Genomic DNA, 576,716 nt, shown 5'->3' with positions numbered 1-576,716 from the left:
ATTTCCCCAGTGGGCTGCTGGTCATGAGACTGATTTTAGATCAGGTTGTGTAGACTCTACCTAACCATTATTTTGTGGCCTCATGCTGGTCATGACGTCTAACAGTGTGGGCTGGTTTGAAGATTTTTATGTGGGTTGATTTTGGTTTCCAAGCTGTGGCCCTGCCTCTACTTATTGAATGTAGGTGCAAGGGAGGGGCTGAAGAAGGGCAGGTCTTAAAAGGGGTGAGCTTGAGCATTCTAAAGGGGTACGCATCATGCTTTATTTTGACCAGGAATTGTTTTTCAGGTTGAAAACACAGTACAAAAACAGGTTACAGTGATTTTTTATAAAGGTGTGGCCTGACATGAAATTTTCTGTTCAGCCTCATATGCCTAGAAAAGACGATGACCTCCAAACACGTCTCATTCTGAGGCAAACCAAATCTAGAATCTGTGCTGAAGGATTTGACACTATTACCGTGCTGCTAATTGCACTGGTTTCTGTCAACTTGCTCCCCTACTCGCTTAAAAAAACATAGCCCCTACTTCGCACCCAATTGATTTGTGTGTAAATAGTCATGGTACACAGATGTGGAATTAAGTGTAGTGAAACTCTGTTTATCTATATATACTTGCATTCACTGCATTTTGGTAATCAATATTTAGGTCACAATACTGTTGTAGGATGATATTTTGTTCACCATAATATCGTTCGGAACCCGCCTTAAATTTACAAACTTGTTGGCTCTTAGAAGACCTTGTTTGCAAATTCCAACAAGCCTTTGGAACAGGTTACGGTCCTAAAATGACTACGCTGACTATCTGGAACTATTGGAGCCAGGTCCAGCTCCGGGGGAACCATCCACCGCAATCACCTCTAGAAAGAGGTTGAGCGAAAGGGGGGGAAACATATCTCAGAATTTGCTGACGTTTTTATACCAGAAAGCCATTCGGACACGGTACATAGGTCATCCTCCACCTCCTTTACGGTCAGGAGTGTCTCCAGTGCCTCCCTCTCGGCCTTCAAGAATACAGATAGAGGGATATACAGGAGGAAGGGATTGTTTGCTCTGTTAGGGCCCAGGGAAATTGAGTATATAGAGTCCTGTAATATTCAGCCACGGTCTGTGTGGTTTAGATTGCGGTGGTTTCGTGGCAACCCTTCTGATCGATTATTTTTGGTATAATTCTAGTTGCATGGTCTACAGTGACCTGTCAGTATGGGAGCTTGCCAGACTTATTATCATGTTCATAGACACACTGGGGGTCACCGTCCAGACTTGGCAAACGTCATCAAGAGCCAGCTGATGAAGAGTACTCTTGTCTATCTAGCTGGTGGCACATGGTGGGGCTCAGTTCGAGGGCATATTGCCTCTACAACACCAGGATCTTAGTTTCAAGCTCTGATATGTGGTGCTGCTTTGCCTTCTCTTTAATGCCTCTGATTGTGACATTACCTTCCTCCCACGGCGTGGAGGCAGAAGTCACCGTACCTTGGTTCTCCTGGAAATAAGCCGTAATTGCAGAAGTCAGCAAGTCGATGCAATCAGGGTTTTTCAGGTTCCATACACTGAGCTGCCACATTGGCTGTCTAATAGACTCTGGGGAGCCCAGATGGAGGTGGACCAGGTAGTGTTTAGAGATGTCATGGGGAAGGATGTTTACCGTGACAATCTGTGGCGCCTCTGGAGCAAGCAGGAGGAAAAGGTCATTACATGATAGGGTCCTGTGGGCTGCCAAAGTGTGAGTGTATTCCCGGGTTTCGGGGTGCCACATCCTGCAGATGTCACAGGGATCAAAGCATGGATCCAGTTCTGTAGCATGTTGGTGGTAGTGCGCTTGTGGGAAGATGGCCCTGCCATTGTGTCTATGTTAGCATCAGATATGACGTTAAAGTCACCTACCATGATTGTGCGGCCCTGGGGGAACCCTCCCAATACCTGTCGACACACCTCAAATGTGCCACTGGGGGCCTGTTGGGGGATGTAGACACTGTAGAAGATTAAACTGTCTCCTTTCAAGAGGTCCTCCAGTCCAACATATCTACCAAGACCGTCCAGATGAATCTTTGTGAATGTCAGGGGGACGATTTTACATAGGAGGATGGCCACAACCCTGGACTATCGGTGAAGCCTGTGTGGCACACTCTGTTATATCCATATTGCCCAAGAATGAACATTAGGTGCCTAGTAAGTAGGTTTCTTGAAGCAAGAGTACCTTCGGGCCATATGTTTCACATAATGAAGGACTACTGTTTGCTTAATATGGTCTAGGAGCTCGTTTCCTTTCCACAAAAGAAACGTAATGTCATCCTTATCAGTCTGTCAGGGAGCCAGCGTGAGTATGCCGGCCCACAGCCTGGATCGTCCCTAGGTACGTGAATTGGTGGGGTGCACTTGTGAGATGTAAAAAGGACATGACTGTTTTCAGTGGATGTGTGTAGACATGCCGAAATAAGAACACAATAGCAGCTAAGTAAACTTGAATGTTTGTTCTGTTTACCCACCAGCTTCTGCCACCCTATACTTTTCTCTCAGAAGCGTCTGCCACCCTCAAAAACCCTCAAAGTAAATGTAGAAACTGTCTCTGGGGGTTTCCTCAGACCTGTAGTGAAGCAGGACTAGTTAGTGTGAGCCACTACGGAGGGACCCCCAGACAGCTGATGCACAGCCCCTCCATGCATACCTCCCTTTGATTGTCGGAACCAACATTGAGGTCAGTGGCCCACAGGAGGCGGGGAATAGTCCACACAGGCTTCAGTGTCCGAAGTGTCAGTGGATCGAGCCGGCGCCCCCTTCCTCTCCAAGAGTGGGTGCGCCTACACGGTCAGGCAACAGCCAGGGGGTCAGGGGGTAACCAGGTGAGACCTCTCGGTGACGCAGAGGCAAGAGCACATGGGGCCCACAGGAAAGGGCCCACTTCTATGCTGCCCATTCTCAGACATCCTCCGGAGATTCAAAGAAGTGGACTCAGGACTCATGTATCACTTTTAGTGTGGCAGGGAAAATCAACATAAGACGGAGGTTCATCGCCTGGAGCTTTTGTTTGACATCAGCAAAGTATTTACGTATTTCCTGCATGATCTTCATATAATTCGGAAAGATTGGGACCCTGTATGATTCATATGGCAGGTTACCGAGCTTTCGGGCTTCCTGAAGTGTTGTGTCCTGTCTCTGTAGTTCATGACTCAGGCTAGAAGTGATCTAGGCGGAGTCCCCGTGGGCGGATATTAGGCGACAGAGATCTGTGGGCCTGCTCCAGCACAAACCACTTGGAAAGGGATTCTGCTGGCATGCAGATCTACAGCCAGGACTCCAGAAGTTGCTTGGTGCTGTCCTCTTTGGCTCTCCTCTGGAAACCCCACAAACCATAGGTTATTGTGCCTCGATTTGTTTTCGCCTTCCTCTGCCCGTCTCTCATATTGTTTGGTGGCTGATAGGAGCTTAATGACTTTGGATTTTAGAGTTGTGACATTGTCCTCCAGTGACCAGATTGACATGTTCCGGAGATCCTTGTGGAGCAGTGCGACATCCATGCGCATCTCTCCTATGCGGTTCTCAACCGCCTCTGTGAGGCCTAAATAGCCTCTAGGATAGCATAGGAATCTGAGTGTTCGACCAGCTTTTCTGCTATTGATGCCCCAGTGATGTCAGAGCTGTGCCCCCTACGTGTCTGTACACGTGTGTAGTGTACTTTGCCATCATGGCCTGGGTCGGGCCCTTTTGTCCTTGCCCATGGTTGCCCTGCTGAACCACCTGGTTGGTGTGGAGTCAGGAGGGTGAGCTACAGTCACCATGCCCGGCCTGTCTGTCCTCATCACCACATTTCAGGGACGGGACAACTCCATGAGCCACCCAAGCTATCAGCGTGGCAGAGGCCCCCCAAGCAGTGTGTCTAGGATACCAGCCCGCTTGCCCCCGTGATCCCTTGGCTCAATGGGACCCAAACCAGTCATGGGGTAGGGTAATACAAGAAGCTGGGCGACGCAAAGACAGTTACCCTGGTCAGCTCTCATGGAGCCCACAAGGAAGAGGTGCTCCACAAATGTCCATGGAGGGGTGCCACTACCCTCCATGATCCATCTCGGTAGGATGTGCTCCGGTCAGTCCACCGGGGGAACTTTGCACAGCTCAGCTAGTACACTCCCGGTTGGAGCCAGGCCAGCCAAGTGACAACCACCACGTCACTGCACCCAGGATCCACCCTAGACAGCCTGAGATGCATATTCCCCAGCACTCGGGGGTGAGCCACATGCTGCTGAGTCGCACCCCATCCACCCATCAGTGGCCTGGAGAGTCCTATCCGACACGTCTCCTACACTCAAGAGCAAGCGGCAAACCCCACAGAGTCCAGGGCGCCTCTCCTAGTGTCCGTCGCACCAGGCAAGGTCCGAACATATGTACTTCTTCACTGGTGAGCCTGTTCACTAGGGCCACCAGCTACCCTAGGAAGCACAAGAGTCTCCACGGGGCCTCCGATGGCCTGCAACAAGAGAAAGGTCTCAGGGCCCGGACACCACACAGGGTAGGCTCCGTCCGGCCACTACCGATGCCAGACAGACATGGCCACCCCCAGGTCACCGGGATTCCAGTAGGTCAAGGCGTTGTCCGGGGCCCTACAATTGCCACTCTGTAGAATAAATGATCTGGCGCTCTAGGATGGTGCAGGATATGTCAAATGGACGGGAGCTCAACTACAGAGCGACTGCCATATTAGCAGTCTCGGCATGCCAGAGAGACCTATTCTTAAGTAGAAAATTGCACAATCATGTCTAAAAATGAGATATATCGTTTTTAATTTTTGTTTAATAGAGAGGAAAGAAGAGAAGGTTAAGATAGAGAAAAAAAGAAAGAAAAAGAAAAAGAAAAGAAATAATTAAGACAGTGAAGAAAGGTGCCTATGTTAGTGCATACAGTAATAGATGGTAGTACCTTCGAAAAGATATACCTAGAAGACATTTGAGAAATTCAAGCAAGCACTGCAAACAATATTTATAAACTGTATACGTAAAATGAATACGTTTTCTTAGACAATTAGTTAGGGCCTGATTCATAAAGGTAAATTTAGACCAAAAGTCTAAATTTACACTGGAAGTCTAAGTTTAGACCAAAAGTCTAATTTAGCCCAAAAGTCTAACTTTACTACTTTTCAGTATCCATAAAGATGTTACTACTATTAACTTTACTACCAGTAATTTTATTAGTAGTAACTTTACTACTGGTAACTTTAATAGTACTAAACTTACTAGTAGTAACTTACCTTTATGAATACTGAAACGTGGTAATGTTATACTTTTGGTCTAAGTTAGACTTTAGGTCTAAACTTAGGGCATTATTAAGAGTACGGCAGTCCCAGGACCGCCGTACTCGTGGTGGCGGTCCAACCACCACTGCGGGTCTGCCTGCCGTATTATGATGGGACCGCATCCTCTGCCGGGATCCAGACTCCCATAGCAGTGGTTGTGTATAAAGGGGTCTGAATTAGGGGTGGGCGTAGTTTGCGAAGTAGCGCTACACGTAGTTACGCAAAGTGCACTTCGCGAGCTACACGTAGCACTACCCGAACTGCGTAGTAGCATGTTCGCACTGTGCAAGATGTCATTTTCAATGATTGCACAGTGCGGACAAGCATCCGGCACTGTACAATCATTAAAAACGGCATCTTGCACAGTGCAAGCTGTACTTTTCTGCCGCTCGAGTGGATTTTTACTTGAGCTGCAGCTTTCTCAACACGGACTGGTAGTTTCTCATCGTGAGTGGTCGCGAGCATGTGCGATCACTCGCAATGAGAAACCTGACCTCCCCGCATTGAGAATATCGCCGGGAGGTTTATTTTCCATGTTTGCGATCGGCAACTTGATGTTGCTGATCGCGAACAAGAAAAAAGTCTCGCGAGGATGTCATTTTGCTTGCTCGCGGTCGCCAACTTGATGTTGAGGACCGCGAGCCAGCAAAAAATGACCGCTGCACTATGCTACGCATGTTTGCACTGGGCTACGTGCAGTTCGCGTAGTGCGAAGTTGAGCAAACTTCGCAAACTACGCGAGCGTAGCGTAGTGCTTTGTCCAAGGTTAGTCTGAATATGCTGGAGGTGCCGATGCCAGTACTGCAGAGCATATTATGACCTGCATATCCACTGCCTTTTTCGTGGCAGGGACCTCACCATGAAAAGGGTGGCAGACATGCAGCCTACCGAATCTGGGCCTGGGGTTGCTTGTGGGGTGCACAAGTTGGTCCACCCTAGAATAACACCCTAGTTCCTGCACGGTGTGGCATGCATGACATGGTGTATGCCACACTGCACAGGATCGTGCTGCATGCACTCTCACGGCAGGGGTATGCTGTTAAGGCTCTCCTATGAGCCTCAAACAACTGTCGCCGTGAGACTTCTGCCGTACCGCCCGCCCGCCCTAGATTAAACTCATAATCCGGCAGGTGGGCTCAACACGGCATTGGCGGCCTTCCTGCGACCGCCACAATGGCAGTCCCATTAGAAGACCACCAAAGTCTTAATAAGGCCATTAGACTTCAGGTGTAAAGTTAAACTTAAGGTGTATATTAGACATTTGTTTTAAGTTTACCTTTGTGAATTGGGCCTTTAGAATCTTGTGACCGTAATTGATCACACTTTATAGCTAATGAAAATGAATTCAAATTATATGTATCTAATCCACGATTATGATACATTAAATTCAACAAAAGTTAAACAGAAATATGTTCCTTTGTTCTAAAATCGGAAGTAACAACTTGTAACTCAATAGCTATTAATAGACCAATCATTTTTTCAAGCAATGCATTATGAGACCAAATAACCTGTACACCACCTAAAGGTATCTCCTGCAAGGAAAAGGGTGAGAAAATCCCAGTGATAACCATACTATCTTCCGGAAATCAACAATATTGGCACAAGAAAAAAACATATGCTCATGTTAACCAGAACTATCACATCTCCAGCAATCTGCTGTCCAGCTAAGACAAATTTGGATAATTTATCTGAGCTAAAGTACATCTTATTTTTAAAGAAAACAAGAGTCTGTATCAAACTGGCAGAATGAGCATCAGAATGTGATATCCACTACTTTTCCCCCCAGATATCTACAGACCAAGTACCACCTAATTCTTATTCTGAAAAATATTGTATAGTGAATTTAGATCTAGTAGATCCCAAAGAACCTAACAACTTATATAAATTGGAAGTGTTGGCATACACTGTACTATCCATATTTATACCACAATCCACATTAGAAGGTAATATAACATGGGAAGCAGAATGAAGAAGGTACTGAAGTAAGTACATTTGGTAATATCATGATCAGGTATATCTAACATTTGTGAAAGTTTAGAGGAGGGAACCAAAATGCCATAATGAACTATTAGTGAAACCATTAATAATCCCCTATTTGCCCAGTCCTTCCAGAATAAGGTTAGAGGAAAGTGACTAATGACAAAAGAATGCATTCCAATCCATCTAGAGGGCAGGAGAATCATACAATGCCATTTAGAAACTAGCTGGAAGGTGTCCAATCAACAGAAGGTAGAGGTGGTGACAAGTGGCAATGACTCAAAAAATAGTGGTAAGGAAAGGAGGGATAAACATGCACTGTGCAAAGGGGGAAGGAATATAGGTGCGAGGGGGCAAGTAGTGAAGAGGCTAAGGGCATTTTTCCTATTGTAAAGTGTAAGGAAGTCTGTGATGTAGGAGTAGTAGAGAGTGTGTGGGGTGGTGTGTGAAGAGGAACGTGTATGGTAACTTTACGATGATGCTTGAGAGCATAACAATGGTGGTGGGATGCAAGTGGATTTCCTTTGGAGTGCTGTGCGTGCTCTGCAAGACAGCAGTTAGAGCTGTAGCCAGTGTTTAATTTTTTTAAAACATAATTGCCAGGGCCTTTGTCAGGAGACCACTGCAGCTTGCATTACCCATTGCCCCTGTCAGCACTGCCAATGACAGTACTAACACAACTAACTACTAACACAACTAACTACCACGCTCTGACAATTCAGACTATTCCATACCCAAAACTATTGGAAGGACTTCATCAAATGTCTGGATTACAATTACAAAGGAATTAATTTACAGTTATCATCATCTAAGATTGCTCTAGGTAAATCTTGTGTTCTTCCTTGCCTACTCCTTCCTAAAAATGGCAAAATATTTGATTTCCTCTTATCCACAGCTATTAAATCCATTACATCAAACCGGAAAAATGCTAGTTCCTTATCTATTCATGCATGGTGTGAATGTTTATTTTTACTTAAAGTGGACATTTTTCTGTATTATCTCCTAATACTGATTCTGAACCAATTGTTTCTTCTATTTGGTTTATTTTTAATTCATGTATGGTAGACTCAAATATAGCTTGATTTGAATGTTTATTTTACGATGCAATTTTCAATATTGTAGCCCTTTTAGGTTTCATTAGGTGATAATCTGTTTATACATGACAGTATTATAATAACCTTATGTAAGGTTCTCTTTGTTTTTACCTCTTTGCTATTTGCTCACATATATTGCCTCACAGATAAGGTATTATTTTCTGTATTGTTTGTATGTTAGAATAATTAATAATAAAATATTTTGAACATAAACAAAAATGGCATTGACTGCAGGGAGTAGTCCTTTTTAATGTGTATTAAATTAATAAATGACTGTTGCTATGCTGAGTTCTAAAATAGACAGACAGCACAGACTGTCACAAGTGTCGATGTTGAGAATTAAGCACCGGCGTTGAGCACCGAAAACCACTGGCTCAAATCAAGCACTGTGGCTATCAGCTGTCCTAAAGTGTTTCTGTTGTGCGGCTACCTATAATAGATGAACTCAATGAGTTAGCCCCAACACAACCCATGGTGTATTTTTTTACTACTTAACAGTAGGCTTTGCAATGAAAAGTAATTGCATTAATACAGCGTTTACTACCCCTGATGAGTGGCTAACGCTTATACAGGGCCAGCTCTCGGATGCGACCGCACCGGGCGATGACTTTGGGTGGGTGGCGTCATGTTTGCAAGTATATTATGGTTTTAAAGCACCTACCACTGTGTTTCTGGCCTCCAGCAATTTTCAGGCAACCATAAAAATGTCAAGATAACTCCAGTGATTAGTGTTCTTCCTGGAGAGAGGCCGTAGGTTTGTCTAATAGAAGTTTTGATTCATGGTAAGGTAGCACAGAAAATTAATATGCCTGCTGCAAAGAACGTGTACCATACAGATCACAAAGAGCATATAATGTAAATAGGTCAGTGCGTTACTGTTTTTAGTTGAGAGATCCTTTTGTTACTTGTAGTTTATAAGTTAAAATCCTAACATAGAACAGTGAGCTATTAAACTATATTGTCTACCAGTGAGCTATTAAACTATATTGTCTACCAGTATGATGTGACTCCTACACTTTGCAGTTCTCCGTCTTATGTAACATTTCCCATAAACTGATTTACACACCTATGATTGATCGTCTCTGTGCATTGTGTGTGATGTAAAGTGTTCTGACACCCTGCACTGGTATGAGTGGCGCTATAAAACTAATTACATTTTTCTGTGAGAGAGTGGTTATGGAGACTTGAGGAGCATTGTTAACGGGTTGTAGTGAGGGAGTCCGTGGCGGGGGTGGTCATTTGGGGTGGGGGGGGCTAACAAGCATTGTCGCACTGGGCGCCACCAGAACTAAAGCCGGCGTTTAGGTTACACAAGATTAGTGGTTACTTTAGAGGGTTTTGGTTAGAGAGGTTAGTCTTGTGTTCTCAGAAGAAACCCTTACCTGTTTTGGCGCATGTGTTTATCGTGGAATTTGGGTAGGGGATATATTAGCTCCTGTAAATGACTGGTGGGGAGTGCATACATAGTGTACCGGAAGCTGTCACAAGGGAGGGAGATGTCAATGGCTGTAAGAATGTAATAAAATAGGCTGGTTGTGGGTTTCTTTATTATTATTATTACTTTTTACCAGAAATTGTGTTTCTTGTAGTCCACACTATCTGATAGATACGTAAGTTTATTTTATTGTATTTTGCCCCACGTGAGGGTGAAGAAAATCTTTGCCGGATTGTCATTGTGCTAGGTCTTTGCATGGGCTGGAATTGTCCACACTTTTAAAATGAGATGATTTGGTTTTCATATCAAGATATTTGTCTGAGCAAGTGGTTTTTGAACGGTACAGGGAATCGTACATATTGATAACTTTGAAAACAACCTCCCGGGCTTTAAAAATAAACTAGACGCCGCCCTGCTTCATTTTAGCCTTTCTCTACCTTCGGGCGCTGTCAGACAAACGCTCCTGTCTCGTATGGTGCTCTTCTCGTTCACTGGAAACGCTTGGGCACCCAAAAATGTTCCCGCGCTACATAAATATTCATAACATGGCATGAAAGTAAAGAATGCGAGCGCCCCTGGGCATCGGTGAACTGTTTTCGCTTCTCAGGAGACATCTGTTTCTGGCATGGGTGGGTGGTGAGAGCATTCCTGGCCGGCCGCACGAGTGCCCACGCTCTTATTGAATTTCTGTGTCTCTCTGAACTCCATCTGAATGTTAGTATCTTCAAAGGGGCAGCAGAATCTCTCCACCCGCTCTCCATCTCTGGAGCAGGGTCTGTGGGTAATGCAGTAACCCCTGCACCTCGGCACACGAAAGAGTCATGGGCCGTAAATGCATCCGTAAGGCTCTACTTATTGTGCAAAAATATGCTGTTTATTTTTAACAACATGGTGCAGGTATTGTAATCTGTGGTTCTCCTTCATAAATGAAACCCAGAAAAGTGGTAGTGATCCGCTACAGTATTTTCTGGGGCAGATTTATGATGGGAATGCGCCACGTTTGCGTCACGCAACTGCGATGTAAACGTGGCGCATCCCTATGACCCATTTACAACGTGATGCATCTAGGCAGATGCGTCACGTTGTAAAGCCCTGCGCCACTTGTGGGCGTTCGGGCGCAGGGTGGTCGTTCGGGGGCAGGTGCGCCTCGCAAAAGTGGCTGAGTGAAATCTCTAAGATTTCACTCAGTCACTTTCAGGCCAATGCTGCGTCAAAACCCTGTACCTGTTTGAAGCAGGCGTAGGTCTTGACGCAGCATTGTACAGATGGGGCACCCCTGAGTCTTGCTGGAGCTGCGTCGCGCTTGCAACGCAACTCCAGCAATGCGCCACCTTTACGGCACAGATGCGTCACGCATCTGTGCCGTTTTTGCCCCATGGTGCGCTGCATTGTAAATACGGCGCACCATGGGTGGCGGAGCAGCGGCGCAAAATAACTGGCGCATCCCTGGGGATGCGCCAGCTATCATAAATTTGCCCCTCAGTGTTTAACTTGCGAAGAATGATAGTTTGTGCATATCGATCATTAATTGTCTGCAAACTGTTGCACTCATTAATTAATTATGCAGCCAAGTTGACTAAGGCCCGAGGGCCTCATTTTTAATGCCTTGCGTCAGTTTTGCGCTCCCGATACGTCACTTTTTGTGACGCATCAGCGGAGTAAAACATGCCTCCTGTTGCACACTATTGACAAAGTGACGCATCTAAGCAGATGCGTCACTTTGTAAACCCCTGCGCTACATTATACCTGCCTCAGGTAAAATGTATGCAGGGGGGGCATTCCCTCGCAAAAAGCCTCATAGAAGTGACGCAGTGAAATCTATGAGATTTCACTGCGTCACTTCTAGGAAGCTGTTGCTTCAAAATCTTACACATGCCTCACAGCAGGCATAAGACTGATGCAGGCCCTTTCAAATGGGGCTTGTACCATGTGAAAGGACGCATTGCTGGAGTTGCGTCACGTTTGTGACAAACTCCAGCAATGCGTCACTTTTGCGCTTACAGATACGTCAGAAATACTGACGTATCTGTAACTCCTTGCGACACGATGCATCATACATTAAATATGACGCATCAGGTATGTCGCAAGGAGTGCGCGCTGAGAAGTGACGCATGGTTGCTGTCACGCAGCAATGTGTAATTTCTCATAAATGGGGCCCGAGTGTTTTAAGAATTCACACAACGCAGTGCAGCATGCATAGTTGCCGCGCTGCCTGAAAGGGAGAGATATTTACAAAGATATAGCGCTCTTCAGCTCTCTTCTTGCACTGGGGCACTTTGGAGTGCCTAGAACCAAACCAGGCACCTTTGCGACTCTGTGAAAGGGTGCCTGCTCAAGATCAGGATAGTTTTTGTGCAGGAAGGTGTACACCGGTGAGACTGCCGGTTTAATTCAATTCACTTTCCATTGTAGGTAATCGACAGGCAGTGTAATAACTCCCCACTTCCCTGTAGCTGAGGATCTAGAATCATTCTCACTTGGCATTGTCCAAGATAGAGATATCTCTGTAAGTTGACAGGCTCTTTAAATTTGAAATGTAACTGTCGTTTAGGTTCACTCGAAATTAGATGCATGATTCCAGCACTACTTTCCGGTCGGTGTAGGTATCCTTTGATGTCTGCTTTTCCTTCTCTCTGACTGGCCTTCTCACCAGAATGTTTGACTCCCGCAGTGGTGGCTGGTGACATTTGAAAGTGGTGAGGTCTAAACCAATAGTCGTACTTCACGAGCTTAGAGAAAATTTTGAAAAAAGAGTCGGCAAATGGTGCATTTTCAAGTAAATTTGAGAGTGCAATGCCACTATTTGGACTCCTGCCTCATATTCGTCATTACTACTGACGCCCTGCACCAAAACACAGACAGACCACACCCACCCTACATTAAGATAAGGCCTTCGCTCCTACCACACACTACACACAAACCGATCCCACGCACTACATCACAACAATGGCGGACACTACTACTACCCTAGAACTCTGCACTTCAAACTTCTCCCTCGATCTCACCCTGTTTCTCTCCTGTATTCTTCCTTGCTTGCTCATTTTCTATCGTTCCCCTCTGTCTCGCCTTCTTCCTTCCATTTTCTCACACCCGCCCCTCATTTTCTGCACCCCACTCTCTATCTTTATCGTTTTCGTACTCTGTCAGCCTCTTCTCTCTCCCTCTCTTGCAATCCCTTCTGCCTCTAGCTCGAACATCTTTCTCTCAGCCTCACCTCGCAGTCTTGCTCACACGTCTCCTTCTCTCTCTCCTTCTTCTCCCCCATTTCATCTCCCTCTCTCTTAGCAACACTCTATCTATCTCCTTCCTCTATTTTCCATCTATCTCTCTTTAAACCCCTCCCACCCTCTATCTCTCGTTGCTGCAGTTGGAGACACGTCTACATACTTAAAGATGTCAGATAGGACTGTGTGTTCCTAATTTAAGTTTTGAAAATGAAGGGTAAACAATAATCTTTCTGTTGAGACCTGTCTGTGCACAGTCAAGGTAGTGAGAGGTGCCCTACCAGTTCTTTCATCAAAGTTGCTCTAATTATCAACACCTTCGTGACACACATGTGGGGACTTTTTTCCTTTGAAATACTTGCGGTCTGACAAGAAAGTTATCTGCTATCACATGCAGATGGATGCATTTGAGGAGGAGGCATTCACAGTCATTTAAGACGTATTTAGCTGTAAGTAGGAGGTTCTCTGCAACGCTGTGCAAAGAGAATTTTAAGTCTCCATGAGGCAGATTAACAGTGCATTGCAGTAGTATCACAGAATTACAAAATTCCTCGAATTTCGCTGACAGAATGAAAAATTCTACCGAGGCCTATTCATTTCTTCCTCAGAGGGGTTAAATGCCCCGTAGACAGAACTAGTGATGCACCCAACCATCTTTATGACATCAATTTGTCCAATAACTTGATGGTCTAGTCTTGCCTCGCTATGCTAAGATGCCCGCATGTGTGTGGTTTGTTACTCTGTAAGGGGGAGGGGGAGGACGTGCATGCGTGTGTTTGTGTTTTTGCTTGCTCTATGCGCACGTGTGGCATTTTTTTATCTCTGTGCACGTGGGTCACCAAGTGGTTCTATGTTATGTGTGATTTCCCCAGTGTGATCTCTCTAGGATGTTATATCTGCTTCTTTCCCACAGCACAGGACAACTCCAGACTCAGCAAAAATACAACAAATCATACAGGGACATCAGTGACCCTTGACCCTGATCATTAAGCAGTCCCAGAACGTACATAGGATACAAACCTACCTCTGCAGTAAACATTAGGAACAAGCCCAGCATCAGCAAGTGCACAATAACGGCTACAACCAAATAGGTGTCTGTCTGATCAGCAACGCAGGCCTTGGAGGCCCATGTACTCAGTAGTCCATATATCGAGCGCCCAGAGGAAGGGAACTGAAATATACCGAATACGATCCACATATCGTCACCCCTTATCGTAACCTTGCTCTAAAGTCCTTACAACTGCTTGCTGCTTAAGTCATTCACTCGGTGTAATTTGGATTTACATGTTCTTTTCAGAGGGGAATGCTAGTTTAGCAAGTTATTGTTGGAGTGAAACCATACAGCGATTTTGTCGACATTATACAGAAAATGCTATGCTTCAATTGTACAAAGTCAGGAGGTTAGGATGCGCACAGGATGCACTCGTCTCTCTGGCTTGTCACTGTTTTCTTCTCGATTTACATAAGCGAGGGAAAATATATGCAGCACTTGAGCCAAAATATACCAATAACTGTCCAATCCTTACCTGCTTCAGTCACAGACGGCATGATGGGTGGAAATGGGGTCGTCGGGGTGGGGGGGGGGGGATTGGGGAGGCGTTAATAAAAAAAATACATGACATAAAACTTAACTTACTGTCCTGCGCCGCTCCCACCTCAGCTTCTACCTTCTGGATGGGTCTGACTTCCGACTCCCGCCGACCTGCCTTTTTGCAATTCCTGCATCATCATGGCAGCCTCCCTACCTCTCTACCGCCAATCACAACGCTGCAATGGCAGCGTTGTGATTGGTGAGGTGCATCAGAGCACGCCCCACCCGGGCCATTTTCTCTATGTAGGCTGATGCAGCAGCCTACATAGAGAATAAAAGGAAGAATGGGCTGTCCTGCTCGAGAGCAGGGGGGGAGTGGCTTGCCCACTGTTGTGCATACTGACTGTTTGGTCGGCCCCAGGGCTGACCAAACAGTCAGTATGCTCAACAGTGGGCAAGCCACTCCCCCCTGACCTCGAGCAGGACCGCCCACCCCCAACCAGGCACTTCTGCTTTCTCATATGCGAGAAGGCAGAAACATAAAATGGTAGTTATTACCATTTATTTTTCTGCCTTCTCGCACTGCGGGAAAGCAGTGGGGCAACGCCCCCACGCCCCAATGCGGGAGCCACTACTAGACTCCCCGTTCCTGCGGTCTAACTATCAACTGACATCATTCATCATTTTTTGAGCACTGGTTGGATGTGTTTCAGTAACCATGGCATCTATGACAATTTTAATATAGGCACCTGGCATTTGATTTCTGACAGGAGGGACATTTCAATCTGTCTGTACCCTACTTTGGCTTAATTTGTAAACTGTGTAAATTGTGTATCTATCTTTGTATATATTTCCTGAATAGGTACTCCGTCTTTCATTACGTCCTGAAGAGGCTGATGGAGCGAGATGCGGAGTAAAATTATATTTTGACTCGCAAAGTTAAACTTCCATAATTAAATACCCGTATTAATGAGTTTGTAATGAAATGTATTAATCAACCTAGTTTAAAAATTCATATACACGACATAAGGGACTAATCTATGTGCTCTTTGTTGCAAACTGCAAGTACGTGAAAAACATTAAACTAACCTTGTCTATTGTCTTTGTCAGTATTAAATGCAGCCATTTAATTAATGGCATGTGCTTATATGTGTGCTTATGTTATGTCTTTTCGTGATTAAAATGCATAGGAGTGTTCCAGCAGTTCGGAAAGAAGAAGGTAGATATGTAACGCAGCTTTGTGTGCACAGCTAGGTAACATAAATTAATGGGTTAATATTTAGCAAAGGGGGAGGGTAACAGAATGAATCTCAATTCTCTAATTAATTGATGTCTTGTGTTTGTTTAAATAATAGTTTTCGAGTGAGGCCTAAAAGGGTACATTGAAAAGATGGCGTTGTCAAGTCCTGTCCAGAGAGAGCAAGAGTCTTGCATGGAAACTTTTATCACGTTGAAAAATATTTGCAAACTCAAATGAAAACTATATTATACGTGCTCTTGGAAGGACTGATTCAAGGACAGGAAACGGCAAAGTTAGCCAAGCTAAGGAAGTCACGGCCTGTGACTTATAAAATGTTTCATTTGAAGGAAGCTGCGTGACTTGTTAATAAGAGACAATGGACTCTAAGAAAAGCCTGATCTAGGCTTGGAGAAAGGTGATGACACCATATGAGCTGACATCAGTCAGCCAATGAGGACACTGGATGGCAGAGAAAAATATACTTTTTAGTGAGATTAGCTAGGCAGAAGGGTATAAAAATTGCCCCCATGGGCAGGAGGGCGCTTCTCGCTTTCCGATTCCAGAAGGGCGTGACGTGCTGAAGGACTTGTTGGCGCACGTAAGGATAATAGACTTTAATGACTTTTCCTTTTAGGTGGAGCGAGTTTTAGACAGGGAAATAGAACTTAGGGGATGGAAACTGTTTATTTTACTAAAATCATGCTGACTGATTTGCTTTAATTTGCCAGTCTAATATGCCTTTTCCTCAATAAAAATGCAGCTTGATATTTGCTAATAAAATAAAGATTTAATCGAAAATGCTCTTTCTTTGAATAATAAAGTTAATAAATAAGATTTTGAAAGCGACAAGCTGGTCTTGTTTATTCATGGTCTAGTTACCATCAGTTGATCCATTGCCTTGGTGACTTAATTAAAATAAATGTTTAAAACCATGGTAAGAAATGTTATACTGCAGTTGTATATAAATGTATAAATAGTGTCGAGATTAATTAGGTCACATGATTCAGACGCTCAAAAATTGTCTCGTTAGTTTATGGGCCTTGGTTAGTGATTCATTATTAATGGTGAGTATATTGATGTTGGGTAGCGTTTGTGAGACAGTTTTTCTATAGGAGCGCTGGATCAAATTACTTGGTAGCAGAGGATGGTTACTATGGTAACTGACATGTTACATGGTAGTTACATAGGAGTGATGATTAAAACATGTAAAGTTTGTCCAGTTGTTATATGTTGTTCAAAGGTTTTTTCCAGCAGTGTGAAAATTCCTGGTTTTGCCGGGAAATAAAAGTGTAGTGTAACAGGTGAAGTTGCACAGTGCATTTGTTCTGTTTCAAAATAGTGGTATTGTCATATATCACTAGTGTTGTGGTCGTGCAACACAAGTTTAGGGATTTTAGGTGTGCAAGGTAGAATGTATAGTGAGGATTGTCTATGAAATCGTAGCTTTTGAGTATAGGGAGAACTGTTCTGTTTTAAAACTCATTGTGAAAAGAGTAGTAGAATTTATCCAAGCTTGAGTGAAGGGTAAGGAAGCGTCGTCTATTCTTACTGGCGAATGTGGATTTCTATCGGTTGGTTAAAGTCCTACCAAGATTCATGTATGCTTGTTTAGGGTTTTCTTTGATTGAATCTGCGTAAATAATTTTGTAATTACGATCGAGAGAAAACTTTGATTTGTCACTTTAAGTGCATTCAGAGGGAAATGAATTTGTTATCACCAGCTAGAAGGGTAGAGTAGAGTAAGGGTACTTACTTTATCAACGACTGAATATTCTGTGAGAATAGCGTTGTCTATTCCACGCAAAAAGAATACTTGTATGACTGAAAAAGCTATCACTCTATTTTAGCGAAACAGGCAAATGGTTTGTTTTTCTGTAGTTACTAACTGAATTTCATTGAAAAAGTTTTCTTAAAATGGCGCTGTGAAAATATTTTGTGAAGGAGGGGTGAGTTTACGGAGTGGAGTCTCTCTGTCCGAAGCTGCAGCGGCAGTGTACGTCACTAGTGTCGCGCTGTGATTGGCTAGCATACATCACAGAATCTGTGCACTGATTGGCTCATGTGACTTGATAAGCTTGCAGCTGATTGGCTCTTGCAGAAAAACAGTAATTCTATTGGTTGAGCAGAATTCTGACGTAGCTTTACCTGATTGGCTTGTTGGTGAGTTTCGCGCACAGATTGGTTGGTTTAGCGGAACAAACAGGAAATACTTACAATCTGTTCCGAAGCAAGCGGAATTGTTTCAAATCATGAATTATTATTACGAGCTTTCATGGTTACAGAAATTGAAAAATGTATTTAAACCTGACAAGAAAATTGAAACGCGTGGTGGAAGATTAATTCATAAGTACAAAACACCCGCAGCTTATATGTTAGGTAAATATGGTTATCATACTTGCCTGTGGATCCAGAATTGGATGGAATATACCAAAGATGATGGTGTATTAGCATGGCCGGAAGATGGGTCATTTAATATTAAGGTTTTGAAAAACTTAAGAGAAAAAATGATGACACTTGTACCAAAGCATAGACCTACACAATTTGAGGCTTTAGCGGAATGGGAGGATGAGATGTTTGAACTAGAACGAGAAAACAGAGGTGTTACAAAAGGCACTAGATTGGACATAAATAGGGAAACTCATGAGGATAGAATGCGTCGATGGAGACGTGCAGATATGTGTGATGGTCTGTATCCAGCAAGATTTGGTGAGCCTACTGGTGAAAAGAGTTCCCAAAAGGAAAATAATAATGCTGAGGATAATGATTTATAAGATGCGGTTTTAGAAGAAATTTATATGACAAAACAGAAACCGCCACCTTATCAACCAGTTTGTTCATTTTCTTCTCCGAGAATTCCTCCAGGAACTTCTTCAAGTGCTCCTCCTAGAGAAATAATTGATGAGACACCACCCAGATTAAATCAGAATAATGCAAAAACTCCCGAAAGAGTAGAAACCAGAACTAATTCCAGTATATCAGGGGAAAATAGAAATTATCCTGAAACTCCAGTGCAGAGAAATGCATTCCCAAGAAATGTAACAAGAACAGATAGATGTGAGGAAACACCAAGTACTTCAGAATATTTTCGATCAAAAGATGAATTAATACAGCAGTTAACTAAAAGTATGGAAGCTGTAACAGTACCAGTAACGATTGGACCTGTTCTTCCAGTATTTGATCAAAGGGAAGTTAGACATTCAGCTTTAACTGTTCCATTTAATGCGGAAATTCAGAAAGTGGCTGAAAAATGTTACTCAGATTTATCAGAAATTCACAGAGAGAAAACAATGATGCCCAATTTAACTTTTAATCAATGTCTGACTTGTGGAACTCCAGCAGGTGCAGAATCTGATGCTGGTCCTCCAGAAAAGAGCATTAATGAAATAGATTCAACGCACACCCCGAAAACTTCAGAATTTAAATTACTTGATGTTGCAAAATTGAAAGTAGATTTAGAGGAATTAATTATTGGCACAATTGGACCTGGCAATTTAAAGGTATATTAGGATGATGAATTATTGTTTATTTGTAAAAGCATACAATGGAAAACGAAAACCAAGTATGATCAATTAGAAGAAATAGCTGTTGAATTGGAAGTTGATTTGAGTAGACAGAAAAATTTGGGAAAAAGTTACAGAGTGGATTTCACTGAAAGAGACATTGAGAACCTGAATACCACGGGAAGAATAAATCATATAAAAGAATTGATTGTGTATTTAAAAAGATTAGGTGATTTAAGTAAATGGAGAATAAAATTGACAAAGAAGAGAGAGGAAGAAAGAAGAGAAAGAGGGGAAGTAGCAAACCAGTTCCCAATGAGAGAAATAGCTGGTGGTGGATGTGTGCATGTTCAATGGACAAGACAGGACATTTTACTGTTCACAAATGATTTTCCTCGGTTGAGAGAAAAGCCTGTGGAATGGTATTGACAGGTAGACAGATTTGTTAAGGTCTCAAAAGTTCTGTGGATTGATCTTGATGGATTCTTTAACATTGTTGTCCCATCGGATCTTTGGACAGAATATAAAATCTCTACAAGTTGGCCCAAAGATGAACCTACTCGAGATCGAGTAACAGGTGCTCCTTCACCAGATGTTATGGATCTGTATGAAAAAGTAATTGTGTGGTTGAAAAACAAGATTCCCCCAAAAGAAGTTGATTGGGTTAAAATAGATAGAACAAATCAAGAGCCAAAAGAATCAGTACATTAATTCTATGAAAGATTACTGCTGGTATTTAAACAATACAGTGGTTATGTAAAATTGAGTGAGAAAGAAATGAGCCATTTTATTTACAGATTTGTTTATGGCTTAAAACCTGAAATTGGTGAAATGATTAGGTCCGGAATAGTTGGCTGGCAATCACTTTCGGTTGATGACATTTTGAGAAAAGCATAATATTGCAGTGACGAAGTAGACGCAAAGCAAAAGAAGCTAAAAGAAAAAGCCATGTGGGCACAGGTTAAGGTAGAAGAGCAGCAGATAGCAACATTAGAAAATAAAAATGTTCAACAGAATCAAGGCAAATTTAAAGGTAACTTTAATCAGCAAAAATTGATAGGGAATATTGAAGAGTTAAAACAGAAACTCCCATGTTTTAATTGCGGCGAAATTGGACACTGGAAGAGTGAATGTAAAAATCCGCCCAGAAATTTTAAAAATGCATCATTAAATCCACAGATGCAGAATGAGATAAATCAGCAGCAACAGCTACAGCGACAGGTAGTGAATCAGCAAAGCCAAATTCCACAACCACCACTTCCAAACTGTGTGAATGTGCAGAGATACAGTACAGAAACAGGATTCTGCGGAGGTGAACAGGTAAACAGACCGCAAAGAGTGAATGTGCCAAATGTTTCTCAACAATATTTGATGAAAGAAAATGGAGGGAGTGATTCTGATGATTACTTATGACGGTGCCTGAGAGAGGGGGAAGAGTGTGTACTTGGAGCTACTCTTGCGGTAGATCAAGCTGGTCCATTTGTAAATGGGAAGGTGAATGATGTAGAAATCATTTTTCTTGTGGACACTGGTGCTACCCGTTCTACTGTTAGATCAGTGGAAATAGAAAACCGGCCTCTCTCGGGTGAGACAATTCAAGTAGTTGGAGTAGCTAATCAACAAATTAAAACAGATTTAACGGAACCAGTTAAAGTTGAAATTGGCAAATTTAAAGACAAACATAGATTTGTAGTTTGTAACAGCAGCCCTGTAAACCTATTAGGAAGGGACATCCTTTGTAAAATGAACTGTAAAATATATTGCTCACCGGATGGTATAGAGCTCCAAACTCAAGAAGAAGATGGGCTTTACAGGTTAACAATGTTAATGGTTGAAGCAGAGGAAAGTAAATTATTTCCTGCATTTGATAAAAACAATCTTCCTGAAGAATTAAAAGAGACAGTTAATGCTAAAATTTGGGACTTGACAGGAGATGAAATGGGCTTGATGAAAAATGTAGACCCAGTAAAAATAACAGTGAACCAAGGAGTAGATTTTCCAAATATTCCTCAGTATAAAATGAAAGCAGAAACCATTGAAGGTGTTATACCTGTAATTGACAAATTTATAAAACAAGGTGTTCTTAAAGAAATTGAAAGCAGTCCATGTAATTCACCGATTATGGGAATCAAAAAGCCAAACGGAACGTTCAGAATAGTTCAAGACCTGAGAAAAGTTAATCAAATAGTTGTTCCATGTTGCCCAGTTGTACCAAACCCAGCGGTAATTCTTTATCAGATTCCGCATGATGCAGAATGGTATACGGTTATAGATCTCTGCAATGCATTCTTTACTGTTCCATTGCATCCAGAAAGCCAACAAATTTTTGCGTTCAGGTTCCAAGACCGTATCCTAGCATGGTGTTGTATCCCTCAAGGGTATACAGAGTCTCCATGTATTTTTAATCAGTTGCTAAAGAAATCCTTGGAAAATCTAGATTTACCTGGAAAATCAACATTAGTGCAGTATATAGATGATCTCCTTGTGGCTGCAAAAACACGAGGTAACAGTGTTACAGATACCATTACTCTTTTGAATCATCTGGCAGATGAGGGACATAAAGTGTCTCCTGCAAATTTACAGTTTTGCAAACAGGAGGTAAAATATCTTGGTCACAGAATTGCGAAAGGAATAAGGCAAGTAACAATTGAGAGAATAAAAATTATTCAAGGAATGCAACCTCCAAAAACACAGAGACAAGTCAGAATGTTTCTAGGAATGGTTGGTTATTGTCGTCAATGGATTAGTGGATTTTCAGTTATTGGAAAACCTTTGCAGAGACTGACAAAAGCAGATATACAAGATCCAATTACTCTAACAGAAACTGAGTTAAAAGCTTTTGAACAGTTAAAAAGAAGTTTCTGTGAAGCCCCAGCTTTAGGCATGCCAGATTATGAGAAAGAGTTTGAGCTGTACTGCAGTGAAAGGGAAGGATGTGCATTATCAGTTCTAATTCAAAGACATGGAAAACTGAGAAAGCCAATAGCTTATTTCTCAGCAGTTCTTGATCCTGTTGCAAAAGCATTACCAGGTTGCTTAAAAGCAGTAGCGGCAACAAGTGTAAGCCTGGAACAAAGTGAAGGGATAATAATGGGATTCCCTGTAAAAGTATATGTACCCCATTCAGTTGAAATTCTTCTTACAAGAAGCAAAACACAGCATTTGACAAGTAACAGGAAAACAAAGTATGAAAAAGTTATTCTGGGATCAGATAATGTCTCGATTGCAAGGTGTATGAATTTAAATCCTTCCACATTGTTGCCTGAGGGTACTGCAAAAGAAATCAAAAGTGAGAATGACATTGATCATGAATGCTTGGATGTTTTAGAATACTGTACCAAACTGAGGCAAGATATTAAGGACATCCCTTTACCTGAATCAGATTTGTTTATTTTGTTGATGCTTCATGTTTGAGAACAGATGAAGGTGTTCTGAGAGCAGCATATTCTGTCTGCACAGTTGCAGATGTAGTTGAAGCTTCCTGTCTCGAAGGAATTCGTGCAGCTCAAGTAGCAGAATTGATTGCTTTGATTCGAGCATGTGAAAGAGAAAAAGAATAAAAAATTACCGCAGTGACAGATAGTCAGTATGGATATAGCGTAGTCCATGACTATGGGCAGCTCTGGTCTCAAAGAGGTTATTTAACTTCTGCTGGTACTTCAATAAGGAATGCTAAATTGATCAAAAGATTGATCGATGGTATTCAGCTACCAAAGAAAATTGCTGTCGTGAAATGTACAGCGCATACAAAAGGAGAGGATTATATAACCAAAGGTAATGCCTATGCTGACGAAGTTGCAAAGTTCTGTGCGAAAAATAATTTGCCAATCAATCGGGAAAAAGACAATGAACATGTTTTGACCTCACTTATGCTAACATCTGTAGTTGAGACATGGCAAGGAGTAAAAGATTTAAGAAATGAGGCAAATGATGAGGAGAAAGACTTATGGTTAAGAGCACGCTGCAGACAATGAGAAGAGGATGAAATTTGGGTTTACAAAGATGATAGACCAGTTATGCCAGACTGCATGATTGCTGACATGGCAAGAATGTTTCATGGTCCAGGACATTTAGGAAGAGATTCAATGATTAGATTATTTAGGCAGACATGGTACAATCCAAAATTCAGAATAATCGCAGAATCTTTTTGTCAGAGATGCTTGATCTGTCAACAGATCAATCCAAACAGAAAAACAGTTTTGAGCATGGCAACCATAGGACGGGAGGGTGGTCCTTTTACAAGACTACAAATGGATTTCATTGGCATGCCACCCCATAACAAATTGAGATATGTACTAGTGATAATCTGTCTGTTTTCGAGATGGGTGGAAACGTTCCCAACACGTCACAATGATTCAGTTACTGTTGCAAAATTACTTTTAAGGGAGATCATACTAAGGTATGGATTTCCGGTGACTGTTGAAACTGATTGTGGAACACATTTTGAAAACAGATTATTACAAATGATTTGTGAAGCATTGGGTATTAAGCAAAAGCTGCATTGTGCCTACATACCAGAAGCATCAGGTGTTGTTGAACAAGTGAATGGCACAATCATGAATAGAATAGCAAAAATGTGTTTAGCTACAGGAATGAAGTGGACAGATGCACTTCCACTTGTCTTGATATCTTTGAGAAGTACTCCGAGTAGAAAAACAGGTTTAAGCCCTCATGAGATACTCATGGGCAGAGTCATGAGACAAGCATTTGTTCCAGTTGACAAACTACTGAGTATTAATGATAGCGTCATATTGGAATATTGCAAGAACCTATCTGACGTGGTGACTTCTGTGTTCCATCAGGTGGGAACTGAAGTGATTACTAAAGAAAAGGAGCAAGCTCATGATCTGTTAACCGGAGACTGGGTGGGGACAAAAGTTCACCGAAGAAGAAACTGTCTAGTACCCAGGTGGCAAAAGGCAAGACAGGTGATTCTAGTCACAACTAATGCAGTGAAGTGTAAAGGTCTGAAAAGGTGGATTCATGCAAGTCACACCATTCGTGTACCACCACCTGAAAATCCTGACGAAGGTGATAATACAGATGATTCAGATTCTGACGAAGAACCTGAAAGCGATCCAGATTCTGAAGATCGACAAGAAAGTCGACATCTGGAAAATTCAAATGCGAGTGAAGCATTGAATGATGAAATTGAAGAAATTGTGATTCAAGACTCTGAAAATGATGAAGATCTGCTAGAAAAAGAAGCAGAAAAGGAGCCTGAAAAATAAATTATTCAAGATCAGGAGAGTATTGAAAAGCAGATTGGAAGCTCTGGAAGAAGGAACAAAAATTCTGAAACTGGGAAGTTGGAAGTAATTGAAGAAGAAGGAGAAGACGAGTTACCAAGTACCAGCAATGATATTCCTAACAGAGTGAAAGAAGTACCTGAATCTAGAATTCAAATTTCAGAAAGCGATACAGATGAAAGTGATGAAGAATCCGAAATAAGAAATTTTAGAAAAAGAGCTTGGAGAGCAGAGTGTAATCTGTCTGAACCAAAAAAGAAATTATTTAGAAAAGGAGATAATTGGCCTAGTGAAAACGGAAGTCTAAAATTCAAATTGGTGAACAGATCAAAAGAACAAGTTAACGAAGTCTCAAGTCAGAAAAGTGACTCTGAAAAGATAAATAAAGCAGGGAAGAAAATTGAAGTAATTAGCAGCAGAGCAAAAAGAGTAGTGAAGCCTAACCAGAAGTACAAGTCCCCTGAGTGGACTTACATCATTATCCCACCAGTAGTGGAAGTAAATAGTAGTAGTCAGGAAGATATAGATGACACAAGTGACAATGATTGATTTGGTTATCATATTAGGTTGAAATTTATTTTTGGCATAAGGCTGAAGAAATTGTGTTAGGTGACACAAGGTCGAAGAAATTGTGTTAGCTGAAAAAACACATTGATGTAAGACACAAGGTCGAAGAAAAGCTGTTAGAAAGTAGGGTTTTCTTTAAAAAAAAAAAAGTGAAATGGCGGGGTATAATTATTAGTAATTTTTTAATTTTGGTTTTTTTTGTAAGGCTCTTGTTCTGAGTAAAAGATGCCTTCTATTAATAACAATTCTATATGCTCTTTTCTAAGAAAATGTTGCAAAATGTCTTCTATTTGTGTGATTTTATTAATCTTAGTTTGGTTAATTTTAGCTGTCATTTTTCCTTTTGGAATTGACAAGGAGCTGTACAAAGCTAACACGACAAGTAAAGCTATGGCTAAGCAAGATAACAATAATGTAGTTGGCAAGTTTTACAGAGTTATTGATCATAAACCAGAGATCCACCAAGATAGATCTGTTGGTGATTTTTCTAGTAATACTTTTTCAAGACTTTTATCTGAATATGTTAAGGTTATGGATGTCAAGGATTGCTACATTTGTGTGAAACTACCTGCTTCTGTTTCGGAGGGGGTGACCTATAATATGCTTCCTCTTACTTATGGCATCACATGTAGTGTGATAACTAGTTTGTTTTACCAGACAGGTCGTTTAGAGTATTATTATTCAAATTATGATGAGATTTTTGCTAACCTAAAAGTTGATAACAGCCTGAATAAGCTGAAACACGCTAAACAGATGAGGGAATTTTTCACTGTAACTAATGAACTTACTTATGAGTATGCTTTTAGAAATATTTTAACTTGCAAATTAAGAAGTGAAGAGAAATCTTTTCTAGACTTGGTTGAAGAGAGAAGGGTGATTTATAAAAGAAATGAAATGCTGAAACAAACCAAATCTGAGTTTTGGCAGATTTAGGATGAAAAGCTCAATGGTAGAACAGGGAATGTTGCAATTCATATAGATAAACCTGTTAGTGGGAAGCTTTGTATTAGAAGTGATAACACGCTTTTTGACAATTACTTTGTGGGTGCAAGCCAATGTGAAGATACTTATCAAATCCTAGGTGGTTGGGGATTCAAAGGTGGCAAAGATCCAATTTTTCCTGGAATTTATTTTGTGTGTGGGGACAAAGCCTACTATAATCTCCCAGACCACTGGTATGGGACGTGTTTTGTTGGCTTAGTTTTTCCCAAAATTTTTCATGTTGATAGAAATACAAAAGATTCGTTTGAAATTAACAATCATCTGAGCAGATTTAAAAGGGGAAGTTTTTCAGAAATTTTGGGTGACTTATTTGGTGCAGTAATACCTATGGTGGGTATAACCCTGAATGCAGTTAAAATTAGAAAATTGTCTACAATTGTTGATAGACTATCAACAGATACAGCTAGTGGTTTTCAATTAGTGGATACTGAACTTATTGCCATGAGATCGATGGTTATGCAGAACCGTCTTGCACTTGATATTCTGCTAGCTAAAGAGGGAGGAGTCTGTGGAATTTTGCATGTTCAGCATTGCTGTACATATATCCCAGACAAGAACCAGAACATTGAAATGTACATTAAAAATATTACTGACTTACACACTGAAATAGAACCTTTAGAAGATGAATACTTTTCAGAACGTTTGAGCAAAAGGTTTGCAGCAATCAAAAAATGGTTTCAAGAGATTGGTAGTTCAATTTTAGGCAAAATACTGACTCCTTTATTAGTCATAGTTTTTGTGATACTTCTGTTAAAAATTAGTTGCATGTTACACAAGAGAAAGAAATATCTAAGGGAGAAGAAAAGAATATATAAACTTAGAAAAGAACAGGAAAAACAAATAGAATTAGAAGAGGTTCGTAGAACCCAATATGAGAGTTTCAAGCAAACAGCAGAATCAAAGGTCTAGAAATACTAATACTGTGACTGTTCAAAACATGATTCAAGGGTTTAAAAAATGTGCTAAATTTTTGGGTGTAGTTTGGTGATTTTGAAAACACCAGATGAGGGAGTTGATGGAGCAAGATGAGGAGTAAAATTATATTCTGACTCGCAAACTTAAACTTCCATAATTAAATAACCGTATTAATGAGTTAGTAATGAAATGTATTGATCAACCTAGTTTAAAAATGCATATACACGACATAAGGGACTAATCTATGTGCTCTTTGTTGCAAACTGCAAGTACGTGAAAAATAATAAACTAACCTTGTCTATTATTCTTTGTCAGTATTAAATGCGGCCGTTTAATTAATAGCATGTGCTTATATGTGTGCTTATGTTATATCTTTTCGTGATTAAAAAGCATAAGGGTGTTCCAGCAGTTCGTGAAGAAGAAGGTAGATATGTAACGCAGCTTTGTGTGCACAGCTAGGTAACATAAATTAATGGGTTAATAATTAGCAAAGGGGGAGGGTAACAGAATGAATCTCAATTCTCTAATTAATTGATGTCTTGTGTCTGTTTAAATAATAGTTTTTGAGTGAGGCCTAAAAGGGTACATTGAAAAGATGGCGTTTTCAAGTCCTGTCCAGAGAGAGCAAGAGTCCTGCATGGAAACTTTTATCACGTTGAAAAATATGTGCAAACTCAAATGAAAACTATATTATACGTGCTCTTGGAAGGACTGATTCAAGGACAGGAAATGGCAAAGTTAGCCAAGCTAAGGAAGTCACGGCCTGTGACTTATAAAATGTTTCATTTGAAGGAAGCTGCGTGACTTGTAAATAAGAGACAATGGACTCTAAGAAAAGCCTGATCTAGGCTTGGAGAAAGGTGATGACACCATATGAGCTGACATCAGTCAGCCAATGAGGACACTGGATGGTAGAGAAAAATATACTTTTTAGTGAGATTAGCTAGGCAGAAGGGTATAAAAATTGCCCCCATGGGCAGGAGGGCGCTTATCGCTTTCCGATTCCAGAAGGGCGTGACGTGCTGAAGGACTTGGGCTGGTCTTGTTTATTCATGGTCTAGTTACCATCAGTTGATCCATTGCCTTAGTGAATTAATTAAAATAAATGTTTAAAACCATGGTAAGAAATGTTATACTGCAGTTGTAAATAAATGTATAAATAGTGTAGAGATTAATTAGGTCACATGATTCAGACGCTCAAAAATTGTCTCGTTGGTTTATGGGCCTTGGTTAGTGATTCATTATTAATGGTGAGTATATTGATGTTGGGTAGCGTTTGTGAGACAGTTTTTCTATAGGAGCGCTGGATCAAATTACTTGGTAGCAGAGGATGGTTACTATGGTAACTGACATGTTAAATGGTAGTTACATAGGAGTGATGACTAAAACATGTTAAATTTGTCCAGTTGTTATATGTTGTTGAAAGTTTTTTTCCAGCAGTGTGAAAATTCCTGGTTTTGCCGACAAATAAAAGTGTAGAGTAACAGGTGAAGTTGCACAGTTCATTTGTTCTGTTTCAAAATAGTGGTATTGTCATATATCACTAGTGTTGTGGTCGTGCAACACAAGTTTAAGGATTTTAGGTGTGCAAGGTAGAATGTATAGTGAGGATTGTCTATGAAATTGTAGCTTTTGAGTATAGGGACAACTGTTCTGTTTTAAAACTCATTGTGAAAAGAGTAGTAGAATTTATCCAAGCTTGAGTGAAAGCTAAGGAAGCGTCGTCTATTCTTACTGACGAATGTGGATTTCTATCGGCTGGTTAAAGTCCTACCAAGATTCATGTATGCTTGTTTAGGGTTTTCTTTGATTGAATCTGCGTAAATAATTTTGTAATTACGATCGAGAGAAAACTTTGATTTGTCACTTTAAGTGCATTCAGAGGGAAATGAATTCATTATCACCAGCTAGAAGGGTAGAGTAGAATAAGGGTACTTACTTTATCAACGACTGAATATTCTGTGAGAATAGCGTCATCTATTCCACGCAAAAAGAATACTTGTATGACTGAAAAAGCTATCACTCTATTTTAGCGAAACAGGCAGATGGTTTGTTTTTCTGTAGTTACTAACTGAATTTCATTGAAAAAGTTTTCTTAAAATGGCGCTGTGAAAATATTTTGTGAAGGAGGGGTGAGTTTACGGAGTGGAGTCTCTCTGTCCGAAGCTGCAGCGGCAGTGTACGTCACTAGTGTTGCACTGTGATTGACTAGCATACATCACAGAATCTGTGCACTGATTGGCTCATGTGACTTGATAAGCTTGCAGCTGATTGGCTCTTGCAGAAAAACAGTAATTCTATTGGTTGAGCAGAATACTGACGTAGCTTAACCTGATTGGCTTGTTGGTGAGTTTCGCGCACAGATTGGTTGGTTTAGCAGAACAAACAGGAAATACTTAAAATCTGTTCCGAAGCAAGCGGAATTGTTTAAAATCATGAATTATTATTACAAGCTTTCATGGTTACAGAAATTGAAAAATGTATTTAAACCTGACAAGAAAATTGAAACGCGTGGTGGAAGATTAATTCATAAGTACAAAACACCCGCAGCTTATATGTTAGGTGAATATGGTTATCATACTTGCCTGTGGATCGAGAATTGGATGGAATATACCAAAGACGATGGTGTATTAGCATGGCCGGAAGATGGGTCATTTAATATTAAGGCTTTGAAAAACTTAAGAGAAAAAATGATGACACTTGTACCAAAGCCTAGACCTACACAATTTGAGGCTTTAGCGGAATGGGAGGATGAGATGTTTGAACTAGAACGAGAAAACAGAGGTGTTACAAAAGGCACTAGATTGGACATAAATAGGGAAACTCATGAGGATAGAATGCGTCGATGGAGACGTGCAGATATGTGTGATGGTCTTATCCAGCAAGATATTTTGAGCCTACTGGTCAAAAGAGTTCCCAAAAGAAAAATAATAATGCTGAGGATAATGATTTAGAAGATGCGGTTTTAGAAGAAATTTATATGACAAAACAGAAACCGCCACCTTATCAACCAGTTTGTTCATTTTCTTCTCCGAGAATTCCTCCAGGAACTTCTCCAAGTGCTCCTCCTAGAGAAATAATTGATGAGACACCACCCAGATTAAATCAGAATAATGCAAAAACTCCAGAAAGAGTAGAAACCAGAACTAATTCCAGTATATCAGGGGAAAATAGAAATTATCCTGAAACTCCAGTGCAGAGAAATGCATTCCCAAGAAATGTAACAAGAACAGATAGATGTGAGGAAACACCAAGTACTTCAGAATATTTTCGATCAAAAGATGAATTAATACAGCAGTTAACTAAAAGTATGGAAGCTGTAACAGTATCAGTAACGATTGGACCTGTTCTTCCAGTATTTGATCAAAGGGAAGTTAGACATTCAGCTTTAACTGTTCCATTAAATGCAGAAATTCAGAAAGTGGCTGAAAAATGTTACTCAGATTTATCAGAAATTCACCGAGAGAAAACAATGATGCCCAATTTAACTTTTAATCAAAGTCTGACTTGTGGAACTCCAGCAGGTGCAGAATCTGATGCTGGTACTCCAGAAAAGAGCATTAATAAAATAGATTCAACGCACACCCCGAAAACTTCAGAATTTAAATTACTTGATGTTGCAAAATTGAAAGCAGATTTAGAGGAATTAATTATTGGCACAATTGGACCTGACAATTTAAAGCTATATCAGGATGATGAATTATTGTTTATTTGTAAAAGCATACAATGGAAAACGAAAACCATGTACGATCAATTAGAAGAAATAGCTGTTGAATTGGAAGTTGATTTGAGTAGACAGAATAAATTGGGAAAAAGTTACTAAGTGGATTTCACTGAAAGAGACATTGAGAACCTGAATACCACGGGAAGAATAAATCATATAAAAGAATTGATTGTGTATTTAAAAAGATTAGGTGATTTAGGTAAATGGAGAATAAAATGGACAAAGAAGAGAGAGGAAGAAAGAAGAGAAAGAGGGGAAGTAGCAAACCAGTTCCCAATTAGAGAAATAGCTGGTGGTGGATGTGTGCATGTTCCATGGACAAGACAGGACATTTTACTGTTCACAAATGATTTTCCTCGGTTGAGAGAAAAGCCTGTGGAATGGTATCGACAGGTAGACAGATTTGCTAAGGTCTCAAAAGTTCTGTGGATTGATCTTGATGGATTATTTGACATTGTTGTCCCATCGGATCTTTGGACAGAATGTAAAATCTCTACAAGTTGGCCCAAAGATGAACCTACTCGAGATAGAGTAACATGTGCTCCTTCACCAGATGTTATGGATCTGTATGAAAAAGTAATTGTGAGGTTGAAAAATAAGATTCCCCCAAAAGAAGTTGATTGGGTTAAAATTGATAGAACAAATCAAGAGCCAAAAGAATCAGTTCATTCATTCTATGAAAGATTACTGCTGGTATTTAAACAATACAGAACTTAAACCTGCACTTAGATTCCCTTAAGGAACCAGGAGTTGGTTGCTTTATGGATATTATTGACGTGCTTGGACTTACTCTCCTGAATCGCGGACCCACTCATTTAGCGGGACATCTACTGGACTGTATTTGCTCTAACTCCACTAGCCTGAGAGTTAAGCCTCCTAGCCCCCAGACTTGGACCGATCATTTCTTTGTCCCTTTTCATATTGTACTAAATCCTACACCTACAGTCACCTCTATACAAAGTATCAAAAGTCCCGAAGGAAAATACACTCCTAACTGGAAAGAACTACCCAGCAGACCGGATGTTGTAGAAAAGCTAAAAGCCAGTATACCGGTTCCTTCAGGCCATACCTCTGCTGACAATCAGAACTTTTGCGACTGGATTGCCAGAGCGGGTGCCTCGCTGAGATCAACCAGCGATAATAATTCAAGGACCATTAAGACCAAAAAGAGTGCCCCATGGTTCTCATTGGCCTTGAAATTGGAACTGGGAGAAGTAAGAGCCTTGGAACGGAGGTGGCGTAGGAATTACGATGCCACCACCCGTAACGTCTATAGGTCAGCAAGACGGAAATATCATGCTGGAATAAAGTCAGCCAAGAAAGCCCATTACCTACAGGCCCTCTCCACGGCGGGCCAGGGACAAAAAGAAATCTTCAAGATAGTAAAGGATTTTATGAATCCATCTGCCCTCTCGCAGGAGATTCCTCCGTCCCAAAATCTCTGCAATGCGATATCTGACTATTTTGATAATAAGATCCTTGCCATCGTGAAGACTTTTCCTTTAGCACCCGCTATGTCGGTAGTTCCTGAACAGACAGAGGAGGTGAGGACTCTTGCCCGCTTGGAGAAATTTGCCCCGATCTCCCTTGAAGAGACCTCCAAGGCTATTCTGGCCAGCAAATCTGGATCTCCTTTTGACCCTTGTCCCCCTGTAGTCCTACAGACCTTAGTAGAGGTGGTTAATCCTTTTATCAATAGGATTATTAACTCATCATTAGCCACGGCAGACATTCCTAATGACTGGAAGCTTGCAGCTGTCAAGCCTCTCCAGAAAAAGGCACTAGCTGACCCTACCATTCTATCCAACCTGCGCCCTATTTCCCTGCTTCCTGTGCTGTTCAAACTGGTGGAAAAGTTCGTCAATAGTCAACTGACGAGTTTTTTGGAGGAAAACAACATTCTACACCCCAACCAGTCAGGGTTTCGGTCAAAGCACTCCACCGAGACGGCCCTGCTATTTACAGCAGAGACCCTCCGAACGGCCATGGACCAGGGAAACAAGGCTGTCTTAATCCTACTCGACCTGTCGGCAGCCTTTGATACGGTCTCACATAACATCCTAGTGAACCGGTTGGCTGCCGCAGGAGTAGGAGGGCAGGTCTTGGCATGGCTCAGGAACTTCCTCAGCAATAGATGCCAAGTCACAGTGTTGGGTCAATACCAGTCTGAAGCTAAGGTCGTCAGTTCCGGTGTCCCTCAGGGCTCGAGTCTAAGTCCTGTACTGTTTAATCTGTACATGGTACCCCTAGTGAAACTGATCGCGTCATTTCAGATCAGCACAATATCATATGCTGACGACACCCAGCTCATTCTGGTGTTGGACAGGGAACGGTCTGGTGCCGAGGATGACCTTAAGGAGTGTCTAGCAGCAACATTTAAATGGATGACTGACAATCATTTAAAATGTAATGCTGGAAAGACAGAAATCTTGCCATTCGGGAATCATAATCTGTTTTCCCCAAAAATGTGTTGGCCTGCTGATGCAGAAGCTCCCCAACACTATAACATCTGCTCGTAACTTGGGTATCAAGTTCGACGATCAACTGTCTTTCAAACATCAAGCGGTGGCCGTAGCCGGGACGTGCTTCCAGATTATAAAGGCTTTGAGGAAGTTTTTTGATCTTCTCCCGCTGTCGGCCAGAAAAACAGTCGCAGTGGCCCTGATAAATTCCAGGTTGGATTATTGTAATGTTTATATGCTGGAGCTAACAAAGCCGTTCTCCATAGGTTACAAATGGTCCAACATGCAGCGGCCCGCCTTGTATTACGTTGGCCCCGTAGGTCTTCAGCTTCAGCAGCACTTAATGCACTCCACTGGCTACCAATAGGTAAAAGGATTCTTTTTAAGATTCTTATAATTACCTTCAGGGCATTTCAACAGCAAGGGCCTAAATACCTGTGTAATGGGTTCAAAAGATATCACCCGACACGCTGTTTGAGGTCCGCCAGTCTGAATCTGCTCACAATCCCTCGATTCAAGCTGGTAACAAAAGGTGGCAAATCCCTTTTTGTACTGGGCGCTAAGGCCTGGATTAAGCTCCCGCCCTCCTTACGATCATTGTCCCAACAAACACATTTCAGGAAAGCATTAAAAACCTGGGTCTTCTCTTTATCTGATGTTGCCTGTAGGGCGCTGGTGTAGTGTGTAGTGCATAGTGCAAGTTATCTCTTTTCCCTCCAACCCCTTCATCTGGGCTGGGTGAGCACCAAGATACTCCTTGGAGTGATAGGAGCGCTATAAAAGTGTCCTTTACATTACATTACACGAAAAATTGAGTGAGAAAGATATGAGCCATTTTATTTACAGATTTGTTTATGGCTTAAAACCTGAAATTGGTGAAATGATTAGGTCCGGAATAGTTGGCTGGCAATCACTTTCGGTTGATGACATTTTGAGAAAAGCATAATATTGCAGTGACGAAGTAGACGCAAAGCAAAAGAAGCTAAAAGAAAAAGCCATGTGGGCACAGGTTAAGGTAGCTGAGCAGCAGATAGCAACATTAGAAAATAAAAATGTTCAACAGAATCAAGGCAAATTTAAAGGTAACTTTAATAAGCAAAAATTGATAGGGAATATTGAAGAGTAAAAACAGAAACTCCCATGTTTTAATTGCGGCGAAATTCGACACTGGAAGCGTGAATGTAAAAATCCGCCCAGAAATTTAAAAAATGCATCATTAAATCCACAGATGCAGATTGAGATAAATCAGCAGCAACAGCTACAGCGACAGGTAGTGAATCAGCAAAGTCAAATTCCACAACCGCCACTTCCAAACTGTGTGAATGTGCAGAGATACAGTACAGAAACAGGATTCTGCGGAGGTGAACAGGTAAACAGACCGCAAAGAGTGAATGTGCCAAATGTTTCTCAACAGTATTTGATGAAAGAAAATGGAGGGAGAGATTCTGATGATTACTTATGACGGTGCCTGAGAGAGGGGGAAGAGTGTGTACTTGGAGCCACTCTTGAGGTAGATCAAGCTGGTCCATTTGTAAATGGGAAGGTGAATGATGTAGAAATCACTTTTCTTGTGGACACTGGTGCTACCCGTTCTACTGTTAGATCAGTGGAAATAGAAAACCTGCCTCTCTCGGGTGAAACGATTCAAGTAGTTGGAGTAGCTAATCAACAAATTAAAACAGATTTAACAGAACCAGTTAAAGTTGAAATTGGCAAATGTAAAGACAAACATAGATTTGTAGTTTGTAACAGCAGTCCTATAAACCTATTAGGAAGGGACATCCTTTGTAAAATGAACTGTAAAATATATTGCTCACCGGATGGTATAAAGCTCCAAATTCAAGAAGAAGATGGGCTTTACAGGTTAACAATGTTAATGGTTGAAGCAGAGGAAAGTAAAAGATTTCCTGCATTTGATAAAAACAATCTTCCTGAAGAATTAAAAGAGACAGTTAATGCTAAAATTTGGGACTTGACAGGAGATGAAATGGGCTTGATGAAAAATGTAGATCCAGTAAAAATAACAGTGAAGCAAGGAGTAGATTTTCCAAATATTCCTCAGTATAAAATGAAATCAGAAACCATTGAAGGTGTTATACCTGTAATTGACAAATTTATAAAACAAGGTGTTCTAAAAGAAATCGAAAGCAGTCCATGTAATTCACCGATTATGGGAATCAAAAAGCCAAACGGAACTTTCAGAATAGTTCAAGACCTGAGAAAAGTTAATCAAATAGTTGTTCCATTTTGCCCAGTTGTACCAAACCCAGCGGTAATTCTTTATCAGATTCCGCATGATGCAGAATGGTATACGGTTATAGATCTCTGCAATGCATTCTTTACTGTTCCATTGCATCCAGAAAGCCAACAAATATTTGCGTTCAGGTTCCAAGAACGTATCCCAGCATGGTGTCGTATCCCTCAAGGGTATACAGAGAGTCCATGTATTTTTAATCAGTTGCTAAAGAAATCCTTGGAAAATCTAGATTTACCTGGAAAATCAACATTAGTGCAGTATATAGATGATCTCCTTGCGGCTGCAAAAACACGAGATAACTGTGTTACAGATACCATTACTCTTTTGAATCCTCTGGCAGATGAGGGACATAAAGTGTCTCCTGCAAATTTACAGTTTTGCAAACAGGAGGTAAAATATCTTGGTCACAGAATTGCGAAAGGAATAAGGCAAGTAACAATTGAGAGAATAAAAATAATTCAAGGAATGCAACTTCCAAAAACACAGAGACAAGTCAGAATGTTTCTAGGAATGGTTGGTTATTGTCGTCAATGGATTAGTGGATTTTCAGTTATTGCAAAACCTTTGCTGAGACTGACAAAAGCAGATATAAAAGATCCAATTACTCTAACAGAAACTGAGTTAAAAGCTTTTGAACAGTTAAAAAGAAGTTTGTGTGAAGCCCCAGCTTTAGGCATGCCAGATTACGAGAAAGAGTTTGAGCTGTACTGCAGTGAAAGGGAAGGATGTGCATTATCAGTTCTAATTCAAAGACATGGAAAACTGAGAAAGCCAACAGCTTATTTCTCAGCAGTTATTGATCCTGTTACAAAAGCATTACCAGGTTGCTTAAAAGCAGTAGATGCAACAAGTGTAAGCCTGGAACAAAGTGAAGGGATAATAATGGGATTCCCTGTAAAAGTATATGTACCCCATTCAGTTAAAATTCTTCTTACAAGAAGCAAAACACAGCATTTGACAAGTAACAGGTTAACATAGTATGAAAAAGTTATTCTGGGATCAGGTAATGTCGCGATTGCAAGGTGTGTGAATTTAAATCCTTCCACATTGTTGCCTGAGGGTACTGCAACAGAAATAAAAAGTGAGAATGACATTGATCATGAATGCTTGGATGTTTTAGAATACTGTACCAAACCGAGGCAAGATATGGTGCACAGACATAATATCGACTCCAAAATATTGTTTGGACAGAATATCGAGTTTTAAATATCGTTTGGAGAAAATATCGACAGGACAGAATATCGACAGCCAAAATATCGTTTTTAAGGTAAGTGAAGTAATATCGACTGTAAATAATATCGAAAGTGAAAATATCCAAGTATATAATCTAGATAGTAAAAAATATCGTTTTTTAAATAATATGTAATTATTTATAGTGTTTTTATGTTATAATATGTGTGAAAAGTGTCATTTTATGTTATAATTATTTTTAATTAATGATTTTTTTTTAATTATTGTGTAATTTTATTCTGTAGCGGGTTGTGGGTTTATAGGGGAATAGGGTGGGAAGTAATTTAATTATAATTAATTAAATATGTAAATGTATTAATTGGTAGTAATAATTAATTAATTGGTAATTTAATAATATATGTTAATTATTTCAAATTTAATTGGTAATTAATTTAATTTATTAATTGCTAATTATGTAAATTAAAATAATGTATTTCCTGTAGCGGGTTGTGGGTTTATAGGGGAATAGGGTGGGAAGTAATTTAATTATAATTAATTAAATATGTAAATTTATTAATTGGTAGTAATAATTAATTAATTGGTAATTTAATAATATATGTTAATTATTTCAAATTTAATTGGTAATTAATTTAATTAAATTTATTAATTGCTAATTATGTAAATTAAAATAATGTATTTCCTGTAGTGGGTTGTGGGTTTATAGGGGAATAGGGTGGGAATTAATTTAATTATTATTCATTAAATATGTAAATGTATTAATTGGTAGTAATATTTAATTAATTGGTAATTAAATAATATTTGTTAATTATTTAAAATGTAATTGGTAATTAATTTAATTTAATTGATTCATTGCTAATTATGTTAAATTAAAGGGGTATTTTTAGGGTTCAGGGTCAGTTTTTAGTTTTTGGGTAAAGGGGTATTTTTAGGGTTCAGGGTCAGTTTTTAGTTTTTGGGTAAAGGAGTATTTTTAGGGTTCAGGGTCAGTTTTTAGTTTTTGGGTAAAGGGGTATTTTTAGGGTTCAGGGTCAGTTTTTAGTTTTTGGGTAAAGGGGTATTTTTAGGGTTCAGGGTCAGTTTTTAGTTTTTGGGTAAAGGGGTATTTTTAGGGTTCAGGGTCAGTTTTTAGTTTTTGGGTAAAGGGGTATTTTTAGGGTTCAGGGTCAGTTTTTAGTTTTTGGGTAAAGGGGTATTTTTAGGGTTCAGGGTCAGTTTGGGGTTTTTGGGTAAAGGGGTATTTTTAGGGTTCAGGGTCAGCTTTTGGTTTTTGGGTAAAGGGGTATTTTTAGGGTTCAGGGTCAGTTTTTAGTTTTTGGGTAAAGGGGTATTTTTAGGGTTCAGGGTCAGTTTTTAGTTTTTGGGTAAAGGGGTATTTTTAGGGTTCAGGGTCAGTTTTGGGTTTTTGGGTAAAGGGTTTTTTTAGGGTTCAGGGTCAGTTTTGGGTTTTTGGGGTACAGGGGTACAGTGTAAAAATAAAGTAAAATTAAATTTACATTAATTTATTTAATGAAATGAAATGAAATTAAATTATATTTAAATAATTTTAAATAATTTAAATTAAAAAAATTATTATATACTTACCAATACTTACGTTGTAATGGTAGTGCGTTGTAAAAGTTGCGTTGTAACGTCATATATCCACTGTTGCACTCTTTGCAGTGGGAATAGTAATTTTTACTCTTTTGTATTTGTACGTTAATAATATTGGCTATTATTTAATTAAATTTTGTTACTATATATATATATATGTTTTAAGAAATATGATTAAAAAAAATTATTTTTTTACTTTCATTAATTATTTAATTATTAAAAGTTATTTTAAGCATTGTTAATTATATTTTAGTAATTAATTTTTTATATTAATGTAATTAAACATTGTTTTTATTAAAGTAGATATTTTTTACAACTATATTTTTGTAAACGATATTTTGTACTCGATATTTTTGTACTTACCTGTTTGTACATACAAACTCGATATTTTGGTTGTAGATATTTTTTCCTCGATATTTTGGGTAGTCGATATTTTGGCAGTCGATATTATTTCAGTGATCCGCAAGATATTAAGGACATCCCTTTACCTGAATCAGATTTGTTTATTTTGTTGATGGTTCATGTTTGAGAACAGATGAAGGTGTTCTGAAAGCAGCATATTCTGTCTGCACAGTTGCAGATGTAGTTGAAGCTTCCTGTCTCAAAGGAATTCGTTCAGCTCAAGTAGCAGAATTGATTGCTTTGATTCGAGCATGTGAAAGAGCAAAAGAATAACAAATTACCATAGTGACAGATAGTCAGTATGGATATGGCGTAGTCCATGACTATGGCCAGCTCTGGTCTCAAAGAGGTTATTTAACTTCTGCGGGTACTCCAATAAGGAATGCTAAATTGATCAAAAGATTGATCGATGGTATTCAGCTACCAAAGAAAATTGCTGTCGTGAAATATACAGCGCATAAAAAAGGAGAGGATTATATGACCAAAGGTAATGCCTATGCTGACGAAGTTGCAAAGTTCTGTGCGAAAAATAATTTGTCAATCAATCGGGAAAAAGACAATGAACATGTTTTGAACTCACTTATGCTAACATCTGTAGTTGAGACATGGCAAGGAGTAAAATATTTACAAAATGAGGCAAATGATGAGGAGAAAGACTTATGGTTAAGAGCAGGCTGCAGACAACGAGAAGAGGATGAAATTTGGGTTTACAAAGATGATAGACCAGTTATGCCAGACTACATGATTGCTGACATGGCAAGAATGTATCATGGTCCAGGACATTTAGGAAGAGATTCAATGATTAGATTATTTAGGCAGACATGGTACAATACAAAATTCAGAATAATCGCAGAATCTTTTTGTCAGAGATGCTTGATCTGTCAACAGATCAATCCAAACCGAAAAACAGTTGTGAGCATGGGAACCATAACGCGGGAGGGTGGTCCTTTTACTAGACTACAAATGGATTTCATTGACATGCCACCCCATAACAAATTGAGATATGTACTAGTGATAATCTGTCTGTTTTCGAGCTGGGTGGAAGCGTTCCCAACACGTCACAATGATTCAGTTACTGTTGCAAAATTACTTTTAAGGGAGATCATACCAAGGTATGGATTTCCGGTGACTGTTGAAACTGATTGTGGAACACATTTTGAAAACAGATTATTACAAATGATTTGTGAAGCATTGGGTATTAAGTAAAAGCTGCATTGTGCCTACAGACCAGAAGCATCAGGTGTTGTTGAACAAGTGAATGACACAATCAAGAATAGAATAGCAAAAATGTTTTCAGCTACAGGAATGAAGTGGACAGATGCACTTCCACTTGTCTTGATGTCTTTGAGAAGTACTCCAGATAGAAAAACAGGTTTAAGCCCTCATGAGATACTCATGGGCAGAGTCATGAGACAAGCATTTGTTCCAGTTGACAAACTACTGAGTATTAATGATAGCGTCATATTGGAATATTGCAAGAACCTATCTGACGTGGTGACTTCTGTGTTCCATCAGGTGGGAACTGAAGTGATTACCAAAGAAAAGGAGCAAGCTCATGATCTGTTACCCGGAGACTGGGTGAGGACAAAAGTTCACCGAAGAAGAAACTGTCTAGTACCCAGGTGGCAAAAGGCAAGACAGGTGATTCTAGTCACAACTAATGCAGTGAAGTGTAAAGGTCTGAAAAGGTGGATTAATGCTAGTCACACCATTCGTGTACCACCACCTGAAAATCCCGATGAAGGTGATACTACAGCTGATTCAGATTCTGAAGAAGAACCTGAAAGCGATCCAGATTCTGAAGATCGACAAGAAAGTCGACATCTGGAGAATTCAAATGCGAGTGAAGCATTTAATGATGAAATTGAAGAAATTGTGATTCAAGACTCTGAAAATCATGAAGATCTGCTAGAAAAAGAAGCAGAAAAGGAGTCTGAAAAAGAAATTATTCAAGGTCAGGAGAGTATTGAAAAGCAGATTGGAAGCTCTGGAAGAAGGAACGAAAATTCTGAAACTGGGAAGTTGGAAGTAATTGAAGAAGAAGAAGAAGACGAGTTACCAAGTACCAGCTATAAGGATGATATTCCTAACAGAGTGAAACTGCTGAGTAAAGAAGTACCTGAATCTAGAATTCAAATTTCAGAAAGCGATACAGATGAAAGTGATGAAAAATCCGAAATAAGAAATTTTAGAAAAAGAGCTTGGAGAGCAGAGTGTAATCTGTCTGAACCAAAAAAAGAAATTATTTAGAAAAGGAGATAATTGGCCTAGTGAAAACGGAAGTCTAAAATTCAAATTGGTGAACAGATCAAAAGAACAAGTTAACGAAGTCTCAAGTCAGAAAAGTGACTCTGAAAAGATAAATCAAGCATGGAAGAAAATTGAAGTGATTAGCAGTAGAGCAAAAAGAGTAGTGAAGCCTAACCAGAAGTACAAGTCCCCTGAGTGGACTTACATCATTATCCCACCAGTAGTGGAAGTAAATAGTAGTAGTCAGGAAGATATAGATGACACAAGTGACAATCATTGATTTGGTTATCATATTAGGTTGAAATTTATTTTTGGCATAAGGCTGAAGTTAGGTGACACAAGGTCGAAGAAATTGTGTTAGCTGAAAAAACACATTGATGTAAGACACAAGGTCGAAGAAAAGCTGTTAGAAAGTAGGGTTTTCTTTTTAAAAAAAAGTGAAATAGGGGGGTATAATTATTAGTAATTTTAATTTTTTTTTTTTTTTTGTAAGGCTCTTGTTCTGAGTATAAGATGCCTTCTACTAATAACAATTCTAGATGCTCTATTCTAAGAAAATGTTGCAAAATGTCTTCTATTTGTGTGATTCTATTAATCTTAGTTTGGTTATTTTTAGCTGTCATTTTTCCTTTTGGAATTGACAAGGAGCTGTACAAAGCTAACATGACAAGTAAAGCTATGGCTAAGCAAGATAACAATAATGTAGTTGGCAAGTTTCACAGAGTTATTGATCATAAACCAGAGATCCACCAAGATAGATCTGTTGGTGATTTTTCTAGTAATAGTTTTTCAAGACTTTTATCTGAATATGTTAAGGTTATGGATGTCAAGGATTGCTACATTTGTGTGAAACTACCTGCTTCTGTTTCGGAGGGGGTGACCTATATTATGCTTCCTATTACTTATGGCATCACATGTAGTGTGATAACTAGTTTGTTTTACCGGACAGGTCGTTTAGAGTATTATTATTCGAATTATGATGAGATTTGTGCTAACCTAAAAGTTGATAACAGCCTGAATAAGCTGAAACACGCTAAACAGATGAGGGAATTTTTCACTGTAACTAATGAACTTACTTATGAGTATGCTTTTAGAAATAATTTAACTTGCAAATTAAGAACTGAAGAGAAATCTTTTCTAGGCTTGGTTGAAGAGAGAAGGGTGATTTATAAAAGAGATGAAATGCTGAAACAAACTAAATCTAAGTTTTGGCAGATTTAGGATGAAAAGCTCAATGGTAGAACAGGGAATGTTGCAATTCATATAGATAAACCTGTGAGTGGGAAGCTTTGTATTTGAAGAGATAACACGCTTTTTGACAATTACTTTGTGGGTGCAAGCCAATGTGAAGATACTTATCAAATCCTAGGTGGTTGGGGATTCAAAGGTGGCAAAGATCCAATTTTTCCTGGAATTTATTTTGTGTGTGGGGACAAAGCCTGCTATAATCTCCCAGACCACTGGTATGGGACGTGTTTTGTTGGCTTAGTTTTTCCCAAATTTTTCATGTTGATAGAAATACAAAAGGTTCGTTTGAAATCAACAGTCATCTGAGCAGATTTAAAAGAGAAAGTTTTTCAGAAATTTTGGGTGACATATTTGGTGCAGTAATACCTATGGTGGGTATAACCCTGAATGCAGTTAAAATTAGAAAATTGTCTACAATTGTTGATAGATTATCAACAGATACAGCTAGTGGTTTTCAATTAGTGGATACTGAACTTATTGCCATGAGATCGATGGTTATGCAGAACCGTCTTGCACTTGATATTCTGCTAGCTAAAGAGGGAGGAGTCTGTGGAATTTTGCATGTTCAGCATTGCTGTACATATATCCCAGACAAGAACCAGAACATTGAAATGTACATTAAAAATATTACTGAGTTACACACTGAAATAGAACCTTTAGAAGATGAAGACTTCAGAACGTTTGAGCAAAAGGTTTGCAGCAATCAAACAATGGTTTCAAGAGATTGGTAGTTCAATTTTAGGCAAAATACTGACTCCTTTATTAGTCATAGTTTTTGTGATACTTCTGTTAAAAATTAGTTGCATGTTACACAAGAGAAAGAAATATCTAAGGGAGAAGAAAAGAATATATAAACTTAGAAAAGAACAGGAATAAGAAATAGAATTAGAAAAGTTTCGTAGATCCCAATATGAGAGTTTCAAGCAAACAGCAGAATCAAAGGTCTAGAAATACTAATACTGTGAATGTTCAAAACATGATTCAAGGGTTTAAAAAATTTGCTAAATTTTTGGGTGTAGTTTGGTGATTTTGAAATCACCAGATGAGGGAGTTGATGGAGCGAGATGAGGAGTAAAATTATATTCTGACTCGCAAAGTTAAACTTCCATAATTAAATAACCGTATTAATGAGTTTGAAATTAAATGTATTAATCAACCTAGTTTAAAAATGCATATACACGACATAAGGGACTAATCTATGTGCTCTTTGTTGCAAACTGCAAGTACGTGAAAAATAATAAACTAACCTTGTCTATTGTCTTTGTCAGTATTAAATGCGGCCGTTTAATTAATGGCATGTGCTTATATGTGTGCTTATGTTATGTCTTTTCGTGATTAAAACGCATAAGAGTGTTCCAGCAGTTCGTGAAGAAGATATGTAACGCAGCTTTGTGTGCACAGCTAGGTAACATAAATTAATGGGTTAATAATTAGCAAAGGGGGAGGGTAACAGAATGAATCTCAATTCTCTAATTAATTGATGTCTTGTGTTTGTTTAAATAATAGTTTTCGAGTGAGGCCTAAAAGGGTACATTGAAAAGATGGCGTTGTGAAGTCCTGTCCAGAGAGAGCAAGAGTCCTGCATGGAAACTTTTATCACGTTGAAAAATATTTGCAAACTCAAATGAAAACTATATTATACGTGCTCTTGGAAGGACTGATTCAAGGACAGGAAACGGCAAAGTTAGCTAAGCTAAGGAAGTCACGGCCTGTGACTTATAAAATGTTTCATTTGAAGGAAGCTGCGTGACTTGTGAATAAGAGACAATGGACTCTAAGAAAAGCCTGATCTAGGCTTGAAGAAAGGTGATGACCCATATGAGCTGACATCAGTCAGCCAATGAGGACACTGGATGGCAGAGAAAAATATACTTTTTAGTGAGATTAGCTAGGCAGAAGGGTATAAAAATTGCCCCCATGGGCAGGAGGGCGCTTATCGCTTTCCAATTCCAGAAGGGCGTGACGTGCTGAAGGACTTGTTGGCGCACGTAAGGATAATAGACTTTAATGACTTTTCCTTTTAGGTGGAGCGAGTTTTAGACAGGGAAATAGAACTTAGGGGATGGAAACTGTTTATTTTACTAAAATCATGCTGACTGATTTGCTTTAATTTGCCAGTCTAATATGCCTTTTCCTCAATAAAAATGCAGCTTGATATTTGCTAATAAAATAAAGATTTAATCGAAAATGCTCTTTCTTTGAATAATAAAGTTAATAAATAAGATTTTGAAAACGACAAGCTGGTCTTGTTTATTCATGGTCTTGTTACCCTCAGTTGATCCATTGCCTTAGTGACTTAATTAGAATAAATGTTTAAAACCATGGTAAGAAATGTTATACTGCAGTTGTATATAAATGTATAAATAGTGTAGAGATTAATTAGGTCACATGATTCAGACGCTCAAAAATTGTCTCGTTGGTTTATGGGCCTTGGTTAGTGATTCATGATTAATGGTGAGTATATTGATGTTGGGTAGCGTTTGTGAGACAGTTTTTCTATAGGAGCGCTGGATCAAGGCCTATAACCTAAAGGTCGAAACACGTCGACACCTGTATCTGAAGTCTCTGGAAGGCCTGGACTGTTGAATGTATTAAAACACTTTGTGTCTGTCTCATTAAGATCTAAGATTTTTTCTCCGCTAATACACACGGACCCCAGAGACTATTGCTTAGAGTGAATGTACAGGAATTGAATGCACAGCCTCCCACAGGCAGATGTGTGGAAAATAGAAGTCTTCTTTACAGGGACCCGATTTGGCGTTGTATTGAGTTTTGTAGTGTCTTGTCGTAATTTTTGTATAAAGTAACACTGTATGTTTTAAGTACCGCTACTTACAGCTACTCTATTTCAGTCTGGATAAAATGAGAATACTGGAGAGATCCAAGAAAAGAAAGATCTCGAAATGTTCGAGCTGTGTCTATGAATAATTAATGTAAGCATTAGATATATTAATAACTGTATTTTTCCCAGCTTCTCAGTTGTTTCCTGTTTTTCAGTATATAACTAGCCCTTGAGAAGCGAGGTCACTAGGGCTACCCCCGTTTTTTTGCTCCCAAAGGTATACCTTCCTGTATTAACAAGGATAAATTGAGGCTTATTCCTCTTGCTATGTGTGCACCAGAATGCAGCACAGATGCAGAGAGGAAACCACGAGAACAAAATTAAGGTATTTCTCATCATTAGGCCCGGCCAAGTGTATGTGCACCATTTTGGTGCAAACTCATGTTTGCAAGTCTTTATACATATGGGTTTGCATTGAAATGCATAGGTAGATATATATAGAAACAGACACCCTACCTACCCCTACCTGGTGCAAGGTAAAGGAACGCAGCGCTATGTGCTGCCTTGTATTACTTTTTTTTACAAAGCCACCAAAGTGGGCTTTATAAATCCCAAAACAAATTTTGCTTCGGGCTGTACCAAAAAGTGACACAACCCAGGGGCAAAATCTTAATATACCTGGTACTACATTTTGTGGCAAGATAAATTATGTGGCAATATGAATTACTACTGCGACAGTTTTACACCACTATTTTGTAATTTTAATGCACAATGCTACAAAAGGGATCTCAACACGATGTGATACTCATAGGTGTCATAGGAAACCCACACATTCACCAGATCTCACAGGAAATTCAAATCGCCAGCAAACATATTATTGCTTTTTTTGCATAGATCCCCAATACACCACCATTGTCCCACAACACTCACAGTAAAATAGTTTGTGCAAAATATGTAATGTTGCACTAAGAAGTAAACTAGGCTACAAGTGCCCACTTCTTGTAATAAAAAGTGTGCCTCTTCTATTCTGCATATCCGAGTTACGTTATAGAACTTATCTTCAATTTTGTTTTTTCTTTCCGGTGCGTCCTTAGTATAGCCCTGAAACAACTCTCTCCATTAAGAAATAGCACTACAAAAAATGATTACACATGTAAGACGTACGTTTCTCACTATTAGGCATGTAAGAGTCCAGGTATCAGACTTCAACAAGAGAAGCAAAATATTTGGAATTTGCCTGTAGTGTGAGTGTCCTCGTACAATAAATGCAGTTTCGAGAATACTGTGAATATTGTAGAAGAATATTTTCACGACAAGGAAGGAATCATTAATTCCACGTTAAATTACCTTCAGATATGTCAGGATATTTTCACGCTGTAGATAAAAGCCCTTCCACTGTCTATTAATTCCAGACAATGCTAATTTTTGGTAAATGTTTTACCTCATTAGTACCAGTTTAACACCTGAATGCTGATTGAGATAGAAACAATGGTTCTTATTCACAAAGGTAAATTTGCATCTGTAGATTCAGTGTAACTTTTACCCTTGCTAGTAGGTGTAAATCTGCACTACTTTTTTTGCTATTTACCATTTCCAAGTGTAGATTCACACCTCAGTGTAGACGTGCATGTCTGCACCCCCTTAAATCAGGGGCTGGAGAATGAGACTGAATTTACAAGTGTAAAGTTACTACTACTAATTATTCACTCAAGGGCAAGGCTCTCCACCTCTGGGGCTGTGATATCCCTAGGCGAACGTCTATGGAAAAATAATAGACTCTATTAATTCATAATACACATGTTTTATTGTAAAATAAATGTGTAAATTAAATTAAATTCGTCATAGGCAATACACTTTATTCGATCTAAATGAATAACATAGACCATAAAAGTGTACATTAAAACAATAAATCTGCTTTCTTAATACAATAAAGTTAACTTAAAACCAATAAATAAAACGGGTGTTACATAGTAAGGCTCTGTACTGTTTCATGTTAACAATATTCTACAATGCATTGATTCACAGGTTAAACTCAGATACTTCGTACAAAATATGCAATAGGGACATCAGGTGAGATACAGCGCACTCCCATTTAGTAAATTCATAATTTAATAATTAGTTAAAAATAAAAAGCCAACCTTTGGTTCAAATACATTTAAAAATATGTGTGTGTATTAGTGCAACTCCATATCCAATATCATGCTTAGTTCAGAAGTGTAATTTCTTAAGATATTGGGCACTTGTTTGCAGAGTTACTTTAAAAGTTAAACAATTGACTATTATAAAAAAAATGCCTTCTTCGCTACACAAAAGCAAACATGGGGATCGTGAAGCTTTATAAGAAAAAAATAAGGCAATACGACATTGGCTAAAATTGTGCCTCCTTAAAAGAAGTCAAATGTATTTAGTTTTCTGCTCTTTGTAAAAGTGACAAAAAGAAAAAGAGGTGAAGGTCAGAATGTACAGATAGATTATCACATGGGCAATGGTACAGATGAATAAATGAATACCTTTTAGCAGGAAAACCCAGCATCAGGGATATGAACTTGGCGCGAAACCTTAAGAGGATAAACCTATGGTGTAAGTTTGTGACACAGTCCAAATACGAATATTCACCCTTCGTCAAAGTTGGAGTTAGATTGTAAAGTTTTACTGTTGTACTTGTGCGATGAGCTTCCTTTCTCTCATAGGCTGCCTTTGTTAAAAAGAGTTCTTTTAGCCTCTTTTTTGGAAAGGTAGAACAGTACCTCAGGTTCAAGTATAGTTCATGTACACCTAGGGAGTGCAAAGTAGATTTTACATACTCTAACCAATACATTTCATGTGCTTTGTCCAATGAAAGGCAATTCTGAATGATGGACTGGTTAAGGTCCAGTGTGTCTCTCTTCCTAATTGATAGCCACAACATAATCGGGCTAGTCTCACCAAGTCAGAGAGATAAGGCATATCCAGATCTAAATGGGTAACATAATTGGAGAATGAGGGAGGGAGTGATGCAACCCTCTTAAGAAAAGAATTCTCTATCTTCTGGAGGGAAGCTATTGCCGCTATACCCCACACCCCTGTCCCGTATGTTGTGACCGAGATTTTTTGGCGCTATAGATCTTTTTTTACAGTCGCTAAGGGTTTTGAGCCCAGTTTCTTGGTGAAGTTATAGGCTGCACCCAAAGTGTGCTCCATTGATAAAGCTCTGCTACCCAACATATGCTAACAGTATTGTTTGCTGTCAAACACGACTCCTAGAGAAGAAAAGGTTTGCACAAGTGCTAATTTGAAAGTCCCAATGTGGTAACTTTTTGTAGGAGAGTGATCCTGACACTAAAATGAAGGTTGTTGATTAATTTACGTTTAGGCCCAGAGATGACATGAAATTCACATAGGTGTCTATTAGATGCTGAAGTGCTACGCCTGTTCTGGCTATAAGGACGGCATCGTCAGCATAGGCCAGGATAAGGAGTACAGCTGGGGGAAAGGAAGGGGTGTCTACTGTAGGTCTTTTTAAGGCGGCTTCCACCCCCTTTGTATACAATGAGAATAAAAATGGGAAAGGACGCAGCCTTGTCTAACTCCCCTCATAATCTGAAAGAGTCTAGTGCATTCCCCATCCCTTCCATAACTGGCACACGCTGTTGCTTGTGAATACATTTGGCGAATAAGGGTGATTAACCTGGGGTCAATGCCCATTTCTGTAATGATTGCCCTTAGGTCCATGAATGCCATTTAGGTTTGCCCTCCTTTTGCCGTAGAATACTTGGCGATAGTCAGACTGAGATTCAAACATTGGTCAATCGTGCCTCGGCTCTTCTAAATGCTGTACTAAGTTGGCATTAAGATATTATTTCCCCTTGCCCACTCTTCTAATCTGTTCAATAATACACGCCCCAACTGTTTAGTTGTAGAGTCTAAATGGGAAATGGGGCAGTAGGACTGGGGTTTGGATTTATCCCCCTTTTTGAAAATTGGGACAATGATGCTTGATCTCCATGAAGCAGGGGGGCCCTTTAAGATATTTAATTAAATATGATGGTTAGCAATGGGGCCCAAAGATCTTGATGTTCAAGAAAAAAAAACAATAGGGACTCCATCTTGGCCAGGAGCTTCAGCACGGCCACACTTAGCCAAGGCAGAACTTATTTCATCCAGTGTAAATGTCATCGAGGAACCTGGAAGATCTTGCGCAACAGGTGCATCAGCCCTCAATGCAATTCCAGCCCTAAAAATCCCTTCAAAATGTGCGACCTATGCGTCCACATGATTGTCCAATGTTTGTTCTGAGTCCAACTTAAAGAAAGGTGCATTTATTACCCTCCAAAATTACCAGCATCTGTTTGGGGTTGTGGCCTTTGCCAGATTATCCCAAGTTTATTGTTTGCAAGTTAGCCTGAGCTTTGTGAATGAGCACTCCTCTCCCCCCTAGGATTGCTGTATGTACCTGCCAATGACGAAATCAAGGGAATGGGGGGGCATGGGCTGGGCAGCATTGGATGATATCGAGGGGGCTGAGCATAACACTGGGAATGCACACGTCACAAGCTCACATACTACATGCCAAACAAAATGCACATCCACCAGACACGACAGCACACCTTACTGTGGGAACCTGGGCCTGCCATGTATATTAGCTATCACGGCATGGCACCTCAGCCACACAATAGCAGAATGTGGGAAGAGGTGGGGACCAGACATAGTGAAGAAGTCAAGTGACCTATGAATGAGAATGTACACAATGCCAAGTGTGGCGTGGATGTGCTGGACAGACTGCAGTATGCAGACCACACCCATATCCATGTCGACACACACGGAGTGTAGTATACAGTGGATGCAACCATGGCACCCAAGCCAGTGGGGAAGATCACGGAAATGTAGCTTGTTATGTCCCCCCGTAAGCATGAGTGGAGTGGGCTGGCCCGGCATACACCAAGCCAGCGTGGAGGTGTGAATAAAAGGCACCTAACTCTGGGCGTGGTCCTCTTCCGGAATGCCCAAAGTCTCTGCCAGGGTGGCGCCCCCTCACCCCACTACGAGGCTGACACCGTCGCCATGAGCAGGGTTACCTGCGATCCTGTGCACCTGCTGCACCCCGGGTCGCTGGTCCCCGAACCAGTCTTGCCCGCCCATGCGCACCCAGACCTCAATGCTCACCTGCCGACACCGGTGTGTGTCGGAGAGGGCCCGCCACGTGCCGGTGCAAACTCCAAGCCTAAGGCCCGGGACCTTGACAGCCTTCTCAGACCATCATGGCCTCCGCAACACAGGCCCACATAACTCCTTTCTCGTTGACATACTCCACCGGCAGACACAGCGGACAAGTAGTTCACACATTTGGAACTGAGTCTTGATTACACAATGGCAGAGCACATTCACTATGGCTGAGTTTATGTCACTATACTCCCTTCGATGTGGTGACACCAAGTCTGTGCATAGCAAAACAACCACACATGTCTGTGGACCCACACGGACTACTACCCTCGGCCTACCCTGAACTCGAGCAGATTTTTCAAAGGCAGAGTACATATCATTGCACGCAAGGAGAGGTGTAAGAGAATGACGCGTTGCAGTCTGTAGGAATAAAGGATCATCATTACGGAGGTGATCAAACTCTGCCGACAACTGGTGTCACTAACTCTGGGCATCGTGATCCAATGACACATGGCTGTGGGATACTGCTGACCGCTACCTCCGGCCTACACTGCGGTCGAGTAGGTCACACAGTTGGGACTGAGTCTTCATTTAGCAATGGCAGAGTTCTTATCATTGTACGGGCATCATCGCAGACTGCATCCCCTCTCAGCCCCGATGCCACTAAGTCTGTTCCCCGACATTCATGGACACTCTTTGGTCATACTTTGGTGGCGTCTGAGTCTGTGGACTGGGGAGAGTTTTCATCCACATGTAGCTGATACTGAAAGGGGGGTAGAAATGAGGCTGTAGCATTCCACTCCTCCATTTGCTGCATTTGGACGGCTACTTCCCTCTGCATCATGCCCTGGAGGACACCTTCCACTGTCCCCCATGACCCTCCACCACAGTCCCCTTGGACATCGTCAAGAACCGGCTCAGTATGAGTGGACCTACCTCAGTGGAATGCAAGTCACCGTCCTGTGGGGGTTTGCCTGTGCCCCGAGCCCACTAACTCTGTGCAGCTCAAGTCAGGGACCCTGTTTGATTGAATATTTTATGGCCTAACGGAGTTGCTCACACCTGTTGTAGATGCCATCATCTGCCTAATACCCTGCTCAGCACTTCAGGTGCCCCTGACTCAGTGCACTGCAACCTATGGACTGTTGCTGACTGAGTTTTGTGCTGTGGAGAGGTTCTGCAGCAATGTAACCTCAGGCAGTGTGGGGGACCTGGGACTTTGATAAGGAAGATGATTCAGGTGTAACACACCACACTGCATCTGCATCAGGAATATCCCAAAGGGACACAATCCTACACATTTTCTTCACATGAGCATGCTCAGCTCTAGTGCCCCAACCTCAGTGCACTGCAACTCACGGACACTTCTGTTTGCATGTTGGGTGACCTCTGTACTTGCTCCGGCTCCCTCCATGTTGCTCAGCAGTTGACTCTGTTATGCTGGTGTTTTCAGTTTCGGTTTCAATGGTGTTCACTGTTCAAGTTGTTGCCAGCACCAACCACTCTGTGCGGGCTGGCTTACACTCACCCCACACACATCCAGCACAGGGTCACCGTACATGTGGCCCTGCCAATAAAGGGGCCGGGTGCAAATGACCGTAGCCAGTTCCACATACTACCTGCGTGTGTCCCAGTGGTTATGTTGTATGCATGAGGGCCCTGGGCCCTACGACATTGCATTGTGCTGTGTACAGAGGATGCAGACATGTCATGGCAGGCAGCGGGTTAGAGCTTGGACATGTAGCTTTGTCGTCACCCACTCAATACGTAAGAGGAGTGGACTGGACCATTGTACACAGGGTCAACGTGGGTGTGTGACTGATAATTGCGTGCCTCTGGGAGTGGTTCTGTACTGGAAATGTGCATCTGCATGTTTCTCTGTGGCAGTGTGGGTCTCCTTTGTGGGGTGTAGGTGGTCCATGAAGGGAATAAGACACCTATATATGTGATCTAGTTCGTCTTCCATGGGTTAGCACCCCACCCCCACCTGTTCGGCCACCTCCTTTTGGCATTCTGACACCTGGCATTGGGATGCCATGTTGGGCAGGACTGGCTACTGGGCAGCTGTGTGTGCTGCCGTGCTGGGGGCTAATTTCGTTGATGGGGACCTGTGTGTGCAAAACGAAATTCGTTTTGCTTTTTTTATTTCAAATCGCACGCTGGTCCCCATCAACGAAATAAGCCCCCACTACAGAGAAATTAGCCCCTAGCCCGGCAGCACACACAACTGCCCGGTAGCCAGTCCGGCCCTGATGCCATGTGTGGGTCGGTGAAGTGTTGGGAGCCAGCTGTGCTTGCGGGTGCTTCCTGCTGTGTGGTCTGTTGCGGGGCTGTGTTCTCCTCTATGTAGCTTGGTTGACCTGGTCCTGGTGGTGGGTTGCATGAGATGTCCATGGTCAGTTGTAGGGCGTCGGTGAGGTAGGTGTGGTGGTCGTCTCCGGCATCACTGATGAGTGGTCTGCTCTGCTCTGCTGGAGGTGTTGTGTGACCCTTTCTGGGCATTTGCGAAGCCAGTTGTGTCCTCTGTTCTGCAGTGTCGGGGTTGCACATTGTACCACATTGTCGTCAATGTGGATGTGCTGTTATTGCTATGTGTGTGTGCTGCAGTGTGCCACGGGGGTCAGGGACATGACACACTGATGAATGTGCCCCCCGTTTCCTCCAGCTCCTCCTGTGGCGCAGGAATCCCACCTCCTGTCGCCGTTGCTACTTTCCTGTTGGCAGCAGCTTTGTGCCTGGTTTAGATTTTCACATCATGCCAGCGCCTCTTGGCCTGCTCCATTTGCCACCGCAACACTCCGACTGCATTCAGGGTAGTCTAATTGTGGGTCAGTTGATGGTAGTATTGTCACCTCCATGACGCTGATCTGGTTTTGCTGCCGACTGCAACCCGTCTTCCTCGCCCTCTTCTCCTTGGCCTTCCCTGACTCCGTTGTTCCTTGCTGGTGGTCTGTGGGACTTGTGGGGTTCGCGTTGGCCTCTGCACTCGGTCAGGGTGCATCCATGCTGCTACGCACTTTGGATTGTTTTTGGTGTGTTGTTTTTGTTTCTTTTATAGTGCATTTTCCCGCCAGAATCGTGGGATTTGCAGGTCTGCCGCTGGTTTTCGCTGCTTTTTGTATCACGATTGGCCTCATCGCAAGTTTTCTTGCGTTCGTGTTTCGCATTTTTAAGGGAATTGCGTTGACTTTATCGCAGACATTTGACGCATTGTAAGGGGCCTAACGCATGGTGCGTCTGTGTTGTGAATACTTAGTTAACATGGCGTACTTTTCCTGCGATGTTGAATGTTGTGTTAGGTTACTTTTGCCATGGTTATCACATGTTCTTGAGAATATGCCCCATTACAAGTCAATTTTTTTCCCGGACACAGTAAACCTGCACTAGGTAATAAAATGACAGTGTCTTAAATCTGGGCTAGGAAGACACAAATATGTATTATTCCTGTGTCCCACAGTATCAGATTTACTGGGAATACACCTGGTAAAACTGCATGTAGACTGTTTCGCACCCAGAATTATGGACCTGTTGTTTTACCGTCTTGCATAAAGTATGCTGAGCCTGAAAAATCACACCATTCATAGTAGAATACATTATTTTTGTGAGACTAACATGGAAAGTTGTGTTATAGGAGATCAGAGACTGATCAATTGGCAGTTTACCACCCACTACCAGCATCACATGGTACAGTAAACAACTGTCAGCCATTTTCTCTTTACTTTTCAGAGCGAAAGTTTGCTTTTGAGTCCACAGCCACCATCTTATCCGAAGAACTTTTAGATCCAAATGCCTTTGGGATTCTCACACTATTGCTTCAGAAAGATTAAGTAAGCACACATTTTCAAGGAGGGAGCTTCTGGTTATGGACTAAGAAACTGTAAAAGAGGAGTCACGCCTCATGGGAACCCTCATGATAAAAGCTGCACCACAAGTGATGACTTGACTGTGGCAGAATGATACTAACAAAGTTAATTCAGTTTCCACCCAACCATATCCAGTGAATGATTGTAAGAAGAGGTTTAAAGACCTCAAAAGAAGAACCTAATACGACCTTTCAAAACACAGAAAAGACTGCCTTGCCATAGGATGAGGATGACCACCAGTCCTGAAATGTGAGCCCCAGGAAGAGGCAGTACAATCCATTAAAACCCTAGCAGCATTGAGGGCAGCACTGGAGCCTCTGAAATTGGAGAAACTGAGAAGCCAAGTAAGTCACAATAACTGGTATTTTATATTAAATATGTCACATTAATATATAGCCTAAAATGCCACCTTTTCATCATATCATACTATGGGTATCATGACATGTGGCTTTACATTATAGGGGGTTCTCCTAACATTTTCCCCCAGAATGTAAATGCATATGTTTTTAAATGTTTTATGACAAGTGCAAGGAATTAAAAGGAATAATATACGTGTCTAAAAGTGCTTATTAAACAATTTAGATATACATACGTGTATGGGAGATGATTGATGAAATAATGTGGAGATGGGTATAATCACAATCTAGCTAAACATATTTGTCTGTACTAATTAGATTTGATTATCTTTATAATACTTATTTTTAACCTAATGCTTTAAAATATTCACAATAATGCCATATAGTAATGTGCGTTTATTTTTAAATAGTAAAAATGAATACATTATTTCAATGGAAATGGTAGAGGAGGAGGAGGGGGCCAGGATGAAACTTCAATAATCCGTGATACACTTGCAAATCATTAAAAAAGAATAATGTTGATTTAGATATAGAACAGGAATCTCATCTTGAAATGTGCCTCTACTGAGCCTAGTCAACTGTCATCAGGTGCAAGAAGTTATTTTTTTAAGTTTTTCAGAGCATGAGGAACAGTGGTGGCTGGCAACTATGGAGAGTTGTGGACGGGCATAAGGGTGCTGGGTGTGTAGATGCATGCGCGCTACATGTAAGGCACCTATATTATAAAATAGTCACTTACCTTGCTTGATGCACAACACGTCCTCCTCTCTCCGGTCCTGGTGTTCTTCTCTCTTTCAGGCTCCAGTGCGGGTCCCAGCCAAATCCCCTAACCAATCCTGCTGCTGCTTATATACTATTAACTAGCATGAGAGAAGCGCCAGAATTGGTTGGAGCGGCCTCTCTCAGATATCCCAAGAGCACTGGAGCCCTAAGCTTACTCTCACCCCAGCTGCTGGGTCAGACAGGTTTAAAGTGTGTATGTCTGGGTGGCCGTCAAAAGTCAGCCAGCCAAAGTGGCATGCGCATGAGAGAGCGCAAACTGAGATAAATGTATGAGTACATCACACTTACCTATAGTAAGCACAAGTCATGATGAGAAATGCCATGAGTGCTAATAGTATATGAAATTATATTCTAAATGTATAGCTAATATAGAGATTTAAGTAGAAGTGGAATTAATACAGAAATGTGTGACATTATATGATTTATTAGACGTGATTATTTTGAATCTATGTCGTGTAGCTGTTAACATATAAGATGGTCTGTGGTAAAACGCAGAACGTGGTAGGCCTCAGGGCCAGAGCTGGAGCTAAAAGGGAAGGTGTTTCTTTTCACGACACAGATTGTTTAACGTTTTTGGTCATTGCATTAATGGGCCATGATTTAGAGTAATGTTTTCTAAATAATAGAATAAGAGTTTTAACATGCTTTAATTAAATGAAGAAATTGAATGCTATAATCATAATGTGAAATATTGTAGGCCTGAAATGTTTTAGCATTGATTTACACGTACATGTCTGGGCTGAGAAATGTTGCAAGCCTTTTTGGAAATCTATGAGAGTTGGGTTCTTGGCGGCAGATATCTGTCTGCAACAGGAAAGGGGGGATCCAATTATAAGTGAATGAATAGAGGTCTGTTCAGTAGACGGCCCAGACATGGAGGAGGGTTCTGGAATGTTTAAGGGGTATCAGCGGGCCGGAGAAGAGACTGAGAAGCAAGGTCAACTCTAACGTCTGAGGCCCAATACAAAGCATCATGGAAAAAGCCTGAAGTTGCACCACGTGAGAGGCGTTTCGCAAGGGGCGTCTCAAATGTTGTTGACTGTTTTGTATTAGGGACAGCACCCCTGGGTGGAGTTAGAGCAGAGACCTGAGGACCCTTTAGAGAGAGGATGGGTAGGCAGTGAGGGGTCATGACTGGAGAACTTTAGGTTTTCACCAAGAGACTTAGAGTGGGTGACTTCCCTTGGGGGTCATTCATTGCTGACACCTTTGTTAGGTTGGGATTTGGTTAAGTAGGGATACCATCTAGAACAGGGTAGGGACGCCTAACCTGTGTTTGTTTTCCTCCAACCTAAATGAAGGAGAGATATGCGTCTATGCTGATAGCTTTGCTATTTTTAGAACTTGTGTTAGTGATTTCTGTTGCTCGTCTGAGGGCTTTTCGAGAGCACATGTATGTAATTGGACCTGTGTATCTCGTGAATCTCATTCTGAGATGCTTGTATTTGCAGCTCATTATATCTTTACAATAAACTTTTGAAACCTAGAAGTTGTCCGTGATCTTTGAGAGTAGAGTCCTTTCTTGGGTGAACTAATTTGCAGATAGGTGTACTGTTTCCTTCCAAGACAGGCAATAAAGGTTCAGTCGACCAGATCGAGGTTTGGATCAATAGATATAAGGTATCGATCAAAATCTCGCCCTTTCAGTTGGTAGCTATAGAGGATGGTTGCCTTCTTGAGGACGGTGACCTAGGCCAGGTTAGCTTACCCCAAGGCCCCTAGAAATCGATGATCGGAAGAACAGCCCGCAGATGAAGATCCGGATGACGTGAGACAGAAAAAGCAGCAGTATCAGAGAGAGTGAGTATAAAGGGTTATGCGTGTTAGATTGCGGTGTTTTTGTATTGTATCTATGTTGTAATGTTTGGCGGAGTTGAATGTCTGTAGAGTGACTGTGGAACAGGTTGTGAGCGCGCGCAACCGGTGGAAATCTTAAGTTCAAGGAGAGCTTAAGTGGTTCGGGTGTATCGGACACCCAGAGTAATTGTCAACTAGTGTGAAGGGGGTCATGAGGTACCATTGATCACCCGAGAGACCGAGATAGGGGGAACGTAAGAGTGAGTGCGTGAGTAACGGACGCTGGTCGGAAGTTACTGTGTGTGTAAGTAACCTATCAGAAAGACGATAGACATCTCGTCAGTTGTGTTGACAATTACAGATAGACTGTGGACGTACAGTCGAGAGAAGTGACCGCTTGGTCGGAAGTAGTCATTTTTCAGTGTATGAATGGGACGCATGCATAACCGGGAGACGAGTTGAGAAAGGAGGGGTGCTGCTGCGAAGCGGAGAAAAGAGACGTCAGGTGGTGTCGCGCAGTGATTGGCTGACCGGAGAAAGACCGCGCTGTGATAGGCCAGCTAGCGAACACGTCATACAGGGTCGCGACGTGATTGGCCAACAGGAGAAAGACCGCGCTGTGATAGGCCAAGCTAGCAAAGCCGCGACAGGATTGGTGGATTGTCATCAGGAAGTAAACAGAGTAGCGAGGCTGGATTTTGTGCGCATAATTATGAAGTGTTTTAAATGGTTGAAAGCGCTGTTTAAGAAAGAGAGGCGAGGATTGTATGAAGGGGAAGAAGCCCCGCCGGAGGGTACGCCAGCTCGTTATATGGCAGTAAATGTTGGGTTGCATACGATCCTTTGGATATCAGAGTGGAGTAAGATTACTGAAGGAAACGAGGAACTGACGTTCCCGAAGTACGGGACGTTCAGATTAGAGGTGTTACATCGATTGAAATCAATCATGACCTCAAAGAGACCCTTGCCTAGACCAACCCAGTTTGAAGCCCTTGAGGCATGGCTTAGGGCAGCGCATGAAAGGAATATGAACAGACGACAAGAAAGGGTGAAACGCTCGGTAAGGGCAGTACAGGATGCCAGGTGGGATGCGGATGCTAAAAGATGGAGAGTGCATAATTTGGAAATAAATAAACTGTACCCAGTGTTAGAGGCGCCAGTAAATAAAAGCCCCATAGAAGAAGATGACGAGAGCGAAACAGAGGACAGCCTGATAAACAGATTACTGACAGACAGGCCACCCCCGTATAATAGAGCAGGGGGAGAGGTCGAGAATACAGAAGGAGAAAAGGGGGGCAATGCAGGAGAGCATAGACCGCTTCCCAGTTCAGAGTGGGATCCTGAGCCAAAGAAAGAGTTGCTCCAGCCTAGTCAGGTGCAACAGGTGGTCGGTAGGTTTGTGGTACAAAGAGCGCCGGAAACGGAAAGCGCCACATCCTACCCATTACCAGATGCACTACAGGTACCTGTTACCATAGGTCCTATAATATCGATATATGACCAAGAGAGAGCAAGAGGGGAAGAACGGAAACGGAAAGACAGAGAAAGAGCAGAGCAGGCAAGGAGGAACGATACCACTAATTCCCCAAGTCAGATGCCAATACCCAGAGAGTGGAGTACCCCGATGCACACAGCAGGGGACCCAGGAGGAGATCCTGGGGGCCCTAGATGGCCAATGGATCTGAGGGGATCTGGACGAAAATCCTTTCAAGAGCTAAATGAGTACATGAAGCAGTGGGATGAGGCAGTGAAGGCTCAAAAGTGCATCAATGCTGCAGAAGCAGAAAGGGAAAGTCAGGACAGCAGAGCACGAACTCACTGCGGGGCTGGGGAGAGTAGCCCGGAGTGGGACTGTAGAGGGAGTAGGGGAGTCACCCATTGGGCCCGGAATGGAGGTAGAACAGACCTGGAAAACGGGGGCCCCGGGAGTGAAGGGGTGGCGTGCCCAATACTCAGTGAAGGGGAGAGGAGAGCGCAAGAGTACAGGAACAGCTTTAAGTGTCCACACTGTGTGCCTGGCACCAGAGAACAGAATGGGAGTTGTGAGAGGTCGCACCATAGTCCCTGTGATGACAGAAATGAGCGCAGCCCAGGGAATATGGGGAACCAGGAAGGATCGTATCGGATACTGAGCGATACGAGGCAAAGGGAGTGTAGCGACCAGAGGGAAAATAACAGAGAGATGTGCGGTGAGAGGAGAGAAGAAGACGAGAGTAGGCAGAGAGAGAGTAGGGATAAAAGGCCCGTGTTCCATCACCTTCCAAGATTGGATGGCCGAGCATGGGACCTGGAGAGATGGGAGCAAGGGAGGCCACCCATTAATTCTCCTGAGCCCAAACGCAGAGCTCGAAGTTGGGATGGTAGGGAGACCAGTGAGCCCCCTTCAAAAGACATATTGCGAGCTGAGATAAAAGCCAAGAGACTTGATGTCTCCAGCTTAAGGTCAGATCTGGATGACATGGTAGATGGTACCCTGCCTTTGGAAAGAATGGAAATGTATGAACAGGATGAAATACTGTATATGGCCAAGGACATTACTCGAAAAGCGAGAGCAGTCCATGAGAAGTTAGTCGAACTAGCAGGCAAATATATGGTGGACTTGTCAAGAACCAAAGCATTACAGGGTAACCACAGGCTACATTACTCAGATCGAGATCTAGATGAGAGGAGAACGATTGGGCTGAAAACACACATAAGGGAACTGATTACTGGAATAAGGACATGGAGGGCACTAGATAAATGGGAAGAGAGGTGGTCCAAGAAAGGGACCGGCAGAAGAAGCATGATTGGTATAACACCAGGACAGCAGGGAATAGAAGCTTACCCTTTGCGTGAAGTTGCCAATGGGAGCTATGTACATGTCCCTTGGAGTAGGGGAGATTTAGCTGCTTTTACCACATCTTTCCCCAAGTTACGAGAGAGCCCTGTGGAGTGGTACAAGCAAGTCGAGAGGTTTGTAAAGATCTCAAAAGTCCTATGGATAGATCTGAACACGCTGTTTGACATTGTAGTACCAGGAGATCTGTGGACAGCATGCAAGGTTAGCGCTGAGTGGCCCACAACGGAGCCAGAGAGAGATGCTAGGACTAATGGGCCGTCCGAGATCGTGATGGCAAAATTCGAGAGAGTGATGACTTGGCTGAAAGAGAAGGTGCCAATGCAAGATATAGATTGGGTCAGAATAGACAGAACGAGACAGGAACCCAAAGAGACAGTCCATGAATATTACGAGAGATTGCTGAAGGCGTTTAAACAGTATAGCGGCTTGGATGTAATGGATCCAAAGGACATAGGGCAATTCGTGTCCAAGTTCGTCCTGGGACTGAGACCGGATATTAGTTTAATGATTCAGCAACACTCGATTTGTTGGCAAAGTAGACCCCTAGATGAAATACTGAGATATGCTAGGTACTGCTGTGATGAGGTAGACTCCAAGGCTAAGAAACTAAAAGAGAAGCTGATGGTGGTACAATTGCAGGCAGCAGGAAAGGGGGGACCGCAACAACAGCAGCAAGGGACAGGTACAGGAGGTAAGAAGCAGTACAGTCAGAACAAGGGTAATGAGGAGAGTACTACCTTCAGACCCAGAGTAGACATAGCTACCTTGAAGAAAACGACTAGGTGCCACCAGTGCAACGAGTTGGGGCATTGGAAACGCGAGTGCCCTTACAATGTAGAGATCGGAGAGCAAGAGATAGAGGAGGAAGAGGTCCAGAGCGCACCTATGAGAGGGGCGACGCCATACCAAGGAAAGGTGCTCAAAGGGGGGGGGGCTCCTCCCCGAGCCCAGTTCCCGCAACCTCCTCGAGTAGGGAGTATGGGTAAGACCTATAGACAAATGCCCCTGTTTGTGGAAGGAGAAGAGTGCTATTATGTGGACCCATTAACCGGACAGAGAGTGGAAAGAGAAGACTGCACCCTTGGGGCAGCCTTAGAGGTAGATCAGAGGGGACCCTATGTTGAAGCAGAAGTAGCAGGGTGCCCTACGACATTTCTGGTGGACACAGGAGCCACTAGATCCACGATCAGATCAGCTGCAGTTCCAGACCTGCCCATGTCTGGAGAGACCATACAGGTGGTAGGGGTCGCAAACAGGAGAATAACCAGCCAATTGACAGAACCGGTACAGGTGAAAATAGGGAAGTACAGCGATGAGCACCAATTTGTAGTTTGCGATTCAAGCCCTGTGTGTCTGCTAGGAAGAGACCTGTTGTGCAAATTGAATTGTACTATATATTGTACACCCCAGGGAGTGGAGGTATTGACTAATGATGATGATGCAGATTTCAAAGTTGCAAACTCAAGAATATGTGTGGAGCTGTACCCTACTTTGACAGTAGACGAGCTTCCCTGGGATTTGAGAGAGACAGTGGCATCAGAGGTATGGGATTTCACTGGGGAAGAGATTGGATTAGTCAAAGGGGTGGACCCAGTGAAAATTGTAGTGAAACCGCATGCTGAGTTCCCAAGAACACCCCAGTATAAATTGACTCCAGAAACGATTGCAGGCATAAAACCCGTGATCGAGTCCATGATTAAACAGGGAATACTGAAAGAAATCGTGGGTAGTCCATGTAACTCCCCGATTATGGGTCTGCAGAAACCAAATGGGAAATTTCGGATAGTGCAGGACCTTCGAAAGATTAATAACATAGTCGTTTCATGTTGTCCAGTGGTACCGAATCCATCAGTGATACTGTTTCAGATTCCATTCCAAGCTGAGTGGTTCACTGTGATAGATCTTTGTCAGGCTTTCTTTTCGATCCCTTTGGACGAAGATAGCCATTTTCTTTTCGCATTTAAGCTGGAAAATCGCGTCCTAACATGGTGTCGTATCCCTCAGGGGTATACAGAGAGTCCATCGATCTTTAACCAGCTTCTGAAGAAAAATCTTGAAAGTCTAGTGCTGCCCCAGAAGTCAGTTCTGGTCCAGTACATAGACGACCTCCTTGTGGCGTCAGAAACAGAAGAAGCTTGCAGGGAAGATTCCATTGCTTTGTTAAATCACCTAGCTGCCAATGGGCACAAGGTATCCCCGGGAAAATTGCAGTACTGCCTGACAGAAGTACAGTACTTGGGACACAGAATTGAGAAAGGCAAACGAAAGGTGTCACCAGACAGGATAGAGGCGATCATGAAAATGAATGCGCCTCAGACACAGAGAGAGGTCAGGATGTTCCTAGGGATGGTGGGTTATTGCCGACAGTGGATCGTGAACTTTTCACTGAAAGCAAAGCCCTTGCAAAAACTGACGCACAAAGAGGTGAGTGATCCGGTACCATGGGACAAAGACTGTTTGATGGCGTTCCTACAGTTGCGAGAGGACCTGTGTCGTGCTCCGGCATTGGGAATGCCTGATTACAATAAACAATTCTTTCTTTACTGTTGTGAGAGAGAAGGTTGTGCGTTGTCTGTGTTGGTCCAAATCCATGGGAATGCCCGTAGACCAGTTGCTTATTTCTCGGCTACTTTAGACCCAGTAGCCGCAGCGTTGCCCGGATGTCTCAAATCCGTTGCTGCAACGGGTGTCAGCATTGAGAGATGTGAAAATATCGTTATGGGGCACCCGTTAGAGGTGTGCGTGCCACATTCTGTTGAACTGTTGATGACCAGGACCAAAACACAGCATCTGACCAATAGCAGGCTCACGCGCTATGAGCAAGTTATTCTTGCTGCAGAGAACGTGACCCTCAAGAGATGCTCTGTTTTGAACCCTGCTACCTTAATGCCACTTCCAAATGATATTGATGATGATGATGAATATACAGACCATGACTGTCTCGATGTGACTGAACTATGCACCAAACCCAGACCCGACATCGTGGATGAGCCACTGACCGACCCAGACGAAGTTTTCTTTGTCGATGGCTCATGTGTAAGAGACGAAGTTGGGCAGTTGAGAGCAGCTTATGCTGTTTGTACAATTGAAGGAGTTGTGGAAGCTGGGTGCCTGGAAGGAGTACACTCCGCTCAGGTAGCCGAGATTATTGCCCTAACACGTGCTTGCTTAGCAGGCAATCAAATTCGAGTCACCATCTACACCGACAGCCAATACGGGTTTGGGGTAGTTCATGATTACGGGCAGTTATGGTCTCAAAGAGGGTTCATGACTTCTTCAGGCTCTCCCATTCGCAATGGAGAGTTTGTGCGCTTGTTGTTAGAAGCATTGCAATGTCCAGCAAGTATCGCAGTTGTAAAGTGCATCGCACATACCAAAAATGAGGACTTTGTTTCGAAAGGGAATAGATATGCTGATGAAGTTGCGCGGTATTGCGCAGAACAAGGTTACTCTTTCACAGAGGTGGATGTGGGTGGAATAAATGTGAGAACTGAATTAGCCATGATACTGGAAACTGTTGATACTTGGGATGAATTGTCAACCATGCAAGAAAATGCTCCTGATTCAGAAAAGGAAACATGGGTAAAGGCAGGATGTGTAATGGGTGAGACTCATTTTTGGGTCTCAGCAGACGGCAGAGCAGTGTTGCCCAATGAGATGGTGAGTCCAATGGCTAGACTCATACATGGTCCCGTACACTTAGGGAGAGATGCTATGCTGAGAGTGTTTAGACAGACTTGGTACAATCCTAAGTTTAGAATAGCAGCAGAAGCAGTGTGCCAGCGTTGTGTGACCTGCCAGCAGCTGAATGTAGGGAAAAGAACACCAGTTGCGCTAAGTCACATAGGAAGGTCTGGAGGTCCATTCAACAGAATGCAGATAGATTTCATTGAAATGCCAAGATGCAACCGCCTCCGCTATGTCTTGGTGGTTGTTTGTGTGTTCTCCAGATGGGTTGAGGCATACCCTACACGTAGGTGCGACACCCTCACAGTGGCTAAGTTACTGCTTAGAGAACTTATCCCTCGGTTCGGGGTGCCGGCCTTTTTGGAATCAGATAGGGGAACACATTTTAACAGCGAGCTTGTGAAGATGATTTGTGTTGCACTGAATATCGACCAAAAGCTCCATTGCAGTTACCGACCAGAAGCCTCAGGAATTGTGGAACAAATTAATGGCACGATCAAGTCCAGAATAGCGAAAGTTTGCTCCTCAACGACCCTGAGTTGGCCTGACGCCCTGCCATTGGTACTCATGAGCCTTCGTAGTACCCCAGACAGAAGAACAGGGTTGTCACCACATGAGGTGTTAATGGGGAGAGCAATGAGACTGCCATCTATTCCAGCTACTGCACTGTTAAATATCACAGATGATATGATCCTGGACTATTGTAAGGGGCTGTCTGACGCCATGCGTTCTGTGTCCCTTCAGGTGCAGGCTGCAGAGGTTCCAGCGTGCCAGGGCCCTTGCCATGACCTGTATCCTGGGGACTGGGTCCTGGTGAAGAAACATGTGAGAAGAAGCTGCTTGGATATTCGTTGGCGTGGGCCCTACCAGGTCATCCTGATCACAAGTACAGCTGTAAAGGTGGGAGGCCTGCCCAACTGGATACACGCGTCGCATACGAAAAGGGTTCCAGCACCTCTGGAAACAGCTCCTCTCTCGAATGGACGTCCAGCAGAGGACCAAGAAGCCATAGAGGGGGCTAGCCAAGCTGTAGAGGTGCCAGTGGAAGCAGGGAACGAGTCTGACCAAGCTGAGGACGGTCAGTACAACAGCGAAACAGAAGACGCTACAGAAGGAGAAGACAGCTGGGAGTACGAGTCTGACCCTGACAGGTCTGAAAGAGAGCGAGAACAGACCAGAAGGAGAAGGAGTAGAAGGGCACGTGGAGAAGCAAATTGGCCGCAAAGAAGAAGTTCTAGCCTGAGGTCAACTCCAGAAGCAACCCTTCCTCCGATATCAGAAGACTCAGACCCAGAAGAAGGTGCTCAGGGCGCTGAAGCACCAGACCGAAGAAGGTCAAGAAGAGTGCGTGTGCCTAACAGAAGATACTCCACACCTGAGTGGACATATCTGGCGACAAATGTCTGTGAAACCGGAGACAGGGAGGATCCGAGCGGTGGTGGTGTCCAGTTCTGAGCCCATTATCACCGTGGAAATACAACTGTTGGTACCCGGTGTCGAACAAGAAGGGTCGCTAACATTTGTGCTCCCCAGACCTCCCCGCCTCAGCAAGTTAAAACACATGTTTCTTACAGAATTGAAATTCCCCGACTTTGGTACCACGATAACAGCACATGAAGAGCATACTCTTCGCATGGAAATATTGAACTATGCTATTGAAGCTGCAACCACAAATCTAATAGTCGATTGTTAAAGGACTTTGTAAATAAAGCAAGCAGAAGAAAAGAAGATTACCTAGCGCCCAGGAAGCAGAGAATTTTAGGGAACCCCTTGAGTGGATGGAGAAGGGCTAGGGTTGTCTTTTTGAACTGTGAAAGGACTTTTTTGCGAAAAAGGCTGTCAGCCTCCAGCTGTGTGGATTCTAAAGACAAAAAAGGATTGAAAGAGACTGTAAAGGAACGAGAGGAAAAGAACTTTTTGCAAAGAGAAAGGGAAAGCTAGATTGTCTGACGAAATGGAGGCCGGCACCCCGAACCGCAGAGCTAAATGTATAATAGGTACACTAATAGTAGGAGTGATAATATTAATAGCTTTAGTGGTAACAATTTCTTATGTAAAGGGACATGAGGAAGAGGTAAAGGTAACTGATGCGAATTCTGTAGTAACACTTACACCCACTGTTGCAGGTGAGAAAAGGGAAAACACTCAAGAGAAAGCGTTATTGGCTGCAGAAGCCCGCAGGTTACATGTAGACGAGTCCCAAGGAGACTTTAGGTCCAATGCTTATGCTAAACTTTTGTATGAATACGTGGATGCCATGGAGGTTAAGGATTGCTACGTCTGCATGCAGTTGCCTGCGTCTGTAGATGAAGGAATTCGATATCATCACCTCCCTCTGACATATGGCATTACATGTAGCTTATTGCTTAGTATATTTTATGAGAGAGATAGTTTTGAATACTATTTCTCCAATTATGATTCTGTGTTGCCAGAAGTCCCGAATTATAAGCAGATGAATAAATGGGATTACTGGAAGAGTGAAGACAGATTGGCCAAGTTCTTCATTCCTTGGATTACCTTAGATACTTCACATGCCCGTAGAAATAATCTGACATGCAAGGTGTCAGAAGTCGAGAAAAAGTTCATAGGGCAGGTGGATGATCGTTACAGGAGACAAAAGATTTTGAAAAAATCAGGACAAGGGAAAATAGATTGGACCGAGGAAGAGAAGTCACACAAGAGAAAGGGTAGTAGTGGTCCAATAGCTTTAGATAAAGCGCAGAAAGGAAAGTTATGTCTTCACCGAGCCAAAACGTATTATGAAAATGTATACGTGGGTGAAGTTGACTGTGAACATGCTTTTAATTTAGAGTACTACACTAAGGATTTCCTGAAGGGAATGCAAGTGATTCCAAATGTGTATTTTGTATGTGGAAGAAATGCTTACGTGAGACTACCTGACAACTGGTATGGATCATGTTACTTGGCAATTGTCTTCCCCAAAATATATCATGCACAAGACTTATTGATCATTGAGGGCCAGACATCATCGAGGGGAAGGAGAGATTTAGGCGATGCAGAAATGGTTGGAGATGTCTTTGGAGCTATGTTCCCTCTTTTGGGAATAATCCTTAATGATGTTAAAATTAGACGACTGGCAACAGTTGTCGACAGGTTGTCTGCCAGCACTGCTCAGTCCTTAATGCTGGTAGAAGGAGAGATGCAATCGATAAGGGCTATGGTTCTTCAAAATCGGCTTGCATTAGATGTCTTATTAGCAAAAGAGGGCGGAGTCTGTAAGGCTTTGAAGGTTCAGGAATGTTGCACTTACATTCCAGACCTTTCAAAACCCCTTGAGAAAGTTATTAAGAACATAACTAATATACACAAAGAGATCGAAGACTTGAGTAGAGAAAATGTCTGGGAAAAGGTGGGCCACGGAATGAGTGCAGTTGGAGGGTGGTTTTCCACCTTAGGCAAAAGCTTTATTTGGTATATCCTAAAGCCTATCATCATAATATTGATCTGTGGGATAATATTGTGGGGATTGGTGAGGGTATTCAAATGGTACAGAGCAAGAAGGTCAGAAAGGGCCCAAAGAGAACAGTTGCAGAGATTGGCTGCCATACAAGATAATCAGTACAGAAGCCTGAGAGCTCTGGAAGCGCAGAGAATGCCAGCAATAACTGCAGTTTAAATGTTAGTGATGACCCCGAGAGGTCATCAAAGGGGGGAACTGAGAGAGCGCAAACTGAGATAAATGTATGAGTACATCACACTTACCTATAGTAAGCACAAGTCATGATGAGAAATGCCATGAGTGCTAATAGTATATGAAATTATATTCTAAATGTATAGCTAATATAGAGATTTAAGTAGAAGTGGAATTAATACAGAAATGTGTGACATTATATGATTTATTAGACGTGATTATTTTGAATCTATGTCGTGTAGCTGTTAACATATAAGATGGTCTGTGGTAAAACGCAGAACGTGGTAGGCCTCAGGGCCAGAGCTGGAGCTAAAAGGGAAGGTGTTTCTTTTCACGACACAGATTGTTTAACGTTTTTGGTCATTGCATTAATGGGCCATGATTTAGAGTAATGTTTTCTAAATAATAGAATAAGAGTTTTAACATGCTTTAATTAAATGAAGAAATTGAATGCTATAATCATAATGTGAAATATTGTAGGCCTGAAATGTTTTAGCATTGATTTACACGTACATGTCTGGGCTGAGAAATGTTGCAAGCCTTTTTGGAAATCTATGAGAGTTGGGTTCTTGGCGGCAGATATCTGTCTGCAACAGGAAAGGGGGGATCCAATTATAAGTGAATGAATAGAGGTCTGTTCAGTAGACGGCCCAGACATGGAGGAGGGTTCTGGAATGTTTAAGGGGTATCAGCGGGCCGGAGAAGAGACTGAGAAGCAAGGTCAACTCTAACGTCTGAGGCCCAATACAAAGCATCATGGAAAAAGCCTGAAGTTGCACCACGTGAGAGGCGTTTCGCAAGGGGCGTCTCAAATGTTGTTGACTGTTTTGTATTAGGGACAGCACCCCTGGGTGGAGTTAGAGCAGAGACCTGAGGACCCTTTAGAGAGAGGATGGGTAGGCAGTGAGGGGTCATGACTGGAGAACTTTAGGTTTTCACCAAGAGACTTAGAGTGGGTGACTTCCCTTGGGGGTCATTCATTGCTGACACCTTTGTTAGGTTGGGATTTGGTTAAGTAGGGATACCATCTAGAACAGGGTAGGGACGCCTAACCTGTGTTTGTTTTCCTCCAACCTAAATGAAGGAGAGATATGCGTCTATGCTGATAGCTTTGCTATTTTTAGAACTTGTGTTAGTGATTTCTGTTGCTCGTCTGAGGGCTTTTCGAGAGCACATGTATGTAATTGGACCTGTGTATCTCGTGAATCTCATTCTGAGATGCTTGTATTTGCAGCTCATTATATCTTTACAATAAACTTTTGAAACCTAGAAGTTGTCCGTGATCTTTGAGAGTAGAGTCCTTTCTTGGGTGAACTAATTTGCAGATAGGTGTACTGTTTCCTTCCAAGACAGGCAATAAAGGTTCAGTCGACCAGATCGAGGTTTGGATCAATAGATATAAGGTATCGATCAAAATCTCGCCCTTTCACGCACTTTAAACTTTAGTGCCCAGCCCACCACTCCTCCCTGCTGCTGCCACTCAGTAGCAATGGACCCGCCCTGACACTCAGATTGGGACGCGTTCAGTGCAAAATTAAATGGTAATAAATTATCTTTATTACCATTTTATTTTTCATCTCTGGGGCTTTTCTGGGGGCATTTAAGTTAGTGGGGCAACCCTCCTTCTCCCTAATGGAGGAGCCTCTCGGAATGGGGCACAGAAAGGGCGAACATTGAGAAAAAACAAACACCATTGGCACTTCTCAGACCTGATCAGTAGTGCAGCATCATCTTCTGAGCAATACGTTGCTGCCACTCAAACTTGGGCTAACATTAGCTAGCGGCTGGAGCAACTGACGCTTCCGATAATGTCCTTCTCGATCAAGCCAGGGAAGTGTGCGACTGCTTACGTGAGATTAGAGGCACATTGAGGTAGAGGTCGCATTATAACAGCAGGCAGGACCTTCTGCAAAGTTCTATCGCATTCACCAGAGAAGGAAATGACGTCTGCTAAGCGTGCCACAACCCCGGAATCTGAGAGGGCTCTCAGAAGCATGTATTGCAGGTTTGTAAACACAAAGCAAATCAGCTTCGTGAGGGACAACTGAGCCAAATCAGTGGAATGAATCAGAATTTAGATCATCTAAATAGCAGAGGGTCCCTAGTTTACCAACCCATGTCACTTGGAGGGACAGCAGTTCTACCCATTCCCTATCGCCATTGAACTTTTTCCTTTCACAAACCTTTCAGCAGATTTCACCAGTTAGACCAGGAAGAAGAGGTGCACGTGAGCACAATTTCTGGGCCCTCTGATAAATTTTCCCAAAAAAGAGTACGTAAGACCTTATTACGAACATTTACAAAACGCATTTTAGTTGAAAGAGAAAATTTGTTTTTTAGTTGATCAGTAGTAAGGTTTCTAACACAAAAAGAATATATTTTGTTTCGATGTACAAAAATAAAACCATTTTTTTTTTACTTTCTGTGCAGTGTACTGTTTAGAAACATGAAGCCATACAAGCTTAAAAAATATATATATAACACATAAACATTGTAAGTGAACTAATATCTTATGGCAGAAGCATTTCAGTCCTGCTGTTGTTGGGCATGAACACCATTTGTGACGTCGTCTTCGTCACTTGAGCCATCATCTGGCTGGTTTGTGTCTTCTGGCATTACCACACATTGACATATTGCCACGTTGTGCAGCATGCAGCACATGATTGTTTGTTACTCACTTTCTCTAGCTAGTACAAAAATGCTGCACCACTATGATCAGGGCAGGACTGGGAACCCAAAGTAGCCCTGGCAATTTTCTCAGACCAGCCCCTGGAGAAGCACTGCCTGGCCCCTGGGGGGATGAATAAGCTTGTTTGCTGTTTTTGTTACTGGGGGTCGATATTGCAGCACTGCTGCAAAACTGACCCCCAGTAACTAAACTAGTCTCCACTGCTGCCAAACAAGCCACCACCTTTCCAGCCTTCTGGGGAAATGTCCTTTCCCTGGTACAGCCAGTGGGGGCCTGCATGGAGAGCCCCCGTTTTCTGGACCTAGTCAGGAGCTCTCAGTACACGGGCCCAGCGCCCGTGCACAATGCTGGAGACGCCCCCCCAGAGGATGAAGGCTTACGCACCACGGGGGGCTAATGTTATGTCACTGAGTTGTAGCTGTAAAATCATTAAATTAAGCTCCTGGGGATGGAAGTGATGCAGAGCTGGTCCTTCCTAAGGCAAGCCCGTCTGTGCCCGACCGCACCTGGACCACGCCCAGCGCCAGAACCCCTGGCCCCCGTGAACACCACACCGCCTGACTCCGCTACGGTGACGGGCATAAGGGTGCTGGGTGTGTAGATGCATGCGCGCTACATGTAAGGCACCTATATTATAAAATAGTCACTTACCTTGCTTGATGCACAACACGTCCTCCTCTCTCCAGTCCTGGTGTTCTTCTCTCTTTCAGGCTCCAGTGCGGGTCCCAGCCAAATCCCCTAACCAATCCTGCTGCTGCTTATATACTGTTAACTAGCATGAGAGAACCGCCAGAATTGGTTGGAGTGGCCTCTCTCAGATATCCCAAGAGCACTGGAGCCCTAAGCTTATTCTCTGTTTTTGTTACTGGGGGTCGATATTGCAGCACTGCTGCAAAACTGACCCCCAGTAACTAAACTAGTCTCCACTGCTGCCAAACAAGCCACCACGTTTCCAGCCTTCTGGGGAAATGCCCTTTCCCTGGTACAGCCAGTGGGGGCCTGCATGGAGAACCCCCGTGTTCTGGACCTAGTCAGGAGCTCTCAGTACACGGGCCCAGCGCCCGTGCACAATGCTGGAGACGCCCCCCCCAGAGGATGAAGGCTTACGCACCACGGGGGGCTAATGTTATGTCACTGAGTTGTAGGTGTAAAATCATTAAATTAAGCTCCTGGGGATGGAAGTGATGCAGAGCTGGTCCTTCCTAAGGCAAGCCCGTCTGTGCCCGACCGCACCTGGACCGCGCCCAGCGCCAGAACCCCTGGCCCCCGTGAACACCACACCGCCTGACTCCGCTACGGTGCCAGCACCCTCCACGGACTCAACCCCGGACGAGAAAACACCTGCTACCGGGCCACCCCGAAGCGCACCCAAGGACCCTTCACCTGCCAGAACTGCAGCTTCACCAGCATCCGGCCCTCCAAATGCCAACCAAAGAACCCAACGACCTCAGATGCATCCTCCTCAACACCTGCTCCACCTGCAAACATGCCATCGAACTATGGGACCTTCTCGACGCTACCTCCCCAGACGTCGCCTTCCTGACAGAAACCTGGCTGAACCCCGCCTCAGCACTCGACATTGCCATAGCCAGTCAGTCAATATTTTATTCGGCTGATATAGCCATAAAAGGTGCCACAATACAACAAACAATTAAAAATACAAATATTATAAAGATGCAGCCTTAAAAATAATACAGAACACAATAGAAACCTACTAAACATATGGTGACAGCAGTACTTCTCTGTAATAAATTGCCCTTAATTCATGACCAAATAAGCAAGGAATTGCATGTACATAGGATATATTTTGGTTAAAAAAAAAAAGATTTAACCATAAAAGACGTCACAGAATAAAACACAATCAAACATTAAAACCAACATTATACATGAATTACATAATACATGACGCTTCGCAGGGTGTTCAATAGTAATAATAGTAGTAGAGTATCTAATTAACTAGTACTGTTCATTTTGGCGATGCTGCAGAGCATAAGATGTTCTGGGGTAGAAATCAGTTAGATTCCAAACGGATATGGGCCCATCTCCTAGCTGTGGCTGTTGAGATTGAAGGTATGAGACGACATGCTTGTTCCTAAATTTAACAAGTACCAGATCGCCCGCGATGTGTTTTGGGAGAGATCCTAACCAGCCCACCCTTCTGACGCTAAGTATGGTACCATCAATGTTGGATGGGAGAGGTCTATTTTTAGATAACCAAAACACTACCTTGTTTCTTAAATCCTGGTTGTGTTCGTATTTCCCCCTTGGGACTTCTGGTACACCCGAGAGGACGCACACAATGGGCGCAGCCTCTGGTGGCAGATGAAGATGATTGGATTTTGGTGGCAAATTTTCACAATTGACCGCTATTCCTGTTTGAGGTGTCATTTCTTTGTTTAACTCTTTTCTAGGCTGAGAACTCCGTAAAGTTGTGGCTGCCTTCGGGTGGTTTATGTTTTTGCTATGCGGGGCTACTGTGTGATTGTGGGTTGTTTTACTTTGTGTGGTGGTATTAGGAGATACTGTGGGGGCTGGACACGGTGGATGAGCGGGCCCTGCCTTGGTTCTTAAAAGGAGAGAATTAACCTTAATTGCTTCCTCGACCCTCGAAAGCCTATCCCCTAGACTGGTCATTTTGTCAATTAACTGAGAGATTATTGACTTTATCATATTTTCAAGTGAGGTCAGTAAGGAGGCATTGGTAGATACTTTAGATGTTACAATGCTAGGAGTGTTAGGGAGTGGGGAATTTATAGTTAGCATATGTTGCTTGGCCTGCCTCCCTGTTTGTCTAACCCCATCTCTCTTCCTTTTAGTAGAGGAAACCTGGGTAGCAACAGCGAGATGTGAGTTTACTAATGGGCCTGTTGCATGTGGTGTACCCTGTTGGATTTGGGTAACTTGAAGTGAGCAGTTGGTCCTAGGGCTAGGGTTTGCTATAGGGGAAATGGGAGCTCTAGATTGAAGATCTCCTGATTCCACAGGAGCATATGTGGTTCCACACATATTATTTAGTTCCTCCAGTAATGAAATGGCTTGAGTTGGATCAGTAGTCTGTGGGGACAAACACACGCTCGGGGGACTATCCATAACTGGTGACTGCTCTATTCTCTCTAATTCGCGGGCAATAGGGAGGACAGAGCTTTTAATGTAATAGTCCATTGTTCCCCTAAGCGATTTACTCTGGTTGAAGGATTCTCTAATGCTTCCCTTGCAATTCATAACAAGCTGGCTTTTGATGGTGGACACTGGAGCAATATCCTCTCCCCAATGAGAAGCTCACCAGTCCCGCTACTATGACACTTGGGAGAAACCTATATGACAGTAGAAATAGTCAGGAGGATGTCTGTACCTTCGGTCCTTTTCCCCTCTTTTCTTAAATCAGTTACAAGGGGGATGCTCCGGCCCGGCCTCCACTGGCCTACGATGGCCTTAGATGGTCCCGCTCTTGTCCCGGGCTTCTCCTGGCGCCGACCCGCGTGCGATCCCGCGACGCGGGGAGGTAGCCGTGGATTAATGCGCCTCCTGGCGCGGGTCAGAGCGGCTTCCTGCCGCAAGGGATGCTGGGGATTGTGGTTCCCTCAGGCCGATCTCGGCCGCAGTGTTCACAGGGTTCAAGGTCCAGCCCCAACTTTCCCCACCAACAAGCAGGGCTCCCGACTGCTGTGACTGTGTCCCCCGCTCCACCGGGGGTAGCCGTGGATTAATGCGCCTCCTGGCGCGGGTCAGAGCGGCTTCCTGCCGCAAGGGATGCTGGGGATTGTGGTTCCCTCAGGCCGATCTCGGCCGCAGTGTTCGCAGGGATCAAGGTCCAGCCCCAACTTCCCCCACCAACAAGCAGGGCTCCCGACTGCTCTGACTGTGTCCCCCATTGCCATAGCCATCCCGGAAGGCTACAAGATCACCCGCAGGGACCGTACCAACAGGAGGAGGAGGAATCGCCATCATCCACAGGAAAACCCTCAGAGTCTCAACCAACACCGATGACACCCAGAGCACCGCTGAACACTTCCACTTCCAGATCCACACGATCCCAACACCACCCTCAGAGGAACCCTCGTCTACAGGCGCCCCCGGACCCTGGCCACAGTTCAGCGACTCCATTGCCTACGTCGTCGGCACACACGCCCTCGCCTCCACGGACTACATCCTCCTCGGAGACCTGAACTTCCACCTCGAGAACAACAACAACACCAACTCCACCATCCTGATTGCCAACCTCGGACTCAGACGGCTTGTGACAACACCCACCCGACCACACGCTCGACCCCATCTTCACCGCAAACCCCTATGTCTCCTTCAACCACACCACCGAACCCCACTGGACCGACCACCACTGCATCCTCTTCACCTTCAGGAAACCCACCACGCACCACCGCACCCAACAGATGCCTCGACGCTGCTGGAGCAAAGTCACCGAAGACTAGCTAACCACCACCCTCGCCCAGAGCCCATCCGCCAACTCCACCGACCCCGACACCACCGCCCGCAACCTCAGACAGTGGATGGATGACTGCGCCAACACCCTCGCTCCACTCAAGACACCCTCCAACAGCCACACCAGTAAGAAAACCACCTGGTTCACTGAAGACCTCTAGGCCTCTAAACGAACATGCTGAAGACTGGAGAAGAACTGGCTCCGCGAACGAACACCAGACAGCTACGCAGCCCACATGAACGCCACCCGCAAACACCATCACCTCATCAGATCCTCCAAAAGGGCCTCATTCAAAGACTGCCTAGATAACAATGCACACAATAGCAAAGAGCTCTTCAGCATTGTGAAGGAACTCTCCAACCCCAGCTCCAACACCAACGACATTCCGCCTTCACAAGACCTGTGCGACTCGCTGGCCACCTTCTTCCACAGCAAGATCGACGACATCCACAACAGCCTCAATGCCACAACCGCCCGACAACCACCACCCCCATGACCACCACCTTCACCAACTGCCTGCTCTCCTGGATCAGCATCAACGACGGGTACACCAGCGAGATCATAAACACCATCCACTCCGGATCACCGTTAGTCCCATGCCCTCACCACATCTTCAACAAAGCCAGCACAGCCATTGCACCCCATCTCCAGAAAATAATCAACATCTCCTTCGAGACAGCAACCTTCCCGGAAAGCAGGAAGCACGCCGAGATCAACGCCTTACTCAAGAAACCCAAGGCGGACCCCAAGGACCTTAATAACTTCCGACCCATCTCCCTGCTCCCGTTCCCGGCGAAGGTCACCTAGAAAATCATCGACAGACAACTGACCCAATACTTCAAGAAGAACAGCATCCTGGACCCGTCCCAGTCCGGCCACTGCAGCAACCACAGCACCAAAACGGCCCTCATTGCTGCCACCTATGACATCAGGACCCTACTAGACAATGGAGAAACAACGGCCGTCATCCTCCTGGACCTGTCAGCCGCCTTCGACACGGTCTGCCACCGCACACTACAAACACGCCTACACGACGCAGGGATCCAAAAGAAGGCCCTGGACTGGCAGAACTCAGAGCATCCGCCTCCCCCCTTCCCGCTCCAATGGCACAGAGATCATCTGCGGTGTACCCCAGGGCTCATCCCTCAGCCAAACGCTTTCCAACATCTACATGGCACCCCTCGCCCACGTCGCCCGACAGCACGACCTCAACATCATCTCCTATGACACCCAGCTGATCCTCTCCCTCACCAAAGACCCTCACACCGCCAAAACCAACCTCCATAAAGGAATGAAGGCTGTCGCCGAATGGATGAGGAACAGCCGACTGAAGCTCGACATCCCCCACCGCAGCCACATCACACCCCACCTGAAAGACCTGCACTGGCTCCCCGTCAACAAGAGGATACCCTTCAAGCTCCTCATCCACCCACACAAAGCACTCCACAACAACGGACCAGCATACCTCAACAGACGACTCAGCTTCTACACCCCCACCCGCCAGCTCCACTCCGCCGGCCTCGCCTCGTCCCCTGCATCCGAAGAATGACCACCGGCGGGATATCTTTTTTCCACCTCACTGCCAAGACCTGGATAACACTCCCCACCAACCTACGGCAGACCCAAGACCTACTGGCCTTCAGACGACTCCTCAAGACCTGGCTCTTCGATCAGTAGCAGCTCCCCCCACCTCCCCCAGCGCCTTGAGACCCTCATGGGTATGTAGTGTGCTTTACAAGTGACTTGATTGATTGATTGATTGATTGAAATAAAATGAATTACATTGCGAGCGCTGCACCGCCAATTGGGTTGCAGTGCGTGCAATGTAATTCATTTTATTTATTTATTTATGTACTTAACTCGGTTCGGCCGTATGCCGGAGTTTACTACTCCCCACACTGCCCCTCCCCCGCTCCACCCCACCGCTCCGCAGCACTCCCTCGAGGAGCCACGACTGTGTAATGGTTTAATTGAGGCTGGTGTGTTTGAGTTACTCGATGAATGATAACTGAAAAAGATTTATTTTTAAACTAAATAATTATTTAAAAATAATGTGTGGTGTCCTCAAACATATTAAACACTGTGATTGTATATTTTAATTATTTTCCTATCTTCATTTTCAAAATTTCAATTAAAGCTGTCCAACACAACAGTCACTCCAAATATCAACAATAAGAATACAAATAATAGTAATAATGTTAGCAGTTCATGCATATATCGATTTCATCTTGCAAAATATATAAACATCGGTACATTTCCATCTTGGGTCCTCACCAGTCCCCAGCCCTTGTGGTCATGTTCAGGATTACAGTCTTTTTTATTGTGGACTGATCTGGGTCCCCGCGGTAGGGCCCCATCTTTTTCGGCTCTATTGAAGTTCAATAGTCAGCTCAGAAGGGCATCCCAAAGAGCTGTCCCTACCCTCCCAAGTTCAAGCAGGTCATACGACACAGGCCATATTCACTCATCATCAATTACAGGATTATCTATTAGTTGGTTCAACATCTCTGTCCAGTCCCTTCCAGTGCTTAATTTGTAAAATAAATAAGTGCCAGGGCCCTCGTCCGAAGGCCATCGCAGCTTGCACCAACAATTGTCACTGTCAGCACTGCCAATGACAATACCTACATAACTATCACACTGTTACAAGCGTGACAGTTCACACGGTTCGAGGTCCCCGAAGCTATAAGAGTGACTTGGGTGCTAGGTATTAGTTGTTTTTAATGTATTTTGAATTAATAAACAACCGTTGTTCTGCTCATCTTTAGATTACACTAACAGCGTCACCATGTGGCAGCTGTCATAAGTGTCAATGTTGACTGGTGCCGATCCCCGGTAAACATCGGCTCAAATTAAGCACTGCTTACGCTCACCTCATCCCTATCATCCATACAGATCATCTTTTAACTGAACTCATCAGCCAAGGCCCACTCTGACATATCCTCACAACACTTCAATATACTGGAACTCTTGTGTGATACCCAGTGTATTCCTTTGCAGAGTTTTGCCTGAAGGAGGTCCAATGCTGTGAATTTTTGTGGCTTTTCTCCCTGTTTGGATGTGGGACAATACTCAGTAGGCTGGAAGAGTACATTGCCTGTTTAAGCCGTCACCACTTCTTCTCAGTATTCCACCAGTATGTTTCATGTTCAAGTCATATGCCGGATGGTGTCCTCTTGCTCAGCACATTTTGGACAGGACAGTGGTCTGCATGGTTGTATCCTATATATTCTGGTGGCAGCCAGATCAATCAATTAATAAGTATTTGTAAAACGCTGATTATCTCCTTTGAGGGTATCCCAGTACTGGGTTTGCTATGCTCAATTGAAACGCCAGGTCTTGAGTCTCTTCCTGAATACCTTCAGCAAGGCTGATGTCAGGAGGTGGAGGGAAAGGCCGTTCCAGGACTTGACGGGGAGGTAAGAGAAGGAACGGCCTCTGCTGTGACTTCAGTGGATGTGCAGTGTCTGTGTGAGGGAGAGCAAAGGTCTCTGGATGGTTAATGGAAGTTCATGCGGTGGACCAAGTTCATTGAGGGCTTTAAAGGCCTGTGTCAAAATCTTGAATTGCCATCTTTTCTGAATGGGGAGCCAATGGAGTTTCCTAAGGTGTGGGTGAGGTGGGTCCATTTGGGCACTGATATCTGTATCGTCTGGAGTGTCCTTGTGAGTTTGGTGGTGGTTTCTCCATACAGTGCATTGCCGTAGCCCAGCCGGCTGGTGATTAGTGCTTGAGTGACTGTTTATCTCGTGCCGATGGGTAGTCATTTGAAGATTCTTCAGAGCATGCAGCGTGTGTGGAAGCAGGTGGTGGAGGCTGCATTGATCTGTCATTTCATGATGAGTTTGCTGTCCAGGATGATGCTGAGATTGTGGCATAGTCTGTCGGTGAGGGAGTGGGCCCGAGATCGGCAGGCCCCCAGGTGTTGTTCCTAGGGGAGATACGTATTGTGTAGACAGTGGAAGTGTATCATCTTGAACCTAGCATTACTGCCTAACTGTTGAACTTGTGCACAGGCTCTAGCCCACTCTGTGTCTATAAGGGGGGGAGGGTCTATAACTCTATGTCCCAGGGCGACTAATCCCTCAGTTTTACTGAATGTCTATCATCCATTAGTGCTTTGTAAATATGTGAACTAAGCCCCTCCCACACTCCAGGAGCAGCTCCATTGTAGAGGAGGTTTGTGGTGTGCTGGGAAAGCCAGTCCAAGTTTCCCTAGAAGTTTGTGGCAGCTTGGGGAATTGTAAGAATTATCCATCAGGAACACCAAATGTCTCCCTACCCTCATTGAATATGAAAACCGATCTCCCAGTCAAAGATCACCAAGTGTTAAACAATCTTCTTCTCTCCAAGCAGTCAGTGACATCACCTCTCTGATCCGATGGAATGGCTGTAGTAATTCAATATTTATTTATTTAAAGTTTTGTATAGCACAAACATGAAACAGGCGGGTATCAGAGTGCTTTACATACGAGTTGTGGAAGACATAGGTAGATGGCTGTGGGAGAAAAGTAGAGAAATATACATCAGGAACACAATGACATTAACAGGCCACACTGAGTCCGTAACAAATGCCAGGTAGCAGATTAATCGGCTAAACAAGATAGGAGACAGAAGGAGAAACATTTCTACTTCAGCGCAGTGTTCATCAGTAGAGCTTTCACTTCCCTTTTGAAGGCAAATGTTGAAGGAATCAGTCTTGTTTCCACAGGTAGGGAGTTCCAGATTCTCTGGGCAGTACCAGAGAATGAGTGAAGGTTTTCATTTTTTTAAATTTGTTCAGCTTGAGCAGCAATGTGCTGGTGCTCCTTGAGGGCCGGGAGCCACCCGATAGCTTATTTGCCAGGTAAAGAGGAGTGTTGAAGTGTAGTGCTCTATGGGTCATACATGCAATTTTTAACTGGATCCTTGATTCAAATGGAAGCCAGTTGAGTGATTTCAGGTCTGGAGAGATGTGGTTGGTTTTTCTTGGACCAATGATGAGTCTAGGCGCAGCAATCAGAGATGCTCTGAGGGGGCTAAACTGAGTTTTGGTAGCCCACATAGAGTAGCACTGTCGTATTCTAGTCTAGAGATGACTAGTGCTTGCACCGCAGATTTGAAGTCATCTTGGGGAAGGTAGGGTTTGAGTTTTCTTAGGATGCTCAGTTGGGAGTTCACACCTTTGGTAGATGCTCTGATGTGATTTTGCATGTTTAGGTTCTAATCTAGCGCAACTCCCAGTGATTTCTTGGATGTGTGGGGTGCGGTTGAGGGTGGAGAGGTTTTTTAGATATTTCTCAACCATGGGGGTTTGCCTAGTGGGTGAAATGAGGAGGAATTAAGTTTTAAGGGCATTTAGTTTGAGGTGGTTGGAGGTTAGCCACTTTAGGGTTTTGTGTAGTGTTCCGTTGAGTGACTTGATATCTTCAGGGGAAGAGATTTTCATGTACAGTTGGGTGTCATCCACATACATGTGATATTGGATGTTAGATACTTTGAGGATTACAGTAAGTAGATCAATGAAAAGGTTGAAGAGCGTGGGAGACAGCGAGGACTCTTGGGGGACACCCAGTGTGCAGGGACTGGAGTTGGATAGAGTTTGATTGGAATTTACTCTCCGCATTATGTTGCTGACAAAAGAGGCAAACCATTTTAGTACAGTGCCCGAGAGCCCCATCCTACATTCCAAAAGGTTAAGTAGATTGTTATGTTTGACAGTGTCAAATGCAGATGAGAGATTGAGTAGTATTAGTAGGCAAGATTCATTCTGGTCAAGCAAAGTGAGAGCGTCATCCACTATATGAGTGATGGCCGTTTCAGTGCTGTGGCCAGGACGGAAGCACGATTGGAATTGGTTAAGAAGTTGGAATTGCTCAATGTGTTTGTGCAGCTGATCATGTACACATTTCTCAAGGAGTTTTGCCAGGTTAGGGATGTTTGTGATTGGTCGATAGTTATTCAGGTCTTCAGGGTCCGCTGTGGGTTTTTGGGTAATAAGGAGAACTAGGCCTGCCTTCAGGCAGTCAGGGATCTCACCTTGAAGAAAAGAAGCATTGATGATCTTGGACCAGAGCGGGACTAGTGATCCTATCATTTCTTTAAAGAAGTTGGGGGGAAGGGGATCATTGAAGTGATTTGAAGGTTTTAGGGTCGAGAGAATGCTGAAGATGTCAGTGTTGTTGAGGGGTGTGAATTGACTCCAAGAGGCATTGTTTTTAGGGAAGAGACAGGGCGGCGTAAGAGGAGGTGAGGGTAAGGAGGAGTCAGGAGATAGGCAAGGATCTGCTGAAATATGGACACTTTAGAACCCTCTTGACTGCTCACTACCATGCCATAGCTACCTGTCGAACCAGCCAAGAAGTGCACCTCTCAAATCTCAGCAGGTATACTGGAAGATTGCCCTCCTCTATGGTACCCCTAAGTAGTCTTTGCTCTCAGTTCATTGTCTCATCACACCACTTAGCTGTGTGCTTCAACTGTGAGGCGATGCAGTGAAGCTCACTTTTCCCTGTCCGTCTTCAACACTTCCCGTTGGACTCTGCTCCATTTTCCTGCCCAGACTAGTGAAATAAAGAGCAGTCTATTTCCTGAGAGACGGAGTTTGGTATTGGGTACATGGAATTTTGTAATACATATATAGAGTAGGGCACGTGCACCATTTTTGCCAGTGCCACCCTTCCTATTATAGACTGCAGGACAATATTTCAGAAAGTTATTGAGGCCCTGAACTTTGCAAGACCCTGTCAACATTATGTTAGTGGTACATCATGGCGGTATGAGTCACCCAGATTCTAAGTTACCTGAACTCATTTCGTTCAGATTGCATCCCAACATCTTTTAAATCAGTTTGGTAAGTTTTTCCCAGGCCCACCAATGGATATAGCATGGTCTTCTGGTTAATAATACAGAGAGATGATGATCGCTGCACAGAGATCTAACTTCTGAAGTAGAATAGAGATGGAGACATGGGACAGGGTCAGAGACGCCTGGGATGGTCTGCCCATATGGAGACTACATGCAAGGTATCTCCCACCCTTATCCCCCAAGGCTGCATCATCTGTTGCAGCATCATAACCTGAAGTTCCAGTGCTTACACAAATAGCAGCTGCAACAGGGGATATCCCTGCCTCGTTCCCCTCGCAATGGTCCATTTCTGTGAGAGTATTACGAGAGTATATAACCCAATCCAACTTGTGCTGTCAGACTCCTATATAGGAGGTTAAGCAGTTTTGGATCATAACCCATCTTAGTGAGCACCTCAAACATATACTCCCAACTGAGGGAGTCAAAGGCCCTTTAAATATCAAGTGCCACCAGGGCAACTCCACCAGGGAGTCCTTCATACAGGCCATAACGCAATGCAAGCAACTGATTTTCATCATGGTATTGCAACTCGGAATAAAGCAGCATTTGTCCTCATGTTTAAGGGTCTCCATTTTGGGTATGAGTCTAGTCTAGTATTTTAGAAAGCACTTTTGTACTCACGTTTAGCATGGACAAGGGTCTATATGAGACAAGTTATATTGAATCCTTGTCCAGTTTTGGTACCATAACTATTACAGCCTCCCGCATGCAGTACTTCATGGTTGTCTTTTGATGGGCCTCTTGTTAAACCTCTAAGTCTGTCCACTAGCAGGTCAGCATACATTTGGTATAATTATGATGGGAATCTATTTCACCTGCACCCTCCTGTGCTGCAGCTTGATTGTGGCGACCAGTATTTCGGTCCTGGTGCTCTCCAATTCCAAGTCTGCCCTGGCTCCCTGGGATATCCTCGATATCTCCAGGTAGTACAGAAAGTTCTCATTCCAAATTACTGCCCTCACCCCATGTCTTTTATATGAGTGTGTCAAATACTTTGCTAGCATCTTGTTTATAATTAAGGCTCCCAGTTTTCCGTTTTACTGATTTTTACCGATAAATACAGACAGAAAACATTTATTTTATTTTCTGTTTCTATTTTTAAATATGGATAAAAACGGAAATTGGGTTCTTTTTAAGTAATTCTAAATACTGTCTGCAGTGACTGCCAGGCCAATAGCTGTGTGGATTGATAGGTGAAGGGGCTAAAAAATAAAGGACTTTTAGTAAAGAGGCTTTAACAGCAGAAGAAGTGCACACTGATGACACTGAAATTTGCATATTTTCTTTTAAGTTCATTGAATTATCTTCTGCGGGTGTTTACAGCATTGAAACATAGTAGGCATGCAAGCACGAGTGCATATTTACCAGTTACACAAACCCCCCAAAAATATGGATAAGTACAGATAAAATTAGTAAAAAATAAATATGGATAAATACAGACGGAAATGTCAAAAAAATAAATACCATACAACTGGGAGCCCTATTTATAATTGTCTGGGTCACAGCCAACTGTCCCATTGGCTTTCTTCTGGAATAGTGTCAGGGGAAGGGGCCTTCCATTTTAAAAGTGAGGCAAGCAATCTTTCCGACATAACCCCCTCCCTGTGAAGTTGCTGCTGGTATTCTTTCAGCATGTGCTTATCGAGGGTATCCCATGTCACCGCTATATTGTGGCTGATTTCTAGGAGGGTTCTCGTCTGTGCAGAGCCCTTGCCTTCGTGTGCTAGCAAGTGTGCCTGCCGCATCTCCTGTAGGGTCAAGGGTCGTTGTAAGTTGCATCTGATGCCATATGTCTTAAACATACACTGCCCCATCAGCACTGCGTTTAGCGTCACCCTCCCAGTCATGTGACTGTAAATTCCCAATTGTGTTTCAAGTATGTTTCTAGGTCTTCCCTAATATCTGCGCAGAACACTATGTCGCTTAGGGACTCTTGATTCTGTCTCTAAGACAGAGGTTTTCAAGCTTTTTTGCTCCAAGCCCTCTAAACAAAATGTTTTGAAGTCAGCCTCCTTCCAAAACTTTATGGCAAGGATTGAGTGAATGAATGAATAATTTGATTTGATGACGCACACAAATAACACGGTATACAACCTTTACAACGAAACTTTTACAACGAACTACCATTACAACGCAACTTTTACAACGCAAACTATTACAACGCATTGCTCTGGGGGGCGCTCTAGGATAGGGAATAGGTTAATTTACTATCCAATAACCTTCCCTACTATCCACGGGGACTGGAGTTGGAATAGTAAATTAAACTATTCACTTTCCAGCACCCAAAAGCATTATGCGTTGTAATGGTATGCGTTGTAAAACTTACGATGTAAAGGTAGGCGTTGTAAAGGTAGGCGTTGTAACGTCATACATCCAAATAACACCAACTGGGGTATCTCAGTGCACTGTCAAGACCAAAGTCTGGACACAATATCTATCACCTAAAACAGTGCAGCTTTTTTTTTTTTTCAGAACAAAATTTTATTTTTTCAAGTACTGACATTGCACAGAGTATAAGGACATCGTCCCGCATCACAACGCAGGACCAATGAGCATAAGCATATAGAAAAAAGGATATGCATTCAGTACAAGCATTATTGCATTAAACACCCAACCCCCCAACTCCCTAACTCCCCTGACCCAACCCCGCCCTCCACCCAGTGTCTGCTAATCTCAAGGCATAGAAAATAATAATAGCCAGTGTGCGTACTCCCTGTCGCCCCGGGTACAGTAGTTAAAGGTCTTCCCCAGTGTCCTGGGCCATCGGTGGTTCCAGCCACAGTCCCCTGTATTCCGCCCATCTTTTCCATATCTTAAAATGTTTCCGGGGGCATCCCCTGGCCTCAAAGATCGGGCGCTCAAGTCCCATGCAAAAGTCCAATCCTCGTCTCCAAACCTCCAACAAAGGGGCCCTGGGGTCCTTCCAGGCCCTGGCTATGTCCCGCTTGGCTACAGTAAGGCCCAGGACCAGTAAGTGACGCTTGTAAATGTTGCCCCCCACCTGTTCCATAACATGAAGCAAGCCAAGCTGCGGTGTTCGGGGAAGGTCCCAGCCCAGAACCTCAGTCAAACAGTCCCAGACCCCCACCCAGTACCTGGCCAGGTTCGCACATGACCACACAGTATGGACAAACGTTCCAACCGCCCGGCCACATCTCAAGCATTCGGGGGAGGCAATCAAACCTGCTTTCCACAACCGCTCTCTGGTAAAGTAGGCCCTATGTAAGTATTTAAACTGAATAAAGCGGAGGCGCATCGCAATGGCTGCCCCCTTAGGGGCCTCCAGGGCCTCTCTCCAGTCCTCTTCCTCGAACGCCCCAAGATCTCTCTCCCATGCAGTACGTAACCCATCAAGAGAGGAGGAACAGTGCGTGACCAGAGTTCGGTATATATTGGAAATCTTTTTCTCCTCTAGTTCCCCCATGAACACCTTGGCCTCCAGGGGGCTGAACTCGGGCAGAGATTCCAAGCCCACCAGGGAGGGAGATAGTGCATGGCGTAGTTGCAAATATTTAAAGAATTGAGTTTTGGGCATGTCGTATTCCTCCATCTGGAAAGACTTAAGGGTGGTGCCCCTCAGGACGCTGCCGAGCGTGGAGATACCGATATCATCCCAGCCCCTGAATCCCCGTAGGGACGCCGTAGGGACGCCAGTTCCGGGAGACGGCCGTTCTGCCACAGCGGGGTCTCCCCCGTCAATCTATTCCACCATCCCATGCGGCGCAAGGCAGCGCGCCACACCCGGAAGACCACCTGAGTGACCATGGGGAGTCGTTTCCTGATAGCTGCCGAATAAAGAATGGTGTGGACCGTATCTGGATCCATCAGGTACCGCTCCAGGGCATAAGTCGGGTCGCCCCGATCCCCATACCACCAGTCGTTGAGCACCAGCAGGTGCGCCGCCTGATAGTATGATAAAATGTCTGAGGTGGCCAGGCCCCCGCAGTACGTAGAAAGAAAGCAGGTGCGGAGAGCCACTCTCGCCACTCCCCCAGCCCAAAGGAACTGACTTAGGGCGGCGTTCACTTGGCGAAACCACTGCGGGGCAATGGGGTATGGGTGGTTCTGCAAGTGGTATAGAAGGCGCGGCAGGGCCACCATTTTAAAGATCGCCGACCGGCCATATATGTTCAGCGGCATTCTGGACCAGGTTTTTATGTCCGAACGCACCCTGTCCCACACAGGCACCACATTGCGCTCCCATGCCAAGTCTGGAACATCTGTAAGAAAGATACCCAGGTACTTGAGGCCCCCCACCGCGCTCTGCAGTGTCAAGGCCCAATCACCCGGCCCGTCCCCGCCGCCCAGAGCCCACAGCTTGGACCTAAAACAGTGCAGTTTTTAATGCTTTCCTAAATTTGTTGTAGTCAGGACAAATTGGAACTGAGAATGAGCACGAGAGAAAGGGCAGAGTGCAGTGGACATTGCTTATGATATTATTTCAGGAGTAGTTTTCCTATAGGTCATGAACCACACTCAATATAAGATTTAGAGAAAAGGCAAATGAATCAAACAAAATCACTGCTCTCCATAATTAAGGTTTTGTGAGCACCTCACACTCCAGGGCCCCAGTGCAACTGTACTAGCTGCACTAATGATAACTGCAGTCCTGAGTGGCAGGATATCTCCTCTGCCTCTTTCATCTCTTCCCTACCATGCCTGACCATCACTCCACTTTTAAAACATGCCCTCTGTCCCTTTTAGAAAAAAAGAGCTCCCACATATTGTATCCCTTTTTCTGCAAAGGTGCTCTTGGTCCTAATGCTAGAAAAGAAAATAGGTTCCCATGTCCCTTTTTTAAAGTGAGGCAGTCATAATTGGGATGCAGTGGGCCCCTCGTACCCCTGGGCCTCAATGCTGCAGAACCTGATTCACTAATGTTAGCTCCTGCCTTGCAAAGAGGACAGGCTCCTGTGCTCTTTGTTTCAAACATGGACTCCCATCTAGCCACACCCCCTTCTCTGTCATCTCTCAGAGGCCAAAAAAAGGTGTCTCCACTGCTTTCATTTTTAAATCCCATGGACAATTGCTCTGAGGCCCAAATCAACCCTTCCTTGCTTGCATCAGGGCAGTGTGACCTAATGTAAGCAAGGAAGGGTAGTAAAGAGCCATAATTAAAGTTTAGTTGGCTCCTCATACCCCTGGGCCCTGGTGCCATGGGGCCCGATTCACAGAACTAACTTAAGACAAAATCCTAAACTTACTACCATTTTCGTATTCACAAAAGACACTTACTCATTTTGGTATTCCCTAGAAGATACTTACTCCTTTCGGTATTCACAGAAGTTAGGAGTCCTAACTTTAGGATTCCTAAATGCCTTCTGTGAATACCGAAAGTCTTAAAATTAGGATTTTTATCAATTTAGTAGCAGTAAAGTTAGGACTCCTAAATTTAGGACTTCTAAATGCCTTCTGTGAATACCAAAAGTCTCAAAATTAGGACTTTTCTCAGTTTAGTAGTAGCAAAGTTGAGAAAAATCCTAATTTTAAGACTTTCGGTATTCACAGAAGGCATTTAGGAGTCCTAAATACATGTTCGGCATCAATAAATATTTTTAACATGAAAAATATTGATTGCAATTTATTCAAAGCCGATGTTGATGTTCATGTTATAGTTTGTTCTCACTGAGACCACTCTCTTTTTGTACTGTACTTTACAAAGGGTGTGGCAGGAAGAAGAAATAAGGAAGCATAGTGATCTTAACACATGAAAGGGTGGCAAAACTTTCAGGAGAAAGAATGTTCGAGTCCAAAGTATCAACTTGTACAGAAAGAAGGTGCTGTTGCACAGACAATGCCTGCACTTAACTGCTGCAACATGCAGCAGTGACTGCTATGAGAAAGATGTCCTCAAAGTGACAGCAACCTCTCAGTTGTGCATGCTAAAACAGCATGCACATCAAGAACATAAGGACCAAGTTAAGTCTGTAGCACTGTAGCATAATAAAGGGAAACAAAGGAAACGGCGCAAACCCCTTTAAAAAAAGAAATCACAACCGGTGATTTGAACTGAGAGAACTGATCAGACACATGCAGAAATTCCAAAATGGCTGATAAATAACCTTTAACAGTGTACACAACAAAGTCTTGCAAACCAAAGACAGGTCAAGAAGAGTATCAGAAAGCTTCGCCAGAAGTGGCTCGACCCAATGGTCCTTGCTCCAGGCCACATTGTCCAGATTATGCCAGATTATGCTGGCTGGGGGTAGGCAGTGAGTGACCAAAATCATGTCCACCACGCCAGCACACATATCAGATCCACTGAGATGATTCCACTCAATTTCCACATGTGATGGTGTAAGTTGTGGAACTTCCGCGTAGAAGCCTGCCCTGTTGTTGGGAAAACAAGTCGGCCCTAACAGGTAGACCAGGGAGCAGACACTCAGACTCAGCAGGCCAGAGTACCAGACCCTCCGACCCCAGTCTGGGGCTATCAGGATGAGCTAAGGATGAGCTGAACCCAGGGAACAGGAGGCAGAAACATGTAATGAAGATCAGAGTCTGATGGGAGACAGGCAACTCCCAGGTGTAAGCTCTAGAGCGCAATAGGCTTGTAAATGAGTGCTCTGGGCAGTAGCAAAGAGATATACCCACTCCTCACTGGGCAAATATGAGTTGAATTACCTACTGGTGCAGATGCCACTTGTGGTTGATTAGATGGACGAGATGGCATCTACTGAAGTCATCTGCCTTGCTGTTTAGAGATCCTGCCAGATGGGTGAAAGTCAGAAAAATTTCCTGAAGGTCCACCCTGTGCCATAACCTCAGCGGCTCCTGACAGCAAAGATGACTGCACAATGCCCTGTATGTTGCTGTACTGCATGGCGGGTGAGTTGTCCCTCAAAAATTGCATAGTGCTGCCCTTGGTAAGAAGGTCTTTAGAGCCAGATAGCTGGCACTCAACTCCAGCAGATTGGTGTGGTGCATCTACTTCAGTGGAGACCAGAGGCCTCTGATCCCCACCTCATGTAGGTGACCTCCCAAGCTGATGCATCCATCACCACCGAAAGCTTTGCATGGAGTAAGGAAAATGGCCTCATTTGAAAAGGAGAGACTATAGCAAACACTTTATATATCATATGCCATTTCCTATAGGGTGAGCCTCTATACTAATGCAGTAGACATGACATCATGATAAAGCAAAATTGGATAGCTGAATTTTATAATAAAATTTTATTTATATTTTCTCATTTTATCTTTTTCATATATATTTTAGTTTACAATTAATTCATAAAGTTCATATCATTATAGATGGATATCATCAACAACATACAAAAAAGGAAACACATATGCAAAAAAACACCAAATGACTAGTTGGTTAGAGGACTATTGAGGTTGGCAATGCGGTGGGTTGGACAGGATGGCCTGTCATAAGCATCAGCATCATTGAGGGCCCGCAGCAACTTTGTCCTACACATGGATGTTGTCCAACAGGCACCTCAAGTTCTGAGTCTAGCATGGGCATGATACCCCAGCAGGATACAAGAGGCCAAATGATCAAGAAGCCTCAGAATCATCCAGGCCAGAATATAGGATTCAGCCTAAAACATCATGGTCATATCCTAAATGTTACAGATTCGCTGGAGGGATGAAAATCGTTTGAGCACCAATATGTCCACAACGTCCCCATTAAAGGATCCTACCCACTGGCTGATGGTAGGATTTTGGCACATTGATAGAAAAGCCCAAGAAAGAACAAGACAGTAGCGAAATTGCCATCCCCATGTGGTCAACGACTGACTATGATGAGCCAGCCTTCAACTGTTAGTCATTGAGGTATTGGAATACATGCATTCCTGACCTTTGTAAATGCCCGGGGGCTGAAGTGAGACCAAAGAGCAGGATTGTGAAGTGTAAGTGCTCCTTCCCATTGACAAAGCAGAGGTAATGCATGTCTTGGGGCTGCAGGATGATACATTAATCTGGAGGGAAGTTGACAGAGAGGGAAGGGCTTAACAATGGTGAACAACCTGCAGCAAACACTGGTAATTGCATGCCAGCTGGGCTGGCAAATAAAACTTATTCTTCCCTCTGCTGACTACAAGTGACTCCAGAAGAAGGAATCAGTGTGCACTGATATGTCCTCCTACCCATTATTCTCTTGTTCTTTGTGGATTTAACTCACTGCTGTGTTTGGCTGCTGTCCTAATAGGGCAGCCATCTTCGACTAGTGACTTTGGCTGCTGTTGCCATTGGTCTGGCTTGTGGTTTTTATGGACCAGAGCAGTGAAATATTGTAGCAGTCTTCGATTCACTAACTTTAAATCAACTTGATTTATGTATTAAATATCTGTACAGTGTGATATTGTTCCTTAGCTTTAAATGGCGTCCCTACGCCATTCGTGTTGAAAATATATTAGAAGTTGTGTATTTTCTTAATTTAAAATCAATTAATGTTAACAGTACTTTATGTTGCGAATCAATGCTTATGCTTCACTTTTATAGAACTGAAAGTTGTGGCTCTTACCCTGTCACCGTCCCCGATGCTCAACATGTATGTGGGTCATCTGTGCGAGGGGAGGGAAGCATGTCTTCTTTTCTGTGTCTGACCTTGAGCACCATCATTCTTAATAGGGATGCCCTTTGTTTCTTTTCTTGCCTGATTGAACACTGCATGTATGCTGCAGCATTGTTCAACCATGGTATTAAAGTAAATATCAATTTAAAAGATGTAGGAATCTGTGTTAGATATACCTTGTTATTTTCACGTTCAATCAGCATGAAATCGACATATTTAACTTATTAAATTGCTTTTATTCCAGTAGCAGGATTTATGATTTCTGATGAACTTAGTAGTGCAAAGGGAATTTTTAAGCCACTGCATTCATTATTTCAGGACAGTCGTAGCCATCTTCTCTTCAAATTCAAAGGCAGGGGAATACTAGCTGAGTTCTTAAAAAATTCAGATCTCATTTGCATATTACAGTTACCAGGAAATCATTAGATTTATATTTTAAGTGCCCCTTATTCCTGCCCTTCTGCTTTCCTTTACACGTTTTCCATTTTGATAGCTTTTGCCCTTGTTTCGCTGCTATCATATTTCATCATTTTTTTCCAAAGGCCTGGTTATCAATGCCACGTCTGCTCTGGCCTTTTTCAGAAGGTGAAATACAATTAGCAGATGTCAGTTTCATGGTCCCCCAGCCACGCATCAAACTGCCCAATGAAATTCCACCTTACAACCGGCCGTTTGAAATCCACCTGGGGTGTGTGGGTGCAGGCAGCCTGCTTTATTCCAGGCTTTATGGATGAGGACTGCCTGCCAAGGATGCGGTTCTTCACTGATGCTTCACTTGCCCGGGCACTGCCAGTCCTGAAATCAAGAAATGCAAAAAGAAACAGAAAAGAAGAAAAGCCTTCTCAAGCTGTTCACTCATGATCAGAAATAAAAACCCTCCACTGCAGACACAATCTGAAAATCCATTTCCATGTGCATCCATTCACCAAAATGCCAGGAGTAGTAGAAGTGACGTCATCTCAAGTCTTGAGATGCAGGTTATAATGGAGAAAGTGGCATGGCATGACCTTTTGAAACTGATGTTAGAGAAAGTGCTGTCACAAGACCTTTAAATTAATGGCAGTAAAGTAGCAACACCGCTGAACGAAATAAACAACAATAAATGAAAGATTAAACATTATATGCAGGATCAATAAAATAACGTTGCAGGCTTCTGAAACACATATAAATCTATTTTTACACCACACATATACATTGAGGTAGTTCCATGATATACCATGAGTGCTCCCATTAAGCCAGGAGTGCTGCCTCAAGACGTCAGGAATTCAGCAGTCTCCTAACCAGACACAGCCAGCTTAGACACATCCCACAGGCTCACATGCCAAGGCAGCTCAAAATGCCTAGGCTCATCCAAAGGTCAAACACATCACCCAGTGCAAGGGACAGTAAACAGGGCTTCTGTTCCAGGCACTATCTTTGGGATCTCTGAGGCCGGGGGTCACAAAAGCAGTGCCAGGGGTCACAGATAGGGGTGGGCCAAGAATTCAGATCCACTGGCGGAGTTTGTGTAGCTTTGCCCACTCCTCACCTGAGTTCCCAAAGACTCCACGAAGTGAAACGGAGCAGAGTTCCTTCTCTTGAGTGGCTTGGCTGCGTTAAGTTGCCGAACGTTCGCAAGAAAAAGTTGCAAGCTAGACTTCCTCCTTGCAAGAATTCTCAATGAGGGTGGTTGCGGCAGGTTGTGAAGCTTGCGCTGTGGAAACTGCCGCTCGAGTATAATTTCTACTCCAGCAGGAGAAAGCAGCAGCACCCTCTGGCGCGATGTTTAGTGCTGTGCGCGCTGATTTTACAGCACAATACAAACTCCCAGCAATAAAAAACAGTGCGAGCAGCATGACTTAACAGACTCCACCGTTGGCGGAACTCCGCGGAGCGCAGTAGAGTTTTTCCACCACTTTGCAGAGTAGAACTAAGCAAGATTTGCCCAGGCCTAGTCACAAGAAGAAAGTCATGGGTCGCAGCTCTGACCCTTGGCAACCCCTAAATGATGGCTTGGCACATTTGTCCAAGGAATACCTTATCTGAACCAATTATGAACATCCCAGCTCCTAAGCCCCCAGGGTCAGACTGAGCCAAAAAACAGATCTGGACACCAAAAAGTAAAGTAGTCAAATTGTACTAATGGTGATTCAAAACTATTCACAAAAAACGAAGATGAGATTACCGGGGACATACTTTCATGACAATTTTTGACAAATGTTCTATTTAAAAGCATATTTGATCAGAAATAATGTGCTAAACTGTACAGGGGTTTGAAGCATCTTTACAGGCTTATTCAGATTATTCACTAATGGTTAGAAGGGGATAATTACCAGGGCCATTGGAATTATGTGATACTATTGTGTTTTCTGCATAATTAATGATTCATCACACTTGCCACATAATCCACCACTTTCTCAAACTATTTGCAGATTTCAACAACAAATGTAACTCCTAACTGCAAGGGATCAAAAGTTTCCAAAAAAGCACCATATCTAGGGCTGCACAACAGCAGACATTTGCAAATGTTAACTGCCAGTCGGGGGGGGGGGGAGCGACCTTTGACCATGCTCGCAGGCACGTCGCCCCCGAAGCTGCTGAATTGCTTTTGGTTGTAATTGGTCTTTCTGCATTACTGCTGTAATACTTTGGTTGTACTTGTCTTGTTATTGCTTTGCCTAATTTCCTTTCTTCTCCCTCCTGCTAGTTTTCTGTGCCCCGTTTTGCCTTCTGTTCCCCCCACGGTCCTTCACCTGTTTTTTCTCGCTTTTCCTGCCGCTGTGTCCCTGTGGCCACACGGCCCTGCTTGCCCATTTGCAGCCCCGCTCCCGCCTCCCAGCTGCTCCACCCTCCCAACTCCCCTTATATGGATGCCGCGCAGCGGGCGCGCCGCTGGCACGCCGAAGGCGCCCCTAAGGCAAGCCGTCTGCGCCCGTCCGCGCCTGGACCACACCAAGCGCCAGACCCCCTGGCCCCCACACGAACGCCACGACGCCCGCCTCCGCTATGATGCCAGCACCCTCCACGGACTCAATGCCAGAAGATCACACACATGCTTCCTGGCCACCCTGAAACGCACACAAGGATCCTTCTCCTGCCAGAACTGCAGCTTCACCAGCATACGACCCGCCAATCCAACCGCCAAGAAAGGACGCAACCACCTCAGATGCATACTCCTGAACACCGGCTCCGCACGCAAACACGCCATCGAACTCTGGGACCTGCTCGACACATCCTCCTCGGACGTCGCCTTCCTTCCAGAGACCTGGATGAACTACTCCTCGGCACCGGAAATCGCCATAGCCATCCCGGACGGCAACAAGATCACCGGCAGAGACCGCTCCAACGGAATAGGAGGGGGAATCGCCCTCATCCACAAGTCCACCCTCAAGGTCTCAACCAGCAACAACGACCCCCTCAGCACTGCCAGACACCTGCACTTCAAGATCCACACCTATCCCAACACCACCCTCAGAGGAACCCTGATCCTTAGACCCCCGGACCCCGAGCTCAGTTCAGCGACCCCATCACCGACCTAGTCAGCATGCACGCCCTCACCTCCATGGACTACGTCCTCCTCGGAGACCTGAACCTCCACCTCGAGACATCAACTCCACCACCCTGATCGACAACCTCACCAACCTCGGACTATGACAGCTCGTCTCAAAGCCCACCCACTTCGCTGGCCACACGCTTGACCCCATCTTCTGCGCAAGCTCCCACGTCTCCTTCAGCCACACCACTGAACTCCACTTGACCGACCATCACTGCAACCACTTCACCTTCCAGAAACCCACCACGCACCACACACCCAACAGATCCCTCGGCGCTGCTGGAGCAAAGTCACTGAAGATCAGCTTAACACCGCCCTCGCCCGAAGCCCACCCGCCGAACCAACTGACCCAGACGCTGCCGCCAGCAACCTCAAGCACTGGATCAACGACTGCGCCAACACCCTCACCCTGCTCAAGAAACCCTCCAACAGACACACGAACAAGAACGCCAGCTGGTTCTCCGCAGACCTCCAGACCTCCAAACAAACCTGCCGGAGACTAGAGAAGAAATGGCACTGCAAACAGACACCAGAGAACCACGTAGCCCAGGACCTCCTTCAGGGACCACCTCGACAACAACGCACACAACAGCAAAGAGCTCTTCAACGTGAAGGAACTCTCCAACCCCAGCTTCAACACCAACGACATCCCACCATCGCAAGAACTGTGCAACTACCTGGCAACCTTCTTCCATCGCAAGATTGCAGACATCCACGACAGCTTCAATGACCAGACCACCAGGACAGCCAACGACATCTCAGATCCCACGAACACCACCTACAACGACCACCTGCTCACCTGGACAAACATCAACAACGTTGACACTATCAAAATCATGAATACCATCAACTGCGGCTCCCTGTCAGACCCGTGCCCACACCACATCTTCAACAAAGCCAGCACCACCAGGGCACCCCATCTCTGCAAGGCCATCAACATCTCCTTCGAGACCGCGACCTTCCCAGAGAGCTGGAAACATGCCAAGATCAACACACTGCTCACAAAGCCCAATGCAAATCCAAGGGACCTCAAGAACTTCCAGCCCATCTCCCTGCTCCTGTTCCCGGCAAAGGTCATCGAGAAAACCATCAACAAACAGTTGACCGGCTACCTCAAGGAAAACATCCTGGACCCATCCCAGTCCGGGTTCCGCAGCAACCACAGCACCGAAACTGCCCTCATCCCCACCACCGATGACGTCAGGGCCCTGCTAGACAATGACGAAACCGCGGCCCTCATCCTCCTGGACCTCTCAGCTGCCTTCGACACGGTCTGCCACCGCACCCTACGCACACGCCTCCACAAAGCAGGAATCCGAGACAAGGCCCTGGAATGGACCACCTCCTTCCTCGCCGGCAGAACCCAGAGCGTCCGCCTCCCCCTTTCCATTCCGAAGCCTCCAAGATAATCTGCGGTGTACCCCAAGGATCTTCTCTCAGCCCGACGTTGTTCAACATCTACATGGCCCCGGTCACCCACATCGCCAGACTGCACAACCTCAACTACATCTACTACGCCGACGAAACACAGCTGATCCTCTCCCTCACCAAGGACTTTACTCCACTCTACTCTATGACACACTACTCAACTGTACCCCACTCCACTTTATACTAGGGGTGAGCAGCACTCGCAGAGTTTCACTCTGCTGAAATCCATGGAGTTACATGAAAACTCCGCAAGACTCTGTGGAGTTCCACGAACAGGTGGAAACCGGCATGTAGTGCTATTCATGCTGATTTGTTTTTTGCCGGGAGCTTATTCTGCGCTGTAAAATCTGCACAAATGGCACCACGCAGTGTGCCAGAGGGCACTGCTTCTTTGCTGCAGCTCGGGTAGATTTTCTACTCGAGTGGCAGCTTTCTCACTGCAAACAGTTATGACCGCCCTTGTTGATAAAATCTTCCTAAGTGCCCTCCTAGCACCGGAAAGTCGTGCTAGAGGATGTCCGTTCTTGCTCACGCCTACCAGCTTTCCATTGACGAGCTGCAAACGAAAAAACTCTGCCATGCTATTCTAACTCCACCTGGCGTTGTAATGGGGAATGCGTTGTAATGGATTGTGGTGTAAAGACCTGCGTTGTAAAGGTTTTTGTGGAGTAAAACATGTAGGTTAATGACATGCGTTGTAACGCATGTGGAGTAAAGGACGTTTCTTGCATCACCCTACTCTGCATTATCCACGCTATGCCACTGAGAACTATGCCACGCCACTCAATGTCACTCCACTCTACACCACTTCACTCTACATTTCTCCACTCTGCCCAACTCCATCACATGCCATTCCACTCTACGACACTGTACTCTATGACACAAGACTGCATGACGCTGTACTCCACTATAGTCTATGACACTCTACTTAGCAACACTCAACTGAATGACATGCACCACTATGATTTGAAACACATGTTTATTAAAAAACATTTAAATTCAATGAAAAAAACCAGTGGTTAAGTATAAGTTATAGGTAGGATGACTGTATTTATTTTTTCTGTACAGACCCAACTTAAGGTATACAAACATTAGCAATTCTAAAGTTATAGTTATAACTTCAATTTATAACTTACACACCACCAGTTATAACTTAAATTTCTAATTTAAGCACCACCTTCAATTTACTATAAATTGCGCACCTTTGTACACAATCTTGTCACCTCACTCGCCACACTACATTAACTATAACTTGTACCATCTCCATGCAGTGGTTTTACCCATGCATGTTACATGACTAACAGCATGTGAAATCATAGTATTCATAACAACACATATGAATGTTTCTAAACACTGCCGGGTCTGACACCTGGCAGGACCTGGTACACTTAAAGCCCTGCCACCTCTATTGTTGGAGTAGCCCTCTTTCCTTCTACCAGAGCACTCTCTCGCTCCCTTACTTGCCAGAGCCTCTCACAGCACGTGGCCACATAGGAGTGCGCAAGGTCAGTCCATCAATTACAACTAATTGCAAAGAATGCATATTCTTACTGAGGGCTATGAAATAAATTAACTATAAACGGAGTCAAATGTGCAGAAGAAAATCAGATAGTGGAGGGGAAATTGAGAGAGGGACTTTCATCCATAAAGGAGTGAAGGGTCTGGAGAAGAGGGAGATATGCCACAAGACGACAGAATGCAAAATTTAGTGGAATTTGTTTTGTTGATTATACTTAGGTCAAAGTTCCAAAAGGCAGAGGTTTAGCAATCACATTAGCCAAAACAATGATGTAATTGGTGTCCAAGTTCTAAATTTTTAACACCTGCAACAAAATGCTGCAACCCAGAGTTCTTGCTCAGCAGGTCAATGCACCTACCACATAGGTCCTGATCATCTTGCAGAGGGCATCTGTCAATGAAAAGGGCAAAGGGGGTTCGTTAGGGGCCTGGCAGGTAAGAATCAGTGAGTGGAGGAAGGCATTGTGTGAGGTGTACCAATATGGGGGGCAGTAGTTTGCTAAAGTAAGGAATGCAGTATCAACAAATCACTTGCCAAGTAATTTAGAAAGACAGACCTGGTAGTTGGTGTCACCGGGGCCAGCAGTGGTGTTGAGCAGGGTCATATAAAATCCTTTTGGTGCCCCAGCACTTATTTTTAATATGTATGGCTCTCATAGAGAGCTGTTTGCATGAATGATTGTTGCATATTATAAAGAAAGTCCATGTTTACTGGGCTGGGCTCTCCGAGAGCCATTAGGAGCAGAGCTGGAAAGCAGAGACCCTTCCCTCCAAAGCAAGGAGCTCCTGGAGGGAAAGCAGAGAGAGTGGTAGGGGAGGACAGCAGGAGGCCCGTTTTTTTTTAATTTGGGACAGGGAGTTGGGCCTATGTTATGTATGGCATCCCTATGACTCCTTTGCCTCTGCATAGCGGTTGGAAGCCATGACAGATGATTTTGAGTTGACGGTCATTCATAACATAACATTTTAGATAGGCAAAAAGTGATTACCTAGGGGCTCTGGGTGGCATCTTAGACAAGTCGAGCTTTACTGTTGTGTCTATTTGATGTCACCCAGAACCCCTCAATGAAAAACATTTTTACCAATCAAACACTGCTGCCCCTGAGCAGTCTAGTGTGCAACCCTGCTTAATATCTCCTTTGTCCAAGCTAGGCACTTTGCCACTGATGGCGGATCCTTGCCTTTGCCACCCAGCAGCCGCGCTGAAGAGGACTGCCACCCCACACACCTCCCTTGCTAAGCCACTGAATTCATCGCAGTTCCAGTGCCCTAGTCCCCACACAGCTTGACCCCAAATGGAGCCGTTAATGGCCTCTTGAAGTTCCATGGAGCCTACAGCCTGCCTCTTCAGCCTCAGAGCACGTGACTGTGAGGTAAGTGGCTGCAAACAGTGAAAAGTGGGAGCAGCAAAAGTAACAATGACTTTAAGGATTCAAATGCAATGTGAAATTTTTGCACATCCAACATGATTTCAGACTGAAGATTCCTGTTTTTTAAGAAAACAAGTATATGTTGTAGCTTTCCCCGGCTTAACACTTTCTTCACTTTTACTTAATTGAGAAATTAAATCCCCCTGGTATTTTTATTTTTCATAATATCTCTCTAATCTGTACCCAAACTTTGGCATGTATATACATTGCATTTTAAAACGTTACAGGGCATATTTACTAACATTTCACACAGTGACGTAACCAAACTTGAGGGAGCCTCCTTGCAAAGTGCATGGACTTAGTCAGAAACTCTCAGGCCCCCCACACTCCAATCATAGTCAGAAGCTCTCAGGCCCGCCAACCCTCTGGACTTAGTCGCTCTCAGGCCCGCCCGTGCACAGTGCCGGAGGGGTCCCTTGGAGGTTGGGGCCCCCATGCACCACAGGGGATGTTGTTACGCCACTGATTTCACTAAACAGATTGCAGAAAGTGAAGTTGCTGCAGTAATTGAAAGGAAGAGAGCAGAGCTGAGCCATATTTTCAAAGATATTGCAGAATTCTTCTCTCCTCTTGCGCTGGTGCACTTGTAGCTGCCTAGTGCTAAAGCAGGTACCCTTCCGTCTTGTAGCAAGGGTGCCTGCGTTGTGGTGTGGGTAGTTTTTGCGCAGGAAGGAATACATCCGGCAGAGTAATTATCCTTTGAGGCTATTTCCTCTATGTATGTGTGCTGCAGAATGCAGCAACATGCAAAGAGGAAAAAAAGAGAAGAAATAACAATACTTCTCCTCGCTACCCCACCCCCAGTTAGGTGCACCATTTTGGCATAAACCCTTGTTTACAAGTTTAGTACATACAGGATTGCATCAAAATACATGGGCGCACTGTCGGGAGCTCATTACATACATTATGCACTGAGGCACTGAAACGTCCATGCAAAACATATGAAATGCGCACCTGATGCAAGGTAACACAAGGCAACGTTATGCGCTGAATTGCGTCAGGTTTTTTCACAATGCCCCATAGAGCGATGCAAATTAAAATATGCGTGGCTTTGTAAATCACAACATACATTTTGCGTCAGGGCTGCGCCAAAAAAGCAAAGCAACCCCAATGTAAAATCCTTGTGAATCTGGGGCTAGATATCACTGAATGTTCAACGCAAAACACTAAGCAACTATTGGAGTACCTTTCCAAATAGCAGGGCATTGTTTACAAAGTACAAGTAGGGTCACCACCTGGCCCATTTTTAAGAGACAATGTGAGTATTTGTCTGTCAAGTCCAATAAAAAATGTAATCATCTTCTACAGGCTTGTTTGTTTTCCCTATTTAAAATAGAAAAGAGCACTTCAAATAAAACCATCAGTGTTCCTTTAAAATCATTAAAGACAATAGAAACAGAATTGTAGTATTAAAAAAAACAGAGCATTTTACAAACAATCTTATTCAGGTACCAGCGCCTGTGCTTCAACAATCTCTAAATATGATGGGTGATATTTTTCTTTTGAAAAGGTGGCAACCGTAGGTACAAACCAAATAAAATCTTCAAACCAAAAATAATATTTCTATTCTCCAGTTTAATAAAAAAAAAAGGCCAGGAGTAGAGTGTGAGAAATTAGGTCTTTCAAATAAACCTTCACGAAAATCTGAAATGGTTTACGAGTATTGCAGTTTCATATATTATTAAGCCATTAAAAACTGTGCGCTTTTATTAGTAGTCCGGGCCATTAACTTTCCCTGGTTCGTGCATGAGTGGCTAATCTGAAAGAGCCTTATTCTTTGCACTGCACATGCTTTTTTTAATTGAAAAACAGAACAATAAGTCCAAGAATACCAAGAAAAAAAACACTGGCCTTGGTGGGCTCCTCGGGCAGGCCTTTCAGCTGCTGTGGGGTGAATGTAATTGTATGAAATGGAAATTGCGACATAGCTCGCTGATCTGTGCCTCGCCACGTTTGCCCGTCTCGTTTTGTTTAGAGTCTTTGTGGGCATGCAAGAACGACTGTAACCTGTGGATGTGCCGGCCTGTAACCAGTGCCTGCCTGCAGTTTGCTCACTTTATCACTCCTCATTAAAGGGCAGTCACTATGCCGCCATTTCCCTCGTGCTTGCTGGCAGGCTACTGTTTATCGTCCTGAACTGAAATGTATGATGGCGTCCTGGGTCCAGTGCAAGCCCTGGGCTGCTCCTCTGTCTCTCCTGAGTAGTGGACTATAATGCATTTGTGTTGGCTGCCTGTAACCTGTGCATGCTCTGAGCTACTATTCTGCCGTATAGGCCATCTATCCTGCCTGTCTGTCTTGAGTCCATATAAATAAAATAAATAAATAATAAGGAGTTTATAAAGCGCATGGTTAAGCCACATCGGTGTGTCCCCGCGCTGCAGTGAGAGAGAGAGGCAATGCCTCAACCATGTCCAGAGCAGCCCACCTAAGCAAAATGAGAATAGATGGTTTTTAAGAGCCTTCCTAAACTTTAATTCAGAAGTTTACACCCGGAGGCTCAGAGGGAGCTTGTTCCAGCTCTGAGCGGCCAGGAGCCTAAAAGACCTGCCTCTCATTCTGGCCTTCTTCACCTTCGGCACTAGCAGCAGACCGGTCCCACTCGATCTGTAGGGAACTCTCCTCTTGCTACTAGGTAGGCATTCTACATGTTTACAGCCACGGCTGGCAGTGGGAGTACCTGCAGGGCGGTGACGTGGGGAGGGGTGTAGTAATGTATGGATTACGGAGTTTTACAGGTAAGTAAATATTTAAATAAATACAACAAATTTCGTTGCGCGCACTGCATCGCATTTGGGGATGCAGTGCACTCAATGAAATTCGTTTTATTTATTTAAATGTTTACTTACCTGGGAAGCTCCGTAATCCATACATTACTACCCCCCACCCTGCCCCTCCCCACGTCACCTCCCTGCAGGTACTCCCACTGCCGGCCGCGGCTGCATGTTTACCTTGACAACTCTAGCACAGTCCTGCTTGTTGGACTCTAGATCAACTACAGTGGCTGGCTGTATGCAATACATCCCTGTGGTTCACTCACCTGTCACTCTAGGGGATTGTGCAGAGCAGTGTCTAATTTGTAAAGTAAGTGTCAGGTCCCTGAGCAGGAGGCCACTGCAGCTTGCACCACCCATCGCCCCTGCCATTGCTGCCTAAACAACTGCTAACCATCTCTAATTTCTGCAAGTGCAAGAGTTTATTTTATTCCAGGTCCTCAAAGCTGAAGGAATGGCTGGGGAGGCAGGTATCAGTCATTTGTAATACATATTGTATTCATAAACAACCGTTGTTCTGCTCTTCTCTAAATTAAAGGACCAGCACTGCCATGTAGCAAACTATCATAAGTGCGTTGTTGACAATTAAGTGCCAGTGCCGAGCACCGGCAACCAAATAATTGCCTGCTGAGCCCCGAAAGCCACTTGCTCAAATTAAGCATGGATACGGAGCATTGCTATGACTGACGCTATTCATTCCAGCTACAGCATGCTGTGGGGCGCTTATCTCTCGCTTCAGGGTGGAATCTGTAGCGACCTTGTCAATCATTCTAGGCAATCAATTAATGCAATGTGCCTGTTTTCTGTCTCTCACTCCCTTTCCTACTATCAATAATTGAGGCATGCCGACCTAAGGAAAGTTAGGAGTACCAACTCTCGTCACTTATGCATACTACCAAAACACTTCCCACATAGGTGACACTGTAATTCAACACTCTTCCAACAAAGCACTCGCCACAAACAGGAGACACTTGGAAACCATAGGCAGATAAAAAGTACAGTATTTTTTAACCCCTTTGTCGCGGGGGTAATTCCCCCATGGCGCGGGGGGTGCGGCACGCCGCAGTGCTCGTGACGAGCCCAGCTCGTCATGAGGCACAGTGGAGCTGTGCTCATGATGAGCTGGGCTTGTCACGACTCTGCCCACTGATTGATTCTCCCGCACAGGAGGGGAATCAATTGCGCGTGGGCAGACCGCGACCATTATGACGAGCCCAGCTCATCATGAGCACAGCTCCACATGTACCCAACCACTCCTAGTGTAAAGATGTCAAAACTAGGGTTCTTTAGTAGTAGAAGGGGGAAACCAATCAAGGATCAAACTTGGCTCAAGTCAATTGTCTCGCATGGACTTTGCCTTTGTGTCATGTGAGATGTTTTCAAAATAGAACCAGGACATTCCCCCCAGGACCTGTCCCATTGTTGTGATGGGTGAATTTGATGCCAATGAATGTGATGATATGGGCAGGCCTGACAACTGCAATATTAGTAAATGCAATGTGAACATATCCCACAGCCTGTGCCCACATACGCTGGTCAATGCCTGTCAATGCAATGTCAATGTATACCATAACTTGTGCCTGCACATCAGCGTTGACATCAGCAATAATGATACCAATTTATCCCATAATCCATTCTTTTACGATAATGTTATTGCTTTCAATAAGAACAATGTCAATGCATGTTCAGACCAAAGCAAACATACCTTTGACAACACCAGTAAGAACAATGTAATTGTGCAAGATGACAACTATATGCACAATGTTAGTAATGTTGATAAAGATGATACCATTGGCTGCCATATTATTCTTAAGAGTTCAAAGGAACTCACCTCATTGCTGTTGGATTCACCCAAGGTGACCTCCCCTTCAATCCCGAGGCAGATATATGTGATCAGGCAGGTTCTGCGACCCATTCCCACCCTTATCAAGTAACAGGTCACAGGTGCGGTCCCCCATAAATTATAGGCAAACATGCACCCAGGGGAAACCCTGATTGATTCCACAGAGAGATAGTTGCACCACAAACAAGTCAGAGGAAACTGACCCCAATAAAGCCAGTATGGCCAAAGGCTTGCATTTCCCAGACATACCACAAAGCTAGATACTACATGTAGATAGGTACACTCAACCAATCAGGACACAACATGCATACTACACAAAGCGATTACACACTCCCCTCAAACCGGGAATCTGGACAGATACACACTGGCCCACAGGCCCACATTAGCTCTGCCCGAAGTCGAGAGCCATCTATGTCCTTGTGCACATGTGATTGATATATGACTAAGATGCTCTTTTTGGAATGTAGAGAACATTTTAATTTAAATCATGAACTGTATGAATTGACAGCCAAAACTTTGTGCATTGAGAGATTTCAAGAAGACGCATTCTGTCCAGGTTTTCCTGGCCACAGCGTTTAATTAAACCAACTTGCTCCTGTTTTGCCAAATCCCTTTTGTTTTTTCATATATTTAAGGTAAATTCATATCCGAGCAACACCATTGTCTCCCAAATGCAGTATTAGAAACTTAAAGTGTTGGGCAGATGACCTCTTGAAAAATATGCAGAACATATAAATGAATCTCTCTTCGTAAGCAACTGCATTTCATGTGTTTCATGAAAACCTATACTCCAGAGAACCTTCTGTGGGATCTCTGTGGCCACTTTGCTTGTTGATGTAACCTTGGTTGCAATGCTGCATTGCGTAACTTCTTTGAAATGTGCCCCTTAGTCTGTATTAGTGGTTCATCTTTTGACTTCTGTGAATCCTCACTTACCCATCACTGGAATTTAGAGACTCAATAATTATCTGAATCTGGGAACCTCCACTTAGTCATTATTGGAATTCCGGAACCCCAGCCTAAACAGTTTTGAAGATTTGACCCTCAAAACAATACACAAATATATGGAACCAAGTATTCATCAAATAAACATACAAATGTTACAATATTATATTTAATTCTGAAACAAATATAGAAAAATAAAAATCTTCATTTTAATTGGGAGATTGGAGTTATTCTAAATTCAATTGCAGCTACCCACCCTCTATACTATATTGCAAATTGAAAATTTCTATTTTATTTCATGTAGCACTTACTACCAGTTTGATACACGTGCAAAGCTCCCACAAATGAATCTGAGGATGCCAACTTAATTTGTATCCTTCTTACATTCATTTTAAAATGTTCAGTTGTACATTTTTCTTTATATACACCAGATTAATGTTAATATTATTTATTTTTCTAAGCAGTTGTGGCTCCCTATAGTAGGTGTAGTGGTACCCTAGGAGTCACTGGACCACAGGTAAGAACCATAGATCTTTATGCTCTGAATACAGACAGAATCTATTATTATATCTATATAACGTAGTACCCATTTGGAAGCTTAAAAAGTAAAATCTCTGGCATATAGGACAGCCCTAGAATCAATGTAATGTGAGCCCACATTGGGCCCATCCAAATGCGCCAATTTCCAATACACATTCCCATATTTCTGGACCTGGGCTGGCATTGTTTACTCACTACGTTTGAGCTATATAAATTCTAAAACTAAGCTGTGTCTGTAGGGCCGGGACCATAACCTGTGTCTGATTAGGTGTGGATGCTTTAGCTAGTGCCCTGAAGACTATCTTGGGGGCATATTATCAAGAAACGGAGTTAGAAATATCGCCGCTTTAGCGGCAGGAAACTGCCGCTAAAGCGGCGATAATGGGCTTGATAATATGCCCTTGTGAATTCCCATAGAAGCCCATGTTCTGGTGTGAACCTGAGCTTCTATGGGAATTCACAAGGGCATATTATCAAGCCCATTATCGCTGCTTCAGCGGCAGTTTCCTGCCGCTAAAGCAGCGATAATGGGCTTGATAATATGCCGTAGAGAATTCCCATAGAAGCCCATGTTCACACCAGAATTTCCTGCCGCTAAAGTGGCGATAATCTTAACTCCGTTCTTGATAATATGCCCCTTGGAGAGTTGTTTCCAGAATGCATTGTGGTGGAAGTGGGGAGGGCAGAACAAGGTGCAGGGTCATGGTGGCATATTTGTAGGCAGTGATTGAAATGGAAAAATAGAAGTGCAGGTACTCTGGACCAGAGTACCTGCCTGTTTCTGAAAAGTGCTTGTACTCTCCAATTAAAAGTATTATATTTCTCATAAGAAGTGCCGGTACTCTCCCTCTCAAAATAACAAAAGTGACAGTACTCCGTACAGGACAGTACCAGGCCATTTAAAGCACTGGTTGTAGGTGAGACTAGCTCTGCATGGGGAGCTGCGGCCACTAGCCAAGCATCCAAGCAATTCTGTACAGTAGCAGGCTCTGAGATGAAAGGCAAAGAGGTATACATACCAAACATGCATGCTTCAATATATCTGAGATAAACAGGTGCTATCAAAGAGCCGCAAGAGGCCAAGCACAGTAACCCCGTGCACTATGAATTTCAACTGCAAAAAGAAAGCTTATATCACAGTCAGTGAGCCGGGGCTTGGCAGTCAGTTACAACCACGGTCCAAATGTGGGCGGAGAGGCCCTGGACGTCATTTAAGGGTTGGGGTTGCTATTGCGACACCTGGCAAGCACTTTGTGACCCCCGGCACTGCCTTTGCGACCTCTAGCTCACCAGTGGCAAAATCAGAGGCAACTCGTCCTTATGGACGTTGGTGGGAGTTTCACTCATCCCGTCAACTTTTTATTACACTAATCAGTCACGGCCGGTGCAGGACGTTATACCGGGGAGGTGACGTCAGGCGGGGGAGGGTCAGGGTGGGGCGTTGTAAAATGTGGGATATGGACCATTACAGGTAAGTACCAAAAAATAAACAAAACGAATTTCATTACCTGCTCTGCATCGCCAAATGTGATGCAGCGCGGGCAACAAAATTTGTTTTATTTATTTTTTGGTACTTACCTGTAATGGTCTATATCCCACATTTTACAACCCACCACCCTGACCATCCCCCGCCTGACGTCACCGCCCGGTATAACGCCCTGCACGGGCCGTGCCTGATACTAATAGTGAATAATATTACATTAGTTGCTATTAGTTTAATAAAATACGGAGTACAAATAACTGGTATATGACTTTCCCTTGTAGCTGCGGTAGGTTAAAAAAATTGCTTTTAAATGTATGTATGTTGCTTGTGTGCTTGCAGTTTTCAGTGTGTTTATGTACGAGATAGTGTGTGTGTGTGAATGTTTGTGCATGTGTAGGCAGAGTGTGTGTGAATGCATGTGTATGCATAGGCATATATATATGTGAGTGCAAGTGAAGGTCAAGGGGCATGGGAAGTCACTTCCGCTACCCCTAGCATTTCGGTGAATTGACGTCCACGAGGGAGGTGGTCTACTGGGGTTCGTCCTGCTATGGCTCTCGAAACTGGGCGCAAACTCTTTCTATACCTTGACTCTCAGGTTAGCAAGGATGGGCTGTCAGAGGTTTCTCAGGGAGGTATTGTGTGGGCACAAGATCTTTGAACTCAACAAACAACCAACAGACACAATAACAAACTGTCCAGCTTTGTGCTTTTCTTGTAGTAACATGACAACATGTATTACTATACACACAAATGGGTCTCAATTACAGGGTTCTTCAAATCGAAATGGGCTGTAACTAATGCATATGGTATCCACAACTTTCCAGGAGCTAGAATTAGGGGTGGTGATCCCTGCCATACATATTGCAATCCCACTAAGGCTGCAGCCACCACCCATCAATGCAGGGCATTGACGTATGGGGAATCTCAGACAAGAATTGGCTCGGGTGCAAGTACACTGTTGTGTCTGTTTGATAAATGACTCAAATACAGGGAACCTGTGGACTGACTCAGTCGTATAAACTGCTAATAGTTTGGCTGGGACACTGGCCCAGTTTAGCTACACAGGTCTAGGGCAAGATACAATTTTTCAGTCTTTTAGACACAGCCTCGTGTTACCTGCCTGGGGAAGCGCTGCTCAGCATTATGGCAGTCATCCCCGCTTTGTGGTTATACGGCAGAGTCTTCTGACAATGGAATAGGGTTGTGATGGCGGCCCTGCCTCAGAGGTCAGGTTGGGAATGCGCTTGGCAGTCTGGGATCAGGCGTGATCCCTCCTTGGCAGTTGTGACCTATGAGCCAACATAGGAGACCTCGGCTGTGAGAGTGATGATGTCTGGACATACGGATTGTCAATGGCGGCAGGCTGGCAACTCATGTCATGGCAGAGATGCTGGTCAGCTGGCCAAGATAAGACGCCACCTCCCTTGCGGACTGAATCAAAAATGTATCAGTGTTCCGAAAAAAAAATTGGGGGAAGAAAGAATGATAATCAAGCCAGTATGTAACACGGTTCAGCCGAACCGAGGGGCCTATTAGCAAGAAATAGCGATATGTATCGCTAAATGCGCTTAGCGACTTTTTTTATCGCTGCCTATTGCTGGATATTTTAGCGGAGAAAACATGCTATTAGCAACGTTTTTCTCCATTGTGCTAAAATATCCAGCGATAGTGGCGAAATGCGAGAATATCGCTGGAAATCCAGCGATATTCTCGTATTCGCGCCAATGGGGGCTTAATCTGATAATCCACCCCCCATTGACTATACAGGTGAATCAACTTTTTAGCAGGCGTTGGATTATAGTGATAATCGCGTTTAGCGAGATTTTTTTATCGCTTCGCCTGCCTTGCTTATAGGCAATAGCTGTGTTAGCGACTGTTTTCAGTCGCTAACAGTTTGGGTACGCCCACTTTGCATGTCATTAGCGATAAATATCACTGACCTGCAAAACAGACCCCAAACCTTTAGCTATCGCCTAAAAGCTGTCGCTAACTGCTGTTAGCGACAGCTTGTTAATAGGGTGATAAAAATATCGCCGCTTTTGCAGAAAAAAGTCCCGCTAAAGCGGCGATATTGCTCTTGCTAGTATGCCCCGAGTTTTATTCACAATAATCACAAGATCCACACACTTATATTTTAAAGTGTATAGGTAGAGAATGTAGTAGCAGAAGACCCCAGGTGTGAAAAGAAACCAGAACCAAAGAAATAATAAAACAAAGTTGAATTAAGTGTCAGCACGAGGAGGTAGTTGGTTGGTACAAATACGAGGCAGCAGTTTCAGTGATAAACCCTCATGGATGCTAAACCACCTTCACAACAAAACTTTCATTCGGCATACCTGCACTCCGCATACCATCATCACGCTAGTACCATTACTCCGCAATATTATAAAAACACATGCCATTACATCTTATATGCTTTTACCACGCCTGCTTTTACAACGAAATTCGTTGTAAAAGCATGAATGGTAAAAGCATATGTTTTTAATATTTAAGTTTAGGGTAAGTATATGGTTTTACTTTGGGGGTGTAGGGGTATAGGTTTTGGGGTTCAGGGGTATTCTAAGGGTTGAGGGTGGGTTTGTGTTATGGAGTGCACATGGTATTTTTAGAGTATGGCATTTTTAGAGTATACGGTTGGTTTTAGGGTGCTTGGTTATTTTTAGGGTTTAGGGGGTATTTAGGTTTTGGGATGCAGGAGGTATTTTTAGGGTTCAGGGTGTGTGGAAGGTTTTGGGGTGCAGGGGGCATTATTAGGGTTCAGTGTGGGTTTTGGGTTTTGGGGTGACAGGGTAATTTAATGGTAAAGGTTTTTTGGGGGTTTTTGGGGTACAGGGGCGTTTTTTAGGGTTTAGGGTGGGTTTGGGTTTTGGGGTATAGGAGATATGTTTAGGGTTCAGGGATAGTATAGGTTTTGGGGTACAGGTGTTTTTTACAGAGTTCAGGGTGGGTTTGGGTTTTGGGATATTGGGGTATTTTTAGGCTTTAAGGGGAATTTAGTTTTTGGGGTACCGGGGTATTTTTAGGGTTTACGGTGGCTTTGGGTTTGGGGTGCAAGAAGTATTTTTAGGGTTAAGTGTGTGTGGAAGGTTTTGGGGTGCAGGGGGTATTAGGGTTCAGTATGGGTTTTGGGGTGATGGGGTATTTTAAGGGTTAAGGCGGTTTTTAGGTTTTGGGTTACAGGGGCATTTTTAGGGTTTAGGGTAGGTTTGGGGTTTGGAGTGCAGGAGATATTTTTAGGCTTCAGGGTGAGTTTAGGTTTTGAGGTGCAGGGTGAATTTTTAGGGTTCAGGATGGGTTTGGGTTTTGGGGTGCAGGGTGTATTTTTAGGGTTCAGGATGGATTTGGGGTTTGGGGTGCAGGGGTATTTTTAGGGGTTAGGGTGGGTTTGGGTTTCGGGGTAAATTAGGTGTATTAAAGGTTGTGGGTATATTTAGGGTTTGAGGTACAGGGGCATTTTTAGGCTTTAGGATGGGTTTGGGTTTTGGGGTGCAGGGTGTATTTTTAGTGTTCAGGATGGGTTTGTGTTTTGGGGTGCAGGGTGTATTTGTAGGGTTCAGAATGGGTTTGGATTTTGGGGTGCTGATGTTTATTAAGGGGTTAGAGGGTATTAAGGTTTTGGGGTACAGAGGCATTTTTAGGGTTTAGGGTGGGATTTGGGGTACAAGGGCATTTTTAGGGTGGATTTGGGTTTAAGGGTGCTAGGGTATTTTAAGGAGTAAGGGTGCGTTAGGTTTTTGGGTGCAGGGGTATTTTAAGGGACCAGGGTGGGATTAGTTTTTAGGGTGTAAAGGGTAATTTAAAAAATGTATTAAAAAAAAAATATATATATATATAAAATATATTTATATATATATATATATATATATATATATATATATATATATATATATATATATATATATATATAAATATAAATAAATATGTGGGAAAAATTGTTTTATTTAAAAAAACATATATATATATATGTGTATATATATATATATGAACCCAATCCTGTGTTCACAATCCTTTCGAAAAACAGGCACTGACTCCGTGGGATTCAAATCAAGGGTCTTTATTTGCAAGAATAAATGATCAGACGCATTTCGGTGGACAGGTCCACCTTGCTCACTACATCTATATATATATATATATTACTTTTACAAGTACCACACATGCATTTGCATTGAAATGGCATGCGTGATAAAGTCATTTGCGGGGTAAAAGTTTGCGCAATGATGGGTTTGCGGAGTAATTGCACCCGCTTTGGAAAAAATGCAGAGTGATGGTATGCGGGATTTTAGTTTGCGGGATCTCATCATATATTCCTCATGGATACATATATTCAATTGTTGTATCTACACAAGGCAGAAACATTGTCTGTCACAGTAATCATGTTGACGGTGTTTCGACCCTTTAAGGATAATAGGGTCTCATCAGGACTATGGATGCCTGGGGTTGGCTGAACTGGAAAACAAAGATGAATTCAGTGGGATCTCTGTAAAATTCCTTGATAGGAGGGAAATCCTTTGAGGGGGCAGTCCCTTTAGTCCACTCTAAGGAAACACTGGTGGACTAACGAGTAAATCAGACAAGGAGAAGGGCTTAAATCAATGCAGAGTCCCTGCGGCAGCCAGGATCGCTTCTCTACGTGGTCATGCTCCAGCTGAATGATGTCTCGTCCACAGCAGCAGCTGCAGGTCCCTCAAGTCACAGTGTAGATGCTAGATGGTACACTGATGGTGAAAGTTAATGTGCCTTCATTTAGATTGTCAAACCAACCATGTAGGGAGGCCTGGGGGCCCTCTCCCAGCATGGATTTGCACTGGATGCATGCCCACATACACGTCGACTTCTTTTGAGAGTTCCTCACACCAGGAACGCAGCTGGGCTTTTCTTCCAGGACAGCCTCTCCATCTGCAGGGCCAAGCACTAGCCTTCCCTCTCTGAGTAGGCAGACAGGCATGTTTGTAGGTGCTCGGCAGATCCACATCTTCTCCAGCACGTTGAATAGGCCTCGGGCAATTTACCGTTACACCAGACAACAGTCAGACTTGCTGTCAGGCAGACAGCCGCTGTCACCACACTGCAGCTCCTCCAGTACTCTGCGAAGCACTGCCTTTTGTGGTCAAGAAGAAATTGGGAATTAAATAAATTAGGTGATTTGGATCTCACTGTAATTCTTATTTTCCAGACCAGGGAAGTGGATCCACTCCCTTAGGTCCTGGAGAAGGTTTGAGGTGGTTCTCCTTCATATGCTATTTTCTGGCTGCAGAGCAGGCACCTGCTTTGTGCAAGTTGCTGCCTCTCAAAGCAGGTATTGATGATATTACCTCCAAGCACGAGTATCCAAAACAAGCCCACATTGAAGTGTGAGATCTCTGCACCTGGCTGTTATCAGTCTTACTGAAGTGATAATCAGGGACAGACAAATGCCAGGTTCTGCCAAGAAACTTTCTCACCTTTAACAACAGAATCTGCTGACTTAGCCCCCACCCGGCCTACCACCCACTAGGTGGCAGTTCTCTGAAAATCAAATCAGCAATCCCTTGCTAAAAGGCCTTCAGAGAATTACTAAGGGTGGTGCTGTCTCCATCCTACCTCACATTAAAATCTAAGTCTGCGTCTTCTAGTCTGAGGAATGCTGGACTGTACTCCACTATCTGGGGAAGCTGCATCCATCTTGTGCCAAGTTTAGCCAAGTGATCTCACAGGTCACAGCAACAATAGCCATACTACACACTGAGCCCTCTTATAACACATGTGCCATACACCCACTTCGCACACATGCACTCAACACACACATGACGTGTCAGAGCGAGGGTAATGTTGTCAAATCCCAGCAGAACTTTTCACTAATGAGCTGCTAGGCTGTCCAACTCTGAATCAGACAAACAGCTCTGCCTAGAACTGTTGATAATCAAAAAATAGCAATCTGCCAATATCACTGTATGGCAGCAACCCACTTCATAGACAGACTATGTTTGGTGTGCCCTCCAACATCACAGAACAAGCTCTGAAACTTGGCCACATCATGGACTGGTCTAGGCCAGCTGGTTCCAAATAAAAATCAGGATACCAGTTTCACATGCAGTTGTTACACCGAACAGAGGTACTCACCTGTATACCATTTAGGGGACATTGGCATCCCAACATTTACCCTGAGCATCAACTTCCAAAATCTAACGTTGAGCCCATATTTTTCCATATTACCGTGTGCAAATCACTTGGAATATACTTCCATGTGAAACTATACCAACAGCCCACCCAAAGACCTCCAGAGACACATTAGAAAACATTGCAAGACATTAGCAACACGCCCACACATATGCAGTCCCTGGAAAACACATGCAATTGGGTGAATTTGAATTAGAGAATATGTCTAGCTCTCACCCAAAATTGCCCAAAGGGCAAGAAAGCAGCAGTGCTCAATGTGAGCTAGTAGTTGAAGGTGGGGCCCACCTGCACTAACCTTTGGGGACCGGCACTTCTTTTTCCTAATCTGATTTTCACACAGAGCAAGAGAGAGAAAAACACACAAGGGGAGAGAGGCAAAAAGAGAAAGTCAGAAAAAACGTGAAAAAAGAGAGACAGTAGGAACCTGCAAGAGTGAGATAAAGGGCCAGAGAGTGTCTGGTGGTTGATTAAAGAGGCATGAAGTGGAATCAAGACTGCACACCCAAGTTATTCGACATTCTGACATAAATAGTGCAAGTTGCTTGCTTTTGAGCAAAGCTTGGGGCCTCTGCACTCATCTTTCTACAAATGAAGTACTGGTCAGGGGAGGCAGTTGTTTGTTATGGCGACCCATAACCAATTCAATGCCAGGAGTGGCGCTTTACTTCATTTGTAGGTACTTGTAATTGGCCTAGAAGTCAACACCTGGAGAATGTTGAGGAATCAATTGCTACTTTTAGGAAATGTTGGTGTCATTTGTGGTCTGGTGTCACTGTGCCGGCTGCCCTAGTGATACAGATTTGGAGAGGATATATGGTTGCTTCCAAGGGAGTGGGCCCAGTATTGTGGATGGTTTGGCCTACTGTGCATCACTTTTCCAGGGCAGGGCTAAGGCGTGTGAGTATGCCAGTGCTAGTGGGCCTTCCCTATATCCCCTCTGTGCAAGCATTCTTTGAATGTAAGTAAAATCATTATTTTATGGGGCATTAGACATTATGCATTATAGAATCACTTGGTTCGGACACCCGCTCCACAGGGGTTCATTTTGCATGGTTCTATCATAATAATACTTCTACTTCCTTCATACAATAATTTGTTTTTATTTAGTGCTTCATATCGCACTTCTGCTTGCTCTCAAGAGCTGTAAATCATAAGTTCTGGTATTGCTCCGTTAAATGGATCTCAATTTAACGACCATGAAAGGATAGGAGGCAGAATTAGCTTAGCTTGGATTTCGATTTGCAGACTGCATGTAACAGATGTAAACAGGAAAAGCTAACTTACTGAGTCATATTGTCAGCTTTAGCACAGTCTGCCACAGGAATGGCGGTATCCCTAGGCCAGTCTTCTGGCCCCATGGGAATCTCAGAGTACCCAAAACGGAGAAATTGTGTGGGACTGTTGGTGGGTTAGGGAAAGGGCACGCCATCAACCATAATGACCACTCTCCTAGTGGGGTCACTGCCCTCCTTCGGGTGGCAACAGGCCAATATGAAACTCTGAAGCCCTTTGTTAAGGTTTATGGGGTAATTATTGCCCAATGTCATTATTTGCCCAATGATGCAGCCACTCACTTTAACTTTTTATGTAATGAAAGTGCCCTTTGGTGCCTCTTTCTTAGCTTTTGTTTCTTTGGAGTCAACAGCCTCGAAAAGGGAACTCATGGTGCTTAGGTGAGCTGGTGACAGAACCATCCCCTTTCACTTCTCCCACATTGGCATGGGCACGTATGATACCTTGGCGCTCTCCTCGCTCCTTTCGGAGAGTTGGGGGTATACATTGCAACGGTTCAGGGGCTCTGCTCCACCCGGAATCCCAGAAGACAAGGTGTGCTGCACTCTGTGTTAGCCCTCACCAGGAGGAGAAGCTCAAAAGAGTGTGAAGATGCTCATGTGATCATAAACCATGTAGAGTACCGGTCCTCCCTGGGAAGCAGAGTGGGTGCAAGGGGGAGCAGTGCTAGGCACCCCCTCCCCCCCCTTGCCAGACCATCCAGAGGGCTCTGATGCACTTAGGAGAGAGAATTGAATAAACCCCCAAGCATGGTGGGTATTTGCTGAGCTGGAAGCCTACATTTAACAGGCAAGATCAAAGATCATTTCTCAGGCCCGCTGAACAATGGGGAAATTGTGTGTTGCTCCTGGTGGCATACTCCAGCCATCGGGAGTCTTATTCCAGGCCTCCAAGCCTCGAACATGTTCAGATTTCCAGGTAGTTGGATTGTTATCCTGCTCTCCCTCCATTGAGGGAGAGCACAGGAAGCTTCGCTCCTATCGCCCATTCCTCAGTATTCTCCTAGTGCAGGGTCCGCAGAAGCAGCACAATGAGGCTCTCAAGGCAGACCACCCCCTGCCTGCACTCCCAGAATTCCAGACTCCTCTGCTGGCACCTGTATATCTTTATCATTCTGGACACTCCTACTAGGGAACATCTAGTAAGAACTGGTCCACAGAAGTTCACGGGGAGCCATCTCCTCTAGAGTCCCCAGCAAGTCCAGCATCTACCGTCCCACAGAGGGAGCGGGAAAGCCAGGAGATACATTCCAGTCCTTGTGTGCCAGCTGGATTCATAAGTGCTTGTTTCTTCTTTCCCATCAAGATCAGAAATCCTTGAGTCCCTCTCTTCATCAGGAGTCCTAGAGTCATTATCTTACATCTGGGTCCTCTTCTTCAGGTGCATTTTCCCCAGCTCCCAAAATATTCTAAGAGCTCTCCACTTGAACTGGAAACAAAATGTGGAGGTAAAAAGCTCCAGAAAGAGGGCTTCTATGCTCAAAGAGGCCACATTATCATTCAACACGAACCATCCTCTGTGCATTGCCTGATGGGATTTTTCAACATGGCAGAATCAATTCTTTGTCAGCCAAGGCTCCTGTAGAGCTTTTAGCTCCACCCCTAACTGGCACAGCAAGACAACCCCTTCCCACCAAAACTTCAAAGGAGAGCCTGTCCTGTGAGTGGTGGCAAATATATGAAAAAAACTCCTAGGCAGACTTAATGTTTAGACACAGGCATAAAGAACTCAATGTGGGTAGGCAGTTGTGAAAAAATTATCAGCAAATTTTTAATCTGTTCTTTTAAAATAACAAACTTATATACATCCGTTTATAAAACATTACATAATAAAACCATTAGGTGCAAAGAAATACATATAATGACACCACAAATTAAAAACAACATGAATAAAAAAGACACAGAAAGTGTCTACTATTAGATGAAGAGGAGATTACTTGACGCGCGTTTCGGCGGAAAACGCCTTCTTCAGGAGTCACAATACAAATTCTGTAATTACATAAAGGGAAAAGAACAACCTTATTAAATCGTTATTTCTTTAGTAAAATATATCTAATAAAAACAATTCTAACGAAATTTATTTATTCTTAATGCAAACAGTATTTCTCACATTGACATACCTAACCTACAAGAGTCCAGTATTGCTACTCAAATGTCTAACTCGTGTGATGATACAACGTTTATTAAAAAGAGCGATTGTGTTGTACTTCAAGAATGGCTATTTGAGGCTAAAGATGAAGCGCTAACAGATCAATATATGCGGACCGTTCATTACATATTCTTTAAATAGACACAGACTGGCATGATATAAGTAACAGCAGATATACACATGATGAGATACATGAACAAATAAAAACATGATTAAATACATGAATAGGTACACGTTGACTTCCTGAGGAGGTGATCATATCATACAATAAGCACACTGTATACAGATAAGCATAATCTGTCATATGAGCAACATGGTCTCAAGTTGATGCAAATCAATGGCAACTCCATGTCTCTATGATTCATATAAAGATGTACTATTAAACCAGGAAGAGATGTGTATATATTTTAAAGTGGACAATGTTCCAACCATCATTTCATGCAGGGGTTCATTTTTATATTTAAAGCCCAAATGGCAACTATTTTTAGTATTGCCGACCGATGAAATTCCAGTACCCCAATGTAGTCTAAAATTCAGATTTGGTCAAAAAACGGCAAAATAGTAAACACTGTTACTACAAAAAGGTTCTCTAAATATCCAATTCATTTTACACATACATTACGGTACCTGCTTTCGCAATGTCTGGCGTATCTAGGCGTATCTGGTGTCGAAGATGGTCCAAGTTCACCAAATAAACCAAGATGGCGCTTTCTCGTTTAGACGATTAAAATTGGCTGGAAGATACAAACATTGGTTGGAATGAATTAAAGTGATCTAAAGATTATCTCAAAATTGGCGCTTGGAAGGGAGGGAAGGGAAAGGGGCGGGGGGGGGGGTGGGGGGGGGGGGGAAGGGAAACCGGGAGTGATGGAACAAAGAAAGGAGGAGGGACCGCCGGGACGATAGAGAAGTGATGTACCTTATTCGATCGATGTTTAGATGTAACATATGTTCCAGGTCCTTATAATCGCACGATAGAAAATTAATAGTATTGTCGTAAAATCTAAAGAGGAATACATGAAGGAACTGAGTCACCGATTGAAACAGGGAGAAAAGGGGACTTACTATGATTAATAAAACTATCATGTACCTGAATAGAGAGAGACAAATGCGTCTGTGGTATATTCCTTAAATTAAAAAATGTTAATTCGTCAATGGGCAGCTCCAGTCGTATGCTTTCCCAGTTTTGTAGAATATAACTGTAAATAAAAAAGTTTTTTTAAGTCTTTTATGAGAAAAAAGATAATGGTATTCGCAATAAGATGACATACAACCTTATTCCCATCACAATAGCCCAGTATATGGCCGATTCCTCACAATTCTATGAGGGCAGATTGGTGTGAAAGACACCTTAATAGACCCGATAATTTACCTTTTCTTCGTTTGAGCGTAATTATTAAATCAGATAAAAGACCACGAAAAGATAATGACCAGCTAATACTAGAACAATCTAACTTCACACGATGGTTCTGATTATTTGTATGGCGCGTTTTAAGAAACAAGGATAACAAGCCAACAATATCTGTGCGTTTCCGTGAAGATTTTAAGAACACACGCACCATTAGTTTGTTTATCGTGTCAACTAGGAAACGCGGAAAGAATGATACAAATGTATCACATTCAATGGTTACGTATAAGTCTTGCGTGAATCAGTGCCGACATCTCTGCTACAGATAAAGATAGGTAGCTCAAGCTATCCATATATACCGAATTGGCAAGAAAATAAGTTGGGGTCATATACCATGCTAAAAAAATAACCATTTCTACTAAGTTACCTGATGCAGGGCAAGCATGCCGCCGGATAAAGCAAACGTGCAACGGTACCAGGATACGGCGTCCCGTCGTCGAGATAGCAGACGATCAAACTGACGGGGCTAGCCAATCACTTTAAATATCTTTAGGAAGTGGGGCGGAGTTGGACTAATGGTTCAGTGTCGTTCATAAAAATCAAAAACGGACTACAATTTTAATGTGACTGAGAAAAAGGACTCAGCAATGTTAAGAGTGTCTCCAAGGCACCACACCCGGCGGGCCTAATGATAACAAGATAGTGATTCTAATTCTAATGAGACTTTAGCAAATAACACACTCGCTGGTCACCAAAGCTACATAAGACCCGGAAGTCGCAAAATCCGTCGTTTTTTTTGGGAAGTGGTTATAAAAATAAATACAAAACTAAGATAATAATTACACAAAGGAGAATTACCGAGGCGTGCTAAGTATTTCAGAACTAACCTCAAGAATGTAGACCTAGAGAATAGTTCTCATTTAATTTTTGAGATATATATTCAGAATACATAATTACACAGTGTCCCGGACAATAGATGTCAAATTTAAAGAGGACAGATGGAAAACTGGTTATGTCACTTAAAATTGCACGAATCTCTGAAAGCAATATACTACAGAAGCAAATATAACACGTCAGTTCTGACATTAAATAATCGCGTGTTCCCACGGAATTTCTGAATTAAGGCCTTTCTTAAAAGTTCCAAGGGAAAAAATCCAGAATACTTCGCGTTTTTTTCTTATTTTACTGCCACCTTTACTTTCAGGCAGTCTGACTTTTTCAAGGATTCGCCACTTGAAATCGTCTGGGCCATGCTGCTTGTCCAGAAAATGTTTTACAAGCGGGGCTGTCAATTTCTGGGTACGAATAGCTGAACGATGTTCAGTAAGTCTCACCTGTATGGATCTGGAAGTTTCTCCCACATAGCCAAGTTGACATGGGCATATAATAAAATATATGCAATTCGCAGTTTTACAGTTCCACATGTCTTTCGCATCAACTTGACAACCATTATGCTCAAATGACTCACCTGTTAGAATGTGAGGGCATGATTTACAGGAAGAACACTTGACTGTTCCTTTCACAGGAAAATTATTGTCAATAGTTCTTTGAACAAATTCAGATGTAGGATTGTTTACAGTAAATCTTGAGTGTACAATTAAATCTTTTAAATTTCTGTTACGCTTATGAGCAAATAATGGTTTATCTAGCTTGGCATTTGATGTGGGATTAGAATTCAGTATATGCCAGTTTCTATTTATAATGTGTTTCACTGTGTTGTCTAACGTTGAGTGTTTGGTAACACAGACAAGTTGCGTATTCTGTTTAGCATCTTTCTTTCTCAGGAGTGAGTCTCGGTCATAAAATCTTGCTCGTTTGTACGAGTCCCTCACTAATCTATGAGGATAGCCTCTAGATAAAAATTTCTGACGTAAGATGTTGGACTGTGTGTCATAGTCGGCTAAGTTCGTGCAATTTCTCCTAATTCGGAGAAATTGGGAGAAAGGAATACTCTCCCGTTGACAGCGGGGGTGAAAGCTTTTAAAATGCAAGAGAGTGTTCCTCGCAGTTGGTTTAACAAAAAGATCCACTATTAGCTTTTTATTTTCATGTTTGATTAATATGTCCAGAAATTCTACTTGTTGTTTATCATAATTAGCTGTAAATTTCAAATTGCTGTCTGCAAGGTTGATCCATTGAATAAATTCGCGAAGTGTGTCTTCCCCACTGGTCCAGATAAAAAAGATATCATCAATATATCTGGACCAGTGGGAAATGGATTCGTAAAAAGGTGCCACCTCATTATAAATAAATTTAGTTTCAAATGCCGCCATATAAATATTGGCAATAGAAGGAGCTACCGAAGCTCCCATGCTGACACCTCGTATCTGTCGATATAGATCATTGCCGAACTCAAAAATATTTTCAGTGAGTACAATGTGTAGAAGGTCTAAAATTATTTCTTTAGGACATAATATATTGAACTGATCAATAAACCAACTGGTGGCTTGAAGCGCTTCTTTCTGAGGTATGTTGCTATACAGCGCTTCAACGTCCATTGTTACTAAAATGTCTGTTCTGGGGTTAAATACTAAATTTTCTATTTTTGTAATCATATCTCCGGTGTCCCTAACGTAGGATGTTATTCTTGGGATATATGGGCGTAAAAAGAAGTCTATGAACTTCGACAGTGGTTCTGTATTTGTTCCAATAGTTGACACTATAGGTCTATAGGGGGGATCTGTGAGGTTCTTATGAATTTTTGGCATGCCGTAAATGCATGCCGTTTTCCCCTGGTTGTAATTGAGGAATTCATAATCTTTTTGGTCAATTGCTCCAGATGTGAGTGCCCTATTAGTGAGTGTTAAAATTCTATTGGATATCTTACCCAGAGGGTTGATCTTAATCTTAGAATATGTGGTAGCATCTGCCAACATCAATTTCATTTTTTGTTCATACTGTTGGGAATCTAATAAGACAATGCCACCACCTTTATCACAGCTCTTAATCACTAGACTATTGTCGTTCTTAAGGAAGTTTAATGATTCTGATTTGTCTCTGTTTAAATTGTAGATGGGTTTCGGTATGTACCGAAGGGCTCTTTCTAGTTGTTGGAGGACAACAAGCTCAAATGTTGCAACTTCAGGACCTAGCTGGTCTAAATTGGGATAGAAAGTAGATGGAAGAGATAAACGTCTAGGCTCAGTTGGAGTGTTATCTGACTCTGGCATAGGATCAAAGAATTTTTTAAGTCTGATCCGTCTAAAAAATGAAATGATATCTGTTTGTAACTCAAAAATATTTGCATGGGCATGTGGTACATATGAAAGCCCTTTGGAGAGTAACGTTTCTGTCTGAGAGTCTATGGTTTTAGATGATAAATTAAAAATAGGGATCACATCCCTTGGCCCCAGTACTGCCGATTGCGCGTTTCGCGTATAAATTGGGGTTCCTGCTGCTGATGTTGTTGCTGCTGTGGTTGGTATTGGTGATGTGACTGATGGAAATTTCCCCTGTTGTTGGTCTGGAAATGTACTCTTGGGCGACCTCGACGGAGGCCCCTGTTGGATAAAAAAGGCCTAGAGCGGGGCCTTTGATATTGATTATAGTTGCCCTCTGCATCATGGTATGAGTTAGTACTTTCATTTTCAGAGTCCGATGTATCAGTAAAATTATTAACTCGCTGAGGTGTGGGTCTGGTTTCGTCTACAAAATGATTTTGTTTATAAAAATCTTGTTTTAAGTACGGATAAGTACCTTCCAGTGTATAATAGCGTTTATCTTTAGACAGTTTGTCCTGTTTACGTTTGTCCAAATAGCTACTAAAAGATTCCAGTTCTTTGTTAGCTTCTTCAATTTTCTTTAGGGCTTCTTCTACGTTGCCCATTGCTTTAAGTTTAGATTCTAATTCGTCGATCTCAGTCTTAATTGCCACTGCCAACTCTTTAGCAGTTTCGACGATTAAAATCATGAGGTCTCTGGAGCACCTATTGGCAATGAGGCTCCATCTTTCTAGGAATGGTCTATGATGGACAAAAAGTCCAGGTATATTGCGGACTTTAAGCCCCATGGGGATTATGCCATTCCTCAAGTAGGCCAGCATAAACTCTCCATGGGCTTCCATTCGTTTGAGTTTCTTTTTAAGTTCTAATAGTTTATGGTTATCTTCATTCCTATGGTTACTTGCATTGGTATTGTTAACCGAAGTAGGATTAATACCTACAAGAAGTTCGAAATCTGCGTCTGAGAAACCGAACGTCTTAAGCTGGGCCATCTGATCTAAGAAATTCTCGGTGAAGAGATCAATATATTGCAATGTATGTGTGCCAATCAGGAAGAAGTACTAAACAATCTTGGATATCAGATGTAAGATACAACAAAGAGAACAGCCCTACACAGACAGGCTGTGGGTAATAGGTATGTGAAAAACAAGGACCCCCTGGGTAGTATTAAAGAAGTACTCCTAGGGCAGGGTAAACCAAATATATGAAAAAAACTCCTAGGCAGACTTAATGTTTAGACACAGTCATAAAGAACTCAATGTGGGTAGGCAGTTGTGAAAAAATTATCAGCAAATTTTTAATCTGTTCTTTTAAAATAACAAACTTATATACATCCGTTTATAAAACATTACATAATAAAACCATTAGGTGCAAAGAAATACATATAATGACACCACAAATTAAAAACAACATGAATAAAAAAGACACAGAAAGTGTCTACTATTAGATGAAGAGGAGATTACTCGACGCGCGTTTCGGCGGAAAACGCCTTCTTCAGGAGTCACAATACAAATTCTGTAATTACATAAAGGGAAAAGAACAACCTTATTAAATCGTTATTTCTTTAGTAAAATATATCTAATAAAAACAATTCTAACGAAATTTATTTATTCTTAATGCAAACAGTATTTCTCACATTGACATACCTAACCTACAAGAGTCCAGTATTGCTACTCAAATGTCTAACTCGTGTGATGATACAACGTTTATTAAAAAGAGCGATTGTGTTGTACTTCAAGAATGGCTATTTGAGGCTAAAGATGAAGCGCTAACAGATCAATATATGCGGACCGTTCATTACATATTCTTTAAATAGACACAGACTGGCATGATATAAGTAACAGCAGATATACACATGATGAGATACATGAACAAATAAAAACATGATTAAATACATGAATAGGTACACGTTGACTTCCTGAGGAGGTGATCATATCATACAATAAGCACACTGTATACAGATAAGCATAATCTGTCATATGAGCAACATGGTCTCAAGTTGATGCAAATCAATGGCAACTCCATGTCTCTATGATTCATATAAAGATGTACTATTAAACCAGGAAGAGATGTGTATATATTTTAAAGTGGACAATGTTCCAACCATCATTTCATGCAGGGGTTCATTTTTATATTTAAAGCCCAAATGGCAACTATTTTTAGTATTGCCGACCGATGAAATTCCAGTACCCCAATGTAGTCTAAAATTCAGATTTGGTCAAAAAACGGCAAAATAGTAAACACTGTTACTACAAAAAGGTTCTCTAAATATCCAATTCATTTTACACATACATTACGGTACCTGCTTTCGCAATGTCTGGCGTATCTAGGCGTATCTGGTGTCGAAGATGGTCCAAGTTCACCAAATAAACCAAGATGGCGCTTTCTCGTTTAGACGATTAAAATTGGCTGGAAGATACAAACATTGGTTGGAATGAATTAAAGTGATCTAAAGATTATCTCAAAATTGGCGCTTGGAAGGGAGGGAAGGGAAAGGGGCGGGGGGGGGGGTCCGGGGGGGGGGGGGAAGGGAAACCGGGAGTGATGGAACAAAGAAAGGAGGAGGGACCGCCGGGACGATAGAGAAGTGATGTACCTTATTCGATCGATGTTTAGATGTAACATATGTTCCAGGTCCTTATAATCGCACGATAGAAAATTAATAGTATCGTCGTAAAATCTAAAGAGAAATACATGAAGGAACTGAGTCACCGATTGTAACAGGGAGAAAAGGGGACTTACTATGATTAATAAAACTATCATGTACCTGAATAGAGAGAGACAAATGCGTCTGTGGTATATTCCTTAAATTAAAAAATGTTAATTCGTCAATGGGCAGCTCCAGTCGTATGCTTTCCCAGTTTTGTAGAATATAACTGTAAATAAAAAAGTTTTTTTAAGTCTTTTATGAGAAAAAAGATAATGGTATTCGCAATAAGATGACATACAACCTTATTCCCATCACAATAGCCCAGTATATGGCCGATTCCTCACAATTCTATGAGGGCAGATTGGTGTGAAAGACACCTTAATAGACCCGATAATTTACCTTTTCTTCGTTTGAGCGTAATTATTAAATCAGATAAAAGACCACGAAAAGATAATGACCAGCTAATACTAGAACAATCTAACTTCACACGATGGTTCTGATTATTTGTATGGCGCGTTTTAAGAAACAAGGATAACAAGCCAACAATATCTGCGCGTTTCCGTCAAGATTTTAAGAACACACGCACCATTAGTTTGTTTATCGTGTCAACTAGGAAACGCGGAAAGAATGATACAAATGTATCACATTCAATGGTTACGTATAAGTCTTGCGTGAATCAGTGCCGACATCTCTGCTACAGATAAAGATAGGTAGCTCAAGCTATCCATATATACCGAATTGGCAAGAAAATAAGTTGGGGTCATATACCATGCTAAAAAAATAACCATTTCTACTAAGTTACCTGATGCAGGGCAAGCATGCCGCCGGATAAAGCAAACGTGCAACGGTACCAGGATACGGCGTCCCGTCGTCGAGATAGCAGACGATCAAACTGACGGGGCTAGCCAATCACTTTAAATATCTTTAGGAAGTGGGGCGGAGTTGGACTAATGGTTCAGTGTCGTTCATAAAAATCAAAAACGGACTACAATTTTAATGTGACTGAGAAAAAGGACTCAGCAATGTTAAGAGTGTCTCCAAGGCACCACACCCGGCGGGCCTAATGATAACAAGATAGTGATTCTAATTCTAATGAGACTTTAGCAAATAACACACTCGCTGGTCACCAAAGCTACATAAGACCCGGAAGTCGCAAAATCCGTCGTTTTTTTTGGGAAGTGGTTATAAAAATAAATACAAAACTAAGATAATAATTACACAAAGGAGAATTACCGAGGCGTGCTAAGTATTTCAGAACTAACCTCAAGAATGTAGACCTAGAGAATAGTTCTCATTTAATTTTTGAGATATATATTCAGAATACATAATTACACAGTGTCCCGGACAATAGATGTCAAATTTAAAGAGGACAGATGGAAAACTGGTTATGTCACTTAAAATTGCACGAATCTCTGAAAGCAATATACTACAGAAGCAAATATAACACGTCAGTTCTGACATTAAATAATCGCGTGTTCCCACGGAATTTCTGAATTAAGGCCTTTCTTAAAAGTTCCAAGGGAAAAAATCCAGAATACTTCGCGTTTTTTTCTTATTTTACTGCCACCTTTACTTTCAGGCAGTCTGACTTTTTCAAGGATTCGCCACTTAAAATCGTCTGGGCCATGCTGCTTGTCCAGAAAATGTTTTACAAGCGGGGCTGTCAATTTCTGGGTACGAATAGCTGAACGATGTTCAGTAAGTCTCACCTGTATGGATCTGGAAGTTTCTCCCACATAGCCAAGTTGACATGGGCATATAATAAAATATATGCAATTCGCAGTTTTACAGTTCCACATGTCTTTCGCATCAACTTGACAACCATTATGCTCAAATGACTCACCTGTTAGAATGTGAGGGCATGATTTACAGGAAGAACACTTGACTGTTCCTTTCACAGGAAAATTATTGTCAATAGTTCTTTGAACAAATTCAGATGTAGGATTGTTTACAGTAAATCTTGAGTGTACAATTAAATCTTTTAAATTTCTGTTACGCTTATGAGCAAATAATGGTTTATCTAGCTTGGCATTTGATGTGGGATTAGAATTCAGTATATGCCAGTTTCTATTTATAATGTGTTTCACTGTGTTGTCTAACGTTGAGTGTTTGGTAACACAGACAAGTTGCGTATTCTGTTTAGCATCTTTCTTTCTCAGGAGTGAGTCTCGGTCATAAAATCTTGCTCGTTTGTACGAGTCCCTCACTAATCTATGAGGATAGCCTCTAGATAAAAATTTCTGACGTAAGATGTTGGACTGTGTGTCATAGTCGGCTAAGTTCGTGCAATTTCTCCTAATTCGGAGAAATTGGGAGAAAGGAATACTCTCCCGTTGACAGCGGGGGTGAAAGCTTTTAAAATGCAAGAGAGTGTTCCTCGCAGTTGGTTTAACAAAAAGATCCACTATTAGCCTTTTATTTTCATGTTTGATTAATATGTCCAGAAATTCTACTTGTTGTTTATCATAATTAGCTGTAAATTTCAAATTGCTGTCTGCAAGGTTGATCCATTGAATAAATTCGCGAAGTGTGTCTTCCCCACTGGTCCAGATAAAAAAGATATCATCAATATATCTGGACCAGTGGGAAATGGATTCGTAAAAAGGTGCCACCTCATTATAAATAAATTTAGTTTCAAATGCCGCCATATAAATATTGGCAATAGAAGGAGCTACCGAAGCTCCCATGCTGACACCTCGTATCTGTCGATATAGATCATTGCCGAACTCAAAAATATTTTCAGTGAGTACAATGTGTAGAAGGTCTAAAATTATTTCTTTAGGACATAATATATTGAACTGATCAATAAACCAACTGGTGGCTTGAAGCGCTTCTTTCTGAGGTATGTTGCTATACAGCGCTTCAACGTCCATTGTTACTAAAATGTCTGTTCTGGGGTTAAATACTAAATTTTCTATTTTTGTAATCATATCTCCGGTGTCCCTAACGTAGGATGTTATTCTTGGGATATATGGGCGTAAAAAGAAGTCTATGAACTTCGACAGTGGTTCTGTATTTGTTCCAATAGTTGACACTATAGGTCTATAGGGGGGATCTGTGAGGTTCTTATGAATTTTTGGCATGCCGTAAATGCATGCCGTTTTCCCCTGGTTGTAATTGAGGAATTCATAATCTTTTTGGTCAATTGCTCCAGATGTGAGTGCCCTATTAGTGAGTGTTAAAATTCTATTGGATATCTTACCCAGAGGGTTGATCTTAATCTTAGAATATGTGGTAGCATCTGCCAACATCAATTTCATTTTTTGTTCATACTGTTGGGAATCTAATAAGACAATGCCACCACCTTTATCACAGCTCTTAATCACTAGACTATTGTCACCTGTGAGTGGTGGCAGCCTTGCTGCCTTCCTTTGTATATCTGAGTCAGGGCATGCAAAGGTTTACCACTCCATGTGTGCTCGTTGGCTCATGCAGGTGTCCCTTCCACCCTCTCCCTCTCAGGAACAGCTTAATCCAATCCAAATGAGCCTATTGTGAGGGGGAGGCTTTGGTCCATCTATTGGCCAGGGGAGTACTAAACTTGGTCCACTTCAAAGCCTGAATTCATAATGCTGAAACCAGAAAATACTGCAACACACAAACTACATGAAGGATTGTATATACGGCCCCTCCATGCAATTTTCATGGGGGGTGGGGAGGGGGGGGCATAAGTCTTGTTACGCCACTGGTTCAGCCAATGCGAAGTTGGTAGTTTGGTGCAGGTGTCATCTAAAGTGTCAGTACTGTCAAGCACTACCGACTTACAGTGATGCAATACAGACTCACGCCATAGTCAAAAAAAGAAATTGAGATATTACTTTTTCAATGTTTAGTTAAATTAAAAGACCTACACAGGCCATTGTCAATTTATTAAAAGTACCACCCGTGACATGCTATTTGTGTGCAGATACTGGGATGCTAGATTGTAGTCCCACTTGAGCGGTCTGCACATGGGTACACGTGTGTGCACATGTAACAATGTGTAAGCCAGCACAGACTCTCTTATCCCAGCTGAGAGGCAGCCGACCCTATTTTAAAGGCAGACCCTGGATATTAGCACTCAGGTCAGTATTACAGTTTACAGTCAGTGAGACTCAGCGGGAGTCACTGACAGAAAAGATCCAAAAAACGGGTGATCCAAAAGCCAAAAAATCTAGAGAGATTAAGTCGGGAATTAACTCCATTGTCCACACCAACCCATAAAATGTTTCCATGTTTATGTTTCAGTTGTTTTATCAACATTTTAGAACACGCAAAACATTCCCACCTAAACTAGAACACTGGAAGCTGCCCTATTATTGCACCTCACTGTCCCCCCTAACCGCTTCATGGCACTGTGAGTTAAGAACACAGAGGGGCAGATTTACAATAACGGACACAGTTCAATTGCATCACGCAAAAAAACCTTGCGCCATCATAGATGCATAGCATTGACAGACGCATCACGCGTCTGTTGGCTTAAAGGTGAAGCATTGCTGGAGTCATGTCGCAAACACGACGCAACTCCAGAAATGCTCAGTAATAACTATATCTATTGTGCTGCGTCACTGCTTATGCCTGCTTCAAGCAGGCGTAAGGTTTTGACGCAGTGGCATCATAGAAGTGATGCAGTGAAATCTTGTAGATTTCCCTGCCTCACTTTTACGAGGCTTTCTTGCATCAGAACCTCCACCCTGCTTACATTATACCTGACGCAGATATAATGTGACGCAGGGCTTTACAACGTGACGCATATCCCTCGATCAGTCACGTTGTAAATGTGTCGCAACGTGGCGCATTGTTTACAACATCGCTGCATCACAAACGTGACGCAATGGTGGCGTAAAAGTGTCACAAGGGGCTTGTAAATCTGCCCCAGAAAGTGTTTTCAATTGCAATCTGTTCCAAGTATCGTGCATTACTCTAGTCATCAATTGATCAGTAGCAAGACCGGTTTCACACTGATTGAGGGCTCTTCACTCGGTTGTAGTTTTGTTCCTGTGGCACAGTGAGCAAGGGACCAACATCTGGGCATATCCTTGGACACTTAGGGCAGTCCATCAAAAACACAAAAGCTGATGGGAGGATTCTTTCAATAAGTCTAACCACTGACAATTGCTCGGGTAGCATAACAAACCATCCTTCTTTTGCCCACCATACCACCTCAGATAAGACCCAGCCATTTGCCAATCACTCTTGAGCCTGCTCCAATAAGAGCAGTCCAGCCCTAACTGCCAAGCGAGGTCCTCTCTGAACCAGAATACAGGCAACCCAAGACTGGTTTCGCCCTGATTGGGGTTCTTCAAGCAGGTGTAGCTTGGTGAAGCTTGGTTCCAGTGGCACAGTGAGCACGGACCCCATATCTTGGCATATCCTTTGCCACTTAGAGCGGTACATCAAACACACAAAAGGTGATTGAAGGATGCATGCGATAAGTCTAACCACTGGCAATCACTCAGTGTAGCATTCCAACTTGTGTTCTGGCTCAGAGAGGAACTTTCTTGGCAGTTCTGACTGGACTATTCATATTGGGGCAGGGTCAAGACTGATTTCCATATGGCCGGGTCTAATTGGAGGTGGTATGGTGAGCTAAAGAATGATGAGTTTGAATGCTACCCGAGGGATTGCCAATGGTTAGACTTATCACAAGCATCCTCCCATCACCTTGTGTGTGTTTGATCTATTTTGGAAGTATCTGATCTCTTTGTGTGCACAAGATGGTGACTTTCCCAGATAGTAGAAGTGCACAACTGAAATGTCTGAGACTGATAGAGGGGACCTAGACACTAAAGTGGGGAAAGAAGAGGCAGGATTCCCCTTAAATTTTGGATTACACACAAGAAGTGAAAGCTACTACTTTGAGGCACTTGCAAGTGTGCCAAAATGACTAGGTAGCTGCCTGTGGCACTATCCCCAACTGCATCTGATCAGATCCAGCTGCTGCTACCCAGAAGGGCTTTAAAGCAATCCAGTTGCCAACCTCAGACCTTTGCCTGAAAGAGGACAGCATTCACGCCTTGCTCCAGGGAGGCCTAAGTGACTGACCCCAAGACTGACCAGTCTGGAAGGAGGAGGCCCAGCTATGACTGTGCCCCCCCCCCCAGCTAGAGACACTGTCTTCCCGGAGTAGGACCACCATCTGAAGACAGCTGTCCACCAATGGTTCCAAACCTCTGCTGTAGGAGTGGAAGTGTTGCCCATTCAAACCGTTAGGAACAGCAGCAGCCCTGGAGTGAAGAGGGGAGGGTGGAAGGGGCAAAGGGAAAAATGGGAACATCCATAACAGGAAGTATTAGTCTCATGCCCATAACCCGGGTATTTGATACTCTTTGCGTTAGCATATAGCATTTAATGATGAGCCCTGGGCTGGTCAATCACATTATTGTGCTGTCGGCTTTGTCTGTTATGTATTTTGAGCCCGCTGTGAAGGCTCGCCATAGCTACCACTGAGAGTCAAGTGCTGAAGGAGTTGTACTTTGCACAATTCGCAGAATCAAAGTAGAATGGACTCAGGGACATCAAAGACAAACAACCCCACCCGCTACGGCTGTGGCCCAGTCACCCCTACTTTCCCACTGTACAAAATCAAAGTGAAGAAATAAAAAAAATATAACTCACATGTCTCTGCAACAAGCACCAAAACCCCCTGAGCTGAATTTTATATATTTGCATAATAGAAACTAATGAGGCTTGGCAGGCACTTCTCTCTCCTGCCCTGCCTATTTTGAGATGATGTGGGAGGCGGGATGGGATGGTCATATCCGATAAGCCCTGAAGGTACCTCACTCAGGCATCCACTAACTACATTTTTAGTTGTCATGGAGACGGCCTTCATTTTACCCCACGGAGGGGATTTTTAGGACACCATCCTCCTCTCAGTACAACCCCCAAAGTGCCTATCTGCTGGAGTTTGCGAAAAACAAAAAAAAAAGCGTGGTTTGTTGTGTTCAGGCAGAGGCGGCAGTACAAAGTAGAGGAGAGAAGGGAGCACTTATAATTTAGGAAGGAAGGATGAGAAACTGAGGACTTGAGGAAATTGGGGAACTGAGAAGAATGAGAAACGAAGAAGGAAGAAATGTGGATACAGATGAAGGAAAGGCAGAACATCAAAGTTCCGCCTGGGGAGGAGGTAGAACTCGGATTTATTCTTCTGGTGTCATCATGTGTTGTGCGATTTGCTACACCGCAATGATCAGTGATTTCTAGGCACTTTAGGTTTTCGTGGCACATTTGTGCCAACGTTTGTGAATGGATGTGGCAAATGAATAGTCTCCAGAGAATGCGTCAGGCTAACTTCCATAGCATGAATAAGTGCAGGTGCTATGGTCTGTAAGATGAGGGTTTTCCATAGGGAGTGTTCTGTCGTGGAAGAGGGTGGGAGGATCCTTCCACGAAGGCGTGGATACACCAAGGGCTAAAACAACACAATGTAGACCGCTTCTCGACGCCGCCTTTTAGGCTGCATTCATGGCCACGCACCTCTCCTTTGATTGGGACTTTCAAATTCAAATATTTTGGAGGCACTTCCTGCCCCTTGTTTTTCGAGCACTTTCTTTGCACCGTTTGCTGACGTGCCTCTTGTGTGGTGCCACTATCCATAGGTTGGCTGCGCCTCCCTGTCCGGCGGTACTAAGGGCCTCTTTGACGCAGGGCAGGGCAGCGCGCCTTCTTGCTGGCGTGCCGTGCGTCAAAAGAAAAGGGCAGGAATGCGCCATATCTGCAAAATATGGCTTATTCCTGTCCTTCTCCCCTGCGCAGGCGCACAAACAGCAGCTTTGCGCCAACAGAGACACTCTTGCATTATGTTGCAAGGGTGTATGCGTTGTGGGGATGGTTGTTTGTTTTTGTGCAGGAAGTGACAACTTCCGGCACAAAAACTATCATTAATGGCATTTTCCTCTTTCTATGTGTGCTGCAGTGCAGCACGCCTGCAGCACGCAAAGAAAGAGGAAAAAACAAGGAGAAATAAAAAGTATTTCTCCTCGTTGCGCCACTTGTAGGCTTCTGGAGGCAAAGGATTCTGATGCATTCCCAGCTTTACAAAACGTGTCATGTTCCATAGATGCTACATGGGAACACCCACAGCAACACCCATGGAACGCCCCTTTCACACAGAGTAATGCATAAAAGGGGCCCATATTTACAGGGCCTTGAAAAGTCACGCAGGGTGACTTTTACGTGGCCTTGTAAATATGGCAAGCCCATTACGCTGCCGGTGCGTAAAAACAAGTGACACACCGGCGGCGCAATGGCCTTGTAAACGAGGCTCTAAGTGCGGCCAGGAGGATCCTGCCACAAAGGCGTGAATACAGGAGTGTGCCCCAAAAGCAACCAGCATGAGTATTGCATAAAAGGACCTTTAAGCGTGCCCAGGTGACTGTCACTATCACATGGGAAAATAAACTGAAAATCGTAGACTGCAAAAATGTGGACTCAAAACACCTTCCTCCACATGTATGCCATATCTGAAGATTTCACTGCAAACATTACTATCTGTATTAAATCCATAAATCTAGCCAAAATGTCTGCTACCCTCCTTCATGGCTGGTTTAATTTACCATTCTAATTCCAGTCCTAGCATATTAGAGGGCAAGTGTTCGATAGTTTGTTTAGGTGCTGTGCATACACTATGAAGGCAGTTATTTTTGCTTCGTAGACTTTTTGGCAGTACATGTTGGCTGTACATGTTTATTTTTATTGTTTTGCAGTCTGCCTTTAGTATGCATATTGACATGTAATTCAAAATGACACAATCCACCATATTGGTGTTGAATATCATCGGTAGTATATTTACGGTCCGTGGAATTACAAGGGGGCATATTATCAAGCAGGGCGGCGATAATTCTATCGCCCTATTAGCAAGCTGTCGCTAACTGATGTTAGTGACAGCTTTTAGGCAATATCGAGTAGTTTGGGGCCCGCTTTGCATGTCAGCGATGTTTATCGCTAAAGACATGCAAAGTGGGCGTACCCAACCAGTTAGCGACTGAAAGCAGTCGCCAACGTCGTTTTCGGCTATTAGCAAGGCAGGCGTAGTGATGGAAATATTGGCGCTAAGCGCGAATATCTCCAAATACTAACACTTGCCCAGACCAGTTCCTAGCCATGTTATCCAATGGGAGGTGGATAACATGGCTAAGAGCGTTTTGTCGCTAATGAGTGAATATCGCTGTATTCTCAGCGATATTCACGCATTTCGACGCTATCGCTGGATATTTTAGCACAATGGAGAAAAACGTTGCTAATAGCATGTTTTCTCCACTAACATATCCAGTGATAGGCAGCGATAAAAAAAATGCGCTAAGCGCATTTTGCGATAAATATCGCTATTCCTTGGTATTATGCCCCAAGATTCGGTGGTGTTTTGCCCAAAATTATGCATTTTCTACACCTGGCAGATAACCTACCATCTGCTCCTTAAACTACATATTGCAACAAAAATGTTTCTATCCCCCAAAAATACAGATTATCCGAGACAAAAAGAGCACGAAAGATTCACTACAGTGCTAGACACCTTACAAGAGTTAATTGGACCAATTAAATTGTTGATAACTGTATTCAGGAGCTGCAAATGCTGAGAATGTTGCCCTCCTGGTGTTAATATACCCTATTAGTAGGGCTGCTGAAGGGTTTACATATTTGAATGCAATTCAAACAGATTAAATAAAATGATTCCTCCTTTGTCTTGAAAGTACTGTGCCTCATTACTCGTTCACATTTTTATTTACCTCGTAGACACTGTTCTCAAAGCAATATTTAAATTAAGACGGTCTTACAGACTCTGTTCTCAAAGCAGCAGTTAATTACAGAGATCCAAGGACTTAGAAGAACCTCATAGATTTTGCAACTCTTTTCGAGATCTGATGTGTCGCACCTGAAAGTTTCTTCAAGTGAGACACAGATCTAATAAATCTGTAAAGGGCAATACTTCTGTATCTGACAGTTACTTATTGAAAAATGGTGCTTCCAGGGCCCAAGTGAACTCGGAAAAACCCAACACTCAAAACAAATAACATATGTCAGTATCCAAAAAATAAATATGGGTAAATAGCAATAAAATGGAAAAACAGAACAAAAAAACAATCGGGTCAATACAGATAGCATATGAGAAAAGAGACCTAATGGAAAGTTCAAGTTGGACCAGGACATGTCAGACCATGAGAGAGATCTCTCATTGCAACTAGGCAGGTTTACATCTGAGATGGATTGATCCATACAGTAGATCAAACGTGCTTTAAGGTTAACTATGCTACAACCCTCCCCCTAACTCCAAACCACCTTACTTAGCCAGGGCCAGACAGGCCTTTCATTCCACTGGACATTTCCCTGGTGGGAAGTAGCACCTTGGAGGTCGGTTTTGAAAGCCCAGAGCCGCTCCTAGGGCCTCTGTCACTTTCCCCAGCTCCTTTAATTGCAGCAGGCACAGGAAGCTTCAAGAGAGACAAAGGCTATTGGAACAGTAAATTAATTGAGTTTCTTTTTGGTTATACACTTAAAACTAAATCATGACGAATTGTTCCAAATTATTATGTGATAGGAGAACTAAGGCACAAGGAGCTACTTTTTTGCCCAGGACCACATGGTTTGACAGGGGCGGCGCTAGGCATAGGCAGTGGGGGCAGCTGCCCAGGGCTTCGCACTCAGCCCACCAGCATGGGTCCCTACACTGGTGTTATGTCCTCTTGTTTCCCTGATAAAGAAAGGCGTCACCTTGAAATTAGGGTCCATGGGAGGGGTGTCTGAAGGCCTAGGGGAAGGAGACGCTTCCTATTGTACCAATTGCAAGGAGACCCATTCACAGACACTGCGGGACGCCCATTGTCCAGCAATTTAGCGCCCCCATAGTTTTAACTTTTAGCCCACAAGCAATTCTCACACCTATCGGACTGAAGGTGTGAGAATTTCTTGTGGGCTAAAAGTTAAAACTCTGAGGGCGCTAAAATGCTGGACAATGAGCGTCCCGCAGTGTCTCTGAATGGTCTCCTTGCAAAGGGATCACTTATCTAAATTAGAGGGGCCTCGCACATTCCCTTTTAGCCGAGGGCCCCGCAAATCCTAGAACCGGCCCTGTGGTTTGATCACCCGAGGTAGCAAGAACTCAAAAGCTGACATCTTGGTTCTGAAAGCGACACTTAGCAAAAAAGATGACACTCAGTCCCTATAGGAGTTCAATTCTAAAAGGGGATGGTATATGCTGTACAAGGGTGCCATAATAGTGGAAAATGCTACTCTAGGATTTAAAAAAATCCTGTCTGCTTTTCGACCCCTTTTTCTAGGTTTCTGGCCTTATGCCCGCATCGGACTGGCAGGGATGCTGCAGGTGAGCAATGAGGTGTACTGGTGTAGAGGTGTTTGGGCCCCAGTGTGGTAAGAAAGGAAGGGCTAAAAGTCAGGTTTCCTTAAAACATTATATGAGTGGCTTATACCCAATTTGCATGTTTAATTTACTTAGAAGCCCCAAGCAAAGTGCACTACAAGTGCCCAAGACATGTAAATTAAAGACTACTGATGGGCCTGCAGCACTGATTATGCCACCCACTTAAGTAGCCCTTTAAACGGTGTTTGGACAAAATATCGCAAACACAAATATTGTGGGAAAGAATATCATGTCAAAAATATTGAGGACAATATTATGGTGTTGTTCATTTTCTATGGGTAAGACCGTTTTACTATATAACTCCACATATATGTATCATTAATTATTGATAACTTTATTCAGCAAATACATAAGCAATGAAAGTACACAATAAAACATTCATATATAAAAAGATACAAAGAAGATAAAAATATAAAATTAAGATAAAGAATATTGTATTAAGCTAAATAAATTAATACCAGACACATTAAGTAATTATCTTATACCTCTGGGCAAATACACTGACACGTTCTAGTTTTAACATTTTTAGAACTAGAACCTATTCACTATGGACTAATAATTTCCTATCTTGCAGGCACCGCTGCCTAAATCTCCATATTGCCAATACAAAACGAGTTACTGCAGCTACAGTTAAAACAGGATGTATGACGTTACAACGCATAGTTTTACAACGCATACCTTTACAACGCATTTTTTACAACGCAACATCCATTACAACGCATTCCATTACAACGCATGCCATTACAACGAATTTTTTAAAACTACCTTTACAACGCATTCTATTACAACGCATACTACCTTTACAACACATACCATTACAACGCATACCATTACATTGCATGTATGGTAAGTATTGGATAGTGTAGGGGTAAAAATGACTATTCTAACTCCAGGGGGGTGCAACAGTAGGGTAAGTGCTGGATAGTGTAGGGGTAAAAATTACTATTCTAACTCCAGGGGGTGCAACAGTAGGGTAAGTGTTGGATAGTGTAAGGGTACTATGCGTTGTGATGATATGCGTTGTAATGGTATGCGTTGTAATGACTGCGTTGTAATGACATGCGTTGTAGTGTCATGCGTTGTAATGGTTGCATTGTAATGGCATGCGATGTAATGGATGTTGCGTTGTAAAAGTTTTGTTGCATTGGTAGCACGTTGTAAAAGTTGCGTTGTAAAGGTTGTTTCCCGTTAAAAAACGTACATAGTTTTTCAGATATTTGTGTTTCCCGTATTCTGTCACTGATCCCTTTAAACATATCTCAGGTTAGCCATTGCAGAAACTGTGTGTGCAGTTTACACTGCTATTTTGATCTGGCTTTGCCAGGCCCAAGCCTTCCTTTTTAATACATTTCAGACACCTTCAAGGTAGGTTCTGGACAGCCCAGAGGGCAGAGTGCAATGTATTCAAAAGGTAGGACATGTACTTTTAAGTTTTACATATCCTGGTAGTGAAAAACTCTTAAATTAGTTTCTAGCTACTATTTGCCCTTTATTTCCCATAAGATAACATTTTTTAGTTGCCTTATTACATTTTATAAGTGTCATTTCCAAATGGGAAGATATAACTGGTTTGAGCTTGGTGTCTCTGGAATGCTAATTTAAAGTCCTAACCTATGGGGAAATCTGATTTTAAAATACAATTCTGATGTTATGGGACACATTGCTCTGTATAAGATGATCCTCCTGAGGTTCTTATGCATCTTTCAGATTTCACCGCTTCTCTTGTCGCGAACATGGTTCCGTGAGCTGAATAGAACCGCCACAACATTTCTGTTGAAAGAGTCCTGAATATGTCTTTCTCTCAAACACTATCAACAAGGCTCATACGATGGAGGAATGGGAATGATTCATCTTTACCTTTACTACCCAGCTTCCCACCTTCTCGTCATCCACAACTGGCTCAATGAGGGGTGGTTAGACCCCACCTACCAACGAGGCTTCCCTCGCCTGCAGGCCACGGTCTACGACTCCTCAGTTCTCATCAACATTGCCCTAGGCAACAAGAGTGGTTTTCCTCAACTGGAGAGTGATGCTCCAGCACGTGCATTGGGAGGCCAAACTCACACAGCGAGCCCCCTTTCTGGCATGGTTCCTGGCTGAAGGAGGTGGCAAATCTTCAAGGTTTTAGGGCTTGGGACATTTAGTGCCTGCAGCATGTCTCTGGTCACATGACAGGGCGTAGTTAGTGGTTGGGCTTTGCCTATTCCTCCTAGACAGCCATGCACAATGGGAGTTTAGGTGTGACTTGGTGAGCCATACTCACATGATAGGGAGGAGGAGCTGGGCACAGCCTCACTTACACCTGGAAAGGTTGTGTGCTGTCCACACACACAGGGCTGTATACCCCTCTGTAGTGAGTCTGGAGACTGGGCTGGCAGGACACCTGTGCACTTCAAAGGCACAACTGTGTAGAAAAGAAGGACATCAGATACCAGCACCACTTCTGTGCACTTCAGGACTTGTGTTATTGAAAAGACTGCTACTTTGCTGCACTACTACTCCACTGGACTCCTGCTTTGCTGTACTGACTTGTTGCCCTCTTGCCTGGGTTAAAAAGACTGGTCCTCCATTTCTTGAACCCAGAACCAAGAGTGACTGCAAGGGCTAGTTGGTTGGTCTGCTGATCTGAAGGCTCAGGGACATAAGCTTCCAACAACCTTGCATCTGCACCCAGACACTGCCATCTGTGAGTCCACACAGCCAAGTTGTGCCAATCCAGTCCTGGATGCTTGGAGTGGCCCTAAGGTGCTTACCAGCAGAACCAATGCATCTTCTCTGCTGAACAGCGCATCCCCGAGCCAAACTGATGTATCTCCTCTGCTGAGTGGCGCATCCTCGAGTACAAACGACATATCACTTCTGCTGCATGGATTGGACCTGGAACAGAGGGCCCGAATCCCCCTCACAGCCCTTGGAAATGACACATCACTGAAGGCATAGCGCATCTCTGGCCCAAGTCCTCGCATCCCAAATCGACGTAAGCCTAGACGACGAGGCCGGACTCCACTTCACGGCAATGCAGCTCTTTGAAACCTACGAGTCACCAGCTGCATGCTGCATCCCCTATGTAAAGTCTTCGCATCGCAATCCCTATCAACGGGATCCTTGACAAAGACACAACAGGACCTTGCATCGCATCCTCACCAAATCTCAGAACCAATTAGGTGTGCAGTGCTTCTTCGACCTAGACCCATGCAATGCTCCGCAACCATGATTTATGGTATTTTGTCCAGTGGGAATAACTGGGTCCCTGTAGCTGGCCACGCTCCATTGCTGTTGGCCTGAACTTGTGACTTTGTTCTGGTTCGGCGCGACGAGATATAGCTTGTTGGCACTTTGTGCTTTTTGGTGCTATATCAACCTAAATCTTTGAAATTCAATATCCTGGGTTTTACAGTTTGTATTTTTGTTGTTTTGGTCTTTTTTATTTATTAAAAACTACACTATTTATCTAAACCTGGTGCGGGGTCTTCTTGGGTGGTATTTTCACTTTTTTACTGTCTGAGGTGCTACGCATATAATTTACAGATTGCCTTTAAATTAAGCCTGACTGCTCTGTGCCAAGCTACCAGAGGGTTAGCCCAGGTTAATTTGGGGGCTGTTTCTGCCATACCCTGAATAGGATTGTGGTTGCTGCTAGACCGGGGCTCACACCCCAGTCAACCAGTAACCTAAGTTCTAATATTAGGAATTAATGCCTTTGAGGGAACCATGAACAGTTCACAGTGCAGAAACTATGGGGTGTATTGGGAGAGCCATGCCAGTCACAGTACAGATTGTGTAGAGCAAGAACGAGTTGCGGTTGCAAAGATATGTGTCGGATCCAGGTGTAGGAGTACTCAGTGTTGGCCGCCATTAACAAAGGGTGGTGAGTCAGGTGGGGGAAGCACACGCGGGACGGGTACTTGTTAATTAAAATAATAAAAATAACTTACTTGACATCGCCTCCTGAGTCGCTCCTGCTGGCCTCTTCCTGGTCTCTGCAGCCCCTGGGACAGACTCCCATCCAATTCCCATGCTGCAGAGCAGTGCCAGGATTGGCCTGACTGGGCAGGGACGATGCTCCGCTCAGGTCATGGAGTCTGTGGGGTTTCTCCAGACCGGCTGCTGAATGCAGCCGGGCCCGAGAAAACTAAGTGCACGTACGCGTACTTGAGGAGCGCACAATAACTCTTCTTCCTGGCTCCCATGCTCCGCCCCTCCATGCACAAGCTGGCTCAGAGACGGTAAACGGAAAATAGAACGATGCAAAAGCATCATTTTATTTTTCGTTTGCCGGCTTTGCGCCAGCCAGTAGGGCAATGCTCCTCCACCATTACTGAGGAACCGCCACTGAGGGTACTGCCTGCCAGCACAGAGGTGCATTAGTAGGGTTCTGTCTAGCCCTCAGTCTTGGCATAACGGGGTGCTGAAAGGCAGGATAGAAGGGCGCTAGAACACAGCCCTCAATCTTGGATAATATTGGGCGCTTCAGGGCTGAGGTGCTTTGACAGCCTTGGAATTGTAAAGGGCATTCGAAGAGCTGTTTTTGGTCCCCACCTTTGGATAAGTACTACTTCAGCTGCGCAGGACTGAGGTGCGCTCACTGACAGGTCAGGGTGCTAAGTTGCAAAATGCATATTTCTCCACGGGAATACAGCTCATTTCTGGAATAACACTGCATAGTTTCATGGTGGTTTGGAGAACCAGTAAGAAAGCACGGGAGATGTAACCCCCCTCCCCCACCTAAACCTTAGACTCTTCATGGGCATACTTTGACCTCAAGAATGCCTCAGTGAGCAATGCTCCACAGCCTCTCGCGCATAACTCCCGCCTGTTCTGCGGTCTGCCTAAGTGGAAATATCATTGCCTAGCAGACGGTGGAAACGGAATAAATGAGTCTGAAGAGCCGAACTCAATTAATTAAAAAATGGATACTGCGCCGGAGGCCTGGCGCGGGTTACTGGAGCCGTTTAGAGCCTCGCTGGTCAGACACTGGGGCGAGGAGCGTATTTCGGCACTCTGCTCGGGTACCCGAACCTTCTGGAACCGGGAGGGAGGGGCACGAGGTAAGTAAGGCTGGTTAAAGAGGGCAGAGAATGGTATATTACACACTTCCGCCCCACAGAGGGCACAATGCTTGGCACCAGCTTCCAGCACGTGTATGGAGGAAAGAACAAACACTCACAATATTTGCCTTTCATTTAGTGCATGCGCTCAGATACACGCGCGCAACTGACGCACCCAACGCCCGCCCCCAGCTCTACGGACATGCAGGCACCATGTAGGCAGACCAACAAAAATATAGGGATCAACCTGCCACATGCATCAGCATAAGGAATCGCAATTCCTAAATAGCGATTCCTTATGCATGTAGTAATCGCAAAATTGATTGCGATTCCTAAACATTACCTAATAGCGATTTGCAGATTGCGAATTGCTATTAGGTAATGTCTCTCCATTCATTCCTATGGGCCTATAGGAATGAATGCGAATACATTCGGAAATTGCGATTACCAAATTGGTTGTCACAAATTGCAAATGCAATTCCAAGGGTGCCAGGAGGCCTAAGGCTCCCCTGATGCACCCCCAAAACGATAAGTGTGCACATGTGGCGCACACAAATGCAGTAAGGGCATGTGTGTGCACCACATGTCACTTTGAAAAATGCACTTTTGTTCATTTTTCGAAGAATATGCAAATTACCATGAACGTGAAGTTGATGGTAATTATCGTGTCCTAAAGGCACAGTTTGCATTTAGTAAAGGCTTGAGGCATTGCATTTAGGACATCCCAGATTGCGATTCCCTCAATGCATTCGCAATTTAGGTAATCGAAAAAAATGCGATTACCTAAGTTGCGAATGGAAAGCCTTTGATGCATCAGAAAGGGCCTTTTTGCCCTCGCAAATGGGCGGATTCTGCGAATCGGCCCATTTGCGAGGGCAAAAATGCTTTATACATGTGGCCCAATGTGTCCACAGTCCCATAACCGTTCAGTGTGTGTTAGGTTCAACCTAACCATACACGCTCACACAAAAACTTAACTTGGAATTTAGGAAGATAAGGGCATATGTATCAAATAATGAATTTGCGATTCTCAAATAGAGATTCTTTGAGAATCGCTATTTGAGAATCGCAAAACGAGATGTAATAAAAAATTCGCAAATATTTTGCGATTCCTTGATATTTCTTAATTGCGACTTGCAAATTGCGAGTCGCAATTAAGGAATGGCTTCCCATTCATTCCTGAGTGAATGGGAAGACATTCGCAATTTGTGAGTACCCATTAGGAACTCGCAAATTGCGAATGCAATTTCAAGGGTGCAAGGGTGTCATAAGGACACCCTGATGCACCCCTGAAATGAGCATGTGTGCACATGTGGCGCACATACATGCCCCAAGGGTAGGTATCTGTGCCACATGGCACTTTGAAAAAAGCAAAAAACTGCTTTTTTCAAAGAATTGCGCCAAATTCGCACAACTTAGGTGCTTTCTACATCACATTTAAGGAATCACAATTTGCGATTTATTAAATTCAATCGCAAAACAGAGAATCGCAAATTTTGCGAATCTCTAATTTGCAATGCCCTTTTGGGATGATACATCACAAAAGGCACTTTCCTGTTCGCGAACGGGCCGATTCTGAGAATCGGCCCGTTTGTGAACGGGAGAAGGGCTTGATACATATGCACCTGAGTCTTTGTATCAAGATGCTGCTCACACGAACACTCTCATCAGGACCTATAAGTGGAACACAAAACATTTCAGTAAAGTCCTTCAGCACACATCTGTGGTGCAAACTATACAGCAAAGTCCTTCAGTACACCACTTTAGTAAAATATCCACTTAAAGTACCAGCCACATTTTATTCATTACCCAGTACGCACCACCTCGAAACAATACACCAGCAAGAATGATCTTCAGTAAGCAAAGACAATCTCAACAAACTACCCTCATTAAGTTGTGTAAGGGTTACACAGAGCCCAAAAGAGTGATTTGGTGTGAGGGGGCATTAAATGTTGTACCTCAGAGAAGAACTGGGTGAGGTGCCTAATCGAGCAGAGAGGGATACGCCTTATTGGAGCTCTAGGTGCTGCGCCTCATGGAAGTGCTGAGTGATGTGGCACACAGGGTGATGTGTCACACATGGTGATGTGCCTCACAGGAGCATAGGGTAATGTAACTTCCAGGAGCGCTGAGTAAAGTGCCTCACAGGAATACTGGGTGATGTGCCTGACAGAAGCACTGAGTGATGTGCCTCACAGGATGATGTGCCTCACAGGAGTAGTGGGCAGGTGGCAACGCCCATAAGGACATCAAAATAATGAGCTGGTAACCCTAATCATAAGACTGGAAGTTTGTTGCAGGATCAGCACATTATTTATTTCCTCCACCTTCAATCTCTGATTAACGCCATAATAGCAATAGTTTAACTTATATCTTAAACCCTACACCGCCGTTGATAACATGCTGAGTTACTTCAAGTGTCAGGGAATGCCCCCTGCATTCAGACAAACACTCCTCATTCTCGCTCTTCACTTTCACGCTCACCCTGCACTTAAGCTATCACAATGCACTCACACTGTTCACCATGCACTCACACCATTCACCCCCCACCCTGCACTCAGTGATCACTCTGCACTCACAATGCACTTGTGGTATTCACCCTGTACCTCATCCTGCAGTCACATGAGCACACCACTCACCCTGCACTCATTTGACACTTCACTCGCCTGTCCCCCTCACTGCTCAATCTGCAATCTCACTCTAACAAGGCGATTACTAACCATGCGCTCATTTGTCCCACTCTGCACTTAAATCCACACCCAAATTCATATGGTTACCTCACTCACCCTGCAGTCACTCCTTTTACCCTATTCTCAAACTGTCGCATCATTCACCGTGCGCTCACATGGGCACTATTGCCACCCACACAGCACAGTGCCTGCTGCAAAGAATGAGTACCATGCATAACACAGAACTGAATGTGAGTAAACTATTTACTAGTTGCACCCCTGGTACTGGGTGATGTTCCACACAGGGTTATGTGCCTCACAGGAGCATGGGTGATGTGCCTCATAGGAGCGCTGAGTAAAGGGCCTCACAGGAATACTGGGCGAAGTGCCTCAAAGGAATACTGGGTGCATTGCCTCACAGGAGCACAGGGTGATGTGCTTTATAGGAGCACAAGGTGAAGTGCCTCACAGGAATACTGGGTGCATTGCCTCACAGGAGCACAGGATGTCATGCCTCACAGGAGCACTGGGTGATGTGCTCACAGGAGCACATGGTGATGTGCCTTACAGGAGCACAGGGTGATGTGCCTCACAGGAGCACAGAGTGAAGTACCTCACAGGAATACTGGGTGCATTGCCTCACAGGAGCACAGGATCTCATGCCTCACATGAGCACTGGGTGATGTGCTCACAGGAGCACAGGGTGATGTGCCTTACAGGAGTACAGGGTGATGTGCCTCACAGGAGCACAGAGTGAAGTGCCTCACAGGAACACTGAGTGCATTGCCTCACAGGAGCACAGAGTGATGTACTTTACAGGAGCACAAGGTGAAGTGCCTCACAGGAATACTGGGTGCATTGCCTCACAGGAGCACAGGATGTCATGCCTCACAGGAGCACTGGGTGATGTGCTCACAGGAGCACATGGTGATGTGCCTTACAGGAGCACAGGGTGATGTGCCTCACAGGAGCACAGAGTGAAGTGCCTCACAGGAATACTGGGTGCATTGCCTCACAGGAGCACAGGATATCATGCCTCACAGGAGCACTGGGTGATGTGCCTTACAGGAGTACAGGGTGATGTGCCTCACAGGGTCATGTGCATCATAGGAGCACAGCGTGAAGGGGCTCACAGGAATACTGGGTGAATTGCCTCACAGGAGCACAGGGTGAAGTGGCTCACAGGAATACTGGGTGAATTGTCTCACAGGAGCACAGGGTGAAGTGGCTCACAGGAATACTGGGTGAATTGCTTCACAGGAGCACTGGGCGATGTGTCACAGGAGAGCACTGCATGAGCAGGGCCGGACTGGCTACCGGGCAGTTTAGAAAGCTGCCGAGCTGGGGGTCGATTTCACTGTGGTGGGGGCTGATTTCGTTCATGGAGACCTGCGTGTGCTTCGAAATAATTAATGCAAAACGAATTTTGTTTAGCACGTTTTTGAACGAAATCACCCCCCAGCTCAGCAGCATTCCAAACTGCCCGGTAGCCAGTCCGGCCCGGTGCATGAGGTACTCATAGCTGCCCAAATTCTTTAAAAGAAAAGCCCACCACCTTGGTCTACGAAAAGACCAACCCGCCTGCAAGTCCCCTGTGGTAATCAAGCAAACACAGGTTCCCTTACAGAGTAATTAGTTTCCTACATCCTTTGTTGCTGCGTTACTAACTGCAGGGGTTGCTTGTATGAAGGAGCTTGTGTGGTGTTCCCTTCAATAAACGATCTTTAATTATTTAGTGTTGTCTCAGTTCCACTCCCTTGGAATGAGGATAAAACTGTGGGTGTATGAAAGGCTGAAGGCTCCTGCCTGAACATCACATTGTGGCAGTGTGTGCTTCTGGGGCCGCCTTATGCATTGACATTGCTTGGCCCCGGCAGACCTTTTAAAAGGTGCGCCCGGCGCAAACAATAACAATACGCCCTATTACTATGTATGCACTGCCCCCAGGGCAACCGTGAACTCGGCAGGAATTGCCCCGCCCCAGCCTGGTGCTCATTTCAGGATGGGTTGCTGAAAAATAAAATGTTAATAAATAAGGTTTATTACTATTTTGTCAGCTTTACGGGCATTTTACGCTCCTTCACTCTTGTGGAGGATCCGCTTTGGTACCCTGGGCGTGTTCAGTGCCAGGCTTTAATAGAAATCGATAGTGGCACCCTACAGGGCAACGCTCTAGTCCTCCAGCCCGGGCTCGTTACTTAAGGAGCCTTGGGAAGCGGATGCTCCACTGTTGAGATACCGGTGGACACCGTACACTCTCATGGCGGCCCGGTTATACTCATATACGAATAACCTACTGGATTTATCCACTCTCACTAGTAAACTAAGCCAGGAACTCAAATCTGATTCCTTCCAGCAGTGGTTCGGGGCTCTGACTCTGCACATGAGACAGGATTCTTTCCGACCAACAACGGTTCACACACCCGTGTGCCGCCACTGATAACAGATGGTCAATTAATGCTGCCGCCTCTCCCAATGACCCATTCTACTACTGAATCCTGATCACCTTCACTACAGCACCCACAACGTTGCCTTGCCGATCCTAATGATGATCCTAACTTTCTAAGGATCGAAACGCTCTCGACCATTTCTTCCCAGTGCAATATATGGCGCACATCCTTCTTTGGTTCGTGAAATTGTTCTGAATTGTGTCTAATTTATTTTCAAGAAATTTATTGTTTAGAACCAATCATCCTGTACATATTTTACGTCACTTTTTCATTTCGCGCCTAGCGCTGTGTTTTTCACTTGTCACTTGCGCTGTCACCTCCTGTCACGAGAACAAAGTGCACTGAGTCCTTAAGGGTTCCCTCTGCATTTTTCAATACAGTGTTGATATAACTGTCTTTTTTTTACTTTTTCCAAATATATGATGCCTTGAGCACATTTAACAAATAATTCAGAGTCTCTCCCTTTTTGTTCTTTCATTGTAATGTCTTGTACATACATATATACCTACTTCTACTGAATCCAGTTGAGATATTGTTAATACTTGCACTGGTGCGCCAAAGGCATATCAATGTTAAGCCTGTCTGCGCCCGTCCACGTCCGGACGGGGCCAGGAGCTCGAACCCCTGCCCATTTTTCCTCTTGTTCCTGAGCATATTCCAGCAAAGAACTCTACCACTCAGAGCAGCCAATAAGTAAGAACTGCGGTCATAGCCTCAATCCTTTAGGCTCTTCTTTTCTTTGTAAATCATACAATAATTACTTTGGCAACCCAGAGGCAACAACATACAAGATCAGGTCACCTCAGGTTAAGGAAGTTAACCAAATATGGATCCTCTATTTGGTCAACAACATGTCCCTCCCTAGATACCAATAAGAGATCTTCACCTTTGTAGAAGAGACCAAACCAGAAGTACTCTTTCTTACAGAAACCTGGATAAAAGAGGAATCCACACCTGATATTAAGGGAATACTTCCAGAAGAATGTTCAGTTGTGCACGCTGACCGCCCTAATAAAGTAGGAGCTGGGGCCACCGTTGTTTATAAGAAAGATCTAAAAGGAAAATTCACTCCCACTTCCATTCCAGAATGTGAAAATGTTGTGTTCTCATTAGAACTTTCCCAAACATTTACGCTCTCAGGGATATTAGTATATCGCCCACCTGGGCCGCCTCTGCAAGTTCAAAACAAGCACTGCCCGCTATGGTAGCAGAATAAAGCTTACAAAAGGCAAACTACATATTCCTTGGTGATCGTAATCTACACTTTGAAGACACTAGTTGCACAAATGCACAAACACATGACTTAGAGGCTATTCAGTTAACCCAGAGAGTGAGGCCGTCCATTCACAAAAAGGGTCATCTTCTTGATCCTATATTTTCAAACATCTCTAATCTAATAGTATCTACTCCTCTCCCACTTTGCAGGTCAGACCAATATATGATTCTCTTCCATCTTGAGAGGGAAGGAAATAAACGTATCCAGATCCAGCAAAGCAGTTTAGACCGAAGGTGGTCCAAATGAGAAGGGGATAACTGGGAAATCCCTCTTCTCGCCTCTAACCCCAAGTTGAATGGAGATATAACTGAAATGTACTCCACATTTGTAGAGTGGATAGAAAACTCGTTAGATCTACAAATCCCAAAGAGATTACAGAAAAGTAGTCACCCACAGTGGTATGGTCTTTGGTTCACAAATGACCACAAAATCCTTAAAAAAAATGTAGACGAAATGAAAGAAAGTGGAGAAAACAATATGATGCAGTCACTAAACAAAAGTAAAGGTATATCATAAAGACTATGCTATAAGAAAGGCTAGAGCCTCCTTCCTTAGTACTAAGATTGATAATGCTGGCAACTCCACAAATGAGCTTTTTTTAAATTGTTAATTCATTCTTGATGCCATCCACAATGCAAGGTTTCCTGACTGCTTTTTAGGCCAGATGTAACATGCTAGCAAGGTACTTTGTGGATAAGGTTAATAAAATCTGTGCCACCTTGCCAAGGGGCCTGGATTTCAATATTGGTGACAAAATAATGCATCAGCTAGGGAAGGTTAAGCTGAGTCTTTCAACATTCCCAAATTAGAGCAGCAGACATCGGAAGCCTACTTATCTCTATGAAATCAGGATCCCTTCTCGACCTGGCTCTACACAATATCCTCTTGAAAGGTTGAAAAGTAATTTGTTCAGTCCTACCTATTCTGCTTACCCACTCTCTTCAGAATGGAATAGTGCCCCCGGTATGGAAACATGCCATGCTGAAACCTTTTTGAAAGAAATCCTCACTGGACACTACCGGGCCAGAAAATTACAGACCTATGTCCCTGCCGCCAAGTGTTAGCAAAACTGTAGAGCAATTTGTCAATAAAAATCTCTCCTTATACCTGGAGGAACAGGGTATGCTTCACCCTACTCAAACTGTTTTCAGACAGAAAACAGCACGGAATCCACCCTGTTGGCCTTGACTGACGAATGTAAAAAAAATCTTAGATTCAGGCAGCCAGCTGCGTTTATATTTCTAGATTTGAGTGCCGCATTCGACATGGTTTCCCACCCAGTACTTATTAAAGATTAGAAGAAGCAGGGATTAAGGGTACCGCGCTCAAGTAGCTGACCTCATTCTTAAGCAACAGAAGTTTCCAAGTGAGTGAGGAAACATTCCGTTCAGACCCCCTGACCTTGGAATATGGTGGGCCACAGGGCTCGTCACTGAACCCCACATTATTCAATGTTTATGCCTGACCTTTGGCGGACATCATAACAGGACATGAATTTTAATCAGCATTATTTGCGGATAGTACCCAAATATTTATCACTCTTACCTCAGACACTGCAGTATTCTCCAGTTAACGTAACGCCTGCTTAAGAGACGTTACTGACAGGATGTGAAACAGTAGTCTAAAATTAAATGGGGGCAAAACCAAGTGGTGCCCTGGTGGTTGACAACAACCCATCCCTCCGGTCAGAGCTATGTTGGCCGGACTACCTGGGAGACCATCTGCCACCCCCCACCCCCCCGTAAAAATGAAATAAAAAGTCTAGGCTTCTGGATTGACAGCCCTCTGACAATGGAGCCTCAAGTTAGAAAGCTGGTCCAGTTACTTAGGTGTACTCAGTCTACTGAGAAAAGCCCTGGCCTGGCTCCCCTCTACCTTCTGCAGAACTGTGGTCCAGGGCCTTATACTCTCCCGGCTTGATTACAGGAGCTAGGTTTATTTGAGTTGCCCAGCATATGTAACTAAGCAATTGAAAGTCGGTCAGAACGCCTCAGCACACATCTACAAAAAATATCCATGTATCATTCTACCACCCCACCCCTGTAACCCTTCACTGGCTACCAATATCTAAAAGAATTACATTTAAATCTCGATGCCTGGCCCACCGGGCAATGCATGGCAAGAGCCTTCCACTGCTACAGTGGGTCCTGACCCCCTACATGCCCAAAACACTTTTAGGATCCATTGAGCAGAAGCTTTTTACACTACCCAGGATTAAGAAGGCTAGAAGTGGGGGATGCTCCTTTTCGTACCTGGCATCAAAACTTTGAAGTACTCTTCCTCTTTCACTGAGAATGATCAATGATGAACCAAACTTCAGAAAACAACTTAAAGACCCACCTACTTGACTCCACCCACCGACTCCACGGATACTATGAAACAGACATGACATTCAGCACTGGGAGGCCCGATGGGTACAGAGGTAGCAATTTCAGCACAATGTGGGTATTCATGGTAAGATATGTTGGTGCCCACATTTTACACTATTTCAGTCCCGGAATAATGGTGATACTTCATTACAGATTTTAGGCATCAAGGCATGATGGTGCTCCTATGGTGTAATGCTGGTCTTCACATAATTATGCCAATTCATGACAGTATGGAGGGTGTTAGAAATGGATTTTCTGGCTGGCTAGGGTTAGCACCTAAGCCAGGTAGATCCCACCACTCTAGTCAGGGCAAGGGAGTTAAACACCGACGATAACTCCTGCTCACCCCCGTTGGTAGCTTTGCAGAGGAGTAAGGCTAATCCCAGAGGTAATATGTAAATCATTTTCACAGCACACTCACACAGCAGTGACACCCTAGGCACACCACAAAAGAGACTCCACACAAGGTTATATAAAAATATCCTTTGTATTATGCATAAAAACACATTAGACCACACCTACATATACTACTATGCCACTAGGCACTTGCCATGTTTTCACAGGGATCACATAAACCGCTATGCCAATTGGGCAATTGTCATAAACATTCCAGTTAGGGCAATCAGTAACTACTGGTAGGTTCGGGACTTAGCACAACACATTATGCATACCCCTAATAAGCAGTGCACCATAGTAAACATTTTCAGCAGGGCCCACATCCTAAACACTTTATGCCCACTTTAGGCATATGCAGACCACCATTACAGTACATAGGATGCCAACCTGGGCAATGTAATACCACATACATGTAAGCAACAGGCATTAGACATAAACATCATCACTGTACCTGTGGAGCCAGCCCTGGCAATGTAACCTAATGTACCTATTCAGATCAGGGCATTAAATACAGTGCATGAGGTACAAACACAACCCTCAACAACACTAAGAGTTGCGCTTGCGATCTTATTACAGGTTATGCGGGGGTTCTATTCTTTTACTGGTAGGCTTCGGGCCTCCAGCCCACCTACACCAGGAAATGGGGTAACCCTGGAGGGCTCCTTCCCCCTTGAGGACCTCCAATGCTACTCCTCCATATGCGCTGTGAAATAGTTGGGTGAAAATCCAGCGCTCACCGTGCGCTGCTTTAAATTACCTAGGGCAGAGCTGGGCCCCGCAGGCCAGACCACAGGGTCACTCAGCAGAGTCGAAATCCTTTCAGTCATCCAGCATGCAGCAGGTCAGTCCCAAATGGGGGTGTTGGACTTGACCCTTTTTGCAGGATCATCCCAGAACTTGTTTTTCTGACCTGTCATTGGTGGTTTTAGGACTCTGGCCAATTTATCACTGCAGTTCTGTGTTAAAGTGAATGTGCTCTCTATGGTAAACTTGGTATGATTGGCCTACACCTATTTGGTGTATTTAATTTACCTACCAGTCCCTTGTAAAGTGGTATCCCATATACCCAGGGCTAGTACATTAAATGCTACTGGTGGGCTTGTAACGCTGATTGCGCCACCCACCAAAGTAGCCTTTCACACCTGTCTAAGGCCTCTGCCATTGCAGGGCCTGCGTGCGCAGTTTACTGTCACTGTGACATGACACATAAAGTGGTTGCCATGTCTGTGTCTCCCCTTTTACTATATATCAGTCACCCCTAAGGTAGGCCCTAGTTAGCCCTATGGGCAGGGTGTGGTGTAGGTAAAAGTTAGGACATGCGCCTTAACTGTGTGGCATGTCCTGGCAGTGACAAACAACCCATTTGGTTTCTTACTGCTGTGAGGCTGCCCTCATAGGAATGCATTAGGGATTCTCCGATATATGTTTCAGTGGTAGTTCCTGATATGATCTCCTTGTGTTTGCTTTGTTCGCCCTAAGTTGGCAGAGTATGCCTAGACGTGGGTCCCTTCCTCACTTTACCACTGGATTCAAGCTAGCCTTGCTGAAGAGCGGTGTTACCCTGAAACCGGTCCCAGGATGCTTTTTTCCGGTTCAGGAAAGACATGGCTTGGCAGTTTGGTCTGGACTGCTCCCATGAGGCACAGGTTCATGATTGATTTACATATAGCTATGTCTGAACTCGGGGTGGCGAAGTGAGCTAAAGAATGACGATGGATTCAACCCAGATCTGTGACTGGGGATGACTGTCTGAAAAGTTTCAGCGCTCTGTCCATCATCTCTTTGTGTTTGCTTTGTGCACCCTAAGTTGGCAGGGTATGCCTAGAAGTGGATCCCATGCTCATTTTGCCATTGGCTTCAAGCTAGCCTGGCTGATGAGGGGTGTTATGCCGAGACCGGCCCCAGGATTCTTGTTTCCGATTCAGGGAAGACCTGGCTTGGCAGTTCGGGCTGGACTGTTCCCATGAGGCACAGAGTCAATACTGATTTGCATATAGCTGCGCCTGAACTGAGATGGCGATGTATTCAACCCAAATCTGTTACTGGGAGTGAGAGTCTGAAAAGTTTCAGCATTCCATCCATCATCTCCTTGTGTTTGCTTTGTTCACCCTAAGTTGGCAGGGCATGCCTAGACGTGAGTCCCTTTCTCACTTTCCCACTGGATTCAATCTAGTCTGGCTGAAGAGGGGGGTTACCTGAAACTGGTCTCAGGATGCTTTTTTCCAGTCCAGGGAAGACATGGCTTGGCAGTTCGGACTGGACTGTTCCAATGAGGCAGAGGGTCAAGACTGATTTGCATATAGCTGTGTCTGTACGGGGGTGGTGAAGTGAGCTAATGAATGACAATGGATTCAACCCAGATCTGTGACTGGGGGTGAGTGTCTGAAAAGTTTAAGCGAATTGCATAATTCCAGTGGCCCTGGTTATAACAATGCCTCACTTAGCAGAACTGGTAAGCTGGAAACGCTCTCGACTGTATGAGAGCAGAGCTTTGTGTTGATTATAGCCTGAGGTACTTCATCTGTCACCCCCCCCAAAAGCAAAAAACAAACAAATAGAGCGTTTGAGACTGCCGCACAATGCTCCAAGGAGCTTTAAATCCCTTTACCAGATATCAGCTTTGCACAGCCCAATAACAATAATGAATATTTGTAAAGCACAAACACATCACACCTTAGCGTTTCAAGGCACTGAGGCCGTCAGGGAGATTAAGTGAGCTATTGCCCAGAATTAGATGATGCTGAGCAGCCACCAGGGATGGAAGCGAGAGCCCCGCGCTGGTAGTCAGCATCTCTGGCCGCTGCGCCACACCTCTCCACAGCCTTGAAACAGATGCTAGAAACACACTCTGTGCAGAGTTTTCCAGCTCACTTGTGTTCCACTTGTGTTCTCATGTATCATATCAATGGAATAATGCAAAATTGTAGGCCCCCCTGCAAAATGTGATCAGTGTTCCCTTAGTCTCCCATCTCAAAGATATTCATTGGCCATGGGCTGAATGGGGGCCCCCGGAGGGATTGGGCCCCACCAGCACCGCAGGTTCTGCAGGGTCAGGCCTGCGGTACGCCCCTGTTTCTAGGAGACCCTGTGAAGTGAGCCAGTTCGAGGTGGCACCGTGTGAACTGGAAAGTTTGACTTAGGGTGATAACTGCTTTGGGCATACCTACCCAGAGATTACATACAGGCCAGCCTGTTTCTATATTTAAAGGTCATAACCTTGCTTGGGTGGTGAATACTATGATTATTTACACATCTTCCATGAGAAAGTGCTGTCTGCTGCCTGGCATTATAGATGTTAAAGGCTTGCCGTTTACACGGTGCCGAATTCTTTAGTTTTGTACTTACCCACGCGCATCTTGGGGGTAACACGTAAAAAGGCAACATTTTATTTAATTTAGAGGCAGAAGAGGCCCATCAGCGATGTACAGTTGTCTGTTCAGCTTCGTGGATGGTTTGGCTGCATGTTGTGCCTCCTATTCTCTGTTTCAGCGGGTGCTCTGCCTTGTACATTACCATTATTTATGCGTTTTTGCGCGCACAATAAAAAGCCAAGAATCCCCTGGAGCGCGTCTGAGGCACACATGCGGGGCGCATTTATGGAGACTCTGTGCATCTTCTGCGAACAAATTGGAACACTTTAGATTCCAGGCCTATCAAAGAAGCCAAAAATACACAGAGGGGGAAAGAAAAATAATTTACCTGTTTTCCGAAGCGCGCAGCATTATTCGCCCTCATTAATCTGCAGTGTGACAGACTTTGGGGGCACCCCACCTTCCCCTTCCACAACAGCTCTCTTTTCCCCCACATCTAACCTCATTTGCTTTTCGCACTGGTTCACAGTGCCCCCGATTTGTGACAGAATGACAACTGTAATACAAGAAGATAAAGGTATTTTACCGAGGATCACACGTATTCGGGCGGGGAGGCCAGGATTACATCCCAGGTCGTCGGCTTCTGCAATTGACCAAATATTACCAGAATACCTTGTTCCTAATTTGATCATTGGAGCGAATCTACCGAACCCATTAGACCCTGCCTCAAATTATTTGCTAGAGAAGATCAAAATTTAACTCCTTCACTGCCAGGTTGTTTGTGCACACGTGCCGGAACTTTCTTTAAAAATGTGGTGTTGGGACGTTCAAAAACTTGTTGTACCTCTTGTGTCTTGTTGTGCACTCATTCACAGTATACATACTTAGGTCTGGTGTTAGCCAAGAACTTTTGATTTTACTAAAATGATATACAATATACTTACATACAGTAGCTTTCAGCCAGCCCTCTTCATCCATTGGTCTTTAGTTTTATCCAGTGGCATGGCTAGAGCGTTTGCTGCCTGGGGCGGTCCCTTGAGTTTGACGCGGCCAGTGACGGGCAGTGCAGGTAATAGGGAGGATGGGGGGAGTCGACAGATGACAACAAGGGGAAAAAAACATTTAAAAAAAAATAAAAACATGTACTTGTCGAAATTGCGCACCTCACGTGAAGTGCCGCCACTGGTTGCGTCATTCACATTTTTCTTCTGCCCACTGCAGCATGGACCATGGTCAACGACGGCTACCGTCCCCCTCCCTGTGGACCCACATCAACCCAGGACACACTGACTCAAAACATGAGTGTCTTTGGAAGGCGGGGGATCGCAAGACCCCCCGGCCGTATTTATTAAGATACAAAATAATAAAATTATTAAACAAAAGATACAGTTTTATGCAAAATTATTCAGGGACATTAGATACAACAATATCAACAAGTATGATATGCTAACCTTAACAAGATTCTAATACAGCTTGTTTCCTAACCGAATCTAACATCCTCCTCTGAAATTTTTTGCATACTAACATTATTGGCCATATGGCGAGGTCCTAACCGGTGTCAGGTCCTACTAGCTGCGCCCTAACCGCAGGTGCGCATGCGCAGCCGAGCCCTTTAATTACTCGGTCCACGCCGTGAACTCCATTTACCCACTGAAGGAGGGCCCTTACTCGCGCCATTCGCTGACGTCATGGGTACGCCCGGGGTGGCTACCAGCCATAAGGACAGCGTGACTCCCCTACCCGCGCCCCTTTGCAGCACCAGTTATACCTGCCCCTGAAGTTCTGGGAGGGGCCAGTGACCCCTCCCCCTGGGCGGACACCTCCAAAGGATGATGCCGCCCCCTCAGACCTTAAAATAGCTGCTCACCGGTCAGAATTGTTGACCGACGATCTGGCCTCCCCCTTCCTACTCCTAAAAAGGTCATGATCGCCTCGCAAATCCCTCTAGCCATGGCACTATGTTATTAGATCACAGGACGTTCCCTGCCTCAGTTAAGTATACCGGGGGGCTCGAAGTAAATTGCGTGTTGATCCTCTTCACCGAATGATTCCACGCCCTGACCGAGTCCCCCCCCTCGCCACTGCCACCGAGGTATAAGTTGCGACCAAACTACCGTGCCACCCGGCATGGCCACCCACCCTGCCATGGAGATGATGTCCTCTATAAGGATGCGCCTACCTAGTTGGCTAAATCATTCTCCCCCAGGTGAAGTATCACCACTGACGGGGGGGGGGAGGGGTTGCTGAGATAAGGTTCCTGAAACTAATTACTGAACTGGCTGGGGCATAAACCCCCCCCTTCCAAAAGAAGGAAACAGAAAAAACACCTTTTTGCTCCGCCCTTTTCCTACATTCACCTGCAAGAAAAATATGTTTAGCGCGCTTCACATAAGAGCGGCCCACAATCCCAGTCACCAATGTCTGCTGATCCTCTTTCCGCTTGTGTTGAGCTGTTGTAGTTCCTTGGCGAATTCCTCCCTTGCGTGACAGGTTTGAGAAGCTGACGTCTGCGTCCCTTTGGCTGTCCACCTGTTGCGATTGTTGCGTCATGGACACTCCCAATCCCCGCCAAGGACTCGGCCATACATAAATGGAAAAAAAAAAGACACACCAACCATTAGTGTTATCTGGCTTCCTGCGATAACTACAGTACACATGCCTGTATTACATTGCCCTCACATGCTAAGTCCTAGCTAAGACTAGTGCCAGATGCATTCCCATTAACACTTCCAACTGCCAGCGTTTAGCCTAGCATCAGTCTGTGTCCCATGTGGAATGTGAATTAGTGTTAGGGAGAGGGTGCCCAGCAATATGACCATCATAAAAAATGGGTACACAGTGTGGAGTGCAGTGACACAGCGCATTCATGGTTACAAATAATTACGCCGCAGCCACGTACAGGAATCTACTGGTGAACCGAAGTCCCTATTCCTCTTCCCAACATCGTCCCAGAGATTAAAAGCAGGCACCCTAGTAAGGAAACTAATCCTATCATTGCACCTGCAAAGTGCGTGGGATATAGACAAGGGTTTCTTAATGGCATAGCCTCGCTTGCCTACCCCTGCCCTCACTTACCATGTCCGTTTTACTATCAAAATCTTTAGGCGTAGGATATATAATTGAAAGGGGGGGACCGCCTTTGCCAGTTCAGCAGGAAAGTCGTTCAGGATGGGACTAGCACCCTGCCATCCGTGCCGAGCTGTAAAATGGCCCAACAAGCCCTTCGCCAGTCCCGGTACAACATTACAGCGTCGGCTTTTGGTAAATTACCATACAAACCAACCTAACATGATCAAAGGCAACCCCTGACCTGTGTCACAACCATTAGAGCCCTCTGAAGGTATGGCTCTGCCCAAACCCAAGGGAGGGGGGGGGCACCCAATTTAATTCCTTCAGAACGACAGTGCCGCCTAATTATCAATCAAGAAGCAGGGAACCCTCATCCCATTTTTGGTGGAGACAGCCCCCTTATAGAGCACCCACAACCCGCTCCTCCCATTAGAGCCCTCCGAGAGGTATAGTTCTGCCCCTCCCCACGGGATCCTTTAACACGCTACTGTTTTCCAAGCCCATGATAAAACTAACAAACCTTTACTGTTGTGAGCGTTATTCCCATCGGTTGAATACCCAAGTGAAGACAATTTAGGTACAGGGAAACTGGTTGGAACTGCAAATTCCACTTCATACCATCGCCCCACCCTAATCTTAGGTACATGTTACTCGCATGGAGGACCCCCAAAGAGTATTTAACAGAGAATTTCAGAGATTGCTCTAACCATAAAATTGAATGGCTCTACTTAAACTTATACTTGTGTCATAACACATTCCGCCCAGGGACCAATGTATTAGAGATTTTTGGGACCAAATACGATTCACAGATTAAAGAGGCAATAGGAAGGATGCCCAATGGTCGTGACACCTTGACTCAAGTGGTGAAATGAAGCAGCCAGAAACCCAAGCCACCCCCAGACAATGCCTTTTCAATTAATAATGATGTCGGCATTAATTACTATTCATGTACGGTTACTTTCTTTGTTACCGAATGTTGGTGCGTGCGTGACAGTCATTGTGGGCCACACGACCCATGCGCGGCACTCCTGTAAATACTCCCAGATATAAGTTACCAGTATCATACCTAGAACCCAGGACTATTGGCTTTGTCGGTATTTGTCCCCTGCCTAAGATAAATAAGCAGTGGCCATGGCTTGTATATAACAGTAAACGATGCCACTTGATGCCCACAAACCTTACGATGAAGTGGCTGTTACAAGTATCATATCTATGATTCAGGACTATTGGCTCTGTCAGTGGCTGTCTGTTGCCTTAAGAGCACTAGGCAGCAACTATGGCTTAGAGATCTTATTGAAAGAAGCTAACATTTATAAGCCCTGGGGACACCACAATAAGTGAGCGGTGTGTGATCACCCGCCCCTGATGTGCCTGCCGTCCGGGGGCCTCACAGAGTACCGTTTGAGGCCCCCCTTTAACAACCAAACGAGAAAAAAGCCACGAGAGGCATCTGCACCACCGCCAAGATCCACGGCGTTCATTGGTTACGTGCATATGGGCAACTGTTTTAGAGACTGTGAGAAACTTCTTTGTCACGAAACACAGGCTGTGCAAGTTTAAACTCTTCATTAAATATAAAAACAAAAGATGTCGACTAAACCGGCAAAATGTAGGAGATCTGAAACCTAGTTGTCAGTGTGGGCCATATTTACATTAATCCTTCAGGGACAGGGAAAATACGTGATTTGCCCCGCATCCCACAAATTACACCAGGCAGTTTGAACCCCCCCATGCAACCCTGTCCTATTCCTTCTCGAATAACAGCTTAAAAACGAAGTGCATGTTAAGCATCACTTCTTGTCCCCTCACCTGGGCGAGGCTTGGCCCCCCTAGAAACTCTCAGCCGACCCCGACCCAAGGCAATCGCAAAATATTGTCAGAAATGTTTTGGCGCGAAGCATCTTAGCAAAGTACGAGTTTTAACTAGCGGCCAGTTTTGTTCGAAATACAACACATCTAAATTTGATGTAAACAGAAGCCTCCTGTACTCATTAATATCCCTGACTACGGCACGGGGCGATTAAGTGATTTGCCCAGCATCACAGGAGGTTTAGCAGCCTTGCCGGGACCCGAACCGCTTTCCCCCCTGTCCGAGATCGAGCGCCCTAGCCATTAGGCCAGCTCCTCTCCTTTTATAGAAAACAAAATTGCAGCTCAAGTAACTTTCATTCTCCTACTAAGACACCTTCGCAAACTAGATCATAAGTGTCTGCAAACCTAGCGGTGATTAATTTAATTGTTTAGAAATGGTTTTGATCCTGAAGCCGCATGCTGCCAAGCAACAGTCTATTACGATCCTGCCCCGCAAGTGGCGACGGTCTCCTCTCTAGATTGTTACACTTGGTATTACAACATGAGTATCTCTCGAATATAACTACAACTTCGGAGAGAAAATGCAGGCTAAACCATCCAACCGTGCACTGCTCTCAACTTCCATTTTTCGTGTTGCCATGTAAGGAAGAGGACACGAGTAATTGTCTATGAAGTGATATTTTTAACACCACACCATATTGCATTCGATTACTCTACTGCCAAGTAAACCGAAAAGTAATACTTCCTGATACCACATGCTGCAAAAGGTTGTTCCTTAAAAATTAGACTCGCGCGCAAATTATATATAACGAGCTAGGACAGTTCCCTTCTCGAAAAGTCAACAAATCAATTAAGGCTTTTCCTGCGAGCAAGAAATCACAACTGTGAGCAAGAAATCACGAATCTGGAAGTCATCCAAAAGAACAGATCATCTCATTCAGAATACACGAAACTTGATAAACACAAAATTAACTTACACTGACCATCACTTATTTAAGGAAATATTACAAATTAGATTTCCTTTCACAGGCTCCAATATTTATCATTCAAAAGGAATACAAAGAGCATCTATAAGCAATACATGCGCAAAGTTCTCGATTTTTGCCTCATGGGAATGCCTAAAACTCCGGTCTCGTTATCCATTTTTAGTGTAATCACACTTAAATGTATTCAATGTACTTTGAGGAAAGTACTGAACACCACTTTCTTACCCTCCCACAGGGGAAGCGAAGCCGGGCGTCAAAAACTTGCAGATTTGTCCCAAATGGTAGGCCAAATTTATAGGGAGTAACTGGGATGTCCGCGCTGGGAAAGGAGAGAGGAATTGTAGCCTTCTCTCAAGGTCTGCAGTAACAGCTTCACCTGCGTAACATTATCCCTGTAAACGTGCGTGCTTCGCTGATGACTACAAAGACGCCCCAGCCCCTCCTTCCTTTTCAAAAGTATCCGAGAACACACGGCGCAAAGCAGTCTGGAAATCGTGGTAGCCATAACCTGAGAACACTCGACCGAGTGTCGTACGCCCCCAGACTGCACCCGAAGTTGGAGGAACAGCTGATTTGCAAGCAAGCGTGTGCCGAGAACTATTCACGGAAAACCATGCATGCCCTATGTGCCCCAAGGATGGCATAACCTTCAGCCATGACCCCGTGTAAATGCATTGCGATTCTAACCATTCCGACCCCAGGCTGCCCGGGTGAAAGTGTCGGGCCTCTCAACACACCATGCTCCGCATCATTTTCATTCACCATTTCATTTGCATCCAACCAAATCCTGCGTGTGATCAGCTCCCATGTGCTTACTTTCCGACCCCAGGCTGCCCGGGTGAAAGTGACGGGCCTCTCAACACACCATGCTCCGCATTTTCATTAAGCATTTCATTTGCATCCAACCAAATCCCGCGGGTGATCAGCTCCCATGTGCTTACTTTCCCCGCTGGTCTCATAGCGCCCAAACGCCACTGGATGCCGCCTTTATGGCCTTCGCTGCCGAGCACCACACGTCCCTGCTCCACCTCTGCTGCCTGGCTCTTCCCGCGCTGTACGTCCTGCTGCCGGCAACCCCCTATAAGATGCTCCTCATGCCCCCCTGATCCTGCGTTGCCAGCTACGAAGACCTGCATGGGAGTAGAAAATGAGAAAATTAGGACACCCCGAGCGCGGGGCACGACCAGTGTGGGGGAGCGTCCAGGCGACAAGGAGCCACCTGAGCACTCCCCCCTCCTTTATCCTAGGATCGCGGGGAGGGGGCGGCATGCCCCCTCCCCCCAGCCACCCGCCCCCGACCCGGAAGTCTGCACAACGCCTTCCAGGTCAGGGGTCGGGCGCCAGCCAGCCGGTGGTGCGGCACGCACCCCCGCGTCATCACTGGACGCCGGGAGGTCACGCCCCCACCACCGGGAGTCAAGGGGAGAGGGGGGGGCCGCCACGCCCAAATGGGTAAGCCCCATCTGCCATTCATTAACTTCACCCTGAGTCATGGTATTCTGCCATTTCACTAGTAGCATATCTGCATACATAGGTGCACAGATATTTTTATCTTTTTTTAATTTTTTAGTGTAGTGTTAGCCAAGACATTTTGATTTTCTTGAATCTATACTATACTATTATAAAGAGAGAGCCCAAACCTTTGAGGCGGGTAATCTCCAGAAGTACAGCACCAAACACAACACCCAATACAGCATTGGAAAGGACAGTTGCAGCAGATGGACATAGGCTATGCAGACGGCCACCATCTACATTACAAAGGTAAAAGAACATTAGGGGTAAAGTAGTCCCTTCTGGGTGTGGGCGTTGTGCTGTCAGCAATGGGCGCGGCAAACAAACCTTCACAGGACTCCCTTGTGGGCGTGGGCGTTGTGAGAGGGGCATGGACAAACAGCAAACAGCAATATGCGCGGCATTCACGGGGCGCGAGGCGTGCAATTCCCCATCAGTAGTGGTAAGCAATATGCGCGCCATTCACGGGGCGCGAGGCTTGCCATTCACCGTAATTAGTGCTACAAGTGAAAACGGCATTGTAAAGTAAAACATTCACGTAAAACCGTTGTGGGCTGGCCGTTGTCAGAGAGGCGTGGCAAAACTTGAATGGGCACGGCATTCCCAGGGTGCGCAAACACCAATGGGTAAAGGCTTAGAGGAGCGTGGCCAAACACCAATGGCCAAGGCTTCACGGGCCGCGGCATTGCTACGGTGCTCAGGCGGGGGCTCAACACACTCACACTAATAGCGGGGAGCACAAGATTCGCTTATTGCTCCGGTGCTCAGGCGGGTGATAAAGCCACTCAGCCTACCAGCGGGGATCACACCCTTCGCTTTTACCACTGCACAATTTGCTCAGGGCCTCAAGCGGGGATTAAGGCGAATGAACGGACGAGCGGACATTACAAACGTTTGACAAAAGAATATTTCACACACGCCAATGGGCAAGGCTTCACAGGCTGCGGCATTGCTACGGTGCTCAGGCGGGGGCTCAACACACTCACACTAACAGCGGGGAGCACAAGATTCGCTTATTGCTCCGGTGCTCAGTCGGGGGATAAAGCTACTCAGCCTACCAGCGGGGATCACACCCTTCGCATTTACCTCTGCACAAATTGCTCAGGGCCTCAAGCGGGGATTAAGGCAAATGAACGGACCAGAACTTTGCAAATAACGTTACCGTCTATCACCAAGTGCAATAAACGGGTACATAACAACGTGTAAGGTCAATGGTAAATAACGCTCCTAAATTATTTTACGTTTTGTGATACTTTGTGGTATACCGTCAGATCTTACAATAAATTTTGCTTGCCTATTACAACCCTTTGCGCACATTCTATTTCAGCCCCGGACAACGTCGGGACGGGCTGCTAGTTATGTATTATATATGTACTTAGTTATAGGGGCTATCAGACAGCCCTCTTTATTGCTTGGTCTGTTGTTGTCTCACTCACATTTTTCTTCTTTCCACTACAGCATATAACATGAAGCAATGTGTCAGCCATTGTCTAATTTTGTCCTGACTGACAGCATTCTGCCCTTTCAGAAGGAGCACAGCTGCACACAAAGTAGTTGCCGTCAGGGCCAGGGACTACTATGGCAATGTGAGCTTTTTGAGACCCAAAATATATTTTCGCCTTTTTGCCAATTATGTCTAACATTAGCCAAGACCTTTTGAGTTTACTAATATGATATGTGTAAAATACTTACTTATAGGAAACTACTGCCAGCCCTCTTCATTCATTGGTCTGTTTTCACATTTCCTCCACCCATTACAGCAAACAGCACAGGGCAATGGGACAGTCCACTTCAACCATTGGCTAACTTCAATGTGTATGATGGCATTCTGTCCTTTTTACAAACAACACATTCACAAATTAAGTATTTCCTATGCCAGGCTATATATATATATATATATATATATATATATATATATATATATATATATATATATATATATATATATATATATATCCAACCCTATACAGATCCCATTGAGAATGCAGCCTCACAAAGGTAAGTGTTCGCCCGCTTTTATTGGTAAAACAGCCTGCCAGCAGGAGTACAACACAGGAAACAAAGTGTTCGTCCCGGCCGCGAGAATGCGCCTGTCGCTCCGGCGGATCCTCGACGGCATCCAGGTGGTACCATCGGTATGGAGCAAAGGCGGAGCTGGAATCTAGCAGAGGAGGAAAGCACCGAGCCCCGGTTGACAGTCCACAAAGCGGGGCAGGAGCTTTCACAGAGACACGCATTTATTTGGCTTACAGTCTGAGGATGTGCAGGCGCGCCCACCTGGGTTTCACTGTGAAAACACTACATCACCCAGAGGACCCCGCAAGAGGCCACGCCTATTTGAGCAGGTGATTTGACACGGAGTGCTTTTCAGTTTAGCGCTTGCACCAATCAGTTTGCCGTTCACGCCACTGAAGAAAGGAAGATATCCTGAAACGCGTCTGGCGTTTTTTAAGCGAACACTTTGTTTCCTGTGTTGTACTCCTGCTGGCAGGCTGTTTTACCAATAAAAGCGGGCGAACACTTACCTTTGTGAGGCTGCATTCTCAATGGGATCTGTATAGGGTTGGATTTATAGCGGTCGTCCCGGCCGCGAGAATGCGCCTGTCGCTCCGGCGGATCCTCGACGGCATCCAGGTGGTACCATCGGTATGGAGCAAAGGTGGAGCTGGAATCTAGCAGAGGAGGAAAGCACCGAGCCCCGGTTGACAGTCCACAAAGCGGGGCAGGAGCTTTCACAGAGACACGCATTTATTTGGCTTACAGTCTGAGGATGTGCAGGCGCGCCCACCTGGGTTTCACTGTGAAAACACTACATCACCCAGAGGACCCCGCAAGAGGCCACGCCTATTTGAGCAGGTGATTTGACACGGAGTGCTTTTCAGTTTAGCGCTTGCACCAATCAGTTTGCCGTTCACGCCACTGAAGAAAGAAAGATATCCTGAAACGCGTCTGGCGTTTTTTAAGCGAACACTTTGTTTCCTGTGTTGTACTCCTGCTGGCAGGCTGTTTTGCCAATAAAAGCGGGCGAACACTTACCTTTGTGAGGCTGCATTCTCAATGGGATCTGTATAGGGTTGGATTTATAGCGGTCGTCCCGGCCGCGAGAATGCGCCTGTCGCTCCGGCGGATCCTCGACGGCATCCAGGTGGTACCATCGGTATGGAGCAAAGGCGGAGCTGGAATCTAGCAGAGGAGGAAAGCACCGAGCCCCGGTTGACAGTCCACAAAGCGGGGCAGGAGCTTTCACAGAGACACGCATTTATTTGGCTTACAGTCTGAGGATGTGCAGGCGCGCCCACCTGGGTTTCACTGTGAAAACACTACATCACCCAGAGGACCCCGCAAGAGGCCACGCCTATTTGAGCAGGTGATTTGACACGGAGTGCTTTTCAGTTTAGCGCTTGCACCAATCAGTTTGCCGTTCACGCCACTGAAGAAAGGAAGATATCCTGAAACGCGTCTGGCGTTTTTTAAGCGAACACTTTGTTTCCTGTGTTGTACTCCTGCTGGCAGGCTGTTTTACCAATAAAAGCGGGCGAACACTTACCTTTGTGAGGCTGCATTCTCAATGGGATCTGTATAGGGTTGGATTTATAGCGGTCGTCCCGGCCGCGAGAATGCGCCTGTAGCTCCGGCGGATCCTCGACGGCATCCAGGTGGTACCATCGGTATGGAGCAAAGGCGGAGCTGGAATCTAGCAGAGGAGGAAAGCACCGAGCCCCGGTTGACAGTCCACAAAGCGGGGCAGGAGCTTTCACAGAGACACGCATTTATTTGGCTTACAGTCTGAGGATATGCAGGCGCGCCCACCTGGGTTTCACTGTGAAAACACTACATCACCCAGAGGACCCCGTAAGAGGCCACGCCTATTTGAGCAGGTGATTTGACACGGAGTGCTTTTCAGTTTAGCGCTTGCACCAATCAGTTTGCCGTTCACGCCACTGAAGAAAGGAAGATATCCTGAAACGCGTCTGGCGTTTTTTAAGCGAACACTTTGTTTCCTGTGTTGTACTCCTGCTGGCAGGCTGTTTTACCAATAAAAGCGGGCGAACACTTACCTTTGTGAGGCTGCATTCTCAATGGGATCTGTATAGGGTTGGATTTATAGCGGTCGTCCCGGCCGCGAGAATGCGCCTGTCGCTCCGGCGGATCCTCGACGGCATCCAGGTGGTACCATCGGTATGGAGCAAAGGCGGAGCTGGAATCTAGCAGAGGAGGAAAGCACCGAGCCCCGGTTGACAGTCCACAAAGCGGGGCAGGAGCTTTCACAGAGACACGCATTTATTTGGCTTACAGTCTGAGGATGTGCAGGCGCGCCCACCTGGGTTTCACTGTGAAAACACTACATCACCCAGAGGACCCCGCAAGAGGCCACGCCTATTTGAGCAGGTGATTTGACACGGAGTGCTTTTCAGTTTAGCGCTTGCACCAATCAGTTTGCCGTTCACGCCACTGAAGAAAGGAAGATATCCTGAAACGCGTCTGGCGTTTTTTAAGCGAACACTTTGTTTCCTGTGTTGTACTCCTGCTGGCAGGCTGTTTTACCAATAAAAGCGGGCGAACACTTACCTTTGTGAGGCTGCATTCTCAATGGGATCTGTATAGGGTTGGATATATATATATATATATATATATATATATATTTTTTTGGGTTGAGTTTTATATAGTGCGAACTAGACCCGAAGGTATCAGAGCGCTTTATATGAGCACCAATTACGTTACAAATGGACACATTCATTTTTGTTGGACACAGGGAGATTAATTGATTTGCCCAGGAACACAGAATGTTGAGCGTCCCTGCCGAGACTCTGACCCGGTTCCCCAGGTCCGAGGTCAACCACCTTAGCCCTTAGGCCACATTCTCTCTGAGGAAATGTGTGCTTTTTGAGACCACAAAAAATATTTTGCATAATGCCGAATTTCTTTGAGATTAATAAGAGCCCAGCAGCTTCCCTAACAAGATTTACAAAAACCATGAAAAGCAAAACAATAGTTGCCAAAGCAAAAATGCTGGCGCCCAACACCAGATCTACTGGCTTTGCAAATGTTTGTATCCTTGTGCATTCAGTACTGCTTAACCTTGCTACACTCATAGTGCTGCTAAGAAATAATGACCAATCTTGAGATGATTCTTTTTAACAAATTCTGCTCAATATTTTGTTGCATTTCCCCAACTAACAGACATAAATCAAAGAAAGCTAACCAAGGAAATGTGCTGAATACTCTGACTGTGTGGGTACGAAATATATGTGGATTTTCTTAAGGGCATCATTCAGAGTTGGTGGTATCAGATAATCCCCCACAGAATTAGTGAATTCCCAGTTCACTCACTTGGTTTCTCTGACTCATTTGGAGGTGGAGAAACCATTGATTTCCAGTCGCAGACCATTAGCTTGCACTGGCATCGGAACTGCTCGCTGTGTCTATCCACCACACGACCGCGGCTCAACAGCTTCGCAATGCCCATCCTCTTTAGGGCAGGCCTTCTGGCCCAGGTTTTCCCCACAGGTAATTGCCATGCAAGCCGTGGCATTCCTGGATAGGAAAAGGACACATTGGTTTTTGTTTTAGAACCAGTTTTTTATGCTGGCATGACGTGGTGGGCAGGCGACAGGGCAGGACTGGGAACCAACCATGGCCAATAGCTGCTCGACCAGTTCTAGGCGGGGGTGCTAGTAAAAAGCACCTCTCCCACTGCTGCAAAACTGGCCCCACTGAGAAAACCGACCCACAAGACCAGAAAACCGGCCCCACTACTCCGGCCCACCGGGGAAATGCCCAGTGCCCGCTACGGCCAGTCCGGCGCTGACAAGCAATAAACACATTTTCGCAGACAGTGCTCCTACCACGTCATGGGGCCACTCCTCACAAAAATTCCTACCAGCCCGAAAGTGAACCCTAACTGTGAAAGAACCTGAGCTGTCTTACTCGTTTGGGTGGCTGTCCACCAAATGCTAAATAAGGCCCTACATATGTTCCAAAATTGCATTATGTACAGAATGGACATTTGCATTAAACAATAAGAAAAGTAAAAAGAAAATGTACAGAATGGACCAAGTCAAATTTTCCTTACTCTGACTGGCAGGCCAGAATATCTTGAGCAACAATGGCACTTTGTTTAATTTTTCTTTTTTTTCATAACAATAAAAATGGTGGCAATTCCTTCTCGGAGAAATTCGTCAGTAGGGTAATTGGCTTTTCGTGACTCTAGTAAGTTTAGGGTCACCACCCACAAGGCCAACTTTAGCTCTGGTGGCACCTGGTACAACACTCTATTTTGGTGTCCCCCATTACCTCCTCCTTGGATTCACTCACAACCACCCTGCAAAAGTGCCCCTCATCTCTCCACGGCCCCTTTCTCACATACATTTCATTTGTTTTAAATCGCTTGTAAAGGCTGGATTTACTAGCCTACTAAGCTATCCACATGAAATACAGATATGTTATTTGCAGCGGGCATATTAACCCTCCGTGCTACTTTATGGTGAGTCAATACTGCCACTAGGCATGACTCTTATCTCTCTCTCTGTGATGTATTCCTATAGGTTCTGTATCGATCCCCCTATTCCTGACCCTATTCTGGTTAACAAGTTAACTAGCAGCCATCCCATGAGGCAGAAAACCCCCATGATGCAGGAACCGTTATCTGATAAAGCCACACTACGGCACAGGAAGGTGTTATCTGATTAGGTCATAACGCTTGCCATCTAATTAGACAAGCGATATTCCTCCAGCCCCTGATAAGGCATACGGAGTTCTCAAAACAAATCAAACCTATGACAGACCTGGGAAAAACCCTGCGGCCATTGTTTTGATTTCACCGAGAACTTCAGCAAAAGAATGTGCTAACGACCAGGTCGTATGACATCCTTATTGACGTATCTATGTCCATCCTTACGTCAATCTCGGTACCTTAAAGGTATAAATATTACCGATATTGCCCTATGCAAACACACGCGGTGGTGACGAGATCGGAGCAGCCAGACTTGCCGAAGCCCAGAGCAGAGCAGACCCCGCTGGCGCAGCCCCGCCTTCCTGACGCGCTGAGAACGAGACGCTGCTTTCTCCTGCCGAGAAATCCAGCTCCGGCGCTTCCGGGTAGCCCTCGCAGGCAGCCTGGGATATCGAGACCGGAGACGAGAGATACCATCCCTCATTCATCCTAGAGTCCAGGTACAGAACTGAATAACCCCTTGCAGAGAATTCTTTAGTCAGTCACTTGGCAAAACAAACTTAACTTAAACTGTAACTTTCTATTCCCGCCCACGTATTAGGCTTAGGTCAGGTACACGGGGTAGGCATAGTTAGAAACACCAGTTGAGTACGATTAGTCAAATGTAAATGTGTATGTATTCATTTTATTCATTTTAAACCTTCATATGGCTTAGAAACCATATCAATGTTTTTACAGTATTATTTTATACTTCTGCTTTTATTGTATGCACTTTACTTAACCATAAGTATTGCAATAATATCGATCCATTTCTCTTGTATGAGAAAAGAGACTGATCAATAAATAACATCTTTTATTGAACACGCCCGTCTCTTCCTTTTCTCTACAATCTGGTGAGACTAAGAATGCACGTACTGACTGAGTAAAATAAGTCGTCTTTTGTTTTCACACGACTCTAGAGATACACTCTTGATTAGGGGAGAGCAAAGTTGTCATGTTCTATGGTTGTCAGAAACTAAATCCCTTCTTGTCTATCCAGGGAGGTTCAACTCCTCCTTGCCTATTCGAGAAAGTTTCTAGTGAACTCTGAGCTAGCTGGCAAACCCAAAACTTTAAGTCTAATATCGACAGTAGTAGACCTAGTTAACGTCTGGTCTAGGCCTATACTATTGAAGGTATTATTCCAATGCGCAGAGCCTATTGGGATAATAGGAACTACACTACATGGCGCCCAACGCGTTTGGAAGGGCGATAAAAACTAACGTAAGACATTTAAAGTAACTCAGTCGTGCTTTTTCACTCAGACCCCTTTTTTCCCATAATACTCCAAAGACGTCTGGAGTGGGTGAAAGGTAATATCCGCCAGACCTCGCAGGAGGAAACTCCTAAATATGGTTCTTGGTTTAGTCAACGTTGAAGGATACACTGTTCCAAAATATTGTGCATCTAATCTTGGTTTCCATAAGAAACCTGATCTGCAAACAAACTAAATAACCTTCCTGTCGGTAAAATGGTAGACAGTGATGAAGAAAGAGAGACAGTTAGGATAGCAACTGAACTCGCAGCAGCTGATAATGCACTGCAAGACACAGACCCGGATATAATACTCATCCCGGTCATCAAGAGGAAATCTATAACTTTAAAACTTATAGAAAATGGACTGACACCTAGAGGTGGCACAGTCATATTCGTGATTGAGGCACACTAATATCGGCAGACAGAGGTATATTATTCATGGATACATTTTCCAGCAGCAAATGCTGTAACAAAGTACTTCCACTATTACAAAACAGAGGACCCTCCTAATGAGTACACTCCTTTCGAGGAGGTGGAAGTACCACTTAAATTTCAAGAGCATCTGCTCTTATTTAATGGCGCCCTAAAACATAATAATCACATCACCAGGCTCGGTCCCTTAGGGAGACCAGGAGCAACGTGGCTGGTCCTAGCCGGATACACACCACATCCAGACATCGAAAGAATGCCTGCACCAGAGCTTTTAACACAGCTAAAACAATTAATAAAATTACATAGACAATTAGTCCAATATGTGATGCGGACTTCAACAATTCAACCAGCAATTAAAATTCCACAGCTGACCCCTCACCAGGGGAACACAAATAAAATTACACCACAGAACATACAATCCTGCCTAGGTAAAGTGCCAGCTAAACGGGAACAAATACCATTCTGGTTAGCACAAAAAATCACCCAAATAGAGGCGGTGTTTCCAGACACCACCCTGTTAGAAAAACACAGGATTCTGACTATCTGTCTTCCAATGGGAATCGCACCACACGTGGAGGACTGTGACACTTGGGGTACAGTCTTTGCTTCCATCTACACAAAAACGCACGGTGTTCCATCCATTTCGGTAATACCAGATGTGCTAAAACAAATTCAAGACGAATACGGTCCAGAACCCGCTTTAACTCTTGGTATGAAATTACTAAAAGACTTCAAGCAGGTCTCGGCTATATTATTAGCCAACATAAAGGGAGAAGCAGCAAACGTGGCGATCCGCCAGAGGTTAAAGGAGACAGATATAGCAGACCAACCAGCTGAAATTGCCAGAATTATAGAAAATCCTATGAGGAACTAGGTAGAGATAGTTTAGGTGGAATACCAGTAAAACCACAACTGATTGAAAGTCCTGAAAAAATATTTTTTAATAATAATTCAACATCACAAAAAAAGAGCTGGGATGGAAACAAACAATCCAATCCTAAAGAAAAGAAATTCCAGTCCAGAGGAAGGTCTCCTCGACGGAGAGAAAAATCTCCGAACCAGAGACACAGGTCACCCCAAAGTGACCCCTCTGGGAAAAGATATAACCTTAGAAATAGGGATAATATAAAGAAGCCTGATAGATATCAAGACATTGATACACGTCCCTCTCAATCTTTTCAGACTTCCTCGCAGAAATCGGAAAGAAGAGGACGATCAGAACAAAGAGAAGAGCACGCCAAGTCCAAAGACAAGGAATCTGCTCATCTAAAAAAGAAACTACAATTTCCAAAAAAGAAGGTAGCCAGTATCAAGGTAGTTAACAATGCCGAGAATACTGAGGACACAACTGAAAAACGGAGAATGGGCTCAGACAATGCTAGACAGCGCAGCAGAAGTGAGCATAGCTCGCAAAGTCCTTATGAATCTTCTGGAGACAGTGGACACGAATGAATATCTTCAAGTGGAAACTGCAGACACCAGAGTTAGCAAACCTCACAAAATATATGAAATAACTTTACGTATAGAAGGGGATAAGACTAGAAAAATAAGGGGACTATTTTGGGATAATCTCTCCAAGGGCTATGACATCCTTCTAGCTGAAAAAGACTGGCCACCAGAGTTTGTCAGGGAGTGCCCTCATGGCGAAGAAATAATTATGCCTGCCTTCTCAAATCATATCCCAATTCATAAAAAATACACACTTGCCAGAAAGTGGGCAGTAGCTCAAGCTCCTGCTTTATATAAAAATCATGTAGGATGGGATGAGGACTCCCCTCCTCACAAAATCCAGTTAAAATCACAACCTACTGCACAAAGACAGTACCCAATTAAGCAAGAAGCTAAAAAACAGGTAAAAGAAATCCTAGATCAATTAGAATACCAAGGGGTGATTGAAACTTGCACCTCACAAATGAACAACCCTTTGTTTCCGGTCTCCAAACCAGACAATTCATATCGTCTAGTTTTGGATTACCGACACCTTAACTCATGTTGCAAAACTTTTGCCGTTCAAAACTCGCATAGTGCTGCACTAATGAATAACATAGTGCGCAAAAAATACAAAACAACATTAGACATCTCTAATGGATTCTTTAGTCAAAACATAGCACCAGAGAGCAGATATTTGTCTGCATTCTCAATAAATGGCACTCAAAAACAATTCTGTCGGTTAGCCCAGGGGTACAAGAATAGCCCAGGGGTATTCTCAGCGAGAGTAACAGAATTACTACAAACATATGATGACGAAGCATTATCTTATGTCGATGACATATACCTAACAGATGATGACTTGGATACTCACTTGAAGAGAGTGAACACCATAATACTTGGGTTCGCAGCAGAGGGTTACAAATTCAACTTTAAAAAATCCAGAATTGCCCATCTAACAGTCCTGTTCTTAGGATACGAATTATCAAGTGAAGGCAAAAGCCTGGCTGACAATTTCCTAGAGAAATGTGCCGTACTCCAAGCACCTAGAACACTAAAAAACTTACAGTCAATTCCAGGCTTCCTAAATTTCGGAAGAACATACATTGCAAATTACGCAGAAAGGGTCAAACCCCTTTATGATCTAATAAAACCAGATTTTAAAAGAACCAATTGGACTCAAATACACACAGAAATTTTGAGATCCTTACAAACAGACATGTTAATTAAAACAAAATTAGAAACACGTGATAACACACGCAATCTTGTGATTCGAGTCATCCCAGGAAGATGCGGATTCACATACCTGACCTCTAATGAGGGAGAAAAGGTACCGATTGCATTTAAATCACACTTGTACACTAAGGCTGAAATGAAATTTAGCCCAACGGAAAAAATTCTTACTGCAACACAGACAGCTATAGCAAAAGAACGAGCCCTGGCACAAGGTAAACGAATAATAATCGTGACACCAATACCAGCCCTAGAGGCTGTAACAAAAGCAAGCATTCCAAATGCTAAAGCGCTCCATCCGAGATGGATACAATGGGCTAATTCTCTTGCTGCAACAGACGTGGCATACAAATTTGATCCTAACTTAAAAACACAAGAATTTCTCCAATATGAATTTGAATGTCCTTCGCCGACCGAAATTCTGCCTCTAGAACATTACGGCTGTATAATATATACAGACGGATCAGCACAACCCGCAGTAGGGGGTAAACAAGCTTACAGTGCTGCGTGCGCGATTGTTAAAGGTCGCTGGCACGAAGGAAAATTCAAACCAGCTATCACTAAGACACAATCTCTAGGAGATTGTACAGCTCAGCGAGCTGAACTACTGGCGTTTAAGATGGCGCTTGAAAATACCGATCGAGAATTCCCCACACTCATAGTGTGCGATTCGTATTACTGCGTTCAGTCTTACAATGAATACTTGCAGATCTGGCTTCAGAATGGCTTTAAGGATGCAAAAGGAGGCACAATCAAGCATAAGATGCTCTGGGAACAAGTAGTTCTATTACAAAAAGAACTACCAAAGACTCACGTGATACATACACTGAGTCATCAACGTGATGGCGTTCACGTTGCAGGGAATTCATTGGCTGATGAGGCCGCGAAGGCAGCTGTGCAAACGGCTTCCGTAGCTGCCATCACACGGTCAAAAACAAAAATAGACAGCGAAATATTACAGGCTGTCAGCGCTACAGAAAAGGATTCGATAGAAACACTCCCGAAAGGCTTTCCAGTAAAATACTCATACATAACTGATACAAACAATGTTCCTTTTGCTCGAATCCCTGGAGTGGGGGATAGGGCAATTCCAAACATGGAACATAGGTTAGGACTGATAATAGCGGCACACGAAGGGCTTGCTTCTATACATGCTGGCGTCTCAGCCACAGTATCATTATTAAAACAGAGATACTGGTGGCCACAAATGAGAAGACAAACAAGGAACTATGTTTTAGAATGTGAAATATGTCAAAGAATGAAAGTATCAATGGTGAGACGTCCAGCGCAGACGCCCCTTCTAATCTCGGATAAACCATTAGCCTGTGTTTACCTAGACCACTGTGGTCCCTTACAAAGGGATGGTAACTATAAATACATCTTGGTTGCAGTGGACTCATGCACGAGATTCATATGGATGTGGCCCCAGCGAACGGCTGACGCCAGAACTGTTATAAAAGATTTGCGAGTCTTTATCGGCACATACGCAATTGGCATGCTGCATTCGGACCATGGTCCTGCTTTTACCTCTAGAGCTTATAAGGAGGCCATGGTCAGCATGGGCGTTACATTGCGGTACTCTTGTCCATTTCACCCTGAGGGGAACGGAATTGTTGAAAGAAAAAACCGTGACATAAAGCAATCTATAACGGCAAAGGTATTAGGTTCGGGAGCTGGGTGGGTCAAACATCTAATAAGTGTCCAACGTAGTCTAAATAACTTGCCAAGAAATTCTCTGAAGGGATTCAGTCCGTACGAATTATTATTTGGAACTAGGATGTTAGTCTTAGATCTCGACAGTCAGACTTCAGTGGTGAAGGAAAAAAGCTTTGATATCAAAGATCATTTGGCTGTTTTGCAGGACTTAAACGAAACAAGAAAAGACCTGAGCAACATAAAGTTGAAACAGCAGCCAACAACCACTGAAGAACCACCACCTGTCCCAGCAAGACCTGTCTGGATTCCAAAAGTCGGGGATCTAGTCAGAGAAAAGATCGTGGTAAAGAAGGAATTTGGGCCTTCTTACAGAAAAGCAGTTCCTGTCTTGTCTGTCAACGGGACAAGATCAGTTGTACTACCGCCGCTTGCTGGTAAAAAGGAGAACCGAGTTGTATCCATCGACCTGGTAAAACCACAACATGTGGCCGATAACAAATAGTAGGCCAAGTGGACTCCCGAGAAGTAGTAGAACACCAAGACTTGCTACTAACACAGAGGTTCAATCTAAGAGGCTAATCACATTCGAAACGCCTACAGAACTACAACAAGGACTATGCAACAATGCAATGGAACTTAGACCTCTGAAAACCCAAATAAAAACATTTAGCAGAGACACACCAATCTATAATGAAGTAACAAACGACTATGCAAGAAACAGTAATCCTGAAGCAATTGGAACAATTGACAGAACTTCATCCGGCTACTTCATAAACTTCGATGATTCCTCTGAAGGCTTCACTGAATCAAAAACACAGCCATCAACAAAAACCTTTAAAGAAAAAGTTAAAGTACTTTTGAAACAACTGAAAGAAACATATCTAATTTCTCCATGGATTGAATTTTGGGTGGGTTTTGGTGCATTTATCCTCATACTTTGGCTCATCATGGTACTAACTTTCGGACGTTTCATTGAGGGAAAATATGCTAAAATGGACAGAGCAAGTCAGAAAATCAACTTGATCCTCAAACCACACACATCTTCACACGTCGAGAAAAGAGAACTTTCTTCAGTCAACTTCACAGCCAATCCTATACCGGGTGGGGTAGCATGGGACAAAACTGACTACGAAATTTATGGTCCGGTTGAAATCCTGAAATATCCACACCAAATTAAGATCTCGTTGAGTGACTTTGTAAAACCAAGCTCATTTGCTGATGATTGGGACAGTATAAATAATATGATGTCTGACTTAGTAATGTCTGCTAAATTTACCAAACATGATTATTTGCAGGGTTCGACAAATTATGATAGTATGTACTGTTATAACCACTATGGTAACCATTTTCTACATAGATCTGCACAACCTAGAAATGTTTTAAATTATAATCAATGGGAACATTGTGCAACCCCTCCAAAAGGAAGCTCAAGAACCGTTTATGACAAATATTCATACTTTTCAGGTTTTAACACAAGTAACGCCGAAACATTTTATTTCAAATTGTCAAATAAGACAGGGACAAAGACCATGATAACAAACACGAAATTGATATATTCAGACTCATTCTTTGAACAAATGAATACTTTTGGTTTTGATTATTGGGACAAAAACGTTGAAGTAAAGAGTGTTTGGGGTACAAAAGAATGGCAAGTGCAGGGTATAGAATCATTGTTTAGAGCCTGCATGATCCCAGAACAAATTATATTTTTAAATGACACTATTCAACAAACTACCTGTCTTGGCTTAGCCAAAATCAAAGACTGAAATAAATGGTCTATTCCAAAACCAACAATGAACAGCAATAGCTCTACAGATGAAGAGATAGACGTAAATTATGTATTAAACCAAAACAGAACACATCCTGATTGGAAACAGTGGTTGATCTGGCCCACAGATACTAATAACTGTCAAAACAGATTCCTGAACAAAACACAGGGGTTCAAAATGACCAGGCCAGACCCTAGATATTCCCTAAGACAACACCCAGGAATAATAACCACCTACAGTGTGGGCAAATTATGCCTTCAGTGGCTACAGACTTCCACACTGGCAGAAATTAAGCAACACCTAACTTTACTTACTGATGGTGCTGACTTGCGTGATTTCATTATGGGACCGCGCAAACAGCGTCAGAAACGTTTCATAGCAGCCTCTGTATATGCAGCATACAACGAGGCCTGGAAGGTGACTCAAATTGAGACAGCAGAAAGAATACGGGAAATTGACCGTATTAATTTGGAAAAATCACTTTCTGTAGTGGACAATGGGTTAATGACTCTGTCCTCCAGAATTTTTTCTCTGGACAGCATTGTGTCTTCAGCAATCGACATATTATCGCAAGACTTACTGTTGTTACAACACGGTCAGTCTCAATTGCGTTCTATTGTACAGCTTGGCTGGACGTTACAAAATCTGCGTTCAGGCTATGTGCCTTGGCGTTTAATCAACACAACGTCACTATTCAATATCTTTAACCTTACTGATAAACAAATCAGTATGGCACAAAAGGGTGCTGATTATACAATCCTGAGCATTGAGAAACTCGAGAGATTACCAGTGACAATGTCAGAACGACCTGTCAGTGAATGGATAATACATGGGATAATTAATATTCCAATATCAACCTTCAGGTTTCAATACTGCCAAAAATATATACAGGCTGGCATGTACGAAAAATTGGGAAAGGGGTACATTAAAACAACATGGAACTTGCCCTATTCACATGCATGTGTCAGTAATAAAGGACAGAAAGTGTTTCTTAGTGGCAATAATTGTGCAATGTCACTGAGCGGTACACTTCTGTGTAATGGAATTAGTTTGCATGGAGCCTGTGAAGGGAACTCAAATAACCTTTCATGTCACCAGCTAGGCGCACCTGCAACAGAGATAGAACCATTCTTTCAAAGACTCTATAATGGGAGTTACATTCTAATTGTAGATCGCAGATGCTGTAGTCTTATGCCCGGGACTCCTTATCTCGTAACTACGACTGCGAAGGTCAAGTGCTGTGGACGCTTATTGTTCCCCAGCTCCCTTCCAGACAGGGAGGCAAGGGCATGGCCCAACTTGAAAATTACTTCTATTCAAATAGATACTTTAAGCAGAATGAAAACAGTGCTTCTTCAGACGCCGACCAGACTCACGTCATGAAAAGAAACGTATGATCTCCTAGTCGCAAGGACGACTGCAGAGATTCACTCCTTATTATCAACTAATTCCCCCATACATTTCTCAGAAATCCTGAATGAAATCTTAAATATTTCTGATACCAGTGGAGTCTCAAAAGTATTTAAGACAGTATTTTCGATGGCATTAACACCATTCAAAGCCATACTGGGTATTTTTCCAGATTTCGTCCATTCGATTTTTGGCGGACTTCCCCTCATTTTAGGACTAATTGCAGGAATCCTATTCTTAGTCCTTATATTTCGTTATGGCAAACCATGTCACAGACAAAACACCTGCGACAAGGGAAGAAACAATCCTAGCCATTGGATACCGGGACCGGATATCAAAAATCCTGGGACTATCCCGGCTTAGAGACCTGAACATGACTTGGTTTCTTTCATTTCGACCAATGTGGCATCGATGTGTTTTACCTGTATTAAGGTGCTTGCTATGCGGAGAAGAATGCGTGTTAGACACCTGTCTGACTCTACAATCAGATGCGCCAATGGATGCAGAAACATTGTTGAGTCCAATAAAGGCTCATGCTTTGTGCTGCCCTCAACGGCTACCAATCCTGATGACGGCATTCGTGGAAGCTTCACCACTACGATTAAGGGGTAGTGAAGTTCAATATGAAAGCAGCATTGATCAGGTACGACCTTCTGTCAACAATTCTAATGAAAACGTCAATGGAGACAATCATGCGCACGAATGCATGGTTACACCTTTTTCCGAGTTAGTGGAACTCTCCCAGGAAGCTGTTGACAACTTTTTCGAGAGTCTAAATGATATGATGTTCTCAACAGAGCAGAAATAGAAACTTTTGAGAAAGCTCGTACACGGCGTTCCCTGAATTTGGCCTTCAACTAGAATAGCAAACTACCATGAACAATTTTCCCTCCAGTTCACGGACAGCAATTTTTTTCAGCAGCCCCAAAATATTTTTACGAATTTTTCGGGACACTTATTTTCTGCTTAAAGTAAGAACTATTCTTAGAGAACTAAAATTTCTATTTTTAGATACTTTATAGACATTAGCTGCCCGCTGGTATGTTCATAATTATTTTATTCTGTGATGGAATGGTCTCGAAACTTTTTTCTGTATTAAGAGCCATTTCATGTGTAAATTCTCATATACAAATTAGTGATAATGTATAGATATGCGTGATTACTTTAGCATTATTCTACAGCTTCAGTGCATATATTACATGTGACTGTTTTTTCCGTATATTTGATAATTTCAAAATGCATTTATGTATTTTGGGGTGGTGAGGTATACACGATACTCTACAGTATGTTTTACTATGCATAGATTCGTAAATATGTCCATAGTTAGCGTGGAGTGGGTGTGATGTATTCCTATAGGTTCTGTATCGATCCCCCTATTCCTGACCCTATTCTGGTTAACAAGTTAACTAGCAGCCATCCCATGAGGCAGAAAACCCCCATGATGCAGGAACCGTTATCTGATAAAGCCACACTACGGCACAGGAACGTGTTATCTGATTAGGTCATAACGCTTGCCATCTAATTAGACAAGCGATATTCCTCCAGCCCCTAATAAAGCATACGGAGTTCTCAAAACAAATCAAACCTATGACAGACCTGGGAAAAACCCTGCGGCCATTGTTTTGATTTCACCGAGAACTTCAGCAAAAGAATGTGCTAACGACCAGGTCGTATGACATCCTTATTGACGTATCTATGTCCATCCTTACGTCAATCTCGGCACCTTAAAGGTATAAATATTACCGATATTGCCCTATGCAAACACACGCGGTGGTGACGAGATCGGAGCAGCCAGACTTGCCGAAGCCCAGAGCAGAGCAGACCCCGCTGGCGCAGCCCCGCCTTCCTGACGCGCTGAGAACGAGACGCTGCTTTCTCCTGCCGAGAAATCCAGCTCCGCCGCTTCCGGGTAGCCCTCGCAGGCAGCCTGGGATATCGAGACCGGAGACGAGAGATACCATCCCTCATTCATCCTAGAGTCCAGGTACAGAACTGAATAACCCCTTGCAGAGAATTCTTTAGTCAGTCACTTGGCAAAACAAACTTAACTTAAACTGTAACTTTCTATTCCCGCCCACGTATTAGGCTTAGGTCAGGTACACGGGGTAGGCGTAGTTAGTACGATTAGTCAAATGTAAATGTGTATGTATTCATTTTATTCATTTTAAACCTTCATATGGCTTAGAAACCATATCAATGTTTTTACAGTATTATTTTATACTTCTGCTTTTATTGTATGCACTTTACTTAACCATAAGTATTGCAATAATATCGATCCATTTCTCTTGTATGAGCAAAGAGACTGATCAATAAATAACATCTTTTATTGAACACGCCCGTCTCTTCCTTTTCTCTACAATCTGGTGAGACTAAGAATGCACGTACTGACTGAGTAAAATAAGTCGTCTTTTGTTTTCACACGACTCTAGAGATACACTCTTGATTAGGGGAGAGCAAAGTTGTCATGTTCTATGGTTGTCAGAAACTAAATCCCTTCTTGTCTATCCAGGGAGGTTCAACTCCTCCTTGCCTATTCGAGAAAGTTTCTAGTGAACTCTGAGCTAGCTGGCAAACCCAAAACTTTAAGTCTAATATCGACAGTAGTAGACCTAGTTAACGTCTGGTCTAGGCCTATACTATTGAAGGTATTATTCCAATGCGCAGAGCCTATTGGGATAATAGGAACTACACTACATCTCTCTAGCAGGAATATTGATCGCAAGAGTTATCTTGACATTTTTATTGCTCCCTGAAAGATGGGCGCACAAGGAACTCTGCAGCAGGTCCCTTTAAACCGTAAGTTATTGCTGAACACAGTGTGGGCCTTGAGGTCAGTGCCCCCTCTCCAGGTCAGTGGCCAGTGCGGCTGCACCGGTCGCACCACCCTGAAGCCAGCTCTGCCACCCACATAGAGGGTTTAATATAAGGCAATATTTAGACAAGTTCAAAACGGTTGCTGAATAAGTCAAGAGAAAATGCTGGTTTGGAGCACCTGCCTTTCATCATACACATTAAACCCTGGCCTATAGCGAAACATACCAGAACCATATATTTCAAACATATTCTCTTCCTAAGGAATGATTGTATGGCTGGATGTCACATCACCCTGCCCCTGATTGGCTGGCATGGAGACCATACTGAATATTTCAGTTTTTCAGCAATTGTTTCCAAAACATTGTACTTACTGTTCAGTTTCTGTCATATTGGAACATATCTCTGACAAAGCTTGAGCCAAAACTGGAATTTATAGGTCACCAGAGTATTGGAATGCCAAGCACAAGTGTTTTTTTGTTTTTTTTGTGTGTTTGGAATGCCCAGAGGCAGTGCTTAACACCATCAACGCGGTCAGATTTACCGCGGTGCGCTGAAGATTGCGAAAACCCGCGGGTCATGACGAGCTCAGCTCGTCATGAGTGTACGAGAGGTGTACCTCATGACGAGGAGCGTCGAAGGGGTTAATTTGTAAATAAATAAGTGACAGGCCCCTTGGCAAAAAGCCACCAACACTTTCACTGCCCATTGCCTCCGTCGGAGCTTCCAATTATAGTAACAACACACTACCAACCATCACACTCCTAGAAGTGTGACAGTTCTGACTATTCCAGGCTCCCAAAGCTCGGACCGACCTCCTCAGCATGGGACAACTCCTGGTGGCCGATCACGCCGGGAACAGCACCAACACCCACTGATCACGCATGCAACCTAGGAATCATACTAGACTCCTCTCTCTCCGTGTCGAAACAGGTCAACACCGTCACCTCCTCCTGCTACAACACCCTCCGCATACTCCGCAGGATCTACAAGTGGATCCCCACCGAAACAAGAAGAACAGTGACACAGGCCCTCATCAGCAGCAGGCTGGACTACGACAACACACTCTACGCAGGAATCCAGGCCAAACACCTGCGACAACTGCAACGCATCCAAAACGCCTCTGCCCGACTGATCCTCAACATCCCTCGAGACAGCCACATCACCCACCACCTGAGAGACCTACACTGGCTCCCTGTCGACAAGAGGATCACCTTCAAGCTCCTCACCCAAGCACAAAAAGTACTCCACAACACCGGACCAGCCTACCTTAACAGCAGACTCAGCTTTTACCACCCCACCTGCCAGCACCGCTCCACCAGCCTCGCCCTTGCCGCTGTCCCCCGCATCCAACGAACGACCTCCGGCGGCAGATCCTTCTCCTTCCTCGCCGCCAAGACCTGGAACACCCTACCTACCCAACTACGACAGACCCAAGACCTTCTCACCTTTAGAAAACTCCTCAAGACCTGGCCGTTCGAGCAGTAGCGGCACACCCCGCCCAGCGCCTTGAGACCCTCGCGAGTAAGTAGTGCGCTTTACAAGTACTGATTGATTGATTGATTGATAAGAATGGCTTTGGCAATAGATATTGGTAGTTTTAAATGCATATTGGCTTGATAAACAACTATTGTGCTGGGCTGTAAATTAATCAAACAACGCCACCATGTGGCAGACTGTCGAAAGTGCTGGTGTTGACAATTAAGTGCTGGTGCCAAGCAGTGGAAACCACCGGCTCAAATTAAGTACTGCCGCAATAAAGTGGCCACAATTCAGGCATGCAGATTTGGAAGCAATTGAATGCCGATTTGAGGTACATGCCCCTTGGTCGCAGGAATAAACCACAGAAGTGTAAATAAACATTTTATTGCTGGGTTGCAATTCTCCCTTGACCCAATTGCCAGAAATGCAGAAAATATTAGTCACATTTGCTGCGTTTTCGAAAATATTGCATTCCCGTCTGCCACCCTAATGCAAGAAAATATCCTCGCCAAAGTTTGACCTTCATCTGGTTCCCCTCAATTTGCTGAATGTGGGTATGCTAGGCATATAAGGATTATAATGGGTTTACAAGTCTCAGAGTCAATGAAGTGGGAGCAATACAATCAGGCAAGCTGAGAAGCAACTGAAGCCGAAATGCATTAAAAGAGACAGAAATGTATTTTAACTTGAGAAATATTCAAATGTATAGTACTGATTGCAAGCCGCGACTTGTATCCTAGCTATGGGTGTCTTGGTGGCTGGCCCTAGAAACTGGAGACATGGCTTGTAATCTTGCCATCAGCACTTGATCAAAAATATTTGTGGCCCTGAAGAAATCATGGCTTCTGTCAATGTGTAATGCACATATTTAAAAACTTACAGTGAGGTCTATCTCGTATTCCTACATTAACATCTTCCAACTCTCCTCTGCAGCATCGCCTGCTTTCTGGTCGTTTGTGGATTCCACGAAGAAAATGTGCATTATACAGCCTGATTTCGAGATGCGCTCCCATTCTAGAAATAGTTCTTTTTAAAGGACTTTGTTGGTCCCGGGACCACCGTTTGCATTGCATGAGATACGAAAAATCGCTATAAATGAAAAATAAAATGAACATAATTATATTTTTCTTGAATCTGAACGCCTGAGCAAATGGAAAGTGGATCTGAGCTGGGCAGGACAAAATGGTACTATTCCACAGCCTATATGTCTGTTTGTTTTATTTACTAACACTGTACGCAAATTTTAAAATAGGTTTCTTAAATGCATATATTATCAGCCTTTTCCATAGCCTTATGCGGTTCCGAAATGTGACCTGGATTATCTTTGCAATGAGAAGGAAGTAATGGAAAAAAGTAGAAAACCATGCCTTTCCAGGGAAGATAGAAAAATAACAATAAAATGAAAAAAAGAATGCCTACCAATATTTTTCAGAATGTCATGAAAAATAATACTACAAAATATTGACAATTGTTTACACTATCAGGGAATATCTAAAAATTACTTCTGGTGGAAAATGCATTGTTCCACAAGTGCTCCATGTTGCTATATGTTTTAAATACATATATTAACTCCTATCTCCCTTCTTCACGTATGAAAGCGTTTTTTGTGTTGTGTTTTCATCTTCCTAGAAGGTAGAGAACACCCAATTGGCACAATGCCTCTCAGAGAGGCGTATGACAATTTACACCTACTCACCTCCCACACAACATGCTGGTCGTAAAAAGGGAGACCAGAGATGCTTTCTTTGTGGAACTTAAAAAATGTTGGGGCATATTTACAAGTAAATGGCGAATGGTGGCATTAAGCAGAAATGGCTAGCGCACGCAATTCCCCATTCTGAAAATGCATGGATGCGCCCTATTTAAATTGGTATGGCACATCCCTGTGTTTCCCTTGCGCTGGGGTTAAACTCAGCTGCCTAGCACCAATGCAGGAACCCTTGCACCATAGTGCAAGGGTGCCTGCGTTGAGGGAATGATTGTTTATGTGCAGGAAGGTGTCCCTTCCGGACCGTAAAGAATCACTAATGGTGATTTGTAACTCCTATGTGTGTTGCATTGTGCAGCACACATAGAAGTTACAAATTGTCATTTTTTTATGGTTGTTTATCAGCAGGAAGGGACACCTTCTTGCACGGCGTGGGGGCGCAGCGGTGGCAGATCCAGACACCACCGCACCGGCAGCCCGACCGGCGGCCTGACCAATGGTACCAGGTAACCGCCGTAGGAGTGGCGCTCAGAGGCCGTAATATGCTTGGCGGGACCGCCACGGTTCCTCCAAGCATATTACAAGTTTCTTCTCAGGCAGGCTTTTCAAGGCGGTTCCACCGCCATGAAAATCCCTGGCGGAGAGGAAACAAAGGGGGTCCTACAGGGTTCCCCTGTGCCTCAAACATAAGTGAATACACACAGAGGGCATAACATGAGTCCTTCTGTCTGCAAACACATAGGTTCCTGCACAGCATGGACTTTTGAGTCCTTGCCGTGCAAGAACCTTGTAGTGCGGTCTCATTACTGTGCCTTTTTTAATGGTACCTCCGCCTTTGAAAGAGACACCACTATGGGACTGCCACACCAGCCACCTGCCAGACAAGGAAAATCTGGCAAAAGCTTTGGAGGAGCGGTGCAAACCGCTGCGCCTCCGCTCCACTAAAATCTCATAATCAGGGCCTAAGTGTAGTGTGAAAGGGTGCCTTATTTACAAGGCAGCGTTAAACCACAATAAGTGCCTTAACGCCTCCTTGTAAATAAGGCAATGGGATTATCGCTGCAGGAACGTCACAAAAAGTGACTTTCCTGTGGCAAAAAGCCCTTGTAAATATGCCCCGTTGTCCTTTCATTATGTGATACAAATGAATTGCACAGATTCTTTTATGTAAGACATACAGTTAGGTTTTATTTCATGCTATGGACCTTTGTATGGCTTCTTATAAATGAATAATTTGTTCTCTTTATGAAAGCTTTATTTTCTTGATTGTTGCCACATAGATGTTCTCACAGGTGTCTATACACTGAATGTAGACACAGAAACGTTTTCGGACAGGTGTTTCCTGACCACACATATAACTTCCATTGTTGGCTTAGCATTGGCAGTGATCAAGAGATGCACGTGCTTTTTGTCTGTGCACTTTGAATCTAGAAATTCACATAGCATTTTTGATTTTTACCCTATTTTTGTTTTCATGTTATGAACTGAACGGGATTGCCCTTTCTGTTGTACGTATCAATCAATCAGGGAAATTGTAAGCGCACTACTCACCCGTGAGGGTCTCAAGGCGCTTAGGGGAGTGGGGGGGAGCAGCTCTGGTCAGTCGAAGAGCCAAGTCTTAAGGGTCTTCCTGAAGATGTGCTGGGTGGTGCGTGCCTGATGTTGATCGTCAGCTCATTCCAAGTCTTGGTTGCGATGTAGGAGAAGGATCTACCACCAGTTCTTGCTCTGCGGATGCGGGCGGTGACGGTGAGGTTGGCGGATCGGAGGTTTATCTTGGGTACGTGGAAGGAGATTCTGTTTTTGAGATATTTGGGTCCGGTGTTGAGGAGGCATTTGTAGGCGTTGGTGAGTATCTTGAAAATGACAGGGAGCCGGTGGAGGTTACGCAGGGGCTGGGTGATGTGTTAGTGTCTAGGGATACCGAGGACGAGTCTGGCTGCGCTGTTCTGTATGGTCTTTAGTTGGCAGATCAGCAACTTGTTGATCCCTGCGTAGAGGACGTTTCAGTTGTCCAGTCTGCTGGTTATGAGTGCATGGGTGATAGTCTGCCTTGATTCGGTGGGGATCCATTTGAAGGTCTTTCGGAGGATACGGAGGGTGTTGAAGCAGGTGGAGGTGACGGCATTGACCTGTTGGGTCATGGTGAGGGAGGAGTAGAGTACGATGCTGAGGTTTCGGGCGTGGTTTGTGGCAGTGGGGGGGTTACCGAGTGTGGTGAGCCACCAGGAGTTGTCCTAAGCAGATGGGGATGGTCCGAGAACGAGGACCTGTCTTCTCCGAGTTGAGCTTCAGGCAGCTGCTGCTCATCTAGTATGCAATGTTTTTCATTTCTTCCTGGAAGTTGAGTCTGGTGGTGATTGGGTCTTTGGTGAAGGAGAGAATGAGCTGGGTGTCGTTGGCATAGGATACTATGTTGAGTCCGTGCTGTCTTACGATGGTGGCCATGTAGATGTTGAAGAGCGTGTGACTGAGTGACGATCCTTGGGTCATCACTCAGTCACACACAGTTGATGTCCGTGGGTTCGGAGAGGAAGGGTGAGAGTCTGACTCTTTGGGTTCTGCCGGCGAGGAAGGAGCAGAGCCAGTTGAGGGCGATTCCCTGAATGCCAGCTTTGTGGAGTCTGGCAGTGAGTGTGCAGTGGGAGATGGTGTCGCAGGCTGCAGAGGTCGAGAAGGATCAGGGCTGCGGTGTGTCCTTGGTCAAGGAGGGTGCGGATGTTGTCCTTGGCGGCGAGTAGAGAGGTCTCCTGCTGTGGTTGCTGCAGAATCCGGATTGGGAGGGGTCCAGGATGGAGTTTTCTTTGATGAATTTAGTTATCTAGACTTTGATGGTCTTCTTGGTGACTTTGGCCACGAAGGGGAGGAGGGAGATGGGTCGGTAGTTCTTGAGGTCCGTGGGACCTGCTGATGGCTTCTTGAGAAGGGGGTCTGACTTCTACGTGTTTCCAGTCGTTGGGGAGAATGCATGTATTGTGCCATATGCCAACATACTATTGTCCAATAGGCCTTGGGTAATGATAGGAAAGTAAGAAAATCATCCTCATACAAACGGTAGCCATGATGTAACCTGGGGTGCAGCAAAGTCCAGAGTATGTTTTGTGGGAAAATGTAATATTGGAGAACAATTTGGAGGGGTTTAGAACCAGATTATACTCTGATAAATTGCATGGAACAAGTGTTGCTTTCACAGCGATTGTATATTTTTGCACTATACCAAGAGCAAAACAACAGTGAAAAGGATCACATCCTCACACTTCTTCAATCCTGTCAGATGCCATTTGGGGGAATGGGGCACATGGCAAGGCAGTGACTACTGGGCCTCGTCAATGGGGCCTGGGGTAATTTGCCTCTGATGTCCGAGGACCCTCTTTTACTGTGGTTCTTCAAACTGGGCCAAGTAACAGCACTTCAGCAATTGTCCATCATCTCTAGACAGGTCCCCTGTTAGGGCAGAAAGTCATTGCATGGCATGAATCAAGGCCTAGGTGCAGATACCCCAGTTCAATGCAGTCAACATTTAAACAATCTCACCAGTTCTCCGTGTCCATTTCAACCCCCCTGGCAGGAAACCAGCAACATGCCTCCCTGGTCTCTTGTGCTTCTGGCAGGAGACACGCTGGCAGCAGAGGCATCCCTCAGTTCAGGCAGGCTTCAGCAGGATGGGGCAGCGGGTGCTGCCGCTGGGAGCCCTTCAGCATCAGTGAGTACTGAATGCAAGCGGGAACCTTCAGCAGGCATCAGACATACTTTTGTATCACTCAGCAATGGACATCAGGTGTATCATGCATGTGGGTGTAACAGCAGCATGATGGCAGCCATGGGGTGTATTTCTCAGATGCAGCAGTAGCGACTGTCACACGAACAGCTCTTGATTTCAGTGGTGATGTCCATAATGGGTATATTTCTTGGTGTCAGCGACGTGAACAGCACAACGGTCTTCTTTGAATGACGAAGAGGTCCGCCTGCTCAAAACTGAACTGATGAAGAGACCACCCACTGTTCTGGGGCCTGCAAATTATTCTGCACAGCCTTTCTTGGCAGTACCTGGGTGCTACTGATGGTGTTTAGACAAAATATAGCCTTTTTAATTTTGTGATAGCTAAATATCGTGTCAAGAATTTTGTTAGTACAAAATATCGTGTTACAGAATATCGTTATTTTAGGTAAGTAATATTGATTGAAACAATGTTGTTTCATTTATTATTGTTTCCTTAAATTTCGTTTTTTTAAAAATATTTTATATAATTTTATTATAGCCATGAATAGGACATGAATTGCTGGTGTTAGTTTAATTAGTACTGATTTTATAAAGTATAATTTGTAATTTAAAAAATAAATTAGTAAAGTATAACGCTGTATTGAGTTGATGGGTTGGTAATGGAATAGGGTGGGAAGTAGACCAAAGTTATAATTAATTTGATATTATTCTTAATTAATTTTGTATTGCAAACTAAATAATTAATTGATTCATAATTATGTAAATTGTGTGCGTTTAATTTTGTTATTTTTCATGTAGATTTAAATTAATTTAGTTTTTACTAATGATGTTATTTTTAGTAGAGGTTTGTTAAGTTTGTAGGGGAATAGGCTGGGAAGTAAAATATACTATACATATTTTAATTTTTTTATTCATAATTTTTGTAGTTCATAATTATTTACGTAAATAGTTTTTTTATAATTGTTTATTTTGAGTTAATTTTTTCAATTGTATAGTATATTTAGGTGATAACATGTTTGCAAGTAATTTATATTTTAGTAGTGGGATGTTGGTTTTGTGGGGGATTAGGATGGGAAGTTATTAAAGTTCTAACTTTTTTTCAATTAGTTTTTAATAATATTTAATTAATTGATTATTTAAAATGTATGCATTTTTTAATGGTGGACATATTAAATTCAGTCAGTCAAAGACTTTTATTCAGCAATTGCCATAAAAAGATCATCACATTAATAATAGAACAAAAGGATATAAGAAATACATGATTCAAACTACAATAAATTACAAGTTAACACATTTCTGGGATTTTTAGAATTCATCCTAAAATATTCCAACTTTTGACAGATTATTAGACAACACAGTAATTTGATGCCAATACAAAGATCACAAGCAAGCCCTAGATGTCATATTGTTTCCTAATTCTAAGTGCCGTACAAATGTAGCTAATTACAGCAAAACAAGTATGCTGTAACTAGCAAGGAGGAAAGCCATGGAATAGAATCCATATGATCTTGTTTTATGGAATCCTCAAGCCCTAAAAGAGAGAATTTGATTAAAGGAGAGTGCCATGTCTTTATCAAGATGAGCAAAGGTACAATTTTCATCAAGTCCTCCAGGTAAGAGAGGCCTACTTCTGAATGGGTAAAAAAGCTTGTGGTGCTCCTGGGAATTGCTAAAAGCCTACATAAGAAATTATTCTGTAAGGTTTGCAAATTCCCTTGGGTGATATAGCCCACACGCCTTCTCTGTGTATAGCTATAGACTGAAAGACATTTCCTTTAACACAGTGTGATTGATTCTTTAATGGGTTTATGACCATGTTTCTCCACAAACTTAAAAATTGTATCGATTGCCCCTGAGTTAAGAGCTTGTCTCATCTTAGACTAGCATCCAGCATGATTCCAAGAAGATTAAAATTCTGTACCTTTGCAATAACAGCCTCACCTAGCGTGTACTTTCGTGTGTGTTTTGCTTGCTCAGGCCACCGATCATGATAAAAGATTTTTGATGATTAACCCTTAAATTAATTATCGCCCATAAATTTATTAAAAAGATCAACTAAAACCTGCAGACCGTTGAGTGTGCAGGCGATAAAGCCTGCATCATCTGCAAAACAGGAACTCAGTGATTTCTGACATTGGGTGGATCCTTCTCTTTTGACGCGAACACTGAGTCAAGAGAATTAATATAAAAAAGAAGTAAAAAAGCATCTAAAATATAGGCGTCTCACTCCACAGTTAGATCTAAAAAAAAGGAGTGCATTCTCCATTCTGACCATATCTAACTCGGGCGGTCCTACCTCAGTGCAGACGCTTCAGGAGGTCTATCAAGGAATTTTCAATGCCCACCTCTTCCATCAAAATCCAAAGCCTCCCTCTGTCCACCAAGTCAAAAGCACTGGAGAGGTCTATAAATGCCTCTCCTAGCTTTAACATATTTCTCCATTAATAGGATTAGGTTCAATGATTGTTCTACATTGCCCACTCCAGGGCAGAAGCCATATTGCACATCTGAAAGGACATTTTTTTGCCTCCACCCAGTCTTTCAATTTTTGGAGGATTATCCTCCCTAATATGTTTACAGAGGAATCTAAGAGGAAGATAGGTCGATAGGACAGTTGATTTCTATCTCCCATTTTGAATATTGGCACTATAATGGACTTCCTGCATGCATTTGGGGGGCTATCTCTTATTGCTGCTCGAAACACATTTGTTAATAATGGTGCCCAAAACGTGGGATTCTGTGTATAGACTTCTATGTGTACCTCATGGGAGCGGGGAGCCTTACCAGCTGGGCACCTGAGAATAGCTTTAGACCCTTCATTAACAGCAATAGAATTACTTAAAGGGGATGCTTGGCCCAGTCGTATATCAGGTGCATCCAAGGGTGGTGTCTGAAGTGATGAAATAGCCTCTTGGTCAAACATCTTAGAAACATGGGATGCCCTCTCTTCAGCGGTAATATGGCATTCAATTCTAGGACTATTGTGCTCAGAAAACTAGGGTAAATTTATAACTTACCAAAATGCCCTATTATCCCCTCACCCTGCAGCAGCTCCCTGCTTTTCCCAAGCCACCCTAGACTGCAGTACAAGTGGGGTTGAGCCATTTATAAATTGGGCTGTTCTTATTAAGGGCCTGATTTAGTTCTTGGCAGAGGGTACTACTCTGTCACAAATGCTGTATTACAATCCCATTATATCCTACGGAGATTGTAATTTGGCGGATGGCATATATGTCACATTTATGACATAGTATACCATCTCCAAGATCTAAATAAGGCCCTAAGTCTCTTTACGGTCAGCATACTCTACACCTTATTACAGAGTTCTTCATAACTAAATAACGGATGTACGTTGTTACAACACATGCCTTTACCACACATGCTGTTACAACGCAAGTTTTACAACGCAAGCCATTACAACGCATTGCTTTGGGGGGTGCTAGATAGTGAATAGTTTAATTTACTATTCCAACTCCAGTCCTTGTGGATAGTAGGGAAGGTGTTGGATAGTAAATTAAAACTATTCCCTATCCTAGAGCACCCCCCAGTGCAATGCGTTGTAATGATTTTCATTGTAAAACCTGCGTTGTAAAGGCACTGCGTGGTAAAAGTTGCGTGGTAAAGGATGTTTCCCCTAAATAACACGTCCTGGGGCTTCGCTACTTCTGATAAACAGCACATTACCTCTCCTTGATTTCCCATTAGTAAGTCCTTAAAAAAATGGATATTGTCTATTTTTTCCAATTTCATAAGGACTCCCTTATTGGGACAGTACTGAAAATTAGAAGAGCTTCCAGGCTTTTTAGCATTTGGGCAAGGGCAGTTTAAAGCACTGAAACTGGGTTATGGTCACTGATATGAGGGTACAGACTATCAGAGTCCAATAGTAGTGGCGCAAGATTTGGTGATAGTAATATAAAATCAAGTGCACCTCCTCTGTCTACTAAGGCGGGCAGCTGAAAAGTGCCCTTTTTAAAGAAGTCAAATGAAAGAAATAGATTTTGTTTAACAATAATCGGATGTAGTGCGTTCCCATATGGAGTGTGAATGAAATGTGTAATGTTATCCCCTTTGCAATCTGTGAGACTGCAAATTCGATCCCTACTGAGCTGGCAGATCGGGATATTGCAATCTTCCATCCATAGAATAGCCACCTGACCATTCCTTCTGTGGATTTGATCTGTAATAAAGGAGTCCAAGTCCTCAAATAAAATGTTAGGTTGTTTGCTGAAAAAATGTGAAATAAAAAATTATTTGCAATAATTTTGAAAAACCTCAAAAAGACAACAATAGGATTTGGCACCAGGGAGTAGACATTAGTTCTTCCACTTTAGTATACTTCAACTAAGGGAAATCAAAACCTCTAAACCCACTTCAGTCGGCCAGACAGAGAAGGTGTCATATAAAAAACTTTTATATAAACGCTATAAAAAATATTAATTTTTTTATTGAGACTACAACAAGCAATCAGTGAAAAAACAAATACACCACCAGTAGTCATGTGCATGTTTACAAGGTAATAAATGGTAGCCATGGTATTGATGATCACACTTCCCGCATCACAGATCACCCACTGCATCCCAGTTGTCGGGTGGGCCCCCTCTGGAAATGGTTGCTTCGGCAGAAATTGCGATGGTTACCACACAGCGGCTGAATCTGTTGACATTCCGTTTGCCCAACACCCTCTCCCATTTTCTAGGGCAGCCACAGCTTTCATAAACTACTTTCTAGGCCACCATGCACCAATCCATGTCCCTTTTCCAGTCTTCCAGCAGAGGTGTGGACGCAGCCCCCCACACACGTGCTATGTTACGTTTGGCAATTGTAAAGCCCAGGTTCATCCAGACCTGCTTCATTCAGCTCAAATCTGTAGCACCCCACACATTGGGAAGACATGATATGGTGGAGCTTGGCATGGCACTACCACATACATCATTCATACATGTCACCACTGCAGTCCAGACATTCTGAACCTCTGGATAACCCCACAGTATGTGATAAAAGGTCCCTTCCTGGCCACATTTCATATGGCAGCTAGGGTTGTGTATTCTGCTTAACTTGACCATCGTATTGCATGAGATGTAAGATCTATGGAGTATTTTAAGATGCACTAGCCAAAAAAAAAAACACTCTGAGGGCCGCCTTTCTGGGGGGGGCCAAGACCTGGGAACACTCATTGTCTGCTATACCTCCCAGGTCGGAATTTGAGTGCTCTTGTAAGCGGAGGAGGGTGTCTGGTGAATTGTCGATCAGTTGGAGATTGTTTTACGGCTCATGGGTTCATTGAGTAATCTATCCTCAAGGGGTGATGATTCAGGGAGGTCAGTCCCTCGGGAGATCACTGTCTGGAGAGCTTGGTGTATCTGGAGATAGTGGAAGGTTTCCGAGGTTGCCAGTATGTAGTTTCTTTGCAAGTCAGAGATAGGAACCACTCCACTTTGTGCCCAAAGGTCTTCCACTTTAGAGAGAGATCTATTAGATTCCATTTGTCGAAACCAGTTGGAGTTCCCAGAGTGCTCAACTTTCGGTTACCCACAGTGGTGTGGCATGGGTGATTTTGTCTCCCCAGCCCAACTTCCAGAGTGCTATGTGCCAGATCTGGACAGTGATGGCTTGAGACCAGTGCTTTCAGACACTTACGGGTGAGTAGTTGTGCTTTACAAGCCATTGATCGATCAATTGAGGGCTGTGGACCCCTGGAGGGGCATGTGTCTAGCAGCAGTGTAGAGGGCTCAGAGATATCTCCCGGGAGCAAATCAAGGCGGTCTATAAAGAACTCAGGTTTTCTTTGGGTTGATGCAACCATCGGTTAATGTCCGCTAATTGTGCCGCCCAGTAGTATTTCTGAATGCCTGGATGGGTGATCCCCCATCATACCAGCCTCATGTTAATTTGGTTAGAGCTATTCACGCTAGCCTTCAGTCCGAAAGCAGCGTTCTGACCTCACCTTCTATGGCCTTCAAATAGGCCACAGGGACTGAGTATGTTCTGTAGCATGTACAGGAAACTTTGCAGGGCAATCATTTTGAACAATGCGCTCTCCAGAGCAAAGAGAGTGGCAGGGACAGCCAGTGCTGTAAGACGCTTTTCAGTCTCATCAAGGGAGCTTGAAGGTTTTAGGCGCAGAACAGGTCAGGGTTAGTTGTGGTGTAGATGTCAAGATATCTGAACCAATCTGTTGCCTTACACTCTGCTGGGAGATCAGGTTTGTGAACATGCAGGACATATATGATGGATTTGGACCCATTGACCGTGTAAACTGAATGTCTGCCAAAGTTTGTGAAGTTGTTTAGTAAGGGAAAATTTCACATCTGAGATGTACAACAGAGCATCATTGACGTAAAAAATATCCTATCTTCCCACTGTGCCATCCAGCACAGTTCACGGACCGGGGGTCCATCCAAACCCAGGCCGCCAGAGGTTCAAATATCAAGGTGAAAAGAGGCGGCGAGAGTGGACAGCCCTGTCTGAGGCGAACATGCGGGATGTTCTCCCATTGGCCACCACTTAGGATAGACGCTCAGTGTAGAGAAGCCACTACCAGGAGAGCACTTTGGGCCGAAGCGCATGCGCTCCAATACTGCAAAGAGATATGGCCATTCGACCATGTCGGGTGTCTAGGAAAGTATCACAGTGTCATCCTGGACTCTGCCAACTCTACCCAGCACTCCATGAACTCCCCTCAAGTTGAGGGCCATGTTGTGGCCTGGCAAAAAACCCAGATTGATGAGGATGTACAAATTTAGAGATAATTTGAATACGTCAGGAAACTAAAAGCTCAGCTAGGACCTTGGCCTCGGCGTTCAGGGACTATATTGGCCTATATGAGAAATAATTGTCTGGCGGCTTACCCTCCTTATGAAAGACCACTATCGAGGCCAGACGTTGGTAACTGGGAAATTTGCCTCTTTGCCTAGTCTCCCTGTACATTTGCAGCAGACACAGCGCTATTGTGGCTGCTGTGAGCTTGTAGAGCTCTATCAGAAGGTGGTTAGTGCCCATTGCTTTGTCTAAGTGCAGGCTCCGTATCGCTCAGGCCACCTCATCCTCGGTCAGGTCGCTCTCCTTAAGAGTCATGTCCTCATATGAGAGGTTTGGGAGACGTATGACGAACAGCAACTCACGAGAGTCTTCTACAGTAGCCTTGCTGTTGGGGGAATAGAGACAGGAGCAATAGGTAACAAAAGCACCAGCTATATCTTGTGTGTCTCTTGAGTGCCCACCTAACCCTGAACATATAGTAGATACCTAGTGGTTAGCTCCCTCATGTCTGTCGAGCCATGCAATGAATTTACCCCGCTATGTCTCTGACTTCATAAAAGCGATGTTGCATCGCTCGATGTCTGCCCCTAAGTCCCTATACTCTTGTTGTTTAATGCCAGGTAAGTGTTTGGTCTCTCCAGACTCGTCATCTCTCAATTTAACCTTCAGGCCTAGGATTTCACTCTTGAGTGCTTCTAATGCTGCCCTCTTGTGCCCTACTGTATGTGAGAGAGCCTGTCCCTTAATAACATTCTTTTACTCCTCCCACAGAGTATGTGAAGAGTCCAAAAGGCCTCATTTTCGGTAAATTAGCATTCAATAGCCTTCACCAGTCCCTCTCTCACCTCTGCATCTCGAATCTCATATCTTGCTCAGACTGTAGATTGACCATGTCGGGGAACGATTGGAAATATCCCTCATCAGAAGGCAAACACCTCAGAAATTAGGAATACGGTAAGCCACTGCGAAGATGTAGTCTATACGAAAGAGACTACTGTGTTCCCCAGAGTGGTATGTAAATGCTGCCCCAATTGATTAGTGACTCGCCACACATCAAACAACCCCAAAGCTAGGAGAAAGTTTGCCAGCAGGGTTTTGGCAGGTGTTGAGTGTCTCTGGGGGCAGATGATCCCTGTTATTGCAGAGTGCCATGTTAAAGGCAACCACATAACAGGCTCCCCATCAGACACCCCAACAGGAGAGCACCCAAATCTGGAAAGGTGGTACCACGCATAGCTGGAGGGACATAGACCAACAGAATGTTAATCTTCTCCCCCTCCCACTTCCCGGAAACGTCTACAAGTCTGTCGAGTGCAGCAGCCCAAGTTTGATTGACTATGAGTGGCAGGTTTTTTCTAAGAAGTACCCCCATCCCTCTGGAGCCAGAGATGAACCCGGCAAGGGCTGCCATTTTGAGCCATCTAGGGCTTTGCAGGTCTTTTTCCAATAGGTGTGTATCCTGAAGGAGGATCACAGCCGGTGAATGTTGTCCTAAATATTGAAGCACAACCCCGCGCTGAATCTTGTCCAACATGCCATTCACATTCCAGGACAATAGTCAAATGTCAGAAGTATTTATATTGGTTGCCATTGTCTCCCAGGAAACAAGGAAGTGTCCCCTCTCTCCCCAACAGCAGTGACACCAGGCAGCTGGGCCAGGAGCAGACCATACGCACAGAGCAACCAAGTGGCGGTTAATGTGGTCTAACATACCTGCTGTCTGTCATTCAACTGAACAAAGCAAATGGAATAAACAAACATGACTCCCCTAACACCCTACCCCCTTTGCCCACTATGTTCCCAGTTAAAACTATTGAAATTATAAAAAAACCTCGCTGCCTTCCTGCATTGCAAACCTGAAACTGCCCAACCCCTCCGCAGAGCTCTTGTCGCCCCAACCCAACATAATGAACTAAGCAGACTGTTGCCCTACAGGCGTATCCCCCACCCCCTTGGAAAGAAACATAGTGTTACAGATGGTCCATAGGATCTTGAAGTGTCTCAGGGCCACCAATCCCAAAAGGCCCCCAGTCCCTGTGTGATTTATTGTGGCAGGGCCCACCCAGGAGGGCATGTGGTCCATGTCTAGTTCTCTACGGTCGCTATGTAATTGCAGCCCCATTGCCCTTGTCTGCAGACACAGTAGTCAGAATTAAGTTGTGGCACCCAGTTGACAATCACAGGTGATCAGAACTGCAGTCGTAGTGGCGATTCCTCCTCATCTTGATCGTTCTCCACCCAGGTGACATTTCAGGCCGCGGTCCCTGCTGCCCTCGTTTCACTTTGGTGCCAGTACCTCCTACTGTCTGCCAGCCTTCTAGCCACTCCCAGGCTTCTTCAGGGGTCTAGAAGAACGTTGTCTTCCCTTCAGCTTCTACTTGTAGCTCCGCAGGAAAAAATATTGAGTATTTTACTTCTTGACTTCCAGGAAGCTGTGGCTCTGCTTCTGCACTTTGGGTGTGAAGTTGGGAAAGAAAGTTATATTGGTGTTTTCACATGTCACTGGAGCGGCACTACGGGCTGCCTGGAACACCACATCCCGATCTCAAAAATCGAAAATGCAGGCTGTGATTGTGCGTGGGGGCTCCCAGTTTAGGGCGTCTACCAGGTACCCGGTGAGCTAGTTCCACTGGGAAGTATTTAGAGAGGCCGTGAGGTTATAGGTTCTTGAATATAAGGTCCCCCATGAATAGATCCATCACAGGCCCCTCTGCTAGCTCTGGGACTCCATTTATGTGCATGTTGTGACGCCTTGATCTGCCTTTATAATGATGTTTTTTAAGGCCCAAGTTTCTTGGCATATTACTACAACGGAGGTTTTAATCATTCATAACCAATCCCCATCTGTCAATTTCTGGCGGATGCCTGCAATGTTCCAATATATGAGGCTCAGACCTTTCGAGTCATCATAGCCCATTTCGGTTGCATCTATATTAGTCATCACTCTGCTACTATTAGAATAAGAAACAAGAAGGAGAACTGATGAAGTTGAGAAGGAAGCCAGGGAAACAATCCCAGACAGAGGAGCAAAATGATTTTCAGTAATAAGCTGGGTAAGTGGTGGATTAGCCAAATTGGCTACTAGCCTGGGCCTATTAAGTTCAGAAGGAAGTCAGAATTGGCCGATAAAAATAACCCAGGGGAAAGGCTAGGATCTTAGCTTGTTGGGTAGCTAAATGGTCAAGACAATGTAACAAAGTTTACTACACTAAACTACAGTCACCCTTGAACATTTTATTATGAATTTTCCAGCTATCTAAATCTCTGGACCATGAGGATCTCATCTACTAGGTCAATCGGCCAATCCGTATTTTTCTGGCACCAATAGACTAATTTGTTTTTTTAGACCCCAATTCTTCGTGAGCATCTTTGCTTATGGTAGGAACCCTTTTCCAACACTAAAACATATGGGGCACAATCTGGAGGATAAATGTCCCACAGAGCCAATATTCGTAGAAGCATTAGACTTGGTGCTAGAAAGATTAGTGGTTTGGTGGTGCCATGTACTACAGCTAGCTTGGATTTATTGTGGCCGAACTTCAGGGTAGAGATCGATGGAGGCACACTGTGATGTAAAAGGGTGGGCCCAGAGCACTCAGGCTGATAGGAGGTTCTAGTTGCATGTTCGATATGCTGGCATGTTATAACTGGAAACGTTTTTTTCTGTGACTGTGTTACGGCTTGGAATTTATCTTCTAAAGCCTTAATTTGCTCAGAGATCCCATGACAAAAGTATTTCATTATTTCATCCATATTATTTAAAAAGGGCTTATAAATATCAAATAATTCTACCCTAAGACAAATCCATCTTGAGTCAGACAGCTTTCACAAGGAAAAGCAGATTTGGGCCATCTTTCTGCAACTTCCTCCCGCTGGGATTTCCGTTCCCCCGCTCCTTTTAGTAGGCAGGGGTTTAGAGATACTTAACTGAGGGCTGTTGGATCTTGCTGTAGCAACATTGGCAAGAGTGTCATGTACAATACAGGGATAATTTGGTTTTGCCCTGCCTTTTGGATGATCATTGTGTTTATTTATGGAAGGATCCCTTAAGTCAGTAATATGTACTCTAGCAGGCATATTAGTCTGATTTAATTTAATTAAAACATGCTTAGTTTTGTAAACACATAAATAATTGATTAACATTATATCAACATATTATATTACAGTAATGATTAAATGCAATATTTGTACCTTGTTTTGGATGATATGCCCTTCCAGTATACTCTTGACATAATATTTTTGTGACTCCGATTATACGTATAGGAAAACAGTATTAAGGTTAATGGTTATGTAACACAATATTTACGTGCCTCTATATTTTTGTGCACAATCTTTTGTCATAACCCTTTCTAGCACTCGCTGGACATACACATTTCCTCCATTAGTTGGCAGGCTCCTTCTCACTCTCAGTTGTTAGGCTGGCTTCCATGCGCTTCAGAGCAGGAGCACAGTTCCTAGACAATGGAAAACCCCAGGTGATGTCCCATCACCTCTGGGAAGCTGGCTGACAGGAAGACATCAAACCTGGTTGCACAGCAGTCCTCATAATACTCTGTGAAGCACTCCCTTCCTTTGTTAAAGAGAACATGGAACTAGAGTAACAAGCGGGTCAAAGTCTCCCACTTTTATACAGTTAAAACAGTCAAAAGATGTGGATTCTCTGTTTGCACTTTCAGAACCGGGTTGGGATGGTTCTTTTTTCAAGTGTTTTCTCCAGGCTGCTCCCAAGACACACAATTTGTGTAGAGTGGTGTTTTCCTTACAGCAAGGTAGTCTCCAGCCTGGAGCACCCACAACAGAAGCCAAAGAGATGTGAGCTTTCTGCACAAGGCTGATCACCACCACCCTGAATAGTAATCAAAGAACAGACAAAAGGGTGGCCTCACCTAAAGGAATGTAATACCACCCTTCCCCCAGCCATCTACCAAATAGTAGTGTTACAGGGAGACTGTAAGAAGCAGGATCTCTATATAGTGCACTAAAATCAGGCACACTGTGCAGAGTCCAGGTGACTCTTACTGGTTTACAGGGGTTATAATAATAAACCCAAATACTGTCTTTTGTGGTAGTGTGGGCGAGCCGTTTAAGCTTATCAGAGAATAGTGCAAGCATTTATTGCACAGTCAGAGTCAGTAAGTGAGACACACACTCAATAATGAAATCTAACATCAATTCATAAAAATAACACAGATTTGTATATGACTTAAGACACCAAGATCATCGTAATCAAGTAAGATTTTTTCAAGATAGTGATTTTTCAAGACTGTATTTTATCTTTTAAAGTGATAATGTTATCCTATGGGGAAAAACATATAATGCATTCAGTCACTTGACAACAACTTACAGCACTGTGCTTCTGGACTTAAGGTAAGTATGGGACAAGGTCCAAGCTAGCACCAAGAGGTCACCTCAGTCAGCTATGCGGTGTCCGGGTGCAGAGATGCTGTTCTGGCACAAGTGCTTCTTTTAAGTCAATGGGTAATGGTACCTGTGAAAAGATGCTGCAAGCAGGGACTGGGGGACAGTCCAGTAGAACCCAGAGGCGGACTCAAGCCTTGAGGGAATGCAGGAACACTGTTGGTTTACTCGAACTTGGGCTGGGGGGTTCCTGTGCAGTGAGGCTTTGTCCATCGGGGGCACGCTGCTGTAGACTCTTGCGGCTCTTGGTTCCTGCAGAAAGAGGCTGCAGGTGGTGACTGCAGGACTAGTGTGGGCAAACTCTGATTGGGCTCAGCTCTTGAGGGTCTCAGGACCACGTTGACACCATCACCTCCCTTGGACTCAAGTTTCAAGTTTCTAAGGAGGCTGTTATGTGTTCCCCCCTCTGCCTCTGTTCAACTGATTCATGAAGAAGTCGGGGTCGAGCTCATCTCCGACTTAGCAGCAGTCCGGCCACTTTTATTGTGGCGTTCTATTTGGGCTAAGCCGGAGACTCGATTCACTCAGGATATTATTCTTGACTGTATAGGTTTGCACCATTCTTCACGTATACAGTGGTTGAGATACATCCATCATTGGTATCTCCTTCTTTTTAATATTGATGTGTATCTTGAGCCAGAAGAGGTTGTTTCTATTTCAAAAAAAGAAATTAAGACAACGTTTCTAAATTTTCAAAAGGCAGAACGAAATAGAATTTCTGATGATCTTACTACTGTGAAATTATATAAAAATCTGAATCTAATTCCAGGGTTCCAACCCTATCTGGGGTTTGTGACTCGTCCCACTCATCAGTATGTTTTGACACGCGTTAGATTGGGTATTGTCCACCACTTGGTTGCATTCCCTAATGCAAGAGCCAGATCAGAGACACCCTGTCCGTGTGATAGTACTTCTCGCCAAAGTAGCTGTCACTTTTTACTTTTTTGTAAATTTTTTCATTCTTTTAGGTTAAAATACCTCAAACCAATTTTTAAAAAATATAATATTCGTACTACTGAAACAGCACTGCTACTTTTATCCTCTTTAGAGAATGAGGAGATTTGCTTTTTTTTGGCCACTTTTATTTTGAAGTGTACAGCTGCCAGGAAAAGTATAGTACTGTAATATTCTTTGTGCTTACCTGTCTGTACCTATGTTATTTATACAGCTGCCAGGAATTGTATTATGTTGCTATTTTTCTTCTTACATTCCTGTCTGTATATATGAGCTTCTAAATTTTATAACAATTCTTTTTAACTAAGGTTATCCTTATTTGTTGATGTCCACAGTGTGTTATGATTATTTAAATGATATGTACAGCTGCCAGGAAATGTCTATTGAGTAATCTTTATCGATTTCCTGTCTGTCCATTTTCTGAGTGTCTTGTATATGGTAACAGTATGTTGATTTAAATTTGCAAGATTACTTTTTTAATAGTTGCCCACTAGCCTTTGTATAGCTTCCTACCTCCTTTTCTATATATGTTTATACGTCGATTTTCAAAGTTTTAACTGTGTATTTTATTATGCTTGTATGATTTGTATGTACAAATCGAATAAAAGCTTTATGAATTGAATTGAATTGACACCATCACCTCCCTTGGACTCAGGCTGTGGGGCGTGGGCGCAGGGGTGTTGCGGTCAGTCAGAGACTTACTCTAAGTCTGGGTGACCTGGTGAAGAGGGGAAACAGGGCAGCAGGGCCACTTTCTGTGCTTACCTGGTGGATCCTGATGTACCTCAGTGGTAGGTTTTGCTTTGTGCTGTTGGAGTCTGGGCTGGACCACCAATACACCCTGGCTGCTGCAACTGCTCCAGTATCCAAGATATTGTGCTGGGTGGCTCCTGGAGGTCCTGGCGTCTCCAAACCTGGCAAGGAGATTGATCTGACTTCCTAGAGCATAAAGACCTTTCTCCTGTCAATGAGGTTCCTTCGATGAGCATGATGGCGGGCAACACAGTGGACCGGCAGATGCTTTACACTGCCTGCAGATGTAGGGGAGCAGCTCCTCTACTCCAATGGGGATCTTTCCCAGTTTCTGAGTGGCTGGGCAGTCCTCCAAGGGTTTGGGGAGAATGTCGGGAGTTTGATGAAGTCAGTTCAGCAATAGTCGAAGTGCAATCAGCCAGGCAGGGTTTTGTACCCATCTTTGGTGCAGGTCTTCAGTTCACACTCTCCTCTGTCCTTCTTCCTCGGTTTCCAGTAGTTGAATTGTATTTACTTGTGTCAGGGGGCCACATAAATACTCAATTTAGGGGCTTTAAGGGAATAGAAGGGTAGTAGCCAATGGGCTACTTATCCATGGGGTCACTACACCCCCTAGATGACCACTTCCTTTGGGGAGTGGTCATCACCCTTTCCTAGAGTCCCTAATTCCACCAAAAACAAGATGGTGGAATTCCTATTTTTGTGTTCACTTTATGCTGCCCACCCAAGAGGAGTGTCCTGCCTGGCAGTAAAACACTCCTTCTGCATAGCTAATTTCCTGCCTGTCCTGGTGCAAATGGGCATCAAGGCAGGGTGGGGCATCCTCCAGGTATGGGGCAGCCAGGCTTGCATATCAAAGACAGTGAGCTCTTTGAAGCTCCCTGCCTTGACATGCTAATTTACTACCCATCCTGTTTGGAGAAGCTGTAAACACCTCCTGCCAGAGCAGGCATTATTTATGAGCTTGGAGAGCAGGGCTCTCACCTCCTAGGGTGTCAGAAGTGCGTCTATGGTGGCAGGCTCAACAGGACCAATCAGTCAGCACACTAGAGGACTAGTAGGGCTCAGGGTGTACCTCAAAGATACCCTCTGGGTGCCTGTATTAATAACTCTATCTCTGGAATCAATAATGGTTTATTAATGTGAGGTGTTTCATAACAAACAGCATAGGTTTCAGTGAAGTCATTATGTAGCAGGGAAACTTGTTTTGACCAGTGCACAGTTCATACATTAAGATGGCTTCCCTGCTCACTTATAAAATCCAGTAATGGAATTGGACATTACAAGGGCATATGTGCTCATGCAGATATCTCCTCACATGTCTTATATATATATATGTAAGGCACCCTACCGTAGGGCTCCAGGCTTCTGTAGAGGTGACTTAAATATAGCCCATGTAGTGTCTTTGGCATGGCATACAGGAGTGTGCCATGTTATGTTTTCAAACATGGTTTGCACCATGTCATGCAGCCTGCAATGGCAGTCTGTGTGGAATTTGCTTGTAGGTCGTTTAGGGTGGCATAAGACATGCTGCAGCCCTCATGGACCCTCCTTAGTACCCATGCCCTAGGTACTGGGGTACCATTTACTAGGGACTTACAGGGGTACTAATGTTCTTTGCCAATTGCAGAACAATCAGTCATCACTTTGTTTTAATCTCTTGCTTGCCCATGACAAGCTGAGCTCGTCATGCAGCACAGTGGTGCTGTGGTCATGACGAGCTGAGCTCGTAATGACCGTTGCGGAATGCCCACGTGGGGATAATTCTCCTGCTGTGCTGAGCGTCCCATTGGAACAGGCGTGGTCATGACGAGCTGAGCTCGTCATGAGCACAGCACCACCGTGCTGCATGACGAGCCAAGCTCGTCATGAGCACCGAGGCGCCGCGCACGGCCCCCCTCCCTCCCGCGTCGTTGGTGAATTAGTCCTGCGGCGAAGGGGTTAAGAAAGGAGCACTCGCACTGAAGTCTGGTTAGTTGGCATCAGTGCACAGTTAGAGTCAAAATTCAGCATCCAGTACCTATAAAGGGGGCAACAAGTTGGGGAACAACTGCAACAGTAGTCTAGTTTCCCTACAAAGACCAATCAGCATCTCCTCTCAGCAAAGAGACAAATTGAATTTCTGAAGTAGCCTTTTCTTCTCTGTGCCATTTCAGAGTCCAGGTCTCCTCCATCCAGCATTAGAATGTCAGCAAAAAACTCCCACTGTCTGGGAAAACAACCCTATCTCCATCTTGTGCACAGCAACAGTCCAGGGCTTTCAAAGATGAAACCCACAGACCTCCATTACTCTGATCCACCCATACACACAATTTATGTACCACACATGCCACATTCACACATCAGCACCATGTACACATGGAATCTTAGCACTATGATTTGGGTTAGGGCATGGAGGTGCAATGTGTTGCTAGTAGGCCCACACTGCAGTAACACAGGTTAACAGGTCCGGTCAACGCTATAGATTCATAAAACACTGTATGCTACCACATTATATGCTAAACCCATTACTGCAACAGTAGTCCAGTTTTGGTAGAGCAAGGGTACACTTATTGCACCCTCCAGGTCACACGACTTGCTAAGGACCTCACTCATGTAAAGGCCTAGGCATCTGCCCACACACTAGATTAGTGTGCGGCTAAGCCAAAATTGAAAAGAGGATACCAGATACTCAGAGTCGGGCAGGGGAGCATTCCGCTTCCAGCAACCTCAAATTCTCCACCCTACTTTTATTTTCTCCACTATCAGTAGAAGGTCCTTCACTTGTTCTAGATACCAAAAAATGTATTCCTTAGTGTCCAGTATCACTCTAAAGTTTAGCGGGAAAGAGCAGACTCACCTACATTAGAAATATCTTTTTTGATCACATTTGAAGCCTTTGTCTCCTTTGTCATTTCTGATACAAGGTTTGGGAATAGTAGAAGTCAATGCCCTTGGTACTGACGTTTCTGTTCCATTTCTTAGCAGCCCAGATCCTCTCTTTATCTTTAAGTTCCATTGCCCAAAAACAAGCAAGTTCCCTTACACCCTATTCTGTTGTAGTACCTTTGCCTGAATTTTTTTTAAAATATTGGTGAAAAACATGAAGTACTCTTCGTTACAGGTAACACCTCAGGATTGGATTCCAGTCCATTGTTTTTTGCCAACTATGCCCTTGCAGACGTAGACAAGTCACATAGAAATGAGGCTTTGTCCTGCTCCAATAGAAACAGTACAGCCAAATTGCCAGGCCACATACCCTCTAAATGGGAACACAAGCAACTCAAGACTAGTTTCAGACTAGTTGGGCATCATCATCAGTGAGGTGCAGCTTGATTCCGATGGCACAGCGAAGGCATGACCCATCTCTGGGCATATACACTGCAGTTAAGGTGTCTCACTTTCAAAAATAAAAAAGTGATATGGGGAATCATTAAAGGGATTTAAGATACTGGTAACTGCTGTAGTCCTATTCAAGTCCATCATGTTTTGCCCTCTATGCTACTCTAGAGACCAGCCATATACAAATCAGACTTTGCCTTGCTAGAGTATGAGTAGTTCAAACTGAACTGCCAAGCCATGTCCTCTCTAGATGGAATTGCAAACCACCATGGATTAGTTTCAGCCTAATCTGGCCTATCAAAGAGGTGTGGTTCGAGTCCAGGGGCACAGTGGCACAGTGAGCACCCTACCCACGTCTCTGCGTGCCTGTTGCACTTAGGTTGCCTCACTTAGGACAACTAAAAATTGATGTGGGGAATGCTAAAATTAATATGATGAACTGATAATTACTACGCCTGAGTGGAATTTTAATTACTCCTGAGGAATTACAGTAATTCTGTGTTGCTCTTTGATGCGGAATTACCGCTATCTATGAGATTACTCCTGGTCATGTAATTTGGGGGAAAAATCATTCTGCAAGAACACATTTAGCAAGCGCGAGCGGCTGTTTGCATTTGATAATCATGTTCTGCTGCATTTAGTGCTATTTCTTAGTGCAAAACTACATCCTCGTGTTCATTTTGGACGCGAGGGTGCATTTTACGCTAAGAAAACAGTGAAAGATCCAGCACCAAGAGCACATTTAGCGAGCGCGAGCGGCCACTCGTGCTCACTAATCATGTTCTATTGCATTTAGTACTATTTCTTAGCAGAAAGATGTACCCTCTCACCCATTTTGGATGCAAGGGGGTATTTTTATGCCAAGAAATAGTGATAAACACAGAATTACTCTTCTTGAGTACCACATAATCTTACGGAATTCTTAGGTACTTCAATGTGATTACCCAACATGGAATTACGTGAGTTACTCCCACCTCTAGTAAATCCTCAGGTTGCTTACTAGTCAAGGGCATTTTATTTAGGCTGATTGTGTTTGAGCAAGACTGCATATCTTGATCTGGAGAAGCACAGCAAAAAGATGATGGACTGGAATGACAATGACTAAAATGTTGGCAAAAATTCTAACCATCACCTTTTGTTCCTTTAATGTGTTGCCCCAAGAGAAACGGGTACACCTAGACGTGCTGGTGTTCCTGTTCAGTGGGGCACTGAGCAAAAAAACATAGTGGATTACAGCTTGAGTGATTCCAAGGAGCTGAGACTCATGCATTCCACCCATCACATTTTGTTTCTGTAAAGTGACACCCTGCCTGAACTGGGTTTTGTGATTGCTATGCAGTAGGATCCAAGTTGCAACTCACTGGTCAAGCCGAACAAGACTGAAACTGGTATGAGGTTGCTTATTTTCCTGTGTAGTCTTGACTGCTTCTATTGGAATAGGACCAAAACTGATTTGCATATTGTTGCTCCCCACCCGGAGTGGCACATATATGGAATCCTTCTCCGTGTTATGGCCCATTGTATCCACTCTCCAGCTGGTGATAGGAATCAATGGTTTCCCACATGTGACTTCCATTTCGAGTCTCAAAGCCCTCATCAGACATTGGCAACAATAGTTTTCCAGGATACCAATCCCACAGCATAATGCTCTATTTTCCGTGATGAGCCCAGATATTTGGCTGGCCTTACTGGGTAATTTGGAGCCCTCCTTAGCTTGCAGTCTACCCACCTTTTTCCGTTGGTGCTAGGTTACACCTTTCCTCACTAGTGGCCTTCCCCATTGAGCATATCAAAATTGCTGTCTGGTTGGGTGATAGACTTTTCTATTCTGGCTATTGCCCCCAATACTGGTTATTGGTAACTCAGGACATTGATCTGTTCTCTGGTCTAAATTTGGTACGATGGCGTAGAAAAAGTTTGAATTAGCAAAATAATCCTGCCCTGTTTAAGATTAAACAATCCAGCCCTGAATTAGATCACAGACATTATGCTTTTCTTTTGGTATGTGGCTATTCCTCTCCCTTCTTTTTAGACGTCCCTAGACAACAGTCGCTCCTGTCCTTCAACAGCTTCAGACACATTTAATTTGCTCCACTGCTCTACAGAAAATCATTCTCTACCTGACTTAAAGGAGCAAAGTCCAAGTGTTGCAGCTGTCCTCTTCTTTATTCTGGAAAGTCTCCTTATTTTTATACCCTGTGGTCACAGAGGCAACGGTAATGCCCTTTGGATGTGCTCCGGCCAAGTTCTAGGCTGAAACTGATTGTAGAGAACACACAAGTGTCTCCAGAAGCTAACCCATCCCACTGGTTAAGGGCTGACTACTTCCTCAATCATGTCAATTATGGATTTTTGGGGAGCATCTTTTTCACAGTATCCCTGAATGTGAGGTCTACCAAACACTTTGTGTGAGGAGCAGGCCTGGGCAGAGTCTGTGGAGTTCCACTACACGGAACTCCGCAAAGTGACCAAAAAACTCTGCCGCTCTAGGCGGAGTTCCGCAAGCGGTAGAGTTCAATTGGTCATGCCATTCGCATTGATTTTCAGGTCCGGGTGTTTGGCCCGTGCTGTATAATCAGCAGGAACGGCCCCATGTGCAGCAAAAGAGGGTGCTGCTTCATTTCTTGCCCCTCAAGTAGATTTTCTACCTGGGAGGCAGCTTTCTCAAGGCAAACAGAAGGTTTCTCAACGTGAACGGTCGCAAAATCTCGCCTGGAAGTGGACTTTTTTCACTTGCACTCACACTCACCAGCTTGATGTAGCTGAGCGCGAGCGAGGAAAAAACTCTGCTCAGCAGAGTGGCGTTTTTTGGAACACCGCCTACTCAATGGAGCACGGAGTGTGGAAAACTCTGCAAACTCAGTGAACGGAGCGTAGTTCACTGCCCAGGCTTAGTGTGGAGTCTTTCTCTCTGAAGATCAGAGATGTCCTCAATGAAATAAGTACATCAGCCCAGCCAGGACCTGCCTGCCCATAGAGACCATGGAAGCTGCCTTAATGAGGGCATGCCGCATTGATGCCCATGTCTGGCAAACAGATTTCTCAGCACCAAATGAGAATTCATACCTCTTGAGCCACTATCTCGTGCGCGTAGCAGAAAATCTCCCTGCTTCAGTGCTCAGTGAAGCAGGAGGAAAAAACTGTTAATAACTTTAATCTCCCTCATCATGGTGTATGTGTTATGGTAACCTATGTACCATAACCAGTGACTATCGACTTTGTTGGCTTGTACACAATTCTAAGGTGTCCCCGTATCCTCAACCAATCAGAGATTTGGGATCCTCCAGTGACAGAATATTGCCTAACACCCGGTAGATCTTGCGACATAGTCTACTAATGTCAACCCCTGCACCATTTCCACTGACCACATAATTTCTGGGAGCCCAATAACCTTTTTAGAGTGCAACATAATATTCAGCTCCACTAATCGTATGACAACAGTTTAGATCATGCTTTTACTTTTAATCCCTAATGAAGTTTTGTGAGAACTGTTTAGGGCGTGAGGCTTATGAACATGCACATTTTACATTATTGAGGAACATGCATAAGCATGTACCATCCACCGTCTAGAAACTCTAACACTTCAGAAAACTTTGTGACATCACTTTCATGCAAGATATTGTATATAAGTATTCGAGAAAGAATGAGCAGAGCCCTCATTGCAGATATAGCCAGTAATTGTTCACTTGTTTGGTACATGCCATCATTTAGGTAATTAATGGTTTCTAATTTTTGTATGGGCAAGAAAAATAATAGACTTGCCATCGGCTCCTGAAGTTTTATTATTTTAATTAAGTAATTTTACACAGAATCCTCTCACTTTCAGCTTCAGTCATCTACATTTTTTAGTGTTTAACTATGTCCATCCTTCAGCCCAGAAAGTCATTTAACAAAAAAATCATGCATTTCCATTTCCAATGGCAGGACGTTCATCTTGAATATGGATTTGAATGCATATTTAGGAATCAACTGAGGGCGCATGAATTTAAACTCCTTCCACAAAGTCGGCAGAAGTCAGGAAACTTCACCCTTCATAAAGGCACCAAAGCAGAGTCACACCTTGTTCCTCCTCCTTTCTCTGACTATTCCTACAAGCCATGCTGCCACTTTGCTTTGGTGCCTTTATGAAGGGTGAAGTTTCCTGACTTCTGCCGACTTAGCAGAAGAAGTTTAAATTCATGTATCGAAAAAAGGGTTCATTTAGATAGAAATCAATTCTGATTATTAAAGAGAATCACCAACCATTGTGTTACGTTTTACATTCTGAGTTTGTGCTTCTCCAGACCAAGCACTTTTAAAGTATACTGTCTACAAGTATGGATGACATGTGACTCCTACACTTTGTCATTCTCTGTCTTGTGTAACATTACCCATACACTGATTTACAAATCTATGATTGATTGTCTCTGTGTAGTGTGTGTGATGTAAATTGCACTGACACCCTACACTGGTATGAGTGGTGCTATAAAACTAATTTAACTCATCTGAGAGAGAGTGGTTATGGAGACTTGAGGGGCACTGTTAACAGGTGGTAGTGAGGGAATCTGTGATGTTTGCTGGGGGGTGCCAACAAACATTGTCACCTTGGGCACCACCAGCACTAAAACCGGACCTGGGTCTGAACTTTCACCATGGAGCTATTAGAGATGTTCTACTCGCCAGCACAGTTATGGTGATGTGCGGAGGTGTTGACACAGTCAAAATGACGACCACTGCCATGCCGACAATTAGACCCTGACTGCGGCAGAGGCCTGCTGAGAGGGGCCTGTAGTGGAGCAGCTCACCATTACTCCACACAAGAACCACTGATGTCACTGACACCGCATAAATGGCTCCAATACATATAAGTGATTCCCCTAAACTTTCCCCAGCAAAAGAACAAAATTAAGGTAGTCATCTTAGAATCTAGGACCGAACTTAGGATTTGGCGGTCCACCAGCTCAATTTAGAGTCATGTTTCCAACTGCGGCATCACCGCTGACTCTAGCAGTGGAAGCCCTACACCGACAGTCTGACTGAGTTGGGGCTGTTTTCTTTTTAGGACTTCTAGGAAGAGCCTGACAGCCCATAACAGAAAAAATAAAAACTATCCCACACCCTTGGAGAGAACTTCAGGGTGTTTTGGAGTTTGAGTTTGAATTTTTTTTTTTTATGTTTAAAGTATTTTATTCGGCACATCACACTGGGACAAACACCTATTTTCAAAAAAGAGATATGACAGGGCGGAAAAGCCCAAATCTCAGAGACACCATTAGCAAATGTCGTCATTATGGGCTATGCCCTCACAATGATATATGGCATGCGTTGTCGCAGCATGGAATGACATTTCCCGTGTGGCCCCCCCCCCAAACCCCAACATCCCAACCCCCCTTGCCCAACCCCCCTCTCCCCCCACCCCCACCCCACGTCCAGTGCACAGTCCCCAACCAAAGCATACATCAAAGCCACGTTCCACAGGGAGAAGAAGTCGAGTAACAGTTCACTGGGCAGACTCTACTGGGTTCGGAAGCCGCAGGAGGCGGAGGTACTTTATGAGATAGGTCTGCGGGGGATGGTGCTCGGCTGGTTTTCCTCCTTTCTAGCTGGCCGCCGGCAAACGGTCTGGGCCTCGCCAGATTCCGCCGTGATGCCGCCTTTGGGAGTCGGGGTCCCTCAGGGCTCTATTTTGAGCCCGACCCTATTTAACATCTTTATGACTCCTTTGGCGGCGTTGGCGGAGTCGTATGGGGCCCAGATCGTATCCTACGCTGACGACACCCAGCTCCTCTTCTCGTGTAAGAGAGGAGGAGATTTTGACGGGGAGAGTATCCGGGATTGCCTTGGGGCTGTTTTCCAATGGTTCCAACTGAACAGCCTCAAGTGCAATTCCGATAAGTCCGTGGTACTCTTCTTTGGGTGTGAGGCAGAGCCAGACTGGCAGGCTTGGTGGCCCATTAATATGTTTCCTCCGTCTTGTTCTTCCAAAATTGCTAAGAACTTGGGGGTCAAGATGGATAATGGGCTAACTCTGAAATCCCAGATCCTCGGGGTCTCGGGTACCTGCTTTGGCCTCCTTAGGATGCTGCGGAGGTTCCTTCCCCTGTTGTCTGAGGAGCACAGGCAGCTGACGGTGCAGGCTCTAATCGGGTCCAGGTTAGATTACTCGAACATTCTGTACCTGGGCCTGCCAGAGTATTTGCTGCAGCGGCTCCAAGTGGTGCAGAACGCTGCCGTGAGAGCTATTTTTGGTTTAAATAGACGGGCCAGCGCAGTGGGTCTGTTGAGGAACTTGCACTGGCTTCCAATCCGGAAACGGATTGCCTTTAAGGCTTTGACTCTGGCCTATAAGGCCCTCCATGCGGTGGGAGCAAAGTATCTCCAAAAGAGACTGGCCTTTTATCATCCGACTCGCTCTTTGAGGTCGGAATCCCTGTTCCTGGCGGTTGTCCCGCGAGTGAGGAGAGCTCGCTTGGGAGGCCGCTCCTTTGGACTACTAGCGCCACAGTTGTGGAACTCTCTGCCGCTCACTTTGCGGGGAGCTACCAGCCTACTTGCCTTTAGAAAAGGCCTTAAAACCTGGCTGTTTTCCCAGTAGCCCGTGTTTTTATGTGCCCGCTGGGCCTCTCTCTTTTTTTCATTTTAACTGTGTTATGTTATTAGAATGCAGCCCTCCTTACTAAAAGCGCCGGGACACTCTTTTTGAGTCGCCGTGCGCTATACAAAAGATTAAATAACATAACATAACATAACTTGGGGCAAGTGAGTTCCCTAAATTCCGTAAGCAATAAGGAATGAAACGGTTGCCAGAGCTCCCGAAACTGCCCTGCATCGCCCGCCACCGCGAGGGACATTCTCTCCATACCCAACACATGCCACCGCCTATGGAGCCAACCCGTGATGGAAGGTATCGTATCGGTGTGCCAATGTATTAAAATGTTTTGGACTGCGGAGCCTAGAGCTATCGCTATCTGTCTGCCCCTACGGGACCTGAGGGGGTACATCAGTCCATTCGGAAGCCCCAACAAGGTATAAGCAGGAAAGCGTGGCAGTTCAATGCTGAAGTGAGAGTCAATTTCATCCAATACTTCCTTCCAGTAAGGCTCCAGGAACGGGCAATCCCATAGAATATGTGTGAGTGTACCCCGGTGCCCGCACCCCCGCCAACACGTATCCTCCTTGCTATGATCAAACTCATGGACTCGTTCAGGTGTGTAGTACCAATAGGTGGAGACCTTGGTCAGTGTATCAGTGAGCCCCATGTGGTATGCTGAGTGCCTCGCTCTATAAGATATGTGCTCCCATTCCTTAGGACTCAGTGTCCTCCCCAACTCCCTTTCCCAGCGCTCCCTCCCGGTATGATAAATGTGTGTCGCAGGTGGTTGCAGCAGCGTGTAAAGATCTGTAAACAATTTGGAGTCCGATGTCCGCGACAGGAGCCACTTTTCGTAAGGAAGAAAAAGCCGGTCGGCCGTCTCCCTCACTTGCGGCTGAAGGGCCCAATGGCGAGCTTGCATATAGCGGTGTCGTTCGATCTCCGGGAGAGAAAACTCCTGACGGAGCTGTAGGAAGGGGACAACCCCCTCAGGGCCATATAAGTGTCACAGGGCTCGACACCCCGCCTGTCTCCAATGTGTGAACGCTCCCCTCTCCATCCCCGGAGTAAAGTCTGGGTTGTCCACCAGCGGTGTGAGCGGTGACGGGAACGTGGTGAGGCCGTAAGGAATGTTAGTGGCATCCCACACCCGTAGGGGCACCCTCGTAATAAAGGAGGCGTAGAGGTTCTTGGGCCGATGAGGACGGCGTAGGAAGGGGATCTCCTGCAAAGGTCTCCCTGCCACCGCCTGGTCTTGGAAGAGCCAATGCTTATCGGACTCCCACCTACTCCATTCCACAAAATAACGTAACTGCGCCGCCTGGAAGTACTTGCGGAAATCGGGTATTCCTAAACCGCCCGCTTCAGGGGCCAGCAGCGAGAGGGCACTGCGCATTCTAGGCTTCTTTCCCTGCCAGACAAAGCGCGAAACGTCTGCCTGTAGTTGCGGTATCCACCCGACCGGCGGTTGGAGCGGCAGGGCCCGAAAGAGATAAAGCACCTGGGGCAAGACCATCATTTTGATAGCAGCTATTCTGCCCAGCCAGGAGAGGGTGCCACGGTTCCACCGGCCCAGTTCCTCTCTAATCTTTGCACCTAGGGCTTGATAGTTGGCCGACACCATAGCTGATAAAGTAGGAGCAATCTGGATCCCCAGGTAGGGCAACGCGCCCGATGACCAAAGCATGGGAAACCTGTGTTGCAAATAGGTTCTAGTAGCCGGCTCGAGGGAGATATCTAAAGCCACCGACTTCCCCATATTCATTTTGAACCCCGCGACCGCGCCAAAGGAGTCCAGCTCCTCTATACACGCCGGTAGAGCCGTCCGGGGTCCGTCAATGGACAGGATGACATCGACAGCATAAAGGCTGATAGTGTGCGTAAAACCTCCCATCCGAATTCTGGTCACCGCTGGATTGTCACGCACCCGTTGGGCGAACGGCTCCATATAAAGAGCAAAGAGCAGGGGCGAGAGCGGGCAACCCTGCCTGGTGCCGCGTTCGATGTCAAAGGTCGCAGAGGCGAACCCGTTAACACGGACCACTGCTGACGGCCGTTTGTAACAGTTAAGAATCATGGATCGGAACTTGTCCCCTATACCCGCTTTCACTAGAACCTGCTCCGGATAAGGCCAGTGCACCCGTCAAATGCCTTCTCCGCGTCCACCGCCAGCATCATTCGCTCTCCCGGGATCCGGGAGGCCTTCTCCAAAAGGTGGACAATCCATTTCGTATTGTCCACTGTCTGTCTCCCTGGGACAAAACCCGCTTGGTCTGGATCGATGAGACCGGGCAAGTGGAGAGCTAATCGGGCGGCCAAAATCCCCGTATACAACTTCAAATCAATATTCAAAAGAGAGATCGGCCTGTAAGACCCACAGTGCTTCGGGTCCTTACCAGGCTTAGGGATAACCGTGATAGAGGCCCGGAGATCAGGTGGGATGGCTCCGGGGTCAGCAAAGGAATTAAAGAGGTGCGTAAGCACAGGGGCTAATGTCGTGCAAAATGTTTTATAATAGAGTGCGGTGTATCCATCCGGGCCAGGCGCTTTGCCATGTTTAAGTCTGGCAATAGCAGAAACCACTTCCTCTATCCGAATGTCTCTATCTAAATGTTCCGCCTGCAAAGGATCCAGTGAAGGCAGTGCAACCGAATCCAAGTAAGCAGCCATAGCCATCCCGTCCGGGGGCTCCCCTGTATAAAGGTCCTTGTAAAAGCCGCGGAAGACAGCCGCTATACGAGCGTCCTCCGTCTCCACCGTCCCTGCCTGGCCGGAGATCTCCTTAACCAGTTGGTTCTGACGTGTCACCCGGAGCCTGTGGGCTAGCAGTTTGCCACAGTGGTCCCCTCCAGTATAAAAAGTGTGACGCAGCCGCAGTGCAGCATACTCAGCCCGGTCGAGATCTAGGGCTGCCAGGAGCTTCCTCGCTTCCTTGAGCTGCCTCCAAATCCTAGGAGCCCCCGTCCTACGATGTATCTGCTCAAGTTCTCTAACCCGATCCGTAAGTTCATCTCTCTTGGCCTGCCGCTCCTTATTGTCAGCCGAGGAGATCGCTAAAAATTCCCCTCGAATAACCGCCTTCAGTGCTGCCCACTGCGTGGCCCGGCTAGTGTCAGCGTTATCATTATGGGACTGGTATTCCGGAATCGCCTTCTCGATGCGGTCCACTACCTCTTTCCTATGTAACAGCGTGTCGCGGAGGCGCCACGTCCTGGGACGAGGAACCGCCGGAGGCATACACAACGTGGCCTCAACTGGGGCATGGTCCGAAAGGGAGATCACACCTATCTGCGACCCTGAGGCCAGCGCTCTCACCGGGGATGTAACTAAAAGGTGGTCCAGCCTCGCATATGTCTTGTGCGCGTGGGAGTAGTACGAGTAGTCCCTGTCCGCGGGGTGCATGTGTCGCCACAGATCAAGGAGGTCTACCTCCTCCAACTGAGCCCAACGGTCAGCGGAGAATTCCCCCACCTGTGGGGAGCATTGCGCCGACCTATCCAGTGCGGAATTAAAGACCATGTTGAAGTCTCCCCCGAGTATGATGCGTCTGTCCTGGGAAGAAGTAATGTCCTCAATTGCAGCCTGCATGAAACGATCTTGCCGTTCATTAGGGCTATATAGGGACCCAATCGTAAATGGGAGACCCCCTATCTTAAACCGATATGCTAGCAGCCTACCTTTCTGTTCGGTGAATTTGTGGAGGATTTCTCCCCTAAAGTGTCGGGCCACCAGTATCGCCACCCCGGCTGTTTTAGTGGTACAGGAGGAGAAGAACTGTGACGGGAACTTATGAGAGCGGAGTCTATGCGTGTCCTGCGGCAGCAAATGCGTCTCCTGGAGAAGACAGATGTCCGCCTGGGTGTTTTCCAGAAGAGAAAGCACAGCCCGTCTCTTGACCGGATTATTCAGACCCCGGACATTCAGGGTCACGACTTTACAAGTGTCAGGGGGCATGTGAAAAGGTGTAACAGAAAGCGTCAGGGCCCCACATCAGTAGGGCGAAAAGGGCAGAGACACTGCATTGTAGTAGAGGCAACACAGCAATGAACAAAGCGCAATCACGTGCGAAGCAAATATGTCCGGGCAAACTAAGAAGCATGCCTAGTGTCTGGAAATCTAATGACCACAATGTGTACTGGACAACCCTTTCCTCCCCTCCCCCACTCTCCAGCAAATCAAAGTCAAAGCCGTATTTGCAGCAGTCAAGTCTGAGCAAACCAAAAAGCACATACATCGCCTGAATAACTAGGAACCCCATTGTGCACTGGACGGCCCTCCCCCCCCCACCAACTCCCGGATCCCACCCCCCTGCCCAACCCCCCCTTCCCCGGTCCCACCAAACCTTCCCCCTTCCCCCCCAACTGCCCAACTGCCCAACTGCCCCCAATCCCCACCCACAACTGGGACTGGCTCCACAACCTTGCCCCCCCCCCACCCCCACCCCCGTTGGTCCCCAAAAAAAAACCCCAGAACCGGTCCTGAACGGACAGCCTGTGGAAAGTCACAAAAGTGGATGTCCAGCCACCACGCACTTCCCCGTTCCCCCCCCCCCCCGGACCCTCAAACCTGCATTACAGTCATGGCGATGTCGATCTCCCCCCGGAGTTCACTCAAGCTGTCAGAGCCACGTCACTCGCTGCTGTGACATCGGCCCCATTTCGCGCTGCATCGTCCAAGTTCGCAGGTACAGTAGGCGAGTCTGGCCGCGTTGAGGAAGCAGAAGACCGCCGGCCAGGGATTGTCTGCCATCCATCTCTAGTGATGCGGCGCCGGCGAGGCGTGTGTGGTCCGTCGTCTGTAGCTGTGATCCCCAGCACCCCACATGTATCTTGAAGGGAGCGCAGCTGATGTAGAGTCCCATTCCACCGGAAGATGAGGCAGAAAGGATGTCCCCAGGAGTACTGAGTGCCATGTTCCCGAAGAAAGTCAGTCGCAATTTTAAAGGCCTTGCGTTTCTGAAGGGTGGTTGCTGCCAGATCCTGGTAGAGAGCCACCCGGTGACCCCGCAATTCCAAGGTTGGCCTCCTCCGTGCCTCGCGAAGTATTCGCTCCTTCAGGGGATAGTCCGGCAGGAAGGCCAGAATGTCGGGAGGAGGCGCCGAGGACCTGCGCTGCAAGCCCACTCTGTGTGCTCTATCGATCCGGACAGGAAATTCGGCAGATTCACCCAGCACCTCTCTGAATAAATCCCCTAGGTACGCAGCCACGTCTTCCCCTTCTTCCTGGGAAGGAACTCCCCGGACACGGATGTTGTTCCTCCAGGTGCGGTTTTCAAGGTCCTCGGCGTGCGACTGAAGATCAAGATGCTGGTCCCGTAGCCGGATAACTTCCTGCTGTAATCGCGTGATCTCTTCGTCCCTGGCATGGCCAGCGTCCTCCACCGTGGTCACTCTATCTCCCAGTCCATCAACCTCCCTTCGTATCTCTCGGACCTCACCTGCCACTTCCTGCTTGAGCGTTTGGAAATCTTCCCGCAATGAACTGAAGAGGGATTCAAGGAAGGATCTCGTGACCGGTCGCTCCCCTCCACTCGCCCCCTGGGAGCCACCCGGGTGGCTTGGAGACGGCTGACCCCGATCTTGTCTCGCATTGCTCCTGCCCAACATGTCCGGCAGGGTGCGTTCCCCCTTCTTGGACCCTCTGTTGCTCGCCATTTTGTCTGCTAGGGTGCCTTCTCAAACGCTCGGTGGGGCTTCGTTCCAACCACTGGTATACGCCTCAAGCCGAGCCGTCGCTCCCCCACACCTCACCACCAATGAACCAGCGGAGTAGCCCGCACTATCAACAGAGCTCTTCCGATGAATTATGGAGCAGGCTGTGATCTGATCACTCCGGGGACTGGATTCCCACCCGGGTCTCCAGGCCCGACCGGCCTAGTCCTGTTCTCTCTTCCACCATGGCTAGCACCACAGGCGCGATCTCCAGGTCTCCCGCTCCTCGGGGGGGCCCTCCTCGAGCCGGCCCGGTATAGCCTTCCCCGTAATGTCAGCAGGGGGGACCGTGCCTAGCGTCCAGCGTGCCACCGCACCACTGCCAAGTCCGTGTGGGCGGCACCTCACCAAGCGCCTCGATCCCGGCCTCTCCGAAGCGATGCTGGCCCAGGGGTCGGTGTCGGAGGAAGGGCCGGCCTCAGGAGTACACAGGCAGCCGAGCCCCTCCGCAGCCGGCAGCTAGAGCACCCTACCTCTGCTCCTCCGGGGCTCCAGGAGAGGCAGGCCGCAGCCTCGGCTTCACGCGGGGGACCTCCCCCAGCGGCGTCACCAAGCTCCTCGACCCCCCGCGGGGCACCCGCAGATCCGGGGGTGTAGCCTCGCACCCAGGGGGCCCCCGCTGATGGGCCGATGGGCAATCACCACTCCCGTCGTCCTCCGGCGTCTCCGAGGTCCGGGGGCACAGGCCAAAGCCACGGCCTTGCGTAGCGTCTGGCCCCGAGGCTCGCTCCTCCGTCCCCCCGCCTCCGGGGACCAAGCGACTCAGGCCCTCGGGAATCGCTGTAGGGTGGGGTGAGAATGTCCGGGAACAGGGGGGGGGAAACGGCAGCCCCGCTGCGGTCACCAAGGCGGACGTGCGGTAGAAGCAAGCTCCGGCTCCACCTCCGGTCCGAGCCCCGGGCCTCTCCCGTTCCCAGCAATGGTTCCGAGTCCGGGACAGTTCAGCCACAGATACAGGCGGTCGCGTCCCCCTTGGCAGGCACACCGGCGTCCTACTCCGTCGCCACGCCTAATGCAGCGTCCCGGGGGGGAGATCAGTGCAATACCAGCAGGTTAAGGGCCCAGGGCCGGCGGAGCTCACAACGAGTGCGACCACTCAGCCCGCCATCTTGGCCACGCCCCCCCCAATTTTTTTTTATAAAGGTTTTCTGAGCAGGCACAGTAAACATGGCAGCCGCTCAGCAAACTTTCAGTGCCTTTAAGTTTAGAGCAACAACCGTGGAAGCCAGAGTATTCTCTGCAAGGCCGTGAAAATCTCTAAATATGCTGGGCAGTAGTCCGGCCCATAATTACAGATGGCTGGTTGCCTGCCAAACTCTAAATCAGGTCCTTAATTTGATTAGAGGCAACACTAGGTCCCTCTAAATAATATACACAAGATACAGGTGGCAAAACATTCATTTCGTGGCCAAACAATTATGTTGTAAGCATTGTGGCAAATGAAACCATAATGGCATTTCAGTGAACCATTTACAATAAATGGAAACAATTATACGTGTCTGGCCTTTCCAATTTAATTTCACGTTGTAAAGCCTGAACCACCTGAACAAAGAGATTTCAATCCAACATTTCCATTTCCACGTGACACAAAAATATTACATTTGCCTCTCCTCTGCCTGTACTTAATCTCTGCACTGATTACACAATCAAAATAACATCAGTTTCTGGGCAAAGCGGGATCTTTCAGACTACTCGATATTTGAATATTATTACATTTTACTATCACCACAAACTTAACACAGTAATGAAATTGCCAATCTGCATTTTTCCACTAACTTGACATTTATCCATCACTGACTCACCGATAAATTACTTTTCACAAGCCATCATCTACAATCTGGCTCCTCAATACATTTCTATCATTTACTGGGATAAAAAAAATAAAACATAAGAGGTTTACCAATGATCCATAAAAATAATGTACATTGCTAAAAAGTGAAGACCTCAACGATGTCTTTTTCTAATCCCTTAAATACAATGTTCATCTAAATTCCACAATCAAAACCATCTAACTCCAATATCATACCTTTCTCCTGTCCTGTGTTTCCTGCTTGGCCCAATGTAGTTTTCCCTACTGGTAGCCTAGCTGTGCACATTGTAGGACCCATTTTTCCTCTGCAAACGTTACTAAATAAGCTTGTATGTTTTTTTGCCACATTGTACTTTCACACAGAACCTGTATATGCTTTTGCTCTCTCTGTTATGTTCCTGGGATTTAGTCAGAACACCACAGAGAAGGTCAAACAACAATGTCCCTTGTTATTCTTTCTGGCTAGGCACTAGCACCTTGAAATAACACAAGAATGCAGATGTTGTTTATGTGCACCCATGTCCTATTATGTAAATGAGCACATGAGCCAAAAACACACACATGGAAGGAGAGTTCTGAGACAAGAGCACTCTATCTGCTGCGATGTAGTGCGTCCATCTGTATATGCTAAGGTACGGGATCTGACAGTAATCCCAGAGATCTTTTATTTATAATCATCTAGCTTTAGTATCAGGGAAGGGGTGTTAGGTTAGTTTGTCTTTTAAAATGATAGGGCTTTTCATGGTATATGGATTATTAACCATGCTAACAGTATTTTTATTATGCTTTTTTTTTCTAATTGTGGCACGTATACTGTATTTCAGAGCACAATAGTTTAAATAAATGTGCCTTTGTGTCTCCTGGTTATCTTATTGTGGACAAGTACGAGTGAGGAGAACCAACAGGTGTGGCCTGCCACCGCAATCCCTGAGAGGGTCGAGAGGGTTGTGTTCTGGGGTGTCAATTCACTTGTTTCTCTGCTAAGGTTACGAGGGCATGTGAGGCAGTATAGCTAATCAAACTCGGACTCATAGATACTGAGATAGTATGGTAACTCAGTCCCTACATGCCGATGTTCTATGGTTCCAAGCATAGTTCTGTTCCAGAGCAGAATCCCTGCAACAGAAAATACTTAATTTCACAAATTGTCTTGTTGAAGGTCTCTTTGGATAGATGATTGAAAATCAAGTGTTGTACTCTGAAAGTAGTTTTCTTGATGACTTCAACATTAATTTAATTACAACCTGACTTGTTGGGCACAAGTGGTCTTCAGAAGCAATTTGAATTTGATCAACTTTCACTTCACTCCCTCATAAAAAGCTACAAACATCCTAAACGTGATAATCTCTCACCCAAGCAACCTACATCATGCAGCCTATAAAGGGAAACTGGTGCAATCCTCCCCTACTGCCATTCAACATAAAACTGGACCGTCTAGCTTGCATTGTCCACATCATTCCCAAAATCTGGAAATTACCTCTAAATGCCCATTTTCCTCTAGTTCAAAAACATCAAAACCATAATTCCTGTAAACTTTGAATTAAAAGAATCCAATACAGTATTCCGTTCCACACTCCACAAATCACCTTCTTAGTCATCCATAATAAGTCGTCATAAGGGTCAACCTAAGAAAAACAAAGCATAGGTAGTACTCAGAAAAGCTCTTCACAACCACTCTCCTGACTACAACTGACAAGAACATTTACAAAAGCAGAAAATTTCAAAACAAACCCTCTTTCTTTTAAAAAGAAGTGCAGGATGCTTCTCAACACCTTAGGACCTTTTAAAAAATCAGAGACTATGTCAAACCAAAAATCAATCCTACTCTGAATAATGCATCCAATGATAATCTAAAAAAGCATCATATAATACATCAATGTCACAGAGGAAACCTACACATGTTAACCTCAGCTGTATAAATTCAAACATGAATGGTTAAAATGCACTCCATTATACAAAGAGGATCTGTGGAAATGTATGGGGGCATCAAACCCTCTGTGCACCACCTGGATCCTCTACCATCTACCCTCCGCCCTTACTTTCATTTAAAAAACTCTCCACTAGCCCATGGATCTATTCCCGACTTTTAAACATTAGTGAACGAACTGCACACATAAAAAAATCTCAACTGCTGAAGATGTCATGACCAATATACATCTCTCATGTCATGTCCTCTGCCAAGGAAAGACAATTACGAAAACAATAGCTATTCAACTCATCTTGTCAATCTGTACAAGGATCTGCTGTGTCCCTAGTGGAAGGGATCAGGGCTTTCCATCCTTCAGTATGTCGTTGGGATGCAATAATACTCGAGAACAGCCGCAGGCTGTGGAGGGAGTTACGGTGGGGCAGGGAGGCGGGGCAGGGGAGGGCCATGGTGGGGGGTGCTAAAAACCGGCATATGGATAATTGCAGGTAAGTAAACAATTTAATTAATAAAACGAATTTGGTAGTGCGCCTTGCATCGCAAAATGCGATGCAGTGCGCGCCACAGGCATTCACTCATCCTGATACTAATCCATCATTTTGGCCCACCATGCCATCTCAGTTTGGACCCAGCCATATGCAATTCAGTCTTGACCCTGCTCCAATGGGAACAGTCCAGTCTGAACTGCCAAGCCAGGTCCTCCTTGAACCACAATACAAGCAACCTGAGACCGGTGTCACCCTGATAATTGCTCATCTGCCAGCTATAGGTTGATTCCAGTGGAACAGTGGAACAGTAAGCATGGGACCCATGTCTAGACATATCCATCGACATACCCATCACACTTAGGGTGTCAATTATAACAATAAGGTGATGGATGGGATTCCTGAATGAATCCCAACCACTAGCATTCGCTTGTGCTGCATCCCAGTCCCTCGTTTTTAGTCTACCATGCCGCCTTGGTTTAGAGCAGGTTCAAGACTGATGCGTTTGTTTGTGTACAAACTGAGGTGGCATGGGGGTGAGGTCTAATCTTTAACAGCCTTGTGAATCTTAAAAACAAGTGTTCACCATTCTTAAGTGCATTTTTAAAGAGTTCCATAAAGATGACCCTTACTTGCGAAAGGAACTTTCTCAAACTGTCTTGTTACTGAATAGAAAATGATGGTTAATAAGTTATGGTTGTAGAGCTTATATTTCCGGGTAGAAGGTGTTATATAGATGTTAAAGCGGTGTCAGCATTCACGTTGCAAAAGGTGACATGATGAACCCCTGTAAAGAATGTACTAATGCTAGTGCTACTTAGCAATGCTGCTGCTGTTGCTACAGCAATAGTACTAGTGAAATCAGAAAACTACAGGTGAGAACTAACAGGAGAGGGTCCACATTTCCATATACCCAAACATGCCACCAGGAGGAAACTCCCTTCACATTCTGTTAGACATAGAAATATACTGGGAGTTTGGGTCCCTTTAGGGAAACCACTGTGAGGCGGGACAGAGGAATAAAGCTGGGCTTCTAGTATAGAGAATGTGAATTTAATCAGGCTTGCAGGACCTGGAGAGACTCCCACTAAATTGAGGGTATGCAAGAACAACCACACACTAGATCAAGACCTGATTCCCCCCCCCCACACAGTTTTCCCCCATCTGTTTCATTCTTTCTTTCTTTCTTTTTAGGAGAGATCAGACATCCATATTTCTTTTCACTCTCACCTCAATCTGAATCTCCGACGCTCCAAGTAAACAACTTTTACAGAATTTGATTTTCCTATTTTATTCTGTAGCACAGATTTAGATGTTTAACAAGGTATTGTTTGAATAATAACCTTCCAATACATTTCAATGTTCATGGTTTAATTATGAGTTTTTTAAATTACAATCATAACCAAGTTGAGCAGTTCACCCAGGCCCAAAGACAGGGCAAGCCTAAGAAACTAGACTCAGATGTGGACAACCCAAGGAAATTACCTCATTGCTGGAAACTTCATACAAAATTACCCAGCACATGTGAACCTATGAAAACAAACCAAGGGAATATTCCTCAGTCCCGGAGAACTCCAAGAAATAACCAAGTATTGGGGAACTCATAAACAGGAATCCAGAAAGAGAGAACCCGAGAAAAGGCCAGCACAAGTGAACCCCCAAAACTACTCAATCACTGGAGTACTCACAGTAAGTCATTCAGCACTGGACAACCCGGGAAAAGAAATTCCAGAACTGGAGAGTATTTAGGAACAAACCTTTTACTGGAGGTCCCAGGGAAATAATTCTGGCACCAGCGAGCTGTTTAATATAACGCTGTACAGAATATGCCATGAAAGCAATACAGCACTGGGGTAGTAACCAAGCCCTGGATATCCCGGAGCACCGATTCCCCACAAAGGAGAGACCAAGAAATTACCCTCTGTAGAGTCTAGGGAAGAAGATCCACACTGCATATTTTTACCATGGGCCAGAATATGCATGGGTAAAGCTGGCCTAATTTGAATTGGATTGTCCAGTGAAAAATTCCCAGCACTGGAGATCCAAATGAAACTAACCTGGCACTGTACAATCAAGGTAACTAAAGCAATCACTGAATAAATCACTTCCATGTCTCCCAGGGAGTGACCTTCCTCTGTAAAAGAGTGCTATATATGTAGAACGCAGTAACATAACTAGGGGTGGTACATGGAATTGATTCTCAGCAGAGCAGTTTAGGGTCCTTACAAACTAGAACCTAGGGAATGGTCGTCACATGTGGTGGATGTGGCGGACAGCTCCTCCAGCAGTGCAGATTCCAAGGAGGTTAGCCACACAACCTGTATGTTCCCAACAACTAGAGGTTCCAGAATATTTTCTGTTAGCAGTGAAGATCCCAGGTTAAGCAACCCATGAAACTGAACATCCCAAGGGCAATGAGGGTCCCAGGCAGGCATATAGTGTCCCACAAAGGCTAACCCAAAGCAGTTGAGGTTTTAGTGAGGCGTTCGCAGTCTTAGAGAGGCTAGCTGCACAGCTTGGCCGTCTCATACTCTACAGAGTTTGGCAGTCTAGCATTAAAGGCCCTTAGGGAGCTTTGGATCCTACCAACTTCGTTGATGGGCAGCTTGAGCCTGTGCCGGAGAAGGCAGGTGAAGAAGTCGAGACGGGTGGGACCAGGTGGGGAAAGACTGTTCACTCTATCCCTGAGTTCTAGCAGTTCCATCATGACCCTATCCCGTGGATCACTAGTATATGGGTACTCCACTTGCAGCGTTAGATCCCGAATGGCCTGCTGGTCAAAGGGCAGGCTGTACCCAAAAACCTGTAAACTGTTAATCTTCATATAGCCCAAGTTCCTGGAAGGGTCAGGTGCCTCCAGCGGCTCATAGTACAATGTCTGATTAGTGCTTTCATCTTCCACTTTAATTCGGCTCCTCAGATAGACATGTACTGTCTCAAAGAAGGACTTCCATCTATTGCCCAGAGTGAGCGTCCAGTTCTGGCACTGTGAAGACGAGTCCGTCTTAGTCCTTACCCAGTCTGGGTAGCTCCCTTCACCCACGGGCATGAACCAGCTTTCAGAGTGACTTCCCCCAAAGGGGTTGACGTAGATTGCCATGATGGGCTCAAGAGTGCTGTTCTTCGTGAGGCACACCTGCAGGGATATGCCAAGCAGTATGTGCAGCAGTCCCGGTCGGTACTTGTTTGATTTGAAGGTGAGCAGCATCCTTTTACGCCAAGAAGGGTCAAACCAAACACCCAATCGGAGGTCGTTGCTTATGAAGATGGCATTGGCCAGGAGAATACGAGGGTCTCGTCGCTGCAGAAGATACTTCTGTTCCAGGTCAGGCAGGTCTGCCTCCAGCCCCAAGTAGCGCTCAGGAGCATCTGCTACTTCTGGTTGGCACTGCCCATGGATGGCAACATAGCCCATGTTGCAGCTACTGCAGCGGCTGGCATCCTCTGTTTCGCAGCTTGTACAGGAGGAGCCCTCCCCCACGGTGCATGGGATTGAGCCCTGGCACAGAACTTGTTTGTAAGGACAGATGCAGGTCTTGCTGTGCTCTAGGAATGCCCCTTGGAAGCCACTTTCACTGCAGTATAGTAGTGACTGCACCCGACTCCACCAGTAAGACAAAGGCCTGAGGAAAACACAAATAAATAGATTATTTTTACCAGCCTAGAAATGTAACAACAATGAACACAAAAAATACACTATTAGGAAAGGCGATGTGGTGTATTGGCTATGCTGTTGACTTTGAACCTGGAGATCTGGGTTTGAATCCTGGGACTTGTTTGAAAATTGTGAGATTCTGGGCAAATAACTTGATCTCTGTGCATCAAAAGTGAATTATAATCCAGAGTCATAATTCAAAAGATATAATAATTTACAGCACTTCATTGCTTCTTGGCTAGGTTGCACTTTATAAATATCAATGCACGCATTAGGGACCAATAAAACTAGTGAAGTGGAATTTCCACCAGTCTTATCCTGGATCACTAAGAGGGTCATAGGGCATTTCACAAACAGAAAGATTGTCTCTTTTTACTCAATGTGTATTATTATTAAACAAGTGCAAAAATAGGTGGCTCAGCACTACTGTTTTCTTGCTGTAACAATATGAAAATCAACTCTATACAATTTAATTCAACTGATCAATGTAACACAAAGACTCTATTGTGTTTATTCAAAAGAAGAGATTTCTTTACTCATTTTCTTTATTTTTTTTAAAACCATCTTTTTTGACTCAAACGTAGCCAACTTGTTTCGTCCCAAAGGACTGCTTCAGGGCTTCAAACAGAGGTTCTTCTAGGTAAAGCAGTGGGCATGAGATTTCATAGTTTAAGTTGTACAGTGAATTTGTCCACAATGTAAAATTTCCCTAGGCCTTTTAATGAGACAGTATCCGTGAGTGGATGGCCCACTTGGTGGTAAGTGTTCTCAGACTAGATTTTTTCCAAAACCAAAAATATCAGTTAGGGCATCGCAGTCATTGTTCCATTTATGGATTCAGTGTCCTTCTATGGGACCGATGAGTCTGTTAGCACATGATGAAGGTCCTGTGGTGTAATGTCTCTGAAGGGTTTTTAGTCAGGGAAAAGAAAGAAAGGGCGCACTGCTGAAAGTGCACGCAAGAGTTTCTAGAAATCCTGGTTAGAGATGTGGTGCATAAACGGGTGAGGGGATCAGCCCTTTAACCCCTCCAATGTTTGTCGGCCGAGGCCAGCACACCAGAAAATTACAACGCGATACACTTGCACACAACAAATATTTTACAACAAATTGTGTCTATGTAGACACTAATGTACAATTGAAGCAAAAACAAAGCATGTGAGATCAACCGGTCCTTGTGAAATACAAGGACCGGTTGATCTCACATGCTTTGTTTTTGCTTAAATTGAACATTAGTGTCTACATAGCCATAATTTGTTGTAAAATATTTGTATGACAAGAAAATAGTAGTGGTGAGCCCTCTTTTGTTGTAATTGTTTATGGAGTCTCTCCCATGTGGAAGACGAAGGGAGCTTTTCTTCTGGACTCGTGCACTACCCTGATCTATTGTAATCCTTGCCCACTAAAGTGTTAGGTGCCACTTTAAATATCTGCACCAGATCTATTACACGCCAGTTCAGTTGCACAGATTTGAGTTGCGGGACAGCGTTAGTTGTGTGCGGTGTAGACAGGAGGATGCAGACTTCCTGCACCTCGTGTGGGTTGTGCTGGTATACAGGCTTTTTGGGCCAATGTTGCGAATGTGCTCACGAAAGTGGTGCTGGAGTCGGTGCCGTGTTCGCCCGCCGTGTGCTCTTTAGGTTGGGTTAATGGCCCTAAGCCATGCAATAGGCATTTAGTGGCTGTTTCCACGCTGTTTGCCAAGTCGGTGATTGCGCAATGCTGGGGGGCTAAAACCCTACCAACAGTCAAAAGATGGATACGAGACTTACTTTGTTGCAGGGAGCTGCTGGGAATTTATGCGGAGGAACTGCCCGTAGCCTCATGCCCCATTAACGGGATACCTATTAGGCAATCCAGACTTACAGTAGGGGACTGTAACAATGTGATACTTGCTTGAGGTGGTGGGTAGGGGGGTTCAACTTGCAACCAGTGTTCATGTCTTCATCTATTTGTATCAACGGGCTCCAACGATTCATTAAGTGCCAGCTTTTGGGGGTGGGGGGAGGGGGGGTAGGTTGGGGAGGTGCTCAATGCAGGATATGTTTTTTGTTCATATTCAGGAAAAAATACTTGTATTGTATATAGAAGCTAGTAGATCTGACGTGCCCCATTTAGGTTTTGTAATCACTCCCTGATACAAGCTGTACAATAAAAAGAGTTTTGAAAAAAAAACTGTTAGGCGCGGTGTTCTTTTGCCTCAGCCTCTTTGTATAGATTATTTATCATCATACAAGTGCTACTCCTTTTCCCAGAGAGGTGAAAAGCAATGCCATCCCTTTTGGGATTACAACACGTGACAAGTTTCTGATCCAACTAAACTAATATCCATCGCTAAATTGAGCTGGTCGTTACAGGTGGGGCCCACTGATTCTCATTTTTGAGGATCAGCACTTATTTTCCCTCATCAGAATTTGACCCAGAATAAGAGGCATAACACAACAGGGGGAAAGGAGGAAGAGAATTATGAAACAACATTGACAAAGAAAGAAAGCAAGGATAAAAATGAACATAAAAGAATGAGATAAATGGGTAGTGAGTGTCTGGTGGTGGATGAAAGAGGCATAATGTGGAATCAAGACTAGGGATCCTTGGTGTTCAGCATCCCGGACATTCAATAGCGTCTCCCTTAGGATTCTGAGCTATACTTTGGGTAGCAGGACTTATTCTTTTACAAATCCATCACTGCTACTATCCGTGCTATGTTGTAAGTACATAGCTATGCCTAAATAGTTTTTGGTTTAGGCTCTATAATAGAATTGTAGTATATGTTTTACAAACGCCGTGTTGGACAAGTCTACTCCCATTCTGGTCCACCAGACTTCTCTGGTAAACACAATCTCTAATTCATTTATTTGCACTCTCCTTTGAGACAAAGGGCCATTTTCAGGTCCTGCTGATGATGGCTTTAGCTTTCAATGCTGACATAATACATAAACAGCAATGATAATTCTATGAAATGCTTAGACTTGTAGAGAGTTCTGTGATTCTAATTGGCGTTCATTCACCCTTGCAAAGTGCACTGTCAATTCATGAAGTTTATTGTTGCAACATTAGAATATCACAAATACAAGAAAGGTGATGAGAAGTATGCTTGCAAATAGTCTAAACCACTAGCAATCATTCTGGTCCGCTACTCTAGACAGAAGCCCACCTTATGCAAATCAGTACCAACCCCGCATCTCGTGGTAATAGTCCCTTCTGGACTGCCAGATGAGGCCTTGTTCAGAAGGTACCACCAACAACTCCAGATTAGTTTCAGCATTGGTAGGCCTCATCAGTGAAGCATATCTTTTTGTATTCAGTGGATCAGAAAGTCAGGGACCCACATTTTAGCACACCCCTTGCCACTCTAAGGGCATAACATTAGACACACAAAAGGTGATAATAGGAGGAGTGCTTGCAAATAGCCTAAACCATTGGCAATCACTCTGGGTAGTACTCCAATCTGTTTTTCGTCAACTGTGCCAGTCTAGATGGAGGCCCATCTTGTGGAAATCAGTACTGACCCAGATTCTCATGGCAACAGCTCATCCTGAACTGCTAGGCAAGGCCTCCTCAAGAACATACTGTAGGCTGCCTCAGCAATGGACTTCTCTTCAGGGGCAGAGTGAGTACTGATTTGCATAAGGTTGGTCTCTGTTTAGAGTGGCATGGTGGGTGAAAAATGATTGATTAGGTGTTTACACAGAGTGATTGCCAGTAGTTACACTATTTGAAAGCATTCCTGCCATCATCTTTTTGTGTGTTTGATAAAGCACCTGTAGAATATGCCTTCTCTGCATTTCATTGATGGTCAAGGCTGTACATCAGGTGCATTTTGTAATTGCACTGTGTGGAGGACTTCCATGCCTGGTGTCTTCCTTGTGTTACATCGAACCACTACACTGCATTGCAACCTTGGGGCACTAACCCACTCAACTTCACTGCATCTTAGGAATCTTATAAGCACACAATATGTCATGGGAGCACTAACAAACCACACTGCTTTACACTAAAGAGACATTCAGGGGCAGATTTATATGTTGGCAGACTGATATATTGCAGTCAGGGTGATGGAATCATTTAATATATAACCTTGATCTCACCTCCACCCACCAAATGATGAAATGACCGAGAGGCTGGTGGTCATTTCTTAAAGTGTTGCCAAGAACTGCCATCAAGGCAGTTCCTGTCAATGCTTTTTACAGTTCGGTGCAGCGCTCCGTCAACATAATGGAGCCCTGCACCAAACAGTTTACTTTTTTATTTAAAAAAATAAATAAATCCCAAAGTGGTGACAGGCAGTAAAAACTGCTATCTGTCCGCTCATCCACATTAGGTGGACAGACATGTAGCCAATTCTCTGATGAACCTTAATCCATCAGGCCGTCAAGGCAGTTTTGCCACAGTGAAAATGGGGCAATCTAATATGATCCGCTCACTTTTAAATTGGGTGGGTGGACCATAATGTTGGTGATATGCAAACTCAGTTGCTGTTACGATGGAGTATGCTTATTGGCAACATTTAAATCGGCACCAAATCACCACTATGCATTACTTTCTAGAGATACCAACCCACCATACTGCAGTGTATTCCATGGAGACTAACCCGTTACACTGTTAGACACAATGCACTCCTTCCAAGGAATACTAAGTAACTTCACTGCACTTCATCCGAGGCACAACCATCACCATATTCTATCGATACTAACCCACTGCACCGCATCATGGACAATAACTAATAATGTTGCATTGAATCCTAAGAACACTATTCACCACACTGCACTGCATCCTCAAAATATAACTAATTACAAAGTACCAGATATCGCTTCTCATTTCAAGCAAGCCAGGGTGACGTCACAAGCAAAGATCACTGCAGTCTGGTACATGTCCCACATAATCTTATCCTATGCACAATACCCTATCAAAATGTCCTACATCACAACAGCACTAATGTACCACTTTGCATTGCATTTTACGGGGCACAAAAAAATTACACTGCACTGTACACTTAGGCGACGAGTCACAGAACTAACTTACAACACAATCCTAAACTTACTACTTTTGGTATTCACAGAAGGCATTTAGTAGTCTTAAATTAGGATTTTGTCTTAAATTAGGATTTTGTCTTAAATTAGGATTTTGTCTTAAATTATACTTAAGACAAAATCCTAATTTAAGACAGAATCCTAATTTAGGACAAAATCTTAATTTAGGACAAAATCCTAATTTAGGACAAAAATCCTAGCGTAAAACAAAATCCTAATTTAAGTCAAAATCCTAATTTAGGACAAAATCCTAATTTAAGACAAAATCCTAATTTAGGTCTATGAAATGCCTTCTGTGAATACCAAAAGTAGTAAGTTTAGGATTTTGTCGTAAATTAGTTCTGTGAATCAGGCCCATTGATTCTTAAGACAGCCAAAAGAAACTCACCAAAAACACTAAGGGGCATATAACCAACAAATAGCGATATTTATCGCTAAGTAGGGTTAGCGGCAATATTTTTATCGCCGCGCATCACTGTTTTTTATCGCTGAGATAACTTGCTATTAGCAAGGTTTATCTCAAAAGCGATAAAAATCAGGCGAAATGCATGAATATCGCTGAGAATACAGCGATATTCACGCATTAGCGACTAAATGCTCTTAGCCATGTTATCCACCTCCCATTGGATAGCATGGCTAAGAACTGGTCTGAGCAGGCGTTAGTTTTTGGCGATAGCGGGAATATTTCCATCGCTACGCCTGTCTTGCTAATAGGCGTTAGCGACGTTAGCGACTGCTTTCAGTCGCTAACAGGTTGGGTACACCCATTTTGCATGTCATTAGCGATAAACATCGCTGACATGTAAAGCGGGCCCCGAACATCAGTTAGAGCTTGCTAATAGGGTGATGATAGTATCGCCGCTAAAGCGGCTATAATGTCATTTCGCCAGGCTTGGTAATATGCCCCTGTGTTCCATGCAGAGGATAGTAACCCACCACAGTGAACTCTGAGGACACACCACTTTATTGGGTAACAAGAGACAACAAAGCACTGCATCCTTAATAAGATATATTGCCACAAAGTACTTCATCCTAAGTACACTAACATATCTAGCTCCCTGTATCGACACTGTACTGCATTCGGAGGACTGTAGTGCACTAATCTAGATTGCGGTCTAAGTACATTACCCTACCATCCAGCACTGCATAGTAAGGACACTCATGAGACTAAATCACCACAGAGCTCTGTATTGTAAGACAACCAACATACCTAGCTGCCTGCAGTGACTCCGTACTACAAGAGGGGAACAGTATTGTAATAATCTATACTGCATCCCAGGAACATTAAGCTACCGCAGAGCACTGCATAATAAGGACACTGATGATACTAAATCATCACAGCGTGCTGCATTCCAAGGACACTAACATGCCTAGCTGCCAGTAGTGACACTGCAATACATTCGGGAAACAGTAGTGCACCAATCTAGATTGCATCCTAGGTCCATTCACCTACCACAGAGCACTGAGTAATAAGGAAACTGATGATACTAAATTATCACAGAGAACTGCATTCTGAGGACACTAACATACCTAGCTGCCTGTAGTGACACAATACTGCATTCGTGGGACAGTAGTGCACCAATCTATATTGTGTCCTAGGTACATTATCCTATCACAGAGCACTGCATAGTAAGGACACTAATGTTACTAAATCACAACTAAGCACTGCGTCATAAGGGCACTAACATACCTAGCTGCCTGTAGTGACACTGCACTGCTTTCGGGGAACAATAGTGCTCCAACCTAGATTGTGTCCTAGGTACATTATCCTATCACAGAGCACTGCATAGTAAGGACACTAATGATACTAAATCATAACTAAACACTGCGTCATAAGGGCACTAACATACCTAGCTGCCTGTAGTGACACTGCACTGCTTTCGGGGAACAATAGTGCTCCAACCTAGATTGTGTCCTAGGTACATTATCCTACCATAGAACACGGCATAGTAAGGACACTAATGAGACTAAATCACCACAGAGCACTGCGGTGCATCCTAAGGACACTATCATACCTAGCAGCCTATAGTGACATTGCACTGCTTTCGGGGTACGATAGTGCACCAATCTAGATTGTGTCCTAGGTACATTATCCTACCACAGAACACTGCATAGTAAGGACACTAATGAGACTAAATCACCACAAAGCACTCGGGCGCATCCTAAGGACACTATCATACCTAGCTGCCTGTAGTAACACTGCACTGCTTTCGGGGTACGATAGTGCACCAATCTAGATTGTGTCCTAGGTACATTATCCTACCACAGAACACTGCATAGTAAGGACACTAATGAGACTAAATCACCACAAAGCACTCGGGCGCATCCTAAGGACACTATCATACCTAGCTGCCTGTAGTAACACTGCACTGCTTTCGGGGTACGATAGTGCACCAATCTGGATTGTGTCCTAGGTACATTATCCTACCACAGAACACTGCATAGTAAGGACACTAATGAGACTAAATCACCACAAAGCACTGCGGTGCATCCTAAGGACACTATCATACCTAGCTGCCTGTAGTAACACTGCACTGCTTTCGGGGTACGATAGTGCACCAATCTAGATTGTATCCTAGGTACATTATCCTACCACAGAACACTGCATAGTAAGGACACTAATGAGACTAAATCACCACAGAGCACTGCAGTGCATCATAAGGACACTATCATACCTAGCTGCCTGTAGTAACACTGCACTGCTTTCGGGGTACGATAGTGCACCACTCTAGATTGTGTCCTAGGTGCATTATCCTACCACAGAACACTGCATAGTAAGGACACTAATGAGACTAAATCACCACAAAGCACTGGGGCGCATCCTAAGGACACTATCATACCTAGCTGCCTGTAATGACACTGACCTTCTCACACCGTACTGCATCCGGGGGACAGGATCACAAATACATTGCATCCAAGGTATATTAACCTACAAGAGAGCCCTCTATCATAGGGACACTAATCCACCCAGTTGCACCCTAGTGGCACTAAGTCACCAGACTGTACTGCATCCTACGGACACTAACAAGCCCAACTGCCATTAGTGACACTGACCTCTCCACAGTGCACTGATTCCGGGTGACAGGAGTGCACCAGCCTACACTGATTCATAAGTGAGAGAGCACTCCATAATAAGACACTAAGGGCCACATGTATCAAACAATTTTGCCTTCGCAAAAGGTGTAAATCTGTAATTTCACCTGTTTGCGAATGCAAAATGTCCTTTCAGGATATATGAGAGGCTTCATGGTCGCAACTTTAGGGAATCACAAAAATAGCAATTACCTAAAATTGCAAATACAAACAAGGAACAACATTTAGCAATTCCCATAGCACATGTACCAAGCATTTTCTAAATGCAAACTGTGCATTTAGGAAAATGCTAATACCAATTATCTTCAAGTGGATGGTAACCATGTGCAAATTTTGAAAAATGCACAAAAATGCATTTTTAAAAGTGATGTGCACTGCACACATGCAGGGCATGTGGGTGCTTTAAATGTGCACATTTTTTGGGGGAGGGGTGCTTCAGAGGGTCTTCAGGCCCTTTGGCACCCGTGGCTTTGCATTACCTAATTTGCGATTACCAATTAGGTAATCACAAATTAGCTAATGCAAAAGCATTCGAACAAATGGAGTGGTGTTACCTTATAATGATTCACTATTTACCGAATCGCTATTTGGTAATATTAAGGAATCGCTAAGTCTTAGGTGATTCCTTGCATACATAGCATTTTGCGATTACCAAATAGTGATTCAGCGAAAATCGCTGTTTGACAATCGCAAAATTCTTTTTAGAGACATGTGACCCGAATCCACCAGGCTGCACCACATTCACTGAATCACTTCGCTGCCCTGCATCCTTTAGAAGCTGAATACTTCACTATAATAACAGTTCGGATGCTACTGCCGAGATCAAGGCAGCAAAGACCACTGATGCATGTCTATGTCTAAAGTGCTGACTTCAAATTCTACCTGAACAGAGCATTGCAGATAAGAGCTCACTGAAGCATGCAGTTCGGCGCATTACTGCTGAATTAGGAAACAGGCCTTTAGGAACTCTCCCTATCTGTGCCTTTGTTTAATTAGCACTTGCACTCTCCATCTCTCCAAAGGGTGCTATTTTTCCAGACACTTGGTAAATAAAAATAAATCAGAGATAAGAAACATGGAATAACACCTTGTGGGCAAAAAAATGACAATCTCACATACCTCTGACAAACTTGCCTTCAGGGAATGAACAAATGACATTAGAAAATTTAAGTCTGTCTTTCTACCTGTTTATAACTCTTGCTAACTATAAGATTATTTCAGAGGAGATATTTACTAGGTCGCGCCTCAGTATATACATATTAGAAAACTTTAAGTAACTAAATTAGAGCGACATGTTTCTCACAGGCTGCAATTCCCATTTATAGTCACAAAATCAAACAACAAATACCAAGAGGTTTTATAACAAACAAACACTGCAGAGAAAAGTTATTTTCATTCCTGGTTAGAATACAAAGGAGGCAGAGACAGGGGAAACGAAAACAGCTTTCATAATGAAGCACATCAAGGGCTGTATTACGTAGAACTCATCGCCTGCTTTCTGTGCTTGCAGTGAGCCCATATTCCTGAATTAGGGAGTGATTTTCAGACATTTCAGCTCAAACAGTGAGCAGGGCTTGCCTCTCTCTGAGCTCCCTAAAATAATGCACTAAACTAAACACAGAGATGTGAGGTTAAATTAAATCACTTTACACAGGCACACTGTAAGCTCATAAAAACTAGGCTGGGCGGTAAATTCCGTTCGGCTCACGGAATTTGCGGAATTTGGGTAATTTTGCATTCCGCAGAGAACGCGGAATTGCCAAAAATTCCGCGATCCGCGGCTTTGCTGAATCTTTGCTTGTTCGCGCTTTCAAAATGCATGTTCATGACATATTTCCCCTTGAGCACGTGAACAGTGTTCGCGAATAGGAAAAAAGTATCGCAAACGGGCGGAACAACTAATTCCACGTGTTTGCAGAATTTATGCATGCTCGCAGCGATTTTTTACCGTTTTGCTAAGCTTTGCGTGGCGCGACTACGCAAATTCCACCCACCCCTAATAAAAACGTGCTCACCTCTGTGCGGAGCCAGTCCAGCCCATCATGATATGGCACTGGAACTCAAGAGGTATCAATTCCATTTAAAAACAATTCCCTATGTGGCTTTACAGTGGAAATATCTATCCAGGATAGTTTAGTGATTTTCCATAGCTTAAAAACAACATTTTTAAGACCGAGTCGGGAACAGGTCTACTTGAAAAATTTTTTTATTTCTCATCGCCAGTCATAATGTACTATTCCTGGTACTGACCTTATGTTAACACATCTGGGGACGAATCATGATGAGATTTTCCGGCGCAGCACAGAGCCGAGCATCTGTTTTATGCACTTGCAGGGGGTAAAGTGAATTAATTAACCCCATATTTCTCGGTTAGTGCTTCATTTTCAAACAGCACAGATCAGAATCAGGAAGAGGCAAATCTTGCCCACTGTTTCTGTACTATCAGAAAATAAACCACTAGCCCAGAGAACTACTGGGGTAAATTAATTGACTTTACCCCCTGCAGGCGCATAAAATAGGCGCTCGGCTGCGCGCTGTGACAGAAAAGTCCATCAAGAAAGGGCCCTTGCTGCTTGATGGAATTATGAGTTATTGTGGTTTTCTGACAGGTGTTCGTTCTCTTTTTATGACTTTGTTTTCTGTGGTGGTGTCACCAAATAAACAAATCTCAGGACTAAAGTAAGATATAATTATTGGCTTTGAGGACTCAAATACTTCCATTGGGCCTGGCTTTAATATGGTAAAGCAAGCAAACACAGGCATGCATAACACATGCTTCCATATAATAGCACATTAAACCCAGACCTTTTGGATTAGCTAATGCTTGTTTACTGTGTATTGCATGGTCCACCAAGTTACCCCCTCCGCTTTGTGAAAAGTAGCTCACGGCTTGAGAATTTGAGTAGGGGTTGATGTTTAATGCTGTCCTCCATGCCCCTTTATGTGTTATATATTGCTGCGCTTGTACCAGTGTCTCCTTGAGGTTTGTGCAATGAATAAATGATTCTGGAGGTTATCTCGGGATGTCCATGGTTGATGGGCCAGGTTAATTGTTTATAATGATACAGTATGTTTCCAATGGTACAGTGTGTTGTTTCTTATGGTGCAGGGTGTTGTTTCTAATGGTAATTTGTGTTGTTTCCAATGATACAGTGTGTTGTTTCTAATGGTACAGTGTGTTGTTTCTAATGCTACAGTGTGTTGTTTCTAATGGTACAGTGTGTTGTTTCTAATGGTACAGTGTGTTATTTCTAATGGAACAGTGTGTTGTTTCTAATGGTCCATGTGTTGTTTCTAAGGGCACAGTGTGTTGTTTCTAATGGTACAGTGTATTGTTTCTAATGCTACAGTGTGTTGTTTCTAATGGTACAGTGTGTTGTTTCTAATAGTACAGTGTGTTATTTCTAATGGTCCAGTGTGTTATTTCTAATGGTCAGCGTGTTGTTTCTAATGGTCCATGTGTTGTTTCTAATGCTACAGTGTGTTGTTTCTAATGCTACAGTGTGTTGTTTCTAATGAAATAGTGTGTAGTTTCTAATGGTACAGTGTGTTGTTTCTAATGGTACAGTGTGTTGTTTCTAATGGAACAGTGTGTTGTTTATAATTAGGGCTCCCGGTTTTATGGTATTTATTTTTTCCACATTTTCGTCTGTATTTATCCATATTTATTTTTGGGTCATGTTATCTGTATTTATTCACATTTATTTTTTGACGCAAGAAAAAAAACGCTAAAGCTTGTAATTTTCCACATTTATTTAAATTGACATGCACACTTGCACTAGGTTGTTATAGCTGTTTTTTTTTTTAATGGAGACTATGCTTAGTGCACTTTACATATTGGGAGTCAATTTCTCCCCTGTCCTCTAAGAAAAGATGCATTAATTCATGATTTTGATTAGGTCCCATTTGCGAAGCTGTCTTGCAAAATGTAAACGCATTACTACCTCTTTTACTCACATTTAATCGACCATCACAGAGAGTGTCTGCTTGAAGAATATCAGATCATTCCCTGTCTAATATGTGGGTCCCCACAGCATTCCATATCTCAGATATTCATAGGCCTTTAAAGAAATGGGGCCTCCCTGAATATTGTGGGCTTCTTGCACCATGCCTCTAAATGGAATATATGGATTAAATGTATAGGTTTTCGTGGGAAAGCTCTGCCCTTTCTAATTGTTAAGAATGCGCTGCACTTTTAAACCACATGTCCCCTTGAACCATAAAAACTTTCTGAAGAGTGTGTACAAAACGTGGTGTACATGAAACATCTTAACACGTCTAATGTAAAAATGTCCCTTTTGAAAACATGCCGTCCATACATAAATACTATTTTTGGACATGCAGCTTAGCAATTAATGCACAAGTGTATGCACCGTCTGTAAGGCACAGACCAGCGCAAGAATCGAGGAGAGGCACCTGAGCGGCCATTGTACATTACCAACTAGTGTGATAGCGAAAAGAAAAGCACTGAGTGATAAAAAGCAGCCTTATTTGTCAGTGTCTTCGCAGTCTGGCAGTGTCCTATTTCGGAGCGCTTTTGTTCTCTTCCTTGTTTTACACGAGTGCTGGAAAGGAAGGAGAGGGGAGGGGATGGAGGGAGCAAGGGTAGAGGGCTGAGGCGAGGAAAGGCACCCGAGCGGCCATTGTGACGAGCCACGCACTTTACTTTCATTGAACCACAGGCCAAGTATGCATACATGCCAACATTTCAGAAGAGCAAAGAGGGAGATTTTTTTTTAAAAATCCGGAGAATGGGGCCTTGAATCGGGTTACTGTCATGTGTGGGCTTTGGAAGTGGCTGCTGCAGGATCGGACATTTGAAACGCAAATGCACGTTCTTTTTCTTACCTTTCAGAAGCAGGGAGCGCAATGGCAGGCAGAGAAAGGGTGATGCAAGTGTTGAACACTGCCTGGCACGTTGCTGGCAGTGCATTCACCCCCCCTCCCCCCAGCCCGCCCCTGAAACAGGGCACACACACAGCCGCCCGGAGTACTTCACAGGAATTGGTTTTTCACCCCTCCTAGCCCCTGCATCGCCCCTCTGACTTTTTCTGGAAGAATTAGCACGTTACACAATACCAAGCCCTGTCAGCTGAAAACCTTCAGGAATCGGGTTTTTGCTTGCAGGAATCGGGAGGCGGGAGACTAGCCCTCAAATCGGTAGTCTCACGCCTGAATCGGGAGGGTTGGCATGTCTGAGTATGTCATATACAGACTAGACCCCAGGACAGTGCGCATGCATGGCTTGTCTGTGTACTAAACTAAAGAAAAAAAGGTTACAAATAAAAGACAAAGGGTGAAGTTCTTCTGACCCCTAAAAGCAACTTTACTTTAAATGTATATCAGCTGTAAGGTGGAATGTCGAAACAAAAAGTATAAAAACGTTCTCACCAGGCATAATATTAGCAAAGAAGCAAACAGAATACACTAGACTTCTCCAATCCTAAACATTTGATAATGAATTTTGGGACATCAGGTATCAACTCACCCAAAGAACCGCGAAGCCAATGATGAACCCATTAGTGTTTGTTTGCACTGCTGCCTTGCAATCGTTTTCAGTTATCAGTCAAATGAACCTGGGTCGTTGTTCTGTTACCCACTATCGGTACGGTTCCAAAAATGACATTTTTTAAGGGGAGGATGAAAATCACCATTGTTAGCACAGGAAAGGAATGTCCATGTTTACAGTTCTGCATCAGAGAGCCCCTGCTCCTGCCTGCACTGACTGGTGCCATGTCAGTGTGCGCATGCCTTGTCTGTGCACTAAACATAAAATAATGGTTACAAATAAAAGTGAAAAAGGGTGAAGTTCTTCTGAACCCAAAAAGCTTTGTGCTAATAGTTGTTGAAGGCATTTCGGCCCCCAGCCCCCCCACCTCCTTCCCCCTCCCATACAACACAAAACAAAATGTTGCTGGAGCTGCAGCCGATGTCCTGGGGTGTTTTCACACCTCTTAATGGACATCGGCTGCTTGCACTGCTCCGATGATTATCTTGCGTGATCTACTGCTGTGAGGGGTGGTTGAGTGTCTCTGCAGGCACGGCGCTCTCAGTTTCCCCCTCTCTGGAGCAGTTTCAGGGCAGCACCGCCCCTGTGCACCTCTGACTCGGATTTTACAGAGGAGCACAGAGGCAGGAGGATCATTTGTTTTATAAGTATTTTCCCGTTTTTATATATAAATACAGACAAAAACCAAAACGTTTTCCGTCTGTATTTATATGTAAAAATCCGTTTAAACGGAAAACCGGGAGCCTTATTTATAATGGCATAGTATGCGGTTTCTAATGGTACAGTTTGTTGCTTCTAATTCTACAGTGTGTTGTTTCTAATGCTACAGTGTGTTGTTTCTAATGGTACAGTGTGTTGTTTCTACTGGTACAGTGTGTTGTTTCTAATGGTACAGTGTGTTGTTTCCAATGGGCCATGTGTTGTTTCTAATGTACAGTGTGTTGTTTCTAATGGTACAGTATGTTATTTCTGATGGTACAGTGTGTTGTTTCTAATGGTACAGTGTGTTATTTCTAATGTACAGTGAGTGCATTTCTAATGGTACAGTGTGTTGTTGCTAATGGTACAGTATGTTGTTTCTAATGGTACAGTGTGTTGTTTCTAACGCTACAGTGTGTTGTTTCTAATGCTACAGTGTGTTGTTTCTAATGAAATAGTGTGTAGTTTCTAATGGTACAGTGTGAGTTCCCTAATGGAACGGTGTGTTGTTTATAATGGCATAGTATGCGGTTTCTAATGGTACAGTTTGTTGCTTCTAATGCTACAGTGTGTTGTTTCTAATGCTACAGTGTGTTGTTTCTAATGGTATAGTGTGTTGTTTCTACTGGTACAGTGTGTTGTCTCTAATGGTACAGTGTGTTGTTTCCAATGGGCCATGTGTTGTTTGTACAGTGTGTTGTTTCTAATGGTACAGCATGTTATTTCTGATGGTACAGTGTGTTGTTTCTAATGGTACAGTGTGTTATTTCTAATGGAACAGTGTGTTGTTTCTAATGGTCCATGTGTTGTTTCTAAGGGTACAGTGTGTTGTTTCTAATGGTACAGTATGTTATTTCTGATGGTACAGTGTGTTGTTTCTAATGGTACAGTGTGTTATTTCTAATGTACAGTGAGTGCATTTCTAATGGTACAGTGTGTTTCTATTGGTACAGTGTGTTGTTTCTAACGCTCCAGTGTGTTGTTTCTAATGCTACAGTGTGTTGTTTCTAATGAAATAGTGTGTAGTTTCTAATGGTACAGTGTGTTGTTTCTAATGGTACAGTGTGTTGTTTCTAACGGAACAGTGTGTTGTGTATAATGGCATATTATGCGGTTTCTAATAGTACAGTTTGTTGCTTCTAATGCTACAGTGTGTTGTTTCTAATGCTACAGTGTGTTGTTTCTAATGGTACAGTGTGTTGTTTCCAATGGGCCATGTGTTGTTTCTAATGTACAGTGTGTTGTTTCTAATGGTACAGTATGTTATTTCTGATGGTACAGTGTGTTGTTTCTAATGGTACAGTGTGTTATTTCTAATGTACAGTGAGTGCTTTTCTAATGGTACAGTGTGTTGTTTCTAATGGTACAGTATGTTGTTTCTAATGGTACAGTGTGTTGTTTCTAATGGTACATACAGTGTGTTTCTAATAGTCCAGTGTTTGGTTTCTAATGGTACAGTGTGTTGTTTCTAATGCTACAGTGTGTTGTTTCTAATGCTACAGTGTGTTGTTTCTAATGGTACAGTGAGTTGTTTCCAATGGTACAGTGTGTTGTTTCTAATGGTACAGTGTGTTGTTTCTAATGGCACAGTATGCTGTTTCTAATGCTACAGTGTGTTGTTTCTAATGCTACAGTGTGTTGTTTTAAACGGTATAGTGTGTTGTTTCTAATGGTACAGTGAGTGTGTTTCTAATGATACATTGTGTTTTTTCTTTTGGTACAGTATGTTGTTTCCAATGGGCCATGTTTTATTTCTAATGTACAGTGTGTTGTTTCTAAAGGTACAGTACGTTGTTTCTAATGGTACAGTGTGTTGTTTCTAATGGTACAGTGTGTTATTTCTAATGGCACAGTGAGTGTTTCTAATGGTACAGTGTGTTGTTTCTAATGGTACAGTGTGTTGTTTCTAATGGTACAGTGTGTTGTTTCTAATGGTATATACAGTGTGTTTCTAATAGTACAGTGTGTTGTTTCGAATGGTACAGTGTGTTGTTTCGAATGGTACAGTGTGTTGTTTCTAATGATACAGTGTGTTATTTCTAATGTTCCAGTGTGTTGTTTCTAATGGTCCATATGTTGTTTCTAATGATACAGTGTGTTGATTCTAATGGTGCAGTGTGTTGTTTCTAATGGTACAGTGTGTTGTTTCTAATGGTACAGTGCGTAGTTTCTAATGGTACAATGTGTCATTTCTAATGGTACCGTGTGTCGTTTCTAATGGCACAGTATGCTGTTTCTAATGGTACAGTGTGTTGTTTCTAATGCTACAGTGTGTTGTTTCTAATGCTACAGTGTGTTATTCCTAATGGTACAGTGATTGTGTTTCTAATGATACAGTGTGTTGTTTCTAATGGTACAGTATGTTGTTTCCAATGGGCCATGTGTTGTTTCTAATATACAGTGTGTTGTTTCTAATAGTACAGTATGTTGTTTCTAATTGTACAGTGTGTTGTTTCTAATGGTACAGTGTGCTATTTCTAATGGCACAGTGAGTATGTTTCTAATGGTACAGAGTGTTGTTTCTAATGGTCCATGTGTTGTTTCTAATAGTACAGTGTGTTGTTTTTAATGGTAAATACAGCATGTTTCTAATGGTTTATGTGTTGTTTCTAATGTACAGTGTGTTGTTTCTAATGGTACAGTATGTTATTTCTGATGGTACAGTGTGTTGTTTCTAATGGTACAGTGTGTTATTTCTAATGTACAGTGAGTGCTTTTCTAATGGTACAGTGTGTTGTTTCTAATGGTACAGTATGTTGTTTCTAATGGTACAGTGTGTTGTTTCTAATGGTACATACAGTGTGTTTCTAATAGTCCAGTGTTTGGTTTCTAATGGTACAGTGTGTTGTTTCTAATGCTACAGTGTGTTGTTTCTAATGCTACAGTGTGTTGTTTCTAATGGTACAGTGATTTGTTTCCAATGGTACAGTGTGTTGTTTCTAATGGTACAGTGTGTTGTTTCTAATGGCACAGTATGCTGTTTCTAATGCTACAGTGTGTTGTTTCTAATGCTACAGTGTGTTGTTTTAAATGGTATAGTGTGTTGTTTCTAATGGTACAGTGAGTGTGTTTCTAATGATACATTGTGTTTTTTCTTTTGGTACAGTATGTTGTTTCCAATGGGCCATGTTTTATTTCTAATGTACAGTGTGTTGTTTCTAAAGGTACAGTACGTTGTTTCTAATGGTACAGTGTGTTGTTTCTAATGGTACAGTGTGTTATTTCTAATGGCACAGTGAGTGTTTCTAATGGTACAGTGTGTTGTTTCTAATGGTACAGTGTGTTGTTTCTAATGGTACAGTGTGTTGTTTCTAATGGTATATACAGTGTGTTTCTAATAGTACAGTGTGTTGTTTCGAATGGTACAGTGTGTTGTTTCGAATGGTACAGTGTGTTGTTTCTAATGATACAGTGTGTTGATTCTAATGGTGCAGTGTGTTGTTTCTAATGGTACAGTGTGTTGTTTCTAATGGTACAGTGCGTAGTTTCTAATGGTACAATGTGTCATTTCTAATGGTACCGTGTGTCGTTTCTAATGGCACAGTATGCTGTTTCTAATGGTACAGTGTGTTGTTTCTAATGCTACAGTGTGTTGTTTCTAATGCTACAGTGTGTTATTCCTAATGGTACAGTGAGTGTGTTTCTAACGATACAGTGTGTTGTTTCTAATGGTACAGTATGTTGTTTCCAATGGGCCATGTGTTGTTTCTAATATACAGTGTGTTGTTTCTAATAGTACAGTATGTTGTTTCTAATTGTACAGTGTGTTGTTTCTAATGGTACAGTGTGCTATTTCTAATGGCACAGTGAGTATGTTTCTAATGGTACAGAGTGTTGTTTCTAATGGTCCATGTGTTGTTTCTAATAGTACAGTGTGTTGTTTTTAATGGTAAATACAGCATGTTTCTAATGGTTCTTGTGTTGTTTCTAAGTGTACAGTTTGTAGTTTCTAATGGTACAGTGTGTTGTTTCTAATGGTACAGTGTGTTGTTTCTAATGGTACAGTGTGTTTCCAATGGTACAGTGTTTTTCCAATGGTACAGTGTGCTGTTTCTAATGGTCTATGTGATGTTTCTGATGGTACAGTGTGTTGGGTCTAATGGTACAGTGTGTTGTTTCTAATGGTACAGAATGTTTCTAATGGCACAGAGTGTTTCTAATGGTGCAGTGTGTTGTTTTTAATGGTACAGTGTGTTGTTTCTAATGATACAGTGTGTTATTTCTAATGTTCCAGTGTGTTGTTTCTAATGGTCCATATGTTGTTTCTAATGATACAGTGTGTTGTTTCTAATGGTACAGTGTGTTGTTTCGAATGGTACAGTGTGTTGTTTCTAATGGTACAGTGCGTCGTTTCTAATGGTACAATGTGTCGTTTCTAATGGTACCGAGTGTCATTTCTAATGGCACAGTATGCTGTTTCTAATGGTACAGTGTGTTGTTTCTAATGCTACAGTGTGTTGTTCCTAATGGTACAGTGAGTGTGTTTCTAATAATACAGTGTGCTGTTTCTAATGGTACTTGCAAACACACCAGTGATGGACAGAATGTGGATCAATGTCACACATTCACCCCAGTCCAAAGATCTGGGCCCAAATCCATCGTTTTTCCACTCCACACCACCCTGGGTTAGACAATGGCGATATGCAAATCAGCGCTGACCCTGTGCCCCATGGGAACAGTCCAGTCCGAACTACAAAAGCCATGTCCTTCCCAGAACGGAATCAAGCATCCGAGGACCGGCCCGGTTTCGAGGTAACACCTCTCATCAGCCCGGCTAGCTTGACTCCAGTGGTGTGGAGTGCCTGGGACTCACGTCTGAGCATCCCCAGTACACTTAGAGCGGTAATTGCAAACACAACAGTGATGGACAGAATGTGGATCAATGTCACACATTCACCCCAGTCCAAAGATCTGGGCCCAAATCCATCGTTTTTCCACTCCACACCACCCTGGGTTAGACAATGGCGATATGCAAATCAGCGCTGACCCTGTGCCCCATGGGAACAGTCCAGTCCGAACTACAAAAGCCATGTCCTTCCCAGAACGGAATCAAGCATCCGAGGACCGGCCCGGTTTCGAGGTAACACCTCTCATCAGCCCGGCTAGCTTGACTCCAGTGGTGTGGAGTGCCTGGGACTCACGTCTGAGCATCCCCAGTACACTTAGAGCGGTAATTGCAAACACAACAGTGATGGACAGAATGTGGATCAATGTCACACATTCACCCCAGTCCAAAGATCTGGGCCCAAATCCATCGTTTTTCCACTCCACACCACCCTGGGTTAGACAATGGCGATATGCAAATCAGCGCTGACCCTGTGCCCCATGGGAACAGTCCAGTCCGAACTACAAAAGCCATGTCCTTCCCAGAACGGAATCAAGCATCCGAGGACCGGCCCGGTTTCGAGGTAACACCTCTCATCAGCCCGGCTAGCTTGACTCCAGTGGTGTGGAGTGCCTGGGACTCACGTCTGAGCATCCCCAGTACACTTAGAGCGGTAATTGCAAACACAACAGTGATGGACAGAATGTGGATCAATGTCACACATTCACCCCAGTCCAAAGATCTGGGCCCAAATCCATCGTTTTTCCACTCCACACCACCCTGGGTTAGACAATGGCGATATGCAAATCAGCGCTGACCCTGTGCCCCATGGGAACAGTCCAGTCCGAACTACAAAAGCCATGTCCTTCCCAGAACGGAATCAAGCATCCGAGGACCGGCCCGGTTTCGAGGTAACACCTCTCATCAGCCCGGCTAGCTTGACTCCAGTGGTGTGGAGTGCCTGGGACTCACGTCTGAGCATCCCCAGTACACTTAGAGCGGTAATTGCAAACACAACAGTGATGGACAGAATGTGGATCAATGTCACACATTCACCCCAGTCCAAAGATCTGGGCCCAAATCCATCGTTTTTCCACTCCACACCACCCTGGGTTAGACAATGGCGATATGCAAATCAGCGCTGACCCTGTGCCCCATGGGAACAGTCCAGTCCGAACTACAAAAGCCATGTCCTTCCCAGAACGGAATCAAGCATCCGAGGACCGGCCCGGTTTCGAGGTAACACCTCTCATCAGCCCGGCTAGCTTGACTCCAGTGGTGTGGAGTGCCTGGGACTCACGTCTGACCATCCCCAGTACACTTAGAGCGGTAATTGCAAACACAACAGTGATGGACAGAATGTGGATCAATGTCACACATTCACCCCAGTCCAAAGATCTGGGCCCAAATCCATCGTTTTTCCACTCCACACCACCCTGGGTTAGACAATGGCGATATGCAAATCAGCGCTGACCCTGTGCCCCATGGGAACAGTCCAGTCCGAACTACAAAAGCCATGTCCTTCCCAGAACGGAATCAAGCATCCGAGGAACGGCCCGGTTTCGAGGTAACACCTCTCATCAGCCCGGCTAGCTTGACTCCAGTGGTGTGGAGTGCCTGGGACTCACGTCTGAGCATCCCCAGTACACTTAGAGCGGTAATTGCAACCACAACAGTGATGGACAGAATGTGGATCAATGTCACACATTCACCCCAGTCCAAAGATCTGGGCCCAAATCCATCGTTTTTCCACTCCACACCACCCTGGGTTAGACAATGGCGATATGCAAATCAGCGCTGACCCTGTGCCCCATGGGAACAGTCCAGTCCGAACTACAAAAGCCATGTCCTTCCCAGAACGGAATCAAGCATCCGAGGACCGGCCCGGTTTCGAGGTAACACCTCTCATCAGCCCGGCTAGCTTGACTCCAGTGGTGTGGAGTGCCTGGGACTCACGTCTGAGCATCCCCAGTACACTTAGAGCGGTAATTGCAACCACAACAGTGATGGACAGAATGTGGATCAATGTCACACATTCACCCCAGTCCAAAGATCTGGGCCCAAATCCATCGTTTTTCCACTCCACACCACCCTGGGTTAGACAATGGCGATATGCAAATCAGCGCTGACCCTGTGCCCCATGGGAACAGTCCAGTCCGAACTACAAAAGCCATGTCCTTCCCAGAACGGAATCAAGCATCCGAGGACCGGCCCGGTTTCGAGGTAACACCTCTCATCAGCCCGGCTAGCTTGACTCCAGTGGTGTGGAGTGCCTGGGACTCACGTCTGAGCATCCCCAGTACACTTAGAGCGGTAATTGCAAACACAACAGTGATGGACAGAATGTGGATCAATGTCACACATTCACCCCAGTCCAAAGATCTGGGCCCAAATCCATCGTTTTTCCACTCCACACCACCCTGGGTTAGACAATGGCGATATGCAAATCAGCGCTGACCCTGTGCCCCATGGGAACAGTCCAGTCCGAACTACAAAAGCCATGTCCTTCCCAGAACGGAATCAAGCATCCGAGGACCGGCCCGGTTTCGAGGTAACACCTCTCATCAGCCCGGCTAGCTTGACTCCAGTGGTGTGGAGTGCCTGGGACTCACGTCTGAGCATCCCCAGTACACTTAGAGCGGTAATTGCAACTAATGGTACAGTATATTGTTTCCAATGGGCCATGTGTTGTTTCGAATATACAGTGTGTTGTTTCTAATAGTACAGTATTTTGTTTTTAATGGTACTGTGTGTTTTTCTACTGGTACAGTGTGTTATTTTTAATGGTACAGTATGTTGTTTCTAATTGTACAGTGTGTTGTTTCTAATGGTACAGTGTGCTATTTCTAATGGCACAATGAGTATGTTTCTAATGGTACAGAGTGTTGTTTCTAATGGTCCATGTGTTGTTTCTAATAGTAAAGTGTGTTGTTTTTAATGGTAAATACAGCGTGTTTCTAATGGTTTATGTGTTGTTTCTAATTGTACAGTGTGTTGTTTCTAATGGTACAGTGTGTTTCTATTGGTACAGTGTGTTGCTAATGGTACAGTGTGTTGTTTCTAATGGTACAGTGTGTTTCTAATGGCACAGTGTGTTATTTCTATTGGTACAGTGTGTTTCCAATGGTACAGTGTGCTGTTTCTAATTATCTATGTGATGTTTCTAATGGTACAGTGTGTTGTTTCTAATGGTACAGTGTGTTGTTTCTAATGGTACAGAATGTTTCTAATGGCACAGAGTTTTTCTAATGGTGCAGTGTGTTGTTTTTAATGGTACAGTGTGTTATTTCTAATGGCACAGAGTGTTTCTAATGGTGCAGTGTTTTTTTTTAATGGTACAGTGTGTTGTTTCTAATGATACATACAGTGTGTTTCTAATGGTATAGAACAGAGGTCTTCAAACTTTTTGATGCCGAGACCCCCTTGTAAAACCTTTTTAGGCGTAAGGACCCCCTTCCGACAAAAGTTTCTAGAAACTGGTACTCCTCATCATCAACAACTATCGACAACCATAAATGCGCCTGTTAGACCTCATCACATCCATCCATCCATTATTCATCCACCCACACTTTCACACATCCCTCCATCCTTCATCCATCCATCCATCATTCATCCACCCACCCTTTCATCCATCCATCCATCCACCCATCATTCATCCCTCCCACCTTTTGACACATCCATCCATGCATCATTCATCCATGCAACCTTTTATCCATTCATACATCCATCGCTCATCCATCCACCCTTTCATCCTTCCATCCATACATTCATCCTTCATCCATCCACCCTTTCATCCATCCTTCATCCACCCACCCTTTCATCCATCCATCCATCCATCCATCCATCATTCTTCCCCCCACCTTTTCACACATCCATCCATGCATCATTCATCCATGCAACCTTTTATCCACCCATACATCATCCTTCATCCATCCATCCTTCCATCCGTCCATCCTTCATCCATCCACCCTTTCATCCATCCTTCATCCATCCACCCTTTCATCCATCCATCCATCCACCCATCATTCATCCCCCCACCTTTTCACACATCCATCCATGCATAATTCATCCATGCAACTTTTTATCCATCCATACATCCATCCTTGTAAATGTAAATGTAAATGTATTTGAGCTTGTAAAGCGCACTGCTACCCGTCCGTAGGTTTCCTGGCGCTGTATAACTCTGGGGAACCCGTCCTGGCTTTCCCTGTGGGATGGTCCCTTGCTGGGAGTCCCCAAGGTGGAGCCAGGCATCCCCGGAATTGATGGGGCCGTTGTGGAGATTAGGCAAGCTAATGCCCAGAGTTGCCGAGTGGAACCCCTGATTAGAGTAAGCACCGAAGCGAGAATCATCGAGTCCGCTGACCCAAGTCCACGACCCTGCCGCGTTGGGAATTGAACCCTGGTCCCGGGCCGTTCTCTGCTTCCGGGTCTGCCGCCTCGAACCAGTGAGCCACACTACTCCACTACTCCTTCAAGAGGACCTTTCACGTGCTTTACTGGCGGGACCCACAGCTCCAGGCGCGCAATGCCCATTGAACTCAAAGGGCTACAGACTCCTCCCCCAGCCACCCTCCCCTGCCCCCCAGCCCCTCCCTTGTGTATTTGAGCCCTGCTGAAACAGCTTCAGGGACACACACACAGTCACACCCAGGTACTTCACAGGTCTTTAAAAGACCTTTTACTTGTTAATGAGGCTTTGATGTTTTTCACCCCTCGGTGTGAATTAGGCCTCTGCCTGCAAGCACCCTCAATCAGCCCGATGCCACTAAGGCAAACGCTCTGACAGAGTCTGCGAGCCCCTTCCCAGGACTCCACGACCCCCTTGGATGTCGCGCACCACAGATTGAAGACCTCTGGTATAGAGTGTTTCTAATGGTACAGTGTTGTTTCTAATGGTACAGTATGTTTCTATTGGTACAGTATGTTGTTTATAACGGTACAGTGTGTTTCTAATGGTACAATGTGTGTCTAATGGAATAGTGTGTCATTTTGTGTCCCCCCCCACTCCTGCTGTACCCTTGAACCTTATAAAGAGCGGAGAAGTATCACAGCCTAGCCAGAGAGAGGGTATTTGTTGTCGGGCTTTGGCGCCTCCCCTGCTGCCATACATAAATATATAAAAGGCAGCTGGCTTTTTCACAGTTTTTTGCTAACCTGTGCTTTCTCCCAGTAGCACATACCACTGCATTACAGCAAGGACAAATACATAAAGACAAAAGCTCACAAAATATATGACCGCCCTTTTGTCATTTTTAGTACAGGATTTTACACATCAAATTAAGGTTGCAGAGTTCATAAAATAAATCTTCTACAAGTCAGCCTATTGGCTTTGCCAAAGCTTGTTGAAAGAAGAGCCATTTTAGGACGCCATTCTGTGACTCCGCTACTCTTCATCTAGGTTCTGCTGGCATATTACCAAGATTCTTACATATAGCATACTTTTGATCTTCTGATGTCCTTCCTGCTATGTCAATTTCCCCCTTGGACTTGCACTGTTGTCCTTGTCACAGCACTTCTGATAGGCCATGAGTCAGTGCGGTAGCAAAATATTGAGGGCCTTATTCACAGCTTGAAGGACGATACTCTGTCTATCAGGATGGTGGAGGACATCACCTCCATCATCTGAAGGACTTTCCTCCATCAAATGTAGAGGTGACGGCGGTCCAGGGGTCATCTCTGTACATGGAAAGGTATCACTGTTAGGGCTGTCCCTGTCAATGTACACAAAGATGGGTGGACAGAGCGTTAGTTTTGAAGACCATTCAAAAAACTTTTTCAAATGTTTTTGTTTTTCAGACACAAAACCCTAAAGCTGGAGTTTGTTCACAATAAACACAAAACGAATGACCCCCCCCACAACATGGCAGTTTTTTGTCTGGCTATAGAAATCACTATTGATTTTTCCCATCCCTCACCACAGGATTAGGGTCTGGAAAAAATAGTTTATTCCATTTGCCCTAAATAGAACCAACAAGGGTTTTAGCAATAATAACTTGAGGTATGCCCATCTGTAAAAGAGGCAGAAGTATCCCGTCCGCCAAACCGTAAATTGGACCCTGAGTTTTTACTATGAACCTACAAATATATTGATTCGAAGACATCTACTTGCAAGTCAAGTTGCTTGGAGGAATGGAGGAAAAGTTGGTTGTATACCTGGCCAGTGGAGGGGGGTGGGTTGGCATCCTGCATTACGATTCCATCATTCCTCCGCTTGGAGAAGCTGCATATGAACCATCTGCAGCCTGGAAATCACCAATAAAAGTCACCCAAAGTCCCTCTCCTGCTTGTTTCTCATTTCAATCTTGTACGCAATAGAAAACCCACATTTGCGTCCATGGACTTCAGGTTCCATAATGCCCTGCCAAGAATTCCATAAGACCTGAAATCTGCTTTCCATTGCTTTCTATGGGAGTAGTCCTGCTTTTCCTCAGCACTGGATTCTCTCCTCCAGGATGTGAGACTGGAATTGCACACACCTATGATCAGTCTTATGCAATCCAGTCATATGACTTCACACTGGGCTTGCTGCAGCCTGGAATTGCTTATAAGCTGCCATTTGCTGAAGCTCCGTGTTCCTCCCCTTCTAATAGTTTGTTCCTTCTGTTCCTGCTACTTTCCCTTTAGTTATTCATTTTGCCTCTACCTTAGCTCGTGTATTTTCTACTCAGTCTCCTAAATTATGCCCTTAGTTTATGTTCCCTTTCCCAGTGATTCTACTGCAGTCTCTAGTTCCCTTGAAGTTCCAGCCTCTTGCTTGTTATAGTTCCTCGGATCCTTGCGCTGCCTTGCCTGTTCTCCAGTTTTTCCATGAATACTTTGCTCCTGGCTGCTTGGTTCCGCTCTTAGGTTCCATTCTAGTGCTTGCCCTGTATTTTCCTCTTGGGCTCTTGTGTCTGGTAAGTGTACTTTATGGACCTCACTTGTGTATAAGTGTATTACTTTGTACAGGGGTTGGCTCCTGGGTTCCTGGAGGCAATTACTGCCCCATCCTTTGTCTTGTGTTTTATGTACTCTTAACCCCTCCCGTGCTCATGACGTGCTCAGCTCGTCATGAGGCACGGTTGCCCTGTGCTCATGACGAGCTGAGCTCGTCATGACGCGCTGAGCTCGTCATGACGCACGTGGCGCTCACACGTGGGGCTAATTCCCCCGCTGTGCTGAGCGTTCCGAAAAACGGGTGTGGTCCTGATGAGCTCAGCTCGTCATGAGCACAGCACCCCCGTGCAGCGTGATGAGCCGAACTCGTCACAAGCACCGTGGCACTGCGCGCGCCCCAGCGCCGTGGGGGGATTAGCCCTACAGCAAAGGGGTTAAGTGCCTTACCTGTGAGAGTGTGCCATTTCTATATTTCTTAGGAACTGCCACTGAGTCTCCGGCTGGTCCCCTAAGGGCTTATTTTGTGTGTGTAAGTACAATCCATGTTTGTGCCCTAGGGTCAAGAGACAGAATCCCTTCTGCTTCCTCCTTGCTACGGGGCTTGCAGGGTGGCTATCTGTAAGAGTAATCTGCAGAGAGGCATTAACATTCCCTGTAGCTGTGGGAAGTTTTGAGTTCCCTTTCGGGTGCACGCCTGCGCGCACCTTACCTTTTTAAAAAAGAGCAGGTTCACTTTTGAAGCGTGCACAGTGAACATGCAGAAAGAGAGGCTTCATCAAGTGCTCTGCTCATTTAAAATGAGTGACTTGAAAGTTTCTCTTGATGCCCACACGCTCTGTCAGAGGTCTTAGAATTATTTGGGGGCACTTGGGGGCATTTTGTGCAGAAAGAAGCAGATTCTGCACACACTGCCAATTTGGGAAAGCTGCTGGGGTGTTTTATGTAAATAATTTAGATATGAGAGGCTGTAATTAGACATTGTGCGATGGGCCTTGTGCTCAGGAACAGCTGTAGGGAAGAAGGCGGTGGGAGGGTAGGCAGTTCTGTGTGAATGGCGCCCAAGGGGGGGTCTGCTAAAGGTAATAGGACATTTTAGCAGTCCCTTTGGAATGGCATCAACGTGCATTTTGCATGACACTGACCTCGCAGGTTTCAAACAGCCCACAGTGGTGTAATAGCTGAGGTTAGGGCAGTGCTTAATTTGAGCCTGTGGTTTCCTGTGCTCGGCACCAGCCCTGTGGCACAAGGTAGCACTGTCTGGCTAATTTAGCGATGGCCACAATAACAGTTACTTATTAGTACAATATAAATTAAAAATGCCTATTACCTGCCACCAAAGCCTTTCTCTTGGCTTTGGAAGCCTGAAATAGTCTGAATTGTTACATTTGTAGGAGTGTGATAGTTAGTAGTTGTCTTGTTACTATCATTGGCAGCATAGCAGGGCCAATGTCTGGTGCAAGCTACAGTGGCCTCCAGTCATGAGCCCTGGCACTTATTTTTTATTTTTTCACACATTAAGCACTAGGCTAGAAGTTTATGTGGGGTAGGGTCAATTCAAAACAGTAATAGGTTCATACCAACTACTATATTCATGCCTTTAATGTTGCAAATAAAAACAATTTTTCGAAAAGTAATACATGTCAGCAATGCAGTCCCTGTTACATTTCACTTTTAGACTTCATGTTGTACGGTATACCCAATCTTGCTTCCTACGAGTATTTTATTTTCCAAGATGTGTTCCAGTAATTTATTTTTTCATGCAGCTTATACAGGGCATTATGCAAGCTGAGTTGCCTCCAAGTGTTTCCGTGAGTTTAGGATTTGGATGGGGGTTTTGGTGTGGCAATATTGAGCGCCCTGAAATTGCATCTGAAAGCAGTGTGAGTGTCTCCTAGTGCCTCTCACTGGGCCATAAAGGTGATCAGAGAACATGCTCATGCAATCTTTGGCTTCTCTGTGGAGCACAGAGGGAAGGTTTCATTTGAGCCATTTAGAATAAAGGGGACACATAGCTGTTGAAATATTGACAGTGAAGTATTAGAGAGGAGGGTCAACAAATTAGCAAGGTTTGGCTAAGCTATAAGAACCTGTGCACGAGCCAAGTCCTGATAATGTGTGCTTTATAACTTATGGAACAAATATAATGCAAAAATATGAGCTGGCCTCTTCAAAATTACAAACAGCATATTTCTTTAATATTCGAAAGTGTTTCCCTTTAGTACAGCAGAATATTTCACTACGTTAAAAGCATTTGAAAAATTGACGGTTTTCAAGTATGAATTTAAAAACATTGTTCCGCCTGCCATGACAATAATGCCATTAGTGAACTAAGAGTTAAGTCAGTTGTCATCTGCACCCTATAGATAGATATATTCTTATTATAGATGGAGAAACATTATAGTTACATCTATTAAATCAAACACAACATATGTTTTGTTTGGCACACATGTGCAGCTTATATATTCCATGACATTCCCATATGCAATAATGAAGAAAAAAGAGACACATGTACATAAAATATTTGCCTAAGATTACACAATTTGGTCAAATAGAAAAGAGAACATTGACCCCGTTTTTTTGGTTTCATATTGTGCAGTTCAGGCGCTAGATGGGTATCTTATTCTCTCTCCTGCTTAACATCAAGGGTTAATATTTGTCTTTAATTCTTGGTACATAAGCTTAACGTGAGGGTGGAAGGCAGAAGCCACATGATAGCTCAGATTGTTTTTGTCTACTCTAGAGGTTTCAAGAGGACTTCAAGGTTAGCCAGAGCCAAGCATCTGGCTCAAGGCTCCACTGGCTCACCTACCTCTACGAAGTGTGGACAGTGCCAGCGGAAAAGAAATTACATTGTGATGGAGAGAGTGAAAGCATGGGTCCTTTGATTGTACAGAGGAAATGCATAATGTGAGAGAGCCTGTTGTGGAAGGGTGTACCCTTCTTGACACTCTGGAGGAACCAATGGTCTGTAGTGATGGATGTATGACGGTACAACGCGTACCGTTACAACGCGTCCCTTTACGACGCAGTTTTAACAACGCAAGTCGTTACAACGACTTGCGTTGGGGGGGCGCTGATAGTGAATAGTTTTATTTACTATTCCAACACCAGTCCCCGGGAATAGTAGGGAAGGTGTTGGATAGTAAATTAAACTATCCCCTATCCTCGAGCGCCCTCCAGCGAAAGTCGATGTAACAACTTTCGTTGTTAAAACTGCGTCGTAACGGTACCGCGTTGTAGCGGTTCCGTTGCAAAGGATGTTTCCCGTAGTGATAGATAGCAAATGATATAAGTGAAATGGCACCCTTCCCTTCACAGGCCTGGTGTTTCCTCAAGGGTGATCTAAAGTGGTCTGGAGAGGAGGAGGGTTGTTGGGGCTGTCCATGGCGACCCTCGGAAAACCCAGATCCCTTGTATTGTGGAAATAACTGGTTGGACTTCTACTACACAGGTTGTGAGGGGGGGAGCTGCCAAAACTGTATATCATAGGAGTATTCCCTGGCCTTATACTTTTTTTTCTGTGGAACTGAAGAGCAGGGGAAGAAAGGCCTAATCAGGGGGCCATGGCATAAGCCTGTTAAAATGATCCATGGGTAAGTCGGCATTCTTGTCAAAAGCATGAGCGCCATCGAAGGGAATGTTCATAAGAGTCAACTGGGCATCACCAAACAGCCAGTGGAGCACATCCAGGCATCATGATGCATGGCAATAAAGATGTCCATGGACCTTACCACTGATTCCACATAATGTAGGCCAGAGTTGAAGAGGTTCTCTTTGGCCGTGTTCTGACAATCATGCAAAACTTCTGCAAAATTGTCCCAAAGGTGATCAAGGAGAATCAAGGAAAACATTTGTGCAATTTCCTAAAGATCATGAGAGTAACAGGCCAGAAGGCAAGTAGCATTCTCGAAGTTAATCGGAAAGGCACACCAGAAAAGAACAATTTCTTCACCATTGCCTCAATCATCTTAGACTCCCTCTAGGAGATTAGAGAGGAAAGAGTCAGGATTCTGCTTGGAGGAAGTGGAAGCCTGTACCACAAGACGCTCCGGGAGTGAGCCAGAGAAGAATGAGATGTAGGATTGTGATACTGGGTGACCTGACGATTCACCATCTGAGCAGAAACTTGTTTACTCAATGTGATCTATGAAGGCCTTGTTGTAAGGGAGCAAGGGATCCACAGCAGAGGGGGTCAGTTGCAGAATCTCTGTGTGGTTAGCTTTGCTTTCATCTACAGGCAAAGCCATTCCAGAAACTAACCAATCTTGCTTAGCACAGCCATGAAGGAGGCAACCACCTCCTTTGGAGATGGTGATGAACTCTCCAGATGTACCTCAGAAAAAGTGACTAAGCCACTTGCTTTCTGCAGAGCCACAGTGCCCCCACCATCTGTGCTCGTAAGGGCAAAAATATTACCCGCTTCATTGCGATCATCATGGTTGATGATATTGGCCATCTGAATGTGGTCTCAGTAATAGCCAAAACTCACTTCAAACCTGACAATGTGCTTACCACAAGGTGAAGCTCTGCCAGGAACTCTTTTTCCATCAACTGTTGGGCATGGCACTGGGATCATATCAAAATGGCCTTCGCATTTCGGAAGTTTGGCACATTTTGTAACAGATCAGAGATCGCTGAAATGCTGGCAGCAGAGCAACTGCCGCATCAGGAAGAGGCTGAGCAGGGTTGATCAGAGCCAAGGATGGAGAATCCGGTGGAAACCTAGTCCCAGTCAGAGGCCCCAGGGGCTCTTGGGCTTTCAGATGCACCAGAGGAAGCTGGAGGATGAAAGAGCCAGCATAGCCTGGGTGAAGACAACAAACTGTGGACTGTAAGTCCCAGGAGATGGAAACTCTAGGTAGAAAGCAGGAGGTCTGGGCCCATAGCGTTGTTCTATTAAGAATCAGATCCAAGGATGATGTTGATGTTGATGCCCGGAAGTCAGGGAGTGACCTGAAGCAGTGACACACCCAGCGGCCATCCTAAGCTCATGCCATGAAGAGCTGTGCCTTTGACTCCTTTCCAGGACGAGACTTAGGCTGGAGCTTGGGCTAGTTAAACAATCATTAACCCTTGAGACTGACTTTCTAAAATATTATATCCGAATTTTAAAATCTCCGACGGAATCCTTAAAGAGCCGCCTCAGAGACATATTCGAAAAAACTGGCTCGCCATGGAATAAACAGCTTACGAGAGCCATGGCCTCTATTGAAATTAACAACCCAGCACTCACTCTCCCCTGCATTTCATACGCCATCTGGAAATCACGTATTAATAAACAAGTCCTGCTTGTCTCGTTCCAGCAAGACCAGGCCACATTAAAAACCTTATCTTTCCTGACTCTGTTGAATGACTCAAACCTATTAAACAAACCTCAGCCCTACCTTACCATCCCTCTTATCCCTAAAACCAGGAGAGTGATTATGTGCATGCGAATGCATGCACTTCCAATTACGGATTTCGGCAGGGCCTGGGCAAACCAAAACACTGACGGAGCATGCTGACTGTGTGATTACAAATGTGAATCATGGCTACACCTCCTGTGCTGTTGCCCGACCTTAGCCACAGAAAGGAAGATTCTTCTGAGAGAACTATGCTTGAGAGCAGAAGTAACCACCTGCCATGAGGCCTCTGGAGTATGTTTCACCCAAAAAGAACCTCACATCCTGGCCCGCTACGGAAGATTTGTACAATTGTTCAGAGGTGCTATGTACCCCGGAACTGCTCCCCACCCCAGCCCGCGTAAGGTCCAAACGCTGATATTGGACTACTTTAAACTACACAGGACCGTGAAAGAACCCTTCCCAACACAGTCAATAAGCACAACCACTCTATAAGAGGAAGAGTATCAGCGTGCGGAATGGTAACAAAGTAAGTCCAGCAGATTTGAGGAGCCAGATGGCTGTTACTTTCACAGGGGACCGGACAAAGAACAACGGCCAACAGCAAACATGTGAAGAAGAACGTTAGGACTCAACTATTGCACCTTACCAGAGTTTTTAATTTCCATGAATTGTGTCGTTTTTTCCTTTAATGTTTTTATTGTAATGCAATGGTTTTAATTAACTTATGCACATAAATTCAATTCAATTCACTCCTTTATGGCCTTGGCGTGCATGAAGCTGCACTTCTCACATGGCCCAGAGTTAAGTTTGGGCTCCAGGCACCAAAGGAATATATCTGTTGCTGTCCAGCATCAGGGCATGGCTAGCTATGCCTGTCATTGGACAGCAGCAGCATGCTGCTGTCCAATGACAGGCATAGCTAGCTCATCCAATATGGTTTTTAGGTTTTGCCTGCAAGTGCGCACGTAGTGCGCATGTGCTAAAAAACCTTTTGAGTTCTATGTCGGATCGATGACCCGCCTCTGTCTCTCATTGGCTAGCTCCATAAATGGAGGCTAGCCATTGGGAGACAGAGGCTGTCAATCACGCTTTCTCGTGGAAAACGCGATTCGGGGGCGTTTCTCGGGCTTTTTTTAAGCCCCGCCCCTTTGTCCCGGGCCGCGCTGTGATTGGGGGACACTCCCGTGATGTCATTTCCCGGGCCGCGCAAAAATACAGAGATGCCCGACCTTCCTTCCCTCTTTGCAGCTGTTACGGACATTGAGCCCCTTACTAAGTTGCTGAACATGACCTTCTGTTTCCCCTCCCACTTTCCTCACACAAGAAGCCCCCAACTGCCTGACACCGGGTCATTCACGTGGCTGGTGGGTAGTCCAGCGCCTTGAGCGATTCCAGTTCAGTCAGCGCTACATGCAGCGTCTGTTATTTTCCCAGGGCTTCGTGCTTTCTTAAATTGGTCAGATACCAATACACCCAACACCGGCTCGCACGGAGGGACAGACCCACAAAACATTATCCATAACAACTAAGCGTCCCCGCACGCACTTATCAAAGAGCAACACATTCGGGAAAAGTTGGGACAATTTCCACGATAAAGGAGCCTCACCACAGCTGAGGGCATTACTACACACATAACATAAACCAGATAGGGGAGGGTCTAGGGGATAGTTTTATGACCCAACAATACTAATATCCCAAAACCATATGCACAACACAAGATAGTAAGGGGTCAAGACATATGTTCTAACTGAATTAAATCTCTACAACACCGAACGGAACAAGAAGACAGGAAAAAACAGGAAAAAACAAAGGAGTGTCAAATAAATCACACCTAGGGTCTCCTGTCACTAAGGGAGAATTCCCATCAGTCACCACTCGGATCCGCCCTTCATCATCTGGGATCCTGCACCCTCTGAGCCACAGATGTATAGACCCACAGTGGATTGGCAGATGTCTAAGGGCCTAATCCTACATGTGGCGGACCAACAAGAGGGAGAACATAGGTATTTGGTGGTGACTTGAAGCAGTGCTTAAAGTGCGAAAAACGTGAAGTGCACAGTGAATAGTGAAAACTGGTTATAAAATTAGGTAAAGAAGCAGAGAGGAAATTTATTAGAGTTTGCTTCTACCCTAAGTATTAAAAGAAAGGAGTGCGTGGTGGTTTAAACAAATAACCACAGTTGGAAAGAAAGGTCGACATGTTTCTGCAGACTTATCAGATCAAACAGTATCCAGCTGCTTCCTCAGGACCAAATTACGCTACTGCTTGTGCAAAGAATAAGTGGGAAAACAAAAAAGTAAATGGATATCACCTGCAATGTAGCGATACCATCTTTCTCCTGGCTGATTTGGTTCATATGCCAAAAGCAGGTCCATTCAAAAAAACATATATGTAGAGAAAGAAAACAGAAGAAGTACAACGTTTTTTAGTGCAAACCACAATGTAAGTGCACAAAAACAGACAACTTTTTGTCATTATCAATGCTTGTCAGATGTGGTCGCCTGTGCGTGCGTCTAACACATCTCTATTTACAACACCAAGTTTGTAGTTGCTCATTTACCTAACTGGCAGGAGAGAAAGACCCACCTCACCTGGCTACAGCGCAGGTAAAGCGAGGCACCGCTCTGGAGTAGCGAAAAGACATAAGTAAAATGAAAGGGAAACATTAGGACATCAAAGTCATCACGCTATTCAAGCAGAATACCTCACACACAAATCATGTTTTTTTAAAAAAAGTATGTATCGTGCTTGTACTCTGACCATGATAGATCTTGATCAGCCCCGTAAAAGCCCCACCAGTGATCGTTTATCGATGGTGCAGAACTGGTTTACAGAATAGCAGAAAAACGGGCTCTAGGTTGCACATGTGAAAAGACCTGCACATTATGCAGATTGCACCGGTGTCGGAAACACGCAGTCAATGAGAAGTACACTGCGCATATAAACGATGTTACAAGTTACATGGCATGAAAGTCAAGACTACCTCCACAGCCTCTTCTCAGAGCAGCGGAGAGCAAGAAGCCGTGATCAGGAAAAATCTGTGAATGGTCACGCCTCTCGTGAGCGAAACTCTCTACATCTCTCAACGGAAGGAGCAAAGGCTGCCTTCCGAATTCCGAAGGGGACCCGTCATGGATTGTTACCCCGGGGCCTGAAGATTAGACGCACCAAAAACTACCCTCATACAGACAAAACAGACGTGGTCTCAGCCTACCTGTCCGTCGGTACCCCGGGGGTCCCTCTGGGCTGTCGTGGGAGGTACCGACGCGGCATTCGGCTTGTTGATTATATCCGGCAGGAACAAAAAAGCGCCGCATGCCGATGACGTCAGTCTGTGTGCGCTCTACTGGGCATTATGGGGATTGTAGTCTTCATCCTAATTACACTATGGAAGAGCTGAGCAAGTGTATTATTGTGATGATAGTAGCGCTGATGGCATACACTACAAAATGGTGTTGGCGATCATCAAGCGCTATGTAAGAGAAATGGAACAAGGAGTGTCCAATGAACATATACATCAGTCCAACAGGTCGTAGACAAAATGTTGCGTATGGCACTCAGTTGGAAGGGGTATATTTCAAATATGTACCAAGCTTACACTATGGAAGAGCTGAACGAGTGTATTATTGTGATAATAGTAGCGCTGATGGTATACATTACAAAGTGGTGTTGGCGATCATAAAGCGCTATGTTGGAGAAATGGAACAAAGAGTGTCCAATGAAAATATGCATCAACAGGTCGTAGACAAAATGTTGCGTACGGCGCTCAGTTGGAAGGGGTATATTTCAAATATGTACCAAGCTTACAAAGATCTTACTATTTGGCAGTAGAGCAACAAGAAGGGGATTGATCAGTGCTATTACTATGCAATGTGCCCAACAATGGGGCCCAACTGATATAACTCAGTGGTCACAGAATCACGTCCATTTCATCATAATGACATCCATGGGATCGGTTCGTTGAGCCCTATTTTATATGATCGGAGTTTGTACACCCATTTTTGCTCTTTGCCGAATAGGAACCCACTGATGTCTGTAATGTGTGATGGAATCAGAGGTTGTTCGATAATTGTCCACTTGAGTTCGGAAGGAGAATGGCCAACCTCTATGTAATGAGCTGTTAGTCTGGTAGCCTGATTAGAGCACCGGATGGAGCTCCTGTGCTCAGAAATCCTTAGTTTCACTTTACGTGCAGTCATCCCTACATACTGCATATTGCAGGGACATGTGATTAAATAGATGACATTTTGACTGTTACAATTAGTGAAGCGGCGCTGCTCCCAGGGGCGCCCTGTACCAATGTCAATCTGTGTCGATTTGGTTGTAAATGGACATGCCACACAGTTGCCACAGGGATGGTGTCCCGTGACGGCTGGCATATCCCAGAGGGTTCCTATGGTACGGGGATTCATGGTCTTAGGTCTCGTATGGACCAACTGATCCTTCACATTCCGTCCCCGTTTAAACGCAAAGAGGGGAGGGGGTAGGGTGACAGTGTCTCCCCCTGTGTTCAGGATGGCCCAGTGCTTTTTCACTATTTTCTGAATTAGGTTTGACTTAGTACTGAAGGTGTTGACATAAGTTATTCTCTTTGATGCTTTTTTTGGAGGCAAAAGTTCAAGAAGACCATCCCTGTTATTGTTTAAAGCGCCCTTTTTGGCTGCTTTAACAAGTTTCTTAGGGTACTTCTATTCAAGTTCTCGATTGTGCCACGCCATACCACCAACACGTCATCAATGTCTATGGAAGCGTTACATTGATGACGTGTTGGTGGTATGGCGTGGCACAATCGAGAACTTGAATAGATTCCATGTGTGGTTAAATGAGCTGAATCCTTTTCTGAAATTTACCATGGAATATAGTGCAGAGGAGTTATCTTTTTTAGATCTGTTGGTTACACCCACCCCGTTAGGTTTACATACTGAAATATATCGGAAACCTACAGCAAGGAATTCCCTTTTGAGCTATCAGAGCTTTCATCCTAAAGCCCTGCTTGATAATCTGCCATACGGACAATTTCTTCGTATTCAACGAAATTGTTCGACCAGGCCGGCTTTTGAGGTACATGCTTCGAACCTCGAGAAACAGTTGGTGGAAAAGAAGTACCCTAAGAAACTTGTTAAAGCAGCCAAAAAGCGCGCTTTAAACAATAACAGGGATGGTCTTCTTGAACTTTTGCCTCCAAAAAAAGCATCAAAGAGAATAACTTATGTCAACACCTTCAGTACTAAGTCAAACCTAATTCAGAAAATAGTGAAAAAGCACTGGGCCATCCTGAACACAGGGGGAGACACTGTCACCCTACCCCCTCCCCTCTTTGCGTTTAAACGGGGACGGAATGTGAAGGATCAGTTGGTCCATACGAGACCTAAGACCATGAATCCCCGTACCATAGGAACCCTCTGGGATATGCCAGCCGTCACGGGACACCATCCCTGTGGCAACTGTGTGGCATGTCCATTTACAACCAAATCGACACAGATTGAGATTGGTACAGGGCGCCCCTGGGAGCAGCGCCGCTTCACTAATTGTAACAGTCAAAATGTCATCTATTTTATCACATGTCCCTGCAATATGCAGTATGTAGGGATGACTGCACGTAAAGTGAAACTGAGGATTTCTGAGCACAGGAGCTCCATCCGGTGCTCTAAACAGGCTACCAGACTAACAGCTCATTACATAGAGGTTGGCCATTCTCCTTCCGAACTCAAGTGGACAATTATCGAACAACCTCTGATTCCATCACACATTACAGACATCAGTGGGTTCCTATTCGGCAAAGAGCAAAAATGGGTGTACAAACTCCGATCATATAAAATAGGGCTCAACGAACCGATCCCATGGATGTCATTATGATGAAATGGACGTGATTCTGTGACCACTGAGTTATATCAGTTGGGCCCCATTGTTGGGCACATTGCATAGTAATAGCACTGATCAATCCCCTTCTTGTTGCTCTACTGCCAAATAGTAAGATCTTTGTAAGCTTGGTACATATTTGAAATATACCCCTTCCAACTGAGCGCCGTATGCAACATTTTGTCTACGACCTGTTGATGCATATTTTCATTGGACACTCTTTGTTCCATTTCGCCAACATAGCGCTTTATGATCGCCAACACCACTTTGTAATGTATACCATCAGCGCTACTATTATCACAATAATACACTCGTTCAGCTCTTCCATAGTGTAAGCTTGGTACATATTTGAAATATACCCCTTCCAACTGAGTGCCATACGCAATATTTTGTCTACGACCTGTTGGACTGATGTATATGTTCATTGGACACTCCTTGTTCCATTTCTCTTACATAGCGCTTGATGATCGCCAACACCATTTTGTAGTGTATGCCATCAGCGCTACTATCATCACAATAATACACTTGCTCAGCTCTTCCATAGTGTAATTAGGATGAAGACTACAATCCCCATAATGCCCAGTAGAGCGCACACAGACTGACGTCATCGGCATGCGGCGCTTTTTCGTTCCTGCCGGATATAATCAACAAGCCGAATGCCGCGTCGGTACCTCCCACGACAGCCCAGAGGGACGCCCGGGGTACCGACGGACAGGTAGGCTGAGACCACGTCTGTTTTGTCTGTATGAGGGTAGTTTTTGGTGCGTCTAATCTTCAGGCCCCGGGGTAACAATTCATGACGGGTCCCCTTCGGAATTCGGAAGGCAGCCTTTGCTCCTTCCGTTGAGAGATGTAGAGAGTTTCACTCACGAGAGGCGTGACCATTCACAGATTTTTCCTGATCACGGCTTCTTGCTCTCCGCTGCTCTGAGAAGAGGCTGTGGAGGTAGTCTTGACTTTCATGCCATGTAACTTGTAACATCGTTTATATGCGCAGTGTACTTCTCATTGACTGCGTGTTTCCGACACCGGTGCAATCTGCATAATGTGCAGGTCTTTTCACATGTGCAACCTAGAGCCCGTTTTTCTGCTATTCTGTAAACCAGTTCTGCACCATCGATAAACGATCACTGGTGGGGCTTTTACGGGGCTGATCAAGATCTATTATGGTCAGAGTACAAGCACGATACATACTTTTTTAAAAAAAACATGATTTGTGTGTGAGGTATTCTGCTTGAATAGCGTGATGACTTTGATGTCCTAATGTTTCCCTTTCATTTTACTTATGTCTTTTCGCTACTCCAGAGCGGTGCCTCGCTTTACCTGCGCTGTAGCCAGGTGAGGTGGGTCTTTCTCTCCTGCCAGTTAGGTAAGTGAGCAACTACAAACTTGGTGTTGTAAATAGAGATGTGTTAGACGCACGCACAGGCGACCACATCTGACAAGCATTGATAATGACAAAAAGTTGTCTGTTTTTGTGCACTTACATTGTGGTTTGCACTAAAAAACGTTGTACTTCTTCTGTTTTCTTTCTCTACATATATGTTTTTTTGAATGGACCTGCTTTTGGCATATGAACCAAATCAGCCAGGAGAAAGATGGTATCGCTACATTGCAGGTGATATCCATTTACTTTTTTGTTTTCCCACTTATTCTTTGCACAAGCAGTAGCGTAATTTGGTCCTGAGGAAGCAGCTGGATACTGTTTGATCTGATAAGTCTGCAGAAACATGTCGACCTTTCTTTCCAACGGTGGTTATTTGTTTAAACCACCACGCACTCCTTTCTTTTAATACTTAGGGAAGAAGCAAACTCTAATAAATTTCCTCTCTGCTTCTTTACCTAATTTTATAACCAGTTTTCACTATTCACTGTGCACTTCACGTTTTTCGCACTTTAAGCACTGCTTCAAGTCACCACCAAATACCTATGTTCTCCCTCTTGTTGGTCCGCCACATGTAGGATTAGGCACTTGGGGCCCGATGTAGGTAGCCCTTTACCGATCGGAATCGGCCGAAAATACCGATTTTCGGCCGTTTCCGATCGGTAAAGGGCTATGGTGATGTAGGGGCACATTTTCGGTAATTTTACCGAATCGTTATCATTACCGAATCGGTAAATTTACCGAGTCGGTAATATTTACCGATTCGGTAATGATAACGATTCCGTAAAATTACCGAAAATGCAATGTAGGTAGCCTATGTTCCGGCAGCACATGGCTTACAGAATCGGTATTTTACCATGGAATACAAATCCATGGTAAAAAACCGATTCCTGTGTACATGCACATCTGTGCATGTACACATGTGCCATGTGACAGACAGACGTGCCCTTAGGGCATGTCTGTGTGCCACATTGCACACATGGCCGTTTTGGGGGTGCTAGAGGGTGTCAAAGTGACACCCCCTGCACCCTTGTGAATTCATTAATTACCGATTCGGTAAATACCGAATCGGTAATGCCTAATCATTCCTATGGGCTTCAAAGCCCATAGGAAAGAATGGGCATTACCGATTCGGTATTTACCGAATCGGTAATTAATGAATTGTTAAGGATTCGGTAACGAATCCAGATGTTGGGACCTACATCCCATTTACCGATTTTAAAATACCGAATCGGTAAGATTCGGTATTTCAAAATCGGTAAATGGGATTTACCTACATCGGGCCCTTAGACATCTGCCAATCCACTGTGGGTCTATACATCTGTGGCTCAGAGGGTGCAGGATCCCAGATGATGAAGGGCGGATCCGAGTGGTGACTGATGGGGTTTCTCCCTTAGTGACAGGAGACCCTAGGTGTGATTTATTTGACACTCCTTTGTTTTTTCCTGTTTTTTCCTGTCTTCTTGTTCCGTTCGGTGTTGTAGAGATTTAATTCAGTTAGAACATATGTCTTGACCCCTTACTATCTTGTGTTGTGCATTACTACACACAAACGCTCCCAATCACAATAGCTCTTTGTTACCGTGGATGCAGCATTTACATATGTTAAAGTACAGCACCACCCACGAGCAGTAGTTTACAAAAATGTCTAGACTGTTGGGATACAGAATCTCCGAATGGCATTGAAGTTCTCTCGCTTATCCTTGTGTGTGGGTGTTTTTGTTTCATGCGGTTCTGCACAAACCTTCAACTTGACCTGCCCCGACTTCTGCTTTGCTCAGTGGCCCCTGCATGAGTGTGTGGTGGTGTTTACAAAACATGCACTTAGTAAAGGATACATGTCTTAGAGATTCCACAACCTCCTGCAGTCCTAAACCGTGGCGCAGGAGGCGTCACTTGAGAGCGGGCACTACCCCACTTAGAAACGCACACCCTGTAGACTACCAGGGTCCCACGTAAAAGAGCTGAGTAACTTTTGCACGTAACTTCGCCGTGGGTGTATTTTGATACAGCGCGCACTGCAGTGGGTGCCCGCCCTCCCTCCCTCTGTACCACTAACGGGGCAGTATACCAGTAGAAACTGGACAATTGGGCTAAAGTTTGCCACTGTCCAAAAAGCAGAGCAGAGTGCATGAGTCTAGGCGCAGCTACATACTCCGTTCGGAGACAGACAAGGCACGGTATATATGGGCAAACGGTAAATCCTGGTGTGCACCAGAGAGGGACGTGCAAGACCTGCATGTGGACACGAGCCGTGACCCCCTGACAGGTACTGGTGCGTGTCTGCGTTTCTCTGTGTCAGTGTGTGTGTGCGTGTGTGATTTGTGTGTGCTGTGTGCATGCTGTCTGTGTATCTGGGCGTACCTATGTGTGTGTGCTCGAGTGTGTGTGTCTATACTTAAGACAGTGCGGAGCAGGGCTAAAACGCAGGCATAATTGGGCACACGTGAAGGTATTGGCAGAAAAATGTAGTGCTTATAAGAAACTACTGGTAATACTGCGTGGGCGAGTCTGAATACAGGAGTGTCTACGCAAATGTAAGTAATATAACACGTAGTTTTTAAGTGCACCTTCACACAAAATAGCTGTATTTTATTAATAGTTAAACAATTGTGCTCATTTTATCGGCCTCAGAAGGATGAACATCTTAGTAGGCCCTCTAGCATCTGAACCTGCGGTTATGAGGTCAAACACAGGTTTCTAAAGTGGAAGCATAAATCCCCTGAGTCAACAGTCCTAGACTGTATGTAAGTTGTTTAAAGATATGTGTGACAAAATTATCTCCAATCTAATGCAATGATCGCCAGAGTAGGCCCGGAGACCCCATTCGGCCTCACTTGTGCTGGGTCCTGGCTCTGTAGGGCCACACAAAGCGCCTCTCCTCACTGCTGGCAGGCCCGTGGCCGGTAACGTGATCCTTCGAGGCTTCATTAACAGCAACCGGGGGCTTCGTTCTTTGTCAGGGAGTGCACAAGAAGCAGGTGTGTCATGCACCTGAAGAGCAGGCCCAAGTCCTCGTGGCGCTAACAATAGAAGCACTTAGTCTGTGTTTACTCGGAAAGAACCGGGGCACGCCCATTGTTGGAAAGAAGAAACCACACTCCCTGCACAACCCCCATTTCTGTCCTACAATGTGCAGAGAAAGGGCTGTGTCCCCAAACGACATACAATGCACGGTATATATCGGCAAACCCTGGTGTGCACCAGTGAAGGACATGCAGGACCTGCGTGTGGATGCCAGCAGTGACCCCCTGACAGGCACTGGTGCGTGTCTGCATTTTTTTGTGTCAGTGTATGTGTTTGCGTGATTTGTGTGTGCTGTCTGTTGTGTATATATGTGTGTGTGTGGGTGCTCGAGTGTGTGTGTCTTTATACTTAATATAGTGCGAAGCAGGGCTAAAACGCAAGCATAAGTGGGCAGACGTGAAGGTATTGGCAGAAAAATGTAGTGCTTTTAAGAAACTACTGCTAATCCTGCGTAGGTGAGTCTGAATACATGAGTGTCCACACAAATGTAAGTGACATAACACATGTAGTTTTGTTTATGTGTTTTGAAAAGCTGCAAGCGGTGCGTAAACACTCACTTTGTACTTCTAGTCCTTGCTTATGAGAAGCAAGGGTGGCAGTAAAAGAAGCATAGTTATTGGCAGCCTTGCATCTTGTAAGCAATGACTATAAGTACAAAGTGCGCCCTCGCAGGTTTTCAAAACACACAAATAAAATGAATTGTCATTTGCAAAGCCAGTAGCTCAAACTCTCGCAAATGCGAGACCTATTGCATTGCAAATGCTTGTTTTTTTCTGTCCGGGCGTGTTTTCTCATTCCGCCGAAGATGGCGCCGGGGCCCGTCAACCACACTTTCTCCTGCTCAATGCTCAGGTAAGCAGCATGTTTTTATCCCGTTCCCCCCTCCCACTCTCCGTGTGCCCGTTCCGCCCCTGCCCCCCCTCCCGCTCTCCGTGTGCCCGTCCCCACCCCTGCCCCCCTCCCGCTCTCCGTGTGTCCGTTCCCGCCCCCGCACCCCCCCTCGCGTCTCATGTTGTCTGTGCCGTTTCGCCCCCCCCACCCCTCCCGCTGTCCGTGGCTCTTTGTTTTTTCAACTTCATGTAATTCTGTGCAAAATCACTTCGTCTTCTCGTGCCTACCAAAATGAATATGTCCTTGTAATGTAACTGGTACTCATGTCGTCCCTCCTCCCGCTGTCCGTGTCTTTGTTCGCCCCCCTCCCCCCCTCTTGACTCCCGCTGTCCGTGTCTGTGTGTGTGGGGGGCTCTGTGTGGGTGTGTGTGTGGGGGGGCTCTGTGTGTGTTTGTGTGTGTCATTTGCGAGAGATAAAGCTAGTGGCATTGTAAATGACAATGCCATTTATTTTTGTTAAAAAAAACATAAATAAAAATAATGTCAAGAGCAATGCCAATAGCTCTAACTTTAACAAAGGCAAAACCATTGCATTGTAAATGCTTGTTCTTTTTGCATTCTAGTGCTTGCATTCTTGTTGATATACTGTGGTGGAAAAAATATATGTTATGTAATGACAATAAACAAACATGACTGGATCAGCTACTTATGCCTGACTTGGGAAAACTTGAAAGTTCTGCTGAATGCTCTACTACACTATTTAAAGTATGTTTACTTAATGGTACAAACATTTAGTTCTGTAATTTCTAAACCTGTTTAATGCAGGCGCTGCTGGAATAAATGTTATGGGGAACTAGTACAATCATGTCAGTATATAATATGTCTGACTTAAATATGATTATTAAATGCAACTAAGAGTGAATCAAAATGAACATGTTACATTTAATGTGAAATGGTAGAACCTACTGACTTTGTCAGGTCACATGCTGCAATCGCTTACATAGTGAACATGCCTTTGGTGCACGCAGCCTTGGCGGATGTGCACAGGGAACCTTTAATGTCACACACAAAAGAATAAAATTAGAGGGAACATTGGTGGTAACCCAGAGTGTTGCTAAATTATTAGCCCGTTCCCTGTTTGTTCACGCTAAGGTTGCTTGCCTTCTATATCCTGTTTCTGTGGTTTACGCTGTAGCTGTTCTTTCCTGGTGTATGCCTTTTTCTGCTCCTCCGCTTCGCTACACTACATCCACGGGGAGATATTCCTTGACCTTGAAGGGTGCATCACCCGGATTTCCTGACACCCTATTGTCATAGTACGCTATGTGAGTGGAAGAGATTCTGTACCCAAAGAGACACTTTTGTCACCACCGTACTGAAGGCTTATCTATCACTTTGTCCTCCATCACTGCCTCACACTTCGGATATAAAAGCAGGCAGAGAATGGTCATATGCATTGGTCATACCTCTCCCTTAGCAGTTTGACATGGGGCTGTCGGCGGCAGTGTTTGCAGAGTGTAAACAGTCGCCGGATGATCCTCTGAGCCTTGGTGAGGAGAAGCCTCAAATTGGTCACCAGTTGCTCGTAACGATGGGTGAGGTGCGGATCCATGGCCCAGAACTGGGAGACAGCAGTAGAGTTCAGGAAGCGGTCCCCTGGAAGCCTCCTCAAAAAGGACTGAAAGTGCCCTGGTTACAAGAAGAAAGAGAAGACACATTGAAGGAGTGAGATCAAAGTGTGACATCTTCACCTAGGGAATGCATGAATATCCCTGTTTTGCAGCCCATGCGGTTGTCCACCTGGAAACACCCAACGTTAAAGGCATACGCTTCTGATGCCTCCTATTGACTTTTGAGTGCCCCTCACTGCCTCCAATTGACATCAGCACTCTCTCTAAAACCACAAAACGCTTGTCTTTTTAGTCACTCTCGTCTCTTTCTCTAGGTCTTCAAACCTTTTTTACTCATTTTGTGAAAGAACAAGGCATCTGGGCACCCACCCCAAAATTTGGCAAAATTGTAGGCAAATGTTTTTCAGAAGTTCTCTACAGAATTTTATTAAAAATCGGATTTTATCTAGGAACCATTTCTGTTTTGATTTCATATACATTACCTGTATTTTGTAAGAGGATAAAAGTGAGCACAGATGTCCATATTCTTACGAAAATCTATGAAATCATACTTTCAATGGGTAATTCTCTAGCGATGACAAAGTAAACTTGGGAACCTCTCTGAAACAGTAATTCCACCATGCATTTGCAGCCACAAAGTGAGTTTCAGGCAAGTTACACGGATATATATTGACTTACTAGAAAGAACCACACAAACAATGAAGGTTACAGGTTACAATATTCACCTACAAAAAGGCATGGTCCTGAATATTCAATTCAAAATTGTGGTGGAATTGTGGGCTGATGAAAAGGATTTTTTAGTCACACGGTTTGCTCCTTTGAAACACTGAGCGAGCATTCAAAATTTTGGCCAGAAATACTGCACTGGACACCCATCTGTCCTGCAAGGGACTTAAACAATTCTGCAGCAGTGGAAATGTTAAAAAATCTGATAGATGCACTGTGGCTCTTTAAGGTAATGATGCTTACAACACTTGAGCCATACTCCCTAACTCCCTAAGAGGTCAGGGAGCACAAATTAGAATTCTGAATAGATGTGAGTTAAACCAGGGTGTTCAGATCAGTGCCGGATTTTTGGAAATATATAAATGAAGCAAAAGGTCTCCCTATCCATAAATATGGCATTACTTGTAAAGGACACACACTTTAGTTATGATCCTCTTTGTAAGAGTATTGCTTCTCATTTTCAAATTATTTATAGACCAACCTCATTAAACTCCTTGCCTTTAAATGGCAATGTTTAGAGGCTTGGCACAATGAAATCGCGTTTTGTCATCTTTAATTCAAAAACATTTTCTTTTCCTGCAAAAATTATTTTTAAAATCATGTTTTTGCAAACATCTCACATGTGATCGATGTGGCACACTTGGAAAAAAGTGCATAATCTCTGTGAAAAACTAGCAAAATAATATCAAGACAATTACAACAGACCCTTATACACATAACATGGCTTCACTCTCTGATTACTGTTTCTTCATTCCAGAGGCTGTGATTAGGTCACTATTTTAAAGTCCAACAGAGGGGAGGTTTTTAAAGGAGTGGTAAGAAAGTCTTTGATTGGTTGATGGGTTAGGGGCTCCTCCTATAAAGAACCCTGGCTTGGTTTGTATACACTTCTTGTTATAATATTGTGGACACTATGCATTTCGGCCCCAAGGACGGTGGATCGGGGTCTGCATCAGGATGCGAGTCAATGCTCCTATATTTTTTTAAGTGTCACGCAGCTGCTGTCTTTTGATAGTACTGGGAGCCAGCAGATGGCTTTGTTTCTTAAAGGGGGCTGCTAGATTGTCATTACCATTTGTGAATGGAGGAGCAGTGGGGCGGTGCTTCTGTCCCTGGTTGCTTCATCTCTTCTGTCGGTTTTATGTTTTCCAGTGAAACAAGACTTCTGTTACTGATGTGATCCAAGAGCCACTGTCCCAAATAGATTAGGACTAGAGTTAGTATTCTTTAACCCCTCGCATGCCCATGACGAGCTCAGCTAGTCATGAGGCACGGTTGCGCTGTGCTCATGACGAGCTGAGCTCTCATGACCGCCGTGGCGCTCACACGTGGGGATAATTCACCTGCTGTGCTGAACATTCCACAAAAACGGGTGTGGTCATGACGAGCTCAGCTCGTCATGAGCACAGCGCCACCGTGCTGCATGACGAGCCGAGCTCGTCATGAGCACCGGGGCGCTGTGCGCGCCCCCCTCCCCTCAGCACAGCGGAGGCATTACCCCCGCGGCGAAGGGGTTAAATTATCTTAGTCCTAGAGCATGTAAAAAGTGAGTTTTGAAGGATTTTGGACTTAGATGTAGGTACGAATTTTTGTAGGCATCCGTTTATGCATGGACACAATGTTATCAGTCTATATTATGGAGTCTTTGGGCTGTATTCAGAGATGAGCAGATAGGATTCTCCATCACAAACTTGGTCCCACCCACCATATTACAAGTTCTTTATAGCCTACGACACCCAGTGGCGGCTGCTAGTGAATAGTATGGGGGCCGGGGGACCGGGATTAGAGAAAAAACCATGGATTTACCTGCCGACGCCTCTCCTCCATCCTTCTTCTGTCAACGAAGCAGAAAGCACACAGGCTCCCAGACTTCCCTAGCCAATCATGACTCTGCTGTCACCAGCATGACAGCAGTGTTGTGATTGGTCTGAGAACCCTGGTTCGGCACTAAGAAAGGGAGTGGGAGCCTGTGCAAATTCTCCACCCAGGCTGGCTGTGCAATACATCCGAGTGGAGAAATGGTAAATGCGCATGACAGTTTGGCTGGCCCAAGATGGTCAGCCAAACCATCATAGGAACTTAGAAAGTGTCCACCCTGTCCTGCACCGCCCCTAAAATGCAACCGAATGGAGCCAGTGTGGAAAAAAAATTATAACACTGTTATTATTATTTTATTTTACACTGCTCAGAGAGCAGTGGGGCGACGCTCCTCCGCCTTAGAGGAGGAGCCACCGCTGATGACACCTGGAATGCGGCGGCCGGGATATTCGTCACCTTTTCATGGAGTATCCCATCCATCAAATTCAAATTGAGGCCCTTTGTTTATGAAATCCATGTCTCTGTAATCTACACATGCACATAGAACTGACACAGAGAAAGGAATTCCCACATGCTTAGGCATCTCCAAAAAACGGTTTAAAAAAATGTCACTGAGACACACAAGTTACATGACGTTTCATGTAGGAATAATCTTCACAAGTGACGCTGTCGGTATGTTTGCATCAGTTTGTTGCTCACATTGTATGTGTAAATCTTGTTTTCCCACGTAAATTTCTTACCACGATTTTTGAAAATACAAAATAATTTTTTTGCTATTTTTATGTGGAGCACTGGCACGTTCAGGTCTGTTTAATAGACCGCTAATGGTGTGTGGAGCATACATGTCATTCTGATTTTATGCGCTTAGACAGTCTAATGCCGCTTAGACCCACATTTAATTAAAATCCATGCATGCCTGTTATTGCCTTTGTTCTGTGACCCAAAAGAAGCAATTTCTAGGTCCGCTTCCTACGTTGACATGTTTGTGTGAGAGAAGCAGACCAGAAACGCCAAAATATCAACACCTCCGGTGAGAACTCCCTCCTCTTTAACCCTTTGTGTGATGAGAGGTTTGTGGCGGTGACGTAGCAGCCATTGGTGCATAAGGTGCAGTGACACTGGGGCTCAGAGGCCTGAAGGGCCCATCTTACCCTGATTATTGCTGAATTTTATCATTCAAACAGAGGACAGGGAGTCCTTTTTCTTTCTTGCGCGCTTACATGCTGGCTACGCTACTGGTGTGGGGGGGGTTCTCCGTGAAATGAAAACACCTACTTTTTGTCACTCTTTGGTAACAAATATTGATTTTTCTGTACAAAATGTAACAAAAGGGTTTTTAATGTCAACTTATATGAGATACACAGAGGAGGTGCCACTTATGCATGGCAGTGGCGGCTCCTATGTTAAAGTGGAAGAGCGTCGCCCCACTGCTTTTCAGCAGTGCAAAAAAGGAAAAAAAATGATAATAATACGATGTTATTATCATTTTATTTTTCGGTGCGAGCCGGGTTAGGGTGGGCTGGGCTGTCAGAGCAGGGGGAGGAGTTAATATGTGCACTTAAGTGCGCTTGACGGTTTGGCTAGTTGTCTTGGGCGGCCAAACATTCATGCGCAGTTAGCATGTCCTCCACCTGGCTGTATTGCGCAGCCTGGGAGGAGAACATACATAGGCTCCCACTCCGTGTCTGAGCACCAAACCAGGCCGCTCAGACCAATCATGACTCTGCTTTCATGCTGGTGACAGCAGCGCAGTGATTTGCTCAGGGGAGCCTGAGTGCTTCCTGCTTCCAGGAGTCAGGAAGAGAAACAGAGGAGAGACGACAGAGGAGAGCTGGCTGCCGTGCAGAGGTAAGCGGTATATATTTTGTTATAACTCTCTGCCCCGCCATCCCCCTTCCATACCAGCCACCACTGAGGCATAGGAGAAACCAATACCAGGGTACCTGGCTCACTCTTTGGAACATTCAGGCATCCAAGGGATGCTCACTCATTCCTCATCATAGCTTTAATGCTATTGAGGGTATGCGTCACATAGCTTGAGCATGCGTATGTTCAACCACATGAAGCTCCACCCTAAGTCTTCGGAGCATTCAATACGTTTTAACAACATGGAACTAACAAAGTACAAAAATCTTTATGCTTAGTACTCTTCTGCACTGGAGACCCGGAGGACAACGTCTGCCACTCTGACATGCTCCTGTTGATGGAGGCTGAGAGGAGGAATCAGTGACACAGTTTTCAGGCAACCCTTCTTTTTATATAATTATCAGGGCCTCCAACTACTCCTAAACTGAGGTTTGAGGATCACTGGTAGATTAGCATGGGTGTACATAATCAAGAAAAAAATTACTTTTGAGATTTTTGCTATAGTCCTCTAATTTAATACCAAAATGAGGGATGTGTTTGCCACACTCTTTAATAGTTGGAATTTCCTAAGTACATGCAGAGATGTATGAATCTTATATAGCGTTTTTGAGATCTCAACGGAAATGCAAATCTGTCTCTGCTCATAGGAGAATAAGTTTGCATAGCTTCCTGCTCAATGTAAACTTTGTACCTTTTCAACCAGAGCCCCCCGAAAAATGTTCAGTCCTCTTTTAAATTAAAACTTGTTGACTGATAAAGTGAAATGACCAGGTTCAGCACCTTCATTAGGCTAGGCAACTTAAGACCCCTGCCTTAGTGTGCCATCTAGTAACAGCACTAAATTAATTCAAAATGACTGAAAATGGCCATTTTTTATATGTACCAAGAGCGCTCCAGCAGGAAAATGCCTATTTTGTTCCAACGTTAATGCTCTTTGCACTGTTCCTAATGGTGACTTCTGGCATTACCCATTAATTTCTGTAAAAAATACATAGTCTTACGATATGATTAGCATATGGTTTATGATAGCTCAGCTGGTGTCATTCCATATCATCAAATCATATTGCTAGACACTTGCTGTGTTATAATGTCTGCACATACATAACATACATTTCCCGCATGCAACACAGACAGGTCACTGTTGGGTTCTACAGCAAGACTTGAAGGGCCTGAGTAACAAATTGCATTTAGAAGTACGCAAATTAGTATTACAGAAACACTACTCGCTTAATACAAAATGTAATTCACAAACCTATAAGTGTAAATCTCTGGCTCCACCTGACCTATAGTTTTCTAAGGGTGATCTTCACACATGTAAGTTTACTACTGAGTAGTTTAGCCCAATGTGCATTACCAGGGCAGTGTCATGTGAATCTAGCGAAAATGAGGCTAGCACCTAAGCAGTCTTAATTTAAGGTGAAGTCACAAATGTTTTCTAACACTTGCCTCACAATACCCTGCATAGGCACACATAGGATAAAGGATGGGTGGATGGATGGACATTTGACAAAGTTTTGTTTGTCTTAGGCACAATGCTCTCTGATTAAGCTAAGAAATTTACCATCATATATATGCATAACATACAAAAGTCACAATTACACCTCTTTTTAATATTTATGGCACTGTATGTGTTTCTTCTGTGTTACTAATGTTACCAGATGACTCGATGTCACCAAGGACAGAGTTCTCCTGTTCTGGGATTTTGATGAAAAATAAATCCATTCTTGGAGTTATAACCCTATTTCACTTCACCCATAAAAACAATAATTTGTAAAAGAGGCTAGAACTGGGGCATTGTGTCCTTGGCGACAATGAGCCATCTGGTAACTTTAATTACTGCCCTGGGGTGATAGTTCTTTAGAAAATAAAGTGGGTCCCCATAGCAGTTTTCGTGCGATTTCTTGTTTAGGTGAGCTGGTACTTCTAGGGCACGATGGGGGCGCTTGGGGCACCAGCCCTTTAATGCCTATATTCATTCAGAGCCCCAGTAACTTGATATAGGAATACGGCCTGAGGAAATACCAATACTGCAGGCAGCAGAATTTCCCCAGGTAGATATTAAAGATAGATTCAGAGCTGGCGAGGTCGGAAGGAACCCAATTACTGCATTTTTTTACTCTTTCTGACCTAGTTTTCCTTAGCAAATATGGCCAGGTTTCCCTTGTGAAAATCCTAAGGGGAAAAACACACACAACTCGGCAGCTTTGTAATCCACGTTTGCAGGGGCATAGCTTCCGTTGGTGCAGCAGGTGCAGTGCACCGGGGCCCAGAGGCCTGGTGGGGTCCATTCAACCCTAATCATTGCTGAATTCTAAAATTCAAGCAGCAGCCATGGGGGCATTTCCTTCCTTGCACTAGGGCCCATGACACACTGGCTACGCTACCGCCCGCTTGGAGTGCGACATAGTTAAAATGAGGAAAAAACATATCTGGTCCTGAATTTCAGAAACACCTTAGCATTGGAAGAGTTAAAAAAAACACCAACATATTTGAGTTGCAGGGAATTTATCCTTTAAACTTTCCTTTAAATATCCGCATGATCCTTTCTAAACCCATGAGGTGCTCCTAAGACCCCTGCTGGAGCAGTTGCTCCCCCTGGCGCTTGGTAGACACATTGCACCCTTGTCCTGCCAACATCTTATAGCAGGTGATCTTGCTATTCGCCTGCGGCACAGAAATAATATAACTTAAACATGAACAGTGCTTCTGCCTCTGAGGCCTTGGGGTGACTATATTTGTTATAAATAATTCAAAATGATTTCCAAACTCTATGAATCTACATCAGACATATCCAATGTTAGGTCCAGGAGGGCTGGCTCGCTGCTGAATTTTTGGGATATCCACTTAGAATATATATTTTTTTGCAGTTTTATATAGCACTAACTCAACCCGAAGATATCAGATCACTTTACATGAGCACCTGTTGTATTACAGATGGACTCGCTCATTTTTAGGTGGGGGAGATTAAGCGATTTGCCCAGAATCATAGGATGTTTAAGCCTGCACCAGACTCGAACCTGATTCTACGGTTACACAGTCAATAGGCTTCCCACACATTTTTCATGAAACTGGCACGCCTGTACCCCAGAACCTACATTGATAATAAAAATTCCATAGGGCCTTTTTTCCTTCGGTTGATATCATGCAGATGTCCCGCTAAAATGTCCCTATTCCAAGAAATTGTTGAAACAGATTAGCTGGCACTAAAAGCAGACATTTTGCACCTCTTTGCAACCCACCTGACTCCTCAAACTCCTTGTTCTGGTTGGCCCAGATGTCGCGGATCTGCCTCAGGTTGGCTTCCATGGACTGGATGTCGCCTTCTGGGCAGTTGCAGTTGGGGCGGTCAGGGCGGCAGCGGCACCAGCAGTCCCGCTGGCTGCAGACCAGCTCCCCTTGGGAGTTGCAGCCGATGTAGCTTAGGGCGGCCCGCACGAAGCGCTCCCTGAGGAAGGAGGGCAGCAGAACCTGGAGGCCTGAGAGGGAAGGAAGAAAAGGGAGGCGGTCAGAAGGCTAGGGTGAGTCAGTCAGCAGCTAGGATGAAACATCATCATTGAATGGATGAGGGTATATTTAAGGGGAGTCTAGGACACAGCAAGGCTAAGGTCACCAGATGACTCCATCCCATCGGGGACACAAGGTTCCAGTCCAAAGCTTCCTCTTTACGGATCATTGTTTTCAGGTCTGTTAGTTCAATTGGTTCAGCCGAAATCAACAGAACTCCCAGAATGCATCAGGGTGTTAAAGGAAAACAGGATACTCACAAGTGTTGGCCCTGATCATATAGAGAGATCTGGTAACCTTAATCAAGGGGCGAGCAAAAGCGATAAAGAGAGAGAGAGAAGGGAAAAGAAGAATGGATGGGGAAAAGAAGCCCACCAGGGAAAGAGATAGAGATATATCAAAGGTATCTTGCAAATAAATTCAACATTAGAACATGGGAGGTATGCAAGTGAGTATAGTGTTTTACATGGTTTACAGCCAGGGCCACTGGAATTATGTGGCTGGTGAGGACTAAATTATGCTGCAGTATTGACTAAACTGTAGAAAGAAAAGACAAAATATGTGGCCTAATGCTACACATTTCGTCATAGCATTACTTCATTATTTTGCCATTTTTACACATGGTAACACTGTCTGGGCAAAGATTTCACCTTATTAGTACCAGTTAGTTTAACACCCAAATACAGCAATAAGCAATTGAAGGATCCCCAGTCAATCTTTGTGAAGAGCTTTCCACTGCATTGGAACACGGGTCACTACATTTTTAACAAATTTTGATCTGTTTCAGTGAGAAAAGTTTTTTTTGCTAAAATCCATAATTGTGCAGAAAAATCAGATGCCAGAAAATTGCATTATTCCAGTGGCTCCGCCTACAGCTCATAATGAGCAGCAGGCACCTTTATCAAAATGTTCTCATTTTGTTTGATTCTCCCTCACATTTTCCTTATTTCAAATTCATCCTGTTCTTGTTCCTTTTTAGCATCATCCATGAAAACCCTCCCACCTGCACATTATGTCTAGTTTTGTTCTGTTTTTACTATAGTGGTTCGTTTTAATTAATTTCTTTGTTTTCTCATCAGTATTCGTCATCACTCACCTCTTTCCACCTTTGATTCTTTTGTGTGTTTTGAAAGTTTGATTATTACAAACGTGTATGGTTGTTAAATGTTGGGCCAGTACTTCTGTCCTCCTATTGCACTACATGAGCACAAATGTGTCCAGAAGGTGGGCTGGTCTGCTTTGCGAGTTGAAGAGGTGATATGATTCAGGCAATGGCTACCCCAGCACATTCCTGACAGCTCTAAGAGATGAACTAGCTGAGGCGCTATAGAAAAACACCTAGGGGCCCGATTACAATGCGGCTAGGAAGCTCCGACCGTCAGTCAGAGCCTTCCGATCCGCATCGTAATGGGCTCCTTGGTTTACTTTCCGACTGCCTCATTATGATGGAGGCGGTCGGAAAGTAAACCGTCGGCCAGTCGGAATCCACCCAGTAATCTCAAGGGCGGGCCTTTCTGCCCTTTAGATTACAACGGACGGTTTCCACATGGTTACCATGCCGTCCTGTCCGACACGGAAACCATGTCAGAAAGCGTGTTTGGGGGCCCCCAGATTGGCCCCCTATGGTGCACAGCCTCCACTTGGAGGCCGAGGGGGCACCCCCCCCCGTTGATCGCTGCACCTTGTGGCAGGCCCCTTGAGGTGCTCGTCACGGGGTGCAGGAATGAACCGCGCCTTCCATTTCAATATGGGAGCATGCATTACGGCAGGTTTACGGTCGGTTTACGGCCGTAATGCATGCTTCATATTGAGATGTAGAAATGCGCATCCTAATGAGGAGGGTGGGACTGGTGTCTGAGTCCCAGGACCGAGTCGGTGTCAGGCGGAAAGAATTCTACCCGACATCGAAATAAGGCCCTAACTAAGTATTATCGTTATTATTTCCTCAATTCTTATGGCCACAATGTTTAGAAAAATTAACCATAAGGAGTTAGGGGTAAGACTTGAAGAGGTAGATACAGTATAAAAAAGGAAATGTTGCTTTGATGGAACATATGATAAGCTTGTAAATAGAATGACTCTTTCAAAAAAGTTTCTCATTTCGTGTTATCTTTCATTCATTCTTTAAAAAAAAAGTTGTCTTTTCGTTCGTCTATGCACATTTCGTGTTTGGCTTCCAATCCTTTCGTCCCTCGCTTCTTTCTAAAATCCCATTTAGATCATTTGTATTGCTTAATTTCTACTTCTTTCTCTTTACCTCTATATATTACAAGAACTCTTTTCCATCCTTCCCCTTCGTTCTCTCTTCACTTCTCTCGCTATCACCCTTTCTCATTCGCCCCTTTCCCCCTCCCTCTCCCACAAGCTACCTCATCTCTTTCTTTCGTCTCGCCCTTCCTAATTCTTTTCTGCTCTCCCTCCTGTTTCTCGCCCTTTACCCAGTCTCTCTTGCTATCTGTTTTTTTACTTTTTTGCTTGCTCTGTATGTTTCTCTCCCATGACACATCGGTCTAACCCCTACTTCTAGTTCTGCACTTTCTCCCTCGAACCCTCTTTTCCACTACCCGCCCTTTCACGAGCTATCAACTTCACTTTTGACCTCTTTTCTTCTTTTTCTCTCCTCATCTCTCTTTGTCTCTTTCTTTAGAGCCTGCCTCTCTTTCTCTTTGATCTTTTTCTCTCTTGTGCCCTCACAAGCTCTGCTTTTATTTCCTTTCTCCTTCTGATTTTCTTTCCTTCCTCTCGCTCATCTGCTGCTTTTCTACCCCTCATCACTTCTTTTATCTAGAATCCCCCTTTCTCCCCTTGGCAGTATGCGGCCAGCTCCGTCAATGCGAAGGACTCAACTCAGACGACAGACTCCAGATTTTTAAAGCCCAACACGTTTATCATAACAGTTTCCCGCCTAAAAGTCCCTACGCTTCGATGTCAGTCGTTGGGGGGAATAGAGGTTCCCAGTTTTGTCTTTCAACATCCCCCTCTTTGCAGTTTCAAAATGTTGGCATGGAGGCAGCTTGCGCCGGAGTGTCTGCACCCGGAGATCCCTTAAATACATTATCGATTTGTTTCACGCTGTAAGTGATGTGTAATCAGATCGCCGATGCACAAAGTGTCTGTAAACACCGAGCCGGCTTCCCACTGGTATTGATTCATCCCAGGCTCTGGTCAGGAGGCCGGCGTGAGGGCTTGGACAAGCCAGATGACAATTGCCCTGGACAGGCTCTCGGGGAGGCTGCCTCCGTGCTTAATTTATTAATAAAAAAAAAAACACATAAGTGCAGGCGAACAAAGTTTATCTTAGAAGCACCCCCACCAGATGGATTCTGAACACTAAGGCTGCCTAATCTTGATTTGAGCTCATGCTGTTGGAGCTGGGGGGTTGTGGGAGTGGAGGGGGTAGATGACACACACACACACACACCGCTTTCGGTATATAACCAAGGAGTTACCTTACCACAATGGTTGCTCCTTCTTTTATTTAAGCCCTCCGACCGCGCCCAACCCTCAGGATGTGTAGGTGCAACAACGTATGGTAGGTGCGGGGGCAGGGGTACTCTACATCCCTTCCAACTTTTAATACCAAAGTATAACCCAAATCTTACTCTGTACGCATGTGGTCTCCCAGGAGCAGATTTACAATTACTGGCGCATCCCTGCAAATTAGCAGGGATGCGCCAATAATTGTGCGCCGCAGCTCCGCTACCCATGATGCGCCGCATTTACAATGCGGCGCACCATGGGGCAAAAACGGCACAGATGCGTCACGCATCTGTGCCGTAAAGGTGACGCATTGCTGGAGTTGCGTCGCAAGCGCGACGCAGCTCCAGCAATGCTCTGGGGGGCCTATTCTTCCAATGCTGCGTCAATCCTTACGCCTGCTTCAAGCAGGCGCAGGGTTTTGACGCAGCATTGGCCAAAAAGTGACTGAGTGAAATCTTGTAGATTTCACTCAGCCACTTTTAGGAGGCGTTCCTGCGCAGGAACGCCCCCCCCCCCCCAGCGCCAGAACGCCTCCTTATGGCGCAGGGCTTTACAATGTGACGCATCTCCCAGATGCGTCACGTTGTAAATACCACGCACCATAACGCATCTTTTACGCCGCCGCTGCGTCACAAAAGTGACGCATCGGCAGCGTAAAAGAGGCGCTAGGGGCTTGTAAATCTGCCCCCCAGTCTTTGATTTGGTGCAGGGTTAGGACAAAGACCAGACCTCTGGCTCGGACCCTCACCCTCTTGCCTCCTAGCCAGCGAGGTGACAACACGGGAGTTTTCTGCGCATTCTTCCAGCGAGCCTGTCATGCATGGAGGTGACATCCGGAGTGCCCTCAGGGTGATGGTTGGGCACTGCAGCATCAGGGATGGATGCCTCAATATCTCCTTTCTTACTCTTAGCCACATCCCCAACCAGTGACCATACTTACTTGAACCAGGACATGTTGCGAGTTAGCATGAGCGTAAAATCCGTTACGCTCGCGGATTTTGCGAATTTTCTGTAAATTCGCGATCCGCGAACTCCCGCGAATTTACCGCGAATTCGCAAATCCGCGAGCAGCGGATTCCGGGGGCAAAAGTTCAAGCCTTGCTGGCCTGTTGTAACTATTTTACGATGGCGCCCAAGCTGCCAGCGCCATCCTAAAATAGTTACTAAGTTAGCTTCAACAGGAAGCTCTAATAGATAAAATAAAGCAGGTGCTCGAGCACCTGCTTTATTTTATCTATTAGAGCTTCCTGTTGAAGCTAATTTAGTAACTATTTTAGGATGGCGCTGGCAGCTTGCCGGCGCCATCGTAAAATAGTTACAACAGGCCAGGCAGGTGTGCGTTCTTCCCAAATATACCATCGAAAACCAGCTGTCATGCTGGACAGAGGCCTTTGCATCCTTGACTTTCACGAGCGCAATCCTCGTGCTGTTCCTGTGGCCAGGAGCTTCTGTATCTTCATCTGCTGCTCTGATCGGTCTCTGACCTTTTATACACACAAGAGGCATGTGCACTCGCATGGAAGCCCCGTCCGTTTGGCCCCGCCCACACACTCGCGGTGTGCACCGTCTTCCCGCCATTTACCCACTATGATAGCTCACTCAAGGGACCCCTGCGCCCTTCGGCGCGATTGCATAGTAACACACACCTGGTCGCTGTAGACAACTCTCTGGCACTTTAGGCAGCTGTAGTGTAGTAAAAGCACTATACATTTACCCAACGAGGTAGCACTTACTGATTATCCAGTATAAAGTACTCCAGTTGAGTAGAGGTATGGCACAAAACGGTGGCGTCTTCTTGAATAAATATGAAGGGCAGGGTTCATTCTGGCACGATGGTCCTGGCACAAAAATTAAACCTCAACCGGAAGCACTTACAGATATCAATTAAGCATGTGCCCTAGTTGAAGCTTAAATTCAGTGACTCATTCATCGGCCCAAAAAACAATCGCGAGCGTTGTCAAGGCTGGGCAGATGTGCCTTCTTCCCAAATGTACCATCGAAAATCAGCTGTGATGCTGGACAGAGGCCTTTGCATCCTTGACTTTCACGAGCGCAATCCTCGTGCTGTTCCTGTGGCCAGGAGCTTCTGTATCTTCATCTGCTGATCTGATCAGTCTCTGACCTTTTATACACACAAGAGGCATGTGCACTCGCATGGAAGCCCCGCCCCAAATCCGCGGATCCGCAAATCCGCAAAATCCGCGGATTTTGCGGATCCACGATCCGTGAATACGCAAATCCGCGAATCGTGGATCCGAAAAATCCGCCCATGCTTAGTTGCGAGTGGCAGTCACGTGGCCTCACTGGACCATGGCCATGGTCCCATGGATGGCTTTAATCTTACTTACTTCTTTCTCAAATGGTGTGCAGTATTTCCACCCTGGGTGATGGTCTCGCATTAAGACTGGGTCGCCCACTCCTAGATCAGGGACTTCTGCTCGACAGAGCCCTAACATGGTGAACACCTTCTCCAAAACAGGCTTCCCCTTGGAAAATCTGGTGGACTGCACAACTTCAACCACCAGGTACTTGGTATGGTGGTCTACAAGTACTTCCGTGAGCCAGCCATCGGGGAAGTTCTAAAATTCCATGCTGATCTGGGACCATTGAAGCAGACTTGATTCTTCTGTGATTATCTTTACTTGGTCCCCGCTTATGATCGCAAATGAGTGGCAACCCATCACCTTCTTATCCAGCAAGATATCCATGACAGGGTACCACACCTTGTCCCTCAATCTTGCCTTAGTTTTTACTACGCCTTGGTTTCCCTGATGCGCTATATCACAAATCTCTGCCCCAAAGCGCCTTGGGCATCATGATTTGCCTTCCACTGACTAGCAGGCATTCCTTGCTAGTACTTAGTTAATCTGTGACTGCCCAGAGTTGGTTCATTATCTTTTGTTCCGTGTCTGTCATCACCTTGGCACTGTCCAGAAAGTTGCACCACTATCAGGAGTGCCTTTTTGGCCTTCGAGAGGCTCACGTCTGCTAGGGTCACTTCCGTGACTTCTGCATGTGACGGCACCTTTGGGCATGCATCGTGCTTTGCCATATTTATGAACTCTTCCACTCCTTCATATTCCTCAGCCACCTCTGTATTGCTTGCAGATGTTGGATGTCGAGACAAGAAATCGGCTGTGTTGTTGACCCCAGTGTGGTACAGTACCACAAACTGGCATGGTTGCAACTGCACTGCCCACCGTTCGATGCAGGGTGTAGTGTGTCAAGATGTTCCTGCAAACAGTGCAACCAAAGGTTTGTGGTTGGTGACAACTTGGAATTGTTACCCAGGGAGGTACAAGTGAAAATGGCGGTAGTACCACCTGATAGCCAATGCCTTGTGCTTGATCTGTGCATACCTCATCTCTGTGTCTGATAGTGCTCTGCTGGCATATACAATTGGGAACCAGGATCCTTCTATTTTCCTGTAGAAGGATGGCCCCAGCCTCATCGGGCTAGAGTCAACTACCAACTCTGCCCTGCGCTTTGGATTGAAGTAGACCATGGTAACACATGCAGCAGGACTCCTTTCAGTTGGCGGAAAGCCAAGTCAGTGCTCGAGTCCCATTCATTCAGCTCTTGTTAACTATCTGAGCAGTTCAGATAGAGAGTGGCTAGGTTTGGGATGAATCGGCCAAAATATATGGCCATTTCAAGGAAGCTCCCTACCTCTGTGGCATTCTGTGGGAACAGATGCTTTCCTTATTGCTTCTACTTTCTTTGGGTCAACCTGTGGTACTTCCTTTGAGACTATGTATCCGAAGAACTCTATCGAGTCTTTGTAGAACAAACATTTTTGGTGATGGAGAATCAACTCACAGTCTACCAGTAATTGAAGTGTGGCTCTGAGTCTTACATGGTGCTCCTCTATGGTGTCTGTGAATATCAGGATGTCATCGCTAATATTTATGACATCCACTAGGCCCGAGAAGGTCTCTTGAATAGTGTTCTGAAACACCTCTGCTGCTGATGATATCCCAAATTCCAACCTCAGATACCTCAGTAGACTTGTGTGGATGAAAGTGGTTGTGATGTACCTTCTAACTAGTTCTCGCTGATGGTAGCCAGCTTTTTAGTTCAGCTTTGAGAACCACTGGGCTCTGTTCAAATATGCCACAATGTCGACCACAGGAGGGTGATGTGCTTCTCCCTCCAGATGGCTTTATTCGGGAGGCATATATCTACACATAATCAGATGGCTCCAGTTTGTTTGGGTTTTGGCACAATGATGAGGGGTGAGACACATAGGGTGGGGCCAGTGACTTTCTCAACTACCCCTTGCTGTCCCAGATTCTGCACTTTTAAGTCCAGTGACCGCAGGCGGAACGGAACCCTCCAGTGTTGCAGTGCAGTTGGTCTTACATTTTCATTGATGTGTAGCCTAACTTGGGTGCCCTTCAGCTGCCCGAGTCCTAAAACAACTGAGGAAACTCCAGCAAGATGGAAGCAGCATGGGACTCGTCAACCTGATGCACAAAGAGGACGAGTCCCAGGGTTTCAGCTGTGTGCCACATTAGCAAAGTGCCTGTATTTTCTACGGTGACGTAAAACTGGGCTCACATTGATCTTCCTTCGCTTACCACCAGGACCTCCATGACCCTCTTCACGGACAGTGGCTCCATGCTACCATATGTGTATATATACACACCTTTGTTGACACTAGCTTGGGGTGAGGTACCAGTTTGTCAAATTGTGTCAAGTCCATTACGTTGACAGAGGCACCGTGCACATCGAGGGTGGCCTCTTCCGGTTGCCTTCTCTCTGCAAACAATATGGTTAATACCTCGCTGTTATACTCCTCAGCGATCAGGTAGGCATTCTGACGGCCTCCTGTCAGCCTCTCCTCCTTGAGCTCCATTATTAACAGCTTCCACACAGCAGTTCCCACCTTGCCTCTGCACCCTAATTGTTGGCCTTGTCCCTTACTTCGGCATACTTTGGTGAAATGGTTCAGGCACCAACACCCAAAGCAAGACCAGCCTCGAGCAGGGCAGGTGTTTGGCGTTAAATGCTATATTGCATATTTGCCGCAACATGGCAGTGGAGTCTTCGTCCCACTAGGGTTACGCATTTTCTTTGGTCGTTTCTGGCTGGCATCTCTGCCCTCACTTTGATGTCACAAGTTGTTCCTGCCTGAGCCGCTCCTCTCGCCAGGGCTACTTCCACATGATCAGCCCTGTTGTCTTCCAATTTGTGTACCTTGTCAGAACCAGTATGGCATCTAATATGATTCCAGGTTGGTGCAGAATCTGCGGTCGGAGGACGGCTGACTTACAGCCTTGTATCAGTTGTGCCCTAATTTCATCCTGCTGGTTGATGTCAGTGCACATGCCCGCCAGCTTCCAGAGACATGGGTAGAATACGTCTCTCAGTTTATCGTCATGCTGCCTTGCCTGACGCAGCTTGAACCTCTCATAGTTGGGGTTGAACTGAGGGTCAAAGTGTCAGTTCAAAGCTGTTACAGCGGCGCCAACATCTGCCTCATCTCTTGCGTTGGGCAGTGTCTCAAACAGGTCATGTAGTTCTGCCTCTCCCATATGAAGCAATCTCTTTATTGCGCCATCTGTTTCGCAGCTGGCGCACAAGTAGTGCTGCATGCGCCCAGCCCATGTCCGCGAGCATGGCGCAGCCATTGCTGGGTCGGCCAGCTCACTGAAAGGCACCAGTGCTGTGACTGATGAATGAGTTGCTGGTGGAGGTGGAGCCTGGCGCTACTGTTGCACTAACATGGTGGGGCAGTCTCAAAACAGTGAGTAGTTTAATGGTGCTGTTCAACAGTGTATAGCACTGTCACTGCTGATCACTCCACTCCCCAATGTTGTTTAGCAGTCCCCTTGCACAGTATTATATATTGTCTTCAGTCATTTTTTTTTAATGACAAGCCACACAACTAGTCTTCCCTGGGTAGACCCTCCAGCCAACGACACCCCTACTAGGCCCAGCAGCTAATATATCAGGCCGTGCCGCTGCGCTCGATCCGCAGAACCCATATGGGGTGAGACCCAGGTTTCTCTTCCTTTTTCCTCCCAGCGAGGAGATATATTAGCGCAGGTGGCTCGGTGTCGGCATCAGGTGGCATTGTTCCGGTGCTCTCAGTGTGCCGTACGTAACTGGGATACCTACACGCGCAAGGGGGTTCCGTGGGGGGCCGCAGACCGACTGGCATGTCCGCTACTTGGTTCCCAAGCCGCGGATGGAGTGCATTCTCAGCGCAACATCTCTCCAGCTGCCAGGTACTCGCTGCGGGCAGGAGTCACTTGCTAGCAGTCGTTGGTGTCGCGACTGCCCTCGTCGCCAGTGTCAGATCTGGGGGGGGAGGGCACGGTAACACTTGAAGGCCACCCTCACTGTACTGCTACAAACAGGACACATCTACACTGACTTCAGTATATAACCGAGGAGGGATCATGAGCGGTAGCTCCTCCCTTTATTTAAGCCCTCGGGCTACGCCTCGGGACGTGTAGGTGCAACAATGTATTGTAGTTGTGGGTGGCACTCTACACATGCCTCTTTCTCCCGCCACCCTACACTTTCTCTCACTTTTGAAAATTCGTTATCATCAGGGCACAAGTCATAAAAAAAGAAGTGGGGGGACGCTGACATCACAACAGGAAGTGACGTCACAAAAGGTAGCTTGCACCATCAGACTCATTGCCTCTCCTCGCTCACCCCTTAGATGCGATTGCATCAAAGAAGCCTGCGCGTGAGCAGCATTCGGAATGAACTCTGATCTCGCCCCAGAGAGGCCAAAGAGTGAATGTGTGGCTTCATTTGCTCCAGTTATCGAGCTCCCAGTAAAATAAGTGGAGGGACGTCATCCACCTGCGTGGTACCCCTACTTGAGCCCTGGTTATCATCCATGCTTATTCACCTTGTCACTATTATCTTAGATATAAATACAATATTCAATTACAGTTTCTGTTCTGCCAACTCTTTACAATTACAGTTTCTGTTCTGCCAACTGTTTTCCTTTTCTGTCGATCTCCACAAGTACAAATTAAGCAGCACTGGTCAGACTTCACAGAAAGCGCCCGCAGTATGGTGGCGGCTGTTCCTTCAGTTGCTATATTAATTAAGTCTCTACTCGCCCTGGGGATTCTGTTTCTTCTGAACCTGGCCAAGAGAGAGCTCACTATCTTAATCAAGCTGAACCATGGGAGGGGGGAACCATTATGGATTGGAAACTGCCTTTTGCAATATTGTGGATAAGAATTTATATATAATTCTGAAGTGATGACCAGACCATGAGTATTGTAATCTATACCAACTGCTAATGATGCACATGAATGTAATATCCGTCTGGTTGGAAATTAGATTTTTTTCTGAATACAAAATCCCAATAAAGAAAGTAAAAAATAAAAAAGAGAGCTCACTGCACACATGGTCGTCTGGTTCAAGTTGAGTGATAGACGCGCCCAAAACCTTACGCTGCTGTGTCGTCCTCGACATGTAGGGACGCTAACAGGGCCTTTTTCAAGCAGCCTTGTGCCTGCTCGGACCCGTCTCTGGAACTCCTCTTTATTTCTGTCTCCCACTCAGTGCTTACTGTGAGCCGACACTTAATCATCAACACCAGCGCTTTTCATGAGCTCCTGTCAGGGACACATTGATTTACATGAAGATTAAGTGATATGCCCAGAATCCAGGGCTCGAGTCGGGGTACCATGCGGGTGGACGGCGTCCCCCCTGTCAAACATCTGGACTTCGCTCTTTGGCCTCTCTGGGACGAGGAGCTCGGCACCTTTCGTGACGTCACTTCCTGTCGTGAAATCACTTCCGGTGACAGCGTCCCCCCACTTCTTTTTTTACGACTTGTGCCCTGCCAGAATCACAAGATGTTGAGCCGACACTGAGACTCGAACCTGGTTCCCCACCTACAACGTCGGCAGCTCTGGCCATTAGCCGCCGCATCCTCTCCCAACTTTCATGGCAAGTAGTTGGTTCTGTTTTAGGCGGCGCTAACAGGAGAAATGGGCTGGTGCAAGCTGCTTACTGACGAGTATCTTTTTACAAATTAACCACTGCGCCCACCCCTGGCTCTCAAACCCTTCTCTCAAGTGACTCCCGCCTCCTGTAAGAAAGCAGACCCGTTTCTACCACATCAGCATTTCTCTCCTCTCAGGGAGTGCAGGTGAATTAGGGGACATGAAATGGCGCTCTGCTGAACTGAAGAGACAGTTTCAAGTGGTTTAATTGCATGCTGTGGCTGTGAGAGCTGACGTGACAGAAACACGAGATAGCCGCCAAAAGAGCCTGGACAGTTACAGCGCTCTTGGCGCGTGAAGATGAGGGACGCGCGCACATGAAATCAGGCCCGTCAGAAGTGGGGGCACGCGGGTTATTATTCCCCAGGACCGACACTATTCTTGGCTCCCGCCTCCTGCTGCAACGCTTCTGTATAGATTTAAAGCAAAGCTGCCCTTGTAATAACATGGCAGCTACCACTGCTATTCAGTGCTTTAAGTGGGATGAAAAAGGGGGGAGGGGTTTCAAAGGGATGCGGCCAATGTAATTAAGGGCGTGGCTTAAAAACACGTAAACTAAAAAATCTGTGTTTAGCATAGTGTGACGCCCGACTTGTATTTTGCAGGTTCTTTCATTGATTCCACATGTATAACACAATAAGTAACATTATACCTTCAACAAGCTAGGACTTGGCTTTGTCAATGTTTATTAGTTGTATAAGATAACTAAGCAACAACTACGGCTTTGCTGTATATAATATGAAAATGCTTCAGTTCTGAAATGATGGGACTGTGAAAGAACTATAACAAGTCTCTTTGAAGTTACCTTAAAGGCAACTAGGGGTGGTACTGCTGCAGAGTTCAGATTTTATTTCACCCTGAGGATGAGGGCAAACAGGGAGAGCCCGATAGGGACCCTTCTCAGCACCTGCTTTTTAGAGCACCGGCAGGACCCGGCCCACCTAAACCCCTGCTGCTAATGCTACTAGATGTTGCCAGTTGCTGGCTCTCCCATGTTTTCTCTTTCCTGCAGGTCGTTCTCTTAAAAGTTTGAGACAGGTCCATGTCCTAAGAAGGGCCTTGCCTCGATTTGTTGACTCAGGCCCTCCATGAGTTTCAGAATACCGGCATGAAATAAGAAAACGCCTCTCAGGCAGGCTGCTGGACAAGTCTGTGGTTTTTGGCCACATCTCATACCCTGTCTTACCCACAAGCAGTGGCAGCTCGCAGAGGGAGGGCTGCGGGTGGTAGTGGACTCTGACATACGGCGGAACGGAGTTAAGTAAATAAATAAATAAAACTATTAAAGTTGTGCTCGCTGCATCATCGAGTTGGCGATGCAGCGAGCGCAAGGTAAATATTTGTATGTGGTGTTGATTGCCCGCACAGCAGTTGGCATACAGATTCTTTTAGACTTGTTTTTAACATTCATGTAAATCATTCAAAATCTTACATAATGACCTGCTGCAGTCCACGCACTAAGTCGAAGCACTTTAAAATGGGGTAATTCAAATTTAGCAAAGGTGAAACATTTTAATTATTTAGGGATTCCTTTTAATCAGTCACTTAGCTGGACATCTCTTTTAACACTTAGACTTCAGACTTTTAGTAGGAAAATTGAGACCATATTTAGATTGACCCATAAGTTAAAAAGCAAACCAATTATAGAAATGTTGAGCCTGTATAAGAGCAAGTGTCTCACAGTGGGAGCAAATAGTGCTGGTTTATGGGGCTACAACCAACTTGGTACCCTCCAACAAGCAGAAAGTAGGGTACAGCTACCTTAATATGTCATGAGGAACTCAGGATGCCATATTGGAAGATCTGATTGGATTAGCCCCTCTGTTACTCTCTGTCATAATCTGGGGATCACCGGAGGCTGGTCTGACCAGAACCTGCATTACTGACTGCCTGTTACTTGACATGGCAGATCAAATATCATGGCTCTCATAGCTGAAGGAATCATTTAAGAATTTAGGTTTATTGGATTTATATGAAAACCTTCACAAGATCGGGCCAGAACATAAACTACGCGTCAAAGAACGCTATCCGGATTATTGCATGATTGTACGTTTAGAAATGGCCCAAGCAAAAGAAACAATCGTTAAATATGTTCAGGTGTCAACAGCACACATTATAGTGCCTTATTTAGGGTGGATTGCGAATCTCATACATCGCTTTTAGTTCTGTCTTTTTAGGCTGCACATTCTGCACTTTAAATTTGCTTTCCCCACACCAGGTTCCTGGAAACCAGAATTACAGCCTTGTAGGTGCGATAACATTTCAACGCAATGCATCAGCCACTTTATTCTGTTTTGCACTTTGTACTCAGGGCTGAGACGCTCCTTCCTGGCCCTGATATTGTGCAAATCAAATTTGAGAGGTTTCAAGGAAGCGTTAATATTCCTGCAGCCTCTAGGATCCCTAGAACTTGTTATGCAATATCAAATTTTTATAAAATCAGCTTTTTATACCAGGAAAAGGTATGAATTCCAATAAGGTATGATTCAATAGATGCTTTTAAGTATTTAATGTACACGTGAAGCCTGCTATGTGATATTCAATCTTATTAAAGAGTTTGTATATGCAAAACGTATGGATCCCAAATACAGTCTAACCTAACAGATGGTCTTAAGCCATATATGCGCACCTTTTTGCCTAATGAGCAAGCCCTTTATATTGTGAAAACGATATGCTGTGGCTTTCTGGGCTATCAAACGAATCTTGTTTTAATTTTTCAGTGACAATTATTTCTTTAAACTGTACTCTGAGCACATTAACTCAAATTTTGTTAGACTGATATTAATTGCTCGAATTTTAAATGTATTCTGTTTTTGTGCTTTTTGTGCTTTTATAGCTCCAGACGAATAAAGGCTTGATTGACCTGACTGTATCTATGGTGGTCAAGGGCTAGCCAGATCATCAGAGGAGGGGCTTCCATGAATTTGTGTTAGTCTGTTTTGGTAGGGCCCAGGGAGTTTCTGTCAGCAAAGCCAAGAATGAAAATTGTGTGTGACCCGGAAACAGTGGCTGTGTATCCCTAAGGGATGAATGGAGCACTGGACCATTGCATGCTCCATTCCCAAGATGTTTCCTGTGACTGATGACACCTGGAATTTACTGGTAATTTCAGAGGTGAACAGAAAACCTGGGTTTCTAACTGGAGAAACTGCAGAGAAGTATGTATTGACGACCGTGCAGTAGGTGTATTTGGAGAAGAAACCCTTAACTGCACTCCAGCTCTTAAATAAATGATTTCTATTTTCTTTTCCTGAAGCCATGTTGAGGTTTTTTCTGTCTGAACTTTGAGGTTCTTAGGATGGTAAGTTGGATTCCAGATGTTGATTCCACGTGGGCTGTGCAATGACCCAGGGGGCATTTACAAAGGTCCTCCAAGACCCAACAGCACTCTGGCTGGACATAACCATATTATACATAGGCTGAAGCCCCTGCACTGGCTGCCAACTATGGCATGATCACAGATTCAAGATTCTCTGTGTAGTACTTGACACTTTTCATTCCTGTTCCCACATATACCTCTCCATTGGCTTACTACTTGTCCAACATGGCTTCCATCTGAGGTCAGACTACTTCAGTCTCACCTGCTTCTGTGTGACACAGCTCAAAACATTTATAGGTTGTACAGTGCACACCATTCTTGAATTATCTGGATCCCCCCGCCGCCTCACCTAAACCAGCAGGTGACTTTCAGAGAATTTGCAAGCAGAACACTAAAGAAACATCTTTTGTATACTTTCTATGGATACAAGTAGAGTTACATTTTCTTGGGCCTGCACCAATGTACTCACCAGCAGGCCTAGTTCTCTTTCTGTCCCTCACCAAACTATTGCCCGGGGCCAGCCCCCATTTCTTGGCTACATTTTTAAATGTGCATGGCCTGCCTGGCTTTGGGAGAGACAGGGGTTAAAATGGTCCCAGCCATTGCGAGTTTGCAAAATAATTATCTCCTGGGGGCCCTAAGACATGAAACACCTCTTCCTGCTCAGAAAAGTGCTGGTAACCCACTTGCTATGGTAAATCCATGTTTGTTTTCCAAGGCAGCACTTAGTTGCCATCAGGTTTTTAAAGCTATATAAATGTGCTGTGGATCGGACTGGATTGGGCTTCTTAATGCTGTAGTAACTTTAGAAGTGTATTCTGTGAATTACAGTGGTCTTAATCTTTTGTGGGTGGGTGTTTTGTATCAGCATATCCCTACCAACCCTCCTTCATTTTTCCTCATCCCCATCCAGGTTTGAGTAAGTATTCCTTATTTTCCTACCACTACCTCGGTCCTGTCTACATTTACTACAAAGTAGGATACTTAGGTGTGCAAAGATCTCACCATCACCTCACAACAGGGCCGGCTCCTCTGCTAAAGTGGAGGATCGCTGCCCCAATGCTCTTTGAGCAGGAAAAATAAAATGATAATAAAGTAGATATTATCATTTTATTTTTCGCATGTTCGGGCTGGGTAAGGGTGGGGCAGGGCTGGAGGCACAGGGGGAGGAGTGGTTTGCACACTCCAAGTGTGCATGCATGCTTGGCCGGCCGTCCGGGCCAAACAGTCGTGCCCATTTTGCATGTTCCCCAACAGGCTGCACCACACAATACTGCATTGCAGCGTTGTGATTGGCTATGGGGAGCCTGGGTGCCTCCTGGTTGTTCGGGAGAAGCAGAGGAAAGATGTGACCGGTGGATGAGGTAAGTGGTGCTTTTTTATTTTGTATTACTTTGTCCCTCCACCCCCCCCTCACCCCCGCCTCTCCACCCTCATTCCCTGCCAGCTGCTACTGCCTTACAAACAAGATAGGAGAGGCGGAGATTTCCATCCAAGGGTTTGGAAATTGCTTTTCTTAATACTACATTACATGCTACAATATGCAGTTTTTGAGTCGAGTCCTCTGCTTGCAGGCATTGCAATCCTTAAAATCAATAAATTCCAAGAGCATGGCGCTAAACTGGGACATGGCGTTTAGACGTCATGACTTACACACAGTTTACAAACGATACCTATTTTGTTTACTGTAAAGTGCACTGAGAACTTGGCAAGAGCAGCCCTATATGAATAATCATTATATAAGTAAAATGAGTTCATATGGAAAACGTTATACCACTGTGATTATTTTCACCATAGGAAGACCTATATTGATCACAATGCTTTGAAATATCATTCTGCAGACATACATAAGTCAGCTAGATTGGACGCCACTCTCTGTCTGACACCAGATCTCATCTTCCACCTAGGAGCTGAAGGCAACTATCCTCTATACTATACTATAATCTCTCTGGGCTGAGGAGGAACACGCTAGCGGCTCTTACCCAATAGTTGCACTCTGTTCTCAGGACTCTCCACCAGAATGGAACTCACAGAGTCCAGGTTGTCGTAGTTGCTGCAGCCCAAAGGGCCTGTTCTGGTCTCAGTCACCTTGGAGACAAAAGACATGGACATTAAAAATGGAGCACAAAAAAGCAAAATGGAGCTAAAAGATTTGCCTCAAATAAATGCAAGATCACAAATAAAAAACACACAACTTGATGTATTGCGTAGCAAGCAAGATATACTAACGGCTGACCAGGGCCATGTGCAGCGAGTTTGGAATGATATCACCTCCATGGGTTTTTGTTGTTTTATAATGCAACATACCAATTGTGTTACCATGTGTGCCCTGAATGGAGTCCCCATAGAAAGGCCAAGGATAAAAAAGCTTGTCATATCAAAGCCCCATCACACCTCAACCCTACAGACGATCACACCGAGGAGGCCAGGGGTTAAAGGAGAATGTATAATATAACCCCTTACTTCCTGCAGTAATTGCATTAAAGAGAGGCAAAAGTTGAATTAGCCATGGAGGGGGAATTTTCTACATCCGAAAGAGGAGGTTACACCTGAGAGGTAATAAATTGACCCAACATGGAGGCTGCAAAGATCAAACTCTGAATATGTTTTTATCACACAAGACCACACAAGCTTCAACTCTACATTCTTTCCAACAAAACCCTGGGCTTTGGGTCAATGGGGGACAACCATGTTGGCAAAACCCCAACCTCAAAAAAGGGATTTCCCTAGCTTGCTTATGGGATACTGTATCCAACATAGTTGGCAGTATTCTGTCAGATTTAGGAGTTCAGCCTCTTCCTGCCCCTCCATTTTAAATACATACATACTTATATGACAGATTGTGCCAATTTATCATTGAGTGTGTAGTAAAAATGACAAAATAAATGACAGAGGATCTTGTTTCATCAATGTCATAGTTGCCCAAGCTTTAAGTTTAGATGTAGAGACCTGATCGACTTCTCTCTAGTCTTCACAAACATCAATATGGCTAAATAAGAAGTGGATTATGTGCCGTCCGCCTCGGTGCGGTAATACACATCTAGCAAACCCAAGTCAATACCTCTCAGTTTGGTTTGGACGGGCCATGGAAAAAGATTCCCTACCCTGAGGACCTGACAAACAGTAGAGAGAAAAATTTCCCAAATAGAGGTCCTTTGGCTGCCAACCTTAACTGTCCTTCGCTGTCCCGTGAGATTATTTTGAGCCTGGAAACTATGAGCTGACCTCAGATAGTGTCACACAGGCTTCTCCCAGCTATGTAGGGAGAAATGATATCCTGAAGTTAGTATGCAGTGGATGATACATCGTCTTTTCTTGTTGGGTCTCAAACCATAGGGATTGCATTGTGTTTGTTAATTACAGTGGATAAAGAAGGGTTAGAAAAGTGCATGCATACAGTAAATAGTAGACTATTACTGGACATTTATAGCAAGAAACTCCCAATTGTTTGGGCTAAATTGGGCACTGCGTTCTGGAAGAGATACACTCCCAGAAGCCGCTTTTCACTACCTAGGTCTTTGTCTGTGGCTCTGAGTTCATATGAGACTCTTGCAGCCTTACACCAAAGCTCCACCTTCTCTTGCAGGATAACGGGACTCTCAAAAAATAGAGAGAGGTGACAAGGAATGGCTGAGTTTCCTTTTCACCGTCAAAACAAGTTACTTTCTACTTGGTACCATATGGATGGAGTCTAGTGCTCCTCACTGATTTTTCAACGAGAATTTACCAACCACCCAATGCTGAGGCCCTTCAAAGGAACCCAGAGCTAGATCTGGATGTCAGAGGCATCGTTGGGACACCTTAGAGTAAAACGTGCACTGATATTAACCCTTTCAGTGCTGATGACAAAGCCAGCTCGTCATGAGCGTTACCTGCGCTACGCGGATGACGAGCTGGCTTTGTCACAAACCGCGCATTTTTGAAATTCCAGTGCACAGCGGGAAAACGCGGTAGCGCGGTAGTGGTTAAACAAGGGTCTCATGCAACAACTAACAGCCACTGTGGAGAGTGGTGATCTTTGAGGTGCTCTGCAGTTGGCAAGATCACTCCAGGAACAATAGGGCCCACTTTGCCTGATGGCTTCCCAGAAACCAGAAGAAAGAAAATCATGAAGAGAAGAGGAGGAGAATCGATTAAAGGTAGTTCCTGGTAGCAACTTGCTTCCGGCTTTCCTCTTGCTACCCCTGGCATTGATTTTGCCATCTTTAGTCTCAGGGGTCATGAACATGGCAAAAGAAGCAGGAAGTGAGAAAGGCTTTAGAGGTCCGTTTACTGTCTCCAATTTGCACTCCTTATCCTTTACCATACCCCCTGTGTAGAGAGAAGTGCTTTTTTGTAAAACAATAAGTGCCAAGCCCCTGGGGAGGATGTCTCCGAAGCTTGCACCACCCATTGCCACTACCAGCACTGCCAATGTCAATATCTACACAACTACTAACCAGCACAATTCCAAGCTCCCAAAGCTGTAAGAAAGGCTTGGGCGGCAGACATTAGTTTTGAATTTGGATTGGAGTCATAAACAACTGCTGTTCTGCTCATCTCTAAATTACACAAATAGCCCCTCCATGTAGCAGCTGTCATAAGTGCCGGTGTTGACAATTAAGTGCTGGTGCCGAGCACAGGAAACCACCGGCTCAAATTAAGCACTGGTAGCGAATCTGAGCTACGGGTGGGACAAGCGCTTGACTTTGTGATGCAATCTGGGGTCAACGGGCCCGGGATTTCACTTTTGGCCCCTTGTCAATTTGGTGAATTGAAGTCATCGAGTCTGTCATGTCAGCACTGCAAGTGCAAGGCATGATACACCGGGCTGAACCCAATTTAAAAGTTCAAAAGGAATGGCAGAGCTACTCTGCTCCAGGCGACCATTTTAAGTAGGTCACATCCTAAGCCACTATGAGCGCAGTCTCTGCATGTGGTCAGGCTGGAATCCCAGGACGTGCATTTCCCAAGGTGAACCTACAATTGTCTTGCAAACAAGTTTTCCAGCGTGGACGTATGGACTGTATGCTGTGCAGACTGGATTATATTTGTATTGTATTTGTATTTAGCATGTCTTCCAGTGGATTGTTACCGTTTGTTTGGCCCAAAGCCTCTGTGCATTCCCTGCCCGTCTGCTTCAAGCCAGGCTTGTACCCATGGTTGGTTGAGCGCATGTTTGTACTGTGACCTATGTACGAAGCGATGGGGAAGAGGGTGGCGCTCCAGTCTAATCAAGTGAAATGTATATTATCTACGGCACATTACCACAGAAGCTTTTCCAGCACCGCATGTCTGTTAATTGGATTTATAGAGGTTTCAATGCGTCCGATATCCACCTCATCAGTAAGCCTAATATATGTCTCATCAGTAACGCACATATCTGTCAGTAAGTCAGATATATAGCTCGTGAATAAATCAAATATCTGACCGGGCATAAATCAGGTATATGTCTCACTAAGGCAGGTATCTGGCTCATCATTAAGTCAGGTAGCTCCTCGGAACTGAGGTGGTGGGGGGGCGAGGGATGGAAAAAAAAAGTACCTTCATTTTTGCTGAAACACGTCTCTCCTCCATCCTAACTCTGCAGCACCGGAAGCACCCAGGCTCCCGGACTCTCCCAGCCAATCACGACGCTGCATAAGCAGCGTTGAGATTGGTCTGAGTGGCCTGTTTGGCCACTCAGGCAGTACCTGGGAGCCCTGTAGAGAACATGCAAAGTGTGCAAGACAATCGTCATGCGCACTTTGGGAGTGCAAACCACTCCTGCTTCTTCTGACGACGGGGAGCTCAGCCCCACAACTAACATGGTTTGAGTGGCACTCAAAGATAAAATGATAATAACTTATGTGTTTCGAGAGTAAATCAGATATCTGCCAGTAAGTCGTGCATCTGTCTTCTCAATAAGTCATGTGTTTGCCTCATCGATGAGCCATGTTTCTGCCTCATCAATAGGTCTGGTATCTGCTTCATGAGTAAGTCAGATCCCTGTCTCATCTGTGGGTTGGGAATCATCCACTGTGGCAATAATCCCAAATATGATTAATTAATGATTCAGGTATCTGCCCTGTTAATAATATCATGAATACCTACAGTGCATTCTACAAGCATTTAACTTGTCAATCTGCAAGGTTCCAACCTTGTAAGTAAGTCAGGTATCTGACATGTGGATGCTTCAGGTATATACTAAGTAATACGTCAGGTATCTGCCACATTAATAAATCAGATATCAACCTTGTCAATAAACCTGTTATCTACCTTGACAGTAATGCAGGCATCTTGCTTGTGCATCACTCATTTATCTATCTTCTCAGTTAGCCAGGTAGCTGCATTGCTAGTACATCAGGCATCTGCCTCGTTAAGATGTGGGGTATCTGGAGAGCATACTTTGGGTATCTACCTAGTCAATAAGTCTGCCATGAACTGGCTCCAAGGTGTATAATACATTGATATCCTTCAACACAGGCACTTTTGCCAACGACTGTCGCCTGCAGAGTTCATTCACAGATCAAAATTTGTAAATGGGGTAGATCAACCTTTTTTTTTTTAAAGAAAAGTGTTGTATTCAGTTAACCTATTAGTTCTGGTGATGGACAAAGGTGGTTGTCGATCACAGCCCCTCTGTTGTAAACTCTCTTTTATACATATACTTACTTGACCGTCTTATGTGACTTTGTGACTGCAATGGCATTATGCAATTTGAAAAAGCTTACGGGCCCCTGCAAATTAGGATGAACCCTAGCAGGGAATAACTATTTGGGGAAAACGAACAAATGCACCGGGTTCAGTGCAAGGATATTAGAAAAAATCTATGCGTGAACACTACAAAAAACACTACATAAAAGGATAAGCTGCTCCACATCCGATAATTCCCAAATATAACTGCTTGGCAGAGTCTGTACAATTTCTGAAGAAGCTTATTTAAATGTTCATGTTATTGAGAGAGCACAAGTCTGAAAAATGTATAAGTGCACCATATTTACAAGCACGTAGTTAGTTTAAACATGCTTTTGCACACGAGTGTTTTATATTTAGAAGTGAAATACACAGAGTGTCTTATATTCAGTAGTGAAATGCATAGAATGTTTAAGTAGAGTAACAATAATCATAACTGTGTGAGATTAATGTAGAAATGTTGGAATGAATATGAAAACCTCATGTTCTCATGTTAAAGGAATCATGTTAGAGTTGAATAGAACTCTGAAAATCCAGTATATTGTGTAGGCCTTAGGGCAATTCACAGCAAATCTAAACGTGCTGCTAAAATAATGTGAGATGGGGTTAACATGGTTCTTCCAAAAATTTTATTATCGAATTAAGTTGAAATATATGTTTTATAGATGTGTTGTTTTAGAAACGTATGCTAGTTAAGAATGTTGTTTAAATCAAGTTAATGTTTTAGAGTGCAGGGACTCGCTTCATGTAAATCAAGGAGGCCTGTACTGATAATGTCATCTCCTTTGATGTGCCATGTGCTCGTTAGAGGAGAAGTCGAGAGGTGTCCAGCACAGAGCTTCGAGTGTGCTTTACGACCTATAGATATGGTGGAGTCTGGAATTTGAGGCCCACTGCAGGACGGACTGTATGCAGGTGCGAGGGTCCTAATCAGCTAGAATGAAAGGGGCTTTGTTCAGTGGCGCTTGGCGCAGGCCTGTAGGAGTTTCCAGGAATTTCAGGGGGTATCAGCGCACTGGAGAAGAAGCCCGGGAACCAAGGTCAACTATAACGAGGGTCTTGAAGAGTACCATCATGGAGTTTACCGCGCAAAGATGTACCACGTGAGGGGCGTCCCAAGGGGCGTTTCTATTGGAAATGTGATTTGGTATTAGGGAAAGCGACCCGGGAGGAAGATAGAGCAGATGATTTTGGGAGCCTAAGGAAGCGGATGGGTAGGCAGATAGGCTGATCAGGAGAGACCCATTATCAGAGAAGAGACAAAGAGAAGTGCGTGATCTTCCTAGGAAGTCACCACGGCTGACACCTAGAGGGGTAAAGATCTTGTTAAGTAGGGATGTCACTTAATATAGTGTAGGGACAGACTAACCTGAATTTTCTTTTCTGTAATGACTTTGAGGTTGCAAATTGTATCCATTTTGGCAACGCTTATGTTATTTGAAATTGTACTCATTATTCTGTTTTTCAGACTCAGACTATTCAAAAAGTTCATGTTCATAGTGATACCAATTTATCTTTTGAATCTCATTTTGAGAAGTTTGTATCTTCAGTTATCTTTGACTTTATATTAAATCTTTGAAACTTAAATTTGGTCAGTGGTCATTTAGAGTGGTGTAAGTTCTTAAATTGATTGACTTATTGTTAGATTACCTTTTACTCAATGACAGGTACCAACGATTCAGTCGACTTGGTTTGGGATCTGGTAAGGTAACTAGTAACCAGTAATCCCGCGTTAGCATTATCGATGAAAATCCCGTATGATAGCATACGGGATTATGCTATCAATCTAATTAGTTATTGAAGGACAAGATGGCCAAATTCTAAAGAGGCGCAGACCGACTAAAATACAAAGACAGTATCGCCCAAGTCAAAGTATTTATGCACAGAGCGGTACCTGAGCAATATGAAACAACTTTCATCGATAACATGAAATTTTAAATAAGCTTCTTCAGAAATTGTACAGACTCTGCCAAGCAGTTATATTTGGGAATTATCGGATGTGGAGCAGCTTATCCTTTTATCCAGAAAAAGACGGGCTTGGTTAACTTAACATATTAGGTCCCGCCCATTCCAGTTAAATCTATCTGGGACATTTATTCGTTTGACCTTATCCTTCAGAAAAAATATTCAGAATTTACTGGTAAAACAACACATCCTGAGGAAGGCATTTGCCGAAACGCATTGGTGATTTGTTTCTGCACATCGTTATCAGTGAACTTGTGTAACGGTTTAGCTTTTGATGAATGTATATATCCCTATGAGATAGTTAAATCAATTGAATTTATGTAAACAATGTATGAATTGTGAAAATATACTGATCATGTATGTCAATTGAATTGTTTGATCATCAGATACAAGAATGTGCTGCTAAAATGTATATGTCTTATAAATAATTAACCATAAAATATATTTTTGATAAAAGAGGAGAAAAAAATAAGATATACAATAAAAAGAACAATTTGTCATTAAAATTGTGGTAGATGAGGTTTCTTTTTGTAGTGTTCACACTTAGATTTTTTCTAATATCCTTGCACTGAACCCTGTGCATTTGCAATGGCATTATGATCATGCAAGATTACTTAAAAATTATCCAACATTATGCAGAATCACGCTAGAATGGTAGTTCTCTATGTAAATGTACAGGAATTTATATAGCGCAAATCACCAAGCGGTTTCTAAGCGCTTGCTTAGGGAACCCGTCCTGGTATTCCCCTGTGAGATAACCCCGGCAGGGTATCCACAAGGTGAAAGCCAGGCATCCCGCCGCGAGGGGCCGTTGTGGAGATTAAGCAAGCTATTGCCCAGAGTCGCAGAGTGTGAACCCGTGAATCGAGTAGGCACCGGAGCGAGAATTGTCGAGTCCATGGACATTTTAGGACTCAAGACTCCGCCAAGCCGGGAATTGAACCCTGGTCCCGGGCTGACCTCTGCTTCCAGGTCTGCCTCCTCTAACCAGTGAGCCACACTTCTCCACTTCTCTTTATTTAGTACAAAAATGCCCCCTCATGTCCAAAATGGACGCAAGGATGAATTGTGCGCTAAGAAATAGTTCTAAATGCAACAGATCGCAATTATCAGTGCAAGGATGTGAGGGTGCATTTTGTGCCAAGAAAGAGCAGTAAATGCAGCAGAACACGAATAGCAGTGCAGGCAGCCACTCACACTCATTAAAGGTGCACCCGGGATAGGATTTTCCCCTAACATATTCCTGGCAATTAGCGCTGGTTTCTTAGGGCAAAATGACCCTTCACGTCCAAAATGGACGCGAGGATGCATTTTGTGCTGAGAAAATAGTGCTAAGTGCAATAGAACACAAACAGCAGCATTGACAGCCATTTAGCCTTGCTAAGTTTTCTATTGTGGGAGGATTCTTTCCTCCAAGTTACTCTTAATTATGCGAGCGGGCGTAATTGCGGTATTATCGGTAATTCTGTGTCAAAGAGTAATGTGGAATTATCAACATTTCTCTGATTACTCCAGAGTTAAAATTACTCCCAGATCTAATAAATATTGCATATTACAAGTTAAGCCCTTTAAAATGGAGCATAACATGAAGATTTAGATGCTTTCTCAACCAAAATCCCCAAGCCCCTGCATTTTCCATGGATTGTCCCCAGTAAATCTCAGCAGGTTAGAGCTGTCGATATGTACCTGCTGACAATTGCAGGGGGTGTACTTCATCCCACTTGGTAATAACCTGATGTGGTAAACTCTGCCCAACTCATTATTCTGAAATTGCACAGGGGTCGGAGCTTTCCAGCCCAGTTGTAAACAGGGAGAATGTCTAAACACTACAATGATACTACTGAAATCACAAAACTTTGAAACAAAGACCGCGCTCCTTCTCCTATAGTGAATCTTTGCTTTTAAATCACATTACTATAGGCTGATTCTTGGTCTCTTGTCCCTCCATATAAATCTGTTTATTAGTTTGTCAAGCCTCTTGTGGAAGCTCTCTGTCATTGCTAGGGGCAGCATGCTGAGTGTGTGTAGTTGCGAACCTAAGCAAAACACGACCTACCATCATCAAATATATGGACAACCTCAACTCCACAGGCCACCACACAGCAAAAATCTACAGACTACTGTGTCCCCAAACGTCCATGCTGAACAAGAAAGTGATGAGCACATGGGAAGCATTGACAAAACGACAACTGAGTGACGAAGAAAAAAGCAAACTGTGGAGGTCAGCCACAACCGACAAAGTCAAACCACAATTGGCGCAAACAAAATTCTGGCTCCTTCACAGAGCCTACTGGACACCGGCGAGACTACACAAAGCAGGCATAAGGGACACTGGAACATGTTGGAACTGCGACAAAGAGAATGGCAGCCTGGAACACCTCATTTTCGAGTGCCACAAAGTCAGGACCTTCTGGAGAAAGGTGAACAATTTCATCAACGGCGTCACAGGCAAAGCGATACCAACTACCTTCGTCGGCCTCGCCACAGGGTTCATGACGGACTGCCTAGGAAACAAGGAGGAAAGAGACCTAGTAGACATCCTACTAACAGCGGCAGTGAAAATCATACTAACAAACTGGAAGAATACGGCCAAAGCCACTTTTAAAAACTGGATAAACTGGGTCACCTTCCTCAGAGGCGCAGACAACATCACCGGCAAATTCTCGAAGGAACACAACGCCAAAAACGACATGTGGGAAGCCCCCGACGCACACTTGGAAACACGCCGGACCTAAACACTCCCCCTCCCCCCCCCATCTCCCTTTCTGCTCTCTATCTCTCTCCAGGGGGGGTAATGTTGTACAATCAAGGACAAGCCAAGAACCAAGTATACCGCGCACAATGGTGGCTAAAAAAGCCCACCCCACCCCCGAATGTATAACCCCCCTGCATTGCTCTGTACTGTTTGTATCTTCTGATATGCAAATTTATATTTTAAGAACATTTTTGAAATCAATAAATCACATTACTATTTCTGGTGGAAAGTCTACAAAAGGAGGGACAGAGGGCCGATAAAGGTCCACCACACCCCCCCCAGGAATGTAGGCATACACAAAGGTGTGCAGATCCTATTGCGAAAAAAGGTCGTAGGTAACTGCGGAATCAAGTCGGGGATCTGATCCTTCAGGAGAAAGTGCCCTCACACACCCCAGGGGGTATCATGCTTCATCACAGGGCAGCTCCTCGTTGGGCTGGTGCTGCAATGCCCAATGTGCCCCCGCAGAGGGGGGTCTTTGCCAGAGTTCATTTAAGCTGCCGTAGTGAAGTGTGAGGTGCTATGTGGAAATGCTGTGAATGAGTAGAGTGGTGTATTAAAAATAACTCTAGGTATTCACCGATTTCTGGTGGACATCATGGCTTCCATTCTCGTGGGTGCCTGGCCTACCAGAGAGCATACACCACATTTTACGTCCCAGTGGCCTTACCTTGATGGCTGCTGTCGCGATCTGTAAATGGTGGAGCCGCCGCAGTGTGCTCTCCCGGTCGATGAAGTAGGAAGCTGCCAACTGGTGTAAGGCCTCCAGGGTCACCAGTGAACTATTCTTCCCACCCAACTTCCTGCTCAGCCTCTGCTTGTCCACGAAAATGCTGAGCGACTCCTCCCCTGTAGAGATGCAATGTCTGTGAGTGACTCGAGGTGAGACAGGAATGTTGACATTTCTGCAAAGCATTTTTTGCTGTAAAACGAAACTCTGCAAAAGTCTTAGGGTTATACTGTCAATCAGATATGCAGTCAGGTATCACCCAATATGACTGAGAGGGAGGAAGAGTGGTCCCCTCCACCTCCCTCCAAAGTCCTTCTTGGATACAGAAAAATAATTGCAGACCTGAAACCAAAATGTGCAAAACTAGTTATTTACTGAATCTGCAAACCATATGGCTGTATTTAAGTTGTAGTAAACAGAAGAGCAGGGGCTAAAGTTTGTTTAGGAGTTAAAATGTCAAATACCAAGGCTGTCTAGACTCGATTCTACCTCACACCTCCCTACACTTATTGTCTTTTTTTTCTCTCTTGCAGGTACATTTTTTTTGCATTGTCGTACTTTTATGTTTCCCTCGTCCTGCTCCACTTTCTGCCTTTCTCTCTGTTGCTCTGGGTCAAAGTGTGATGATGAAAAATTATTGTTGGCCCTGAAAATGGAGTGTTGGAGCCCGCCGCTTGCAACCTCCAGCACAAATTAAGCACTGACATTACTCTTCCTATTGAAGGCCCTTAGGATCTTCACACATATAAGAACTTTTGAATTCTAGGCCAGTAATTTTCCAAAAGGTCTTATTTCCATTCTAACTACCTCACCTAGAAACATGTCCCTGGCACAGGGGGACTCAGAAATGTTTCCCCACAGTCCTTGAGTGTAATGATGTCAGCCATGAAGAGATTTACTTTACAGTACCAGCCTCCATGTCTGCATTAGTTGTCAAAGGTGACAGCCAGTTTAGAAGGATAGGTATGAACAAGGCATTCAGTGACAGTAACTAAAACTGCTACATGGGGTTTGAAAAGGAGGATTTTTAAAACATTGAAAAATGCTAAGAGGTTGGCTTTTGTCCCAGGTACTCCAGTAGCTTGTTTCATATTCATACGCAGAATGCCTGTTTCAGCATCTTTGACCCTTTTATTTTTGCAATCTTCAGTAGGAAGTAGAATTTCCCACGATGTTTCTCTTACCTCATAAGGTTTGTTATTCAAAAAGCTGGGAAGGTGTATTAAACAATGGGGTTAGAGCGGTGCCATTTTGATCTGTTCCTGTGTTAGGAGTGGACCAATGAGTGTGAACCTCACAACTGGGTAGGGTGATCTGTGACTAGGTGCCTTCCTCAGTGGCTATTTTGCAATGCATGGCTGTCTCTTCGGATATGTGATATTTGCAGGGTTATCGGTGTGCATGCATGCTTGCTGGGTGCGCTCTGTGTTTGTCAGGAGTCTGCGTGTGATGTGATAGACCTGTGTGGTGACTGTCTTTAAGTACGCATAGTTTATGTGCGTCTTTTTTAGGTGCACTGGCAGAAGGTTGTGGGACATCTGCATATCTCTGTAAGCGCCTGGTATGTGTATTTTTCTTTTTTAATTTACGTTGCCTTATTTTTATTGACTGTCGCTAGATATGCTTAATTGCTTGTGTACAGGATTATTATGGTGATACACAAAGGGCCCAATTCACAAAGGCATTTTTAGCCCTAAACGTATGAATATGGCGGGAGTTTGTATCATAGGTGGTCACAAAATATACCCAGCAGTTCTAAGTTCATTTACACCAGTGTACACTACCACTTCATAAATGAATTACGCAGGTTTATATCCCACACTAAAGGTGGAAAGTAGGTGTTTCAAGGCGTGGTTAGTTTTATGAGTTTGCAACACAGCCCACAAATTCCTCACAGATCCTTCCCAAACTCTGAAACACATAATTATTTTCCAAGCTTTTCTCGGATTTATTCTGCAGTTAACAAGCCAGCAGAGTTCATTCTGTTACCATCCTTAAGGATTCAATAACTGATCAATGGATTGCGACCACAATTTCAATCACAAAGCATTGATACATACCATTCTGAATTGCAGTTATGAGTGGATGTCGATTTCATGCCCCATCTTATTTGGGGGTCAGAATCAGGTGAGGCCGGCACAGGTAAGCGCGGTGGGGCGGGGCGGGAAGTGGAGTCAACAGACAACAGAATAGGATTTATTAATTTATTTTATATTCCCTATTCTGTCGACTTTTCTGACTCGCAAAATGGACGTGGTACATTGTAAATGAAATGTTCGCTTTCAAAAACCCTGTCACTCTGAGAACTCCAGGGTTTGCAAACACAAATTTAGTTGGTATATCTAGGCCCCAGTGCGTATGGGGAATTCAGTTCAAATTTAAATAAGTGTTTATATGGCAATGTGCATGCAATCTACTGTTTTCTGAGTGTCAACATCTGAATAGCATATCCAGAGCTGTTTTGTTATAGTGGCAAATTACATAAGTCTTGCATATTCCAACCACAAGGAATGCACACTCAGGAGGTAGAATCTTCCTGCTTTCAGCAGCAAGGCTGTAGAACTCTCCTTTCCACTTAAGGTCTCAACCAACCCGCTTTTATAGCATTCGATAAACATCTAAACATCCGGCTGCTCACGTCATAGTCATCCTTTTATCTTTTAGTTGGAAACAATAAGCACTGGTGCTACAGCGTCAAGATCCTTTGTCGATCGTGCACATTTTTACAATTGTAGTAAAAAATTGGGAAATATAGATTTACTATTTTTAACTCCACATCCATGTATTCTCAAAGTACATATATGCCGAGTTATGTATAGGAAATCTACACATACTTACCTGTAAATATTTGTGTTCTCAATATTATGGTATAATGATCTTCCCTACTCAATATTCAGCACACACACCACTTTTTACAAATAAATTATCAAAAAAATTATAACATAACACATTTATAAATGGGTGATATAGGGATGGCCCATGTGTTGCATCCACCAATGACATACCTCCGAGTGTGGCGGAGAGCAGGAAGTGAGTACCATATTTCTTTATGAGGGTCTCAGTAATTTGTTCAATCGTGGGCCTTCGTCCCAGGAGGCGGATGTTGCGCACAAACTCTGGTGCCAGAGGCAGGGGCAACGCAAAGATATCCTTCCGCTCCAGGACCAGGTTGTTCACCCTCCAGCGGCCAAACTCCCTGAAAGGAGAGCAAGGAAAGGTGGTTTAAGGAGTCCATCAGTGACACAGGAAGTCTAGGCTAGTTTTAGTTGAGTTCATGTGATGTCACTTCCTGTAAAATAAACGTGAAAGGGGGAAAAAGAGGGACCAAATGCAATATAACACAATTTCTGCTACTATTCCTATTTTATAAAGTTACCACTGCTGGTAAAGGAGGACGAGAGAACCCGCTCTCCAGCAGAAAAGGGACACCTCATCAACTGCTGGTGTCCTCTGCCCTTCCTGCTTATTTTGTGTTTACCTCAATTTATTTATTTAATCCAATGCCATCAATTTCTTTAAAAAAAAATATATTTTGAATTATTTTATAGAGCAAGTTAATCCACATCAACGTTGATACAGAGTCACCGCAAGTGCGATGTACATAGAAGCGAATAAGCCAATTACAAAGCAAATAACAGGAATAACCTAATAAATTCCATCTGGTTGTGGGAATCCTTGGTCCTGTATCAGTAGGTTTGTTGAATGCTCCACAAGTTTATTGCCAGAAGTGTCAGTTGCGGCTCGTGCAGGTAAGCCTGGTGGGGCTGGGGTGGGGGGTGGAAGTGACAAACAGCAGGATAGTGAAATTCAAATTAATAAATAAGACCACTTACCTTACTCTTGCGGCATCGTTGACTCGGTGATGTGGTGTTTACAAGGTAAGTGGTTTTATTTATTTAATTTTCACTATTCTGTCATTTATCACATCCCCCCCGCCCCACTGCACTTATCTGGACGAGCCGCAACTGAGAAGTGTTAGCTTGCAGCACTTGTTTAGATGCACGGCAACCTCCGACAATGTGCTCTTAAAGTTGTACCCCATGCGAGTATGTCTGCCACACCTCCCAGATTTGTAGTGTTTATGAGGGCAGCCCCTTGCTATGTATATCTCCTTTCCCTTGAGTACACAATGCCCCATGTCCCTATGCCACTCCTGGTGAGTGGGGGCATCCTGGAGATCTACCTGATGCTGCATAATCAAATGCCCTCAGGTGTGTCCCCGACCACACATCTCCCAGTTTCGAGGGCTCTACGTTATTCCACCCTCTAAAGCCACCACATACCCTGCCTACACTAGCCAGCCAGCCCCCAGTCCCCAGCAGCGGTTCCTGCATAAGTATCTTGAACCAGTGTATGTACTGCAGGGCTGAAGGGGCGTTTTTAGCAAAACGAAAAATAATGTTGTCAAAATATGTGTGCAATACTAACTTGCAGACTTAAATGCGCAAAATGTGTTTAAAAATGTGCACAATTGCAATAGTTAGCCATACTTATTTCTGCTAGGCCGAAAAAGGTTTAAAGCAGCATTGCTTAGCAAGTAGTTTATAAAAAGAAGTGCTGAAGCATGCACAAATGGCTTATTCTTGACCTTTAAATGATCATGTTTTTAGTACTGAATACAAGTTTCACATAACTGCAAAATGTTGCTACTTATACAAAGATGGTTGGACATACTTGTTTAGAATGTATCAGTTTTGTAGAATTATGAAGAACAATTACAGATAGAACGCAGCACATAAATCAAACTTGATCTCTTTTAACATACTTATTTTACTACCAAGGGATGATGTTGTGTTAATACTTTTCTCTTGATACTGCAGATGTTTCTATTTCTGCATAGCTCATTTTTGGCTAACATGCAATGTGCTTTAAAAGAAGGTTAAATATGTAGTCTCACTCGTGAGTAAGATGTCCTAAATGGGAAAATCCCTCAAGTGTAGTTTAGAATGAAATAACACAGTATCATGCTTAGAGATTACTGTCTGTGGTCCATTGTTTTGTGAGAAGAAGAGGAGTGATCCTGTTCCCAGGAGAACACCAAACGCTGATTGGAGGAGAGGAGAAGATGCAACATGAACTGTAGCATCGTTTTCAACTGTGTATAATAATGAATGTTCCTAGAGTAGTTTTTTATTTTTTAAACAACATGGCGCTTAAATAGGTTGATAGCCATCGTTCTAGACAGTGCCAGGCAAGGAAACCAATAGTGGTTTAGCACCCTTCAACGGTCTATGTAACCATTAGACATAGAACTAATAATATCTTTTATCTAGGATGATACAAATAAAGAATATACACGGTAAATAGAACGTGAGAAATATTCAAATTAGGACCCCTTGAGTAAAATGATCACGCAGACCCGAGGCAGGATAAAGTACAGACTTAGATAAACCTGATATATAAAACAAAACAGGGAATGAGATTATATTCTTGCTCTTTGTAGATGGTTAATTGAAAAACCACAAAAGGAGGACATCCCCTGAGAAGAGCGCTGCCATACCGACATACAATCGCATGAGCAACCAAGGCCTTGTAAAATTTATACTAGGTAAGTTGACTAAAGTAAACCTTGGGTATAATCAAGAAACTTGAGACATTAGGTCAGTACTAATTAAAATGAATGTATATTCACTCTTTTCAGTATCCTTTGAAAAAAACACAGACCTCGGTGGCTCCCTTGTACATATATACATCAGCAAACCGGAAAACCTTAAGGTAATATGTTTGGCTTAATTTGGAGTAGATACCAAACAAGATAAAACCATTGTAGTAAGTGGGTTTCCTTATTCATCCCTGAAAGTTTTTTAATCAAGAAGATATTGACTCCGTTTAAGTGATGAAACAAAGTTCATGGAACCAGAGAAGAGAGCTTTAAACTAAGGTGGAGCCTGGAATAATAAACAATCAATTGATGCGAGGTACGCAATGAGTTTCCCCTTGGAGACACGTATAGGCCTCTTTGAAAAATTTTGAGAACCTGTCACTGTCTATATGAATTGCGATTCTTTTTGAACATTTATATAAAAAATGTTGCTCCACATGTCTGAAACCATTGATCCACTAGTTTGCCTTGATCAGTACCCTGAAATACCAATAGCTTGTTTTGATAAATTGAGAAGGGTTGCTTCTAGAGCATAGATAAAATGAATATCATATAAATGTTTTGTGTTTATAAAAGAGTGATGATAAAGTACGCTAACTGTATGTTTCTTTTATTAAATAGAAAACTGTCCTGATGAAGGTGTAAAACCAAATACCGAAACGCTGCGTCGACAACTTGTTTTTTCTGTTTTTATATGTCTATGTGAATTGACACGTTTTTACTTTTGTTTTATGGTACTTCTGTACAGAACAATGTATTGTTTTGAATACATTTTGTATTTTTAATGATCATTTTCTACTGATCAATATATTATTTCAATCATTGGCTATGACTATGTAATATTATCTGTGGTACTAGTGGTTTCTTGTGTGGTTAGTGGATGCTAAAATTCGCTCTTGTGTTTGAAACCATAATTGGTTGGTAAAACTGTAGGGACCCCTCTGTTTACAATGTTCCTAGAGTAGACCACCACGCTTTTACCCCACTTGCTAGACCATTTTCCAGACCTTATTTGCCGCTTGCGGTTTCTACTGCTACCGTACTTTCACCCTCCCATATTCCCAATTGCTTTGAGACTCTACTGAGTTTTGTGAACCTCTCTTTATGCGAAGTTCTTCTTTTGTTGTTTGATTATTGATTACTGGATCTGAGCTTTATGCTTGATCTCTCACTCTCAACCTTGAACTCTTTATGGGCTCCTTCTGACACCTTTCTGCCCCATTCTTAAAATAGGGATTTGTCCGTTATGGAAAACGCTTAATGCATTTTGTTATAATTTCAAATTACCCATTTTTTAATCAATTTCTGTTAATGATTTATGATTGAAACAAATATGAATAAAACTTATGATTTTGATTAAGGATGATTTACTAAATCTTGAACAATAAAACCCTTAGACACTTTCTATTAACTCTCATTATTGACTGAACTCAAGGTAAAGATTGTGATTTCTATTTATGTGATGATTTACAGCTGATCTTCTCAAAAACAACATCCAAGGTCCATGCAACCTCAACATTGAACAGAAAGCAGGGATCTGCCCTGTTTGAGATAGTTAACTGAGTTCATTTAAACTGATTCCCTCTCCTGCAGGTTGCTTTGCCATGCCCTCAAGATTGCTCTCATTTCCTCAGGCATGGATGGCAAGGGCCCGAGCTGTATAGATAATCGAGGGCCCCGTTCTCCCTGAACTGTGCTATTTCTAAATGGTAGGTCAGATCCTATCTGTCACCAAATAGTCAGTCATTGAGGGCAAGCATATGCACTGTCTAATAATAAAGTAGAAGATGTGTAGCCCCTAAGCCACCATCATGTGTGCATTGTGCACTTTTTGAAGAATATTCTTGGTTGCTTACTGGCCCAGGTACAGGATCTGTAGGAACCGTTCTCATCTTAAAGGCTGATAAGGATATTTCAAATAGATATTTCTGCAGTACATACATCCAGAGCTGTAGCGTTAAGCTTTATTTAAAATGCCCAGGATGGATAGGGGGAGGGAAGGCCATCTTTTGAGGTCCTGGTGGGTCATTTTTATAAGTGGATCTAAGCTGTTCCCAATAGGAGGATTGGTCCTGAGAGACGTGCGCTAGGTATTTAAACCTGTTGTGGCAGACTGCAGCTGTGACAGCTTGCCCCAGTTGCTAATCTCACCTCCAAGTGGAACCACCACCAACTTGGCCCAGTTTACAGCCAGGCCCAAGGCCATGCCATGTAACTCCAGCATTTGCATCATATGGTCCCATGTTTCTGCCAGGTTATTGGACATGGCCCTTTTCTAGGGGGATTTCCCTAAAACTTTTAGCATCCTGTTTTTTTGGCAACTCTCTTTTCATGACCTTATGACTCTTGGCACTTTCCCACTGTACTGCAGTCGAAAAGTGCACACACCCTTCCTACACATGCCAGGATAGGGTGCATACTTGATTGGTTTAGGTTTAGGTGTCGTACTTGTGAGTGCCCTGTAAAAAGACACATCACATACCCAGGGAGGGTACTGCACTGTCTAGTAGTGGTTTGCCGCACTGATTGTGCCACCCACCGGAATAGCCTGTCAAACATGCCTCATGCTCAGGTTGGCCTTTCTCACTCAGGAGCCAACTTTGAGGGAGACTTTCACTACCGCCAGAGCAGCCCTAGAGTAAATCTTGAGAGATGGAGCTTGGGTTAGGTGAGTGGCCGGGTAGGTACACCTACGTGTTCACTCCCTGGGTAGGGACAAACCCTCAAGTGGGTGTTCCCTACCTAGGTTGTCCGCTCTCTCCATGGTTGTGGCTGATTCTCTTATTGTGGCCTTAGGGCCTGGGGTACTTTCCCACTGTAAATGTAGTGTAAAAGTGTGTGCGCCCTTCATACGTACGTTAGGAAGTGGTGCTTACCTGCGGATTCTAAACATAGGTCAGGTCTGCATGTGTGTGCACTTGCACCTACGATGTATTAAAACATGTGGTCGGCCTGCCATTACAAGCAGGTGAGCGTACTCAGGAGGGAGGGGTTAAGCATATAAAAGTCTATAATAATCTGCTGCATCTTTCTGCTGTCACAATTCGGCCCTCAATGTTGCATACTGTGATGATGGCCACTGGGCCATGCTCCTTGGTTGTCAGTCAGTTCCACAATTTGCCCACCTTGTCCTCGGCCTCATATAGCCTTCCACGAGAGGCCATCCATGGGCTTCTTTTTTCCCACTGAGATAAGGTTAGTTTAGCAAAAGTTGTGTATCTTGAAGTCAAGATGCCGTATGCTTGTTTCAAGTGAGACCATATCTGCCCCTGTGCCTATTTCAAGCCCTGACATGGAACATAGCTAGTCCGCTTATAATCGCTGTGAATGCACCACAGAGGCATACAGTCGAGGCTACTGAGTTTGTGTTCAGTGTAAACAATTCTTGTGCATCCTAACAGTAGGTCCTCTATTAGTTCACTATCTGTTAACCACCAGGCTTTAGTCTCCATAGGTTAAGGATGAGCTCCTTGCTCCAGTATAGCTGGAGGAGAACCAGGGAAGGGTCAGGGGTTCCCCCCACGGCAAGTCCACCCTGCCACGTCTTGAATATTGGTTGTGGGGAGAACGTAATAGTCAATGGGAGAAATAACAGTGCATCTCACTCTTCCCCTCATGCCACCAGCTCCAAAGTCTACAAGTCTAATACAATCACTTTCAAAGTATGGGTGCCATGTTTAAAGTGCTGGCATTGATCAGAAAGGGGTGCCATTCCAAATGTAATTATCCCATTCATTCTTGTCAGTTCCACATGATTCTAGATTGAACTGGGGCAGTGTACATAGGTCTGGTATGTCAATAAGATGAGGTAAGGGTTTCACCGTATGGCGCCCCAACAGGGTTAGCAAAGAGAAGATCTACTGAAATTCTGCGATTTGGCAGCCATGGTATTTTCTGCATAATGATGGATTTTCCACACTCGCCTCATTATTCATCATCTGCTGTATAATTCGCAGATTTTAACAAAAAAATATGTTGTAGCTCAAATGGATCAAACGTTACTAAAAACAGGCAACACCTGTTGCAGCTCAGTGGAATGCCCTTCAGAAAAGTTGACCGGTCACCTTTCAGTCGCTTGTTTCTGTATTTGGATATTAAACTGGTTCTAATGTGGTGAAACCCTTGCCCAGACAATGTTAACATGTGCAAATGACAAAACAATGAACAATAATATCACAAAATGTGTCACATTATGCCGCAAAATGTGCCTTTTCTTTCTGAATAATTTAGTCAACACTGTTGCACATAATTTGATCCTCCCCTGACGCATAATTCCAGTGGTCCTGGCAAAAAACAGTATATTGCGGCTGGAAAGGTAAATATGGGTGGTGTGGAGAGGAAGGAGAAGGATGGCCAATACTCCACTCAGTGTTCCTGTATGGAGGTAAATACAAGTTTACTCCAGAGGACACAGGAGCGGCAGCCCTGACACCTGAGTAATGATTCTTAATGTTATAGAGTTACTTTTTGGCTTCTTGATATCAAGGCTCCCTTTTCACAGACTTGATTTTGTTTTAGTCAACAGCACTTTGCATACCGGAGTTGTAGGAAAGATATTTCAAGTTTTTATTTATTTTTTGTATAGGACTTGCACAGACAAGGTATTGCACCATAAATTTATGTTTGTTCTACCCAATTCATTAATAAAACTTCGATCAAGCTCAATAAACATTCATTAAATACTGAGCATATTAAAAGGTAATGCAGGCGGAATTATTATGATGAGCTCCAGTTTAGAGTTTCTGACGTTGTTGACCAGAAGCGTGCTTCGGGAAAACAAATAAAAAATTCTCAAAATCTTGGATCATCATACCACAGTGCGGGCCCTTTCTGTATATTGAAAAGTTTTCCATCTTCCAGTGCTCACTCCCAAAGTGAGTTCTCCTCCCACAAACTGAGAAGCAATTTTTAAATGTGATCATTCAACAAGAGCTGTTTTTCGAAGTCTTTGAATTAAGATAAGCCTGGGACAACCAGTGAATTTCAGAACAGTAAGTCAGGTCAGCAGAATACGGTCCTGAGAGCCTGATTTAGAGTTTGACGGACGAGTTACTCCATTGCATATGTGAAGGATATCCCGTCTGCCATATTACAAGCAGTGGTCACAGTGGGCAGGATCCGAGGGGCATGCCCATACTTTTAAGGAAAACAGGTCCCCTGGTTTTTTTTGTGAAAAGACAACCGTCCCTGGACAATTAATTCCGATAGTCGAAATGCTCCAGCAGAAGTGTAAGGGAGGGAGTCTCCTGTGCTGTGAACCCAAGTGATGGGCAGACAGCTAAACAAACCTTCTTGCCAGGGTGCCTGTTTACCTGAAAGAAATGCAAATGTGCGCAACTGGTCAGTCTGCAAATGTAAATGGTGTTTGAAAGCCGGTATTGGCTTTAATTGATGAAATCACCTAAAGCTTCCTAATGGCATAAAGGTATTCTTTTTGAATGGTACTGCAAGGGAGTTACCAGCTAAGCAATGAAGTGTGTTCTTTTAAAACACAATTATAAAAAATTGCACTACGTACAGTCCGGCTATTACAATAAATCTATATTTTGAATGCACTTTTTAATCCTAAACATTTTTGCACATTCTGTATCACCCTATCTTATACTGTGTGTAGTGTAAGTTTCAAATAATGACTTCATTATACATAGTGCTTTCTGTCACAGTCACAAGTCACTATTCTCCACTGCACCAACCAGGATTCAGTTCTGTGGCTCTCTTGCTACACACACAGACCTTTGCAGTACATTAACTAATAGAGGTTTCATAATGTACAATAATGCATTTCCCAATGATTAAACCAACCTGCATTTATTTTTTTATTTAAGCTTTTGTGTTACTTTGTATGTAGTTGCCTGAAGGAGAAAGACTGAAAAAGGTTACAGAATATTTTGTTTTTTTACCCAAGCCGTTGACCCTGCCTCATGCTCACTCACTCTGCCCCACTGCATGCAGCAGCACAGTTCACAAACTTTTTTAATGCACTTCAACCACTTATTACAAGTTCCATAGGATATAATGGAGTTGAAATATGGCGGACGGGACATACGTCTGTCTGTGATGGAGTAATCTGGTCCAACAAACTCTAATTCCACAGCAAATACAATACGCGCTCTTCTGCTCCAGTCCCCTGCAGGCACAGTCTCCTAGACTCCCCTGCAGCCAATCCTGACACTGCTCTTATGCATGAGAACAGCATCAGAATACGCCTGAGCTCCCTGAATTTGTACTCCCAGTGAAACTGGGAGCCTGTGCCTACTGTCTCCAACCCAGCAACGCAGCTCGGGTTTGAGACCGCTTCAGTGCGCATGTCAGTTTGACTGTCCCGAAACGGCCAGCCAAACCCACATGCGCACTGTTACCAGTGCATACCACAGTCACTCCCCTGGCCCCACCCTCAAAGACTCTGCCAGAAAGGAAAAATAAAACGACAATAAAAAGTGTTTATTGTCGGTTTATTTTCCCTTTCCTGCCGCTTTGAGGCAGCTGGAAGGGGGTGGTTGGTGGGGGGGGGGGGGGTCGATGGGTGGGGGGGGGCGGTCGATGCTCCTACGCCATAGCGGAGGAGCCGACCCTGTGTAACCCCTCAAGCCAGAATAGAAGTCTCAAAGGGGAATGAATATACGCAGACATGCAGGATACGTAAGCCGTGGATGGCACCGAGGAGCTGGCAGACGGGCAGACGCCTCCGTCATCGCCAGCCCATGCCCTTGAGAGCGGTTCCATCCGCTGCGCCTCCGTCACCAGTGTGTCCTTAGAGAGGCCCAGGGCCCGGGGTGTCACTACCTCTGGAAACAAGACATCACTCGGCCCCCTGAGGCCGCGAGTCCCATGGCAACCACCCAGCGCTGCTGGAACTGTGGGCGGGCAGCAGCTGGCGGAGCCTGGCAGCACACGGTGCCCTGGCAGGGCAACTCGAGGCCCGGTACCCTCTCCTTCCAGATTTCTTACTGAAGGCCTGGCGTCGCCCGCGCTCGCTGGGTCACACGCTTTTCTCCCACACACTCGCCTGTCACGTGTTCCTACAGTATTACCACTCTCTCCCGCTGCCCTTCTTCACCTTGTCTCTTCGAGCTCCTGTCATGTCACTTAACCCCATCTCCGCTGCCCCCTCTCTCTCCCGCACTCACTGACTTTCCTCCCCTCTGCCATTCTTCCCTTCATTTCCCCCTTCTTACGATTTGAAGCCTCTTTCCAGCCTCCATTTTGCTTCCTCTCTTTGCTTCTTTACTTCACTTACGCACAGTTTTTCTTTAGCTTCTCTTATTTCGCATGTCCATTTTTACCATTCCCCTATATATCTCCCCTCAAACCCTCCGTGTTTTTAGGAATCATCTGCTTGTCTTCAGTCCTCTATGGCAGGTGTTTCCTCACCTCCCCAATTCCTTTCTTCCTTCTTCTTTCTTTGTCATCCAACCCTCCCGTCACTCTTGCACATCTCTCCTTTCTATCCTCTCCTTCTCCGTCTTCCTCTTCTGTTACTGGACGTCTCTCCTGTTCATCCTCTTTCACTGACCAGTTCTCCTCTTATTCATCTCAGGGAGCCCCCCCCCTTATTCCTCACCTTTCAGTCGCCCTCTCTCCCTACTCTTCACTACTCGCCCTCTTCTTTCACCTTCATCATATACTCTTCCGGTCCGTCCCATTCCAGTTTTTCAGATGTCTTCTACAGTTTCACCCAGATCTTCTCTTCTTTCTCTCCCACTGAACTCTCTTCTCCCCAACATTGTTCACTGACCTGTCTTTCTTTCCTGATCTCTCATTGGCCTTCTCTTATTCTCTCTCTCCACAAGTATCCTCTCCGCGCCACATATCGTACTGACCTTCCTCTTAACCACTCTTTCATTGGCCATCTCTATTACAGACCCTTGCTTTTTCCCCATCTCTCTCTCTCCCTCTTTCTCTCTCTCTCTCTCCCCCGCCTCTCTCTCCCTCTCGCCCTCTCTCCCTCTCTCCCCCTCTCCCCCTCTCTCCTTCCCATTCCTTTTGAAAAACCATCTCTCCTGCCCATTTTCTCTTATTTTCTCTCTCCCTCTGTCGCCCTCTCTCCTTCCCACTTCTTTTCAAAAACCATCTCCTCCTGCCCTGTCTTTCAGACCCTCTCTCCTGCCCTGCTCTGTAACAAGCTTCCCCTCCTTCCACTGCTTGCACATACATTCACCCCATACCTCCTCTCTCATTCAAACTATCTTTCCATTCCCTTTGCTCTCTGACCTTCTCTCATTCCTCACCCCTCTTCAGGCTCTGCCAAACCTTTCTCAGAGAGCCTTCTTGAGTTTTCTCCTCTAGTGGTGCCGTCACAAGATGCCGGAGACTCATTGTAGCTATGTATGGTGGAGAGGAGCCCTACGGACAAGTCTCCTACATCCCTGTCTATGGGTTGTGCGTCAGAGCTCTCATATGCAGTGTCGGCCGCCGCCAAAAGTAAAGTGGGGCAGTGTCCAGCCGCGGGCCGTGGAGGGAGTTACGGTGGGGCAGGGAGGCGGGGAGGGGGAGGGGCAGGGTGGAGGGACCTAAAAACCGGCATATGGATAATTGCAGGTAAGTGCACAATTTAATTATTAAAACGAATTTCGTAGCGCGCACTGCATCGCAAAATGCGATGCTGTGCGCAACGAATTTCGTTTTATTAATTAAATTGTGTACTTACGTGCAATTATCCATATGCCAGTTTTTAGGTCCCTCCACCCTGCCCCTCCCCCTCCCCGCCTCCCTGCCCCACCGTAACTCCCTCCACGGCCCGCGGCTGGCAGTGTCTCCCAAAGTTTTCAGACCTGTGGCTCCCTTGACCTAATTGGCAGTTGGCCATGGCTCCCCGACATTTTTTTACCAGTGGGGGAATGTAATCCCGGCCTTGGGAGTACTTCCAGTAGTCTCCCTAAAATGTATTGGGAAGCATAATAATGTAAAAAAAGAAAAATATAAGCCCAAGAATGCACTACTAAAAGCTAAAAAAAAAGAGCAGCTATAGGTGTGCCTGTTCGGTGCTTTAAGGAAGCTTGCATAGTTACTATGAAAAATCCTGCTAAAGCGTAGTTACTATGAAAAATCCTGCTAAAGCGTCTTCTATTCCCTCATCCTTTTCGTTTCTCCACCTCTTGTTGACACCTTTGCTCTTCAACGTTCTTTTTCTCCCCTCTCTCTGCCTTTATGTCCTGCTTTCCTTCTCTTCCCCTTTGATTCTCCCCCGTGCATGATGTAGTGCTGTTCGCACTCTAGTTTACTGAGGCATGCATCCCCACATCCGCAGGCCAGGCGTGGCCTGCGGGGAGGTAATAAAAGGAAGGCGTGCGCTCGGGCACGTCACTTCCGACTGTGACACCAGTGTGAGCCTCAGTGGTGTGTGCTGCGCGTCCCCACCCCTGCGCTAGCACAGCGTGGCCTGGTGCCCAGCTTGGCACAACTCTACATTGGCGACGAGCGGAGGGGGCCCAACCCTCGCCCGTGCACCTGATTCCGGCGGAGCGGTCCGCTCCCCGCCGCGGCGGTGACCGTGTGGCTTCGGGCTGGCTCTTGCCCTGGGAGCCCCCCCCTGAGGTGCTGCTGCCACTGTTTTGTCGGCCCTCTGGGGCACAACACCGACCTCCTGGCTGCCCCCCGGCGTGGGCGCGAGCCTCCGGCTGCCTCCCGCTGCGTCCCGACCTGTATTTGCGACGCATTGCCGGACCTCACGCATCTCGCGTGGTCCGCGGAGCCGAAGCCCTGCCAAACCTCACGCATTTCGCGTGAGAGTGAGAAAACGCCTTGCCGAACCTCACGCATCTCGCGTGCAACGCGTTTTGGGTGTGCTGTGTTCCGGAGGGGAGTGACGTCGCCTGGAAGGACTGCTGCTTTCACCTGAGGGCCCCGGAGATTCGCCCAGAGCGGGTTTTGACCCTCCAACACCCGGCCAGAAGCGGCGCACGTGACGCAGGACGCAGCCGAGACACGTGGTGAGCGGACGGAGCGGATCATCGCCCAGGTACACGTGGGTGCGACGCAGCAACGCAAAGACTGTCCAGGCCTGGAAACGCCCTGCCCTAGCCGGGAGTCGACATTATGGGGGACGAAGACCCTGCAGCGCCCGTGATAAATATCCCTTTCCAGCATGCCGCAACGGGGGTTCTCCCGCCATTCAGTGAGGCAAGTGACCCGGCCACGGCGTCGCCCCGATGGAAAATCTGGCTGGAGAGACTTGAAAATTATTTTGTGGTTACGCGTGAAACGGACGATGCAGTGAAAAGATCCTTACTACTCCACTACGCAGGGGACGAGATCTTCAGGCTCTTCAAACATCTCCCCAACACGGGTGCGGCGGCTAGCTACGCGGCCGCAGTGGCCGCCCTCAACGGACATTTTGATCCCCAACTAAACGTGGATTTCGAGGTCTTCAAACTGGGACAGGCACGTCAACGAGACGGAGAGACCATGGACCAATTCCACACGCGAGTCAGGGAACTGGCCAGCTCCACCGACGAGGATCAACCCAGAGCTATTAGGAGGCAACTGATTCAGGGATGCAGGGATAAGACACTGAGGGGCCAGATTCTCCGAAAACCTGGAATAACCCTGGAGAATATCCTCATCTTGGCCAGATCCCACGAGCTTTCAGATGCCAGAGCGGCGGCCATGGAACAAGCCCTACATAAGACCCCGATCAAAGTGGAAAATGTCAAGACAGAACGCGCGGACGCGGTGCGGCCTCGGACACGTGGTCAGGCGCCGAAAGGATTTAGGAAGAAATCACCTCAAGCCCGTTGTGGATACTGCGGCCATGAACCACACGCAGCCAAGGACTGCCCGGCCCAGGGACAGACGTGTGGGAACTGTGGGATCCCGAACCATTTTGCGGCTGTCTGCCGCAGGAAGAACCAGTCTAGGAACCCCAAGAAGTCGTGGACACCCACCAAAGCGGTCCGCCAACTGTCACTAGCTACAGCTGACCCGGGCCCAGAGAGGTCAGAGAGACACCTGCCCACGGTCTGCGACGACTCTGATTCGGAAGACGAGGAGGCGTATGTCGTCTCGTTTGCCCGGGAACTCAAGCAGCGACGGCGGCCGCAGCCCACATGTGTGGTGCAAATGGGACAGAACGAGGTGAAGGCGATCATCGACACGGGGGCCACCGTGAATGTGATGGGACTCCAGCAATTCAACAAGTTACGCCCCCGCCCAGAGGTCCTACCGTCCAAAACGAGGATCTTCGCATATGGCGCGGACACGCCTCTACCCCTTAAGGGGAAGATTGTGATACCGGTTCGGGCAGATGAGGAGGAGGTAACGGCAACCATTCACATCATCAACCGGGAGGCTGATACTCTCCTGAGTAGTCACACGGCAGAGGATCTGAAATTGATAGCTTTCGCCAACCGGATCCGAGCCCACCAAGTGGACGAGCTGTTGGAGCGGTTCCCCGAGTTGTTCAGGGGACTAGGGTGCATCAAATGCGACCCCATCAAACTCCACATCGATAAATCAGTCTCCCCCACGGCCTTGCGCCACCGCCGGATACCATTCCACCTCCGACCCCTAGTGGAGAAAGAACTGGAGAAGTTGGAGAATCTTGGGGTAATCGAAAAAGTGACGGGACCCACCCCCTGGGTGTCGCCCATGGTAATAGTCGAAAAACCCAAGCAGCCGGGCGAAATTCGGCTATGCATCGATATGCGGCTACCCAACACAGCCATCCGGAGGGAGAGGCACCTGACGCCTACCATGGACGACATAGTGGCCGACGTGAATGGATCCAAATGGTTCTCCAAAATTGACCTCAATGCAGGATATCATCAGCTGCCCCTTGCGGAGGAGAGCCGATTCATTACCACATTCAGTACCCACCTCGGCCTACGGCGCTACAAACGCCTCAACTTCGGCATATCATCGGCGGCCGAGGTGTTCCAAAACACCATTAGAGAACTCCTATCAGGACTGCCAGGAGTCATCAACGTCAGCGATGACATCCTAATACACTCATCCACCGCATCTGACCATTATAAGCACCTGCGAAACGTCCTGAAGAGACTGAGTGAACACGGAGCGACACTCCACAAGGACAAATGTCAATTCTTCCAATCATCGATTGAATTCTTTGGCTACATATTCAATCAGGAGGGGATCCAGGTCGACCCAAGAAAATCCAAGTCTATAAAGGACGCACCAGCGCCCAAATCGCCAACGGAGGTGAGGAGTTTCCTTGGGATGGCCACATACTGTGGCCGATTCATACCGGGCCTAGCCACCAAGAGCGAGCCATTACGGACTCTCACCAAATCAGACGCTGTATGGCAGTGGGGCACCAAAGAAGAGGAAGCATTCCGGAGCATCAAGGAGGCCTTACTGGAAAACGCGACACTGTCCTACTTCGATCCAGGGAAGCGCACCGAGGTCATCGTCGACGCCAGCCCGGTAGGCCTGGGAGCAGTCCTGACCCAAGAACACGAGCCCGGACAATGGACGGCCTTAGCATTTGCCAGCAAGGCCCTGACCCCCACCGAGACCAGGTACGCCCAAATAGAGCGAGAAGCCTTAGCGATTAAATGGGCCTGCAGCCATTTTCACCTTTATCTCCAGGGCCACCCATTCACTATGGTTACAGATCACCAACCTCTGGTACACCTCTTCAAGGGCACAGCTCCACATCCACCACCACGCATTGAAAGATGGGTGATCCAACTACAGTCGTACGGGATGGAGGTGGTATACCGGCCAGGAGCCAAGAACCCGGCGGATTACCTGTCACGCCATCCATCTCCCCAGGAACCGCCCTCCACCGATGACGACTGCGAGGAGTATGCCCGGTGGGTAGCACTCACATCATGCCCCCTGTGTATGACCATCGACGAGATCAAGGAAGCGGCTGCTGACGACAATCCGTACATGCGATCAATACAGGCCATTCAGGAAGGCACATGGGCCAACTACCTACACCCTCCCGATACCTGGACGGCAATAGACAAGGAGACCCTCACGAAATTCTGGCACGTCCGTCATGAACTCAGTGCCACAGATGATGGCGTGCTACTAAGGGGGACACGACTGGTAATACCGCAACGTCTTCGAAATCGGGCTACCCAGCTGGCCCATGGCGGCCACCAAGGCACCACGAAGATGAAGGCCTGCATGCGGGAGAAGGTGTGGTTTCCCGAGCTGGAGACCATGGTCGAGGACTACGTGAAAAACTGCCTATCCTGCCAACTGACCAGTGCTCCAGAGAGGCCGGCCCCAATCATCACGGAGGAGGCCTGCACGACGCCATGGACCAAAATAAGTGTAGATTTTGGGAGTTTCCCAGGAGAGGGACACACGCTAGTGGCCATTGACTCGTACTCAAAGTACCCTTTGGTTGAAAGGATCAATTCCACGGCTTTCTCGCATGTAGGACCCGCCTTAGAGAAAATGTTCTCCATGTTTGGCTATCCAGAGGAACTGAAAAGTGACAACGGTCCACCTTTCCAGGGAGCGGAATTCGCCACCTTCCTGAAGGCCAGAGGCATCAAGCACCGACGCATAACACCCCAATGGCCGCAAGCAAATGGAGAGGCCGAAAGGTTCATGCGAACTCTAAATAAGACATTCCGCATAGCAATGGCAGAACAGGCAGACCCTGAACAGAGATTACATGATTTCCTACGGGAATATAGAGGGACTCCTCACTGCACTACACAGAGAAGCCCTTGGGCACTCATGTTCCAAGGACACCGCAGAGATCTCCTCCCCACTGCCCCGGGGACAACACCAATCCCGAATGACACAGAGGGGACCCTGGAACGGAGAAGGCAAAATAATTGGCGAACAAGCCAGCGCCGGAGGGCGACCACGCGACGGCTGCGCCAGGGAGATCAAGTGGTCATACGGAACCGACGTCCTGGAGGAAAATTCCAAACGCCCTATGAACCGGGACCGTGGACTGTGACGGCCACGAAGGGAACCATGGTGACCGCACGTAAGGAGGGAGAAGAAGTATCGAGGAACACCTCGTGGTTCAAAGTAGTGGCCCCGGGGATAACCAACAATTCGGAAGCGCTGGAAAGCGCGGAGACAATGCCCAAGACTCTGACCCAAGAGGATGGAAGCAACTCGCCGGCAGGGACACAAGAAGGTTTGCCGGAGTTAGAAGACGGACCTCCAACATCGCAAACCCCCGCCAGGAACACCCCACACCATCGGGAACCTGAGCGAAGTCAGAACCTGCGATACAACCTACGGCCCAATCCACCCCCAAGTCAGAAGCTAAAAGACTATGCCTGTCAGCTGAGCCCCTGAATCCGTCAACAAGGGACACGCAAGTACAGCATGTTGTTTTGCTTGAAACCATGAGAGACTGGTTATCCCATTTTGAGACAATATGTAATGAAGATATAAAAGTTTGTGAAGTTGGATAGGGATGTAGTGCTGTTAGCACTCTAGTTTACTGAGGCATGCATCCCCACATCCGCAGGCCAGGCGTGGCCTGCGGGGAGGTAATAAAAGGAAGGCGTGCGCTCGGGCACGTCACTTCCGACTGTGACACCAGTGTGAGCCTCAGTGGTGTGTGCTGCGCGTCCCCACCCCTGCGCTAGCACAGCGTGGCCTGGTGCCCAGCTTGGCACAACTCTACACATTCCTTCTTCCATGTTTTCTCAGACTGAAAGTCAGGTGTCACTTTTAGTTTCCTGTATTTCCCATCCCTCTGCTGCACTCCTCTTCACAGAAATAAAACATTCTGGTTTATAAAATCTGGCATGGTATTTCTTCAAGTTCACACAAAGTAAGTGCAGAAACAGCAGCCAGCATTTAAAATACACGGCCTGTGTGAAGTTGGAGCAATGTGTGAAATCTTTATCTTAATTCGAGTAAAAATGTCACGAGTCTGTGTTTTCCCCCTACATAACTCTTGTTCCCCAGGACACTTTACTGCGCCATAAATTTCATTCATTTGCACCTGTTTGCTTAAATTGTTCTAAGAGGAGCCTTAGTATTCATTAAGATGCAACTGCTTTTTTCCGTCGAGACTGTGGGCCACTGCACATTTATTTAACTTGTCCCTTTCAAATTCGACTGGTCAAATTAAAACCGTTAATGAGCGACCAGTGATTCAGCCCTCTTAGCTACTTTTAACTTTTCTAGAGGGTCGTCCGAGGCACGGCAGAATACGGCTGGAAGCAATAACGCTGACAGTCATGCTGCGTATGCGGAGGCTACGTCTTTGAAAGCACGTAGGCACTATGGCGGCATTGCGCTCCTGGGCCAAACCCCAAATTATGCAGGTGGCATTTGTAACTTCCCCGTGAGTTGGGCTGCGGCTGGAATGAGCTTCACTTGCTGCATTCAGGTAGGCGTCAAAAGACGCATATTATTTTATTGGCCCACATTCTCACATGATTAGCTTGCTCAGCACACGGCCACCGCTATCTTTCCCAGATTGTGCGCGGCGCCCCTGGCTACTCCTAACGGCGCACCGGGGTGCCGCGGCGCACAGTTTGGGAACCACTGAAGTGGGGGATTAGGGCGGATGGGAAATCATAACAATAAAAAATGAACCTGTCGCCGACGGACGCCTCTGTGGTTCCCTGCGGTCACTGCGAAAGCACAGGCACCCCACCCAATCAAAGCGCTGCTCTTATGCTATACCTAGCATGTGAGCAGTGCCAGGATTGGTCTGGGTGGCCTGGTCTGCCACTCAGACAGTGCATGGGAGTCTGTGCTGTTTTTCCAACCCGGCTGTCCAACATAGCTGGGTTGGAGAATAGAAGTTTCCATGCCGGTTTGGCCGGCCTAAGACGGCCGGTCAAACTGACATGCGCACTTTACAGTGCCCATCACTCTTCCCCCTGCCATGGCCCGGCCCCACCCTACACTGGCAACGGCTCAGTCAGTCACTTTATTTTACTTCACAATATCGACTACCACTATATTGCAAAGAATATTACATCAGTGACAAAGTAGGCGTGGAGTTAAGAATAGTAAATCTATACTTACCTATATATGGCTACACTGATGACAGTAGTCTGGGTGTGTCCATGCACTTTAACCCATTGGCTGCTTCCGCGATATCGCGGCAGTGCGGCCGTTTTAAAAAACGGGCGCAGCCGCGTCGCCATTGGCCGACGGCAGCACCAGCGAGGTAGTGGCCGACGGCAGCATGGAAGGGGTTAAGGCACAGCTACGTTACTTTCGCTATGCAGATTCACACCATCCTACTAAAATTGCATGCTCTGATTTTGCCATTCACCACCAGAGCAAACCCCATCCTCACATCCACCTGGTGCTACCTTCCTTCTGTTTACCTGTTCCGTTGCCCGCCCAGCGGTCCTCCTGTTGTTTTGAGCCTCTCCCCCTGCTCCTCCTGCATGCTGCTCATCTCCAGGCTACAGTGATAAATAGCACAGGGGGTGCTTCTTTTAATGGAGTGACTGCCTCTACCTGTCCGGCTCAGCGAGCTGGAGCCAGAACTAAGTGGCTGAAGACCTCAGTGACCTATGGGAAATGGATGGGTTTCTAGTGAGCAGTTCCTTCCCAAGGCAAGGTCAGTGTGCTGACTCAGTCCAGAGAAGCGTTAGTGGTTAAAAGACACCCTCCCTGCTGCAGCCTGTCAAGCAAGTCCTTCCTGTAGCGTCTCCATCTCCACTCCTGCCAATCATACTCCTGGATACAATGGCTTCCCAGGCCCTTCTCTATGCCCTCTAAGCACCTGCCAGGACCTTTCCTCTCCTGCTGGTATAGCCAAAATTACAAAGTTATGCCACTGCTAGGAACTCTTATGAGTTGAATGTGTTAGACGCCACACTAGACCGGCGTAAATGTTAAATTATGATGGTGTAATTCACATAATTCTGTAATTTTGCATTATGATTGCTATGCAGGATTCCCAAAATTTCTCCTATGCCTTTTTAGATGAGTACACCCTATCATCAGTATAAATATTACCTTGGACGTCTGTTTGGGGCAACAATTGACCACAAGCACACAGGAACAACAGAAAGTGAGTGGCTGTTGTTAGTGGTCATTTTGGTGTATTGCACTTTTTTAGTGCAACATCCATCCTCACGTCAATCCCACCTTGAGCTAATATATAGTGCAAAGTGACAGACTGGCATTTCACATAATTAAGCATAATTATTTTGGTGAAATTTCACGTAATTACACAAAAGTATACCACTTGCATTGTGCACACCGTTACTCTATGTTGCTAAGAGGTGTGCCCATTACTCTTCTGGTTTGATGCCTGAACACCACTCCCACCTTTTCTAAATGTGTGTGGTGGGGGAAGGAGGGCACTGCTGTTGTTGATGTGCATTTTTGCACAATGCATTCCTCCTTGCACCATGGCTCCTGTCCTCCTGTCCTCCACTCTTGCACTCTGTTCCACTTCTTGCACTCTGCCTTTCACTCTCTTGAACTCTACCTTACTCCCTCATTCACCTTACCTTTCTCCTTATGCAAACTGACATCCTCCCTTTGACCCCAGCCCTGCCACTGGTACCCTGCGATTCTGGTGCACCCTCCACTCGCCCCCTAGGGCCCTGTGCCGCATGCACTCCCCCCTTTACTCTTTGCTCTCCCCTTCTTACCCTTGATCATTCCTATATTTATATTTTTATTGAGTGAGAAAGTGTTCACCAAGCTTCAGTAACATACAATACTGATAAAGCATAGGTAAGCTTCTCTAACACAAGGTACAGTTACAGTACAGGTGACAAAGTGCATTTCCCATGAAACCAGGTGACTAGCGGTACATGAGATGTTAGGTTAACAATTTGTTTACATTGTATTCAAAGCTGCTCTAGGACACATAAGAGGACTATGCAATTGGCGATTACAATCGCTCACCTGTAAATCTTGTACCTAGTGGTGAATCCCTGGCGGTGGCGCTCCACAAAGTCTGTGTACTCTTGGGAACGGTGGAAGGGCCCGCGGTCGGTGAGCAGCCAGTCCAGTGAGGCCCTCGCAGCAGCGGCATTTTGGCTGGTGAGAATGGCCACAATGGCCAGGACACAGCAGACTTTGATGGATGCCCATAGGAGCATTGGCCAGCCCCAATCACAGGGAGCGATCCTCTGCCACCTCATGCTTCTCCTGCAGGGGAGGAGTCTTCATTATCTCGCCCAATGGTGCCTGCTCCCGCTCGGGGCCGGCCCCGCCTCCTGTGTTGAGGGAAGAAAAAAGGAAACAGTTAGAGACATAGGTGTCTGCTAGGTCACATATTTCAATGGATGAAAAGCAGCATGTGCAGGGTAAGAAGTAACAATCTAAGATCCTAGATGAAAGCCTTTAACTTGCCCCCATCATCCGGAGAAGCTAAGTTTTAGGTCTTGGTTAGACAGTGCATATGCTGTCTTGAAGAGACGTGTTGTGTTCTATCAATGGGCTTACAGGCCTCCCATCACCAACCATTGGTGAACTTCAGCGTCGCTCTCTTTTTCTTTGATGCCATTCGTCACGGCATGTGGGCGTCATGCCCTTTTCTTGTGTTCAGCCCTCCCATAACGCAGGGACCAAGTACATGTCCCCTTACACTGCTCACTTTTTGAAGAGCTATATTTTTCTTTGTTTACAAGCACTCCCTAGGAGTACTTGTGTTTCCAAGTCATCACCCTTTGTGCACACACAAACACGTGCCACTAAAATACATGCACATGTAAAATGAATGATGCATTTCTTAAAAAGTTTTGTGAAACATGGACATCACTTGTTTTTTTACACAGTACAATGATAATGGAGTTCACTCCCTCCTTCATTTTGCATAGCACAAACACAGCCGATGGTATAGGAGCGCAAGTTCAGTCCTCCGTCTTGCCATGGTCCCCCTTGTACACATACAAACATACAACTAAAATGCATATGTGTGTTCATAAACAAATGCATTTCTTAAAAAGATGTTAAAACGTGAATAGCACTAGTTTATTTATATTTTTTGAACGATTCAATGGTATTGAAGTGCTCGCTCTGTCCTCTGTCTTGCCATAGTACGAACGTGAGGCAATGGTTTTGGAGCACCACATTAACGACACATTCATTTTTATTGCTGATCCTGCTTCAATTGAGATATTTTTTCCCCTTCATTGTTGCTTTCCCCCATCCTCTCCCGTCGTTGCTTGCCCATCTCCCCATCCCCTCCTGCTTTTCTGCTTGACCCATTGCCCCACTACCTACCTCATCGCTGCAGCTTTTTTTTTTTGCACAGTACGATGGTACTGGAGCACTTGTTCTGTCCTCCATCTTGCCATAGTGCTAACACCAGTTGATTGTATTGGAGAGCTTTAAGCGCTCACAAGTTAGATTGCACAGGGACACCTTTATTGTTGTAGGCAGGGGTAAGCGTAAGTGATTTGCCCAACATCCCAAATTGTTCAGCCGACCTCGAGATTCGCACCTGGCTCCCAAGTTACCCTGTTAGTAGTTCTGGCCAATATGCCACATCCTTGCTTCATTTCAAAGCTCCACTATCACTTTCACATTTGCGCAGCACGACCTCGTCAACACTGAATAAGCATTGGCAAAGCCAATAGATCTCTGCAATGCCTGAGCTATTGGCCTTGTCAGTGTGAATGTCTTTTAGCCGCACATCTGCCAGCCAAACATTCATACACACTTCACGTGATCTCCACCCACCCAGCCTGCATTACAGCCTGGGTGGAGAACATGCCCAGGCTCCCATTCCCTAGCTGAACGCTGAATCACGCGCTCAGACCAATCACAATGCCGCATTGCAGCATTGTGATTGGCTCAAGGGAGCCTCAGCCTGGGTGCTTCCTGTTCCAGGTACACCGGCCAGGAGAGACAACGGTGGGACAGCAGAGGTGAAGTGCGTCGAGGAGGTATGTTTTTAGGACCCCCTACCCAGCCCCGTGCCGGGCGCTCCTGAACTAAGAAGGCAGCTGCTTTTTGATAACCCTGACAAGATTGCGGAGGCTGACTTGTGTGTGGGTTCGCACAAACTACTTGAGGTGGAGACAATACTTAAGGGAGGAGGAGGAGGAGTTAATTAAACCCTCAGTGAGTGGTTGTACCATTTTACAGACTACTTTTGTCATGGAACCATACTTTTGGCTCGTTCTAAATGCCTATTATCCTTGTTCATGAACTCGTTTTAGGCTTAACATGTCTCATCACTTACTGTTGATTGTTAACCCTAGTCTGATTTATAGCCATCCGGCCCTTCCGGCTGGGATGGTAATTCCCACAGGACACAATGCACGCTGTCATGTTTTGTGGCTTTTACAAAAAGCCTAGGCTTGAATTGATTGTTTCACTGCAAAGAAGTATGAATTTTAAGCAGGTTTCTCCAGCTTTGATGTATTTGCAATGTTTGCCTGATGTTTATACCTGTTTCTCTGTTGCTACCTTTTTAGCACCAGCTGTCAAACAAAGGAAATTATTGGCCTATTAATATGAATTAAAATGTATTCCTTTTTCTTTTTAATATATTTATACCCGATATGAACTAGAGAATGATATTTCTATTTGGAGGATTAACTAAAACCATTGCAAATATGTGGCAAACACATTCCTCAATTTTGAATGAAACCAAGTTAATCACAGAGGTTTTGCCTTAAAAAACTCATTACAGTTCATACATAAACATAAATGCCTATAATAGTCATATAAATCACAATCTAACACATTGTCCATAATATTAACAGATCCAAAGGTTTCCAATAACCTAAAAAGCCAGTGATTTTACCACAAAGCTGATTAGTTTCACCCTAAAAACAGAGATGTAGGGCTTCTAAACTCCTGAAAACTATTTTATGCCATGTAATTGGACCTTAAAAACTTAGAGCAAAGTCCCTTCAACTCCATGTACAGAAACAATATGTGGGTTAAGTTTTCTGTGCCCACCCCGCACATTTGAAAGACAATATACTAAGAATAATATCCATCCAGCCATAGCTGAAATTTTACAATTGAAAACAAAAGTACCCTAAACCTCAAGTAGGCATACCTTAGTTTGGAAGTAACGTTTCTCTCAAGTATCTCAAAGGGATTAATTTGTAAAACATTGATTTACGCCACCCCCCGACATACCTATATGTATACTATATCTAATCTGAATATACGCGTCTTTGTAAAGTAGTTGAATTCCTCTTAAAGCTGGCTTGAGTGTCTGAAAAGTTTTAGCGCTCTGTCCATCATCTCCTTGTGCTTGTTTAGTTCGCCCAAGTTGACAGGGTATGCCCACACGTGGGTACCTTGCTCACCTTGCCACTGGATTCAAGCTAGCCTGGCTGATGAGGGGTGTTACCCCGAAACCGGTCCCAGGATACTTGTTTCCGGTTCAGGGAAGACCTGCCTTGGCAGTTTGGGATGGACTGTTTCCATGAGGCACAGGGTCAAGACTGATTTGCATATAGCTGGGTCTGAACCTAGGTGGCGAAGTGAGCTAAAGACGATGATGGATTCAACACAGATCTGTGACTGGGGTGAGTGTCTGAAAAGTTTCAGCACTCTGTCCGTCATCTCCTTGTGTTTGCTTAGTTCGCCCAAGTTGACAGGGTATGCCCAGACGTGGGTACCTTGCTCACCTTGCCACTGGATTCAAGCTAGCCTGGCTGATGAGGGGTGTTACCCCAAAACCGGTCCCAGGATACATGTTTCCGGTTCAGGGAAGACCTGCCTTCGCAGTTTGGGATGGCCTGTTTCCATGAGGCACAGGGTCAAGACTGATTTGCATATAGGTGGGTCTGAACTAAGGTGGCGAAGTGAGCTAAAGACGATGATGGATTCAACCCAGACCTGTGACTGGGGGTGAGTGTCTGAAAAGTTACAGCACTCTGTCCATCATTTCCTTGTGTTTGCTTGGTTCTCCATTTGACAAGGTTGCTCCAAAGATTCCTCAGCCACTCTGCTGAAGGTTTTTAAAAGAACAGCTGGGTCACCACTGGGACCTGGGACTTTAGTTTATTTTTTTTCCTACACCAGAGCCTTTTCAGTGATTTGCCCAAAGATTAATAAACACTTTGCTACCAGCCAACAGCATGCACATTTCAACTGTCTTCACCCAAGGTATAAACAGGGGGGTAACTTCAAGCGGAGGTAGCGGGGAGACACTCATCATCCCTGAAGTCCGTCTACTGTCTCATCCTTAACCAAGAACTAAATAGAAAACAGTGACATTGGATCTGAACTACTGAGATAGGGAGGGATGGGAAACATCCATTAAAAAACAGTCATTACATCGCACTGCTTTTACAACGCAACTGCCTTTACATTGCATGCCATTACAACGCATGCCATTACAATGCATGTCACTGCAACACATGCCATTACAACACATACCATTACAACGCATTATAAGGTAAGGAATAGAGATTTTTTAGTTTTAGGGTGGGTATGGGTTTTGGTGTAGATGGGAATAGTAATTTTTACACCTACATCTTACAACACTTTCCCTACTGTTGCACTCACTGGAGTGGGAATAGTACATTTTACCCCTACACTATCCAATACTTATCCTACTATTGCACTCACTGGAGTGGGAATAGTAATTGTTACCCCTACACTATCCAACACTTTCCCTACTGTTGCCCTAAAAGTATTATGCGTTGTAATGGTATGTTTGTAATGGGATGCGTTTTAATGGTAGTTTTTTAAAATGCGTCGTAATGGCATGCATTGTAAAATCAAGCGATGTAATGGTAGTTGAGATGTAAAAGCTGCGTTGTAAAAACATGAGTTGTAATTGTTTGCGTTGTAACGTCATATATTTGGTAGGGATACCCATCTGGCTGTTGAATTTCAAAATGTGAAACCAGATAGTCTGGAATTAATACCTGTTTATCCAAATTGTGTGATCCTAGACAACTGTTTTATTTCATAGAGCCATTTTATTATTAGCATATATGAGTACCCTTTTAAATATTTGAGTTCAGGATGTGCAGTATTTAGACTATAAGGTTGCTTCATCTATAATAAGAATCCAGGCCACCTTAAGGATTTACATGACTACTCACTTGCCTCTTCATTCACTGATGGCATTGTCAGTGGGAGGCGAACCTTGAATGTTTCTAAAAACCATCACTTTTAATAAAAGCCTATTTTCGTAGTGGTATAATGTGATGTATTAAGGTGTGAATGCTTCCGCACATTAAAGACAGTGCCATCTTAATGAACAGGCACACCAGGCAGTTGACCACAGGCCCCACAAGCATAGGGGTCCCATGCAAACCAGAATTTAACACTAATTTTCTGTTAAACATTTTTATTCCGGTGAGTGGTTGTGTAGGGCGGGCCAGTGCACTGCTTAGCCCGGGGGCCTATAAGGCTGTTAAGACGGCCCTGATTAAAGAAGTATACTTTTTTTTTTTAATTTTGAAGAGATTGTATCCTATTTTTACATTATGTTTGTTGTAGGACATAAATACCAAATATTTAATTGGCTCTGCTTGTGCACGGACTCTTATTGCGAAGCCAAACCCATGGATTGGCTCTGGCTTGGCTTGCTCTATTAATTTGCCTGCCCAACCTTCTCCATTTGCAACTTGGTCTTAGTGCCTGGGGAAAGGTGGGATGGGCAGGGGTATAGCTTCTTTAGGAGTGTTGGGGAGTGACACCCTTCAAATGCATTCTTCGTTTGGTAGTTGGCCCCGAGTTAGGTTTGCTATGTGTGCCGATTTTTCTCCTCATTCTCATTTCAGTAAGAGGTTTTAAAGTGTTCATTTTTTTGGGCTCTCAAATATATAAAGGGAGAGGCTTGCCAAACAAGCATTTGCAATGCAATCGGTCTCGCCTTTGGGACCTTATATGTATTTAGCTATGCAGCACATTAACCTGTGTGCTGAGACATCTACTGTTCTTTAACATGGTGGAAAGTAAGCACCAAACTGCGTGACACACCAGGGAACACATGGAGAGAAATATTGCCTTTCAGCGGAAAATGATATAGTCCAACGCTCTATTTTTAATTTAAAATCAGGGTCTTCTCTGGTCATATCACTGAAAAGACAAGATTTGAAAAAAGTATTATTGTCTACGGGTGTTCGAGGAAGACAATGTCTATGAACTGGAATCTAGAGAATGCTGAAGTGATTCTGGGATTTCCCTGACCTCTGCTGGTCGTTTTCTGTCAATAAAGTTAAATAGAGGCAGTGACCAGAAAAATTAGAAGAAGAAAGTCCCTCAGCAGAAAGCAATTCTGGTATTTTACTGACCACTACTGGTCCTTTTTTAATAAGACAGTTAAATAGAGGCAGTTGAACAGAAAAAATCCCTAAGCGGAAGCAGACAAATCCCAGGGCTGATCTCCAGAGGCCACAAAGTACATACACATATAAATATATACTAATATATAAGTATATACTAAAGTATGCTCGACCTAAAAACTAGTAAATCTACATGCATAGAAGTTCTCCTGAAATGGGTGCAAATTTACTACTTTTCAGAATTCACAAACTTTGGCAGTAGTATGCTTGGGAAGCTGTGCCAGTCTCAAGTTTCCTGGCATACTACTCGCAATTAAACACCCAGAAGGTGATGGGATGAAGCAGTAACAATTGCCTGGGGTAACATTCCAATCCATTATTTTTCACTGACTGTGCCACTCTGGATAGAGGCTTGCATAATGCAAGTCAGTACTGAACCTGTTCCTCATAGAAACTGTCCATTCAAACCTTGGTCATCTCACCCCTCCACCCTGCAGCCCACTGCTCTATTAGTTGGGAAATTTGAGATTCACATCTCCGAATCTCACGGACTAAGCTATACCTCTTAGTTTAAACCTCCTCAGCCTGTTATTGGTGCCTCAATGTGCTGTCGATAAAAGGACATCTTCGGGGACAGCATACTCTAGCGTATTAACACCACCAGACACTAGGAAGGTGCTGTGGGAGGGTAGGGGTAGGCAGAGGTGGCAGGGGCGGCTCCTCCACTAAGGCAGAGGAGCATTGTCCCACTGCCTTTTTTCAGCACAGCAAAAAGGACAAATAAAATGATAATAACGATATGTTATTATCATTTAATTTTTGGAGCTGGAGCAGTTTTGTGGGGTGGGCTAGGATGGGCTGCAGAGGGGAGGAGTGGTGGCACCCCCCTAAGTGCGCATAAATGTTTGTCCACCTCTGGGGCCGGCCAAACATTCATGTGCACTTTGCATGTTCTCCCTGGCTGCTGTACAGCCTCGGTGGAGAAGATGCTCAGGCTTCCACTCCCCATCTGAGCGCTGAACCACGGCGCTCAAACCAATCACAAGGCTGCATTGCAGTGTTGTGATTGGCTCAGATGAGCCTGGGTGCTTAAGGGAGCCTATCTTGCTTCCTGTTCCAAGAGATTCCAGGAAGAGAATGGAAGTGAGGCAGCGGCCGGCTAGCAGGCCTGCAGGTAAGTGAATTAGAAAAAAATGTTACCCCCCTTTCCCTCGTCCCTGCCCCACAACTGAGAGGTGGGGTCTTGGGCAGGGAACCTTAGTGGCGGAGAGGCAGCCAAGGACATGGGGGGAGTTGGCTCGAGGGACATTGCCAGTGGTCATTGGTGTTGTGTTTGGTCCGGATGTATGACATTACAACGCATGCTTCTACCACGCATGCCTTTACAATGCGGTTTTTACAACGCATGCCTTTACAACGCATAGTGCTTTGGGGCGCTGGACAGTGAATAGTTTAATTTACTATTCCAACTCCAGTCCCCGTGGATAGTAGGGAAGGTGTTGGATAGTAAATTAAACCTATTCCCTATCCTAGAGCGCCCCCCAGTACAATGCGTTGTAATGGTTTGCGTTGTAAAAGTTGCGTGGTAAAGGCACTGCGTGGTAAAAGTTGCGTTGTAAAGGATGTTTCCCGTCTTTTCACGACCACAACAAACACAGGATGGGGAAAACTACCTAACTGTAACATTACAGTCACTGCACAAAACCTGTATAGCAACAGGAATGGCATCCTGCACCAAAAAAGGGCTGCTAAAGCTCCCACATTTATTTTTAAACTTCACAAGCTTTGCAGTTTGTGAAGCTTGTAAAGTTCTTTAAAAATAACAAAGTTGTAAGTCATACGACTGTTGAGCTTCGCACATCTCTAGACAAGGTGTGGAATGTTCTGCCTGGTAAACTCAGCCCATGTCCGCTGTTGCTTATCAGACTAGGCTTGGAGACAGAGCGATTACCGCACTCGTTCCTGGTGGAGTAATATTTGTCTACTCCAACCTTCAAAGGGAAAGACACAGATGGCGTATGTGCCTTTCCTTCACAAGCCAACACCCTTCAATCTATTGCAAGTAAATCCTAGAACTTCCGCACCCGTTTCTGAAATCAGTGGCAGGTTGGCCCGGCAGACGATAGTGTGAAAATGGTTTTAGAGTTAAAGCGGAAACTGCGATTTTGTTTGCGAATGACTGCTATATGAAATCTAGCCTGAACTGACGTAAAACCTGTTATTTTAAACAATCACTATCCAACCAGTAAAATAGCCAGTAAGCATCTTCCAGGAAGATAAGTGAATTAGGTTTGATTATAGCATGATATTTTATAGTGCCGCTGTAAAGGCTATCAAAAATGAAGCCTACAACATGTTCTTAGTACCCGAGTCTCGTGGAATGAAGATGTCTTTAGAATTTATATACTATTAGTTTACTTATTGATTTTTTAGAGTGCTTTTTTAGAGTGCTCAAACTGCGAATTGCCCCTCAGAATGCCGACGGGTGGGGAGTGAAAAAAATACAGCAAAGGAATAACATGCGGGTGAGGCAGAAGCCACATAAATGCTGCAAAAGAAGAGTAATAAAATCTCATCTGATGGAAAAACCTTGAGGATGAGGGCTGAGCAATCAATAGTTCAGTTCTATAAAGGTTCAGGTGGTACGTCCATGGTCACCAGTTTAGCCCCGGCCATGAGAGGAGCGGATCAGGTGGGATTTTCGATATCTTCTAAACCGTAGGAAGTATTTTTCTGATCTCAGTGGCTGAGGAAGGGGGTTCTAAAGAGGGGCACCCTGTATGTGGTGCAATCTAAAAACATTTGTTAAGGAATCAATTTAACAAATGTTAAAACGGAGAACCAAGATCATCTGGATAAATCTAGTGCCAATGGATAAAAATTGATTTAAACTCAGAAATACAATGTAACAAAGCCAACTGTTCACTAAGGAAATATCTATGAGGTATGGATTTTCAAAGCAGGTGGAAATAAAAGAAGGATATGGACTGGTATGAGGAATTAGGAGAGCATAAAGTGGATTTGATGCAAGACAGAGATTAGTTTGCAAATTAATATTAAATGATCAAATGCAACATGAAGGCAGATGGTAGAGCAGTAATAACCATGATGAAGGCACGGATAGGAGGAAGGTGTGGTGCTGGTCTCCACCAGAAATGGAATCCGATTAGTGTTCAACGATCCCAGGATGAGTTCACCTTTAAGCAACATAAACAAGTACCCAGGACAGGTGACCGGTCTCTAACCAGCTATGCGCCTGTGCTTCATGGTGATCCGGTCTAGCACAACTTCAAATAGTACAAGTTCAGACTTTGGAAAAAGGTTATCTTTTTTTTTCCACAGTTCAGAAACTTCAAAGAAGAATCAAAGATAAATGAATCCAAAATATACAAATTATACAAATTACAAACAAGAGCAGGTGCGATTGATATAAAGATAAGAGTAAACAAGTTTACAAAAAGGTTATCAAGTGAATGTTTTTGGTGTGAAATATTTCATATGATACAATCAAGAACCATAGGTTGAAGCAAAGGACAATCGATGTGACAAAAATGTATTCGATGTTCACCGTTCCAGCTACAAATGCAACCTGAAAAGCAGATTCCTTATGGCGTGCTGTTGATTCACTGCAATATTCAAGATGCCACACTCAACAATTCATAGCAAAATCAAACCAAATCAAATGAGACACCGGCAGAGCAGCTCTGCTTCTAAAATGTATTCTCAGATTGGTTGAGATCCTGCAGGTCCTTAAACTAGATGTTTCACCTTTGCATTATTTCATGTAAATGACTGGTTTTCACTTAGTTACCTAATTAAACTAGGCTGATAGCAAGAAGTGCAATGCTGTCTGCTGTGTTCTGGTATTGCCCAAATATGGTACCAAACTATCATTTTCAGAATTTCATCAGCCATAAATATTACGTCTTAAGTATCGTCTACAAAATATCACCCCACTGGAATGAATACTAGAAAGTCTACACCCAATAGACTGACATATTTGTAAATAATATTTAGGATAATATAAGGGTGACTGCCTCACTTCAAGTCATGATGGACACTATCTTAATTCCTCACTTCACCTACAAATAATTTTCAGGTGTGTTAGTGTAAATATTCAGGTCAGATAACGCAACAGAAGGCAACAACACCCACAATGCATCAGGTTGGAAAATGAAAGTCCTGAAACCGGCATAGTGTCCATAAGGACCTGGAGGGAGGTGGTTGCCTTAGATAGGGTGCTTGTTTCAGATGATATTTTTGTAAACAATATTCTGATATACAACCACTGTGACTCTAGAGCCGGTGTCCATGGAGCTTTGCCTCAGATCCATTAACCAGAAACAACATAGAAGAATGTGGTCCACTCATTTGTCTTTTCCTCTACTTATTTGGAACACAGACCCAGCATCTGGCCTCCCTCTTCCTCTCAATCCCATATAGCCATTTGTCCCTCAATTTTAATGTCGTCATATTCTTCCTATTGCCTAGCCCTTGATGTCCCTAGACCAGAGTTCTCCAACATTAATTCTGGAGAATCAGATCAAAGGCAGATTGTGTGCATGATTATAGAATATGTAAATGATTCTCTTTCTGATTAACTGTATGTATTTTGTTCCTGTCTGAATGTTCTGAAGATCTGACTGTTGGACCTGTGATGAATACCCTTGCACTATGTGATCCAAATAGATGACGGACAAGCAATGGCTACAAGTAGATAGATATCAGTTCCTGGACACCATTGTAGGTGCACTGGGGCAGCCAACAGGATACGACTCATGCCTCGTCGCCTCAAGCAATATCTGAGTGGTACCTGAATCCACAATGTTCGCTGTTGTGTTCAAAGGGGTTACCAAAAGTTGATCATTTAACAATATGAAAGACATGACATAGACAGTGCACTATTCCTATTAGAAGAAAAGTATCCTAATGTAGCAGTGGTGGTCTTCGTTAAGCATGTGGATGATAGCGGAGACGTATAAGTGAGGATCACAAGATTTAAAAGTGACTAATATATTCATATTACTTCACTTCAGGTGAGGGGGATTTAGTCTGTCTTTAGTGAATCAGGAACGTATGCTGCATTTTTAATAGATTTTCTAAGTAAATGCAGTTTTTTAAAATATTCAGAATTAGGTTCGGGAAAAGAATATGTAAAACTATTTCTATGAAGGAACATGTGACGTATGAAATTAATTGATATATTTATATTTGTGTATTGTTCACTGCAAAGGATGTGTATTAATCTAAAAAATAACATTGCTTGATTCATTGATAGATTCCCTATTCCACAAATCATGTCCCTATTGTCATAAACTCTCCTGACCCACTTACATTGGTTCCTAGATGGTGAATTCTCAATTTACATAAAGTCATTAATGATATCTGTTTTAGCATTCTTGTCCAATGGATACTTCAAGGAAAACTCTTATGCCTGCGAGGCCTAGGCAGAGTTTGCAGGGTTCCGCAAAGTGACCAAAAAACTCAGTTTCCGCAAGAGACGGAGTGTGTTATGTTGCGCTGTTCCCGCTGATTTTTAGCACCAGATGTTTGTCCCGTGCCGTAAAATCAGCACAAATGGCACCACATGCAGTGCCATAGGGCGTTGCTTCTTTCAGCTGCTCGAGTAGATGTTCTACTCGAGCGGCAGCTTCCTCAAAGTGAACGGAAGATTTCTCAAAGAGAGCGATAGGGACCATTTGCAACTGTCCGCGCTTGCCAACTTAACATTGGGAAGCACAAGCGAGGACAAAACAGAGTTTTCGGAACTCTACGCAGTGAGCGAAGAGTGGAGTCGGAAAAACTACCCAAGCGGAGTGGAATTCCACACCCAGGCCTAATGCATGCACTTCGGTGCTTCTAGTAAAGTCAACAGTGGCATACTTCTTGTGACCACAGCAGACTGCCCGCAGAAATCTCCATTCTCGGTATTATTGATTTCTTCATCTTCCAATTACTCGCAAGCCTCACTCTCAAAGAAGAGCCCTTCATCTTCTCTGCATCTACCTTTGGGCATGGCCTTACAGTTTGCCTCCCTTCTATGAAATAAGAAGTGATCTGCACCTCCAGTCTGCTCCAAATTCCTTCAGCGTGCTATTCTCATTTCCCACTTAAAAACAAAAGTAGGGAAACCTCAGTAGGTAATTATGTGCCAGTTCCATGTCCTTTCATTCTACATACCATTGATCGCCATATCTGCAGCCCTCAAATCACACAAGTAATAGGTTTTCAAAATGTAACTCTAGATAAAATCTCTTAAAGCAGAGGGGTCCAACGTAAGTCCAGAAAAGACAGATTTCTATAATCTTTTGAGAATAACTATGTAATACAAATGTACAAACTATGACTTCAAATTTGGATAATTTACATAGTCAGTGGCTATCCTGAATATCTGGCATTGACATAGTCACACTAAACTTTCGAAAGGTACCAGCAACTTACAATAGTCAGGAGAAAGACAACCTCTCTCTGACTCTAAGATGTAATAAAGCTGCATCATTGGCATAGAGTAGACATAAATAGTATTTGACATTTCAATTAGGTGAATACTCTGCCCCTGCATATCAGCCTGTCTGTTAGGAGCAGCGACTCTCAGATTTTCTTCACTCATCCCTTTAGGATTTGGTCAACAGCGACTCCAGGAGTCTGAAGGGATGAGTGACGGACAGGCTATTACTCCCAGATTGACTGTGCTGCTTACTTATCACTTCTCATGTCCCAAGGCCTTCTTTTTCATGGGTCTTCAAGCCACTTCCAAGGTAGCCAGGGCCCTGATGTACTAAGGTAAAGACACAAACCAGTTACTGTATTTTGCGATGCATTGTTTTGCGAGTTCACCTTCATCTAGCGCTCTAACTGCAGGGACGGAGGCCTGTGAAGGAAGGCGGACCACCAGCCCTGCATTTGCTTTCCCAGAATCCCAGAATGCCACTTTTTTAAGCAGACCTGGTCTTTCAAATGGAAAAAGGCACTTTAAAAAATTGCCAGCCAACATTTAGGGGACGACATTAGGGGAGCACAATCTGCTCCTTTACCTGAGGTATCCCAATAGTTTTCAAAAGATGGAAGCTACCCATTGGCGACAGCTTCCACTTTGTGTAGAAGATACCACCCATGTTTGGCCTCAGTATCTTTAATGGTTACCGACCACATTTGTAGTTGGAAAGCATTGATACAATCTCGACTTGCAAAGTGCACTTAGGGCCGGTTACGAGTCTTGTGGTCCACGGACCACCAGACTAATGGGGCAGCGGCAATGGTGGTCTTCTGACTGCCCTATTACAATTAGGGCGGTCAGACCCCCATTGCCCCTCCGCAGCCATCAGGGAACCGCCATTCCCTGCCTGGAGGTGGTGTAGAGGTAGCAATATGCTCGGAGGACAGCAGTGGTCCCGCCAAGCAAAATACAAGTTTCCTCTCCGCCACAGTTTTCATGGCGGTTCCACCTCTATTAAAACCGTGGCAAAGGGCAAACAAAAGGGGCCCTATATGGCCCTCTATTGCATATGGGCCATGGGGTGCATGCAGGGGAGCACAACAGATGCCGTCCTGTGTGCATGCACCCCAGTTCCTGCACACCATGGACTTTGAAGTCCATGCCGTGTAGGAACTGCTTTTGGCGTTCCCATTGCGGTGCTAATTTTCTGAGGTACCATCATGGGAACGTCAAAAAACAGCCTGCGATACATGAGAAACACTCGTAATCTGGCAGGCAGCCTGACCACGGATTTGGCGGTGCGGTGGCGCGGTGGACCTGGAACCACACCGTCAAACTCGTAAACGGCCCTTAGTAAAAATGAGATTCCTTCTTTTGCGGTGCAAAGTCGGTGATTCTGTGAATGGAGTGCTTTCCCACTGTAAAACTATGCAGTGCACCAGCCGCCGGAATCGTCACAGAGGTCAGAAAACTGTTGATATCATTATATGACGTCTGCGGTCGGGTCCCCAACTGCTTTCAAGAATGCATATATGCACAAAAGAATACACTTCACGCTTTATTACATGTTCTTTTTGTTGTTGTGCTTGTGATATTCTGGATCTTGCAAGAACAGCCTTGCTAACTCTCAATTTGCAATCAGTTTGAATATTGTGTGTCAAAATATGCGTTCTGGCCTGAAAATCACAAATTTTAAACTGTGATAGGTGTAAATTTAAAAGAATGTTGGCTTGCTCTAAACCATATCAAGTGCTGGGCCGGACACTGTGGCTTTGCCCGATGGGCCAACTTGAAAGGGCCATTGTGTGGGCCGGGAGTTTTGGGCCCATGGGACAAAAAAAACAACTCATAAAAACCCACTAACTGGCCCTTTCTAGCCGACCCATTCGGCAGTGCCAGACTGTCCATCAGCCCACCCGGCACTGACCATATCTGACAAAGTGCGGAGTACAGAGGCTACATAGCCTTGCATCACAATCCAGTACCACTTGCTTCCATGTGATTTCATTGTAAACACCAGCTCATGCTCCAAACCCACAGTCTCTTAACATATATTGTGACAATATTTAAGTTTTGCCCCACTTTAGGACTGTGAAGGGGGACACAAGGAGGACGTGAGCAGCACTGGTGGTTGCAGGTGAGTTCGCCTGCACCTATGTTTGTGGACCGGGACTTATTTTCCAACAGAACAGCATGAGAGAAAAAGGCAGAAAATGGATTAAGAAGAAGGTGGACAAAAAAGGTAGGAATACAGTGAGAACAAGCCTTTGTAATGCAATAAGTCTCACATTTACAAGAGTTTGAGCTATTGGCATTGGAAATGACAATGACTTTTGTTTATGTGTTGTTTTTAAAACAGCTAAATAAAAAGCATTGTCATTTACAATGCCAATAGCTTAAACTCTCGCAAATGCAAGACCTATTGCATTGCAAATGCGTTTGGCGCCCTTGCAATACATTTTTTTTAAACATTAGAAGAAAGCATTTCCTGCCTGCAACAGCAGGAAGGACAAAGCTATTTGAGAAAATGCTACTCGGTAGGCTTTAATTATAGCCTCCGAGTACTAACACACGCAACAGGGGGTGTGGGCATGGGTGGTTACAAAATGAGACAAGGCGGTACTGAGGAGGGACTACTAAGCCTATTGACCAATGAACAGCCACAGTTTACAGTGGACAATTTCAGAAGCCAATGAAAAATATCGGTGGGGAGTGGGCGGAGCTTCAAGTCCCTACCTGAACGCAGCATGCCTCGCAGAGCAGTGCAAGCACTGCCCAGGCTCGACCTAAAAAGTGAAAGAAGGACCAAAAAAAGAACATGCAAGAGTGAGACAGAGACAGGAAGTGTAGGGTGGGGGAAGAAAGAGGCATGAAGTGGAATTAAGATAAGGCAGCCTTGGTATTCCGCAACTCCACCCTTCAGTAGTGCCTATAGCTGACTCCTAGGAGTAACCCCCCCTTGACTTAACTGATTAATGAATCAAGTAATATATTTATATTTTGGCAACAAATAAAGCACTTGGTATAATAATGTGAAAGGGAATATTGAAAATTTGTCAACCACATCCAATGTTTTTATGAAAGATAATTTGATTTTGCAAACATATTTGGCGAAATGAGACTTCCAAGGAAATCACTGCATTGCTACAAGTAGAGAAAATAAAAATCTATCATTATAACTAACAACATCAATGTTTGTTAACATTTATTGGGCAATATTTACTCCCTTGCTTCCAATCCCTAAGTACCCTAATTGTTGCAGCTCCCTCATTTACATTTTCAATTTAACTCATTAAATATTTTTGTAAATACCATAAAACACAAAACATACCATCGATGTTTACGTATGAAATGTTTTCACCTGCATATATTTATAGCGAAAAATTTAAAAATGCTTCTTAATTTCAGCCTTACTTCTACACTCTATAGAGGAAACACCTTCCAGCAAAATGATATATTTTTTCTTGCCTTGTAAAATGTGAAAAAATATATGGTGGTTTTGTGAGGCTTTGAATGAATGATTTAACACAATTTGCTGCAAAGAAATGTTTGAAGGCAATGCTTTATATAAATACTTTATATTTCAGTGTGGCACACTGTAAGATGTTTCATTGATGTGTCTTTTGCCTCCCGCTCTCCTTTCACCCTTTTATTGCTTTTTCACCTCTCCAATTTCCCCCTCTACCTCCTAGCTTTTACAATTATTGATTAAACAAACCCTACTAACCTCAGGGGCCTGGCAATGTAAATAGCCATTCCAGGCTATTCTGCACCAATGCAGGGCATCGATGGCCAGAGCAAAGAAAAATGACATTTGCACCAACTGATTAATGCCAAAACGACATTCTGTGCAAATTTCAATTTAAATATTGGTGCATTTTATCTCACCTGGCACTATTCATTATCGTGAAAGGGGTATGCAAACCTAAATAAGTACATTTCAGTCTACAACTTTCAGCGCCATGGATAACGCGCACACGCGCAGACACTCTCTTTTCTCTATCTCTCTATCTCTCCCTCTTTCTGTCTCTCTCTTTCTCTAGCTCTCTCTCTCTTTCTCTTTCTCTCTCTCTCTCTCTCTTTCTCTCTCTTTCTCTCTCTCTCTTTTTCTCTCCCTCTTTCCTCTTTATCTATCATCTTTCTTTCTCTCTTTCTCTCCCTCTTTCCCTCTCTCTTTCTCTCCCTCTTTCCCTCTCTCTTTCTCTCCCTTTCCCTCCCTCTTTCTCTCCCTCTTTCCCTCTCTCTTTCTCTCCCTCTTTCCCTCTCTCTTTCTCTCCCTTTCCCTCCCTCTTTCTCTCCCTCTTTCCCTCTCTCTTTCTCTCCCTCTTTCCCTCTCTCTTTCTCTCCCTTTCCCTCCCTCTTTCTCTCCCTCTTTCCCTCTCTCTCGTTCTCTCTCCCTCTTTCCCTCTCTCTTTCTCTCCCTCTTTCCCTCTCTCTTTCTCTCCCTTTCCCTCCCTCTTTCTCTCCCTCTTTCCCTCTCTCTTTCCCTCTCTCTTTCTCTCCCTTTCCCTCCCTCTTTCTCTCCCTCTTTCCCTCTCTCTCGTTCTCTCTCCCTCTTTCTCTCCCTCTTTCTCTTTCCCCTCTCTCGTTCTCTCACTCCCTACCACCCCCCTCGCATGATAAATGGACATGTACCCCTGCCGTGACTGCCCGACTATATTTCAAATTCGTAGCCAACCTTTTATTTTTGACCCTTAAATTGCTCTAATCTAGCATGTGCATAGAGGAGAGGCATAGAGTGCAAGATCCAGAAACGGGTCTGCGTCCTGGAGAAAACACAAAGTGTGCCCTCATGATGGGAAAAGGGGCATTACCCATGCCCTTGGTGAAACACGGAAAGAGGTGGTGCCAGTGTACATGGGTTTGTGAATCAGTAATGTGACCAGATTTTTTTTCTCCGTGTAAGGGAGAGGAGTATTTATTGACCCCTACCATGTACATTTCCGCAGTGGTGTGATCATTGCACTGTTATTCTGTGTGTGTCTGCATTGCATATATGTGCATTGAGTGTCTGGCACATGTATATTAGTATGTCTCTGTCTGTTTGATGAGTGTGAGTACTGAGAGCAGTAGGATCCACTGCACTGATATTACAAGTGTGTATCTATATTGCAAATATATGCAGGGAGTGTCTAGCACATGTATGTGAGTAGGACTTTGTCTGTTACATGAGTCTGAGTTCTGGTACCAGTAGGATTCATTTTGCATAACCCCTTGTTTAGCATGGCACAAGTTGGAGGGTGATCCAGATTCCCCAGATGCTGGAAAGGGGAATGACCTTTACAGCATGCTCATTACATGCTGTACCCTTACAATGCATCCATTACCACTCATGTGATTTTATCTCGCATGCCGTACAATGAAATAGTAAGAAAATAGTAAGAATATGCAATATATATTGATATTTACATATACATAAAAATAAAGGGGAAGATGTTTTTAAGGTTTATTGGTGGGTGAGGGTATTGTTTGGGAATATATGTTGAAATCCCGCATTCTTTTTCTCCGCGGGGAATCACAACGCGGTCGTTATCACGGCCGCGTTGTGATTCCGCATACCATTACTCCGCAAGTTGGAACAACGCCTTGCGGAGGGGGGGCGCTGGAAGTTGGAATAGTATAATTTACTATTCCAAATCAAGTCTGTGCGGACACTAGGGAAGGTGTTGGATTTTAAATCCAACACCTCCCCCCCCGCAAGTCGTTGGTCCTACTTGCGGAGTAATGGTATGCGGAATCACAACGCAGTCGTGATAACAACCGCGTTGTGATTCCCCGCGGAGAAAAAGAATCCTTGTAAACACTGTTTACCATTGTTTGGCAAGGGTATTTTTGGGGTTCAGGCTGGTAACTGTGGCAAGGGTATGTTTGCCGTTTAGGGTGGGTTATGGTATTTGGGTGGCAAAGGTAGTTTGAGGGTTAAGGGTGGGTGAGGGGATTTGGGTGGCAAGTGTATTTTTATGGTTTAGTGTGTGTAAGGGTATTTTTAGGGTTTTTGGGTGGGTTATGGTATTTGGGTGGCAAAGGCAGTTTTAGGGTTTAGGGTGGGTAAAGATATTTGGGTGGTAAGGGTATTTTTAGGGTTTAGGGATGTGTTTGTTTAGATATTACGGATCGATAAGGGACTATATATACATACATAAAAAAAGTTTCACTTATCTGGCATATACTTATTATTCAGTTGTAAAGGCATGCTTGGTAACGACATATGCGTGGTAATGACTTGTGTGGTAAAGGCAGGGTCAATGGAATTATGCGATTGTGCCACCACCACGATTTTCACATAATTGTAGATTTGTCGCATTTGCCACAAAAACCATCCTCTGCTGCATAATCTGCAAATTAACCCCTCCCCCCCCAAAATAGTTCCTAGCTCAATCTGTAAAAAAGGTACTAAAAACACAGTGGCACAAGTTGCCGTGCAGTGAAAGGCCTGTTGCAAAGCTGGGCTGGTTACCTTTCTGTTGCTCATTGCTATATTCGGGTATGATACTGGTTCTTATGAGGTGTACCCAATGCCCAGAAAATGTTAACAAGTACAAAAACTACAAAAAAATCATGTAATGCTATTACAAAATGTGCTGCATTACTCCGCATAATTTGCTTTTCCTTGCCATATATTTTACTCAACCCTACCGCATAATTTGTCCCTTTCCTGGAGCATAATTCCATCAGCCCTGGGTAAAGGCAATGCTGGGTAAGGGGTTTGCGTTGTAGTGGGCAAGTGGTAAATGCATGTGTTTTAATGAAATGTGTTGTTGTGTCACACAACCAGTGGAAAGTACTGACTGCATTCCCGTGACTGGAGAGCGGTGATCCAGACACTGGAGTGAGGGAAGATAGTGACAGGGTTGCCATTAGAAATCCAATTAGGGCACTGATGATTAGTACCTCGTGAGCACTGTGTTTGGTAGATGGCGGAAGTGTGGGATAGGACTTCTGTTTCTGTTGTTCAAGGCGGGCCTGCCGTTTTGTCCACCCCTGATCACTGCTTCATGAAGGCTGATGATAGCCGGCTGCAAAGATCTCCCGTTTTATTATGCCCTTGTTTGGACACTCCTGCGTGGAGCCAGCCTGCTTGCTACCAGCTGTGAGAGGCATCACCCTGAACAAAGGTTGTGTCTGAGAGCAGCCAGGCAAGGCCATTTGAAGGACAACCAACGCCAACCAGTTCTGAAAGCTTGAACAGTGGAAAATTCATGTAAAAATGAAATAAAAACCACCCTGTTTTCTTCCTGTGCTGTATTCTTCTTGACCAATGAAGGGACTGCTCTGCAGAATAGGGTTCACCAAATTATTGCTGGGGCTTAGTCCGGGTCATATGAGCAGATGACTTGTGTGGTGCATTCTTTCTTGGTGCAGTAAAAATGTTACTTTTTCAAGAAGCAAAGCAAATGTTCTGTGCTTATTGTGCTAACACTCTTACAGTAGTTTTCAATACAAGCCTTATATGTGGGTCTCTGACACCCCCTGCAACTTTTATATATATGAATCCCTCTCACATGGGTCTCACAGAAAGCAATCATCTAGCAACAGTACTAGAAGTCTCCTGTATTGTTCAACTGTCCCTTCCCCTCCTCTGCTGGCAGTCACAGGAAGACAACTCTACTGCCACCCTCAGCCATGTCTAGTCAGGGTAAACAGTGTAAAGTTCCGGGCCTAACCATTGGCTCCAGTCCTAACTGGCTGGTGGGGCTCAGGCCCTCTGACCTCTTATAACAGAGTTCCTATTCTCTGCAGTGGACTCAAAGTGCTGCTGTGCGACCAGGGCTGGTGTTCACATGACAGTCAGTGTCCCACAGGTGAGGGGGGAAAGCTGAAGGTCAGCCTAGTGTCTAGAAGCCTGTCTGTCTGCTCAGAGAGGGAAGGAGAGTGCCTGGCCTTGCAGGAGGCAAGACTGTCTAGGAGATGAAGCTAGCAGTGTTTCTGGAGGACAGAACAGGCAGAAGTTGCTGTCTGCCCTTTGTAGTATAGCTGGAGATAATCTCGGGGACCACACGTGCCAGGATAAGCACACGCTGAAGTGGCATGCTGTGCTGGTCACTCGCTGCAGTCCAAAGTAAAGCTACCACTGTGAACTGCACTTGTGCCTAATCTACGGATATGCCTATTGCTACACTCGAGTAGAAGTTCCAGACTCTAGTGAAGCTCCTAGGACTAGTAGAGGGCACTATAAACAGTGTGACCTCTTACCTAGGAATCGTAGCTAGTATCACAACACCAAAGCTATGCCCCGTTGAATTGTATAGCAACGAAAGTGAGGGAGTGGGGGGGAGGAAGGTATGGGGAATGGAGGGTAAAAATAATATTTTTTTAACAGTTATAGGCCCATAGGAATGAATGGGGAGTCATTCCTTATTTGCGATTAGCAATTAGAGAATCGCAAATAAGGAAGCGATTTCAAGGGTGCCAGGGTGTCCAAAGGACACCCTGTAGCACCCCTGAAATGGTAATGTACACTGGTGTTTCGCACACACATATCCAAAGGACATGTGTGTGTGTAACATACAACTTAGAAAAATGCACTAAAGTGCATTTTTCTAAGTTTTCGCTATTTACCACGTAGTCAGACTTCGCGGTAAATAGCGGCCCCAGATTGCGAATTCACAAATTTAAAATGGTTCATGAATTGCATTTAAGGAATCTCAAATTGAGATTCCTTAAATGCAATTATTCACAATTTAGCGATTTCTAAAATGCATTTGGGATGATGAATCTCAAATGCAAAAATAGCGCTCGCAAAGGGCCAGATTCTCAGAATCTAGCCCTTTGCGAGCCGTTTTTGGCTTGATGAATCTGGCTGCCAGTTCATTATTAAGTGAAACAGTGCTCAACATATTGCATGAGTTAAGTTCTATTTTATCGATTGATTCTCTCAAAACAAAGTCTAGTGGCCCAGGAACTTTCTTAACTCCGCTCTAATCCAGGTAAACATAAAGTAACTATCAAGTCACAGTCTAACAATTAGTTGATTCTCCCCTTTAGGGAAGCCTCTCAATGGTTCTCTGAAGAGGGGTGTATAGAAGTCACCAAGTTCGTCATCGTCCAATCCTCCCACCAGTGTTTTACTTCCCCCTCCCTCAAAGGAGATAATAGATAAGTATTAGTAATGTATTACAATATTTAAAATAAACACAAAGTTTTGCAAAGATTCCTTGCTTGAATCTTCAGTTGGACCTTTCCCTTTTCCACCCTATGGTGGTGACCAGCCAGTGTCCCTCCCTCTCCTCCCCTTGTCCATGCTGTTCCTGTGACACACCTGGGATTGCCATGGCCCGTCCTCACACATGACCGGACTTTTTGACCCACTGGCGGAACTGTTGCATCTCCACTCTTCATTTCACCCCTCCTCCGCTTCCACAATGGGGGGGTCACCTGTATCCCACGTGACACCATCCTGGTCTTCCTGGTTCTGCTCCTCTGGACATCCAGGCCCGTCATTCCTGCATTATCAACTGGTACACTTCAGAGTACTCCAGTACACTGCTGCACCTTCCCTCTGTGTGGAATCCTCGCTGGTGGCTTCCTTCTGGGTATCTCCCTGCAGGAGTATTGCTAGTTCTTCATCTCTTTTTATCTTGCTGCCCCTTCTCCCTAGTCTGTCTTCCTTTTCTTTCCCTAGTCTTTCTTTCCCCTCTAGCTTTCCCTGCTCTAATCTGCCTTCTCTTTCTATAGGTGGTCAACTGGAATCAAATGGTCAGAGGTGCCTCAGTAAGCAATTCTGTTCCCAATGACATCTGGACAATACAATCTAATTGTTCTTACTCACTACAGAGTGAGTCCATTGTTCAGCGGTGGCAGGCGCACGCAAACACGGTGAGGCGGGGTGGGGGGCGGGGCAGGGTGAGAGCAGGGGGAAGGAGACAGAGTAGGTATAATTAAATAAATAAATAACACCTCTTCCGTCCTCTGTCGGCTTCCCCCCTGCTAGCCCTGCCCGGCCCATCGCCCCACCGCGTTCACCTGTGTCGGCCGCCGCTGCAACTGCTAAAAGGGTGCACATGGTCCAGGTTGCAGAAGCCTAATCAGATGGACCCCAGGACACCAGAGGCAAACAACATCAACCACAACGGTTGCGACCCAGCACCCCCGCTTCATTCCTGTGCCCCTTTGTAGTACCACAAATAAAATCGAAATATGAGCATTTATCAAGGACTGGAGCTCAGTATGTCACATGAGCTCCAATTCGAAAAAAAGAGTTATTTTTGCATTTGCAGATTACAGAGGCAAGAAAGCCTTCACCTGTGTTTAGAAAGGCATGTAATCATCAGCCTGCCTGCACATGTCAGCCAGTAGGCTATTTCAGTGTTTGGTTGCCAGGTATCGGATGAATGCACTACCTGCATGCGTTTAATTTTAGATGCAGACAGAAACATACTGTTGCTGGTCACAGTATTACCATGAACAAACAGATCGCCGGAGATTGTCTCACAGAGTTCGGTGGATAATAGTTCTTTAAATAATAAACAAAACATTCATGAATTTTAAGGCAAGGCAATGATGAATTTAAGTAGGTGTTTACCAGGCCTCAGCACGGAAACAATTTTAGAAAGCTGGGATGTAATTGAAGTGCTTGCACTCATGCTTATATTGACTCTGCAGTAGATAATCAGTTGCACATTTTGCTTGTAAGAACCACTGTACATCTTTTGTTAGGTTTGGCTTGCCAGAGCCGGTTGCAGACTTACTGCTTACAGTATTCAACGAGTAAGCTTTGGGCCTACCCCTTTTTTTTGGAACAGTCACTCTCATCAATTGCATAAATATGGTACAAAATGTGTATTTTATTAATCATGATGCAGTTAATTAAAACCTTTGCATGATAAAAAGAACATGATACAAGTGTAACAAGCATTGGCATAGCCAATAGGTCTCGACTTTGGGACCTTATAAGTGTTTAGGCATTCAACAATTAATGTTGTTGCAGTAAGGATATTGTGCTGCATAACTAAATACTTTTAAGGTCCCAAAGGCAAGACCTAGTGGCTATGCCAATGCTTGTTTACTTTGTGCACAGTCATGACGCTTTTCTGCCAGGATAGCTCTGATCAGATGACCAGCAGTGTTACTACCCAATACATATAGTGAGAAACAAAAAAGAAGGACTAATGTGGGTCCAGGGGCGCCATCTTCTAAAGGCAAAAATAATCATGACATATCATGAAAATAATCAAGCAAAATGTGCGAGCAAACACAAAACAATACTAAGTGTGCGGCTAAAACACAAAACAGTATTAAAGATGAGAGAATGTGGTCTAACGACCTTAGAGCAGGGGAAATGTGTTCGAGTCTCGGCAGGGAGGCTCATCATCCTGTGATTCTGGGCAAATCACATAATCTCCATAACAAAAATGAATGTGTCCGTCTGTAGTGTAACTGGTGCTTATGCAAAGTGCTCTGATACCTTCGGGTCGAGTTCGGGCTAGATGAAACTCCCCAAAGAAAGTGAGCAGCCAAAAATGCTGATAGGTCCTCCGCTAGTTTTTTTTATTGATATATATATATTCACTATACTCTATTGTACACTAGTATTTCTATAGCACCTTCCTCCCTCTTGTCGAGGCACCAAAGCACCTTAAAGAGGGTCAGATGAGTAAAAGCGCATTCACTAGTCCCTGGATGGGAGAATGGTTATTGCCGGCCCTCCTCTTTGAGAGTACATGCCAATGCTTGAGGTGTTTTTTTGCAAGAGGAATAATTTGACACGGGGCTGTCCTGGATCCAAGGTATTTTCTTTGGTTGCATAATTTGAGTTTGGATTGTAAGAAGATTGTTCCCATCACCTGGACAGTCCAATGTGCAAGTCTAACACACTGAGCACCCCCAACCCTGTGTCTCCCCTAACATGGTCCTAGAAATGTGATGAAATGGTACACTTTACAGTCCATATGTGCAAATATATGTCCAAAGCAGGCGCTGCTGTTCGTGAGCTGTGCAGTGTAACATTTAATTTACACCATAGAGCTAGCCTGCACATCACAATGTTGCAACCATCTGTTTACAACCACTGTGTCTCGCTGCCTCGATGGTTACACGCTTGCTACACTTGCCATTTAGCCCACTTCGAAATGCCTGATTAGCCCACTGGGCTAGCTATCTGGTGCTGCAGGAGTTTTACTGAAGTGGTGAGAGTTATTTTTTGCAAAAACAGGTTTTGTGAGTTTGTTTTGTGTTGCTGTTTATTGCCTGGGAGAGGATGTCACGTCAGGACCAGAACTGCCAACTTTGGAACCGGAGAATCAGGTTTAAGTTGCGTCGTTTTCTCAACACCCTGTGGTTCTGGGCGAATCACTTGACCTCCTAGTGCCTTTGAAAGAAGAACGTGGCCTTGTGGAATGTATGTAGCTTTCATGGCTGATGTCTGTCTATCAGTAGAAAGTGATTCACTTGCAGCAGATGAAGGGACGTCACTCTGCTGTCGACATCTGATGACATCAAAGTGTTGACCACTTGTCCACCCGTGGGCTCTTCAATTTTGCTGCCGGGAGGACTCCAAGGATGGGGGCGGAGGACCGGGCGGACGAGTGGGGAGGGGGGGTGGATGTTGCTACAGTCTGCCCACCTCTTGCTCTTCAAAGTTGTTGGATACCCTACCAATGCAAGAACATCACGTTTAAAACATTGTGATGATTTCTGTTTCTTTTTTCTGTAGGCAGTGTAAGACGCTCTGGGACTATCACTTTACTTCTGAGACGGCGACGAGGCCATGAAATCAAAAACCACATCCATCATGTGACGTGTGGAAGAAGAAATGCACGATTCGACCACAGCGTGTCGCTGTAGGCCTACTTCTGAAAGTGTCAGGCGAAACCATGCAAGACAACTACAGTACATAGGTTGTTTAGTGTTGACACATTCCAATATATGACTGACATTTTGCTCTCATCATGCAATGTACATTGCTCTGGTACCCAGTTGGTGGAAATATTGTGCTGAACTCCCCTCCGCCCGTTAATGAAATATGTCATTGGCGATTTAACTAATAATCTTTTGTACTTCGTCGCCAGCTGTTATCTTGTCTATCGTGATAATTCGTTTAGTTACTCATTACCCTTCTCAATCCTAGCGCCCATTATATGACAATGTATATTCTTGTGTATTTCATTTACAAACCAACTATCAGACTATTTTACTGCCTTTGTAAAAACAAAGTCAAATGTAACTGAATTGTTGCCACAGTCGAATAAATGGCTGACTTTTTGTCTAAGAGTATGTAATGTATATCGCTGAAACCTAGATGGGTAGAATTTGCGATATGTAGAAAATAATTACATACAAACATGCACTCTTCTCTTGACTGGCCGACTGCCAGACCCAAATTATCAACTAAATACAATAGACTCCAGTGACCATGGCAAAAAGCGTGAGCCTCGCGTGGCAGCAGGGGAGGGGGCATGCGAGATTCCCTTGCGGGAGCATGCGACCATTTTGCGCCACCATATGGCACTGCGCGCTCCCGCAAGGAAATCGCCAGACATGCACGCGCTGCCATTGCATGCAATGCAACGTGTGCACGTCTTTGCAGGGAAAGCTGTGCCGATGGCTACAGGTCTCTCTCCTTTGCAGCGCATGCGCGCTGCGTAGGCAAGACCTAAAAACAAATAAAAGATACAAAAGCACACGGAATCAGGATTACACAGCAATCAGAAGATCTCTGTAGTAATTGTCCTTAACCCCTTCGATGCTGATGACAAAGCCAGCTCGTCATCAGCGTTACCTGCGGTGCGCGGATGACGAGCTGGCTTTGTCACGATCAAGCCATTTTTTAAATTCCCGCGTACAGCGGGAAAACGCGGTAGCGGTTAATGGGCTAAATATACTGAATAAATAAGGCAGATTAATTCCAAAGGAATTACATTCAAGTATGGTTAACCCGTTTACCGCGGCTGTTATTTCGGCGCAGTGGGGGTGTTCTGAGGAGTGGGCGGGGCTGCGTCTGCCATTGGACGTTCACAGCACCAGCCAAGTAGTGCTCGCGATGGCCAACGGGAGCACGGAATGGGTTAATGTGACACATTTCAAACAAAATTAACAGAAGTCTGGATATGAGAAATGTATAAAAAAAATTCAACTTATTTGACTTCTCATATTTATGAATCATTTGTATGTGTAACACATGGGGAACAAGAAACCAACACACGTAAAATAATTCAAAATAACATACTCATTTATATAAATAGAATATATAAAACAAGTGAGGTTAAAAGTCTGCTATCTGGGCAATAGGGTGAACAGTCAAAATATCGACTAGAAAATATCGACTAGATATAATATCGAGTTTTAAATATCGAATGGACAAAATATCGACTGGACAGAATATAGACATCAAAAATATCGTTTTTAAGGTAAGTAATGTAATATTGAATGTTAAAAATATAAACAGTTAAAATATCGAAGTATATAATATAGGTTATTAAAATTACCGAGTTTTTAATAATATTGAATTTTTAATAGTGTTTTTTATGTTATTATATGTGTGAAAAGTGTGTATTTATGTTATAAGTAATTTTAATCAATGAAATATTTATTTTTTAATTTTTGCATAATTTAATTCTGTAGCGGGTTGTGGGTTTATAGGGGAATAGGGTGGGAAGTAATTAATTATAATTAATTAAATATGTACATTTATTTATTTTTAATTATTTGTTAATTAATTTATATTTGGTAATTAATTAACTTTTAATTGGCAATTAATTAAAATTAATTGATTAATTGCTAATTATGTTAATTTTACTAATTTATTTTTTGTAGCGGGTTGTGTGTTTATAGGGGAATTGGGTGGAAGTAATGTATTTATAATTAATTAAATATGCTAACATATTTATTGGTATTGTATTAGAATTTATTGTTAATTAATTTTTTATGGGTAATTAATTAAATTAGAATTGCTAATTAATTTTATTTAAATGATTAATTGCTAATTATGTTAATTTAATAATTTATTTTCTGTAGTGGGTTGTGGGTTTATAGGGGAATAGGATGGGAAGTTATTTATTTATAATTAATTAAATAAATCAATTTATTTAATTGTATTTAATTTGAATTTATTGTAAATTAATTTTTAAATGTTAAATTATTAATTGTTAATTTGTAATTAATTTGTATTAATAGTTAAATAATTGTAATAATTAAATTTAATTTGTAATTTTAATTGATTAATTATTATATTATATTAAATTCGTAATTACTTTTAATTAATTTTAGATTTGAAATAATATATGAAGTATTTAATTTCCCTATTGTTGCACTCTCTGGAGTGGGAATAGTAATTTTTACCTCTACGCTATCCAACGTTTTCCCTACTGTTGCACTCACTGGAGTTGGAATAGTAATTTTTACCCCTACGCTATCCAACGCTTTCCCTACTGTTGCACTCACTGGAGTGGGAATAGTAATTTTCACCTCTACGCTATCCAACGCTTTCCCTACTGTTGCACTCACTGGAGTGGGAATAGTAATTTAAACCCCTACGCTATCCAACGCTTTCCCTACTGTTGCACTCTTTGGAGTGGGAATAGTAATTTTTACTGCTACGCTATCCAACGCTTTCCCTACTGTTGCACTCTTTGGAGTTTGAATAGTAATTTTTACCCCTACGCTATCCAACGCTTTCCCTACTGTTGCACCCACTGGAGTGGGAATAGTAATTTTTACCCCTACGCTATCCAACACTTTCCCTACTGTTGCACTCACTGGAGTGGGAATAGTAATTTTTACCCCTACGCTATCCAACACTTTCCCTACTGTTGCACTCTTTGGAGTGCGAATAGTAATTTTAACCCCTACGCTATCCAACGCATTCCCTACTGTTGCACCCACTGGAGTGGGAATAGTATTTTTACCTCTAAGCTATCCAACGCTTTCCCTACTGTTGCACTCTTTGGAGTTGTAATAGTAATTTAAACCCCTACGCTATCCAACGCTTTCCCTACTGTTGCACCCGCTGGAGTGGGAATAGTAATTTTTACCTCTACGCTATCCAACGCTTTCCCTACTGTTGCACTCTTTGGAGTGGGAATAGTAATTTAAACCCCTACGCTATCCAACGCTTTCCCTACTGTTGCACTCTTTGGAGTGGGAATAGTAATTTAAACCCCTACGCTATCCATCGCTTTCCCTACTGTTGCACTATTTGGAGTGGGAATAGTAATTTTTACCCCTACGCTATCCAACGCTTTCCCTAATGTTGCACCCACTGGAGTGGGAATAGTAATTTTTACCCCTACGCTATCCCACACTTTCCCTACTGTTGCACCCACTGGAGTGGGAATAGTAATTTTTACCCCTACGCTATCTAACGCTTTCCCTACTGTTGCACTCACTGGAGTAGGAATAGTAATGTTAACCCCTCCGCTATCCAACGTTTTCCCTACTGTTGCACCCACTGGAGTGGGAATAGTAATTTTGACCCCTACGCTATCCAACGCTTTCCTCACTGTTGCACCCACTGGAGTGGGAATAGTAATTTTTACCCCTACGCTATCCAACGCTTTCCTTACAGTTGCACTCTGTGGAGTGGGAATAGTATTTTTTACACTTCTGCTATCGTACGGTAATAATATTGGATATTATTTAAATATATTATGTTTATATATATATATGTTTCAACAAATATGATTGTAATTTTTTTTTATAACTTTCATTAATTATTTAATTATTATAAGTTAATTTAAGTATTTTAAAGTATATTTTAGTAATTAATTTTTAATTTAAATTTAATTTAACACTGTTTTTAATAAAGTCGATATTTTTTAAAACTATACTTTTGTAAACGATATTTTGTTCTCGATATTTTTGTAATTACCTGTTTGTAGATACAAACTCGATATTTTGTCTGTAGATATTTTTTCCTCGATATTTTTGCTAGTCGATATTCTGTCACTCAATATTATGTCAGTCATCCGGGCAATAGTATCCTGCTCCGGCAAGACAATAATGTTCAAGTAGGAGTAGCAACAAGAACCTCTATAAACGTTTCAGTCTCACTAGATCCATCATACAGGAGACCCGCCTCAAGAGATAGAGGCATATATATATATATATATATATATATATATATATATATATATATATATATATATATATATATATATATATATATATTATTTTGTATGGGTCACCACTGCTATAACCAAGAAAAACAAGCAAAATCATTTTACCAGGCACAACAATGAAAATTATGTATTCATAATGTTGTAAACGGAATTTTAGATACAGTGCATCTTGAAAAATTACTTCCTTACTAGACTGCTGGAGCCAGGTTCTAATAGTATTTAGATATACCAATAATTACTTAACAACTCAAGGAAAGACTTCCCTAGAATGGCAAAACTGCACCGGTTGAAAGGATGCTTACTACAATAGGACAACAGCTACAATATAAAACAATGATTTAGACCAAATTGTCCCTGTACAAAAGAACAACTCTACAGTAATGTCTCAGCTATTTACTGCAGAAGGAGTCTCCTTAGGTGACTGTCCATCATATATAACTTTCATCAGTAAGAAATTTTAGGGATCTAGAATACACTATTATTTACCCTATGCAAAGATGTTATAAAATATTAGTCTTCGAAGCTGGACATATATATTGTTTAAGCAATTTACAAATTGCTTAAACAATATTACCAGCATCAATTCACATCAATATAGAGGAAATCAAATCAGAACTAGACTGCCTATATAGCTAGAGATGACAGTGATCTTAGATTTCTGTAAAATCATGGCCAATATAAGAAAATTGAAGATACCAAAGTGAGACAAACATGTCCAAATAATAAAGGGGGAATTTATTATAGGCCCAGAGTAATACATGTGGAATAGCCTTAAATAAATGTGCACTTCAAAGCACTTCACATTGTAAAGACTAGAATGCGTGTCTCGTGGTACATTAAGAATCACTCACCATCATTTACATCTTACATAAATAAGAAGTACTAAGGGTCAGCTGCACAAACAAAGATAACTGCACTTTAAAAGTAAATTTAAAGCCTACTAATGGATATATTACTAATGCTACACATCCAAGAATTTCTGCGTGGGAGGATGAGACAAGTATTCAATAGCGATGGTATGCATGGGGGCGAACCATGTTAATCTGATACCGATCCATGAATGTATAACCAATGAATCTACATTCATTCATCTTCCGTTCTGCTTTATTTAATCAATTATCATCCAATACAGATCCGATTCAGATGTTTATTGCTGATAAACCGTTTGACAAACAGAGCTTTCATAACTTTACACCTTATTGATATTGTAGAATCCTTTTTTGAATCTGTTGGCTGTTTCTTCCAATATGTTGTAGACTACAAGGGTATTAAATGCAGTAAATAGCATTGTGTGTATATCACAATTAGAAAAGTTTATCAACTTCCATTCTTTCCCATTTATATGGAAGGACTTTGTTGTTCTGGCAGTATTACATGTTAGACATTGGCCTCAACGGTGGTGTCCGGCAACAAGTTCATGTCTCCATTTCTACGTCAGAGCAGGTTTCTGTGGGGCTGGGGTTCTTTATACGCTGTGACTGACTGGTCTTTTAAATTGCGTGCTATCTTAAATGCAAACATTGTTTTTTAAGATTGAAGTCTATATTATTTACAAAATTACATTGTTAGAAGATAGTTTTTTTGGCCTTACTGGATTCGGTGCCAAATGTGTTCACTCATATAAGAGATTTGCTTTTCTCGCACTTGCTCATTGGCCAAGTATACGCAAAAATTGTACAAATGGAAGATTATTATGCAGATTACACAGGTGATGACTATTTTAAGAGTGTTCCTTTCAGTGGGTTTTCTGTACAAGCCTAGGTGTACAGGTATCCGTTCTCTGAGAAAATTTACTGGTCCAAGCAATCAACTTTTGTCTTATCATGTTGGAGTGTGAAGTATAGATCGTACTGGTAGAAATAGGGGTATCTAGTTGGCAGAGGTAGGTACCTTTGTCCAAGTAGGGGTCCTTCTTCTTAGTCAGGGTAAGGGGGATACACTTCTAAAATAACCCCTGCTCACCCCTTGGTAGCTTGGCATGAGCAGAAAGGCTTATCTCAGAGGCAGTGTATACAGCATTTGTGAACACATACAGTAATACAGTGAAAACAGTACAACAGACACCACACCAGTTTAGAAAAACAAGTAATCTTTACCTAAACCAAAACAAGACCAAACGACAAAATTTCATAATACAGTTATCAAGATATCCTTAAAAATAGGTTATTCACTCAAATAAAATATGCAGCAACAAATAACTCCACCTGGAGATGTTACGACGTCGTGACAGATGAAAATCCCAAAGTATGGCACCGGCTGCGAAGTGCGTGGCGTTAGGGGCGCAGTGTGAAGCAGACCCCCAACGAACAGTACCTTGGAAACGATGAAAGCAAAGACAGTGCACAGTGTCAGGGAGGTGATGCCTCGTTGGCGCCCGGGCTGCGTCGGTTCCTTACGACCCCAGGGGAGGTGAAGCATTGGTTTCCCACTGTGATGCAGGGGAGATGAGAAGTTGGCTCCTTACTGTGTCAGGGAGGTGATGTCACGGTGGCGGCAAGGTGTTGGTTCCTTTCGACATTGCGGTGTCGATGGATTCGGGAGTCATCCACGTCAAGTATCGGCTCCGCGTTGATGAAGCACTGATGTTGGTGAAGCACTGATGTTGGTGAAGACGGGGCTGCGGTGCAAGTCGGGATGGTGCGTCGCGGACATCATGAGCGGTGTCTTTGGCTCCGGTGCAGGCAGAGGCCTCGTGATGGCTTTAGAGTCAATGCGGCACGGCATCAGCAGGCGTCGGGCCTACTGGTGGGAGAGAAGCCCTGTGCTCAGTCAAAACCAGTTCTGTCCTCACTGTTGCAGCTTCCTTGGCAGGAGGTGGAAGGCAGACCAGGCCCATTCAGGTGAAAGGAAATCTCCTCCCCCTACTCTAAATGCAACCCAAGGTCTATTCAGCCCAGCCCTGAGTCATTAGACTCTAAGGAGCCACTGCACCTCCCAGCCCCTGACACTCCAATCCCTGACAGTCAATCCACATCCCAGCAGAGGCACACTGGATGACTAAGCAAGAAAATACCTACTTTCTAAAAGTGGTTTTTCCAAACACAGAATTTAAAAATCACCCTCACTAAAATATGCATTTTAACATTCTGAGTTCAGGCATACTAAACTTTATTTTTCGACTTTGTTCCCAGGGGTAGTTAGGCTTATAAGATGTTAAAAGCAAACTCCCCATTCAATCCTATGGGAACAGATAGCCTTGCAATAGAGAAAAACGAAATTTGCAGTATTTCACTATCAGGACACGGCACACACATCTGGGCATGTCCTACCTTTCACATACACTGCACCTTGTCGACAAGGGTACCTTGGTCCTACCTCAGGGGTGACTAACATGTGAGAAAAGGGAAGGTTAGGGCCTGGCAAGTGGGTGCACTTGCGAAGTTGGCATGGCAGTACTAGACTACCCACAGATACTGCAGTGGCAGATCTGAGTCACATTTATGGGCTGCTCATGTGGGTGGTACAAACAGTGCTGCAGGCCCACTAGCAGCATATGATTTACAGGCTCTGGGCACATACAGTGCACTATACTAGGGACTGACTAGTAAATCAAATATGCCAATCATGAAAACACCAATCCATAACAAAAATTTACTAAGGGAGCACTTGCACTTTGGCACTGAACAGCAGTGACAAAGTACCCAAAGCATCCAGACCAGCAAAACGGAGTCCAACACACAGCAAAAACACAGGAGGTCAAGGCAAAAAATACTGGGGAAACCCACGCCAGTGATGCCAGGTCTAACAGTTAGTTTGTGCATTCAACCATTAATGAAATTCAAACAATGTTTCCATTGATCCACACCAAATCAGAAATGCCACTTTCCTATGTTATTAGTTAAAAGGAATCTACTATCATAGACGGTTTTAAATTCAAATTTTGTGACAGAATACTTTTTGGCTCTTTTTTGAGGATCTTTTCAAGTACTATTGATGCATCAGGTTTTGGAATGTTTGTGTAAAAACTTTCCATGTGTGGTGCCACTCACCAGTCATTGTTACCACTGAAGGCAAGGACTTCCACAGTACTGATCACCAACATTCTGTCACAAACAGAAGACTTGGCGATTGAAACAGGGTTTTAATAAAGAAATCAACATACCGTGCCAACAGGAACTGTTGGTCTACCGGGACGTTTTGTTTCATAATTCAGAGCTTTGCTAGAAGATAAAATGGCTGGTATTTTGAAATGATGTCCATGAGGAATAGGTTATTTTTCCAATAAACCACTTCACATCTAAAGCATGCTCAGTTAGTGCCTTGAATTTGTGTTCTTATCCCCTCAGTGGGATCACATAAAAGCTTACGGTAGTGTTCTTGAAGTTAGTGCCTGAATACGTGTTCTTATCCCCTTAGTGAGATCACGTGACAGCTTACGGTAGTGTCCTTGAAGTTTGTGCCTGAATACGTGTTCTTATCCCCTCAGTGGGATCGCATAATAGCTTTCAGTAGTGTTCTTGAAGTTAGTGGCTGAATACGTGTCTCTACCTTTATTGGACCTGACAATTGAACCACATGATGGAAAACTGGTGAGTGAAGTTTACCATAAGCCAATGGATAGAAATAATCTACTATTGTTACATAGTTTCCATCCCAAATCCCTCAGAGAGAACCTCCTGTATGAGCAGTTTCTCCGCCTGCGGAGGAACTGCTCAGAAATCAATGACTTTGAGAAGGACGTAAAAAAAGTAAGTGGCAAATTCCAGGAACAACAATATCCTCAGCATGTCGTAAGAAGGGCCTAAGAAATGACCCACTATTAAAATAGTGAATGAATGGATTAGGGGAATAAAACAACAATAGATTAATATTGGACTATCAGAATTACATACAAGAACACACACAGGGCCTTTTTATAAAACGTACAACATCCTTATCAAATATGAAAACCTCAGAGTATTCCAATATGGCCGACAGAGGTTCCATGCAGGAAATTGGGTCCCTGTGTGAGCCTTTGTCCAGTGGGCACAGTAAGTTACATTACTCTTCCTAGATAGATCGAAATGCCTTTATTGGCACCTCAGCAACCCAACCAGCATCGTCGGAGGGAGCAGAGTGGCTGGATTAGAGATGCTGCACCAGGATGAAGTAAGTTAGGCAGGCGGCAGCAATATGGCAACTTGCGGGGGGTTGGCGGTCATGACGTTATTAACCAACCCGGCCACAGACTTCAACCACATGCCGGCCCATATCTCATGCAAAAGGGATAATATTCTGCAGGGGGCTGAAGTGGATTGAAGCAATACAACTGAAAAACCTCCAGACAATCTATAGATACCGGAGGACTTGCAAATACTACGTTGGCCTTAAGAGCACAAACGCATATCGTTTTTTCATAATCACGATAACAAGGGAACTCGTGCTATTAAAATTATGAGCATAACACAGGGGGTTGGAAGGACCATCAAAACGAGGCAACCGATAGGAGGTATATTCAAATAAATGTGAATAAATTTCATATCATGACATCAAAAAGTATTTCTTTTGGATTCTTTATTACCTTAGAGTGTGACTATAGGGCAATGTCCCCACTCTGTTCCCGGGTTTGGATTGCCAATTATGAGACTCGGGTAAGAAACATAGTACTGCTTTATTTTTTATAATTTCTTTGTTTTATTTAGTAAGAGTGCATCACATTTCACTGAGTGTTGGGTGTCAGTTGTTGATGAAAGCACAATATAGAACTGGATCACAAAATCACCATGAGAACAATGATGGTATTGTAGAGGGGGTGTTCCTCAAAAATTGATGATGATCCAATAATAGGGGTATGTTTTATCTTTGTAGATACGCCTTCGGAGTGTGTCTGCCAAGGGCAAGTATTGCCATATACCTATCTCTACCATATACTCATTAAGTAGGAGGGATCAAAGAAATTATAATGGATCTGTAGCCTGAAGAAGGTCATTGACCAAGTTGGGCATTTGATAAAAGTTGAAACATGTTGGTACATGCAGACAGGATAATGGAGGCATGGTTTCTCTAATATACCCAACTATAATAATTTTTTTATCCTACCAACGGGAGGCCCATAATAAAATATAAGGGGGTACCCACATAGACAGTTTTCATCAGCTTTCTTTCTACAATAGGGATCCCTCAAGTATATGCGCTCCACCATGAGTGTTGGTCTGCGCCAGGGTGTGTCAGTGGCCACTATCCAGTGGGTGAGTACACTTTTAACTATCCTATGGTTTTCCCAGTAAGGATTCTTCTCCCCAACCCCTCTTTTTCTGCCCTAAGTGTAGGGGATCTTTTTAGTCCTTCTTGTCGAGTGAGTTCGAGAGTCTTTTTGGGAGAGTGAGGGAAAGCTCAATATCTAGTCCCTTCTAGCTGTGTGTGTAGTACGTGTTCTTATCCCCTCAGTGGGATCACGTGACTGCTTACAGCAGTGTTCTTGAAGTTAGAGCTTCAATGCGTGTTTTAATTCCCTCAGTGGGATCATGTGAAAGCTTACAATAGTTGTGTTCTTGAAGTTAGTGCCTGAATAGGTGCTCTTATCCCCTCAGTGGGATCACGTGACAGCTTACGAGTTACGGTAGTGTTCTTGAAGTTAGTTCCTGAATGAGTGGTCCTACCCCCTTAGTAGGATAATGTGACAGCTTACAGTAGTGTTCTTGAGGTTAGTGCTTGAAATCGTTTCTTTTTCCCTCAGTGGGTCACATGACAGCTTACGGTAGTGATCAGGGCCGGTCTGGCCGCAGCGGGCACCAGGCATTTCCCCGGTGGGCCAGAGGGGTGGGGGCCGGTTTTGTGCCCGTGGGGCCATTTTCCTTACTGGGGGCCAGTTTTGCACCAGTGCTGCAATATTGGCCCCCTGAAAGAAAAGAGGGAGAGGTGCTTTTTGCTAACACACCCACCCCCTCCCAGGGCCGGTGGAGCAGCAACCTGCCAGTGCTGGTTGCTGTTCCCAGGCAGGCACTGGTAGTGGTCTTGAAGTTAGTTCCTGAATGAGTTTCATTCAGGAACTAACTTCCTCATGTGACTGTAAGCTGATCCCCTTAGTAGGATCATGTGACAGCTTACAGTAGTGTTCTTGAGGTTAGTGCTAGAATGCGTGTTCTTATTCCCTCAGTGGGTTCACGTGATAGTGTACGGTAGTGTTCTTGAAGTTAGTTCCTGAATGCATGTTCTTATCCCCTCAGGTTTAGTGTCCCATAGGACAATTCCACTGCCTTGTCTGCAGTGTTCAAGTGGAGAGCTTCAAATTCTGATGTAGATAACATGATGGTTTTTAAGAGGCCACATTGCAGAGGTTGTATGGTTGTTTTGCATGGGGAAATCACTTTTAACTATGAGTGGCCTTTTTAAATACGGAAGCAATGCCTCAATTCAGTTGTAGAAGCTCTTAAAGTAAACATTATGGGTGTTGTGCTTCATTATGAGGTGGCTAAAATAGAAAATAAAAGTCAAGTTTGGATCCTATTGCAGATGATTATGTCTTTAGTATGATACTCAATAAGAAGTAAAGTGTTAGTCGTAGGTGATCTAATATAGCTTTCTAGCCCACCATCATCTATTATACCAGCTACTAAAGGCCCGCTACAGCAAACAAAGGAGCTGGACTTTAATGCTGGTATAGCCCAGCTGCGGAGGCCTATAAGGCTATTGGAACATTCCGCTACTATAGGGCAGAATGTTGTAACAGATAAAACAAAGGCCTCACAGAGCCCGAGAGGAATGCAATCCCCTCTGGCTCCGCGAGGCCTTTGTTCACAGCAATAGCTGTGAAGGACAACATTGGAACTTCTACCGGCCACTAAAAGCCCAGAGCAGTCCATTGTTTTCAATGGAGCTCCCAACATTCCAATATTCTAATAACAGGTAGGTGGAGGGGTAAATACAGTGTAGTTTACTGTGCCTGAGAAGCAATGGCCATGTGCCCAGAAATATATGGATGAAGTAACTGAGGCATCAGCAGTGAGGGGTACTGATGAGGTAATAGGGGCCATGGTAGACCAGGTACACTACAACTGGGGTTCTTCCAAAATTCATCCAGGCCTGAACGTTCGAAGAACAATGGGTGAAAGTCTCACACTGAGAAGAGGTATTCTCCTTTGTGCTTTGTAGGTGATTGTGGTGATTATGTGCTTAGAAAAGGCAAATAGAAAGAGAAAGAATTTTGCAGCTCATTGAAAATTAAACCACAAAAGCTAAAGTGTCGGCTGAGAGTGAGTCAAAGAACAAGTGACAAATATAAAGGGTCCTAGGAACAAACCAACTGTTATGGTGGGCATTGGAATAAAGCTCAAAACGAGGGAGTACATTCCTGCCAATGTGAAGGATTTTTGCTCTAGGCCAGATATTAATCAGGATTTGAAGTTTAGAAGGATATTCCTTAGGAACGTCAGTGGAGGTAGAAAAAAGAACATAACTAGAAAAAAGCATCCGGTATTGAGGACACTCTGGAAGGAGAACTGATCACCAAAGCTGCATATCACAGATTATGCAGAAAGTTGGAGAAGAGATTCTCAAAGATAGTATGGACTTGTTTGAAATCTGAGAATTCGAGGCTGCTCCCTGAGCCTAAAGATCTGTAGTCACCACAAATCGATGTTAAGATACTATATTTTGCCAAGACACAAGAAAAGGATCCAAGGAAAGGGTTGAAGAGGGAACTGTTTGCCAGGCAGTCCCCCTTTTTGGTTTTGTCAGGACCATTAGTAAAGTCCATCGATATGGTGAAGGCGGCCTTTGTAACAGAGGCTCTCTTAGACATGGCAGAGCTGAGACGCTGGTTACAGGGATGCTACTAGATGGTAAATGAGTGTGAATCGCTTTATGGGAGAAAAGAAGGGATATTCTCTAAAAATAGATACAAACCTGTTGCAAGTTGGTGAAATAGATCTTGGTGCAGAGGCAATTCGAAGTTGTTTGGAGAGTCATTTTATAGGAGAAGAAATATGTTTAGCTGCCCTCTCTCATTAAAGCTCAAAGAGATATACATGGGGGGCTATTCAAAAAGTTCACTTTGTATTAACTTTTGTAGTACTACAATAGTACTACAAACATACTGGAAAATGCTATGCACAAACCTATGTGCGAAGTTTCTGCCTCTCCTGTTTATCTCTGCAGAGAGCGCTGCCCCAACTGCGGAGTCTCCGCACACGCAGGGATACATTTTAGTGGTGAATGTGGGAAGGGAGTGGTTTGAAAATGGGGAATACTTATGACTAAAAGGGAGGGGATTAGGGAGTAGTAAAGCGAGGCTTAAGCTGGGTCAGGCGGTCAAGGAGTGTATAGAGAGGGACGTCCATCCACACACAAAAGAGTAAGCCTACTGCTATTGACAAATTGCACTACAGCTGTACTCCACCTAAAAAGAGTCTCAAAACAGTAGTAAATAACTCCAGCTCAGAGCTGAAGTAAATCCAGCACCAGTTAGGTTGCAAGAGGGGATGGGGCAGTCCGCCCCTGGTGGCCTCCCATTCTCTTACCTGAGGCCATCACGGGGCCGCAAACGATGGACTCACCAGCACCCTCCCTTCCACTTTTACATGTAGCAGCCGTGGGTTGACAAACGCAGAGACTGCCACAGGCGGTCAAAGGTATAGCTACACCACTGCCCAGCACTATTCATGGAAAACCACTGGTATTTTCAAACCCTCCCATAGAAAATAATGGAGGTACTTAAAATAAAACCCCAAAGGATATTATGTTAAATTAAGCTACTTAATTTCAAATAGTGAAATATACAAAATTAATATAATATCAAAATAAATATACAAAAATTGTATATAGTTTTTATTTCATTATAAATATTGCAATAACCCTTTGCCTTTTAAAATTAAAGTAACAAAAACAATATTAAATATAGTTCAAGTACTTTTTAAATCATTCTTTACATCGCTTTTAATATTTATTAATGCATAATATAAAATATAGATTTACTTTTGATGGGAATGTGTTTTTTAATTTAAAAAATATAATTGTAATTTAATATATTCACATTGAAGATTTAATTCAAAATTAAGTTAAAAGTGGCGTACGATTTTTTATTTACTTCTACATTTAAAATACATATATAAAATTAATTTACAATAATACTTAACAAAAATATTCGTGCATTTTGTTTTGAGTCAAGGAATCTTTTTAAATTTTCCTTACACTTTGCCTTAGGGAGACTCTCCAATCGTGGTAGCGGGCTCTCCATGGCTATAAGGAAAATTAAAAGAGTTTATTAAAGTTGTAAAAAAGTTTGTAAAAATATTATGGTAAATATTATCAATTAACATATATCCAAGTTACAACATACTGCTGTACAACTTACAATTGATCCTCTCCAGAAAACCCCTGAGGGCGTAGTTTGTAAAGTAACAAAGGCTGAATAAAGCTAAATCAAACTCAATTGAGCCTGAATAAAAGTCCATTTATTCCTGTTTCCATAGTATGCCATCAAACGTTGATGTTGACCAGGGCACAATAGGATCATTTGGCATCTTGACTATGAGCTACGGTACAAAATGTCATGGGATCTGCAAAGAGAGGTAGTAAAAGTCCAGTACCACTGGGTAACTGATATACTTGACTAAGAAGGTGAGATAACCCATAGCCATCAAACGGTGGTAACTGTAATATCACTAGTTGCAGTCATAAAACCACATTGTGAATGGACACAGGGCCTTGGGATGTTCTCTTTTTCTAATTAATGACTCTGAAAGTTTTTGGAAGGAATATAGCTGTTTCTGTTTGTATTAGCCACACAGGGCCAACAGTTTGTAAAACAAAACAATTTGTAACCCCTGCTTGGATGAGTTGGGATTCACACAGTAGCCAGGAGGGGGCTGGTCTGTAATTTCAGGATACGAATAGAAGGGCGGACCAGTTAATGGGTCCGCAGGTGGATAATAAACCGCACTGCATGACAATAGCAGGCGCTTAACCTGATGAGCAGTCTTGATCAAGTTCCGTCACTGGTTTCATGTTCAGCAGTATGCTAGAGCACACTCCTGCATATCTAAATGTCTCTAAGTCTGAGATCTGTGTGCACTGGCCCAGATAAGGCAGAGTCGTAAATACAAACAGCTTATTGTCTTTTCTTCATTTTGGCACCATGTAAAGGGCACTAGGCCTAGGCGGTAAATCCCATTCCGCTTGTGGAATTTGCGTAATTTGGGTAATTTTGCATCAGTGGAGAACGCGGAATTACCCAAAATTCCGTGGCTTCGTGGAGTTTTTTGCTTGCCCGCGCTTTCAAAAGGCAAGTTCGAAGACATTTCTCCCCCGAGAATGCAAACAGCATTCGCGAACAGTAACAAAAGCATTGCGAATGGGTGGAACAAACAATTCTGCGTGTTCGAGGAATTTCTGCGTGCTCGCAGAGATTTTTTACCGTTTTGCGGAGCTTCGCGTAGCGCGACTATGCAAATTCCGTCCAGTCCTAAAGGACACACCCGATGATAAGTCGAAGCAGACAGATATCTACTGTCTCCTTTTATCAATATGAACGGGGCTCACCACATGATGCGCATGCGTAGATACATTTAAGATGTACGAATTTCAGCACCATAGACAGTTAACATCTGTACCTGTACCTAACAGACAAGTTTCAGCACAAGCACCAATGTCATCCTATTCCTATAGACAAGCGCTTCGATGCCCACACAGGGGTAGAAGGGCTAAACAATTGCCACAGTGCAATAGAAGGTATGGTGGAAGAAATACATCGGACATAGCCCCTAATCCACAATAGAAGGTTTTTTAGCTACCACCCAACTCTAAACCTGGCCCTTCAATCCTGTGCCTTCAGTTCATTATAACAGAGCATACAGATAAGCATATATAAAAAACAGCTATATTTCCATTTTCCATTGTATTTATGGCTACATTTTTGCATCCGACATTCAGAACCATGGACAGTATCTTAGGGTTTTCAGGGAGGTGATAGCTTATGAAGACCTTTGTGGATACACACAAACCAGTGAATTTGTGGAATTCTCTGCCTGAAAAGTCAACTCTCCGCCCCACGTAGAGGATTTACTCATGTATAGTTCAACACCATACTGGAGTAATATTACACATGAGAAAATTCCTTTACTGGTGTACATTCACCTTTTATCAATTTCAAACACGAATTATCACAAGTAGGTAAAGCTATTTTTGCACGTGTAACGTCACCCTGCATGCACAAATGGTTTTATAAATTGGGATATCGTTGTAAAATTTTCAGCACAGTGAATAGTGGCCACGTGTATATACACAGAAGCTGCACTACAACTAAACGTCTGTGCACATTTTGTGGTGACTGCACACTTTGTGGTACCACTGACAGAACAAGATGCCTAAATATATATAAAAAGATGCATTGCCATTTCAAATTGCATAGCCGATGAAAACACAAACTATTTCACATGTCCAAACAGCTCCATTTCAGTTTAACTTAATCAGCACCATGGATAGGGCACATCTATCTATTATTACAAGCCTTTGTAAATCCCCCAGAAAAGTTAAACTCCCTATTAGTAAAAATGGCAAAATATTTTAGGTCAAGCCTGGGCCGTGCCTTCGTTGCTCTTGGAGGCATGCTGTATTTGAGTATTGACTTGAAGCTCCGCCCACCTTTTTCATTGGCTTGTGTCATTGTCCTTTATAAATGCAGGCTTCTGATTCGATAATAGGCTTGTTAGTCCCTCCTTAGTACTGCCTCGTCTTCAGTTGTAACCTCCCATGAGGACTGGCCCTTTTGCTTCTGTCGTTACAAGGTATGTAAGCACTATTTTCTTTAATGAGTTTCTCCCACTGCAGGCACGACATGCTTTCCTGCAACATTCAGCACGCCATGCAGGCTTTCACTTTCCAAGCAGCTGGGACAATGGCGGCCATTTCTTTGAAATGAAATAGGTCTCGCATTTACAAGAGTTTGAGCTATTGACATGTAAATGACAATGCCTTTTATTTATGTGTTAATTATCAAAACAGACAAATAAAAGGCATTGTCATGTACAATGCCAATATCTTAAACTCTCGCAAATGCAAGACCTGTTGCATTGCAAATGCTTGTTCTTTTTATATTAAGTGTACATGAATATTCCATGAACATTCCGATTTTACTCCCTTTTTAGATGGTTTGGGGTCAGTTCGTAAAGGCATGTAATTGTACATAAAGAAGTACTGCAGGCGAACTAGTTTACATACTCCAAAATGCCTTTACGAATAGGCCCAATACTTTTTTTTGCCCAGCTTCCAGTAACAAACCTGAAGTCAAGCCATGGTTTTGTATATAAAAAGGCTTAGTTACGGTTCGGATGATGTTGACAATGGGTGCGTGGGATGCCAACACCTGAAATCAGTTGGCGTAATGCAATATACATATTCATCACTTCATTTGGACAGCAGAACATAAGACATCTGGCACAATCATTTCCATGCATATATATTTTATAGACGAGAGAGAAGAGGACAATAGCTGTTAATGTCCATGCTAAATAATATGAAATCATCAACAAGGGGAAACGAGACAACAGCTGCATTTGTCAAAGCTGTGTTTTGTGGATTCGATGTTGAGATAAAGACTCGTGTTCGAAATCATGTAGAAGACGAGTACATCGCACAGACAACAAGTGCTTCACCGTCTGTAGTCACCACGCCTTAGGCTTTCGAAAGACTGTAATACTAATAAACAGAACATTAAAATTACATACTTTCAGATTATTGATGTAGTTGACAGTGGTAGCTCCTCCACTATGGCGGAGGAGCGCTGCCCACCCCCTACCCCGCCAGCAGCCGTACAACTCAAAGAATAAAACAGTAATTACACAGGTTTATTGTTGTTTTATTTTTAGCACAAATGAGTCTTGGGGGCGTGGCAGACGATAACAGGCTGGAGGGGGAGTGGGGAGCAGCACTGCTGTCAGTGCGCATATTGGTTTGGCGGCCATCTCAGGACGGCCAAACCGACGTGTGCATTGCAGCTGTGTCCAACCCAGCGCATTGCCAGGTTGGAGACAGCAAAGCACAGGCTCCTGGTCTCTCTTGGAGTGCAAATTCACAGCGCTCAGGCCAATCCTGACGCTGCTTTCACACATGAGAGCAGCATCAGGATTGGCCACCGGAGAGCCCGTGCAGTGCAGCTGTAGAAGAGCACCGAGTTGGCGATGCAACAAGCGACGAAAGGCAGGTAAGTGTTTTTTTTTCATTCTTATTTGTTTGTCCCCTCACCCCACCCTGATACCACCCACCACTGGCAGTTGGCATGGATCAGTCGTAGATAGTGGTCATACGTGTGTGATAGCAATCGTGTAAGAGAAGTAAAAAAAAAGTGTCACACGTGATGCTAGTGCAGAACAAGTGTGAAATCATACGTCTAATACTAATAAGGCAAACAATTCAAAGGCTGAAAGGAATGTAGTGCTTAAATGAATCGAAGTTGTCTTTAAGAGATACTGAGTTTAAATTCCTGGGTGATCTCAGGGCTATGGGCTGAGAGCCCCATACATTGAGCAATACATTATGCCAAGGTGGGTTCAAAAGAAGCCTATTGTCTAGCACGGAAAGACGAAAAGGCGCATGCGTCAAAGAAGCATGGAGTTAACAGAGGCGGGTGTTTCAATGTGAGGGTGGGCAGGGATGTTAGGCCCTACGTGTGTCATCAGGGTAAGAAGGTGTATGAATATGGTCTAGTCTTGGAAATTGCTAAAATAAATGCTAGTGTGTAATCAATCAATAAATGTATAGAGCGCGCTACTCACCCGTGAGGGTTGAGGTTCCGTGACAATTTTAAGTGATGTTTTCGACTCGCACGAATATGGTCGAGTCTGGTATCTAAGAACCGCAAATGACGAGTTTAGTAAGTGTGCGCAGTTTCGCTGTGCTAACTTAAACCGTTCATTTGATATGTGAGTTTTTCATCTGTACCCACGGGTTCCATCTTAGATACGGCATCCATTTTGTCTCTTGCCCTCAAGTAGCCAGCGAACGGACACTGTCCGCTTCGTCACCCTGGGACTCTCAGGATATTTGTGGAAGACACATGTACTTAGTAAATATCTTTTACGATGAGGGGGATGATACTGTAAGGCAGATGGCCCCGCTCGAGGCTCATCTTGCCGTCCGGTTTATTGTCTCAGCCGTGCATCTCATTAGGCACGTCCCTTTGATGCCTGTATCTCGTGTTTCCCGATACCTCCCCTTTTACACTCTTTTCAATCCCCCACTGTCTCCATCTTCCTCTGCACCTGTCTTTGTCCCTATTTCGATCTGTTTTACTGCCGATTGGAATTCACTAATGTTGGGAAGATGGGTTTTTACAGTTGGGAACCGCCAAATGTTTCCGCACTTATGTTCCGGACCTTATGTGTACCAAAGTGACCAAAGCGACCCCTCTGGGGGATAATTATGGGAACCAGGTTGTAAACTTTTGTGTACCATGTTGTCCTATGAGTTAATTTTGTATAAAAGGAGCGATCCACAGAACCAATTTGAAGCAGTCTCCCCAAGTTGCACGTGTTGTACTTGTCGTGACTTCTGTGTTCCCTGCAGTAATAAACCTTGAATCTCTGACGCCGAAGGAAGTGTCCCGTGTCTCTGTAGTTTGTGCGCCGAAACAGGTATCCCATGAAGGTTATAGGTGTTGTTCCCTGGCACCGCTGGTACTGTTAAAAGTCCAGTCCTTCAGTTGGCGCCCAACGTGGGGCGACTTCAGTGGTACCGGTCCGGTCCAAAGCCTGATGATCGTGAGGAACTTCGTGTGAAATCTCCGAGGGAAGGTGCACCCCGCTTCATCGATCCTGTTATCGAAATAAGTGGCCCGAAGTTTTTCCCTGCGAAGATTCCCGCCTCCTGACGGCTGCGACGGACCGATGCCCTGACTGTCGACCTGTCTTCGACGCCCGGCGTAGACCTTATGTACAAGCGAGACGATAGACGGGCCTTCCTGGTGACGCCATTGAAGTTCTGAGTTAAGTATTTGTGGGTCGCTCCCAGTCCTTAGTGGTTGTTCTAGCTTTTTGAAAGCTTTGTGGTTAGCCTTTAAGGCTTTGTGGTAATAGCTCTCCGAGCTTTGTAATAGCCTTAAGGCTTTGTTGTATTGCATGGTTCCATTGCATTTGTGGTTCTTAGTATTGGTTCTTAGTATTATTTGACAGTTGCAATTGCCAAAAACCGAGGGTTTTGACTTACACGAGGTTTTATTGCTTCGGTAATCCTTGAAGTTTGATACTAGGTTAGTCTGCACGATGCCTAGCCATAGTGATTTGTTTCGTATTTTCAAATGTTGCGCAATGGATTCCCGGTTGGAGGACTCGTGTCCGATACCTCCAGTTGGAACTCCGATACATGATCTATATAGTCGACATGGGGTGGGTCCTATAATCTATAATGATTACTGGATCCACTATACAAAGAAAGACGGTGACCTTAGATGGCCACCACACGGAACTTTTGAACTTTCGATTTTAGATAATCTTGAGGCTAAATTATTTTTAAAGAAAGCTAGGCCAGCTATGTTTGATTCCTTTCGGATATGGCGTAAAGAGGCCAAACAGAAAGAAATCAAACAACTTAAAAAGGATAAAAAGCAAGAATTTGTTCCGATAATGCAAGCTATAAAAGAATGTAGACAAGACAAAGAAGAAAAAGATATGGAAATCGCTACTAGATTGCATCACATGAAAATAGATAAATGTTACCCAGTTTTACCGAATAAATCAGAAAAGAAAGAAGAAGATTTGAAGGAGGATTCCTTGCTATCATACTTGATGAAATCACCACCTCCTTATGTACAGGGTGCTACTGCTCCTGTAGCTCCTCCTATAGCTCCTCCTGTTGTTCCTCTTGTTGCTCCAGCGGCTGCGGGCCAGCCCGCTGTTAACCCTACGTTTGTTCCACCACCTGTCCTCGTTCCTACTGCTCCTGTACCTGTACCTTTGCAGACTGTTGTTTCTGCTACTCCGACTATCTTGTCCGTTCCTACTATGCCTTCCTTCACCTCTAGTGTTGTTGCTCCTGTTTTTCTTTCTCCTTCTGTTCGTAAGCGTGTTCCTAACTCTGTTGCTACCCTTTATTCACCTCTTTCTGGTCCGTTATTTTCGTCCGATTCATCTGAAACTCCTCAGAGACGGAGTCAGATCCCTAGTGGTAGGGAGAAAGAGACATTAGTAACAATGGCACATAGGTGGATAAGACATCCTGCTAATTACACTCCGCGTGTAGTCTTTGATACGTTTTCTCAGTTTAATGAGCCTACGCAGAGATTCGTATTTGAGGAGATGTGTAACTTTTTGAGAGAAGAATGGTACAATAATGATGTAGATGATGTACCATCCGACATAATTGAACTCCAGAGTCACTTTTCGAACGGTATGATTATAGGAGACGATGTACGACGTGCCGTGGAACGCTTATTAGCATTCAGACCCACAGCACATTCTCGGGTGTCATTAGATGATACCACTGAGAACTGGAAAGCGGTTCCTGGTCAGTATCCCATGAGAGAAGTCCCGCCACTGTGGGTGCCTGGAGATCCGCAAGCTAACCCTGCGGTTTTACCACATTTTCGAAGGGTGTGGATACATCTTCCATGGAAACGATCGGAAGTTTTGCAAGTGAAGCAATCCTTACCCGATCCGCGTAAAAATCCGGCTGGTTATTATAAGGAGTTATCACAACTGATAGAAGCTTCTATTATGAATATTGCCGACATCGACATGTTGTTTGGCAATGTTGTACCGCAACCAGTTTGGGCTAAAATTCGTCAAGCCAATCACGCAGCTGAATTAGGGGGTGATTGGGCTGCACTGCTAGCAGCTGATGCATTACAAGTCGGTGGGGCTAAACCTGAACAGTTGATCTTGGATTTGCCTCAGAGAATCATTACGCTCATGAAAACTCTCATGCCAGCGATGAAGGTGAACTGGGATAAGTTATCAGCTTGTAAACAAAAGAAAGACGAGAGTGTCTCAGATTTCTTTACAAGGTTTGAGGAAGCGTTTGTCGACCACAGCGGCCAGGACATGGGCGCTGAGGGAGGTCAGCGGTTATTCGTTGACAAATTTGTGTCAAATTTGCTGCCTGAGCTATGCAACAAATTAAAGAATTCAGAAAGTGCGTGGGCAGTTTCAACCCCTGCGCAAATATTAGCAACGGCTCAGTATTATGAGAATAGGGAAAAGGAAGAAAGTGATCGTGTAGAAAAGAAAACGAAAGAACTCAAAACGAAGGTTTTGTTGCAGCAAGCATACCCTCCACGATCAAATCAAAATGATGCACAACAGCAGTATCGACCACGAGCACAGCTCGATAGAACACAGCCGCGCTCTGACAACTTTGATTACAGATCTTCACTTGGGTATAATCAGTGCGCATATTGTAGGAAAGAGGGACACCTAAAATATGATTGTCTTGCTTTACGGGACCGTCTGAATGGTGTGTCGACACGAGGAAATCGTGGCGGTGGTCCCCAACCGGCACCACGTGGTAGAGGTCGTGGTTCATCCCACAATCAGATTGATCGTCATCAAAATCAATCGGATGCAAATAATTATTTTGACCAGCGAAATGCGGGGTCAGTTCGATCTGCACAGTATAATGTTGATGACTATTATATAGACCACGAGACTGTTGTAAATGACCACTACTAGGACAGCCAACGACAAAGAGAGGGAGTAGTGTCAGTTCCGGTCGATCAGAGTGGGCCTTACGTTGCAGTGACTACATCGGGTGTAGTTGAGCCTTTTCTGTTAGACACTGGTGCGACGAAAAGTTCCATCATGCATTCAAAACTCCCTGGCGCACCTTTGTCTGGCTTAACGAACGTTTCCGTCGGATTCTCTGGCGCCCCTGTTAGTAACCCAGTCTCTAACCCTTTGCCTCTTATGATTGGACCTCGTGAGCTAACGGCTCCACTGATTCTATCTACAGGTTGTGGTGAAAATCTTTTGGGCCTGGATTTGTTGAAACGATTATATGCAACATTGTATTGTTCCCCCGAAGGAGTGGAGCTTACATTGGGAAGGAGAGTGATCTCTCCCATGTATTTATCGGTTGATAAATTCCCACCGGAATTGAATTCCCTCCCTGCGTCCTTATGGGCCACAGGTCCCAATGATGTGGGCCTGTTAGACATTCCACCCTATGTGATTCAATTGAAACCAAATGCGCGATTACCGCGTTTACCTCAATATCGTATTTCTCTTGAAGGCGAACGAGCACTGTTAGCAATCGTTCATGATCTCATTGGAAAAGGTGTTGTTGAAGAAACTCGTGGAAACGTGTGTAATAGCCCTGTATTGCCAATTCTGAAACGAACTGACCCAACTAAACCTCCTGTGTATCGTTTTGTTATAGATTTGAGAGAGGTAAACAAAATAGTGGTTCCGCAATTTCCTGTGGTCCCTGACATTACGGCTTTATTAACAATGATTCCGGCATCTGCCTCCTGGTTCACAGTGATCGATCTAAAGAATGCTTTCTTTAGCATCCCGATTGCAGAGGAAAGCAGAGACCTGTTTGGATTCTCATTAGGAGGTCGCAGTTTTAGGCTAAAACGCGCTCCACAGGGCTACTGTGAGAGTCCATCAATCTACAGCCAAGCACTTAAAGGTCAGCTTGATGCCTTTGTATTGCCTAAAGGTGCAGCTTTGATTCAATACGTTGACGATCTTTTAGTGGCAGCTGATACAGAAGCTATTTGCAAGACGGCTACAGTATCATTATTGCACTATCTACATAACTTGCACCACAAGGTATCACCTTCAAAGCTACAGTATTGTTGCCAAGAAGTTACCTATTTAGGTCACTTATTGTCAAGAGAAGGGAGAAGGTTGACCCCAGAGAGAATTGCAGCGATTTCCCGAATGACTGTGCCAAAAACCCAGAGAGATGTTCGTGCCTTTTTAGGTATTACGTCCTACTGCAGACAATGGATTCCAAATTTTTCATTGTTGGCGAAACCATTGATAGCCCTTACGTGCAAGGATGTTTCATCCCCAGTACCTTGGTCTGAAGAATGTCAGAAAAGTTTTTCTGAATTGCGTGATGCGCTGTGTTCGGCTCCTGTGTTGGGTACCCCTGACTACAGTAAGCCGTTTACACTATACGTTCACGAGAGGGATGGTTGCGCGTTGAGTGTTTTGACACAATCTTTTGGTGGTAAGCAATGCCCATGTGCCTACTTTTCTTCGACTTTAGACCCAGTAGCAAGGGCTTTGCCAAGTTGCTTAAGAGCAACAGCGGCAGCTGCGGCGTCCATTCGACAGTCTGCAGGTCTAGTCATGGATAATATACTCACGGTAATGGTTCCGCATGCAGTCGACACTCTATTGAACCGAACGAAAACTCAACATCTGACAAGTGCAAGATTGTCCGGATATGAGTTGACGTTGCTGGCCAGTCATATACGGATAAAACGATGTAATGTGTTGAATCCAGCAACATTGCTGCCGATCGACACAGAATCAAGTGATGAAGCAGTACATGACTGCTATCTCAAAACTGAAGAGGAAACTAAGGGTCGCATTGACCTAAAAGAAGCTCCATTGACAGATCCCGATGGTACTTTGTATGTGGATGGTTCTTGTTTCAAGTTGCCGAACGGTGATGTGACGACTGCGTATGCTGTAGTTACATTGAGAACGATTGTGGAAAGTGCAAGATTAAATCAAAATTCGGCTCAGGCTGCTGAGCTAATTGCTTTGACGAGAGCGTGTGTATTGTCTAAAGATAAACGGGTGAATGTGTTTACAGATAGCCAGTATGCATTTGGTGTGGCACATAGTTTTGGACGACTGTGGAGAGAGAGAGGATTCCTTACGTCACATGGTACGAAGATTCAGCATGGCCAGCTTGTAAATGATCTTTTGGATGCACTTACGTTGCCTAAGCAAGTGGCGATTGTTAAATGTAGTGCGCATCGTAAAGTGATGGATGATGTTGGTCGTGGTAATGCGTTTGCGGATGAGACTGCTAAGAAGACTGCCCGGAACATTAGCACTCGAATGTATGTGACGAGTTCGGTTAGGTGGCCTGCAGAATCAAGTATGTGGGAAAACACTATCGAGAGTGTGAAAGCAATTCAGAATGAGGCCACCGAAACTGAAAAGACGAAGTGGAAAGAAAGTACGGGAAAGTTGGATGCGAATGGTTGTTGGACTGACTTATCGGAACAGAAAAGATGGATGTTGCCTGATGCGTATGTGCTGGCTATTGTGACTATGGCACACGGGTTAGCACATATTAGCGCGAAAGGTATCTGTAAATTGCTGTTTCCTGTGTGGAAGAATGATGGTATTACGAAATGTGCTGAATGCTTGGTTAAGAATTGTATGGTGTGTTTGATGCACAATCCTGGTAAGGGCACTCCCACTCCACCTGGTCATTTTGCCCCTCCTGCGTACCCTTTCGAAGTTATCCAGTTGGACTTTATCCACATGGAGAGATGTAATAATTTGAAGTATGTGCTGGTTGTGGTGTGTGCATTTTCTAGGTGGATTGAGGCCTACCCCCTTAAGGATAATACGGCTTTATCCACGGCAAAAATTTTACTCAAAGAGTATTTTTCCCGCTACGGAATGCCTCGGGTTGTGTGGTCAGACAACGGAAGTGAGTTTGTTGGGAGCGTGATGAAGAGTGTGTGTCGCGGGTTAGGGATTGTACAGAAATTTCATAGTGCCAATCATCCTCAGTCAGCCGGTTTGGTTGAAGGGTACAATGGCACCCTTAAACTAAAACTAGCAAAGATTCAGGCTACGACAGGTCTTTCGTGGCCTGACGCTTTACCCTTAGCATTGCTATCAACAAGGGCAACTGTACACTCCCGAGTAGGGCTCAGTCCCTATGAAATAGTGTTCGGTCGTCCTGCCAATGTTTGGGGGGTCCCTAGACCGGGTGCCTTTTGTGAACTTGAGTATCCAATGTTAATCGATTATCTTCATGACTTGACTGCTAAACTGAGGTTAATTCACCAACAGGTTCACGAAGCATTGCCGACACAGACGGAGGGTCCAGGCCACCAGCTCCAGCCCGGAGATTGGGTGGTAACGCGCAATTTTTCGCGCAAGAACAATTTGGATCCCAGGTTCACCGGACCCTATCAGGTGCTCCTTGCCACGAGAACTGCAGTTCGTCTTGAGGGGCGGAAAAATTGGGTGCATGCCACCCATACCAAGAAAGTCCCCATTCCGTTGCCAGCAGACTCGTGGGTAAGGAAAGGCATTGCATCAACTGAAACCGAAGGATTGCCGGCGTTGGTACCTTTCAGCGACGCACAACCTGTCGGAGAATCCTCAGTGCAGCAAAAAGGCATTATTGAACACTTGTCATCAGAAAACTCAAGACCAGAACATTCAGCTGATCAACAGGGCGTTGTCCCTTCAACGGATCTTTTGTTTAACGAACAGACACGTCCTGGGAAAACCCGATATTTTTTAAGATCCAGCACTAAAGACTAATAAAACCCCGTTCTGTCCCTTGACAAGTGCATTATCCCGTTTTCCATGATCAGTTTGAACACTCATACTATTGTAATTATTTTGTATATATTCATTGAGCTTCGTTCCTTACACTTTTCTGATTCCACAGCTGAGAGACATTTGTTTTTGATATATATATATATATTTGTGAAATAAAGGCCGTAGGGCCGCGCGTGTACTTCCTCCTGGTTAGTAGGTCTTGACGCTAGGTTAAAGACCGTCGATTCCTGGGAACTCCTAGGAATTGACTATTGCTACACAGAACGAAGTGCGTCAAGAAACGTTGCGGACGGTCATAGGGAATGGCATTTTTGAAGCTGATGGACTTGGAAAAAGCTCAAGCACAAAGATTCAAGCTGCAGCAACTCAGTCGTACCAAATGTTTTGTGTTCCAAATATTTGTACTGTTTGTGACTGTTTCAGCGTTATTGGCGGGTGGGGTGTATTACACAATGTCTTACTTCTTGCCTTCTACTATACCTACTCCTACCCCTGACCTTAAACTCATCTCCACTGACTCTCCTCATTCTTTTCACATCTTACCTGAACACGAGCAGACTAGACGTGCAGAATTCCGCAACAATTCCTTTATTCAACTCCTTCATCAGCATCAGTTAGTGGTTAACACTACTAATTGTTGGGTGTGTGGGTTGATGCCACATACTACGGATAAGGGAATTCCATATCTGGTGTTACCGTATAGCTCCCAAGGGTCTGCTCGAGCATTTCAAACAATGTTTCGAAGCGCACTGGGTTTCCACCCCATTCGAGAACCACGTTCCCCTTACTCTGGTCCTACCTCGTACCAAAAATCTTTGTCTATAGCAATAGAGGATTTAGATAGCGATATCTATGATCCCTCGCTTATCCCTGAAGAAGAGGTACAAGCCTATAGGGTCCTAAGTAGAGGCGAATATAGTGTGTTCACTGGTGAAAAACAGCTTAAAAGCTCGCCTCCGATATGGGTCGTACCCCACATTGGTAATTTTTGTTTAATAGGTCGCGGCCGTAGATCGAAAGCCCGACTTGGAGAGAGTGCTTGCACTGAAAATTATATATTGCCAATGGTCTCGTCCCCTGTGTTTTTGGCTGCCAAGGGTACATACTTTATTTGTCATGATCGTGCATATGCATGGTTGCCCTCTGACTTCATGGGCTCATGTTTTATCGCAAACTTGTTGCCTCCGACGTTTACTGTAGATGCAGATTATCACAAAACTAGAGTTGTGAGAGGCGTAATTAGCGAAGAGGATACTGCCGGTCAAGAGGCAGGAGATTTTTTCAAGGGTTTCCTCCCATTTTGGGGACCTATGGTTAATAGTAGGAACCTAAGACAGTTGACTCGAGTGGTAGAATCGACAGCTAATATTACTGCCAGTGCCCTTGGTAATATCACCACAGAACTTCAGGCGGATAGACTTATGACGTTACAAAACCGTATGGTTTTAGATGTGATCTTAGCAGATCGAGGTGGGGTATGTAAGGTGATCCATTCGAGCTGCTGTATTTTCATTCCTGATAACGCCCCGACTGTCTATCAAGCCATCTCGAAGTTGCATAAGATTTCCGAATCCATACACGTGGATGTAGGGGATTGGACGCTACTTGGATGGTTTTGGGGCCTGATGTCGACTTGGGGTTGGAAAATTCTGACGATCATTGGAGTCGTTGTAGTGTTCCTGTTCACGTGTTGCCTTTGCGTGCAGTGCGGTCCTGCCTTATGTGGCCTCTGTGCTACAACGTGTATGAGACAGCCACCTGTTACCAAAGGGTCTCGGTTGGACAGAGCTATGCTACAACAACATCTCGAGGGTCTGATGAATATCGAATATGATTCCGACTAGTGCTTGCCTACATGAGGGCAAAAGGAGCGTCTGAGGTTCCGTGACAATTTTAAGTGATGTTTTCGACTCGCACGAATATGGTCGAGTCTGGTATCTAAGAACCGCAAATGACGAGTTTAGTAAGTGTGCGCAGTTTCGCTGTGCTAACTTAAACCGTTCATTTGATATGTGAGTTTTTCATCTGTACCCACGGGTTCCATCTTAGATACGGCATCCATTTTGTCTCTTGCCCTCAAGTAGCCAGCGAACGGACACTGTCCGCTTCGTCACCCTGGGACTCTCAGGATATTTGTGGAAGACACATGTACTTAGTAAATATCTTTTACGATGAGGGGGATGATACTGTAAGGCAGATGGCCCCGCTCGAGGCTCATCTTGCCGTCCGGTTTATTGTCTCAGCCGTGCATCTCATTAGGCACGTCCCTTTGATGCCTGTATCTCGTGTTTCCCGATACCTCCCCTTTTACACTCTTTTCAATCCCCCACTGTCTCCATCTTCCTCTGCACCTGTCTTTGTCCCTATTTCGATCTGTTTTACTGCCGATTGGAATTCACTAATGTTGGGAAGATGGGTTTTTACAGTTGGGAACCGCCAAATGTTTCCGCACTTATGTTCCGGACCTTATGTGTACCAAAGTGACCAAAGCGACCCCTCTGGGGGATAATTATGGGAACCAGGTTGTAAACTTTTGTGTACCATGTTGTCCTATGAGTTAATTTTGTATAAAAGGAGCGATCCACAGAACCAATTTGAAGCAGTCTCCCCAAGTTGCACGTGTTGTACTTGTCGTGACTTCTGTGTTCCCTGCAGTAATAAACCTTGAATCTCTGACGCCGAAGGAAGTGTCCCGTGTCTCTGTAGTTTGTGCGCCGAAACAGGTATCCCATGAAGGTTATAGGTGTTGTTCCCTGGCACCGCTGGTACTGTTAAAAGTCCAGTCCTTCAGTGTCTCAAGGCGCTGGAGGGAGAGAGGGGAGGGTGTTGCTACTGCTCGAAGAGCCAGGTCTCGAGGTGTTTCCTGAAGGTGAGATGGTCCTCGGTCAGTCGTAGGTGTGTGGGGAGGGAGTAATGTACGCAATAACAGTGCTATTAGCTATGATATGAATTTGGGTTTGGAGGTGACTGAACATTGGAGAGGAATAGCACCCCGCCCAGTATTAATAATCCACGTATGGGGGGGTATGTGCAAAGTAATGAAACCACAGTCGCCTTCCTTCCTTTTTTTGAATTTTCCGGTCCTGTAATTTTGTTGGCATGCATTTGGGTGGGTTGCTTTGGAAGACTTCATAGCAGTTGGTATCCATGAGTTGACAACCGCCCTCAGATATATAACCATCTGCGTTTAGTAAGACTAAGGGCCAGATGTATCAAAGGGATTTACCCATTCTGTGTCTATGGGAAAATGTGTTCATACATAGGGCCCTAAATGTCTTTCCTTATTGGTTTCCTTGATGACTGTATTAGGGTTGGTCTTTAAGTGTTGTATTGATTGTAGTTGTTGTGCATTAGTATTTGATGGCAAGTATTTCAGTTTTTTTGTGTATTTACCTTATTCCTTTTCCTAATCTGCGGTTACAGCTATGTTGAAGAAATCGATCAAGTTACCTGTAGTGAGTTGGGAAGGGAAGGTTGATTTAGGTTTGAAGTTGCTGATAGTGGTATATGATGTGTCAAGACCCAGGTCCAGAGCTGTGCCATTTATGCTTATATTGATACTATTAAATCCACCTAAATCAGGTGAGGTCTCCACTAATGTTGAAATTAAATGTTTCTGTTAAAGCTGCAGAGAATTCGCTCATTATTGGTTAAGATGATGGTTTTTTTTAAACATATTTAATTGATTTTATACAACATTAGCATATGTAAAAAAGGCCTTATATCGTTACATTGTAATCATGCAACACATCATATACAGTTCCATTATTTGAACAGAAATTCCTTGTAGGGTCCTTGGTACCCTTTCATACACCTTGAGTGACAGTGAGTTACTTCATGTGCACAATAGGTAATGTTCATATCTATGGGCCAGTATTTGTCATTATTATCCATACTCGACCTTCATAAATCCGCCAATATATGTCAATATGAAATCAAATTCGGATAAATATATCTTATCATTTTACATCTAACTTACTATAACTAATTCCCCCCCTCCCATCTCCCACATGCCCGGCAGTCGCATCCCAATGCCTCTATGTCCCCCACGCTCATACCATTTACTCATAATCATAGTCTCTCTATATGCAGACTTGTCATTAGTCCATCTTGTACTGTATTGAATAATGCTGACAACGCACTTAGTTGTGATAAAAAACATCAACCAGGGGTTTGAGTAGGTGCAACTATACCGTCTCAGTACGATTGTATGTCAATAGCAGCAAATTCATCCATTAATGCATTCCACTCCATAGAGATCGGTGTTTTGTGCAATCCCCTGTGTTCTCCTCTTTGCAATTCAGCCCCTTCTGCTTTATTCCACCTGATCATTTTCACATGCCATTCCTGCAAAGATGGTGTCCTGGTAGCTTTCATTGTGTTGTAATGTTTCTTTTGGCTAGTAAAAGGGCAAGATGTGCGAAGTTATGAAGTGGGCTACCTTTCTTCCCTTGCGGCCCCAATACCAATAACAGTATTCCATCGAGTCATTATTCCACACTGGGGTGATATCCTTCAATATTTGACATACAGACACCTAGTAGTGTCCCAGTCTCGAGCAATCCCATAACATGTGTATTAGTCCCACATCAGGGGAATTACAGCGTGGACATGTATCCCCCATGCTCGGGAACATGGTGCTCAATCTACGTGGGGTCTAATAAGCCCTGTGCACTAGCATAAACTGGATGAATTTAAATTTGGGATTACAAGATACTTTCTTTGGATGCCCCAGGATGGTGTCCCATTCCTTATCTGTGAGTATGTGTCCCACGTCCCTATCCCATTTATCACGGAGTAGCTGGCTTGCATAACAGTATGCCTTCAGGTCTGGTGCCCCCAGTCCCCCTTGTTTTGTCCTCAGTTGTAATTTCATGAGTCCAATACGTCTGCGTCCCATACCCAGATCAACTCTATTACTAAGGAATTCAACAATTTAAAAACGCCTGCCGGCACAAGTATAGGCAGATTGATGAAATAGTAAAGCAATATCGGAAGTAGCACCATCTTGATTATGGCAACCCTTCCTGCCACTGATATGGGCAACGAGTTCCAAAATTAAATTTGGGTCTTGAGGGCAGTTACCGCATGGGTTTGGTTGCCGTCTAATAAATCTGTCGTATTCCGGTATATCTGGATTCCCAAATACCGAGAGGTATGAGGTGCTGTGGGAAATTTCCACTGCCCATTACGTGTGTAGTCAGCAAAAAAATAGGCATAAGATTTATTGGCATGTTAATTCCTGGAAAAGACCAAAAGTGGAGGGAAGAGGTTCAAAATCCACATCCATATCATTGATATAGAAGATGAGGTCGTCTCCATATGCAGAAACAATATGTGTTGTGTGTCCCTTCATTATTTCCTTGCATCCCATAAGGGTCCGGACTCTTTGCAAAAGGGTTTCCAGCGCCAGAATAAACAATAACGGCGATAGTGTGCAGCCGTCTCTGGTACCTCTGGCTACATTGTACTGCTGCGAGATACGCTGTCCCGTACATGCTTGTGCTGTGGGGTTCATGTAGAGCAGTTGCACCCAGTTAACATATTCTACTGGTATACCAAACCCAGAGAGGGCATAGAACATGTAGTGCCAATGCAGCGAGTCAAATGCGTGTCGTAGGTCAAGCGAAATGCAACCCTTCTTTTTTTCCGTGTTAGGTGTACTTGTCATGATTTGGTGCCATCTTCGAATGTTAAGCACCTTACTCCTACCCGGTACAAATCCACATTAATTGGTATGTATCAGCTGCGGAATAAACTGACAAAGTCTATTAGCTAATAGTTTACTCAGTATTTTATAGTCCGAATTTAGGAGTGATAAAGGCCTATATCCGACATGTCGGAACTGTCTCATCCGGGTTTCAGAAGCAAAACCATGGTCGCTTGCAATGTAGCGGAGGGAAGCATACCCGATTCCAGTGACGCCTGGTCTAGGAACTGTAAATGAAGTACCATCAGATCAGCGTATGCAATATTCAATAGGTAGAGCGAAAAGTAACAACCAAGGCACTTGAGTAACAAATTGATAATATTGATGAAGGATTACACAAAAGAGGAAGGAATGTAAGTAGGTCTGAAGACAAATTTTATTACTATTTCAATTAAAAAGGAAAACACATACAATAATACAATTCATATATATCAAAAAGACTTTAAAAAGGGAGAAGACATTTTTTCATAATAAAATCAATGGAATCAGAAAAAGAAACATTCAAAACATATTTATGAAATCTCAAACAAATTAATTCTCAAACATAAAATGGGAGAACTTTATAAAACTGTGGCATTAACTAATGAATTCTCTACGCGCGTTTCGGCGACCAGCGCCTTCTTCTGGAGTAGCCACGTGTATCCTGGTTGGTGAAAACAAAAAAGGGGGGAAAAAAATATAAAACCAAATTTAAAAATAATACTAACCTATAACTTATTCACAAAAAGTTATCATCTTTAAACAATTTTATAAAACCATTATGTAAATCGACCTACATATTACATCACTTTCATATTGTCAAACATATACATTTTGTTTTTGCCTCTTCTTAGAGGACCTTCATTTCTTTGTGCATTTCAAACCCAACAAACCCGGAGGGGGGGGGGGGGGGGGGGGGGGGAAGGGTGGGGGGAATAAAGATACTGATATTAAAATGAAGCTTTCATGGATGGTGTCGGATATCTTATGAGGGGAGAGATGGGCACCCATTCTTCAAAATATACTTACATAAATAAAACAACAGCGTCACAGGATAAAGTCATCAAATGCAGACTCGTTTCTCTGTACGACAATGATCTGAATCAGAATATAAGGAATGAGATACCAGAATTCTATAATTAATAAATAAAATGTTTACTGACAAGAGTGTCAGAGAATGATTGCACTGTGTGATTAATATTCTTTACCTAATAATAATTCAATAAGGTTCTGAAGCCGTAGATAGTTGCTTCAAATTTATAGCCAGGGAATTTGGATTGCTATATCGGATAAGAGAAACATATTTTAGACGGTTGGATGGATATTAGATAGGCATCACTACATTAAGCAAAAAGTATAAAGCTGTTTTTTTTAAAAAAGATAGGCAGGTGATTAAGGAAGGGGCTAGTACATATAGACATATGAATATTAGATAGGCATCACTACATTAAGCAAAAAGTATAAAGCTGTTTTTTAAAAAAAAAAGGATGGGCAGGTGATTAAGGAAGGGGCTAGTACATATAGTAGTACCTGGATAAAACCACTATGTACCGCAGTATTTTATGTTCTTTGTTGACGGTTCATGTAAAATTAAAAGATCAGTCAGATTCCTATGACAAAAAATAACATAAGACTGAATAAACTCAGAGTTATGGGTGGTCATCAGTCAAAATAATATATAAGAATGCTTTTAAATAAGCATCTGCTTTTAAATGGGTACCTGATCAAGTATAATAACGTGCAACACTCGCTCTTCAAAATATATTGGTGAAATCTATAAGTAAAGGAACAAGAAATTGCTCACAAAGTCTCAATAATTGCAAAGTAAGTCTAAATTTTACCGTGTTAAAAAGAGGCATAGAACATACCTCATAAAGTTAGAAAAGGGTTCCTAGTTCGTAGTTAGCAGAGGAGCCTTCTTGATAAAGAGATCTCCTGTTTGGCAGTGCAATGCTGTGACTAGGAAAAAGATACGAAAAGTTTCAGAGTTTAGCTTGAAACTATCTTAAAATAGCTTCTGATTGAAAAGCGGCAGAGATATTAAGCGCTTACCGAGTAATTCTGTCCAAAACTGCTGGAAGGTTTGAAGAGCGAGGCGCGGGTTCTCTGGCTTCTCGGATGTGGAGCAACAAGTGAATGGTACACTCGCGGTAAATATAGTGTGCACGGCACAGTAATTAAGGCGCAAGTGCATGCACCTGGGGATGGAAGGAGGTCATGAACAGAGTGGAGGGACTGGCGATCCCTACCCGTTCGTGCTCCTCGCGATAGAAGATGCAGGTGATGGACAGCGTTGAGGGACTGGCGCCCTCTATACTAAACCTTAAAAACGGACTGTCAGGTAAACAGTCGGATTTCTGAACGCATATGAATAGAAGGAGGTAATGAATAAAATAGAAGGACTAGCAATCCTTACACATCCATTCACTTCGAGGGGTTACAGGCTGGTGGTAAACAGCTTCAACAAAATATGTATAACACTACCTAAACTAAAACTAAAAAACGGACTGTCAAATAAACAGTCAGAATCATGAGCTAGTCACGAGCACGGCGGCGCCGCGTGCTGCCCCCCTGCCCCCACACCACGGGGGAATTAGCCCCGCATGGAAGGGGTTAAATGCAATATTGATTTCCATTTGGGTGTTAACTGTATCACCCTCCATAGTCCAAATCTCTCAAATAGAGGACGCCGGGGGAGCATTTTTAAAAAGTTTTGCTAGAAGGGTTCCTGCTCTATCTGCCTGGGTGTGTTGTTTCTGCGTGTAAAGCCGATAGTCTACTATGTGCAGTTCCTCTTGAAGCTCCGCATATTGTATATTGGTCTCCTGTAACTGCGTCTGGTGTGCATCTGTTCGTACAGCTTCACTCTCTAATGTATTCAGTCTACCTTCAATATCCTTGATCTGTTCGATAAGGGCGAGTCGAGCTCCCGCCTTCGTGCTAATCGCTACTCCTCTTATAACTGTTTTTAAAGCGTCCCGTTCCAGCTGACGCGTACTAGCAGTCCCTTTATAATTAATAATAGCTGTGGAGAGTGTGCTACGGAAGACCTGATCTTCCAGTAATCGGGGCTGTAGCTTCCAGGTCGGTATCGGAATTGTGCCCCATTGGAGTGTTAACTCTACAGGATTATGATCCTATAGTGTCTTACCCAAATGCAGCACATTGCTAATATAACCAAATAGGGTCCCAGAACAAAACATTCTATCAATGCAGGTATGTATCCTGTGTGGTGGGGAATAAAAGGAATATTCCTTATGGCCCAGGTTCATCACTCACCATGCATCTTTCAGTTTCCACCCCTCCGCCCATCCCCTAAGCATTTCTGTTTGTTTCTTACATTCAGTTGCATGCAAGGGAGGATGCACCCTGTCCAGATCTATATCTAATACCACGTTGAAATCACCACCCAGCACCCAAGGATCTCCAGTCCGCTAGTGCTACGCTAAGGGTTTCTAGATATTTATCTTGGTCAGGGTTTGGGGCATATACAAAAGACTATGTGTGCCCCATCTAATAAACCGTGGAACAAGACATATCTGCCATTTAGGTCTATTTTTTGCTCCAACAACTTAAAGGGGGCATTATTTCTAACCCAGATTGCTGCTCCTTGTGCGAATGCCGAATAGGACGTGAAAAACAATTGTCCTCTCCATTTCCGCTGCACCTTAATGGCTTCATCATGGTTGAGGTGAGTTTCCTGTAGGAACGCTATGTTAATTTTCCTTCTGTTCAGTTGCGCTAGTATTCGGTTTCTCTTGTGGACAGATCCCATTCCCTGTACATTCCAGGTGCAGTATATATATCTGTTAAGTGACGCCATCTAAGGTCAGGACGTACTTTCGCTTTAGAGAATGTGAACTACTACGCCTATCAGTTGTCACATGTGAGAATTCCGAGCATGCAAAACTAACAAAACTCCCCAATAGTAGGTTCCCTTGGATAACATCAGAGGACCAAACTTGAAATAAAAGTTCAACTGGAACTTTAAACAATAAATACCATAGTGCAGTCGCCAAGGGTGGGGTGGGAGGCAACAACTGCCCCACTCCAAACAGGCATTACTCTGTACACAATAAGAATGAACTCAGTATTCCAATACAGTCTCCTTTTACGGATATTACCAACAAAACCATCTAGAAATTTCAATTAGCTCAAAACATATTATATAGCATCATATATGTTACCAAGCCCTGTGTTACAATTCTAATATTCGCTTGCAGTCTGTGCAGTGACCGATGGCAACAATGTTATACCAGTCTCAGATTCAGAACGGACTGTAGCTGCATCTGAGGATTGAGTGGAAATCACTGCAGTCTGGGCATCATGTGCAGCCAGTGCCGACGCCGACAAAAGAGCGTCTTTTTGACTGTTCGAGATCTGTTCCAGAGATGGACTTGTATCAGTGGCTTCCATAGTTCACCTGTTCTCTGCCATGCTGTCCGTGGCATCCTGTTGCATAAGAGGTCGTCAGAATTGACCTGATGGAAGTAAGGTCTGAGAGGCAGTTGGTGTGAATGTGATCTCCAACCAGTCTGCTACCTCTTAAGGGTTATTCAAAAACATGGATTTTTGGCGTAAATGACTTTCAGGCAGGCCGGAAAAAGCAAGGCATATTTCAAATTGCGTGCTCTCAAGTTTCGTTTAACCTCTTGAAAAGTGGCTCTGGCCTTCTGCACCGCTAGCATGAAATCTGGATACAGGGAGATCATTTTGTTCTCAAAGCAAATAGGGGCGTTCTCTCTTGCAGCCCGTAAAATCGCGTTGCGGTCTTTATAGTTCAGGATGCGTGCTGTCAGCAGGCGCCCCTGGATGAGGTGGTCTAGGCGGCACCCAGTGAGCTCTTTCCACACTGTAGAGATCCATTAAGCCCTCTTTCACCACATGGTCTAGTAGCCATTTTTCCACAAATTGGGTAGGGTTAGACCACTCGCTGCGTTCCGGAATTCCAAGAATTTGAACATTGTTGCAGGGGGATCTCCCTTCTGCGTAATCCATTCTGTCCTGTATTTCCTTTAATTGACGTTGGAATTGTTCTAGTTGAGAGGTATGCATAGTTTTTTGTGGTATCAGATTATCTGCCAGTTTATTTGACTTCACTCTATCTGCCAGTTTTTTATGGTCCGCTTGCAACAGGTTGAAATTAGTAGATAACGTTCCCATCTGTGTTTCAATCGCCACACAAGAATCCCCGATTTCTTTTCAAATTAAATCTAGTTTGGCTGCATGTTGATCAGTCCCTGTGGGCTGCACAACATCAATATCAGGGCTGTTCGAGAGTTCACCGCCTGATGTGGAGTGCGTGTCTTTGTTGGTCGCTGGGTCAGTCTGCTTGGTTCTAGGGCGCCCCATAGCACATCCGGGGCCACGCAAACTATTCTGTTCCAGTATGCTCAGTGGGGGAACACTTCAGCATACTCCTCCTCTACGAGGTGTATTCCTCGTTGACGGATCAATCCCCAGTGCTAATAGCGAAGTGTCCACCTCCAGCATCCACCCGCCTCACACCTCAGTAAGGCTCCAGCAGACCACTCATAGGGCCGCAGTACATATGCAGTTTTGAGAACACAGTTATGCACTAGTTAAGACATGGCAGTACCTGTGGCCCACTATGGTGTTGCACTGTTCCAGTCTCCTCCGCTGTCCAGTGGCCTGGTGCCGGGTATTCGCCAGATGCCGGGCACCTGCTTCCGCTAGCAGAGAAGGTAATTTGGAGCTCCTGGCACAGCGGAAGCACTGTATGCAGTCTTCCCAGTGTCTGCACTTCAGCAGAAGTGTCAGCGGCACCGGCCCTGTCCTCGGTGGTCTCCACCTTCCCTTGATCATGTGTTACCGATGGTCTCAGCCCTTCAGTATAGCCACGGGCCCCCTCACGACCACAGCAATTGTCGGCCACCTGGAAACCCGCAGCAATTGGTCTTAGTGCCCCATAGTCTCCCTTTGCAGGTTGTCCTTACTGTGTATGTCCCCCAATGCCGTGACGCAACTTGTATATTCGGTGCTCCGTCGGGTGTCTTCCCTAGCCGATGGCTCTCGGCTTTCGCACTCAAAGCCAGCCATTTCTGTCTCTTTATATGGCCAGTATCAGCAAGGAACACAAGCACTCCTCCGGCGCGAAGTCAGTCACTCGTTACCTGGTATCTGGCTCTCACGACAGTCACTGCCCTCCGCCATCTTGTCTTGTCTCCAAAGGATTCATTTGTTCCGCGACTAGCCGGTTATCAGACACCTCCATCCAGAGGCTCTCATCCCATATGCAGCTTTTGGGGTTCCAGTCAGTTCCCAGTGCCTAGGAAAAGCAGGGGGTTGTAGAGCTCGTACCTTCAGCACCGAGGCCGATCAGCTCCCTCCGTGTTAGCCAGTGGCTCTTCTCATCGTCTCCTTGTCTTCCCCGTGTGGGCCAGAACGGCAGCTTAAAGTACAGATTTCACCTGAGTTAGACCCTCCGGGACGGAACCACAGCAGGTAGAAGTTTTCTGCTCAAGAAATTTCCGTTTTTCAAGTCCTGAGGTCCAGTTTGTGTCAGGATTATTTGCGAAGTGTCACGGTTCGGAACAGTACTCTCTCAGCTCACGTCCTCCATTCTCGGCAGTTGGTCACGCCCCCTCATTGGTTAAGATGATGATAGTGGTATTCTGTCCGGTTTCATATAAAAAGGCATACAGCTGTAATTTCCTTATGAATTTAAATAGGTCTATTTTAGTTTGTGTTAAATCCAATTTTGCTATAGGACAGGATAAACTCTTATTGAGTAAGTCCATTTCTTCTATGGTTAGAGTAGCTGTGGTTTCCGGTCTTACTTTCATATCTTCAATCTTTTTCACCTTCTAACGATAGTCCTTTAGACTGCAAATCCCCTTCCATCTTGATAGAGACTTCTCTTTCTGCATCCGCTCTGTATAATTCTTTCCGTTTTTCCAAGGATAGATTGAAATCGCGCATTGAACTTGCTTGGGAGTTGGACTTCTCTCAGAGTTCGCCTGTACTTTTTTGGGATAAAATCAGGACTAAGCTTCATAAAACCTCTAGAGCTGCGAACACTACCCAAACTTTATACTTCATTTACCACAGAACTTTATTTACTCCACTTGCTCTATCCCGTTTTTCATCAGATACCCTCTCCACCTGCTGGTCTTGTCCCTGCCCCTCTGCTGATCTCAAGCATATGCTGTTTGAGTGCCCTCCTACTGCCCAGTTCTGGCAGAAAGTTTGGCAGCAAATCCCAAAAATTTTCCATTTTCAGGTCCCCTTTTCATCCACATTAGTTTTTCTAGGCTCTCTTTCATCCGAACTTCCTCTTTCTCCCAGCCACTACCCTTTACTTGACCTTTTTATTGCTGTAGCTTTTCATGTCATCACCTCTAGCTGGAAACAGGCTGCAAATATTTCATATCAGTCCTGGTGGAATGCAGTCTGCTTTAATCATTGTTTAGATACCAATTATGTATCTCCCATTTCCCTAGCTGTCAAACGTGACCCGATTTGGCTCCCTTTGGTAACGTACCTTTCTTCATATGCCCCTACACATCCCTCTCCTGATTCTGCAACAGTTGAAGTACGTAAACCCCCGTGATTCTCTTATTACTGCATATTTTCACTCTGTACTTATTAAGTCTCAATGTAGCATATTTCATTTGCTGTATTTATATTTATATGATGTGTTCATATTTCTTCATGCTTATATTGCTTACTTTTTATGAATCTACTTTTGTATTGCTTATTTCGCTCATCTACTTATTGTAACTCTTCTACCCCCCCTCCCCCTCCCCCTTTTCTTTCTATTTCTCAATAAATCAAACTTAAAAGAGTAGCTGTGGACAGGTTGTACTAGTTGATTTCTTTTAGATGGACCCTTTACCTTTTTCTTTCGTTGCGACTTGATGCTGTGGGCAAAGATGCTGGGTGCTTTAATTGGAGTGTTGTAGTATCTACAACATTCAACCGATGATCACTTGGAATTCTTCAGTTAAGGTTCCCATGTAACCATACCTCCAAAATTGCAGAGGTATGGGACCATAATAAATTGATGTTTTTTTCCGCTGTTTACCAAAAAACATATGATTGACTGTGATCCTCTAAATGAATGTGGTGAATGCTATCATTGATAAGTTTCCTTTTGTGGCACAACATGCGTGTACACATTCTGAACATGAACGTATATATGTTCAAGTTTTAGAGATCGCAATTGCCCGTTTCTACTACATGCTAAAATATTTGTCTGAATTTGATAATTCAGGTGACACAGCCAAGAAAATGTAACAGTGTGAAGATGTTTAGCAACACAAGCAAATCAAGTACTAGCATACTATGTACCAATGAGCAGTAAAGCATATTAACATTAACCGATCGGAATGCAGGTTTCCATTTAATAGATTTTTCTGTTAATCTTCATCATCTAACATTAATGTTCCTAAAATGGCTAGAACAAAAAGCACTTAGGACCAGATGGACAACTGTTTTTGCTGTTGCAAATGGGCAATCGGTCTGTTTGAGACCGCAAAATTGGTCTGCTCCGTGTACAAACTCTATTTTGCCAGTGAATAACAAATTACCGACTCGCAAAATACTGTTTGCGACTCACTATTAGGAAGCGGGGTGTCAAGGGCGTCCCTTCCTAATAGCGACTCATACTTCAATGTACAATTGTTTTGCAACTGCAATTACGGTCGCAAGACACTTGCAGTTTACCACTGACTTCAAGTAGGTGGTAAGCCACCCACAAACGGGAAGAGGTCCCCAGGGGACCCCTTCCCCTTTGTGAATGGGTGCAAAAATATTTTTTAAGAGCCACGGACCACTGCCTACTCTTAAAAAAATGAAACAGAAATGTTTTCTTTTTCTTTTTTAAATGCAGTCCGTTTTCTGCATTTTTTTAAAAACTGCTTTATTTAAAAAGCAGTCACAGACATGGTGGTCAGATGACCCCAGCAGGTCACCATCCCTGGGAGTGCTAGCCATTCCCAATGGGGTCGCAAATTGCACCTGCCTCATGAATATTAATGAGGCATGCTATTTGCGGCCCCATTAGAAATCGCAAACAGTGTCTTTAGACACTGTTGTAAATTACATTTTGCGAGTCACAAAACAACGCAATTTGCAACTCGCAAATTGTAAGTGTTGTACATCTGGCCCTTAATCAGGCATTTTTCGCAGGGGATTACTTTTGGGGCTTCCCATGCAAAATAATACATCGAATATTTGCACCCATCTCCATTTATCATTCTCCACCGAATTTGCCAAAAACTAAAGTGAATGCGCCGAAAGTTTGGTGCAGATTAGTGGATGGAGGTAAAGTTGTTACAGAGGCAAGAGGTAGATACTTTAATTCTACCTTACACCAGCGTTAATGAGACATGAACATTGAACTAAGGATATAAAGATATATAATTTTATGCCTTTCACCCACCACCATGGGTGGGGGCACTGCCACTCACTTCTCAAGAGCTACATTTCTGAGTTTCTCTTTCAGCTTCATAGACAGGGCGGAATCTTAAACAACAGCCCCATTTATTAACTCCCAGCCCTGTGTGTAGTGCACACCAAACGTGTTTCAAAGAGCTACTGCTTCATGTCTGCGTCTGCTTTTTAGCGCAGCCCACATCTGGACAGCTTTTTTTACACACCCAACTTTCAGCTTTAAAATCAGGGCACACTTTAAATGTCTAACAGCTGTTCGCATCTTTTTTCAGCTTCACGAGAAGAGAAGCCACACATGTCTAACTACTTAACAGCTGCTGGCAACTTTTCAGCACCATGGAGAGGGCCCGCCCCGGCCTACTTCTAATCTAGTGTATTTCCGGATTTCACCTTTAGGAATCATGGACGTTACATTTCAGGATGAGGAGCTGCGTACACGCACGGTCACACACACATGTACGATCACAAACACGTCCACACACTGTCACACTTCTGTGTCTGTTGCTCATATTTCAGTGGATTGTGCCTCTATTTCCACCTCCAGGAGCCGCAGAAAGGGCCCCCATGCACAAATACCTAATAGAGAGAAATCTGTGTCTACGCTTCAGCACCACGTGTAGAGCGCATAGACATGCATACACACTGCATTACACGTCTGCCCACCACAAACACAGAACACTCAATTGTACATGTATGTATGTTTGGCCAGATTGTAACAAGCTGGTTCAATATGCCTGTTGTTCATCATTTGGATTTCTTTATTGTTTGCGAGCACTGTTATCCATTCAGCGCACAGAGGATCATTGTGTATTTTTTTTAATGTTGTGACCAATTAGTGATGCATTTTAAGTCCAGCAGTAGCCCTTCAGTGACTATTGGACCTGGTCCATTTTGCAGGGTTATACACAAACTTTTTGCGTTCCTTCTGTATTTTTCTGATCCGTTTTTGTCGGTTTTATGACTCTGGGCACTTTACCACTGTCGATCAGTGCTAAAGTGCATGTGTACCCTGACTAGAGTGGTGGGTTCTGCCTGGCTTAGGTGCATACCCTAGCCAACCGGAAACCCCATTCCTAACAGCGCCTTCTGAGGCTATTTCTAGCCAGGATAAACTCACTCAAAACAACCAGACTCTTCCTGCATAGGCCTCCCTATAAACCCAACTCTGGCAACCATCTACAACAAACTTAGTAGCCTCTTATTCGACCGCTACTTGACCATCTGAATATGTTTTGGCCCCCTGCTAGGGTTATACGACAATAGGCAAATGCTACCATGCAATAAGTGCCAGGGCCTATTGGCAGTGGTTGTAAAGTGCCTAGTGGATGAAGTGCTACACAGCTCAACACACACTAAGGTCCATATTGCGTGACTCATTACTTCTAAGCCTTCATTTGCATTTTGTCATATGTGTACAGAATCATGTTAAAATGTTCAGTAAGTAGGGTTCTGCACATTTGCCACATTTATTCTATTCAAAGATAATTAGTGCTACCACATTAAGAAATACAGTAATACAACTTCTTGGTAAGGAAAATCTGGGTTCAGGAGCACTGGGTAAAGAGAGTGCCAACTCCACATCTTTCAATGCATTTAAACCAACGTTTGTGGTAATACCATCATTTCTGATTGTGGAGACAGAATTTCCGGTCTCATGGTGTTAAGGTAACTTGCACATCCTTCTTTAAACAGGGGTTTAAAGTTGAAAGTTTACACTTCTTCTCCTCGTTCTGTATACCCCTTTCTATCCACCTACACTACCAGGCTGCCAGATGGCTCCCTCTGAACTGATCTCCCAGTCAGGAGTCAGGACTTTGCACCCATCTCTCCAGTTTTGGTCTACTACAAGCTCATTCGGCTACTTTTGCCTTTCCTAAGAGTAAATAGATGTTTCGCCAGAGGCACCAAATTCCACGCAGCCAACGCTTCATTGGAGTGCAGGATAGCCCAATCATGCCCCGGTCATGGACATGGTGCCAATGCTTGTCAGCTGAGGTTTTGTGAAGAGCAAGTAGGATAGATAACACCAACATGGGCTCGTCACCGGGGTATTTCACTGACTAGCCTTCTTAAGGGACACTTCAGTTGAGATTTTGAGGTGTTTGCTCATTACAGTTTTGGTGGTTACACAGTCCCCAGACATAACACTTTATCCCTGATTATGAGTTGAGGAGAGCGGAATTCCCTTGTGGATTTATTCCTGCTAAATCATTAATGGATCATTTTCCCCGCATCACAGACAAAAATCAGTGCAACACCCTGTTTTTGCTTGAAACCGGTTGTTCACAAGCTTACATGTACTTATGTTTTTCTAGCTACCTACTACTACTGTAACTCCCAGAATGAAGGGGAATTCCAAGAATTGGATAGGGTAGGCTCAGTCACATAATGTGACATGCTTCATCATTTGCCACCTCATCCCCCTCATGGCATGACAGTGTTGCTAATTCAGTGACACATATAGGTCATTATAACTGCATATGTCTCCTGATAATACCCTTTCTTTTTAAACAAGCCTATGACGTCACCTGAATAAAGGATACTTTGAGGGTTATCCTAAGGATTTTTTAACTTTAAAACAGGATACAAGTTTTTTATCCCAATTTTTTTTCCCTAAGAAATCCCTTAGGCAAGCCCCCTCCTGAGGTTGAGTCTGTCCTGGTAGTACCATCTTACAAGGGTGGGACGAGGGGGCAAATGAAGAAGCAGGTCACATTACATGAGCGAGCCTACCTCATCCAATTCTTGGATTTGCCCTCTTTCTGGGAGTTAGAGTAATAGTGGATAGCTAGAAAACCATTAGTGCATGTATGCTTGTGAACAACCGGCTTCAAGCTAAAACAGGGTGTCACGCCAATTTTTGTTTTGTGATTCTATGACGAAGGATAGGCGTGACCCCATCTGTGCCCTTTTTCTCTCTTTTTGTGTGTTATGGTAATTTTCCCCGCACCCTTGTTTACCAAGTATGCAAACTATTTTACTGGACAGAAAATCCAGACGATAAAATCACTTTAGGAAAGAGCTACATAGTAGTGCAAACCTGTTCGCTCTCATGCTGGACCTTCAGACAAGACACCAGGGGAAAATGTAATGCTCTCTTTGTCACCCAATATGATCCTCCTTTGTTTCACTAGCCTACCCAAACATCCTCCAATTCCAACCTTAAACCAGCCCTCCTGCATACATGTACTTACTGCTTAGAGCAATGGTAAAAGTTTGTGTTGAACCCCAATGTAAAAGAAATACCAAGCAGAACATCTCCTGTAAATGCAGGTCTGCTCAGCTATTAAAAATGCCAAGAATTTAATTGATAATAGGAGCACATGTGTGCACAAATACCAGTCGGAAAGTGTATTTCTGGAAACCCGGAATCTTAGCACATACTTACTACTAACTTGAAAGCCAGGGCTTGATTAAGCTGTTTACAAATTAACAAGAGATATGTGAGCTCCTAAAGATCCCTCCCCATTCCCCTTCGTGGAGAAGGCCTTAATGGTACTCCCTGTAGATGTCAACCAGTAGTCAGTTCCATAGTCGGAGGGGAAACGGGTTAAATCCGCCGCATGCATAACCCACTACGAGCTGTTAGCACGGCTGCACCAGGTATGCCCATCCCCAATCTCACCAATAGATTGGCAACATCACTTTAATCCCCCACCTCCACTTTTTTAACATATTGGGACACATGTATGATGGAAAATGGAATGCGCAAATGGGTTTGCGACCCCTTTGCGCCTGCAATTTTCCTCTGGGTCATATACTAACACCATTTTGCGACTCGCAAATATTTTGCGATCCACAAAATAGTGTTTGCGACCCGCTATTAGAAAAGGGGCGTCCCCTTCCTAATAGTGACTCACAAGCCATGTACAAACGTTTTGTGACTGCAATTGCGGTCGCAAAACACTAGCAATTTACCACCCTCTTCAAGAGGGTGGTAATGCAGTTGCAAATGAGAAGGGGCCCCCAGTGATTCCAGGGACCACTATCTGCCCTTAAAAAATGAAATGAAAACGTTTCACTGTTTTGTTTTTAAATGCATCCTGTTTCCTTTAAGAAAAACGGGCTGCATTTAAAAAAAATTGCTTTATTGAAAAGCAGTGCCAGACATGGAGGTCTGCTGAGCCCAAAAAGCCACCATCCCTTGGAAGGCCAGCCATTCCCAAAGGGGTCGCAAATTGCGAGTGCCTCATTAATATTCATGAGGCTCGCATTTTGCGATCCCATTCGGAATCGCATGGTACATTGTGAATTGCGACTCGCAATCGAGCGCAAATTGTGAGTCGCAATTTACACTGGTTGTACATCTGGCCCATTGTGTCAAACACAATGGCCCCACTTCAGGCCGAGAAGCTGTGTATGCTGGTAGTAGTCTTGACAAACTTTTGTAAGGCCCTGACCACGCATATTTAAGCGAATCCATAGGAAGAGCTGAATCGGAGAAGAGTCAAAAGTCTGGCTTTGTCTTAATAGACTGGATTTTCATGTAATTGATGTGTGTGAGGACATTTAAAATAATGCTAACTTTTGAAAGCTGTACATTTTCAGGGCCGGACGGGCCATTTGTCAGGTTGGCATTTCCCCAGTGGGCTATAGACTAGGGGGTAGCTTTCCGAGCAAGATGGTCGGCCAGGAACCAACCATGTTCCTGTTGCTCCATTCTAGTATTGCAGTGTGGGGTATGTTACAACATGTTTGGCAGGTCCTACTTTGTGTTTCCAGTCCAGCCCTGTTTTCTTTTTCTTTTTTAATGATTTATAAAATTCATTGTTGCTTATTAAAATTTCCATGGACGTACTTTGTCTTTTTCTTTTTTTAAACCAAGACCAGATATCTCTCTCTCTCTCCTTTCACTTTCTTCTTTTTTTCTTTTCTCTGTTTTTCCTTTGATCCTTATCTACCACAAATGTCTGGTTTCATAATACGACTTGTCTCACCTTTGATATTTGTTCCATTTATGATTCGGAATGTTAAAAAGCTTGGAAAATGATGCAGTATTTTGCAAACCTTTTGTAGTTTCTTTTAGCGTTTGATGTTTATTGATGAGATCAGCATCTGACGAATCCTATTTCAGATAACTTGTGCCGACTAGCCCAATAAAAGGCCCTGAAAAATTAATAATTTCTAAACATAAATATTCAAAGAATAAAAAAGGTTTCCAATTCAGTACGCCAACAGACAACTAGCGTGTGCTGCGCACTACACACCGGGTCAATATCAACCATAGATATGCAAAAGTGGAGCAACACTATCATTTAGCGCACCTTATGCGAGTGGGTATATTCTGTATGGCGCTCCATGAAGTGAATCGCTTCTAGGTGCTACAAAAGGTTGCCGTGAAGCAAAAGGAGGTGCAGTGAGTGGAGAGATTTACAATCAGATCACACACTTTGTTCAAGCGGCATTGCCAGTATCTGCAGTTCAGGCAATGGACATTACTAGGCCTAGGCGTAAAATCAAATTACGTGGCGTACTTTGTGTAATTTCGTGTCATGCTTGCTGTGCAAAATTCCTGAAATTACGCCATGCCGCATAATTATGCTGCTGTACATAGCAAAAATTATAGCATGGGAACAACATAACCAAATAGAGCGCGAGCGGCTGTTGTTTGCAGCAGTTATTTATTTTTTGTTTCTTTTTGCGTGAAAATTGATGCGATGATGCGTCGTATGCTAAAATATATCGCTAGCAGATAGATTTGTATTTCACCTAAATATGCATAATTTTGCAAAATTTCCCAGCATTTTCACATATTTACATGACTTTTGCACACCGCTAGTTATACACCAACAGACAATGATCTGTGCAAAACAGTCCTTGAAGATAAATTGGCACAACCAGTGCTCAGCAGGGCTGTTCTGCAGTATACACCAATCACACATTAAACATATCAGGCACTATGCAAGAAATCTTTCTAGAAACAAGTCAGACAAACTCAGCGGGATTCAATGCTGAAATATCACAGAAGAGAAAGAACGTTGTGGAACATGAGTGGAAATCAATCGAGGAAACAATATGGATTATACCTGCATGCGAGTGTTTCTCTGTAGGGTAAGGAGGTACTCTAAATGCAGAGGCGAGAAGCCCAGCACTGCCATGAAAGCCCTGAAATGGATTAAAAAGGCCCGCAGATGTTGTTGTCAGGTTACAGGCTTTAAAAGGAACACATCTGTGAAGTGCTTAAGGCTGCAGTCTGTAGATAAACGTATACTTGTGTACATTACAGCTGCTAGGTGAGAGGAAGAGGTTCACACAGAAACACTTTCCTTACAGTATAGTATATAATCTTTCTGCCCTTTGCTGGATGCTGAATTGTTTTAGTTCCACCCCTTTTGTGAGTTTTAATTATTGACTCGCTACAATATTGCATCAATTACGAACATATTGTGAAGGTAAGTATAAAGGTACCGTTCTTCACTCCATATCTATGTACCTTGACTGTGGAGCCACTCCAAGCTGATTCAGGTAAGTAATCTTTTACCTTCTACTCACTGCACCCCTCTATCAAACTTCTCCCCCCTTAAACCCTCAACTCACTCTCCAAGGAATCTAACATCCCCTCGAGGAACTGCAAAAGCATCGAAACAAGGAGAATCACCCAAACATGCCCAAAAAAGCCCCCTTTGGGCAACCAACTAAAATGCCTGAATGCATCCTGTTGTGTCACAGAAACACCCCATAGTAATATAAAAACAAGCTAAAATATTACCGGGCCCCTGGAATTATATGATTTTGTGGTTATGGTGTATTCACATAATTATAATTTGCCACATAATCTATCATCTGCTACATAATTTTTAGATTTGAATTAAAGAATGTTTCTACCTCAAACATATAAAAAGTTACTAAAACCGAGGTAACACGTTTAAACGCAATAGAAGACCCTTCGCAAAGTTGGATACTGCTTATTGTTGTATTTGGGTGTCAAACTGGGACTAATGAAGTCAAACCATTGCCCAGATTGTGTTAACCTCTACAAATGACAAAGTATTGAGGGAATCTGGAAATAGTATCACAAAATGTGGCGGATTATGCCGCATACTTTGACTTTTCCTGCTGCATAACTATAACTTTGACAGCCCTGCCACGTAATTTGGTCCTACCATGCCGTATAATCCTAGTGGCCCTGTATGTTACCAATGAGTGACATTCACGCCTACAGAAGAAACAATGCAGAAATGGGAAGGACCAGATCTACTACTCACTCATATGGCTTTCCAAAGCATGCCAGCTGACACCCTGCCCTGGCACTGGGAAGCACAACAGTCCTCTTTGCTCCTGTCTTCTCCAGGCAGGCAGAGTCCAACGCAGGACCCAGGAAACTAGTCTAACCAATCCTGGCGCTGCTCTCATGCAGCATAAAAGCAGCACCAGGATTGGAGCAAGCGGCCTCCTTTGGTGTTCCCAAGGACACTGGAGCCCTATGCCATCTCTGACCCAGCTGTCCAGCTGGGTTAGAGAGGTTTAAAAGGTGCATGTCTGGCTGGCATCGCAAGACGGCCGGCCAAAGAGACATGCACACTTTAAACTTAAAAGTGTCCTGCCCATCACTGCTTCCTGCTACTGCCTGACTGGCAGCAGCAGAAAGCCCCGCCCCCGGTTTTAATCCCTTGGCTGCGGGGCACATTTCCCTGCTGTGCTGGGGGGGGGGGGGCGCACAGCGCCCCGGTGCTGATGACATCAGCCACGGTACTCGTGTGCTGATGACGAGCTGAGCTCGCCACGGCCACGCCCGTTCCTTAGAACGCTCAGCACAGCAGGGGAATTATCCCCGCATGTGAGCGTTCTAACGGCCAGGACGAGCTGAGCTCGTCATCAGCACACGAGCACCGTGGCTGATGACGAGCTGAGCTCGTCATCAGCATGGGAGGGGTTACAAATAAAAAGGTAATACCTGAACTTTATTATAATTTTATTTTTCATCTCTGGGGGCAATTTGATTAGTGGGGCACCACTCCTCCGACTTAACGGAGGAAACACCCTTGCTTTCATTGAAAAAAAAAAGAACACATACGAATGTTCTTCTCTACAAGATCAATCTCAAACTGTAGGCATCACACATATAACCTAATAACTAACATGCAACTAGACTGGTTATTTTTAACCGTAGTATGGTTAGCATATGATGACCCCCCACACACCCTGTGCATGAAGCAACAGTGCCATTATATAATATAACATGTAAAGTCGCCCCAAGAAAAGGGCAGCAGAGCCACTTTTATAGGAACAAATAAACTCCTTGCATGAATGTGAATCTAACAACCCTTCCCCCAATACCACAATTTATTTCTTGCTAATCTATCGCCGGCCATTTCAAAGCACCTCGTTCGCAACAATTGCTGCGATTCTGTCACTGGCGTGAGTTCAAAACAAGCAACGGTTCCCAAACTTTTGACTCCTGAGGACCCCCATTGAGTCACCACTGGAAGCCGGGGACCCCCAAGCAATTTGTATGAGTTAAATTTCAAATATTAACCCCTTGCGTGCGGACGGCCGCCGGCCGTCCGACGTCATGGTGGGCGTGTGCGGAGGACGGCCGGGGGCCGTCCGAACCACGCCCACGCTATAAATCACCCGCACCGCGGCGGAATTTCCGCCGCGGTTAAAGGGTTAAAACAGTAATTCAAAAACAATACACACGTGTGCACACAAAACAAATACTCAAAGTATTTAGGGGCGGATTTACAATAAGTGACGCATCCATGCATATCAGCAGGGATGCGCCACTTATTGTGCGCCATGCCTCCGCCACCATTGATGCGCCGCATTTACAATGCTGCGCCTCATGGGGCAAAAAAGCACAGATGCATGACGCATCTGTGCCGTAAAGGTGGCGCATTGCTGGAGTTGCGTCGCAAGCGCGACACAGTTCCAGCAATGCTCTGAGGGGCCGATTCTTGTTAATGCTGCGTCAATCCTTACGCCTGCTTCAAGCAGGCGCAGGGTTTTGACGCAGCATGGGCCCCAAAGTGACTGAGTGAAATCTTGTAGATTTCACTCAGCCACTTTTAGGAGGCGTTCCTGCGCCGGAACGCCTACTTCTGGCGCAGGGCTTTACAACGTGGTGCATCTCTCAGATGCGTCACGTTGTAAATACCCTGCACCATGGCGCATCTTTTGCATCGCCGCTGCATCACGAAAGTGACGCAACGGTGGCGTAAAAGAGGAGCAAGGGGCTTGTAAATCTACCCCTAAGGATTTTGGGGCTTGATGTACGACCATTTCATTTAGCGCCTCACAATTGGCGACACATTGCAAGTGGCAAATTGCGAGTCGCTAAATGAAATGTACAACAGTGTGTTTAACTCTGTTTCGGATTCCCAATGGGGTCGCAAATTGCAAGGTTCATTAATATTAATGAGCCTCTCGCAATTTGCGAGCCTATTGGGAATGCCAGCCCACCTAGGTATGGTGCCTGCTGGGCTCTGCAGGCCACCATGTCTGGGACTGCTTTTAAATAAAGCAGTTTAAAAAAAAATGCAGCCCATTTACCATGCATTTAAAAAAAAAAAAAAAATGAAACGTTTTCGTTTCTTTTTCTAAGGGCAGGCAGTGATCCCTGGGACCACTGCCTGCCCTTAAAAAATAATTTTGCATGCATTTGCAAAGGGGAAGGACCCCTTCCCATTTGCAAATGCATTACCACGTACTTCAAGTAAGTGGTAATTGTGAGTGGTTTGCGACCGCAAAAGATTTGTACATGGTTTTAAGACTCACTATTTGGAAGGGAATGCCCCTTCCAAATAGCAAGTTGCAAAACCTATTTAGCGAGTCGCAAACAAATTGCGACTCGCGAAATAGGCAATGTACATGGCCCAATACTTTTTTGCGTGTGAAAGCGGGTTCACAAACCCGTTCACGAATATAAAAACGGATCGTACATCTGGCCCTTAGTATTTTATATTGAAGTAATAGCCCCTCTGTCACATGTATTTCATTTGTTTTATAGCATCTCTCATACCATTGTAGGATGTCTTTACATCACACACATATAGAGACATTGAATCGTACATGTAAAACAGTGTGTATATAAAATGTTTAAAGAGTGTTTGGTCTGGAAAAGCACAAACTCAGGATTCAGAACATAACACAGTGGCTAGCACTGACCTTAACATTAAAAATGTATTTCCACCCAAATACATCTTTTTAGCAGCATCAGGATAATTAATAACTGGGAAAAAACAAGTTACTAACTGGTACCATGCAGTTTGCAAGCTGCTCTTTGTTGAAAGTTTATAGGTCCCTCTGCCACATTACGATTGTTACTTATGAAGTGCACAGTAACAAAAGAATCTCTGTGACAAAAGCAGTAACCACGAACCTATGCACATAAAATGCTGCTTTTTAAAATGCATGTTGCACCTTCTTTGCAGTAGGCACATTAACCCTCTGTGCTACATTAGTTAAGTCAAAGCTGCCACTAAACAAAACTCTCCTCACGCTCCAGCAGGTACATTAATCACTGGCTTTATCTTGACACTTTTATTGCTGCTGGAAAGCTGCTAATTATACAAGAAACTTTTCTGTACTTTTAAAACTGTTGCCTGCGGACCCCCTGGGAATGTGTCACGGACCCCTGGGGGTCCGCGGACCACAGTTTGGGAAACACTGCGAGTCTAGGCGATTCCATACATTGCTCGAAAGCCACATAGACAAAAAGACTACAATCGAACATCAGGGTTTTGGAACTGATACAAGTCATTATCAACCCACTGCACGCCGCAGGTCAAACCTTTGACTCCCTGGCATCGCAGCCACATCCAATCCTCTCTTCCAAACATAGAGCGACCATCTTGTCATCTCTTTCAATATCACAGTTCCAGAGCACTGGAATTCACAAGAGAAACTTCATCCAAAAACTGTAGAAGGTATAGAAAATCTGAAATTGTACACCTTGAAAACTCTAGTTGCAAATACAAATCTTAACCATAAACCTATAGCTGCAAGGCATCAGCAGTTCCAAAATATAATACATGTCTGTCAAGAGCCTTGGAAATAATAATTTAAAGGGAAAACAGCAAAACGCAGTAACATCAGGTCGTGAAAATGGTTAATCAAGGAGCTTGCAACACTCAAAGCCATTAACTTAGGACAGACCAGGGTAATTCTCTTCCCATAGGCGTCCCTCAGAGTTAAAGCCAGAGTCGCATTTGTACTCTCTCCCCTGGAATAATTGGCCGGTCTATAAATAGGAGTCCAGAAATCCTTCCTAAACAAATTAGAATTGGTGCAAAATTCATTGGCCAGGGTACTTTTACACGTGAAAGGCTGAGGCCACATCACTCTAGCCTTGGTGACCTTACACTGGCTTCCAAAGTCTCAATCAAGCACTTTATGGAGTCAGATCAACAGGTGGAGTAGTGTGGCTCACCATTCCTCTGTTACTTGCGGTGTTGAAGTTTGTGCCTGACGCTGGAGGACTGTGGAAGCGTCTCGAGGCTCACCTTTAGTGCATTGTAAGGCGCTACCTTTCGCCGGACCCGCTCCGCGGGTCCCGCTTCACGGAGCTGTGTCTTGCTCATTCCTGATTTCATTGGACTAAGGGCATCAGGCAGACAGGGCTGCGAGCGAGAATACTGCAGGACTCCAACACCCAAGAGTCCCTGCAGTTTCCTTCCTTCACTGAACCCACCTGGTGACGCTCTCCCTGTAGGCCACGCCCCCCTGCAAATCAGTGAAAAGACCCCGGCCTTGGAACTTCAGTGGATACCATTCCTCTGTTACTTGCGGTGTTGAAGTTTGTGCCTGACGCTGGAGGACTGTGGAAGCGTCTCGAGGCTCACCTTTAGTGCATTGTAAGGCGCTACCTTTCGCCGGACCCGCTCCGCGGGTCCCGCTTCACGGAGCTGTGTCTTGCTGATTCCTGATTTCATTGGACTAAGGGCATCAGGCAGACAGGGCTGCGAGCGAGAATACTGCAGGACCCCAACTCCCAAGAGTCCCTGCAGTTTCCTTCCTTCACCGAACCCACCTGGTGACGCTCTCCCTGTAGGCCACGCCCCCCTGCAAATCAGTGAAAAGACCCCGGCCTTGGAACTTCAGTGGATACCATTCCTCTGTTACTTGCGGTGTTGAAGTTTGTGCCTGACGCTGGAGGACTGTGGAAGCGTCTCGAGGCTCACCTTTAGTGCATTGTAAGGCGCTACCTTTCGCAGGACCCGCTCCGCGGGTCCCGCTTCACGGAGCTGTGTCTTGCTGATTCCTGATTTCATTGGACTAAGGGCATCAGGCAGACAGGGCTGCGAGCGAGAATACTGCAGGACTCCAACTCCCAAGAGTCCCTGCAGTTTCCTTCCTTCACCGAACCCACCTGGTGACGCTCTCCCTGTAGGCCACGCCCCCCTGCAAATCAGTGAAAAGACCCCGGCCTTGGAACTTCAGTGGATACCATTCCTCTGTTACTTGCGGTGTTGAAGTTTGTGCCTGACGCTGGAGGACTGTGGAAGCGTCTCGAGGCTCACCTTTAGTGCATTGTAAGGCGCTACCTTTCGCCGGACCCGCTCCGCGGGTCCCGCTTCACGGAGCTGTGTCTTGCTGATTCCTGATTTCATTGGACTAAGGGCATCAGGCAGACAGGGCTGCGAGCGAGAATACTGCAGGACTCCAACTCCCAAGAGTCCCTGCAGTTTCCTTCCTTCACCGAACCCACCTGGTGACGCTCTCCCTGTAGGCCACAACCCCCTCCACTCCCAACCTATATCTAACGTGTCATATTACCGCTGCGCGGGAGCGCGCGGGAAGCGCCCGGGAGAAGCCTGGGACAAGGGCGGGCCCTCTGAGGCCCTCAGAGGCACGGGAAGGCTAGGCTAGGCCAGTCCTCTAACATCCGGTCATCTTTATATTGTTTTGACTTCTTTGACCTATTTGAGATATGTTATAGAATTTTTATTTTACTTATATTGATTCTGTAGACATAGACTGTTTGATATAGGATTTGTCTATTAAATTCAGTTCCCAGGAAAACTACCGAGTACTTTAGTTTGGGTGTACTAATAGTAATTTCTCCCATATTTCTTAACCTTTTTCCATTGTCTAATTGAGATGATGACAAAGAAATTAAGGTCTGGGAGAATACTGGTAGGAAGATCAGGCTCAAAAACCAGATCGAATCCTCTGCGAAATAAACTCAGTCAGGCCTCTAATTTGAAAAGCACTTGCCAGCTTTTCAATCTCTGGGAAAGGGGCAAGAATAAAGCTACAGGGGTGGACAAGAAGGCAGAGGATATTAAGGATTCTGGAACTATCCATTTGGACACTTTACCCGATACCTTGCGAGAGATGCCTGAAAACAACAAGGTAATTGTGGACAATAGTTCAGCGGTAACAAGAGTAGCTCCACTATCCTCCGAAGGTGGCTTCTCTCCTCCTCTATTCTCCACAATGAAAAATAATATTGACCTTGTACCAGAGGTAGTTATAAAAACAAAGAAAGGCATAGAACAAAATGATTTGCATATAGGGATAACTCCACACGATGATGCCCATCATACAGTAAATATAACACCAACAAAAGCTTCGTTCAACAATGGGCTGTCTCCAATGATCCTAGATAAAGACCTATGCCAAAGGTATCTAGACACTGTCCCGGTTAAAGCTGAGATGGACCAGAATACTCCGGTAACATCAAACCATGCCGGCTTGCATCTTTATAGCAGTACCCCTTCCAAGTCCTCACACTCAAATTTTTCCATGAGCCCGAACTTAAATCTGACCGGGATAGGTGCACTACAATATAAGGGGACAGACAAACCCCTTTCTGATTCCCTTTTTTTTCTAGAACACTTACTGTCGTCCATCTTAAAACTGCTGGAAAAATTTGTGGGGGGATCTGATTGTGTACTTGATACAGTGACCCAAATTTTGAAAGTCTTACTGGGGACTCAAAAAGAGAAGGATGCAGCCCCAAAGGAGCTATCCTCACCCTCTTTAGCATCAGATGAGGTAGGAATAAAAGATCATCCATCCGTAGATAACAATGCTCCAAATGAAATACATGAGGATGTAAAAACAAATGCTACCCAGTCATCCCCCACCCTAAATCGTTCTTTAGTTAATGATTCTGAAATTAAAGTTTATGGGGAACTCCCGTTAAAAACTGGGAATGACCTCTTCCCTATTTTCAAGAGGCAACAGGGAGAAGGGGACAGAGAGGTGGTTGCTATCCCGGAAGAGAATGGTAATAAAGGGAAGTTTGAGATAATAAAAAAGAATGGAAAGAAAAAGAGGAAACTATTGAGACGGATAGAAAAAAACAGGCGGAGGAAAATTCTCTTTCGAAAACATCTAAATTCCCCCTTACAGTATGAGGTAAACCAAATTCAGGCGGCAGCTGAAAAAGATAAAAACCCCGAAAATAAGATTATTACAGAAAATATAGCCCCCCCGCCCCTGGCTACTCCAATATTATTATCTACTCCCACCCACCCCCCATCCCTAACAATGGATACAAACACCCTTTGTCAACAAGTCACCACTAATAGGGATATAATTGGGTCTAAAAATGTAACACCTTTAGGACAAGTGCAAAACCCCCTTGGTCAAATAGCTCCATTACTTAACCCCTTAGCAACACCTTTTCTGGGAACAGCAGCAAGAGGTGTCTCATCAATAGAATCCAAGGAAAAAAATATAGATACCGTATGGGTAGAATTCTTTCCACTCTTTGATGCTGAGTGCATCTTGAACAGATCCCTCCTGCTTAAATATTTTCAAGAATCTGCCAACCTGAAACTTATACAAACAGCCGATCTAGACAGGGTTCTATTATTAAAATCAGAAGCGGGGATGATATCCAGGGTGAAGTTTCACTCTAAGTTAGTAGCCAACCTAATTCTGCAACGTTCCGAAGATCTGCAGAGCAGAGGAATAGATGTAATTCCGGTACTAGGGCATACCAAACAAAACAATGTTCCTATATTCCAAACTAGACAGAAGCCCCCCTTTTCTCTGCTGCAAGCAGCAACAGGTAATACAAATAAGGTGGGTGAGATTTCAGAGTTAAAAATATGTAAGTCTAGGGATTTCCGTGTAGTAACCTATGTTAACCCTACCTTGCCAGCTTATCGATCTGATAGTGGAGAGGAAAATAACCAATGGAATTGGCTTCCTAGAGTACTCGCTGAAAAATCCTTGAACAAACAACTATCTAACCCGCATCTTTAGCAAAGAACTATCTATAATATCCTGGAATGCAGCTGGCCTAAAAAATAGTTCGGAAAAAATAGCATTCCTTTTGTCCCTGGGGGCAAATATAATATGCCTCCAGGAGACATGGTGCCCCGACAAAATCCAAATAGGGAAAGACTATTATGTATTGGAAGGTAGCGCCACTTCAAATAAAAAAGGACATGCCAGCGGGGGGATAGCCTGCCTCTTATCAAACCGAATAAATTGGAACTATGAGCATTTTATGGACCCGAGTAACCTCTTTCAGGTAGTAACTTTATCTGGGCCTGGTAATCCTAAAGCTGGCAATTGTCTGGCCCTGATAAATGCTTATATACCTCCGGAAGTCGGTTTTAACACAATTCTAAAAAAGGTCTTCCTGCATATTCAGAGTATCAGGGAGAAAGATCCAAGGACGGCTATAATTATCGTTGGGGACTTAAACTGTAAGATCTCCAACTCTAGCATAAACTTATTCTGCGATAAAATCAGAGAAGAAACCCTCCATATCCCTCGGGCAACGTTCCCTGAAAATATAAAAACAAACAAACGTGGCAAACTATTACTAAACGAATTGGCAGAAATGGACGGGATTATTGCAAATGGGAGACTCCCCTCAGACTGCCCGGCTAATTTTACGCACAAATCCTACCAAGGAGAATCAATTCTTGATTATGTAATACTGGGGACCCAATCATTTAAGTTGTTGAAGGACATCAATGTTATTGATACATCGCTAAGTGATCATAGAATCCTCTCCATTTCAATGAATGTAAAGTCTTCTAAATGTGACCAGTGGTCTCTGAACAGTGATCAAACAAACTTTGGTACCAAATCAGGAAGGTGCTACTGGAATGCAAGGGCACATCGAAATTTGGAAGCAATGCTCGATGTAGCAATATCGGAGCTTCCTTCCTGGTATGGTTCTGAAATTGAAAATTTCTCCCTGTTCTTGAAGTCAGTGATAACAGGGGCAAAAAAGCTTAATAAGAAAAAGTCCACTGGTATATTCCCTAGCCCTCTGAGGCTGCTCAACATAGAAATTAATAAATTAGTAAGGGCCCAATATTTAAATAGATCAGGTGTTACAGCACAACAAATTACAATGTTAAAAAGGAAAAGGAGAAGGCTTTTAGCCACATTACGTAAAGAAAAAGAGGATGTCATCTGGGTAAAAATAAGAGAAGCTGCTATTAATGGGGAAATGAGGCAATTTTGGTCCCTTATAGGTGAGGGTTGCGGACTGAGAACTAGCCCTCTACCCATCCCTATTGGGGAACAAATATGGAGGGATTTTGTCTCTAACCTTTATGCAAGCAACAATACGGTGACCCCTCAAGTATGGACAATCAAAATGAGTTTGCCTTTGGAGTCATTTACAGAAAAGGACATAGACTTAGCTATCGGAGAAATGAGGCGTTCAGGAGCTATGGGCCCAGATGAATTGCCCATTAACGTACTAAAACAGAATAGGGCTAAATGGAGCACGCTACTTTGCCCAATTTTCAATATTTGTTTACTAAGTGGTAAGGTCTTACCCTCCTGGAAGGGAAGTATCCTGGTCCCATTGTTTAAAAAGGGAGATCGCCTATCCCCTCAGAACTACCGCCAGATTGCATTGTTGGATGCAATCGGCAAAGTTTTTACAAGATGTCTGCTTAAACGAATAAACGATTGGGTGGAGTTTTCTAATATTCTCCCACTTGAGCAGACAGGTTTTAGGAAAAACCATGGGACCATGGACAACTTAACCGCACTCCAGGTAATAACCGACAAATATATTGGAGCCAGAAAGGGGAGAGTCTATGCGGCATTCATAGATTTCTCCACGGCCTTTGATAAGGTCGACCGACAAGTATTGTGGAGAAAGCTTTATGCCTTGGGAATGCCTCATAGACTCTTATGTTTGGTACAGGATTTGCACAATAACACGTGGTGCAAAGTGCTTTTGGGGGGAGAAAGGGGTCTATCCCAGCTCATTCCATCGGCGAATGGCCTTAAACAGGGCTGTCTTTTAGCTCCCCTCTTATTTTCCCTTTACGTTAGTGATCTCCCCTTTACCATATCTGCGTGTGAAGGAATTGCGCCACGGCTGGGAGATAGATATATCTCTTGTCTAATGTATGCGGACGACATACTTATTTTAGACCTTACCCCAAAAGGCCTTAATAATCGTCTGCACTCATTATACACTTTCTCCGAAGAGCATTTCCTGAAAATAAATATCTCCAAAAGCAAGGTAATGTGTATGGAGGGGCGAAAAAAACTGAAGTTGGAACACATTAGCTGGGAATTGGGAGGCCAAAAATTAGAAAGAGTAAAAGCATATGTATTCCTGGGCAAGGTTGTTAATAGCAACTTGAGTAACAAACCCCACATAGAAAACAGCTCCCGCAAGGCAAAATCACAGGGAAATGGTTTAAGAACATTGTATAAATCAACCGGCAAAAGACACTTTGGCTACCTGTTGGAGGCCCTTCGGGCAAAAGTCCCCCCAACTCTGCTTTACGGTGTAGAATTAATCGACTTAGTCGAATGGGGCTTTTTGGACACTATCGAGGGCATCCTCTTGAGAAGCTTAACTTCGGTCAATAATAGTTGTAGTGCAGCAGCTCTTCGTTTAGAATTCGGTCTAAAAAGTAGCTGGGCACAGGGCCTAGCAGGAGTCATTCGCTGGGTTATCTGTCTGATCAAAGGGAAGCCAGCCACTCTAAGATCCCTAATTACAAAAGAGTTGATGGGCCCCCTAAAAGAATACTCGATCCTTATAAAGAATTACAGGAAGGCCATTACACTGTTGGACTTAGAGGAAGCCACTCTTTTAGACCTTACTATGCACCAATTAAAATTAACATTAAAACAAGCTACATGGAAGCTGAGCTACGAAAGGGATCGCAATTTGATTGTGCAAAAGAAGGGGGCTACGCAAGCGGTTGATTCCTGTTTATTTAGACAAATGCAACCTTATGTCTCCTGGAACATTCCCCATGGTTTGCGCCGCTTTTGGCTGCTTCTTAGGCAGGATCTCCTTCCCCTGAATAAGTTGTTGGCCAAATGGTACGGCGTATCCAATGTATGCAACTTCTGCAATGCCTCAGTTCAAGATTCTTTACATGTCCTGCTAGTTTGTCCAGCTTTAATGGCCCACCGCCGTCGCTGGGTAAAGCCCGTATGTGTTCAGTTTGGTATTTTATCTGCAAGATCTCTGATAGATGCTACTTTTAGTCCCCCAAACGAAATTTTCTGTAACAGAATCTTTAATTTTTTTTAATGTTTTTTAGAACTGTATTAGATGAACGGTATGACAATTTGCATATTCTTTGCTAATATAAGATGTTTATATGTGGTTTTATTTTATCATATTTTGCCCGTTTCTATGTAAAATGTGGATCTCCAAGGAGTTCCAAAATCATATTTAAATAAATTGAATAATTGAATAGTGTGGCTCACTGGTTAGAGGCGGCAGGCCTGAGAGCAGAAGTCAGCCTGGGACCAGGGTTCAATTCCCGACGCGGCAGGGTCGTGGACCTTGGTCAGCAGACTCGATAATTCTCGCTTCGGTGCTTACTCTAATCAGGGGTTCCACTCGGCAACTCTGGGCATTAGCTTGCCTAATCTCCACAACGGCCCCACCAATTCCGGGGATGCCTGGCTCCACCTTGGGGACTCCCAGCAAGGGACCATCCCACAGGGAAAGCCAGGACGGGTTCCCCAGAGTTATACAGCGCCGGGACGCCCCGTTGCTGGGGCAGCTGTGCGCTTTACAAGTATACTACATTTACATTTACATTTACATCCAAGATTTCAGATCCACTGCCCAGGGTGAATCCTTCAGTCCAACACACTCCCACAGCGGAAAGTGCTACGCTTCAACAAAATCCGACTTAGACGACATCTTCAGTCCAAGCCAGCAAGATGTGAAACTTCCTCCCCATCCTGATAAGGAAACCTGGAAATCTCCTTGCATTTTGGAAAGCTGTAAAAGCATCTCTTCATATATCCGCTCCAGGTAATTGATCAGCGGCTCCACGAAAATACCCTGGAACCATGAGAAACAACGAACCGTAAAGCAAAACAGGATAATACATCTTCCAGACAAGAACTCACTAACTTGTTCAGATAAAATAAAGCTGTGTGATGCAGAATACATCTCTTATGCATAGCCTTCAAAAATGCAAAAATGTGCACGCATAGAAGCAGTGACACATTGGCCGTGGCATGACAGACCTCGTGCACCTCACCCAACTTTTCCCCCTCAGGTCATACTACAACCACCCACATCAATGACCAAATATGCGGATCCGAATGTAATCGCTCAGGATAGTTAGACAGTGGCGGCTAGTGAAATTTGAAAGAGGTGTGGCATAAAAGTAGTGGATGAGTGCCCTGTCGTGAGTGAGCATAGCGAACAAGTCTGACCGCTATAAGAAGATTCAGGTGGACTCTCCCCCTGGGGAAAAGTTTGGGAAAAGAGTGGGAAAATGGTGCATTTTCCATCAACTTTGAGAAAACAGAAAGGTTAATAAAGAAATTGTGAATCTGTAGTTCTGACATCAATAAAGAGATTTCATATGATAATGAGCAGCTTATTCAGTATAGCCAGAGAACGTCATAACAGACTGAGGACTGTGGAAGGGGTAACACTCTTCAGAATTTCTCAATCATGCCATTAGGCTCATTCTTCTTTAGAAACGTGCACCCTTTTCTCTCTACATCTCGTTCTTATGCATATTTCTTATCAGCTTAAGCAGCCTTCTTGCACTGAATCCTGAATGCACTTCCTCTTATCTCCTTTACTTCACAACCCCCAACTACAGAACGCACTGAGTCACCTGTAAGTACTGCATTTTCATGTACTTTTGCATAGTGCCCACACCGTCATTCGCTTCCCCCTGCCAATATACATTTGCCCATATAATGATAACACCAGACACATTGTATTATGGGTAAAGAACTGCTGCAGGTTTATTTGCATACAACAAAAGTATGACGTATAGTGGGTTATCTTATGGGCGATCCAGGGCAGGCAGCCCCTCGCTGCCCCGCCCGCCTTATGAGCCATCTAGCACGGTGGGTCGATGCCCGTACAGTGCAACCTTTGCTGATCCCCTTCCGGATCACGTGATCATGTCTTATACTCCCGCCCCTTTCAGGGCGGAGCGTGGCATGGCACACCCCCGGTTGGTCAGGCCCCCCAACCGCCCGAAGGACTAACGGGGTGCCGTCGCGGTTTTCCAGGAACCTCCCTGCGGCTCCAGGTCTTTGGCTCAGGCACCCTTACTGTGCCGGGCAGAGGTACCCTTACTGTACCAGTCTGCTGCAGAGGTACCCTTACTGTACCCGTCTGCCTCCAGATCGCCCTGTAACTTCGCCACAGCTCTGGAGGAGGCTGCAGTCGATGACAGAGCCCCCCACCTCAGAGTTCCCTACTTCCATTCGGCAGCTTCCCGTGCCCCCGCACTTCAAGGAGAAACTTTATCCATACCGGCTTCGCCACATTGATCAAACAACTTCATAATTCTGTGCAAATTGTCCCTGGTGCCCATAGAAATGGTGTCACATCCGGTATGAGGGAATAAGTGTGAGGTGTCCCTCCTTAGCCACTGCACCTATCGCGAGCCCACTGGGACTCCCTTCTTCCGCCGAAAGGGGGGGGGGGGGGGAAGCTCTGCCTAATGGGCACTAAAAGGCTGCCCGCTGATGTCCCCCTGTGGGGGACGCAGGCAGCGGCATTCTCAATATTTTGGCAACCGTGTACCTCCTCGTTCACGCATAGCTGCACAGAATCACAATTGCAACTGAAATAAGTAACCATGGCTCGGTTTATTGAGCAGGAAGGCCAAGGATTGGACGACCTAGTTATGTGAACACCTTTTTGACCAACTGACAGGCACTGTGAGAAATTCACACTGCCTTCAGCCTATTCTCCAGAGGTCTCAATGGAGGCCCTTTATAGTCCCCTGGAGGCGGCTCAGTTCAAAGTATGCACCGTACAAGAGAAAACAGATGGCAAGGCAAGCCGAGGTCTGCAACGGACAATTTCTGGCCAGAGAAACCCCATGTGTTTTTAATCCGCTAAACACAACCTTAATATATACGTGTGCTGACATGCATTGAGGGAGCTGGGATGAGACACATTTGTCCATGATGTTGCTAACAGGCTTTGCATTAGGCTGGTGCACAGGGGTGGGAATAGGACACATGGGATTGAGACTTTTGGGGGGGTTATGGCCATCTGAGTCTCGATGTAGAGGCCAGAGAAATGTTGTGCAGAGTTAAGCCCCTAAGCAGCACGTGCATCCAAGCAAGGCAAAGCCCGCATGTCACTTGTTCCTGGAAACCATCATAACCGTATCCAGCTGTGCAGCCCTCATTTGCCACTGGCGGCTTCTGTGATCTTGTAAAATTTCATTAGGCCTTTGATTTAATGAAACAAAGCACTCCAATTTGATGACATATTAGTCAAAATAAACAAATTTAAATGTGACATCCAAACCTAACCCTGTTTTGATCTAATTAATGTCCATTTTAAATTATAATGTTCACAACTTTTCATCTGGAATACAGGCTCGCAAAATTCTTTCCTTAATCCCCCATCAGACTTCACAGTGCCAAGCTCTTCCCGGAAGCTGTGACCACATTACTGAAGCTGTTTTCTACAGAAATTGCCCAGACTTTTGTGAGCACATTAATAAGCACATTTATTTGTTCAGGCAGAAGGCCGACATAAAGTATCCCTTCTCTTACCGCTCCCATTATTTCAATAGTCTATTCGCTGAGATAAACAAGAGCAGTCTGTAACTAGTCCGCGAGGGAGGGTGATGAATGGGTTTGCTGAATAACCCAGTTTATTGGTCAAAATGAGGTTGGGTAGGGCGCGAGGCCACCACAACAGGCAGAGCCCAAAAGCAATCAAAAGAGAGCGAGCCAAAAGAGTATGGTAAGCCATCAAAAAAAGTCTGGTTAGCCATCAAAAAAGATATGGTTAGCCATTGAAAAAGATATGGTTAGCCATTGAAAAAGATATGGTTAGCCATTGAAAAAGATATGGTTAGCCATCGAAAAAAGTCTGGTTAGCCATCAAAAAAGATATGGTTAGCCATTGAAAAAGATATGGTTACTGTTAAACCGCTGATCTCACCTACTTCATCTAAGCCTGATCCGTCTCAAAAAAATCTCTGTCAATCTTAACAAGTTCCTGCCAACTACCAAAATAACAGGCCTACAAACACCACAGGGCCCAATTATTGAAGAATGGGGGAGAGAACAATATCAAAGGACGGGAAACATTGAACTCTGCCACTATAAACCCCCACAAGATGAAGAAACCAAGATAAACGAGTATTTCAATGGTCATCTGGGCACTTTCAAAATCTCAAGAACAATTTACGAGCTAATAAACACTGAAAACATCTCAACATCTAGAAATGGCTTATTTGAGATCCCAAAAGAATGAGCCCAGCGCGACTTTAATTTTCCACTCTCAGAACAGCGCTCAGTGTCACCCTGATAAGGGTTTGGACATTAAGGGACCAATGGCCATTGGGAGCTTTGTCTTTTAATAACCACTCCAAGAAGGAGACAAACGTGTGTTACTCAGGTTCGGTGGATGTAAAAGGCCACATTAAGATGAGTGAATGGCTAGGAGATACTTTGAGAACTTAACAAGTTGGGGAGGGAAAGAGTGCATGGTTTTCTATAGGGTGTCTGAGGATTTTGAAAGAAGAGTTTGAGTAGTCTGGGTGGGACTCTCTACCAGTGACCAGTGGTAAGCACTAAACCACGATACATACAAAAAAGGGGTCTGAGGGAATATTAACGACCAAAGTGCTACAGCCCTCTATCTTCACTCCTACCAACAGTAAGGTAGCATTTAGTCTCTATCTCCAAAGGGAATGAAATAAAGGTGTGAGTGGGTTACCTACAAGAGTCGTTCACTGGGCACTTTCAGACCACTGATAGTGTTCCCATCAGGCAACCGATCTGTACCGCCCTTCATCATTTGGGACAGACATCATAATGCACACTGGAAGTGGCCCAGTGTGCGATCACGCACAAGTGTGCTATAGTGGTTCTTTATATCCAAATGATTGGCTTTGTCACTGAGTAGGTATCAGGGGTTGCTCACAAGCAGTGCAAAATATTAAATTAAACAAATTAATTAAATCTAAACGGTGATGGTGCCATTAAAATAGGGTAGAGGAAGGAAAACAGTTTAATAGGGACCTTCCTTTCCCAACATTAAAAACAGTGGAAAAAGGTAGCATTAACAAATAACTACCTTGACAGTTGTTCTGGTCATGGTCGACATGTTTCTGCAGTGTTAACTTGGGCCCAGAGGTCACCTACTGCTTCATCAGGACCTATTGATTCTACTGCTTGTAGTGAGAATAATATAAAAAGTGTAAACAATATCACCTTACGCTCTCCTATTTTTTAGGAGAGTAGCGCCCCACCTCACCCGGCATCAGCGCAGGTTTCAAGGAGCCCCGCTCTGCCCGTCGGTACTCCAGACGTCCTTCTGGGCTATTTTAATGGCACCATTCACCATTACTTCCTCGCCCATCTTCCTTATCCTATACTCAACTTAGGAGCATCTGTCTCCATGTACACATATTGTTCACCCAACAAGTCAAAACTAAAACACACCAAAGTGTTTCCATATAGCTCCTTATACAACCAGATACCCCCACCTGACCGAGAAAAGGGGGAAGACACCCCCTAGTACTTCCTGAATGCTTGTTTCTGCTAAGGACTGTCTAGCTATCCTTCGTGTCTTAGTAAGAAATTCTTGTTTTTAAATTCTTGCTTTTATTGTATTTCATTTAGTCAGGGGCCAGTTTTCTCAAAACCTAAATGTATATATTTCTTTGTCTGACAAGTCCTCCTTGTTAAAGCTCTACTCAAGCAAGCTTCTTAAGACAGATTTTGATTTGCTTGCATCAGGCCGAGCCTCGCTCACCCTTTAATGAACTGCGTTGTCAACACTTGCCAAAAGTGATGTTGACTTCCTGTTTCTGCTTAGCAAAATGTGATATTACCATTGGCTGCCTGCCTTCAAGATGGCACTGGTATCACTTGATGGAAGACTGAGAAGTGATAACTAGGTTTCAGGGAACCAGGACAAGCGAGAAGCAATCTGATTGGACTAGGAAAACAGTCCTTGCCATCCTGAGTGGCCTGCAGTTTCTCCCTCTCTTAACTAGAGCAGTGATTGGTCCTCATAAAAAGTACACAATGAAAAGCCACCATTTACAAAGGACAGGAGCCAAATAAAAAGATGGGCGGAGCGTTATGCCCTTATCCTGAATACAGCATGTCTTAAAGAGACGGCGCAAGCGCTGCCAAGGCGAGACCTAAAAACTAACAGAGGACAGAAAATTAATAACTCCTGTACAACTTTCATGTAGATGCTGCTTTTTGGATCTAGATTGACTCCAACCAAGTCTGGTCAGCTCAATGGTGACTACTGCCAGTGGGGTTTGGTTGGGGTCACGCTTTGAAAATGCATCACCTCAGAGGCTGTGGAGTCAGGATCAGAGACAAATGGAGGGACCTACATACAGGCAGCTCTCTTGACCTTGTATCACATTGTTCCTCACCCAAAGGGACAAAATGTCCAGATCAAGCTAGACAAGTGGGTTGTCCTATCATATTTCAATCTGCCTGTCCTAGCTCAGGAAATGTGCTTATGGTCAGAACTCAATTTCTATCTGTGAGAGTCTTTCTTCCGGGAAGGAGCATGGACGTGCGGACTGCCAGAACAGGATTTTCCTTTGCCAATAACGGGGTCTTCCTGCATCCCTGTTCCAGCAGATCATACAAAGTTCCAGGACTCCGTTGATTGCTCTGTTTGCATCTCAGAAGAATGGACTTCTACATTTTGCTCTCGGGCTCCATTCTCAAAACCTTGGTAGACAGATTCTCTGCTATTATGTGGCCCTAGGGCCTTCTTTATGTATTTTCAGGAATCTCTTGGAGAGGTGCCCTTGATGGTTCCATGGTAGGCCCATCACCTATAGTATGCATTCTCTCATTCTCCAATTAGCGGTCAAACCAAATTGAATATTTCAAATATAAAACAGAATGGAAGGCGCACTCAAAGGAATTACGCTGGAACTTGCGATCTTGAGTTTTCTTTTTCTTTATTTAGGTAATTTTACCAAAAAGGACATATACAGCCAACGCGTTTCGTTACGTCTTGTAACTTCGTCAGGGCTAGGTCAGTGATGTTAGTTTGGAACCATAAACGACCAGCGAATTGTAAATGATGCAGGTATGAAGCCGGTGCCAAGGCCAATGACAGAAAATCTAAGTCATAAAACCGGGTGAAGCTGCTATAGATTAACTGGTTCCAAGACAAATAGGCACTGAGAAACCGCCGTTGTTTAATAGTTGGTAACGCAAAATACAAAGATCTTATTTCTACGCAATATTTACTGGAAAACTTTTATCCTAGATGTCACACAGGGACGTGTATAATGTTCTCAGGTGGTTTATATGACTCGTACTCCTGGACCGTGCCGCAATTATGGACAACGACCCTCTGGACACAATAGTCCCCCCAAGTATATCGAGTTAGGCTCCCGGCATGGTAGCTCGGATTCGAAGGAGTATGCAAGAAATTGAATATTTCTAATTGTTCGATCCCTGCTGACTTCAGTCGCCTCTATCAAAAGCCTCCCTAAACTGCTTTCATCTGGGGATATGGCATTTGAGAGAGTGAATCATCAGGATTTGGGATGTTCATCAGAAGTGCTATGTCTATTCAACAACTTTCCACTTGTAAAATCACATGAAAATTGCTTTAAAATGACTATAATAGCTGACACCTTGTTGCTTTTGAAGCAGCTCTATTGCACGCCCATGTTAAACCCAGCTGCCTCACCTCTGATCAATTTAGCCTCATTCTTATACCTGGCATCCGAAGGAGGATTTTGGATTTCTTAACTCAGCATCTAGAAGCTAAAGGTTTGTGCATTTTTTCTCAAGACTTTTCGTGCTCTTCACACGAGAAAACTGTAAACCTGCAGCACTCTCCAGGTCTCAGTTTCTATCACTTGTTCTCTTTGAGGTTCTGGTGCTAATTGACTATAAAAAGCCCACGTAAAGGGGATGTGCACAGTCCTTGTGGGGGAAACTTATATGCTTTGCAGAGCAGGTTCGCTTTTTGAGAAATCTTTTTCTTTAACTCACTTTGAGATCATATTCACTTCATTGGCAGAATTTAGAGAAATGTTGTACATCCAAAAGTTTGAATCCATCTACTCATGAGCGAATTTTGGCTTTTGTTTTAAATGTACCTTTGGGATGTGTGACCGTCTCTACTTTATGTTCTCCGTGGGCATTAAAATGGATCTTTAAATGGCCACATTCAGATTCTACATCTGTTTAGCTGCTAGATGGTTCAGAAGTTTCATTTTACAGCCTGGCGGAGGCAATCCGCCCGACATCCACTCCCGAATGCCCCCCCGCCATATTAGTATGGCGGGGGGGACCGCGGCGGACGGAAAGACCGTCCGCCGCTTTTCTGCCCCGGTCGCATTGCGGCCGGGGCGGAAAAGGATTAATATGGTGGCGGTGTCTCATAGACACCGCCAGCCATATTATTATGGGCCAAATCGGATGCCTTTCCGTGGCGGCATCGCGGTCTTCACTTTGGGGGCCCCCTGCGGGCCCCCAAAGTGAAGGAGGGGTAGGGGGTGCACACTGTGGTACCCCCCTGCATTTGCATATACAAAGCGGTAGGCACCGTGTGGTGCCTGCCGCATTGTGTATGCAAATGCATACATGCATTTATGGCATTGTGGCGGGCAGTGCAGAGAGCACCACCCGCCACAATTTTATAAATGCAGGATGCGGCCACCACTGTGGCGGCCGCATCCTAATACCACCCACGATACCCCCGCCCTTATGGCGGGCGGTCCCGAGTTCCGATAGGATGGCGGGCAGACTAAGTCCGCCCGTCATCCTAATGACCGCCTTAGTGTCCTGCTCCATCCATTAGTTCTACAGACTTTGCAGACTCAGTCATTTAATCCACCTGCTTCAGCAGACTTTAAATTCCTCTCCTATAAAGTTTTATTTGTGGTGGCAATATCTTTGAGAAGAGGCGTTGGAAAGATGGGAGCTCTTTCAGGCAGAGATCCTTTCTTACTTTTTATTCTCAGATAAGTTAATATTCCGTCCCAACCCCGAGTTCTTTCCCAAGGTTCCTTTTTTTCATTGCTCAGCGGACTTGGTGCTATGCAATTTTAACTTCTCTTAATATTTCATGAGAGGTAAAGCAGCATGCACTCGGTGCTAATAGGCTCTTATACATTCTTATCCAAGTTAGCTTGATTTAGGAAAGTAGATTTTTTGCTTGCTACTTTTGGTTTGCAAGAACAAGGCCTCTGGCCTTCCTCTGCAAGGTTCAGTAGATGGTTAAAGCAGACAATCATGATTTCAAACAAGAAAGAAGAGAAATCCCTTACTGCACCACTCCAAGGAAGATCAACCAGGGGTTGGCAACATCTTGGATGGGATTTAAAGGAGCTTTAATTAATGACATTGGCCATGCCATCATCTAGTCGAACCTTGTACCTTCATGAACCACTATAGGCTTCAAGTAAGGGAGGACGCTTCACGCGGCTTTGGATTGTGCGTTTTGAATTCAGTTTGCGAAGACTAATTCAAAAGTAGTAAATCACGTGGTGTGCAGTTATTCTGGGTGACTGCCGAACGTATGGATTTGTTTTCTAGAGTAGAGGTTCATAAAAGAAGATATGGAACGAGGAAGATGGACAACAATGTAGTGCCCGATTACTAACTGGTAATTTTCATGACTCTGAGTCATGGGCCAGTTTATTACAAGTTAGGTTTTGTAGGGATTCAAATTTGTTTCCCAGTTACCTCTATGTTCTTATTACAGGAAGCACTGGGGGTGTCTTTCTCCCTTTCTAGGTCTCGAGGGGGTATCCAAGGAGCCATATTGGAAAGGTGGGAAATTTTAGTTTTGACTCGGTTAGGTGGCCAATGGCCACCTAACCTAAGAAATCTGGCCATGCATGTATGTATCTTTATGTTTAACATGATTTACCATGATCTGGGCAACTGGAAAAATGCAATTGTAAGGATGCAGTGGTTTCCTTATAAATACAAACTTGCTACTGTTGCCACGAAATCTAAGGCCTTCTGAATAATTAGCAATTTAAAAAATGGTTCTTTCTTGAATAGATCAAAAGCAATTGAAATTGTTGTACAAAGAATGCAACGCCAAACCAGACCACTATGCAGATACTAACCAGTCACCTTTCAAAGATGAATTGCAGTAATCATGCTTTGAAAGAGGCACAGCTCAGCTTGGATAGTGTAAAATAATGTGTTAAAATGTTGAAATTGTGACATACTAATGCCACAAAATGCACTGTATGATGATTTCCACATCATTTGGAGATGTAGGGTGTGGAGATTTAGAATACACAGTCCTATCCCTAGAACCTCAGTCAAAGGAAGACTAGGGGCCAGATGTAGGTAATTTTAATTTACCACCTCTTAAATACCGATTCATACTGAATCGGTATTTAAGAGGTGGTAAAATAGAGGGGGGAGATGTAGGTATTTCAGGTTCGGTAAATACCGAATCGTTAAGATACGGTATTTACCGATTCTGTAAATACCGATTCGGTATTGCCCATTGATTCCTGTGGGCCTTGCAGCCTATAGGAATCAATGGGCAATACCGAATCTGTAATTACAGAATCGGTAAATACCGATTTTAGCAAGGGTGCAGGGGGTGTCACTTTGACACCCTCTGGCACCCCAAAAATAGGCATGTGCGCCATGTGGCACACAGACATGCCCTAAGGGCATGTCTGTGTGTCACATGGCGCAGGTGTGCATGCACACATGTGCATGCACACCTGGATTCGGTAGTTTACCACCCAATTGGATTGGGTGGTAAAATACCGATTCTTAAAGCCCTGTGGCACTCTGACATGTGCCAGCTACATCTGCATTTACAGAATCGGTATTTTACCGAGTCTGTATTTACCAATTCGGTAATTTTACCGAATCGGTAAATATAGAATCGGTAAAATACCGATTCTGTAAATGCATACCCTACATCTCAAAATCCAATTACCGACCGGTAATTGGCCACCTACATCTGGCCCCAGGTTTCTTCTTGTTTGGCAACAGTTCCAAACATCTGCATATTCAAGCCTTGCTTTTTGTCATGAACTTGAAGGGCTTCACCTCATAGCTGACAAACAAGGTAAACACAGTGGTGCCGCCCTCAAAATGGACCCCATATGCAACGAACACTGCAATGAAAACCAAAAACAGTAGAACACCAACTCTGCGGTTTGAAGAAAATGGAACTCTACATCTTGGAACATGGATTCTGAACAACAGTGCAAGCCCTGGGCTTGCCTAACCTGCATAGAGGCAACACTGACCTCAAATGTCCTCCACCCTGCCACCTCTGAGGGGCATGGCTCATCAAAGGGTTGAAGACGCTTGACCACTCCACCCCACGGCTGGAGGAACTACACTGACTGCACCTCAAAGCCAGTATCATCTTCAAGCCCAGCTGCATTACCACATAGGCAATCGAAAGGAACACCATGGGCCAGATGTTCGACCATTTTATTTTGCACATCGCAATTTGCGACTAATTGCGAGTCACAAATTGTGAGGCACAACATAAAATGTACAAAAGTATGTTTAACACTGTTCGCGATTCCCAACGGGGCTGCAAATTGCGAGGCTCATTAATATTAATGAGCCTATCGCAATATGCGAGCACATTGGGAATTACAGGCCCTCCCAGGGATGGTGCCCTGCTGGGCTCAGAAGACCACCATGTCTGGGACTGCAGTTTTTTTATGCAGCCGTTTTCCTGAATTAAAAAAGGATACATTTTAAAAAAAATGTAGTGAAACGTTTTCATTTCATTTTTTAAGGGCAGGCACTTTTGGTCGCGTTATCATGCGGACCGTTACGTGCTGTTTCAGTCTATAGACACTTCCCAGCCTCTTTATTCAGAGATTGGCCCAAGGACGTATTCGTTACTGATATTTCCTCACTTTTTGACTGGCATCATATTGACAATATTTGGATATTTTCTTGCCAGTCAAACGTTATATTGTTCCACATTACTTCATTGTATTTGCCATATGTGGTTATCGACCACATTACAGTGACAACTTAATTCTTTCTCTTGGATGATCACCAATTGGCCTTTCCCAAGAGACTTTACCACGGGTATGACTACATTTTCCTTTCTACAGCTGTGCTGATCTCATCTTTTATTATATTCAGTCCAGATTTGGGACATCTCACGCCCGTTCTTAATTGTCACAATAAGTCTCTTTTGTTACTGTGGCTTACTCATCCATTTAGCCTTGAGAAAGTCGTGGTACTGACATTGTACCGACGAAACACGTGTTGGCTGTTCCTGTTGTGATGTTTTGGCTATTTCCTTTGATATATCCTGAATAAATGGACTTACAAATCTATACGAACTTTTGCTTCTATATCTTGTTTAAGAAAGAAGATTCATCAATGTCATGACTTATATTTTCTGTTATCTTGATGACATGCAACTATTGTGATCAGCAAAGTCATCTGCCTTATACTATATGTAGGATTGTGCTCACCCGACCCCTCTCTTTGTATGCATTTGCAAAGGGGTTGGGGTCCCCTAGGGACCCCTTCCTATTTGCGTATGCATTACCATATACTTGAAGTAGGTGGTAATTGCGAGTGTTTTGCAACCGCAATTGCAGTCCCAAACATTAGTACATGGTTTTGAGACTCGCTATTTGGAAGGGAAGGCCCCTTCCAAATAGAGTCGCAAAATCTAGTTAGCGAGTCACAAATAAAAGGCTTTGTACATGGCCCATGATGTTTTTGCATGCGCAAACGAGATCGCAAACCCTTTTGCGCATGCAAAAAAGGGTCGTACATCTGGACCTAAGACATTACTGGTCAATAAACTACCCTATTTGGACAGTCAGCGCCACACCCGGAGCCAGGAAAATACCTGACTCAAAGCAAATAAGCGCCAAGATGGGAAAGCAGGCTGTCTTTATCTATGCGCCAAGGATCTGTGCCAAAATCCTACCGATATCAGAAATGTTCCTTCCCTCCTGCATTTCAGAAAGAAGCAGTAGACGCATCTCCTCAAGGAGTGCTACCCCTCCACACACCCACACACAGTAGTGCAATCGTTTACCTGACTCATTGTAAACAACCTGACACATACACCACAGCTCTCACCAACTGTTCAGCACTCGGTTGCTTACCAGCCAGGGTGACGTTAGACAAGTATCTCCTCATACGCGCACACATACATCACTCAATGCTCTAAAAGCAGTTTATCACCATGGCTCCCATCCCCAGGCTCTTTTCCTCATTCACTGGGTTTCTGTGCTGCAATCCAAGCAGATCACATCCATCTGCGTCCCTTAGTGTAATTCTCTTGTCACCCAGTCAGAACAATGCAATCATATTCATCGGGCATGGCGTGGCCCCTGGGTAGGCTGCGCTTCTCTGGATCCTGACATCCACAAGAGATTCCACTATTGGTACTGCGATGTGGCTGAGTAGCCTATAGGTGCGACCTTTGCTTTAGGCGCGCACTCGCGTGCAAACACACGCTCTTCTTTTACCTGACTTAAAAGTAAAAAGTAAAAGTAAAAGTCCACATTTGTAAAGCGCACAATCACCCGTAAGGGTCTCTAGGCGCTGGGGGGCCGTCGGGAAGATTAAGCGAGCTATTGCCCAGAGTCACATGGTGCTGGGCTGACCTGCCGCCGGAGCCGGGGATCGAACCGTGGTCCCCAGATTCCAGCGTCAGTCGCCCTGGCCGCGGCGCCACACCTCTTCCACTTCCACCTTTCAGTCCACAACTCTTTTCGACTCTAATCACACAATGCTTACTTTGTAAAAATATAAGTGCCAGGGCCCTTGTAAGGAGACCTTCCCAGCTTGCACCACCCATTGTCACTGCCGTTGCTGCCAATAGCAGTACTTACACAACTACTAGCCATCACACTGCTACAAGTGTGACAATTCAGAGTGTTTGAGACCCCCCCAAAGCTGTAGGAATGGTTTTGGAGACAGGCATTAGTTGTGTTAATGTCTATTTGCTTAATAAACAACTGTTGTTGTAGTCCTCTCTCTATCACACAAACAGCACCACCATGTGGCAGCTGTCATAAGTCCCCGTGTTGTCAATTAAGTGCCGGTGCCGAGCACCATAAACAACCGGCTCAATTTAATCACTGGTGACATATATCTACCCCTCTCACTAGCTCCTTCCCCTTTCCACCCATCTCTGTGTTGTCTCCCTGTCGTCTCCTCCTCAGCGCTACTTGTAGCCACCCTCCCTCACTCTCCATTTCTCTCTCCTCCTAGGGTCTCATTCTCCTTCGCTCTGTCTCTCCAATTGTTATCCTCCTTCACACCAAACACACTCTCCCCTTCCAGCACCGCTAGCCCCCCTCCCCCCATGCCCCATCCCCTCTCTATCAAACTACCCGCTGGTCCTATCTTCTCTTCTCATATTCTTGCTCTCTCTCTTCATGCTTTCCAAGTATTCTCTTAATTTTTAGAATCTGTCCCTGGCCCTACCTCCACACCTTCTCAATCTCTCTTTTCTCTTTATCGCCCCTTCTCTTCCCCTTAAGCGTTGTCTCCATATACCTCACTACAATGTATCCACCTGCCCTTATATCTACTCCAGTGCTTAATTTGAGCCGGTGGTTTCTGGTACCTTGCACCAGCACTTAATTGCCAGCACTGGCACTTATGACAGCTGCCACATGGTGGTGCTGTGTGTGTAATTTAGAGATAAGCAGAACAACAGATGTTTATTAATTCAATATACATTAAAACAACTAATACCTGTGCCATTCTTATCGCTTTAGGGCCTTGAACAATGTGAATGCCTCACTTGTGGCAGTACAATGGCGAGCAGCTGTGTAACAGTGGTTAGCAGTTGTGAGGGTACTGTCATTGGCCGCGCTGGCAGTGGCAGTGAGTGGCGCAAGCTGTCGTGACCTGTCGACGGGGACCTTGGCACTTTTGTGTTTTTTACAAATCAAGCACTGATCTACTCTCTACGCTCTAATGAATTTCTGCCGCCATTTCCTTTGTCTAGTCCGGCTAACCTTCGTATGTTTCATTTCTGAGGAAAAACTGCAACTACAAGCGCTGCCACACGGGTAACATAATGACCACCCTGTGTGCAGAAAGGCTTGGCATGTGCTGCAAATGTAGTTTAAAAGTGCAATACAATATAATGTAATACCATGTAGTAATGTTTGTTTGAATTGGGTAAACAAAGGCATTTTTTCCACGACCGATTATTTGCAGTATTTATTTTGAATATTATTGGATTATGCTTTACAGTTATGCACTTAAGAAGGTAGAGTTTAGTTCAGGGCGGAGCTGGCGTAGTGAGACTAAGCGGAGGTCCACGGAGTTGGGGGGAAACTCTGCTCCCTTCCGCTACCCGCCTCCAGTGAAAACAGTTAAAGATTAATTTAAAATTAAATAAAAACACACTTACCTGTCCTGCGGCGTCCCCGGGCAGCCCTCATCCTCCACGCCGTCTCTCTCCTATGTGGGGTACATCTTGCAAGAAATGCGCATGCGCAGATCTCTCAAGATGTACCCCACGTAGGAGCGAGAGAGGCGATGAGGAGGAGGAGGGCAGCCCGGGACACCGTAGGACAGGTAAGTGTGTTATTTAATTTTAAAATAATCTTTAACTGTTTTTCAGGGAGGGGGCGTGGGCTGGCTAACTCCGCTCTGCTGCGTAGTCGAAATGTTGCCCTATACTCGTTCGTCTTTCTCACCTGTTGCTGACTCTTGGTCACCCCTCCTGTCTATCTTAACTGTCTTTCTCACTGAGCTCCTTATAATACATGTTTTACTCTCTCTCACAAAACCTTCTCACCTGTTCAGTATCATTTTCTACTCTACTTCACCTTTTTCCCTCCTCCGTTATCTGTCCTTTTCCACCTGACCATGTCACAGTATTGTTGTTATCTTTTCATCCCTATTTGTCTCTCTCAAACGTGCATCCTTCTGTGTTTGTCTCTTGATTGCTTACCCTTCTTTCCGTAGTGTCTTCTTCCTTTCATTATTTTAGCCTTATTTTGCCTTAAAGCCTTTTACTTTTGCCTCCTCGCTCTTTTTCTCTCTACTTCTCTTACCCTGTATTTCTTTCTTACTCTCTACACAAGCTCAGGGGCAGCGGGAGACATGGAGAGAATCTACACCACTTGGAACAATAAATCATTATTTTCCAAGTTAGCTACTGTCCTCTGAGGTCAGTAGGTCGCAGTTACAGTGCTTACGGTTGCAGGACGCGAACCCTCAATGATGACCATGATTGTAAGTGGAACAATGAAAGTCTCCTTAGAAATGAGGAATTACTGGGGGGAATCTGTAATTCCAGGAATGAGTGTGGTAGTTACCCCTTTTCCCAGATTTTCACAGAGATTTCACCTTCCATGTAAACATGAGCAGATCAATGCAAACATAGTGCATCCAATAACACAGATAATGGCTGTTATAGGTCGCATAAGAGGTAAAATGGACATAGTGATGCCTGCGGTGCACTAGTGGTGAAAGTGAGGTACTGCAATACTGTTTCCTGCAGGATTTTAGGGCCATATGTAGGTGGGGTAATACCGGTCGGTAACGGTGAAATTCGGTAAATTTCACCGTTACCGACCGGTATTTAGGGATTTGAGATGTAGGGGGCTGCAAATAAGGAATCGGTAATTTACCGATTCGTTATTTTAAGGAATCGGTAAATTAATGATTCCTTAAAGCCTATGTAGGTAGCACTCAAGTGAGTGCATTTTAGCCTTAAGGATTCGTTATTTACCACCAACTATAAGTTGGTGGTAAATACCGAATACCTTTGAAAAAGCAATTTTTTGCTTTTTACTCAGTGCCTTGTGGCAGAAATACATGCCCTTAGGGCATTGCGACACATGTGCACACATGCATGATTCAGGGGTGCAACAGGGTGTCAATGTGACACCCTGCCACCCTTGAATATGTTCCCCCTATTACCGAATCGGTATTTACCGAATCGGTAATAGTGAATGGCTTCCCATTCATTCCTATGGGCTACTGTCTGGAGGAGCAGTAAGAGGTCGCGGTCGCGGCGGCAGGGAAGGCAAGCAGGCCTGAAAGCCTCCCTGAAATATTCAAAACCTGACGGGAATGACAACAAGAGGCAAATCTGCACTGAAATGAAGAACAAACTTACGGTACTGAATCAGGGCCGGCATAAGGCATGTGCAAGCTGTGCACCTGCACAGGGCCGCCAAACCCCAGGGGCCGCCACGCTAATATATATCCTTAGATACATATTTGCGTGGCGGCCCCTGGCAGGGATTTGGCGGCCTCGGGCCCCCTACCTACACTCCCTGCTCAGGGCCTCCGTGAGCCTAGAGCCGGCCCTGACTGAATCTTTCTGATAATATTTTAACAAAAGAACAAGAGGATGTACTTTCGTTAGGTTTAACTTTTTGCCCCACCAAAAGTTTTAATTATACAGACAGCCGTATTGATTTGTTTTTGTTTACGAGAAAATTAAAACAAAAAAAATGGTATGCTAATACACCAAAACAGTCCAAGGATGTAATTGACGAAGGACCTAGCATTTACATAGGAGACGTTGAAACTCTGCATACTATGAGACATTTGGGTACCGAAGAGTGGGTCGATGACCCATTAGTAACTTTGGCTCAAGAAGGAATTGTGTGTAATAACCCCAGTAACACTGGTTTTAAACCAAAATCGATATTCTTACCACAGTTGCAAAACGATACAATTGAGGTCTTTGAAAGAGGGGTTACTAATGAATTCAAAAAACTTTCTAGAAAAAAGTACAATTTTGTAAGTAATTTAACTATGAAACAAGAGACTGCTTTAAAAGTTAAAAGAAAATAGAACTATTGTTATAAAAAAAGCAGATAAGGGGGGAAATGTAGTGGTGTGGCCCTTAAGATGTACTTACAAGAAGGAAAAAATCAGCTTAGTGAGATTGAGAGTTACAATACAAGTGACCTGGTAACCTATGAGAATTGTAATGCAAAATATAGGAAACAATTAGACCAATGGAAATTTGAAAAACTACTTTCCAAAGAAGAACATAAATTCTTAGATTGCAAACACCCCAAATTAGCATCATTGTACTTATTGCCTACAGTGCATAAGAACAAAGAAATACCTCCTGGACGCCCAATCGTGTCCTCCAAAGGCAGTATGTTTGAAAATACGTTGAAATACATAGACTATTTTCTGAGAGGGTATGTTCAGTCCTTACCATCCTATGTACAGGATACGTGACACTTCTTGAGATTGATAAAAAACACAGTCTGGGACAAGGACATGCTACTTATGACATTAGACGTAAGTAGCTTATATACATGCATACCACATGACCTTGGCTTAGAGGCATGTGCCTACTACTTAAAAGACCGACCTGTAGGTTTTTTGAAACACACTGAGATGCTACCTATCATGATATCTCAGTGTTTAAAAAACAACTTTTTCATTTTTGACCATAATTTGTACTGCCAGGCCTGGGGGACTGCGATGGGAACCTGCTTCGCCCCCAGTTACGCTGGTCTCTACCTGGGCTGGTGGGAGGAGCAGGTGGCCAAAAACATCAGTGCCTTTTCCCAACAAGTAGTCCTCTGGGCCCGGTACATCAATGACATTTTCTGCATTTGGAGGCGTGACTGTTCCACAGCTGAAAACTTTGTGAAAGAACTTAACAATAACAATCTGGGAGGAAGAGCTACGCGCGGATCCAAGATGGACGCGTGAGCAGAGGGCTCCCGAGACCCCTTCCGCCACCCTCATCTATCCTGGAACAAATCCTGATTTGGACGACGGGTATTTCTTGTTGATGCCCTGCTGATATCAAAAGCTTTTTCCAAAACTCGATTTGGCCACCGGGTGCCGGACTTGCTGCTCCTCATAATTTGAGGCCTATGGCGGAGGCCATCCGGGGGCTTGAGTTCCCGAGGTGCCCAGGTGGCAATTGAACAACAACGGCTGGAGAGCTGCATCCGCTGCCCCTGTGGTACTTTCGGTTTCGATTTTGGTCATTGTTGACGCCACCTCGCTACTGATTGATACTGCTGCCCTGGGCTAGCCGTCCATTCCGCTCTGGTTGTCGTTCCTCGGCCTCTCGACACAACAGGCTTGTCATAGAGGGCATCATTTTGACCAGATTCCAGAGGTCCTGTCGGAGCTCGTCGCCCACCATGACGGGCAGGACGGACTCTGACAGGCGCAACACCCGAGGCCCGAATCGTGGAGGGGCTGTCCAGGCACAGACTATAGATCGCTTTACCCGCCCGAAGGGATCCCCGGGTGGACCGAGTAAGGCCCTAGGGGAGTCTGGTGACGATGCTCCTGCGACTGAAGATCCGACTCTAAAGGATGTCATGGGCGCCATTGCCAGTATCCAGACTGCGCTGGGTCGGCAATATGAAACTCTGGCCGCTAAACTGGACACGGTGGCAATCGAGGTCAACCTTATCAGGACGGACTTGGGGAAAACCAATGAGCGGGTTAAATCCCTGGACGTCAAGACAGCGAGCTTGATTACGGATGTCTCGGATCTTCAGACCGAGGTCCGCGATCTTCGTATGGCCAGAGATTCGTTCGCCCGTCGGCTGGATGATTTCGAGAGCCGGGCCAGACGCAACAACGTCCGCATCGTCGGTGTTCCGGAGGACTCTACAGACTCGCCTACGGACCTTTTGGTGGAGGATCTTATTCGGAACCACTTGGTACCAAAGGGCCTTAGTAATCTTTTTGCGGTGGAGCGTGCTCACAGGATTCCAGGTGGGAAGCCCAAGCTTGGTTCCGCTCCGCGGCCTATAATAGCCAGGATTTTTAATTTCCGAGACAGAGACGCTATCCTGCAGGCCTCCCATACTAATGGTCCCACTAAGTTTGAAAACGTGTCTATCAGTTTCTATCCGGACTTCACGCAGGCGGTGCAGAAGCAACGTATGGGCTTTACGGGGGTGAAGAGACATCTCAGGGACATGGGTCTGAAATACGCCATGCTTTTTCCGGCTCGCCTGAGGATCGAACATAATGAACGTGCATTTTTCTTTGATCGCCCCGAGGGGGCCAGTGACTGGCTGGATACCCTGCCGACGCCACACATCAGCCCGGAGGGCTTGGGGGGCGCCGAGGGCGGCTTGGAAGAACAGGAGTAGTGAGTCTGTGCCAATGAGCCAATTTGTTGGACGCTTTGCAGTGGCTCTGTGATTAGCGATGTTTCTACGTTGTAGATACCCGGGGGTGGAGGGATTCGGGACTCTTCCTCATCAGGGGACGTTTTTTCTCTCTCTTCTTGTAGGTTAGTTTAATGGGGCGACAGGCACACTGCAAGTTGGGGTGGCTTTTTGGTCTACCGCAGGGGTGCAGGGTGGGGGGTTGTGTGTTGAGGGTTCCTTGGGGGGTGGTGGCGGGTCTTTTCTTGTTTGCTTGTTACGAGGCTACGATTTGGTCGCTATCTTATCATTTGTGCCTGTTCTGTGTCGGGGAGGACTGTTTGTTCTTGTCTGGGATGGGGGGTAGGGGGCTGAGGGTACTGAGCTGGAACGTTAATGGTCTCGGGGATAGGATCAAACGGGGGATAGTTTTGCAATACTTGAAGCGACAATCCCCGGATATCGTTTTACTGCAGGAGACGCATCGTGTGGGTAATACGTGCCATGCATTGAATAGACGAGGCTACCGCTTGGTGGCCCACTCTGGATTCACCACTGGGTCGAGGGGGGCGGGTATCCTGGTTAGAAACTCCCTCCCCCTCGAAGTGGATGATAAGGTGCTAGATGATAGGGGCCGCTATGCCGCTGTTGTGGGTCGCTGGGAGGGGAAGACGATCTCCATTTTGTCTGTGTATGTTCCCCCTGGTCTTCAGTCCACCACGTTTTCTGATTTGGGCGGGGTAGTCCTGGGACTCCCCGATGGCTTGCTGGTAGTGGGTGGCGACTTTAATTCGGTCGTCAGTGGAGAGGAGGATCGTAGCCCCCGTAGAACCCTCCCCGCATCACAGTTATGGCTGGGGAATTTCTTGGACACACTGGGATTAGCGGATTGTTGGAGACAACTCCATCCTGGACAGCTCCAATACACCTTTTATTCGGGGGCTCATGGTAGTCTCTCGAGACTCGACTACATCCTTATACCAGCGGCACAGATGGTCTCAGTGAGGGAAATTAGACATTTGGCTAGGGGGATTTCGGACCACTCCCCACTCTGGCTCACTATTGACGTGCGGCTGGAATCCGGGGGTCGGATCGCTCCTATTAATCCGTGGCATCTTCGTAACCCCAATATTGGTACAGAAGTGGTTAAATGTGTGGATTACTATTTTGCTGAGAATGAAGGGTCAGTATCCTCCCCTGTTTCTTTATGGGAGGCATATAAAACTGTGATCCGGGGTCAGACTCTCTCTTTGATTGCCAGCGAAAGGAGGTGCAGAACTATGGAAGTGGTACGTCTGGAAAATGATATCTCTGAGTTGGAGGGGCGGATGGAGTCTGGAACTACGCCTGGTAGCTTGCACTCCCTGGCGCTTAAACAGTCTGAATACAGAGCTCTGGTGACTGATGCGGCTAAGGCGATGAATCGTGAGCAGCAGGGGCGCCTATATGATGTGGGTGACAAGGCGGGGAAATGGATTGCTTGGCTTGACAGGAGGGATAGATTGAACCGGGTGGTGCCCGTGATTGAACGAGTGGATGGTGTGCGAGTGGTGGACCCTGTCGAGATAGTGGAGGTCTTTGCCCGGCACTTTTGGAAGGTTTACGCGTCGGTCTCAGACAGACCCGAGGAGGACTCGCACCTGTTGCTCCGAGATATAACGTTGCCCAGTCTGTCGGACTCTGACAGGGAGCTTATGGAGGCGGATTTCTCTACCGATGAAGTAGCGCTCGCTATCCGTGCGCTTCGCTCGGGAAAGGCTTCGGGCCCGAACGGTATGCCAGTCGAGCTGTATAAGCTGTGTCCCGACAAAATGGCACCATACCTTCGTCGGATGTTCTTGGCGTCGCGAGATCTCGGGCTTCCTTCCCGGGATCAGAGACTGGCATCCATTGTGGTCATCCATAAGGATGGAAAGCCTCGGGAACAATGTTCGTCATATCGGCAGATCTCGCTTTTCAATGTGGAGCCTAAGGTTCTCGCTAAGATTTTGGCGAGCTGAATGGTTACGGTGATTGGCGATTTGGTGCACCCTGATCAGTCCGGGTTTATCCCCCACCGTAATACCGCACTCAATCTTCGACGCCTTCATGGTGCCTTGGCGAGGGCGGGGTCTCTTGAGGAACCGGCCATCTTGGTCTCCCTTGACGCCTTGATGGCCTTTGACACGGTGGAATGGCCTTATTTGTGGGCTGCCCTTGCCAAGTTTGGTTTTGGTCCTAAGTTTATCGGGTGGGTTAGGCTTTTATATGAGCAACCGCTGGCACAGGTGGTGGTTAATGGAAGGGCCTCTGACCCTTTTGTCCTCGGGCGTGGCACGCGGCAGGGCTGCCTTCTGTCGCCTCTTCTCTTTGCGCTCGCTCTTGAACCCCTTGCCGCGTGGCTCCGCTGGGAACCCTCGCTCAGGGGCATACGGTGGTCCCCTACCTTTGAGGATCGGGTGTCGCTTTACGCCGACGATATACTGTTATATCTTACTTAGTGCCACCAGTTGTCACCCAAAAAACCTGATTAACAGTATTCCGTACGGGGAACTTTTAAGAGCAAAAAGAAATTGTAGCTCGAATTCAACTTTCCTGAAGGAAGTGGAAGTAATGCAGGAAAGATTCAAAGAGCGGGGATACTCGCATCAAACAGTAAAAGCAGCATACACAAAAGTGAATAAAATCAACAGGGACAATTTGCTAGCTGAGAAAGAATTGGTTGAGGAAAGTGAGCCCATAAGATTTGTCACTACCTTCAACAACCAGGCTAAGGAGGTCAGAAAATGTTTGAGTACGTTTTGGCATGTGTTGGGTACGGACACTACTCTAAAGAAATCTATTGATGAGTATCCCATTATTACCTACAGACGATGTCCAGCTTTAAAGGAAATATTATGTAAAATCAGTTTACCAAGTGAAAAAAAGAAAACATCCATCCAAGGTTTCTTCAAATGCTTTTCATGTAAAGCATGTAAATCAAGTAGTAATTGCAAACAGATAAAACTTTCGTGCAATCAAAAACCGTTTGTTATCTCAAAACACTTAAGTTGCAAATCAGAATTTTGTGTTTATGCCTTGATATGCCCATGCAAATTAGTGTACATTGGAAGCACCATCAAACCAGTCAAGCTACGCATACTTGAGCACATGCGAGCTATCACAAACAATGACAAACAGTATCCGATTGCTCGCCATTTCCAGAAATATCATAAGGGAAATGCGAATTTTTTACAATACTGTGCTCTGGATGTGATCCCTAAATCTGAAAGAGGGGGAAATAGAGAACAGGAACTGCGTAGACTTGAATCGAACTTAATCATAAAGTACGAAACTATGCAGCCAGGAGGGATTAATAAAGATGAAGAATTAGCAGTCCACCTAGGTTGATGACTGTACTGTGAATAAGATGTAGAATTTTCTGAATAGAAATATTTTGTTGCCGTGTTGCTTCTGAAAGTAATGTTATTACTTGTTTTTAATACGTATTGTAACCTTTTTATTGATACGCACATTTATTCACTTGTAGGAGACGGAGCAGTTTGCCCTGTATGATGAATTCCCGAGCTGTGTAAAGGAACGTTGAAGGAAATCATTGGTTTCAGCCCACAAGGGCAGAGTTGTACAAAAAGCAGTATGTAAATCGGCTTTGCAACAGACACATTGGCTATAAAATAACATTAAGACAATATTGCTTGTTTGCTCACTTGGGCGTGACGGATGGAGGACGAAGTCTAAAGCAGGACTGTCCATTTGCACATGCAGTAAAGTTTTGAGATTTTGAACCAGCGTAAATCTCAAATTTAGGAGATTCTAGAAATGTAGCATGAATCTATTGTGACAATTTCCAGTTCTTTATCATATATGAAATCTGGTGTTTGTAACCCAATGTTTAAGTGCTGAGGCAATAACTGTTTTATACACTGTTCCAACATGGCGCTTGTGAAATGATAGAATGGGCAGACTCTACTCCGTAGTCCTCTTTCTACTTTGGTGCACTATATCACGAAACATGCCGTAATGACAGCTTACCCGTGACCAAGGAACCGGCTGGTTCCGAAACGCATCGGGCGTTGTTTTGCCACTGCTTTTTTAATAAATAAATCGCTTCATTGAAAATTGGGGCTCAGCGTTTTCCTTTGGAGATTTGAAGGACATTGTGCTGTTCGATAAGAAGGTTCGCAACCTGGCCGGAAGCCCGCCGTCACAAGAAGGCAGAGTAAACTTCTGCGAAGAGATTTGGTAATATATATATATATATATATATATATATATATATATATATATATATATATATATATATATATATATATATATATACACACACACACACACACACACACACATATATATTGGGTGTACACTTTTTTTGTTATTTTATGCAGAGCAGGAGTGGGCCCACTGGGGTGATAATATTTTTAGCTCATCTACGAACACCATCATGCACTTGTTGAACTCACTGAGAGGCCCACGGGGGGCGGAACTATTTAAGGTGATCAGGAGTTTGTTTTCATATTGCTGCTTCACTCGACATACGGCTTGTGAACAAGAACTGTTAAGTTCTAAACACGTAAGCCTGATTAATTAATTTGATGACCTTTTCTGGATTTGTTGTAGCTGAAATAAAAGAGGAAGAAAGCTGTTTGAAGTGCAACTCGTCGTGAACAACTCTCTTCGCATATCCAGACAGCTGTTTTCTGCTTCAGAGCTACCTTAACCTCGCCCTGCCCTACTGACTGGAGTTGATGTCTGTCTCCTACCGTTGTTACTGTTAGCTACGCCAATCATGTTTTCCCACTTTGCAGCTCCCGCCGGCCTTTCCCGCTCTCTCTGTTGGACTTTCCCACTCTTGCCGAGCCTGCCCACCGCCTCCGCACTCCTCCCAATACTTAATGGAGGCTCAGTGCAGCTGTGTCACTTTTGCGCCAAAGGCAAGCCCATCTGCACCTGCACGCTGCTGGACCACGCCCAGCATCAGGAACCTTGATCCAAATGAATCCAACTGCAACACCACCAAGAAACTCCACCCTCAAAGCTGAATTGAACCACAAATGTGGCTGCCAATCCACACCTCAGTCCACTGTGGGCCACTTTGCCTGCTCGCATTGCCACTTCACTTGCATCCAAACACCTGCTCTCATCACCCAGATTCCAATGCACTGGACCGCCTCTTCCTTGCCGAAACCTGGTTCATCCCCTTATCGGCATTGTACATTGCAGCAACCATCCCTACTGGATACAAAATCTTACACTAGGACGGCATCATGGACCAGAGGAGGACTCGCCATCATCCACAGAGACGCCATCAAGTGTTCCTCTTACACTGACCAAGAAGCCACTTTTATGGAGCACATGCACTTCAAGCTTTAGACAGACAATAAAACCAATATGAAAGGGACCCTCGCCTGCTGGCCCCCAAGACCTCGCACCCACTTCAACAACCTCCTCACTAACCTCACCATATCCCTCACCATAGGCACCAAGGACTTCATACTCCTGGGAGATCTCGAATTTCATCTTGTTGACCTTATGGACCCCAACTCCACAGACATTTAAAAAAAATACCTTGACTCTGAGGTTTAAATCCAGGTCCAATAACTCCTAGGAACCTTTCACCATCATCAATGAATTCATCAACCCAACAGCCGCAACCAACACCATCACCCTTACACAAGAACTCTGCAACACCCTCTCCAACTCCTTCCACAAAAAAATCACTTACACCACTTCACTGTACAAAATGCCACTCAAATCTGCTCCACTCTACTCCACTCTACGACACTCCACTGTATAACATCACACTCTACGACAATCTCCTCCACTGTACTATATAGCACTCCACTTAACGACACTCCTCCGAGTATGTTTTATGGTTTGAAACATTTTTAATGAAAAGTAAAAACCATTAAAATTCAATGAAAAAACAAAGGTTGTGGAAATGTTATACTTGGAAAAACTGTATTTCTTCTTTCTATGCAAACTCAACTTAAAACTACACAAACATTAGAAAATGTTAGGTTATAGTTATAACTTAAATTTATAATATAATCTTTCTATATAAACACTACTTAAACTACGCAAATATTAGAAAATCTACAGTTAGAGTTATAATCGAAATGTATATTTTATGCATCACTTTCAAATCACTAGAAGTGGCGCCAGAACCAGTGCACTGTGGGAGGGTCGGCTGCAGGCCCTGTGGCCACCCTCGCATGCAACCAACCCCATGCTACACATAGCATTTGGCCGTGCACAGTTGTGTCTTAGCCACAAGACATGGCCTGTGGCCAACCCCCACCCAAAGGCAGCCAACCCACTGGCCCACCAACATATTTAAGGGGAAGGGAGGAATGAGGCCCCCTTTCCCTGGCCGAATTTGGCCCTGGAGACCACATCCCTTAGGGCCTGGCACACTGTTTTTGTGGGGGCATGTGCCGACCCGGGTAACCTTTGGCCCAGGGGCCCCATGCCCCGCAATATATTTTGGAGGATGTGACATGTGGCCCCTTCCCCAGGTAGCTTTTGGACGCAGGGAACCCATCTGCTGGTGCATTTTTCGCCTACCTCCTCGGGTCAATTTTGGCCCCAGGGCCCAATCCCCGGGTTTAGGCCGTTTTGGAAAAGCAGGAGGGGGCTTGCAGTTCTCCTCCCTGGGTAGATTTCAGCCCTGGGGACCCCATTTCCCAGGCCTTAGACATATTGGAAAAGGGGAAAGGGGGGTATGCAGCCACCCCCTTGGGTGATTTCAGCCCCAGGCACCCCATTCTCCATGGGCCGGCCAACAAAGGGTGCGTACCTGGTGCCCATACAGTGCACACACCACACTTTTCATTGGGGGCTGATGAGAAAGCCCTAAGGCCCCTGCGGCCACAGCCGACTCCCTGCCTCCAGCTGGAGCCGGCATTGCTCTCGCCCTCAGGAAGCAGATAAAAATGCTATACCCTGCAGGTGGGAGCAATCTTTTCATCTGCTTCCCTGTCCACTTCAGCGCAGGCAGGGAAACAGAAGAAAAGCCCGCTCTCAGTGGGCGGGAGCATTTTTCATGCTCCAGGCCCCTGGGAGCGGACTTGGTGTTTGCACCTGCTTGGCAGGAGTTTTGAAATTGCTGCCCCCAAGCGAGAGCACACATAGGTTTCCCTGCCCATGCGGTGCAGGCAGTGAAACTGGGATATCTCGGGGGCGGGCACTCTGAGACATAGCATGAGCCTTCCCTGATGGACAAGGGGATGGGGTCATCAGGGCCATTAAATACTCAGGGAGGGGAGTCACACAGTCCACTCTCCTTTGAGGATGCAGCCAGGCCCCAGGACATGGGGTTCCAAGTGCTGAAATCAGCCCAGGGAAGGGGATTGCATGCCTCCTCCTCCCCCTTTTCCACTATGTCTGGGGCCCTGGGAAATGGGGTCCGTTGGGCCAAAATCAGGCCAGGAGGGTGGCCGCATGCCTTCCAACCCCAACTTTTCTAATGAAATGACTGGAAGTGACTGGAACACTAGTTTTGAAAAATTTGTGAAGATTCGTCAAACTGCACCAAAGCTAAACAAAAAATGCTTTTCCTACGGAAACTGGATCCTAGCCATAACTGCCTACACACACACACACACACACACACGCGCGTACACACACACACACAAATGCACATACACACAGCCTGGTAGGTGAACTCCGCTCCGTTCACAGAGTTTGCGGAGTTTTCCATGCTCCTCTGAGCATGCAGAGTTCCAAAAGACTTCGCTCTGCACTTTGGAGTGGAGTTTTTTCCTCGCTCACCAACGTTAAGTTTGCGAGCAAGGAAAATCCAACTCTAGACCACTTCCCAGCAAGTTTTCTCAATGCTGGCTCGCAGATGGTTGCGACCGCCTGCATTGAAAAACCATCCATTTGCGTAGAGGGAGCTGCAGCTCGAGTGGAATATCTACTCGAGCTGCAGAAAGAAGCAAAATCCTCTTGCAGTGCGCATGGTGCTATCATGCTGATATTCCAGCATGGGACAAACACACAGCGCTAAAAGTCAATGCAAACGGCGTGAACTAATGCACTCTATAGGCTTGTGGAACTCTGTGTAGCGCAGCTGAGCTTTTTGGTCACTTCACAGAGTTTTGTGTTACGGAACTTCGTAAACTCCACCCAGGCCTAATACACACATACACATATATACATACACACATTTATAAACACACACACAGATGTGCAAAGTGCAATATACTACTGAGTACCACTAAAAAATGTTGGGCTGTGACCCATGAGAGTTCAAGTCTCAAATGGATCATGATACTACACTCCTCACTCAATAATGGTATTAAATAGTGTATTATCCTCTTATGGAAGAAGGTGAAAACACACTGAACAGGCCTATGACTATGATGTAGTTATTTCCATGTGTAAAGTAATTGGAACATGCAATCTGTGAGGCAGTAAACAATTATTTTCTAATGTGAATTTCATTCTGCTGTGGTGATAAAGAGGAACTTGATATTTGCACTGTAGTAATAAATGAGTGAATGTGTTTATTTGTGTGGTTCCACTTAATTGCATGATTCCTGGCCAGAGCCATGGCACATATTATTATACAAATTAAGCACTGTATATTTCAAAACATTGGTTTTGTTGGAGTTATAAAGTACACGTTTTTCAGCCACTGCAGTGTTAGCTTAGGTAGACCACTGAGTGGAATGCCTAGAAATCATCTGGCATGGGAACAGAAAAAGAGGGAAGCTAGTCCAGGAAACCGTAAAATAGTGCACAAACCCACTGCACAGATGTTCAGTGCCTCTGCACTGTGTTGATGGACTCTCCTGATACACTTGACATGCTCAATAGGCCACAGCGCTGGGGATAACTTTAGAAGTATAGCTGCCATTAATGAACTGATAAGTGGAATGTTGGGAGTTCTATTGAAGACATTGACATTGAAGTAGCGTCAGGCTTAAAATGGCTAGTATAAGCTCAAAGCTTCAACATTTCAAATGTTTGTCTCCATGTTTCTCCCTTTTTAATTTAGAGTAATTCTACCCTTAGTGGGTTGAATGTTCTAAAAGCCTTATAGCCCTTTTGCCTCAGGCTATACTGGTTGTTAAAGGCCCTCACCCTCGTTATAGGCCCAAGCCGCTACTTGGATTTAGGGCCTTCAAAAACCGGTATAGTCCTCGGCAGCTGGCAATACGGCTATAATGTATACAGGCACCAGCTCAGAAGTCAGACTGGGTAAGCTTTTGGTCTGTAAAACTGGAATCAGTTATGGGTGTGTAATTGATAAATTCTTTTCAATCTGTATATGTGTGATCTGTAACATCACTTGGACATGCCTTTTTGCGCTATATAAAACTTTATAAATAAATAAATACTATCCTATGTTTCTTGGACTGCTTTTATAAGTAGTGATATTATTTAATTTACATAGTTTCATAATATTACTGGCTTATATTATGTTGTTGATGTTCTCTGTGACTTTACTCCAATTGAAGAACATAATCATATTTACATAAATTTCTAGAAAATGCAGGTTATGTAGGATAGGATAGGACAGTCATTTTTTAAAGCGCTCAAATGCCATGGCGTCTTGGCGCTGGGGGTGTACGGAAGAGAGCTGGGCGGTAGCACCGATGGTTTCGTTTGATGGGAACAGCCAGGATTTTAGGTCTTTCCTAAAAAGCTGCTGGTTAGGTTGAAGTCTCATGGAAGATGGTAGTTGGTTCCATAATTTGGCTGTACAGCATGATAGACTCCGGCCTCCTCATACGGCTCTCCAAATTTTAGGGGAATGGATAAGGCCCATGTTTGTGGATCTAAGCGTTCTGGTAGGAGTATACCGTGAGAACACTTTCTGGATCTCCACAGAACCACCTTCATAAAGTGCCTTGTGCACTAAACAGAGGGCCTTAAATTCAACTCGTTGCTGGATGGGGAGCCAGTGAAGTGACCTTTTGCCCGCTGAGGTAGAGTGCCCTTTGGGGATATTCAGTAGCAATCATGCCGCAGCATTTTGCAGTGATTGCAACTTCATCCTCTGAGATTTGTCAAAGCCCATAAAAAGGGCATTACAGTAATCTAGTTTTGAGAGACAAAGAGCTAATACTACATTTTTCCAGAGTTCCTGTGGGGTGAACGGGAAGATCTTCCCTATGCTCTTCAATAAGAAGAAGCAGGAGGAGGTCAGACGGTTGACTAGGGCTGCGAAATTGAGCTGGCCATCAAAGATCACACCCAGGTTCTTGACCTTAGCAGTAGGACGGGGCATTCACCTGCCTCTGTCGGCCACCAGGTTTGGTTCCACAGTGATTGACCTTTGCCAAACTCCAGTACCTCCATCTTGTCAGTGTTTATCTTGAGGAAGTTTCGACTCATCCAACTAATAATCTCTGTCAGACAGGCATGAATGCTGCTAGCAAAGACATTGGGTCTTTTGGACACCGATATTATGAGCTGAGAGTTGTCAGCGTATGATACTAAATTAAAGCTGTACTTTCTAATGAGTCTGGCCAACAGGGTGACATAAATGTTGAAAAGCGTCGGTACTTTGCACGGGAGATGAAAGGTGTCAGATTGCATACTGTCCTAATGTATGTTCTGTTCCTGTGCTGCCAGAAAGGAGGAAAGAAGGGCCAGAGCTGTATCCTCAATTCCCACATCCTTCAGCCGCTGCACTAACACCGTGTGATTCACTGTGTGAAATGCTGCTGATAGGCCTAAGAGAATGAGAACAGCTCCACACTCCATCCATCACTCTGCGGATCTCCTCCATTGCCATAATCAGGGCCGTCTCGGTAGAATGGTACAAACCGAAAACCATGTTGAGTAGAGTCGAGCAGGTTGTTGGAGTCTAAATATAATGTTAACTCCTTGTCAACAGCTTTTTCGAGAATTTTAGCTGCTACTGGCAACCCTTAGATTGGGCGATCGTTTTTGGTTTCAATAGTGTCCAGGGCCGACTTCTTAAGGATTGGCTTAATACATGCTTTCTTCCACACACCCAGATAGATACTAGATTCTAGGACTTGATTTAAAAGAGGGGTCAGATAGATACTGATCCTCCCAGAGACTAGATGCAATGTGGTCGCGGGGCTATAGGTTTTGGGAAAGCACATGACAAGAAAGGTTGCTACACAAACAAATGCTGTCCATTGGAGGTATTGTAGTGTCTTAACTAGGCTCGATAGGTGAGAGTAAAGTGACTCAAAAGGGCTATCTGGAAGAAGAATGCAACAGAAAGTGATTTCTCTCTTATCAAGGCATATATGACCAATGGCTTATCTGTGTGGCTACCTTACATAATGGCTTGAACTGTCCATGAAAAGTCAAGTGCACACTTTTATGTTCATTGATTGGCCCAAGACTTCAGCCCCAGTAGAAGTAACTCGCCTTGCTGTAGACCTGTGTGCACTGAATACTCAGCACGCTCCCTGAGGTAAGCACCCAGCAAAGTTAGAATAGTAATTTTTGTTGTAATGGAATATGAGTTGTACTGGCTTGCGTTGTAATGGCCTGCGTTGTAATGGAAGCTGCGTTGTATTGACCACGTTGTAAAGGTATGCATTGTAATAGTTTACGTTGTAATTTCATACATTCTCGCAAGAACATTAGCAATATATTTTCGGTCCATATCTATCAGGAAATAGTGATAAATTGTGATAAACATTGGAACTGACATGTCTCTTTCTGTTTCAGGTGGATGACACTGTTAGAGTATAATGTATTCTGTCATCGAACGAGCAACGTCATATTGCATATGTCTGAAAGAAAATGTACTACCACATATACTGTAAAAAAAAGCTATAAAAAACAGTCTACTGTTTCTATCAGGACATATCTGTGTATTCCAAACCACTTACGCATGGGTGGGCGCTTCAAGGGATGCATGGTTTTGTGCGTTTATTTACACACATTTGTCATTGAAAGTATCATACATATTTTATTGCATTGTTAGTTTTTGTAAAGACATTGTTTTACGTGAATTGATTAAAGAATGAACTTATAAACAAAGGTGACTATTGAAAACTATTTATCGATGAACTTAGTTGAGGTCCATATGTAATTTTGGGCACATTTTAGAATTGTTAAGAATTCGGGATTATTATTTTATTTATTTATTGTAACTTATTTTGCTTTCTAAGATCTGATGTTATATTATATTGTAAGTATGGATGACATTACAATTAGGATGTTATGTTCAATGGTTTCATGAGCTACTAATAGTAATAACAACAACCTAGGAAGCTTTACTGTAGGTATTTCAATAACAGGACATATATTGTATGATTCTGGAAGACAGAAGACACCTTCAAGAAGAGGACCACAAATCAGTCAAGTGGTTGAAAGCAATGATGGGTAAAAACCCTCAGCTTTTGCAGGGTCCATTTCTTGGCAAGGGTTGAACTTGACTGCAGAGCAAAAGGCTGGAACACCACGTAGGGGCACTGATGAATATTCTCAAAGGTTTCCAAAATCAGATGGATGGAAGTTAAGGACCACTTCTTGAAAGCTTGATCTGGGAGGCTTATTCTGGAATAGTGAACTCATGGAAGGGAAAACCGTGCCACCCTGTCACTGTGCAACTTTTCAGATATATTTACTTTGATTCCCTCCCAATCCTCACACGTCCCCATTTTCTCCCACCCCATGGACTCCACAATATGTCAACCCTCTGGAGGAGGCCCACGCTTTTGATGAAGCTCACCAGTAGTCAGTGGTAGTGCATGGAAAGTGACCCACCACCTATAGTCACGGGTGGGTTCTGATTCCTCATAGTAGAGTAGGAGAAGACTGAGGGGTAATGATCCTAAGATAAGGGGCACCTGTATCAGTGAAGGGGACAGCCTATCATCTTTTCCGTCCTTCATAATTGGAATCCTTACTCCCCTGGATTGTGTACAATACAATATGTGTGCACGTGAGGCATCTTACACATGTATTGTGTAGATGAGATACAACTGAAAAGTGAAGAGGGTCTCTATAGAATAGCATTAGCTTTGTATCTGTCAGCCATACAAAAAGTGTAACAGGCCACACACAGTGGGAGGACTCATGGTGTAAGCTATATTTCAATTCAGAATCATAAACCAGCATCCATGATGCTTGGAGAAGAGAGCAACCCTATACATGGAATGCAGATGGAGAAACACGATTTGAATGTTGTATGTCCGAATTCAAGGTATCACAAACTCAATGCCAAAGCCATCTATGATGAAGTGAAGCTGTACACATAAATGAATGTACAGGGACAGTTCCTGCAGGGGCGGTTCATCCACTATGGTGGAGAAGCATCACCCCCCCCCCCCCACCTCCCGCCAGCAGCGTGAAAAAAACCCATAATAAACCTGGGTTTATTATCGTTTTAATTTGTTTCTGGACAAATTTTGGGGACGGGCCAAGGGGGATAACAGACTCCGCCGTGGAGTGCTTGCAGTGTTATCAGTGCGCATGATGGTTTGGCTGGCTGACTCAGGCTGGACAAAGCGTCATGCGCACTGAAGCTCTCTCCAACCCAGCTACCTCGCTGGGTTGGAAACAGCAAAGCCCAAGCTCCCAGTCTGCCTGTGGGAGCAAATCATTGGTGTTCAAGCCAATCCTGAAGCTGCTCTCACGCGGGAAACAGCTTCAGGACTGGTCGTAGGAGAGTCTGGGAACATCTGCCTGCAGTGGAGCCACGAAAGGAGCAAAAGACGGCGATGCGGCGGGCTGCAAGCGGCAGACACGTAGGTTTTTGTGTTGTTCATCGTCTCCCCCCACTCCACCCGTCTCCTCTAACATTGGCCACTACTGAGGTACTTGGGAAGAACCTATAGTAGGACACCCCTACCAGAAGCTTCAATATTATCAGTTCATTTCCAGGGTTCACTCACTCTGGGTCTATTCATAGCAGTAGAACATATATGATGTAAAACATTCTCACTCCAGGACATCATGCCTACCTAGCATTTAACCACTGACAGGCGGGAAAGGGATGCCACATGATATCACGCCTTTCATCTTTAACAACGTCAGTTTATTGATTAACAATATTATGATTAAAACAACCACTGGGTATAGAATTGCTAGGCTTGGATCAATACACAGACGTTGTCACAATAAGAATTTAAATTCTACGGGAACCATTTTACGAGAGGATTTTGAGTCTCAGGACGGCCATGTCCTATGAAACCGGAGTAACATACCCTTGTATAAGTTACACTGTGTTATGAAATTTCAGGACAGGAAGACTTTAGTTTATTCATGTGTGTGTGCACATTGACACACTCATACCTTTCCTCTCAGGTTTCAGCTGTGGGTGTCTCCAGGAGAGCCAGGGGAGTCAGGGAAATCCCATACAAAGGTGATGAACGCCCACTCAAGTGCAGAATTGTGAATATTCAGGGATGCATTTAATCAGGTTTCCCACACTGCACATTAAAGTAAAAACAAAAAAGGTCCAGACATAGTTGCTGCAGAAATCATGGCAAGGAGCCACGGTCACCGCAATTTGCCCAGCAGGAGGGGGTCAGAAGAGACATGTCATGGAAAACTCGCTTTAAATTAGGAGAGAACGGATTTTAAAGAATTAAAAATGTTCCTCTCTGTCCTATTAATTCCCAGGTTCAGTTTAAAGCGCTTGGAAGAGGTTGAGTTAGGAAGGCTGTTAGACCTGGCCCTTTTGACAGGTTTATCCCTAAACTTTTTGCCTCCTATTTTCTGGCCCTGTTTTTGTTGGCTCGGGGGTCCAGGGCACTTTACCACTGCTGACCAGTAAATGCATATGCTCTCTGTATAAATTGTGACAACGATTGACATATTTGATTTACTGGTAAGTCCCTAGTAAAGTGCACAGTGTGTGCCAGGGCCTGTAAACAAATGGTACTAGTGGGCTTGCAGCACTGGTTGTGACACACAAATGAGTAGCCCTGTAAATGTATCTCAGATCTACCACAGTAGCATGCGCAGTTGTAAAATGCCATGTTGTCCTGACAAGTGCATGCACAAGCCAGGTCCAAACCTAAGGTAGGCCTGAGGTACCCCCATGGGTAGGGTGCAGTGCATGTGAGAGGTAGGACATGTACTAGTATGTGTGACATGTCCTGATAGTGAAATACTGTGTATTTCATTTTTCACTGTTGAAAGGTGATCTGTCCTGTAGGCTTATCATGGGGGCTGCACTGTACCATTTTTACATGTGTAACCTGCAGTAGGGACAAGATGTAAAAATTAAGTTTGGATCTCTGAACTCAGAGTTTAATAACACACCTTTTGGTGAAGGTGGTTTTTAAATCCTGTGTTTAAAAATGTCACTATTAGAAAGTTGGCATTTTCTTACTTTACCATTCTGTGTGCCACCAGCTGTTTGTGTATTCAGCATCTGGTGTGTGAGTAACAGGAGCTGAGATGTGCATTCACTCTAGACAGTCACTGGGGGGTTGTGGCGTGCCCTGCCTTGCCTGGTTGACTCATCGCAGGCCTGAATAGACCTGGTCTGCATTTAGAGTAGTGGGAGGAGTTGTGATTACACCTGAGTAGGCCATGTCTCCTTTTGCACAATGCGGTCTCTGCCCCCAGTGGTCATGCTGCACCAGTGAGGGCAGAACTGGTTTGGAATGGGTTCAGAGACCCTTGCCACAAAGAGAACAAAGACATTTTGGAGTATAAGTATTACATCCAAAACCCCAAGGCTTTAGATTACTTCAAGGAACAAGAGGACCCTACCAAGGAGAGCTGTAAAGAGGAGCACTGACCTTTTACTGTGTGAGGTTGGCCTGCAGGTGCTGCTTTTGTCTGGGGTGGAGGAAAAGGACTGACTCTTTTTGCCCTGCTGTGGTATCCTGCTTGTGAAGAATCTCCAAGGGATTGTGTGTGCTGGCCTCCTGTTGGAAGTCACAGGGATACAAAAGACTTCAATTAAAAGATCCAGGCTATACCTTAAATGCAAGTACCTGCCTGGGAGAAAAGCTGGAGAAACTGCATGAGGGGCGCTGCCCCATATGTGTGTGGGGGTGGGACGGCCTGCAGTTACTGCTCTGTCTGGAGCAGATAAAGGACTGGAGTGTTCTTCCACCTTTTATATTTAAGCATGTGGAAAGCGTTGTATTTTCTTATCTGGTGGAGAAGAAATCTGCCTGTGTGCCAAGAGGTGAGCAGTGAGCGCTTTTATGGGGCGATCCCCTGTCGCTAACATCAGTGTGTCTTTTCTGAGGGAACCGGTGGTAGCACGAGACGCCTGGTGCCTGCCACAAGTCACCCCACAGGTTTTGGGGCTTGGGGAGGTTAGCATTGATGTGAAGGTGCTCTCCCCCTTCTCCAGCCTGTTGCAAATGAGCCCACATGGGGTGAGAGGTCTGCTGAGACGGAGCCTCATTGACATCTCCCAACACACCCCCAGACTGGGAAGAAGTTGTGTGACAACCAGCCGAAGCAGAGGGTAGACCCGCCAATCCCTGGGAGCGCATGGGCTCCAACCTGGAAGTTGCTGCAGCTGTGGAGACTCAAGAAAGGCAGTCACCATCCCGAGGACTGGCCAGCCACCAAGGAGGTTTTGTCCTCTGGCAGAAACAAGTTGAGGAGGAGCACCGGCACAGGTCCCACTTCGCAGCCTCAGATGCAACCTGATCTGCTCAGCCCCCAGTGACTGGTGAGTAGGGGCTGAGGTTCACCGCTTGGCAGCAGCACCGCTTTTGCGGGTTGCTGCCCTACAAGTCTGTACGGAGTGGTGGGGGCATTCGTGGTCTGATTTGGCATTTGGCCGCACCTCACTATGGTGGCATATGGGCAGCGGGCCGACTAACTTTTACAGATAGCATTGCACCAGAGTGGTGCAGACAACCCCAACATATGCCGGAGTGGCACCCTTTTTACTTTGGGAGCATTTGTCTCCCTGAGGGGCATTGCAGAGTGAGACGTCAATGGAGACTCCTGCTGGGAAAGATACCTGAGCCCACAAACTTACTGCACAGACTGTGATAGGAGCACAGACATGATGCCGTCATTAATTTAATGGCTCCACGATAATTTATGACCAGTGCAACGTACACGTATTTTACAGTAATGCACTAAATGTGATATCATGATAAATGAATAGTGGGCAAAGTGTCTATGAACGACATGTGTTATGACAAGTGCCTAGTGGCACAGTGTTTTATGTAATTATGTTTGTATGTGGTTTATGTGCATCTTTATGACACGCGCCTAGTGGCGCAGTGGTTTATGTTGCATGGTCTAAATGTGTTTTACATGCTGCTCAGTGATTTATGGTCTAATATGTGTTATGTGTAAACAATACAAAGGATATTTTTGATATAGCCTTGTGTGCAGTCTCTTTTGTGGTGTGCGTGTTGCGCAAACGCTTTGCACATTGCCTCTGGGATAAGCCCGACTGCTCTGCCAAGCTTCCATGGGGGTGAGCAGGAGTTCTCTTGGGTGTGTAACTCCCCTGCCCTGACTAGAGTGGTGGGTTCTGCCTGGCTTAGGGGTATACCCTAGCGGATGTATGATGATGCAACGCAAACAAAAACAGCGCACACCATTACATCGCATTTTTCACATCGCATGCATTGTTACATTGCATGCACCACCACGCAAACCATTACATCGCACCCAGTCTTCACATGCATGCAAAAGACCTTTACAAAGCATACAAAGACTACGCATCCTATTACACCGCAAAATTCTCAGTAACGGCCCCCCAAAACATACTACGACATCCTGACACAAAACAGTAAAGTGTAGAAATGGCCCAACACAACGACCTAATATAGCAACGTACCAAACACACTACTACCCCCCTAAAGCCTAAAATACTACCATATACTATTAACCCTAAGCCCTAAACCCTAAGCCTAAAACACTACCATATACGACCCTTAACCCTAAGCCCTAACCCTAAAGTCTAAAACACTACCATATACGACCCTTAACCCTAAGCCCTAACCCTAAAGCCTAAAACACTACCATATACGACCCTTAACCCTAAGCCGTAAAAGCCCTGACCCTAAAACACTACCGTATTCAACTCTTAACCCTAAGCTCTAATCCTAAAGACTAAAACACTACCATATACTACTAATAACCCTAAGCCCTAAAGCCAAAAACCCTCCCCTCCACTACACTCCGCATCAACTACCCTAAAGCCTAAAACACTACGAGTACAGCGTCGTCCTTACCTGTCTCTCGTGGTTCAAGAAGCGTTGTCTCCCCGCCGTCCATGTCCCGACGCCTGTGTTGTAAAAGCGCCCGCGATGTAATGGCGCCTGCGATGTATTGGCGGGAGTAGTGAACGCACGCGTCGTAACGTCGCTTTCGTTGTGACAGCACGCAACGTAAACGCATGCGATGTAGCGCATGCGTTGAGATGGTCATTCGCCACCCTAGCCAACCAGAAACCCCATTTCTAACAAAGGCCAAAATAATTTTTCTGAAATGGTTATCTGCTGAGATGAAATAATTGCACCGCACAGGGGCCTAAACTTAAGCTTCCTATGAGTTAGTCTGAACTTTCTTCATTTCATACATTTCCATGCTGTCTTAAAGGGGACATAGACTTTGAAAACTAATCAAGCTGTCCTTTACTATTAATGTGTCATCATACCAGGCGATTATCAATGTATGTCTCTTTTCCGTCCAATTACATTTTTGTGAACATTTTTTATTTGGGCCTTATGAATGACGCTTGCTTGCTTACATTAATGAAAATCACTCCTCTTTGCTTCAGTGTATATTTAGGGGCAGCAGCTCGATGTCAGAAAAAATAACCACTTTGAACAGTAAAGCAAGACAACACGCTCTCTCCACATAGGACACACTGCATCCAAAACTCCTCCAGCTGGCTCGTCCTACTCCTGGTCTATAGTGCTAAATCAATACACTTCCGATACAATACATTACATTAAAAAAAACATATGTACGAAAAGTCTAAAGGAGGTGGTATGGCTATGGAACTGTAAGTGCAATTGCAGGCTTTGAAATAGGTTGCACAAGAAAGATAGACTGTCATATCTGGAGAGTTTCGCTTTTACACCATATTATTTACATGATACCTGCTGCTTTTCTTATCTGGTACTTGTAGATCCAAGTTAAGCACTGACAGAATAACAGAGCTCTTGCCTGACCTTGTTAACAAGTGAGGCAATTCAAAGCACTCCTCCAGCTCTGGCCACTGCATCTATGCTGTATTGGTTTTCACCCATTAACTGCTACGAATGTAAACAGCATAGGCTAAAAGAAATGTTTAATAGTCCAGCAGAGGGAAAAAAATGGACCAGTTTCATATTTTTGTTGCAAAACTATAAAAAAAAAAAATGGTTGAATGCAGCAAAACTAGTCAAATTAGACAAAAGTGTGTGTATGCTGAACAACAAATGTAAGGAGGCCCAGTTAATGCATAGGGCGTAACTATTAACTGGTCATTAAGTCTGAATCCCTACAGCAAATATGCATTTATCTGTCCATCCAAGATGTGTCAAGGTGTGCCTACTTGTATTGTATCTGGTTGTATAGTTGTTGGGTGGGACTAGAAGTGCCTTGGCATGTGTGTTGTCTAGGTCTGTTCTTGACTGTGAACCTCTGTTTGTTTGTTGGTCCGTAAGGGTCGGTGACTCCATGGTTGATGATCTGTGCTCAGGGCTGCGTGTAGACCTAGCGGTCTGTGCACCAGTCCACAATGTTCCTGTGGCAGTCGTGTTGAAGGTGGTTGGGTTGGTGGGTAGGCCATATCTGGCTTTCATAGTCCCCACAGGTGAAAGCTGGCACATCTGCTATCCAGATATGTAAAAAAAAAAAACTGGGGGGGTGGGAGTGAGAAGCTAAATTGTGGCAACCCTCAACCTCCCTTAAAGGTTGTAACCACTTTGATATATTTACTTATCTTGAGTTTTATATAGCGCTGGCTAGACCCGTAGGTATCAGAGCGCTTTACATAAGGAGCAGCGAGTTGCAAGTTCCACATTTTACATAGGTTACACAATGAGAATCAGAGTTACAGGCTAACATGTTACATTTGTTAAAGCAATCAAAACTTAGTGACCAAAGAAAAAAGGCAGAGTTACAGAAAAATGTATCATGGGATGGGGAGGGAAGGGAGACGGGGAGAAACATATATATTTAGACCAGTTCATTTAACCTCTTAAAATGTCAGGAGTTCATCAGTTGTGAGGCTTTCCCTCTTTTGTTTACTGATTACATCTGGTATCCTTCTCCCATGTATTTTATGTTTGTGCCACCTGTCATCAGTGCCACGCGTGCCTTCAGATAAGTAGCTGGCGCAATGAAACCTTCCCTGGCCTGCCTGGCTAGAGGGGCAGCTGCTGGACGTTGTGGTGTTTTATTTTTTTTTGCAGCACCTGCCTCAGCAAAGCCTCCCAATCTGCTGAGACAGACGTTTTTTTCTCTTAGCAAAGCAGTAACAGCCTGGCTTTTGAAAGCACGACAGGTAAAATGGCGCTCCCTTTCTATTTAGACACAGCAGCAGACAACTAAAAACTGCCTGTCAGAGCAGCCAGCCCCTGTCCCCCTTTCCTTTTCAGTCTACAGCTCACACGTCAGACACTGGCTCTTGGAATAAGCCAGACACTACCGAGCAATGATTCAATTTTAATCCAGGGTTTTGAAGTATTTTTTCACATTCCTCTCCATTTCATTTTGTACTCAAGTATTCCGTTTGTGCTTGGCTTCTGGGTGACACTTCCAGCTTATTAAAAATGCTTCAGCCAGGCTGATTACTTGGCAGGAAAAAATGGGAACATCTCCCCGACCCGTGTCAGCTTCACTGTAACTGGATTTGGTGGCTCTGTGGGGTAATACATCCCTTCCACAGATCTGTTTTTGACCTCATAGGCACAGCTTCGAGTTCTGATGGGCCCACTCAGCCTTTCATCCTTCTGGGGTCGATAAAATGGGTACCATTGAGTTTGGTAACAATAAACATCTGTTATTTTAGAACCAAGAGACCCAAGAGTTGACTGAAGGTGTACTTTACAAATGCACGCTATGTGAAGAAAGAGTCATTTTCAAATTCGGCAATTGTGCGCATGGCAGTGTATGGCTCACTCCCACCAAACAAAATGTGGAGCGCTCATCTGGTTCATCTTCACGGTCAACATTCTCTAATTAAATTAGGAAACGGTTGAAATCTGCCTCTTTGCAAAACGGCGGCAGCTCTTGTAGAAAAGGTGTTGTGCGACTATTTCTTACACTGCCACGAATCTATGGCAACAGTGCGCTCTGCAAATAACCAATCACATGACATAATTCCTAAACTGGAGGGAGAGAGTAAGTTGAATATGAGAGTTCTGCATCGTTTAGAGAAAGCCTCGGGGAATTCATGTTTCTCTGGAGCCATTTAAGGAGCTATTCTGTAGGAGGGTGTAAAATCCACATGGGTTTATTTTGCGTAATTATGCAAAATGTCAGCAATATTGCGTGCAATTACACAAATTTACACGATATGCAAATCTGTCTTTTCATGTTATATTTTAACGCGAAAAGAGTAATTGTGTCACTTTTTGACATAAGGACACAGTTCATAGTAACATATAGTGCCAGAAACACAAAAGCACCATGACCATTAGCCTCCTGCGTTCGCTTGTTAGCGTGCATTCACAGTACTTTTTTACAGTGTATGGCGTGTAATTATACTACATAGCATAATGGCGTCATTTGAGGAATTTTGCTTAAACACGCGTATTGAGAAAATCACAAAATTACACAAATTACGCTGGTGTAATTTACATTTCAGCCAGACCTGCTATTCTAGCCATGACAGCTGCAAAAGCACATGCTCCCCACAGGACAGAGGAATACACACACCTAGGTACCCATGGCACGGGGACCGGTAGAGTTGGAAAATAGGTTGGAGGTGAGAAAAGAAGCCTGCCCTGGTCCTGACATGTGATAGCTCTACATAGTATTGATACTTCCACCGTATTCATTTGCGCAGGAGCCAACGAGATAGAAATTACGCCGGTCCCCCCCTCAAGCGCAAAGTCAACATTGAAGGGGCAGATCTAATGGCGCTAATAGAAAGAGGATATTCTGGTAACTTAATATCAATGGAAAAGTTCAGCTGGATAAAACTGTAGCCAATGGTCCTGTTCACCGAGCGATGGTCTATGGCTACTGAGGAGCCACTGCGTACCCTTTCAAGGAACCATCAGAATACAGATGTAACAATTGAGACTGAAAAATATTTGCCACTGCAGCAAGTACGGAACACTACTCAGATGAAGCAACGCCCACAGGCTCTAGCTAGTCTATTTTGGACTTAGTGTGCACACAGGCAAACATGAGGACATTTTCGAAAACACAATTGATTCTTGAAGGGCATGGGTTACCTGCACAATAAGGAGGCGAAACGGCACACCGACAACAAGCATTTACAATGCAATGGTTTTGCCTTTGTTAAAGTTAGAGCTATTGGCATTGCTCTTGACACTCTGAAGCTCCACTCTGAAGCTCCACTCTGAAGCTCCACTCTGAAGCTCCACTCTGAAGCTCCACTCTGAAGCTCCACTCTGAAGCTCCACTCTGCACTCTGAAGCTCCACTCTGAAGCTCCACTCTGCACTCTGAAGCTCCACTCTGAAGCTCCACTCTGCACTCTGAAGCTCCACTCTGAAGCTCCACTCTGAAGCTCCACTCTGAAGCTCCACTCTGCACTCTGAAGCTCCACTCTGCACTCTGAAGCTCCACTCTGCACTCTGAAGCTCCACTCTGCACTCTGAAGCTCCACTCTGCACTCTGAAGCTCCACTCTGAAGCTCCACTCTGCACTCTGAAGCTCCACTCTGAAGCTCCACTCTGCACTCTGAAGCTCCACTCTGAAGCTCCACTCTGCACTCTGAAGCTCCACTCTGCACTCTGAAGCTCCACTCTGAAGCTCCACTCTGAAGCTCCACTCTGAAGCGCCACTCTGAAGCGCCACTCTGAAGCGCCACTCTGAAGCGCCACTCTGAAGCGCCACTCTGAAGCGCCACTCTGAAGCGCCACTCTGAAGCGCCACTCTGAAGCGCCACTCTGAAGCGCCACTCTGCAGCGCCACTCTGCAGCGCCACTCTGCAGCGCCACTCTGAATCTGCAGCTCCACTCTGAATCTGCAGCTCCACTCTGAATCTGCAGCTCCACTCTGAATCTGCAGCTCCACTCTGAATCTGCAGCTCCACTCTGAATCTGCAGCTCCACTCTGCACTCTGAAGCTCCACTCTGAAGCTCCACTCTGAAGCTCCACTCTGAAGCTCCACTCTGAAGCTCCACTCTGAAGCTCCACTCTGAAGCTCCACTCTGCACTCTGAAGCTCCACTCTGCACTCTGAAGCTCCACTCTGCACTCTGAAGCTCCACTCTGCACTCTGAAGCTCCACTCTGCACTCTGAAGCTCCACTCTGCACTCTGAGGCTCCACTCTGAAGCTCCACTCTGCACTCTGAAGCTCCACTCTGAAGCTCCACTCTGAAGCTCCACTCTGCACTCTGAAGCTCCACTCTGCACTCTGAAGCTCCACTCTGCACTCTGAAGCTCCACTCTGCACTCTGAAGCTCCACTCTGAAGCTCCACTCTGCACTCTGAAGCTCCACTCTGAAGCTCCACTCTGCACTCTGAAGCTCCACTCTGAAGCTCCACTCTGCACTCTGAAGCTCCACTCTGAAGCTCCACTCTGCACTCTGAAGCTCCACTCTGAAGCTCCACTCTGCACTCTGGAGCTCCACTCTGCACTCTGAAGCTCCACTCTCCACTCTGAAGCTCCACTCTCCACTCTGAAGCTCCACTCTGAAGCTCCACTCTGAAGCTCCACTCTGCAGCTCCACTCTGCAGCTCCACTCTGAATCTGCAGCTCCACTCTGAATCTGCAGCTCCACTCTGAATCTGCAGCTCCACTCTGAATCTGCAGCTCCACTCTGAAGCTCCACTCTGAAGCTCCACTCTGAAGCTCCACTCTGAAGCTCCACTCTGAAGCTCCACTCTGAAGCTCCACTCTGAAGCTCCACTCTGAAGCTCCACTCTGCACTCTGAAGCTCCACTCTGCACTCTGAAGCTCCACTCTGCACTCTGAAGCTCCACTCTGAAGCTCCACTCTGCACTCTGAAGCTCCACTCTGAAGCTCCACTCTGAAGCTCCACTCTGCACTCTGAAGCTCCACTCTGCACTCTGAAGCTCCACTCTGAAGCTCCACTCTGCACTCTGAAGCTCCACTCTGAAGCTCCACTCTGAAGCTCCACTCTGAAGCTCCACTCTGAAGCTCCACTCTGCACTCTGAAGCTCCACTCTGCACTCTGAAGCTCCACTCTGCACTCTGAAGCTCCACTCTGCACTCTGAAGCTCCACTCTGAAGCTCCACTCTGCACTCTGAAGCTCCACTCTGAAGCTCCACTCTGCACTCTGAAGCTCCACTCTGAAGCTCCACTCTGCACTCTGAAGCTCCACTCTGAAGCTCCACTCTGCACTCTGAAGCTCCACTCTGAAGCTCCACTCTGCACTCTGAAGCTGCACTCTGAAGCTCCACTCTGCACTCTGAAGCTGCACTCTGAAGCTCCACTCTGCACTCTGAAGCTCCACTCTGCACTCTGAAGCTCCACTCTGCACTCTGAAGCTCCACTCTGAAGCTCCACTCTGCACTCTGAAGCTCCACTCTGAAGCTCCACTCTGCACTCTGAAGCTCCACTCTGAAGCTCCACTCTCCACTCTGAAGCTCCACTCTGAAGCTCCACTCTGAAGCTCCACTCTGCAGTTCCACTCTGCAGCTCCACTCTGAATCTGCAGCTCCACTCTGAATCTGCAGCTCCACTCTGAAGCTCCACTCTGAAGCTCCACTCTGAAGCTCCACTCTGAAGCTCCACTCTGAAGCTCCACTCTGAAGCTCCACTCTGAAGCTGCACTCTGAAGCTGCACTCTGAAGCTGCACTCTGAAGCTGCACTCTGAAGCTGCACTCTGAAGCTGCACTCTGAAGCTCCACTCTGCACTCTGAAGCTCCACTCTGAAGCTCCACTCTGCACTCTGAAGCTCCACTCTGCACTCTGAAGCTCCACTCTGAAGCTCCACTCTGCACTCTGAAGCTCCACTCTGAAGCTCCACTCTCCACTCTGAAGCTCCACTCTGAAGCTCCACTCTGCAGCTCCACTCTGCAGCTCCACTCTGCAGCTCCACTCTGAATCTGCAGCTCCACTCTGAATCTGCAGCTCCACTCTGAAGCTCCACTCTGAAGCTCCACTCTGAAGCTCCACTCTGAAGCTCCACTCTGAAGCTCCACTCTGAAGCTCCACTCTGAAGCTGCACTCTGAAGCTGCACTCTGAAGCTGCACTCTGAAGCTCCACTCTGAAGCTCCACTCTGCACTCTGAAGCTCCACTCTGCACTCTGAAGCTCCACTCTGCACTCTGAAGCTCCACTCTGCACTCTGAAGCTCCACTCTGAAGCTCCACTCTGCACTCTGAAGCTCCACTCTGAAGCTCCACTCTGAAGCTCCACTCTGAAGCTCCACTCTGAAGCTCCACTCTGAAGCTCCACTCTGAAGCTCCACTCTGCACTCTGAAGCTCCACTCTGCACTCTGAAGCTCCACTCTGCACTCTGAAGCTCCACTCTGAAGCTCCACTCTGCACTCTGAAGCTGCACTCTGAAGCTCCACTCTGCACTCTGAAGCTGCACTCTGAAGCTCCACTCTGCACTCTGAAGCTGCACTCTGAAGCTCCACTCTGCACTCTGAAGCTGCACTCTGAAGCTCCACTCTGCACTCTGAAGCTCCACTCTGAAGCTCCACTCTGCACTCTGAAGCTCCACTCTGAAGCTCCACTCTGCACTCTGAAGCTCCACTCTGAAGCTCCACTCTGCACTCTGAAGCTCCACTCTGAAGCTCCACTCTGAAGCTCCACTCTGAAGCTCCACTCTGAAGCTCCACTCTGAATCTGCAGCTCCACTCTGAATCTGCAGCTCCACTCTGAATCTGCAGCTCCACTCTGAATCTGCAGCTCCACTCTGAATCTGCAGCTCCACTCTGCACTCTGAAGCTCCACTCTGCACTCTGAAGCTCCACTCTGAAGCTCCACTCTGCACTCTGAAGCTCCACTCTGAAGCTCCACTCTCCACTCTGAAGCTCCACTCTGAAGCTCCACTCTGAAGCTCCACTCTGAAGCTCCACTCTGAAGCTCCACTCTGAAGCTCCACTCTGCACTCTGAAGCTCCACTCTGAAGCTCCACTCTGCACTCTGAAGCTCCACTCTGAAGCTCCACTCTGCACTCTGAAGCTCCACTCTGAAGCTCCACTCTGAAGCTGCACTCTGAAGCTCCACTCTGCACTCTGAAGCTGCACTCTGAAGCTCCACTCTGCACTCTGAAGCTGCACTCTGAAGCTCCACTCTGCACTCTGAAGCTCCACTCTGCACTCTGAAGCGCCACTCTGCACTCTGAAGCTCCACTCTGCACTCTGAAGCTCCACTCTGAAGCTCCACTCTGCACTCTGAAGCTCCACTCTGAAGCTCCACTCTGCACTCTGAAGCTCCACTCTGAAGCTCCACTCTCCACTCTGAAGCTCCACTCTGAAGCGCCACTCTGAAGCTCCACTCTGAAGCTCCACTCTGAAGCTCCACTCTGAAGCGCCACTCTGCAGCTCCACTCTGAAGCGCCACTCTGCAGCTCCACTCTGCAGCTCCACTCTGCAGCTCCACTCTGCAGCTCCACTCTGCAGCTCCACTCTGCAGCTCCACTCTGAATCTGAAGCTCCACTCTGAATCTGAAGCTCCACTCTGAAGCTCCACTCTGAAGCTCCACTCTGAAGCTCCACTCTGAAGCTCCACTCTGAAGCTCCACTCTGAAGCTCCACTCTGAAGCTCCACTCTGAAGCTCCACTCTGCACTCTGAAGCTCCACTCTGCACTCTGAAGCTCCACTCTGCACTCTGAAGCTGCACTCTGAAGCTCCACTCTGCACTCTGAAGCTGCACTCTGAAGCTCCACTCTGCACTCTGAAGCTCCACTCTGAAGCTCCACTCTGCACTCTGAAGCTCCACTCTGAAGCTCCACTCTGCACTCTGAAGCTCCACTCTGAAGCTCCACTCTGCACTCTGAAGCTCCACTCTGAAGCTCCACTCTGAAGCTCCACTCTGCAGCTCCACTCTGCAGCTCCACTCTGCAGCTCCACTCTGCAGCTCCACTCTGAATCTGCAGCTCCACTCTGAATCTGCAGCTCCACTCTGCACTCTGAAGCTCCACTCTGCACTCTGAAGCTCCACTCTGCACTCTGAAGCTCCACTCTGCACTCTGAAGCTCCACTCTGCACTCTGAAGCTCCACTCTGAAGCTCCACTCTGCACTCTGAAGCTCCACTCTGAAGCTCCACTCTGAAGCTCCACTCTGAAGCTCCACTCTGAAGCTCCACTCTGCACTCTGAAGCTCCACTCTGCACTCTGAAGCTCCACTCTGCACTCTGAAGCTCCACTCTGCACTCTGAAGCTCCACTCTGCACTCTGAAGCTCCACTCTGCACTCTGAAGCTGCACTCTGAAGCTCCACTCTGCACTCTGAAGCTGCACTCTGAAGCTCCACTCTGCACTCTGAAGCTGCACTCTGAAGCTCCACTCTGCACTCTGAAGCTGCACTCTGAAGCTCCACTCTGCACTCTGAAGCTGCACTCTGAAGCTCCACTCTGCACTCTGAAGCTCCACTCTGAAGCTCCACTCTGCACTCTGAAGCTCCACTCTGAAGCTCCACTCTGCACTCTGAAGCTCCACTCTGAAGCTCCACTCTGCACTCTGAAGCTCCACTCTGAAGCTCCACTCTGAAGCTCCACTCTGCAGCTCCACTCTGCAGCTCCACTCTGCAGCTCCACTCTGCAGCTCCACTCTGCAGCTCCACTCTGAATCTGCAGCTCCACTCTGAATCTGCAGCTCCACTCTGAATCTGCAGCTCCACTCTGCACTCTGAAGCTCCACTCTGCACTCTGAAGCTCCACTCTGCACTCTGAAGCTCCACTCTGCACTCTGAAGCTCCACTCTGAAGCTCCACTCTGCACTCTGAAGCTCCACTCTGCACTCTGAAGCTCCACTCTGCACTCTGAAGCTCCACTCTGCACTCTGAAGCTCCACTCTGCACTCTGAAGCTCCACTCTGAAGCTCCACTCTGCACTCTGAAGCTCCACTCTGAAGCTCCACTCTGCACTCTGAAGCTCCACTCTGCACTCTGAAGCTCCACTCTGAAGCTCCACTCTGCACTCTGAAGCTCCACTCTGAAGCTCCACTCTGCACTCTGAAGCTCCACTCTGAAGCTCCACTCTGCACTCTGAAGCTGCACTCTGAAGCTCCACTCTGAAGCTCCACTCTGCACTCTGAAGCTGCACTCTGAAGCTCCACTCTGCACTCTGAAGCTGCACTCTGAAGCTCCACTCTGCACTCTGAAGCTCCACTCTGAAGCTCCACTCTGCACTCTGAAGCTCCACTCTGAAGCTCCACTCTGCACTCTGAAGCTCCACTCTGAAGCTCCACTCTGCACTCTGAAGCTCCACTCTGAAGCTCCACTCTGCAGCTCCACTCTGCAGCTCCACTCTGCAGCTCCACTCTGAATCTGCAGCTCCACTCTGAATCTGCAGCTCCACTCTGCACTCTGAAGCTCCACTCTGCACTCTGAAGCTCCACTCTGCACTCTGAAGCTCCACTCTGCACTCTGAAGCTCCACTCTGAAGCTCCACTCTGCACTCTGAAGCTCCACTCTGAAGCTCCACTCTGAAGCTCCACTCTGAAGCTCCACTCTGAAGCTCCACTCTGAAGCTCCACTCTGAAGCTCCACTCTGCACTCTGAAGCTCCACTCTGCACTCTGAAGCTCCACTCTGAAGCTCCACTCTGCACTCTGAAGCTCCACTCTGAAGCTCCACTCTGCACTCTGAAGCTCCACTCTGAAGCTCCACTCTGAAGCTCCACTCTGAAGCTCCACTCTGAAGCTCCACTCTGCACTCTGAAGCTCCACTCTGCACTCTGAAGCTCCACTCTGCACTCTGAAGCTCCACTCTGCACTCTGAAGCTCCACTCTGCACTCTGAAGCTCCACTCTGCACTCTGAAGCTCCACTCTGAAGCTCCACTCTGCACTCTGAAGCTCCACTCTGAAGCTCCACTCTGCACTCTGAAGCTGCACTCTGAAGCTCCACTCTGCACTCTGAAGCTGCACTCTGAAGCTCCACTCTGCACTCTGAAGCTGCACTCTGAAGCTCCACTCTGCACTCTGAAGCTCCACTCTGAAGCTCCACTCTGCACTCTGAAGCTCCACTCTGAAGCTCCACTCTGCACTCTGAAGCTCCACTCTGAAGCTCCACTCTGCACTCTGAAGCTCCACTCTGAAGCTCCACTCTGAAGCTCCACTCTGAAGCTCCACTCTGAAGCTCCACTCTGCAGCTCCACTCTGAATCTGCAGCTCCACTCTGAATCTGCAGCTCCACTCTGAATCTGCAGCTCCACTCTGAATCTGCAGCTCCACTCTGCACTCTGAAGCTCCACTCTGCACTCTGAAGCTCCACTCTGAAGCTCCACTCTGCACTCTGAAGCTCCACTCTGCACTCTGAAGCTCCACTCTGCACTCTGAAGCTCCACTCTGCACTCTGAAGCTCCACTCTGCACTCTGAAGCTCCACTCTGCACTCTGAAGCTCCACTCTGAAGCTCCACTCTGCACTCTGAAGCTCCACTCTGAAGCTCCACTCTGCACTCTGAAGCTCCACTCTGAAGCTCCACTCTGCACTCTGAAGCTCCACTCTGAAGCTCCACTCTGCACTCTGAAGCTCCACTCTGAAGCTCCACTCTGCACTCTGAAGCTCCACTCTGAAGCTCCACTCTGCACTCTGAAGCTCCACTCTGCACTCTGAAGCTCCACTCTGCACTCTGAAGCTCCACTCTGCACTCTGAAGCTCCACTCTGCACTCTGAAGCTCCACTCTGCACTGTGCTCCTGAAAGGACAGTTCTGGGACACCATGACGCACCACTACCCTTCGGTGTCAGTGTGTGACCAAGAAACGCAGGGATCCGTGATACACATGTGGGGGTGCATGTGTGCGTGCATACATGTGTATGTAACAGAAAGCGGTGTCGATCGTGTCGTGACAGAGTTGGTTCATGACAATCGTCTCGCGGTGGCTGTTCTAGTCTGACGGTGACCTTGGACGTGGTTTGTTTCTCTCGTCCGCTCATGCAATCCTGGGCCGGACAAGAGAACATTCAGACCTGTCACCGGTGGCTCTTGGGCGGCCGGGGACCCGTCTCTAGAGCTCAGGATGGGGGGCTGGGGACGGGAGGGGTGGGGGCCTGAGCGCTCTGCGCTCTCCGTCAGCCGCGGCCCACTCAGTACACGGGGCTCTGGCAATCTCCGTCACAGACTGCCTAGGACTGCCTAGGAGTGTACGGGGCTCTGGCAATCTCCGCCACAGAGTTCCCAGGAGTACACGGTGCTCCGGCGATCTATGCCACTGTGCATTAGAGCTGGTGTGTCTAGTAGTACATGGGGCTCTGGCGATCTCCGTCACGGACTGCCTATACGTGCACGGTACTCTGGCAATCTCCGCCACAGAATTAGGGAGGGGGAGCAAGGGAGGTGCCGGCAATGCCGGACCAGACTCGGGGGCGTTCCCGGCGTCGCGTGACGTCGGCAAAAGCCAAAGAATGTCGGGAACGCCCCCGTGTCTGGTCCGGCATTGACGGACAGGCCCCTCGTCCAATGGCAAGGCTCCATTTACGGAGCCAGCCAATGAATGAGGAGGGCCGACCCAAAGCACACTACAATTCTCATCAGGTTTTCGCCTGCGCGAAAAAGATGCGCAGAGCGCATCTTTTTGACGAGGCAAAACCTAATAAAGGACAGCCAGTAATTGAATCACGTTTCATGAATGCTCCAAGGTCCATAAAAGAAAGGAAGAAGGAAGAATCAGCAAACATTGTACAAAAAGCCAAAGGGCGCATCCCCTGGGTATCACTGCTAGTGCTAACAAAGAAGCCAAAACAGCTTGGGGATAGACTGAATCTGTGTGGATAGATAACAAGGGTAACAAACAGGACAGCACATTATGCCCGTAATCAACATCGCCAAGAATATTATCAGAGGGAACTGCTGGTTCTCTAAGCTTGACGTCAGTGCCAGACACCATCAGCTAAGCCCCCTTGAGGACTCACCATTTCATCGCTATTTTCCTCATGTATGTTGGCTTATGGAGATATAAAAGTGCCAAGTTTTGAAATATACCATTATCAATGTACAACAGAAGTCCTCTCAAACACCACCTAGGAAACCCTGTCTGATTTGCAAGGTATTATCAGCAATTAGTAATGACACCCTGAGCTATGGCATATGAGAGGCAACAACATGAACACCTGTGGAGAGTACAGTATACAGTTTAATACCGTAGTTACCCGTTGCTAGTATAGAGCTGTTCTGTGCATAGCATGACAGTTTTGCTGCCAAGCATGATACTCTTTCTCTAATTGAACGCAGCTAAACTGGAATAATGCATATTTTTTCTCTGCACGTTTGCCTTTTCCAGGCCTGCTTTAATGGTATGTAGAAGATGCCAATTATTTAAGAGCTACCCGAGAAGGCAGAATAGCAACATTCAACCCAAAAAATTACACAGGTAGAAATCAAGGCACATCAAGCCCATATGCATGGAACAAACTTACACCAGCACTGATGCAATAATATCACTTTAGGTGTCTTACGTGACTGCCATGTAACACCAGCCCCAGAGGCAGGAATAAGCTAAACCAGAACTGAGACTTCAGCAGGACAACTACAGACACCTCATTCCTGAATCTATGGAATATCAGGTCCAGAGGCAGAAACTATCTGAATCCAGGGCTGAGGCTACAATAGGACCCCAACAGACATCTTACACCTAGTAATATAGAACACCAGGCCCAGAGGCAGGGAACACTCCAGGTCCAGACCTGAGTCTACAACAGGGTCACTATAGCTATTTTACACCTGACTACTATGGAACACCACGCCCATGGGCAGGGGCACATTAAACCCATAAATGGGGCTACAACAGGGCTACTACAGTCATCTTTCACCTGATTCAGTGGCACACCAGGCCCAGAAGAAGGGAACAAGCCAAACCTAGAACCGAGGCCTCAACAGGACCACTACAGGTATCTTACACCAGACTACTATGGAACACCAGGCCTAACGGCAGGGGCAAATCAAATCTAGACTGAGACTGCAACAGGACCACTACATATATCTTACAATGGACTGCAATGGAACATCAGCACCCGAGGCTATGAACAAACCAAACACAGAACTGAATCCACAGCTGGACAACTACAACTGCAACTATTGAACATCAGGCCCCGGTACAAAGAGAATCCAGAACCGAGGCTACAGCAAGGCCACTACAGACATCTTACACCGGATTCTATGAAGCATCATGTGCAGATGCAGGGTCTAAACCAAACCCACAACTGAGGCCACAACAGGGTCCTCACAAGCGCCCTCGTGAATCTTGGGAACACCAGGCCCAGCGACAGGGTTGAACAAGGTCAAGAACTGAGGCTACAGCAGAACCACTACAAACATCTTACACCTGATTCTATGGAAGATCAGGCCCAGATGCAGGAACCAAACCAATCCTACAAGTGATGCTGCAACAAGGCCACTACATCAGGCCCAGAGTCAGGGTTGACTCTGGACCGGACCACGCCCAGCGCCAGGAACCCTGGATCTCGACGATGCCAACGTACCCGACGAACCTACGACGCCACCACCCTACGCGCATTCAACACCGGCAGGAACCCCGCCTGTTACCTGGCCACCCCGAAACGCACCCACGGACCCTTCACCTGCCAAGAATGCAAATTCACCTGCATCCGTCCCGGGCCAGCACCCGCCAAGACTACCACCAGCAAGAATCACCTCAAGTGAATCCTGCTCAACACCCGCTCCGTCCACAGACACGCAGTCGAAATCTGGAACCTCTTGGACACCACAGCACCTGACGTCGCCATCCTCACAGAAACCTGGATGAACGCCTCCTCAGCCCCCGACATCGCCAGGAGGGACCGCACCAACCAAACCGGAGGAGGCATCGCCATCGTCCACAGAAACACCATCCGCATCACGACCAACTCGGAAGACCCCCTCGCAGCCGCCGAACACCTGCACTTCCAGATACACACCGACCCCAGGACTACCCTCAGAGGCACCCTTATCTACAGACCCCCGGGACCACGCACTCAATTCAGCGAAGCCATCGCTGACTTCGTAAGCCCGCACGCTCTCACCTCCCCAGACTACATCCTCCTAGGGGACCTCAACTTCCACCTGGAGAACAATAATGACAGCAACACCACCGCCCTGCTAGACAACCTTGCCAACCTCGGACTTAAGCAACTGGTGAACACCCCCACCCACTACGCCGGCCACACGCTTGACCCCATCTTCTCCTCCAGCAAGCACATCTCCTTCAGCCACTCCACTGGACTCCACTGGACAGACCACAGCTGCGTCCACTTCTCCTTCAGGAAATCCATGACCCACCACCACCCGCAACAGGCCCCCCGCAGAAGCTGGAACAAGATCACCGCCGACCAGCTCACCACCTCCCTCAGCCAGAACCCTCCCACCGCCACGACCGACCCCAACGAAGCAGCCCGCAACCTCGCACAATGGCTCGCCGACGAACTCGCACCAATGAAATAACCACCCAGCAGACCCCACAGCAAGAAAGCCTCGTGGTTCACGAACGACCTCATTAACTCAAAGAAAACATGCCGCTCCCTAGAGAAAACCTGGCGCCAGGACCAGACAACAGAGAACATGACAGCCCTCAAGAACACCACCCGCAAGCACCACCAACTGATCCGCACCACCAAGAGAACTACTTACAAACAACGTCTGGACAACAACACCCACAACAGCAAGGAACTCTTCAGCATCGTTAAAGAGCTCTCTAACCCCAGCGCCTGCAACAACGACATTACACCATCGCAATACCTCTGTGACTCACTCGCCTCGTTCTTTCACCGCAAGATCGCCGACATACACGACAGCTTCGGCGCACAGACCAACAGACCAACTGCCCAACCACCGAACCAGCGCACCCAACCGCCACCCTCTGCACCTGGACCCCGGTCAGCACCGAAGACACCGCCCGCACCATGAGCACCATCCACTCCGGCTCCCCCACCGACCCTTGCCACATTACATCTTTAACAAAGCCGACTCCATCATCGCACCCCAACTCCGAGACGTCATCAACAGCTTCTTCGCTTCCGCCACCTTCCCGGAGAGCTGGAAGCATGCCGAGCTCAGCGCCCTCCTGAAAAAACCCACCGGGGACCCCGCGGACCTCAAGAACTTTCGACCCATCTCCCTCCTCCCTTTTCCTGCCAAAGTCATCGAGAAGACGGTCAACAAACAACTCTCCACCTCCCTCGAGACTAACGGATCCCTCGACCCATCGCAGTCCGGTTTCCGAGCAAACCACAGCACCGAGACCGCCCTCATCGCAGCTACCGACGACATCAGGTCTATGCTCGACAACGGGGAAACCACCGCACTTATCCTCCTGGATCTCTCAGCAGCCTTCGACACTGTATGCCACCACACCCTGACACAACGCCTCAGCAACACCGGGATCCTAGGCGCGGCCCTGGAGTGGATTACCTCGTTCCTCGCCGGCAGAACCCAGAGAGTCCGCCTCCCCCCGTTCCGATCCACGGCTACCGAAGTCATCTGCGGCGTCCCACAAGGATCCTCGCTCAGTCCCCCCCTCTTCAACGTCTACATGAGCCCCCTCGCAGCCATCGCACGCAAACACAACCTCAATATCATCTCCTACGCCGACGACACACAGCTGATCCTCTCCCTCACCAGCGACCCAGACACCGCCAGAGCCAGCCTCCAGGAAGGAATGAAGGACTTCGCGGAATGGATGAAGCTCAGCCGTCTGAAACTAAACTCAGACAAGACGGAAGTCCTCATCCTGGGACCATCCCCCTCGGCCTGGGACGACTCCTGGTGCCCACCCGTCCAGGGCACCGCAACCTGGGCTTCATCCTGGACATCATCCCTCACGATGACCAAGCAAGTCAACGCCGTCTCATCATCCTGTTTCAACACCCTGCGCATGCTCCGAAAAATCTTCCGATGGATCCCCACCGCAACCAGGAAGACGGTCACCCAGGACCTTGTCACCAGCTGCCTGTATTTTACGGAAACACCCTCTACGCTGGAACCACAGCCAAGCTCCAGAAAAGACTACAGCGCATACAGAATCACTCGGCAAGACTCATCCTGGACATCCCCCGCCACAGCCACATCTCTGCCCATCTGAAGGACCTGCATTGGCTCCCCATCAGCAAGAGAATCACATTCCGACTCCTCACCCACGCACACAAGGCTCTCCACGACGCGGGCCCCATGTACCTCAATAACCGCCTCGCATTCTACACACCGACCCGTCAGCTCCGCTCCGCCAGCCTCGCCCTCGCCACCGTCCCACGAATTCGCAAAGCCACCACTGGAGGAAGATCCTTAGATCCTTCTCCTATCTGGCAGCCAAGACATGGAACTCCCTCCCCACCCACCTCCGACTGACCCAGGACCATCTCGTCTTCAGGAGACAGCTCAAGACCTGGCTGTTCGAGCAGTAGAGACCTCCCCCTCCACCCCCCCCCGGCACCCCCCCCCCCCCCCAGCGCCTTGAGACCCTCACGGGTGAGTAGCGCGCTCTATAATAATAATAATAATAATCCACATTTGTAAAGCGCACAATCACCCGTTAGGGTCTCTAGGCGCTGGGGGCCGTCGGGAAGATTAAGCGAGCTATTGCCCAGAGTCACATGGTGCTGGGCTAATCTGCCGCCGGTGATCGAACCGTGATCCCCAGATTCCAGCGTCAGTCGCCCTGGCCGCGGCGCCACACCTCTTCCACATGCTCTACAAATTCCTTGATTGATTGATTGGTCAAGAACTGTGGCTACAACAGAACCACTAAGACATCTTACACCCGATTCAGTGGAACATCAGGCCCAGAGGTTGGGCCAAACTGAATGTAGGACCACACTGCTGTAGGACGCCAGGTCTAGAGACACGAACTAACAGAATCCAGACCTTAGATTACACCAGAGCCACTTCTGACATCGTACACTGGATTCAAATGAATACCAGGACCAGAAGCAGGGAACAAGCCAAACCTAGAGCTGAGGCCACAGTAGGGCCCCTAGAGACACCTTACTCCTGAATCTATAGCACACCAGGCCCAGAAACAGGGAAAAGTAAAATCAACACCTGAGGCTACAGCAGAACCACTACAGACATCTTACTATCTTCTGCTAGGGAACACCAGGTCCACAGGTAGGGGCAAAGAGAATCCATAACTGAGGCTACCACCGGGCCACTAAGACGCTCAACTGCTAGACGTATGCTGTAGTGATACAGGTCAGAAATTGGGTTCCTTGGCAAAGTTTCGTATAGGACCGTCTACTAGAATAGAAGACCCTTCTACAGGTTCAGATCGAGATGCACCTGCAGAGCTATGTCTGGATCTTAGTATTGGAACAGCAGAGTGCGACAGGTCAACACCAAGGCGAGGCCAGGATTGCAGGGGTTTGTGCATAGGAGCATTGAGGTGCATTGGTGGAGTCCGGAGCCCAAGTAAAAGAATAGCACGATGGGACTGCTCGAGGGACTTTGGTTGAGGAGAAGGTTTGTCCTGCCACTGCAAGCTTATGGAGTGTAGTGTGTCAGGATTGAGATACATTGGCAGAGCTTTGTTCTGCCCTTAGTAATGGAATAGTTAAGAATGCCCCAGGCCAGAGATGATGGTCTACTGGCAGACTGGAGTTGGTCTGATACTTACATAGCTTTGAGTGTTGCAAGTCAGGATGAAGTACATTGGCTGAGCTGTGTGTGGATGGTGGGGCTGTAAGATGAGGGAGTGAGGTAAATCAGAATTTAGGCCATTGGCAGAGGTAGGCATGTGTAGGGGACACTGTCGAACATGACTGATGCACATCCTTACATACCCGAATAGGTCCTATCGCTAATCAAACATTAACAAAGCCAACAGAGGAGAAAGGGTTGACTGGAAAGCAGCACACATGAGCGAGAGAGAGACACAGACAGAAAGTGTGCGCTAAAATGAAGACGAAATAAAAAAAAGTTTCTTCAAGGTGAGTATTTGAAGGATGCAATGTATCCAATCAAAAGGATTTTGATTTAAAGGCAGCTATACTACAGGGGATGGAAGTACATAGGAAGAGGAACAAAAAACATTGAATGAAAATCGAGTAAGTAAAAGTGACGGGTAAGGCAACCAATGGCAAGCAGCGGGATGACCCAAAGTCTGCTGTCAGTACTGGCATTGGCCACAACAAATCGTCAAAAACACCAGGGGCGGCTCCTCCACGTGGGCGGAGGAGCGTCGCCTCACTGCTTTCTCGCAGTGCGAGAAGCAGAAACATAAACTGGTATTCAAAATACTATGTTATGTTTGTGCTTCTCACACTGCGAGAAAGCTGAAGGCAGGGTTTGGTAGGTGGCGGGTGGGTGGGCGTTCCTGTTACAGGCAGGGGAGGAGTGGCTTGCCTACTATCGTGGACGCTGACGGTTTGGTCGGTCCCTGGGCCGACCAAACCAGTCATGCACACACTGCATTTTCTCTGTGGGGTCGGCGTCCTAGCCAATCACAACGCTGCCATTGCATTTGATTGGCTTAGGGGAGGAGAGGGACGCTGCCTGCTCCCTGTAGAAGCAGAGAGAGGGGAGACGTGACGCGGAACCCGGAGGCCAAGGAAAGTTTTTTTATTTAAAGTAACCCCCCCCCCCACTCGCAAGTCATGCCGGCCACTACTGAAAAACACACAGAATGTTAAAAGCAGACCTACAAAGGAGGGAGCGCAACTGGTTGAGGTCGAGGTGCATTGGCGAAGCTCTGTTTTGCATCCGGTTCCTTTGCAAGTGCACATCGATAGTTCCTTCTGCTTCCTGTTCCTGCTAGCTCGCCCTCTGAGTCTCTGAACCTTTAATAGCTCTGAGGCATAGTGCTGAATGGGAGCCCCTGGAGAGGGAGCAGAGGAAGGGCTGGTATGACGCAGGAAAGCCCTTTCACGAGTTGTTTTTCACAGCCCTGCCTGCTTGTTCCGTAAACAACCACCTCAGCTACACTAATCCCCCTGAGGCTGAGGGCACAGGTAGTCTGACGGGAACAGTCCTGCTGGCCACAGTGGAAAAAGTTATGTAGTGTGTCTGTGGTGCAGTTCAACATCCAGGTCATGGAGAGAGGGAAGAGCTGTGAAAAGGTGTCTGTGTGTTTGGGGTCAATAGGTAAAGGTCAGGAGGAGTCTGACCCTCTAATGGGTGTCTTTATTTAGGAGAGCCGAAACAGCTATACAGCTTATAGCCACCTTGAAAAAATGAAAAACTGTGGGGTGTGTGGATGAAAATGTATTGTCCTTGCTTTGAGGTGGTGTAGCGTTTCCATCTCTTGTGTAGCGACCAATTAGGTGCGATTATGGTGTTAAGGGATAGAGGCGTGACATTGTGATGAATGAAGGCCTCCACACAGCAGCACACCTCATCCAGGGCCTGAAGAAATATGATCACATCAACCCCACCCTGATGGAACACCATTGGCTCCCATCACCAGCCTGAATTATATTCAAAACCAGCTGCATAATTTACAAGGCCATTGCTATCAGCACCACTGCTCATCTTGCAGACGAGCCCACCATCTCTGGTGGTGTTCGGTATACCCGCAGTCAGGACACCATCAGACTACAGACTGGAAGTGTAAAAAAATGTTTTTTTTAAAGAGACAGGGCTTTCCCACCTAAGATCTGGAACAACATCCCCATCTCCATCATGACCTCCCCAACGCCCCTCAAATTTAGGATTTAGGAGACAGTTGAAGACTTCATCTAAATGCATTAACCATCCACAACTCAGTTTCTTCTCCTCTTACTTGCCAGCTTTAAACTTGCCTTTGACCATGTACAGTGCTCCACTGCCTTGTGGGTAGGTTCGAGCTAAAAACAGCGAATATGTACATGCAAGATGTATGAGAGCTGGAGATGTGCTTATAGCTTGTGGTATGCTGGCATTCTTAATTTATAATGTGAAAAATTAAAATGTAAGTACCAAAATTCAATGAAGACTTCGTGAGCTACTCGTGCATGACGAGAGGGACAGGAGAGATCTGAGCTGGCTGAAACATACTGAAAGAAAGCAAAAAACACACATACTCAAAAACCTGCCATTTGTAAAGCTAGAGATGGTTTGAGGAATGGGGCATTGTGATATTTTTTCTATGTCGGTAAGCACTGTCCTAGTACCACATCTATGTTTGTGACCGACTCTGGTTTGGTTTTGTGACTCTCTCGGTCTTGTGTGGCCTGGTTTGAGCTGTCCAGTCTCAGAGACCTGCACTCACTGTGTAACCAGGTGATTCTTTTGTCCGGGTCTACAGCAGTGAGCAAAAAGCCTCTCCAGTTATCAGTCACAGCACCCAGTTCCTCGTTTCCCGCCTTTGGATGGTTGGCACAACACCCTTGTCTGGCAGCACCCTACACACATAACCCTCAGACGCCTCAAGCTTCATTCACTGGACTGTAGTCTGACTTTAAATGTCTTTTGCTGAGAGAGGTATAGAGGAGGTGGGGTGACTGCTGTTTAGAGGGGTTCTACACAGACCATGTGGTATTGTACATAGTCAGTGTGGTTCAATGGAGCTGCAGGCTGAAATCATGATGTACACAGTGGGCATGTGTGTGGTTTAGGGAATGCTGTTGGCCTGAGTGAGCTGAATGAGGGCTAATGGGACCCCACTCTATTGTGGTCATGTGCATACTGAGTTCGAGTGAGGTTTGGTTGAGTGTGAGGCGGAGGTGGTGCTGTAAATGTGGAGTGTGAGTGGTGGTCGGAGGAGATCCAGGTTTAAGTGGTGTTGTCCAGAGTAAGTGAGAGAAAGGGCCGGGGGAACTTGTGACTCACGGTGTGTTGTTCACAGCGAGGTCCGCCGAGTGCAGCTAGGTTTCGATGTGAGGTGGTGTTATCGAGTGTGACTGCGAGTGAGTTTCTGAGATCCTCCATCTTATAGTGGTGCTATACAGAATGACTATAACTGGGCCAGAGGAGCTCAGAGGTGGCAAGGTGATGTACATAGCAAAACCAAAGGAAATGATGGACGGAGCGTTGACAATACAAGCACTCACCCCCAGTCAACTGATCTGGGTTTAATCCATCATCGTTCTTTAGCTCACTCCGCCACCCCAGTTCAGACATGGCCATATGCAAATCAGTCTAACCCTGTGCCTCATGGGAACAGTCCAGCCGAACTGCCAAGCCATGCCTTCCCTGGACCGGAAACAAGCTTCCCAGGACCGGTTTCTGGCATTGCAGCCGTCTTCAGCCGGGCTAGCTTGAATCCAGTGGCAAAGTGAGCAAGAGACTCACGTCTGAGCATACCCTGCCACACTTATGGAGAACAAAACAAAACCAAAGGAAATGATGGACGGAGCGTTGACAATACAAGCACTCACCCCTAGTCAACTGATCTGGGTTTAATCAATCACCATTCTTTAGCCCACTCCGCCACCCCAGTTCAGACATGGCCATATGCAAATCAGTCTAACCCTGTGCCTCATGGGAACAGTCCAGCCGAACTGCCAAGCCATGCCTTCCCTGGACCGGAAACAAGCTTCCCAGGACCGGTTTCTGGCATTGCAGCCGTCTTCAGCCGGGCTAGCTTGAATCCAGTGGCAAAGTGAGCAAGAGACTCACGTCTGAGCATACCCTGCCACACTTATGGAGAACAAAACAAAACCAAAGGAAATGATGGACGGAGCGTTGACAATACAAGCACTCACCCCCAGTCAACTGATCTGGGTTTAATCCATCACCATTCTTTAGCCCACTCCGCCACCCCAGTTCAGACATGGCCATATGCAAATCAGTCTAACCCTGTGCCTCATGGGAACAGTCCAGCCGAACTGCCAAGCCATGCCTTCCCTGGACCGGAAACAAGCTTCCCAGGACCGGTTTCTGGCATTGCAGCCGTCTTCAGCCGGGCTAGCTTGAATCCAGTGGCAAAGTGAGCAAGGTGATGTACATAGACAGTCTCTCTGAGGTTCATGGACCCCTGGGCTGTGATGGTGTTGTACAGTGTGAGTGTTATTTGAGTGTAGCATAAGGAGCTACTACATAGGACAGATGTGAGTGAGAGTCAGTGATGGGCAAAGATGGCTCAGTGTTGCATGGATTGAAAAGGGTGGGCAGAACTGGTGTTGCACTGCAGCTCCAGGTTGAGATGGTGGTGCACACTGGGGGTGTGAGGTTCAGTCGAGCAGCAAACATCGGTAATGCTGTTCAGAGAGAGCGCAATTGTGGTTCAGCACATTCTGAATCTGAAGTGGGAGTGCACAGATGGGTTAGTACTGCAGTCTAGCATTTACGTAGCACTTAATACTCCTAGGTGGGTGATGAAGTGCTTGCCCACACAGGTACAATACTATAGCGTGTAGGTTGTGTGGTTAGGAGAATTCCTTCATTGTATTGGGCCTATGTGGGAAGGGTTTCTATGCTGTGTGTGATGACCATCGAGGTGTGGTTACTGTGTTATCGAACTCAGTGCTTAGCAGCATAGTGAAAGCAGGGGGGGAGGGCTCCTCCGTTAAGGTGGAGAAGCGTCAGCCCACTAAATAATTACCCCCATGTTTCCATCTCCAGAGATGGAAAAATAAAATGGTAATAAAAGTTCATTTATTATCATTTTATTTTTGAACGCCATGTCCTGAGCCGAGCATCAGGATGGGGGGGGGGTGACTTTCTGATCACTTGGGCAGCAGCAGAAAGCAGTGATGGGCCGGGCACTTTAAGTTTAAAGTGCACGTGTCTGTTTGGCCGGCCGGCTTCCGACGGCCAAACAGACATAAGCATTTTAAACTTCTCAAGACAGCAGGTTAGAGACAGCATAGGGCTCCAATGTCCTCGGGAATGGCGAGAGAGGCCGCTCCATCTAATACTGGCATTGCTCTCATGCAGCATGAGAGCAGCGCCAGGATTGTTTATTGCAGTTTCCTGGAGCCTGTCTGGAGAAGACCTGAGCAAGGAGGAGGGCGCCGCTCGAGGAAGGTAAGTGGGGTTCATTTTTTTAACTTTTGCTTCCCTTCGCCCTTCTTACATGCCAGCCACCATTGGGCGAATGAGAGGACTACAAGGAATGGAAATGTTGCTTATGGTTTGTTTAGTTGTTTATGGTTTGTTTAGGGTGAGGGTGAGTGTCAGTGATGGTCATTGCAAATCCTGGCTGAAGCCTTGTACGGACTGCGAGCTTCCTTCAGTGGGGTTCCTGACTGAGGTGGGATTGAGTTGTATGTGGAATTCAGTAGAACTCCATGATAAAAAGGACATTGGTGTACATGGGTGGAGTGGGGGAGAGTGAGTGGAGTGAGGGGAGAGTGAGTGTGAGGAAAGGGCAGTGAATCTCTGTTCTAAGCAGTACTGTACAGAGGGAGTATGTGTGAAGTTTTAGGACTTTCAGACTAAGCGAGAGTGTGGTTTGGATGAGCTCCGAGCGAAGCCTGTATTTTAGAGATTGTGAGTGAGGTTTTGAAGCTATACTTTGAGATGAGGGTAAATTCAACTGCAGGGTCATGCCGGTGGTTGTACTTGGTGTGAGCGAGGTTCAGTGGAGCTCTGGTCTGTGGTAATAAGAGTCTGTGTGGTCTGAAGCCCAGTGACTTCTAATGATGCTTGGGAGGCCACATGCTATGATGATGAGTGTAAATTAAACTACAGATCTAGATGGTGTTAGAAACAAGTGTTCATTTTGCACCAATATTACTATTTGTAGCGCAAAATACCTTCTTGTGTCCATTTTGCATGTGAGGGTGGGGCATTCTGTGATAAGATAATAGCACTAAATGCTGGGATACATTGGGTGAAAACCCTACCCCAAGAGCATATTTAGTGAGCTGCTCCTGCTTGCTATTCGTGTTCTGCTACATTTAGTGCTATTTCGGAGTGTAAACTACATTCTTGTGCCTAATTTCGACGCGAAAAAGCATTTTTGTGCCAAAAAATAGTGCTAAATGCAGAATTATTCTTCTCGAGTAATTACGCGTAATCTCATGTAAGTGACAGGTAATTCCGAGTAACTGCGCTACTTTGAATCATGCGACTTACACCAACCCCTGAATGGTAAACTAGAGCCTAAACCGCATAAAACTCTGGAGCCCGAGGTTCTAGTGATCCATGTTTTCTCAATTGACCGCACTCTGTGACCCTGGGCAAACCGTGCATCTAGCTGTAACTAGTCTTCTTGTCTGCTTAGATCTAGAAGCGCTTAGAAACTGCATTTCTACAAATATTAAGCATTATAGCAAAAATGAACAGTACTCTGGACCACAGATATGCTCGGGATGTGCCTAAAAAGGTTGGTGATAGACTCCGACTGTAGGCATTGAGAAACTCAATTATGCCCCTCCCCCACTCCTTGAGACAGAAAGAGCGCGTTTGACTCACAGGTTGAATGAACAGCTCTAATGCAAGCAAGGAAAGACTGCCAGTTTACCCCTATTGTACTGTAAAATAAAGCCACACCTTCAATACCGCAGGCCCCTGACACCCCTGGGCGCCGGTGTCACTGCACCTTAATCCGTGGTATAGTGTGGGTTGGAAGCACCTGGGGCATGGGAAGTATCCTTCTACTTTTCTTTTACATGTTTGCGCCCTTCGGAATGCCCCTCGCCCCTAAGAATGCCTCTGAGAATGTTGCCCCGGGGCAAAGGCCCCAGTGGCCCCGCCCACGCCCTCGCCACTGACTTTAATAGCTATGCCCCTGGCTGGGCTCACTGAACATTTAGGATGTATCAGTGATCACAATGTCAAGAATTCGCAAGAATCGAAAGCAATGGAATTACAGCTCATGAATGAGGTGCACCCGTCGCAGTGTCACGATTTGGGAGCAATTCTGCGATTTGATTGCAGGTACTTCACGAGGCATCGGTGACTGCAGCCTCCTGTCGTTGGAGGAATCAGCCACGGAAGAATTCTAGAGCCTCTCGATATAGTACAGATTTCGCTATCATGACTCCAGGTGAATTCACAGCACTGGGATGACAGAAAAACTCTTGGGTATTCAATAAGGTATGAAAAAATGCAATGTCGCGACTTCGGATCAGTGGGCTCGGACTGTACGAGTGATCGCAACGCCACGACATGAACGAGTCGACACAACGAGAGAATCACAGAAGCTGTGGTGTATTACTGTTCATCGCAAATGTCACGATTGTGTGTCAGTTGGCAGCGTTCATAGAATCATCAGCTGACAGAAACGTCGTGATATACATGCCTTTCACCTCTGAAAACAGATTACTGGATTTCCTCACACGACCGGAACTGGTCAATGTCATTCGAATGTAAGCGCTATAAAGAGGTGAATATTTGAACACACTGTGAGCGGGAGGTGTCAATGTGCGTTGTAAAAGCTTTCCGAACGACATATTTTCGCATTTTATTTGTGGCGAGCAGACTTACCTCCAGGTTGGTGTCAGCGGGTGTGCAGACGGTCACACTTCGGCGCTATCAGTCCAGCACTTAGCTGGGTTTCCACGCGTCTGCAGCGCTAGGAGTCCGTTGCCGTCCCCGAAGCCCAGCGCTCGTCACTGATCGTAAGAGAACTTTCCATGACTGCCGGAGGGTGCACTTTACCGACATTTGGCGCCAACATTTTCCAACGACGGTTCTTGCCCTTGGGATGCCCAGGGGAGCCCTCTTCTTTCCTGCTGCTCCTGAGCTGGGGGTGACAGCCACAGCCCAGCTCTGGTGCACCCTGCGAATCAAAACTTCCAGTTCTGGAGGGGCAGAGTCGCGGTTCCCATGAATGAATGCGTTAATGATGCAATGCGTTTCTAAAGCGCAGCTTGGACCAGGGGGTTGCTTCAGTGCGCTCTAATTGCTGGTTAGTGATGTGTCTGGACGGTGGTGATGGAGGGAATCCAATTGGGGTCAGTTCGGTATTCGGTTGAGGTGCCACACCAAAGCCTGACCCCGGGAGGGCAGTGGGCAGACCACGGGCTGTGCTGCCAGCAGACACGCGGCTTCTGGGTCGAGTACCAAGGCTGTTAGGTGCTACGAGTTACACAGACTGTCGATTGATTATTAGTGTACCCCAGATAGGTACCCCCTGTTATCACAGAGCACTGACACACCTGCGCGCATTCCAGTGCCCAGCAATGGTGCCAGGTCTCGTGCCATCGCCAGCTGTCCGTGCACTACGGATAAGAGCGAGAGTACATGCACGGCACAAACCCCGCTGCCTCGCCAGCTGACTTCACACTTGTCCGTGCCTGGTGGCATCGGCACCTCTGCGCACAGTCGTCGCCCTCAGTAGTTAAGGACGTGCAGTTACTCGTGGCATGCCACACACTGCACGCCACAGTCGCGCCTGTGTGCACAGCTGTGTCCGACTTGCTTCCGCCGTGTGACTTCTTGGCGCAGCAGTTAGAAGAATCGTGCGCGAGGTTACAGATTGGCGCTATACACCTTCCGGTGTCTAAATAAATGGCCGCTGTCCAGCTGCTGAGGTTACAGTAAACATCAAAAACTCAAGTAACGCCACCGTTGAAGCCACTGTCGCTGCTGAGCGCCCAGGTCAGATTTTGTAGCACCGGCCACGGATATAGCTCTTCGGGGGCTTGTTCCAGCTTCGTAGCACCTGTCAATGCTCGCACAGTTAAAGTCCCAGCTCCCAAGCTTACGCCCCTGATGTAATCACTGCCAAGGTCACTGCCGACACCCTGGTTCCGCAGATATTGCCACTGATGCAGCTACTGTCACGAGTAGTGTAGCCACAGCCACTGCTCCCAGCAACGTAGCGCCTACCACGGAGCCACTTTCGCACTTACTAGAGCCGCTGCGGAGAGCCTGCTCTTAGCTCCCAGCGCTGTAGCAGTTGCCACAGGTGCAGTCCCTGATAGCATCCCAGCTCCGCAGCACCTGCCACTGTCACCCCCACTGAAGCCACAGGGGGAGCTTGGTCTCAGGCAAGGTCCACTGCGCCTGCCACTGGTGCGGCCACTGTGCCTGGAGGCTTGTCCTGGCTTCGCAACACCTGCAACTATTACCACCGCTACTCAGAGTCTTGGCTCTGCTTCGTAGCACTTGCCACTGCGCTCAGAGTCCTAGTAGCACCTGCCACTGCGCTCAGAGTCTTCGTAGCACTTGCCACTGCGCTCAGAGTCTTCGTAGCACCTGCCACTACGCTCAGAGTCTTCGTAGCATCTGCCACTGCGCTCAGAGTCTTGTCTCGGCTTCGTGGCACTTGCAACTGCGCTGAGAGTCCTCGTAGCACCTGCCACTGCGCTCAGAGTCTTCCTAGCACTTGCCACTGCGCTCAGAGTCTTCGTAGCACTTGCCACTGCGCTCAGAGTCTTCGTAGCATCTGCCACTGCGCTCAGAGTCTTGTCTCGGCTTCGTGGCACTTGCCACAGCGCTCAGTCTCTTGTCTCGGCTTCGTAGCACTTGCCACAGCGCTCAGAGTCTTGTCTCGGCTTCGTAGCACTTGCCACTGCGCTCAGAGTCTTGTCTCGGTTTCGTAGCACTTGCCACTGCGCTCAGAGTCTTGTCTCGGTTTCGTAGCACTTGCCACTGCGCTCAGAGTCTTCCAGGGCTTCGTACCACCGTTCCACTGCTCTCAGTCTTCTTCGGTTTCGTAGCGCCTGCCACTGCTCCCTGAGTCTTCCCAGGCTTCGTGGCACCTGCCACTGCGCTCAGTCTTCGTAGCACCTGCCACTGCGCTCAGTCTTCGTAGCACATGCCACAGCGCTCAGAGTCTTGGTTCGGCTTCGTAGCACCTGCCACTGCGCCCAGAGTCTTCGTAGCATCTGCCACAGCGCTTAGTCTTCGCAGCACTGTCCCCGCACTGCTGCGGTCCCAGCTAGCAGTCGCAGCACCTGCACCGCGGCCCCGGCTCAGCAGCCCCGCTCCATCACCTGCGGCTGGGGCGCTGGCATGATACTGATTGCCCCCCTCGACCCCCCTCCCTCCGGCATATGTCTAGCCGGCGACCAATGAGATCCAGATCACGCCCCGCGAGAGCACCGATTGGTCAGATCCGGGGAAGGCTGGAAAATCTGGATCGTCCCAGGGGCCCATTGGCTGACTGGCTGCAGCTGTTTTTTAACCCTCCCTTGCCCTGGGCGAGCGCCCGGCGGGTCACGCGCTTGAAGCACATAGCAACTGTAGCCAAATCTCGTGCTTGAAGCAGAAAATACCAAGAGAAATGTGCATGCTTTTCTTTAGACTGTCTTTTTTTGGGCGGGGGCATGACAGATATTTAGTTTCTTGTCAGATTTTTGGATCACTAGGGGCAGTCATTCATATAAAACCCTGTTTATTAATGCTAGGATCACGGGACTCGAGGTCACTTGGGACAAACTGGTCCAGTGCCGGCCTGGGTTTTAAGTGTGAAGTCAGAGCAGCAGGAGTACAGCTCGCAACGGGACTGGAGAATGCGAATCCAGTCCCAGTATTCTCTTTCATCCTCTTGTATTCTTTTGCATTCTCTTATATCCTCTTACATTTTGTTTGCATTTATTTTGCTTTAGATACTTGCACAAATGCCACCATTGCCTAGGTAAAGTTTGTTCTTGTGTGGCTGCCATGTATTGCAGTATTATACCTCTGCTTGTACTTTGTGCGCTTTTGTAACTTGCACACATGCCACTTTTTCCTCCTGTAATGTAACGTTGCTACCTCTTGTATTTTGTTAGCTCGCAATTGTCGCTTTGGCCTCATGTAACTTAACGTCTGCTTTTGTAGTTTGTTCACTTGTAATTTTCTCCTCATGTATCAGTACTGTTCCTATTGTGAAGCGCTCTGACACCTTCGAAGTCCGCCCTATATAAAAACGCATAAAATAAATAAATACAAATATTAAAGGGGGGCGGTGGCTCGTGCCAGGTAAGTCAGTGGCGTAACAACTGCCCCGTGCGGACGGGGGCCCTGAGGTACAGGTGGGCCTCTCTGGCACTGTGCACGGGCGGCCGGCCCCTGGTCTGTGAGCTCCTGACTGGGTCAGGGGCGTGGGGACCCTCTATCCACTTTGTGACGCCACTAAGTACGTCTAGGCGAGTCCAGGAAAGTCCTCGTGTTGAAGATGGAGGGCATGGAACTGGAACTCTCGTGCATTATATTATTGACAGACGAGTTCAATTCTGATATTAACATATCCAAAGGCCGCTACTGACAGGAGAGTCCAGTCGTAGTACTCAAGAAGGAGATGGGCATCAGGGGTTAAGCGCTCTAGGAACATACAAGTCGCTCATGTATGTGGCGAGGCTGTGCTGCCACACCATGGACTGCCGACAGGGGCGTACATTCTGTTGGTGCGTGTGCAGCAGGTCAGGTGCAGAGGAACCGAGGCCCAGAGACCCGAGGGGGGCACTGAACCCTGATGATTGCAGTATTTCAGTTCAAACGGCGGCCAGGGGCTCATTATCGTTTCCCTGCCCTAGGGCCAAGGACACGCTGGCTACGTCACTGCTGCTTGCTGAAACCGTATTTAGTGCACCCAGCACAGAACTGACCCCCAAGAGCACCACAAGAGGAACGGCGAAAAACACATATGTCTGTTTGGATCCAGTAATCTTTATTAAGAAGATTGTGAAAGATTCAGTGGATCGCTGTGGATTAATCGGGCGAATATCAACATAGCTCAATATAATGGTTTATTAATATTTGAAGTGCTGGAAATGTTTGTTGGAGACCACCCCCTGTAAGTGTGTATAACCGGGCATGCGATGCCAGAGGGGGCTGGTCTTGGAGGCTTTAGAGCAGGGCATGGCACTCTCTCACCCGCGTAATTTAGGAGGCACAGACTTCAAGCACACTAGGGAAAGGTACATCGGGTCCTGGATTGTAAAGAGAGGTACCGCGGGGCTTCAACCCGCTACAGAAAGACTAGTCGAGTCCTGGGTATCAAAGGTACGGGCCACGAGGCGTCGAGTCAAAAGGGACAGGCGAGTCCATCCTGGTAGAAAGGGTGGAGGGGGCGCAGATCTCAAGCCCACTAGGTAAAGGCAGGTCGAGTCCTGGGTATTATAGAAGCGGGGTGAGGGCTAGGTTCTCCAGTTCACCAGGGACAGGCGAACCCATCCTTGGGGTTTAAAGGTGGGGTTGCACAGAGCTCTAGCTCAGGGTGGGTCTGTGCGTGTGCCCGTCAGGAGGAAGGGAGAGGGCGGCGGCATTGCTACAGATGGTGCAGCAGGTGCAGTGGCACCAGGGCACATATGCTTTAGGGACAGAATGAACCCAGTTTATTGTTGTAGTTTACTAGCCGCCCAGCAGAAAGACGGCCCGCTTGCTATGCTTGCTATGCTTGCAGGGAGCAGGGCCCTGGGCACCCTTCCTGCGCCACTGGGGAGGGGCCCGTTACTCCATGCCTAGGGTGGGCAGAATGAGTCCTAGGAATTAGAGGTGGGTGGTGGGCACTGGCCTGCAGGTCGCAAGAACAGCTGGCCCACGCGGGCTCTAGAGCCAAGCAGTGGAAGCTGGAATCTCTGGAGCGGCGAACAATTTGTTGTTGTTGTAAATATAGCCAAATCATGTATTATGTAAATATACTCTGAAAAATAATGAGGCCATTTTGGAAAATAAATCATGGGGAAAATAAGAGAATTCATCATGTTTCCGGGAAGAATCACTTCCGTGGCACCAGGCACTCATTCTGCTTCGCCCAGCAGGCCCCCGTTTCAGCAGACTAAGCATTTGAGTGTTTTAATAAGACGGACTCTGTGCAGGCAGCTGCGCAGGTGGGGAGGCACGCCTGCCTCTCCTGACGGATTACCAACAGGCAGGACAGACGGCTTACCTGGGGTGGAGGGGGGAGGGGTAGCAGGCGCCAAAAGCACGGGGGCAACAGAGACAGGTTGGAAGAGAGGAGAGAGAGAGGCAAAGAGGGGAAGGGGAGAGACTGCCGAATGAAGAAAGAAAGGCAGTGAGAGAACGGAAACAAGCACAGACGAACGAGACGAGGCAAGCGGGAATCATGGTAGAGCGTGAGAGAGGGGTAGGGTGAGAGAGGAGTCCCGGTTGGAAGGGAGAGAGAAAGAGGCGGAGTGTGGACAGGAAGAAAGAGAGCGCTGCCCTGGGTTTGACGAGGACGGGTTGTCGCAGGTAGAGCGAGGGGAGTGGACGAGGCCAGCAGAGACTGGAGGAACGCGGGAGGCGGCGGGGCACGTGGGTGAAAGTGTGAGGGAAGAGACAGGCACAGTGAGGGAGAGACAGTGAGGACTGAGATTGGCAGTTTCCAGAGAGACAAAGGCAAACAAGAAGAGCGACAGAGAGAGACCATTTAGAAAGAAAAACGAGCAGCAAGGGTTGAAAGACGCAGAGGGTGTGTGAGGCGACATAACTAAATATACAGAAAGAGGAGGCATGAAGGAAGAGGCACAGGTAGAGAGGCAGCCATGCAAACCTAGAGTGGGAGAAATCCTGGCAGGCAGGGGGCATGGGCAGACGGGAAGGTGGCACAGGGAGAGTAGGAACTGATCGAGGAGAGGCGCCCTCAAGCAGGTGGGGGGCGGGGAGATGGATTGAGAGAGTGAGCTAGCAGAGAGGAGAACGAGAAGGGCATGCCTGTGGGAGGCAAAGGGTGAACCCTGACAGGCATAGATGGCAGTGCTCACAGAGAGTGAGTGAGGCAATGAGAGAGAGGGGAGGGGGGAGGGAGTGGAGAGGGACATGCAGGCAAACAAGGGCAAAGAGAGACAGTCTTAAAGTTAAAGAGAGGCACACGCACATGTTAACAGCCAGTGTTTTCCGAACAGGCAAAGAACAGACAGGAACCGAGGGAACGAGATACAGGCAGATAGAATGGCAGAGCATGGAGAGAGGTGCTGCCGGGAAGAGGGCGCAGGGGGACGATGCAGATGGACGGATGGGGCAGAGGCAGGCAGAGAGGAGCAGGAGACATGCCGAGGCGAGAGGGAGAAAGACGAAAGAAGCAAAAAGAACAAAAATTTTCATGCAGAGAGACAGTCGCAGAGTTAAGAAAGGCCTATAAAAAGACTGACATAGAAAAGAGACCCATGCTCCACATGACCCAGGCCTGTGGATCAAACAATGTTTTCAGTTACTACTTTTGCCTCCATGAAAATTCCATATCAGAGCCCTGGCATAGGTCAATCCTTCATCCCATCTGCAAAAAGGCCCCTATGCGAACCCAGATAGCTATCGAATGATCACGTTATTAGACACCGACTCAAAGTTTTATCTTTGCCTGCATCTTGTTACAGGAACTGGAAAACTGGGTGGAAGAAATAGCCCTGATCCCACACTGTCAAACAAGCTTTCGACCCAAGCCAAGCACGGTCGATAACTTTGTGGCTCGATCCAAGCTTATAGAGAAATGCACTAAAAAGAATCAATTGCTCTACACATGTTTTATTGACTTCTCAAAAGCTTTTGATCACGTGGACAGGAGCTTGTTGTGCCACAAACTGGCACCATGGGACATGCAAATCTCCAATGGGCAATGCAGCTTTTGTACTCCAAAACATGGACAAAGGTGAGCCTGGGTATGAACAAGGGTCTAACCCAGCAAATCAGAATTGGGCGTGGTCTAAAACAGGGGTGTGTGCTTGCTCCAATTCTGTTCAACCATTTAATTTCACATATATGCAAAATATTGGACGAGGCACACTCACATCCTCAAAAATTGGGCCAACAACTGCTTTCATCAGTCCAATACACAGATAATATATGGGCCAGATGTAGGAGACCAAATACCGGTCGGTAACGGCCGATTTCGGCCGTTACCGACCGGTATTTGGCTTTTGAGATGTAGGGGGCTGAAAATTACAGAATTGGTATATTTACCGATTCGGTAAAATTACAGATTCGGTAATTTACCGAATTGGTAAATATACCGATTCTGTATTTCCAGATGTAGCTGGCACTTCAAAGAGTGCCACAGGCCCTTAAGAGTCGGTATTTTACCACACAATCCTATTGTGTGGTAAAATACCGAATTCAGGTGTGCCTGCACATCTGTGCATGCACACCTGTGCCATGTGACACACAGACATGCCCTTAGGGCATGTATGTGTGCCACATGTCACACAAGCCTGTACTTGGGGTGCTAGAGGGTGTCAAAGTGACACCCCCTGCACCCTTGCAGGATTCGGTATTTACAGATTCGGTAAATACCGAATCGGTATTGCCCATTGATTCCTATGGACTTCAAGGCCCATAGGAATCAACGGGCAATACCGATTCGGTATTTACCGAATCGGTAAATACCGAATCTTACAGATTCGGTATTCCTGATTTCGGAATTACCTACATCTGCCCCCTTCCCATTTACAGACTCTTAAATACCGAATCGGTAAAATTCGGTATTTAAGAGTCTGTAAATGGGAATTACCTACATCTAGCCCACAGTTCTCATGAACTGAACCCCAATTGGTTTACAAAACTTACTGAACGCGCTGGCTCTGCACTGCACAACAAACAAGCTGACAATTGATGTAGACAAAACGAAAATAGTAATGTTTGGAAACTGCCTCAAGAAGAAGGGAAAATGGCACCTGGGAGGCAGTGTGGTAGAAAAGAGCTCCAGCTACAAATATCTAGACAGGGCTCAAGTCGGGGTACCACGCAGGTGGACGGCGTCCCCCCACTTATTTTACCGGGGGGACGCCGTCCCCCCCATCAAACAGCTGGACTTCACTCTTTGGCCTCTCTGGGACGAGGAGCTTGGCACCTTTCGTGATGTCACTTCCGGTGACAGCGTCCCCCCACTTCTTTTTTTATGACTTGTGCCCTGTATCTAGAGATCTGGCTTCCGCCACCCAGACTCCATATAAATACATTGAAGCCCTGTCTGGCATCTCTCATTACATTTTTAAAAAAAATACAACAAAATACCTATGCCAACTTGGAAACCACTCCTAGTGGCAAGCAAAACGGATCCCAATGTTAACCTATGGGTCAGCAGCCTTCCCAGGAATTTGAACTTATTTTTGAACAGCTTCCATCGCAACGTTTTCCACCTTTTATTCAACCACCAGCAAAACATCTCCACTTTACAGTTTCATTTAGAGTTTAGTCTACAAGAGCAAGGGCTGCCACAAAAAGCGCCCTTCTTAAGTATTTGTCATCTTTAAGAGAAGGCGCTCTGGCCTCAGCAAAATCATTTATCTGGAATGAGATTCAAGGTGGCAGTGAACAGAATTGTTCAGTCCACTAGAAGTGAGGCCTTAGAGGCACTGAATGCACATCACCTCTGGGAATCAAATATACCTCATAATGCTTTCACACTCGCAATGTACAAAACAAACAAAATTACTGTCAATGGGCGCAAGGCAAGAAGTGCTTCAAAAGCGCAAACACTTGTGGCAATGTATAAATACATACAAATCACCATACCCCCAGACCCATCTGTTTTAAACAATAAAAGGTTTTTATAAATCCAGGTTTCTAGCTCTGAGGTTTGGCCTAACACCAACAAATGATGTACTACAGCCGTTGGCGGGAATTGAGGTTCCGTGAATTCTGACCCTGTGTTTTAAATGTCATGGTTCCATTACGATTTTGGTAACAATGAACCATAACTAATGAGTTCGGCAAGTACGAGTGTTTTACGCAAGGATTCACAGTGTATTTGAAGATTCCGTTCTGAACCATGGTTTCCATTTTGTGCAAGGCAGCCATTTTGTGGTTGCCCTCACATAGGCCGATGACTGCGGCTGAATGAGTCTTTAAGACCCGTGCCCTTTTGCTGAGGTTTGGGCTGACTTTTGCATGACCCAAAGGTGAACTGACCTCGTTGCCTGAAGCCGACCCTGCTGAGCCAGTTCTTGCCCGCTAGCTGATCAAGACTAAGATCAGAACACAGGACATCGTAAAGTTTTACTACACACAAATATGCCTTATCCTACTCTCACCTGTTTCTGTTTCTTTCTTTATGGTCTATTTATGATATGGGTTGTGGCCTTTTTATTATGGGTTCGTTTGACCTGTCTAAAGAAGAATGTTGGGTTTGTCCGATGATTGATCATGGGCCGGACAACTGAAAAGTGGGTTTTACCGTCATGCGATACCTTTGATGTGGATACATGTGATTGGACAGTTCGTAAATGTTAGGTATTTGTCTTGAATGTGATTTTTGGCATAAAAAGGGATGACTTGCTTTGTAAAATTGAGCAGTCTCCTGAGAACTCATACCGTGATGATTTCTAGGACTTCTGTTACTGGCTGCAGTCAATAAAATCGATTTTTGACTTCACCACGAAGAGTCCCGTGTCTGAGCAGCAGGGTGGAGGAGAGTTGTGCACTGTAAGTGCGCATGTCAGTTTGGCCGGCCGTCATAGGACGGTCACACAGACATGCACACTTACAGTTCTCCACCCAGCTGTGTTGCACAGCTAGGTGGAGAAAAGTTCAGGCTCCCATGCCTCAGTGAGCCTTAGTTCATTCCACTCAGGCCAATCACCGCTCTGCTCTCACTCTGGTATTACCAGCAGGAGAGCAGCGCCGTGATTACCCCCTGGGAGCCTGTGCAGTGTTCCCAGTGTCAGAAGAGGAGCACCGAGGTGGAGACCGCAGTGGCAGGCAAGTGCTTTTAATTTATTAATTCCCCTGCACCCCCTCGACCGACGATTCACATAGCCCCACTGCTTTGAGGATAGAACAGCCGCCACTGTAATGGTTTGCCTGGTAAGGTTTATCATTATTGTGGAGAAGCTGCTCAAAGCTGACACAAAGCGACCCAGAGGAGTACATTGCTGCCAACAGTCGAACAAAGACCAAATACTGTCTCAGAATCTTGATGGAAAATGGGAAATTCATCTCTAGTATGTGTTGTGTTCAACTAACAACTTGAGTTGAACATAGTATTGCAGAACAATGACTAACTTTGTGCGTCCGAAAACTGCACTGCCACCTGGGCCCAACTTTTTACAGCTCCACGAGCTATTGCAGTGGTAACCATGTATACTTTGCCGTACTTCACAAAGATTGCTACTCTTAACCTGGTATGTCCTTTATGTCATTTAAGTGCACTTTAAAGGTAAAAAGTATTACTGCATGGCTCCCCTGGTATGCTTAGCTGCAGTGGCGGCTGACACAAACAAGTATTAGTGAGGCGGGTGGAGGGGGTGCAGGGAGCATGGGAGGGGGAGCGCGGGACGGAGAGAGCAGGGGGTTAATAATAAAAAAAAGCCTTACCAGAAGCTGCCAGCCTCCTTGCGCCTCGCGCCTCCGTGTTCCTCTTCTTCCTCATCCCAGCAGACACTGCCACAGCATCAGAGACTCACTGTGCAATCCCTGCGCTGCTCTCATGCTATGAAAGCAGCGCTGGGATTGCCTGAGTGGGCTGGTTTAATGCTTGCTCAGGCACAGGGAGTCTGTGCTGTTTCCCAAACCCGGCTCTGCAATACACCTGGGTTGGAGAAACCTAACTGCGCACTTCTGTTTGGCCGGCGAAGACGGCTGGCCAAACAGACATGCACACTTAGAATTGTACTCCACTCCACCCTCCCATGGCCTCTCCACCCCTCCCTAAACACGCTGACTCAGACAGCAGGTAAAAAATCAAACGATAATCAAATATTGTTTTATTTTTCATTGGCTGACTGTTAGAACCGGGATTCCCTGTTTGACTGAGGTAGGTACCTTAAGCCAAGTAGGGACCCTCGCTTCCACGTCAGGGAAAGGAAGGACACCTTCTCAGATAGCCCCTGCTCACCCCCTTGGTAGCTTGGCACGAGCAGCCAGGCGTATCTTCAAGGCTAATGTGTAATGTATTTGCAACCACGTTCCCAGTGACCCAATGGTGATTCCACAAAAGGACTCCACACAAGTTTCATATAAAAACAAGTATAAGTTTATATAAAAAGATATACGATGAGACCACACGATGAAAATCCAACATATGGGTATTTGTAATATACCTCTTGGCCATTTATTAGGTCAGCCAGCTCTTGTAAGTTCTGGCCGTATTAATGAGCAATTCTAGGTGATCCTATGCAGTCATAATGCAAGGCTATGCAGTTCGTAATGCTAGAATCAGGCACTTTACAATGGAAGAATAATGCAGTTTGTGATGCAAACTAATGCAATGCTTAATACAACAATCAGGCAGTTAGTCATGCAGAAATAATGCAATGCGTAATGCAAAAATCAGGTAGTTTGTTCTGCAAACGAATGCAATGCGTAATACAACAATCAGGTAGTTTGTAATGCAGAATCAATCAATGCGTAATACAATGATCAGGTAGTTCGTAATGCAGAATTAATGCAACGCGTAATACACCCCAGCACCGATCACGGTGCTTCAGACGGTCTCTCTGCTCCTCGTACCGACTCCCGGTCAGTTTCCATCACCATATGCCCCCTAACACGGATCTTGTGTAAACCACAGTACAGCTGCACGTTCTGGCCCCGGTACTGCCACTCCTTGGCACATATGGGCCGTGATACGAGCTGGAACAGAGGCTCACGCTACCAGAAGGAGAGAGGCTGAAAGCATCTCTCTCCAAGCCCGCACCCCGCCCCAGGCACCAACACACGTTACCTGGGGGTGCGACCTCGCTCTCCTCTCTGCCTCTTGCCACTTGGGCCTCTGATGCAACTTGGTTGATTCCGGGTCGATGACGATAACGAAGATCTCAGGCTGCAACAGGGCACATGCACACAGCGTCGCTGAGACTCCCTTGAGCCTCGGGTGCGCACGGTCACAGGGCAATCCTCACAAAGGTCTCAGGCTGCACGAAGCACACAGAGTCGCTGAGACTCACTTGGACTTCTGGCACCCCCGATCACAGGGCAATTCGTCCGAGGGTCTCAGGCTGCAAAAAGCACACGCACACTGCGTCGCTGAGACACACTGGAACTTCTGGTGTGCACGGTCACAGGGCAATCCTCATGAAGGTCTTAGGCTGCACGAAGCACACGCACACATTGTCACTGGGACTCACTTGGACTCCAGGTGCACACAATCACAGGACAATCCTCACAAAAGGCTCTGGTTGCAAAAAGCACACGCACACAGCGTCGCTGAGACTAGCTTGGACTCCAGGTGCCCACGATCACAGGGCATGGCTTACGAAGGTCTCAGGCTGCAAAAAGCACACGCACACAGCGTCGCTGAGACACTTCTGGAAACTTTTGTGTTCCTGAGTTTCCACAACAGGGAGCCAGCTCACCTCGGGCCCTTGGGGTTAAGTTACTTCAGAACACAGCACAACAAAGTCCTTTCAAGCAGGGGGACACAGCACACAGCAAAGTCTCTTTAGCCTCTTCCTTGGTTAAAACAGCAAATTGCAGGCCAGCCCCAGAACACACAGAAAGGGTCAGTCCTTTCCTTCAGTCTCTTCAGCTGTTTCTTACTTAGCAGCGGTTCCTCTTGACCATGAAGTAGTTTCAATCCTTTTCAGTCTTTAACAATCCAATTTCAGCTTAATTTGTGCCGGTGCTTTCCGGTGCTCAGCACCGGCACTTATTTCTCAGGGCCAGGACTACCACATGTTTCCCCCCTGGGCCCAGTAGTTAATAAAAATAAATGTACGTACCTGTTCTCTTTCCGTTCGGATGTCTATCTGGCATGTCTCCAGAGGACGGCTGACCCAGGTCCAGGCATGATGACTGCATCACGTTAGTGATGTCAGCAGCACGCCTGCCTTTCACCAAAGAGCGTCGTAAAACTCATACCATTTTAATAATTGTGGCTCAGGGCGGGCTGATGAGTGTGGGGGATGGCAGGCTGGGAAAGTTCCGGACATGCCGGGCCTGCACGGAGGAGGAAATATGCTTTGTTGCAGCTAGAACCTGAATAAAAGCAGCAAAAACAATCCCGGAGGCCGCGTGGATTATTAATTCCTTATTCAGGAATTGAATTAGAGCAGCTGCAGGCACAAAAGGTGAGTCTCCTCCCTTCCCAGCACCTGTCTTTTTTTCATGGGGTACTTCAGAGCAGTTATTGAATGATAGTAGCGTCTGACACTGCAGGACACAATAGCTGAATTTTCAATCCAATGGATTAAGGAAGTTGAACTTGGAACAATTAAGAACTGGTGCGCTGTTAGCGTGAACATTTTAAATATGAGTGCGTCAAAACGAATTTCAATACTCATATGCTTTGCCTGAATACCCAGGCCCTGCCTGTTTGACTTTTTCAGAAAACATGAGCATACTGGAACCTTTGCCCGGCTGACTGCAGCCTTTTCTGTAAAATCAGCTGTTAGTTGTTAGTTGTAAAGACAACCTTTGATTTCCAAATGTATTTCAATCTGGGCAGTTGTATAACCTGGCTGCAGCACTCTTTGGATAGAGTTGTCTAAAGTGATGTGAACACTTGGGTCAGTTGCTCTCAAAGCAGCAAAGCAACCGCACTAGTATCAGCCATTCTCACAGCTTAGTTGAAAAGAGGTAGGAAAGGGCGAACGGTCTATCAATGTACCTGTTCGATTGCTTACAGAGCCATGAGCGTGTGTAAGATTTGAAATTGCACAGCATTGACCATTGTTTTGATACAGGCAGTAGTTGGCAGTGCAGTGGTACATGCATCGTTTTTGAATTTTACTCATCCTTAGTTTTTGAGATTCGTCTGTGCAAAGGAGAGAGCTGATAGCTACCAAAACTCTATGAACTGCATTATTTTATGCCTGGGTATTTTTCTACATTTCTGATGACAACAGTAAGCAACCCCCAGCCTTTGCTCTACCCTCTTCACTTAAAATACAGAGGGTAGAGAGACTCCAAAACAAAGTAGAGAAAGAAAAAAAAGCTATGAAACCATGATATAGGTATATAGACATATATATGCATGTGTACACACATATATATATACCCGTGACCAAGGCGAGGGTTCGCCGAAACGCGTTGGGTTGTTTTCGTTGTTTATTGTCACGATGCTGCACATGATGGATTAAACAAACCTTGAAAAACGCACAAGGAGGAGTGGGATCGATCCTTTTGTCAGGGAGAGTGCATTGCGTAGCCGTGCTGACTACGCGTTGTGAGCCTGAATATATATATATATATCAAAGCTCCGAAATTCTCCCCCAAAGTTTTTACAGTGAGAAGAAATACAGCTCTCACGGGATCTTCAGTGTCTCCCCAAAACGCGTCTGTCTTTATATTAAAAATCGTTGAAACTGAAGATCCCGTGAGTGCTGTATTTCTTCTCACTGTAAGAACTTTGGGGGAGAATTTCGGAGCTTTGATATTGACGCGGCACACCACCGGGTTACAGCACCCGCCATGAGAGTGACTCGCAGGATGGTGTTTTTGGAGCAGTAATATATATATATAACCACTCAGCGGCAATATGGGATATGGAGTTTAGATGGGATTAGGAGCAAGGGATCTATAGACTTGGAATTGCAAGTATTCTCTTCGTCTGCAAGCAAGATCCTGTCATTAGACCATAGTTATCCGGTCCGGGAATATGGCGAACAATAACATTTTGGTATTTTAATTATCTTGATGCTGCAGTTGGGATCGAAGGTCATGCCTGTACAGACTTGGCATCTGCCTGGGTGAACTTTACAAAGCATCGGCAGTAATTAAGAGACACAAATTATAACGGCTGACATTTTCTTCTTTTTACCAATTACTCTTTTATTATGATTAATGTATAAAATGACAACACAGTATTACGAGTTTGGTGATGTACCTTTATATGCCCGCATTAATCCCATCTTGACAAATGTTTTATGTGATTTCCATGACTGACTAATTCATGCTGTCTACTATTTTTGGTGTTATGAGCAAACGAAAATGCAAGCATTGTGCATAATATTTATTTTTACTGTTATGCCTTACCTGTATTAGTGCCGATTTTCGGCTGTGGACAGCATTTACATGATGCATTTGGGCCGTTAGTGAAACACATATATTATAGTATGTTTTCTATGTTCATACATCAGTCAGGTGGGAAGGGCCTAGTTAGTGAAGCACTATAGCATACCAAATTAGATTAGATTGACAAAGGCCTCTTGAAGGCTGAAACGCGTCTCTCCTGGTGCTTGGGATTGAGGGCGACAACAACTAAATAACTAAATAAAGCGATGCCGAATCCTGAACTGCTTGTGTCCTTACTTCCTTCCATGGTGTCGCCGTGGGAGGTGGATTGTTTGGTTCATATATATATATATATATATATATATATATATATATATATATATATATATATATATATATATATATATATATATATACGCTCCAACTTGCACCTTGACTCTGCACTCCTGGGCGGGTGCCCGAACGCGACGGTGCTGGCCGCGAAATAGGTTGCGCTACCAATTCTGCCAATTCATAACAGAAACTCGGGCACACAGAAAGCCACCATCGATTAGTTTATTCAGCAAATGGTTTAAGAAACAGACGCGTTTCGGATATACTCCTTCGTCAATGTTACAAAGTTACCAGTTAAGCATCCATTTGAAATAATCCTGCGTCACTGAACCAACAACAGCGACGACGGATTAACAGAACAGGACCATTCTCATATCGGCCGCCATCTTAGCATGGTCAATGTTGCAATACAAACTTGTATGTGTCTCTTAGATTAAGGGGAACTTGTCAATACTCAAAACATATGCATGTATATACACAATTTATACATTGAAAAGCCAGTCAGTGTGCAGTTAATGAACGGAAAATGAAGAAATACAAAATCTCGCCGTGGATCGGCATAGGTCCACATATTGATGGGGCGGGGTATCAATAAAGTTACTTCAAACATATTATAGGTAGAAGAATCCCTACTTAAATAGTAGTTCCCCATGGGCCCCTCAAGTGGACAACAAAATACAGCCGTGGATCGGCATAACCAACTAACCGTTCATAGGCACCTTAATGGTGTCATTCCATAATCTCCAAAAAGAAATATAAAGTACACAATACAACAAAAAAGTTTTTTGAAGCATAAATACAGCAGGGCAATCTAATTGCCTCATTCAATACGTCTCGATTAACTCTAGATTTGATACAATTATCTTGATAGGAAAGTCGTATGCAACTAACCCAAATGAACTGTCAGTTCCTCGCTACTATTTAACCCCTTAGGTGCTTTAGTTTGTAGGTCTATGATGTAACGCGATTCAAGTCTTCTCAATCGCTGTAGTCTATTACCCCCTCTTGGGTGTATTGGAACGTGATCAATGCCGTAGTATTGGAGTAACTCCCTATTGCTTTGATGTTTTAGGGCAAAATGACGTGCTACAGGGTAGTTTTCATCTTTGTTAACTATGGCACGTTGGTGTTCCAAAATTCTAACCTTCACGTTATGAACAGTACTCCCTATGTATTTAAGTCTACAGGGACATACCAAACAGTACACCACGTATGGGGTGAGGCAGGAGATGAATTTACTGATCAATCTGGCGTCCTGTGTGCCCGAGTTTCTGTTATGGATTTGCAGAATTGGTAGCGCAATATATATAATATGTATTTATGTTGCTTTTTCATGTTTATGAGCATTTCCACAGTACTCAACAATTTTGTATCTAAGGTTTTTCTTTTTTCCTATGCATACATTCTGTCCCTTTCCAGAAATCCATTGTCTCCAGGAAACAAGGTGAAGAGCTTGGCCAAAGGGATTACAGCAATGTTCTATTTATAAGTGGTAGCTTGTGTGCTCCTGATTGATTGCTCAAAAGTGTTTGCCAAAATGGATCCTTTTTCAGTTTCTTCATTTAAATTCTTTTTTTTTTAAAGAGATGCCACAGATGTTAAGGTGGAAGGAATGTAGGGGAGCAAACTTAAAAGCATTACGAAAATCATGGTAGTTTGATACTCTTCTCATATTGCATTAGCTATCAGACCCTGGACTAAAGATAAACTTAACAAAAACCCTGTTTGTGGCAAATGTTAACACGCATTGGTTTTATTTTTATTTTTCAGGTCAGAATTATCCAAGCAGGAATAGTGCTCATGATTAAGATTTCAACTGGTTTGGAACGCTCAATCTTTAAACTGTGGCAGAGCAGTGGGCCAATTTTAATCTAATGCAGCAGAAATGCTAGTTTGGTACTTTTGGAACTTAATAAGAGAGATGGATCCCTGGGCTACAGTATTGCATATGTGAGAAATTGGGTTGTTGGCTTAGGAGTGTGAAATCCTACTCAAGAAACGCCACTATCTTTGTTATGGTGAACCGCAAAAAGTAATTCAATTAACCCAGGGATGATGGTCTTTACTGTCCCGGTAATTAGAAAGCACATTCAAAATTATAAATGAAATGTAAAATGAGCAGTTGTTTATCGTCACACATGCACACACACACTTTAGAAGATGAATGCATAAGGTATGTCTAAGGGGCTGCGGATGGTGTTTGCGCACAAAGTGGGTGTTTGGATGTATAGACAGAATGTGGTGAGGGGGGTCTCCGAAGCTTCAAATGATAATTTTCATTCCAGACGTTTGCAACTGGTACATAAAAATGAAAACGCAGTTAGTAAAAACACAGAACTGTTTGAGGGTAAAACATGAAGTAGGCCACTTGGCAGTAATGAATTATACACCATGGTGGCCTAGTGGTTGTTGTAGGTGATTTCTCCTGTTCCCATGTAATGCTGAGTGCTCTGACTCCCAACGAGTGGGTATCAGGAATTCTCTTCTTTCTCTGATGACTGGCATGTGTTTCCCGAGGTCTTTGAACAGATATGAATAGATATTGTTTTTGAAAATATATTTCAGGATCAGTGGGTCCCTCAATCTCTTTTCTACTCCTAGTGAGAAGGTAGGTATTCTCCTTCAATAAAGAGCTGTCAAAGGTAGTTGGGTATTAACCTTGGGGAAGGGTAGTGATGGAAGTGGGCCTTTGTCTTATTAAATCAGGACTCCATCCTGAATGATTCTTCAGTACACAGATCACTGCCCACCTTTCTCCACTAGCTCTACATCAGGAGATGTGATTCACAGTTGGGAGGAAAGATCTTTCTCCTTGTAGTCAGTGCTCGCTGAAATTCAGATCGGATATTACATCTGGCTTTCAGCAGTGCTAGGTGGGGATGTGGGTGGAGCTGATAGAGGAAGTGGGTGGGGCCAGTAGATGAAGTGGGTGGGGGCAGGGAAGTAGGTGTGGCCTCCCCCCAAAAAATTGAGCACCTGCACTTAATAATTTACAAATTAAGCACTGACGTTCAGGGGTTTCAGCTCTCATAGTTATAACCCTAAATGTCTTTGAAGTCTTTGTGTTCAGGGGGCACTGACCCCTGTCCAAACCAGTTCTGGGTGTCTCCCTGCCAGTGACACCTTCTTTCTTTGATAGTGGGGGTCTGGATCCTTAATCACTAAGCAGGGTATGGAGCCATTGTTTTATGGCTGAAGCCCAGGCCTCTTCACCTGTAGGGACTACTCCTCCCCTCTACACTCCAGATGCAGGTCAGACTGTTGCTGGCTTACCTCCTTCCCTGGGACAAGACACACAGAAATGTTAGAGCACAAAAACCCAGCCACTTCTAAAAGAGTGGTTTCTAAACACACAATGCAAAAATCACTTTAAAAAAAGATGTGTTATTGAATTCTGAGTTCAGGCATACTAAACTTCACCTCTCCATCTTAAGCCTTTGGGAAGATAGGCTGGTAACATTACACAGCCTCCCATTCTGTCCTATCGGCACAATGGCCTTTCAACAGTGAAAATCGAAATGGAGATTATTTCACTGTCAGGACATGGTACACACCTCAGTACATGTCCTACCTGTCACATGCACTGCACCCTGACCAGGGGGTACTTTGGACCTACCATAGGGGTGTCTGATGTGCATGGAAAGGGAAGGGTAAGGCCTGGCAAGTGGGTGCACTTGTCAGGACAACATGGCAGTTTAACAAACTGCACGTAGGCACTGCAGTGGCAGACCTGAGTTCTCTTTTTAAGGTTACTTGTGTGGGTGGCACTATGAGTTCTGCAGGCCCACTAGTAGCATTTGCATTACCAGCCCTGGCACACATAGTGCACTTAACTAGGGACTTTACTAGTAAGGCAAACATACCACTCATGGACAACCAATTACCATTACAGTTTAAAAAGGAAGCACTTGCACTTTGACACTGATCAGCAGTGGCAAAGTGCCCAAAGCAACTAAGTTAGCAACACCATGTCAGAAAAAAAGATCTAGGGGAAAGCAAAAAGTTTAGGGAACTTTAGCCAAAAAGGGCCAAGTCCAATACTAACTCTGAGCCAGTGAGGCGACGCTCCTCCGCCATTGCAGAGGAGCCGCTGAGGTTCCGTGAATTCTGACCCTGGGTCGTAATGGTCGTGGTTCTGTTACGATTTTGGTAACAGCGAACCGTAAACAGTGAGCTCAGCAAGCATGAGTGTTTCGGTCATGTTACATTGATGGATTCACTGTGTATTTGACGATTTCGTTCTGAAACCCTTGGGCTCCATTTTGTGCATGGCAGCCATTTTGTGGTGGCCCTCACATAGGCCTATGACTGTGGCTGAACAAGTCTCTGGGACACGTACACCTTAGCTTGAGTTTTTTACTGACTCCTGTTTGACCCGAAGTGAACTGACCCTGCTGCCTGAAGCTGACCTTGCCAAACCAGTTCTTGCCCTTTAGCTGGTCAAGATAGAGATCAAAGAGCAGGACATTGCTGAGTTTATGGTACATGCACACACCCTTCTATCTTGCTTCTCATCTGTTTCTGTTCCTTCTTTTATGGCCTATTTATGATTTGGGTTGAGGTCTTTTATTATGGGTTCTTGTCCGGCTTGTTAGAAAGAAGAATGTTTATTATGATTAATTTTGGGCTGGACAAACTGAAAAATGGGCTTGTCATCATGCTCCTGCTTTTGTCGTGGAAACATGTGAGTGGTCAAACTGTAAATAAGGAATGTCTGCCTGAAGCACAATTTTTTGTACAAAAAGGGATGGCTTGCTTTGTAAAATTGAGCAGTCTCCTGAGAACATACACCGTGTTGTACTTCTGGGATCTCTGTTACTGGCTGCAGCAAATACATTTGATCTTTGACGTCACCAAGAAGTACCCCGTGTCTCTGTATTCTAAGACAGGTGGACCCGGAGACTTTGGGCGTTTCCCCTGGCGCCGCTGGGTTCTAAAAACCCGGTTCTTCAATTGGCGCCCAGCGCGGAGCGACTTCAGCGGTACCGGTCCAAGCCTGAAGATCACGAGGAGCTACGTGTGAAAATTCTGGAGGAAGGCCTGCCACTTCATCGACCCCTGTATGTCGTCGTGGTCCGAAAGTCTTTGCTGCGAGGTTCCCCGCTTTCCTGTCTTGGAGCCCTTAGACGATTTGTAACGCGAGACGATAGACGGGTCTTCTGGTGACGTGATCGATACCACAGTTAAGTATGAGTGGAGCGTCTCCCAGTCCATAGTTTTTGGGTATCCTTGGGATCTTTGATTTGGGACTTGCAAGCTCCAAAGCCGAGGGACTCGTGTATTCCCAAGACTATCGTATTCGATATTCCCTTGAAGTTTGAAACTAGACTAGTGAGCGAAGATGCTTGGTCTTAGCAGACTTGGAAAGTTATTTTGTTGTGGTTGTAATAGGGATTCCCGATTGGAGGATTCGTGTCTGGTTCCTCCGATTGGAACTCCAACCTATGAGCTCTATTTGAAACATGGCGTGGGCCCTATCACGTATAATGAAGTGTGGATTGGCTACACTAGAAAGGACGGTGTCCTAAAGTGGCCCCAATATGGTAGTTATGACACGGAGATTTTAGATAATTTTGAAGTTAAACTCTTCAAGAAGAAAGCCCGGCGGGCGAAGTTTGACTCTTTCCGCCTCTGGCGAAAGGAAGCCAAACAGAAAGAAATTAAATTAGCGAAGAGAAATAAAAGAGAGAAGGGTATTTCGATAATGCAAGCTGCTATACAGTTTAAAGATAATGAAGAAGAACAAGCGAGTGAGCAGTTGCACAGGCAACGTAAAATGGCGATTGATAAGTGTTATCCAGCTTTTCCACCTCATCAGCAAGAAGCGACGAAGGAACTTGAGAAGGATCCTTTGATATCCAATTTGCTGAGGTCGCCACCCCCTTATGTGCAAAGTGCTACAGTACCTCCGCAACCTTTAGTTGCGCAACCTCCGGTTTTTGCACAGCCGCCAGCTCCTCTTCAGTTGGCTCCTATTCCTCTGGTGCAGCCTTCTCAAGGGCCGCCAACCTTGCTACCTGCTCCGTCTCCAATTTTTACGACTTTGTCTCCTGTTCTTGCTACTTCTTCTGCTACCGCTCCTATATTGGTTTCCTCTCAGTCTGCCTTGTCTCCTGTCCTTCTGTCAACTTCTCCTTCTGTTCGACAGAGGATGACTGATACCGTTACTGATCTCCTTTTCCCTCTCTTTGGGTCACTAGGTATGACCCCTGTTTCAGAGTGTAAACAATTACGTAGCCAATTGCCTGGTCCCGACGAGCGGACAGTACTGGATCATTTGGCACGTAAATGGGTTACTAATACTTTGAGATATGATTTAGAATCTGTTATGGATGTCTTCCGTCAATGGGAAGCACCGAAGCAGAGGTATGTTTTTGATAAAATGTGTACTTTCCTTCGTGAAGAATGGGAAGATGGTGAATTGGGACAGACTCCGCCTGAGTTGTTCCGTGTACAGTCCGAGTTTGCGAAGGGAACTATAGTGGGTCTCGATGTTGAGAGAGCAGTTGCGACATTGTTGTCCTTTAGGAGTAAGTCTCCTTCTCAGCCGTTGTTTGAGCCTGATCCTTCTGTTAGGAGGAAAGTGCGACAATATCCAATGAGGGAGGTTCCTCCGGTGTGGAAAGAGGCTGTTCAGGCCAATGTTAATGCTGGTATTGTAGCTGCACCAGCCCATTTCAACGTGTTTGGGTACATGTTCCGTGGAAGCGAGCTGAAGTTTTGGCTCTTAAGCAGACTGTGCCTGACCCCTGTAAAAATCCTGCAGGGTATTATAAGGAATTTCACAGACTGCAGACTCATGTCTTATGAATCTAGCTGATATAGACATTTTGTTTGGAAATGTGGTTCCATAGCCTTTATGGGGATTGATTCGTCACACGGATCATGCGCAAGAGTTAGGTGATACCTGGGTTAATATTGGTGCTGCCGATGGTCGACAAGTGGTGCTAAACCTGAGCCTCTAGTTACAGAATTTCCTGGTAGGATCGTTACCTATATGAAGACTTTAATGCCTGCTATGCGAGTAAACTGGGACAAATTGTCTGCGTGTAAGCAGAAGAAAGCTGAAAGTGTGTCTGATTTCTTCACTAGGTTTGAAGAAACGTTTATTGACCATAGTGGTCAAGACATGAGTACGGAAGGTGGTCAACGGTTGTTTGTTGATAAGTTTGTGAATAACTTGCTTCCCGAGTTGTGTACTAAATTGAAGGATTCAGAGAGTTCTTGGGCTGTTTCCTCATCAGCACAGATATTGGCTACTGCACAGTACTACGAAAATAGGGATAAGGATTAGAAGGATAGAGCAGACAAGAAGACTAAAGAGTTGAAAACAAGGGTTCTTTTGCAGCAAGCGTATCCGCCTCGTAGTAGCCAACGTGATTATCAGCAGCCTCAGCAGTTTCAGAGAAACTCGCAAAGGTTTGAGCCTCCTCAACCGCGTTTTCCTGTAGGCCCTAATCAATGTGCATATTGTAAAGAAGAGGGCCATTTTAAAAATAGTTGCCCGGTTCTGTTACAGCGTGCGAATGGCGTTTCTGGTGTGAGAGGTCAAAGTGTTCAGCAAGCTTCTAGAGGTAGGGGACGTGGTGTGCTCCCCCAGAATGCGAGTTCCTTTCCTCCACAAAATTCAATGAATTGTTTTGATCAGCAAAATGGTACGTCTGGTAGGACGACTCAGTACTATGCTGACGACTACTATGTCGAAGGTGAAAATATGGACGATAATGATTGCTAGGACAGCCATAGACAAAGAGAGGGAGTTGTTTCAGTTCCAGTAGATCAGAGTGGACCTTATGTTGAAGTGATTACATCAGGTGTGTCAGAGCCTTTTCTGTTGGATACTGGTGCTGCGAAGAGTTCAATTATGCACTCTAAACTCCCTGGCGCACCTTTGTCTGGATTGACAAAGGTTTCAGTAGGATTTTCTGGCGCCCCAGTTAGAAACCCGATTTCTAGTCCTTTATCTCTTTCTGTTGGACCTTGTGAATTCGAAGCACCCCTTATTTTGACGACGGGTTGTGGTGAGAATTTGTTGGGATTGGATCTATTGAAAAGATTGTATGCGACACTACAATGTTCTCCTCCGGGAGTACAACTTACATTAGGTAAGAGAGTGATCTCTCCAATGTATTTGTCGTAAGACCGACTCCCAGCCGAATTGTCTTCTCTTCCTGATATTCTTTGGGCTACTGGTCCTAATGATGTGGGTCTTTTGGAGATACCGCCATATGTTGTGACGCTGAAAGCAAATGTTCGAATGCCACGTATTCCCCAATATAGGATCTCTAGTGATGGTGAAAGAGCGTTGCTAGCGATCATTCATGACCTGATTGAGAAAGATGTGATTGAAGAAACGAGAGGTAATGTGTGCAATAGTCCGGTTTTGCCAGTTCTGAAACGTACAGATTCTTCACAACCGCCTGTATATAGGTTCGTGATCGATCTTCGCGAGGTGAATAAGATTGTAGTTCCGCAATTTCCTGATGTTCCAGATATTACTGCCTTACTGACCATGATTCCAGCTTCAGCCACTTGGTTTTCGGTGATTGATTTGAAGAATGCTTTCTTCAGCATCCCGATTGCCGAGGAGAGTAGAGATATTTTCGGCTTCTCTTTAGGAGTTTGAAGCTTCGGGTTCAAGCGCGCTCCTCAAGGCTATTGTGAGAGTCCATCAATCTATAGTCAGGCTTTGAAAACACAGCTTGATACGATTGTCTTACCTGATGGTGCTGCTCTTGTTCAGTATGTCGACGATTTGTTAGTTGCTGCTGACAATGAAGATATTTGTAAAGTAGCTACTTTGTCATTGTTGCGTCATTTGTCTGGCTTCCATCATAAGGTGTCTCTTTCAAAGCTGCAGTATTGTCGACAAGAAGTGACCTACTTAGGTCATCTCTTATCGAAGGAGGGAAGAAGATTGACCCCAGAACGAATCCAAGCGATTGCGAAAATGAGTGTGCCAACTACTCAGAGAGAAGTGCGTGCTTTCCTGGGTATTACGTCGTATTGTAGACAGTGGATTCCAAATTTTTCGCTTCTTGCAAAACCTTTTGATAGCTCTTACTGTTAAGGATACTCCGAATCCTATTCCTTGGACTGATGAATGCCAGAAGAGTTTTTTAGAATTGCGTGATGCGTTGTGTTCGGCTCCTGTGTTGGGTACCCCCGACTACAGTAAGCCTTTCACACTCTATGTCCACGAGAGAGAGGGATGTGCATTGTCAGTTTTGACACAACAGTTCGGCGATAAGCAACATCCATGTGCGTATTTCTCGTCGACTTTGGATCCGGTAGCTAGAGCGTTGCTGAGTTGTTTGGGAGCCACAGCGGCAGCGGCTGTCTCTATTCGACAGTCTGCTGGCTTGGTGATAAATAATACGTTCATTGTAATGGTTCCACATGCAGTGGATACATTGTTGAACAGGACAAAGACACAACACTTAAGTAGTGCTCGATTGTCAGGTTATGAGTTGACACTCTTAGCGAGTCATGTGCATATAAAGAGATGCAACACGTTGAATCCAGCTACGTTGTTGCCGATTTCAGTGGAGTCAGATGTTTCTGAACAGCATGATTGTTTTCTTAGGACAGAGGAGGAAACGAAAGGGAGAATAGACCTTAGGGACACTCCTCTTTCAAAGTGTGATGGTACCTTATGGGTAGATGGTTCGTGCTTCAAGCTTCCGAATGGTGATACGACTGCGGCATATGCTGTTACGACTTTGCACACAATTGTTGAAGCTACACGTATCCCACATAACTCAGCTCAAGCAGCAGAGTTGATTGAATTGACAAGAGCGTGTGTGTTGTCGAAAGGGAAACGAGTGACTGTGTACACTGATAGCCAGTATGCGTTTGGTGTGGCTCATAGTTTTGGACGATTGTGGAAAGAGCGTGGGTTTCTGACTTCGCATGGAGCTAAGATTCAGCATGGTCAGTTGGTAAAGGAGCTTTTTGAGTCACTTACTTTGCCGTTGCAAGTTGCGATCGTGAAATGCAGTGCACATAAGAAGGTTATCGATGACGGTGGTCGTGGTAATGCATTTGCAGATGAAGTTGCGAAAGAAACGGCAACGGATGTGATGAGTCGAATGTATGTTGCGGGTCTGGCGAGATGGGTTCCGGATAGAGGTATGTGTGAAGATACGATAGAAAGTGTGAAGTCAATTCAAGCTGAAGCTACAGAGAAAGAATTGAGCGTATGGAGAGAGAGTACGGCTCAATTGGATTCGAATGGTTGTTGGGTTGAGTTGTCAGAGCATCAGCGATGGTTGTTACCCAATGCGTACGTGCTTGCAGTGGTTACAATGGCACATGGAATGGCTCATATCAGTACGAAAGGGATTTGTGAATTGTGGCTCCAGTATGGCAAAATGCTGGAATTCCTAAGTGTGCAGAGAATGTGGTCAAGAATTGTATGGTTTGTCTGATGTACAATCCTGGCAAGGGAACTCCAACTCCAACTGGTCATTTTGCGCCTCCAACGTATCCGTTCGAGGTTTTGCAGCTAGATTTCATCTACATGGAGAGGTGCAACAATTTGAAGTATGTACTCGTGGTAGTTTGTGCCTTTTCAAGATGGGTAGAAGCATATCCCCTGAAAGATAATACCGCCTTGTCCACAGCTAAAGCCCTTGTTAAGGAGTTTTCCCCTAGGTACGGTTTACCGAGAATGGTCTGGAGTGACAATGGGAGTGAATTTGTGGGTCAAGTGATGAAGAGAGTATGTGATGGTTTAGGAATTCATCAGAAATTCCATGCTTCAAATCACCCCCAATCGGCTGGTCTAGTGGAGTGCTATAATGGCACCCTTAAGTTGAAATTGGCCAAGATACAGGCGAGCTCTAGTCTTCAATGGCCTGATGCTTTGCCATTAGCACTTTTGTCAACTAGGATGACTGTACTTTCTCGAGTGGGACTTAGTCCATATGAAATAGTTTTTGGTCGCCCGGCAAACATATGGGGAGTGCCAAGGCCGACAAAATTCAGCGAGATCGAACACCCTGTACTGCTTGATTACCTGTACGAATTGATGACTAAATTGCGTGTCTTACACCAACAGGTTCATGATACATTGCCTCAGGCTTCTGAAGATTCAGGACATGCCATTGATCCTGGCTCCTGGGTCCTAGTGAAGAACTTTCAGCGGACAAAGAACGATCAGCCCCGCTGGACCGGTCCCTACTTGGTGCTATTATCCACACGATCTGCAGTGCGAGTGCAAGGAAAGAAAAACTGGATCCACGGCGTACATTGTAAGAGGGCTCCTTTGCCTCTGCCGTACGACCGGTGGGGCCAGGAGGGTATTCCTGATTCAGAAACTGACACCGTGCCTCGTTTTCTGCCTTTTAGCAATGCACGTTTAATTGGGACAAGTTCTGAGCGTGAAAGCAACGATCTTCTGCAAGAAGCTGTGCCACCGTCAGTTCGACTGGACACTACTGAGCCTGAACTCTTGTTTCGTGATCAGACATTGCCTGATAAAGGCCGTTATAATTTGCGACCAAGAATCGTGGGACAAATAAAGTAAAAATTCTTTTCTTTGCTACTTTTGAAAGTTCAGCTCTCCCATCTGAGAAACTGTTTTGACTGATTTTTGTTTTTCGAACCGCCATCCGGGTTCTGCTGTAGGGTCGCGGTGTAAAGACTTGGGAGTGCAAGCCGAACACATAAGGGCGACGGTTCTGGTTGGTCCTAGGGCGTTCCCTGGACTGACAGACGCATTCCTTAGCACGGAACACCCAACCGCCGCGAGCAGCACGGTTAGAGGATGGAGTTTTTCGAGATGGAGAGACCTGTTGAAGAAATGAGTTTTAAGAGCAAAATGTGCCGAATTATGAGTAGAAAGTGTTTTTTCATATTATGTCTTTTTATGTTACTTAGCTTGATGATGTTCTTGATGGGATATATTATATTCTCTTTCCAAGTGACGTTTGCACCCACTACACAACCCATACCTTCTTCTACTGTTTCTTCACATTCTTTTCATCCTCTGCCTGAACATGAGTCCATTAGGAGATTGGAATTCATTAATAACTCCTTTGTTCAGCTTCTGCACCAACACCAGCTAGTAGTGAACACGACAAGTTGTTGGGTGTGTGGCCTTATGCCCCATACTACTGATAAAGGTATTCCTTCCCTGGTCCTGCCATTCAGCTACTATGGTTCTGTGTGGGCATACAAAACGATGTTCATCTATGCTCGTGAAGTCTACCCCCTACGTTCTGTGAAAGATAATCCAAAGAATAGTGCTCTAGTTAAGGGAATAGTAGATATGATTAGAGGAATAGATTCCTATGAGACTATCCCAAGAGATGGGACACTAGCGTATATTGGATGGAACGTGACCGGATATGGAGCTAGTCTGAGTAAGAACCAGCAAGCGAAAAGATCCTCTCCGATTTGGATTGTACCCCATCAGGGTCATTTTTGTCTGCAAGGTAATGGCAAGAATCCGAAAGCTCAGTTAGGGAAGAGTATCTGCACTGAGACGTATGTTTTTGCGTCCCAGACTTCCCCATCGTTCCTAACAGCTAAGGGTACCTATTTCGCCTGTTACGATAGAGCATACACATGGTTTCCCCCTGATTTCTCGGGCACATGTTTTGTCTCGTTCCTGTTGCCTCCTACGTATACAGCTGCGGCAGATTACCACAAGACGAGAGTTGTTTGAGGTGTCTTCAGTAAGGAAGATACTGCAGAACAAGAATTGGGAGATTTTCTGAAGGGTTTTCTGTCACTTTGGGGACCTATGGTTAACAGCAGGAACATACGGCAATTGACGAGAGTGGTTGAGGCCACCATAGTTGAAACTGCAGGTGCCTTAGCAACTTGACTGCTGAGCTCCAGTCAGATCGCATTATGACTCTTCAGAACAGGGTTGCGTTAGATGTCATACTTGCAGATAGAGGAGAGGTATGTAAATTGATTCAATCGAGCTGCTGCGTTTTTATTCCAGACAACGCTCCGACAGTGTACCAAGCCATTTCCAAGCTACATAAGATCTCCGAGTCTGTGCATGTGGACGAAGGAGATTGGTCGTTGATGGGATAGTTTTGGGGATTGTTATCCACTTGGGGATGGAAGATTCTGATGGTCAGTGGGGTGGTATTAGCTATCCTTTTCCTGTTCTGTCTTTGCGTACATTGTGCTCCTGCTATATGTGGCCTTTGTGCTACTTCCTGTTCGAGGAGACCTGTGCAGAGAGAGTTACTAAGTACGTGGATGATGCTACAGCAACATCTTGATGTATCTGATGAGTATAGACTTGGATTCAGATTGACGTGAGTTTAGGTCATTGCCTATGTAAGGGCAAAAGGAGGTCTGAGGTTCCGTGAATTCTGACCCTGGGTCGTAATGGTCGTGGTTCTGTTACGATTTTGGTAACAGCGAACTGTAAACAGTGAGCTCAGCAAGCATGAGTGTTTCCGTCATGTTACATTGATGGATTCACTGTGTATTTGACGATTTCGTTCTGAAACCCTTGGGTTCCATTTTGTGCATGGCAGCCATTTTGTGGTTGCCCTCACATAGGCCTATGACTGTGGCTGAACAAGTCTCTGGGACACGTACACCTTAGCTTGAGTTTTTTACTGACTCCTGTTTGACCTGAAGTGAACTGACCCTGCTGCCTGAAGCTAACCTTGCCAAACCAGTTCTTGCCCTTTAGCTGGTCAAGATAGAGATCAAAGAGCAGGACATTGCTGAGTTTATGGTACATGCACACACCCTTCTATCTTGCTTCTCATCTGTTTCTGTTCCTTCTTTTATGGCCTATTTATTATTTGGGTTGAGGTCTTTTATTATGGGTTCTTGTCCGGCTTGTTAGAAAGAAGAATGTTTATTATGATTAATTTTGGGCTGGACAAACTGAAAAATGGGCTTGTCATCATGCTCCTGCTTTTGTCGTGGAAACATGTGAGTGGTCAAACTGTAAATAAGGAATGTCTGCCTGAAGCACAATTTTTTGTATAAAAAGGGATGGCTTGCTTTGTAAAATTGAGCAGTCTCCTGAGAACATACACCGTGTTGTACTTCTGGGATCTCTGTTACTGGCTGCAGCCAATAAATTTGATCTTTGACGTCACCAAGAAGTACCCCGTGTCTCTGTATTCTAAGACAGGTGGACCCGGAGACTTTGGGCATTTCCCCTGGCGCCGCTGGGTTCTAAAAACCCGGTTCTTCACCGCCGCTGCTTACCGGCACTTTTTTAAGTACTACCACTTTCACCTTACACGCTCTCATACTATTATAGACAATGTTGAAATGGCCCATTGGAACTGGTGTGTACGTTCTGAATGATGGCAGTGGAATGCATTGTTAACATACAGCTTCTTTTTAAAACATGTATTAAAAGATTGCTTTGATAGCCCAGATGCTTTTCAAACATGCCTTTATATTTGCTATTTGCATTTTCTTTTATCATGTAAACGTTTTAATTAACTGTATCATGACTAATACATTCAAATTATAAGAGAGAAAGGCATAAGCAGAGAAGAGAGCGAGACAATGGAACATGAGATATAGCTTTTCTATTGAAAATATCTGCTATTGTCTGCCGAAAAAGACGGGTGAGTGTGAGAGAGGGAGTGAGAAGAGTGAAAATGTGAAAAGAGGATAAAGAGAAGCAAATAAACAAGGAAAGACGAATACTTTTGTTTATGAATTATACATGTGTGTAATATTTCTATAAGAATGCATTTCTTGGAAATAAAGTACTTTTAAGACAGCGAAAAGAGCCGAGTTGCAAGGGAAAGAGCAGCGGGGTGAGACGAGGAGAGTGGGAGGAGGAGAGGACAGGCATGTGGGAGTGAGAGAGACAAGTGGATATAGAGTGAGGCAGAGAGAGTGAGAAGCAGGCAGGGAGAGAGAGGCGGACGAACAAAGGCGAGGGGGGAGAGACGGAGAGATGGTCTGCAGGCGGAGAGGGCCAGAGGCCAGTAGGAAGGGAGAGATGCAGTCAGTGGTCCAGTGCCCGCAGTCTGCAGCCTGCCTGGGGTTGTGTGCAGAAAGAGTCTAGCAAGACTCATAAAATATGTAGGTTTTTATTTATCGCGGGCTCTGGCCTGGATTTAGCCTCGGAGAGGGGGGGGGGGAGGGGTGTTAGACGGGGCCGACACTCGCAAGGCTTCTCTAAGGCTCTTTCTCACGGCCCTGGGGCAGGTGTGAAGCACTGGACAGTGGAGGGTAATTGGCAACCTTTCCAAGCAAAACATCGTTTATATTACAGAAGAAAAACAGAGCAATCAGCACAAACCACAAAGATGACACATGATCCGCGACCCGTGCAGGTAAGCGCGGTGGGCCCGAGTGGGAGTGGGGGATTTCGAGAGACGCCGACGTAGGAACATTAATTATTTATTTAATTTTCTTTCGTCATCGTCTGTCTAAATTGCGCACCCCCCTCCTACCCGCCCCACCGCTCTTACCTGCACGGGCCGCGGCACATGACGTATCAGGTAGTGCCATATGAGAGATTAGGACCCTAGACTTTTTCTACGCTTTTCTATTGGGCTACGATTTGACTCAGTATAAGGTTACTGGGTGACTCCATGTCACTGGGGATACCATGTTCCAGTCACAGGATTTTCTTCTACAGAACCTCGCTTTCAGGTGTCCTGGTACGATTGGTTAAATTGGAGTGAACCTAGACTGTTCATCCCAGAATGCATTACGTTGTTAAAGAAAGGCCTGGAATGGAAAATGGCTCTCCTAGTGACATGGAGTCATTTGGTAACTTTAACTCAATGTACAGACATGTAGCTGGTTTTCTCATTACCCCTAAGTGAGTTTTGGATTTCTGGGTTACTAGGCTGTAGTTTCTTACACGTCTGTCACGAGAGGACACACAGTAGCCGAGAGGGCTTTCCCAGTCTAGCAGAACATTTCTGTTTTGGCCAGGTTAGGACATCGGGATTAAAGCGCTGCCTCTGAGCAGAGAGAAAAGTCACATTTGTTTAATATTGTGGGGATGGGAGTGGGTCCTCGGCTTTTCATAACTGGTCACGGGGTAACATATTCAATGGTTCACCAGTGCCTCGGATCTCTGAACTTACAGACCACGGTAGTGACTGCCACATGGACCTCAGGGACCAGCAAGATTTGCAATGTTCTGGTGCCACAGGACACTGGAATTTTACAAGCCTGCATCTCAAAAAGGACCAGCCACAGCCAGAACTTTTCAGTGTCATGTGTGTAGCATGATAGAAACTGAAAGACCTGTTGGGGGAACTTCAGATCCTCCTGTGTCTGGATCAACTGATCATTATCACGAAACTATTTGTCCTGTTGGTACTACAGGTTAGAGATTCATTTTGGAATCTATCTCTGGGTTCAAAGGAACATGGAGCAAACAAAATGATGCATTGCGGTCTTAGAGTTGAGGAACCAGGGGGACTCTAGGCACCAGTGGGCATCTTCGAGGGCCATTGAGGAGGCTATAGACCCAAGCCTATATCCAGCTGGGCCAGAAAGGCTGACTCGCTGGAGATGAGGGGGCAGAGGTCAATGTTCTTTTGTTGGCACAAGGATGAAGATGCCCACCATGTAAGGTCGGAGTTGATTCACATGCACTTTTTTAGTCGCCTTCAAAGTTGACTTGGTCTCCTGGAAATGATAATTCACAATTCCATGCCGCTGACTCAGGTACCATTACTAACGGCTCACTATTTTAAGCGAAGGCAGTTGCCTCAGGTGCCAAGTTAAGTTGAGGGCAAAATCTAAAAAAAATAATAATAAATGGAATATATGGCCCAATTGCTTGGTTCACCTAGAGTGCTAGCTACTGGCAGCTATTCTGTGACCATCCCAGGGCAGTATACTCAGCCTTTTACGCAAAATAGCCACAGAGTCCTGAACACTTGCCTGGCTCCTAATGCTGCAAATATCAGTGTTTAATTTGAGCCAGTGGCTTCTGGTGCACAGTACCAGCACGTATTCATCAACACCAGCACTTTTCATGAGCACCAGTGAGGGACACATTAATTTATGATAGGCATGGGGAGATTAAGTGATTTGCTCAGAATCACAGGATGTTGAGCCGCTGCCGAGGCGAGAACTTGGGGACGTATTTCAAATAAAATGGTGAAGCGTGTCGTTAAACCAGTCACAGGATTTTCTTCTACAGAACCTCGCTTTCAGGTGTCCTGGTACGATTGGTTAAATTGGAGTGAACCTAGACTGTTCATCCCAGAATGCATTACGTTGTTAAAGAAAGGCCTGGAATGGAAAATGGCTCTCCTAGTGACATGGAGTCATTTGGTAACTTTAACTCAATGTACAGACATGTAGCTGGTTTTCTCATTACCCCTAAGTGAGTTTTGGATTTCTGGGTTACTAGGCTGTAGTTTCTTACACGTCTGTCACGAGAGGACACACAGTAGCCGAGAGGGCTTTCCCAGTCTAGCAGAACATTTCTGTTTTGGCCAGGTTAGGACATCGGGATTAAAGCGCTGCCTCTGAGCAGAGAGAAAAGTCACATTTGTTTAATATTGTGGGGATGGGAGTGGGTCCTCGGCTTTTCATAACTGGTCACGGGGTAACATATTCAATGGTTCACCAGTGCCTCGGATCTCTGAACTTACAGACCACGGTAGTGACTGCCACATGGACCTCAGGGACCAGCAAGATTTGCAATGTTCTGGTGCCACAGGACACTGGAATTTTACAAGCCTGCATCTCAAAAAGGACCAGCCACAGCCAGAACTTTTCAGTGTCATGTGTGTAGCATGATAGAAACTGAAAGACCTGTTGGGGGAACTTCAGATCCTCCTGTGTCTGGATCAACTGATCATTATCACGAAACTATTTGTCCTGTTGGTACTACAGGTTAGAGATTCATTTTGGAATCTATCTCTGGGTTCAAAGGAACATGGAGCAAACAAAATGATGCATTGCGGTCTTAGAGTTGAGGAACCAGGGGGACTCTAGGCACCAATGGGCATCTTCGAGGGCCATTGAGGAGGCTATAGACCCAAGCCTATATCCAGCTGGGCCAGAAAGGCTGACTCGCTGGAGATGAGGGGGCAGAGGTCAATGTTCTTTTGTTGGCACAAGGATGAAGATGCCCACCATGTAAGGTCGGAGTTGATTCACATGCACTTTTTTAGTCGCCTTCAAAGTTGACTTGGTCTCCTGGAAATGATAATTCACAATTCCATGCCGCTGACTCAGGTACCATTACTAACGGCTCACTATTTTAAGCGAAGGCAGTTGCCTCAGGTGCCAAGTTAAGTTGAGGGCAAAATCTAAAAAAAATAATAATAAATGGAATATATGGCCCAATTGCTTGGTTCACCTAGAGTGCTAGCTACTGGCAGCTATTCTGTGACCATCCCAGGGCAGTATACTCAGCCTTTTACGCAAAATAGCCACAGAGTCCTGAACACTTGCCTGGCTCCTAATGCTGCAAATATCAGTGTTTAATTTGAGCCAGTGGCTTCTGGTGCACAGTACCAGCACGTATTCATCAACACCAGCACTTTTCATGAGCACCAGTGAGGGACACATTAATTTATGATAGGCATGGGGAGATTAAGTGATTTGCTCAGAATCACAGGATGTTGAGCCGCTGCCGAGGCGAGAACTTGGGGACGTATTTCAAATAAAATAGTGAAGCGTGTCGTTAAACCAAGAAGGCTAACGATACCCTCCGTCACTTTAGAAATGCAGGGCTGCACCATATGCACAAGAATATATGATGCAGCCCTGTGTTTCCCCCTGTGCTGGCACTAAATTTAACAGCCTAGCGCCAACGCAGGCAACCCTTGCACCATAGTCAAGGGTGTCTGCATTGAGGGGAAGATTGTTTATGTGCAGGAAGGTGCCCCTTCAAGCACATAAACAATCTTTAAAAGGTGTTTTGAAATTCTCTGTGTGCTGCTTAATGCAGCACACATAGAAGTTACAAAATGTCATTTTATTTTTAATTGTCTATGTGCAGGAAGGGTGACCTTCCTGCACATAAACAATCAGTGGCTTTATGCTGTTTCTATGTGAGCTGCACAGTGCAGCACACGTGGAAACAACAAACACTAGGAGAAATAAAGCATTTCTCTTTGTTTCGCCTGGTTAAGACCAGGTTTTCACTGACGAAAGCCCCGGCACTTAATTTTTTACAAATTTACCTCTGCAGATACTTTAAACTACTTTAGGCCGCTATTTGGTAGGTTATTGCTCGACGTGCACATAGCACATTTAACTAAGCAGCACGTACTTAAGCCATTGAGTAACCTTAATATGTTTAATTTTATTTTCTTCTCATAATCTGTTGTTTTAATCACTTTAATTGTTTGTATCTCTGCACTAGCATCTTTTGTGTTTACTACGTTTTTACAAGGATACTTGCATATTCAACCCCCATATTTGCTTTCCTGAGTGCACTGCCTTTCTCTCTGTTCTCATTCTGTTTATCTTTCTATCCATTTGGAGTTTCTCTGTATCTGTGGTCTTTTCCTTTCCATCTATTTATTGATGCACTCCTGCACTGGAAAAAGAGCAGCCTCCATTATTCTAAATGGTGCCCAAGCAAGGTTGACGGGCGTAGCAGTAGGTTATTTGTCAGATAGCTCAGTGGATTCATGCATTGAGTGTAGAGATCTGAGGGTCAATGGTTTGAATCTTCGTGTGTCCTCTAAACATTTTCTGGCAAATGCATCAACATAGGCTTTTGCGATTCCTGAATAGCGATTTTTAAGGAATCGCAAAAGCCTATGCATGTAGGATTAGCTATAAAAATAGCGATTCATAAACATTCCTTAATTGCTACTCGCAAATTGCTAGTCACAATTAAGGAATGCTGTCCCATTCATTCCTATAGGCCTACAGGCCCATAGGAATGAAGTGGAGATTGTATGAGCAATTTGCGAGTACCAGTAGGTACTCGCAAATTGCTCATGCAATTTCAAGGGTGCAAGGGTGTCAACATGACACCCTGTTGCACCCCTGAAATCGATCTCTGCACATATGTTGCACACACACATGCCTGTGTGCGCAACATGAAACTTTGAAAAATGCAGAAAAGTGCATCTTTCAAAGTTTTACCAAAATATCATGAAGTTCAACTTCATAGTAATTTGCTACTCCTATTAGCGAAATCGCTAATTTTGTAACTTTAATGCATTGCATTTAAGGACTCTCAATTTGGGATTCCTTAAATGCAATCGCCAATTTAAGGAATAGCAATTTAGAGATTCCTTAAATTGCGATTTTTGCATTTGGGATGATGCATCCCAAATGCAAAAATCCCGGTGGCACAAGGGGCAGACTCTGAGAATCTGCCCGTTTGCGACCGGTATTTGGTTTGATGCATGGGGCCCTCTATCCCTCTGGGAATAATAATGTGAGTACCATTGAGTTGGGTAATAAGTACCACCTGATAATCAGTGCTTAGAGAGAAGACAATTCATATACTGTGCAATATATATGTACTTGTTATTAATAGTCTATGGGGGTTCAACTAGAAAAACTCAAATCTACTTTAAGTGCTGGCAGAATGGTTCTCGGCAAATAATTTGGCTTTTACAGGTTAAACTGCATTTAGTTTGAAATATTTAATCAGAAGCATTTAGTTTGAAATTGATAATTGGGTAGGTATTTTACATTTAGTTTGAACACATTTACTTTGAAAACATTTGAAAAAAAAGCTTTCAAAAAGTACTTTTTATGGTACCACGACCTGGTGATAACCTTGGACAGTATGACAGACTTAGGGGATCACTTAGCTTGGCAGCGCAGGAGTGCCACCATATATCGGCAGTGTTGTTACTCTGTCAAATGTATGCCCACGCCCACATTTGGAGGTGGGGGAAATGGTGGGTTTCCCCCAATAGATCCCAACTCTGCTCTGCAAGCAGAAAGCATTGACCTGAGGCCTCATCTGTTGCTGGGAGGTCAAGTCACTCACAGTGCAGTCACCGCACCTTACTTTGGGTTCCCCAACTGAGCTTAGATTTCCATGCAGAGGACCCTCACGTGAGGTGGTTTGAGAGTTTGATTTTGAAAAACAAGGAGAAATGCTGAGTGGGGCCAAAACGATACAACCGCTTGACAGGGGCTCTACACAGTAGGTTTAGCGATTCCACCAGTTGCACTGGTATCCCTAAATCAGACCAGTGATCCTCTAGGAGGGGAGCGGATACCACAGCCTCAACAGACCTGGAGAACTAGCTCACCAACCACCCTGATTAATGTGCCCCCTTACTATTTTAATGTTAGCCTTAGGCAATGTGGGTGTAGTGTCATGTCATGGTAACAGCGAATTCTGACAAAAAGCAAATTATGAATTTCTGTCTTTTATTTTCAAACAAAATGTTTTGAAACAAATTGTTGCTCAACTAAATGTTCCAAATGAAACCCTTAGAACCAGCTCTGTAGAGCTTGGAGAGTAGAACTATGTACCTCTAGGGGAGTTCAAGTGTAAAAAAGTGAAAAACAACGCCATCCTCGACCCCTCTCAATCCATGTTCTGAACCAACCACAGCACCGAGACCGCCCTACTCACCGCCACAGATGACATCCGCCCCCTCCTTAACCAAGGCCAAACCGCAGGCCTGATCCTACTGGTACTGCCAGCAGCATTTAACACCATCTCACACAGCACACTCGCCACCAGACTACACGCTGCCGGCATACAAGGAACCGCCCTCGACTGGATCCGCTCGTTCCTCACCGGCAGGAGCCAGAGGATCAGACTGCCACCCTTCCTCTCCAAACCCACAGAAATCAACTGCGGAGTACCTCAGAGATCATCGTTCAGCCCTACCCTTTTCAACATCTACGTGGCCCCCCTCGCCGCCATCGTCAGACAGCACGGCCTCAACATAGTGTTCTACGCCGATGACACCCAACTTATCCTCTCCCTCACCAAAGACCCCACCACCACCAGACACAGTTTCCAGGAAGGAATGCAGGACGTCGCATCCTGGATGAGCAACAGCTTCCTAAAGCTCAACTCAGAGAAGACAGAAGTGTCCGTCCTCGGAACCACCCCGTCATCATGGAACAACAACTGGTGGCCCACCGCCGTTGGCACCCCTCCCAGCCCCACGGACCACGCCAGAAACCTCGGCATCGTATGCGACTCCTCCCTCTCCATGAACTGACAGGTCAACGCCGTCACCCACAGCTGCTTCAACACCCTCCGCAAGACTTTCAAATGGATCCCCCCGAGACAAGGAAGACAGTCACCCATGCCCTCATAACCAGCAGGCTCGACTACGGGAACGCTCTCTACGCTGGCATCAACAAGTCTCTACTCCGCAAGCTCCAGGTAATACAGAACATCGCCGCAACACTCGTCCTCGGCCTCCCCCGACACAAACACATCAACCAACACCTACGGAACCTTTCCTGGTTCCCAGTTGAAAAGAGAATCACCTTTAGAATGCTCACCCAAGCCTACAAATCCCTCCACAACACCGGAACCCAATACCTCAACGAGAGAATCACCTTCCACGTACCCAAGAAAAACATTCGATCCGCCAACCTCTCCCTCGCCGATGCCCCACTCATACGCAGAGCCAGAACAGGGGAAAGAACTTACTTTGTCCTACATCGCGGCCAAGACCTGGAACGAGCTCCCAATCGACATCAGACGCGCCACCTCCCTGAATGCTTTCAGGAAGACCCTCAAGACCTGGCTCTTCAACTGAACGGAGCTGCAGACCCCCCCCCCAACAGCACCTTGAGACCCACGCGGGGGAGTAGCGCGCTTACAATTCCCTGATTGATTGATTGAAAATTTACCCAGGATCTTTTCTGGACAAAACTCTGGAACTCCATGTCAAGTGGGATAGGCGTAAGAAATGCTATGGCATACTTGATTAATAATTAAATATCCGAACTCTCTGGGTGACCAGATGACCAAATAGGCAGCCTGATGACATTTTTACAGAAGATGAAGCCTATTCATTTTTTTTTAATAAAGCCTCTAAAATTCGGATTTATGTTCTGTGTCTCAATATTAATCTCACAAGGACTTCATCTCTGAGTATCAGTATTTGGTCATGAAAAGACCCCTAATGTTAAGCAGGTTTGTGGGCAAAACTGTGGTGAATGACTGGGAATAATGACAAATGTTATATCCAATACAATTCCTTCTGGTTCTATTGGTTCTCCTTTCTGTTGCCAGAATCCTGTTTTACTGATATATTTATTGTGCCAGCTAAATAATTTATTGTATAACATCTTGGTCAAAGAGATATACAAAATTAGTCAAATTAATACATAAATAAATGCATGAATAAATATTAGCATTTGTTTGGGAACCTCATTTTTTATGTGGCACGCTTAGCAATGTGTAACCGTCCATAACTGTGCTTAGCCTTTAAGCCTCTCATAGGTGGTCTTTTGGCGGTATAATGATATCCACAGGGTATTGCTGTCTTTACAGTCGATTGGAATGACATGGATGGTTAATATTTCAGATAGTGCTTTATGGTGAAAAGATGTATTTGTTTTGGGTTAAAAAAACAACAACAAAAAACGTGCAGTGGGTGATTTGTTGGTGCCTGCATGGTAGCGGACGAATACATTCATTGTACAACTCTGTCTGCAACCTCAAGGCCACATGACTGAATCCTGTGGGGTCAATTTAGCCTTTCATCATTCTGAGGTCGATAAATTGAGTAGCATCAAGTTGATTAATAATCAACACGTTATCAAAGTCATAAGTGAGGGACAAAAGTGTACTGATTAGTAGTATTAATTTGTCACGTAAATGCGTCATGTAGATGTTTTAGAAACAGGGGGCTAATTTACAAGTTTCTCTTCCCATGTTAAAAGTGACGCACTGACGGCGCAAGAGGCTTGTAAGTAAGCCCTCGTTTGTCGAACTGCTTGGTTGTTATGCAGGCTTGGTGTGTGATAATAAATACACCAGTCAGCAAATCAATGAATCACACATTGTTCAGCCAATTGGTTGGAGAAGTGATTGGTGAAAGACTTGATTCTGCAGCTAAAAGTTTGGGTGAATCCAATAGGCGGAGTTCCTAGCTCACTGTGTGCCCTGCCCAATCCGCTTATTCGCAAGGTGGGCCATCAGCTTGGGGCCAGCAAGTTCCGAGCAGACAAATTGTTGACAGTTAAATAGGCTCCCAAAATGTCTTCCAGGGCCGTAGCGCAGGCTCCTGCACCCTCAACCCTTTCTGTTTGTTTTGTGTGTGTGTGGGAGGGGGTATTTCTGCCAAAGCCCAATGAATATCAGTGAGATATGAGAGATTTCGGGGTCTATCTTCACATATTTAGGGGGTAGGGGAGGCATCATTTTATGGTACTCCACTGATGTCTTTCGTAACCTAATATTATAAAGCCCTTGGCAATTTGCTACCTGCTTCTCACGGATCCATTCGCACATTCATTCATTCACACACAAAGTTAGTTCTTTGTTATTTTCATTGTTAGAACTTTGTGTTGTTTCTGGAACACGGAAATACCTCAGAGTGCGAACACATGTTTTCCACAGAGCCTCGTGGTTCCTACAGGATTGTTTGAGCTGATGCATCACAGGTGCCTAGGAGGGCCAGCTTTAGGGCAGTATGGCCGGTGCGACTGCACTGGGCGCAGCCCTGTGGAGGGGTAGCTGTGTTTAGCAATAACTTATGATTGGAGGGATGAGGGGCACATTTATCTGGTGGTAATCAGAGAATCTAAGGAGGCGGCCATGGGGTGTGGAGGCACCAAAAATGATTGTCGCACCAGAAGCCACTAGCGCTAAAGCCGGCCCTGGTGACCAGACACTGAGAGGTATGGCACTAGGACACCTAAGTGGAATCCTCAGAGGGCCCTTTGCTCATACCCACGTAAGGCATCCTCAGAGCACTACAGGGCAGTTACAACTTGGAGTGCAGACCAAGGGTTGGATTGGGATACAAAATAGGCCTAGACACCAAATTAAAAGTGCCACCCATTAGCGAATCATGTAGCAAATAAAAGTGGCCTACGTTTGCAAATTACGGCAATTTTAAATGTGTAAAGACATGCTGCATAGGTGGTTTGCATGGTATGGGAGACTGCATGCTGTTATGCTTACTACAGGCAATGTTTGTGGTAATATCAGAGAAATCAACATTAAAAACCGGCCCTCCAGACCATAAAGCAGGCCCACAAGCAGCCAAAAAAACAGCCCATACACTGATCTGTCAGACCAGGCCATCAGGCACTGCCTTAGTGCCCTATAGGCCTGTCCGACCCTGGGCAGACCCTGATATTTATAGTGCTTATGGGGGGGGGGCATCTTTCTTCCCTCAAGATGCAGGGCAGACCCAATGCATTTTCTCCTTGTTAGGTCATGTTTTAATCTCTTTTAAAGTGCACAGCCATACCCAGAAGGCTTCTCACCTTTAGGAAAACTAGTACACAAAGCTGCCCCAAACATACCAAAACTGTACCTCCACTTGGCTAAAAAGCTATGGTTTCAGAGCCTTTCTGAACATATATTAGTATCTTTTTTAGGGACAAAGGCAGAGGCATAGCATAGTCAATAATATTAACAGGTGTGAGAATGAGGTTTCCTAACAAGCACAGTAGTGTACCCAGTTATAAAGGACAGTGAGCGGACCACGGAGCATAGTTTGGGTTGGAGTTAGGGAAATTAGGTTGGAAAAGTAAAGTAAGAAACATTTTCGGGGGAATTAATGAATACATAGAAACATATGCTAGCAAACAAACTTTGCAAATTATCAGCCAAGCTAATGCTCCAAAGTCCTGCTGAATAATAAATAAATGCTAGACATCTGTACAAGCCATGCACACGGCTGATGCGGCTGTTACAAAATAGTGCGACTCTACATGCACATGGCATACACTATCATGTATATTAACCAAAAAGATAAGGAATTCTTGTCTTTTAGGAATGTTAGGAATTAACCATATCCCCTTCCATGACCCAGATCAACCAAGGATAGCAAGCGCCATATAAAGACAAACATTTTTCCCTTTTCTATCCCTCCACTATCCCTCTCAAACTAAATAACTGACTAACATATCCACCACTCAAATCACTTTCATATTTGCACTATACTAATTCACCACTAATCCTTTATGGGTTCCGGAGTAGCGTGCTACACACCGAAAAAGCACTTTGACGCCTCATCAGGGGTTGTAAGCGCTATGTAAATGCAATTACAATACAATACAATACAAATCGAATAGGAAACCTACTTAGGTTTACAAAGGGCCCCTCACCTAAGATGTGTTTGTGGCATGCTTCATCAATGGGACCCTCACACTGAGTGATGGTGTATCTGAGTGGGCTTAATCTGGTTGACGGAGCTCTTTGATATTGTAGAGATCTAGATATATAAAATTATGTATGGCATAACCCTCATCACAATTTATTGTGCGTTACCACGATGAGGTTAAAAAAAGTAGCACAAAATTGAACCGAGATGGACACTTTGAGCTCCATATGACCCTACTTGTTTCTGGTCTACATGCTATGACCAAAGAATTACCCTGTTTTGGACAGTAGGTCTTCATCAGGACACAAACATCCCTCGACAATATTTATAGGAATTCAGTCATGATTCCTGTATCGTGAAATTGAGTTTAAAAAAACATACACAATGCATACACTCATTCACGCTTACCTACATTAGTTGGGACACTCTTTGGCCATCCTTAAAAAGAGCATGTAGTCCATCATAGGGTGTGTGGTCGGACTAGCTCTGTAGTCAAACATTCTTCAAGAATCCAGGTCAACAATCTCACCTATTTGGTATGGTACCAACTCCTTCGCATTTCACAAGACCTGGTCTTGTGCCCCTTCAGTACTATTTTGTGTGGTCTGGTTAGGTGATTGAATTTTGCATTTGTTTTAGCTGGGTTCTTTAAAACAGGTACTGGTTTATAAAAATGTGGAGTCACAGGTCAAACAACTGTGCAGCGCATTTATAGAATCTAGATGTATAATGACACAAACATAAAGAAACAAAACAATTGCAGTCTCCTTTTATTTGCTGCGTATTCTACAGACCTCCTTATCATATGCTCACATTTCCCATATTGTTGGGTGAAATTATCTCACACTTAGCCATTAACCATACCAGACTCCTTATAATTGGTGATTTTAATTACTAACCCAGTGATGCACGGGAAAGCACTGATTTCACAGAATTCACTGACCGCCTTTCCGGAATGAACTATGTTCAACATATAAAAGTAGCCACCCACATAAAGGGACAAACTTTAGATCAAGCCTGGTCCTCTAACCTAGAAATGTCCAAACATACTATTTCCCCGTGTACCGGGTCGGACCACCATATTATTTCCTTCACGATATCTAGTATTTCCCCTCCATTTGGCCAGAAACTGGAACCGCATTAACATTAGCGATTTCTGCTCACTATTAACTGCCAATGCCCCTATGGCACAGGAATCCTTGACACTCAGGCTAGAAATATTGAGACATGGCTCAAATCTGCAAGCGATCAACTCACTCCTCTTAAGAAAATCAGAATAAAGCGACCTCATGATGCCCAACGTTGGTTTTCCAATGACTTGAAATTGAAAAAACTGGCATTACGACAAGTCGAATGTCGGTGTAGGCAAGATTACTCCCGGGAGAAAAAAGCTCTTTATATAACCCAATTAAAAGAATAAAAAAAGCCATTCTCCAAACCAAAGTAAAATATTTTTCCTAAAAATCACTAATTTGGCCAACAAGTCCAAAGATATCTTCTCTATAGTGGATGAACTTACCATCCTAGGTAGAGTCACCATGAAACTCGTTCCATCGTAGGCTTTATGTGACTCTCTTAATTCTTATTTCATCGAGAAAATTGCCTCTATCAAGGCTAGCATCTCTCCCCTCATTTCTACGCTGCCATTGCCTGACCTTTGCTAAAAATCAGTTTTTCTAAACCAATTTCCCTTAATTTCTAAGGATTTTGTTCTACTTTAATAAAAAGAGTCGTTCTGGCTCCCCCACTGACTGCTGCCCACCTCATATCCTACGTGAAGCTTTCCTTACCTCCCCGGATCCTCCCCTTTTATTTCTCAACACTTCCCTCAAATTGGGTATCGTCCCCGGCACTCTTAAACTGCTGAAATTGTTCCCGTCCTGAAGAAATCCAATTTAGATCCTCTGACTCTGCAATTATTGTCCGATCTCTTTGTTACCTTACTTAGGTAAAATCTTAGAAACCCACGTGACAGACTGCCTTTGTTCTTTTATCGAACAATCTCACTTCCTCGACTCTCGCCAGGCGGGATTCAGACTTGCCCACTCAACCAAGTCAGTCATCCTTGCAGTCATGGATGAGCTTAGAGGGGGAGCTGACAAGGGCCTCGCCCAGGCTTTGGTACTCCTGGATCTATCGGCCGCATTTGACACGGTCGATCATGGTCTCCTGATCGACTGTGTTTGGAACGCCGGTATCCAGGGTTTGGCATTAAAGTGGATTTCTTCCTATCTCAGCAACCGATTCCAAGCAGTTTGTCTCGCTCATTTCTCCTCTCACAAAAATAAATTGACCTGTGGAGTTCCACAAGGGTCTTCCCTTTCTTCCCTTTTGTTTAATTTGTATCTTTTGTCCTATATCCGGCCCTTAAGGAGAAACATGGTCAAAAGTTTTAATTACGCTGACGACCTACAGTGTTCAAAATTAACTCTTCTACCTCTTCAGTGTCTAATTTCCAATCCATTATTATGAGTTTTATTAGTGACTGGATGAACGATAATCACCTGAAATTAAACCTTGATAAAACTGAGCTCATCCGTAAAGGAGGAACTGCCAACCCATGGAATTCCAAATTTTGCCCCCCTATGTTAAGTAGCCCTCCACTCCCCGGTAGCTCTGTCAAGAGCCTGGGGGTTTTGATCAGCAACAATTTATTCATGAAGGCCCAAATCAGCGCAGTGGTCTCCTCCTGTTTTTACCATCGCCGAAGAATCCGGAAGATTTGCAGATTCTTGACCACTGAGGCTTTGACTCTGGTCATATTAGCACTAGTAATTTCACCCATTGATCATGCTAACTCACTATATGCCGGTATCCTGGCCTACCAACTACATCGTCTACAGTTAGTGCAAAATCAGTCGGCAAGGCTGATTGCTTGTCAGCCTATGCAACATCATGTCAAACCCCTTATGAAGAGTCTACACTGGCTCCCGGTGGCCAAACGCTGTGCCTTCAAGCTAGGATGCACCATCTTCAAAGCTTTAGCCGGACCAGACTTAATTTCCTCGAGGATCCAGCATTATACTCCTTCCTGCAACTTACGTTCCTCCAATTCTAATTTCCTGATCACGCCCTCATTTAAACGTAAAAAAACATGGAGGGCTCAGATTTGCGGTCCTGGCCCTGCAATTTTGGAACTCGCTCCCAATGGAAGTGAGGCAGGCAAACCCTTATGAACACTTCAGAAAATTGCTAAAGACCTTTTTATTTTCTCAATCATATCAGTAAGCTTACTGTGCTGTAAATGCTGTTTCTTTCCACTGACCTCAGCGCCATGAAACTGCCTGGTGTACATGCGCTTTATAAGCTTTTTTAACATAACATAACATAACAAATAGCACCTCGTCTCTAATGCCCACTTACTTCCTGCACCTTCCCCTGTGCAGGAGCTAGTTAGTGAGGTAGGCATTCCGTCCTACCTTATATCTGCCACAGAAGTATTTCCAGGCAAGGCAATGGCTTCTTCTCTTGCCTAGACTGGATGGCAGTCCACCACCAAAATCTTAGTCTGATGGTAGGATGTCTGGACAGCACAGCGCCCAAGCGAAAATGTCTGGATGACACATTCTGTTGTCTACTCTAATCCAGGTCCTCAGCACAGCAGTTTAGGGCTGGTAATTTAACAGGATCAGATCTATCACCAGACAAGGTCTAGCAACAGCAGACCAAGCTGTGGGGCTCTGCAAAGCAGTCTTTTAGGCAGTCCAAGCTCAGCAGCAGGTCAGACCTGGGGTGAGTGGATATGTCAATTTTATAATCAATTTACTTTTTGAAGCATTGTTTGATTAATATGATTGCCTCTGAGTATGATTGCAAATGTGAAAGGTTGTGGCTGTTTTAATTTGTTTTACAATCTTACACAGAAAGGTCTTTTGATTCCTTAGAATGGGCTAGTCAAAGCGCTCTTCTAGTTAGTTATTCTTCTGTGGGTAAATGGAGCCCCCCCTGATGAAGCGTTAATAACTCAAGGTCCACTGGCGATGGTGTAACTTTAAACATGGACACGTATAGTGGATGATTTGCATCATTTGATAGATAAAAGAAGTCGAATTATACTAAGAATAACAAATATTTGAGGATAATACTGAATTTTGAGAAATGATATCAACAAATTGCATAAGCAAACCTCCTGAATCCGTCTGAACTCATTTAGCACAAGGCCTTGCAAACTCCAACAAAGTTATTTGTGGACCAGGCAGAGACACAGAAGCAGACAAGACTAGGCGAGTGGTGCAGGAAGAGTTTTCAGGGGCTAAGAAACAGCAGTTACACATTCTGTGTGCTGAATACCTAGCAGCAAGTAAGGCACATGAAAAAGTGAATAATATAGGAAAGTTTAACACCACCGAAATGTGCAAAAAATGATGGGCTCTTAAAGTACATTTGTGAATTTTTCCTGTATTTTCATGGATGTCAAGCAAGCCTGACTCCTCTAAAGTGTTGCAGATTCACTCGTCCCAAGACAATATTTAGAAAAGTGTTACAAAGTTGCATTTTTCAGTACATATTCTAAGAAGCTATAGGTTGTAGAAGGAATTCATAAAATGCAATCTCAAATGGCCTTTCACGAACCCTATTTACACTTCTAACATTCACTTTCTTTCCTACCCTACGAAGTAGGGAGCATATTATCAAGGGATTTATCTCTGCTTTTTTGGCTTTAAAAGCCAAGAAAGCGGAGATAAAATTATCTCCCTATCAGCAACAGGGTGCTAACATGCAAATTTGCATGTTAGCACCCTTTTTCTCTACGCTTCCCCTTGCATCTCTAATGAGATGCAAAGGGGGCGTTCCAGAGAAAAATAATAGGAGAAATGTTGTTAAGCGACATTTCTCCTACTATCAAGGATTTCGCTAACCCTGTTAGTGATAAAAAAAGCAGCGCTAACCGCAGTTAGCACTACTTTTTTTACACCTGTATTTTCCTGACTTAGCCATGATATCCTATGGAAGGTGGATATCATGGCTAAGTTTGTGAGCCCCTATCATCAAGCTAACGCCAAACTTCGAGAGATTATCGTTGGTTTTCCAGTGATAATCTCTCATTTGGCAGTTAGAGCGAGGATTTTTATCACTTCTGATATAAACCTTGCTAATAGCAAGTGATCTCTGCGATAATTTCCGGCGATGCTTAGCGTTAAAAAATTTGTTGCTAATCATCGTTAGCGATAAATATTGCTAATCGTTGGTAATATAACCCTAGATTCTCATGATATTTTGCGAAAGAAAATCTTTTTGAAAGGGATGAGTTGAAAAAAGATAAATACACCTCTTACAATCCCAGGCATTACGAGAGGCGTAGAGGGCCCTAGCAGGCTCAGAAGTGATGTAACTCAGGTTACAGAGAACCTATAATTTAATATAACTGATGTTTCACATTAATATTACAATTTAGGCTTTCAGAAAGGACTAGAAAATGATTTTGCTTCCAAACATCAGCCTTTAAGTTTATGAAAATACACATTTTCTATCTAAATACAATATTTTCCTTTTGGCAAAATAAACTCAATTACCCTAAATAACAACTTATTATTTTCATGAAAAAAAACACGTTTATCCCGAAATACAATTTTTTCACCGGTACTAAATACATGTTTGGAGGTGAAATATCAACATAAGTGTAATCCCGAATCAACATGTCCTAGGGTTCAGCCCCGAAACCAGATTGGGTGAGGGAGGTCACCTCTGGCTATATTCTGTTTTTATTAGTGACATCCAAAAGCTAGTTTCAGCAGTTGACATTAAAGAGTTTCCTGAAGAGCAGTACAGCTTGTCTATCTTTTCAGAGCCTTGTGATGTTGCCGAATATGTATCCATGTTTTGGTGACATTGGTTGGCAGGTGGGCAAGATGCCACATCCACTGAAGCTCAAGGTTCCTACATAAAAGAAGGGGTACCTTTTGTAGGAAGCCTACTTTGGATGGCCATGTGCATAATAGATAGAACATTACATTTGATCCTGTATTTACACCAGTTGGAATTGAAGGCTAGTAGCTTGAAAGTGACCAGTAACGCTGTGGTGGCTGGCATCTATGCGGAGAGGTGGGGTGAGTTTGCCAATAACATATGAAATAAAACACACGCTCAAATAATATATTTTAAAAACCTTACATGAGCACGATGTCCTCTGGTCCGGACCTTTTCTTTTGGCAGAAACTGGAACCGGGTGCAGCAAATCCCTTGGCCAATCCCACCAGCTGAAAGCAGTGCTAGGATTGGTGGGAGCGGCCTCACTCGGTACTCACAGCGCTCTGCAAGCTTTGGCTTGCTCTAAACCAGCTGGGTTAGAACTGTTTAAAGTGCACATGTGTGGTTGACCGTCACAAGACGGCTGGACAAAAAGACATGCACACTTTAAACAGTGCACAGTCAGCCCACCCTCCTCCCTGCTGCAGTCACTCAGCAGCAGCTCTGCCCCACCTGACGCTCTTTTCGGGACAAGGTATCAAAAATAAAATGGTATACATAACCATTTTATTTTTCATCTCTGGAGCATTGGGGGGCTTGGTTAGTGACACTAATCTGCTCCAAGGAGCAGCTGCCCCTGTAGTAAGACTTGAAGTTTCTTAAGTGCCCTTCTGGTTCTGGCATATTCATGGAATCATATTTTGAATTGTCGTGTCTTGTTCAAAATATTGTGGTGCCCTGGGAGTCTAGCGGTTGCAGCTGGTGAGATTGCTGGCAAAACTGCAAACCTCAATATTTTAGTAACCAGTGGACTATGTCTGAACAATTATTTTGTCTGTGAGCCCGCAGGGGTTCTTGGCACCCTTATGGATAGGTTCCAAACAAGAAGAAGGTTGACTCACCAGAAGAGAATCATATCTCTGGTTCAAAGCTCATGGAGGATCACAAGTGTTTTACTATCTAAACTGCTAAAGATTTTTAAAACATCCTATTTATCTTCAGACACCCTCAAAGCCCACCCAAGGAAGATTTTGATCCATAGGCATAATGCCCAATATGATGGAGATAGGTAAGAAGTCTGTGGCACTGAATAGGAATCTTGGTGGGGGCAGAGGACAGAGAGGATTATTTAGAGTTTGACAGATGAAGGACATCTCCCAAAATCAGAAGATGTCCCGCTAACCTATTTAGGGCCCACTTACGATATCGTTCGGAAAGGCTCCAAATGGGATTCGGTGTCGCAGAATCCATTTCAGAACCCTTGTTTCCAACCGAATTGTACACATTTACAAACGACCAATTACGATGCCCGGAAACAATTTGGGCTGTCCGAATCAGTTCCAAAAGGCATTTTCCAAAAGGCATTTGGACAGCCCGAGTCTTTCGGAAATGATTCGTACAGCTCTATGGACACAGATTCCGAATGAGCGATTACGATGACTGATTCGGACAGCCATTTCAATTCGGTCTGCCTGACATGAAACAGCTGTCGGAATCTGTCTTTGGGGGCCTTTTGCGGGTGTCCCTTCACCCAGAGGTGTCCGGTTGGGTCCCGTGGTGGTACTCAAAGGACCCCACTGCCCAACCATACACAATGTGGCAGGCACCATAGGGTGCCCGCCACAGGGTGCACGATTTTCCCTAACCACCCCTTTTTTCAATGGGACCCTGTATTCTTGTTCAGAGCACATGCTCCCATTGAAGTCAATGCGAGTCCGTCTTAAGATGTTGGGAAGCATCATAATCAGTCGGTCGGACTCGCAGACTCCAATTCAGTCGGACACGATTCCAAGACCGATTCATTTGGAACAGTTTCCGACAGACACTGTAATCGGACCCTTAGTGTGCATACAAAGTTGTACGCAATAAACATAGGTACGTATACACCTAAATAAGGCAGACAGACTTGTGACAATTTTGGAGAATATATTGCATCTGCCAAACTCAAAGTAGCCCTTAAAGTTTCTTCTTTTGATGCAGGATACCAAGGTTACCAGACATATTCACTACTAAAGAGCTCATCACCTGCACATTTGCATAACATTGTTGTCATTCTCCCCTGGAACATGGTTTGGCTCCTCCACCACCATCTTCCTGTACTCTGGCAGCATCTGTATTCTCTAGGGTCCTGTGGGCAGACGTTTCTGGGCACTTCAATTGGCACCTTGTGTTCGGATGTTTCTGTCGCTTCAGTCACCTCATCAGCAGTCAAGACTCTATTTGGGCAGGTCCACATTCTATGCCTCAGTGACTCAAAAGGAGACTTGCCAAAAATCTCCTGACTTACAGCACCCCCTACTAGTCTAGTCCAGATTGACATGCACATGGACACACACATGTCAAACAGCTAGCACCTTCCTGGAGAAGCCATTCATATATCATTCATGACTGGCAAACTAATAGTTTTATCAACATTAAGGAGAAACTGGAGTTACCACCTGGGGCGTATTACAGAAGTGCCCTGAGGGGGCAATGGGCTTTGCATGACCTCCGGGAACTTTGGTAGCACAGAGGGGGCAGCAGACGCTTGTTTATTTATTTATTTATGTTATCGTTTTATAGAGCATGAACCAGACCCGTGAGGGTATCAGAGCGCTTTACAGGATTAAGGGTGGTATATAAAGAGTTAGGAAGAGAGGAACCAATTGGGTAAAATAGGTAGATACATTATACAAAAAAAAAAGAGCACACAGTTTAAAGTCCCGGATACATATGGGATAAAAAAGAAAAACAGGTAGATACATTATAAAAGAAAGCACACAGTCTCAGCTCTTCACTGGGATGCCCAGGAGTGCAGGGTAGGTATCATCCGTAAAAACCATGGATAATGCCGAAGTGGAGGGTGGAACATGTTGCTGAGGTGATTGTAATGTGATCATTAGGCGAGGAATTTGCCCATTAGGAAAGTTTTGGTCTCCTTTTTAAAGTATGCCAAGGATGGAAGTCTTCTGATGGCGGGTGGGAGAGAGTTCCAATTTCTTGGAGCGTCCCCAGAGAAGGCCCGTTTGTAGGTTTTTTTCTTCCGGAAGTGTGCTGGTTGAAGCACAAGCTCTCTGGCAGATCAGGAGTTTCTGGCTCCTCCAGATATCACAAGTTTTTAGGCGAGAAATGCAGGGGAGTTGGAGTAAAGAGCTTTTTGAGTAATGCAGGCCAGTTTAAGTTGGATTATGGCCTCGAGGGGAAGCCATTTCAGAGCTTTGAGTTGAGGAGGGATGTGGTTGAATTTCTTTGAGCCAGTTAGGAGTCTGGCGGTGGTGTTGAGGCAGGCTTTCTATGTGGCCAGAGAGTTCTTGTGTAGCAAAGCGAGAGTAGAGCATCCATATTCTAGTCTGGAAATGACTAGTGCCTGGATTGCTGTTTTTAGGTCAGAGGCATTGAGGAAGGGTTTTAGGTGTCTTAGGTAACTCAGGTGGAATCTGGCAGTTTTGCCCATCAAGTTGACATGACCCGCATGTTCAGGCTGCCGTCAAGGGTTATTCCAAGGGATTTCACAGAGTCAACAATGGTAGGAGGGCAGTTCAGTGCTGTGATAGCCTTGATCCATTCCTGGATGTCTGGATTGGTTTTGGGTGGAGAGATTAGAAGAAATTCAGTTTTATTTGCATTGTTTAAGCTGGTTGGCGGTGAGCCAGTGAACAGTCAGCTACCAGGCCTCATTCAGAGAGGAAATGTCCTCAGGGGAAGAGATTTTGATGTAGATCTGTGTATCATCGGCGTACATCAGGAAGGAGATATTGTCAGAGCATAGCACCTCTGTGAATGGTTCAAGGTAAAGATTGAAGAGGGTAGGGGAGAGGGTTGATCCTTGGGGGACTCCAACCGTGATCGGAGAGGGAGCGGATAGATTACCGTTGATGAACACTCTCTGTGAGCGATTTTGGAAGAAGGATCTAAACCATTCAAGGATGGTGCCATCCAGACCCATCCTGAGTTTGAGACGTTCAAGGAGAATTTCGTGGCTTGTGCCTCCCCTTCTGTAGTACCGATTGTGCTGGAGCATATAAAGTGCCAACTCTATCATCCAAGGGAGTTCCTTCATATGCATGAATGAGGGAATCCCTTTGCTCTGCACCTGTGCTGTATTACAGACGTGGGCGATGAGGCAAATAAGCTGTCAAGAGGCACACTGTAAGTGCCCCCCTGATAGCAGTACCCTGGAGGGGGAATAGGGGGTCTCATTGGCCCTCCAGTCATCCCCTTGCAGGCAGATGCAGTCACTCACTTCATCCGCCTGCAAGGGGCGCTAGTGCAGGTGGGTGCCACTTGCACTGTGAAACACAAAGCAGATTCAAAGCAGTTGCTCCCTTTTTCATCTGAATGTACTGCCCCCCAGGGGACGCGCATGCATCCTAACACTGCACATTTTTCTTGTTTGAGCCGGGCGCACCTTTTAAAAGGTGCGCCCAGAGCAAACAAGTAAAAGGCGCTGTATGTATGCAGCCCCGGGAGCCTTGTCATCTACCAAACTCTAGTTCATTAATCAAAAAGATATGGTACCCTTATTCATTCAGGAATGCCAGGAAATATACCTAACACTGTGTTTCCCTGTCAATCTGGGTTTTGAAACTTCCTGTTTTTCTTTTCCTGTCAGTCCTGAATGAAATTAATATACGACGTTACATCGCAGTGTTTACACTGCAAAACCCTTACAACGCAAGCATTACAATGCAAGTCGTTACAACGACTTGCGCTGGAGGGCGCTGGACTTCGGAACAGTATCATTTACTATTCCAACTCTGGCCTACGTTACAGTAGGGAAGGTGTTGGAATAGTAAATCATACTATTCCTTAGCTTAGAGCACCATCCAGTGTAGGTCATTGTAATGACTTGCGTTGTAATACCCGCATTGTAAAGGTATTGCGGTGTAAACACCGCGATGTAACCGATGTTTCCCGAATTAATAAGGTTACCTTTTCCTTTTGATTAAGAAAATAATAGTCTTGCCAATGCACTCAGGTCTGAACTGCTGAGTACTGAGCAGCCATTATAACACACACAAACACAGGAACTCACACATGTGCACAAGCACACCCACTCATGTGCACTGAAACTCATGCACAAACTTTGTACAAGCACACATAAAATATTGTATATTTGTAAAAGTGCATTTTCGTCATTTGGGGTACCTTGGTGCTGAATAACACAGGGTAGTCATTGTATTGTCCTCAAAAAGATGAAAGGGTGACTGGATATGCCAGGCTTCCAAAGCAAATTCTTGCACATACACACGCATGCATACGTGCTTACATGCGACATACATTTATGTGCACACTCACATTCACACACTCGCATAATTGTGCCCAGACACAAACTTGCACACACACACATGCAGACCCTTGAAGACATACTCATGTACACACATGTACACAAACCCACATGCATACTACACAGGTGCAAACACTCACATTCGCACACTCACATGTACACAAACCCAAATACACGGATGCATTCATATATGCACACACACAGCATCGAAGACTTTGTTTTGCTTAGAGTAGCTGTAATACTTCTTTTGTGGGAGCAGAGCTGCAGCCCCAACCATCATCCCATGGAAGCACCAGGCAAGCCCAACCCAGTGCTTAATTTGAGCCAGTGCTTTCTGGTGCTCGGCACAGGCACTTAGTTGTCAACACCAGCGCTTGTGACAGTCTGCCACAAGGTGGCGCTGTCTGGCTAATTCAGAGATGACCACAAAAACAGTTAACTATGAAAGCAATGTACATTAAAAATAACTATTAGCTGCCACCCAAGTCATTCTCATATCCTTGGGGGCTTGAAATAGTCTGATTGTTACACTTTTATGAGTGTGATCGTTAGTAATCATGTTGTTAATATGATTGGCAGCATAGCAGGGGCAATGTGAGGTTCAAGCTGCAGTGGCCTCCTGATGAGAACCCTAGCACTTTTAATTTATTTTTGTATTAAGCACTGTCCCAGGCCCTAGTGATTGAAAGCATCAGGCTACAGTAAATGCAGAGACCTGACTGAATATTGGTCCAATGAAAAATGGAGAAGGATGGATGCCTCGTCCATATATCCGACTCAGACGAGAATGTGACTGACTCCTGCCTTCTGCATTATGAATGAAAGCTATTGCGGTGAAAGGGAGAGCACACTTGATCATGTCCTGAAGCCTTGCATGTGTCTCTCACCATTGCAGTATGAGACTCACTGCATGGCCTCACTGTGACTGGGGCCTGTTGGTGCACAGAACCAATATTAGATCACAGCCAAGCCCTGCCCTGAGACCTGGGAAAATACGGCACTCTGCAGCCAGGGGAAACAGTGCTAAATTAGAGCTGGTGGTTGCCGGTACGGGCCACAAGCACTCATTTATGGGGACCAGCACTTATTTTGTATCTTCAGACATTTCCGAGAGCAAGGGAGGGAAAAACATATAAGCGGGGAAGACGGAGGAAGAAAAAGGCAGAAAACCGTGACAAAGGACAAAACAGGACCATGCAAGCGAGAGATAAATGGGCAGGGAGTGTCTGGCAGTGGATTAAAGAGACCTGGGGTGGATTCAAGACTATGCAGCCTTGGTATTTGGTGCAATGATGTTTAATTGCACTGGCGGTGGGCTTCTGGGCAGCGCTTTGGGCACCAGCACTCATTATTTTAACAAATTAGGCACTGGGAGGACAATCACCCTGCACATCCCAGACTCCATGACGAATGAGCGAACTCTGCCAGCCATAAAAATGGGCCATGTTCCCGAAAGGCAATAAATATTGGGGGGGGGGTTCCACCTCTCACACCCCCACTGTAGATACACTCCTTGATGAAAGGATGGAGATACAGAGGATGAAGACAGAATAGAAAAGGCTTTGGCACCCACATGTAGTTCAACGGAAATTAGGTACATTCTGTAATGCAGAATTAGCCTGGCATAAAGCTGTATTGGAAAGGTAGTGAGGTGGTTTTGAAGATTAATTTTTGCAAGACTGTATTGTATAAACCAAATATAGCTCTGCAAACAAGACACTTGTTATGATCGAGCCAGTGCAGCTTTTTTAAAGTAAGGGAGGTCCAGTGCTTAATATGAGCCAGCGGTTGCCGATGGAGACAACCTGCACTCGCTTTTAGGGACCGGGACTTATTTTTTCTCATCAGACATTTATGGAGAGCATAAGAGGGAAAAACAAACAAAAGGGAAAGGTGGAGGAAGAGAAATATAAAAACAATTGCAAAGGAAACCTGCAAGAGTGAGATAAATGGGCAGTAAGTGTCTGGTAGTGGATTAAAGAGGCATGATGTGGATTCAAGGCTCTACTGCTTTCGTATTCAGCCCGCCGACATTTAATAGCACCGGCTGAGGGCTTATAATCAGAGCGGAATCTCCGCTATGAGAATTCTCATTGAGCAGATTCCGCACGAGTGTGGAGGCTCCCTCACGACTGTGGGGCCTCCGGAACAATTACGGAGGCCATTTGTGAATCAGACCCTCGGATGTTAAGCTCCAGATAGCAACATGTTACAGCTATGGTCATCTCCAAGATAGAGAGGCAATATCTGTCCCGAACTCACGTCCCTACCATAGCTTCTGATTATTTTATGTTTCACCTAGGCAGCACGTGAGCGATGTGTCTTTGAGAAATGCAGTATCTACAATATGGGCTTCAAGCAGCACACATGTTTTTTATTGGTTCCATTTACTGTCCTTTGCAAATTCCAGCTTTTGTTTGGTGAATACGCTTAGTAGTAGTCCCTCCTTTTGTCTATTTGTATCCTCCCATGAGGGCTGCCCCTGTTACATGTGCTCTTACTCGTCATTTATTTAAGATACTTTGAGAGCACTCTTTGTTTCGTTGGCCTACCTCTGTTAATTTTTTTGCTCACTTTGTGCGCTGGCTTGATGAATAGTTCGCAGCCACTTCATTTGCCATACTTAATCTTTCTTCACAGCCACCGCGCTCTCTTTTTACAAAATGTACTTTAGGACCCATGTGTTTTGTTTTATTTACTTTAGGCACCATTTTCAGAAAAGAAAGGAATACAGTTGCTTTATTTGCCACGCCCCACATGGCTTGTTTGCTCATACTGAGAATGTATCAAGTTTCGAATGGAAAACACCACAACAGCGCGTTTTCTGTTATGTAAGATGCTGGAAATTGATTGGCTGGAGAAAGAGCAATGCTCTTACACAATGAGTATTCCATTCCCTTGTTGCTTTGAAAGCAAAAATACATGACCCATATGTCATTGTTTATATTTTTGGTTTCACTTTTTTACAGTTTGCTAGCTTTCAGGTTATGACTGCGGCTTTAAAGGACATGCCCTGGAGCCAGGACATGTCTCTTGTTCTAGCTGATGTGCAGGAATGCTGAATATTTACAGCATGGGCTTATTGGCTCCGGAGAAGGCAGTCTGCTGCAGACAGTGGACTCCGCACATTAACCCACACCACATGCTCACCAGTGGCATTGAGCAGTGCCCAAAAAAATTACAAATTATAATAACAAGAAGTTATTATCATTTTATTTTTCATAATGGGACTCCAACTCCAGCTAGGTCGGGCGGGGTGGGACTGGGCTTCCCCACATCGGAGGGAGCAGGAGTGGTTTAAACCCTCTCCCTAAGTGGATATGACGGCTTGGTCGGCCCTCTGGGGCTGTCCAAACAGTCATGCGCACTTGACATGTTCTGCACAGCCCAGTGGAGAACATGCCCAGCCTCTCAGTTACTGCCTGAGCGGCGGTTTCGGAAACTCAGACCAATCATGATGCTGCTCCTGTAGCGTCGTGATTGGCTGGTAGAGTCCGGGAGACTGGGTACTTCCGGGGCACTGTGAGGACTACGGGAGGCATGTGCAGTGGCAGTGGCAGTGGCAGCCGCAGCGAAGAAGGTAAGTTATTATTTTTTTTATCATGCCTCCCCTTCCCCATCCTTGTACAGAGGCAGCTGCCACTGATGCTCACCAGCACACGAGGCAATCATGCACACAATTACACCCAACAGCAAAGAGCACTTTTTATCACATCGCTGAACAGGGTCTTTGTGAACCAACATCTTCCACACCGCGGCTGCTGGCAGGTCTAGCTTGTTGACTGCACAGTCAGGTATGGACACTTGCAAGCCCCTTAGAATAGATTTATTCAGCATGATCCAGCTAAAAATATTCTGCAGCAGCAGCATGCATGTTGCACATGGAGGAGGTGCATGCTGCCAGCGGCCAGGCACCTGCACAGTCACAAATGGGGTAATTTATTTAAGCGCCAAATGCCACCGCATCCATGACCTAAATCAGAGTTCGACAAAATATAAACAAACATCCTTGTTAGGAAGGAACTAGCAGAGATTTTTGTAACAAGAATTACAGCCCCTCTCAGATCTCAGATATTGGATGGGATACCATGACATTCATTAATGACCACTTCAGGGTGTGGACAGAGATAGGCCTCCCCCAAGAGATGCCAACTAAGAGCAGCTCTGCAGACCCACTAGGCCTCCCCTGAGAGATGCCAACTGAGGGCAGCTCTGCAGACCCACTAGGCTTCCCCTGAGAGATGCCAGCTGAGGGCAGCTCTGCAGACCCACTAGGCGCCCCTGAGAGATGCCAGCTGAGGGCAGCTCTGCAGACCCACTAGGCCGCCCCTGAGAGATGCCAGCTGAGGGCAGCCTTGCAGACCCACTAGGCCTCCCCTGAGAGATGCCAGCTGAGGGCAGCTCTGCAGACCCACTAGGGCTCTCCTGAGAGATGCCAGCTGAGGGAAGCCCTGCAGACCCACTAGGCCTCCCCTGAGAGATGCCAGCTGAGGGCAGCCCTGTAGACCCACTAGGTCTCCCCTGAGAGATGCCAGCTGAGGGCAGCCCTGCAGACCCACTAGGCCTCCCCTGAGAGATGCCAGCTGAGGGCAGCTCTGCAGACCCACTAGGCCTCCCCTGAGAGATGCCAGCTGAGGGCAGCTCTGCAGACCCACTAGGCGCCCCTGAGAGATGCCAGCTGAGGGCAGCTCTGCAGACCCACTAGGCCTCCCCTGAGAGATGCCAGCTGAGGGCAGCTCTGCAGACCCACTAGGCCCCCCTGAGAGATGCCAGCTGAGGGCAGCTCTGCAGACCCACTAGGCCGCCCCTGAGAGATGCCAGCTGAGGGCAGCCTTGCAGACCCACTAGGCCTCCCCTGAGAGATGCCAGCTGAGGGCAGCTCTGCAGACCCACTAGGGCTCTCCTGAGAGATGCCAGCTGAGGGAAGCCCTGCAGACCCACTAGGCCTCCCCTGAGAGATGCCAGCTGAGGGCAGCTCTGCAGACCCACCGTGTCATTTCCTCTGCATGCTTCCATTTTCCCATCACTGCCCACAATCAGTGCTGTACAAGAATGTTCTTATGACTAACCAAAATAAGCCAACATCACCAAGAAAGAAACGGACAGAAACCACCGTACAAACGTCAACTTTGTGAACAGCGCCATAAAGGGCCACCTGGCTCTTGCCCCTCTTCTTTGTGCAGCAGACACCACCAGTACAGCACAACCCCTTGCCAAGTCGCACTCCAGGATGCAGGCAATAAGTCACTTAGCAATGGCAGCATGTACCCTAATCCGGTTATATGTCGTTACAACGAATTACGTTGCAACGCATGCCTTTACCACGCATGCGTTTCAACGGAATTCGTTTTCTACGCATAACCTTTACCACTAATATTCCTTTACCACGCATAGATGAACAATGTTTTTCGTTGTTAATTTATGCATGGTGGGGGCATATTCTTGTTAAAGGTTATACCTCTCCCCTTACATGTCCCCAGCCTCTACTCCTTATAAATACCCATGCCCTTAACCCTTATTTTTTTTTTTTTATTACATTTCCCGTTACCTTTTTAACTCGTCTCCTCTTCATCTTCTTGGTTATGTCGGCCGTACGTCGTAAAGAGGAAGCGAAAGTTTAATTCAGTTTCCTCTTTAACGACGCTGATTGCTTGATTTTCGGCACTTCAGGTTAGTTCTTTTTTTTGGGGGGAGCCCCCCCAACCCCCCTTTTTTAATCCCACGCTTTTTTGTTTTTGGGGGGAGACGCCCCAAACCCCCCTTTTTTTTCATTTACCACACATACCTTTCTACGTATTTCGTAGTAAAGGTATGCGTGGTAAACAGGGCACGAGTTCTAAAAAGAGAAGTGGGGTGACGCTGTCACCGGACGTGACGTCACGACCGGAAGTGACGCCACGAAAGGGGCGCTCCGATCTCGTCCCAGAGAGGCCAAAGAGTGAAGTCCGGCTGTTTGGCAGTCGGGACGGCGTCCACCCGGTAAAATAAGTGGGGGGACGCCGTCCACCCGCGTGGTACCCCGACTCGAGCCCTGGTGGTAAAGCCTCTTGTTGTTATCACGCATGCGTTGCAATGCATGCGTGGTAAAGGTTTTCGTGGAAACGGCCGCGTTGTAGAGGCCGTTTTCCCCCTAATCCAGGCAAGGACCGCCACAGGCCCAGCGAGCACAGGGCTAGGTAGCAAAATACAGCAATAATTGGGGTACACTGGGCCTCTCACTGTATCACACAACCGGGCCCTGGTGCCAGTATACCTGGATACTCGTCTGTGCACCGGCTGAACAGCTCAAGCTAAGAGCGAAATAACCCATGGACAGCCTGAACAGCACAATTACCTGACTGGAAATGAAACTATAGGGATATCTCGAACAACAATATGTCCTGGTCACTGATAGGGCATTATCACCCATATGCACCGCATAGAATCTTGACCATAATTCCGGACCAGCATCCAGGGTAATGTGCTGCGTAGCTAAACAGTTGTAAGGTCCCAAAGGCAAGACCTGCGGCTATTGGCTATACAATGCTTGTTCGTAAATTAGCTCAGTGGGTTGCTTAACTGCTCCATGTGGGCTCTCGGGGTCCCGCTGACCCTATAAACCCAGCAGCGCTGCTAGAGTGAGGGGCTAAGGGAGCCTGCCCGCGCCTTTTGTGGGGAGGGAAAGAAAGACTCGCCATGTCTAGGGGCGAATGAACTAAAGGCAGGCGCAGGGAGCGTGGCCGCTTTAGAGAGCTGCAACAGAGGGGAGCCTCAGAGCAGAGAAGGCGCCCGCCGAGACAGAGAGGCCTCTGAGCGCCTCTGAATCGGACAGACCGCAGAGGATCATGGGAGTCAGATGCTCCCATTGAAACCAGCGGCGAGACGTTCCGTATCCCACAATACACTGCCCCCTCTCCCCACCCGCGCCGCCTTCACCCCGCGCCAAGCACCCCTGCCAAGGTCCGTGATACCAGGCCCAATTGGCATGCACCCCAGAACCTCACACCACCGCCCCCGTCGTCGGTCGCACAGACTTCAAAGACTGGTCTCATACACTTCAAGGAGTCGCGCCGTTCACACATCACTGCTCTCATGCACTTCAGCAGAGTATCACTAATTCACACATTGGCACTTTGTGCACTATTTATTCACTTTTTCGAAAAGAAGCTTTATAAAAACCCCGCATCCCGATTCAAAAGCAGTTTTAGGCCGTAAATGTACGTGCGCGACCAAAAATGGATTAATATGCGCAATTCATGCACGCATCAGTAGACTCATATGTTTCAATGTAATATATATATATATATATATATATATATATATATATATATATATATATATATATATATATATCACTCATGACGTATGCCATACTCTTCAGTGGAGTCTCACTTGTTTCGTATCATTTATTGGCGTCTCATATTGTCCTGAAAGTGAAACTCAGTCATCCAATCGTCACTGGTCTCATCTATTTCAATGGAGTCTCACACCTTTATTCATCACTAGTCTCAAACACCTTAGTGGCTTCACTCAGTGGCTCATCGTCGATCTGATACACTTTATTGGTATCTCAGTCATTCACCACTCCACACTCCGCCCATTTGGTCATCGGTCTATTTCCACAGAGGTCTATTTACTCCCTGTTGATGGGGGGATTCTTCTCTGGGGACTTACCTGGTCCGCTGTAACTGAGGCCAAGGGGGAGGAAGGTAGTGGGAGAGGGCCTGTGATTCAATGCCTATGACAGAAGCAGGGCACAAGTCCTAAAAACAGAAGTGGGGGGACGCTGTCACCGGAAGTGACGTCACGACAGGAAGTGACGTCACGAAAGGTGACTTGCACCATCGGGCTCATTGCCTCCCCTCGCTCACCCCTTAGATGCGATTGCATCTCAGAAGTCAGCGCGGGAGCAGCGTGCTGTGAGCTCCGAGCTTCTCGTCCTAAAGAGGCCAAAGAGTGAAATCCAGGTGTTTGGCAGGGGGGACGGCGTCTACCCGGTAAAATAAGTGGGGGGACGCCGTCCACCCGCGTGGTACCCCGACTCGAGCCCTGGTCAGAAGCCTTTTAGGATGCAGTGTGTGAGGGTCGGAGAAAGGTTCTGTGCGAGAGAAGGTCTATGTCAAAAAGAAGTGTTTGAGAGAGTGTGCTTGAGAGTGAGACTAAGTGTGAGAGAGAAGGTTATTGGCAGAAGGTATTTAAAGGAAGACCTTTACAGAGAAGTTGTGAGAGAGAAACTCTTAGAAGCTATAAGAGGAATGCCCCGAGAAGCTCAGTCGGAGAAACTGCGAGAAAGAAGCTCTAGGAAGGTGTGAGAGAAAAGATCTGAAGAAGTAAATGTGAGAGGTAACCGCTTGAAGTTTTGAGAGAGAAGCTCAATCAATCAGGGAATTGTGAAGCGCGCTACTCACCTGTGAGGATCTCAAGGCACTGACTGAAGCCGCGGGAAGCTGCGCAGGAGAAGCTCTGATAGAAGTTGAGGAAGAAACATCCAAGAGAGAAGAGCTGAAATGCTGCAGGGAGAGAAGATATGTGAGGGAAGCACTTAGAAGAAGTGGTGAGAGCTTCACAAAGGGGAAGTTGTAAAGGAGAACCTCTGGCAGAAGGTGTGAGAGAAGCTCCAAAGGAGGAGCTGTCAGTAATGCTCAGAGAGAAGGTCTGAGAAAGGAATCTGAGTAGGCCAGGTTGAGAAGCTGCGAGATGTAGCACCGATAGAGCTGCTAGAAAATATGGAAGAGCAGCTATGAGAGCAGCTGTGAGAGCGAATCGCTGGGGAGATGTGAGAGCTCAATCATACCGAACCATACCGTGCCATACTTTCCTGTGCCATCCCATGCATGGCATGCCACTCCTTACCATACCATGCCATACCATAGTGTACCATTCCGTACTGTGTCATGCCTTGCCTTGCCATACCATACCATACCATACTATACCGTACCGTGCCATGCCATACCAGAATTATTTTTTTCCCCGCAACATACGCACACTTAAAACTGAATAACCTAATGCGAATCCAATTTGGAACTGACCTTAATATGTCTGATTGAGTATTATACATTTACTTTGACAATTTCTTTGTGAATTGTTTAATGTTTATCAGAAATGTTTTAACACTATTTTTTAAGTTAATGATTTGTACATAATGTAAAGGATTTTAATATACATTTATACAACAAAGATTTGCCTACCTACTACCATAATATGGTAATGAAGCATAATTTACACAGATGTTTCTAAATTTAAGAAGTGGAAGTATTCCAGTGATAGAAAATGCGGAGGGAAATTACAAGAGAAGTTTGTGGAGGGAATCTGCGAAAAAGCAACTGTCAGAGAGAATATACGATTGAAGCCCTCCGTAAGAAGTTACGAGAGAACAGAAGGTTCTGTGTAATCCACCATTGCTGTTACGAGACAGCAATTTTCATGGTAAAGTGGAACTGTTAACAAAAGTGAATTAACAATGGTCGTAACTCTACTAAGGAGTTATTTAGAGGAACCCACAACCCCACTGGTCCACCCATAAATAATAAGGTGGAGATGTTTTCTTGTCAAAGAATTTGGACTCTTTGGATCTACTTTTTAATCACCAAATTGAAGACCTGAGAAAAAAAATATTCTGACCATGCATTTTTCCCTATATCAGTTCTAATTTCATTGCTATATGTCCTGAAGCAAGGTCTGAACTTGACTGCTTTGGCCGTGTACCCTGCATGATGTTGTAAAGGTGGATGTGAAGCTTTATCGTTCAGGCACTAAAGTTGACATCTTTCCCGTCTCAATGTTAAAGAAAAATATTACCTGGCTATATCGTATGTCATCTCATGTCCAGTTAATGCTTTCTTGCAAGAGGGAATTTAGGGGTATATTACCAACAACTAGCGATAATTTTTGTCTCTAACTTGTTTAGAGACAAAAATTATCGCCGCACATCGGCGATTTTTATCGCAGATAAACCTTGCTATTAGCAAGGTTTATCGCAAATGCGATAAAAAACGGCCGCAATGCATGAATATCGCTGAAAAGTCAGCGATATTCATGCATTATCGAGCAAATGCTCTTAGCCATGTTATCCACCTCCCATTGGATAACATGGTGAAGAACTGCTCAGGGCAGGTGTTAGCTTTTGGAGATATTCGCGCTTAGCGCGAATATCTCCAAAAGTTGGTAATAGGAGATAGCGATGTTAGCGACTGTTTCCAGTCGCTAACATCTTGGCACGCCCACTTTGCATGTCATTAGTGATAAATATCACTGACATGCAAAGCGGGGCCCAAGATGGTCGCTATCTCCTATTAGCTGTCACTAACTGGTGTTAGCGACAGCTTGGTAATAGGGAGATAATTTTATCTCCGCTTTCTTGGCTTTTAAAACCAACAAAGCGGAGATAAACCCCCTTGATAATATGCCCCTTAGTGTGTCCCTTTGATAACTGCCATTGTATTAATACTCCTGAAAGAAATAGAGTTTTGTTGCAAATCAATGGTGAATTAGGGGCCCGGTTCTATGATATCTTGTTTGTAAAAATCACTAAATTCATAGACATCTTGCAAAATTGATCCTACTGAATATGTCTGCAGGGTATTTGGCAAAAATATTGAGTTTTTATAGTGGGATACAGAAATATCTGGAAAAAATATTGTGATACAAAAATATCATCATGCAGGAATATCGTTGTCAAGAATATCTTATTTTAGGTAAGCAATATCGTTGTTAAGAATATTGTTGTTTTTAATATTGTTTTCAACAATATTGGGCCTTACCACGATGTTGGACGGAAAGCCACCCGACAACTTGTCTGTGTCGTTCTGCCCGACATCTGAGGTATCAGTCCGACCATCATATTATGATAGAGGCGGTCCGACCGATGCTTGCAGGGGGAATGCGCTCTGCCTCCAAAAGGCTCAAGGAGCCCATCAGGGTTTGGGGCAGATCGTAATCCCAAAAATCGAGGCAGTGCCAGCTTAGGCACAGCCATGGGGATTAGGATGCACCTTTACAACAACGTTTTCAAGCCGGTTCTTCTGTCATGAAAAGGCTGGGGGAAGCGTTTTTGGGGCCCCTAGCAGGGCCCCTGTGGCCCTCAGCTATCGGCACCCCCCTAAACATCCATGCATCATGTGGCAGGCCCCACATGGGGCCTGCCACATGGTGCATGGCTGTTTAAAAAGTGTATTTTTCCTATTGAGGCTGGTACTATGGTCCGAAGCCCAAGCTGCAACAAGATAAATAAACTTTACGACCCCTGTGAAGGAGTTTGCATTGTAATTTGGAAAGTGGAACTGCCGACTCCTTGTCGGGTGGTCCCATTTCCGACACAATGCTGGTCGGACGCTCGTCGGACCAGCAGGATAATGTGGCCCATAGTTGTTAAAAATATGATATTTTGATAATTATGATATGTTTTAGTGCATACATTAATATCATGTCTTATTATTGTTTGTAAAATTGTTATTATTATTTTGAACATTTTATATAGCGCAAACATGACCACCGAGGGTATCAGAGCGATTTACCGTTTATACATCAGGAAGAATACAAGCAATGAAAACAGCATCAACCAAAACGACAGATTAACAGTCTAAAAATTGGCCTAGCATTCTAGTGAGCCTGGCAGCTGGGCCACAAATATACATCTGATCCCTGAATCAGATAGGGAGGCCGGACAGAGGCAAATATTTCTTCATCAGGAGCCCTTTGACCTCTTTTTTGAGGAGGACCATGGAGGAGTTCACCCTGACTTCGGGGGGAAGGGAGTTCCAGATCCTCGGTGCCATACCTGAGAAGGCTTGATTGTATGTCATTTTTTCTTACATTTTTGTGGTTTGTGCAAAAGGGTGCTTGCACTTCTGGAGGCTCTGGAAACCCATGAGAGCTCCGGTTTCTGAGTGAGGTACAATGGGGTCTTGAAGTCTATGGCTTTGTGTGCCATGCATGCAATTTTTAACTGTATGCGCCCTTCATAGGGAAGCCAGTTCAGGCCAGCAAGTCCGGAGAAATATGGTTGAATCTGTTAGTGCCAGTTATGAGCCTAGCAGCAGAATTGAGAACAACCCTAAGAGGAGCTGGCTTTAATCTGGGCAACCCGCAAAGCGTTGAGCTACCATAGTCCAACTTGGAGATCACTAGTGCGTGCACAGCCACCTTTAAGTACTGAGCCGGTAGATAGGGTTTGAGTTTCCTCAAGATACTGAGTTGGTAGTTATCTCCTTTGGTAAGGTTAGCTGATGTGCTTCTGCATGTTCAGGTTTTGTCTAGAAGGATACCCAGAGAAGATGCCAAATCAATGAGGAGACGTCTGCAGTTTAGAGCAGTACGTTTATTCAACCATTGTTCCAAGACTGGGGAATGCTTGAGGGGTGAGATTAGGAAGAATTCTATTTTTAAAGCATTTAGCTTCAGGTGGTTACGTGTCAGCCAGCTTTGTGTTTCCAGCAGGATTGAATTGAGGATTTAATGTCCTCAGGGGAGGACATTTTAAGGTATAGTTGGGTATCATCCGCGTACATGTGATAGTGAATGCTGGATGATTTCAGAATTTCTGTCAGAGGCTCCATGAACAGGTTAAAGAGCGTGGGAGACAGTGCTGAACCTTGAGGAACCCCCAGCTTGACCGGTGCAGGATGGGAAAGGGATTGGTTCACCTTGAAGCTTTATGATCTATTCTGAAGGAATGAAGAGAACCTGTTAAGTACAGGCCCAAACAGCCCCATCCTGTGTTTCAGGAGGTTAATTAGGTTAACATGTTTGACAGTACCGAATGCTGACGAGATGTCAAGAAGGATCAGTAGTCATGAGTCATTATGGTCCAATATTCTTAGCGCATCATCAACGATGCGTGTTAGTGCAGACTCTGTACTATGGCCTGGTCGGAAACCAGATCGGTATCGGTCAAGGAGTTGAAAATGTTCAATATGTGAACAGAGTTTGGTGAGCACACATTTCTCCAGGAGCTTTGCAAAGGTGGGGATGTTAGAAATTGGGCGAAAGTTATGAAGGTCCGTCGGATCCGCTGATGGTTTCTTTAAAATCGGGCTCATTTGACCCGATTTAAGGCAATCAAGAATTGCACCTTGTTGAAGTGGAAGCATTGATGATCATAGTCCAGAGTGTTAATAAGGAGGCTTTAACTTTTGGGAAAAGGTTCGCTAGTAAAGTGTCATTGTAGTGATTGGAAGGTTTCAATGTCCCCAGCATTTTGCGAAAAGTGCCTTAATCCAAGGTTTGGACCAAGCTCCAAGATGCGTTGTTTTTGGGACAGTAGGGCTGCGCAGGGTCAGTGAAATCCAAGCCTGGGGGATGGAGGGTGATAAGAGGACTGATTGAAAGGTGATCAAGGGCAGTGCATAATTCAGTCTCAATCTTAATAGTCTTTTCCGTGAACAAGACCGCAAATTCTTCACAGTTCAGCAGAGACCCTTGACCCGGTGACGAGAGATTAGGATGGCTGTTAGCTTGGGACTTGATGAGTTCGGACAGTTATTTTTTTTTTTTTTTTTGTTCAAAAACCTTTATTGGAGCAAGCATAGAAAAATACAGAAATGGGCCTACAACCACACGGGCCGGCCGCTAATAAGAAGGCACAAGGAAGAAATCAGAAATATACTCCCGTAGACAAGTACAAATCAAGTACACAGCATTACTCCCAACATATCACAGAGCATATTGAATTTTATTTTATACAAAAAGAAAAACCAACACTAAAAAGGCGAATGTACAGTAATCAAGGTCAGCCCAAAGTACGGAGGGGATAGTCAACAATCAGGAGAACATTACAAGAGCCCTGAGGCTCTAACATGGTCCTGGGGGCGGGGGGGGGGGAGCAGCGGGGAGAATCAGAAATTCCCAAAACAGTATGAAAAGGTTCCGGGAACGCTCGCCTAGGGAGACAGGACAACATCAGTGGTATCCACAAGGGGAGGGGCACAGATATCCCCACGATATTCATTCCACTGGCCCCAAATCTTCGTCCACGCCCTGGGTCTACCCCTGGCCACATACACAGTCTTCTCACGAAACATGGACCAGTCCACGTTGTCCTCCCATTTCGAGACCTCAGGGGGCTTGGATGCACCCCAGAGTTGCGCAATATCCCGTTTCGCAATCATGTAACCCAAGGTAGCCCATCTGGTCTGGGCTACAGAGTAATCAGTGGGCTCCCATACATTCAACAGACACCGTCGCGGCTCCGGCCGCAGGGCAACACCAGTCACCACGGTCATCACCTCAAGCACAGCCTTCCAATATGCCGCCACGACTGGGCACTCCCAAAGAATGTGCAAAAAAGTAGCACTCGATCCACAACCACGCTTACATAACCCATCCAGAGAAAAGCCCATCATCACCAAACGTGGACCAGTGACATACACTCGATGAAGGATTTTAAGTTGAACCAAACGGAGACGGGCAGGGATGGCTACCTCCTTGGGAGAGGAGAGTGCCGACTGCCAATCCTCGTCGTCCAGTTCCAACCCATCGCCGACCCAAACCTCCCGAAGGCGGACCAGTAAGTCCGCCCGATTATTAATCAGCTTCTTATAGATCAAGGAAATCGTGCTATCAGGCAGGTGCCCAGCAAGGACACGATCCTCGAGGGGGGAAGACTCAGGCAGGGCCTCATCAGGAGTCAAGACTGAGGCGAGGGCATGTCGGACCTGTAGATAACGGAACAATTCCCTACCATTCAAACCGTATTCCGCCTGGAGGGCCTGGAACGACTTCACACTACCTTTCGAACAGACATCGCCCACCTTACATATCCCAATCATATCCCAGCGGTCGAAGCCCTTAGTAGACCAGAGACACCCCAAACGTTCCGAGGCATAAAGCGGCGTCGCCAGCGTCACTCTATCCTCCCATCGGACAGTTTTTTGGACAGTTTTTTGCTTGGTCTAGTTGAGATCTGAAAAAGCTGGCCTTCGAGCATCTGATGCGTTTATTGTATAGGCTTCACAGGGATCTCAAATGGAGGAGATGTTCAAGGGAGGGATTGGATCACCATGACCTTTCTGCAAGCCTTAACTTTCTTCTATCTGAATTGAGACTCCTCGCATTGAACTATGGTTTGGAGAGTTTAGAGGACATTCTCTTAAGCTGTAGTGGAGCAACCAAGTCTAATACATTGAGCATTGAGTGGTCATAGTGGGCCATGAGGTCGTGGATGTCCAATATGTGCAAGGGAGGGGGCAGGATGTTATCAGAGAGAGCAGTCAGATCTTGTGAGTTAATGTTCCTTAGACATCTTTTCAGCTGTTCTTAGGATGGGATCTATTTACTCTTACCCAATCCAAGATTGGGAAGGTGATGCAATAGTGGTCTGTCCAATCACATGGGAGGATTGACTCAAGGAAGATGGAGTTGGGCAATTATTAATTACTTTAAATATACTTTGCAATTTTAAGTGATCAGATTTTTGATTTTAATTGCTAATGGTAATTTATAGTGTCGTAGTGAGTTGTTTGATTTGTAGGGAGATAGGGTGGGAAGTTAATTAAGTAAAAAATGATTATTAATGAATAATATTGTTTAAGTAAGTATGTAAGTAAGTAAGTATGTGATTGATGTTAATTTTGTAAATTATGTCATACTGATTTTTTTTGTTTTATTTTAGGTGCGGGTTGCTAGGTGTGCTGGGGTATAGGGTGGTAAGTTAACTAAGTATTATTTATTTATAATTAGTTAATCATCCTTATTATTATTTTATTCGATTAATAATTATGTATATTGTGTAATAATTATATATTTTATTTACATTTCGGGTGTGGGCTGCTGAGCTTGTAGGGGTATAGGGTGAGAAGTTTAATAAGTAATAATGACATTAAACATTTTTATTGATCATTATTAAATTGTTTATTAATTAAGTACATTGTTTAATTGTTGTTTTTAATACACATATATATTTTATGTAATTTAATATTGCTTGAATTAAAAGTGTTATCTTTTTTCACACATTATTAGGGTTATTCAAATATGTAATGTGTTTGAAGTGAATTACTTTCCGTACTGTTGCACAGACTGGTGTGGGAATAGTACATTTAACCTTTCGGAAATCCAACACTTTCCTTCTTGTTGCACAGACTAGAGTGGGAATAGTAAATCTTACTTCTCCAAAGTTCAACATTTTCCTACTGTAGCACAGATTAGAGTGAGAATAGTAAATGTAACCCCTCTGAAGTCCAGTGCTTTCCCTACTGTTTTATAGATTGGAGTGAGAATAGTAAATCTTCTCCCCTTCGAAGTCTGAAGCTTTCCCGATTGTTACACCTTCTGGGGTGGGAATAGTACATTTTCCCCCTTTGAAGTCCAATGCTTTTCTTACCATTGCATAGACTGGAGTGGGAATAATAAATGTAACCCCTCTGAAGACCAACACTTTGCCTACTGTAGCACAGACTGGAGTAGGAATAGTAAATCTTTAACCCCTCTGAAATCCAATGCTTTCCCTACTGTTTTATAGACTGGGGTGGGAATGATAAATGTAACCCCTCTGAAGTCCAACACTTTCCCTACTGTTGTACAGCCTAGTGTGGGAATTGTAAATGTAACCTCTCTAAAGTCCAACACTATCTCTACTGTAGCACACACTAGAGTGGGCATAGTAAACCTTACCTCTCTGAAGTCCAACACTTTCCCTACTGTTGTAAGGATTTTAGTGTGAATAGTACATTTAAAACCTCTGAAGTCAAACATTTTCCATAGTCTTATAGTATTTTTAGTGAATGTGCTTTTTGGGGTTTTTACTAAATCATCCATTCAGACACTCATACACCCACTCATACTTCAATACACCTTGGTATATATATATATATATATATATATATATATATATATATATATATATATATATATACACGAAACTCCCTCCAAAGGAAAGAGGCAGAGACCCAGGAGGATACAGTTGGAAGCAAGTTTAATTAAGAACTGGCGGATGCATTTCGGCAGATTACTGCCTTCCTCAGCGCCCAAAGCGTCCCAACTGTGCAGTCACAGGATTGTGGTGAGTTCAACCCCCTTGAACCATGTTGGAGCAGGTACGCTCCTCCCCCTGACCCCTGACAGCCATTTGCACACCTGCGTTGAGTCCCGTTGTTCAGAAGGACTTCATTTCCCAGAATCCAACACTGAGATCCTATATATATTTATATTTATACTTTACAGAAACACACATTCACTGGATGATGTCATCAGTGATGTCACTGAGCATGTCATGAGTGATGTAATATGTGATGTCTTAAGCAGTGCATTGCGGGGGCGCGAGTTATACTTAGGTCTACTAACTATAACGGCCGAAAATTGCGATGGGTTTTCACAAGTGAAATCTCCAACTAACTATAACGTCCGTGAAAGCTATGGGTTTTTCAGTGAATTTCTAAGGTTCTTTTAAGTGCTAATTTCTAACTATAATGTCCCAAAAACTTATGGTTGTTTCAGTGTATTTCAAATGTTTTTTAATTGAAAATTTCTAACTATAACATCTCTGAAACCTATGTTTTTTTTCAGTGAATTTCTAAGGTTTTTTTTAAATGCTAATTTCTTACTATGCCTACAAAGGTAGGACATGTGAAGAAAGAGGAAGAAAAGCGCAGAAAGAAGCAAGACAAATGCAGAAAGAGGCAACAGAAGTCCAGAAAGATGAAGAAAAGTACAGGAAGAAATAGAGATGTGCAAAAAGAAACGACAGAGGAGCAGAAAGTCCTCCTGTGCCTTCGACTTTTTACTGATGGGTACTGGTGGTAACTGACTCTGACTAACCAGGCCTAGAGCCAGTGCTATGCTTAAAGACAATTAGAATACAGTGAAAACACCTGCATACACTAGGGAACACTATGTGTTGAGGTACCCCTGTGATTAGCATGACATCCTCTGTATTTGCCATGAGTTAATGCCTGGGTCATTGCATGAGTACATGGGTACTGAGTGGATGATTAGAGTGCTTCATGGAGAGTGCATGGTAATTTTTATAAGTGCTTGGGTTTTGGCGCAGTCATTGGATAAGCACATAGGATTGGCAGGATGATTGGAGGACTGCATAGATAGTACCAGGGAGATTACTATACTGCATAGATAGTCCTCAAGGTATTGCAGCAGTGGATGTGTTAGTGACTGGGTCATTGCATGAGCACATGAGTACTGAGTGGATAATTAAAGTACTGCAAGGAGAGTGCGTGCTAAATTTATAAGTACTTGGGTATTGCGGAGTGTTTGGATTAGTACATGGTAGTGGCTGGGTGACTGGAGGACTGCACAGGGGTGAGGGTGATTGCTCGACTGCATGGGTACTACCTGGGGAATTGAAGGAGCAAATGAGAAGTGTGTAGGTGGTTAGAGGACTGCATGGGTAGTACACAGGGATTGTAGCAGTGCATGTGTTAGTGCCTGGATCATTCCATGAGTGCATGGGTAGTGACTGGATGATTAAAGTACTGCGAGGAGAGTGCATGGTGAATTTATAAGTGCTTGGGTTTTGGTGGAGTGATTGGATACGGGCATTGGACTGGCTGGGTAATTGGAGGACTGCGTAGGTAGTACCAGGAAGATTACTGGACTGCATATGTAGTCCTCACTGGATTGCAGCAGTGCATGTGTTAGTGACTGGGTCATTGCATGAGTACATGGGTAGTGACTGGATGATTAGAGCGCTGCAAGCACAGTGCATGGCATGGTGATTTTTATAACTGCTTGGGTTTTGGTGGAGTGATTGGATAAGTACACAGTGCTAGCTGGGTGACTGGGGGAGTGCAGGGGTAGGGACAGAGAAATTTCTGGAGTGCATGGGCACAACCTGGGTAATTCAATGAGTAAATCAGTAGTGTGTAGGTGGTTAGAGGTCTGCATGGGAAGATCTTAGGGGATTGTAGCAGTGAATGTGTTGGTGCCTGGGCCATTCCATGAGTACATGGGTACTGACTGGAAGATTAGAGCACAGCAAGGAGAGTGCATGGTGAATTTATAAGTGCTTGGGTTTTGGTGGAGTGATTGAATAAGTACATGGTGCTGGCTGGGTGATTGAAGGAGTGCATGGGTACTGAGAGGGCGATGGCTGGACTGCATGGGTAGTGCTCAGGGTATTGTAGCAGTGCATGTGTTAGTGCATGGGTCATTGCATGAGTACATGCGTACTGACTAGATGGTTAGAGTACTGCAAGGAGAGTGCATGGTGAATGTATAAGTGCTTGGGTTTTGGCAGAGTGATTGGATAAGAACACACATGTCACATCAGTTCCACCCTCTTCCCTTCACCACTGTGCGAATGCGCCCCCTGGCAGGTTTTAAGTTGTGGGATTAATTTCCCTTGAATCCTGAGGATCCCTGGGGGCCAACTAGCCCACCAGGTACCTCCAGTATGGGCCACAGATCTGCGTTGCCGAGAGGTGGTCCGAGGCCCCGCCCCTTTATACACCTCTCTGCAATGCAGCTCTGTGGCGCTTACTGGAAGTACCTGGTGGGCAAGTTGGCCCCCGGGGACCCCCAGTATTTAAGGGAAATTAATTTCCCAACTTACAACGCACCACGAGCCGCGTTTGCAGAGTGATGCAGGAGAGGGTGGGGCCTCCAGCGCGATGCCGTTCTTTTTTCAGAAGTGGGGCTGTGTGGCCCCCTTCTTTTCCCATTTTAAATAAATGGGAAGGGGGCTGCATGGCCCCTCTCCCAAGGCCAATTTTGGTCCCTGGGACCCCATTCCCCAGGGCATGGCCATAAGTTTATTTTTTTTATATAAAAAAAATGTAGGAGGAGGGCTGCGTGGCCCCCCTCCTGAGGCCTCTATTAGCCCCGGGGACCCCATCCCCCGGGGCTGTGCCTCTTTTTTTTTTGTTTTGTTATTGAGGGAGGGGGGCCGAATGGCCCCCCTCCAGGGCCACTTCTGGCCCCAGGGACCCCATCCCCCGGGCTGGCCCTTTCTGTTAGGGACCGTGGGGGGAGCCCCAATGCCCCGACGGTCCCCCCGGCTCCCTGCCTCCTGCGGGAGTCGGCACTGCTTTTCCACAAGGGGAGCTGCTAACATGCAGCTCCCCTTGTGGAAAAGTATTCTGGTTTGGATTTTGTAAGCGAGAGCAGGAAACCTGCTCTCGCTTACAAACTCCAACCAAGTGTTTGCTATAGCAGGGCGGGAGCTGGCCCTGGGGGGTGGCAGTCCCCAGGGCCATAAAGGGCTCCAGGATGGGGGCCGCACAGCCCCCTCCCTTCATTTAGAAAGCCCCGGGGAGGTGGTGGTCCCCGGGGCTTGGGGGTCCCTAATGGACCCCAAATTTAAATATACAGTGCCCCAGGAAGGTGGTGGTCCCGGGGACATGTGAGGGGGCTCGTGCCCTTCCCACACATTTTTTTTAAAAATTAATAAACTGATCCCCGGGGAGCTGGTGGTCCCCGGGGCTTTGGGAGGGGGGATTGGGGCCCTCCCCACGCATTTTTTCCAGTGCCCCATGACCTGCCCCACCCGGGGGCCTAAATACAATGAAGCGCGGGAGCCTGCGCTTAGCTCTGTTTTTTTTTCTCGTCCGGATTCGCGACCCCATCGTGTAGGTTGATCTCGTAATCCAATTCCGTGTTTTGCGAGGAGCCGCAGAGGAGCTGCAGAGCGAGGAGCGAGGAAGGCGAGGAAGGCTGCAGCGGCGGCGTGTGCGTGCGGAAAGCAACTGGAGTTGCCGGAGTCTGCACACATCAACGCATCAACCCGTCAACATCCTCAGAGCCACCGAGCCACAGAGCCCGCCGAGCACGCCTCCATCCGCCTTCCGTCATCCGCCATCCGCCATCCGCCATCCGTCTACCCCCATCCCCATCGTGATCCAGTAACGAGTGCCGGGGAGTGACGAGTGACGAGTCACGGTAAGCGGGGGCGAGTAGGGGGATTGGGCTGCCTCTGCTCCGTTGCTCCGTTGTTCCGTGCTCCTGACCCAGTGTAAATTGCGGCAAACGGCTGCAGGCCCCCGGGACCTGTACACGAGGGCAGGAGACTAGCAGCTTCAGCCTCAGCGCCGGCCCGCTATCTACACGTCCCCCCTCTGCACCCGCACCCCAACTGCAGGAGTGGCACAGGGTACAGGGTACAGGAGAGGAGGGGGGCGAGGGGCGTGAGGGGACACGCTCAGCCAACTGCCATCTGCCATCAATCAATCTTCAGAAAGCCCACGAAGCCCCCTCCACAATGAAATAGAAACAGGTGAAGGAGGATCAAGCTTTTGGCCCTGTACTCCCCCCCCCACTGACAAATCGCCGTGTTGGTCTGTGCTGGTCTATGCCTAGACCCCAGTACTTCACCATCAAGGGGATACAGGGGGATAAGGAGGTGCAAGGAAGAGCGCAAGGCGGCGACAGCAGCACATCACCAGCACCAGCGGTGGAAGGAAACCGCAAGCAATTATAAAGAGAACCCACCGATTTACAGAGGGAATCAGTGCCGCCTGAGGCCCAGAACAGCTCACGGATCCCCGCAGGGGAGTTAGGAAAGCAGTAAGGAGGCAAGAGGCAGAGGGAGGCAATAGGCAGCGGCAGATGCTCAGCGGAAGTGAGCCCAGTTATCACATTAACGTCGGCATCATTACGTCTATCTATTGATTCATTTCCGCCTCGGCACCCAAACTCCCAATTCTTCTTCCACGCATCACTGACATGAGGTCTGGAAGAGTAAGAAGACCCCTCACAAGGCCTTCTCTTAAATCAAAAAAGAAGGCAGCCGTACAGGCAATCCATGGGAGTAAAGAAGCTCCAGAGATAGACGACTCCACTCGGTGCAACATCGAGGACAATGGTACCATCAGTAAAGGCGATATCCAAGAAATAAATGTCCGTCTAACGGTCGGCCCGACAGACAACCAAGCAAAGAATTCGCAACCTGCAATGGACTTAAGAGGTGGAAACCAGCTAAACGAATCCCCCAAAGGAGTTAAAGGAGCCAAAAGGAAAAATAAGGATGAGATTGTGGATATAGATATAGATGGTCAGTCATCTAAAAAGCACACGAGTCTCTATCAGCCAAAAATCTACACAAAATGTACTTTTTTCAAAGATCCTGGCAACGTAATTCACTCAAATAACGACATCATTACGGGTCTACAATCCCCACTGCAACCAGATGTAGCGGAAAGCCAGTCAGTAGCAGAACGTCAGTCACTTCAAGCAACTGGAACAACAGTTGTTGAAATACATAACCCCCAAACCGAAATGGAGACAACAGCCCACTGGAAAAACAAAACGGGGGACGGAGTACAAGGGGGACAAAATGGCAACAGTGCAGAAGCATCTGACATGAACAGTGGCCAGCTTAGTCGCTACACCAACTCCCCACCATATGCAGGGTACTTGGTACAGAGCTTTGGGAGGCTCACGCCCGTGAATGATAAGAACCCAGAGAACAAGTGGGCTGTAAAACCTAAAGACCTTCCTGGGCACCAGCAGGCCAACGACCTGAGAGAACACTCCCCCTCTTCTCTAAATTCTCAATTACATCAAAATCCTCAAGGCAAATAAGAAGGAGCACTTACAACCAGCCATGTAACATACTGCACCCCAAATAAACAACTAGCCACGCATCACGACAACCTAATAGCTGTGGAACAGCAAAGGAGCTCCAACCCACTAACTCACCCTTCACAACTGCCACCTGTGGACCTCAGTAATCCAGACAGAGACATGACCTTTCTGGCAACACAAGAATGGGAGGACCTAGTAGCTTCATACAACATAAGGCCTACCCACAATAGCTCCACAGAAGAGCTTGCCTGCCCACCCACCGTAGGGAGTAACGGTCCCACTAATATATTTTGGGCAAACTTATTGAATAGAATTCAACTATCAGCCACAGCACTGTAGTATCAATCAGACAAACTGGATCTGCAATTAACCGCCCTCCAGGCGCTAGCAGACGCCACAACAGGGATAGAAAATAAACTATCAGATCTTAACGGCCTCATAAAAAGAGGGCAAGAAGCAGCAAAACTATCGCAAATAATAAGAACTGAATGCACCTGCTCCCCGATAATTGATAAGCTATCAACATTACCAACAACACTGGGGAACCTCCTGGTGGACTTAAAAGAAAACATAACAATGCACCTAGTTACAGAGGCAAAGACCAGCAGCATAGGTCCCAGCCAAAAAACATCAGATGGCAACATTCACCACATCGCCAGTAAGCAAGGGGACTTATCCCCAAAATCGGAAAACACAAGAGACGATTCCTTCCTGAACACTTCTACCAATGGCAGGGACGGCGCAGAGACATCTACAAATGCACTAGCCTGCCGCAAACAAAAAAGGAAGGGCAGGAACAGAAAGACAATAGATGCTTGTTGCTTCAACGAGATTGAGCCAATAACAACGCCAGAGGACAAAGAACAAAAACAAAAAAACGAGAAGCTCACAGAGGATAAAAAGCCACCTCCCATAGATATCCAACCAACCGACACAAAGACTCTGAAATTAGCAGAGACCTCATTACTGAAACAAGTAAAAGAGGGAGCAGGCAATCAGACTGAGCAGAAAGTCATCGGCCCAGTCATTAATAAGCAACTTAACTCTGCAACAGATTCTGCACACGACACACGGAGTACTGGAAGGAGAACGGAAGTAACAAAGTCAATAGGATAGTCACAACAAACGCAATGTGGAATGCACGACAAAGACCAGGCCCTAGGGGTTTTGACCCACTTCAGCATAGACGAAACAAACACCAATCAGTCAACAAACAGTGCTGATCTTCACAAGGATATCACCAACCGGGATCAACATGGAATCATCACTACTTACAACGTCACGTCATATAGTGCCGAACCCCTAAACAGTGTCAACCAACGCACATCAACCACTTATTCACGCACACAGTCCCCAGGAATAAATGAGACAGACATTATTCTGTTCATCCCCGAATTCAAATCTAGAGGAAGAGTGGACACCTTAAACAGGTGCAATATACTAAGACTCATCCACTCAATTGAAAGCCTCTCACACATTAATACAGCAGATCTGCTAGCAATCGAATTTCAGTCACCATTTGACCGACGAGACATTGAAATAACAAAGTCTGTATGGAAAACAAAAGAATTAGCAGGTCAAATTTTAGGGGAAACACTCAGATTCTCCAAATGGGGAATAAAATTGGTACCAAGAAAAAGATCCGCTTATCCCACCCCACTCCTAGAAGGAAGCAACAAAGATTACCCAAATAAAGTCAACTCGATTTTAAAAGGAGCACGCAGTAACTCCCCAGGACCAAATGACATTCCAACATCCTTGACAACTTACCAACTTAACCCAAGCTGGGCAAACATACGTCGGACATTAAACGCAGGTGCCACAAAGTGACAAAGGTCACCAAGCCAGTCCTCCATAAAAGCTGACATTCCAAATATAAAAATATGCATTTGGAACATAAACGGTCTGACTAGCAAACTAGACGACCCAGACACACTAAACTACCTAAAATCATTCGACCTGATTTTGCTCCAAGAAACCTGGGAGGAGAAAGAGTTCTCTCTTCAAGGATACTCAGTTCAAATCCATCCAGCCATAAGAAACTCGTCTTACGGTCACAGCTCAGGTGGCCTGGCATCGTTAGCTCCAATACTTACCATAGGAAAAATGGAAGTAATAAAGGCAAAAATTACACCTCCAAGCGCCATACAGGCAATAGTAATAACGATTAAAATAAACCAGGTCACCCAACAATTGCATTTAATAAACACATATTTACATCCTAAGCATAGATTAAAAGGCGCAGGAGAACTGGTCACCGAGGTGGCAAGACTGATGGAAGAAAGGGAAATAGAGAACTTACTCCTGGCAGGTGATTTTAACCTCCAACTCTTCGGAGACAAACCAGAAGACGAAATGGTACAGGACCTTTACATCGCTTGGGGAATTCCTAATCAAGCCTCACTCACTCCCAACAAGCAAACAAGGGGCCTCATTTATGAAAAGTGACGCATCGCTGCGTGAAAACAGCGATGCGTCACTTTTCACTGCGCCCTCCTTGCAACACCAATGATGCGTCATATTTACAGTATGACGCATCATTGCGCAAGGAGTTACAGATACGTCAGTATTTCTGACGTATCTGTATGGCGCAAAAGTGACGCTGTTATGTTCGCCCTGTGCTCTGCGTCACCGCCCAGGTCGCGTGCTGTGCTCGCGCTGCCCGACTTGGTGACATGTCCTGTGTTCGATCCAACGGTTGGCAGTTGCCCGTTTGGTCCCGTTCACGTTGGTTGGGTTTTCTACGTCGCAACCTAATAAATAACCCTGATCAACACGACGATGGTGTACCGCCTTATTACTTCATTTTATAACATTTTTGGCGACTACGACTAGAGGCGGAGGATAACGCGAGGAAGGAAAAGACGACGCGAGAAAAGAAAACCCGACCAGAGGAAATCCTCACGGAGAACGGAGAAAAGAAAGCGGATTAAAAGTGTAACGTAAGCCTCAATGGAAGGTATGTCACAAAATCGCTTACCGTGAAAGGAACTGTGATTAAGGCTGTCTCCACCCCAAGCGTAACGGAGCGTTAACTGTTGCTCCTTGGCCCGTCGACGCAGGCGACAGCGCCCCTCAGTGCAAATACTCTTAAAAGGGAAATCGTATTTAAAAAGAAAGGCAGTACCAGTGAGCCCCACTGCTCGGAGGGCGGAACGACTTAAAAGGGAAACGCACAACTAAAGGGAAAGCGTTTCTAAACAAATATCACAGAAACCCTGCCTACAGTGACACACTCACTTCTAAACAATTTCGCCTCTGTGTGTCACGCGGCCACTAAGACGTTTGTCATTAAAGACCACCGTCTTTGAAGGAAAGAAAGTTTACAGTGACACACTCACTTTAAAATCGATCTCGAGACAATGTGTTACTCATTTTCTTTCAACATAAACATCAGTGACACACACACTTTAAATTAGGACATTACGAACATTACTGAGTACTTTTAAATTTTGCTGTTTAACCTATCTCCTTTCGTGATTTGTGTATTACTCTGGGGTGTTCACTATGAATGTGAACAATGCTATTCAAGCGCCTGTCCCTTTTCTCAGTGCCCCTGGTGAACCCTCAATGGAATGGGATGACTGGTGCGAGGCATTTGAGAACTATATCATAGCCTTGGACGGTACAAAATTTTCTGCCATCAGGAAGAAAGCTTTGTTACTGGGTGCCCTAGGGAAGGAGGGACAAAGGGTGTTTAAATACTTGCCAAATCCGCCTCTTGACATTGATGATGTTTACAAAGATGCTCTGTTTAGACTTTATACTAGGTTTGCTAAGCAGGAAAATGTTGTAATGCACAGGCACAAATTCTACACTGCCCCTCAAAGAGAAAATGAAACAATTGATGAATTTGTCTCTAGGCTGAGGGAACTCTCTGTGAAATGTCAGTTTGGGAACATACAGGATGAGATGATTAGGGATCAATTAATCGTACAATGCTTTAGCAAAAAAACACAGGAAAAGTTGTGGGCAGCTAAAAACCCCACCCTTACTGAGGCAATTACCATTGCTAAGGTCGCTGAAGAAAGCGATAGGTGTATGAAGGAACTTAAAAGAATACAACTGGGACACACTAGTTGTCAGGAAGTTGCAAGCCTACAGGCAGATGCTTCAGAAAGCATAGCTTTAATACAAGGGAGACAAATAAATAAAGGGGGGAAACCCACAACTTCTTTTAATAAAAGTGGGACAAGCAAGTTTAAACCGATCACACGGTCTTGTAATAGGTGTGGAAGCCCTTTTCATTTAGCTGATTCCAAGAATTGTACGGCTTTGTCCAGAGACTGTTTAAAATGTGGGAAAAAAGGGCATTATGCACGAATGTGTAGAACAGTTGGCTCAAAAAAGGTTGCTATGATTGAGGGTGAAGTTACTGATGACGAAGCAGAGGTAATGATGATTACGTCTGCTGGCAGTCTAGAGTCAACAGAGAGTGTTGTCCTGTCTCGGCCTAAAGAAGATTTTGAATTGAATGGTGTTGTTGTCAATTTAATGGTGGACACAGGGTCGCTTTACATGATTATCCCTAAGAAGTTGTATAATTCATCTTGCACTGAATCAACTTTAGTGAAATCTGACATCACACTAAGAGGTTACCAAGGTGTAAGCATTGGTGTCCTTGGATACTTTGAGGCAAATATTAAGTTTAAAGGGAGAGCCACCCAGGGGAAGGTTTATGTGTCCCCACATGGCCCTGCTATTTTAGGGTGGTTACACCAATATGAGCTTAATATAAGGGTGAACCCAAGAGCTGATCCACCTGTAATGTGTGTTGAGGTTGAAAGTGCATGTAATATAGTTCAAGAGAACTTAGAAGTTATTCTTAAAAAGCATGAAAATATTTTCAATGAGAAGTTGGGGGAGGCCATTGGTTACCAACACGTCATCAAAACAAAAAAAAGTGTAACACCTGTGAAACACACTGCAAGGAAGATACCTCTATCTGCAAGAGTTGAGGTCAGGAAAATCATCAAGCAATTATTAGAGGATGATATAATTGAGCCTGTGGAGGCCACACAGTGGTTGAGTCCAGTGGTAATCACACAGAAACCGGACAAATCCTTGCGCTTCTGTGTGGACATGCGGAGCCTTAACAAAGCCGTGATAACGGATAACTTTCCGCTTCCGAACATAAATGAAATAGTCCTGAGTTTGGGTGGAAGTAAGATATTTTCAAAATTGGACCTTCGCAGCGCATACCACCAGGTAAAACTTCATCTGGACTCAAAGCAATTTACGTCGTTCATCACTCCGGAGGGTACTTACCAATTCAAAAGACTTCCTTTCGGCCTCTGCTCTGCAGCAAGTGCTTTCCAAAGGATCATTACAGATGTACTCAAAGACATTGAAAGGGTAGTATTTTTCCAGGATGACATCCTGATTCATGGTTTGGATGTTGGTGACCATGATGTTATCCTGGATAAAGTTCTCACTGCTCTTTCAAGAGCTGGTTTAACATTGCGCAGGGAAAAATGTGTGTTCGCTGTTGAGGAAGTAGATTACCTGGGGTACCACGTATCTGGCCTTGGTATACAACCCAAAAAAGACCTTGTAAGTGCCATATGTAACGTGTCTGAACCTGATGACAAAGACAAACTAAGGTCTTTTATGGGCATGGTTGAATACTATGCGAAATTCGTAAAGAACTTTGCAGAAAAGGTAGAACCCTTGCGGATTATCATGCGGAAAGGGAAAGGTTTCACTTGGGGTGCAGATCAGAGGAATGCTTTTTTATTGATCAAACAAAACATATTAGATGCTAACATTCTTTCAAGTTTTGTGCAGTCTTATCACACCATCCTCACTGTTGACGCAAGTTCTGTTGGGATTGGTGCGGTCCTAACACAAAAAGGGGGTGGCAAACAGAACACCGTTGCTTTTGCGTCGCGCTCTCTGACTGAGACCGAAAGGAATTAATCGGTCATAGAGCGTGAAGCTCTGGCGGCTGCGTGGGCAACTCGGTATTTCAGGGTGTATTTGTGGGGAATCACCTTCACACTCAGAACAGACCACAAGCCCCTGTTGAAAGTTTTAGCCCCTGGGGGGATTAGGAATTGCTCTGGGAGGTTAGCGAGACTTGCTGTTAGTGTACAAGAATTCACGTGTAATGTGGAATACTTGCCTGGTTGGTGCAACAGTGTTGCGGACTGCCTATCTAGATTACCTGACACTAAAGAGCCGCCTAAGGAGTTAGTAACTGAAAGTGTGGTCGCATTTTTAGATGACTTAGAAGGTGATTTACCCAGCTCTATATCTAGGAGGGATTGGATTGAGGAAATGGGGAAAGATCCTGTTATGGCTGGCTTAATCAGGATGTGCAAAGAAGGGGTGTCAAGGCAAAGTACGGTCTCACCTGCTCTTCGGCCTTATGTTCAGTTACAGGATGAGATTTCTTTACAGGGCGAGCATATCCTTGTGCGGGGTGAGAAATATATACCTCCAGTATCCCTTAGACCCCGTATCATTGCCCTGGCACATGAGGGCCACCTAGGCCAAACCCTTACTGGCAAACGTGTCAAAGCTGATTTTTGGTGGCCAGGGGTAGATGCACAGGTGAAGAGTTGGGTTGAGCAATGCCAGCCGTGCAAGGAGTCTGAAAAGAGGTTACAGGTTTGTGCAAGTAAAGATAGCATGGGGAAAATTATTTCTGACGATGATGTATGGCAGAAGGTCTGCATTGACTTCATAGGTCCCTTTCATGATCTAACAGACGCAGAGAAATTCGCCTTGGTATTGGTAGATTCAACTTCAAGGTGGGTTGAGGTTGCCTTCATGAAAAGCATCACTGCTGAATCCACTATCAAGGTCCTTGATGAGGTATTTCGACGTGAAGGTATTCCCTCTATGGTGTTAACGGATAATGGCACACAGCTTACCTCTGCCATTATGGAGGATTATTTTAATTTTCTTGGATTAAAGCACTTGCGTACATCGCTCTACAACCCACAAGGGAATGGACTTTGTGAGCGAATAAACAGGCTTGTTAAGGGTACTATGCAGCTCGCTTTAGCGTCAGGTCGCCCCGTGCAGAAGGAGATTAAAGAAATGCTGTGGGCATACCGCACAGCTGTTCATAGCAACATGTCGGTAACACCTTTTGAGCTCATGAGGGGGAGGGTGCCAGGCACTAAACTCATTCCTACTTGGCTACATGAAAAAAAAAACAAGGTGGGAGGCAACATCCCGGGAAAGGCTGTCTCTTCCAAAATAGCTGATGGGGACCTGGTAAAAGTAAAACCAGGAGGTAATCAGAGGATGTTCAACAAATTTAGGGGACCCTACCAGGTAAGGTCCGTAGTTGGCAATTATGTTAAGTTGCAAAATGGTCAAACGTGGAACCTCCGCAGGGTAGCACTTTACCAAAAAAGGGTTAAGTCTGTTCCTTCAGCTCAAACTTCTAAGAATGTGGTTGCTGATAGTGTTTGCAGACCTCTTCGCTGTAAGGTTGCTCCTGCTTATTTGAAAGATTATGTGTGATTTCATCCGTTTAAGGGAGGGTGTGGGGTTGGATGAAATGTTTTACCTTGTCCTGCATTCTCAAGAGTAAGTAATGTGTTCGATGCTGTTGTGTTTCATTATCTGTTTAAGGAAAAGAGATGTGTTATGTTCGCCCTGTGCTCTGCGTCACCGCCCAGGTCGCGTGCTGTGCTCGCGCTGCCCGACTTGGTGACATGTCCTGTGTTCGATCCAACGGTTGGCAGTTGCCCGTTTGGTCCCGTTCACGTTGGTTGGGTTTTCTACGTCGCAACCTAATAAATAACCCTGATCAACACGACGATGGTGTACCACCTTATTACTTCATTTTATAACAGACGCATTGCTGGAGTGTGTCACAAAAGTGACGCAACTCCAGCAATGTATCCTTTCACATGGGGCTTGTCAGTCTTACGCCTGCTGTGAGCAGGCGTAAGAAATTGACGCATTTGTGTCCTAGAAGTGGCGCAGTGAAATCTTATAGATTTCACTGCGTCACTTCTATGACCCTTTCTTGCGTCAGAACGCCCCCCTGCATACATTATACCTGGCGCAGGTATAATGTGGTGCAGGGGTTTATAAAGTCCAATAACAAGCAAGAGCTGGCTCTAATCAGTGAGGCTGAGCACTAATACCAATATAACAGAAGAAATTGCCTACACTGATGCACAATTCAAACAATTACTGTAACTCAAACAGAAGAACAACTGATTTCCACTGGAGTTTTTGCTATTTAATAGCTATTTTACTCATTTTAAATAGAAACAAGGAAATACAAAAAAAATAAGATAAGGGCCCTTATCTTAGGAATTGCTCTGCTATAAAGTTCAAACGCTGAGTGATTTCTTTCACTCTAATTGCATGATATTGTACATACTTGTGTTCAAATTGTGTAGAAAACAAAAAATGTTTTGAATATATTATTTGGTGCTATATTGATTGATAACCAAATGTGTTTATTCACAGAGCAATTCGAATTTTTTTTCCATTTTTTCCGTCACACTGACACACCGGGACTTTTGAGTGTGCCAGGTTTTGTATGAGTGGATGTATGTGTTTTTTGAATGACTGTGATATGCCTGAATAGAGTAACTGTGTTTATACTATTTTTCTTGTAATATGTTGTGTCCAATGCTTTTTCAATTTAACATGTACCAACTTTTGTATTTCCGTGTTTCTATTTAAAATGAGTAAAATAGCTATTAAATAGCAAAAACTCCAGTGGAAATCAGTTGTTCTTCTGTTTGAGTCACAGTAATTGTTTGAATTGTGCATCAGTGTAGGCAATTTCTTCTGTTATATTGGGGTTTATAAAGTGACACATCTACCTAGATGCGTCACTTTGTAAATATGGTGCAACAAGGTAAATTTTTTACGCTGCTGGTGCGTTGCAAAAAGTGACGCACCGGTGGCGTAAAAGTGATGCACGGCCTCATAAATGAGGGCCAAGATGCTCAAGTCAGCTATTAAGAGGCCTAGAGCAGTTAAATCTGAGGGTACTAAATGGTCGATTTGTAGAGGACACACCTCCAGCATTTACGTACTTCTCCTCATCTACCTCTTCGCACCTCGACTTCACCCTCGTAACACCCCCTCTGTTTGACGCTATCTGCTCATTTAAGATCGTGTAAATGGTGAAAGCGACCACCTACCACAGGAAGTGGAACTATACGGCACCAGAGGGATTGACCTGGAAGAAAGAAAAACTGCTGGCATGGAGCACACCACCAACTTCAGACGGATAGGGTGCAAGACTAACAAAGTAGAAGAGCTTACATTCATCACAAGAGCGATCCTGCACCAGATCTCAAGCTTGTCAAGGAACCCACTAGAGGCTTGGGTAGACTTTGTAACAGAACTTGGAACAAAATTCGACACAGAGCAAAAAAACAACACTACGAGCACATCAACCCACACAACAGCGAATGTAACCTTACAGGAGATAAAAAAACTAAAACGGGAAATAAACCAGATCCTTAGGGAGCTCCGCAAAGAATCGAACAACGACCCCTTGCATCAGGAGCTGCGATCCCTAAAGACTCAGCTCAACAAGTCGATCTGGGAAAGGAAAAGGAAAATCAACGAGGACCTCTGGGCGAAAATCGTATACGATTCAAAACAGAAGAACAGCGCCAGGTTCTGGAAAACAATACAAAGCCTCCAACGTCCAAGCCACAAAGGAATAAACTCCCACGTATCCGAACCCAAATGGGCCCACTATTTATCAACACACTTCAATGACAAAATTCCTGAGGTGGGCTTACGTAGAGGAAAAAACCTAACTATGAGGATCATAAAGAGTAATAAGAAAATGATAATCAATCATCGAACACATGCAAACGAAAATAAAGACACTATTCTGGTGAAGACATCATGCAACCCTGCAACGCTGGAAAAAGACGGAACATCAAGCTTTATACCACCTTCAGGTAGTGAGGATAAAAAACATACAATAACAGCAGCCAGGATTAAGCAACAAATATACAAAGGGAAAGTGGAAGGAGCTGCTGGGCCCAATGGAGTCCCGCCAATAATGTACAAGTACGAAGCCAACTTTTGGAGCGAGACACTGGTGCCACTCTTCCAGGAAGTCAGGGAAACAGCGAAGTGCCCTTTAACCTGGAGAGGATCAATACTTAGTCCGATCCACAAACAGGGCGATAGGAGCATTCCAAGCAATTATCGCCTCATCGCCCTAATTGACAGAGAGGCAAAGTACTACGCGGGCCTCCTCCTGTAGGAACTAACATCGTGGGAAACCCTAAAACACATCATTCCCCTCAACCAAACTGCATTCAGTAGAGGACAGGGCACAATCACAAACATCATGGCATTAACCCTACTGTCAGACGCTGCCAAGACAACCAAGAGCTCACTATTTCTATGCTTTATAGATTATAGTCCAGCGTTTGATCATGTTTATCGAAACAAACTCTGGCTGAAACTGGACAAGTGGGGGATACCGGGGCCACTCCTGAAGCAGCTGATACTACTCCATACTAACACCTGGGTCAAGATCAAACTTGGTAGCGGGACGCACCTTTCCAGACAAATTAACACCACTAAAGGTCTAAAACAAGGATGCGTCCTTGCTCCCATGTTGTTTAATCTTTTCCTGGCAGACTTGCCTGGAGAATTGGACAAAACCAATTCACACGTGCCACGGCTGGGAGACATCTCGCTATCAAACCTTCTGTACGCATATGACCTGATCTTGGTAAGCCGCTCCCCAATTGGACTGCAACATCTCTTGGACACTACTAATCAATTTTCAATAAATAACTCTTTGAAGATTAACTTAAACAAAACTAAAGTTATGTCAGTGAATTACAACAAATCAAAGAAACTGGTATGGTCCTTGGATGGACAAAGGCTGGACCGAGTTACTAACTATAAATACCTTGGCGTATTATTAGACAGCAGAGGCTCGTTCAAACACCAGCTAGAGGCTATAGCACGGAAGGGAACTACTTTTCATTTCTCAATGAAGCCGTTACAAAAAGTTCTCCCTGATCGATTATTTGACCCCCTCCTACAGGTGAATAACCACTTCCGTGCTCATGACGAGCTGAGCTCGTCATGAGTTGCGCCGCTCGCATGCTCATGACGAGCTCAGCTCGTCATGTAACGCGTCTTTTAGAAAAAAGCCGCACAGCGCAAAAATAACCGCCGCACGCATGCGGTTAAAGCACGCCACCAGCCTATGCTCACATACGGAAGCAAACCCATATAAGGGAAAGACACTAATGCTCTTGACAAAATAATCAGCAGAGCATACAGGGCAATCTTCCGTCTGCCAAATTATGTGTCTCCTGCCCAAATTCGCCTCGAATTTGGCCTCCAAAAACAAACGGTGGAGAGAAGAGGCGCCTATATAAAATGCTGGCGCAAAATCAAAGGCGCGGAACGAGGAACCCTAAACGCTCATTTATGGACAGAACTGTCAATACGATCAAACTCACCCTCTAAGAAATATCTCTTAAACTCCTTGGAACATACGGACTTAAACAGCCTTTGGGCGTCATCAGCTGACAACAATAGTTTCAAAAAGGTGGTAACAAAAGTCACTAAACTGATATCATCTATTGAAGATAAAGAAACCCTGGCCAAGAGGGCACATGGATGGGCTGTGCTGAATGATTACAATGCCCTGAAACTGCATGAATATTTGAAAATGGGTCTCACGAGGAAGACAAGAGATACATTTCTAAACCTGCGATTCGGAATTCTACCAATTCTACCTCACTTGGCACCATGGAAAAGGGGGTCAGACGAACATCTATGCCGTCTTTGCAAATCAGGGAATGAGGGTTTAATCCACATAATTTGCATCTATCCCAACCTGATAGAAATAAGGCGCGCCCTATTTCGATCACTTTGGAATCAAAAAGGTGTAACAAGCTGCAGGCAAGCTGTGATGATATGCTTCAAACCTGAAGAGCTCCAGTTAAATTGTAGATTGACGAAATTTTTTGACATTATGTCCACAAGACTTACAAACCAATCACATGGCGCAGTGACTAACAGCATGTAACAACTCGCCAACCAAGAAATAGTCTGCAAAGGTCCTGCCAATTTAAAGTATGCAGAGTACATTGACTAACACTTTCAATTCCACAAGCGGGTTACAGACACTGTAATCGACAATGATAATTCAATATGGTTTTAAATACCTTTTCCTTTAGCAACACACGTGTTTTTAAGTTTATAACGATTTTAATGATGTACGTTTTATATTGTGAGTTTTAATTAATTGTACAATAAAGTAAATCTAAAAATCCATCGTGAATTCATACACATTTTTTAAATCCTTTTTTTGGTCCAGGGGTTCCTTGTGGGACCCTCTGAGCAGGCCTAGGGGGTCAGGAGGTTTCTACCCCACCCCATTTTCTTGTTTTTTCACTGTGTTTCACTGTTTTCTTGTGACTCTGTTCTACCGAGTCACAATATGGCTGCCAACCCTTCCTGGTTTGGACTGTTGGCAGCCAATCACAGTGAAGCGAACCCACCGCTGCCCTAAATATTGAAACTTTTTCTTTTTCTAATTTCTCAGGAACTACTGAATGGATTCACACCATTTAACAAAAAGGTCTCTTTCTGAACCAAGGGCTACCTTTTTGCCAAATTTGGTGTAATTCCGTTCAGCAGTTCAGGCTGTAGCTGTGTCTAAAGTTTCCAAGGGAAAATTACATGGGGAAAACACTTTTTGGGACCCCCTTTTTTCTCAGCCCCCTCTTGTCGATTCACCCCAAAACTTTCAAGACAGGAGTTGATTAGAGCGGGCCACTAGTTTTGAAAATTGTGCAAAGATTCATCAACCAGCGCCAAAGATATTGAGAAAACAAAAAACGCTTTTCCTATGGAAACTAGGTCCTAACTATAACTACCTACTGGCGACCTCCAGTAGGTAATACACACACACACACACACACACACACATATATATGTATTTATATAAACACAAACACATATATATGTATACATGTGGTTGTGTGTTTATATAATTATATATTATAATATAGTATTATTAGTGAAAATGATTTAATTTCAATTATATGAATTTTATATATCAAAATGTTTAAAATGTGCTACCTTAAACTCTGTTCATATTCAAAAAACGATATTCATGTATATTGTTTGATAATATTAATATCAACGATATTTTTTCCAGTATTTGTGTACCTACCATTATAAATGAGGGGACACAATATTTTGGTAAATGATATTTGTGACGCGATATTTGTGTCAAACGATATTGTGTCAGTAATCCCGCTGCAGCATTTGAAACCATGGATGATCAGCTTCTCTACAGGCAGTTGACCATCAGTTGCGAGTAAATTCGATGTGCTGTTGGATTAGATCCATTCGTTCTTGGAGGGGCAGTTCCAATGGGTTCATATAGGTTGTTGTTAATCTTCTGCCTGTAAATTGGATTGTGGTGTCTCTCAGGGGTCTGCTTGTTTCCCTTTGCTCGTTGATGCATATATGGTCTCCCTTTCAGCTGTGATCTGATGCTTTTACGTTTGTGGGTGACATCAAGATTCTGGTGAAATTGGAGAAAACTGTCCAACATAGGTATTTCATCATATATTGCCTACAGAAATCAATGCTTGAATACACTGAAACTACCTATTCTTAAATGCTGGCAAAATGGATATACTTCATGGGGAGAATCATAATTTCTCCTCAGTGGCATTTGAATGCACCCTAATTTAGGTACCCCTCCTTTAGTGGTTCAGTGAATAAGTCGCTTCGTATTTGATTCTCATCCATATATTTTCCTTTAAGTTTGCACCAGAGTTAAAACCTCTCATTTCCATATGTGGAATAGTTCTGTGATTGGCCCCTTTAGGATGATTTATTCAGCTGTTTCAGACAGTATCATTTTCTATACTCTTTTATTATTTGGTGGTGTATCTGACTCTTCCTCCAAAAGTCTTCAATGCTCTTCAGGATGTCCAAAATGATGCTCCCTGAATAATATTTGATTTAATAATATACAATCACATTTCTTCCCACCGTACTGGGTTGGCGCTGAATGAAAGAACGTTATATTCATGGTTTTGTGCATTGTGTGACAAGTTAATCAGAGTTTTCCATTTCATATTTGTCAAATCAATTCCAGTTTCAACAACAAAACAGGATTCTATGCTCTTCAGCCTACCCCAAATTGGTGATCTTAAAGTAGCAATGTGTAAAATCAGACAGGAAGCTCCTCAGTGTGGCAGGTGGGAATAGTACCAGACTGTTGTTCTCACTTTATAGTCTATTAGTCCTGATTGCAAAAGTACATTTACACATGTAGCTTCACTAATGATTAATTTGCCAAGTCCTCCTGTTCCAAACCACCTTGTCATTTCATTTTAGCAATATTCACTGTGAACACTCATTGTTGTGGCAAAAAAAAGTTACATTGACACTACCCAAGAGGTATGCCCCAAGGAAGGGGCTTAACTGTCCCGAAATGCACCTGGCATGAAAAGCACCAGGATGTGCATTTTATGTATTTCAAAGAATGTCACAATTATGTATTGATGTTTAAAAAAAAGTATCAAGGAACCTCATGATCTAGTTGTTTAGTACATGTATGAGATATTGAAAATATGGTACCAAACACAATGAAGTAAGAGTACAAACAAACAAATAAATGAGTTAGAATGAAGAAACAAGTAAATTGTGTTTAATATTGTGATGAAAAAAAGTGTTACATTTTGTTAAAGTGAACAGTGCACACTACATTCGAGACTATGACCGGTCTATTAGGCTCATAGGAGAGCCTAACAAGCAGACCTCTTCCGTGAGAGTGCCAGCTGCATGTTCCTGCATGGTGTGGCATGCACCATGTCGTGCATGTTACACCGTGCAGGAACAAGGGTGCAATTCCTTGGAGGGCCACAACATGTGCTCCACCCCGCACCCACTACCAAACACAGATTCGACCAGGGGCCCTGTTAGGGTCCCTGTACCTGCACGTCTGACACCCTTTTCATGGCGGGTCCCCACCATGAAAAGAGCTGTGGATATGCAGGTCAAAATATGCTCGGAAGTGCCGGTATCATCACCACCAGCATATTCAGGCCTTTTGGAGACCACCACCGCAGCGGTGATCCCGGCAGAGACAATGGTCTCATGGCGGTCCCACCACCACACTCATTATATGGCAGGCGGACCCGCAGTTGGTGAGGCGGGCGCACCGTCACCTCGAGTATAGCAGCCCCAGGACCGCCGTACTCCAATAAGCCCTTAAAGGTTTAAAGAAGGGTAAGGTTGAGCATGAAGGGGTTGAAAAGTAAGGCACACCTAGACTATTAGTGTCTAGAGTGACCAATTTAAAGGGGACTAATCAATCTTGATTGGCTTGTGTTAGACCCGTCTGCTTCTGAGAGTCCCCTCACCACTATGATTTCTTTTGTTCCCCTGTACCTCCCAAAATTTGTCGCGTTTTATTTGTCTACCAGGACTTTTTATGTGTTGTTTCATGGAGTTAGATGTTCCTTGACGCCCAGTTGCTCACAAGGTTTGTGGCACCTATTTACAAGGCGCCTGGCCCAAACCTGTGGCATTACAAACTGGGGTTGTCAACCTGTGTAAATGAACCTAAAATGGTGGACACCCTTTTTCCTCATGTGAAGTGACTCCCATTGGAGCCTTCATGAACCCTGGCCTTTTGAGGTTTTGGCGCCCTTTGTTTGGCGCGCATTTCTGACAGGAATTCCTTTATTTTCCTCAGGTACACAAAATGGCTGCTCTAGAACCCCAGTACGGTGGCTGTGAGTGTCCTAAATACCCCTCAAGAGTGCCTTGTCATTGTCACAGCCAGAGAAGGTTCTAGAACCTTCTGGCTCGTGCCAGTACCCCAGGGCACTGGCTATATAAGGCCCAGTCCCTGGCGGCCATTTTAGATTAGATGAGATGATGGAGATTAGTTCAGACTAGAGAAGTGATTCCAGACTTGACACCAGATTGACACCTGCCCTGTTGACCCCTGAGGTGGCTGGTAGCGCAGACAGTAGAGCAGCAAAGGGTTGCTGGCGTTGTGTCTGACTGGCGTTCCAGTCAGCTACGTGAGAAGTGATCTAGCGCCTACAGCGCCTGCCCAGCGAGTACCTCATTGCCCCCAAAGACTGTGGCCAGATTCGTGTGCCTCTCCGCCCCCCCGGTGGTGAACTGTGATCGAATTATCGAGTCGCGAGGCGAGAGCAAGTTCGCCGCGACCGCGATCGTCAGCTGTGCCCCCTTCGCGACAGGTGCCTCTAGAGGGGAGCTCGGACGTCTCCGAGCCCCACCAGCGTAGAGCGCTTCCTGCGCAGATTGAAGGTGAGGTGGTGCGCCGGGGCGGGGAGAGGCCGGCCTTCGTTGGGCGGGACTAGCGTCTTCGCCACTCCCCAGTGACCCGGGAGCTGTAGCTGTGGGCGGGAACCACCCTGAATGCGGAAGTCGGAGGGAGGTCCGTGGAGCCCCTGAGAGCCCCGTCGCTAACGAGAGGAGTGCTGTGCCCGACTGAATCGTATCTTGATTGCAGCCGATGTGAGGTGGGCCCGTTTCCTCATAGTGAATGCAGCGTTGTGAAGGAACTGTGAACGGCATTTACTTGACTGTGCGCGAAGGTTGTGTGACCTCTCCGGCAGCCGTTCGTCAGTCTAATGACTTTGAACTGGTGCCGCCTGTGCTCAAGTGGTGCTAAAGCCCGTAGGCGCGCATAGACTTCCCCGGCAAAGCAGAGATCCTATCCCGGTGACCGCCGAGTGCAAATGATGTATTTACTGTGTTTTCTTGCCTTCTAGATATACGCGCATACGCCTTGAGTGATTATTAAAGAGTCCCAAACCTTATTTTGTGCTCAGAGAAGCCGTATACCTGGTCATTGAAAACAGCATAAACTGTAAGAGTTATCTTTCCCATTTGATACGTATTGCAGATGTAATGATTCTAAAGTATTTAATTGGTGGCAGCAATACCAGAAGAAACATGTGGTTGTTTATTTAAATGAACCAATATTTATTCTGATATTTATTCTGATATTTATTCTGATATTTATTCTGATATTTATTCTGATACTCATCCCTGAAGTTATTTTATTTATTAATACTATTTATTACCAGAACTGTATGACCACAAGAAATGTATATGTGCTTTCCCAGTCAACCCTATTTACAACAAAGAACTTTTATATAAAGGAATCGTATTTTTCTACAGCAGTGGTGTGGTGTCCTTCTTTTTGGTGTGGATGTACAAGGAGTTATTATTGGGTCAGAGCCGGCTTAACACTACAGCCTTCACTTGCCTTGTCACTTTAGCCAAGCTACCCCCTTTGTGCTGGGCTTGCCCATCGCAGGTCCAACATAAAATTGGTGCTCAGCGGGTGGGATTGCGAGCCGTGCTTGTTTTGAACCCCATAATAATTCAGTGTGCACCACAGGTACACACCCGGAGTTTTCTCCTAGCGGCCCTCCAATTCAACGTTTTGTTTTTTCCAAATTCTTTCCTGGAGGTGGGTGGAAGTGACCCTCAAAGTTCTTATCCTGGTCACCTACTTCGGGGTGGTTGTCCACACTTTTCACTGACAAGATGGAATTCGAAATGTCAGAGCTGGAGACCTATACTGTGGCACCGCTCAAGGATTTCTGTCAGGAGAGGGGAGTGTTTGTCAGGCGAGGGGCCAAAAGAGAGGAGCTCCGTACTAGTCTGCGAGCATGGGTGGAAGCACACACGGAGGGAATGGTGGAGGAGGAGAAATCGGACAGAGGTACTGTCATTGATAGGACTGCGGAATGTCCCCCGGGGGTGGGTGAGATGTCAATCAGCCCCAAGGCAACCTCAAGGGTGGGCAGCAGTGTGTCATTGAGAGGGTTGTCAGAAACCAAGTTAGCTGACAGGAGAGAGGAAAGACTGTTAAGGTGGGAAATAGCAAAAATGGAGTTGGAAGAAAGGAGGGAGGGGAGGAGGTTGGAACACGAGTTCAAGCTACGAGAACTCGAATTCCAGGCCCCTAACATCACTCCGAAGGGTGTCGAGTCAAAGGAATTTGCCAGGGAGCCCAGGCCCCATTTACCCAAGGACGTAGTCGCCAGTTATACCGCTGGAGACGACATAGCCAAGTGGCTGGCAGCCTATGAGGTCTCCTTAAGAGCCCATGGGATCCATGAGAAGCATTGAAGTGGTGGATTATACCGGTACATGCCTCCGACAGGTAGGGATGCCCTATTGGCCCTAGACCGGGAGGAACAGGTTAATTACCCCGCCATGAAGGTGGCGCTCATCAGGAAGTTTGGGTTGAACCCCGAGAAATACCGGCAAAGGTTTAGGGGCAGCCACAAGCTGAGCTCACAGAATTGGGTTGACTTCCTGGATTTTGCCAAGAAAGCCCTGGATGGGTGGGTCCAAGGTAATGAGGTGGAGGACTATCGAGGGTTGTACGACCTGATACTCAAGGAACATCTACTCGAGAAATGTCTTCCCGAGCTGAGGCAACACCTGGTAGACAGCAAACTTACTTGCCCCTGTAAGCTTGCTGAGGAGGCGGACATTTGGGCAAGTACCCGAGTGTCCACGAAGGGGACGGGAGGAGATTCTCAGAAGTCCGGACAGGGCGCTCTCCAGAAGAAAGAGGGGGGAGATAACAAGAAGCAGGAGTTCTCCAAAGGCCCCCAAAATACCTTTAAGGGGAAAAGTTTCTTCTCCACTTCTAAGGCTAACCCGCAGAAGAACCCTAATCCTGGCCAGAGTCAGCGGCCAAGGGTTATCCATTGCTATGAGTGCGGTGGTATTGGACATTATAAGGGAGACGTGAAATGCCCAAAGAGACCACCCCCTCCCACTGGAGGAAAGGCCCCGGGAGTCGCTAGTGTAGCGCTCGGGGAGGAGATGCCCTTAATTAAGGGGGGGAGTGGGCGGGAGTCACCTTAGTGTCCCTGGGTGATCGGGAGATGGTTCCAAAGATCCAGGTGCCCTCAAATACTACCAAGTATGGGCAATGGGTCACCATCAATGGCCATAGAGGGGAAGCTCTGAGAGATACAGGAGCCAGTATGACTATGGTAAGGAGTCATCTGGTGTCCACAGAGCAGGTGATTCCAGGCGTACTTCATCCAGCCGCGATGGCTGACGGCAGAATGGGCCACTATCCTGTGGCCGAGGTACCCTTTGAGTGGGGAGGGGTTGCAGGTTCACTTCGAGTTGCCGTAAGCCCCGCCGTGCCAGGCGATTGTCTGCTGGGCAATGATATGGAGCACAATGCTTGGAAGGAGGTGGAATACCGGACTCATACTGAGATGCTGGGTACACCTGATTGGGCCTGTGTGAGTACCAGGTCTGCGGCTGCTCGGGAGAAGAAATCGCGTGGGTTGGAGCCTGGAACAATGGCCCACCCAGCTGCTGATGAGGGAACATTTCGAGGACAGGAGGAGCCTGCCTCGATGTCCATGCCCCGTGAGACGGATAGGCCACCTGTGGAGGTGGACCCGGAGTCCGCGGAGGAGGACATGGTTCCGTTGGAGGACTTGCCTATCCCCGCTGAGTGGCGAGTGGAAGGAGGACCATCCAGGGAGGAACAGAGCAAGGGACAAAGGGAATGTCCCACCCTCGAGGGTCTGAGGCAACAGGCTGAAGCCCAGGCAGCAGGTAACGAGTCTGGGAACTATCGTGTTTACTGGGAGGATGGTCTCCTCTACAGTGAACCCAGGGCCTTTGAAAGGGTGGGCATCGACATTGCTGGGCCCCTAGATCCACCTACATCATCCGGTCACAGGTTTATCCTGGTCCTGGTGGATCACGCCACAAGGTATCCAGAGGCAATTCCTCTGAGAACCATTACTGCACCAGTAGTGGTCAAGGCCCTGATGGGGATCTTTACCCGAGTGGGATTCCCCAAGGAAGTTGTGTCTGACAGGGGGACCAACTTCCTGTCAGCATATATGCGGGCCATGTGGAAGGAGTGTGGAGTGACTTACAAGTTCACCACTCCTTATCACCCACAGACCAATGGTCTTGTGGAAAGGTTCAACCAAACCTTGAAGGGTATGATCAGAAGTCTACCCGAAAGCCTGCGGAGGAAATGGGACGTCCTCCTACCCTGTTTGCTCTTTTCCTACAGGGAAGTGCCGCAAAAGGGAGTGGGCTTCAGCCCCTTCGAGCTTTTGTACGGGCACCCTGTACGTGGACCTCTCAGCCTGGTGAGGGACTCCTGGGAAAAGTCTCCCCGGAAAGTTCCCCAGGATGTGGTGAGCTACATGCTGGCCTTCCGAAGCCAAACGGCTAAGTTGTGGAAGCAAGCTTCTGACAACTTGGAAGCCAGTCAGGCAGTTATGAAAGCGTGGTATGACCACAACGCTCACCCAGTGGAGTTGGAGCCTGGCCAGAAGGTGTGGGTGATGGAGCCTGGAGAGCTGAGTGCCCTCCAGGACCGTTGGACAGGCCCCTATGAGGTATTGGAGAAGAAGGGCAAGTCTACCTATCTGGTGGACGTAAAGACCCCTCGGCATCCGCATCGGGTGTTACATGCCAATCGCCTCAAGCCCCACTACGAGAGGCCCGAAGTCATGTTGGTTATGGTGACTGACGGATCGGAGGAAGAGGACACGGAGCCTCTCCCCAACCTTTTTGCGTCTCAAGAAAAGGATGGGTCAGTGGACGGAGTGAAACTCTCGCCAACCCTGACTCCTGAGCAGCAGGAGGAATGTCGCCAGGTCTTGGGGTCATTCGCTCCTCTGTTCTCCCTTGTCCCGGGTAAGACCCACTTGTGTACCCATGACGTGGACACAGGGGACAGCCCACCTGTGAAGTCAAAGTCTTACCGGCTGTCTGACAAGGTGAAGGCCAGTATCCAAAGCGAAGTAGCTAAGATGCTGGAGCTAGGAGTCATCGAACCTTCAAGTAGCCCTTGGTCTAGCCCGGTGGTGTTAGTTCCTAAAGCTGCCCCACCTGGCATCACACCAGAATTGAGATTCTGTGTGGACTACCGAGGACTAAATTTGGTAACCAAAACGGATGCTCATCCGATCCCTCGGGCGGATGAATTGATTGACCGGTTGGGAGCTGCCCAATATCTCAGTACCATTGACCTCACTGCAGGGTACTGGCAGATTCCCATGTCTAATGGAGCCAAGGAAAGGTCAGCCTTCTCCACACCTGATGGACACTACCAGTTTTGCGTCATGCCCTTTGGGCTCAAGAACGCTCCTGCCACTTTTCAGCGGCTGGTGAACACGATCCTCACCGGGATGGAGTCATTCTCTGCTGCTTACTTGGATGACATAGCTGTCTTCAGTAGCAGCTGGGAGGATCACTTCCAGCACTTGCAAACCGTTCTCCAGACCCTGGAACTGGCTGGCTTGACGATCAAGGCCAGCAAATGTCAGATTGGACAGGGGTCGGTAGTGTACTTAGGACACTTGGTGGGCCGGGGAACGGTGCAGCCCCTTCAGGCGAAGATTGAGGCAATCATGGCCTGGAAACCCCCCAAGACCCAGACTGAGGTCCGAGCCTTCCTGGGCCTCACAGGTTACTACAGACGATTCGTGAAGGGGTATGGCACTATCGTGGCACCCCTTACAGAACTCACGGCCAAAAAGCAACCCAGGAGAGTCATTTGGACGGAGGCTTGCCAGCGAGCCTTCGACACTCTGAAACAAGCATTGTGTAAAGCTCCAGTCCTGAAGGCTCCAGATTTTTCAAAAGAGTTCATTGTCCAGACAGATGCATCCGACATTGGCATTGGGGCGGTGCTATCGCAACTCAATGAAGAGGGTCTGGATCAGCCCGTGGTCTTTCTGTCATGAAGACTGCTTCCCCGGGAACAGAGGTGGAGTACCATCGAGCGGGAAGCCTTTGCGGTGGTCTGTGCACTGAAGAAGCTGCGACCATATTTGTTTGGTTCACACTTCCTTGTTCAGACAGACCACCGACCCCTTCGTTGGCTCATGCAAATGAAGGGGGAAAATCCCAAACTGTTGAGGTGGTCTATCTCCCTACAGGGAATGGACTTTCGGGTGGAACACCGGCCCGGAGTTGACCGCGCCAATGCAGACAGTCTCTCCAGGTATTTCCGCCTTAGTGTTGAGGACTCCCAAGGGGTTGGGTAGCTCTCCCCACTTTCAGCTGGGGGGGACGCGTGTTAGACCCGTCTGCTTCTGAGAGTCCCCTCACCACTATGATTTCTTTTGTTCCCCTGTACCTCCCAAAATTTGTCGCTTTTTATTTGTCTACCAGGACTTTTTATGTGTTGTTTCATGGGGTTAGATGTTTCTTGACGCCCAGTTGCTCACAAGGTTTGTGGCACCTATTTACAAGGCGTCTGGCCCAAACCTGTGGCATTACAAACTGGGGTTGTCAACTTGTGTAAATGAACCTAAAATGGTGGACACCCTTTTTCCTCATGTGAAGTGACTCCCATTGGAGCCTTCATGAACCCTGGCCTTTTGAGGTTTTGGCGCCCTTTGTTTGGCGCGCATTTCTGACAGGAATTCCTTTATTTTCCTCAGGTACACAAAATGGTTGCTCTAGAACCCCAGTACGGTGGCTGTGAGTGTCCTAAATACCCCTCAAGAGTGCCTCGTCACAGCCAGAGACGGTTCTAGAACCTTCTGGCTCGTGCCAGTACCCCAGGGCACTGGCTATATAAGGCCCAGTCCCTGGCGGCCATTTTAGATTAGACGAGATGATGGAGATTAGTTCAGACTAGAGAAGTGATTCCAGATTGACACCTGCCCTGTTGACCCCTGAGGTGGCTGGTAGCGCAGGCAGTAGAGCAGCAAAGGGTTGCTGGCGTTGTGTCTGACTGGCGTTCCAGTCAGCTACGTGAGAAGTGATCTAGCGCCTACAGCGCCTGCCCAGCGAGTACCTCATTGCCCCCAAAGACTGTGGCCAGATTCGTGTGCCTCTCCGCCCCCCCCCCCGGTGGTGAACTGTGATCGAATTATCGAGTCGCGAGGCGAGAGCAAGTTCGCCGCGACCGCGATCGTCAGCTGTGCCCCCTTCGCGACAGGTGCCTCTAGAGGGGAACTCGGACGTCTCCGAGCCCCACCAGCGTAGAACGCTTCCTGCGCAGATTGAAGGTGAGGTGGTGCGCCGGGGCGGGGAGAGGCCGGCCTTCGTTGGGCGGGACTAGCGTCTTCACCACTCCCCAGTGACCCGGGAGCTGTAGCTGTGGGCGGGAACCACCCTGAATGCGGAAGTCGGAGGGAGGTCCGTGGAGCCCCTGAGAGCCCCGTCGCTAACGAGAGGAGTGCTGTGCCCGACTGAATCGTATCTTGATTGCAGCCGATGTGAGGTGGGCCCATTTCCTCATAGTGAATGCAGCTTTGTGAAGGAACTGTGAACCGGCATTTACTTGACTGTGCGCGAAGGTTGTGTGACCTCTCCGGCAGCCGTTCGTCAGTCTAATGACTTTGAACTGGTGCCCCCTGTGCTCAAGTGGTGCTAAAGCCCGTAGGCGCGCATAGACTTCACCGGCAAAGCAGAGATCCTATCCCGGTGACCGCCGAGTGCAAATGATGTATTTACTGTGTTTCCTTGCCTTCTAGATATACGCGCATACGCCTTGAGTGATTATTAAAGAGTCCCAAACCTTATTTTGTGCTCAGAGAAGCCGTATACCTGGTCATTGAAAACAGCATAAACTGTAAGAGTTATCTTTCCCATTTGAAACGTATTGCAGATGTAATGATTCTAAAGTATTTAATTAGTGGCAGCGATACCAGAAGAAACATGTGGTTGTTTATTTAAATGAACCAATATTTATTCTGATATTTATTCTGATATTTATTCTGATATTTATTCTGATACTCATCCCTGAAGTTATTTTATTTATTAATACTATTTATTACCAGAACTGTATGACCACAAGAAATGTATATGTGCTTTCCCAGTCAACCCTATTTACAACAAAGAACTTTTATATAAAGGAATCGTATTTTTCTACAGCAGTGGTGTGGTGTCCTTCTTTTTGGTGTGGATGTACAAGGAGTTATTATTGGGTCAGAGCCGGCTTAACACTACAGCCTTCACTTGCCTTGTCACTTGAGCCAAGCTACCCCCTTTGTGCTGGGCTTGCCCATCGCAGGTCCAACAGCTTGCCACAACATGAACAATATGTTATGGCAGCCATTTTAAAACTCAGGAACATGCACTTGGTGTCCTAAAAATACATGAAAAATAAATACCCCTGACCCGCATTGACATGTGGAGGATGGGTCTCAAGTGGACCCCTCCTTGATTGGCTGGCTGCAACATGGACGACATGTTCAGGTAGCCTTCACAGAACTCGAGACATGGCCCCCAGTAAAAATGCGTTTTAGTGAATACTATGTTTTTAGGGTCTCAAAAAGGAGCAGGGTGATAGACGATTTTAGTCAAAATATATAATCATTTGTTTGTGGTATTGTACTAATTTTGAAGATTTCGGTAAGTTCTGATCCTCTGCTGGGATATGATGAACCATGTTTGTCTGAAAACTGTTTTCTTTCATGATTTTCTGATAGAGTTTATGGAAGGTGCTCTAGAAGCTGAAATGATTAGCAAATTTTCTATAAGTTCACACTATCTTCCTCAGTCATGTGAGAATAAAGTTTGATATTTTTAGTAGATCGTACGCATAACAGTAGCAGTGGATTCCCCGGTGTTCTACTGCAGCTTCGCACTGTGTTTTAATGAACAACTGTACCTTTTGACCTCTGGGGTAGGCTTGGGGAGGGGGCCTCACGCCCCCTTCCTCTTATGAAATGAGGCCCCTTGGGTGGGCTCCCTGGGGCCTATAATTGAAGAATGGGGCCCAGCCTCCATTTTCTTTTTACCCTGGTCCTGTGGGAATCTTGCGAGTTTGCAGCAAAAAATGCAGATTCTTTTTGTACTTTGGTCCCCGGGGTCCCTCTGGGTCCTCCTCGATAGGGTTTAGTGGGGCAGGGTGTCCCTACCCTGCCCCTTTACGTTTTTATTTTAACTGCAGGACAGGCGATTAAGTCTCCAAGTCATGTAATGGCTGCCAACAACATTCTTTTTGTGTTGCTGGCAGCCAATCAGAGTGCTCGCTCCAGCAGGAGTCTGACCCCTGTGGGATTGAAGTGGCCAAGGCAAATAAAGCTCCTCGAGCCAATCAGAATGCTCTATTTTTAAATTAGCGCTCCCGCTAGAATCTCTTGAGTCTTTCACAGACCCAACTGTCCAGATATACAAATATTTTTCTTACTTTAGAGAAAAAAGACTAGTGCACAGGTTTACACCAATTCACAAAATGCACAAGGTGCTTACCAAGATCTAGCTTCCTGACATTTTTGGTGTAATTCCGTTCAGCAGTTCTTGCTGAAGCCCTGCCTAAAAAAGTCTATGGAAAATGCATGAGGATTTTGTGTTATGGGACGCCCCCTTTTTAGTCGGTCCCTGCTTGATAGATCACCTTTTGGGAAAGTTTTGTGGAGATTTGTCGAAAAGAGCCAAAGTTATCAGCAACACAAAAAAAATGTTTCCTATGGAACAGCTGACCTAACTAGAACTACCCAATGCCGATCGCCACTGGCATATATAAAAATATATTTATGTATATTCAACATATTTATATTTATTTAACATGATTTCCTATGGACTCTCCTCCGCCCATAAGTCAATAGACTTTTGTAGTCAGGGCCGGACTGAGAACCAAAACCGGCCATGGCAAAGTGCTCGGCCGGCCCCCTGGGGGTGCGACCGAGCTCTTTGCCGGGTCGGTTTTCGGCCGATTTTGTTACAGGGCCGATTTTGCTGCAAAACGGCCCTGTAACAAAAACGGCCCCGAGGGCCCAAAACCGGCCCCCACCCTTGCGGCGCACCGGGGGATTGCCCGGTGCCCGCAACGGCCAGTCCGGGCTTGTTTGTAGTACATAAGTAGTACAACTGAAGTACTATTTCACATGCCGCAAAATGCCGTTTGTGAATAGGCCCCACAGTGTCCTAAATATCACCAAAATGTCAGAGTTAATAAGAGAAAAACTGCACAGAATTGGACAATATTTTTGTGAAGGATATTTTGGCCATGATGTGGAGATGATACTCCATATCATTTCCTGACATACAATCGGCAGGCGCCAATTTAAGGAACTGCCAAACCCGATAACGCACCACATTTCAAGCTTTTAATACTTTCTATGCAACCTGAAAAGTATCAGCTTTATCTGTCATCATAAGTCCTGTTAGTGGGCTCATAATTTCTGCTATGCTAACTAGTTACAGATAAGTCAATCAGCCAATCAACCAGTTTATTTATTAGCGCTACTTTTCACACATGAGGGTATACAGATGATTTGCATGAATTGTTATTGGTATTTTGGTACTGGTGTTTTGGGAGCACTTTGTAAAGGAGATAATGACATTCGGGTGGGTTTTATGTCTTGTCTGGTGATTGCATCTTTCTACTCGTTTTGTTTGTATTTGGTTGTTATGTCAGCCTCTAGGAGCTGGATAGTACCAGGCATAGATGTGTGGTGAGGGAGAAGCCATGAGTGAGAGACTGGGGGAGAAAAGCCTTGAGTGAAGCTGTGACTGAAGTTGTAAGAGAAGCCACCTTTCGATGGTCATGTCTCACCGCATTCAGCCAGCTCGAATGAGGCCTGCATCCCTCAGTTCTTGCAGTGTTCTGAAAACAGAGCGCCTCGCAAGTCATAGATTCCATTCCGAGTTTATTAAATCTGGGGATTGACTGACAGCTTCTGAAAGTATTCATCCCATCAGGGTTAACTCAGACTTTCATCCTTCCAGTAACCCTCGAGATTGCAATAGCGTGGCAGTGAGAACAATAGATAGATCAAAGACAACAGCAGTATGCTGGTGTGCTTTGAAGAGCCTGTCTCTGGGTGCCACCCACTAACGTGCGCTACTTCCCAACATGGCGTCTTCCCCTCCCCTTCTCCAGCATAAACAGCTTGAGGTGATGACCCTGTCATTCATTCAGATAGAAACCTTATTTATTCTTGGCTTATCCCTGGTGCCTGCAGCATACTCTCCTGGGTTACAGAGAAATGTCAGGCTGTTCAAGGGCAAGGGAGGTACTCTAGTTTTAGGTCTGGCTAGGACAGCTTTATCTTTGTTATCGCTCCATTTTTGTACCTATTATTTAAAACTAGAGTTGTTTAGTGTTGGCCAGGGGAGCATTTGTTTCTCATTTTGTTCTGCTACTCGTTTGTTATATATTTTTGCTTTCAAAGGAATTTTTGCATTGCAATGCATGAGGGACTATTTCACATCCAAAAAGTACACTAAATGATCATACTTTTGGTCACATCAATTCCTTATAACATACATTCAATACAAAAACACCACTAATATGATCTACCACCACCAATAGTAAGACTAAAACCACCACAACCAATACCCCTCCCAATACTGCCACCACCTCCCCACCAATGGCACACCCAATCACACACAGTCAATACCATCTCTCCACCAGTATAAATATCAATGCTACAATACAAATACCACCACCAATACCACTAATACCAAATGATCACCAATACCACAGACCACCAATAACACACCACAATCAATACCATACTTGGACCAATACCATCAATATCACACCACATCCAATACAGAAATATCACTAGCACAAGCCAATACCTCCAATCCCACAGTGCCACTACCACACCACTCCTAGTACCGCCACCACCTTTGCCACATGACTGATACCACAACCACCAATAAAACCACCACCATTTCAACACATTACTACCAATACCACAACTCCACTACCAATGCCAGCATCATGAACATCATTCCTCCAACAGCAAACCACCAAGAGTACCAGCAACACCAATGATATCACCATCACTTATATCATGACCAC

At 44.9% G+C, this 576,716-nt stretch overlaps 1 protein-coding gene across 1 annotated transcript; it reads right to left on the bottom strand.

Annotated features, from left to right (window-relative positions):
• Nucleotides 1-218,713: 218,713 nt before the first annotated feature.
• Nucleotides 218,714-473,705, bottom strand: BRINP2 (BMP/retinoic acid inducible neural specific 2). The gene is made up of 8 exons (XM_078642029.1): nucleotides 473,534-473,705; nucleotides 323,386-323,699; nucleotides 303,005-303,195; nucleotides 299,940-300,118; nucleotides 289,878-289,983; nucleotides 272,847-273,083; nucleotides 265,033-265,255; nucleotides 218,714-221,052 (listed from the first exon to the last, which is right to left on the bottom strand). The coding sequence occupies exons 2-8, from the start codon at nucleotides 323,622-323,624 to the stop codon at nucleotides 219,933-219,935; spliced, it is 2,295 nt and encodes a 764-aa protein (XP_078498155.1). The 5' UTR covers nucleotides 323,625-323,699; nucleotides 473,534-473,705; the 3' UTR covers nucleotides 218,714-219,932.
• Nucleotides 473,706-576,716: the final 103,011 nt, after the last annotated feature.

This window comes from Lissotriton helveticus, chromosome 1_1 (genome assembly GCF_964261635.1).
Source record: "Lissotriton helveticus chromosome 1_1, aLisHel1.1, whole genome shotgun sequence".
NCBI classification, from domain to species: Eukaryota; Metazoa; Chordata; class Amphibia; order Caudata; family Salamandridae; genus Lissotriton; species Lissotriton helveticus.
This window is presented reverse-complemented; position numbering and strand designations above follow the sequence as displayed.

Bases quoted from the DNA above. Each gene is read 5' to 3' on its own strand.
- BRINP2 (XM_078642029.1), bottom strand. From the start codon at position 323,624: ATGAGGTGGCAGAGGATCGCTCCCTGTGATTGGGGCTGGCCAATGCTC. The intron at 300,119-303,004 runs GTATGTCATTGG...GCATCTCTACAG, and splicing joins GCTCTCCGCCACACTCGGAG to GGGAGGAGTCGCTCAGCATT. The intron at 273,084-289,877 runs GTAAGAGCCGCT...CTTCCCTCTCAG, and splicing joins GAACAGAGTGCAACTATTGG to GCCTCCAGGTTCTGCTGCCC.